Below are 417,157 nucleotides of genomic sequence, written 5' to 3'. Positions count from 1 at the left end.
CCGTACAGCTCGTCCCGTGCTGTGCGGGACGGACGGAGCCGACCCCGCGAATCGAGACACACGACAATCGCAAGCCCGGTCACACCAAGGCGCTACGCGAAACGACGACGCACCGAGGAGCCTAGACAAGCACTGCACGCACTCAGCATGGCCACGTCCGGCCGTGCAGCTACCACCATTCGTTGCTAGGACGCCCATCATCATACTTCATTTCGAAGCCACTGGGTGGTGGCGCGGCCATGTTAGCAGTGGAACGCCGGGTGTCCAGACGCGGCGGTCAAGCGACAAATTGGAAAAAAGCAGCTCTAATACTTCGCGTAGTATTGCTGACACATTTTGCCTTGCAGAGAATCTCAGCGTCGGCACAAGGCTCAGCGTCACTGCCGGTGAGAGCCGTACGCGTCCTCACATCTCGCCAGGCGGCAAAACGACACCACGTCTAGGTCACCAAACCAAAGCGTCAAACGTCAAATATGTGCATACAACAGATGGCAACAACACGCGGCAACCATTTCGACACCTACTGTCTGACGCTGTACAATGTGTGTCCGTACATGCCGGAAGCGAGGCATCCTTTTGTCTCACAAATCATACAATCGCCTCGTAGGCATACAACAGCACCATTCCGTTCCCTTCACCGCTCTCCGTTCAAACAGCGACGACGGCCAAAGGAGGCTCATCCTCTCGCCGTCATTCTCCTTCGCCACGTTGTGCGGATGCCACCCTCCCTGTCGCGGTGTAACCTCTGCTTACTGCGGCCAACTAGAGGCGTCTCACAACAGAGGATCGCCCCTGACAGCAGTGTACATCAGCACACTATGCCTTCAGCCACGCAAACCACCAACACACACCGCCGTCCATCAATGACACACAGTCCCTGGCGGCCACCAGCCTGACGAATCCTGAATCACCCAAGAACGCCAACGAGACCGACCTGAAAACGTTCGCCGCTGGCGGTCGACCGACTAAGGACCCCTCCGCCAGCTGACACTGTCCACTATTGCCGGACCGTGTGGCCACAGGGAACATGCGCTCGGACTCCCATGTTTGCTAGACGCCCGGAGATTCGCCTTCCCTCCTCCGCCGCACTCCCCACGACCGTCTCCCGTCCGCCACCCCCTGCGTACCGCCTGCACATGGACCCGCAAATGTCCGTCGCGTACCCGAGTGGAGTAAGGCCACGCCACCGATTCAGGTCTCGAGTATTCGGGATTCTTCCAGGCTCAGTATTTTGACTGTCTCGTACCTCCAGTGTCATCGGAACCCCAAGTGACTCACCCAACGGAAACGCTCGAGACACGTCTGAACAGCCACCATGCCTGCTCCACCACACGGCCTCACACGAATCATTCGTGACTCACACTCGACGCAGCTTCACATCAAGTCGTCAGGCCATGTCAACAGGCCCACGAACACCCAATGCACAGTGCCTGCCGGACGCGTTTGCGTGTGAGCGTCCTCGGCGTTCTCGGGACACAGCCGAACCGTACAGCTTCGTCCCGTGCTGCTGGTATGCTAAACGACGACGCACCGAGGAGCCTAGACAAGCACTGCACGCACTCAGCATGGCCACGTCCGGCCGTGCAGCTACCACCATTCGTTGCTAGGACGCCCATCATCATACTTCATTTCGAAGCCACTGGGTGGTGGCGCGGCCATGTTAGCAGTGGAACGCCGGGTGTCCAGACGCGGCGGTCAAGCGACAAACTGGAAAAAAGCAGCTCTAATACTTCGCGTAGTGTTGCTGACACATTTTGCCTTGCAGAGAATCTCAGCGTCGGCACAAGGCTCAGCGTCACTGCCGGTGAGAGCCGTACGCGTCCTCACATCTCGCCAGGCGGCAAAATGACACCACGTCTAGGTCACCAAACCAAAGCGTCAAACGTCAAATATATGCATACAACAGATGGCAACAACATGCGACAACCATTTCGACACCTACTGCCTGACGCTGTACAATGTGTGTCCGTACATGCCGGAAGCGAGGCATCCTTTTGACTCTCAAATCATACAATCGCCTCGTAGGCATACAGCAGCACCATTCCGTTCCCTTCACCGCTCTCTGTTCAAACAGCGACGAAAGGCCAAAGGAGGCTCATCCTCTCGCTGTCATTTGCCTTCATCCCGTTGTACCGAATGCACGCTCCGTATCACGGTGCAGTCGCCACCTTACTGCAGCTTCCTAGAAGCAGCCGACAACAGAAGGCGACTCCGACAAGCACTGGACGTCACCACACTATGCCTTCAGCCACGCAAAACACCAACACACACCACCGTCCATCAATGACACACAGTCCCTGGCGGCCACCAGCCTGACGAATCCTGAATCACCCAAGAACGCCAACGAGACCGACCTGAAAACGTTCGCCGCTGGCGGTCGACCGACTAAGGGCCCCTCCGCCAGCTGACACTGTCCACTATTGCCGGACCATGTGGCCACAGGGAACATGCGCTCGGACTCCCATGTTTGCTAGACGCCCGGAGATTCGCCTTCCCTCCTCCGCCGCACTCCCCACGACCGTCTCCTGTCCGCCACCCCCTGCGTACCGCCTGCACATGGACCCGCAAATGTCCGTCGCGTACCCGAGTGGAGTAAGGCCACGCCACCGATTCAGGTCTCGAGTATTCGGGATTCTTCCAGGCTCAGTATTCTGACTGTCTCGTACCTCCAGTGTCATCGGAACCCCAAGTGACTCACCCAACGGAAACGCTCGAGACACGTCTGAACAGCCACCATGCCTGCTCCACCACACGGCCTCACACGAATCATTCGTGACTCACACTCGACGCAGCTTCACATCAAGTCGTCAGGCCATGTCAACAGGCCCACGAACACCCAATGCACAGTGCCTGCCGGACGCGTTTGCGTGTGAGCGTCCTCGGCGTTCTCGGGACACAGCCGAACCGTACAGCTTCGTCCCGTGCTGCTGTTATGCTAAACGACGACGCACCGAGGAGCCTAGACAAGCACTGCACGCACTCAGCATGGCCACGTCCGGCCGTGCAGCCACCGCCACCCGTGGCGAGGATGCTCATCATCTTGCTGCATCCCGAGGTCACGAAATGATGGGGTGGCCGCCACGCTAGCATTGAAATACGGTGTGCCCAAAGGCGGCGGTGAAGAAAATGTCTCGACAATAACACGAGCCTCATGCAACTACTCCACGGCACGTTTTCAAGGCATTTGGCCTCCCACGAAATCTCAATGTGTGCAAGGGGTTCAGGGTCACTGCCGGTCAGAGTCCTGCGCGTGTCTGCCCTGCTTCAGACACTGACTGCGCGCCACTTCTACACAGCCGCACCAAAGCATCCAGCGCCAAATCCAGGCAAGCTCAAAGGGCAACAACATACGATAACAATTTCAACACCTACTGCCTGACGCTGTACAGTGTGTGTCCGTACATGCCGGAAGCGAGGCATCCTTTTGTCTCACAAATCATACAATCGCCTCGTAGGCATACAACAGCACCATTCCGTCCCCTTCACCGCTCTCCATTCAAACAGCGACGACGGCCAAAGGAGGCTCATCCTCTCGCCGTCATTCTCCTTCGCCACGTTGTGCGGATGCCACCCTCCCTGTCGCGGTGTAACCGCTGCTTACTGCGGCCAACTAGAGGCGTCTCACAACAGAGGATCGCCCCTGACAGCAGTGTACATCAGCACACTATGCCTTCAGCCACGCAAACCACCAACACACACCACCGTCCATCAATGACACACAGTCCCTGGCGGCCACCAGCCTGACGAATCCTGAATCACCCAAGAACGCCAACGAGACCGACCTGAAAACGTTCGCCGCTGGCGGTCGACCGACTAAGGGCCCCTCCGCCAGCTGACACTGTCCACTATTGCCGGACCGTGTGGCCACAGGGAACATGCGCTCGGACTCCCATGCTTGCTAGACGCCCGGAGATTCGCCTTCCCTCCTCCGCCGCACTCCCCACGACCGTCTCCCGTCCGCCACCCCCTGCGTACCGCCTGCACATGGACCCGCAAATGTCCGTCGCGTACCCGAGTGGAGTAAGGCCACGCCACCGATTCAGGTCTCGAGTATTCGGGATTCTTCCAGGCTCAGTATTCTGACTGTCTCGTACCTCCAGTGTCATCGGAACCCCAAGTGACTCACCCAACGGAAACGCTCGAGACACGTCTGAACAGCCACCATGCCTGCTCCACCACACGGCCTCACACGAATCATTCGTGACTCACACTCGACGCAGCTTCACATCAAGTCGTCAGGCCATGTCTACAGGCCCACGAACACCCAATGCACAGTGCCTGCCGGACGCGTTTGCGTGTGAGCGTCCTCGGCGTTCTCGGGACACAGCCGAACCGTACAGCTTCGTCCCGTGCTGTGGCGGGACGGACGGAGCCGACCCGGCGAATCGAGACACACGACAATCGCAAGCCCGGTCACACCAAGGCGCTATGCTAAACGACGACGCACCGAGGAGCCTAGACAAGCACTGCACGCACTCAGCATGGCCACGTCCGGCCGTGCAGCTACCACCATTCGTTGCTAGGACGCCCATCATCATACTTCATTCCGAAGCCACTGGGTGAGGGCGCGGCCATGTTAGCAGTGGAACGCCGGGTGTCCAGACGCGGCGGTCAAGCGACAAACTGGAAAAAAGCAGCTCTAATACTTCGCGTAGTATTGCTGACACATTTTGCCTTGCAGAGAATCTCAGCGTCGGCACAAGGCTCAGCGTCACTGCCGGTGAGAGCCGTACGCGTCCTCACATCTCGCCAGGCGGCAAAACGACACCACGTCTAGGTCACCAAACCAAAGCGTCAAACGTCAAATATGTGCATACAACAGATGGCAACAACATGCGACAACCATTTCGACACCTACTGCCTGACGCTGTACAATGTGTGTCCGTACATGCCGGAAGCGAGGCATCCTTTTGTCTCACAAATCATACAATCGCCTCGTAGTCGTACAACAGCACCATTCCGTTTCCTTCACCGCACTCCGTTCAAACAGCGACGAAAGGCCAAAGGAGGCTCATCCTCTCGCTGTCATTTGCCTCCATCCCGTTGTACCGAATGCACGCTCCGTATCACGGTGCAGTCGCCACCTTACTGCAGCTTCCTAGAAGCAGCCGACAACAGAAGGCGACTCCGACAAGCACTGGACGTCACCACACTATGCCTTCAGCCACGCAAAACACCAACACACACCACCGTCCATCAATGACACACAGTCCCTGGCGGCCACCAGCCTGACGAATCCTGAATCACCCAAGAACGCCAACGAGACCGACCTGAAAACGTTCGCCGCTGGCGGTCGACCGACTAAGGGCCCCTCCGCCAGCTGACACTGTCCACTATTGCCGGACCATGTGGCCACAGGGAACATGCGCTCGGACTCCCATGCTTGCTAGACGCCCGGAGATTCGCCTTCCCTCCTCCGCCGCACTCCCCACGACCGTCTCCCGTCCGCCACCCCCTGCGTACCGCCTGCACATGGACCCGCAAATGTCCGTCGCGTACCCGAGTGGAGTAAGGCCACGCCACCGATTCAGGTCTCGAGTATTCGGGATTCTTCCAGGCTCAGTATTCTGACTGTCTCGTACCTCCAGTGTCATCGGAACCCCAAGTGACTCACCCAACGGAAACGCTCGAGACACGTCTGAACAGCCACCATGCCTGCTCCACCACACGGCCTCACACGAATCATTCGTGACTCACACTCGACGCAGCTTCACATCAAGTCGTCAGGCCATGTCTACAGGCCCACGAACACCCAATGCACAGTGCCTGCCGGACGCGTTTGCGTGTGAGCGTCCTCGGCGTTCTCGGGACACAGCCGAACCGTACAGCTTCGTCCCGTGCTGTGGCGGGACGGACGGAGCCGACCCGGCGAATCGAGACACACGACAATCGCAAGCCCGGTCGCACCAAGGCGCTACGCGAAACGACGACGCACCGAGGAGCCTAGACAAGCACTGCACGCACTCAGCATGGCCACGTCCGGCCGTGCAGCTACCACCATTCGTTGCTAGGACGCCCATCATCATACTTCATTCCGAAGTCACTGGTTGAGGGCGGGCATGTTTGCGGTGGATTTATAAGTGGGCAAACGCGTCTGTGAAGCACATATCTGGTGTATGACACTTTCGTCACAAGATTACGTTTTCAACAGTGTCTAACGCATTGCGCCTTCCGGACAATCTCAACGTGGGCACGGAGCTCAGGGTTATTGCAGGTGTGAGGCGTGCGGATGCCGGTTTCTCTGGAGGCACTGACTGTGGGCCACGTGTAGAGCGCCGCATCGAATCATCCAGCGTCAGGTTTTGTAGTGAACTGATGGTACTCCACTACGATATCCACGTCCACGAGTACCTCCTCGAACTGTTGCGTTGAAGCACGGATGAGTCGGAGCGAAATGACAGGCGGCAGCTACCACGGAGTACAGGCAGATTCATCGGGGAGATGCGCACGTTTGCCTACCTCTGAACTCGTGAAACTATCCATGATAGTACTGGCGCGGACAAGCACCTGGCTCCATTTCCTCCTGGTCACAACAATCCACTCCGACTAACATAACCTCTCCATGCCCCCGTTCTACACACACCACGACGCACCAATCGGAAGCTGCCTCTCACCAAACACCCGCCACCTACCTCCAACAACTGCAAGCGTCTCACAACCGACGGCCGCTCCAACCAGCAACAAACATCACCACACTATGCCTTCAGCCACGCAAAACACCAACACACACCACCGTCCATCAATGACACACAGTCCCTGGCGGCCACCAGCCTGACGAATCCTGAATCACCCAAGAACGCCAACGAGACCGACCTGAAAACGTTCGCCGCTGGCGGTCGACCGACTAAGGACCCCTCCGCCAGCTGACACTGTCCAATATTGCCGGACCATGTGGCCACAGGGAACATGCACTCGGACTCCCATGCTTGCTAGACGCCCGGAGATTCGCCTTCCCTCCTCCGCCGCACTCCCCACGACCGTCTCCCGTCCGCCACCCCCTGCGTACCGCCTGCACATGGACCCGCAAATGTCCGTCGCGTACCCGAGTGGAGTAAGGCCACGCCACCGATTCAGGTCTCGAGTATTCGGGATTCTTCCAGGCTCAGTATTTTGACTGTCTCGTACCTCCAGTGTCATCGGAACCCCAAGTGACTCACCCAACGGAAACGCTCGAGACACGTCTGAACAGCCACCATGCCTGCTCCACCACACGGCCTCACACGAATCATTCGTGACTCACACTCGACGCAGCTTCACATCAAGTCGTCAGGCCATGTCTACAGGCCCACGAACACCCAATGCACAGTGCCTGCCGGACGCGTTTGCGTGTGAGCGTCCTCGGCGTTCTCGGGACACAGCCGAACCGTACAGCTTGTCCCGTGCTGTGGCGGGACGGACGGAGCCGACCCGGCGAATCGAGACACACGACAATCGCAAGCCCGGTCACACCAAGGCGCTATGCTAAACGACGACGCACCGAGGAGCCTAGACAAGCACTGCACGCACTCAGCATGGCCACGTCCGGCCGTGCAGCTACCACCATTCGTTGCTAGGACGCCCATCATCATACTTCATTCCGAAGCCACTGGGTGAGGGCGCGGCCATGTTAGCAGTGGAACGCCGGGTGTCCAGACGCGGCGGTCAAGCGACAAACTGGAAAAAAGCAGCTCTAATACTTCGCGTAGTATTGCTGACACATTTTGCCTTGCAGAGGGACCCAACATGGGGGCAGGGTTCGAAATCAGTACCTGGTGGAAATCAATGGGGTGCTCCGCATGCTCCTGCCACATAATAGTGTCGGATGAGGTGATCCTGGGTGAAAATCATATAGGGATCTGGTAGGAGTAGAAGCCCCAAACGGCAGTCAAAGCAGCTTGTACTTTCTGATGCTGTACAGTTGCGGTACCAACAATATGAAATCAATTTAACAGGAGACGTTCTGCTACGGCGTACACTGCTTTCATCGAGGAAGTGCCCGCATCCTCATGTCATCCAAACTGCGTCAAAGCATACGGGTGAAGCAGCTTGCACCTTATTTTAGCTTCACCTTATAGACTAGAGTAAAGGCGTTCCATGCTTGTTGTATTCCAGTCTGTACCGACCCATTTCTCTTCTTTGCCACCGCACAGCTGCGTTGGCGCTGCGATTAGCTGGAACAGAAGCAAACGCGGAAGCTGTCAGGCACAACCCTGTGTCAATACTATGTTCCGCTGGTGGTGCGGAGTCTTCAGAAGATTTCGTGGACCAACCGCGTCCACGTGCTTCATGAGCGTGACAGACCGTAAAGGAGCAACAACGAAACCAACAAAGCCTTCTTGCAACACCTTGGAGTGTGGTTGTCGAGCATACACCCTCGCCGTTGCCACGTGCCTCTCTCCAGCCTCGCCGTTGGCAACATGGATAGAACAGAGATGATCTACATCGGCCCCGACATGCTTTCTACATCAGCAACTTTTTCACCAGGCAGACTGAGATGCTAAGGAGATGTCACTCCACTATTCACAACCCGTTTCTCAGTACGTCCCGCAGACACACAAGTTCACAGATCTCCTCTTTTAGCCGCCGCTATGACTACCTCTGATTGGCTTCCTTCTCTAGTCCCATCTTTGTCGCACACCCACTTGGACGCTTCGAAGCTCCGAGTCTCTCTATCCGTCCTCCAACGAACTAGCTGTCAAGGTGTCCGATGTTTCTACCGTTGCCTACCGCCTAATGCAGAAGCCAAGTAGTCGTTCAGAGCCAAAGGCCTGTCAAGCGAAGTCACCGACTACCTCTTGCGAATCCAGATAAACGACCAATACCCAGCACCACGAGTGCATCACCACCTCTCGTGGGTTGTACTAAAGACAAATGCCTAAAACGTTCCAGCTGTTCTTTCACGCGCCACACGTGCACGTGTAGGCATCTCCCGTCTCTCAGCAAAGGGATGTAATTATTCGGAAAAGCCTACTTAGCCACAAAACAGTCCCCGGGTGCCGCAGAAGAAAGAATGTGAGGCGCGTGGGGCGCGAGGGCTTACCAGGCCAGTGGCAAAGCTGCACGCTACTTCGCTGGACTTCAGGTGAATATAGCAGCAAACACCACCGATGCATGTTCCACTCGACGGCAACGAAAACTGCGCCTGAGGAGCCACGACAAACCTCAGGTATAGTGCTGCGCCAAGCAAGTGGGGCCAAGCCGTGAATGCGAGCTACTGCCTCGAAGAAGGCACCGACGCTACTTTTTTGTACATCCATCTTGCAGCCAGGGCTATCTAGCGGCACACGCTGCAACAGTGATGTGGCATCCCTTTGATTCCACGGCGAACAGACCGTCAGCAATATAACGTATTTCTACGCGCGTGCTCTTTTGTAAAATTCCGAACCGACTTGGCACACGTAGAAAAGAAAACCGTGACTTCATGTGTCGACGGTTTAGTTAAGGGGCTACAATAAACACGGTGTGAGTAGAGTTTGCCCGTACTAGACAAGGCGACAGCTGTGCGTGATCGCAACTCCAAGCACCTTATCACTTGTCTGGTGAGGATCCCTCTGCATACTCGCTCTAGCTGTGAATTGTCGGACGATCGAACTGAGGAAAATTTAGAGGGTCACTTCTCTAAGTGCAACGCCCTTGTTCTCCCCGACTGCCGCCTCGAATAAAAGGTCTATACCACTCGACTTGTATTCGCCAATACAAAACAGGCGGGCGGACTAGCGACCCATACTCGTCCTCCCTCGTCCTCACGTCGGACACAACACCGTTCTCATCGCATCGTTTCAAGGACGAAAAGAAAACACGAAACGTGTACTTATGGTTCTTGACACACCCAGCAACCATTGGTTATGTGCGGATAGTGGTAAAAACGCTGCTAAAGTGAACCCGTTAGACTCTGTTGATACACGCGTGCACAATGGCGCATTTTATGTCCACACCGGACACATATCCGCGAAACTCGGGTTACCCGCGACTACAACCTCACCGACACCGACACAAAAATAGAAGTTAGAAGGGCTTCGCGACTCCGGCTCCTCGATGTCGCACCAGAATGCTGCAGCGCTGGACGTTGTGCCCATGTGATAGCTCGCCGCGACCGGTACATGTCTGCGTCCACAGCAGCAACGAAACCGTGCTCAAAAAGTACCGCGATAAACGAAGTTGATGCAGAAAAGGAAATTCCTCAGGCTTTGTTCAGACTTCATGGCGGGAGGCCTCCTCAGCAATGCCGCAAAAGAAACCGTCATTGTTCTCTACATTGTTTAACACCAGACGGCGGCGAAGCGTGAAGTACGGAATAACAGCCCCCTATCCGCAACGATCACACAAAACAGTACATGGCAACAAACTGGAATGTCGAAGGGGATGCTACCTCACACAGCCCACACAGCTTCGGACTTCCGCAGAAGCCCAAAGCGGCTGTAGGTGTCCTGGTCACTGTCGGATGGAGGCCACCACATGATTGGCCTGCTTCCAACACCGACTTAACATCACTTCGACTGCGGCATAACAAACCGTCCAGCGTCAAATCCACGTAGTGACATGGTAGCAGTCCCATGCGATTATCATAAGTCCGCCTACATCCCGGCGCTATAGAATTTTTTGCATACATATGCGGGAAGTAAAACCGCACAGGTGAGCTGCCACAGTTCACGCTCCCTTTCACTGGAAAGGCACGTATATCCTCATGTCGTTCAAATCAAGTCAACATCTTCGAAAACAGCGGCGATCAACTGTGCCTACCCCTACTGTCACGATGCAGGTGTATCCTTACCGCTTTTTCCTGCAACCGATTCACAACGGAATGCTGTTCCGAACAGCACTGAACATCAACACAGCATGCCGTCAGCCGAGCGTATCTGCAGCGTACACTACCGTCTTTGAGTGATACATAATACCCGCCGGTCACTAGCCTGGCGGATCCTGAATCGCCTTCAAGGACGGCAACGAAGCCGACATGAAAGGATCGCTTCAGAAAGTCGGTCACCCAACGTCGCGTCCGCCATCTGGCACTCGGAAATGCCGCTAGTCCGCACCACGACAAGTCAAATACGGCGCGCGGTTAGCGCCAACACGTCATCTGCATTGACGACTTTTCAGTTGCCACGAGTGCGTCTCGGCTTTGGTTCCCTGCTCCGATGTGTATCACACCGCCCCACAACACTGTCGGCCATAGCTAGAATGTTGCAGTTCGCTGACGAAAGCCAATAGCATTGAGACACGGTAATTGGGACCAAGCGTCATTCTCTTGACGGTTGTTTCTGGTTAATATGATGCACGAAATATTCTACCATTCAGATGCCCACAAACCACCCGATTCCAACGCATGCCAGCCGCTACAGCAATCCTCGATTCACTACGTCGTCTAGTCCCGTAGTCGCCGCATACCTACAGATCACCGCCAGCCCGCATTTCATCATCGCTGCCCCACAACAGTTGTCGCTGTGTGAGCCTGCTGCCTGAGCGCGACAGTGAAGAAGCCATGATGTGAGAAATCTGGTCGACCGAAAGCACACCGTCACGTCTTCAGTTGTTACCGTTGATCAGTGCTTAGTGCTCCCAGCGTAATCAGGGTTGCAGATAGACTAAAAGTCACGTGTTTGAATACACTTCATATTCGCCTCAGTCTCTACGAGCACACGGCCACAGAAGAAACATCCAGTTTCCAAGGTGGAGGACGTATCTCCGAGATATCATATCTATCCACAATGACAAATCCCTTACCACGCACAGCAAATCAGCCCTCGAAGGGCGCATCGCGCCAGGAACCTCATTGGCGATCCAGTAATATGCTAGAATTCGACGGCGTCCGCAGAGAGAATTTTACTCATGAACGACACAGAATTCTGTCAACAGAAACGACATGCTGCCCACGGCTCACTGACAACCCCCAGAAATGCGAGTGGATGCATTCTGGGGCCAGCTGACAGTGGGCGCTGGCACCTTAAACACAGCTGCGGGTACTCTTCATTTGTCTCCAGATGCGGTGTACCGCCAGTTGTCGGGGACGGATTTACACGAGTAGCTGACCCCCAAAATCCGCAGTACATCTGGATATCAACGACCAGGCTAAGTCTCACGTTCCGAACGGAGTTCGTCCTGACAGTGAAACGCTAAAGCGCCTCCTCGTCCATTGCCAAGGGAGGGACAGCACAGGGCGGGCCTGAACCAAGCCCGGGTGGTGCAGCACATCGTCTGTCCATGTAGAAGATAATATTCTCAGCATCCTAACTGTACAATGTACTGGGTGTAGGTCGTCGCGAGAAACAGGCGCCTCCGTACCTTCTTATACTACACAAAATATCTGTCTGGCTTCACAGAACTAATAAGCTACAGAACTGTTGGCTGCTGCCGACACGGTCGCCCCCGAAAAGCTGCATACCGTCTCAAATCTTTCCAAACCCGCATGCAGCGGCACTTCATTCCGTTGTTCTTCAAATCCCCATACAGTGACACATCGAAACAAGGCCTTCTACATCTCGACCCGCTAAACCACGTATATAGGACGCAGAGATTAGCTGCCGCTAGCCTCCATGCAGCCGCATCCTTACTACTAATTTCTGAAACCCAACAGTAGCAGGGAACATTTCAGTCAGCGATTGACACTACCTAGGGATACCTTCAGGCATGCACTGGGGGCGGATGACTCCTCAAGGGGAGGCTGATCGTGTGGATCGCGAGCCTGGTGGATCCAGAGCAACCTACAGCCAAGTTCCCGAAGCCTTAAAACTAGATGTTGACATCTGCACGTAGACAATCCAGGTTCACTCCCAACCGTTTGCACGCTCCACCACCTTGCTGGTTGGAGTCAAGGTATGACAAGCACGACCGATGAACAGATGGGGCATGCAAACCACATCAGCGCTTCCCGGCAGCAGCGAGGCGGTTCTTCTTTGCTCTCATCATACCCGTGCTACAACCAAAACCATGGCCCACACAATCTCGATTCCAACAAACCGGTCGCCGCCACACCCAGCCCTGATTCACCAGTGCCTGCCGGCCGGCCGCGATACATACGTACTGGACTCTCTGGGTCCATCCCTCCTCCTCGACACTTGTCTCTACCGTGTCCCGTCCTTGAATCGTTGCCCAGCGCTTGTGGACGCGTCACGAGCCCTGTCTTGGCTGAGGCAAGGCAAGCAAAGCCACCGAATCACGCCTCGAGACATGAACAGGGGCAGCACCTGTTGCTTCCACTGTCGCTAACACGGCACGTGATTCACAGACAATTCATGCGCCTAATGCACTTCGACTGTTCTTTAGCATTTACGTTTACACTGACAAACGTGCATAGCCCGTTAGCCAGCGCGGTCGGTAAGTCGCCGCAAGCATCTCGACGCCTGTATCTACGACTGCCCCGACATACTCAAAGCAGCCGTCGAATGACATAGCGAGCCAGGCTTCTGGTTACAACAGTGAATACGCGACGAGCGTCCATCGCAGGACCTTCTGCGAAAGAAGCACAACACCCCGCGCACAAAACGTAAACGAGTGTGTCGACGGAAAAGATGATTTACTAGATGAGGTTACAGCAAAGGAAACCTAGTGCGTAATATGCGTGTGGTCTCCGCCGATCCGAACGACCGCCTCACAAAGACTGTGACACACCATCAATGTGCTCCTTACAGACAGACCAGGCGGAGGCCACCTCCCCATACGGAATAGGCAACAGCAACATCCAACGGAAAACCAACAAACAGCAAAACAACGTATTTCTAAAAAGGGTGGACCCTTTGGGGGTTCTCACCGGACTCAGTCGAACGTGGAAAAAGAGAACTCGTCATCGTGCGTCGACTGCCACGTCCAAATAGTAACCTATACACGAGTGCGAGCCTTGTGAATCGACTTCTCGCTACAAGATTTGTGCATGAGCGCGATATTCAGCATCGCATCTCAGCAGTCTACTGGTGAGGGTCACCACACTGCAGCATCTCCTCTCTCCCTACCAACAGATTCTGCAAACACAAAGCCTATCGACAGGACGAAAGATCAGGTTGCGGTCTCTCCTCACGAGCAAGACCCGTTTCCCACCTTCGCTGTTATACTCCCCTAGCACTAGAATCGTATCCACGTATATATAACATGCAGCATAGTTGCGACCAGAACTCAATCCTTCTCTAAATGTCGCACACAAAATCTCCTTCACGCCCCTCATCTACTGACAGATGAAAATGCTCATTTAATAGTTTTTTCGCGAACAAGGCTCCACAATGCAGTGTGACCTGGTGGAAGCGGACGATACACTACTGGACACCCGCAGTAGAGACTTCAAATTACGGTGCATGATTAACCGCCACTAGTTCCCTTTCGTGTTACCTAGCAACAAGAAATATCAGTCGACCGCACATTCTCACCAGCGAGCCCGGAGGCTTGGCCAGCATACACAATATCAATAAGAGATGCCGGATTCACACTTTCCCAGACTTGTGCTGTCGGTGGCCTGTTCAAAAGCATTCCCAAACCCCTCTCCCCACCCAATGCGTACGGAGACCCGTGTCGTCAGCTGTGTGTGCATTGACGTTTCGTAGGTTTTGAATATACTGGAAGGCCACCTCTCAGCACCAACCGCTGCAAGCCCTTTCAGCTTGCCACCGCTAACACAAAAGAGGAATCTCCCCCCTTTCGGATGGGGCCGTTTAAACGAACAGTGAACGCCTGGCTTCAATTATGAACGTGGTGCATGTATCAGCGAAACTGTAGTTCAACGCGTGCCCGACAACTCAGCATGTGTCAGCCAGCCACCTGCTCGCCGTTCCTCATTAAATACAAGAACGTCTCCGCCTATCAACATAAAATTCACTGTTGTGAAGTTGCGTATTAAAACGGTGTCAGCCTAGCAACACCATCGGTGCTGACTTTCAGCAAAAATCCGAACGGGTGGCGCGTGGCACACCAGCCTTGGCGCGATTCCGCTCCAGCGGTTGGAACCACAACGGAAATAAGAGGCATCCCAACGAAACGTGAAGGTTGAAAAAGTGATGTAGAGCTAGACAAGACTCACAAGCAGCTGTAAGGTCCACTCTTGGTTCTGCGAAACCGAGTGTTCTCTCGCCACAATGTATGAAATGCATGTGTTGTTCGAAACGACGGCATGGTGTTCTTGACTCTGACAAGTTATACGCCCATCGGGTGGACGCGCCATGCACATGGCCGATCAAACATGTAACACATCCCCCGGCACGAGGGCTCTGCACGTGCGTCTTTTTTCGATAAAACGATGGGATGACGGCGTCATCGTTGAAGCAAGTCGTCCGGCGCCACATCCGCCGCACATCCACCAGCCCTTTTCGTTCCAGCGCCCCTACCACCACTCAGCCGGTGGCGATGCCTACTTCATAGAAACGCAGTAGCCGCACATCTCTCAGAGTTGTCGGCAACCGCCCAGTACATTCGCACGCAGTTCGAAACTGGTCTTTAGCAATCGACATCAAACTGTTGAGCGCTTACAGCCGATGACTGAACAAGAAATGAGTACAGCAACAATATCGGCCACCCTACGGAGACGCCCCCGTCATGAATTGTCTGAGTGTACCAGTCGCCTCGTGTCTCACTTGAGTCGTACCGCCCCACCTTTCAGAGTGCTGCATAAAGGCTCACGTCGACGATTACGCCATCAAGGAGGCATGTAGCACACAATGCCACAACTCCGACGCTCACCTCAAAAACGTCTGCGCAAACCTCTCTGAGTGGACGTGCGACGTCACATTGCACCGCCAGAGCATACTCCACCTTTCCTCACAGTGTGACATTCTCCCGTCCTGCAATACGTCCTCCAATGTCTGCTGCACAGAGAGCCGCACAATCCCCCCACCCACAGCAACGAACTGCTTTTGTCGTCCCGTTCTTCCATCCGTCGCCATTTCTCGTTTGGAGCAGAAACATACCTGAAAATCTTCACTCAGTTCAAGGGTCGTGCCCAACAAATCCATTTGCACACACTTGTCAACTGCCTACAGGATGTTGGCCACACCTTCCACCGCCATGCATGTCGTTCCATGGATAGCTCGCGAGCAGCTGCTTGGACTCTCCAGGCTTGCCGAAACGTAGAGGCGACAAGATCGCAGGCCACACGAGCACTAAGGTCAAATGTGCGTTTACCGCCGCAGCGACTACGACTATGACGTTGCTACTCAGGATCAATAACGAAATGTCACTTCCGATAGCACTGGTCACTGATGACGAACAGGGCTTGTTGACACGTCACGTTAGTAGTCTTGACTCAGTCGGATGATGCATGGCATCACTTGTTTTTGGCGTTGATGGCACCGATCAAAGATGAAACTCAGCCAGCGTACGACACTCCTCCAGATTCCCCACGCCGTTTCTCACTATGGAACCTCGCCACTGTGTCTGTCACGACAAACGCATGCTCCTGATGCCTCAAGACACACGCAGTGGATCCCCCCTGAAGGCTTGTGACGAAGGCATTGATTGCTGAATGGACACTTGGTGCAAGTGACGCATGCCGGCTGTCCTTCTGTCCTTGAGGCCCTCCGAATCCAATATCCTGTCAGTGTCCCAGCCTCCACAATCGCCTCCAAGACCTGTGCCTTATAGTCCTCAGCACACACAGATAGCTCTCGACCGGTTGATCTCCCACACCCTCCTGAGCAACGGAATCGCATGAGCCTGCGAACAACGAATTCCTCACTACCTACCGTTTGAGCCTGGAAACAGAAAGACAAAAGCATGGCAGATGTCACTGTGTCAAAATTCACAAACCCATCGCAAGCGGTGGGCAACGAGTCACGCCTCGCTGTCTCTAGAAGCGCCAGCTCGTTCCTTCCTACTCCCCTTGTTGCCTTTCGAGGCATATCCCATAGCTCTGCGTAATACCTGGCATCGATGAGCAAGCCCTCAAGTAGGCATGCCACGGCCAATGCTACCTCTTTGTCGCTCGCATCAGGGAAATACGCCTTTCTTCGCAAACCCCACTGAGTGTAGATGCCACGGTACAGTACACCGCAAGACCAGACACAAGTCTTCTAACTTTCGAACCACTACCCCGCTCTTTGGTACGTCCGCGGCATTTCTACGGGTAGGCATTTGCGCGTGGAATCACTCGTTCACCTCAAGAACCAGAGCATTGCTTCTGCCTTCCTGCGCTCCCGTCCCCCGTAATTTCTGGTAGCCTCACGAAGCCCCGTTTCACTTGCTGTCTCATCCACCGGATCTCATCAACACCGCCACACCATTCTTATCGTATGGAGACGGTTTGGGCAGACCCCAATAGTCAGGCGATTTGCGACCGCCTGCCACGCGCGTCATCATTGGCTCAATCAAAATGAGATGCGCCCGATGCTTCTTCTCGCTCGTTTATTGAAACTCACAGCCATCAACCACAACCAGTGCAAGTCTACCGAGAAAAACAGAGTGGGGCCATCCTTGCACCTCGCTCCTCTCGTCTGCTTGCATCACTACATTCATGCTAGCATACAGGCGTACGCCGAATGGGGTAGACACCATGTCAGCTCTTTCACGGTCCGCGCGCCACCACTATACTAAATGCAGTACCTATGAGCTATTCGTGAAGGGACCTCGCGCCCACATTTGCAAGAGGCTCGCGGAACGTTTCTTGCATGAAGCGCGTCATGCTTAACGATTGTGAGGAAATGGCGCATCGCCGTTCTATCTGCCGCACCCGCCGACGTGCACTGAAACAACGCCAACAGCGATGCATGACGGAGCGATCCAGAACACGCCAGCATACAGCCACGACGATCAAAACACTGTGACGCTAGTTCCGGAAAGAGTGACCTCTGCACAACACGCCATTGCACGGAGAACTCGCTCCAAGGATCTTCACTGGATTAGTTTATTCAAACAAGATTCGAGCGACAACGTTTAGTGTCGCTGCTAAGTCAGCACGGAGGTGTGAACCACCTGACTATTTATGAGTCTGTTGCAAAGTGCCATCTTCCGTCCGGCCGCCTGCAACAGCTGCCTCGTCACCTACACGTACTTCCCGAGTCTGGAGATAACACACTGCGCCAGTTCGCACCCCGAATCCATGCGGGACATCCGATATGGGAGAGAATCCCCCATAAAGGTATTTGTAGACGGCGCCACTGCAAAACCCTACTTCGCACCATCGTAACCATATTCAAGCATCGCGCATGTTTCGCGAGTCGATGGGGTGGTTCGCGTCCACTGAGCGACTTCTGCGCAGCCTCTCGTCGCCTGAAATAACTAGGTGTGGTACGTGTTCCTTATGTAGGCGAATAGAACGTCAAGGTCCAGGGACCGTTGTCACGCCTACAGCATCATTCAGTGAGAAGGGATCGCTGGCTCATGAGTTGCACCATCGGAAATACTTCTTATATCATGGTGATACAGCGCACAGGGGTGCAGTCAAACACGTTTTGTTGACCGTCGAGGATCGTGGTGTCTAACCGGTATTCAGTCGTCTACTGAACAGCTCTTGGCGATGCTGAGCCATTCCGCTGACAGCCAAGAAAATGTAATTTTGATGGGCAAATGCTTTCCACGGAACGCCGTATGGCCTGACAAACTACTTGCTCGCGGGTAGTTCAGAAAGCTAATGCATCACTCGAAATGAAGTTGACTCAGGAACTCACACCAGTAAAGAGACACTATTGGAAGAAGATAGTTTGAGACGTGGATAAAGAATAGATGCCAAGTGTGGGAGGGGTGAGGAGTCGACGTCGAGTGGGGACTGAGTTCTGTTCTATATGGAAACGACATGCACCCTTAGGGCATTTTGTTGATGCGGGAGCCAAGCTTACACAGTTGTCTTCATGGCCACCTTCTGCAAGTCTCCGGCTAGTGCTTCCTGCAATTTCTCCACTTGTTTTTCTTAGCAATCGTCGCCGACACTGCTGTAGCTTGACAGAAACCAGCAGGAGCACCAGCGAGGCAGTCAGTGTAAAGATTAACGTGACCGCATTCTTCTTATAGGTACGACGTAACGCCACGGTTGTCTTCTTGGGTGGGCTGTTTCTGTAATACAACAGGCAAACACACACATCGTCTTGTACTCCCAGAAAGAGTGTGTACGAATGGATCACCCTGGCCCTGGTGCTGTGATAGCGTGCTTCCACGCTACCAAAACGGTAGGACCTTGCCAGAAAGGTCACTTCATGGTGCTAAGGGTGACATTATGTTTATTATGTTCGGACTTCAACGGACGGCGTCTTTTAAGAGTGTTACCAATGGGGACAGAAGTCCGACATCTTGCGTCATCTTTGGTACTTGACGAGTGTACTTGTAGGTTGGCAAGAGTCTCCTTCCCATCTCAACTTGTGACTCCTACCTTTTCGACTTCTTCAGAAGAACACCGGCTTGCCGTCGTTTTTGTCCTTCCTCGGTCGGTGTGGTTGCGGTAGAGGCCCGGAATGTTGCCACAGCCACATTGGTCCGGCTGTGGATAGTTGGTGTTTGATCCAAAACGTGTGTCGCCATTGTCAGACTGTTAACGGAATGCGCCTGCCCCACAATAAAGATGGTAAAAGAAGTCAGACTCGCTGCTGAAGGTGGATTCATCACCGTTATTGCTTGATGACGTCACGAAGGGGCACGCGACAGCGCCGATTTGCGCGCACACCGTGCATGGAACACGCGAGCCCCAGGACGGCTCACAGTGTCTGTACTACCACAAAAAACAAACGTGGTCTTGAAGAGAGTTCGGTTTTCTTTACGCTACTTGTCTCAAAAGTGGAACTGCTCCGGTGGTGGAAGCAGAGGGGGGAGAACACCCAATGAAATGTCAACAGCAAACGGGAAGTCGATATTGTGGCCCGTACCCCTCCCCCCACTTCCGCGGCTAGTAGGAACACGGGACCGCCAGACAGCGTCTCACTTGCAGGCATCGGATCCACAGCGACGTGGAAACAACGAAAAGGGCATGAAGCGTGAATTTCACTCGATAGATCAGCCTCCAAGTCCAAATGTTTGATATCTACAAAGCGTGTGGTTTTCCTGCATCCGAACAGAAGCGTCACAACGCAAAGCGTGAAGACTCTCTGCGCAATCACCTCTCGGCTTTCAGTACCAACATGACGTTCGGGTACGTTGTCTACAGGAAAGCAAGAAGACAAATCTTCAATAAGTTAGCTCTACTGGCACATGCGAGAGAGGATGCCCCGTAAGCCCTCCACCGCCTGCCCTTCTGCCACGGCCACCCGATAAGCCGCCGAATGCAGTCAGTACTGTCTTTTCAAACACATCGCAGAACATAATGGACGGCATAGCGCGAAAGGGTCTGATACATCTCGACACATATACTTCTGGCACGAAATGTGACATGGTGATTTGAAGGCATGGCAGACTCAAAAAGACGTCGATCTCTCATTTATCGAAACGGGGCCAGTGTCAACCCAACCATCACGGCAGCTACGCACGGTGACTGGACACTCAGATGTCCAGCTGTGAGGCAGGTGTGTTCGTGCTTGTTCCATTTGCCTTGAACCATGTCGAAATACTGGACAGTCTCCAACGGCTATGGTTCCTTCTCCGATGTGCCGAAAGTGGGTAGCCCTGGTGGGCGAGGTTTCACACCGCTGCAGACCAGCAGTTTCTCACTCACTCCCATCATGGTCATGAAATCGGCCGTGGATGCAGCACTAAAGCAAACTGCACTTACTGGCCACGGGTGGCCCAGGGTGAGCGATGCCGCCTCTGGGTTTGCGAGGCGCGGGCCGTGACAGGGGCACCGTTGTTGCAGAAGTGTTCCACACCTTTAGACAACACTGCCCGCAATACCAAAACTGCTACTTGCTTCTTGTATTTGCTCATATAGGCTTCGTGTTGAATACAAATGATCAGCTGGAGCATCAGCATAAACACTAGACAGGTGTGTCACGGATGTTCGCAACAACCCACAACCAAATCGGGTTCACTGTCTCTTTTGGTGCAGTGTCGATTCTGCCGACAACGATATCGGATCGCACTTCAGTTTTACGTTCTCGTCGGCAAGAAGACGGCACTTCTAGTGCGTGTCCGTCACACTCTACTTGCCTGACCAGGTAGCACTAATCTACTACATGAGGTAAACTGTGTGGACATTCGACGCGAGACAAGGCGATAGCAAGCAGACAAACAATGTGGACATTCGACGCGAGACAAGGGGCTAGCACGCAGACAAACAATATAGTAGACATTGTCTATGGCGTGAAGCATCACCGTATGCGAGTGAGCATATGCTATGAAGACACCAAGTCCCAATGTCCGCTTCTGGTATATCCAGGAGGAACATGTAACGAAGCACTTTTGTTTTTCTGCTATTCAGGGGATTCCCCATCACGAAACAGAGTATGCGCGATCGTGCAGGAGTGACGTGTTGTTATACAAAGTGTCGATGCCGCAGAACTGGGGAACGATATTTCTGAGCTCGGGCTCGAGGAGCATCGCGACGCATGCAATAGCTAAACTCCCAAAGTGGTAGGCAGAGACAAACCACCCATTTCTCTTTCAGTGTCTACGTGTATAGCAGGGTATACACATCCGAACAGCCACGTATCCGACTAAGTTATTGGATGTGCTCTCGCATGTCCCCATGAAGCTGAGCATAAATCATGTTGGTGACGTATGCGTGCCGGGACAGCAGTAATTGAAGCACAACAAAGTGGTCGTCAGTGTGTCTTGGAAGTTTTCGTTCAAACCTCCGTACCTATTATCTTAATTTAAGTTGCACATTCAAACCAATTTCGTCGATAGAATCCCACGAACAGGGACCGGTTTCCAAACAGTGTTTGTGGATGTGGGAAACTCCAGCTTCCGCTCCTACTTGGTAAACAAGCGGAGACGGCTGCTTCACTCCAAGGATGCCGTTATCACACATGTTTAAATTCACTGTTCCATAGCTATGAGTAATATCAGTTTGGGGCCAACTTTTTTAAACTTCAGGAACCAGAAGGACGCTACACCGTCCCTACACGTAAAAACAACGAACCGGGTCATTCGACGCCCCTAAACTTTGGAGCTCTTCTTTGACGCTGCAGGACTGCAGGAACGCACGTGTCCCTGTCAATACCACAGGCTATCTGACCCTTTGCTGTCTAAGTATCTGTATGAGGTCTGAGCTCCCTTGCAGAAGCAGATCTTGCCGATCACGTTGAGTGCGGTTTGAGGAAGACTATCCCTAAAATCCTTTTTTCCCTTTGACCCATGCCACAAGTCCATCCTCGCGAGGCGGTGCAAGAAGGCAGTTGGGGCTTACAATGATGAAACCAATCTCGATGAAAGTTTCACCTCATGAACAAACTCTTCTTCAAATGTTTAAGTGGTGTGGCGCAGCAAGCGTTGGAGTGGTGCCTTCTTTCGCATCGATCCGTCGCTGGAGTTGCTCTCTCCGCTTAGGTACGTGGATGTCGCCATGGATATCGTGGGACGCTGTTCTTTCTTTCGTGTCTCCCAGGGACCCTGTACCTCTAGAGGTGTATCAGGAGAAAACCGCAGTCTTGCTCTAGGGCACCCGTGCGTACATTATATCTGACCCTCGTCTTCACATGAGTGTCCCTTTGGGCTGTTTCCTGCCGTGCAGAGAGCCACACCGGTGCCCGAATCGTCTTGAGGTCTCAAGTAGTGCCCAAGCGCGTCTCAGGTTGCATGGCAAAGGCCCAAAGACTTCGACCGCTGAAGAGAACCCTTTTTACCAGACCGTGGTTCATGGGGGATCGGTCTCTTGAGAACATCATCAGCAGTCGTCGACGCTCTGAAAACAGCCTTGTGCTTAGATTGGAATGAGCGCCCACTGAACGGATAGATTAACGAATGAAGGCGAATAAATAATCACTCGTGGCGGGATCAAGAGCTGACGCAGTTCTGAAGGTATCGACTAGCTGGGCCTTGAATTACTGTGGTGACGCGACCCTTCACTTTTTTCCCTGCGAGACAGCAAGTCTCTCCGTGATGATATAGGCAGTAACCCCAATATCTGTCTCTGAGCTGTTCTCGTAAGGCTGGTTTCACGTGGACTCACTCGGCATATCTAGTCCGGATTCGTCTCTGCAGCAAAATCTGTTTCTGTCTTGTTCCAGTTTTTTGATGCCGTGCTTCTTCTAGGAGATACTGAAGCATCTGCTGCTATTCTTCCGACATGGAACAGCAGCTTGCATGGCGCCTGATAGCCGCACAACGCAACGCCAGGGGACTCACAAAAAGTGCCACAGCTTCGCGAGCGCCGTACTCTCCAGCTTTCACTCCCACATACCTGTCGTCTTTTGCTCGTTGGCGTCTGTGTACCCTATCATAATTGTAGAAGTCCCCTTCTTGTTGGGACTACGTATTGTGCTTTCGAGTTGTCGAAGCAGAAATCATTTGCTTCATCCAGTCTCCATGTGCTACCTGAAAGTCTGATGATACAAAGATTCTAGTTGCACAGCATGCCTTGCAGCGCATACAGGTGTGGCGCAGCTCTAGTCGAAAGGCCCATATTTTTTGAACCGTGCCTCTACCTCGCACATCCGTCGACGCCGCAGGTGGACAACACGTGTATCCTGCGCCGTATGGTTGGGGTGGCGCTCTCTGCAAAATTTACCTCATTCATGATAGTCTTTGTAGCATTGTACCCTGAAGGGGCTGCGAATTATGACGAGCAGCGCACCGCCACACGGACAATCGCACGCCCGTTGTATGTGCTGATGCAGAAACGATCGAAGACTCTCATGATACCCTGTGTCTACTAAAGCGGAACGATGTCTGGGGACGGTGATGCTCGAGAGTGTTCTTCACGGCTGACAGTTTAGGGTTTAGAGGCTAATTATACTGAGCAAGGCGAATTGCCCTTATCCCCGAAATTACTTTTATATCTCATCGAAGTGAGATGGTTGCGGCGTTCATCTGCAAAGAATTCCGGATTTACTTACTATCTCTGAGGCCCGTGGTTCTCTAGGGAGCGCCACTTTCTCCCAACGCATGCAGGCACGGTCCTAGCCCGCTAGCGTGCCGACATTTGTGCGCTGTCGTCTGCGTTCATCTCAGACTTGCTGCTTTGGGTATTGGTTGCTAAAAACGACTATCGGCAGTACGCTCATTTGGACACTATGCAACATCCCCATGTCAACCCTTACCAGAGGCAGGCTTCAGTTCTCGCCACTTTGCCTTCTGAAGGCCTTCATGCATTTTGGTCTTCAGGCACTGTTGTGGCAGCGAGTATGAACAGTGGGTGTTTCTTGGAACGCTCTGTTGGTGACGAATTGCCTGCCACCGAAAACGCTCGAAGACAATTCGACATCGTAATGCTCATCGCAACTTCTCTGAATTTAACAGTCTCGTTCATATAATGCGTGTGAATGCGCCTAGTGCAAGACTGAGCGTCTGGCACCTGCCACCGTGCGCTCACAGCAATAACTAAACGAAATACTGCGTCTCTTACTGAAGATTTCCTCTAGACCAACCTCAGAGAAGGGAACCGCAAAAAAAATACAAACTACTGCCGAACTGCACGTAAGAAGTCTGCTGAAATGTGGAGTATGACATAATCGGTCTGGTGCTCCGCCAAGAATACCATGCTCACCTTGTTTTCGGGGATGACGTTATCCAAAACACCTGGCACACTAAGAACTAGTGTCACTCAAGTCAAATATATGTTCACGGACCAATGCGGGCGCCGCGATCAGTAGGGCCCAAAGCGTGGACGCTTCCGTAGTTTGGTGACATCAAATTCACTTTCACCAAGTGCCCGCATCGCCCGTCTGCGGTTTCAGCTGCGATCTGGAATGATTCTAAAGGCGGCTAGTTGTCGCTGAGGAGCCACACCGTTAACCATGAATGTTGTCTTTAATGGTGGCCACATTTTCTCTATTCCCAACGGAGCACTTTAGGGAGTGTGACACACAGTAATGAGATTATGTCACATTCGTCAAAATGCATTTATCTGTGCCGCAGTTTACGATGGTGATGCAAATCACGGTGACGCGATGGTTGTGGGAATGAGCAAGCACCAGCCATTTGACACTGTCTGCCGAATCACGCCATACCATTACCATCTCAAGGTGACTTTATGTTTCAAGCTCCATAGTTCGTCTCAAACAACAGTATACTGGACGAAGAAGGTGTGTCAATGTTGAACGTGACACGTTGAGCTGTGGGGCAAGCGGTGACTTTCCTGATGTCTTTTCGTGACTGGTAGTTGGAGAAACATCTTATCGCGGACGTACAGCATTCCGCTACAGATGAGTGGACAATGATCCGCTGGCATCAGTGGAAACAGGAATGGTAGGAAGTTAATGAGTAAACGGCATCTCTTGTTGGATCCACAAATGCTCATAGCACTTTATACTTGTGCGTCGAACTTTTCGCCGAAATGACACTCTTTAGAAAGTACATTAACGTTATGATTCCCAAGGCTAGCTCGCAAACATACCTGTGGCGACTTCCGCTTTCTGTTTGTCTGCTGTTTGTGCTTAGAAAGGCTGCCCCTCTCCCAAACTGCCATCACTGATGCTAGTGATGTTCATGTGCGGTAAATGCATCTTGACGACGCGTTGCGTTTTGTCGAGCGAGTTTGGAGAGATCAGTGACAGTAACTGCGCTTTGGTCGTGTGCTACCGTGTTCAGAAAGCACCGCGGGTGGTAATGAGCACTTTTCGTCGATTTCTGAAGCCCCGTAGTTCTCGTAGATGAGAACGGACGGAGACGAGGAGAGTCCGCAGACGAAAATGGCTCACACCATGCAGCTCTGCCTGAACAAGCAGTAGTTCTGGAGTGAGAGATGAGTCTGCCGTCGCTGTGTCCCCTCTTGTTCGAGTGTAGTCAGGCTGTCGCACCTCCCATGGTAGGAAAATACGTGTTGTACCCGTACTTCCGTATATCAACGTGTTTTTGTCGAAATTCTTTGAACTTCGACCAGCGTCCCAGCTAAGAATAGCAAAAAATGAAGGCCCCATACCTTGTTTGCTACACAGTGTCAGCCATTTTCATGTTGACAGTGAGAGTGTCCTCACTCCAAACAGAGGAGAATCTTTGTGATGATATCTCTCGTGGCCTTAGCCTTGTTGTTGACTCTGCTGAGCCCGTCGTCTTCCGGTGTTCATCCGAGTTTCCCCTCCTCCGCCCAGAGATTCATGACCACGTTTATACATTCCACGAGGGCGTTTGCGAAGGCCCTGTCGATGTAAAATCATTGATTTCTGGTGCTTCTGTGGAACCGCGCGACGGCGAGGCGGTTTTACACCTCAAGCATCTGCCACGCAAAGGCAGAACCCTATGTTTCCAGTGCCAAGCTTCAGGGGATGGCGAGAATCGGAGCTGCCTACTGCTAATAACGGTGAAGACGACCAGTGAAGATGTTCCGTGCTCCAAGAGTTCCAGACAGGAGTCTGGTGTGGTCGACGCCGCATCCGCACTGTCGCTTCGAGGAACGGTCGACGATTCTCTTATTTGGCGACCTGCTCAGACAGTTTTTGTCAGCTATTGAGAAGCGACGCACCGCGGAAAAGCGTTGCCTTATCGATCCAAGGTTTTTCTACACATTATTGCATAATCGACTCTGGGGCATCCGCTGGAACTACATATCTTCTTCAACGAATCTACAGTAGACTGGAGTTCGTCCGGCAACACCAATCAGTGCAGGGATTCGCGACCCACTGCTGGCGAGGTTCCGAGCAAGGCGACGCCAGGGGTCAACATTATGATGTTGTGCGCTCATCGGCGGTATTTTCGTGCAGAAGGCTCAAGAAGGAAGTGGGACCGATGGTCGGTCGCCAGGAGCAAACGGGGCACATATTAGAGTGCATGCGGGATGGGCAGTTCCACTACAGCATGCAGCTGGCTAGAGTTCTCCGTTTTCTAGTCCGATCGTTTGTTGGAGTTTCGAGTGTGACTCCATCGGACCTCGACGATACTGTGATCATGTGTAGGCATAATGAAAAAACACCTGTATCAGAGACACTTTGCCTGAATCCCATCATTAATGGAAAGCGCGCTTCACTGATCAAGATAAAACTAAAGCGAGACACCGCGTGGCAGCCTCCAGACGGTGTCCTCTGAACCGTGACGAACACCGCGGCATCATGCATCGTTTATTTTATTTGGCGCTGTTTCCTGGTCTAGGCTGGTGAGGAATAACTTGAATTCAGAAAAGGTGATCATGCGTTCTGTCCAATGCCTAGCGACATTCTTTTAAAATCGACGAGCAGTGTAGCGCTTCATGGAGTCGACTGTGTGGTAGATCCTTCCTTCTTCAACCACCTTGGCTCTTGCGTCAGATGCATCAAATGCCAACAGACTGAATCCCCTCCTAAATCGCGGTCCTGAACAGCTGCCGCTAATAGCTCCAGTGAAGCCAACATAGTGTGTTTGGGGGAACCACTCACGACTGCAATACTTTTCTCCGCAGAACGGATGTTGCAGTGACCTCGAAGGCACTGCGCGATTATCTTGTCCCTGCGCTTCCTTTTAGTTTTCGAAGTCGCTGTGCGCAGACTTGATAGAGCCTAAGGGACACGACGGATGAACGGGAAGTCATTTCCACAAAATGCAGCTTCAGTGCGGGAAACATCCATTCCCGGATGCTTGAACGTCGACATGAATCCTTGACTAAAAAGCCGAAGTATCGGCAAGAGGTGTATCTGCCAGCTAGGCGCAGGGAGACCACGAACAGGACTCCGTAGTACTCTTTCTGATATTAACACTGTCCGCTCTTCGTCCTCTGAGCGGTCCACATTTCTTCACAGTTGAAACGGTTACGGAGGATCTCGGGGCATGCACCGGCATCACGTGAACGTTCCTAAAAACTCTTGTGGTCGTGGCTGTATGTGAGTGGCGTGTGCTTATTATCTTTATCGTAGGTGAAGATGGGTTGATAGCACCGGTAACCTGCTAATGGGATGGATGGAGACGTTTTAATGCGAAATAGTACCATGTAGCTGCGATGGCATCATATAGCTCTCTACAAGATGAGGATTTGTTCAGTCTTAGCTGTCACATGTCTGAAACTGTATACGGCCAAATCTTCTCTATAAAAGCTTGAAGTCGACAACTTTCTTCAGACGTCTGGGGTCCAGTCTCTGACACAGGAAAGAGCAATTTGCCGTTTTATGGTACTGGGAGCGAGTCTCAGTCTCTGGCTTCAAGTAAGCAAGACTGCAGTGATAGGACGCAAAAGGGAGTATGTCGTAGCCCACAACAAAACACTCGCGGCATCCAATCACCGCTGCATCGGACACCCGGCAGGCCATAATTGAGAGTTGTGCTCCGGCAGAAGATTCCGATTTTCGACACAGCAGTTGAAGATCAGCATTTCAGTCTTCTCCAGTGCAGAACGGATCATTGTTCTACCTTGCAAAGGCAAGACCACCGTACAACCAATACAATTCGAAAATATGCAGAGGATTCGTTTCCAATCATGGTCTGTCACCGACAGCTGATGGATGTGCATGGGAAAAACTCGTGCTGCGAATATAAAATAGCATACATGTGCGTGTCCTGTATTGTCGATGATCTGGTTCTCAATCATGGCATCGCAGTGGGCGGCAGAAAGTGACGCTTAATGGTAAACGTTTTGCAGGTCACAGCTTCCGACAACAAGCATGAATATGCGTTTTTTGTAACCCAGATTCTCTCACAGTCTATACCCGGTATCGGGATGCTGCAGCTTCGAGACTGGAATGAGTGGGGCTCCACCTTTATAACGGGAGATGGTCATAACCTGCGAAATCTTGTTAGATTCACTAACGCATTACAACATTAACACCGACGCTGTACGCCAAGTCGCTCCCACCTTTCAGGACAGTGCCTAGCTTCCCTTGGAGTCTTTCTTTGTTGTTTTCATTGAATGCAGAGATCTAGCATTGGAACTTCTGCCGAACGTCCCTGCTGTGCGCAGAACGAGATCATCCCGCATGCAGCGCGCATCTATGGAACCACGGATCAACCCGTGCTTTCACCCTTTTCATAATTTCTGTCGTTTTCTTAAAACCCTCGCACAAATCCAGTGTCTCTATACGCCCAGCAATACTACATCGTAACCGCAACAGGGACGGTTTCGACGGCTGTCAAATGCGTATGTGTTACGACCCACGTGGTAGGTCTCCGGACGCTTGTTTGGGGCGACGTACGCCCCGCTGTAGTCGATAACTTCGATTCTCTACTTGTTCGTCTCCGTCTATCGTGGAGCCTGTCTTTTGAATACAGAAATTCAGCGCAAGCATATCTCGCAATTTCATATGTCGCCGTCAGCTGTAAAGGCTTTGATGTTGCTCCAAAAAGGAACAGGTCAAGACCGTAGGATACGTAGCTGTTAACGTCTCCAACAGGCGTCGTGAAAAAGTCAATATCGTTCTTCCATTCAATAATAACGCGATGGACAGAAAAAGGAAGCTCGCTTCCCTGGTACTGCCGCTTGCAACGGCCCTCACGGCTGGCTTTATCCTCGCTGTAGTAGGAAGAAGCCCATGTAAAGATGGAATACTACATCAAATATCGCGTGATCTTGCTGCAGAAGCATATCAGTATAAGGACTGGTCTCCCTCCGAGGATAAGTGCTGCTGCGCCGTGTCCGCAGCTATAGTTAACGGAATTACGCGTGACAGATTGGCCCAAGAAAACACTCCAGAAGAAAGTTCGAATCGAGTCCTAATGCTGACAAAGGAAGGGATTCTGGACAACAGAGTACATTATTTCAGGGTTCTACCAGGAAGCAAATTCATTATCAACAATGTAGGAGGCCGAAAACTTCAATTCGGTCCCGAGGACCCCCCACATCTCTATGTGACGGCACTCGGGGAGTACGACTGCGTCGGACCTCTGTTGCCGTTAAATACTTTGTTCCCAAAGGTCTCCTCAACCAAAGAGTGGTGGACGCATAAAACCAGGCCACACCAAAAGTGGATTTTAAACACTCCTGAGCTGTCAGAAACAGAGCACCGAGATGCGGGATTTTGCATCACAGTGACAGACGCTGGCACGAAGAAGACCATAACAATTAAGCTGAGAGTCGGGCTGACGGCAGAAAGCTCCTGGACGTAATGTAAAATTGGGACAGTCTACACACCAAACATTCAAGAGCTGCTTCCTTCCTTAAAAGTATGCAACGGATCCTGTTGGATACCAATGACAGTCAGGGTGTGTAGGAGTCCAGTACTTTGCGTCTGAGCACGCCACTGTTGACCTTTTTTGGCAGCTGCTTGTGCCCCCAAGTTACCGAATCTCCCCTGTTGAAGAAGACAGAAACTAGGCTGGCCTAAACCCTAAACATGTGATGCAACACAACGTGCCAGTTTGCACCAGGTCGATAATCTCTCTGTATCAGACGCACAGCAATGTTTGTATTGTGAAACCGGCAGATCCGGAAGGACTGATTGTAAGCCTTTACATTCGTGGGAACAAGTGGCTCGAAGCGTTTCTTAGAAAGGGCCCATTCAGACTGAATGAGCGAAATGTTTATGGCGAGTATGCGAGTGAGTCGTTCTCTGTCAACTCCCAGCATTGTTGAATGAACCATGCTACGTAAACGGCTGTGGCTTGTGAACCAACCCCAAGTTGTCCAGTAGTCAATTGCTTCATCGTGCACAAACATATGTAACTGTCTTTATTGGTTTGATGTTTGTACTTCGGTACAGCTGTTTGCTTTCTTTTTATCTTAGTTAGTTGTTCTGGCGTGCTGCTAACCATTGTGAGTTGCAGTGTAGGCGGCTCGTACGCCTTTGATATGAAGTAATACGGTTTGTACAGGTGCGCAATTAGTTTTTCTAACGTTAGACTTGAGGATCTCTCTGACTGTTTTTCTCATCGAAAGACTAAGCCAGAAGCTTTGTAAATATGCAACCCATAATACGCACTGAATGTGAGGTACAGTGTAACACACCTCGTCTAATTCTCGGAACTCTCTCGAACTGCACTAAGATCGTCACTATGTGTGAGGCAGGAGAAGGCGCGGTTTGGAAACCCACGAGCTGTCAATTCCGACTGAATGTAGCGGATACGTGAAACAGATCTTCTCGACACCAACCGTAGCAGTTTAGATGTGGCATCTTCTGATCGAGCAAGCTCTACGGGCGCGTCCGAAGTCCTGCTCTCCGCCTCGCGCGCACCATGCTTACTTCTCTCGTACCTGATTGGCTAAGTCGGTCGAAAGTTTTTCCTGTACTAGGGAGTTTTTCCGGTGTCCAGAAAACGCTTTTCGCCACGGTGCGTAAATGAACTAGGGTGTCTTAGTCGAGTGGCGCGGTGCGTGCCTTCTGAAATCTGACTTCTGGTCGCTCCCTGTGTTTTCTGGCAGATAGCATTTGCTCAATCTTAAAGTTGCATGTGTGTCTTGTCGCAGAGAGAGTTTATGAATCTACGAAGCCATGAGGCTTCTCTTGCTACCTCAGCGATGCGGTGTCCGGTGAGCAAGAATCAACCAGCCACTCTTATAGCCACATATAATATCTCCCCGTTTATCTCAGTTCTCATGGACCACACCTCATTATCTCGTAGCTGCTTGATGACGGGGGGCTGCGGGTGTTTCGCATCAAGAAGAAACCATGACTTTGACTATCGTGTACAATGCCATCAATAATTGCATCTGGACTCAAACTGTGACACCTGCCGGTCAACCCCCCCCCCCACGTGTCGCCAAATTTTTCCATGCCTACACTTCAAAGTATGCTTCGAGGCACAGCACAGCGATATGCTGGTTCTATTAACTGCAGCCATTGTCGTAAACGCACAACTGAGCCACAAGGGGCCGGTGGGTACGGTCGCGTCACACTCAACCAGTGGAACGGACACCTAACCAGGAGGTCTTCACCTTGAGCATACACCTCGCCGGGTTAGTGTGGTGCTGGCGATGAAGTCATTTGGGAGGTATCACACTGGGTCCCCATAAACCAAGCATTCCTGCTTCCTCGTCTCCGTTGCGTTGAGCTCTCGTTTACGCTGCGGCCAACTGGTTTAGCGGCCGGCTCCAACTACACTGTCGAGCGCCCATCGGTCGGTGTTCAGTAAATGAGGGTTCCAAATCAAATATGGAAGCTGTCAAGTGACATCGTCCTCACAGATGTGTTGCAGTGATACGATTGGCGCCCCGAAAATACTTACAGCAGCTCATGGAGCTGGAAAGTTGCGCAATGCCCTGCCGCATCCACTGTTGTGCCATCGCACATTGCGTAACATGGGTTGATATACTCTTGTCCGTTCCGCCCACACACGATGTGGATGTCTGGTGGGCAGTCACATTCTGCAAGACAGCAATGTTGCGTCAGCCACACAAGAGCACGATGGAGCGCGTAAGACAGAAATTTTTGAGAGACCGGAAGTATTACTGCTTTGTTTTGATATCAGTGCTACCATGCTGAAACGAGATTCCTGTCTGCCAGGGAGGATTGAAAGACAATGTTCTCTTTGTTCTGCACGCCTGCACCCAAAGTGGAAAATCCCATGCAAGTACACCAGCGGCCTCCGTATAGGCCTTCTCTGATGCAGCCTGAAAAACACTTAGTTTGCTGTGAACTATCTGTTCCAGCAGGATGGCACGTGAAAACTCCGGAGAATAATTCTTCGAACTTGGGAGACACAGGCCGCAGTGGTAGGCACAATACTGTCACCCACAAAAACACGCTCATTTGCAATCTCTTCAGCATGTCGTACCTTGGCACCTTCGCGCTTTTGTTTCTACAGTTACGGATGCTGTCCTCGCATGACACTCTAGAGCGCACTGGCTTGGAAATGTTAGGCCAAAGTGACCGCAGACGATGCTGTCAAAGTCGAAGTTGCTTGCTGTCGGACATCCGCATTCTCCGACTGTTGAGATATTAAAGCCATCCGCAGGAAATTAAAGACAGTTGTGAAAGCTGGAGTGACGGAAAATCAAGCTGGAGACCATCTTATCGTTTTGAGGAACCAATCGTTCAGCGCACTTGGACTTCTGTAATCACTGGTAGGTTAGCTGATTGATAAATCTCGCCCCAAATGATAACATTTGCTGGGCTGGTGGACTACACATAACGTCGTCAACATTCCATCAGCCACTACCGGCTTCCACACCTTGATCAAAGTAACTGGTAAGGCCCCGACAGCCTTTCACTGCTTGCAGTATGCCTTCAACCGCCGTCAGCAGGGGCACGGATTTGCTTATTCATGGCTTACCTCCTTCGTAGACGTCGTTATACGCATTCTCTCCGAATTCATCGAGCACTTGAGCCCTACCGGCGCAGAGATATCCTTTTCCGAGGAGAATGATACAGGCCACCTTTTTCAGCGGTCGGTTCATGATGTATACAGAATTAGAGAATCCGTTTACACACTGGAGATCACTATGACGGGCGTTGTCCATTTGAGCCAGGAGGTTGGCTTATTGTAGAGTGGCTGACGCAGAATGGCGGCCGATACATTTTCCGACACCGTATGGCCTACCGCAACTGTACTCACACATCGTCCCGGATCATGTCCGCGATTTCCCAGTTGTCACCTTGCTGCAGTTCCGTCCAAGATCGAGCTGGTACACGACACATGCAAGAGGACATTCTCTGTAATAATTACGGATTTCCTAGTCCTGCAGAAACAGGTTTAAGCATGCTTGTTTTCGTACGACAGCCTCCTGCGTCGGGTGTAAGGACGTTGTTAATGAACTTTAGTCATCTTTACAGGGTTTCAGGCGTGTCCTTGGCGATGTCGCTAACCTCTGTGGAGGAGTGTGTACCGTGGACCAGGAAGATCGAGTCAGGGTTCCGAATACCAGGCCCATGCAAATCTTACATCATTAGGATACCATGCGAACTTCCACGCTTTTCAGTTCCCAAACGCACGAAGCCTCGTGCCGGGCTTTGTGCTCAAGGATGCAATGCCGTTGAATTGACTGCGATAAGATTTTTGTATCCAGAGACGCCTTGAAAAATCCGAGTGATCCCACATTGAATTGACGGCACAGCAATAAGACAAATTAACATCAAGGTATACATCAGTGTGCATCGCGTCCATGAGGAGACTTGAATTCTTTGATAAAGGTTCGTGATTTCCAGGAACCACAGTTGTAGCAATGCCTGTGGGGCCCCCTAAGAGGGTAATCTACGGGTTTTCTCGCAAGGGAGTTAACATGGAGGGGAATATTGCTTACTTTCCCTTCATTCGTCGTCAATCGCTCGGAAACAGGCAAACAGGTAAACAAGAGATCTTATGGTAAGGGTGGTTTGCAGAAATGGGAGAGACGAGTAACAACTGAGACTGGCACCCAAATTTGCCACTTCAGTGTAAATGCGCCTGCAGAAAGGTGATGCTCTCTACTCCAGACGTCATCCGATTCATGAAATATATAGCCTGAACTACGACATCACAGCTACGAATCTGGCTCACACTGAGATCTCACACGCGAATGCAACCCGTTGAAGCTCATTTGATGTTCGCCTGCAGCAGCGCCTGCTCTCAAATAGTCCCTCAAGGAGTGAAAGCGGTTTTTTTGTCAGTTGGCTTTCCCGGAAGCGGATGTGGTGTCCGAGATATAGAGGCCGTCCCATTTCAATGCCTACGCGTTATCTAAACACAACGGCTACCATTCACTGCATATAAATACTACGTCTCTCAGTGTTAATTATCCTGATACGTTGTGGACGGTGTGCAGGAGGCGGGTTTGTCAGCATCTGCCACTCGACGACACAGTGTCCGACGTGGTGACTCCTTCGAACAACAAAGCGCAAAACTTCGTGTCGTCCCTGTCGTGATGTGGAGTAGAAATGAAGTGCACACTGCAAGTCAAACGTTCTCAGCGTAGTCACGCGAGATGCACTAAAACAATATTCTAGGCATGACACCTGCCGCACTGTTTTAGCAAAAGGCGGGCCACCAGCGATGCAACACATCGCACCCCTATGCTCGGTACGTAACTGAACATCTACAGACATGGCAGCGCGTAAGAGACACTTTGTTGCGGAACCTTTTTGTCTCCTCAGTTTTGCGTGATGGTTGACAGTGACCATACAAAGACAATGACACGTGGTCATAAAAACCAGACATAGTTCGTATCCGGAGCTGCCAGTGTTACCGTATCTTCACATGTCCATTCGCTGACGCTCGACACACATGCACGCGTACACAGCAAGAGAAACCGACTGCTTGGCAGATCTGTTTGGTGTTATTCCAATGTGTGAGCCGTAAAAGAACAAATTCTATTCCTCCGGAGGCAGGCAAGCAACGGCAAAGGGCACAATCAAGTGCTCACATTCAGCCACACGAGCCGGCGTGACACGTATCCTTATTACTCAGAGCTGCCCGCCTCGCAGAAACACGCCAGAAATTGTTTGTTCAAACACTGAAAGGAACGATCTATGAATGAAGATATGAGATCATCACGGGCGGAGTCGCGGTTTTCCCGGCTATCCATCGCGTTCAGAGCGTCTGGTTTCAAGCCTAGGGCCTATTCAAACCCCAATGAAAGGTGGCACCCCAAGGGAGGGTTCTTCCGGCTTCTGGACCACCTTATTCAACCGGAACAGTAACTCGGATAAGGATGTCCGCCCACAGTGGCTGTTTCCCTCTGTTTCTCATGTGCTGCATGAAACTCCTTTCGCACCAAGACCTGGGACACTAATGGACATGGCAAAATATGTTGAATGGACTAAACACTTTTTCATGTTTAAAGTTGGCCTGTGGCGTAGTGGGGCTGTTGCCACGCGTGACCACGTAAAATACCACTGACTGTTGGACTTTTGGTTACACGTTGAAGCCATAGCAATAGTATGGGACACACCGAAATCAAAACGATAGCTACTTGCGTTCACTTGTCTCTACCTCACGGGTAATCTTTATGAGCTAGGGTGGACAAACCCGCCGCAGTTCGCTGATAGCAACATGGAGTTAGTTGGCTACTATATCTCCGGCGCCTCGTGCAACAGGCAGTACGACCGTCGAAGGGCTGGCTCCTGTTTCGGTTGAAAAAGGACGAGCTCCACGCATTTTGCTGTTCGCTACGTATTAACACGATGGAGAGTTGTTGCGCTTCCAAAACTAGGATGAGGTTCAGCTACCGCTACTGTTGGGCGCTTCATATCTATCGACGACATTGGAGTTCATCTCGGGATCGAGAGCGGAACAGTCATACGCCACATCGGATCTGTCGTGGGGACAAAATTCCAAGCTCTCTCACGTTCCCGTCTAGTTGTCAAAACCCTTGGCGTAGCTACAGCGCCGATGAGTTGTCTCAGTGCATTTTCGGCTTCAAGCGGCAGACAACAATCAAAATGACTCAATTAAGCTTAGTACCAATCCGTACCTTGCTGTTTTGCGCGACTAGCTGGGTCTTGTAGCCAGTCATGAGTGGGGCTGACATCACATGTGAAGAGGCGATGTAGTTATACATCTGTTCGGGGCTGCGCCTGCGACTTTCTTGTGTCCCGTCTCCCCCACCGAACTTCATCACGTTTTCAGAAACGCGTTATAATCGTTCAAGCTGCATATATCGCACTCAGGTGACAAAACATGTGATGCGCCTTCTGTGTCAAACAGTGTTTTCACTATTGGACAGATGATAACCTCGTCGCTACAACCGACAAGAATATCGTCCTTTATAGCCTTTCATCAGGAGACGTCTCCGTGCATCGGAATAAAGTAGACAGGACCTCTCGTGGATTTCTGTGTGTGCCATCACACCGCTGTAAAGGTGAACTTTGCACGTCCTTGTGTCTGTAAAGCCGAGCGAAGAAGTAGAAAACGTCCCACATCCCTCGTCATTCGGGCTGTGGTAGGGTTCTCGTTGAGCTGTTTCCGCGCGAGTCACAGATGTACGTTGCTGTCATAGTTAGGAACCGTCCCCGTAGTGTTCCGGGCTCTTACTGTGGACCTATTAGGGAACACGAGGGATGTATGATGTATCGCAACAGCATCTTTGAGGACCATGCGTAAAGTACGGTTTAGCGATGGATTTCTCGGTATCGCTGCTGTCAGCCGCTTCCAGAATTCAATGCTGAGAAGATCGTCCAAAAGTACTGGACGTATGGCCAATCCAGTTGTAAAACTGTCGGTGCACATCACTGGGACCACTTGGAACAGCGTATCGCAGTTTCTGGGCACAGCATGGAAGAGAGACCTTGAGACTAATTCTCTTTGCCATATTGGGAGCTGCTCTACTTTGATTGTGGCCTTCGCATCTATCGTCACCTCCGGAGTACGCCCTCGAGGTCGAACACCTGAGTCTGGGCTTGGCCATGTGACCCCCCATTAAACATCGGACATAAATGTTTCCAATAAGAGGCAACAGGGCAATTGTAACCATCGTAATTTCAGATCCATCGGAACCAGCGTGTTAACAGTACTCTGAAGCGATCTATACCAACAGCAGCAGAAGCTGGGATGATGCACAGAAGTAAGAAAAAGGGCTTTGATGCGGTGGAATTTGCGATGTGCCCCAGTGTGGTTCAGAGTCAGACAAAAAACTGACGGTCATGATATATTGTCAAGATGACAGCAGACTACAGAAGCTCACCGGACAGCCTCATTGGATCCTCAGGCCGTGGCGAAAAGACAACAGCCACTTGCTCTGGATTCTATACACCAGAGTTCTCTACATCCATGCTGGGGGTAGATGAGTTCGACAACTCTGCGTCTTCCGCGCACATTATCCCGCATCCTGTCGTCTTCCCCCACTCGCAATACATGCTGAGCGCTAGAAAGGCTCCTGGTTACAGTGGCTCTGAATTTTCGATGGATTTTCAAGACTTGGCTGAGACTTCCAAAGGCGACCGCTGTTCAGAACATTCACCCCCTCTGCAAGCGGGACAGGTTGCCCGCGTCCCAAGCACTCAGGGCAGGTCTTCCTCTTCTGTTCTCCCGGTTGATGACACCTTTAGAAATATTCAGGCAGACGCACATCAGACACAGTTCTTCCCGGCCGCTTTTCCCCTGGTGCAAGCTGAGAGGTCCGTCTCTTGGAATGAAAACAGTCCCTCTGTTAAGTTTGACACTAGAAACCTGCCGCAGCAATCGGTGGCCCGCTGGAAGGGCTTTCCCAGTTTCTCGAGCTCGAATTGTGTGCGGAAGCTTCGTGTCTCCTGTGACACACCTGCGTTGAATAGTTCTGAACCTTCACCCGCACCTGGCAAGAGAAATGAGGCTAGAGCTGATATTCAAGACGAGGTGGCTACAGGCATGACAGAAACACAACGTCCTCCGGATTACGATCAGACTCATGACCCATTTATGCCAGTAAATGGTGAGGGATCAGCGGGAATTGCGGAGGAATTTACACCAAGAGGAACTGATAAGGCGCCATCCCCTTCCACAACGACTTCAGGAGTATGTGGCTCGGCAAGTGCCTTTAGCTGTCCTCAGTTTTCCATTGCTGCAGGAAGCGCGTGCTGCACATTTTCACCGTTCAAGCCGCTCGGTACATCCACCAGTATACGCTTCGCGAAGTGTATCTCCAACGCATCGACATCCTGCACCCTCAGCGGGGAAACATCTCAGCGGAACCGCAGAGATTCAGCTCCGCACTCACTACTGGACCTGGGGAAAAATTTCTGTGGTGGCTCTCTGCAGTCAGCATGTGACGCTTGCCGTTCTGCAGGTTTCAGACCCCTCCTCCGTCGAACATCCACGGCGCAGACAAAGTCTGCCCCGTTGCCTGAGGTGCCTGCTAGAGCATCATCTTTCCCGGACCCTCGCCGTGATGCCACCGAGCACGTAAGCACAGCTGTCGGATGCAGACTCTCTTCGTCTTCTTCGACGACGGCCGCGATGTCCAACCTATTATCATCAGACAGCCTGAGCCAGATGCCACACACCAGCTGTCGTGAGGTCAGTGGGAGTGACAACGAGTCATCCAGCTGTGAACAAGGCTTTATGAAAGGTGGTCAGAAAGACATTGTTACACTGTGTCGATCAAGGCAGCAGAGAGGAGATGCATTTCGTGGTTCTGTGATATCCACTGTTCAGTGGAACATCAGCGCCGACAGCCCGGAAACGTTAGTATGCCGGGGAAGACAGACCGAGACAGAGGCTTCTAGCATCAGGCCAGCAGCTCCGGGGGTGTCCCTAGTAGCAAGCCGGCAAAGCGATAAAGGATTTACCACTTCACAGCAAAGGATCAGACACGTTTCGGTTACCAAGAGTCCTAAACTCATGGAAAACAACAGGTTCTCGGCGTCACCGCAGCAAATGTTTGTCCGGCATCTACCATGCCAATCGGTGCCGTCTATCCTTCGCCTTGATAGTGGTGCGCCGAGACAGCAGGAAAACGCCTTGGGAGAGCAGAACGCCAGTCCTCTTGGAATATCCGAGACTCCGCCGCAATCACCTTGTATTCGACGCAGCTGTAGTGCCAAAGCGCACACTACTCACCGAGTGGGCTTTTCCAGATGCGAGCGTTGTGTTGTTGGAAGCGAGGCCCAGCGAGAGCAAGCATTTTCATACAAGGCGCACCCTTACTGTCACTATAAAAAGCCATGCCGGGAAAATTCGAAAAGAACAGAGTGCGTCAATTCACAGGAGACCATACAGCGACAAACAGGCGCACCTTGGCCCAATCTGGGAGTGCCTGGATACTCAACCTCCGGTGTTGCAGCAGATGACACGAGCAGAAGCTTGTCTCAAGTGGCACCGGATAGTTGGTGTGTATGGAAACTGAACGCTAGGACAACTGGAACAAACGTACACGGGAACAGCAAAACGTTTGCCGTCCACGAGGAACCAGACCCGCATCAGTGTGGAACCGGATACAAGCAACTACCCATAACCGGAGAGGAGTTAGTACGGAAGCACAGCGACTGGTTGACAGAGTTCGAGAAAACAGAAGCTCTTGAGTTTCGCGAGGTGTGGTACTGGGGAAGGTCCAGGAAAGCACCTGCTGGGGACTCCGTAAAAGCAAAGGATTGTCATAACAACGGCTTCGATGACAGTAGAGGTGACTACCTTGCAAGTTTGGGAGATCACGTGAACTACAGGTTCGAGATGATTGCAGCCCTCGGGAGAGGCTCCTTCGGTCAAGTTTTTAGGGCGTTCGACCACAAAACTGGGGGTTGCGTGGCACTGAAAATTGTACGGAACAAGAAACATTTCCATGTCCAAGGGTGCGTGGAAGTGCGTACCCTGCAAAAATTGCTTCAAAACGACAAGGATGACAAAGGCAACGTCATCCATATGAAGGAGCATTTCATATTCAGGAATCACTTGATCATCACTTTCGAGTTGCTGAACATGAATTTGTACGAGTTTCTCAAACGAAATACGTTCAAAGGCTTATCATCGCTCGCGATACGGAGCATCGGTATACAGTTGCTACAAGCTCTGCGCCTTTTGAAGCGGCAACAGATAGTTCACTGCGACTTGAAGCCGGAAAACATTGTTCTAAAGAATCAACTGAAGTCCAGCATAAAGGTTATCGATTTTGGTTCAAGCTGTCCCGAGGGAGAGATGCCCTATTCCTACATACAGTCGAGATTCTACAGATCTCCCGAAGTCCTGCTGGGATTGAGTTACGGCTGTCCTATTGATATATGGTCGCTTGGATGCATCCTGGCCGAACTCCAAACTGGACATCCTCTTTTCGCGGGGGAAAACGAAACAGATCAGGTCAGTTGTATAATGGAAATATTGGGGCCGCCTCCGCTGTACATTATTGCTAAATCTCCTAGACGACGTATTTTTTTTGATAGCAACGGCGATCCAAAGCCGTATACAAATTCGCACGGGAAGAAAAGGCGAGTGTCCTCAAGAGACCTTTCTACTGTGCTTCAGACAGACGACGTTCATTTCGTCGATTTCATCCGAGGTAAGAAATTAAGCTGGCACACACCGACACGCGGACACGGAGATTTGGATCCTGTGCAGCCGTATTGGAATTTGTGGAAGAAAATCACCAGCTCACAAATACGGTTCAACTTGTTTGCAACCGGGAACTTCGTTTCTTCAAGGAGCACCATTAACCGCTAAAAAGTCAACAAAGAATTCTCTCCAACCAGAAAATGTTCCGCCGACAAATTGGCGTAGACGCTAAGAGGCGGGAGAAAACCGACACAGTTCAGGCCAGCAAGCTGCTCGTTATGAATCAACCGCATAAAGCCGAACCGTACTTTACAAGTATCACATCACATGCTTTGCGTTCAGAGTTGTGGTTCTCTGTAGCACGGCTCCTTGCTAAACTAAACCCCAAACTTACATGGCCTATCTGTATGTATATTTTGCCACAATGGCGCTGTTTTTCAGAATGTCTCCAGTGGGACCCGTTTCAACGGATCACCCCGGAGCAAGCGCTGCAGCACGAGTGGATAAAGCAGTTCAAAACACTCAGACAGCAGAAACAGCGGGAGAGTGGCGAGTATCAGCGCTGCAACTGATACCTCGACAAACTCATAGGTTAATCAGAGCTCTCGCCGACAGCCGTGGACGAGCGGCGGACAAAAACAGTGGTTTTCGAGACAAGATTGCCGACCAGGCGTAAACGAGAAAGTTGGTGAAACACAATGACTCCACAAACGTCGTAACGTGTAATCTGTCGCCAATGGGACACTGGTGGCCGGCTGTCGGGATTCACCCTGGCCACCAGCGTTGTTGCTACCACGCAGTGTACCGGGGAACATGATTATTCCCCCGCGTGTTCCGATATATCACTATTGCAGGAATGAAACGTGCTGTGCGTGCAGACGCTGGCCACCTCCGCAGATGCTGTAGTGATTTCACATTAGTGAATGGTCAATACAACTGGATACGCAGAGATTCAACTGCATGCTCGTCTTCACTGCCATCATATTGAGGCACAGAGTCCCTGATGTCTTGTAAGAAAATCCAGGATACGCTGTGAAGCAATGCGGCGTTTGTCCTGTGCTGTTGTGAACCCACGATTGTCACGTCCCAGCCCTTCCATCGATGCCGAGCCGATATTACAAAAGGTGTTTTCTGCATCGTCTTGGCAGAGAGGAATCAACGAGTATTCGCAGCGGGAAGAAGTAAATCCACCAAGAGAGGCATAGGCATATTCGGCTGATATAATCCTTACGCTTGGGCTTGAAGCCTTCGCCGATTTCTGGCGTTGTAACCCGGCAAAAAGAAAATGTGTCGCTTTCCACACTGATTGTAAATATAGACTAAATCCTGGAGAAGTGAAAATGTTTCGTCCCCCGTCGTGACCCCCGGACCTTGGTGAAGCTGAGGCACATAGCAACGACTCAACCTGCCGGAATCGCCCGTCAGTCATACAGGCCTGTGGCGGGTCCTCCGGAATGACATGCGTTAGGACGTGATTTCATTGAGCAACAGTTGGTGGAAGGGACGGTTATTGAATGTACTGCATATTGACATTATTGAATGTACTGCATATTGACATTTCTGTCAGATTTAGGTACGGTTGCACACAGTACGGTCTGCGGGCATACTGTCATTCCTAGTCACAACCACAGTGCCAAAATAATGGCTACATCTGTAGGAACATGGAGCGTGTGTGTATTGGTCTGCGATCGTGAACACCGCGACACCCACGGCTTTCAGTAAACTCCTTACACGGTTTTCGTTACTGTGGACTTTAGGGGCAGACACCGTGACGGCTCTCGAGCATCGCGTTACTTTCAGGTCTGCTCATAATATGGCAAAGATTGTCGGAAGCAGGCAAAGGAAAGGCTGCTTGCCTGCACAAATATTCTTCAAAGCACCCCTCTGCGGCCACGCTGGCCCCACATTCGCTTACAGGACGGCAGTATCTGGCCGGCTCTACACACTTCATTGCCTGATACCCAAAGTGTCGGTGTCCTATAAGTCATGTGCTGCAGGACGAAACCTCACTTGCTACAACAACCTCTGCGTGTCACGTTCGGGAGTGGAAAGGGTGCTCCGATCTGCCTGACAGCCTCACGGCTGAACGCCGTATAACGCAGCATCAGACTACTTGCACTCAGCATTGACACACTTTTTTCGCCTAATGGTGGCCCGAATTCCTGCCATCAGTGTGAATGTTCATCCTTAACACAGCTTGGGCCATCCACTCACCAAGCGTTTGTTTCTCGCTTTGAGGTGTTACGCATCCGCGTTACCGAATCCGCAGTTCAGACAGAACCCATCTGTCCAGACATTCAGCAGTGTCCGAACACTGACACAGAAGAACCGCACTTCTCCACATCATTGTGTATGCCTTTTCAAGGCTTTGTTGTACAACGCCCGACCACGTCCTTTCCCTTATGGATTTTAGTCAATGTAACAGATATGAATGCCACTACGGTACTGTACACTGATGTGTTGGGTTATAGGTCAGTTAGCTTTGGGCTGTGTGGCAGATGCAGCCAATAGATTCAGGCCTTCGTACCGGAGCCAGATCGACAAGGGCTTCCAGCCCCATAATGAACCCAAGAGACACCAAGAGCTTTGTAAGTGTGTTCAATGCGTTTCTAAAATCGTGCTTCTACAATGGTTACTGTCTTAGCTCTTAACATAGCGGCTCTTCGAAATCTGTACCAAACGATCTAAAACCGTGATGTCGCTGTGTCACTTGACGGGCAGTCTTAGAAAGCATGATGCCTGCGAACTGGACATGCGAGACTACACTGTAGCTGCCCTGCCAGTCGCACTTGTTCCTCGAGTGACGCAGAGCAGGTACTAGGGTATAGAAGTCGTCTGTTCTGAACGACTCAAGCAGACGTCTCAGATCAAACTGACTTCAGTGGCAGAAGACGTCATCTAACAGTGGTGTGGATTACCACTTGTATAAATATATCATCTCCTGGCGTGTCTTTCACTTCGGGGGCGTGGTGAGGCTGATGGACCAAATAAATTGATCGTGGGTATCTCAGGAAACAGTGCAACGTCTGGCGGACTTTCGGAGTGACCAACGTCTGAAAAGATTCGTAAGGGTTTCGCCTCGTTGTATCTGAATGCCTATAAGATTTTCCAAGCAATAGGCACTCTACAATTCCTACTATTGCTGCATTCCTGCTGGGGCGAACACTGGTTCTTCATCAACACTCAAGTGCGGATTTGACGCCCCGGGTGCTCGGTAGTGAGTAAGAAAGAGCCGCAGAATGCGTGTGCGCTTCTCTATCGCTTGAACACTTTTCAATTGGCCACGACTGTCTGCAACCTCAGCATCATGAGGAACATACACACACAAAAGGACAATGCTGCGGAATTGTCATGTCGCCGTTCAATCTCTTTTCCTACCTTACGCAAACGTCCCTCTCTGCCGAGTGGAGAACTTTCTGTGGTCACGGTCGCTGATGGTAATGCCGAATTGATAACCACGTCCATTCCATCATCTAACCTCCCGCGAGTTAAACAGGAGGAACAAACGGCTGGCTCGTCGGAATCGTGTGCATCAGCCACTTCTTTAAAAAATCAGGGCTGCACGTGGATTCGCCGGAATCGGTGCATGTGGGAAAAGGAGATATCTTCTACTGGTAGAAGCACTGGCACCGCGAATCTCCCATTCCACACGTCGCCCCACTTACTAGGCAGTGCCAGTTACCAATCTGCTGGGGAATCTCATCGGCTGACACCGATGCCAGCTTCTGGAACCACAAGGCTGCGACAACGAGCTGACGAATGCAATAGAGGAGAAATAGTTTGGGTTTCTCTCACAACGATTCCGCAGGATGAAAGAAACACGCCCCTCCGCGCAATCCCATCTTTACTCCCTCAGCAACATACGCAGAAGCTAGACGTTGAGGAATCAAAGAAACGTTTTCCGACGGCGACCGAGGGTCAGGAACAAGAACTGCACCATGCAGACGATATCAGAAAACAAGACAGTGACAACTCAATAATGGATCATGCTTCGCTTGCGACTCCTGACGCCCGCAAGCGGCAGCTGCCATTCGGCAACTCCTTCGAATGCACCTTTGACACAGCAGTTGCCCGCTCCTCTTCCTCGAGTTACCGATCAACTGTATTCTCCAATCCTTTATCTCGACCAATAACTTCGAGTGCCGACCTGCTCAGGAGAGCCAATAGCACCAAGTTATTCCCCAAAACTCATAGCTGTTTTTCGCTTACTAGAGAGTGTTCATTTCTTCTTCAGAAAAGCAACAGCGAGCACTGTACTGAGGCATCGCATATGGTAGAGCATTCTGTGCTCCTACTCTACATAACGGGTATGCTTCATTGTACCTCTCCAGTAGCGAGCATGTGGACGCAATATGTACACCATTCAGTTTGTATGAGTGAACGTGCACCACTTCATTAGCTAGTCTATAACCTAGAATGTTACCCTTGAGTTTTGCCGACGCATTTTACCTCACGGGCCGGTCGCTGGCTTTGAGTACACATGGAGACTGGCTCGCTTCTTCCACGTTCGGAAACAGGCAGAACACTGGTCTTTTAAGACGTTTGCTGCTCGCTGTACACTGCTGCCGACATCATTCGAATGGCAAGATATTGTTTGTGATTGAAATAAGTGGAAGCTGCCGGTGCTCTTCGCTAACGCACCGCGGGTGCTATCCCACTGCTGTCAGTCAAGTCGTAGTCCTAGACGAAAGCGATTCCAACATCTTGTCAGAGTCGTTCCCTTGTCTACGGGAAACGGAAATGGGAGACTGTTCGAGGTTCTCTCCAGCACAACTCAAGAAAATAACTGTCACTCGTGGTTGGACAGTCCGGAGTGACTCCAAGTTCGATAGAGATTTAACATTCGGGGTGGATTATCTCTGTGAAAAATATCATTTGGTATTCTAAATGGTAAATCGTTTACTGTACATGGCCAAACACGCTGACAACTTCCTCTGTATTTTCTCCACGTCGGAATGAAGTATGAAGACTTTGTGGGCGGCTGTCTATCGGTCGTACATACGCTCGGCGGAAGAGTGAGAAACGTGCCTGGGGACTGACTCTCGTCTGCTGTGGCCCTATTCAGCATGGAGGGACCCGCATATCCATTATCGAAAGCCGGATGGATCCTGGACAGCTGTTCCAGGAGAACGGCTTGAACCAGTCCCTGAGCCGTTAAGCGACCAACCTCAAGCAGCGTGGTCCCTTCTTCCACCTTACCTGAAAGCAGCTGCAAGATCGAATCCAGCAAAACTATGGATGGCATGTATATCTCAATCGTCGGTCGAGTTTCTGCTTAACGACGGTAAGCATTTGACTCTCATGATTAAGCGTCATGCGTCACTGATCACAATGCGGTCCCTGATGTTTTACCTGACACAAGGAGTCGCGAGGGCCCTTTGACCGTGGTCCATGAAGGACAGTGGTATAATCTTGGTGAGACACTCTAGTAGAGCAGTCATACGTGTACAACACGCATTCAGCGAGCAACGCCACCTCTTCAAAAAGTGACCACTATGCGGCGAGGATCGTGCTCCGAATGATACCACCGGTGTAATTCCGAAAAGTATCAGCGACGCTGATGCTACACATTTCTCACCGTGGGCCTGCTTAATACAAGCCAGCAAGAAATAAAACTGGCCCCTATCATACACACCCACCGTACATATTAGGAAATACCTACAACTGTAATTGACGTAATGCTCCATGGTCCGCAGGACGTCTGTCATGCTGGGACAAAGGTCCCGGTGGCAAACATTATTGGATCGGCACCGAAGGACGTTACCTCTTGCACAATGGAATGGTTCATACTCTCCTAGACCCGCCTCAAAAACCAGCGTTGCTCAGAAGCGTGGAAGTGGGCAATTCGCATGCCACAATTGCGTGGAATCCTCCGGCGATGTTAACCGAGAATGTTGCTGGTTACAAAGTGTATAGGTAGGAACAGGCCAGACGCCGTGTTCGCGAGGTTGTTCTAAGGTCTTTGAAGAAAATATCACAAACTTGATTACTGGGCTGTATCTGAATAGGGTGCAAGTCAGTCGTCCTGGAAGCAGAAGCAGGAAACCGCGAATGAAATAAAGCCAGTGAAAAACTCTTTTTTGAGGTCGACATTGACAGCTCAAAATTTAGATCACAGCGTATCAAAGTCAACCTTTGAGATACACACTGAGTCCGTCTTCGTTCCTTCGTTCTAGGGCCTGGGAAAACTATGCAGAACACTGACGTCTCACAACAGCGACCGGACCATAACGTATGGTCGTCGAGTGCACCTTCGACATCGGCGAGTGCGTGCCCAACATAACCCTTTATCTGCGTGACATGCAGAGAGCGTAGAACCACTGTAGCCAGAACACTCAATAAATCACCTTGGACTAACAAAAACGGGTTACTGCCTGCTCAGATCCGGTCCTATGAGTCTCTGTATCGGCAGAAATGACAGGATGATAGCGACAGTGGATCCAGGTACTCGTGTTTACTCGGATACTGACTTAATGGGCTTGACAACTTACCGCTTCCATGTAAAGGCCTTCAACTATCTTGAACAAGAGGGCGCTGCGAGTGAAAAAATCGCAGTGCGGACAGGCGAACCGGGAAAACCCTCAGCTCCCTGTGAGCTTGCTTGCACGGGGCACGGACAAAAGAGGTACGAAATATCTGCTTGTCATATCGCTCACGCCTCGTCGTTAAGCTATATTCTGCCGGGGAGGAAAAGAATGAAGAGTGTCGTTACTGCAACGCAATCAGCATATGTCATACCCAAAAACGCACCATGAGATTTAATGAGAGACCTGAGGCTGTGGTCCCTGCAGCATATCTGCTACAACTGTGTTGCCGTTCCGTGGACAGAAGGGAACACTAACACGAATCGCAGAAGAGACGGATTTTGAAGGGCTTATCTCAAGCAAACGCTGAAATGGGAAATACCTGTTGTTCGTGGATATCGGCGTCCACACGCCCGCACACACGAACTGAAATTGGATTCCTCGTGACAGTTCCAGTCTCCCTAGAAATAAATGGCCTTCTACTTTCTAGGTTGTGGCACAACGTAATGGGGTCCTTGAGAGACCAATCGTTGGGCCTTGACGAGTAGAGTAGAGCCAAAGGCTACCGACAAAACGATATCTAGTATCAAGCCTGTCTGTCTGAACGACACTCAACTGAATCTGCAGTAGTCGCATGAGTTCCGTTTCTAAAAAGCAGCTGAAGGAGTGATAAGGTTGTCTTGCGTTCTTATCATCCTAAACTTGTGTCGTCTCGAGTTTGCTATCCATGGGTTTCATATTTCCTGCGCCATCTGCTGTTGCAGCATCCAGATAACATGGAAGGCGCCGGCTGATCATGGAGGCGCTCCCATTAGATACTATCGGATCTACAAAAATGGACACCACCTCGCATTTGTGTCCGCCCTTGCCGGAACCATTCCTTCTTTCGTGGACGACACTGTTACTCCGACAGAATTATGTACATATCGGGTATCAGCGTGGCATAATCTGCCGCCCGCAGGCTGTGACGAAACACGCATCCCGATGAAACCGTCTGCAGACCCCTTTGACTGGTTCAAAGCTTCTGTTGGCCGCTCACCCATTGAGGGTCTTCTATCCGAACCCCTAGGAGTCAAGGCAGACGACATGCTTCAAATGCCTCGTCTGAACGATGCAAAGCCACATATTCTGCTTCAGGGATTTAATTGGGTGTCATCGCGTAACCCATACGGATGGTATAGAGTTGTCAAGAATAAATTGCCAGATATAAAGCGGCTTGGTGCAAGTATCATTTGGCTGCCGCCTCCCACAGAAAGCGTCGCTGCCGAAGGATACATGCCAACCAGATGGTGTGTCAGAGTCCTACGTGGTCCGGGAACGAAACTGAATACGAACTGACGCCCTAATGGCGATCTGACAACTTGACGAGATTGCTCATCTCGTTGACCGTCTTGCGATGGTACAATTTCAGGTACAACTTGAACAGTAAATATGGCAGCCAGGAGGATCTCAAGACACTGATAAGAACAGCGGCCGACGACTATAATCTCTCTTGCTGCGTGGACGTCGTGGTGAACCACCGTAGCGCCACTAAACAAGACAAACGCGGGCACTGGACTGTTTTTGAAGATCCACATTGGGGCCCATGGGCCATCGTTTGTAACAACCTTCAAGGCTATAAGGGTGAAGGAGGTTTCGACACGGTACGAAGCAGACCGTCACTCCCTCTTACAAAACGACTTCTGCTTTCCACAACTGAACCTGGGGGTTAGTCGCTCAATGCCCTCGAATCCTCTATATTCGCAGGGTACACGGGTAGACTGCGCCCCTGATTTGGATCACACTAACAAACGAGTACAGGAAGACGTGAAAAAGTGGCTCTCCTGGTTGGTTAGAGAGATTGGATACACTTCGATCCGCCTGGATATGGCAGGCGGTTACGGAGTCGCATTCCAGGTGAGCGAACCGAGATTCGGGGGTAAAAGCTTGTCACACGTCTGACATTTTCGACTGAATGCCCTCTGGGGTGCTTTGGTGGTCTCCAGTGGCATGTAGCTGATGTCAGTGGTGGCCCAAAGCGTGTGCCGTGGATGGCAGCAACCACATCGACACTGCTTACTTATGAATAGGGCTGCTGCTGGAATATTTCGGTGTTCCGTGTCACTCTACAAAATACGCAGAAGTCGTATATTGACAGCGTCGACAGGCCCTTCACTGTAGGCGAATACTGGGATGGATGCACTGAGACGCTGGCTAACTATGTTAGAGCTGGTCAAGGATCATTGGCCGCCTTCGACTTCGCCCTCTACTACGTACTCAAACGGTGCGTGGAGTCTCAACACTTCCACGAATTGAACTCATGTGGGCGTATCAACGGGCTCATTGGATTGGTAAGAACGGCGACACAAGGCCTGGTGAAAGCAGCTGGTGTCGATACCCTCATCACCTCAGAGACGCTAGCCTCTCGTTACCGAACCACAAACAGGTAGATCTACCTACGGAAAATGGATAGATGATCGCTTGAAAACTGGAACATCCCCTTTTCAACTCAGTGCGTCTACCGGTAGCGTCTCAGGTAGGGACAGGGTCACTTCCGAGAACTGCTCTGTCACCATGGCAGACATGACTTCCGCGGCGTCATCGCATGATTATGTGACATGGATGGAAACTTCCTGGAGTTGCGTACCGCCACAAAGGGTTTTGAACTTCGAAACATGATGCAGTTCGACAACTGCAGGCTTTATTCGTGTTTTCAGCAAACAGTCGCGAACAAATGGTTGTCGCGTATTAAGACCATGACTTGTGAGAGTGATTAAAAGAAAGAACCCTTCTTTAAACTCGATGGGAGATATACACATGATTTATCACATTAGAAACCAACTCTCCGAACACTGTGTTATGCTAGTCTTGCTTCTCCTCGTCTTTGTTGTTTTTAGAATTTGTTGAGATAAGCTACCGAATCCGGACACTACGCGACAGCTTTCTGATAGGAACTGAATGAATACAGCAGATGCTTGGGGGGTGTTCTATCAGGGTTTATCTCTAACAGGGAACTCAGTGCATATGAACTAAGGACCGCACGAATATCTTTCAGACAGCGTTACTTTTGCCGATGGTTTCTTGTACCAAGTTGCACCTCGTGCTGAAGCCGTAAGACATCTAATTCCGACACTGATTGCCAGGCACCGGCGAGTGAAATGAGATTATCCTCGTGTGTCCAGCCCTTGTAACTGTGACTGCAGTGCGCTATAGTATCATTTTTGACTTCGCTACTTCAACGGTGGTCACGAAAATCAGTATACCGCGAGGATTGTTTTGAATCAGTACATGGTCACAAATTCATACACAGAAAGCTGACCAGGTCGCCGTTCGATTCTTCAGTGTGCCAGTGCTTTCCTTGACGGACGTGATGTTTTTTGCAGGAACCTCAACTAGCAGTTACATTTATCGAAAACCATGATACGGATCACTTAGACTACTGCACTACATTCGGAGGGGGGAACCTCGACGCTGTCGTAAGGTGTTTCCGAAGGCTTGCAGTTTATCGAACGGTGCCACTATCACTAACTAAACTGTCCATATCAGTATAAAAGACACTACCTTACCAGGTCACTCCGTTCGTAGCTAGAGTTCTATTTCCGCTGTCAGAACATGCTGACGAAGAACATCAGGTTGTGATTTCCTCTCCGCAAACTGCATCAACGCTAGTAATACCAGGTCTCACTGCTGTCTCTTCAACGTCAACTGCAATGGAAAACGTATGCTTTCGATTGGGGCTCTTGTTGGCAAAATCGTGGATGAACTTCAACCACTTGGTGTTTGATTGCCCAACTTGTTGATATTCTGCAGGTGCATAAGCCTATTCGGAACTTGAACACCCATGTCGTGTGAACGTGCTCGCAGCTGCAGGGATACGCGTTTTTACTGACTCATCCAGGAGTGCCTAGTGTGTACTGGAACCACTTTTCCGACTATGGACCTTACTGCAAGTAAGCAAAACGAAGACCATGGAACTGGAGACACTGACGAAGAGTGTGTGAAATCAGTGTGCCTAACGGTACTCCTAGAATACGCAATTCAGGAACGCGGTGTTGTGTTTTTGCGGCAGTAGTGCGTCTGTCTACTTTTCAAAAAGCTGCCTTTCGTCTTTTAATCGTACAGGGAGAAACTTCAAGAATTATGCGACGTTCGAGTGGGCCAGGGTATTCATAGTACAAGCGGCATTTTCATGTCAAGGTATGAATAGTCCGTCGGTGAATAAAGAACCGTGTCTCTGTCAGTCACAACCAGTGATCAGCACGAAAGTCTGACATCTACAGAAAGCCTTTCGAAGTCGAGTTCCTGCATCCTTAGGACAGAAGAAGGCCTGTACGCGGCGTATATTTCGTCCCAGTCTTGCTATTGCCGCCCAGATACGGCCAATGTTGCAATGAAGATAGGCTTCAAGGACTGGGTACCAGAGGGACATAGATGGAAGATCGCCACCTTTGGCAAGAATTACTGTGTGTGGACCCGATGAAACGAATAAACAGTGGCAGGGGCGACCCCAGCATAGGCGACTTAGTCTACCGTCTGGCAGGACCGTCTTCCTGGTTGTGCAAACAACTGCGCATACTAGCGCCACCGCAGAAGTGCTTGACCATTCCGACGAATGGCATGTTCGTGCCATTCACTGCTTTCAAACAAAACATTGACGAAGTGAGAAAGCTGTCGGCAAGAAAAATGGCTCACTTGACGACCGAACAGCGCAAAAGTTCTCCTCCCCCGGGTGGGAACTGGTTAACCGGAACCCCTTAAAAACGCCTGGTGGAAAACCACTATTTCGGGTTTCAGTCACCTCACCGGCTCGTGCCTCGTCCCTTACAGTCTTCGAGGACGCGTGCCGCTTCGCAGACGTATATTCCTCGTGTGAGATTACGACGGAAACCCACGACAGACCAAGGAGCACCACGCAGCAAAATCAGAAGTCAATGCTCTCACGCGCATACAGTCCCTAGAAAATACATCAGCTGCGCTGCGATCATCACCACCTCCTCAACAATTCAAAACTCTTGAGCACGATTCTTTCAGTCCTGACCAATTTCATTTTCCAGCCTTTCCACTCGGCGCTGAAATAGAAGCAGCTGCTGGTGGATCGACGTCTTCTCAGACCTGATATCTGTTAGCAGTTGTTTGAACCTTACATTTTCACCCTTCTGCATGTTAACCTGGAGCTTGAAGTCTTGCTCCATTGCCTTGATTTCAGCAAGGAATCCATTTTTGAGGCTCTCCAGTAATGACTGACACTTGACACTCTCTGAACTTGATTTCGAGGCTACTTTGTTCTGCGTAGCTGCCTCAATGATTTCTTCTCCCCAAGGCCCCGCTACGGAGTTCGCTAATTCCAAGACCTGTAGCATCATCGCACGCTCAACGCCCCGTATATTCAACATTTTAAAGGAGAACTCCTCGTGCCGAATTAAGAGAGGCGCTGTATCAACTCATAGGACGGAGGATAGCGCGAAGTAGAGCTAGCAACTGCTGCGATGTAGAATTGTGTGTCACTGCCATGTCAGGTGTCATCACTAGTTTTTCCGTACCTTTGCTTTCAGCCCTGTAACCTTTCGCGATAGACTATTGGACGCCATATTCACTTCCGCAGATCCATCAACGCAAGGTAATTGTGCAGGGCTCCTTTCCATCCGCTCCATTATCCAAGAAGCTACAAGGTGGCAGGCTTGTGGTTGCACAACTATAGCTCCACGCAGGAAACCAGGCCAGAGAATTATTTGACTAAGCTGAGGCCACCGCAGTGGACTGAGTGGTTGAACGTTCGTTGTCTGGAGGTCTGTGTGTTAGGCAACAAAGCCTATCTTTTACAGCATGCCTGAGCGAACGCCTGATAAGTTTAGGGTGTGCCGTAGAAAGTCTTTAGGGGAGTTGCCAGATTGCTGCAGTTTTCTGCTCCTTTCCTCAGAATCAAATGAGTGTCGAGCAACCAGTAAGCGACAAAGAATAATGACGGAAGAGTTTATTCAAATGGCGTGGCCCCAAACAGGTCCTAGAGACATACCATTATTTGGTCAATCGGTCCAGGTTCACTGCTCTTGCAAATGCACATGACGTAAATACGGGGGTGTCTTAGGCATTAAGTTGAACCCAAGATGAGCCACATGCTCACGAAGTCATAAGATAAAGCTTTGCGAACACTTTTTAGGAAATGCGGGATGCGTGAACATACCAACAGCAACTCTGGTGGAAGCTAATTGCAAGCAGGAAGCCCCAGCAGACGATTCGTAGCTGCAACATGCAACGAAGTAGTCTTTCAAAGGGCTGAACGGCGGGGCCCCATGTGCCAGCTCTACATGCAACAACGCACGGTGTTCCGTTCAGCATATGTTTCTTCAATGTCTAGGCTCGTAGTTTACGTGGTGGCAACATAACGTGTGAGTAGCTGTTATCTCTCCAAGAGACAGTGAAAATTCGTGGCTCCAAAATAGAAGTCACCGATGCAGCACATGGCGCAGTTGCGACCAACATTACGATGCAATGTCAGATCGTGTTCCAAGGCGTACAGTCAGCGAATACTTCCACCAAATTTGCATACACCACAACCTGTTACTCCGGAACGGTCCTCAACCTATCTCTTGAACCGGTGGGTACGGTATTCCCTTCTGGATTCATTCACCGTTGTTCCAGTGACGATACCATGAGTTGGAACGCGCAGGGCCGCTTCATTGCTTCCCCCAGCGCTGTGGCTCCAGGAGGAGACAGTAGTGGCATAAGGGTCACAGATGCCATTTACCGCCTTATAAGGGACGAGCAATACGGAAGTGCCATACGGATCCTTTCACGCCAACTGTCACTGACGCCCGGCAACAGGGCTCTCCTATCGTTGCTGGGGTATTCCTCGTACCAGACGAAAAATTTCGAGATGGCTGCAGACATCTATAAAGAGCTTTCGCAAAGGTTTCCTGACAACGTAACATACCAAGTGGGCGTCTCATGTGCTGTAGTGTCAGGTCGTCATCAAATCCCGGGAGCAGTAATTTTGTCTATCGGATCATGTGAAGATTCTTTGTATGGCCCAATAACCTGCTGCTGGCTCTGTTTTCTTCTCTTGCGATATGCATCACACAGTTCTCCGGGCTGAACTGCCACGAAAAAGCCTGAACAGCTACACCAGCCTACAGAAATCAGGCAACAACGCTGGAATCTTGTAGACTGTCGCGTTGCAATGCGGAAGGCCGATCCTGACCTGATCTCGTACTAGAGGTTCCCACCCTCCCTTCAATTCTTTAACCTCACACCTTCTAAACTCTGCCAAATTGTTCCAAATGTATCCTTTCACCCATGGTCTGTCTGCAATGCTGTATATAGCGGTGCCCCCACGACGATATGATGAATATTTCTCACTATTTGAACAGCGAAACAAGTAACATGCATTTACATACCTCAGGGTAGCGTGTGCGAAAGATTATTTCTAGTCAGTTGTATGCGCACATATCTAAGTTCGCTCCTTTGTGCTCCATCGACGAACTGGCACCCTCAGGTGAATCTGGCGCAGAGCCTTCTCAACCTAGGGGCGCTGGAGGAGGCAGATGCCTTTTGCAGCGCTCTGTCGAAGGCTTCTGGCCCGAATGCTTACCGTGCGGCAATGCTGATGGCCCTGTTGAAGTACCAGGCAGGCGACTGGGAAGGTATGCTGAATAAGCGTCCTCAAGACGCAGTTAATAGATCCTCCAATTGCGTTTCTTGATCCGCCTATGACTCGTTTTTGAAAAGAAAGCTAACGTTTTGTATGAAAGCTGTAGGACCCCTATGTGGATATCTTTGGAAATGCGGACGCAGGCTTAGAATATTGCTTGTCGTCGAATGAGCTTGACGATCATCTGGCTGCAACTCTTCGGGGGGGGCGATTCTGGAAGGAAAAAATGTTTGACCTCGCTCTTGAAGCATTCCAGCGTATAATGAAGACAAATGGCTTTGAACCACAAATGGCGTACAACATTGCCCTCTGCCATTATGAGCAGAGACAGTTTGTTTCTTGTTTACAATATATCGGAGAGATCGCCAAAATGGCCATGGAAAAACATCCGGATATGAACAACGGGTCTTCCGGAAAACCAGGGAAAGAAAACAGTAAAATCTGGTTCGGCAAGACTTCGTCTTTTATGAAGAAATCAGCGTTGGTACGGTGAGCACGGTTTTGATTGACGCATAGAGATGAGTGTTTTCCTGTCAAGAAGCTTCTGTCTGCATTGTAAAGCACAAATCTAGAGTCACTACGGACCATTTTCGCTTGAACGACCACGTGCCAAAAAGCAGCCAATCACCATTGCTGCGAGGCCACACACTGGTTGTGGCTTGTCGAAGTACCCCCACCATTCGCAAAGATAATGCTTGAAGACGCGAAAGCTATCTTTCGTGCTTCTCTCGAGGTTATGTTTTCGCATCTTTCACCCACCTTTGTGGTATATTTCAGTTTGTGGTAGTGCACCAGAGTGGTACACTTCATATTCCTCGGAAACTGGGGCGTCTTCGAACAGGTGGAGGCATTTAACCTTCGAAGAGCTATTGATTTTCTTGTTGGGAAGGTCGACGAAGCAGCAGGAAAACTCGAGCTGATACCCCTTCGTTTACCGGACAGTAAGGAGCCCGATGTCGGTACCTGCAATACTGGTCCTCTGCCATAGTTTAACATTGGTCACAGCCAAGTCTGCTCGCTCTATTTCATGCTGGGCAGCAAAATTTGGAAATATGCTGGCCGTGTGTTTAGCGTGGTTTCTAATGCTTTCTGACTGTGCAGCTTTCGATAAGGTCACCATCCATAACCAAGCTCTATTTCAGAGTGAACACAACGCGGGAGCTACCCTCGACAAGCTACGTTCCCTAGTTGAAAACCCGCCTTGTCTTCCAGAGGTGCTAGTTAATTTGGTAATCCTCTACTGTAGGCAAGTCTGCGAGTACATGCGTCTGGACGTGCTTCTCCATGACTGCTGTGAAAGACGAGGCGACATTCAATAACGTCACTACATGCCCTCGTCAAAGCCAATTTGTGTGGAAAGAAACCGTGTTGTGCACAGGGAAAAACTTTTTGACCTAGCGGCAGATGCGATGGTACGAGAATCTAGCATGCAAAGTCTCCGCTGTCTTGAAAACCCAGCCCTGAGCACTTAGGTACTTCTTCGACCTCAAGCTTTTTCTCAGCAAATAACACTCTCTTGAAATGCAGTTCACAGGTTCGAATAAACACGGTCTAACGTTCTCACAGTAAAACCTAACCCACCCCGCTCCTTCTGTTTATCGGCCCACCCATCGATAAAACGGAAGAAACATAAGCTTTGCGCGTTGCCGGTGGCGCTCCTACCAGCGTGTCGAAGTGGATGGCCACCGTTGATCAACATGCCGGTTCTTCTCGATATGCAGTCATCCACGTAGCTTAGTGCTGGCGGTTGTGTGTCACAATGTTGGCCAGGCTGAAAAGCAGAACATGCTTGAAAAGTATTTGTTGAACGACGAAATCGCGTTTCTGGAGGCACTCATCATCGTAAGCTGCACAGGGTTTCTGGTTTCTGAGTTTCAAGCGGATCCCTTCGTCAACAACACAAGTAGTTGCTTGGGTTAGGCGTCAGATGACGGAGTTCACTAAGCAGGTTTGTTGCTTTTCAAATCACACTATGTACAAACGAGACGTCTCTTGCAGAGACACTTTGCCTGATCACAGCGCACAGTGTCTGGTCGTTTTCTTTTCCGCAACCGGTTTTTCTGCTGGCAGTCCGCTTCGTTTTTGTATAACAGAGTTGCACACACAGGAGTCAAAGTACACCATAGTATCTGGTGCCATATAACAACCTACTACCCATTACGTGCGTATATGCTCCTGTCAGTCGAAGAATTCTCCTGATGTTGCGCTGGAGAGGCTACAAGCCCTCGCAGAGCAGCACCTGGCTACATTGAGGAGAATTAAAAAATCTCTGCAAGTGAGTGTTTTTTCTTCCGTATCAGAGCATTGTGATATACCGCATGGAAACGGATCTAGTCAAGGCTGGAGGAAACTGCCCCATTTCTTGTTGAGTAAGGAGGGAGAGGGACGCACGCTGCGTGTTGCGTTTACGTTGTAGGCATCTGGAAAGGAACATAATCTAAAGAGTCAAAGAGAATCAACCGAGGATCTCCAAAAACACCTGTCCCTGTTCAGTTCCGTGAGGCCAACGCATCAGCAACATTCACGGGCCTCCTTCCGGAAACAGATGCACTCAGGAGCTTTCTCGTCTTACAAGAGGCCGAACAGCTCTGATTTTAAGAGAATGGACGCCATCATCAGGACATCATCGAAACTAGATACTTATTTGGGCTGAGATAGTGTCATTAGATACGCGTGAAACGTGCATGAATCGCCTATTTAGTGCTATTTTGTTATATGCAATACAGGTTCTGATGGCTCAGGCAAACATTCATGTGGAACAGAGAAACTACAAGATGGTCGAGGGGTAAGCCATTTTGCGTCTAGAACGTGACAGGCACCACGCAACACGGCAGGTGCATCTTAAAGTTCGCACAGGAGGCCGTCGATTCCCTATCGTTGCAGTCATCATGGACACAGAAGCTGACTCTTGCTGGTGCTAACTGGCGCCATTGCCTACATGAACACAATGCATTACGGCTAACATGAGTGAAGATAATCGAGCACACACACGACCGATAGAGTGCCAGCTGACCACCGGCGGTGATCAACAAACTTACATGCTACCTTTATTTTTTGTTCGTTTTTCGTTGTCCACTCTTCCAGTCTCCTGCAGCATTCTTCAGATATATGCGAGCTGGATTCTACATGGAAAATGAATATGGCTCACGTCCTCTTTCTTCAGGTGTGCGGTGAGACAACGAGAAAAAAACCAGTTGCATGTATGATGCGGCGCCGTTTGACGCACCACGTCACAACATGACAGAGCCTCAGTTAAGCAAAGAAAGCTGTAGAGTTTTGATCCTTGCACGCCATTCTATTTGTTGAACCAAGCAAATTCGTCAGCACCGGGTGCCTGAATTTTTTTCGGAACCTCTCCATGCGTCTGGGTGCTACCACCTTCCACTTTTACCAAACGCTCAACAGTAATGCCGATAACATGAAGAGGCGCTTATCTTCGAATTTGGGCCTTTCCATTTCTAGTATCGAATTCTCAGTTAGTTAACTTATATATCGCCGTGAATCGTACAGCAGGATCAATCGCCTGGATGTGGGCCTCTTCCACATGCTGGAGAAATAAAACCACTCTAAGTTAAGGACGTCACATTGCAGCATAGCATGTATCGATTGATCGCTCTCCCATCTGAGGCCCCTTCAGGCGTAGTTTCCTTTTCTTCTGCGGTGTCTTTCTGCTAATTTCATTGACTCACAGCAAAAGTACGCAGACGCGATTTGGTACTACGAGCAGAGCCTCGAAGGCAACGAAGACTGCCTCCACACGGTAAAAAGTGTGGTTCTCGCCAACCTCTGCACAGCCTATGTCCACGAGCATCAAAACGCCAAAGCGAAAGCAATTCTTGAGTACGTTTGATTTTTGGGCAAACTTTAACACGGCCAGAAAAGTGCCGGAGGCAGCCTGTCTCCCCATGTCAAGTAGAGGCTTGCGTGGCTGCGAAGGTGTTGCCTTACCAAACGGTTTTTCGCTACTTGGGACGTCACCCGTAAAAGTCTGTGAATGAGGACCCGTCTGACCACCTGAAAACGCACCACAGGGGGTAGCTTCAATCGTATTGTAATCAGAGTGCATCATACCAGCACGCGATCCTGATTGCTACAACAACAACACTGACCTGGTCGACATGTGTGGTAAACGCCTTGAGGTCTATTTTTCGGCCGAAATGTAGTGTCTGTGTCCCACAATGTTTTGCACAACTTTGCACACATTATGCGACTCGTGAGCCACTTCTCGGCGATTCTGTTGAGAGGATGTAATGCCTGGAATATGCGTAAAGGTAACAAGACGCTTCGCTTTCAGCATCAGTTTTTCAGCAACTCGCTAGTTTGATGCTCAGGTTTACAATAAGTTTTTGACTAACTTCGATCCAAGATCATCTGCACGCGATATGCACTCTGCGCTACACTAGACACCGGCAACAGTTTGGTCCAAGATTGAGCATTCCCGAAGCAGCGTGGCGGACCACGCCGAAATGAAAGGATGATAGATCTGCGTCGCAGGTTTGTCTGCTTTGCAGTCGCCTGAAAGAGGAAGAAGTTACCCAAATTAAGAATGCGGAAGCATTTGAGAGAACAGACTGTGCAACGCCATTTCATTCTTGTATCGTGAAACTGGCCATTGGCACTCTGTATTGCGCTGAAAAATCCGCCGATTTCGGACTGCAAATGGTGGTAGAAGCGTTGAACCCTTTGAGCGACAAGCTCCGCCTGGATACCTGGTAGGTTGGTGGCGAGGCATTGGCTATTTAGCTATATTTGTGACCAGAGGGAATCGAAAATAAAGCGAATGACTCTCGAGTTTCTGCATGCATCTGTCATTCAGGTACTACGCGAAAAGATGCCTGCTCGACCTGTCGAATCGCCTGGCTTCACGTTCATGCTTTGTGGCCGACGACACGATTGTGACTGTGCTCAAGTTCTTGCAAGACGTGGATGCGCATGCGCGACGATATACCTCAGGCCGAGTGTTTTCCGCCGTGAAGGTAGGTTATGACTGTCACACTGACCTCATTCTCTCTGTAGCGGCTGACCGATGTTACTTGCGTAGGCGCCCTACTACAAGGGATTCAGTATAAATGTTACGTACCACACAGGGAGGACAGCCTCTACAGAACTGCTCAGCTATGATACGATGAACGCCTGTTAGCCACGTTCGGAAAACGTCGCAGGACATCGGTGGAAGGGAGAACACGTATCGCGTAGCACGTTGAACGTATCTTGCGTGGCGTGGGGTCGACTCACAATCTCTCGCTCTCAACTCGTTTCATCGACAGGGGACAATATTATACCATGCCTCCGGCTCAAGATGGCTGCTGTCATTGTCTTATTTCACACTCACAGCATCGGTGATGCCGTTTTAGGTTTGTTGGCCTAATGATGATATTGACTGTTGCCGCGCAGGGCCGCTCTGCTAGCATGACTATACTCCAGGAGGCAAGACTCTTATTTCATGCACTGTTAAACATTCTGGAGTACACCTGACACATGGTGGCTATGCGCGTACGCAACTGCCAGGAGTACAGGCGGGCGTGGAAAAAAGGCGGGCATTTCACCGTACCACAGTCTCTGCCCTCTGCCAGTAACTATTATCCTTATAGTCTATCGCTTCTCTACCACTGTTCAACTGACACTCGAATTCAAATAAGGGCCGGACTAAAAACGTGCTACACGCGCCGTCTTATTGATGGTAATGGTCGCTTTGCTGTTAGCAAGTGAACCCCCAAAAGCAAGTGTTATTTGTCGTTTCGTGCAAGAAATCCAGACCCTGAAACAGCAAACACATGTGGCAACGTGGGCACTTGCCTCCTCTACAACCAAGGAAATTGCATGCAAACAGGTTCCTTGTGTAGTTCGTGTAGTACCTGAATGATCCTCGAACGGCTGTTCCAGATCCGCCGGGATTCCACATATACCCCTTAGCGGATCGAAACGACACTCCATGACAGGAATACGGATAAGAAAAAAGTGAACGTTCCGTTGAGAATGAGCCATGCCGCAACGCCGCCTTCCAAGAAACTCCCTCTACGAGGACTACGAAACAGGATCGCCCCATAGTGAACACCGTAAAACGGTTCAGATACGGTGATTCTTCTCGAAACCGACTGTTTTCTAATCGACCGAAGAAAACTGAAGACACCCGTTCCCTGATTGACGCTTTCCAATTTGACTGCTCAAATACATTCGTGTTTGTGGAAACGCGTTGGTGAAACGTCGCTGTGTCTAAGCGTTGTCAATACTTCACGCCGCTTCCGAAGTACAGCCCCAACCCCTCCTGAAGACGCTGACAAACCCCAAAACACCTTCCTTCATAGAGAACCAGAAAACAGACGGCGCGCATACTGGCTCTGTTACCGGCAGACGGAGGACTTCCGAAGGCATACCACTGCTAATTTCATTTTGACACTGAAACTGGGATCCTGTGTGCCAACTCGCATGACAAGGAACAGTCCTTGTTACTGCTTGACGGCGCCGCATACTCAAGAACACTGAGCGGCTCAAACCAAGAACGCGGTGAGCACGTATTGGAATTTGACAGTCGCCACAGTAGTGTTACGGGGCACGTTTTCGCTTGTTTCACTGCCGCTTATCTTTTCTGGCAATATCAAATGACAACCTGAATGCACACAGACGCACAGGAGCGGCGCCAATATTGCACGACAGCTGTGAAAAGAAAGAAGCGTAAAAATCCAACCTTTCCCAGCACTCTTGAAAATATTTCGTACATGAGGATGAAAAGACGTGGTCGCACTAATTACAAGCCACCGTGCCCGACACACCACGACATAATCGACGTTACACAGTGGAATGGACCTGCGCCCTCAAACGAATTCTCTCACAGACGCAGCACATGGAGAAAACATTTGATACAACGACTGATAACATTTCCGCGATAAACTCAGAAATCCCATGCCAGCTGTATCCAAATTTCCTTGGTAAAATTGCCCCAATCGATATCGGACATCCGATAAGCCATTGACATAATTCGCTGGAGCTGCCACGAAGCATAGCTTGGGAGGTGCGAGACAGTTTAGTCGTGCCTGCGGTAACTCTCAATCTCCCGTATACTGCGCTTGGACAATGGGTCACGCTATCCGACGTTGTCTTCGTATACATTTTTGCCTCGTTTTAATAACACGCAGCTGCCCATCTTCCTCGCAAACTGTCGGCATCAGCTTTCTTATCAAACAAGATCTTCATCAACAGATGCCGAGCTTCATCAATCTCCGTAGACGCACGCGGTCACATAGTTCGCGCCAGCGCAGACACAAGAAATTGCCAGATAAGCGCAACTCCTTGTATGCCTGACTAGTTTTCAAACGCCACACTGGAAGAGACACCTGTTTCACAGGCTGAAGTGGGCACAAAGTACAATTCGGACATGCGACCACAAAAAACCCACACGGATCTCCGCTTTGCTGCATTGAGAGTGCAGCAATCTCGAACGCCTGATCCGTTTGAAGGGCGCATCTTCTGCCTGCTTTGCCCGATTCTCCACAACTGCAATCGAGTATTTCTATTCAGCACTTGCAGTGGCTCCATGGTATCTGACTGTATTGTCTCGTCGACAGAAAGCCTTCGAATCACGAGTTCTGCATTTGCCCCTCGTGGCTTGTACAGTGAGAAGTGACAACTCCGTCACATGCACAACCCAACTCATTTCTCTGGAGATAAAAATTCCCTTGAGGCGGCACAGTGGCCCACACTCGCGTTCAGAATAGAGGAAGAGACTTGCCAGCGCATTCACTGGAGAAAAATCAATGGGCAAAAGTCTAAACCCTGAATAGCTTCTGCTCAGCCTGTCCCCGTATCGGGTAACATCTTCTGTACGAAGGACATTCACTTTTGGCCAGCTTCTCAAGCCGGTAGACTTCCATTTCTCTCTCCTCAAGTACCGTAAGGTTGCACTAGCTCTCGGTCCCTGTAGCAAAGCCGATGTCAGTTGTCTGCCAAGTGGGTTTGCATCTTCTGGTGTAAGGCGTTCTTCTGCTTCCGCATTAGCGAATATTGGAGCGAATATCTTATCGCGATTCCCTTCGCCTCACTAGAAGAAGGAAGGGAACTGTCTGACTCCTAGCCGCATGTTCTAGCACCGTTGCCCCCCTTACTGCTACCAGGACGAAGCGATTTCCACAACTCAGACACGACAGACTCGCAAACACTCTAGGCGCAACCACACCGGCACGAAACCGCAAGCAGTCTTGGCAGGTGCGAACGGGGAAACACAGAACATGTAGTCAAGAAAGATTAGCACAGTCACAGGGGTTTCCCTAGTCAAAGTAACAAGCACGCAACACACCCTGCCAGCGCAACATGCACATTCACCACAACACTCTTTTCATACAAAAGAAGCACTATGCGTTTCAGCATCCCAACCCTTTCTAATGAGCGCACTTTAACGGTTCAGGAAAGCATGTGGGGAACAGCAACCGAAAGAAGCAGTGAATCACACGCATTCTACCAATGCGTCTTCCTAGCTGCATGACGGTGGAGCTGTCCAGCAACAGCACCGGACCAGATGGTGTTGGCATGGCACTTCGCGTTCGCTTTCCACACGCCACTAACAAAGTGATGCATGCAAACCACCGCCAGAACCAAGCCCTTTACCGTGCTTTACCTCCGGTCCTGTGAATCTTACCTGAGGATCTTCAAGCAAGTGTACACCTTGTCCCGATGTTGGCGTGACGCTGCTTCAAGAACAACATCAGGATTGTCTGACGATGTTAAGACTGCGGAAGAATGCACACGGAACATAGACGACCTTGGTGGTACAGCTGGATATGGAATTTATACGCTGTACATTACGAGGCGAATGTGTCACTTCACATCTTTGTGGCCACTTCGAATAAACTCTTCTTCTGGTTGCCGCAGAGGAGACCGCCCGCGTTGCCAGCACCTACAAGTAACGTTAACTGTGAAATACGTCTGGGACAGAAGTTGAAGTGTCCTCGTTATCAACGAAAAACGCTGCAGCGAAGTGGCTTTCTAACATTCGAACTCCAACAGATGCAGTGTGGTCAAACTGTTTTCGTGGACGAAGTGGCGCTCACCAAGAACACGGTTGAGGTCGCAGTCACCGGTGATAGATGAATGTGAGACCGCGTCGTCACCCTTAAAAATACCAGTCAGATCCTCCATGGGAAGTGACATGTGGGGCAACGGGCTGTCGTCGTCGTCGTTACGCAAGTCAATCGTCTGTAGAGGCAACCGGATACGAGGTAACAATTACGCTTCTACTCTGACAACCTGCATCACTTGCGTGAGGGGTCGGACCTGTATACCATCTACGGCACAGGGCACTAAATAAAGCGCTGTTAATTCCAATTTCTTCACCTCTGCCTGGACACCTCCATCATATCGACTCCCAGAACCTATCGCCAGTGTACCGCATCGCGCACGGATTGGCCCATCAACTGAAAGGTAAACAGGTTCTTCTCTGAAAAACCCAACGAAACGATTTGACTCAGCAAACGTAGCTCCCCTACCGTGAGGAATCGGTCCATGGAGAAGGTCGTCTTCGCTCGAACCCCTGCAAAACAAAAGAACACGCACAACAAACGCGGCCGACACGTTAGATGAGCACGCTACCGTCTAATTAAACACAACAAGACAGAGGAGTCTTTAGAAGGAAAACACTCAACTGCTGAAACTGGCGAACCACCGCAACTCCCCTACAGTTTGCTTCCACGCAAGCTCAATCAGTGGAAAAAATAACAATGAATTCCTGTAAGATGCACACTTTACATTTGAAGCAAGAGATCACTGCAAAATCAAGTCACATTGGTTATTGAACGAGCACATGGCTTAGGACCCTGGTTCTGCCCGCGGACAACGGGGTCGCTGTGTTTCGTTTAGGCAGTCGTGCGGTGTCAGTTCCGAAAAATCAACTCTCTCGGGACCTACCTGTGTCGTTGTCAATGCGCTCAATGGAGAAACCAGCTACTGCTTCCTTCGCAAATTCTTTAACGAGTGCTTGCAATCTCTTCTTCTCTTCCTCCTGGATGGCAACACGCGAGACAGGGCCCTCAATTGAAGTCTAAAAAAAGCGGCATTCCCCACAGAACCGCTGACAGGTGTAACAGTATATCGTACCCCCACGCAGCATCGTACATTCGAATCTCGGCAACGTGTCAACATTTCAAAGGGCATACGATGCGAACATTGATTCGCGCTCATGTTGAGAAACGTGTGCATTTTGAGCACCCCTGAACACCGCTCGTTACACACGTAGGGTCCAGAGACAACGCTGCCCTCAATAAGGCGTGCAACGCGGGTTACAAATCAGTGCAGTTTGATATCGTCGTACACAAGCACTGCAAACCACGCCGAGTGCCCGCCCCGTCAACGTCATTACCTTTTCTTCTGGTGTCAATTCAGACAGTTTCGTGGGCACTCTGTCATTTGCGGAAAGACTCTTAGCTGGAGACATTGGCGGTGGAACGCTGCCATCCCCGTCAAACGCCTTTGACCGGGTAGCAACTCTGGCTGGGGGAGAGGGCTCTCGCCTTTTGGAGGCTGCTCGGGCAAGTGACGGGGCCCTGTATGGCGGCTTTGCCGAGGTCGACTGTAGTTCAAGTGGAGTGGTGCCCTGACGTTCGTCAAAAGATGTGCGTGTGGGTGGAAACTGACCTCCGGAACGCAACCTGTTAAGCGAAGTCTGGGAGCGTGTCTCCGGAGACCGTTCCGATTTCTGGGGCAACGACGCAGCCACCCGTGAGGTCTGGCGGCTGGGCTGTGACCGGTGACACTGAGCCGCTGACGCAAAAGTAGCGCAGGAAACAGAGTAACACAAACCCAACATTAACAAGAAAACGATAGTAGCGCGACCACATCGTATTACTACAAGTAGGGACTGCCTACGTTTTCTTCATCCGCAGTGACAATCACAAATCGTGAAAATCGCGACCTCAAACTGACACGTCTATGTATAAATATACATATTGCGCACCATCTCTCCTGCCCAAGGCATCTTTCAGTTTCAAGTTGATAAGGGCAAGGAAATGTACGACCCCTGACGCCAGGTGTTGTTCTGTTGAGCTGTGTCAGCATGGCACTGAGGAACTGTTAACGACGAGGTCACTGCGGCATTCACGACGCTCAAGAGAAAGGTTGACTTCAGACGCATGACAGATCGATGTGTCTACCAGTCATCAGCAAGCAGCGTTCGGTTTGCTTCGCCGTGCAAACTGGATATCCATTTGAAGCGCACCCGCACGACAGACACCTAGCGTCTTCTGTTGTGCCACAGTTTACTACGTGGACGAAAATACACTCACCTGGCGCAACGGGCATTTCATCATCGCTATGGAAATCGAGAAGGTCGCTGTCTGCACCAGAAAATGACAGTTCGACGCCAGACAAGGCCAGAGAGAGAATAGGTAACCGTGTGGAGCACATTCCCAGCAGATCCCTGCTACGTGTGAATGAGTGGTTCGTACCGGCACCAATGTTCTCCACCGCAAGAAAGGAAAAGGGTTGCTCGGTCGAGAGCCACCGGCTTGCCAGTCCCATAAGAAGACTTGTGTGTACTTACAACTCCCACTAAATCGCTACACACAGTTTATCCCCACCGGTCGACACTCCCATTGGAGACATGTTTGCAAATCGTAAAAAACTCACTCTTTCCTTGGTCTATTTGCGGCGGAACATTGCCTCCCGAATGGCTCCAAGTGGCTGTGTGGAACAGAGTCACTGAACACTCTACCAGACAACCAGCACGTGTGCAAGGTACTTACCGGAGAGGCCAATCTTGGGTGAAATGCGGTCGGTCATCCACACGTCCCGATCATCATCGGCACACAGTCCGCAGCAGTCCATGTTTGATGAATTTTTCTGTTTGAAACCTGAAGGTCAACTTTCTTGTCCTCAAGGAACGGCTGATGGGAGGCGAGAGACTTTCGGGGACCTGCAATCGACGGCAGCCTTTCCGATGTCGACTGAACAACGCCCGTCTCAACGGGCACTGAGGAAGAAAGCTTTGTGTATACCCTTCCCCGATGCGTTGCTATGTGGTTTGAAAAAAGAAGATCGTAGAGAGGGATGGGCTGACGATGACGCAGTGAAACTCCGCAGCGTCTCCTGGTGTATATTCGACACTGCAGCGGCATCTAATTCCGAGAGAACAACGACAGGAAACCTCTCTTGGACGCACCCGCAAACAGGAGAGACAACTGCGGAACCAAAAGAGTCACCGGAACAAATCCTGAGCATGTAGATGCACGGAATTTAAGGGGCACCCACGGCTGTTTTTCGCGTGTTCGCTGCACGGAGCGGCTGTCACTTCGTTCCGCGCGCAGGAGAGACGGGAATGAGAAGGCAGAAAACTGCCCTTCTTCATTCAGGACGTCAGGCAGAAAACAAAAAAGAAGGAAATCGTTTTGTTCCGATCTGTACATCCGATCCAGCCTCTTTCCGTAGAAGAACCTTGAAAACTCAGACCAACTTAGAAGTTGCAGGTCAGGATTCGCCGCAGGCACGCGCGTGTCGTCTGGCTCGTGCTCAGGCACGGAGTTCTCCCGCTCCGCTCTTTACTGGCTTGTGAGGAAGTTCGTCATCAAATGAATTCGAAAATCCCCCCTCAAAACATGCCGATTCACCAAATATGCCTAGATATCTGCGGCGACAAGCGGCTTTTCTGCATGTTTGCGTAGCTCCCCGCCTACTTGCGCGCCACCGCAGAGTCGCCGCTCTCTCAAGCTGGTCCTCGAGCTCGAACTGGGACAGGCGTCGCGGGAGCAGGCGACCCGCGCAGCTGGTTTCTTCCGCCAAAGATCAGAGGACGTAAAACCAGAGTGACCCTTTCTCCGGCCGTTCTCTGTCTTGCCGTCTCGGTGTCTCTCGTCTGTCTTCCGCCTCCCTTTAAACTACATGCGGAGCTCAAGAGAACGCGCGTGCTTCTCGCAAACAAAAGAAAACCTCGTGGCCCTACCTCTCGCAAATCGCTGTGGCAGCTGTAGAGACTGCTAGGCTGGCATCTCAAGCACCAGAATATTAATCGATTCTTCAGTATGCTCCGGAAAACCGAGAGAAAGAAACAGGCAGTCGTCGGACAAATGTGCCTGCTCTTCAAATCTACCCCAACTCCGTCAGAGGGGCAGCTTTTTGGAGAGACAGGTCACCATATTGTGCCGGGGGATGCTCGAAGGATCTGCTTTCCGGCTCGTTTGGGAAGGACCAACGCGCGTTCACACGATCACGGGCCAGCTTTTCTAGAGTGCTCTGCCACCTAGAAGGTTGCCGTACGCATTTTCTGGCTTTAGAAGTTGCTCTCTAAATGTCTAAAAACCCTTTGCGACGGAGACAAGCTGGCCAGCGAATTTGTTTCTGGAGAAAGGTTTGCCTTAATTTTGTCGGGTTTGGGTCACTTCCTGTTCCGGCATGTTTGTCCACGCTGCCGAAAGTCGACAACTCCGTGTAAACTCTGCCCCAGTGAGAGCATTCGGCAGTTTTCACGCCTCTTCTGATACACTGCGTCTACGATACCTTGCTAGCACGCATCTTGCCGCCAAGACCACTTCACTGACTGTTTCGATGTCGCATGTTGCCCCAGAGATGCAGACAGCTTTGGCTGTTAGTGACCGCCCATTTTTCGTCCACGCGCCGTGTCGTCGGTTCTTGACAGCATCGTCCAGTTCACTTGTTCCTAAAGGTATTTTTCCTTCTTGAAAGGAAACCGAGTCTACCGTCGAAATCGACTAAATGCCCTCGTTTTCCCGTCTGAAAGGAGACGCCTCCGATCATGCGGTGGATCAGCAGCACCGGCGCCGGTGTTCTGTCTTTCTATTCTTTGGGAGATGGCGTACAGCATGTGCTTCCGTTCTTCGCCGATGAGGTAAAAGAGGAAGAAGTCCCACATCCAACAGACGAGTCGGCGGCAGCCCCAACGGACGATAATCCTCTGCCCACAGCGCAGCGTCTCTCGCCCTCCGGACTTTTACGCCATGAAGAGTGCAAACAGCAGTCGACATTCCGTTCGAGCTCGGTCCTACAATACAGTCATGAAGGCAGAAATAGTCCAAGCGGGAAGGAAGGAAACGTGTCTTTCCCTCTTCACTCAAAGAAAACAGAAGAATGTGCTGAAGCGTCGGGAGACGACGGGACGTGTGTGGGACGATTCGATCCTGAGACGGAACGTGCCACACCTGTCTCGGCAGCGACACAGCCACAAATGAACGTTCGGAAAACGTCCAGTCTTGGCTATATCACGGCATGCATTTTTAGCGGTGGGTGGGGCGGATATGATGAGAGCGAAGTGACGTTGGGGACCACGGAAGGTCACTGCGTGGCACTACCTGCGCTGTGGCCGACACCTGCGTCTGAGCGAAGTCATTCCTTGTTGAAAAATGCCTCAGAACACGATGAGGAAGAGTTCCGAAGCTCCTGCTGCAGCGCCCACTCCGGGAAACCGAACGAAGAGGCATCTCTTTCATTCCCTAGTTCTCGGATCGCCTGTCCCGCGAGGCGTCGAATTACCCTGCCGTACACAATCCAGCACCTTCAGATGCTCGGCGTGCATACACCTAGTCTGGCGGCTTCTTACCATTCCGAGCTTTTGGGTCAAAATTTAAAGGCAGCTTCCGGTGACAGACGCCTCTGTGGAGATTTTTCTCCGGCAAGCAAAAACGCGAGGCCGTCGTGCTGCGCCTGGGTTCCTGCAGCTGGCTGCAAAGAGGGAACTGACACAGGCTATGCTGCCTGCTCGAACTGTTGCTGTGGCACTCCGCCGCTGTTGGCCTTCGAGCGCTTCCAAAACGATTTTCGGTTACCGTGTCCACTTCGCTCTTCAGAGTGTGTGCCCTCTGTCGAGGCGTCAGTCCCGGGACCTGCCGCTGCTATGACTCTAGGAGTGTGTTCGTGCACGGCTGTGCGGCAGTTCTTTTCGTCCGACCGGCTTCTGCTTGCACTGGATAAAGGCGGCAACGGCGTTGTTTCCCACTGGTCATCTGGGCGTGCTGAGGAAGGCGAGACCAGCGGAGAGTCGGGGGAGAGTCAAGCCGGTGACGCAGACTGTCCCCCGTCCTCCTTCTTCTCTCTGAACCTACCCATTCATCGTTCGGAGAGCAACCCCATCATCACGCCTCTTCTCTCTGTTGTTCCAGCGACCACAGGCAACAGCCGACTTCTCTCGGTCTACGACCTGGTCACTTCTTCCTTCGTTTTCTACGCACGGCCTCCTGCGGGGGACTCCACTGTCTTTCTCACAAACAGCGTACGTTCTGTGTCTCCTGTTCCTCTGACCACGTATTACACGTCGCATGTGCCTGGGGGGTGTGGCGACTCTCCAGACTTGGCGCCCTTGTGGAGTGTCGGTGGAACAAGGCGGAAACTGTGGATGCACGCACCGGGTGGCTCTTCGGGAAGGGGACGTGCATATGCATGCTCTGCCTCGTTGCCCGCCACGCCCTCTGTTTGCATCTCGGGAACAGCTTGGTTGCCTAACCTGCATCCTCTGCTGCTCGCAGCTTCCACCACGGAAGGCCAGCTCCTTTTTTATGACCTCCGAGCCTCACCTCACCCTTTCTTCGTTGCAAAGCGCCCCGCGCCAGCCTCGTGGGCTTCCTCCGTGTGTTCTGCTTCAACTGCCCATTCAGATCTGACAAGAGGAATCCCAGATCGGGGGAAGCACGTGACCGCTGACAACGCTTCATCTACCCTGTTTTCATCCCCGGGTGTTGCTGATTCTGCGACTTCTTCCGTGGCGAGCGCCCAGACGAAATCCTCTTGCGAACAGGCGCGTCCGTTTTCCTTCATCACGACTGTCCCTTGGCTCACGTCGGCGTCAGTGCCTCACGACGGCGTCGTTCTTCCTTGCATTTGTAGCTGCTGCCTGGGTCGAGCTGCCTGTCTCCAAGGCGAACACGGGGGAGACTCTCCATTTCCTCCACTCGCTTCGTGCATGATCCATGCTGAGGGCGAACTATCGAGTTCTTCCTCTCAGTTGTCTCAGAATGCGGAGTGCGCCACCAGCCAGGAAGCCAGGGAGCAGCGGAAAGGAGTGGATATCCGAGAAGCGGGCGGTGAAGGGAACGGGGAAGTGCCTCGTGGGCATGTAAAGGCAGAACTAAACGGCGATCTCCTCCATTGCAGAGGATCCACAACCGCGTGTTCTGGTGTTGACCAGGTAGCTGAGGTGAGCGAACCAGGCGAAAGCAAAGAGCAGGCACATGGAGACTGCTTGAACGGCGTGGAATCTTCCATGATGAGTAGATCCGAACAACTGTTTCGAACAGACACAGAACCTGTGTCGATTTTTACAGGCTGCGATGCTTCAGTTGTCCTCAAGCCCCGCAACTGTCGCCGACCTCGGCCAACTAAAAGGACAAGAAGCGAACAAGTATCGGAGCGCGACTCTGCTTATGAACGTCGAAATTCAGCTGCGTTCGTGGTTCCTGCCGCGACAACATGCTCGGCTGAGACTGGCGAAGAGATGAATCGGAGAATGACACGCTGCGATAGCGACACACCAAACGGCCAGTCTGCTTTTGCGAGAGCGGACGGGAGAGGGGGTGCTAGGCGAAGTAGCGCCGATAGCGCAGCTGAAGCAAACGAATTGCAGGAGGAAGCAACGGAAACGACGAAAAACACCGACGGGGGAAAGCATTCGTCTCATGCTCGGACGAACGGCATGAAGGAGAAAGATGGTGCATCCTCTGTCCCTCATTCTCACACGAGCCAGTCGCCAAGAAAATATGACGGCGGTGTTGAGGAAGAGTGCCGAGTGGCAGAGGCAGGTCCCAGAAAGACGAGGTTAGCCGAGGTTGTTACAGGGCAGCGTGAGGGAGAAAAGGGGTGGAAGGCACCGTGGTTTTCACAAGAACAACGGCTCTTTTTGCGCTTTGCAACGAAACACATTTTGAGTCAGCGCAGAGATGAATCATCCAGGTGCATCCAAACGCACACTTCAAACACCCATGAAACAGCTGTCGCACCGGGTTTTTCCTCCCCCCACCATCTGGACGTCTTCGACCCGTTGCCTCCCAGCTGCACAGAGAGAGGTTCAGAGGAAGAAAGAGAAGAGCGCGCATCTCTGGGTGCCGAAGGTTCATCGGCGCTTAACATTTGCGCTTCTGGCGGTCAATACCAGTTCGCCTGTACCCACCAAGCAGTCTGGTCGAGTTCCCAGTTTCGCGCACTTGACTCTGTTATTCTCGGGGCATGCGGAGGCTCCTCCACGCGCCAAGCGTCCAGTGTTTCTCTTCTTGCGTTGGCGGCTGATCTGCTGCGTCTCTCGAGCGCCCCGTCTTCAATTTTCACTTCCTTTCCCTCTTTGCGCATTTCGCTCCCCTCCCTGAGTCAACCATGTGGCACGGGGATTCGCCCAGCGATGGCTTCATTAGGGTCGGGGTGTTCACGTATGCCCTCCATTTCTCACACAGAACTAGCACGATCTGTTGCATACGCTCATCTGTCTATGGCGGTCGGGGCCGCTTTCTCTGGACTGCTTCTCTCCCACCGGTTTGATCAACACCTGGTCATGTCCCAGTTAGCGAGGCACCAACAACGGCAGCTTCTGAAGCTGCTTCACTCGCGATTGCCCCATGCTTCTCGCCCGCTGACGCACGAGATGGCGGAGGATGTCGCACGTTCTCTTTCACGCCTTCACTGTCTTCTAGAAGGCAAAGAAGCACCCGCTGTCGCCAGCGGCGACGAAGCCCCCGCGTCTTGTGGCGAAACTCAGACTGACACGACACAGACATCCGCTTTGTCTGATGCACCAAGGGTGAGCAAGAAACGGAAACAGGAGACTAGTCATCCCAATGGACAGCGGAAGGCGCGCACCGCGTCGGGTGCCGAGCCTGAAGCTTGCCTTCTCCGGTCATCAGACACGACTGGCTTCCAGGACTCATCTCAAGCGAGTCCAAACTCCAGAGAAACTGCGAATTGTGTTTCCCCCGCTCTTGCCTCGAGCATTATGCGCCTCTACACGCAACTGTTCCTTGCGAGCGCCGTCGCTGACAGGGACCAAGAGAGACACACACAGAAAGGAGAAACGCTACCGGCGGAGAGGGCGACGGCTACGCCGCCACCTCTGTCTCTCGTCCTGACTGCGTCTGGGTTGAGACGAGAGCTGCGTAGTGAGAATCTCGTGTCTCCTCTGCAGAAAGGACAAATGTATTTCCTGCAGAACCTTCTTCTACATCACTACCGAAACGTTACTCAAGTGCTGCGCTATGCTGCGTCCGCTTTGTTTGTCTTCGGAGACTCGCCTTTCTTTCTGCAGCAGGCGTCTGCCGAACCTCTTTCGACAGCAGTGAAGACCATTCGCGCAGCCTCTCTCGCATGTTCTCCTTGTTCGAGGGTGGCAGAAAGAAATAGTGGTTTCTCTCGCCCGTCACAGGCCGGTGAACGGAAGAGCCAGAGTCCTTGTGAGAAGAGAGAGGCCACGCCTAAACAACAGAAGGGATCTTGTGACATCAAGACGAACAAGCTTTCCGTGGTGGGGACTGACTTCCAGTGTGGAGTCTGCGGGGGGGTTGAGTCTCTTGTTAAGGCGAAGATGCGTCGCTGGCTACAGGAGGAGCTTGAGCATGGCTTTGTCCGAGTGGCGCGAAGAGTGGGACGACAAAAGGTACAGGAAATAAGCAAAAATGCGTCTGAAGGATTCAGAAGAGACCGACAGGCAGGAAGACAGAAGATGAGAGAAATTCGAGCTCTAGCAAAAAGGACGGTGTCGTCTCTGTGTTTGTGTGAACTCTTCCGACCTGCTTCTTTTTATCCATCTGTGCTTTTCAACGTCTTCCGGTCCTCCGGCTTGCCGGGAATGTCAGCAATTCAGAGGAACTGCATGCGCTTGCTCCCCATCTCAGACACCGCCTTTTATAATCTCGCACGAGCTCAGGACATTTGTGTGAGACAGACAGGAACCTCGAGCTTGTCTGTGCCGCTTCTTGCATCCATCCAGGATCGCCGGTGGGTCTCCAGGAACTGTGGTGAGCCAGTTAGCCTTGCTGCCAGAAAACGGGAGCGCGTATCTTCCGTGCCTTCTTCTGACGCACATGTTCACCCTTCTGACGTTCTCCGTTCGGCTGATATGGTCTCTGGCATGCCGTCGCCGCGCCGCGACTTTCAAAACCTTTCTGCGACACAAGGCTCCGTGTCGGACCAGTCTCATCGGGGCTCGGTGGAGGAACCACCTGCTGCAGCCCACAAGAAGACAGAGAGAAAAGCTCTTTTACCGCAGTCGTGTCCCACATCGGAGACAGAGACAAGTTTCATGAAGGCAGAAACCAGAAGGCAGCAGCTTTTCTGCGTCGACGCTTTCGGCCGTGCCTCTGTCCTCACAGTTTCTCTCATGCTGGTTCCGTCCAGAAGTTTGGAGAGGAGCGCTTCTCTGGGAAGGGTGAAAACACGAGACAACCTTCATATACTGCACCCGAGATCGGATCAGGAGAAAACTGAAAAGGTACATTCGTGTGAAAGTAGCATAGACTGCATCACATTTGGGTGTCAGAGGTTGAAAGGCGAAGATTTGTCCTCGGAAACAATTTATAAGACAGTTGGAAAATTGTTGAAAGGCGACGCGGAAAGAGAGGAGGTGGAAGACGAACATGGAGACACACGTATTATTCTGTGCCCCTCGATAGATGCAAAAAACGATGGGCTCCTGGAGCATGCGCTTCTTAAAGAGAAGTGTGAAGCATGTTGCGGATCGGCTTCGGCGAAGAGGACGATCGCGAGACCCCGGCGTGTTCGCGTTATTGTGGCACATCCAGGAAATGAGGAGAACTTGTGCTGGCGCAAAACAGCGAATGCGACACAAAAGGAGACAGTTCCTGAAAACGGCGGTGTGTGCGGTGGGAATTCGAGTCGGAACTGCAGTGGACGGAAGGGGCAAAATCAGGAGAGGCGAACGGCTGAAGCGCAGAAGAGGACAAGGAAGATCGATCCAGCCGTCGGAATTAGTGCCTCGCCACACGGTAATCTATGGAATACTCAAAAGTCGACGAAGGAGCAAAGCTGTGAGGAGACTGCGAATGCGTTTCTCAATCGCCTGCCAATTCTGCCTGTTTGGAAGTTTCCTCCATCTTCTGTCGACTCGAACGCGTCCTTCCTCATTTCCTCTCCGTCGAGTGAGCTTCCAGCTCTGAGTACAATCATGTCAAGAACAGATGGTTCTCAAGGAAGTTCCTCTCTCCCTACAAGATCTTCATCTACCCCCCATTCTACTCTCCGACAATCAATTACGCCGCCAGTGGCTCCCAGTGTGTCTGTGACGAAGCACGGCCGTTGTCTGGGACCGTCGGCAGGGGATTTGTCAAGAGCCCAACGGATAGATAAGCTGAGACTGCAATCTGGTGGCTCTTCGGTGACAGAACCGAAGCAGAGGGATGATCCGCAGTCGTTTCGTGAAATTCAGTTCAATTGTTTCATTACACTGGAAGAAGATAATTGTTTTTCTTTACGCGGGCGCAGTTCCCGTGGAGGAGGTGGAGGAGCAACTAGCAGTCGGGTGGCCTCGATGGCTGTTCACGAAAACGGTTCCTACATTTTCCTCGCCACTTCGACGCCGTCGTTTTTGCTTTACTCCAGCTCGGCCACTCTTCCTCCGTACAGGCGCCATGATAGACTTTTGTTTGGTTGTACATTGAGTGCGCATGCAGCGACATCTCTTTTTATACATGTGTCGTCAAAACAAGGATCAACAGGACATACGGGACCGTTACCTGAAGGGGCCGAGCCCAAGCCACTGCCCTCGTTTGTGTTGCCTGACGCACCGGGCGGCCCACGCCCTCCACCGCCGCTTCTTTTATCGGCCGCCCCTATCCTTCCGTCCCACCCTTCACCTCCCTTTTTGCCACACAATATGGTGCGACCGTTTTCTGCCAACTCGCTAGCTCCGCTGTATGCAGGGACCTTTGCTGCTGGGACTGTGCAAAATAGGAAAGCGGGGGTCCAGGTGAAGGCACCGAGCGCTGGGGTGGCTGCTTTGGGTGGCAAGAAGGGACGAGACGAACAGAGGGAAACCGTGTTTTCAGATTGGCTCACAGAAGATGACGACGACGTACCCAGCGATGCCGAAGACGATGAAGAGTCCCAAGGCAGTGGCTGAGCCGCGAAGCTCTTCGGTTGATGCCAGGATGCAGTGGGCGTCTCTCTACGGCTCCGAAGCGATATGCTGGTCATCAGCTGATGCTTTGGAGGAGCGGGGGTGATAACACATTGTGTGATTAATTGCACCAAAGCTCCCCGTAGGTTAGTGTCGAGAGTGCGGTGCACGTGGAAATCTGCAGTACTGTCATTCTCTCCCGTCTCTTATCTTTCCGTTTTCCCTTCTACAAAGGGTTAACCATTCTGCCGGCAGCGGTTTTAGTCTGACGGTATCTGAGAGCGACTTTCTGTTTCAGTGCCGTTTGTGATTCTAACTGAGCTCAAGAGGCATGAGGTGGATGCAGCTTCCTGGAGTCCTGGGATCGTGAGAAGAAACCAAGGCGGGAGTGTGTTGATATGCGTGTGGACAAAACGACAGACAATACGTTTACGCTTGCGAGGCGACGCCGTGATTGTTCGAAGACAGGAAAATATTTTCGGTGCAGCGCGACTAAAGCGAACATTAAGATTTGCCTAAACCCTGAAATATTCAAGAGATCTAATACTATGCACCTTCATACTCCCCCGCAAGGCACGGATTCGCTCGAAGTCTAGAAGCATTTCACGTGCACCGGTGAAGAAACCGCTGGACTATTGGTATGGGCTCGAACAGGCGCAGAGAAGCAGTTAGCTTAAAAAGTGAACATATGCCCAAGGAAAATGCACACAGCATGCCGATGGGTACCAAGTGACCTATAGGGTATCTTACGCTTCATGAGGAACCGGACGCACACAGCATCCCGAATGACTTGCTTTGGCTTAGCCACTTCACTCGGTTCAATAGTAGCGCGCAAAAGCTACAGAAGCACAACGCGGAGCCCCTGCGTCAAGTTTTCACTCCGATACACAACTCCTGAACACGCGTCTCAACCGAGATACGTGTCTCTCTTCTGCCCGTTTCCCTTCGTGTTGGAGCTTCAAATGGTGGTGAATACAGTTCTTCGACTTTCCTGATGGTGCCGCATCCCTCGCTTCTGAGCTTGAACTTCTTTCCTGTTCGCAGAGAGACCAACAAGGCAACTCTGCAGCTAAGGGATACAAGAGGGGTAGGTATTTATTCTTTTGGGCACGCTCTCGTCAGGGCAGACACAAGTGTACCGCATTGTTTCTAGACTACAACAATGTCTGAGTCAACAGTGGCACAGAGAAACACGAAAATTCAAGGAGACACCATTCCATTGGTTTCTGCTTCTGTCTTGCTTCTCATTTTCTCGCTCCTTATGTCCTATCCGCGGCACTGTGCTAGCTTGCCTGCATAATCAGGCGTTAAGAGGAACATCCGCATAGGCCACAACAGTGGCTGTCTCTGTTGGAAAAGATGAAGGAAGTTAAAACAGTTGCAGTTATGTTCGTATGCCAAAGCGAAAACCTTCATCACTTTTGTATAACAATCTGGATAGACGAACCTCGTCCGTGTTCTTTTCTTGCTCTGAATGGCTTTGAGATGGCTCAAGAAACTCCCGGCCGATGTAGTCGAACACGGCTTCGATGTTTATGTTGTCTTTCACCGAAGTCCTGCGCCAGCCGTGGAACACGGGGAAGATGTTAGACCCGGGGTGCACAGTCAGGCTTCTTGCGCTGATATACCGCGAACTCATTGTCAGTTGACGTTCGTTATGGCATCTCCGCTCACGTATTCTCCGTTTTCTGGGTCCGATTTTCCGGTGCAACGTACGTATTCACCCCTTAGCGCGGTGGACTGTCCGACAGTTCGTCCGTGTCGTAGAGCCTTTCCGCTTACCTGAAGAGTTCCACATTCAACTGTTTTCTCAGCTCCGCAACTTCTGCTGGTGTGACAGCCGCCTAACGACGTGTATGCGATATACAGAATGACGTCTGAGCTGGGATGTGGGAATCGATACACAGGTAGTTCGACCAATGCGGATTATACCCGAAAGGCACGTGAGAAGACATTACAACTAACGCACGCTTGAACTCAACAGTGACTGTAGAATCAGGAATCGGCCATCTGAGCGGAAACCAGCGTCTCTGCGGCTTGTTTATGTCGGGAGGCCACCGGCTGGAAACGACCTCCCAAAGCCTCGCAGCACTGATGTTCTAGGTGGAGGGGGTCAAGGGTCTGAGATGTCAAATTTGCGCAAACGGGGTCCGGTCCTTGGCTGGGGAGGGCTTGTAATAATAAGAGACTACAGAATACATACCTGGTCAAGTAAATCGATTTTGTTTTGGACGAGTACACATATTACATCGCCACATTCCTCCGTAATTTTCCTGATATATAAGATTCAACCACTCATCGAACTATGGTTTTTTCTCGTGCACAGTCGCTGTAGGTGCGGGAGTGTATTTCAGACACGTAACCGTGATGCCCTCGTGCTCCATGGCGGATATGGAAATTCTGGTTTTTGCACAACGCATTCTGGTAACGAGTTTCACGTCCACGATTTTCGCAGCTTCTGGTGAGACTACTGCTCGCGGCATTAGGGAGGTTTTTGGCTCTAGCCACAGAAAAACAGAAACATCAGGTTGGCACACCTCACCGCATCAAACAGAAGTGCAGAGCACTGTGAAAAATGCTGTGGTCGGCTGGTCTCTTTGCGGCGATTTGAAGAGCGGAAGTGATGTGCCACTAGACAATGATGGCCTTCTGCCTACGAAGAGTGACTCCTGTGGAGTTGTAAGAGACCCGCTAGCATCATTAGATACAGATCTGGTAATGCGAGCCAAACTCAAGCCGGCAGCATGCTTACGCCACTTCAAATGCAAAACGTCGTGTTGCCTTCGAACGACCACATTGTTGTCTGTCCGCAGACACGCTCCGCCAGTGTGTAACAAATAAATTTGATGTCGACACTTGACGTGTTCCAAGATCTCCCTTTTCAACGTCTCTCCTGCTACGATTGACAATTTAGGCTCTACGCTGTTTATGACCGAGCTGCAAACGCATCGCATGCTGTAAAGATTCTCGACAACCTTAACGGTTGCCGGTTGAATTTCGAGTTCCCTATTCGAACTTTTTCATGTTGGCGAGTCGTACAGAAGGAGTTTCTCCCATTTGTTTTCTACCGCGCAATTGCCTCACCGGTGACCGTTTATTGAGACACGTGTTGTGTTGACAATGTTAATTCGCCAGTGGTTAGACCTGAACTTCTACTGACTGAAAGCATCTCACCTGTGCCAGTGGTGGACTGCATGGAAACTGGCTCGGTCAGTTGTAGAAAATACAATTACGGCGGCGCTCGCTCCTCGGTAGTACGCTCGAGTGATACTGTTGTATTCCTCCTGATATTATAGCGAAATTACACCGCCGAACAGAGTACAGGTTTCAGGTCTGAGTGCTAAACTTCGTTTCGTCGCTGAATGACTTCCTCTACGGGAAACACGGCGTTGCCGTCTGTGATTTTTCATGTAACTCACTTGTCCTGCTGTATCCCAGAGGAAAAAAGTAAGAGTCTCGTCGCCTCCGTCGTTCTTTTTTATTTGTCTAGTTTTTTCAATGAAATCAACAGCGAGCGTTTTTTTATAGTCGCTGGTGTATTTGCCATCAGAAAATCGAGTAATCAAAGACGATTTGCCGACAGTGCCATTTCCCACAATTATGACCTTTACAGAGTTGTCGAAACTCTCTTCGAGCAGCGCCATGGCTGGCGGATTCTGGGCAGGCGTGATGCGGCAGTGACAACACCAATGGACCAGAAGTGTAGGCGTTTATGTCCTACTGTCACCTTCAAATGATCTCTGGACAACACACAAGTGAACAAGCCTGCCAGACACCCTGAGAGAGCTTTCAGTGCCGGGTAATGAAGTTGTTTCCGCTGAGTAAAGAATAGGGCTGGTAGCTTCTGCGTAAACCATGGCATTCCATGGTGTCTTGGAAGCTGGAGTTTCTCGATTACTCGCGAAGCGCCTTCCCCGTGACCTGGTGTTACAGAGAGGCCGCTAGTGTCTGAGTCGGTGTGCTCAGCAGCGTTGCGACCAAAATACACGCTGGTCGAAAAAACATCTAAATTTTCGACTCCTTCAAGAACCAAAAAGTCATGAACCACCCCTTCTTGTGAAGGGTTGCGTTTGGGTTACATCAGAGAGACTAGCTTTCCAAGCAAATCTAACACTCACACTTACAAGAAACAGATATTTCGTGAGTTCCAAAGTTTTGTCGTCTACCGGTGATGAGTTTCAAGAAGGATGGCGAGCTGTGTGGGTACAAAGAATACGACTGAACCATACGCATGTTGCTTCATGGAAGTTCATCTGCACACAAATTCTCAACTTCCCGGCCAAAACGTTTCTTGTGAATGCGAATCTGTCCGTGGAGGACCGGCTTGTCAAGTCTCGCCACTCATCTACTGCCACGGCACTGTCATCGCACTGGAAGTGCTGCAGACAGGCTCGTCGAGGAGCACTGAGAGCAGCTTTGATGGTGTTAACAGAAATCTCCATTCGTCCTATACGATTTGGCTGCTTATATCATGATTCACCTATCCGCAAGTTGTTTCAGCTGCCAACCTGGACCCCGCGCCCGCATGCGGTTTTGAAAAGTCACAGAGATCGAACATGTTTTTGAGCAACAAAGTTCTGCACCGCTCTACTCCAAGGACTGAGCCTCTGGCACCCAGCACGTTCGGGAGTCCCTTTCATGTCTCATTAAGTTACCATCGGGTACTTCCGAATGTGGCCCAATTCATGAGACAGTGTAGGCGGTGGTGGTACAGGGATTGTCAACGGGCAATGCTTGTAGGCGAACAAACCGATTTAAGATGAGCCAACAAAGAAGAATAAACGTCACATGAGGGAGGTTCAAACCAACAGATCACTTACGATGCATCTCGTGCAAAACGACACTACTCTTCCACACAAGCTGGCTGTCACGATATTGCTCAGCTGCTCCCAGTGGGCCGAATTTCAAAACGGATGGTAAATCCAAGAAATACGGATGCCGCAGCCGAAACCGTAAGTGTGTTCGCCTAGCTGTCGAAATCACCAAATGGGTGTTAAATCAAGGAACGACGAACCTGTGGGCGCCGTTCTGTCACTTGTGTACTCGAATTCTATTAAATGCTGTAGCCAGAAAAAAAGGACTCCAATTTCTCAGCCAGAAGGCGTGTCCGTTGCAATCTCTCTGTTAAGCCACACTACTACTGTCGTGCAAGGGCCGAACACATTTCACATGGAAATGACAGCGGTACCCCTTTTGTTCATCAAGCCAACGCAACAAGCTGTGGTAGGCACAACAAGCTGGCTCGGCATTTATAAAGGTATGTTTCACCTTTGAAGTGTGAACGAAGTTGACGCGGGACCCGAATTTTCCTGGGCATTCGTTCTGCGCATCTGCCACCAGTTTTCTGCCGGGTGCCAGACACACGGAACCCTCATGCTTTGAATCATGCACCTCCCACACAGCGATAACTATCAACCATGTCAACAATGGCCACCTACCAGCTGAGTTGTGTTGGGCGATTGGCGCGGCCGGCAAAAGAAATAGATAGGATAGTACGGATGTAGACAGTTCTTGTAGGCGTAATCTCCGAGCACGGGTGGTTCTTCAAATGACAAAAAAGGGCTAGTGGAACATCACCTGCGTTGTAAAGTTCAAATCAGTAGCCATGAATTATCATCCGCGTGAGTGCCGGCGTCAAGGCTATGTTACAGGAACAAGACTGAGAAAGGGTGCCACGTTCACTGCAGTACGAAAAAATTTTCGAGGGTCTCCTGGTAACGTTCCAAAATCACAGCAAAGCATATCAAGCCGCACTGGCATTTCATGTACTACTGTGCACGCCAAAGAAGAACATGGACGCTGCTCAATATCATAACCGACCTCACTGGATAGCAACAAGGAAGAGAAGCGGGAGGCACACCTTCCGATGAATTAATGCCCATCATCTGACACCGCGTTACCGAAAGCTTTGGGCTTGTGAGAACAATCGGACTGAATCATTGCCGATGCAGAACAATGCAAACTTGTCAGTAGTGCGTTCATGTCAAGTGCGTGGGTCCAGTCCATTAGCAGGCATATGCCTGCTAGTTACGTGTCTGACCCACAGGAAGAGGCATACGTACGCGTCAGTGTAGCAGGTGTCAAGTAGACATAGTTACCCTCTGTCCCACGGGTTCCAGTGACTCTTTACACATCCTAAGTGCAAGGAAAGGTGCCTGGGTAAAAATCATCCCCAGTCTCCCTGCACTGCCGATGGTGCTATCTCAGATACACACTACTCAGTAGATAATCCGTCTATGTCTGAGCGATGAGTTCGAGCACTCTGAGACACGTTGCTTGATTTCTGCCCAACGTTGTAACATACTGACGACGGATAACAACATTCTTATCAGCTTCCTGCTAATATTCTAAAGAACCACTTAAAAATAGGGATACGGGACACTCAGTGTGCCAGCGCTTGCAGTTCGAGTAACTTAGTAAAGTCGGTAACTTCTACAGAAGACGTGGCACTTTAGAGGCACGACACAGACACCCACGCCGTATATGTCGAACCTATGGCAGCAACAAGGAATCAGTGGTCCCGCAATCGCCACACCTCAGAAAGCGCTGGCAATCCTTTAAGGGCATACGCCGTAAATTGTGCTTCCTACGCCAGACAGCGCCAAACATCGTCGGAAGGGCGCACTCCTTAGGGTGCTTACGCTAGAGTGAAACTCGGTCACCGGAATGCGCTGGAAACCTTGTGCGGGCATGCGCCGTGTAGTGCCACGGGGTGTTGCCGTCCTCGGCATTGCCGTGGAAAGCATCGCACGCAAACGTGAGACCTTCCTTCGCTAAAAAGGAAACACAATCGACAGGCTGCAACTAATACGTACCTTGCCCCGGCTCATGTGAAACTGCAGAAGCTGGACTTAGCTGAACGTCTTTGTAGGTATAGCGGAGCCACATTGCTCATCGCGCGCTCAGCCTCACTGAAATGCGCGTCTCCGCTCAGACGCACCCTCAAGGGACGGGGGCCTTTAGAGACACGGTAACATACGACATACGCGACATACGCCAGAGTCTGGAATTGGTGCACTTCGATGTTAGTCTAGTCAATCGACGATTGCTCCATTGTTTTTTCATGGCAAGCTGCTGTGGATCATCAGTTTTTTCCTGCCTATTCGAGCTGTACTGACCTTGATAAGTATTTTTCTTCAGTTTCTCCTAGCTGTGGAGTAACTACCATGCACACCAAAATGACGGACGGAGCAAAATTATATCGTCGCTCAATGACGACAGCCACAACCACAGGCTTTTTTCTGTTGGCATGCTGGTTCTTGCCATCGAGCTGTATCCAGGGTAAGTTGCTCCCAGTCACTTTGCTACCACCCAGGAAGGATCACGTTCGGATTCAGGTGATCTGGGACGCGGAACAATGTGTGTGTGGTACGGACAGGCACGCGACCTCACTAGTGTGCCGTTGGAGAACGGCACACTCGACTTGCGTTTGTATTCTTTCCTTGTTCCGCCGCAGGCATATCAGAACAGAAGAACCGATGTCAATGCAGGTGAACACGTTCGGGGTGCCATTCCTACGTTGATTCGGTCGGCGATGCAGGAATTTTGCTTTGCAGATCGTGGTGGGTTGCCCTACCGAAGTGTACAAGACTTTGTTTTTATGCCTGCAGGCAGTGAGGCATTATCCACGACAGCCACTACGCAGCCGATATCAAATGTGACTCGCTATCCTGAGCAACATACTGTCGCCAGAAGTGCCGCCGACGTGGCTAAGGCACTGGCGGAGAAGGTAGCCCGCGAAGCAATGAAGAATGCGTATAACGATGTTTTCAGGAATTGGACAGGTATCGCTCATCCCGATTTCCACAACGGTGACGCTGAAACCTGCAAGATTGTTCTGAGCTTCGACGTAGCGAAGAAGAAAAATGCCATGGGCAGCGTCACGAAGATCCTGTCGGTAACTGTGAACAATGCAAGGGGGCAGCTGACAGTCAAATACCTTGAACGACCGAATGTCCGGAATGCAACTAACGTTAGACGTGCCTCTTCTTGGGTGAGGAGGAAGCTCGCTCTAGAAACTGCAGATGAGGTTGTCTCAGTGACGGAGACCATTGATGTGCCACAAGCATGTATCGCTGACAATCACTCGCGCTATTTCGTCGTCACGCGACGGAAAAATGTGATAGACACCCGTGTTTTCGCTGTCGTTATCGAACTAGAGCTACATCCCGGACCCTATCTCGTTCCACGAGACATCTCGAGGATAGCGGAGCTCGACCGGATCCTCAAAGAGCACGAACGCGAAACTTTCACGGAAGGAAAATGGGTTACTCTCCCGGGTTGCATGATGTTAATCAGGGTTAGAGAGACATTAAAAAGGGCACCGCGTCTCACAATTGACGCTTACCGTGGGTCTGTTCAGTTTCGAGAAGACGAGCTGAAGAGCTTAGGCTCCCAGGCGCTACCCCAAGGGTGCACTTGGGATGGCCCCAGTGCTGTAGGCGTTGTGACCCGCCACGACAGATCTGCGGATGCTAACCTGTGGGACGTTCTGTTGTTCATGGCCGATGCCCCCTCGCATGTTCAGTTCGAATACACACTTCCTAAAGAGGCTGACGTCGAACGGAACAGTGACCTGAGTTCCGGGTTCGCTTCAGGTCCTGGCGAGCAAGATGACAATATATAGGCAGGCTCGGCTCCGGTTTTGGCATTTCAAGTTCTCAGGCTCCTTTAAAAGTACATGACCCAAGATCTGGGTCGTCAACAGCCGGAGACGCTGCGCCAGTACTTACGCCTTCAACGATTCCTGACGTTCATATGCTCTGCGTTCTTTGATTCGAATGAACGGATTATTTACACATCATGCCGTCCTTCAGAAGCAGAGAGAGTCTCTCTTTTGCTGAGAATGGTACAGCTGGGGCGCGTTTTGTTTTACTATTCTGGCCTGATGAAGCTTTCTTCAGCCTGACTCCTTTTCTGCCCCGCAGTTCCGGCAGCTATTTGCGGCAGTACCCGAGTTTCGAAATTGTTTGAATGCTCAGTTCGACACCGTTATTCGCTACTACTGCAACGGTCGTTACAGTGGTACACGATGGAGTTAACGTACTTAATTACGACTCAAGAGAGCCTGGCATCGTGCAAAGAGGGATGAATCCGAAGCCACGGTCTTTTGTGAATGAATGCAGTCCTGACAGTTCTAGTGCTTTCCCTGTGTCCACTGTTCCACCTGTGCGCATGCGACAGACACATTTAAGCTACACGTTGCAGGTGCGTGAGTGTAGACCGCCGCTTGTGCCTGGTCTTTGAACCGCGTTACGCCGACCACTTAAAACTGAATCTTGAATCCATTTTCCCTCATGATGGCAGGGAGAGCTTGTGGAGTCGCTGATGCAAACATCAGGATTGCAAACGTCTTTGCCATCGGCGGCCACTGACAGCACTAGCATCATGTACTGGCAGCACATCTGCGCCTTGCGCAGGTAACCACGTGTACGCATGTATTCGAACAGGGATATTTAAGGTGTTGCGGTTGACATCAATGTATACGGGCTTGCGTGGGTGGATATGGTACTTGTTGGTGTACGTCTTCAGCTGAATCGGCTGAAACTATTTAGACAGCACTGGAATCCACAAGCTGTTACAGTCCAAGTCCATGATTAATCCATAACACTGTTGAAAGAGCTTCGGGTTCGCATGCGTGACACTGATACCTCGCTGCATGATCCAGCAACTAAACGACTAAGAGATCTGGTGGCACCGGGTGTGCCTAATCTGCACTTCAGAAACGGGAATGGTGTGTCCGACTGTTGCCCCTCGTCCCTCTCCTATCTAATTGTATCGTGCAAGAAACGGCCCTTCAAGAATGACTGATGAAGACGGCAGACAAAAAACAAGAGCTGCATCACGGCGCCCCGCAACAAACAAATCTTTGAACAGGATCCACTGCCCAGCGTTCTCAGATGAATGCTCCTTCACTTCAGAAAACAGAGACTGCGAGGATGCCGTTGCGCCGGACATCTCACTCCCTCGGTCTCTATCGCCTGTGTTGAAGATTGGCGGTGTGTCTGTCAGTAGGAGCCCTTGTGTCCGCGCTTGTCGTTGCGCGTTCGCTGCGGCCGTCATCACGACATTACTAAACTGTGGCTTCAAGTGCCTCGCCAACATCATCGATATATGTGGATATCGCTTTTCTCCAAAACAGAGAGAAGACGTAGTGTCACTCTCGCCGTCGCAGTGCGGGTACCTGTCAGTGATCGCCGTAGTCGTGCTGCTGCTGGTAACCATCTCCTCCCGTCTTGAGTCTGGAGTTCGACACACAAGCAGCTTGTGTGTGTCGTGTGTCGAGTGAAACAGACTTGCTCCACGTAATGGGTACTGAACACCGGCAACACTGGCAACGGGGTGTGAGGAAGTTGTTCGCTGGCCGATATCCGCTGAGGGCCCTCGCCTTTGTTGATCCAAGGACGAAACATTACGCTGAAGGTGATTTGCGCCCACACTGGCTGTTCGGCTAACCGCCCCAGACCTTCTGCTGGCCCCGTCGAATTCATTATCCAGAAGCACAAGGGAGCACAGAGGCCTGACTCCAGCAGCAACCAGACCCTCTCCGAAGAAAACAAGGTGCGTCACTTCGACCTTAAAGGTCTGCCCTATAATACGGCGGGATGCCACGAACGCGGCCAGCAGTTCTTCATCACGCGCGGAATAATCACTGAAGCTCCTGACGCCACTCCCAGAACTGCCGATCCCACCGGGACACAAACTGCCTGCTTGTCCTCTGGTCACTGACGGAGACCTTCCTGATTTGCCAGCAACGCTCCCTTTTCGCATATGCGTAGAAACCCACGACCGTGTTCGTCTTCGAGCATCTTCCTCCCTTTGTCTGGCTTGCGCTTCTAGGACTTCCACTTCATGCTGAGTAGTCCTCACATCTCCGCCCCCCAGATAAAAAGACGTCACGTGAAGGCGTGTGACATTCCGCAGGGATGTTTGGACGAGTTGGGAGAAGCGCTGTGCTGCCGCGAGGAAATCCTCTGGTGGGGAGTTCGCTTGAAGGGCGTCAAGACTGGAGGATACGAGAGCAAACAACAGCGAAGCATGCCGGTCAACATCTATACAGAAGTATACAGGCAGCTTGACTTCAATAACTCGGCGTGGATCTTGCTTCTTCTGCTCATCCTCTCCTGCCCAATGGGCTAACGCCTCTTCCAGTCGTGAAGCTGATGATCCTACTGCCGCTCTAACTGGCTCAGCCGAACCCTGATACTCGGAGATACCGACAGCGGAGAGAGATGTAGACGCCTGCCGCATACGGGGCTCGACTAGTTTTGATTTCGACTTTTCAACAATGTCCACACGGTGCTTAGACAATATGAAACCTGCCCCCGTTGTCTCACGTGTGCGGCCGCTTGCCGGCTCTTCACTTGTGGGTCCATCGACATCGCCTCCACTTTCGCCCGCTCCATGTTCGTGCAACAAGTGAACAGATAAAGGAGGTCCGCTGGCATCATGTACTTGTTCGCGAAGGACTTGATGCTCAACATGGTCTGCGAACTCGGGACCCACTCTCAACAGTTGCCTTCGCTCTTCGCTAACATTTGCCTGCACCTCCGAAGGTCCTCGAGGAGCCACACGGCTGCAGCGGTGAGGCCCCGCGTCTCCACTGTGCATGTGAGATACGTCCCTTGAACGCTGGTAGTTTCGTATCCGATTGTGGTCCCGGTGTCTCTCTTGCTGCGGCTGCTGAGAGCCGCACCCTTCTCGTTGACGTCTGCCCTCGAAGGCTTGGCGATGGCAATCCGAGTCAAAAACTGTGAAGGTTGACCCAAACGACGAGTTGCCATGAAGACGTTCAAAAGTTGCCTCCAGCTGAGTCGACAACTCGCCAGCGGCGTCTCTGGACGATGCGGGCGTTGCTGGCCCGGATCCGAAGGAACTCGGTTTCTGGTGACCTGACTCCACGTGTTTCTCGTTCTCGGCTGACTCGCCACGGTCAGTAGATAAAAACAAAAGCGACACGAGACGCTCATAGATGGGAACGTTGAAGATATTGTCGGAAAAGGGTCTCAGATTTTGAAGCGCAGTTGCGATCAAAAGGTAACACTCGTCTTCGACTGACGGAGGTAGAAACGCGTCTACCACAGTTCGTTTCGGGGACGCCTCTGAGGATTCTCTTCCTTCTCGTCGAGGGCTCTTTCCGTAGTAGTCCGTGACATGTGCCATCCCTCGCACCTCGCTTTCTTCTTGCGTCGCTTCACTGTCTTGGCCTCTCAAGCCACGATCTCGGGACGCGGGGCGCTCCTTGAGAGGGGGGAGCCAGACTGAGTGGCATGGCAGGACGGCGTCGACGCCAGAAATCTTTTGAAGGTCAGCAGGGTCGAGAGACTGGTGGCGATACATGGCGACGAACGAGAGAAACACGTTGATAACAGCACAAGCGCCCACTGGCCGAGTGCCACCAGGAGCGGACACTGGACGCGCACTAAAGAATTCGCCGTGAGACTCCCCGAGGTCTACACTCTGAGCAGAAGTAGACTGCTCAGATACGGGACACGGAGACGCTCGAAAACAGCTCTCTCCACAGTTTCGCTTCACCCGAGAGCGGAGTGTCGGATGGTCTGTGCGAGACAACACACGCCGGAGACAGCAGCAGAGCGTGGGCAAAGACCAAGGGAAAGCCCAGGGTGAGTTCGAAAAAGAGAGAGAAGCAAAGGAACACGGAGAAGTCGACGGCAAAGGGCGAAAAAACGTGCTCCTCAACGACCCATCCTGACGCGCGTCAGGTGGTAACGTCATCAGGCAGACTGCCGCTCGGATCATGGGTTTCAGCGTTTTGCTGCCGTCACTGTGACGATCTTGACTTGGGTCCGATGCGGTCGAAATGAAAGACGAAGAGAAAGAAACAGAATCCGGGGAATCCGGCTGGCCACTCACTGATCTGTGGAGGGCTCGCGCGCATGCCTGATTGAGCTTTCTGTTGAGGGCGGCACAGTGACTCTGGAGAATCGCCGTCTGTTTCGGAACAGAGTCAACGGGGAAATTTTTGTCGATGAGAACCAGGACTCTCAACGGCTTCCGCGTTCCATTTTCGGACGAATGCCCTTTCGAATTAGAGTTCCCATCCTTCTGCACAAGCTGCGCATCCACATTTCGTGTATTTTCGTCAAATGTTGATACACCAGAGGGTACCACGCCGCTTCCTTCATTTCCTTCTTCACCCTCCAACTTTTCTGCTTCATCATCTCCGGCCTCCTCCTGCTTGTGAAAGTAAGCCATGAGGCGTTCCTCCAGGTGACCGAAAAAAACGTCTACACTGGCGGCAAGATTAGCTGCTCCTTCCCGTGCAGCCGGCCGGAACACGTTCTCGGGAATGTCTTCTTCTGTCGGTCCTGTCTCTCCACCGCCGTCACGCTTCCCTTCTGCCAGGTCCGCCTCCACCACTTCACCTCGCGGCTGAGGCCTGTGCCTGACACGATCGACATGACGCTCGTTTGCAGATTCTGCGCTCGGGGTCCTCTCTCCTGTAGCACTTCCGCTTGCTGCACGGCAAGCGACCTGCGAGTTTGCAGACGACTCTTCCTCACAAAGGCGAGGGTGACTTAGGATTCCTGGAGAAGCCTCAAGGGCACTCACGGCTTTTTGGAAGCTTCGACTTGTTGGGACGCATCCACGGACACCCCGGCGACGAAGCGCGGCACCTGTGGCCTCATCTGAACTGACATAAAAAAGAATGTCCACTGTTCCAAATGTGGAACCTCCTGCAACGTCCAAACACACATCGCTGGCTTCTTGCCTAGGTTTGGAAACTCTCCCGCTTCGGATGCGCGCTTTCCGATGTCTTCCCTCCGTCCCTGGTTCGCCTGAGGCCGCCGCGGCTGCGTGATGTCGCAGGTCAGACGATGTCGACTGTTCGGAGCGCTGGGGGAAAGGTAAGGAGGTCGACGCGCGAGGGGAAGACAACGGCAGGTCAGGGCGAAGCGGGGAAGCATTCCAGATGGTGATAGCTGCAGAAAGAGACATTGGAGACACATGAGAGTTTGAAACAAAACACACGCGCAGACAGAGGTAGATGGGCACTCTACAGCGCGTCAGGGAACGGGGAGAGGGCGACAGGCTCCTACATGCAATTGCAGCGAACACACACCTACGACAAACAGCGGAAACGAACGCGGCACATGTAGGCCATACAGACGGCTTGCGTCCTCTGGGAAGCCTACGAGGGAAGACAAGGACTTGATCAAAGACAAAAGGGATGCCTAACGGGTAATAGGTTTTCCGTTCTCGTGTTTTTGGGCAGCACGATGCTTCACTTTCATTCCTGCCTTACCTATTTCATCAGCAGTCGCATCGACACCGGCGAGATATCGATGTTCCGTTCTTCTCTTGCCACACGCTCTCTGTCCTTGTCTGTCATCCTGTAGATCTACCATTCCGTCTTTCGCTCCGGTTTGGCCGGTCTCTTGGTCGCCCTCTCGGACGCATTCACGGAGCCTTCTTTGTTTCCAGTCTTCCTCTCTTCTTGCCACACAGTTGTTCACTGCTTCATGTACAAAGTGCATAAGGGCTGTGCTCTTGCCGCACCCGGGGAATCCCACCGGCAAGACGCAGGTGATGAGTGCCAGGGGAGGTGTCTCGGCTTGACTCTTCACTCGCGCCGATTTTGGCTGTTCGTCTGTACGCGTTACAAACGAAAACGAATTTTTTTCACCTCCTTTTTGACGAGTCGGGAAAGCGGCAGGATGCTCAGGTCCCTGGACTGTGTCTCCTTTCTCTCGCCCCGTTCCATTCTGGCTTCCCGGAATGCCTTCAGAGCATATGCGGCCGCTCGTCGAAGCCGCCTGCGATCTTGGGTCGTCTCCTGTGCTCACGGTGGGTTCCCCGGTTCCTTCTCGTGTGGCACTTTGCCTTCGGGGACGCAGCGACGCGTTTCTGACACACTCTCTGGAGCAGCCTTCTGGCGACTGCAGAGGTCTCCCAGGCCACGAGGATTCATCGACGTTCCCTTTGAACGCTTCAACGATACGCACGAACTGCCGCAGGCCCTTCATGGTTGTTTCCTCTCCTTCAAGTTCACTCAATTCGACTCCTATTCCGTTCACGCCTTCGAATTTGGGCTGACTCTTCGACAACGAGGAGTTGACGCATTGCATTTTCGCGAAGCCCGTGGGGTTCTGCGGCAGCGAGTCGGCAATAAAGAAGATTTGGTTTTTCCGAATTGCGGCGGGAGTTCGGTCTGAGAGAAGACACCTTGAAGACTTCGAGAAGTCGCTTTTCAAGCAAATGCCCTGGCTCGCTCTTCCTGTCGAGGTCACAGGGACACCTGGGTCATCGGCACCCTCCAACGTTTCTTCCTTTCTCTCCGCAGGCCCGACGACACAGTGAGGCAGTAGGGATGACGTAGGGCAATGCGAAGACGCGACAGCAGCAGACGGGCAAGGCGGAGCGTTGAAAGACGACCCATAGGAGATCGACGCACACGAACAGAAAGACGCTCCAGTTCCGATCCAGTCTCCTCCTTCGCACTTTCGGAGGGAGTGAGGCAAACTCCAGGGGGACGAATCTGCAGCTTGTGGATCAACCGCTCCGTCTCCTTGCTTTTGAAGTTCAGTAGGGAAGCACCGCCAGAATCGAAGAAGCATGAACGCTTGACTGAGAAATCTTTCTGGAGTTAAGCATGAGGGGAACAGCTCTAAGAAACGGACGGTCGCACTTGTGACAACCACATGCCTGAGAGTTTCAGCAAGGGTATTCTCACCCTTCTTCAACTCGTCTTCGGTCTCCAGCTTCCCCGCCTGCACCTTATCCGCGTGGCTGCTGAAGAACGTCGGGGCAACACCTCTCTGTCCAAGCGCATGAGAGGCGGCACCGCGACAAGAAGAAGACCGTTCTTCCCCGTTTACTTCTGGGTCTTTCTGGCTCCGACCTGCACCTCGTTCGCCGCTGGTGCTTCCCTCTTTTTCTATCGCAACTTCGTCTTCGTTCCCACCATCTGTCATATTCTTCTTCCCCTCTTCGTCTCCGTCTTCTTCCACGACTCGACAGAAGTTCAAGGCAGCAGTGACCCACAGATTCTTTGGCTCCTCATCTCGCGTTCTTTCGGCGTTCGCTGTAAGATCTAAAGCAGCTCCCACCTTTCCAGTTGGACGTCCTGCAGCGGTACTTCCCGTACGGGCGCCGGTCTCCCGCTCGTTCGACGAGAACTCGGCAATTCCATCCATGTCTTCTTCTCCACTTCCAGACGGTTGATGGCGCGCCAAAAGACACAACCGGCCTAAATTCTTCAGCGAAACCGCTGCATGCGTCTCCATCTCATCTTCATGCGACGCAGGCGAACCGTAACCCCAAACAACTGTCACGGCCGCAGACGAAGAGGGCCTCTGGGAGGGAGAAGAGTGCGCGGAAGACGGAGTGCACGTGAACGCAGCACAGGACGAGAGATCTGAAGACGAAAGAGGGGGCGAGCGACACAGACTCGAGGCGGAAGCAGCGTCGCTTCCACTCTTCAGCTGACGGCCAGAATTCGTCAAACCTTCACACGGGTAAAACAGACAGTGGCGCACAACAAGGCGGAAACCTCGGGATCCTGCGAAGGTATTCAAAAAACGATAGACGCTGAACGACAGAGCAAGCGGAGGGACAACGAGACAGAGAACGGGAGGCGAGGAAGCGGCATGCGACGGAACACCACAGCCAACAGGAGTCGAAGAAACCCCCAACGGCGAACACGAAGGCAGGGGAGAGATCGCGAGCGAAGGAGAAATGGACGGCGCAGAGGAACGACACAGAGAGTCAGACAAACACTCTGCTCCCTTGTTTTCACACGCGTTGTCGCGCGAGCGGCGAGAGACCGGTGTGGGAGACATGGAAAGCATGCACAGGGTCTGCTTTGCTGCTCCGTTTTTTTCAGATTCCCCTGTTCCGTAGGACCCTGCACACGGGGCTGGGAGGATGGGCTCGCTCGAGCCTTCTTCGGTTTCTTCTTTCGCCACACAGATTGTCTCCGTGCGCCCTTTTTCGCGATCTTGCCGAGTTCGCCCTCGTCCGTCTACAGACGCAGTTTCCTGCATGTGTCGCCGGTCCTTCTTGAGAGACAGACGGAACGTAGACGCCTCGTCCATGAAGTTGAGGAACCGTAGGTCGACGAAGGCCTCAAGATGCTCCATGATTGTTCGCAAACGCTCTTCGTTAATCCTCTTCTCCAGAAAAGAGAGAAGGGAACTCCCGTCGCGATCAAACAACCTCTTCTTGCCATTGTTTTGGTGCTTTAGGTCTCCAGCGCCAACGCACGAGGATGACGTAGAAGACGGTGAGGAGCTAGAAACCGGCAGGTCCAGAGCTGAAGCTAGAACCGCAGCAGATGCGAGAGACGCAGCGTACAGAAGCGCGTCCTCGTACTTTCGGGTGAGAGAGAGAATGATATCGACAGCCACATCACTGTGATTTCGCAGACGAGAATTCCTATCCTTGTTATCCACATACCCTTCTTTCGCTCCCCCAACTTGCGTTTCTGTCTCTCCGTGTTTCCCTCTATCCTCCGTCTCGTTGCGTCTTTGCGCTTTCGCGATTTTCGAGGTGGCTTCTCCTTCTTCGATTTGCCTCCCAGAAACATCCTCTGGCGCCTTCGTTCTCGCTCTCTCCTCTGTTGCCGGCGTCTTGCCCCGACTCGACCCAGGCGCCTCGCCCTTGGCCCTGACTTCGAGCGCCTTCTCCGTGCTTCGACAGAGGCCTTCGCTTGCTCGTTCTTCACCATCAGCCTTGACATCTTCAGACCGGGATGCATGCAGAGCCGTCCTCAGTGAAGAGATACCGCCACGATTCGCAGCAGACGACCGGGACGAGGGCGAAGAGACCAGGGACCGGAGACGCACGACGGCAGGATTGAAAGCCGGCTGCAGAGGGAGATGCCCTATCGCCTCTTGAACGAATTCGATCAGCCAACACTCAGAGCGTTCCGCAAGGACGCCAAGAGAAGAGGAATACTCTTCAGAATCAGAAAGCGAAGAAAACGAACATGTCCACATGTGAGGGTCTGTCGTGAGAGCGGCACACGCAGCGTCGACTCGGAGCCCCGCGGCGGCCTCTGTCTTCCCGGTCAGGAGTTTTTCTGCCCACCCCGGGATGTGCGTTGTCTCGGAGGAATTTGGCGTTCTTTTCGCGCTTGTTCGCGAAAAAGTGTGTCTTTCCCTGTCTTCGTCAGGCTCGCCTTCACCCGCCTCCTGCTGTTCGTTCTGGCCCCGCTCGAGTTGACTCCAAGCGATAAGTTGAATGCGGTCGAAAGCCGCTCTCAGGCTCTCGTTAATGTCTGTTTCTTCACGGGCTTCTCGCACGGATTCGGAGTTGCCGTCCCCCCACCTTATTTGGTTCCGATCTCCGCATGCTTGCCGTTCATCTTTGAACACAGATTCGCTTCCTCGTGCAGACCGCAGCGGCGAGGAAGGACTTTCCTGCGCTCGCTCTGAAAGGCCCCCTTCTTCGGGATTGAGTTCCGAGGTAAGAAGAGAAGTGGCGAGGAGCGCCCGGAGCTTTCGCCGCTGACGACACGACAGCTGTTGCCGGTTTTTGAGGAGATGTGGAATCAGCGAGGAGCGGGCAGAAGCCGCAGGGTGGTGTAGCGCGAGAGACGAGAAGAAAGAAAAGGCCGGAGACGCGGAGACCGCGAGCATATGGGGAGCGAGAGGCACGAGAGAGAACGAGGAGATCGAGTGCCGAAGCTTCTCGCGAATGCGTCGACGAAGAAGGTAACCGAGGCTCTTGACTTTTGCCAGACCGAGAACGAGAGGAAAGACACAGAGGGGAGGCGAAGGCAGAGATGCAGGTAAAGCCGAGGAAGACGATGAACTGGAAGGAGGGGATGAAGAAGGTAGACACGACGAAGATAGCAGAGCATCATGTCCTGGACGGGAGCGCGTATCGTCGGAGTGCTCGCCAGAAGCGCAAGACGAAGGGGATGCATCGAAAGAAGCAGAAGGCGACAGCGAAGAGGCAGAGGCATGACAAGGTCCTGTGAAATAGAGGACCACTCCTTCGCCTACTCCACCCACGTGCATATCGCTGCAGAACGTTTCGTCGACTACACTTTGCAGCTGTTCGAGGAACGGAACCAGAGAAGAAGCGGAAAACGAGGAGAAAATGCGAGCCGTCGGCAGCTGGTATTTTTCGCGAAGTAAGGTGAGAGCTGCATGCGGAGGCAAGCACACCTGGAACCCATCGTGAGGGACTGCCGCGTAGAAAATCAGATACGGAAAAGAAGATGAAGATAAAGAACTGGTCGATGAGACGCGAGACAGAAAAAGCTTTGCATACGATGGTTCCCAGTAAGGCAGAAAGTGCTGTTTCTTCTTGCACCCCACGAACTCTCCGACAATGGTGTGGTTCGACAGGAAGCGCTTGAGCGACTCGACCTAAAAAACGGGAACAAAGAAGAAAGGGGACAGCAGCGACGACGAGTGAATGCATTCCAATCCTCAAGAAGATCACAGACCAAAGGGTACAGCGAAGTGGAGCAGAAAACCTGCGCCTGGTTGGGGTGACTATCGGACACTAACACCGAGAAACGGAATCCATGAGCGTGCACACAATCGCTCGGTTTTCTGTACGTACACAATCTAAAATAGTAAAGGCTCAGCGGGCAGGGAGAGCAATCCGAGACGAGAACGAGGGGAAGGAAGTACGAGCGGAACGAGGAAGTATCACAGAGAAAGATGAATCAGAAAGACGCACACGAACGCGGCATGAGAAAAAAGCAATCCAAGTGTAGAAGACGACTTCGCAGTGGTGACGCAACAAACTTCTAGCGTTACCTGGTGTTCCGAGCGCCCTGACAGCAGCCTCTTCCAAGCACAGGCCACTTTGATGGCATGTTGGTATCGGAGTTCTTTTCTGTCTAAAATATGATCTTCAACCCCCGCGTCATGTCTCGTTGTCTCTCCCAGTGGCTGGGACGAGGATATCCCCCTCGCTTCGTTGTCTTCATTGTTCACTTTCCTATTGGGCTCGGCTCCTCGTCCTTCTTCTTTCCCTGCGTCTGTCGTCCTTTGGCCAGTAGGCCAGCACTCTCTGGGCGGGTGTTCTGTCTCTCTGTGTTCCTCCTTCAGCTCTGTTTCCTCGGAAAGAGCCTCCGAAGGCACGAGCAACGAGACGTTTTTGCTGCAGATGCACCAGGCGTCAAGAGCGACAGAAAACGAGATTTGTGCGTTTTCGCCGTTCACTTTCTCCAGTGCGAAAACTTCCACACCGAACGGCGAACTCCGCGGCGAAAGCGAGTGGGACGAGGAGCACGTTTCGAGAGACGAAGTGGACAAAGAAGATGAAGAGCAAGGTCCTTCGTTGACAACCGACGCTGACGCCAAGCTGGTGCATTTGACTGCTGCGTTGCCGCCTCGTGGTCTGCCTTCCGACGCGCGTAGGTCGATTGGTATCTCCTGTTTATCTCTGCCTTGGCCTTCATCGGTGTGTCGTGAATCCTCGAGAAACCGCATTTCTTCAGCGAGCGCGAAGGCTGCATGCACTCGACTCGCTAGTTGACGCGTGGACAGAACTGCATTGTGCGCGGCTGTTAGCAGAGCAGGTTGAAGCGTCTCTGCTCGAAGGGTCGGAGGCAGCTGAAGGCGGCTCGGTCTGCCGCCGTTCGGATTCACAGACAAAGGACTCGGAACCTGTGTACACAGAGGAGATGAGGAACCGTCTCTCGCGCAGCAGGGCCCTGTGCACCTGTCACCTCTCCGGAATTTCTCTACGCCTTCTTCCTTGTTTTCGACTTGTCCTTGTCTGAGGTGCTGGACCAGAGAGAAAGTGTCTGCAGGCGTCATCGCAATGGCTTCGACTGCTCGACGAAGGGAAGCGTGAAGACGTTTTTCTTCGCTTTCCAAGAAAATTCTCTCTTTTCGGTGGCAACTCCGGACCTCGTCGCGGCTAAGAACATCCCCTTCGAGATCTTCAAAAGAGTCGGAACCCTCACCGTTTCTAGTCAGTTTATCCTCCGCATTCTCAGATGAGTCCTGAAAAACAGAAACGCGCGTGGTGACCGAAGAGCCCCCTTGCTCCGCTTTCTCCTCTTGACCACGCGTTTCTGGTTGACTACGGAGTGCCGGAGACACACGGTGGAGTTGGAGAGGAAGCGAACTTTTGTGCCGATGCATGCAAAGAAGAAAAGCCGAGAAGAGCGGCAAGTGAAAGTCGAAAAATTTCGGCAACCCCATACGCACGAGGTGCTGCTCTGTTTTCTTCCGGGTCGAGGGGACGCAAGAAACAGAGAGAGAAGACAGAGACGGCGAAACCGAAGCAAAAGAAGAAACTGGAGCCCCATCAGCAGGGCATTGTGGAGAAGCCGAGTTTCTTCCAGGTGCAGGGCTGTCGCATTCTTGGGATAAGGAAGCTCCTGGGGTAGCCGCCGCATGCGACGTCCGTTCCGATTCCTTTGCCTGCTCTGTCTTTCCAAGTTCGTCGTCTAGGTCAAGTCCCCACGTCACTCCATCGCCGCCGGTTTCCTCGACTTCCTTCCCCTGTCTTCTTTTCCTTCTCTTCCCGATGTTCTCGGCCCTCGACCCGTCGCCGGCGTCCACATGCTGTTCGACGTCCAGACGCGGTCTCTTGTCCTTTGGGAGTCCGTGATCGCTTTCGTCGCTACACCTGTGCCCCTGCTGGCCACAAATTTCTTCTTCGCGTCTTTCGCTTCTCTCGCTGCCCTCCTGGCTCGGTCCTCCCTGCGGCACCCTGCATTCTCGGGGAGTGTACTTCACGATTTCCAGAAGTGAGAGGCCTCGTCGAAGAAGGAGTTGGAGAGGCGGTACAGCTGCGTAGATTTCTTCTTCTTTCAGACGCTGTTTCAATGACACATCAACCAACTTCGCACTGCCTTGAGACTCTACGAAAAGCCGAGTTTTTAGTTCGCTGTCCCCATCTTGGTGACCAGCACGCGCGCTTCCCCACCGCGTCTCTGCTCCGTCTGGTGCCTCTCCTTTCTCCTCTCCAGCCACCGCCCTTCCTGCTCCCCCTTCGTTTTCCTGAATCAACTGCACTGTCTGTTTCCCCCGCTTACCCTCGCACCTCTCTTCGTCTCGACCAACTCTGCGTTTGAACAGATAATCGACCGGTTGCTCGACGCGAGAGAGCGCGAATTTCTGCGAGGACGCTGTTGTCCCCTGAGCCTCGCTGTCTCCTCGAGTGGGGTCGCGAGCTCCACGCTGGGCAGAGACAAGGGAAGCCGACGGACATGGAGAAGAGCTTGCAAGACGCTTCGCCTCCTCTGCAGCTCTTCGTTTTCTCTGCCTTCTCGCCTGTCGTCTCGACAGAACAGGGGAAGGCGCGAGGGCCTTTGTCCCCATCGATTTTGTGGAGTGGACTGAAGGCGTACGTTTAGGTGAAGGCGGCGTCTCAAGAGACGCCGAGAAGAAGCGGAAGTCACCAGAGGCACTTGGCAGAACAGGGGACCTTTCCGGTTCTAGCTCAAGGGGAGCGACAGGCGGTTGGCCCACAGAAGGAAAGGAAACGAAGAGAGGCGATTTCCTGTTTTCTGCTTGTGCGTGCAGGGGGAAATCCGCTCGTTTCCCAGTGTGAGAAGTCGAGTACGGGCGAGGAGCTGCCGGAGAAACAGAACCGCGCAGAAGCTGCAGAGACCGCCACAGTCGCTCACCCAAGAGTGCTGGGGAGGGAGACGGAGAGAAGGCGACCCACGGGAAAGACCTCAGATGTCTGCCGTCGATCTGAGCACAGCCTCTTTGCTGCGACGACAAAGCAAGACTTGGAGTGAAATACTCGTACCTAGGAGACGGGCACACACACGACCGTGAAGACGAAGAAGACCTTTGACTCACCAGCTCGGTTGCAATGTCTTGCGCTTTTCCGGGTGTCTTGTCTTCCAGAAGATCGGCAGAGAGTGACCGATCGCCGCGCTCTGCAGCATAGGCCGGGAAGTCCCTCCTCCTGCGTGGTCCGCCTCTTGGTGCCTTTTCTCGCTCTTTGTCCGCCTCTCGCGTTCGCTCGGTCGGCGTTTCCCTGTCGCCTTCTCTCGCTGCGGCGGGGGTGGACGCACGGCTTTCCACGAGCGCAGAAGAGAAGAAGAGCGGCAGTCCTGAGAGGTGGGCCAGGACCTCAAGAAACGCGTTGTCAACTTGAGATACAGAGAGAGAAAGAGGCACTTCTTTCGGAGCTCCGCTGTCGTCTTGGCAAAACGGGCAGGCAGCCATCGTGGGACTTCTCTTCAGCGGGAAGTTGCGGAACGAGGGGCTAGCGGGACTGGAACAGCCGACGAATGGCGCGCCGCCTCTCCATCCTCGCCTTCGACGAGGCGGTTCTCACTTCTCTCCTTTCGCGTAGATGTCTGGGTGGTCCTTTTCCAAGTTTCACGCTTCAGGTCCAACCGAATAGACATGGGAGACGACTGCGGGAGGCGTTTTTTCTGTCGCGCGGAGAAACTCGTGGACAGGCGGGAAACACTTACAGGGAGGGAGAAACTGAGGAGCTGCAGACGATCCGTGAGGGGAGGGAACCGATCGCGAAAAAGACGAGACGTGAGAGAGGAGACACAAAGAACCGAGGTTTTCAGGGAAACAGAGACGCATCGAGCAAAAGTGAGGACGATCGATGCAAGCATGCGTCCGCGATCGCACGTGCAGGAAGACTCGAGCGGTGTTGTCCCCGCCGCAGTCGACTCAGACAGATCACGCTAAATGAGGGAACAGACGCCTTTTTCTTCTTTGCTTCAATCAAACAACATATCCCCTGAGCAATCTACGCACATCATCTGCACACGCTTTGAAGAGGGGGGCTGCTCGAGACGGCCTCAAGAGGCGCCCTAGAGACGCACAATCTCTTAACAGGAGTTGCACTGGAGCTGCAGAGCAAGTCCACGAGTCTAGGTCTTTTCGTAGTGTGCTCTGGTGGGAATCGCGGAAGAATTTCAGCAAGGCAACCTTCAGAGCAATGCCTGCGATTCAGACGAGTTCGAACTTTTAAGCGCACTGTCTGCTTGAGGGGAATAGGACTTTTTTCGGTCGGGTAGGCGACTGGCAATTTTTTGCATGCGTCTGGGCGTTAACAGCGAATGCTTCACGTGGCATTCGGTCTACACATTTTCTTGTCCGGCGTTTTAAGACGCATCCAGAGTTTCGCGGGCATCCTTCTACCTCGGATATCGAACTCGTGGACCGACGACGCGAGCGCCTGCGGCGCTGCGAGAGCTAGGCCATTGTGCCGGCCCTCGACGCACTTTTCCTTTCGTTCCGTTTCTCACTTGTTCGCAATAGATACCACAAAGCATTCCTTAAAACGCGGAAATGGCGCCTCGTGGATGGAGAGTCGCCACACGGTGCATGTAGGTTGGAGTCGTGTCGCACAATGCGTTTTTTGTAGCTTTACAGGCAGGCCTGGTGTGTCAGCTTCGTTTTTCAGGACGTACTGCAAAGAATATGAAGACCCTAAAATACCTAAATAAGAGCTGACGTGAATTCTAACAAGTACATCGAGTCGTTCTTCTGGACGTCCATGGCACTTCGCAAATCGTCCAGCGAGACTGAGTCGCACCTGCGTCGGCTTTAAAGTTTTCTGAGGGGTTTCCGAAAAAACGAAGAATGGGCAAGATGAAAGTCGCTCAGAGAACAGGCGAGGGAGGACCCTCGGGTCTGTCCTCTGACTCTTCTTCTTTTCTTGCTTCTTCGAAGTCTTGTCTTTCTTCACCCTGTCCCTCTCCCTCTGTCTCAACTTCCTCTGCCTTGCCCCCGTCGCCTACTCACCAGCTGTCTCGCCTACCTACCTCCACCTCTTTCCAGAGTTTCTCTCAATCAGGAGCGCCGAGTGCGGTCCTCCCGTCTATTTTCTTTCGATTCGCCTCGACTTTCTTCACGGTTTTTGCCGTCGTACTTCTCTCTCTCACCTCACCGCCCTCCCTTCCTCTCTGCGACACTTGCAACGCCGAAGTGGACTCGTTTCTTTTCGCAGAAGCTGCCAGTGAGTCCCGTCGATCGACAGCTGACGAATGTTTGTCCGGTTCGAGTAATTCGTCGGCGAACTGCGCGCGGAAGTCGGCTTCTTCGCCTCCTCCGAAAAAGGGCGTGTGTCACATTGCTTCTCAGCCGCCGTCCTCCTGCGAGGTTTCACACATTCGAGGCCTCGAACGCGCCAAGATCCCTCCCGTTCACGGCAGGCCGTCCTTCGACGCCGAAGACTTTGTCTCGCTCTTCTTCGCGTCCGACGAACCTCGAAAGCGTCGGCCGAACAAATCGACCTCCCGAGGCACAAGCAGAGCGGGGACTGAGGGTGCGCAAGTGCAGCCTGGAGGAGGCGCGGGGCAGAGTTGCCCCCATGGTGGATCCGCGTCCAAGGCGCATGGAAAGTCGTCCTACATTGGCGGGAACGCAGACGCAGAAACCGATGAGGATCTCGATGAAGACGCGAGCGAGCGCCTGTACTTCGACCCGTACGAGGTCCTCGGCATCCCCGCTGACAGCAGCGAGGAGTGCATCCGCCTCGCCTACAGACAGAAAGCGAAGGCATGCCACCCCGACATGGTTGCGAGGAGGGAGCTGCGAGCCCAAAAGGACTCAAACACATCAGAAGAAAAGAAAGACCCGGCGACGGGAACCTACGACTTTGCAAAGACAACAGAGGGCGCTGAGGAGACACCCGAGCTGGCTGCAAGCTCGCCGGGAAGTGACGAAACCGGCTCTGCGTCGTCTGGCGAGGCGGAGAGTGATTCAGAAGCCTTGTCGCATGCAGAGAAGTTCATGTTGATTCGCTCTGCCTTCGAGTTGCTGAGCAACAAGCAGAAACGGGAACATTTCGACCGCCATGGCAGGTCCCCGGACGACCCCCGCTTCCTCCACAGAGGCGCTGTCTTTCGTGAGGCCGAAGAACTCGACTTCGAGGGAGATGGGGTCTTCGGACGCCGACCTGGAGCCCCAGCGTCCGAGGACGGAGACGTGGGCGATTCCGTGGACGCTATTTTCGACGCCTTTTTGGACTTCACCAACAGCTTGTTCGACGACGAGGAGGCGACCGAGAAAAAGGGCAACTCGGGGAAGCAAAGGAACGGAGATTCCAGCTCCTCTGCAGAGGAGGAATACGAAGCAGATTGGCGTCAGCCAAGAAGGGGAGGAGCGGCTTCACTTCCAGTGGATCAGGAGGACAGCGAGGTGGACCTCGAAGAATCGGAAGAAGAGTACGACATGGATCTCGACTTCAGGTCCATGTTCGACGACATTCTGTCGGAAAGCAGCGGGGGAGAATCGTTCTCAGCCGACGTCTGAGACAATGACGCAGCGAAAGGAATCACAGCAGAACCGGCAGGATACAGCGCTCGCTGTCGCAGAGGTACCCAGCCGACTTTTTAGCATGCCTCAAGACGCGACGCTGATCCTTCCACTTGAGAGCAGCGAGCGACCGTCGTGGAATGTGACAAATTCAGAGGGAGGAAGCTGTGCGCGTACTCAGGAACACGAAGAGACGGTACACGCGTGAGTGATAAGAAGAGACGGCGACCAGAGTAGAAGGAGACTAGAGCGAAGACACCAGTGGGCCATTGAAATCTGGCCAAGTGAATGGTGCTGGGATAGACGGAAGCACAGGCTGTCTTCACATGAACGTGGCTGCACACACTTTGCACTAGATCAGAAGGAGCGCCAGATGAGGTGAAGAGTTGACAGGAGAATTGTTCTCTCTCCAGGGTCTTGCAATGTCTTATATGGAAGCGATGCTTGTTTTGTGGCGCTCGTCGCGTGATGTGCATCTGTCACTTCCTGCAGGCAGCCCTGCAAATGGAACGGGTGTTTCGCTCTGCTCTCCAGCACCCAACAGAAAAGCAAAAGAGCTTTGTTTTCTTCCTCTCCACAGCGTGTGTGCTCTACCTGCACACTCTAAGCCTCTTCACCGGGCGCTACTGCGCTATTTTTGTGGAGTCCCCGGTTTCCTTCTCGCTGTTCCCTGCTTTCTTCCCCTTGCGAGGCTTTTGCACGGGTGGTCCTCTCGGCGCTTTTCTCCCACTGTTTCGATTCGTCTTTTTCCCGGATTTTCTTCCGTTAGAAACAGTTTCAAATAGTATTTTCGCCACGTGATTAAGTCGCGGTGGCTGGTTCGATTGCAGCGCATCCGTTGTCTTGATTACATCGGACAATCACCAATTTAAGAATATTTAGGAATAAACACGTCAACTCTCTTTCCCCGTAAAAGAGATAATTCGATTTCCTTTGCAGCTTTCGAGTTCCTCGCGTTAACTCGCGACGTCTGTGCTCGCAAAGGCTCGCTGACCTTCAGTCACTTCACTATCACATCGGATACGCCGTACCCTGTCTCAGAGATGAGTCTTCTCAGTTCGATGGTTGCGACCATTCTAGCACCGGATCTGTTTTCGCTCGGTGTTCGCGCGAGTGGAAACAGTGGACGTCACCTAGATTTCAACTCTTCCTCGGAAGTACGTACTACGAGGTGAACGACTGGTTTAGATCGAGGTTTTCTAAGGTCCAAGCTCTGCAGTGTTAGCAGAGAACAGCGAAGATGACAGTCGACCTAACACACCGCTGCCGTTCAATTGTGTCGCCCTGCCCCTTGCAGTCTCGTGGCACCGGCGACTCGCGCCGCTTTCGGTTCTCTTTCGTCTGGTGCTTCGAGATCGTAAGAACAACGAGAAGGACAGTGTGCTTCAGAGAAGAAGGTATTTGGCCGTAGTGTTAGCGCGAACAGCGTGGTGGTACGAAACGGCTCACTGAAATCAAGTTATCTAGCGTGACCTTTCTACGAAACGAACAGGTGCTCTCTTGTTCTCTCGCCTTCCTGGCTTGACAGAACAGGCGACGGAGACGCCGACCCCACAGAAGTCCTGAGCTGGCCACGAGTGAGTGAAGGAAGCGAATGGACGAGAAGAACGCGAGTGAGCAGAGGTGAAATCATGACACGGAAGCGAACAGAACGGGACGTAGAATCCCCGAAGGAAGTGGTGCTGCGAGCTGCGCTTCACGAACGACTGAGACTGAAAGATAATTCAGATTACGTGAGCAGCGCGAAAAAATAGACTGAAAAACGAACGAATCGCGAGACGGAAGGAAGAGGTAAAACGCCACAGCGAACGCAAGCCGCTGTCAGACGGAAAAACGAAACAAAGTTCTGGACACACCACACAAAGCTGAGACGAAGAAACTAACAATCCATACACTTCACCCACTGTGTCACAACCTGTTACCCGAAGGGCACAGTGACACGGGTGCGCATGCACAGATCTACCACCTCTGTTACACACACGCCATGCCTACATGCATGTATATATATATCTATATATATATATGTTTTCGTGGATAGTTTGTTAATCTATCCATACTGGAACGTTGTCGCTTATTAAAAGGATGCGAAACTAGTCTTCTCCATGGACCTTCGGGTATCACGACTCATGAGAAACAGAAACCTTTTCCCTGCCGACGATGCTTTCTCACGCACTGCTCAGCCTTTCTACCTGGATGTTGTCAAGCAGGACAGCGCTTGGTTTTGCAGTTATGGACGCGCCTTCCCTTTGGTGTCGTTTTCTTGCCGACTGCTTGCCTTCATTCTTTCTTGGTTTCTACATCCCCAGTTTCTTCCCTTGTCTCCCTTAGACTAACAGCTTTCCAAAACGGTCCTCCAGCTCACGCATGTACGAATCTCAAGGACTAAACAACTCGAATGGATGTTCCCAACGTATGATTAATCCGCCAGACATACCACGGCGCCCTAGACTTCTCGTCGGCGGGTCTCAGTGACCAAATGCCGTCAGAAGCCCCCTTAGTTTTTATGGACCTTCAGCGACTCAACAGGCACACACCCTGCGTTCCATCACTTTCTCTTGAAAAATGCTTGCCTGTGCTATCTGTGCTGTCGGCCCCACTGACACCCTTGCACCGTCTGCAACGCCGGCGCGAAGCTCTCGTCTTGCGTTTCAAACCGCCACACAAACCACTGCCTTGTCGACGTTCGCCAAACGCCTAGGATTTAGAATAGATGCGCTGCGGCGGGGAGGCACCTGCACACACTGCACGCGCGCAGAGAACACGAACCATTTCTGCCTCCGCGTCGACCCTCCTCTGAGGCGCTCTGAACTCTCAAAGCTTTGCCACTCTCGCCTAGGCCTTTTCCCACTTTTGTCTCTGCTGGGGGCCAGGTGCGCCACTTAGACCGAAGACGCGTCCGATGCTCCTTCTTTGATTCGCGCGTTTCTCTGCGTCGATCTTCTCGAGGAGAAACCGCTTTCCGACGTTCCCGTCGGCGCCCCCTCCATAGCGAAGAAGCATTTCTCTCACGTCGCCTGCCGAGACGGCCGCGCCGATAAGAAGGTCCGTCAACTCAGGCAACGCATGGTCTTCAAGCATCTCTTGTGCTTCGCCTGGAAAGCCAAGCAGGACATCGCACAAAATGAGGCACAAAATCCACAAAAATCCGGAAAAATGCATCAGTGCCCACGCAGGATGAGACTCTGTGTACGGTTTAGATATCTCTGACGATCCGCGAATTTAACTTGTATTTCGACATACAACACAGGCTTTGTAAGACGGGGCTGGAGGGAACACGAGAACGGAGAAACGACCGAGACACGAAGGCTCGGACGAAGGGGAACTGGAAGTCTTAAAGGCGATTCCATAAACAGAAGGAAGACTAAATCCATTCTAGGTCAGAAAGACTCCTTCGTTGTTGTCTGCACTAAGGCGGAAACAGGGACTGGCAGAAAAACACGCTGACGCCGACAGAGGAGCGGAAGGCATCGGTGCCCATTTTCGCTGTCTCTGCCTTTGAGTATTCATGCACACAAGCACCCATATCACATGAACCAAAGTCAACCAAAGTCGAATCCCTGTTCACATGCACCGGCATTTCGCTTGTTCTCATCCACATCCGAAGCTGCCGAGCTCCACACGAGAAAAAAAAGCGTTAACTGCAGGCAAAACAATCTTGGAGATCGAAGCCTCGGCTCCAAAAGCTCACTCAACCGCCTAGCCAGAAACGACCCGGAGCCCTGTAACAGAGCTGTCACGTCAGTGCGGATATTTGTATCCACAGTTAGACGCTGCATGCACCGGCTTTCTGCTGCGTTGCATGCGCGCCAGTGAAACACTCTGCGGGAAGGCGACAACCACAAGGAAGCACGATTTGCCGGCGCCAGGACCCGTGAAGACATACCGTGGAAAGGAGTCACTTTGATAAAGTTTCGCATTTGTGTCGAGGGTAGCACGGAGCCGTCGATGTCGATGTACAGCACGCGGTCCATGCGGCGACCGAGGCGCTCCAGGTTCTGAAAAGTAACGCACATCCGGTTTTGGATGGAATGGCTTTTGATGCGCCATCTAGGGTAGAAGAGACCATTCAGGTACGCGGTGGAGCGGGTCTATGAACCGGCTGATACGAAGAGACTTATCTGGGCGTGGTCGTTCCGTCAAATCAAACGCCGCTTGCAGGAGGAAGAATCCAAGACAGGTTCCAGAAGACGCACTTTGTGAATCGCTCTGCATGGTCATTTTTTCTGTTACGCGTGAATCTCGGAGACCCTAACGCATAAATTCTCCCTTCGAGTCTCCTCCCCCGTGTTTCTCATCGCGACCTGACCGCCACCCCCCCACCCCACCCCCCCCCCCACCCCCCGCGTCATTGAAAGCGTCTCTGTTTTCTCGCTTTACATCAAATATTTCTTCCAATGTTTCGGCAGTTTCGGAGAGTCCCGAGCTGCACGCCACACCCCGCGTCGCCTTGAAAAAAGGTCCCTTCTGCACGATCTTCTGGAGCAAAAGTCTCACGACACACTAGCTCTCCGCAGTAGACGCAATTAAGCTGGTGCGCAGACTGGAAGGACTTTCTCTTGAAGTCTTCGCTCCCAAAGGCTGTTCCAAAGCAAGAGGCAAACGGATCCCGATTGACTTTGAACGCGCTGCAGCTTAATCTTCTACGTTGCTTTTCGCTCTCTCACCCGATAGCGGGAGGAGCCCCGGCGATCCATGTTCTCCTGATAGAGCGTGAAGGAGATCGGCCACTCGAGACGCGCTCGGAGCAGATCCTCAATGAACGGGAAGGGATGGTCGCTCCAAAGCACCAGCTCGTAGAAGTTTGCCAGTGTCGACAGGAAGGCATCGACGCCGGGACGCTTCCTCACAATGTATCCCTTCACAGGCTGCATGCAAGTGGAAACAACGAAAAAACATTCGTCGACACACACACCGACTCCGTCACAGACTGCATGCAACGCGAGCTGCGGCGCGGGAAACGCCGGAACTGCTCCACGGATCAGGACTCACGTCGTAAGCGATAGATGCCAAGACGTTGTCGAAGTTCAAGACCAGCGTCGGCATCAAGTCCGGTGCGTTGATCTCCGCAAGGTCCGGCAAGAGCGGCTCTGCCTCCTTCTTGCCGGTACCAATCTTCTGAAAAAATGCGACCCACAACATGAGACAGCTTCTTCTTCGTTTCCAAAGACGAGGGGGAGAGTAGGACGCGTTGGCAAAACCAGAGGAGCTCCCGGAAGAAGCGAACGCGGTCTCCCTCGCAACTCACGGGTGAGACGCAACCGAATGCATGCAAACCGGACTCAGTGTGTCGCCATGCCGGCCGACAGACTCTCATATTAACGTGGATACACAGCCAGAACAATGCATGCAGAGACGTTTGTCAGAAAGCGGTTTATACTTGAGAACCATCACTCCGCGTGGGGCGAGAACAACAGCCTAGAGAAGAAAACCACCCTTGAAAAGAGGTGACTAACTGAGCGGAGCGTCCAGGATCCGCGCATGCATTACTCATCATGAATCCACTCTTACACGTTCCTTCTTCAATTTCCTGGTTGTGCTGAATCGCTGCGTCGAGCGACGCTTTCTCGCCAAACTCACCTGGTCGAGATAGATGTGAAGTTGCTCGTTCCACTTGCTCATTTGGGAATCGAGGTCGCGAATTTCAGCGAAAAAAGCCTCTGCAGGTCATACCCGACACGTGAGGTGAACGCGGCCGCATGCACAGATTCTACGGTGGCGAGCTCTGAAAACCTAAAAACAGGATTGGCCGTGGATCTACCGTCGCTCACGCTGAAGGCGGTGGGGCGAGCCGCGCCTCCGACGATGTGAGACAGGCAGCGCCCGATGCATGCAACGAGTGAAAACAACACCAAAAGGTCTCAAGTGGAGGAAAAAGAGCCGCACTGAGTGACGCGAAACGTCGCGCGTCGGTCGGGAGGATGTCACGAGGGAAAGGAAGGAAAACGGAAAGAGAAATGGATGGTCGAGGAGGCGGCGGAAGAGAAGGAAAGCACGGCGCACAGGCGACACTTAGAAACCTACAGAGAACGCAGCCACTGAAGATTGTGTGGAAGTGGGTGACTACACATCTGAGCCGCTGCTGGGCATGCCGAGAGGCACAGAAACAAAGAAGCTACGCAAAAACGACGCTGAGAAGAGTTCGGTGAAAGGAGAGATCACGCGCTACAGAAAAGGAGAACCCAGGCAAAGCGCCGTAGACGAAACTCCAGACACGGAACAGGAGGAACATTTTCCTTCGAGATGCAGTCCACTTGGCATCAAAAAGCGGACAGAGAAAACCGTAGAAATAGAGTGCAAATAAAGACAAGAGAGAATCGAAAAAAAGAAGACGCGAATCTCTTGGGAATGGTCGACGCGCCGCGCGCGAGAGGAATCATCAAAAGGTGAGAAGAACAAGAAAAGAAAAAACTAAGAGAAAGAGAAGAGAGACACCAGCGACTCTATTCGGGGGAGGAGGCAAAGACGCAGGGCACGGACCCCCCACACAGAAGACTCCCAGCCACTAGAGGCCGAGAGACGAGAGTGAGGCGATTCTGGAAATCGAATATTCTGCCTCACATATGTCGTCACAAGGAAACCCGGATGCCGAAGGCTGACAAATGTTCACCTGAGAAAGTCCTTTTCTCTCTAACAACGCGTTCGTAGACTCGACCTCCTTCCACGATCAGTCCGCCCAAGAGAAGACTGGACAAGAAGATCGCTGAGAAGCGCCCTTCGGTCCGCGAGCCGTCCACCTCGTTGCCATGCTCAGATGACTCATTACGTTGAGAGTTCTTCTCTCCTCCCTGCTTTGCAACGTCATCAGGACTTCTTGACTCCGAGCCGCTCCTCACTGGCCCTCGCGCCTCAGCCTCGCTTGGGCCTGATTCACTCGGTACCTGAGTGCCCTCTGAAGAAGGAGAGGAAGGAGAAGAAGAAGCTGGAGAAGGAGGAGACGAGGCGACTGAGGTTGCACACCGCGTCGCCTGCATGCAGCTTCCCAGGAGTGAAGAAGCCGGAGAAGACGACGCAGAGAGAGAGGAAGAAGAAGAAGGAGATAGAAGGTGAGCAGAGGACGCGCCCAAGGTCCAGACGCCTCTCTGAGACCAGCGGGCAGCGCGGCGAGAAGAAGAAAGAGAGGACGCAGCAAAAAGGCATCCAGAGCGAGAAGAAGCAAGTGGAAGAGAAGAAGCGAGACGAGAGGGCGCGGACGCAAAACTGGAAGAAGAAAGAGACGCCGCAGAGTCTGTGTGGGGAAGTTGTCTCGCGGGAGCGACAAGCGAAGGCGCCCCTGACGCAGATAACGCCCGAGAAAAAGGAAAGGAAACACGAATCACGTATGTTGAAGCCATTATCGAGACAAAAAAGCAACAAGGCTGAAGACTTCAGACGATACAGATCTGGATTTGCAACAGTCCAAATCCAGACTTCTCTTGTTCAACGAGGGTACACAAAATGCCGCCGCACAACTCTGGGAGATGGCCGCCGGGCAAAATCTCTGGGGCAGACGACGTGGAAAAGAGAGAGAACGAAGCGAACGCCACAAGCGAAGGAGAAGAAGAAAGTGAAAGAAGAAGTGGACCTGTCCGCGTTTTTGCTTTGACGGCAGCGAGAGATCGGTCAAAGAGAGAGGCCCCGCGCTTGCTTCCGCTGCGAGAGAAGAACCTCTGGAGAAACCTCTCTTTTTCCTCTCTGTTTTCCTTGTCTTTTGAATCCCTCAGTTTGCCTTGTCTCCTCCTTTCGCATGGGATCTCTGAACTGCGGAAGGCGCCTGGCCCGAGAAGCTCCAGCGAATTTCGCAGGGAGACGACGGCGACTGCAGACTGCTGCCAAGCGACGACTAGGGCAGAGAACTGCGAGAGAGAAAGGGGAAGGCTGGAGGAAAGCAAAAAGACAAAGACCGAGAAGAAATCAAGAGAAAAGCACGAAAACTCTCCGTGAGAGACGGGAGGAGAACAGCGTCCGTCTGCCTCTCGCGTCGCGGAAATGCTTGCTGAGAGAGGAACGCCGCGTCCGGAGGTCGTCGGTTTCCAAGCCTCTCCTTTTGCCTCTGAAGCGTTTCAAAAAAATCTCGAGCAATCTGAGAGACACAGGAAAGGCAACGAATGCGTTTTGACTCTCGGAAAGCCGTCGCCGAGGCCGAAAAGGAGACTGCATGCATGCGAAGGAGCCCCAGGCTCAGTGAACAACCCCACTGTCTCCAGCGAGACACTGGTTCGCGAAAACGAGCGGCTGGAGGGCGACGCGGGCCTTTCTCTTCTCGATCTTTCCTCTCTTCTCTCTTTCTCCACCGAAACGCTGCGTGAAAGAGGTCTCACGGGGTGTTCAGAGGAAGGCTGTTTCCCCAACCAACTCCTACACAGAGAATGAGAGAAACAGCTGCGAGAGACGGAACAGAAAGAGACAGCGACGAGGAGACATGGCACGAAGTGAACGATCGTGAGCGAGGAGACAAGCGAGAGAAAATAAGCGAGGAAAAGCTGGAAAGGCCTCCTTCGTCTCTGCTCTCGCGATGGTCAGAGGTGAAAGCGAGGCAAAGAAACAGACGAGAGCGAGAAGGGAACTCTACATGCCAGTGTGCTTTTCGTTGACGGAGTTTGTCTCTGTCTCGAGGGACCTCCGTTCTTCTCGATAAACCTGTACCAAGAGATCTTCTCCATTGAGCTCGTGCTATCGCCTCTCTTCACCTTCTCTTCAGCATTCGTTCGCGAGTCCGTGGCTGGAGATCCGCGGTGTCTCTCGCATACTTTGCACTTTCCTCTCCTCGTTTCGTTTCTTCTCTCCTCTTTCACACCATCAATATTCTCTCTCCGCACCATTCGCTCCTCAAGACACCATGGGAGAAGACCACGACGATGTCGCGCAACCCCCTTCTTCGTCGTTCTCTTCTTCTTCCATCACTTTGTCGTCTGCGACTTCCTCGGTTTCTTCGTCGCGAACCCGCTCCCTCTGCGTTTCTTCGCTGACGAGGAGAGAAGAAAAACGAAAAGCCATACTTCAACTTCTCAACACAGTTTCCGGACTCACCGGCTTGACCGCTGAGACGCTCACACTCAAGGCTGTCCACTCCAGCCTCCGTTTCACCTGTCCATGCCCTCGTTCTTCTTGTTCTTGTTCTTCTCCCTCTGCTTCTCTCTGTCCTCGCGCGTCGTCTGCGATTGGTCCCTCCAGGTCGTTCTCTTCTTTGTCTTCGCCTTGCGGTTTCTCGATTTTTTCTTGTCCCCACGACTCTTTTGAGAAGCGAAGAAGAGTTTCCAGAGATGGAAGACGCGGCAACACCCTCACGGCCAGGAGCGAAGGAGGCGCGAGGGAGAACGAAAGCAGAAGAACTCCAGGTCGAGGGTCACGAGAAGCCAACAAGGAGGTGCAGAACGACGATGTGGGCGAAGGAAGAAAGGCGAGAGAGTTGCAAGGAAGCAACGCTTGTTGTCGGAGACAGAACGAACCGGAAGCAGGCAAGAAACCTGCCCGAGCGCTGTCAGGAACTGCGCTCGTTGATAAGGCGTTCGGCACCGTTATCTTGCCCCTCCTGAAGAAACTTTTTTCGACTTCGGCAGACTCCGCGAAATCCTTTGCTTCCACGTCTCACCAGACAAGCGCCTCGGACGCGACTCGCGTAGGTGCAGGTCGAGGAGACGAACCTCGAAGAAAGAAATGCAGACGAGAAACGGAAGTCGAAGAAGCGCGAGAAGACGCCTCTGAGACGGACGAAGACGAAGACCTTCTTCTCGTGAACGTTGCGACTCTCAGGAGTCTTCTCCGCTTCGTCAGAGATGTCCTCTCTGGTCGTATCGACCGCGAAGCCCCAAGAGGTATCGTTCTCGCATTCGTTTGCTTCCATTTCTTTCTTCGAGATCTTTTTCTGACTGTTGGTGCCCCTCTCTAGGACTGATAGCCAACGTGCATGCATGCACCCGGCGCCTCCGGCGCTGTTCGAGACTGCACCCGACGCGCAGTTCTGTTTCAACAGCGGAATAACTATCTCTGTGGTTTGACGCGCGTTCCTTCTTGCGCCTCTGAAAGGCTTCCAGAACTAGAAAGCGTTGTTTCATCTCTTTCATCTCCTCTCGAGGCTCCGAGCGAACCCTCTACCGTCACACAAATATGTCTCAGCGAATGACGGCAGGATCTATCCATTGAGGTGGATCTCGGCAGGGAACAACCCTACGTTGAAAAGCGGCAAGGTTATCGATCTGCTGATCCGAGCGATTCACAGCGCTAAAGAGAGACATCTGAACATACTGCTGAGACCCCGTCTGTGTCCTTCACGATCTCCAATGTCTTCTGACCAAATACTGCATGCAGTCGTTCGCGCTGTTGCCCATTTTCTTCTCGGCTTTGTTCTCGTTCTTCGAACTCTCTGATCCTTCGTGAGTCTGCCGCTGCGCTCGCACCTCCATCGAGTTTCGCTTGTGTCTGCACAACTGCCTCTCCCCACTTGTGTGTGTACATATCTATATATTTATATATATATATATATATATATATATAGATAAATAGATACACGACAATCGATCTAGGTACATATGCATATATATATATATACATATATGAATATGTATGAATAAAGATATATTTGTCTAAAGTGGACTGTATAGACCGACGCAGAGATACACTGTAGGCATCGTGAGACGCCTTTCCACGTCTCTCCGTGGTGTTGAGATGTGCATGCTTTGTGCCGCTGCTCCACCAACTGTCTCGGCAGGTTCAATATTGCGGCTCTCGTTTCGGTCATGACGCTCTGTTTGGTTTGCTTTGCGGGGCATGCAGGCCTTTGCGCGCGAGCGCTGCGTCGCGTCGCGGAAGTCGCTGTGCTTCTTCTATCCCTTCTCGGCCCTCTCCTGCCTGTAGCTGTCTCTCCGTCGGCAACTGCTGCTTCGACGTTCTCTCTCGGCGCCGACGCGCAGCGCAGCGGCGATAGAACGCGCATCGGAAATTGTTTTTCCCCAAGGCTCTTGTGGCTGGCTAAGGAGGACTGGGCAGCTGCCCTTCTTGCGTGCATGCATGTTCTAGATAATTACTTGGGCCAGGGAGGCGATGAAGGAAGCCGACACGAGGGCGCAGCCGGGGGCCCCAGGGCGGTTGACTTTGCCACATTCGTCAGTGAGACAGTCGAAGGTTTAGCCTTCTTAGGTAAGGCGTTCTCCGACTTTTCGTATTCGTCTTCTCAGTGTACAGCCCATTCATCTGAAAGTCACCCATCGAGAAGTAACGCCGTATGCTGATAAACATTCAGTATCCATATCTATATCTATCTATCTATATATATATATATGTATTCGGGAATCGATGCGTGGCGAATCAAATCTGCAGGAATGTATCATACGCAGCCATAACTGTTTGTCTTAAAATGTGCATCTCTCTCTCTCTCTCTCTATATATATATATATGTATATATATGTATACATGTAGTTACTCATCGATATACATATACAAGTGTGTCGAGGTATGAATATAACCATTCATACCACAGATTTCCATTATCTGCGTGTTTGTTCCGTGACGACATTTTCCCTGTTTATGTAGGTATCTTTATCTGGCTCTGGCGAGTTCGTTTTTGGATTTGTTGTTTTGAATATACCCCCGAATGTGCGTATGCTTTCCTTCGTGTAGCTGCCTGGACCGTTCCGCCTGAGAGTGGCGTTAGGGGATTTTATACAGGTGTTCTTCATGTTCCCTTTTGAGCTTTTTCGTTTTGTTGTAACTCTTCTTCATCGTGGCCACCAGAGTCGAAGTCGTTTGCTTTCGCCTCTTCTTTGGAGACCTTTGCATTTACCTCTCCTTTCATTTCGCCGTCTCCCTTCTTGTCGCCTTGCTTGCATGCAGCCGCTTCTCCCTTGCCATCCTCGCTTCAGTCGGATCAACCTTCGCTTTCTCTCTTTCCTCGCACGTTGTGGTCGCTGTCCTTTGCCGACAAGCGGGCATCGAAACACCCTTCCTCTGGGTTCTTCTCTTTGCCCTTTGCATCTTCTTTTTCTCCGTTTTCTTTGTCTGGTGGTTTTCCTGGCCCTTCGGCGACCAGTTCTCACCAGTGTCCTACCGGTCGCCGAGTTGTGCATCCGGTCGCTCTCTCTCTGTTTCAGCAGCTGCTGGTCCAGCTTCTTTCTGTCAACTGGTCTCCCGTTGTCGACTATCACGTCTCTGTCCAGCGCCTTTTGCGCCTGTCGAGCTTAAGGCAGAGTTCCGGCCTATTATCGTCCTCGGCTCTGCCTGGTTCCCTTTCGTCCTTCTCCTCGCTTTCTTCATCGCATCCGTCTGAGCACTGCTTCTCCCATCTGCCCTCCCCGTTACCGAACTTCGAGAGACAACAGGACGTCCAGCGAACGCTTCGCATGCCTCTTGATACGCTGGCTGGTCTAACCTGCAGCCACAGAGACAGGTGGGAGGCTGCGGCCCCTGTAGAAGACTCTTCGTCTCCTCACGTCCCCATTTCTTCGCTTCGCCTGTCGTCCTTCTCTCCACCAGCATCGCCGGGGGAGACACACCTTGTTTCCTCTCTTGCCGGCGTCTGCGCAGCGTTCGCCGGCAAAGGCTGCGACACAGAGAACGAGGCGTCCATGCACTTGTGCGGCATCGCTATCGAGGGAGCTCTTGGGACATTGGACGCGATTGCCAGCCGCATGAATGCACACGGAAGGTCGCGTGTATTGACGCCTTCTACTTCGTCGAAGTCGGCCTCCTTCGGGGCTCTGCAGACTCGCAAGAGGAGGAGACTCACAGGCCGCGGCGGGGACGGGCATCCGCGGCCAGAAGAAGCAGGCGAGAGGGCCAGGAAAGGAGAGGAAGGACAAGGAGACTATGAGGAAGCCGGCGCGAGTGAGACGGACTCAGAAGGAAATCTAGAAGACGAATGTCGACTGCTGTATTCGTGGCTCATGCTCGTCCTGCAGTTTGCAGGAGACTCGAAGGAGGTAGAAACCAGCAGCGGAGAAGAAGGTGATGCAGACGCCTCGCCGGCGGTGACCGCTCGATGGGCAGTCGCGAGCCACACGGTTCGGCAGGGCTGTGCTCGAAGGTATGGAAGAGGAGAGACAGAGAGCAAAGGCGACGGTGGGAGAAGTGCGAGACACACACGAATCATGTAGTCATGAAGAAAGAGAAGGGATCACGTTAGTTTTGTGCCCAGTCCAGTTCAGCTCTGTCTATGCTCACGTATATTCTATATGCAGACATGGACGTTGTCGTATGTACTCATGCCTGACTCTGCATTCATGCGTCACATGCGTCTGAGCGACGAGCCTTTGTGACGAACGCGAAGCGGACCGGAAGTTGAGGAGGGCAACCTGTGTGTAGTTTCCTCTCCGGAGCGCAGTCATCCTTCTGCCAGGTCACCATCCGCCACCTCGGCGTGAACTCGCTTCATTTGCGTTTCGCCTTCTGGCTTCCGACATTCGAAACAGTCCTCTGTGCACCTTGTGCAACTGCCGCGTTTCTGCTGGCTCCCACTCTTCAGGCTCAAGACGCTCCTCCTGTCTCTGCATCGGACGTTCTTTCTACCGGCCCGCACCCTCGCGCCCTCGCCCCGGTCGGAGTCCCAGGCGACCGGCAGGGGAAGCGCGGAAGAGGACTCTGAGGCGAGAGGAAACAGCGAGAGGCTGACCAACGCTGGAGACACAGAGCTGGCTCCTGCCTCGGAACCAGCACGCTGGATCCCCTATGACGCATCGCGGAGGAACACAGGGGAGATCACATCTCGAGCCGAAGCACCTCGACGAACGACGAGGGTCGCAGAGCCCTTCTGGGTCATTCCCTCAGTGTTTGCGCCTCTGCTGCCCAGTGTTGCTCGCCTCTTGTCCGTCTACTTTCTTCTCGACCTTCGTCCAGAAGAAGAAACTGTTCTCCACTTTCTGGACTTGTGGACGTCTGCGCGCTGCGCGATCCACGCGACGGGTGCAGAGCCGAATTGGACTGTGGTGAGCAGGATCCAGCAAGAAAGAATCATTTCTTAAAGGTGCATGCGTGGGGCTGTTCCAATGCGTTTCAGCGGGACTGGGCACTCACAGGCGTTTGCAGAGGCACCGGGTATCTTGTGTCACGTTCGGTGTGCCGGCGACCACAGTTTTCTCAGATTCGCAGAACAGCTCTATCCATGTAAACACGGTTAAAATCCTTCATACGTCCATGCTTAGAGTGACAGATACCGATTGCGTCGAATGGACACAAACCAGGAGATGTCTTTGGCTTTCTCTGTCGTAGCTGAGTCTGCATCCCCACCGAGTCTGACTCCCAGTCCGAATCGTCTGTTTAAATTGAAGCACAAAGCACCGTCGTAGCTTGCGTACGAGGTACCCACATCTCCAGGCAAATCGACTTCCGACGAGTTGTTCGAAAATGCGAAAGTCCCAGAAGTTGTTTTGTTCCCTGAATTCACAGCCGAGAGTCTTGCCAGGCGTTCTTCGACTCCTCCTCAACGCCGCTGCCGACCCTGCACTCCGTGCAGAGGTTCTCCTCGCGACGCCTCTCTTGTTGCTTGGGCGCGAAAAGGAGCTCAGTGAAGACACACGAGAGAGAGAAACAGACGAACCAAAACTGGAAGACGAGGCGCAAGGCGAAGCGGCAAGGCGAGGGAGGCCAGCGAGGCAGCACGGGGGCGAGAGAGGGTCGTCTCTGTCTGTCATCGGCGCTCTCCGTTGTGAAGGCACGAACATCGACCACTGCGAGGCGCTTCTTAGAGGCGCTTTGCGCCTGTCTACTGAAGGTAAAAACTGTTTAGCTTCAAGTTGTTCCCTTGCGGAATCGACTGGGCCAATGGTTTTCGTCTCTATTTGCGGCGCGCTGCCTCTCAGGCACGATCGTGTGTCGGAGGTAAATACGATTTGTCTTGAATATTTGGTCGAGTGTCTTTCAGCTCTTATGCTAGTACTGACTCACACACTTACTTCATTAGGTGGCTTGTTTGTGATTCTGTTAGATTTACGCGTAAATACAGGATCCTACGACTCTATGCGCTCTGGTGATAGTGAGCTATATCAACATTGTTTTTCACAGTGTGTGTTTCCACACACTGCTCTGTGTTTTTTCTCGCCTTCAAAGACGAGGCCTGTTCCTTTGTGTAAGCCGGCTTTCCATTGTTGAGATTCCCCCGGTGGAACACAGATTTCGTTCTCCCCAGAATATCCCGAGCTACAGACGTTTGCATCTTCCCTGAGGACTACCTTGCTCGCTTTTGCTCCGTGTTGTCTTTTCCTCTGTGACCATATGTGTGTACCTTGCTTCGCATCTGACGTTTCTCCCGTTCCAGCCGGCTGTGTCGCCTTGTCCTTCAGATCAACGTTTGTCCTTCAATCGCCTTCTCCACCACCGGATAGATTCTCTCTACGCTTCTTCTTGTGCGGTTTCTCCGGCCTCGGGACGGTCTTCCTCGGGGAGGAGTGCACTGGAAATTGTCTCCTTCAAAGCAGCTCTGATTGCGCTCGCTGCGCGCTTGCTTCCGCAGCCGTTGCGGTGCATACAAGGCGAAGAGGCGGTGAACGCTTCAGTCAGAGGCGCGGAAATCATCGCAGAAGAATGCAGGCCAGGAGAAGCGCAGATCTCGGCGACAAACGACAACGGGTGGGAGGAGCCCCTGGGCAGAAAGCTGGCATTTTCGCTTCTTTGCAGCACTGCCCGTTTGCTGTCAGCGCAAGAGGTAGGGACGATAACAGACGATGGAGAGCAGTGAGCATTACAAGGCCAAGCGGGTGAGAGGTAGCGAGACAGAAAGGAATGCAGACAAGAAACGACGAGAGAAGAAAAGCACGGCAAACGTGAACAGGACAACCACTTGACCGCCACGAGTTGATATGATACAGTGTAGACTACCTTTTTCTGGCAAGTATGTACTACGAGCTGGATGTTCACATTCATAGATTCAGTGTCTAGGACTACCTGGCTGGAATGTCGTTTAACGCCGCATACTATGCTAGAAAAAGCAAAGACTTTGAAATCTAAACTAGAAGTCCAACTTGTAGGAAAACCAATAGCTGGTCACCGGTTTCAAGAGCGGGGATACTCACCGCAGGGAGCAGAGGATGTCCTCTTCCTGCATCACATCTTCGTTGACTGGTTCCCTTACTGCTCTGGACGTTATCTTGCTAGCTCCTCGCTACAGTTTGCGACCGCCTTCTCTATGATCTCTGTTCATCAGCGTTCCTCGCCGTGTGGCCGCGATCAAGTCGAGGCCCGTGTGGCCTGCGCCCTGTCCTCACTTCCGTCACCTGTCCTTTCTCGGCTTCTAACAGCCTGGCAGCAAAGTCTCTCTGGCGTTTCTCGTCTCACTTCGCGCGCGGCGTTTCTGGATGACTCTGCGTCTTTTGAGCATGCGTTCTGGCTTCCACGAAAACCATCCGTCGCCGAATCAAAGGGCGTCCTGAGAGACGGTCTTATCCCGAAGGAGTCGTCGTCAGAATTTTCTGAGCTTCTTCGCCGGCAGCTGATTACAGAGATTTATCACGTACGTCGAAGTCGTCACTTGCAGGTTCCACGCCGACGATAGCCTACAAGATTCCGACAGTAGTTTTGTGTTCCGCAGAATGAATCTGTTACCCCTCTTTAGACTTCTGTCACTCTGTTCATGCGCATGATAGATAAACGTTGTGGTTCGTTTTTTCTTTCACTCGTTTTTCCCTTCCTCCCGGAGGAGTGTCGTGTTCGTGATTCTCCATTCGCTCGCTGCTCTTTTACTCGATGCAGGACTTTTTCCCAGTGTTTGCGCAAACTGCTTCAGGGTTCCGTTTCACGCTCGCTTCCTACACGGCTTTCCCACGGCCTTCTTTTCTGTTGCACGTTTCATCGTCTCTTGCGCATGCCGCTCCCTCTTTTTCATTTTTTGCTTAGTGCTGTCCACGTTCCGTCCACGAGTTTCGCCTCTTCGGCTCCCCGGCTTCCGTCTCCCTTCATCTCGTTTTGATGATGTGGACTGTTCGTACACCTCCCACCACTGTCGTTTGCCCGTTTTCTTGTTCGGCTTTGTCTTTCTCTCCCTCTGCAGTTTCTGCGATCTCCAAAGACCTCGCTTGCGACTTTGCGCAAAGAGAATACGCTCGCGACAGTTTCTCACGCTCTCTTAGAAAGAGAGGAACATGGCTTCGCAGCTTCGGCTTCTGCAGTGCAAGATGCGAGAAGGCGCTTCGGCGCCTGCGACAGCGAAGGCGCAGAAGACCCAGAAGAAACTCGACGAAACTCCGAATTTTCAAAGCGCCCTGATGGGGTCTCACCGTTTTTGTGTTTCGCTTCTTTGACTGGAAACAATAAGGAAGAAAGCGCCAACCTAAGCGACGAGGAAGGAGGCAAAGAGGAAAGCAAGAGATCCCGGCATTCTAGCGCTTCTTTGAGCTCCACCGGATCGTGTAGTGAACACCTGGAGCGAATAAAACTCCTTTTGCATGCGGTGGCACAAGATGACGCTTCTACACTGGAGAATCGGCTAGAGTTCCTCCTTTGGGAGGTAGGAAGGAAGTTGTTTCAAGACTTCACCGTGTTGCGTTTGAGTCAGTGGGCGCGGCTAGCGGACTGGAGAATTCCTCGCGGGAGTCTAACATGGAACCTGAGAAACTGAAGTGACCAATTGTGTGCGGACGTTCTAGGTCTATATTATGGTTCGCTGAGAACTTTACATTAGTCAGATGAAGAGAAACAATGAAAGACAGGCGTACCGAGAGGGGACATGGAGGTACAGGTAGGGGTGAAGCGCTTCCGTTATCGCGTTCTATGCGGTCTCTCACGTGTATCATGGTCGTTGCTGCTTGGTCATTTTTTCCTTTGTTCACCCATCTGACACTCGCCATGAGACGCCACGCGAGGCGCTGCCCGCATGCACAGCAACGGCGCAATGCCTCAGTAGATTCGGACGGTTGTGGAACCCCTCCGGTTCGTTCGTCTGCCCTCCCATGCCTTGCTCTGCATTGCTCTTCCGCTCTGTCGCTTTTGTTTTCTCTCGCTTCTCAGGTCTTCCCTGCCACTGTCGCGCGTGCGGCAGACTCCAGCTCTCCTTGTTCTTTCGAATCTTCAAGTTCATCTCTCTCTTCGGGCGTCCGAGCGTCGCCGTCACCTCGAAAGAAGCTTGACGCCTTTGACGGCATGAGAACGCGAGTGGCGAAGCACGGAGAAGAACCGAGCCGATACCGAAGCGCCTCAGACGAGGCTGGACAGCAAGCAGGCTTCGAGACAGAAGGCGAATCATCTCCTCAAATGGCCTCTCTTCTCCAGTTCTGCGTCATTTCCGCGATCGGTTGGGTTCTCACCAAGCTCGGAGTTCGCAACGAAGAGGCGACGATAAATGCGGAAGGCGGGAGTGACAAGAAAGGAAGCGTCGGCCGTGGAAGAAAAGGAAAAGGCGACAGAGACCAGAGCGTCTCGAGGCGACTCAGCAATGCTCTTGCGCGATTTCTCAGGTGCATTGCTTTTGCGGCGTTTTCCTACATCACATGTGAATATGCGGGGAGATGTCTCGTGTTTGACTTTTCGTTTTTGCAAGATCACGGCACACAGTCACACTCATACTAGAAGCTCTAACGCTTTCTGTGTCACTTCCCCGTATTGCTCTTGTTCTCTGTTCGTCTTGGACGCCCGTTCGGCATCCAGTTCCCCGTTTCCGTCTTCGATTTCCTCGTCGCCTTTCCTTTCTTCTCTCTGCGAGTCTATATTTTCGTGGTTTTTACCTGCGGTTTCACCTGTAAAAGGCAAGATCAAATGTATCACGACGAAGCGCTTCCACGCCACATCGGATACCTAGCATTTTGCACCTTGCGATGGTACCCTCTGCCGCCTTCTCAGCCCCCTCTCACGCGTCTTATGCTTCGCTGCTCGACCGATTCCTTTCTGTCTGCATGCAGCCTTGTCGCCACATCGCATGCAGAGCCCTCAGCTCTGACTCTCTCGCTCTCTCTGCTTTTCCCCTTCTTCCTTCTGTTCACTTCGGGTGGCGCACAGCAAGCGGCGTCGTCACGCGTCTCTTCTCGGCTTCCGACTTCTCAGAGCGCTGCGCCTTCCGTGGAGCCTGCCCTCGATTCTACCGCCTCAGGCAATGCTTCTGATTCGCGCTTTCTCATGCCCCGTCGCGAGGTCGAGGCGCTCTTTCTCCTCCGAGGAAACGCAATTCTGAGACACGACGGAACTACCACGACCCCACAGGAACTGTCTCCGCCCCCCTTCTCCTACGGCCTGTGGCTGTCTCTACTCGCTGGTCAGAGAGACAAAGCGAGGAGGAGGGACTCGAGTTCGTTCTGCGTTGGCACTGGTGGCAAGCCGACGTCGCACAGAGCAGCGACAGAGACAGACCGTGGAGACGGAATGCATGCAGGAGAGCGAAGGCGATTCCAGCTGTGCTTCTCCCCGTCGAACACTCCTGCCGGATTGCCGCTTCTTTGCCCCTGCTGTCAGGACTTATTTGGAAACCCAACTGCCTCTGTTGGGTCGCTTTCTCCTGACATGTTCGTCGTTTCCGCGCCTGCGTCCTCAGCGACGCCGGCGTCGTTCGCGCTCTTGCCTCCCCACACCGTGGCGCCACACTTGCCTTTGTTGCCTGCCATGGGCGGGCCATCCAATACGTCTCATCTCGCGCATGCGCGGACTCTTGAGTCTTCATCGAGTTGTTCTCCAGTCTCTCCTCTCTTGCCAACTTCGTTGCCTTCCCGGCTCCTAGATGCTCCAGACCTTTGCTGCACCAAATGCCGAGTGGCGATTCCGCCGCCCCCGCCAGCTCTTTTTTTCGCGCCTGTGGAAGAGAAAGCGCATGCGTCGTCGAGTTCGTCTTCAAGTTCTTCTGGATTTCCGTTGCCTTCGTCGCTTTCACCACACGGCTTTTGCTTCAACGCTTTGCCTCTCGAGGGGCCTTGCCTCGCCTCCGCCGTTTCTCTCCTTTGCGCCTTAGTCACGTCGCTCCTTCGGCTTCCCCCATCCCACCCTGTCTACTGTTCGCCGCTGCTCCACGCGTTGCCTGGATCTTCTCCGCCAGAGGTGGAACCTCGTTTCTCACCTTTTCTTCCTTTTCCCGCAGAGAAATGGACTCTCGCATCTGAAAGCGAGACAGGCAAGTCATCCAGGAGTGAATCGGAGTCCACTGTCTCCTGGGACTCGCGGATCTCTAAGGCGAGAGCCCCACGGCCACGGCCTCTCTTGGGTTCGCGCCAGTGGATCGTCGAGCGCGAGCGTGAGCAGGATGCGATTGCCACAGCTCTTTTGCCGCTGTTGATTCTTTCTTCCAAGGATGTAACTCCCCAGCGATCTCCACCCTCCTCGCTTCATGTTTCGCCCTCGCGCGAGCATTCATTAGTCCCTCGACCGAGTCCCAGGTGTGGTCCGAAGCTGAGAGACGCACCCGGAGACAAAGACAAGTCTGCGCCGCGGTGCTTCGACTCTACGTGTGGACGAATAAAGGAGAGTTTAGGATTCCGCCTTCTCCATCTTCTTCGCCTCTCAGTTCGCAGCGTATCCTTCTCGGCGCTCCCCAGTCTCTTCCCCTCGATCTCCTCTCTTGCGGTCTCTCCGCAAACTCTGTCTCCTGACGCTTCGTCGGGCTCCGCGTCTCCTTCTGAGGGAAAGGAGACACAGCGGGGTGGCCTCACCGCGCCTGACAGAAGCGGCGTTGAAACCAACACAGAGGCGAAACGGTCGCCGCGAGCAGGCGGAAGCCAAAGTACGGATTCCTGGCCTTGGCTGCTGCCGGATGAAGATTCGTTCACAAGGATACTCGCCGCTTCTCCTTCGAGAAAGCTGCTTCTGTCCGCCGTCCATTCCGACTCTTTCCTCGTTTCCCTGCTTCTTCCACTCGTCGTCCCTCCTCCATCGACTTTGTTGCCTTCTCTCTCTTCGTCGTCTGCTTCTCAAGCTCCTTCGCGGCTCGCGTGTGCCGCCTCTCCGGCGCGCCTTTGTGATGGCAAACAGAGGCCTCAAGGCGACGCTCTGCACTTTCGCTCCTGCTGGGAACCCGCAGCGCCGTCCCACCGTCTGGCTCGAACTCTTTGCTCCGCTATCCAAGAGGCTTTGCCTCACCTGCGTGTCTCTCTGATGGTGGGAGCGAGTCTCAGTCGCCTCTTGGATGCTCTGTCTCTCGTGCCTGCTTCGCCCGACAGGGCCAGAGAGGAATTTCAGGACGATCCAGAGGGTCAGGAGACAGACACAGACGAAAGCGAAGAAGACGAGAGCGACGAGGGTGATGATGTCATTTGCATCTCTTGTTGTCAGGGAGTTTGCGAGCGATTCCGCCACGCGCGTATGCATGCGCAAGAGAGGGATGAAGGAACGGCCTCTTTCATTTCGTGTGCTTCTTCGTCGTCGCCGTCGTCTTCGTCTGTAGCGACTTCATCTCCACTGTTCGCTTGGAGTCCAGACAGTCTCTTGTCGCTTCTTTCGTTTCTTTCCAGCTGCGTCTCCTCTCTGCCGTGCTTCTCCGCTGCTGTCTCCTCTGAGCCTTCGTCTTCTTCTTGGCCTTCTTCCGAATCCTCATCTGCTCCCTTCTCGTCTCCGTTTTCCAGGCACACAAAGCACGGACCAGGCAACTCGAGTCTCCCCAGTTTCCCCCGTTTGTATTCGCCTTCTCTCCTGGTGTTGGCAGATGCTCTGCAGCAAAGGGGAGCACCTCAAACGCACGCTTTCTGCTCCTTTTCCTCGTTGTTTTCTTCGCCTTCTTCAACGCCTGTCTTCTCGCCTTCTTCGTCACTTGTCTCCTCGCCTTGCTCACCCCCGGGCGCCTCTCCAGTTGATTTTTTTCGTCACGGGGAGGCTGCGAGGGCCCTGGTGCTCACATCTCTCTACATATGTCAGAGACAGAGCAGGCCCATTCCGCTGACTTCCACATCATCGCCTCTGTGTCTCCAGTCTCTTCTCCTATCGCCGTTGGCCTTCGCCTCCCCTTCCCCATCATATGCGGAGCTGCTGTGTGAAGCTCATGATCCAAGGGACGCAGCCAGAATCCAGTGTTGCAACGATGGCCTTGTTTCAGTCTCCAATTCTTCCTCGATGTTCGGCTCGACGACGTCTCTTCGATTCGCTCGTGCTGCGCTTTCGCGGCACCTTCTGAGACCTGCACTCGCACTGCTGTACCTCGCTGGATGCAGAAGTTCAAAGATCGACAGAGACATTTCCGACTTCTCCATGTTCCCGTCATCTTCATCTGTTTCGCGTCTCCCTAAGCCCGCTGCGGCACCGTCGACTGGCGGAGGTTCTTGTGAGCCGCAGAACCCAGGCGCCTCTCTTTCCAGCGACGCGCTCGCTTGTGGTCGCTCTCTGGCCTTCGCTCTGCACCTTCTCTCGAGCATGTGCCACCACGTTGGACTCGGTGCAAGTCCGTCTGCGGTTCTTCCACAGGGCGACGAAGACGCATGCAGAGGGCCCCCAGAAGGAAGCGCAATTGAGGCCTTGTTCTCGCTGTTCTTTTCTCCAGAGATCAGCCGGTCGACTGCCAGGTGGGGAAGCGTCATCAGAGGCGCGCACACCCCCTCGTCGTTCGCGCGTCTCCCGTCGCCCCAGGTGTCTCCTGGCGGAGTCCCCACTCCGTTTTGGCGTCGGTGCTGTCTCCTTCTCCTTCTCGGTCCAGCGACCTACACACGCATCCTCCAAGCTCGAAGGCGACGAAGGACGCCGTATTCTCCCTTCTTCGCGTCTTCGTCAGGCTCCTGGAATGGTGCAAATCGTACCGCCTCCCCACGTTGTCCAGCGCCAGGCTCTGCGCTCTTGCATGCTGCATCTCCTGTCTATGCCCTTGCCAACAGTGTCGCCGAAGAAGCCGAAGATCAGCTTCTCTCGCGCGCGCTGCTTCCCTGTTTCCTTCTCCACTCCGACTTCAATCTCCGCACTCTGCAGGAGACCACAGGACTGTACGCAGGCTCAGCGTTTGACTGGAGCCACGCTGTCTGTGGTCTGGTCCTTCTGTTTCTCTCTGACGCGCCCGGGCCTCTAGTGAAAGGTCGCTCCCAATACGAAGCCCCAGCGTCTACCCTGGAACGAGGAGCGAGAGAAAACGAACGAGTCCGAGGAGACGCTGAGGCGAGCAACACGCCCACAGACCTCCACTATCTTTCGGGAGTCGCTGTCGTCTTCACTGCGCTTTTCCAGCTGGCGGTGGAGGGGCAGATCGTCAAAAGAGACACCGAAATCGTCGACGGGGCGCTCAGAGGCCTTGCAGGCGACGCGGCGACTGCGGAGCACAGCGCGCAACCGAGAGCTGGTGCGCATGCGGGAGGCTCTCTGGAAGCGGCGGAGGAGAGCAACGCAAAAGCCACGGTGGACCTGTTTAATGAGAAGGACGACAGGAGAAGTGACAGTGAAGAACGCCATTTAGGAAGAGAGGAACCAGCGCGCGTGAACGCAGGTTCGTCAACAGCCGACGAGCCTCGAGTTCGGTTTTCGGTGGGCAAACCCCAGGAGGACAGCGAGGGGAAAAGGTGCTTGAAAAGGAACAAGTCTCTTTTTGCTGCATGCGACCGCCTTCTGCTCCTCACTCTCGCGAGACTTCTTTGGAGTCTTTCCTCGCAAGGTCTGCCCGGCGAGGCGACCGTGAACGTGGAGAAAGCTGAAACGGAGACAAACAAGCAATGCCGGCCTGCGTCGAAGTCTGCGCGTTCTGTCGATAGGTCTTCGTGCAAGTCTGATCCATCGCGTTCCGTCTCAGAGTTGCAGAGTCAGACCGAACTTGAGGCGTGGACGGCAGGGAAACTGGCATGGCTTCAGACCTCCTTTTCGCTTCTTCTTCATGCGCGGGAGAGACTTTTCGGATCTTTCAAGGGCGTCCAGAAGATGCCGAAGCAGGTCGACGAAGACGGCGAGAGAGATACAAAAAGAAAGAAGGGAAACGACCAGAAGGACGCGGCCTTTGATGGCACACAGAAGGCTTTCTCCTTCTCCGCATCCCAGTCGTCTGGCGAGGACGATTCGCAGCCGCTCCTCGTGATAACCGACGATGAAGAAGAAACGCAGATGAAATTTGGTTCGAAGAGCGTCGGAAAGAAACGTTGGCAGCCCGCGTTGAAGTCGCAGGAGCAGAGCGGCCGCCATACGAGCAGGAACGAAAAGTCACACACTATCCGTTTGTCTTCTGGACGCCAGCCGTCTCCCCACGACGGGAGTCTGGGAGCCCAGAGGGACGACTGCGACGCGAATGGTCGGGCTATGCGTGAAGAGGCACCAGACGCCTCTACCGGATTAGCAGACTTTGTGACTTGCCATCTCCTAGAACTCGAAGAACTTCTTCTCCACTGTCTGTTTCCCTCGTTTCCCCTGCCTCCCGCAACGCGCCAATACCTTTCAAATTACTTGTTTCTGCTTTCCGAGCCTCGGGATCTTCCGCAGTTCTTTGTCTCTTTCCTCTTGCGATCTCCACCCGCGGGCGCCTTGGACTCCATCGCCAGGGCCTCTGCTGCGGAGGGATGCGCGGCGTCAGCCGAAGAAGACACTTCCACGAAGAAACAACCTTGCCTCGGGACTTCTACGCCTTTTTCGTCATCGGGTCTCTCCTCAGGAGGGTCGCTGTGGGGTGAGCAGGAGCGACGCCGGCGAGAAGCGAAGCTTGAGGAGGCCCTCACTGTGTGTCTGAATAAACCTCGAGGTCTCAAGGCTCTCTTCCTCTGCATTTCCTGTGCACACCGCGGCCTTCTAGGCACGCATGCGGCGCGCCTCATCGACAGCCTTCGGCATGCATTTGAGCAGTGCAAACGGCAGGTCGAGGTCGAGGCTTCACGAATCACGGATCTCTCTCTTGCGGGAGTTGCTTGCGCTTCTCCGTCTGCTCTTGGCACTGCTTCTCGCTCGGCAGCAAGCTTGTTTTCAGCGTCTCATCTCGGCTCTCCTGCCCCGTCTGTCGACCCTTGCATGCGCGCCCACCACGAGGTCTGCCAGACGTTTCTGGGCGCGCTGCGCCTTCTCTTCGTCTCCTTCTCGCCGTCGACTTTGCTCTTTTACACGCCCTTTTTCCTGCATACGCTCAGCGAGTTTTTTGAAGAGAGACAGTCTGCTGTCTTTTCTCCAGGCGACTGCACAGCGGATGAAGGAACTCGAAAGATGTTACCAGGGAAAGACCGACCAAACGCACCGCATGTGCGAGCAAGGCCGGCAACGACTGACGCGGGAGACGCCCAGGACAACGCATGCAGTTCGGGATACTTGGAGACACTCGAGCCGAAAGCACTCACACAGGACAGTGCGTCCAGCTTCGAGAAATGGAAGACGCAGGAGACTCGAAGTCTCTTGCTTCTGCTTATCAGGCAAGCGAGCCAAGCGGTAGGGGAGGACGGCGAACTTCCCCCCTCTGCTCTTTTTGCAGCGCTTGCATGCACGCCAGTTTTCCCCCTTGTCTTAGATTCAGATGCTGGAGAGCTACCTCGAGGGAGGGTCGGCGGATTGGCCAGGGATCCGGATCAGGCTGACGCAGCTGAACGGATGTATCACACGCGGCCAGAACAGGAGTCGGACAAAAAAGATGAGAACGACTTCCAGGCGATATTTGACAGCGCCGATGGTCTCCCAGAAATGCCTCGTTTGTCCCTCTCGTCCAAAGCCCCTTCCCTCGGAAGAATGGATCCTTCCACGCCTTCATCCCTCCTGCCCTTATTCTCCCTCTTGCCCTCGTTCCTCTTCTGTCCAGAGGTCTCTTCTTCCTCTCCCGCTTACGTTCCGCCTTCTCCTTCTTCTCGCCTCCCTACCGCTTCACTTAGATCCGCGGATCGGCGCCGATTCATGCAGGCGAGCTCGGAGACTGCCGAAGACGTCTGCCGCATGCGTCGTTGTCGTAGATTTCTTTCTTTCCAGCGCCAGCATCCTCTAGAAGTCCTCGCCCTGCGCTTGACATCGATTGCCGCCTTTCTCGACGACCTCCATCCGTACCTCACCCGGCTGTCGGCTGCGCTGCTCCTGAAAAAGTTCTTGCTGGCCTACGGGACGGTGCTGACGCGTCTCGTGCATGCGGCGAACGAATCCTACGGAACCAGAGCCGGCGCTGCCTGGGCCTGCGCCGTTCATGGCCAGAACGAAGATACCAGCGAAGTTCGGCGGCGCCTCGACGGCGAGAGAGCTTCCCTTTACCTCCTGTCCAAGGTGAGACGCGTCAGACACGAGGCAGACGTGAGGCGCCATTTCTTGGCAGAGAGCCAAGGAGAAAGCCTTTGAGGCAAACGCAACAGGCGGCGGATGGGAGCTGTGAGACGGCTCGGGGGCGCGCAAGCCATGCCAGACATTGGAGGTCCCTTTTCACTGCGAAAGGCACCGGAGCAAACCTACGACAAGGGTGCCAAATGCGAACATATTATCTTCTCTTTCACGTCAGTGATGTGAACCTCCTCTTGTTGATTCGTCAAAGACTCAGAGTCGCGGCAATCCTCACGGCTTAGCACCGCCGAGGCCGGGCACCTGTCTATCGCTTTTCCGTCTGCTTCACCACTGCTTCGACCCTGTTCCATTTTCCAGGAAGACCACCCGTTCGGAAGCGAACTTCGCAAGTCACTCTTTGCGACCCTGCCCTTTCTCCGCTTCCGTTCCGGCAACTGCTGAAGTCCAGCGCGGCTTTTCAGATTGTTCTGGCCTTTGGCGTTTCTCGATCGACCGTCGAGTTTCTCTCGTATTTTGCTGGACTTTTCAGGTTGCGGAGACGTGCGAAGCTGTGGTCGCGGAGTTTTCTGATGACTACTCGATGGAGCCGAAAGCTCTGCCTGTCGCCTGTGTGACGCTGCTGGGTTTCCTGTTGCCGCTTGTCGACCTTCGTTCGTCTCCTCTCTCCCCCCCTCGCGCCGCACCCTCGTCGTCCCCCCTGGCCGCCCCTCGCGACGAACACAAGAGTCTGTCCGTCTCTGCTGCAGCCGTCGCGCTGCTCCTGTGCTCTTCAGCGGCGTCCACGGCGAACAGTCCATTCCCCGCGTCGCCTCCTTCGCTGGTGTCTCCTCTCGCTCCTCAGGCTGCTGTGGCTGCTCCCGCGTCCACCTCTGGAGGCGGAGGCCCCCCCCACACATCCGCCGGGGACTGTGCTTGGCGAATCGTCGACGAGGCTCGACTCTGTTGCGAACTTCTCGAGCGAGTCTTGATCTCCCACCTCCAGCGTCCGGTCGCAGCGCGTTCTGTCCAGGAGATTCTGAGACAGCTAGGCTTCCACATTCACTCCGAGCCGGGTGGGTGCCCGTGTGGATGCAGAGAGAGTCCGGAGAACGACGGACACCCAAGTGGAGGTGGACTGGCAAACCAAAGGTAGACGATGTAGAGGGCAAAACTCACACACAAGGACAAGGGAAGTGAGACTCTGCGCGTTTAGGTCTTCTTTCCTCTGGGAGAGATATGGGACTGTCCATGCACGCACAGGGAGAAAAGCAACAGCCTTCCGTTCTTCGGGTGCCTTCGAGAAACTGACACAGAACAAGAGGAGCAACGACCTAAACAGACCGAAAACCAGCAGCGCTTAACGAACTCCGGAGCGAACAAGAAAACGACTTTTTGTCACCCAGATCCTCTCGCTGTCGTTGTTTCTTCCCGGCCTTCAGGACGCCTTCAGGTGATGTTCCCCTCCCTCGTTGCGATGTTTCGACGCGAGAAGAAACCCACGGCACTGCCTACTTCTTCTCCCTCGTCCTCGGTTCCGCCACCTGTCGACACAGTTCAGGCTTCGCCTTCTCTCTCGAATCCCTTCACTCCTGCGGCCCTTACAGCTCTCCTTCGCTTTCCGTTGCATCTGCTTTCTCCTGCCTTCCCTTCCTCACTGTCAAGTTTAAACGAAGAGGCCGCGCTTCGCGAGTATTTGTGGCGCCAGGTCTTTCCTCCGCAAGTTCGCACAGCTCTGCTGCCGTACTGTTTCACTTCTTACGAGAGGACAAGCGCGTCTTCCCCTGCCTCCTTCGCCTCTCCTCGCAGCTCCGCGTCGTCCGGGGCTAGCGGTAAAGCACAGAACAGTCGCGAGACGGGAGCCACTAAAGCCGTTCCTCGCGGACGACTTCCGGAAAGATGTGAAGGACAAGACGCAGACGCTGGGCCGACGTCTGGACTGGCTTTGAAGAAGAAAGGTGTAGCCTTTGGAACCTCGCGTACGTGGAAGCAAATGGACGTTGATGAGACACAGGAGAAAAGACGAGAAGGCAAAAGAGAGGCATGCAGGCGTCGCGTCCCAGCCAAAGGGGTCTATATATCTGGATACATACAGAGTCTATCACTTCAGCAGTCAGCAGCTCTTCTATATGGGGAAGTGTCATGCCCATGCACTTCGCTTTTCAAACAAAATAGATAGAGAAACATACAGGGTCGCTGTCGACGAAGGCAAGAACATCTCTGCACCACAAAATGCACGCGCTCGCTCTTCAGGTAGAATCTGTCTCTCGGCATTCCTCTTGTCTCTGCTCTCCCTTCAGCGCCTCGCCGCCCCGCTCCTGCAGGTCTCCCCGTCTTCGTCACGTGGTTGCTTCATCAGCTTCAGATGCAGCAGGTGACTCTGGAGGCCTCTGAGAGGCGTCATGCGAAGGTGGAACCTGAGGTCGGTGCCGGTGAATCGAAAGAAAGAAACTCCGAATCCAGTCTCAGGTTGCTCCCCAATGGACACAAGACACGTCGGCACAAACGAAAGCCGCGCGGGACCCAGAGGTCCTCTCAACAACGCTCCTCGTCTGCATCTGCTTCGTCAGCGTCTTCTTCGAGTCGAGGCACAGAACAAGAAGTGATTGTTCTCTCGTCCTCTGCCTCTTCTTCCGATGAAGGGCCACCGCCTGGCCGGAAGCGCGACCGAGAACCTGTTTCGAGTTCGACGCCTCTTCGACGCAGCGCGCTTCGTCTGTCGATTTTCCGTGCTTGCGACGTGGTTCTTCTTCAACTCCCCAAGGTGCTCTCCTTCCTCCTGCCGCACATGGTCGATTCCTTCTTGTCTTCTTCCTCAGACCCGGTCATGGCGGCCGAGGACTTGGGCAGGCGCATTGCGTCGCTTCTTCGCTCTTCCCTTGAAGGCGGCAGCTGCAGCGACTGCGCTGGCGATACCAAGGGAGCGCAGCCCCACAAGGAGCCCGGGGGGGCCGGCCGAAAGTCCACACGCTGCGAGCGACTGGGAAGCGACGACGAGCAAGAACAGGGAAGGCGATATCCGAGAAGCAGGACCAGCGACGTGGAAAGAAGTGACAGCCATGCAACTTTTCAGGTGCGTGAAAAGGGGAAACAGAAAACCGGAAACATACACACACGCATCCGACACCACAAAGACAACGGAGGAACAGACCGGAGAGCCGCTTGCATCAGCTGGAGCGAAGAATGCGCGATCGTCCACTTCCATGTTTTGAAAGATTCTTGCCTCTGCCTCAGTGGTGGTCTTTTCGAAATACCTTTTTTTATTTCCTCTCTGTCGGATAAACTTGGTGTGTCGTTCCCGGTTCTTCCTCTCTTGTCGTTCTTCATGAATTTGATAGACACAGACATGGAACGTTAAACCAGTAGTTCACGTCTTTGTGTGTACCGCAGAGAAAAAACTCAAAACCGATCATGTTTCGAAGCTTTCCGTGTGCTTCAGCACATTCGCCACCTCGTCTTCCAAATGAAGTTCGCGTAGAACGTAAAATTCGCATGCGGGGTTGATATTTTGCCGCGAATCGACACAGGTATCCAATATATATTCATCTATCGCAGGTTCCGTCCAGTGCCCCGCTTTCCTAGTCAAGATCGGGAGAACGCTCCAGTCGCCGGCTATCCAGGAAAAATGGATGGGCCACTGCGAAAGGACTCCCGCCGATCCTCTGGATCCATCCGTCTCTCGTGTGGGCGTTGTGTCTGTTTGGGGTAGGCTGTGTTTTCCCTCTTCCAGAAGCTCCAGTCGTGGCGCGCTTGGATTGTGTCGCATGCGCTTCCGCGTCTCGCGTCTCGTCTGCGTCCGCTAGCCGAAGAACTGAAGTCTTTGCAGAGTGCTTCATCTTCATCGGCTTCACCTGCTTCAGCCTCGCCCTCTTCTCTCTCGGCGCTCATGTCCAGTGCGAGCGAAGGCCGAGGGACCGGCGAACGAGACGGAGAGAAAGGCGGACCTTCTCAGAAGACTGAAGACACCAGGCGACAAAGAATCATTTTGCTGTCACGGTCGATCCAACGGTATCGCGCGCAGGAACAGAGACAGAAATGCCTTCTTCAAGCCCTAGGGAGGCTTCTCGAGAGTGTGGACCGCATTCTCCTTGCTCGCGCCGCTGCCAGCTGTGAAGCGTTCGCTAGGTGAGAGCGACACTTGAAATGTCTGTTCGATTCGTTATTTTTTCTGCAACATCTGGCGTTCTTAAGCTGTCTAATGGGTGGTTCACGTTTTCGCAATCCTGAACAAATCGGGTGTTTGTCTCTCATAAAGAGAGTCCCTGTTTCAGTATCGTATGTGCTGCAGGGTCTCTGTTTATTCGATTGGAGGCCTTTTCCTGCGACATTTCATTCTCATCTTCTCAGTGAGCTCGGTGGCCCTTTCGTTGGTGTTACCTCCAGCCGTCTGGGTCTTCGTCGCTCGCGTCTCTCATCCTCTCTCCAGGCCTCCCCTCGCCACACCCCTTCAGTGTTCGTCGTCGGAATAAACAGTAAACCGTGAAGCATTGTCCCCCGCATCTTCTTCTCCAATGTCAGTGTCATGTCCTGTTTCCCCTCTATACTCGCCTTCTTCTCTTCACGCACGCGGTGACTTTGCTTCCGAATCGTCCTTCCTTGGCAGATCATCACGCCTCCCTCTTTATGAGGGTTGTCGCTTGCTTCTTCTTGCCTTGTCTTTCGCTTTTCTCGAACAGAGCACTCTACTGGATTGAGGCAGAGATGGCTGCCAACGTTTTCAGTTCGTTGTACCGTCGCACGAGCTTGGGAGTTGTCGGCTTGCCCTCTGCTGTCTTCGCGTCCTTTTCTTCTCTCTCGCCTGCATCTTCCCCAAAGGCGGAATCTCATCAAGGCAACTCTCCTGGATCCTCAGTGGCTGCCGCATCTGGTAAAGTGCAGAATGTCTTCTCCATCACTTCACCAGCTTCTTCTCGCTTTTGTGAGGTGTCTCGTTTCTCTGAAGAGACATCTCATTTTTGCGTCAGTTTTCCTTTTTGGGCTTGTCTCACTGCCTCGCGTTTTCCCCCATAAACCCCGCTCTGTCCACGCGTTCTGTGCTTCCTGAGATTTCTCTCAAGGGATGCTACACCGTGGGGAAATGTGTCATGATGCGGCCCTTGCGTTTTCTCCTAGTCTGTGTTTGCCTCTCTTTTCCTGCCTTCGCAGATGAGGACCTCTTCTGCTCCTCCGTTCCGCTACTGCTGACCATCTTCAGAGGCCTACATGCAAGCGACGCTCTCGTTGGGCTTCTCGAAACCTGCAAATGCCTTTCCAGTGTCGGCGTGACCGGCCGCAAACACCCCGTCGCTCTCTCGTCTTCTCCAGTGAGCTCTTCCTCGCATTCGTCTCTTTCTTCTTCTCCCTCTGCTTCTTCTCTCTCTTCTTTGTCTTCGTCGACCTCGGGGCCGCTGAAGGAACGCGGCTTCGGACGAGGAAGAGACGGCGCAAGTGGAAAGCAAGCAGGGTCAGGCAGACGCAAAATGCATCACGCAGAAGGAGGTCACAACGAGGCAGAGAAGAACAGCAAGGTGGGATATAACAGAAACGAGAGCAGACACGAAGTGCAAGGTCTCCGAGGAGAAATGGTGACGATCGAAAACGGCGATGAAGGCGCCCTCAGCTCCACCACAGAAGAAGACACAGACGTCGATGATATCCTTGATATCTGCGAGAGAGAAACCGGAGGCGACAATGCCCACCTCAGCATGAGAGCCATCGAGAAAGAATTTCAACAGCAGTGGACTGAGGCAGCCACTCTCTACCTCCAAGGGTACGCATACACTGAATAAAATTCAAGCCGTCGCTGGTTCAGCAACTTCATCGAAGAAACATCTGTATAGTCGTTCACCCTGTTCTGTCGTCCGGGCGCTTGGTGCCTTCACGAGTTTGTAGACTTTTGTGTCTGTCTACATCGGAAATACAATGCGTATACATTCTTGCACTTGCATATATATATATATATATGCGCACGTATATAGATGTAGGTATTAGATAAATATATATAGATATAGCTACAGATATATAAAGGTGTAGATTGACGGGGATGTAGGCAAATAGAGGTAGACGGATACACAGATATATATATATATATATGTATACATGGATAGTTACCACTAGGTTAAGGCCGTGTGTTTTCAGTTGAACGATGCCTCTGAGTTTTGTCTCAAATCGCATTTCTCTCTTTTATGTGTGTTCACCTTGGTCTCCCTGCAGAGCGCCGCCACTCTGCTTGGCTCCCGCATCCACTCCATCGGTTTCAGCAGGCGTTCCGGTTGTATCCCGCAGGTCGTGGGTTTCAGCGGCAGAGCCGGGGGACACTAGCGCTGACGAGGAAAATGACTTTGAGGAAAGACACGGTGACTCTGACCTTCGTCTGCTGTCTCCTGCGGCTCACTGGGCTGGTTGGTTTAGGTGCGTCACGCATGCAGGCCTCAAGTGCTCGTCGGGTGTGTGGCCCTCGCTCTCGCGACTTCTCTTCTCCCTTGAGGCCTCCTCGCAGACCGAGGCGCTCCCGGGCCTTACCAAAGGCAGGCGAGAACCTACCAGACACTCTCTGCAGCTCGCGGCCCTTCCTCCGGCTTCTCTCTCCAGCGAGTTTCTTGCAGATGCCGCGACTGCTTGCTGGAGCCTAGGACAGTGGAACGACCTGTCCTTGGTGCTTGCGTCGGCTGCGCCCCCCGCCTCGCCTGTCTCGTCTTCGCCGCGCGTCGCCGACCGCGGTGGCAGGCCCTCGAGCCCTCCCGATGCTGGCGAGAGCTGGCTCTCCCTGCAGCACGCGCAGCTTCTCGCACTCGTCCATCAGGCGTTTCAAACGAATCGCTTTCGCCACCCTGAAAGCCATCCAAACCCCGTCATTGACAAAGCCGAGAGGGCAAAGCGGACCTCCCAGAGGCGGAGTGAGACACATGATGGGAGGTCTTTCAACTCCGTTTCTCGTCTCCAACTACCCCATCTGTCGACCGACGGAACTGAGCCGTTTCCTTCAGTCGGTGCGCGTCCAGTCCGAGCTCCGGGTGCCCCAAATCAACCGCCAGAGCGAGGTCTTTGCGCATTTCTAGCGCAGGCGGCCTCCGTGCATGTGCGTGCAATCCGCGGCGTCTCTCGCCCGCTCGGCGCGGCACTCCGAGAGAGTCCAGAGCGCGCGGCGCCTCTGCTGCGGAGCCTGGCGGCTTTGAGTGATTTGTCCTTCGTGCTTCAGAACGTCGGTTGTCCTCTCTTTCTGGCCAGCGATCCTTCAACCCCAACCGTCCAGGGCTTGGCGCATGTCAACTGGGAATCTCTGAAGGTTTCCCCTCTGTGTGACCCACCCGTTTCTTCGTGTCTTGAGGAGCCGTTCGACGCAGAAAGCCGAGCGCGGATCTCTCCGTTTTCGAGGTGGCCTGCCTCTCCGCCTTCGACGTCTCTGCGGCTTCCGCCGAGCCTCTACGACCAACTCTCTGTCGCCTCGCTGCTCCTCCAGAGGTCTGCACTGAGCTTCCACCTGAATGCACCTTCTGACGCTCTCTCGCCGGCAGTCTGCGGCTCGCACTCGGCGTCGTTTGCAGCGTTCCACGCCGTTCTAGGCGCCGGCAAAGTGGCACTTGAGCAGACGCACCAGCTGGTCGCCGCTGCTTGCGTAGGCGTGACGCTTCGCCAGAGAGCGCGAGAGCTCAGGGCCCCCTCCCTTCAGGTTCCTGGCCTTCTCCAGTTCTCCAGCGACGACACTCTGCGGGTCATCGGGCAAGCAAACGCGCTGCTGAGACGAAGAAGGAAAAGCCGTAGAGCCCTCGAGGGAGAGGGTGGGGGCGAGGGAGACCAGCCTGCCGCGCGAGAAGAAAGCGAAACAGCGACTGGAGTGGTCCGAGAGCTCGTTTATCGAATGAAAGTGGAAGGCGCCCTCGAGTTGCTCGATCGAGTGAGTGGAACGAGGGAAGTAGCACGTGGATGTCGGCGAGGTAGAAAATTTTCCAGTAAGGGACCGTTGGATAATTCTAAGTTCCGCAATTGTGTAGCATCTGGAGGCATTGCTGGTTTACCATTTTGAGAAGCGTTCGTCGTTCCACGAACCGCCTCGTCTGTCAGTTCAGCGTATCTGTTATCGATGTGCTCGGCGCGCTCTATCGCGGACAAGAAGAATCATGACGTCAAGTTGCTTTTTGGCAGAAGAGTCTCACTTTGAAGTTGCGGACGAATTCGCCGTCCAGCGAAATTCGAGACGAGCCCTGGAGACGGCTGATGAACGTGCAAGAACCCAGCGACCTCAAAAGAGGTTCCCGACATGACAGTGTCGCAAACGCTCGCCCTCCGGTCGTTCGTTCCTATTAAGAGTCCCCCTTGGCTTTTCTGTCTGTCTTCCTGTCGTGTGTGTCTCTCCTCCGGCCTGTGTGCGGCGATTCGTTCTCCTCTTCGTCCCTCCAAGAAAGGGTTCATCGTCCGTGGAAATATAGCGGTAGGAAGACGACTCCCCAAGTGACTACTGCGACAGTTGTGCAACGTGTGTGCAAATGGTGACTGTTCAAGTATACGCTGAATGCTTTTTTCTGGTCTTCTGATTGTCAGGGACAAGTCGCTGACGGCCTCCAGGCCTTGAGTCGCCTAGCCGCTTCTTCTTCGTCCGGGTCCTTCGCTTCGTCTTTTCCTTCTTTCGCTTCTGTGTTTCCCTCCACTGCACCTTCCGCACTGCTGCTGTACACGCGCGAGGCCACGAAGCGGCTGCTGCTTCCACCCCATGGCACAATAGCCTGTTTCGAGAAGGTGAGAGAGGTTTCAACGTACCATGCAGTACGCATGCGCAAAAACTCGAAAAAAGAAGTGTGGACTGCAACTGGAGACGCAGTTCTGCAAAAGCGTATTTCTTGGATATATTAGGTGTATTTTTTTGGGTTTCAAAAACACCTTACTCAGATACGGTAGTTTCAGCCAATTAAAGTAAAAGACAGCCAAGACGCTAGCGCGCTTGTTTTCTTGGTTTCTCGGCCAAACCTAGCGGCCAACACCCTTGCCACACATGCACACACACGTGGGAGCCTGCGCCGTCAGTCACAGGGGCTTCCCTCTACTGTTCGATGATCTCCAGGGTTGTTCACCGTCTGTCTCGCGTCTCTGCAAGGTTTCTTCCGTGTGGGTGGCTTCCCTTGATTTCTGTCTCTGTTTGTTCGTGCGCTTCATGTATTCGTTTATCTCTTCTGTCTTCAAGTTCCATATTGTCGACGTCTTGACCTTCGGCCATCGCTCCAGTTTTCGACCTTCTCTGCTGTCGTCCTCTCGGATCTTGTTTCTCGACCGTTTCTCAGACTCAGTCCACGTGTACCCTCGGCACTGCGTGTGGCGTCACAGAGTGTTGATTGCTCACCGTTCGCGAAGTCCAAGCTCGACCTCGCTGCTTCCGTCCGAGGAAAATGCCCGGGAGGCATTCCCTTGACTCGTGAGAAGTGGCGTGAATCGTGTCTCCACGACTCGCTCTTTACTCGTGAGGGTTGATGGAAACGCGCCTTCTCTCGGGATGGTTTTGTGTATAGGCCGTCCGCCAGAGCCCTTGCAGCTCAACGGTATACTTCGAATATGCACGCTTTATCGACTCTCTGATCTCCGCGCGACTCGAAGAAGAGACGGCGCGGCCTCCTGCCCTCGCTTCGCCTCTCGGTCCCTCGACCTCGGTCGCCTCCTTCCCTCCTCGAAGCGCTGAACGTGGATCAAGAGTTGAAGGCGACGAAAAAAATAGTGCGTTTCACACACATAAATACACGCCGTCTTAGGGTCGCCGAAGTCACATGTTCTTTCATATATGTAAATATATATATATATATATATATATATATATACAGATATATATATATATATATAGATAGATAGATATATAGATAGATATACCGATATAGATATGTATTTGTTTTGTATGTCGATGTATCACTCTGCTGCCTCTATTGGTGCATAAATATGCATATATATATATATATATATATATATGTATGTATATTTCTTTGGTTTCCGCTTGACAGGATTATCTCTGTATCCACTTGCGGGGATATCGTGTCTGGAAATTGATTACATACGTGACGTGTCGATTCTTTGGTTTCTCGTCCCACCTCACAAGTTTGGTTTTTTAGTGCATGATATGACCTCGTTTTTTACTGTTTCTGAGTTCATCTTTCTTGTTCGGATGTCAGGCCTGACACTTCCGTTCCTGGTGTGCGAGGCGGTGCGTCTCTATTTGAGGGCTCTCGCGTGTCTGTCTGTTTCGCGGGGTCCTTCACGTTCATGTCCGCCTTCGTCTTCTTCTCTCCCGGCGGAGGTGCGAAACGATCACGCGTCGCTGTACCACCACCACAGCATTCACCGAATCTGCGCCCTCGTTTTCACTTTCTCAACTCCCTCGACGTTCATCTCACCCCACACCCGCCTCGACCGCAAAACGTGTGAGACCTACGCGGCGCACCTGTCGCGTCTTCTGACGGCCGAAGAGCTCGAAGGCAGCCGCGTCTCGCTCTCGCTGTGGTTCCTCGCGCTGCCGCAAGTCGCCTGTCGATGTCAACACCCTCTGCTCGGTCGCGACGTCTGCGAAAATCTGCTTGCCAAGCTCATGGCGGCCTTCCCATGGCGCACGATGTGGCTGCTCGTCAACCTCTCGAACTCAGTTGCCCGCGAGAAGGAAAGGCGAGAAAGCATGCTGCGAACTCTGGAAACCATCGTCCATCGGGTGAGCGAAAAGGGAAGCTGTCAGACGGACGCAGCTTCAAAGATCCTGTAACGAACGATGCGTCGCGCGAAGGAAAACGGACTGACGCACAGGAAGACGAAAGGAAGGCGAAGGCGCTATGTGTGTCCGCGAAAGATTTCTCTGCTGTTCTCTGGCGGAGTCTGCACGTAGGTGCCTCGCCGGAGACACCGTCTCGAGGATCTCCCGTTCAGTCACGCATCGAATAGAACACACTTCAAACAACCTACGGTGGCTTGCATCCGAACATACGTGCATGCAACTGTATTTATATATATATATATATATGTATCTACATGGATAGAGTTCCGTCCGTCGGGATGAAGGCATATATAAGGGGACACAGAGATACACAAGTGATGCATATATATATATATATATATATGGATGTCTTGGTTGTGGGTGCTGTGTTTGCTCGCTGGTTAACTTTTTTTTTATGTTAGGCAGCGGAAATCCAGAAGCGGTCCTCTGCAGCTTGTTCGACCGGAGGCACCGTTCGAGTCCTCGACGTCTACCGCGTCGCTTCCGTCTTTGTCCGGGAGTTCCACAGAGTCGCGATGGACGAAGCAATTCGAAAAGAAGATGCCCTGCATGCGAATCAACGATACGCTGAGCTCTACGAGTAAGACGCGAGCCTCCTTGGTGGCTCCACGAGCAGGTTTGTCTCCAGCATCTGCATTGTCATTCCTTTCAGTGTAGCTAGACAGAGATGGCGAGCCCTATATGCAGATAGAGTAAAAGAGAGAGAACGCGAGAGAGAGAGAGATACCTATACCCTTATAATGTCTGCGTTGGTGTCCTCTATACGGTTTCCAGAATGTTCTTCCCATGCGCTTTGTGCATGCATCTTCGTCCAACGCGTCCTGGTTCAAACGTCTCGTTCGGCGCTCTCCGCCTTTCTCATGTCCGCCGCACACTCTTCGTTCGTTTCCTTTTCAGAATGATGCAGTCTCTCTCTGACCCGACGAGCCTGGCTGCGCCTTTGCCGAGAGTGGCGCTGCCTACCCTGGCGAATCTTCGCCTGTCCCCAGGCGACGTTGGTGACGTCGAGTCTCTTGTTGAGATTCTTTCTCTCTCCCCAGAAATGCAGGTGAATGCAAAGGCGCGCGCAAGCGTGTTGTCAACCTTTCTGCGAATGGACTCGGGCATTGGCCGTAAAATGCAAGTGTCTCTGCGTTCCCTTGCGCGAACATCCACTTTTGCCTTCTGTAGATAGCTCTCAAAGGTTGTCGGACAAATCGTCCTTCAAAGTCTGCGATTATCTTTGTCCGTTTTCACATTCCTAGGAACGTAGGTACGCATAGCGAGACTGTCACCTCCAACATACGTATCTCTACATACATGTCTACGCATGCCCACATAGTCACATACACACACGGAGAATACGTTTGTCGATGCATGTTCATGTATCCATGTATTGAGTTTTGTCTGTGGATGGCAACGCTGAGCGGTGTCCGTGACTGAGGCTCCTTCGAAATGTTTTTTGGGGGGGTTCGGGACTACAGGTGGACTACAGGAAAAGATGTATCCACTATACAGATCTACGCTTATCTAGAACACGAGTTTATACTTGTGCGTCTGTGCTCGTACACTTACTTGTGCGTGTAGGGGGGGGGTGCGAACTGCGGAGAGTTTCTTGTGGTGTGAGTCGCTTTGGAAATGTATGTTTCTCTAGGTTTTCCCGAGCAAACAGCGACCGAAGAAAGTGACTGTCGTGGGAAGTGATGGACGGACGTACTCGTTTCTCGTCAAGAACGAACGACACGGAGATCTCCGCAAGGACTCCAGGTAACGCTCGCGCAGTTGCTCTTTCTGTTCTGTACCTTTCTGTGAGCGTGACATGTTTCAAGCATCTCTCTCCGTCGCGTCTCGTTCTTGGGCAGCAGGGAACGGTGGTGGGGTTTCCTCGTATCCGTTTTGGTTGTGTGCGTGCAGCTCGGCATTCGTTCTCCTTTTTAATTCGACTCCTCCGTCTCATCCCTCCCTTCTGCTGCGACGTCTCACGATTGCCATCCTTTCTAAGAGTCGATTTTTGTCTCCGTGACGTCCTCACTTTGCTCTTCGCTGGGTCTCTGCCTTTGCTTTCTGTCAGGACGATGGACCTCGCCGAAAACGTGAATGTCTTGCTAGCTCACGACCCTGCATGTCGCGCGAAGAACCTTCGAGTGAGGAGTTTCGCAGTTCTCAGAAACCACCCTGTTGTTCAGCCGCAAGTCTCGCGTGTCTGCCGCATCGTTTTCCCTCCAGTCTCTTGTCTTTGTTTGAGTCGGCCTTTCTTAACCGTTTCTCCAATCTCTTTTCGCTCACTGGGCAAACCGTCCGCGTCTGGAGACAACCCGTCTCTATCCCCTTCAGTAACTTCGACAGAGTGGCTTTCCCCATCCTTCTTTGCTTCGCAGTCCTTTTCGTGTGAGGCATCGCACTGTCAGCATCGTTTGTACGCAGCCTGTGACAGAAGCAACAACGGGATGGTCGGGTCGCAGAGTCCTTCAGATTCCGGCTTTCCTCGCGTTTCTCCGCGTCCATGTCTCTCTGCACGTGCATGCTTTGCCTCTCCCCGACTCCCTGCCGACTCTCCTGCCGCAGCTCCGAACCTTCAGCGTCGTCACCCTGAGCGAGGTATCGGGCATGATTGAGTGGGTCGAGGGACTCACCACCATGCGGAGGTGTGTCTCCTCTCTCTACAGCGAGAGCGTTCCTGATTTCGCACAGCGATCGACAGAGGTAAGACAGATGCCGACGCTGGTCCGCGAAAAACAGTTGGAGCACATGCCCGCCTAGCATCTGTCCATGCGACAAAATACCACCTGCATCAGACATAGTTTCTTCCTCCTCAAACGGGAGGCGAAAACAGGAACGTGGAAGCCTGCAAAGGTGAAGAGACGCACACATGCTTCCATTACGAGTGATAACAGGGATCCAAATCCTGCGCCTAGACCAAAGCCTTTATGGAATAACTTTCCGTCGTAGGATGCTGAAGTCCAGCACTTGGAGAAGCGACGTCCGCGTGGAAAAGAAGAGGAAGAGGCATGGGAGAAGAGAAGAAAGAGGGAGGCAGAAACGACGACGTGCGATAGGAGAAAACAAAGTGAAAGAAAAGACGCCGCAGACGTGCAGACGAAATCAGGAAAGCATGTGGAGAACTCCATCCCCTTCTTGAAGGCCTTTACGTCTCCCTCCTCTCTCAGGGTGCTTCAGTCATCTGTGATCTTGCCATGTTTGTTTCGGTCGCTACAACTCCTTGCCTGAGTCCCTTTATTGGATTCAGAAGTGACCCTACCTGGATCTGCACTTCTATTGAGTTTGCCATTTCCTTCGTCGTGTGTCGCCGTCACTCTCTCTGCACCCTCTCCTTGTGTTGACTCCGGTCTGTTCTGTGTCCTCGTCTCTTTTTCTAATCTGTCTCTTTTTTCATGTCTTCATCAGCCTTGTTTCTTCTCGTGTGTTCGATGTCTCCGCGGAACGCCTGTATTCCGTCCCTCTCTCGCGTCTGTGCCCACCTTGCTGCATGCGCTTCGAGGCGTACCGATGAACGGGGCAGTTCAGAGCCGGAGAAAACGGTCCTCAAGCGCTCAGGTCGTCAGTCGTATCGGCGTGACTACCTCTGAACCGGACGATTGCTGAGCGTCTCCTGGAGGGCAGAGCCAAGCGTGCGTTCGTGTATCCGTTTATTCGTGTATCCGTTTACGCGAGTCCATACGAATCACCCTTTGCCTCACTATCTTGTGTTTGCCTCTCTTCCAAGTTCTTTCGAGCCTTTCAACGAGCTCAAGAGCGACACGATCACCAAGAGTGCTACCGCATCTTCACGCACTTGGGACTCGGGCGCTTGCCTCCCGTCATGCAAAGGTAGGAGGACGAGGTGATGGCAGTTCACTCATCTGCAGCCACGATTCTTCTTCCTCTGAATACACGCCGAACATATATGCGCATGCATCGCGTCCCCCCCTTACGCGTTCCCCGCTCGCTTCTCTGATAGGTGGAGTGCGCTCTCGAGCACGCGCGTCTGGTTGTCTTCAATTCTATCCCGATCGACAAGCTCTCCAAATTTTCCTTTTTCATGCATGTTTGAACAAAGTGCATGCGTGTGGCTTCGTCACACATATACATGCGTTACTTGTGTGCATGCGTACCTCTCTGCGTCTTGGTGGACTCTGTCTTCTCTACCGCTGCGGAAGCAGAGGTCCTTGCGTTGATGTGGGGTCCTGCACCTTTCAAACGAGTCTCCCTGTCGTGTGTTTCCAACCGGTCATTCCCTTGCCTGTGTATCCACGAGCTTGCGGAGTTCATGCCGATCTCACGAAACAGCTTTCTTATGCCGCAAAACGGGCACACACATCTCGGTTTCCTCTGCCTTCTTTGGTCCGCACAAGACCTTCATTTCCGGCTTTCCGCCTTTTCTGCTTTTTCAACACTCGAAACGCCTTTGCACGAGCAGACTGTTTTTCCACTGGTTCAACGAAGACCCTGCGCGCTGGTACCGCGCGAGACAAAACTACGCCCACACTCTCGCGCTTTGGTCGATCTTCGGTTACATCATTGGCCTCGGCGACAGGTGAGCACGAGACGCCCTCTCAAACCTAAGCGTGCACACCCAGGAATTTAGTCCCCTGATGCTATATATATATATTTATTTATATTTGTTGGCATATACGCTTATACATTTATGCATGCGTGTAGTGTAGCTGGGTTATGAAGCGTAGGTATCGCAGCAAATGTTTCTGATGCCTTGGATGTGCCTGTGAAAACATAAATCTTTCGTTATCTTCCCCGCTTCGGTGTGTGTTTGCGGACACAGTGCAGGTTGGCTAGCGAGCTGGAAGGACTCTGAGGGGGGCTGCGCGAGTTGTTCGATTGACGAGTGATGGAAAGGGGAAGGGGGCAGGAGAAAAGACGAACGAAGTGAAGCGAGGGTGTACGCTGGTGGCCTGTGCGTCTATGTGTATTATCACGTTTCAACCTGCATGTTCATGAGTGACAGGGAAGCGGAGGGGATGGATCCCGAGGTGCTCAGTCTCCTTTTCCGTCCGTTTCTTTCCCGATCGTTTTTCGTGAGGATACACCCCAAGAGGAATCCAGCGGGTTCGCGCGTCTTCTTCAGATTTCGCGTCTGCTTCGACCAGTCGTCTTGCGCCCTTTTTTTCTCGCCCACAGACACGGCGAAAACATTCTCCTCGACACTGCAGACGGCTCTGTCATGCACGTCGACTTCGATTGTCTCCTGGAGAAAGGTCGAACGCTGCCTGTCCCTGAGGTACAGAACTGAGAAGCCAGTGCTCGTTGCACGCAGCATCAATCTCAAGCTTCGATGGTGTTATGCGAGTCAGATGATTCCCGTCCGAAGTGGCGCTTCAATGACGGACGCTGTAAACACTCAGCAGTCTCCAGTTCGTGGTTTCGTTCTTGCACTGGCTTTCTTACTTGTTCTCTCCCCAGTTCGCTTCATATCCGTTCGAAACCGATCGCCTGGTCGCGCTATTTGCTCGGGATTCTCTTCCTTTTCTTCTCGACTCTCGCATGTTGTGTTTCGGTGGCTCTGCTCGCGACCCTGACTCAGTGAGAAGTGTGAGATGCCTGCTGAACGGGTGTCCAGGTCATTCTTGTCCTCTAGGTTTGATTCTCGCGTTGTCATGTTCTCTTACTCTTTTTTTTCTTCTCAAGCAAAAGCCGCTACGCTTCACCGCATCCTCCCCCAATCCCAGCTGATAATTTTAGGTTTTCCATGGACTTGTTTCGAACGAACGTCCTTTTCCAGTTTCCTTCGCCTTGCTCCAGACTAACATTCGCACCAGAAGGGTGACCACTGTCGTTTTTGTACATCTTGCGAACAGATGTAACTCGTTTGAATATACGCCGAATGTCCCTTTACCGAATATAGAAGTTGAATCCGGTAAACGCAGACGTGAACGCCTGTCTGTCGTGTCTCTCGTTCTTTTTTTCAAGCTTCATTTAAAATAGGGACAAGGCGGCGTCTGCAAAGGCATGCACACTTGAGGTGGCGCTTCTGCGCCAAAACCCTCTCACAACTTTGTTGCCGGCGGTGTCTGTGACGTTTCTCTACCTCTTTCCAGTGCGCGATGGATGTAGGTTGATGCTGTTTCTCATGGCGACAGGTGCCATGAGAGAGTCGCGGCTTCCGCCTGGTCTCCCAGGTGTAGATGTCTTGTTTTTTGAGTAGCGCGTAGCTGGGTCGTCGTCATCCGGCCCACCAGCCCCTCGACTCGTTGGTCGACCTCGATAAAAACTCAAGTCCTTTCAGGCAACGAGGGCGCAGCCTCTTTTCAGAACGCGCCTGCAAGGCCCATCGGACAACTGAACCTGGAGCCTGGAGCCTGTGGTCAGAGTTTGAAATGTAGACGTTTGTCGTTTTTCCTTAGGTCGTTCCATTTCGCCTCACACAGAACCTCGTGAGCTGTCTCGGAGTGACTGGAGTCGAGGGACCTTTCAAAGTTGCTGCGGTCGAAGCGATGGACGTCGCCAGACAGAATCGAGAAATTCTGATGTCGATTTTGATGGTGAGGAACAGAAGGACGGGTACGCGGGCGTCCTCCCGCTGTTCCGAGCCCACAGAAGTTCTTTTCCGGCCGCCGTTGCTCGTTTTCTGTGGTCTACAGCATTCGCCAAATCACCCGAGTTGATTCGTCAACCTTTCATCTCTCTCTCTCCTTTTCCTGCGCCATACGGAGTCCCGTCCTTCGTCGCCTCTCTCTCTGTTTCTTTCCCCGCCAATCAAAGAAAAAACTGTGTTCGCTCGAGCTTATCTTCAGTCAACTGCTGTCTCTCACGTTTGCTATCCTTTGCGGTGTAGTCGTTGAAGTGCGTTTCTATCTTGTCGGCCTTGATCTCGTTTTCCCCATTTCTTTCCTTCTTCAGCAGCTGCTCTGTTTGCTCTCTGTCCTCCTTTTAGCTGCGTCGCTTCTAGAGCGTCTTCCTCTCCCATGTCCACCGAATTGCTTCCTCCCCTGTTCCTTTTTTCACAGAACTTCGTGTACGATCCCCTCATCGAGTGGCGGCAGGCCGGCGCGCGCCATGCCCAGCTGCAGAGGAAGCAAGGCTCTAAACCTGGTCTCTCTTCGCATTCTTTGAAGGAAGGGTGGGAGCGCATTGCGTACGAGAGTCTCGTGGAAATCGACTACAAGCTCCGAGGCGGCATCGGCGGATCCTCTCGCTCTCTGCCACCTCACTTTCCATCGAGTTTTCTTTCCGACATGCGCGCAGCGACCGGGAAGAGACAGCAAAAGACCGGCAAACGAGAGGGCGGGGAGATGGATGAGAAGGCCCAGCAAGGCGCCCCGACCTTCGGCAGCGGAAATCAAGGAGAGCAGAGAGAGCGCGAAAGCGAACCGACTTCCGAGCATATCCATAACGGAGGCTCGACTGCCTCTCTGCCTGTGAGAGAACAAGTTCATGCTGTCATTGACTCCGCCATGAAACTCCACAATCTAGCCAGAATGTATGTTGGATGGGTTCCGTGGCTCTAAGCATCAGAAACACCACTGCATGCACGCGTTGCCCCAAGAGCTGACTCGGTCGCACATTCCCTTGGACCATCGTAGTCATACAAGAGACTCTCTCTACACAAACGATTTGCTGTGTGTCAAGGCAAGTCATTCTGGAGTCGCCAACCCGGAGGTGCTCACTTCGCTCTGGTGCCGTCGTGTGGTCATCATCAACAGAGGAATCTCTACCAGTCTATGCTTCGTAGTCGTCTGGAATCATCCGTTTATGCGCTCCTCCGTATCCATTAGTACACTTAAGTCTACATATATATATATATATATATATACATATACGTATCTATTCGTCATTTTGTGAGATGAACTTAATGAGTAATGCTCTACTTTCGTGGATATTTATGTCACCGGGAGGGATCGGGAAAAGAAAGACGGGACCTCTCAGTGTGCAAACAGTGCTCGGCACGAAACCTCTTGGAAATGCGTATATACGCAAAGATGTACATATATATATATATATATATATGTATATATATGTATATATATGTATATATATGTATATTTTCATGTGTATAAATATATATGAATAGATCGGCATGGAGAGGGCTACTTGAAAAGGAGTTGCTGCTTTGTTGCCTGTGCGTGCTTCAAAGTCGCGCGTCGTTCGTTGTGTTTTAGATATGCCTGTTTGGCTGGACCTTTCTAGGAATAGCGAAGGGAGATTGTGCTTCTGAAAGGCACACACAACTCCTGTCTTCGCATCAGACAGTCTTCGGACTGCAATAACTGTTGAGTTTCCAGGACTTTCATCTGCGTTCATTTCAAACGAACTCTCGCCACATTTAGGAACTCTGGAAACGTTTGCGGTGCATTTGTTAGGAGTCGCAGACATCTGTGTGTGTCAGCGTGCAAATACGCCTGGACGCGAGTCTCCTTTATGAGAGGCGTCGTGCGCTTGCATGTCACGGTACAAGCTTCAACCAGAGGATTCCTCAGCGGAAGCTCAGGGGTCCCGGAGGCGCACACTGTCCAGGGATGAATTACCTAGGACGCAAAAACCGTTTGAACAGGACTTGGATGCGATGTATCGCGACAACTCTCTGCTGCAGCCCACACGACTCTTTCCAGCGTCGTTTCTGGGAGGAGGTCCTTGTCTTCTCCACATGATTCGACTTCCGTCTTGCGCGTTAGAGACCAGCGAAATCTTTCTGTCTCATCAATAATATCTAAGGCGAATCTTTTTGACCACCTGCTTCATCAGTGAGCTTCTGAACAATTCCAAACAGAGCGTTCGAAATTTTTCCGGATAGCAGAACACAACGTTTCACGGTGTGCAGCCAGCAGGCCGACGAACCCGTCAGACGCGCTGCTTTTTCTTGAACTCCCTGCGGCACTGGACAGGTGAAGTGTCATTTGTGTATTTCCACCAGCACCTGAAACCACAAAAAGTGCAAGCAGTACATTCGGTACCGCGAAACGGCCACAGGCTTTCTTCCAACTCGCAGTACATTCGCCCCAGAAGGAGCTCATCAGTAGTCCGCTCTTAGGAAAGTGTGCTTCCAGTACGGGGGAAGATTCATCCTCCTACCGTCTGAAGAGTCGTCTTCTCTCGCTGTTGCGTCTTGGTTCACTCCAAGATGGGCGAGCTTCGCGACTCTTGTTGTTTCAGCACGCTTCAGAATTCCTTGAACACGGAGCCAGCGGGTTTTTCCGTTTCCCTGCGTCTTCGAGACAGTTTTCAGTGGCCCGAGCTGCGTGTGGTTCCGTCCAGCGCAGGCCGAGAGCTGTATGAAACAACTGGAAAAATAGCAGAACCTGTCAAGGTGTCAGTGTTGAGAAAACTCGCTCGCCGCTCTCGGCTTCTACACTGTGTGAAGAAACAGACCAAACGTGCAGGTCCTTCTGTGCGCCTTCGACGAAGGCTGATGTTGCAGGTGGAGTCCAGTGAATCTGTGCGGGGCTGGGAGACAGCCAGGAGCCCAGGCAGATCCCTCATCTTACGGTTGGAGAAAAACAGACTTGTGTAGCAGAGGACCGACTTGTGTAGCAGAGGACTGACTTGTGAACGGAGGCAAAACACCGAAGAAGCGCGAGTGCGCATCAACAGTCCAGACAGCGCGTCTCCACAAACGCCTCTGGGAAGGTTCGTTTTCACGAACTTCCATGTTTCAATGCCCATGCACAGTTACAGCATGGAGAGGTACACCTTATCCCGGAGAAAGAGTGCTTAGAACAAGGCATTTGTTTCGTCTTTTGAACGGCCAGTTTGGGCCCAGCGGCAGAAGCCATCGGCATATGACCAGAAAGACAGTTCAACATGGTTCTGTCTACAGTGGAGACGAGAAGACAAAGACGCGCATTTGTTCTAAAGTGAAACCGCCTCACTTCCTCTCCTACGATGAGTCTCCCAGTGGTTGCTCAGGGGTTCTGGGCGATTTCCAGAGGTTCTTTCCCTTTAACGTCGTGCACACAGGAAGTTCTAAAATGACAACGACGACGTCCTCTGCCCTGTTCCTGAAAACGCAGGCCAGTAGACAAGTCCGAACAGTGGAGATCTGCTTTTGGCGCGAATAAGAAGTGGAAAACGTTTGCGGCGAGAGCAGCTTGTCCACTCTACGAGTACGAGTCTGCAAACGGTTTTTTGCGGCATTCTACGTTTCTTTCCGCGACAGTGTGCCAACCACACCCGTTCGAGTGTCGCCTGAACTGTTGTCCGCAGTTCAGTGGACTGTTTCATATTTTTGCGTCGTGGGATGCCCTTCATTTTTCGACGCTTTTCGCTGCTGCCTACGAACGCGTTTCATTTTCTCCGCTTTACCTCCGCAGAATTCTCCTTCATCGGAGACACCCCAACACTACTGCCTTTTTCTTTCTTCTCGCCGGAGCTTCGTCTTCCTCCCTCACGTATCTGCGTTGCAAAGAATTTCTATCGAACGATTTCTGAGGCTTCAGGCGAGGTATATGGGCTCGCACGAAGAGGATTTTCTTCCTTTTCTTGTAAATCTCTCTGTCGCTGGCAGCAGTGTTTCTGCGCGTGTCTTCTCTCGTCGTCGCACTCTCGTCTCGTGTGCGGCGACCCTGAGAGAGAAAAGAAACGCGGGGGGGTCGAAGGATTTCTCCCTTCAGTCTCGTTTTTCTTGTTCGCTTTTCCACGTTGAACAGCGAAGTTGTGCGGCTGTCGTCCGCCTCAGAGGCTGTCTGTTCCAATTTCTCATTCGTTTTAAAAGGTTGTGTGCCGACAGGAAAGGTCGTTCCTCCAACACAAGCTGCAAGTTCACACACCCCCCATTCCTTCGCCCCTCCTCTCTTCCTCTCCTTTTTCTCTCCCTTTTCTCTCCCTTTTCTCTCCCTTCTTTCTCCCTTCGCGCTGCGACTTTGCTTTCGTCGTTTCCTTTTTCCTGCTTCGTCCCTTTCCTCCTTTCCTTCTCCGGGGTAGTCTTCTCTCGCTCTTATTAATCTCGAACTCGCGCACACCGCCTGCGCGCAAGACGAACAGCCGAAAACGCAGGAAACCGCGTCTCATGTGTCTTGTTTCGAGCACTTCCCCAACTGTAGACAAACGTCTTTCTGCCTTTCTTCTTTGCCTTTCCTTTTTCCTCCGTTTTCTCTGCCTTCCTCCTCCTTCTCCTCCCCCTCATACTTCTGCACATCCGCCAGACCGGCGTCGCCTCGCGCACTCCAGTTCAGCTTGTCTCTGTCAAGTGCTTCAGCTCTTCGTCGGTTTCTCTTGTTCTTCTCGAGCTTTTGTCGGCGGCGAAGACGACAGACGCGAAAAGAAGAGAATCGTCTCCACGTCGGCCAAGGTTTACATCCACACACTCTAAACATTGAGAGGCGAGCGGATCGACAGGAAACCGGGCGCCCTCTCCGCGTGTCTCCTCCGCTTCGGGAGCTCCAATCTACGTTTCTTTGTCGAAGATTCAGTTCGTTGCGCCTGAAGGGGCTTCGTTTCCCTCTCCCAGCTGCTGGCATTTGCCCTTCTCCCGCTTTCTCTGGCTGTTGCCTCGCCGCCTGCAGTCCACACAGATCTTCGAGTGCGGCCTTCTTGGGTGTGTCTTTCCTCCTTTCTCGCACAAGTTCTCTTTTCTGTCGATCCCTCTGCCAGAAGCCTGCTTCTCCAAACCGTCAATCGTGTTCTCGCGCGCGAGCCAGAGCTCCGTCTCCTCTCTGTCTCTTCCCCCTCGCGGTTCTCTTCATCGGTCTTTCGTCTCTGGCCTCGCTCTGCCCTTCTTCTCCCGAGGCGCCTGACCGCACCTCTGCTTCTTCTGCCTCTCGCAACGCCCTTCGTGTCTTCTTTCTCCTCGTTCGCTCTTTTTGGTCTCTTCTCCCGACTTCCGTCAAAATGAAGTTGGATCCGTTTTTCACCTTCCTTCTGGGAATCGTCGTCACCTGGTCCGTGTACCATTTCTTCTACATCAAGGACCGCGTTGCAGACCGACAGAAAACTTTCGCCGCCTATCCGAGAACCTATGACGTCGTCTCGGCCTCGGCCCTCATCGCAGGAGCCTGTCTCGTCATTCAAGTACACATATTCATTTCAGCATCTACGTACAAAGACATTCATGTACATGGTCCTTGCGACCCTGCACCCATCGATGTATATGCATAAATACATATATATATATGTGTCTTTAAATGCTTTTGGCGGTCGGTGGAAGATTAAAGTAGTGTGAAGAGATGAAGCTTGTCCCAGCGCGAGCCTACATGCATCTGTCCACTCGGTGATTTCTGCTGTGAAGTCTCCATCTTGCGCTCCATCACAGAATGCATACGCATAGGACGCTGCCAAACGTCCGTGAAGTCTCCACATCTAGAGAAGTCTGCATACATCCACCTTTATATTTAGTGATGGGGCGAGCGGCAGAGAACAGAGTTGCAAACGAGTAAATAGGTCGCTGAGCGTGGAAGGAGTAGGTACTTGTTTCAACGTGAGTTGCTCTCTGTCTTTCGTCGAAAGGTTGGATGGAGAGCAATGTCTCCCGCGGCTTTCTTGCGCGGTTGCTTGCATATCTCTTGCTTTCTGTGCGTGTCTTTCTCTCGCGCGTCGCCGTGATGTACTTGTCCTGCGTCGGAAGTATTTAATTCATGTGCGCGTGTAAGATTATCACCTTGGCATCTCTAGTTTTCTGTCTCTGAGTTTCGCCGGGTGTCTCATCGTTTTTTACTCTTTTCTATTCGCTTTTGTTCCCAGAGCGTTGGCCGCCGCCTTCTGCAATCGCTGGCAGAGAAGATGCTGCCTCGCGAGTAAGACGGATTTGGACAAGGCACAGAAGTCTTCATGGTCCTTGTCTGCGTACTTCCGAAGCCGGAAGCGAGAAAAGGTCTCTCCAGTGTCTCCCGTTTGATCTCTTTTTCCCTCGAGTATCTGCTGTCTGTGGTCTTCCAGCGCATCCCTCGTTCGTCTGCCGTTTCGCCCGCTAGTGCTCTCTCGCTTCACCTGCTCTTCTTCTTCGTCTGCGTCTGCTGCACCTCTTGCTTGTCGTCTGTTGCGTCGCTCGACTTTCTCTCCTCTCTGCTCCGCAGTCTTGCTCTCCGCTTGTCGACCCGCGCCGCTTCATCATGTCTCTGCTTGCATGCAGTTCCAGAGACGCCTGGACTCGTGAAAAGCTTGAAACGAGTCGCGTGTGTGTGTATGTGTATGTACACCCTGGAATGGGACGCGGGTTTCCAGCTCTCCTGCACATTCCTGTGTCGCGATTTCTGTGCGATCTCTGCAGTCGCTGGGCCCACCAGGTATTTGCTCTGAAGCAGCGGCGCTTCTCGGAAATGGCGTTCAAGTCCATTTACTTCCTCTCTCTCACATTCGCTGCGTTCTTCTACCTCCACAGCGAGTCGTGGTGGCCGAAGCTCCTCGGCGGCAGGGGCGACGAAAGCGAACTTTTCAAAGGTGCGGCGAAGTCGAGCTGTTCACCGTCTGGGTTTGAATTGCTTCGCTCACAGTCCTTTGTGCTTCGCCTATCTTTCACACGAGGTGGAGGAGGTTGTCGTCATGTATCGTTCAGTTGTTGTGTCGATCATCTTTCTTCTCCTTGGCTCTCGATGCCCGCGAGCCGCGACCCCCGTCGAGGGTCGCCAGGCTTGCAGAGCGCAGCCGTGTGCTTCGGACAGGAAGGAAGAAGGACTGCGCGAACATTTGAAATAGGAAGAAGGGGGGAGGGATTTCCGAGCTCACTGGTCAGTCTCTCTGTTTGAGTCTCCGTTGACATTTCCAAAGACAAAAACAGGCACAGGACATGCGGCAGCTGGTGCACACATGCACGTGCATCCGTGCGAGTCCTTTCCTGTTTGCAGAGACTGTCGTCCTTTCTTCTCTCGCATCTTCTCGCCGTCCCCTCTCTGCGTTTGTTCTCGACGGTCTTCGTGAAACTGCGCCGTTTTCTTCTTCTGCGTGCAGATTACCCCAACCAAGAGTCGCACCCGTTCACGCATATTTACTTTTACATTTCCGCGGGGTACCACGTCGCATGTTTCATCTCTTTGCTTCTCTCGCCGAAACTGCCGGACTTCTACGAAACGCTGTTGCCGTGCGTCTGCGCGATGCTGCTCATCTTCTTCTCCTACCAAGGCAACTTCTTGAGGGTCGGATCCATCATTCTCTTCTGCCATGACTTCTGCGACATCTTTTCTTGTGGGTACGGCCACTGCTGCGTGAGTTCCGAAACGAACTGCGGCCGCCTTTCCACGTCTTCTCGAGAGGTGGAAGCTCCAGATGCCGAAGTTGCTCTTCCGCGAGTCCTCCACAGCTCCCCCCGCGGACCGAGAGTGCTCTCCCCTGACGACTCTCTAACGAAGCAGGATAGAGCGCTGCCCTCGCGCTCAATGTCTCCGCGCTCATGTTCGTCGGAAACGCTTGTTCCTCTGGGTGTGTGTGTCTCAACATGACTACACACCTGCGTCTGCACACAAACAAATGTTTCTTTCGCACCTGCATGCATTTCCGTACTGGGGTTCGTAGATAATCTGCATGCGCTTGTTCGATGTTCGTACGTCCACTCGTTCTCTGCAGGTGCAAGGTTTTTGTTGACACCCGCCACAAGGTCGTCACATTTTTCTTGTTCGCCTGTCTCGTCGTCTCCTGGGGGTACCTCCGTCTCTTTGCGTTCCCCGTCGCTGCGCTCTTCCCCATTTTCAAAAACGTGAAGAGCATGAAGGCCACTGCGGACGGCGAGGACTGGGGCTTCTTCGTCTGTCTCCTTCTTACCCTTTTCGTCATGAACATCTACTGGTAGGCCGCACCCGCCTCGCTTTCGGCATGGACCCAGACACCGCAACGCATGCAAAAAAGACCTAGAAGTCTCTCGATTCCGATGTACACACAGAGATTGATATAGACCTACGTACGTGCATCCAGTTTCATATCGATACATGTGCGACGTTCTATCCATAAATATATATATATATATGTATATGTATGTAGAGCCCCTGCAGCCTTCCCGTTCCGTGTGGATGCCTGCAGGTGTGTGATGTGGAGGCTGTTGCTTTTTAGCAGGCCTTTTGTGCCTCAAAGATGTGATTCATGTATGTATACGTACGTCTGCATATATATATATATATATACATATTTACATTATTATTTGTGTTTATGTCAGAGGGTACTTTTAGGTGCGGTCATGTGATAGGAAGCCCCCTGGAGAGCTGGAGACGAATGCAAATATCCGTAAATATGTGTGTGTCCACGTAGGTATTTGCATTGAGTGTAGTGAACAGACGTAGATGCGTATGCCTGTGTATATGTGTAGAGTCGGACGCGCTATTGGTTTCTCTGAGATCTGTGAACTCCTCATCTTTTGGTTTTTCTGAAATGCGTTTGCCAGGTTTGGCCTGATGCTGAAGATGTGCATGCACTTTTGCACCAGCGGGCAAATGTCGGACTTGCACTCCCCTACAGTGTCGGAGGAGGAGCCGAGCGTCGTGGAGAGAAGAAGAAGTCCGCGCATGGCGCAGGCGAGTACCTCGAAGTCCGATAGCAAGAAGCGCCACTAAAAGGAAAGAGTGTGTAGGCGAACGCGTTGGCGACAAGGACCAGCCGCGGGCGAGAAGAGAGTGGAAGAGCGCAGTTCAGGCCTCTGCCCGAAGCGGCCCGAGGTAGCGCCTCTGCGCCTCCCGAAGAGTGAAGCAAAGGAGAACAGCAAGAGAAAGAGAGGAGGGAGAGAAGAAGAGGAGGGTGCTGTCTAGAAAGAAGGTGTATGCAAGGGGAGAGGGAACTGCGTTTAATGTCGAATGGGATTTGCGTCGCTCCGAGAGAGTCTGTGTGGAGTGAACGAGGGCGAGTGGATCTTGGTGACGGTGGCGAGGGAAGGCCCTTTTTCGGCGTCCATTTTTGTGTGTCTTATTATACCGTTCTTTGACGCCCCGAGGCCTGCCGAAAGTGAGGAACAGACGAGAGTGCTTTGTCAGTTTTTCGTGTCTTCTTGTCTCCTCGCTCACCGCAACGAATGTGAAACCTGGCGCGACGCGAGCACTACGCAGTCGCGCCCCATAGGCTCAGGCGCGCTTGAAAAAAGTGAAAACTCTCACACGTTCTCTCGAACTGCAGGCTAGACCGGAGACCGCCCCACCCGCCCACAGGTCCTGAAGGAGAGTCGCGGAAGTGAGGCCTGCAGTGCATGTACGAACCAACAAGTTTCAGTGAAAGGACTTTTACACAACTCGTGTGGCAACGCAGCCGCGCAGGTAGAGTAAGAAATGTTCCACAGGAACACAAAGGATTTTAGAAAATACCAAGGTGGAAGAAAAAGACGCATACACATGGGCGAGAAGAACGCAAAAAGGTGAAGGCCTTCGAGAGTCTGAAACAAACGTGACCCGTCCATGTATCCAGCACGACGTAGCAGTTACTCTGCGTTTTTCAAAAGACCTCTACAGAAAATTAGAGCTCGCGTTCTTGCTCCCTCAGACTCGCTGTCACAGGTAATCGAGTGTCTCTGTGGTTTCTAAAACTATTTGGTCGAAGAAGAGCTGAGAGAAAATGCACCCTTTTGTTTAGGATAGATTTCGTTGTTTTCTGAAGGGTGGGGGGCGCGACGCGAACGAACGGAGAGAAGGCAATCGCGCGAATTTCTCGGGAGAGGTTTTCTTCGAGAGCGTGGTGCACACAGCTTCAAGCTCGAACGCGAGCAGCAGAGAGGTCTTTCGCCTCTGGAAACTCGAAATGTTTGCCGCCCCCCAAAAGATCACCGCTACGGCTGGCCGGGACGTTCCGGCACTAAAGCTTTCCGCTCTGTCTGCCCTCCTCTTCTGCATTTCAGAGCGTTTTCGCTCTGCTCGTTCCTCTCGATGTCTCTCTCCTCTGACGTCGCGTCCGCCTCCTCCGGCCTTCCTTGTTTCCAGCCAGCGAAGAAGAAACGCAAGAGAAGCACGAGGGAATCGGCCGACGCGCGTCCAAGACTTGGCACCGGGGAACACAGGCCTTCAAGATCTAAACGAGCAGTCGACCTCGCAGTGCTCATACGCCCCAGGAAGCGCGAGAGAAAGAGACCGCAAGAGCCCACACGCCGCCGCAAAGATAACAAAGGCCGCCGAGGCAATGGAGCGGCAAACTCGAGGCAATGGAGCGGCAGACACAAAGGGAGACAGGTGATAGGAGGGTCTAAGGGGATGAATGGAGAGGACGAGAAGACGAAAAAACAGGAGAAGGCGGCAACTGGAAAAGATGAAAACAGAGAAGAGACCCGACGCAAAACAAAGACACTTGGTGAGAGGCAAAAGTGTAAACCTCAAGACAGAGTTTCTTTCCCTCGATTCTTTCCTCTACATTTCGACCGCACCAATCGGTCTGCTCTTCCGCCCGTGCAAGCGAGCGTTTCCACTGAGAGGCTTCACTGTTTCTTTTCTTCGTTCTTCTCCTTTTTACCTCCTTTACCTCCCTTTCCTTCGCTGTTTTCCTTGGTCTCTCTGCTTCGCCTCTCAATCCCTCATGTCTTCTTGCACTCTCCTCTCCGTTCGCCCCGGAGCCTCGTTTGCGCGCTCACATACGCAAGGCTACAGAAAGAACGAGAGCAAAACGACGAGGGGGGAGGAGGTGAGCAGCAGCGACAGAGAGAGGAAAGCGAGGAAAGGAGACAAGAAAGACGACGCAAAGGCAGAGGCGGCAACAGGGGAGACAGCCGGAAGTAGGGAGGTCTGCGAACAATGAAACTGAACCAGAAAAAGGAGAAAAAAAGGCAGTTCCGTTGACCGAAGTTCAGACGTCGACGTGGACTTCAGAGTAGGTGGAGATGCACCACGCTTCCTCGAGAAGCATTGTGCGCCCTCGTGGGGTTGAAGGTTCGCCGCTCTTTGTTTAGACGTCGGCGGCCTTTCGCGAGAAAGGAAAGTACTTGCCGAATAGCAAGTGTTGGGCAATCGGGAACTTGTTGAGAACCTCCCCCTCGTACATCTTGAGGAGACCCGCGTGAATTTTGCGCCTGAAAAAAACAAAGGGAAGTCAAAAAACGGGGAACGCGTCAGGGGCGACCTAACTCCCCACCAACTGCTCTAAACGGTTTTTTCCATTCGGCCGTCTTCTTGATATTCATCACGTATACATATACATACAGACAGATACATACACTTACACAAACATGTAGATGTACATACAGATTCATATGCATGTATATATATATATATATATATATATATATATATGCTTGTTTCGATCGTGATGTTTTTGTGCACGAAATCGGAGATTTTTTTGCGAGCATCGTGGTAAGCGCACTGCATTTCGTTTTTAACGGCGACGCTCTAAACAGGACGTAGAAGTTCAGCAGTTTGATCCGCCTAAAGCGCTCCAGCGAGGCGGTGCTGAAGCTTGACCAGCGTTCTCTTTAACGCACCAACAAGGAAATAAACGCAACTCTTGAAAACGAAAATGGGCATTCTTTGTCGGAACGCGCTGTTGGTTTTCAGAAGCGAAAGACTTTCAGAGTGGGGAGAACAACATAAATACTAACAAACCACCGGTTTTGGATGGAATACACAGCACAGAATTCGGAGTTTTCATTGACTCCCTGACCCAAACGGTGACAGAATGCATGTTCCATTCTTTCGAAAATTCGAAAGTCCCGGTCGTTCCTCTGAACATGGTCGTGTACTCACCACGTACTAACGCCCGAGATGTCATACAGCATCGGCGCGCACTCTGAGAACGGAGCGCCTTTCTTCACCTGAAGAAAAAGCAAAAGTCGAAAAAGCGCGAAAGGCGAATACGACAGAAGAGAGAGAGAGAGACAAAAGGGACCAGAGAAGCGGCGAACGAAGAAGACAGCCACTCTACAAGAGGGGAGACTGAGACACTTAGAAGACCGACGAAACAGCGACGAAAGGCGAGACGAAAGCTTTCAGAAAAGACAAAGAGCATCGCAGAGGCAGGACTTTGAAAGGCGACCGAGGCGAGGGAGAGAGCGTGGGGAACGTCTAGAGCATCGGAATGCGAACTGCAGTGCGAAGAAGTGAAGAACGCAACGCGTGGAGAAGCGCCAAGTCAACTCACCTCCATGGTATACTCAATGGACGAGAAGTAGAGGTTCGAGGGCGCAAACTCCTTCACAACTCCCATGTCAACGACCTGCACCAATATCGACGCGCCACACAAAGGAGAGAGGACGAACATCCTTGAAAGCGAAACCCCCTCTGGCGCTCCCGTCTGTTTGCACCTCATATGCCGAGTGCATGCAGTCCGAAAGAAAAAAGAAAAAGAAAGAAAGAAAGAAAGAAAAGAAGAGGTGAGCACATGTGACTTTCGTTTTCTCTGCTGTCGCTTCTGGATCGCCTTCGCTCTCCTCGCGGAGAGAAAAACGCTTGCGTGAAGCCGCCCGGCCTAGTCTCTCGCGAGTGTGCTTTGTAGCCAGAGGACTTGCGGACCTCGAGGACGCTTTTCGGAACGAAAACGAAGACAGGCGGCTCCTGTCTCAGAGACGATTACTGCCAGGAAGATCGCACCGATCAGACTAGCATCTGAGGAGCAGTCTTCTCTCGATAATACCACGCAGAGGTGAGGAGGAAGACGCGCATCACATGCGACACAGAGGGAGTAACAACCCAAAGAACGAGGGAACGCCATGAGGGAACAGAGGCGCAGCGCGCGCCGAGAAAAGGCGACGGGAGAAAAAGACGAGAAAAAAAGCAAAGGAGTGGTGGAGAAGGACAGGAGCACGAGCCCAAAAAGCGAAAAGCAGCTCCTGCGTAACGGAACAGAAGGTCGGCGAGGAACGGTCAAAAGAAAAGAGAAAAAAACGGCGTAGGAGAGAAGAAAAGGAAAAAGTGGACGAGGAAAGAAAGAACGAACGTGAAGAGTGGAAAAGACGCAAACGAGAAGCAAACGAGAAGAGAAAAACTACGTTTTTCCTACCTCCGCCGGGTGAATGAAATGGTTCTCGACCAGCTGAGCTGCGCCGAAGAGAAAAGGAAGAAAATGAAAATCGTCAAGGCCCCATGCGCCGCGGCTTCCTGCCGGTTCCAGCGAATACGTCTTCTGCAAGGCGTGACAAACTTCGACATATCTGTCAAAACCGCAAAAACAATAATAAAAATAAAAGAAACAAAAACAACCATACCCATAACCATATTTATGCTCTGGTCACTGGGCCGTCTGGGCAGCGGTGCATGCACACATAATAAACACAGGTGTCACCCTCATGTATATATATAGATATAGATATAGACAGATAGAAAGAAAGATTTATATATATATATATATACATAAAGATATATATATATATAATGCTATAGATAGATAGATTTATATATAGACAGATATAGGCAAATTTATTGATACACAGTCGTGTATGCATGTTTACAGGTTTGGACCCCCACTGATAGACGGAGTCGTGCAAGCCATAAAAGTCGACGGCGTCTGCGTTTGGCCTCACTGTGCAAAAACGAGGAGAACGGCGGCTGCGTCGTCTGCATGCTCGTCGAGGATTTTAGCCTCGAAGAGCACAAACAGAAAGAGTGCGAAAGAGACCTCATGGCCTGTTCCGTAGTCGATTCGCTGTCGATCGCCGAACGCGTGACAAAGGTAGTCTGTCAGCTCCTCCAAAAGGGTCTCTCGCAGAGTCTTTCCTGTCTGTGCCTCGTCGTCTTCTCCTGCTTCTCTCGCCTCGCCTCCGATCTTCTGCCCTGAAACGTTTCCCTGCAGACACGCTGAGGCAGCTGGAGACTCAGCAGAAGAAGGAGAAGAAGAAGAAGGAGGAAAAACGAGTTCTTCTTGCTCGGGAATCGGTTCGATGGAGAGCGAAGCGGGAGGCGGTGCGACGTTTGTCGGGACGAGGGGCTCCAAGAGGGATTTGGATCTCTGCATAAGTTGCAAGACACCAAGAAAAAGGCGCGGCCAGGAGACGCAGGAGAGAGCGATGAGGGGAAAGAAAGAGGTCGAGATCAAAAACAAAGACAGCGAAAGGGACGTCGAGACGCGCGGTCAATGGCACAGGCAGAACCTCGAGCAAAGAAGAGTTATACAGAACTGAACGAACAGGCAGACAGCTGCAGCGTCACCGACGTGACTGAATCACTGTGTTGTCCTGCATGCGCCTTTGCGTCCATCACATCGAGTCACTACACACAAAAACCACGACGCGCATGCACTCGAACTAGAATCCGATATCTCGCCTCAAACAAGGGAGTCCAACGCAAAGCGAAACCTGTGCAAGAAGAATGTGGAGAGACAGCCGAAAAAACGCACCTCTTGGAGTCGGTCCACCCAAGTCCTGAACGCGCGGTTTCCGAACCGCATGGGCTGTTCGATGAGAGGAATTTCCTCGATCCAGATTTTCAGAGTTTCAAGGATCTCAAGAAGAATAAGGACATTGGCGCTCGCATGCAGGCTCTTCCCTTCTCGGCTGTTCTCCCGAACTCCCCACTCGACAATAGCACGCGCTGCGGCCGCCGCGCGCCTCCTCGTCGCGGACTCTGCATCTTCAACTCTCATTTCTTCTCCTGAGTTCTCTTCAGGCTTCTCTCCAGAGCCTCCTGCAGACTCATCTGCGGACTGCTCTTCAGAATTTCCTCGAGGCTCCTCTGCAGACTTCTTTCCAGAGTCCCCTTCGCGCCTACTCACAGCCTTTCTGTCGACGACGGCGGCCGACAGGCGGCGCAGGAAACGCATGAAAGCCTGGTAGCTGGGACCAGCCGTCCATACACTTAAATCGTGGAGGGAGTGAATCTGCTTCTTGCATGCACGCAAATCTTCCTCGCGGCCCGTCGCCGGCTCCACCGCCGCAAAGGCGGCGGGTGCGCCGGGTGTACGTACACCCGAGAGCGGGGCGGTGGCCAAGGGCGAGGCCCAGGGAGCGACGCAGCAGACACCCGGCGAGAGCGCGGGAGAGAACGAAGCTGGAGGTCGAAAGAGCGGGGAAGAAGACACCCTCGGCGCCGCACAAGCAACGCCGGCAGAGGAGCTCATACAAGGCTGAAATGCAGAAGAAGAAGGGAGAGGAGGAGAAGAAAAAGGAGGAGAAGACGAAGAGGAGGGAGGGGGAGAGAGTTCCGGATCTCTGGGCATTGTTGGAGATGAAGAAGAAGAGAAGGGGGCGAGGCAGGGAAGGAAAGATCCAGGGAGGCAGTCGAAAGATTTGACTGGAAAAGACTGCCAAGAGCGAAAAACTCTGAAAGGAAAGAGGTTCGTTCGTTTCCTCGGAGAGGCAGGTGTACTTACACACGAGCTCGACGAAAGAACGCGAGGGACGGAGAAGGAGAATCCAAGAGAGCGAGCGAAGCAGAGAAGGTGAGGAGGCTGGAAAAGAAAAAAGAACTCTGAAGCGTCAACGGACAGTGAAAGGCGGAGAGGCGAGAAGATCTCGGAGGACGATCGAGTGCAGCAGTGTGCTCCAGTGTCAGGCTCACGTCTCGAGCATGCCTTTTGCCGGCAACAACAGCGGCCGAGAGAAGGAAGAAAAGAAGGAGAAAGACGCGAAAGAAAGAGGAAATGAAGTACACAGGAGAAAGAAGAGTAGGCAGGAGAAAGGGAGAAAGTCCAGTGCGCGAGCATTCAGTTTTGAGGACCGGCCTGTGAGGAGACGAAAACATGAGAAAACGAGAAGAAAAAGAAGAAAAGAAAAAGAGAGAAACGGACCAAGAGACCTTCTCGTGACGCGGCGTCAAGCGCCCTGTTCACTGTCAGACGCGTTGCGCGTAGCTAGTAAGGCGAGTCTCGGCGGAGAAGAAGAGCCCCGCGGTCGTTCTGTCTTTTTTCGACACAAGAAACTGTCAGATGCGCCTGAGACAAGGTGCGAGAAGAGTGGAGAGGAAAAGTCTTCGATCCGCCTGTGCGGAGCGGCAGAGAAACCGACAGAAAACTGCATGCAGCTTCTCTTTTGTTGTGCATGCCGCGGTCACTCACGACTCTCTGCACATCCGCCGGTCCTGCCTCCAAAAGAAGACAAGACAGACAAGGGAATAGACGGCGAAACTTCAGAAAATGAGAGAGTGACCTCATCCCGAATCCGTCTTGCTGCACCTTCCCAGACCTCTTCCTGCGTCTTCGATCTCTCGACCTCTCCTCTTCTTCTACACCTGTCTCTCTCCTTGTCTTCTCGGTCTTTCTCTCTCTCTCGCTCTTTCTCTCGCTCTTTCTCCCTTTCTCTCTCTCTTTTCTTCTTTCTCTTTCTCTCTCTCTCTTTGTCTCCTCGTTCGTTTTCTCCTTCTTCTCCGCTTCTTCTCCCGCTTCTCCTCCTTCTTTCTCTTCCTCCCCCCTTCTCTCTCCTCCGTCTTCGCTCTGCTCTCTGCTGTCTGTCTTCTCCTTTTTCTCCACCGTCGCGTATGCTGTATCGCCCCGTGCCTGTGTGTGGCAGACGCGCCCAAGTCCCTGCTTCTCTGTCTGCTGTCTCTCGGTCTGTTTTCGTCTCTCGCTGTGCTCCTCGTCGCCGACTCGGACGTCGACCGCGTCTTCTTCTCGGTCTCCACGATGAAGGACGGCATCGAGTTGTCTTCCCTCGGCGGTGAAGGCAGGCGGAATTCACGGATGTCTGCGCGCGAGAAAGAGCGCCGAGAGACGCCCGGCTCTTGCGTGCTGCCTGCGCTCGCGCTGTTGTTTTTTCTTCTTCTCTTCTACAAGCTCGCGACCTCGTCTCTGCTCTCGCGCTCCTCCTCGTACCTCTCCGACGCCACTGCGCATGCTGCTGGATCCGCCGTCTCCGTCTGCGTGAGCAAGGCTTGGCCTCTGTTCAATCCGCTGGAGACGTACAACTTCTACGACAAGCTAGGCGTCTGCACACCCGAGACGGTCGAGTACGCACCCATGACTCTGGGGCAGGTTCTGCGCGGCGACCGCCTGATGAAGAGTCGGTTCGACATCGCCTACGGCGTCGCTGAGGAGACGCCGCGGAAGCTCTGCGTGATGGCCTTGAACAGAGAGCGCATGGCTTCCTGGCGAGAACTGATCGAACAGAACTTCTTCATGGAAATGTACGTCGACGAGCTCGCAGTCCACGAAGCCTTCGGGGTGAAGGCCCGGCAGGAGCGCAGAGACCCGCAAGAGGAAACAGGCGAGGCGACAGAAGAGAAAACGCGGTTCCTCGTCAGGAAACACTTCGCGTTTCTTCTCGGCTACAACGACGGACATGTCGTTCGCGCAGAAATCGAAAACATCTCTCTCGAGCAAGACTTCCTGGACATCACCGAGTTGCCGGTAAGGCGAGGGGCGCAGAGGCTGGCGAGTCCGAGACTTTATGGCGCAAGTGCATGAACCGTTATTGCGTTTCTTCCGACGCCAAGCGTGAAGCACTCAGGAGAGGGAACATGAGAACAAGAGAGAGAGAGAACCGAAGAGAACAAGAAAAGAAGTCGTTTTTCGCGAATGCACAGCTGGACATTTTTTCCATCGAGGCCACGGTGATTACCGAGAGAGCCGGGTGTCACTTCGTTCTCGTTTTTTTTCCGAGTTGTACATGCATTTCACCTGTTTCTTTGTCTCTGCATTTCCTCCGACAAAATGCCGTTTCTCCCTCGACAAGAGCACCTCTGTAGACGCGCTCGCGTCTTTCATGCTGTCGCTCACATGTTCCCCTGCCCTCGCTCAAACAAAAAGTTCGTTCTCGTTCAACTCTCACTGACGTACTTCTCAGCTGGACAGGACTCCTTGTCGAGAAGGGGGCGAACCAGAAAAACTAGAAACGTATTTCGCGAATGGCGTTTCTGCTGGAGACATTCCGTGTTTAGTGTCCTCCTTCCAGCGGGTCTTCTCGACTTCCTTTCTGCTGCGCTTGACTCTCGAATTTTTCTGCTTCTTCCCCTTCTCCAGGCGCCAGGCGAAACCGTCGAGGTGGAGTTCACGTACACCGTGCGCTGGCAAGACCGTCCCGACATCAAGCCTGCGTTTCGAGTGTCTAGACAGCTCTCCTCGCCGTTCGCGCCCGTGGCGAGTGACGAGGCAGAGGCGAGAACTTCTTCTGGGCAGAAGCGTGTGTCGGTCGACGTTCACTGGCTTGGAATTCTGAATTCGTTCGTCTTCACTCTCCTCATCGTTCTCCTCTTGACTGTTCTCCTCCTCAGAATCGTCAAGGCCGATCTCCACAAGTAGGTGACACCGGTTACACGCGCGGGATTCGGGACGCAGTGGTCGGCTGTCTGCACAGCTGGTGAATCGCAGACGCAGCTTTCTGTGTCTCGACGTCTTTCTGGAGAGAGGAGTTTGTATCCGCGTCTACGCCGCGGCTCACGGAAGTCCCAAAGTGCAGAAACGAAGGCGCAAGAGTCGCGACAGACGAAAGAGAAAAACAGAGAGCCTGTGCGCGAGCCTGCTGTCTCGGAAGAACTCTCTGCATGTTTGCGCTCGTGCGTTTTGTGGAGCGACTCGCGACGACCTTGGTGCGGTGTATGTACAGCATGATGTTCCGCTTGGCCGACGAGGAGATGGCGTCTGCAGGTCTCGAGGAAGAAACAGGTTCGTTTCTCGCTCGCGAGGAGATTTGTGACTTCCCTGTGTTGTCAAAGGTTTTTTCAGGAACTCGGGGATTGTGTAACTGGAGACGTAGCTATTTAACTGGTGCGGGGAGTCTGAGTTCGTTCTCTATCTACAGTCTGCAGCTACTGCCTTTCTCCAATTACTACTACCACTCTGCATGCAATCTCTCCTAGGATTTTACAGTGTACAGACACCTCAACAAGGGAGATGCTTAGATCCAGGTACATATAGACACGTATCTATAGGTTCGTGCATGTACATATAGGAATACATGCAAATGTAGTTGTGTCTGAACATGCAGATCTATGTATTTTGCTTCTAAAATACTACGTATATGAATGTGTATCTTGCTACGTGTACGTATATATATCTATATATGTGTGTGTGTATGTCCTTGAATAGCGGCAGTGAGAAGACAGGAGGAAGTTCGTTTTCTTCGTTTTTATCAGGCGACAGGTCGCCATTTCAGTGTTCGCTGATTTTCAGCCAAGAGGCTTCAGGGAGGGGATTATGGAAAAGCGAGCACATGCCGCATTGCGTTAAGAAAGTTGAAGAGAGTCCTTTCTTTACACCTTCAAGAGGGAGCGAAGGAACGGTGTTCTCGCCTTGAAAAGCAGCTGCGTGTCTCAGCACGAACCTCTGGACTTCGCGGATGAACAGCCTTCGAAGTCACTCCACGCGCTCTGTAGAAGTCGAACCTATTTGACACGATGAATGGACCCCAAACATAGTCGCCTTCTGTCCGGAAACCTTCGTGAAATAGTGTGGGGTCGCCGTTGTTGTTCTGTGGAGAAGCGCCGAGCGCTTTTTCGCCTCTCAGACGCTTCCGCTAAGGAAACCAGTCCTTTCTTCTTGACTCTGTGCAGTTGCTGTCAAGGTTAGCTGGGTTGTCGTGGCTTCGCCGTTCCTTGTTCCTTGTACGAAGCGCGCCTTTTCGGTTTTCCTTGCAGGATGGAAACTTTTGCACGCTGATGTGTTTCGGCCGCCACCCCATCGCATGCCGCTCTCGGCGATGGTCGGATGCGGCGCCCATCTGTTGATGCTGGTGAGTGTGTGAAACGCGCGGCTGTTCTTCAGATAGGTGCCAGTTCTTCGTGAGTCTGTGATGGAAACGTTGATGTGACGGCAAACTAGAGAGAGAGGTCTCGAAAGAGAGATCCAGATCTGTTGGGGTAGTCAGATTTAGATTTCGATTGGTAGGAGGAGATATTTCGATGGACGTAGGTTGACTGAGGTCTTTCTTCTTCTCTCGACTTGCGTTGTTCTCGTCGACGCGTTTTTTCTTCTCTTTGCGTTAACTGAAGCACTGCTGAAGAGAGGACACAACTACCAAGCTTTTCTGCCTTCACGTCGCCTGCTACAACTAGGCGCCCATGTTCCTTCTGCATACCATGCGGACTCTGTCTCTCCCGAGATTTCGTTTTCACAGCACAGGCCTCTCCCGCACAAGTTTGCGCGTCTTGGAGGCGATGCAGTCGCACTGCATGGGTTTCATTTTGAACTGAAAAAGAAACTGTTTCTCTCCGGAATCTCGAGACAGCGCGCATCTCAGTTGTTTTGTTTCTTCCTCTTTGTCCCGGGCGAGAAGGTGGAAAGATAAAACATCGATTTTGGAGACACAGGAAGCTCCCAGAGGTCTCGTTTCCTTGCCCCAGAGTTCATTCATTGCTGGCAAACGCAAATGCGTTTTATCTTGTTTGCTGTACTTCGCTTTTCGGCTGTGCGAGCAGCGGCGCTCTCCAATTTTCACAGTCTTCCAGTTTCTGTTTACTTTAGAGCTCTTCTTTCGCGGTTTCTGTTTTCGCGGAGTTGCTTCCTTTCCACATGTTCTTCGGTTTCCTGCGATTTTTCTGACGTCTTCTTCGTTTTCAGGTCCTCGCCACCATCGTTGTCGGCTGCTTCACTCCTTACCTCGAGAGAGGCGAACTTCTCTCTTGCAGTCTCCTCGCGTATCTCCTCACCTCCTGTTAGTCCGCTCTTCGTCTCACCATCTTGTCACTTGTTTCTCCTGTTGGCTGCAGCTGCTGTGAAGAGACAAAAAAAAGCGGCCGCCGTCGCACGTGCATCAAGTGCTCTCTCTCTCTCTCTGCTTTCTCATCCAGTAACCCCCATAAAAAACAATATATTTATATATATACATATATGTATATATATATATATAATTATGTAGGTTTATGTAGGTAGACACAGCTACATATATCTAGGTAGTTAGATAGAGGTTGAAAGGGGAATCGCCGCCAGATAGAAATATCGATTGCTACTTGTAGAATACGTAGATGGAAATGCAGATATATACTGGTAGATAGGCATGGGCAAATGGCTACGCGTTTCGATGATCGATATCGACAGTAGGAGTGTGTCTGTTCACCTTGACCCTGTCAAAACGAGAAGAGGAAGACAGAATAATTCAACATTTTTCCTGCACACTGTCACATGAAGCGACCGCGGCGAGAAAGGGGAGGCTGGTGGAGAGAACGGCAATGCCACAGGACGGCGAACGTTTCGAACGAGTTTTGAGCGCAACTCTGGAAGTGGAGACATCTGATAATATCCCCAAGCGCATCCACCTTTTTTAGAGAAGGAGAGCGATATGATTCTGTTGAGATCCTGAATCCTTTTCGGTTTTATCAGATGCAGTCTAGCGACCGCAGTCATCCCCCCTTGTGGATTTTACCAGTCATGCGTGGTTACTAGCAGAGCGCTTGGCGTTTCTGTGGTAACGCTGACTTTTGTTTCGGATGCATGCACTGCGTCTGCTTGCATGCAGTCATTGCAGGATATCTGAGCTCGAGCACTTACCGCAAAATGGGCGGAGTCAAGTGGGCGTGGAGTCTCGTCGTCACATGCATAATGTTCGCCGTAAGGTTTTTTCTGAGTCTGGTTTTCTTCTCGTTTATTCTTTCCCCCCAACGCCCCTCCTCCCCTCCCTCCCATCCCTTCGACCACTGCGCTGGCACCTGCCGCCTCCGCCGAGTTTGTTTTTCTTCGTTTTTTTCGGTTTTTGTGCCCCCACGGCTCTCTGCTTTTCGTCGATTCTCGTATGTCTGCAGCTGCCCCTCTTCGTCATTTGGTGTGCTCTGAACTCGCTCGCCCTCGTGTACAACTCGACTGCGGCGCTGCCCTTCGGAACGGCTTTCCTTCTCTTCGCCTGCTGGTTCTTCGGTGAGATCTGCGGGAAGGAGAGAGGCGCGCGCAGAACGCAGAGACGAAAGAAACGAGAAGGGGGCAGTTCGCTTTTTTCGATCACCTTCCTGTCTACTTCTTCGGCGGTCGCGTTGCATGCCGCCGTCACATGCTTCAGCTCACGCTCTTCGTTCTTCCTTGCTTCTCTTCTCTCCCTTCTCCTTCGCGTCCTTCTTCCTGCGTTGGCTTTCTTCTCTCCGTTGTCTGTCCCCTTCTCCTTTCTTTCCTTGTCCGTACGCCTCCCTCCCTTCGTCTTCGGCGTTCTTCCTTTCTTCTTCCTTGCTCTTCGCGCTGCTCCTGCCAGATTGCCTTTTCTCTGCATCGCGTTCTGGACTGACCACCGAGCCCCTCAGTTCCACCTCGTCCTGTCTTCGTGGCTCCAGTGCTTTTCAGCTGTTTTGTTTTCTCTTTTCTCAGTGACTCTGCCTCTCACCATCATCGGCGGAATCTGGGGCAGACGCCGGGCGGTGCGGCAACTCGCAGGCGGCCAGGCGTTTCCCTGCAAGGTTCGTCCTTCTCGCTTCTCTCGAAAGCTCCTTTTCTCTTCAGTCCCACAATCAACTTTTTCCTTGCCCCGCGCCTAGCGGCCGAAGCGTGCACCCTCCTCACCAACACAAAATAAATAAATAAATATATACATGTGTGTCTCCAACTGTAAATGCTTTCCATCGTTCCGTCGAACTGTCAATCGATCGGTCGCCTTCCTTCTCTCTCTCTGTCTACATACATTCAGATATGTGTAAACATGTATACAGATATTTATATATATATATATATATATATATATATAAAGATAGATAGATATAGATAGATAGATTGATATATAGATAGATAGACGGATAGATAGATATAGATAGATTGATAGATAGATAGACAGATAGATAGACAGATAGATAGATATAGATAGATTGATAGATAGATAGATAGACAGATAGATTGATATAGATAGATAGAGATAGATAGATTGATAGATAGATAGATAGACAGATATTTATATATATATATATATAGATATAGATATAGATATAGATATATATTGATATATGTATCTATTTGCAGACGTTGATGTGTTGGCACCGGGGAAGGGTCCTGTTGAAGTTTGGAGAAACTGTTTCGTGAGTTTCTCGAGGTTCCTATTTCCGAGTGTGATGTTTTTCTTCAGACGAACAAGCTTGCCCGCGAAATTCCGCGCGTTCGCTGGTACAACCAGCCTCTCCTTCAGACGGCGATCAGCGGCGTTATGCCCTTCAGCGGGATTTACATTGAACTGCATTATCTCTTCATGAGTGTTTGGTCCTCGAATCGAATTTACAGTTTCTACTTTTTCCTGCTTCTCGCCGGAGTTCTGCTCTTCGTCTCAGCTGCAGCCGTCAGCGTCCTCCTCACCTACATGCATCTGAACGCCGAAGACCATCGCTGGTGGTGGCGGTCGTTCCTCAGCGGAGGGTACGAAGAAAACGCAGGCCGGTGGTTTCCATGTTTCGAAAAGTGACTCCGACGGATGTCGACGTCGGCCTGCACACTCACGTAGCTGCAGATTGTGTCTGCGCCTTTGTCACCCATGTCTGTTCCCCGTTTTTTTTGAGGCGCCGTGCATGCGGCTTCTCAGTCTGTGGAGGGAGCCGCGGAAGAAGCAGCTGTCGTCTGGGAGTTTCGAAATCGATCGAACAAGCAACAAGCGCCGAGCAGGGGAAGAGAATGAGAGCGAGCGCAATCGTAGTGAGGGGGTGACAACATGCAGTAAAGCACACGGAAGAGCGGGCGACGTCACCGTACGATGTTTCACTTCTTTTCAACCGTCGATCGAACGTAGGAGACGGAGGTTTGGCCTCCGTTGCTCATGTCCTGTGTCTGTCGGAAGATATGGAGACGTCTCCGGTGAGTGAGTATCGCACCTGACACACACAAGACGGAGAGCAGCGCCGGAGAGGAGACGCGTGCAGCGTATCTCTGTGTCTCGTCTCCGTCTGTCTCCGTTTCGTTGTCTGACACAGCGCGTCTCGCGACAAAGAAGACGAGAGGGTGGAGGAACTCTTCAGATTGTGCAGTCGTCTGTCCCTGTGTCTGTTTTTCAGGAGCGTGAGTCTGTACTTCTTCCTGCACTGCGTCTACTACTTCTTCACGAGCACGAGGATGCACGGAGCGTTGCAAACTGCGTTTTTCTTCGGCTACTCGTTAGCTGTCTCCTGGATGCTTTTCCTCATGGCAGGCTGCGTGACGTTCAGTGCGAATTTCCTGTTCGTGAAGTACATTTATTCTCGCATCAAGTCGGACTAGAGCCATGGCCAGCCGGAGCCCAACCGCGAGCGACTGCAGACTTGGCCCGGAAGAAGGTCTGGCGCGGAGTGAGCATTCGGACGCGGCAAGAGACAAACAGGAAGAATCATTCGCGACTGTCAGAAGCGGCAGCTTCTCGCGCGCATCTGAGTTCTGTGTCGTGCGTCTATGCGCGCAATTTCATCGTCTCATTGGGAACCTCGCTCTTCGAAGACGGTTGCCTTGCTCGTTTCCCTTTTCGGGTGCCTCCGCGCCTTTTGTCTCCTCCGTTTCGTCTATTTGCATCTCCAAGAGTTTTCACAACGCTTCTGCTTTCCGCCGACTCTCTTTTCAACGCGCCTCTGCCTGTCTATTTCCTCGTTTCCTCTTCACCGCCTTTACCGCCTGCCGTCGCGAGCACTGTCACTTCCACTTCTTCGTTCGCTGCTCTTCTCCCTCCACTTTTTTGCTTGAGTCCCAACTTGTGAGGTTCTTTCCGAAGAGCGGTGACAGAGCCCCGCCTCAGACGCACAGTCGGTCTCTACGGTTCGATCTCGGGTGTGGACTACTTCTCGATTGAACGTACATTCCGAATCAGAGCCTACGCACAAGCGATACCCTGTCACCATGCCAGTGTCAGTTCATACGTCTCGAAATAGGATAAACGAGCTGCGAAGCCGGCCACTGTCTTAGACGAAGGTATGCATGATGAGACTCGAGTATCGAGGGGGAGGCTGCACAAAAAAACTGCAGTACGGTGCAGGCGGCTCTGCGCGCCTCTCGGAAACTGCTGTCAGTCTGCCGCGCACAGCCAGAAGCCTGTAAGTTTTTGCAGGAGTTTCCAGTCCACTCAAGTGCATCTCGGAACGGCCCGAAAATACGACCTAGACAAACTCGCAGACGAGAATGATTAAGGGAGAGGAGCCCAAACACAGGGAGCAAGGAGAGAGAGATCCGCGAAAGCAAACCTCTCCGCTGGGAACTTGGAACGCCGTCTTGAGCGAAAAGAGACGCATGCACACAGGAAAAGAGAACAGTAGCGGTTGAGACCCTTGCCGCTCGAGGCTGAAAGGAGAAGACGCAGCAAGGTGTCTCGGCACCTTCTCACGCCTGCATATGTTTGCCCTTCTCGTCTCAATGCGCGACGCGGTAACCCCGCCGCAAGAGCGCCTGCATGCAGAGGAAAAAAGTCGAGAGACCTTTCTTTCATAAGTCCCAGAAAAACTCTTCAGGTTTCGGTCACGCCTTTCGAACGTGTAATGAGAAAAAGAGACATGCTCCACTGAAACACTATCGCAGATATTACCTGAAGAAATAAATATATATGTAGATATATGTATATGTTTTAGATCGATAGAAATCTACGTACATCTAACTGTTCGAGAATATGCATCAAGAGATAGAAGTAAACGTGCATATTCACACAACTACAAATACGTGTAAATGTGTATATAAGTATATATGCATATATATATATATATATATGTGTATATCTGCTGAGGAGGTGTCATGAAGGTGAGAAACACCGCGTCTTTGAGAGAACTTGTTGTCGCTTGTTCATTCTTCCTCGTCTTTCTTCCCAGTGCTTGACTCTTGTTGAACTTCTACTGTTCAGAGACCTCAGTTGATGACTTTCCTTGAGTTTCCTCGTCTTACCGACTGAAGAGCCAAAACTTGCTGCCGCTGCTCTTGCGGCCAATCCTGCATCGTGGTGGGTCTGCTGTTCAGAACGCTGAAGACGCGAGAGGGAGAAACGAAAGAGCTCGAGAAAAAAATCGAAAATGCGCAGAGACACAGGAAACATCGAAGTCCGCCAGAGGAACTCGACGGTGAAAAAGCTATGTCTCGAAAAGAGAGACAACGCTTGCACTCAAAGTTAAACGAAGAGAAAAGTAGGGAAGACCAGCGCAACCTCGTTTCTCCCCGATAAACGCTCTTTTTGCGACCTCATCCAAATGCTTAAGCAAATATGGATCCACCTGCACTTGTACGTGGTCTTGCCTAGTTGTGTCAATGCATGATAATTCCACACATTCGCACATGTCTAAACCAGCAAACAGAACGCACAAGAATACACACACACACGCATACAAAGGCATATATATATATATATATATATAAACATGTATATACATATACGCATACATCTATATACAGACACATATATACAGGCACATCTACTACATAAATACTATAGATATATAGATATATATATATATATGCCCACATACGTACATGCATGTATATATATATATATATATATGTGGACCCCACGCTTTCAGTTTTCCTGTCTCCTCCTGTGTTCCCGATGGATGGAAGTATCTGTCAAAGTTGAAAAAAAAAACTCTTCTGCAACGCGTACACAGAAGAACGACAAGGCTGCGCTCAAAAATAGCACGACGTCGGCTTAAAGACGAGGCAGCCGCCTGCGTGCAGAAACCCCCGAGGCTCTCAACCACGCAGCCGACAACCAGGCGAGAAGACGTAAACAGAATGAAGCGAAAAGTATCTGAACTTCAGAGTAAAGAACTGGCGCACAGGCAGGTGGAGAGGACGGCTTACTTGGTCAGAATATCCGGGCTCTTCAATACTTCCTCTGGGCAGCAGCAAACACAAAGAAAGCAGGAAAAAAGGAAACTGCAAGAGACCTGCTGGGTTCGTGCGTCCTGCTAGGACAATAAGTTACAAACACACTTGCACCGCTACATATATATATATATATATATATATATGTGTGTGTACATGCATGTATTCTTCAATATATGAACATACATATGTATATACATATAGAAAGAGATACAGCATACGTCTAAATAAACATATACAGATATATATTCAAGGTTGTACAAAGAAGCCAGTTGTGCTTGTTCGCAGATCACGAAGCTTGGTGCCTGTGAAACAAGGACTTCTTTTCACGCGGGCCAAAAAACCGAACACAAGCTTCGAGCGTCAGAAAGTCACTAGGGAGTTCCTCTCTCGACTCACAAATGTACAAGGAAGAAATAAGCCGTGTCTGACAGCCACCTTCCCTCGTCTCTTATCTGTCTCCTACTCCTGTCTTCCTCTTCTCATGTTCTTCTTCTGCGTCCCTGTAGCCTACCGACGAGAGCATCTGGAGCAGGGGGGACTGCCAGAGCAGGATGTTGGGGAACGACGCCGCCGACTCCGAAGGCTTCTTGAGATTCGCCGGAAGGCCGTTTCTCTCGGACCTCGGCTCGTCCCGGCTGCGCGGGCCAAGATGTCTCCTGTGTCCCCGTCTGGAGGGCCGGCTGGGCCGGCGCGGCCTGCAGAGTGTGGGGTGGACCCCCAGAGGAGACGCTGCGTTCTCTTCGTCTCTCTTGAGAGCTCGCTCGAGCCGAGAAGGAAACGTCTCTTTCTGTCGACTGTCTCGCCGTCCTGCGAAGAGACTCTTCCTGCGGCCGGGTCCCTGCAGCAGCCTGAGGGAGAGCGCCGCCTACGCACGTTGGAAGTCCCAGCTGCGGAGCTCCACCGGAAACGCCTCGGGCCTTCGCCTGGGGCGCGGCGGCTCCTCCAGCCACTCCCCTTTGCACGCCGGGAAGGCCGCGGCCTGCCGCTGTCCCTGAAGAACTACTCTGCCCTCCAGAGAGGGACGCCGCACTGAGGTTCTGGGGCGCGAGGCCACTCTGTGGGCCCGGCACCGATCTGTCTCCGGCTGGGCCCGGCTTTTCGGGCGCGAGGGGACTCGCTAGCTGGGCTCCACCGGCCTGGGGGCCGAACCCCCCCCCATCCCCGGGCTGTCCCGGCGCCGCGTCGCCGGCGCCTTGGGCGCGGCCCTGGCTGGGGCCATTCTCCTGCCTCGCAGTCGCCACCGGAACAGAGAGGAGGCCTGCATGTTGCAGCTGCTCCTGGCGTTCTGTCCGGTTCCTCCGCGCCTTCTCGAGTTGGGCCTCAGGGAGGCCCATGTGGCGCTCGAGAGACCGGAGGTCACCGCCGTCGACGGACCGCGCGCGAGTCTCTTCTTCGCGTGTCTCCGTCTCGACTTTCTGCTTCTTCTCAGGCGGGGCGAGAGACGAAGATCTCTGGCTGCTTCTGGGATCCTGGCGCCCGCGCTCGGGTCGCGGACTCCCCAGCAAATACACGGCATGCAGGGCCGCGTAGACCAGCGCCGGGTGCGCACTGAGCAGGCGCCGGCAGGCACCTGCGTCTTCCTTCATCAAGGTCTTCATTTCACCGAGGAAACTGATCAACTGCGTCGTGGAGAATGTCCTCAGAATCTCCATGATGTCCGCTGCCGCCGCGGCGCCGTCGTACAAACTCACAGGCCTCGTCCGGAACCCCAGGCCCTGGGCTCGCGGGTCAACCGCGCCGACAGCGCGGGTGTCTCTGCCGCGGAAGGCCTTCGCGCCCGGCCCGGGCCCGAGCAGACTGTCTCCAGCCGCTGTCCCCAGGCCTCGCAGTGCCTCTTCGGCGCCGGAAGTGCCCGCCAGAGATCCTGCAGGCGCCTTGCGTCTCTCAGCGCGGGCGGCCCCGCCCCCAGAAGATCCGTAGCGCTGGCGGAGCTCGTCAGTGGCGAAGTCGATCTTCAGTTTCCTCCCGCCCAAGTCCGCGTTGTTCAGCGTCACGTAGGCGAGGTAGCAGGTCTCGGGATCTGGAAATTCGCAGAAAGCGAAGCCCTTGCTTTGGCCGCCTTCGTCGTACTTGATGCGGACCTGGAGCACGCGACCGACTCGAGAGAGAAGCGTCTTCAGATCTTCTTCTGTCGCATCGAAGGGGATGTTGCCCAGCCACATCTGATACGCCCCTGAGGACGGAGACGAGTTCCGCTCGACAGAGCGACTCATCGCGGCAACAGCGGAAAAAAAGGGAGAGAAAGAGAGAAGCAAAGCGGGAGGAAGGTAGGGGGGGCAAGGAAAGAAGAGACGGAGCAGAGAAGAGAGAGAACAGAAGAAGAAGAGAGAGAACAGAAGAAGAAGAGAGAGAACAGAAGAAGAAGAAGAGAGAGAACAGAAGAAGAAGAGAACAAAAGAAGAAGAAGGAAGAGAACGAGGAACCAGTGGGCGGAAAAGCAGAGACCGCGACTAAAAGAGGAATTCGGTCACCGAGACGACGAACAACGAAGACTTGGAGGTCAGCGTGAGGCCCTGTTTTGCGAACGAGACCGAGAGTCTGTGGAAGCCCAGCGAAAGGAAGCAGAGGCGCAGAAAAAAGGCCGGACAGCTCCGTTTGAGTGCGAGGCGGCGCGTCTGAAACGCGCTCCCAAGACTGGAGGTGATTTGGAGAAAGCGAAGGCCACAAAAATTACAAAAATTTCAAAGAGAGCGTTTCTGGAGACGAACCAAGCTCTTTTCACTGTCGTCCCCGAAAACGAGGTAGGGTCCGCAGGCGGGCAGTCCCCCCAAGTCGTTTGTCTCTTTCTCCTAATTCCTCCAGCCTCTTCATGAAAAACAGAAAAAGCGACAGCTGTTCGCCTCGGGGGTCGTCGGCTCTCCTTTCCGACAGAAGTTTCAAAAACAGAGGCATGATCTCCCGGTGTCTTGGCACTCCGCTGGCGCATGCGTTTCGCCGTTTTTTATTGAGAGACCTCGAATCTACATGCGCACATCTGCCGCTGCGCTCCTCGCGTTTTTTTCGGAGTTCCTTGTCCCAGAAAAAACATGAGTCTTCCCGTTCCCTCCGGCTTCGCCTTTTTACATTTTCCTCCGTCTGCGCCGGAGTTGTGTGTGGCCAACCTGCACTATGCTTCCAAAAGCTTGAAGGAGACAGAGCAGAGACACAACAGAGGAGAGAGGGACGCGAGAGGAAGAGGAAGGAAAAGGAAGTTCACCGGGGAAACAAGAGATTCAGGAGGGCAAAGAGGGAACTCAGCGTACACAGAAGAAATTCAGTGGAGAAGGAAGGAATTAAAGGGAAAAAGAAGAAGTTCAGAGAAAAAAAAGGAGGGAAGACCGAAGACCCGGACAGCCAGCGCGAGGGGAAGATCGGGATGGAGCGGCGAAGAAGGCCAAGAGAAGCGGATGGAAAAGGCCTACTCCAGCTGAAAAGCAGGGGCGTTGAAGCGAAGAAGGAAGAACGAAGTCTGTGAGAAGGAAAGTGAAGCACAGAGAGGCGAGCGACGGTCTCCTCAGCCAACTCTGAAAGAAAAAGAAGAAGACCTAGCTGCCGACGCCCTGAAGACTTAGACAGAACGAGAAAGAAGAAGGAACAAGAACGAAGAAGGACCAAGAAAGTAGGGCAAGGGAGGGACAGGAGGGAGAGGAAAACACTAGAGAGAGAAAAAAAAGACGGCTGCAGAGACATGGCCCTCCGTCGAGGATGGGGAGAGGAGACACTAAGGTGAGAGTGGTGAAAAGAAAAGGAAAGAAAAGAAGAGGGAAGAAGAGGAGAGAGAAGGTTCGGCTTCGTCTTTGACTCTCGAAGATCAGAGAAGACAGAGATGGAAAGACGAACAAGAAACTCAGGAAATCTGGACGCTCTGCGTCGGCTTCTCTTCGGCTGTTCAGCCTCGGCCTCAACTTCAGCGTTTCCAAATAAGCGCGACGAACAAGAGAGGATCCTTTTCGTCACAGGAGCAGGTGCGAAACTTCGAGAGACTCTTTGGACCTCGTTTCAAGAGAAACAGCGAATTCTTCTTTTTGTGCCTTTCACCTTGTAGTCTTAGGGACCATTTGAGTCTGGTCCACAGTCTAAACAGGGTGATCGAGCTCTCTCATTCACGGTGCATGTTTTCTTTGTATTCCTTGTCGATGGTCCTGTGTCATTTCTTGTACATGTTTCCATTTTCTCCAGCTGTCCCTTCGCTTTACTCGGTCCTCCTCAGTCTCTCTGAAATCTCTCGCTGCGTCATGCTGCTGTGCTTTGAGCTGGAGCTCTTCTCTCTGCCCTCGTTTTCTCTCTCCGTTTCGTATTTTTCTTTCCTCTCGCTTGTCTCGCGCTCTTGCCTTCGCCTCTCCTCTCCACTTCTTCCCCCTGCCTCTTCTCTCCCCCTTTCTTCCTCTGCAGGCCTCAGTGTAGGTTGTGGGATTCCGCTCTACCGCCGCGAGTCCGACGAAGAATCTGGAAGACGTCGCTCCAGAAGGAGGACGGCGAGGAGCGGAAAACTCGGCCGAAGCAGAGGGACGAGCGTCAAGGACGCAGAAGGCATGGAGGCCGACTTCTCGCGAGGCGAGGCGAGGAACGACGCGGTGTCTGCGCACTCGGAGACACCTCCCTGTGTGTGGAGGGGCGACGACGCGAGCGAAGAGATGGCGAGGGGAAAGAAGAGAGACAGAGGAGGACAAGGAGACGAGCGTCTGAGAAAGACCGGAACAAAGAGGACGCGCGGCTCGGCGGCCGAGACCTGGGGACTGCTCTCCACCTTTCTCCAGGAAAGAGAACAGTGGTGGGTGAAGAGGCAGCGCGCAGAAGAAAGCGAAACGAGGTCCAGAGAGAGGCACGGCCACAAAAAGGAAACTCAGAAGTAGAAAAAGGAAAGCGCGGAAGAAGGCGGGGTACACGAAGAAACGAAGGGAGCGTGAAAAACATGGTCGCGTCTTGGAAAGCTGTGGAGTATCGATTCTCTGCGCCGCTCTCTCGTTTGGTGCATACCGTCTAGCGGCTCTGGGCTCATGCGTGCTACCTTCGCCTCGGTTTCTGGTGTCCTCGTTCGTCCTTTGCTTGGTTTTGTCGCTGTCCTCTCCTCCTTTTCACCTCCTTCTCTCTTCCTTTTCTCCTCCTTCTCTCTTCCTTTTCTCCTCCTTCTCTCTTCCTTTTCTCCTCCTTCTCTCTTCCTTTTCTCCTCCTTTTCTCCTCTGCACTTGAACTCGAGAACGTGTGGCGCTCTCGAATCAAGCGTCTCTGTCCGGCAGACGCGGAGCGCTCGCCGCGGCCTCGACTCGCTGCTTCGATTCGCTTGTCTGTCTGCCAGGTTCTCCGCGTTTTGGTTCCGCGCGCATGACCCGCGGCTGTTTCGGCGCGCCTTCCCCTCGGCGGGGCACTTCGTCCTCGCCTTCCTTCTTCTCTCGCGTCCGGCGACTGTGCTCCTCTTCACCCAGAACGTGGACCGCATGCATCACGTTGCTCGCTCGATTCTGCGAGACGCGCTGAAGACGCAAGTCGCGCAGAAGGCGCTCGAGCGCGAAACGCACCTCCAAACTGCGAACGGCGAGGCCGCCGCACAGAGGCAGGCGGCAGAGGAGAAGCAGAGGCAGAAAGAGGGAGACAGTGAGAAGGGGAAGCAGGAAGCGGGAGAGAGGGAGAAACGGAGGCAGGCAGAACAAGAGGAGACAGCGGATGCGTCTCTGCGTCGTTCAAGAGTTCGCGAAGAGATGTGGAGGGGACTTGCAGCTAAGGGCGGATGGTGGCGAATGAGTGAGACATGCTCCGTCGACGGACAGCCGAAAGAAGGGGAAGAAGAAAAGAACCTTTACGAGCTCCACGGGTCGATGTACAGCTACAGATGCTCAGGGGTGCTTCCTTCGTCTCGTGTGCTCGCGTCGACCGCAGGCCACAAGGAACGATTCGGTGTTGGAGTCGCGCGAGGAGGAGGGACAGAGAGAGAGAGGAGAGAAAACGAAAAGTGGACTGCGTCGTGCGCCTCCTCGCCGAACTCACAAGCGACAGAAAAACAACAGCGCATGCTGGCACCACCAGAAGTGGAACGCGAAGGCGCACTCTGTCCCTTCCGCTTTCGGCTGTCTCTCGACGAGACGCAGGTCGTCTGGTGTCCATACACCCCAGACGAGACGGGGCCGGGAAGCCGGAGGAAGGCCGCGTTCGGCGAGCGGTCTGGGGGAAGCGAAGAAGCGAGAAACACACGGGAGCAGACGCGTTCCAACGTAGAAGCCTGTGGAGGAGACAGTCTGCTGAGAGCCTCAGGAGAGCCAGGTGCTCCTGATGCGGCGGTCGGGCCTGCCGGCCTCTCCCCTCAGTCGGGAGCGTCTGTTGTCGACGCTTCTCCCTTTCTTCCTTCTTCTTCTCTCTCAGTTTTGCCTGCTTTCTCGTCCCTCGCCGGCCGCGCGTCGCCTTCTTCGAAGGCGGGAGGAGACAGCGACTTCCTTCTCCTGCCGCTGTGTCCCGCATGCTCTTCTCTCTGTCTCCCCATGTGTCTGTGGTTTGACGAGTCTCTCTTTCTTCCGCCCCACAGTGCGTTCGAGAGTCCTGCAGCTCTTCGACATGCCTTCCTCTTCCTCGGCGGCGTGATACGACTCGCAGGCGGGGGCAACGAAATGGAGCGGGGACTCGAAGAAGACGCGAACGACGCGGAGAAAACAAGAAAGGACAGTGCCGCCGCACGACTCAGAGACTCTTCTCGCTCGTCGCTCCCTTCGGCTGGAAAAGCGAAGCTGGAGAGCAACGTAGAGCTGCGCAACGCAACAGCTGGGCCGGACACAAATCCCCGCGAGTCGAGCTATGGGGAAAGCGATGTCGAGGTAGCTTCGGAAGAAGGAAAGACGGCACCAGAGAAAACCTGCTCGTCTTCGAGAAAAACACAGCGCAATCAAGACCTTGAGACACAAACTCGCGTTCCGGCGACCCACGTGTCTCCTGTCTCTTCTCCTGTCTCTTCTCCTGTCTCTTCTCCTGTCTCTCCTGCACTTTCTGTAGATCCTCGAGACCGTCTCCCATCGCTGGTCTTCGTCGGCACATCCTTCAGCACCGCCTCCACCGACTGGCCTGCGCTGCTGCATGCGCATGCAGTGAAAGTGCGGCGTTTGTTCAGAAGCAAGAAACTCGGGAAGGAAGCTCAGCAGGGGGGAGAACGCGCTGGCGAGAGCTTCGAAGGAGGCACAGCGGGAGTTGGAGTCGACAGCGGAAAGCCGGGAGATGAGGGGAGACCGGCTGGAAGCTCAGACACTCCGCGGACGCAGCAGCGACTGGGGAAACACAGAAGCGCATGTGAGAAGAAGAAAGAAGACGACTGGAACGAGCCAGACGGCCAGGTCTTTTGCATCAACAGCGGCAGCTGTCTGGACGCCTCGTACGAGGCGACGGAACGGCAGAAGATGTTTCTCGATTCTTGGTTCACAGAATTGTTCGAAAACGCGGTTGGACGAAGAGACCGTGCAGGCGAGAGTCTGGCGCCCGGAGCAGAGCGACGCAGGGGAGAAGTCGAGAAGAGACTTCGCTCACGAGCAGAAGGAGGCGCACGGGGAAGCGAATGTGGAGTGAAGAGGGAGCAAGAGGAGAGAGTTCACGAGAGAGGAAAGTCGGAGGAGCGAATAGGCAGAAAAGAGAGTCGGGAACAAGAAGCGAGCAACTCGTATGCTGCCTTGGAGACAACGGCGGAAGAAGAGACTTCTGCGGTGGACGCAAGACGTCAGTTGTCTTTGTCTGCTGAGGGCTGTTCTTTCTCTTGCACAGCAAGTGACGAGCATGCAGGACCTGAGGAGTCTGATGCAGCAGAGAAGGGAACAAGTACAGAGTCGAGTCAAACAGTCCGCCTGCACCAGTCGGCCAGGTTCGGTTCCCTGTCTCCCTCATCGTTTGTCGTGTCTTCGTCCTCTTCCTCATGTTCACGTTCTTCCTCTGCTTGCGCTGCTTCCGCTGCTTCTTCCTTTTCTTCTTCCACGTCACCCTGCTCGTCTTCGGTGTCTCTTTCTTCTCTCGCCTCGCGTCTCTTCCCCGGGCTTCCTGCAGAGTTTGCCGCGGCAGGGAGTGCCGCGCGAGGCAGTGTGTTGGAAATTACTTCTCTGCCGCGCATGCGTCGGATTGTGGGAGACGCGAGTGAAGTTCTGCTCTCTCTCTGCCCCTGCGAGCTTCGACACTGGCTCTTGGAAGTCCGCGAAAAGTCCTTCGTGGAGTTCCTGAGACTCGTCGAGCAGACAGAGACTCTTTGAGAAACAACGGTTTTCAGGCGTAAAACTGTGGATCACCACGGTCGGTTTTCTGTGCAGCGACGGCGAGAGCGAGAGTCGTCCTTTCTCTTCAGAATGCAAATGGGAGTTGAAGAAGGCCTTGGAGAAGAAACGAGAAGCACGAGACGCGAGAAAAGTGACTGATGGCCTCGAGTCGAAGAGAATGAAGGAAGAAAAGGGAAAGACAAGAACTTCCAGGTTTTCCCGCCGCAAACACGAGCCAACGGCGAAGCAAACGCTGTCTTATTCAACTGGACAGTCACTCATCTTTTGTCAAGGAAAGGTTGCATTGAAAGGCTTGAGGCAAGTTGAGGACTCAACTCGAGGTGAGTCTCCCTCCACATGAAAAAACAGAAACTTGTGCTTTTCGACGTCAATCGGTTCGTCCTCAATGCTGATATGTTTTCTTGTTTGCTCTCTTTGTCTGCCTGTCTCGCATATTCTCCTCTTCCCCTCTCCGTGCCGCTCCTCTTCATCCTGAACTTGTCTTCTGCCTCTCCTTTTCTTCTTTGTTCCCTCTGTGTCGTTCGTCTTCCTCCCCTCTGGTTTGCTCTTCCCTGGTTCCCTTCACGTTTTTCTTATCTTCTTCCTTATCTCTCTCTTATTCTTTTCTCAGGCTTCTTCTTTCCTTTCTTCGTCTTCTCTGTCTTCTTCGTCTTCTCTGTCTTCTTCGTCTTTTCTGTCTTGTTCGTCTTTTCTGTCTTGTTCGTCTTCTCTGTCTTCTTCGTCTGTTCTCTCTGCTTCTTTCCCTCTGGATATATCGCCTTTTCTGTTCTGTCCTTCTCTGCCTCCGTATCTCTTTCTTCAGTCGTTCCTTCTTCACTCCTTTTTTGTCGCATGTTGTTCCTCGTTTCACTCGTTTTTTTTTCCAGGACCCTGCTCTGACAGCGAACTGAGTCCTTTCTGGAAGAGGTCGCGCGCCGAGACGGCTTCGACGACGGCTGTCGGATTCTCGGACGACCTGAAGGAACTCGAGGAGACAAAGATGCCCGACTGCGCTGCTTTTGTTGCCTCTTCTCGCCGAGTCCTCCCGCTAGCTGGGGACCCGCTGCATGCACCCCGAGACTCTGGAGGCGCATGCAGCAGTCCCGCGCATCCGTCGCCGTTCGAGTTGGAGACCAAACCTGTTTTCGGCGGCCCGACAGAAGGGAGAGTGCCGGCAGAAGCTGGAGAACGAAGAGAAGCAAGCGGCGCGTCTGGAGAAGGCAGAATCAGAGAGACCATCGCCGGGAAAGCGGAACTCGTGGAGAGGCCGTGGAGCTCAAAGTTTCTCATGACGACGTCCACGGTGAACTTCACCCAGCCGCTGCTGCGAGTTGTCAACTTCATTCTCTCTCCAATTCGCGAGTCCAAAACCTGAAGATCTGCGAGCTCGAGGCGACGACCCAACAGACGCCCTGAAGAAAAAGCAGATCCTCAAGCACTGTCAAGCAAGAGCGAAAGGCGAGCATGTACACGCTTCACGCGGACATATCTGCAGTGCAGGGAGATATGGAAATGGGGACAGGTGTGTGGATTTCAACGTGCATACGCGACCGTCTATATACGATATGTATGTGTGAATACCTTTATGTACTTGTTTATCTATGTGTGTTCATATGTGTACTCCCGTTTATATATAGTTACCTTTTGTGTACATGTCAGGGATAAAGGTCCGTGGAGATGGGGAACTGTCGCCTTCCGAACAGATACGCTTAGACAGACCGGTCCTCTCAGTTGGACGCCTTTGGTGGAACTAAATTGAAAAGTGTATCTCTGAAGAGCAGAGTAACGATGATTGTCCCGCGCATCAGTGTCCGGGCCTCTCAAAAGAGAAGATTTCCTCTGCAGGAGAGAGATGTGTGTGAGGACCCGCGGAATAGAACTTGTCAAAGAACAAGTTATTTTCCAGTCGTGTCTTCGCACCTGCAAATTCTTCGCTGTAGGTCCCGAGAGGCGTCCACGTGTGGCAGATGAACTCATGGTGCCCAGCGGCTGTGGGGAGACTCACAGTCCCGTAGGCGACTGTGCAAAAAGAGACAGTTGGAGACACGCTACGTTCCTTTTGAGTGTGGGGTTTAAACGGTACGCCTTCGTAAGATGCAGACATCTTTCCTCCTTTCTCTCATCTTCTGTGCCTCTTTTTCTGTGTGTCCAGAGGTGTGTGTGAGGACCCGCGGAACAGAGGTTTTCAAAGAATCAGTTGTTTTCCAGTCGTGTCTTCGTACCTGCACGTTCTTCGCCTTATCTCTTTTTCTCTCGTTCATTCTCTCTAGCTCTCTCCAGTGTCCTTGCTCTCTCTGCGAGCCTCTCTTTTTCTTGCTTTCGTCGTCTCTCTGCGTCGTTGATTCCTCCATTTCTCTGTCAGACTATGCGTGGCTGGAGTCTGTGTTCCAAACCGCCTCTGGCGGAGAAGAGCAAAACGGAGAAAAGAGGAGACTTTCTGTCTCACCGTTCTCCACTGTCCCGAGATTTGTCAGCTTCCACACAGAAATGCGGCAGCGCGGCCAGCCGACGACCGATGAAACAGCGTAGTGCAGATCGATGGGGTGATTCCAAAGATACACATCTCCCACCTGAAGAAGATTTGAAAAAACAAGGAAAAATTTCCTTCGCGGGCGTCCAGTCTAGGAAAGCACCGTCTCAGAGGTTCGCATGTCCAACCGAAAAAAGGTGTCTAAAAACGAAGAGAACAACCTCAGGAGTCTTCGCTATGATACGGTCATTATAGATACAAATATATATATATATATATATATATATATATGTATATATAAGTCGACGAATGTATCAGTGTTGTGTTTGACAGCAAGGGTACACTTGCTGGGTCTTTTCGGCGAGTATGTGTGCTGTGCAGGTTGTACATGTTTTGTACGGACGAGCACAGACCGAGTCCTCGCTCCACCTGGACGAACTGTGGGCAGAGGAAAGTTGTTGAGCGTTTCTCCATCGTTAAGTGCAGTAGTGAAGTGCGAACATGCTTTTGCGTGGCGTCAACGAACGACGAAAAAGAGACAGCGTGCGAGAGAACGAAGGAACAGTGAACGGAGGAACAGATGCAAATCCTTACACTGCCATACGCCGTCTGAGTTTGGTGACGCCGATCTGCAGCCTTACAGAGACCGAGCCAGTGATTCCCTAAGATCGTCGTAAAGAAAAACGGGCAGGTGAAAGGTCAATCCCAAAGCATTTCTTTTCATCTCAACTCGGGCTCCGAACTTTGACCTATATGGCGGGACCGCAGAAAGTCACCAAAGAGCGAAAGCGAAACTGCAGGCGTTTGCCGCCTTGGTCACCTGCCGAGAATCGGTGCCTACATGCCTCGTCGTGGACGAGATATCTTTGTCGTGCGTTCGTTTCCAACTATACAGACGCAACTCAACATGAGTATGTAAAAAGATCAAAGACAAGTGACGCAAAGGAATTAGCGACGCCTCTTCCCAGTTCTTTATTTCTGATTACTAATTATATATGTGTGTAATGGAGCAGAGAACGGCGCGACGACTGATGGATTCGCGACACACGCACCGGCCTCGAAAGAGAATTCGCAGAACAAACCGTCAGAAGTCCGGAACCCGTAACCTGCCTCGAGTTCGCCGATGAAGTGAATCTGACACCAAGAAAAAGTACACACAGCTGAGCATGAGAAACAAGCGGTTAGACAGGCCTCTGGAAAACTTTATCTGTCTCCAGGGGTCCACATTCTCGCCTCAGACGTTGTTTGGCATGTGGTTCTTGTCGCCTTATGTAGTTCTTTGCGTCACGAATTTCCACAGAAGCACCTGAGAGTTGTTGGTGGCAAACGAATGGAGTTTTTAGAGCCTGACGTTGACTTGTCCCTTTCCCTCTGTCTGTTGGTGATTCAAGAATCCATAGGGATTTCTGAATTAAACGTTTTTCTAATTGTGAAATATTAGTGTGCCTTTCCAAGTAAATAAATATAACTAAGACTGTAACAACATTCTTGAGTGCCGACAGCCACATGGCAAAAATGTCTCTACTAGGAATTAGAAATAGAACTCTGCCAAACCCACTGCGACTGATTGTCGTTAATATAGGCAGGCAGACCTACGTCTCGCATACAGAGCAGCAGCCGGCAGCAGAGCAGCAGAGCGGGGACCATGGGGAAGTGCATTCTTTCGTACCTCGGCTTCTGTGCTGCCCTGATTGACAAGGAAAGGCTGGCGGGCGTTTTGATGAAGGGCGGAGAGCAGGAGACCCGGGGCAAGAGGGCCTGTGTTCGTTTCACTCAAGCGACTCGGCCATCTCTCCAACTTAGGAGCCGACGCTTCCACTTTTTGCCTTCGATCTTCAGCGTTTCCCGTTTCTTCCAGGGTAGGCTGGAATCGTGCCGCACTCGGTACGGGTGAACTGTGATTCACTCCCAGAGGACTGGAAGCTGGGTAGGTATGTTCTGGTGCCCTCGCTGCGTCGTCTTCCCCGTTTCCCCTGTTTGTTGCCGGAAATTTCGCGTCGAACTCTGCCGATCTGCGGCTCTGCTGACGAGAAGCTTCTGCAATTTTACTTTTTTCAAGCGCACAAGCTGGGGAAGGCGCGGCAGCAGCTGCAGACGCTTGTGCGTCAGCACCCGCCGGTATGTCGACGCGGTCCTGCCGTTTCGTGTCACTCGTTCGCTTTGCTTTTTTTCGCTTCCCTGTCACAGACGACGAAGGGGCTTCGCCTTCGCTGTATCCAGAAATGGGCGGAATCAGGGAGCTGGGTGGGTCTGTATTCCCAGGTGGATTGCTGTGTGCGGTGTTGGAAGGTGCCATGTCGACCGGAATCTTGGTGAAAAGGAAGGCATAGAAAGCAGAAGGAGAAACGGGGGGAAGTGACAGTGAGGTGCTCCACAGAAGTGACAAAGATACAGACAATGAATCGGCTATTCAGAGGTGGTCAGGCGCACGTGACGTTTGCTTTTTCCAGTTTTCTGTTAAGATGCGCTGCCAACCCTAGACTGGGAAGGGGCGAACTAGTCAGCAACCAGATGCAGGGTTGGACGAATCGCGTTTCTCTCCATGCTATAACTCGGGTGGTTTGGGTTATGTCACGTGACCGGGGAAGAATGTGGTTCTTCCACACGGTGCGGGAGTGGGGGGAAGCCGTAGCGGAACTTAGCACGTAAACCTGAGGAACTACAAGAAACTTCGTGGACGAGCAGAACTGCTGGATGATATTGTTGACACAAAGAAGCAAAATGGAATTCGCGGTGAAACCGTTGGTTCCTTCTCAGAGAGCCGTCTTAGTTTTCTAGCTTCCGTGAATGTTCGCTTCCAAAGAGTCCACTGTTATTTGGCGCGCGCTTCAGTGGAGCCTCGGATAGGCCGCACCAGGTGTTTGTCAGTATACCCTAGCTTTCGTTCCAGCTATTCGAAAGGTGAATTTCTCTATAAACGTTGGCAGCGGTCTAGAGCTGACAGGCACTCGGACGTCGCACGACACGTCGGCGATCAAAACTTTGGGGGTCGTCGGGCAAAGCCGTTTAACATGCACTTATGGGCTGTCCTCGATCGAAGAAACCACGTGTTTGCTCCGCTTGCAAAAACCCTCAGGTCGAACCAATGAGTCCCACTTCCAACACTTGGGATAAAAGGAAGAGACTAAAAGCGATACGCTGGATCGGGTTATCTGACGCCTCCCATAAGGTGAACCTGAAACAGTGCAGGACTACGCCCCTGAATGGACATCACGTAAAAACGGTGCCTACAGTATCTTATCGCTGAAACTCAGCGACGCCTCATACTAGCTTTTTGGAGGCACCACGTTTTCGTGTCGGAAAGGAGGTTCATTCAAAGTCCATGAGGCATCGAAGACTAAGGAAAATAAGCCGAGGTTCTTTTCCCTCGAGTCGCTCGAAAGGTAGTATATTCTTTGAAGCTCACTCCCGGACTCCAACCAGTGAAGAATAATGGCGACAAGAACATCCCTCTTCGCTTCTTGAGGGCTCTTTGACAAGCAAGCGTGTCCTATAGTACACGCCGCTCTACGTTCGTAGATTCGCCACGGTTCCAGAGAAAATGGTAGCGGTCTAGCTAACAAAGAATGCCTCCAGACGAGGTAAAGACGCTCTGGAAAGACAGCGTCGCAGACGGATCTCCATCACAATACGTGAGATATTCTTCAGAAAGGCGTGAAATAGAATAGCCATGATAGGCCAGGTAAAGAGTCCCTCTCTTGCGCAGATTCCGAGAATCCAGCAAGAGCACTTTTCTCCGCTACACGCATGCACGCGCCCGCTCCGATGTTTGTGATTCTGGCTAACACTTCCGTTCCTTCCTACACAAAACTCGATTTAGGAAGGAAAGATTGACCATAGAAAAAAAAAGCTTGCAACCGACCACGATCGGAACATAACACGATGTCCACACACAAACCGCCATTGCTAGACGTCTATTTGGTCTCTCGGGCAATCTCATATGATTATCCGCCAACTTAACACGCATGTGCGTGCCGGCAAAACATACTCCAAGCGCTTTTTTCTCAATCGTAAGCTGCTGTGAGGCTCATTTCAGTGCCGGCACGAGTCTCCTCCACTGCAAGCACGGAGTAAGATCCTGAACTTGCAAAGGACGCCAGCGATCTACGGATAGATGACTGAACAGTCAAAGTTAGACTAGATACGTAACGCAGTCGTGCGCGGTAGTTCACTAGCACCTCGGTGTTGAAACACGTCTCTGGTGATTTTTGGATGATTCGCATGACATGCGAACAGAGAACAGGAAACTTATTCGAGGTCGGCAAAATGGAACGATACACGCTGGATGCTCTTGGAACATGTCCGGACCCTTCATGAAAACGAGACTTTGTCGAGGATTGTGGAAGATAGGAGAAGTGGACGCTGATGTTGTGTTGCATAGGGTCACTCGTTTAATTTGATTGCAACCCAATAACGCAGTTAACTCGAGCGCTGGGATCGACCGGGGTGTAAAGAAGGCAGGAGCGCTGACAAAGAACTGCCAGCGTGCTTCCACAAGCGTATTCGAATGCCACGCCACGAATGGCGCAGTAACTTCTGTCGACGTTGTTCTGGGCAGTAGCCAGACGGCAGAGACCATAGCACTTCTTCTAGCACTGTAAAATTGCGCCTGGCCGGAGTTCCTTTAGACGAAATAGCACATGATACCTGATCTACGCTTTGTCTGCACTAGATCTGTGATGGCATAAAGCCTTACGGCGTTCGTCTGCTTCTTGCGTGTTTTCGAGCCATGGAGTGTTCGCGAATAACAGCCGGGCATTATTCAAAGCTCGTATCTCAGACAGTTGTCCAAGACGACGTCACGGATGTGGTAAATACCGACAAACCACCGGTTTAGGATCGAATTACTTTTCACACCGATTTGTCCAAATCACCTTCAGCAGTTCCTTCCTGTCACAATGTCGTTCTGCGTTGCTCCTGGTGAACTTCGTCCCTTCCGACAAGACATTCTTTCCGATGTGCTTCCTCACAGACGCATCCTGGACTGCGAAGTCGTCTCTATGTTTCTCAACCTCGTCTGTTTCCTAGATGCCGGTTTGATTCGCTGCAGCAACCCATCGTCGGACTGTTTAGAGACACTTCTTCGCACTGACAGCACTTCCAGTCGTCCGGGTTTCTGCGCCGCACACCAGCTTTGGTCTGCGATCACACTACAGCTGCTGTTCATGGCCTCGCCTTCGCACTGGGATACTCCTTTCCCTCGACACCTGCCGCAACTCAGTGCGTGCAACAAGCAGGTTGAGTATTGTTAACCCTACCAGACGGTTTCTGAATTGGACGACTGCTTCCGTTTTTGCCACCCGCCCCCCCGTCGCTCACCTTCAGGATCATTGGCCTGTGAACATCACTGCAGTAACACGGCTACGCCACACTTTGTTCCGTCTCTAACGAGTAATCGTCCCCCCCTTGCGTCTCGTGACTGGAATTCCTCCGGACTCAAGGTGCCTGCCCACACCGCCGACGCGAACTTTACCTCTCAAGGTTTCAAGAGGTGAAGGTCCAGACTCTCACCGAGTCCGCTGGCCTCGAGCGAGATACCCTTCGTTCCCTTCTGCCGGTGGTGATCCGTGCGAGAGGAGTGGCAAGCGACAGGTGTTTCCAGTCGGAACTGGTGCACAGTAGTTCGACTCCCAAATTTGTTGCTACGGATGCCACCCGGAGCTGCGGTCCAAAACCATCTCGTGTGTCTGCTGTGTCCTTCCAAGTTTTCTTTGCAGGCGGCTACCGCCATTTCCGTGCACTTGCATTTCTGGTGGCGGGTAGTAGGTCGGATTGCGCCGACCGCAAAGCGACGAAGGAAGAGCTGGCTTGAAAAACTGTGGTGCTGCTGTTGTGTTGGTGTTCGCACCTTTGTGAAAGTACGGCGTCCATCGCTGAGAAAGTCCGTCCAGCGCCCGCCTCTCTGTTTTCCCCGTTCGTTGCAGGACGAGGACTACTGGTCAGTGGTTTGTGTGACCAGGCGGCGGAACTCGCCCCACGTTTCTCCAGTGCGTCGTTTCGGCTGCTGCATGTCAAGACCCCTCCACGGTGTGCTGGAAGCGGGTGTGTGCGAACTATGGGAGCTCGTGCGTTCCGCGGGGGTCGACGTCCGTCGATGAGGGAAGTTTCCTGTGCAACTGTTCACTGTGCACGCGCGGTGTGCCTGGCGGCCACACGGTGTCGGTTTTCTCGAACGCGTGGCCGGTGTCGCGTTCCGTTAAAACTTGCAGTCTGTGCACTCTTCTTCCTCTCCGAGGTGCTCCTAACTTTCCATTTCTTTTATCGTGCCACTGGCGCGTTCGACGGAAACCGGGAAGATCTCGACGATTTCCTCCACCGGAGTTTTTTTGCGACCGACTCATTTCGCAGAATGGCGCCGACACAGCTGGAACAGTGCGCCAGTCACGGCAAGCTGCTGCAGGAGAAGAAAAAGCTCGAGAAGCTTCATTTGCGGGACTTGCTCAAGGACGAAGCGCGAAATGACCTCCTCATCAGATCCACTGACCGTGAGATCAAATTGCATCCTCGATTTCGTGTCTGTCTCTTCACGCGTTTCTTCATACACAAACACTGGCGAACAGTGCGCGCACACACTGCAGAGACAAGCGAACCTCGGCCGAAAATCTCTCCGCGTCTTCAACAAACTCCTTCCGTGTCGTTAGGACAAGATTTCGCCCCGTCTTTTGTGGTTTCTCCACGTTCTAAGGCCGATAAAGTTCTGTCATCTGCGGCGGAGAAGCCCATTCGTGGGCGTCGCTTGACAGGCCCTCCACGCCGCGTAGAGACATGTGATTCTTTCGTCGTAGATGGCCCGACTCATAGAAACATTTTCGTTCTCGACGACTGACCAAATCCTGCACAATTTCTCCTCTGTTGCCACTTTTACACACCCACCCTGCATAGAAGGCACACGAGTCCGGTGTACGGGCAAAAAAAATGTCACCCAAGCACTTTGGCACCGCACGGTCGGTTTCTCTGCGTCTTGCTTTCTTCGCGATTTCGAAGAAATCCTGTCTCGGAGTCCGGGGTATCCTCAACTGTGTTTCTGCATACCCTTGGCTGAGGAACGCAATTCCCTAGATAGGAGGCGTGGCTTCCGCTCTGTGTGTGCGTCGTGTGCTGTTGACTAACAGAGGGCGTCTACCTGGACTTTAGCCGCCAGAAAATAACGCTGGAAACCCTTCAGCATCTTGTGAATCTTGCACACGAGCGACAAGTGAGTCCCGCATCTGCACATTCTCAGATTTCCGCGAACACGCAGAAACCGCTGCGTGGGGGATGCTTGTGACGCGGGGAGTGCCTGGATCATTCTCGATACCTATAGACTCTTGTATAGTTTAAGAGCTGCCAGACGAAGTCTTTGATTCTCCTTGGTACCGTGACGTTCAGGGACACACCACCTTGTTCGATTCCCGCGTCAATACAGACGAGCGGGGGGCTTCGGGGTGATGCACAGACTCCACAGCCCCCGTTCGGTGGCCAAACAGCGTCCTGGAATTCGCGCATGCGAATTTGTCGGGAACACACTGCTTCTCACGACGCGAAAACCGGTTGTGACGTAGGCTGGCGGGTCAGGGTATGAAAGCCGATCGTAGTCAACTGGGTGGTCAGGTAACAACTAAGAACCTAGACTCCGCCTGTTACCAGCAGCGAAGGAAGTGGACTATGATCTCACGTGATGTCCCTCGTGTCTCGAAGGCACTGCAAGAATGGAACGTCAGTGGACTTGACATGTGCGTTGACAAAACAGAAACTTCTTTTTACTTCCGTTTGGGTGAACTGGGTCGTCTGTGTGTATCTTTCCAGTTCCTGAGGTTTCACGTTCTGACAGAGTCGAAATTCAGGTCCCAGCAACCGAGCATTCCGCCGTGCCGCGATGTACACACTTACCTCCGCCCGTATACGTTTGTACCTCTGACAATAGGCAACACAAACCTTCCGTTCTTTCTGTCTCTACTCCGTACATATGGCGGGACCATCAACTCATGTCCGTATAAACATACATACATACATGTATATGTCTCGATATGCGCGTTTTTCTGTGTATTCGTCTGTCTTTGTCTTTGGAGGGTGTGTAGAGGGTTTGTGTTGCGTGTCTTTGCATGCACGGGAATGGGTTTCTTCTTTAGGTGCCAGCGATGGTGAAGCGCATGTTTTCGGGAGAGAAGATCAACCAGACCGAGAACCGCGCCGTGTTGCATGTCGCCTTGCGCATGCCCGAAGGCAGCGAGCCGGTCCACGTCGATGGCAAAAATGTTCTGGATGAAGTGCATGCAGTGCTGAGACGCATTCGCGTCTTTTCCGAGAAAGTCCGCAGTGGTAGGTGTCGCGAGCAGAAATCTGTCAATAGGAGTTCTCCCGCCGAAATGTCGAAAACAAAAGTCAAGTTTGTGTCCCTGAGGCGTAGATGCCGCGCCTGTTAAAGCTGCCTAGAAGGCTTTGTTTACAACGTCTTCGGCGTACATTCACGAGCTTGTCTTTTTGCGCGGGGGTCTTGCATGTTCACACTCGCGCGTGGGCAAATCGAGCGCTATACACCGGCGATACGGGCCGTCTGCTTCACCGAAAAGCGAGTTCAGCTGGGTTCTGGGGTGGTCGTTTGTAAACAGCAGTCACAAATATGTGAGTTTCTGTGAATGTCGATCACCGGAGGAAGAAAGCAGAGACCGAGAGGGACAGCAGACGGGTGGATCGCGAGCGAGAGAGAGAGAGACTGGAGAGAGACGGAAAGGAACACGGTTGGGCTTCTGAAGAAAGGCGTTGTAGAGTGTCGGGTCGATAGGGAAGGACAAGAAGATACAGAGTGGAGAGAACGAGAAAACGGAGGGAAGAAAGCCACACATCGTGGTGACTTGAATGGAGAAACGAAAGCGGGTGAAGGGACAGAAGAAGGAAGACGCAAAAGGAGTGGAGACACATGGGATGGTTACGGGACCTTTGTGTCAGGAGAGACTCTGAGAAGCTGCCGCTGGAGGCGGCTGTCTTTTGTCTCTTTTTTTCGAGTTTTGCGTGCCTTCTTTCTTTCCACCGCGACAAACCGTGGTTGATAGATCTGCACTGTGCGACAGGGCTCTCTGTGAATTTTTGTCCTGCGTTTCTTTCAAAAATCGGTCTCTGCGTCGGAGTCGCAAGCGTGTCTCCGGTTCTGGTGGCGCCTCCTTTTCTTCAGGTGAAATTCGAGGCCACACTGGGAAGAAACTCGTGAACGTCATTTCAATTGGCATTGGCGGAAGCTACTTGGGGACTGAGTTTGTTCATCTCGCTCTCGCAGCCGAAGGCTATGCCGCTGAGAAGGCACACGGCCGTCAGATTCAGTACGTCGCCGCGCTCCTCTTTTCAAGCAGTGCATGAATTTTCTGCTTCCAAAATGTCCTGCTCTTCTCCGAATCTGCTCTCGTGTCTCTCCACGCTTTCGTGCAAAGACTCCAATATCTCTATATCTATATATATGTATGCATATATGCGTATATATGTACAAACATGTATGTTTCACGCTGTTCCTGTGTGTGTCGACCCCACGTTTTTCTTTTTCATCTAGATCGTGCTGCTCCGTTGTTTCTGTACCACACTTTTTGTCTTCTTCATCTACACCGCAGTGCGTTTTTGCCGCAGTTCATGGCACCACGCTGTCTTCTTGCTCGCGCTTTCTTCAGCTTTTTAGCGAACGTGGACCCGGTCGATGTGTGGCTTGCCGAGAGAGGCTTCGACCCTGAGGAGACTCTCGTGGTTGTCATTAGCAAGACGTTCACGACAGCAGAGACGATGATGAATGCTCGCTCTGTTCGGGACTGGTACCTCCACCACTACAAGGGAGATGAACGCGCGTTGGGTGAGTTTCATTCCGTCGAAATCAGATTTCTTTGACAGAACATATGCGAAGAAACGAGGTCCTGGGGGTATGCGGGAGGTTCGAATCCCTTTCCAAACGCACCGTTTTCGGGAGACGTGGATACGCTTTGTGGCTGAACCAGTCTTCAAACGGGTCGTTGTTTCGCGCTTCTTCTCGCCGTTCCTGGGGTGCATTGTTCACCTCTGTCCTCTCAGACACCTTCGTGGATGCGCAGCTGCTCGAGGTGGAGATGTGTGGGGTCCTTGGTGTTTTGTGTCGACTTTTTACCGCGCGGCTGTCGATATCGACCAACCACGAGCTGCTCGCAAGTTGCTCGAACGCATATAGCAAAAGTCTCGGAAAACCAAAGTGTAAATCAGAAGTGGTTTCGTCGGGCGCATACGTCCCGAAGATCAGCAGTGCAAGTCCGCAAAGTTCGAGCGTTTTTTGCATGGAGTTTGTTGTGTTTTTTCCTGCACGAGGTCAGACCAGTTGGTTGGAAATTCCAGGCCATCCGCGCAGTGGCAAGAGTGTAGAATACGTGGACCGTTCGAGCGACGGCGAGGCCCAGAGCCAAGCGTCCAGCCTGTTTGCGGATGGTTTTCGTGCCTTTCGTTTTTCCTTCTTCGCATGCGGTTTCGATGCTGTCCGAGTGTCTGCGCGTTACGTTGTTCTCCGGTGTAAGCGAGGTCGGTTTCGCATCACACGCGGCCCAAGTGTTCGCGAGAGCACGCATGTTTTCGCTGACTGCGAAGGACCGTCCATTCTCTAGTATTCTGGAGGAAGTAGCAGGCTTCGAGTCTGTTTTTGTCAAAATTATCAGAAATAAGGCGTGGTCTAAATGTTTGCGTACACCCGTGGTGTGTGACTTCCATTGTGGAATGATGCGAGTGAAAGGCCAAGTTTTGTTGACTTCCATTTAGCCTGAACTGTTCGTCTTGTTCGCGACAGGTGCGCACTTCTGCGCGGTTAGCACGAACCTGGATGGCACGAGCAAGTTCGGCATTCAGTCGGACCGTGTCTTCGGCTTCTGGGACTGGGTGGTAAGGCCTTCGAAGCTCGTTTTCGTGCTATTCTCTTTGCTCTGTCCTGTCCTCGAGACGCGTCGGAGGCTCTTTCAGGGTCTTCGCGCCACCCTGTGCGTCTTCCTTGTTTTTCGTGTCTTAGCGCCTTGCTGCAGGACATCGTTACGCTTTTGTCTTGCTTCCGCGAGGGGAAGTCTGGAAAAACGAGAATGCCTTCCACTGTTCTCTTTCTTTCTCGTCGTCACGGGGGTTCCAGCTGGGGGAGTCTCGTTTCGGGTGCTACTGAAGCTGCAAGCACTGGGACTGCGACTGTCATCCTGCAGACTCCACACGGATTCGCTTGCCATGCCTCTATGCAGGCTTTCTCGATGTGCATCTCTGCATCCGCTGATCGTTGGTTTCCTTCTTGAACCGCGCCGCGAGACAGACGCCGTCCCCGTCTCTCCTCTTGTCGTTGTCCTTCCTATTCGTCTTGTCTTTGTCAGTCTTCGGAGTGTGCCTGTCCCTGTGGTGTTTGCGAGACGTTTTTTTCCAGCAGAAAGACTGGACTCGTTGGTGGCTGCGATTTTCGCGAGTCTTCGAAGCGGGAAGATTTCTTCGTTGTGCTGTCCTCCTGGTTGCTGTTGTCCGCGTTACTCTCGTTTCTTTCCTTTGTGTTTCTCCCCTCTTTCCGGTTGTTTCCTTTCACTTTCGTGTTTTTGTGTCAACTTTGGCCTCGTGCGTTTTTCTTCATGTTCTGTTCTTCAGGGCGGGAGGTACTCCGTCACCTCGGCTGTGGGCATTCTTCCTCTCGCTCTCCAATACGGCTATGACGTCGCGCAAGAGTTTCTGAATGTAGGGAAGCCTTCCTCCTTCTCTTTGTCACTTCCAGCTTGTCTAGCAGTCACACACATTGTGTGAGAAGATGCTCGTGTTCCGCGTCTCCGCTGGCGGAGGAAACAGCCTGTCCCCCCCCGCCCCCGCCCCCCCAGAAACATTCACATGCGTTACGAGCAGACTGGTGACATAGAAATGTCTGTACAGACTTCTTGCGTCCGGCCAGAAAGGTTTCGATGCATGCAAGCGTGGGCAGATGCCTCTTCCTACCGTTTCTCGAGGCTTCTGCGGCAAATCAAGACACAGTTTCACAGGCCAGCATGGTGTTTCACAAAGCGTTTTTCATGTGCCTAGATGCCGTGCACGACGCACTGTCTGATTACCGCTTAATGAAACTCTCGGACGTGGGGTGGGTGGACGAGTGTCGATTGTATACCCCGTAGATAGCGCAGGAGCAGGAAAAGGTGGAGAGAAATCGTGTTTGGTGAGGCACTCTCGAGTGCGTGTGGAGGTGGAAGAAGTCTTTCTTATGGTCATTTTTTGTTTCGTTTCTCCCGACGTTCTGCGCTGCTGATTGTGTGTTTCGTCAGGGCGCGCATGCCATGGATGTTCACTTCAAGACGGCCGAGCTGGCAGACAATCTTCCGATGCTCATGGGTCTCATCAGTGTGTGGAACGCCACTTTCTTCGGCTACTCGAATGTCGCCGTTCTGCCCTACGCGCAGGCTCTTCTCCGCTTCCCTGCACACATCCAACAGCTTACCATGGAGAGCAACGGTGGGCCTTGCAGAGAAGCTACGGAATTCCAGAAGATAAAGCTGCAAACAAAATTCGCAGGACCGAGCTTCAGCAACGATACCTGCTGCAGGAGAAGCTATGTTTGTCGACTTTTTCAGGTCGATTTTCTTACATGAACGATTGTATAACCGTGATAAAATAAGCAGTTTACACAAAGCACGCATCTCACTCGCTCGACTCCGGAGAAGGGTAAAACGTCCACCAGACGTTTCTGGAGATGCACAAATCCTGATGCGGACTTCACATGTCTTCGATAAAGTTACAAACTCTGCACGACATGTCCAAACGAGAGCGATATGCCTGCATAGGCGATATGAGGTATCCTTACATATATTTGTAGAGGTGATACGTATATACATATATATATATATATATGAACATTTATATTTATACATACATATGTATACATATACATATATATAGGTGTAGATAGGTATAGGCATACAATTGTGGATGTCGGTAGAATTCGATACAACAGCTGTCGTTAAGGTGAGACTGTTTTGCCTAAGAGCATGTAGTTTGTGAACAAAGTGTAAACGCATCGAACCTCTATCGTCAAGTGTTCGCCTCGGTCGACGCACACGAGTCTGCTCAAAGCGGTGAGAGGCAGGGGTCTGTCAAAGCCGACGATGCTGTGCAAGCATGCAGTGGAGCTTTGCTCAGAAAATACGTTTTCATGTCTGGAAGCGAAGTGTATTCAAGAGTGCCATGGCTCCAAAAAGGTCGGCCTTGCACTCGCCAGTCTCCTCCGAGACGGTCTTAGCGTGATAGAACGTTCAGAGTTCATCGAAGAAGATCCCTTTGTATGCGTGGATGCAAAAGGGGGTTTTGGGCCTTTCATCTTTTTCTTTTCAGGGAAGCGCGTGACGATGGATGGCAAGACCCTGGATTTCGATGTGGGCGAAATTTTCTTTGGAGAGCCGGGCACCAACGGCCAGCACAGGTAAAAGTGTGTGACGTTTTTCTAGATCAGAGCACGAGGGGAACCAGTTCGCATGCAGTGGCTTCGTGGACATGGACCAAGGAAGCTGACCGCGCATGCGTGGGTGCAAATACGTCTTTGTTTGGGCATGTTAATTATATCTGCGGTTGCCCATACGTTGGTCGGTAGCGGATTCGCAGTACGTCTTGAACTTGCGTGTATGTGACCATGCGTATACGCACAAGTGTGTTGATCGGTAGATAGGTAGAGATCGGTTCATCTCTACAGTGGCGGAGAAAGAGAGAGGAAGAGACGACACCGAAAGAGTGTGGGTTCTGTCTTCTTCACTTGGTTTCCGCCTGGGTTTGTGTTCCGTGCAGTTTCTACCAGCTCATCCACCAAGGTCGTGTCATTCCTGCGGAGTTCATTGGCTTTTGCAAGTCTCAGAGAGCGATCAAGCTGAAGGTATGAAGGGGGTCAGCGGTGCACAAAGGTCTTGTCTTTAAATGAAAACAGAACCTCAAGAAATGAATATAAGAGCAAATGTAAAACAATCTGAAGGCAGGCCTCATTCGCGGAGATGCAGAATGCAGAACAAAGTCCAGGTGGCCATTCAAACGAACGTCGTAGCCTCCCTGTGTCGTCGTCTGAGCTGTGTGGAGCGCTCGATGTTCTCCGTGGGTCGCCTTAGAAAGACAGCTTCCCCACAAACGAGTTCAGATCTCTATGAATCTCTCGACTTGCGTGTACCTTGAAATGGTATTCATCTACAGCTACGGCAATTGCGGTGCTTCAGTTTTTTTCCAATAACAGCTAAGCATGCCTTCGCATACACAGGGTATGCAGGAACCATCAGATAACTGTTGAACAAGACTTCTTGTTAGACACTCTAAAATGGGACTCCTAGGCTATCCTCTCTTTTTCTTTTAGATATACATCTATCTGTGGAGGTATAAACGTACTCGTAGATGTGTAGGGAGGAAGTCGGGCACCTATGTGTTCCAGATGTGCAGACTGTTTGTGTTTTAAGGAGGAGCCCGTAAGCAACCACGACGAACTGATGAGCAACTTCTTTGCTCAGCCAGATGCGCTGGCTTTCGGAAAGACACCCGAAGAACTCCGCAAGGAAGGCATTCCGGAGAAGCTCGTTCCCCACAAGACCTTCCCTGGCGACCGTCCTTCGTGCATGTAAGTCGAACGTTTCGAGGGGTTTAGTTGTACAATAAAAATCGAATCTTACTGTTGTCTGGGGCGAAAACCTTAAATGGAATGGTGTCCTCAATTCTTGTCAACTAATTCAAGCAAGGAAGGGAGAGAATGGAGAAAAAAGCAAGAGAAAACTACTCAGATGCGAATATGATCAGTACCATCGTACTGGGAGGAATCATCTCTGAGACAGGATCATGTATGAGCTTTTTCTTGTTTCATCGTCTTAAGTGGCAGCAGCTAAGCCAGTACACACCGCATTCGCTCCCCAGTCCGTACACCTTTTTTCCGTGAATATTCACGGTTACCTTTAGAGCTTTTTGCGTGCACAGCAGCCTAAAATGACTTCCATTCTCGTAGTTCCTTTCCAGACATCGAGTGCTAGCAAATGATATGACTAGGGTACCAGACACGCTTGTTTCAGTTTACATCTTTTATTAATGGGAGCGCAGCTTCCTCGCTGGTCTCTCCAACGCTCTCAGAAGGTGACTCTGAACGCGTTTGGGCCGACAACAGGAAATTTGTCTAGACGCGAAAGCATGGCATTGCCACATTGGTTTTTATTTATGTCGAGCAATGGAGAGAAAACATCCGCAGTGCGTCCAGGTCATGACTCTGTTGATTTCGTGATCCTCGGTTTTTGTTATCCTCAGGCTTCTTTTTCCGGAGATCTCACCCTTCCATATTGGCCAGCTGCTGGCGTTGTACGAGCACCGCGTTGCTGTGGAGGGTTGGCTGTGGGGAATCAACTCGTTCGATCAGTGGGGGTAGGCCGCGAGAAAAAAGAGAAAGGATCTTCGTGTATGCACGAGATACCTTTGCCGCATTCATGTTCCTTTTCGGAAACTGAATGCTTGGATTCTGGTCACGGTTTTTCTGTAGTAACCAGTGATCAGCGATTTTGAGGGATTGGAACTGTTTCAAACAGGACGTATTTACAGATTTGAGTGGTGACATACGAGAAGCAACGAAGAGGAAGCACGGAGCTAGCTGTATCTCCGTTCTTTCACTGCGGCTTAGTGACGCGCGTCGTTTCGAGTGTATGCTCTCTCTGGATGAGTGTTGCGGCCTCGTTCTCCATTTTTGTGTGTTTGCGTCTTAGGGAGGGGGGAAACCCCGGGACGAAGGGGATTATCTGAGTGTGATGTTGGTCTTCGTTTCGCCTCCTCCAGACTGGGGGAAACGCAGACGCGAATGGACTGTCTGAGAACGACTTTCGTCTTGTTTTGTCTTCTCAGTGTTGAACTTGGAAAGGTCCTCGCCAAGGGCGTCCGTGGCATCCTCCAGAAGCGTCGTGAGGGCAAGGCGTAAGTTTATGTCTCTCCAAGTAAACAAAATTTCCGTGTTTTCCGTGTATTCTTCCTTCTCGCAAGTGCCCTGTGTACAGAAGGGGATAGGAGAATGAATCTCCAATCGGTTCTCTTTTCTAATGCCCACTTTGTTGTTTTGCAACATTTTTTCCGTGAGGAACGGTGTTGGGCCTTTCTCTGCAGACCCCATGAGTCTGGACAAAGCGAACTCTGCAGCTCGACGAGGAAGATTTTGGAGCACTACGTGCAGCAGTCGAAGGCTTAAGTTGAGGAGAGAGAACAGCACTCAAGATCTAAGTTGAGGAGCTTTCTGTTGTCGACAGACCTCCAGTGCTTTTTTTTACTTTTTCGCGCGTATTCAGGGTGTCAGGGCGGGTGGCTCTACATTATTCGTTTAGGTCGGCGGTGTTTGCAGTCTTCGTTTCGTCGAGTCGTCTCTGCGTGCCTCCTGTTTTGTAGAATTCGAGAATTCGTTCAGAGCGATTCAGAGAGTTACTGGCGGTCGTGTCAGACACGCGCGGCCATTCTCAGCCGTACCAACTCGACGACTCACCTCAGGGACGACGACAATCTTTCATGGAGTGTGCGTTTCACCGCGGAAGAGGTGTGTGCTTCTGGATACAACCTGCCGTTTCTTCCCGCGGAGTTTCGTCTGCTGTGGGTGGATATGCAGGAAGATGCGAGAAAGAGGGAGAAACAGAGAAACTCGCCTTTTTCGCGTCTTCTCGTGGGAAGCAGAGGGAACAGAGTGTTTTTTCTTCCAGAGAGGAGAGACTCCGCAGGGAGAACTCATTTTTCTCGGATAGTGAGGCAGAGGAAGATCTCCAGTTGATGCCGTAATGGAGGCTTTTCCCGGAACTGGTTCCGTCCTTTTTTTCTCGAGAAAAACCATGCTTTCGGTCGGTACCGGAATTCAGAAATCGACTTTTGGCCTGGGACCGCCTCAAGGTCACAAGCCGGCAATGGGGGGGTTTCTCTCCGTCCACACAAGCACATTTGGGATTTTCTCGCGTTGCAACTGACAAATCGTTATCCCCGACAAATGAGTTGCAAGGATCCAGTGCTTTCGTTTTCGCTGCTATTTTCAGCTGAAACCGACCCCAGTTGTACGCGGCACGAGCGTCTTGACATGAGAAAAAAGTTTTCTCTCGCTGTTAATACGAGTGATTACCCTAATTCATATATTATGCCTAGAACATAACCGATATGGAGTAACCTCAGTGTCGTAGGATGCTGAAATCCAACAGTTCGCGCCACCCCGAATAGTGTCTTGCAGCGAGCACATTATGTTTTTTACTTGAGAGTATAGAGTCCACGAGTTGGACTGCCGGCTTAGGTCGTGAAGGTTTTTCGTTACCGAATGCAACTTCCTTTGTGTCAGCATGGTGTCAAGAACTTTCCGGTTACCATCGAGACGTACAGGAGCCGACTGCCGGGACTCCGGAGGGTGTACCTGCGGAAAGCTTTGCTTACGATGATCACGTGGTTGAGCCTTGACACCACAATGGAGGTACTGCCAGACAATGACAGTCACAATCCGGAGAAGGGTTACGTAGTCCCGATACTGATCAACACCAAGTTGACTTCCAGGTTTAACTGTGTAAATATTACATTGAGAGCATCGGAAGCAGAGGCACACAGGCTCACCAGGGCCGGGCCGGGGAACTGTCGCTACAGGATAAACCAGAGATTCCGGAGTAAGCGTTTTGGGCTCGTATCTGCAAAGCAGCTGTGTTTTCCGACGTAGAACGGCTACTTTCGCCCTCAAGAGAGACCCGTATCACGGTAGCGACTGAATACCTATTTCATCTTGGTGTTTCAGGGCCGTCAATCGTCAGACATACAGCAACTGTCTTGCATTTTCCAGATCGTGAAGGCCTGCACGGCACTCCTCATTTTGTTATTCCCGGATCCGGAACGGGTTGTGTTACCTAGGACACTCTCTGTGTCGGCATCGACCGCGCGCGAGGCGAGGCATTTTTCGCTTTGGCTGAGTATTACGCGACGCAGACCCAAAACGGGAACGACCGACTGAAGAGGCCGCCTGTGCCCCGGCGGCCGACATACACATCGAGAACGGACACACTTGCAGCATGTGGCAAAAACACGTCGGAAAGCAGGATTCGTTGCGCAAGTTCACGCGATAAACAAGTTCTCGGTTTTCTCCTCCTTTTACCCACGCCACTTTCTTCGAGTGGATCATGCGGGAGATCCCCACTTTTTCGTGAAAGGATCAGCAGGTGACCTCGCCGGCGTCGTCGCACCCTTTTTGTGGGTTCATAAACCGATTTTCTGAATCTGTCTCTGGATCTTGTCGTGTCTGTGTGTTTGCTGGGGAAACGACCAGGAAACGAGCTGGGAACCCCGTGGCTGTCTGCCGTTATTACCTTTCAGCGGAAACCACTGCCACACACACACGCGGCCGACGCCGACTGCTGCTCGACAGGCACGGTATCTCCGATCTGTCCACAGTGTGTGGTCAGTGCCCCCCCCCCTCCGTTTGAGGAACTGCTTTTCCAGCCGTTGGCTGCAGGCGTTTGCTCCCCCACGACTAGTGGAAAAAGTTAGGTTTCCCTAGACTCACCTTGGTCACTCGCTCTTCATCAGGACTGGCATATCGTCGTTCTCCGGACCGTTTTCTTGCGTGTCTCCTCGTTTCCTGAAACAGTCCGAGAGAAAACGACCTGGGAAGGTACACAGAAAAACGGGGGGGCTGCGATCGCGGGCTCCACACCTGTATTTCTGCGTTGCCTGGTGCACTGCCACGACGTTCGTCCAACGGCATCGAACACCTGGTTTTCCACGCGGAAAAGCAAGGACGGATCGCTCCCGGTGTCGACGATTGCGCCTGAGCAAAAGTTTTTCCGTGTTTCTGCCGAAAGCCGGAAGGAAAGAGCGGAAGCAAACGCACCCGACAGAGACGACACACAGCGCCCGCCGCGCAACAGCAGACGGGTGCGGCGAGGACGATCCTAGTGTCTCCCAGGAAGGCGTTGAACGTCTCTGGAGCGTCCCACGGGAGTCGCCAGTGGGTTTTCCAAGATTTCTTGCCTTTGTGGAGGCTTCCCAGGGAAAGGATCTGCGTTCCACTCCCGGGATCCGAGCCACAACCAGACGCTATGGTGTGGAAGCGACACGATTGACGCGACAGGCGAAAACGTGGACGCGCGTGCGTGCAGGCGACCCCCGGCTGCCTCGAGTTGTGTCTGTGTGTCTTCTCGGAGAGAATCCGCGGCTCTGGAGGCATCCGAATCCACACAATGGCGAGACCCCAGTTCTAGGAAGCACCGCAAACCGTCCGCGAGACAACTTCCCCGCGGCCTGCAGGCGCCAGGACGCAGATTGCCGCCCACGCCCGAACTCGACCGAGAGAGGCGTGAGAAGCTGGATAGAAGGGTCCTGGGAAAAAAGGAATCTCGTCCGCCGCTCTGGGGACAAACCCCGTTCGGATTCGGGAATGTGTGTCTAGATCGAAGCGCGGACCGCCTCCCGCCCAGACTGCGCGTGGCGGGTTGGGGACCCGCTGTTCCGAAATCAGAGTTACCGGCCACACTCACAGAATCAAATGAGAGGAATCTGAAGGACTCGCACGACGGCCCAGGTCCCTGGGAGACTCCTGTCGAAGCCCGTCGGCTGGGAGCCTCGTCGATCTGGTGAGAAAAAAGCTGGAACGGTCGGGAAACTCGAAGCGGAACTGCGAAGTCGCAGGGAATGCACGACGGAAGAAAAGACCCGCGGGAGTGGCTGACCCATCGTCTTTCTGCCACCGAGAACTGTCTGACTGGCGAAGTCTGATTCTCCGTTCCACCACTGAAGGGAAGTCATTTTTTTATCTTCTACGGCGACGCACCGTTGCACAGCGGTCTTAGTACAGCGTTTCTCTACTCCACGTCAAACCTATTGGACTCTAGAGCGCCGTGAAGGTGCTCCGAGAACGAGGGATTCCCTGCGCTCTTTGCAGACTTTTCTGCGGCCCTCTCATGGCCAAAGCCTTCTCCCGCAGCAGCCCCTGACTTTGTCCGCAGGAACTCAGCGAGTTCGAGTCCGGTGGTAGAACTGAACGTCTGCACGAGTCGTCTGAAACGCCGAAATGGAGGGACCTGAAACACTGACGCAGGCAGTCGGTGCGCCTCGATCCTTTTGCTCGCGCGAAAATCTGCACCCCGTAACTCCCGAGCTGCGCGCCCCTACGCATCGCCCTGAAGCCTGCTCCCAGCGAGCGCAGCTTCGCCTTCCGGGGTGCATCTCGCGGTCGATACATCGCACGAGCGACAAAGAAGGCGTCTCACCGTTCAAGTGTTTCTCAGATATGTGCCCCGGCTTTGGCGTCTCGCCTCTGTCTCAAGTCCCTGCACACGAAGGCTGGAGCCCCTCGACCTTCAGCGGCGCCAGCACGCGGCGCAGCGTCTTCAGCTGCGAAGACGAGGGTGAGGTGACTCTGCCGGCGACGCGGCCCGTCTCGCCTGTGTGCCTGGGATTCGAGCATAGTTGCTCTTCCGAAAGTTTCGCCTCACATCACGAGACTGAGGGCGGTGAGCGACGCGGAATTCTCTCCTGGCTTAACTCGGTGTCTGCCGGCTGTGGGGACCACACCGTCAGCTCAGAAAGCCAAGTTCCTGCTTCTGGAAAGTGCCCAGAAGACGCAGAAGGCCTCCAAGACAGTGCCTGTTGGTCCTGGAAGCCGAGTGCATGCTATGAATTTGTCGCCGACATCAACGCACACTTTGCACTCCTCGAAAAGCTCGGCGAAGGCAGCCAGGGCGTCGTGTATCGGTCGAAGCGGTTGAGTCCAGTCGATGCAGAAAGCGGCTTTCCAGAGAGTGGCGAGAACGCCGAAGTCTGCCTCAAGTTCTTTCTGGAAGAGACCTTGCCTCTGCCGACTGTCGAGCGGCTCTGTCGGCTGCGGGTTCCACACCTTGTTCGACATCACGGCGTCGTCCACGACTGTCGCGGCCAGTGGCTGGTCATGGATCTAGCTCGAGGTCCAGAACTCCTCACTTTGATTAGTGAAACTCATCGGAGCTGTGCCACAGACAAATCGGGAAGACGTGCCGGTTGCTCTGTCTCCTGCAAGGACAAGACTTGCGTCTGCAAGAACCACGCGGTCGCGAGGCCTCTCGATGAAGCGGCATGCTTTCGCTACCTGCGCCAGATGCTGACGGCCCTGGCGGGGCTGCATGCAGAGGGCCTCATCCACGGCGACGTGAAGGCGGAAAACTTCATTCTCGCGGAGCCGCTTGCTCCTGAAAATGAAGGCCACGGATCTTCAGTGCTCCCGCCCCTCATCTTGAGCGATTTGGGAAGTGCTGTCCCTGTTGAAACTGGCAAACTAACCAGTGGGGAGCGTCTAAGGGTTCCTGGCGGAGATGGCACGCCCATGTACATGTAAGAAGAGAGTGGAAAAGAGTAAAGCACATTCCTCCACCCATGTGGAGTTTTTTATTTTGAGGCAGCTAAAAATTTAGAATGCCGATATCCTACGACCACTTACAGCTATACCACATCGGCTATGTTCGAAGCCGTAGGAAAAAGAAGTGAATTCGAAGACTGGACAAACACTCGGGTCGCAGACTGGGGACAAACTTCCAAACGCGGGTCTTGTGTGGTTTCAATCGTACATGTGGAGTATGGATGTTTCCGAGAGTGCAAGAGAGAGCGAGAACAGACCGTCGCTGGGTGAGAAACACGCGCAGGTGTGGTGTCGCGTCTAACGCGTGGTTGAAACGGTTAATGTATTGTGTTTTCTCTTGTTCACAGTCGAGGAATGCAATCCACTTGTTTTCTCTGTGTGACGGTTTTCTCGCAGGGCTCCAGAGCTGTTCACGAAATCGGGGTACGACGGAAAAGTTGACGTTTGGGCGGCAGGGATCGTCTTTGCGCTTCTACTGACTGGAAGCACGCCCTTTGGCAACAGAGACGTCCTGTCGTTTCTTTGGCGCCACTACTCAAGTCAGCAGGTGAAATGCGAAACGCCTAAAACCGGAACTGTGCTTGTTGCTCGGTCTCGTGGCCGGGAGAAACAAACTCCCGAGACTTCAGAGGGCGTGCCTGCTGCGGCTTCGGCGAAGTGGGACCTCCTGTCGATCTTGGCCAGCGACCTGACCGACGCGGCAGATCTCGCGCCGTTGCTCGATACGTTGGTCGATGCAGAACTCAGCTCTGGCGAGGCGTGGAAGGTTGTCTCCTTAGAGGCGAAAGAGATCGTCCGGAGCTTGCTGCGCGCCGACCCACGAGACAGACCAACGGCGGCTGACGCGCTCCAACACCCACGGCTGTCTGCACATCTTGCAGACGAAGACTTCTGTGGGTAGGAGAGCTCGGGAAACTTTAAAAGCGACTCTGTCGAGTGGTGCTGGTCAATGCTGTGCAACGGCAGCACTTGAAATTTGCCACCGGCAGTGAGCAGAAGTGGACTGCATCGCCGCCACGCGGGAGACTTAGGATGCAGCTTCCAACGTCCTTGCTGGGTGAAGAGCACCTCGTGTTTTGCTGACCGTGTCGGACGCTTTCGCTTGTTTCCCTCGCGAAAGTGTGAGCGTTTCGAGAAGCGGGTCCCGTGGTCAGAAAGACGAGGAAAGCTTCTTGGTAGGGATGCTGGTTTTCTGGGGAGTCTCCTTGTCAGAGGTCGCAGACTCGAGTGCTCAGTCAAGGCCCATTTGTACAATGCGTGCGCAGGATTGCTGGAGGCCGCTTGAACTGAGGGCGAAGTCTCTGGCAAGGCAGGCAGAGGGGAATTCGAGGACTATGTGGAAGGCCCGACGTTGTTTCGCTCGAAAGGGGAGGAGTTGTACACCGCTGTGGTACACGAATGGGCTGTCGCAGCGATGGGCCTGTTACTCTCGTTCTCGTTTTTTCGTTGGCTCGTGGAAAAGTGTTCTCGTGTCCTGTACAGAATGTCTTCTGTGTTGTTGAGGCTACGCGGCCTTGGGCGCGTCTCAGGGACGGCTCACGGCTTGGGTCTCGTGGACAGCAGGGAATGTTTGAGATCTCTCTTCTGTTGATTTTCGGGTATTATTTTGCCTCTCTGGGTCGAGGACAGTTACCGGCAGGGTCCTCGACCTCCATTTTCTTTTAAAGTGTCTTTGGGATACTGCCTGTCGTGTGGGATCGGTTGCACTTGTCCGTGCGGTCGTTTGCTGATTGTTTCAACGCGTCGCGCAGCGGAATGCGCGCAGCAAAGGAACTTCAACCAGTTCGAGTCGGGGGCTTCTTGTGAGGGGCCAGGTAAAGGTTCGTCGCTGCTGAGGCGCGACCACTCTGCACCACAGGACTGTGCAAGGGTGGTAGCCCACGCAGTGTTGAGGTCATCGCCAAACGACGTGAGGCGATGTCTTCGTGGAAAGCCGCAATAGGGAGGCCAGTTTCTCAAAAGTACACCGCTGATGCGCATTCAAACACGTGGGTAGACAGCCGGAGCAAAAGTGGGGAAACGAGCATTTTTTTGCGACGTGGCATCCACTGGCACGCTCGCGCCTCTGGGCATGCAAGAGCTCCCTGTGCTTCCGCGAAAAACGAGAGGAGCTAGGCGCACGTGGAGGAAGTTTCCTCCATGTTGGCGTCCGCGCAGAACGGAAGAGCCACCGACTAATGGCACCGTACGCGAGTCTAATTCCGGTCTGTATTTCCGCTTCCTCGTCCAAAATCAGAAATGTGGAGTGCCAGAGCTGTCACTATGTCCAGATGTGGAACGGGGCTCGCCCACGAAATATGGCGCTGTGGGGTGTACTGAATAGAGGGAGAGTGGGACGGTTAGGCGTACTCGAGCATCGTTGAGGTCCCTAGACAAATCTGCCGCTCTAGGCGGCTGCAAATATGGGTTTCATTTGTGTGCATGTATTCACGTGTGTCGTGTTCGAATGTGACTTGTCTTCCCCGCCAACAATATGTGTACTTTATGTGTATGACGAGTATGAAAAGACTCGTCTTGTACTTTGAACGAAATTCGTAGATGTGTTGTGTGCCGCGTGCTGTTGTGACCATACAAAAACACATGCAGTCAGCCAGACAAGAGCTGTTCGTCATCGGCTCTGTCTGGATGACCAGTGTTGCATTGTCTAGTGGACGGCGGCTCTTCTGTTTCACGTAGGGCCCTCTGTCCCTCGCTCTGGGTCGACTTATGTTCAGAGATGTGGAGTTGTGTGTTCGCCTCTGCTCGGCGCCGTCGAGGGTGAAGACTGGCAAACATCTTGGGGCAGTCGAGCGCGATGAGACTTCGGTCGAGCGTTGGAGCGTCCAGGGGGTGTAGAGCGAGTCTTCGACGGAGAAGGACTCTTACCCGAAAGGGGAAAGACACGAGATGGAAAAGTTTTTCGGGGTGGCTGTACCAGCCAACATATGTTTCCCAGTTGGTCGTAACCATGTGTCGCTGACAATGGATGTGCGTCGGTCTTTTCGGGCGCTTTTTTGAATGCAGCAAACACTAGTTTTTTCCGGGTTCTCAACACGCTTGCTGGACAAAGCAAGGTGGAACGTGGCCCGGTTAAATGACAGCAGACTGGTCGCGTCTGATCAGGATATGATGTTCAGGCGTGCCCCGAGGAATCACATCTAAAAAGTTGTCCCAGAGTATCACTTGGATGTCCCGCAGTTACCAGCTCAAGTGTTTCGGGCAGCTACCCGTTCGAAACGCGTTCCACTAGGGGCGGCCGAGAGTGTGGCAGCTTCTTGTGGGCAGTTGCTGCTTTGTTCTTTTTTCAATGTGTTGTTGTTTAGTGCATCCCTTCTCTGTGATTCGTGTCTACTTTGCTGTGTATGGCTCTTTGTCAGAATCGTGTCCCCATAAGAATCAGTACCTGCGTGTGTGCCTAGTCTCGCTTGCGTGGCCCACGTGGAGACAGGCTGCTCGGCTAGCGCCAGTGTTTGTGGGAAGACGTCAGCCTCCGTCTTCGGTCGTTTTTTCCGGCTGACTTCAGAGGCCCATATTTGCAAATGACGCGTAAGCAGCAATTTCACTTCTGAGGCGGGATATCTCGAGCTGAAAAAACAAATGGAAATAGAAAACAGTTCCGCGACTTGACCACAGTAGCAGGATTATATTTCACGCTCCACATGATCCGCAACGGATATGTGGAGTGGAGATCTTTAATTGGGCTTTGCGTGGCATCCGCGGGTCCCGACTGTCACGGGAAAAGTGGCATGGGTATTTGACACACCGTGTCAACTTGATAACCCAGGGGCGCGTGCCTCGGCTTATGATTTTTACGAGCGTATGTGCAATCGCTCTCATATGTGTCTCCACTGTGATGTACCGCTCTTTTGCTCTCTCTCCGTCGCGTGAAGAAGGCATAGCGTCGCAGTCGTCGTCCAATTCTTGTGCCTTCGGGTTTCATTGTTAGCGTTATGTGGCATTGCCCGGCTCGAGCGTATTCAGCTGTTGTAGGCGAGGCGGAAGCAGCGCCACAGGGAACGATTCGTCTTCATATCGATCCCTTGACTCGCCGTGTTGCAACTATGTAAGATATCTCTAGTATCCCAACCCCCTTAACGCATGCAGCACATAGCCTGTCCTGCGGGCGGTTAATTGCTGCCATGTGCGCAAGCCTCAACGCGACCTCGCTCGCGTAATTGTTCGGATTTCAACAGTTGTCGTTCCTGAAACTGTCATTCACACTTCGCCCTGGGGTTAGGAGCGTGGGTATTTTCTATTCTTTCTCTGAACGTCTCTGCACGGGTCCGTTCTGCTCTTTGCAGCTTCCTCGCGCTAGTCTGCAGACGGCGCACGGTCCCGCAAAAACCAGTGCAGGATGGTTCATCCCGATATGTTTCGTCCAATGGCGGCGCACTGGCGTCCGTCGTTGGTGGAGCGCAGAACAGTGTCTCGCGACCGAAATGTGGATGTGCTTGGTGCACGTCGCGCGTGTTCCGAGACCTGGTGCCGAGATACACGAAGAAAAGATCGGAGTGCACGTGGCTAGGATTGTTTGTCTTGTACCCCAAGGTGCAGCCGCTTGTTGTCAGCATGTTTTTTGCGACTTCGGTCCGTCAGATGCATCTGATATGGGCACGGATGCGTCGCAACGCAAATCATGTGTACCATGTTCGTCTGAACTAGGTCCGATGACCGGGAAGTTGTTGTCCCTGGTGCAGACCTGCCATCCCCCATTCAACGATCGAAAACAAAGTCAATGGACGTGGTGACGCAAATTATTTTTCATGAGTGTCAAGGCTCAATTGCGCTCTAAATGCCCTCTCTGTGCCTCTGGACTAATCAGCAAGTTTGCCCGAGTTGCCCGCGTATGCAGGCAGAAGCTCTGAACATTTCTTACGTCAAAGGGAAGCAGCTGAGGAGTCATTGGTGCCTGTCCCTTCAACTGAAATCGTGCCAGTGCATCCTTATTTTACTGAAACTACTAGAGCCGCAACACATCGACGCAGTGGTCGCGAGAGAGAAATTTTTTGGATACCGGAAGGCAGACGCAGGAACGAGTTAGATGTGGCAGTTTGCAGAAGCAAATGAAATGGGAAGTAAACTCCGAGCGTCGGGGAGTTGAAGACACGCTGAGGTCCGGCGTGTCTGTAGGAGCAATCTTCACTGACGTAATATAGGGCTAAATAGACTGCGGTCCAGCGGGGACGGTATACACGTGGCACATGGAGTCACCGACGACAGCCCTGCCAATTGCTCCAAGTACCAGAGGCTGGAAAAACTAGAACTGTTCCGTTACAGCACCGAGGTGAGCAGCCTTGCAAGGAAGCTGTGAAGTGCAGAAAAGCAGGAAACGCAGATAGTACCTGCCTTTGTCGAAGTCATTTGACGAAGAAGAGCAGGGAAACTTACATAAGCCGTCAGCTACCACACAAAGTAAGCATGAGTCCGATCGGGTGACATGAGCTGTCCCTCTCTGTGTTTAGCCTCATTCAAGGAAATCTCATAGATTGTGCCGCCGAAGGTGCACGACTGAATCGCCTTGGGATGAATTGCTTCTTCTGGTCGGACATGGATCCGATCGTGTGCAGCAAATTCATTCCAGACCCCGCCGGCACCCGCAGGAATTTTACAGCACTCTGGAAGGCGAGGTCCATCACTCCATAAAAGGATCGAACATGTTTCCAACATTGCCGCCTTATGGATCTCAAAGTAGATGCCCTGGTGTGGGAAACAAGGACAGTCAGCATGTCAAAGAACAAGTCATCACACCAGAAAGAGGCACTGAGCTCTCACTGAGAAGTCACAGGTCCATCTCAACAACTTGGAAGCGTGCATGCCTGCACTCGGAACGGCGACAGCAAGTCTCCGGTGGTAGTACGCGCTTGACAAGACTTGTAATGGGTAGGCAGTCACATTCCAATCCAGGAGGAAGCAAAATCAAGTGGACCCGCTGTTGTTCTGCCAGTGCTCCTACAATTACCCACTGACATATGACGGGCTAAACAGCTCTTTACCTGAAGAATCGTGTAACACTCGGTAACTCGCACATGGCGATTTGCCTCGCTCTCGCGGCTCCACGGTGTTTGAGAGTTGTCCATCTTCACGTTCGCGTAGTCGCAACTCAGTCTTTGATGCCCGCAGTGTGGCACTGTCTGTTCTTTGGATGTCACTCCAATTTCGTTCGCCTCTCCAGCTTCCCAGGTGCCCCTTCTGTGCATTACCAACTTAAACACAAGAGGAGGAGCAAGAGGAGAAACAATCGTAGTTGGGCCACTGGACCCCTGAGTTCTTGGGTCTGAGGCCGCGGCTTCACCTTTCGCACATCCGGTGGTCTCTCCATAAACAGAGACAAGCGACCTTCCCCCGATTAGGGACACGTGAAGGGTCTCAAACAAAGGGGTGCCAAGCGTGACAGAAGATTTACTGACACTTGGCTCGAGGAGACAGCCTGTGGAGAAGATCGGAGTCACCGCGAACAGTCGGGTACTCATGTAGTAGAGAGGCGACACAGTCCAGCCAGACCTGAAGGGAACGGAGATTAACCGGAGACCATCGGAATAGTGAAATGTTTATTGGAAGCAAGCTCTGGCCCCCAAAGACAGCACTCGAAAACCTCTTGAGTCTGCTTTCGTAACGACTAAGCCTGTTTTTCCACTGCAACGGCGGACGCAGCGAGTCTCGCCGAATTGTACGTGTACGTGTCTTCCTGCCCTGTCGTCATCCTATCCAGGGGTGTTGGACGCAAAAGTAAAACACAGAGAGCGCCCACTCGTGAACCACTGTCTTGTTTTGTCTATTGCCGCGGGGTTCTTTGATTGGCGTTCCGGTGTGTCTCACTTTCGGTCGAGTGGAGCGGCGTTTATTTTGTGGTCACCGATTGGACTGTCGTGGCACTCCCATGCAGTCTCGTCCAAGTCCGTGCACAGTAAAGCCATCGGGAACCTTTCGCTCTTTTCGACACTTTCCACCGAACGATCACTCAATAGAGGGCTTGGCATCCACGCACTACCCGTTAAGTTTGCCCGTTCAAGGACCACTGGCAGGTGGCCGGCGACGTCAGAAACAGTAATGATCGCGCTGTAAGGTGTGGCACCACTGTCGTGAAGGCCGAAAATTGCGACAAGAACGCCCGCCGGACAGTTGTTCACCACCTTGTATCTGAAGAACGAAGAAAGGGTGCATACCGTAGTCCATGCCCGTACATGTCTGCTAAAGAATCGGTAACGAACCGAATTCGGGACGGTTTTTCTGCTGAAATACCGCAGAGTCGCTGAGGCTATCGCCTGCATTGACGTCCACTTTTCTCAGCAGGAAATCGATTGAAAAACCTATTTCCCACAGCTCAAACGGCCACACAGTACTCTAAACACGATTCGCAGACTGCACTAGTTCGCGACTGCCCTATTCGTTCTCAACGACACTTTCCGGGCTACCGTAACATGAGAGCTCTGCCAAAACTTTTGTACTTTTTCAGCTGTTTCTTCGTGTGTGCGTTTTCGATTCGTATATCGTGCTCTGACGGTGGGAAGGCGCACGTTTGGCTCCCGTGTTGTCAAACCTAGTTGAGATGTCGCTTTGTTTCGGTGCCTGAAGCAGAGCATTGAATTTGATACCCTGTGTCGTTCGCCGAGGATGCGTTCGAGAAAGTGGTTTCCTCGACTGCACAGACTTCCGTTTCCTTCTGCTTTCTGCCAATTCAGATCCAGCTGTGTTGGCCTCGATTCTCCGTTCTTTCTTAGCTCAGGATTCGCAGCACTACTCTCAAAGCGTGTCTGCGTTTGTTCGTTGAGGAATTTTCGTGCAAGTGCTCTACGTTCGACCGCCTCACAGTTGTCTTACCCTCGTGGAGTTGTTAGGGGGTTTAAGAAAATACTGTCCATCGTGGGACACGGGGCTCCAGTGCACCGGCCTATTATGGGTAAAGGGCATCCCGGTAGCCTCAGCTGCTGCAGGAGCTTACGCTGTGCACAATGAAAGCAACATCACTTCAGACACAAAGAAACCTTTTTGCAAGGATAGATCTTTGCGAAACTCTCAACTATCTTCTGCTTGTGCGACTTCCAACAGGATGACCTCGCGCCAGTGTTGCCTTTCCTTCATCTTTAACAACCTATACATGGAATCAACCAAATTCGATTGGCCTCCAGGGACTTATATCCGCGAAACTAAGTTCAGTTATGCCACGGTGGAGTGGCCACTGACCCAAGCAGAGATACAGAGCGAGCTAGCCGGACGAGTCTCTGGGAGAAGAAAATTCCATGGCGCACGCGAGTTGATAAGCCCGTTTAACCCCTTTCATTGATCTGATGGCAGCCAGTGACTTCCACTCATGGATACAACTGAACACCCGTCCTTAAAACTCGTCTGAGTAAAATAAATTCATATATATATATATATATATATATTTATATATATATATATATAAAGAGAGAGAGAGAAAGATTTTCATTTATAGATGCGGAAGGATGCATATGTGTACCGCTGTGTGGCGATATATATATATATATATATATATATATACGCAACTGCCAGATTCTGTAGACGTCTTCCCCTCGTTTTATATTTCTTCGGCAACACCAAAAGAAGTGACAGAACGAATTAGTGGACGAACATAAGAGGGAATGAGAGAGAAAGCGAAGGCGACCAAAACAGAGGATCTGACACATGCACATATCCGTACATACCCAAGATTTCACTCCGCCGTCGTTGAGACTTCCTTTCAAATACTCTGCCGAGTCAGAGATATAAATTGGTCCTCCCGAGATGATGCGAGCAACGGCGTGGATGCGGCTATGCCAAGCACAGACGCGAAACATGTCCCAGTCTGCAAGTGACAAAGAGGAAAGAAGAAAACTGCATGCGTTCTATGGCGTCAGCAAGGTAAAGGCACTTCCCGCCCGAGATTTTGACTCAACTATTTGTGGACTGGGAGTCAAATCTGGGCACACCGCGTTTCACAGACGATCAAAAGGGAAGAACGCAAGACAAAGAACGTTCTCCTATTCCCTTCGTCACTTGATTCAACGAAGAACAGCACCCGAGCACATAGTTTACACCAAACCATGAGACCATATGCCTTGACAGAGACGCTACGAGGACTGCGTGTGACCCATCTGTCGACTTGTATCGTCCTCTGGGCGAAGCGGCTCTGGCATCTGTTTTCCGTGCAACATTGCTTCACACGCTTCTGTGATCATTCCTGATACACTCGCGTACTGAGTGACAGTGACCTATCTCGATAAAGAGCACAAACACGCACACAAGTCTTTGCGCTCAGAAAGTTACCCTGCCCTTTTTTTCCGTCTCTCTCACCCGTGACGAAGAAAGGAGAAAGCCACAAACTATTGGCGGCATTGTGCCAGATGTGTTGTGCCACATTCTGTGCCGTTTCGACGACCTGGTCAGGAACAGGGAGAAGCACGCAGACACAACGAAGCGCCGGGTATTTTGACTGTCTCTCCGTAGGGCATCTCGTTTTGAATTGTCGCACATACTCTACTTGCGGAACCTCTGCACTCTCTCTTGTGGTATCTTCTTTGCACCGCGAAGGTCTCTTCGTTCTCGGACGCCGAGGTGTTCTTACTCCATGGAAAGCATGATCTTCTGAAGAGCGCATGATAAGCATCGATCCAGAGAGGTACACATTCGGCACGGTCAACCCCATGCAGTTCAACATATTGTCCGTGGCTTCGACCTGGCCTCCACTTCTGTCTTCAGTGACTGCGTCGGCGTCTCCTTCCGAGGCTTCTGCGTCACGCAGTATCTCTCGGCCGTCGTCACCTCTTTCCAGGGCGAACCGACCCAACTCCTCAATTCCCCCCTTCAATCTGGGTTCCTGGCACACTGAGGAAAAACTCCCTTGTCTTTCGGCTGTCTCCTCGTTTGGGTGTGGGAGTTTCGCTGTCGGTTCGTCTCCAAAGTCCCTAACCAGGAAACGCGCATTGGCCTGCTGGACTGCGAGCAGATAGCCTCGAAGGTACGAGACAGCCGTCGAGTCCAGTGACCCTTCCGACACAAGTGCGGCCATCGCCTGGGCATCGACCTTTGTCCCATAAATCCCTGAAAACAACTCTGCACAGCTGCATGCACAGATGCTGGCTCGGATGCGAGCGCCGGAAATGGCGAACGCAGAAGAACAAGATTGCTGTCTTCAGAAGGGTCTCGAAAGGCCTCGCGTTGCCTAAGATGCCCACGGTGACCCCCAGCAAGTTCACGGTGACTCTGGCACTCCATAGATGGATACGCATTCTTTTAGGTTCCACACGTACTCAGAATAATACCCATGAAAATACACATGTACATTTGTAGAGTGGAAGCTCGGCTCAAGAAGAAAGACAGGACAAGATCTATGTACCGTACTCCTTTGTCCCTGGACAAACGCGTATTCAGAGCGTCACCCTCTCTTCTGGCTTCCGGCATGCCTCCCTTCAAGGATTCCTATCCGTTCCTTCTTCTCTTTCTCCTCTCTCTCTGTCGTCCTCTGTGTGCCTTACCAAGTTTTCCGAGGTGGGAATAGAAGAGGTCGTAGAAGGCTGGACTCAAGGAGTGAGGAATAACACTCATTTCTCGTTTCCAGTGCTCCAGTTGAGCAGTCGAAGCGTCTGCTCTCAGTCCTTTGGAGGGAACACGAAGAGACAGGGAAATACACGGACACAGACGAATCTGCCCTCACGACCACAGCCAAGTATGCAAACAAGAGGTGCGTTCTGTAGATGTCAATTTCATGATTGACACACACCACGACTCAACTATGCTCCGCAAAGGAGGGAAAGACTCAAACGAGCTCCCGCAGATTCACAGACGCCCTTGCGACAGCATTTGCTCTTTACCACCTAATGTACGTATACAAATGTGTATGCACTTAAATATAGAGATAGATTGGGAGGGGAGTTACATGCGTGTTTTTTGCATATCTGGAAATGGCATTTTTAGAGGCACGTACAAAAGCCATTCTGTCTCTGGACGCACTGTTTATCGGCTGAAGCTTCGAACCTGGCGGGAAGGTTGGACGGACCCTCTCACGTGCGGAGAGATTCAGGTGCGCCGCGAAAGAAGGCTGGACCCCTTTCCACCCCCCGAGGAGACAGTGCCACAGCAGGACTCGCGGAGAATCCTCGCGTCTTTGTTCGTTTTCTTTCAGCATTTCGAGTCTTTGTTTTCTTTTCTCGCTCGCTTCTTTGGCCCTTGTCTCGCTGGCGTTCGTCTGGGAGGCCGTTACATTCTGCTTGTGGGAGAGCTTCGGAGCATGGAGAGCAGTTCCGTGTTCAAATTTGTTGCTGCGTTCATTTTTCATGTTTTCACCTTCTGCTCTGACTCGCGCCCAACGTAGGAAAGGCCGGTTGAGAATCACGTTCAGAGACTGGACGACTTCGCCCATGGGGTAGAGGCCCTTCGCCGCAAATCCGTCGAAGCTTTGGATCGCCTGTGAGTTTCCGCCACTGCCAGCGGAGAAGAAGAAAACGCACGCGACGTGGAAATGGAGAGAAAGGACAGGAGAACGGCGAACAGGCTCACGCAAGCGTAGACACAGAAACAGAGGGGAAAGCGAAGATCCACGTTGCAAAGAAGGAAAACGAGGCCTCAAGGAGCTTTTAAGGCAACGGAACGCTGACATGTCTTGCAAGACATAACCGTTTACACGCGTGTTCCTTTCCACTGCAGATTCCGAGCACAAAGCAAATTCTCCTGCCCTTAACGAAAATCGGGTGTTGCCGTGAGCGACGCGGGGAGTCTGGCGTATCCTTCTTCTAACGATTCTCATCCTGAGCCTGCGTGTCTCCTCTCTTGTTCCGGCATGCGTTTTCTTCATGCCTTTAGCCTCATTCGTGCTACGTCGCACTTGTCAAAAGTCAGAGTTACGCCGACGCACGTTTAATTCAAACCTAAACACTGTAGCTGGAACCGTGTGCAATCCTTTCCTGTCTTTGTTGTTCCTCTTCACCTTTTCCGCCGCCTAGCTTCTGCTCTTCATTTTTTGCATCCCGATGTCGGCGCCGTTGGCTTCTTCGTTTCCTTTTTTCACTTTTCGTCCTTTCCAAGTTTCGTCAGATCTCTCCACTCACTCCTCTGAAGGCGGGTACGGCTTGGTTTCCTGCCAACCGTCGTCGACGAGAGCCCAGCCAGGCTGCACCATTTCGATAGTCTGAGGAAATGAGAAAGACAAACGCCGCAGGCAAAGAGGGAACTACGAGGTCGAAAGCACCTTGCAGAAAGCAAGCAGAAACCTCAGGTGTAGGCGAAGAAGCTGAGAGAGAGAGGAACCTGAGTTTCTAGCTTCTCTTGCCTTCTGTAGAAAGAACGGAAGCCGCCGGCTGCGCACGCTTCGATGGAAGAGACGAGGAGTCAAAAAGAGTCAAGAATTCCACTTCCTCCCCCTCAGACGACATTCAAGTGATGACAGCACGCGGAGAGGCGGAAAAGGGACCTCGGAGGAGGCGAAAAAAGAGAGAAAAGAATCTAAACCTCACGGCACAAACTGCAGTGAAGTTCCTTCCACCAGCTCCAGACACTCAGGTATTCTAGATGTTACCTAGAGGTCGCGTCTGTCTGTCCGCTTCTTTGTTCCTGTTTTCTCTCTGGTAGCAAGTCAGGTTGAAGGGTACCCGGGAACTGTCGAAAAGCTTCAATCAAAGATGTGATTGGCTCTCTTTATTTGCTTTTTTAGACTCTCAGTTCGTATCCAAGCCCTAGGCTGAGTCTCCATTGAAGAGAGTCGGCAGACGTCGGAGACTGAGCGAACCTCGCGAAGTGAAGCTGGCGACATCTCGTGGCCATAGGCATCCCATGAGCACCACCCTAGTTGAGAGAGAAGAAGAGAAGGACCGGAAGGCGGGATGTTTGGAACACACCAGCCGATCTGCGGCTGTGAGACTCGAAAGCCAGCAGAAGACCATTTTCCTCTTCCTTTCTTGCTCCCTTCTTTGCCGAGTTTCATGTCTCGAGGGAGACAAGTGCCTCTCAGCAGGGTTGACGCCACGTAGCCGAAGAGGCGAAGAAGCTGGAAAAAGGGGACCGAGAAGAACAGAGAAAAACTCCACGCAAGCACGCGGCTGAGGACAATCCAGAAGGAGGCACGAGCGAGCGAACAAAGACTTCCAGATCGGAGGGGCAGGCGAGTAAAAAAAGCCACAAGAAGAGAGCCAACACGGCAGAAGCACACTCATTCAGAAGGAGCAGAAAGTGTGGTGAACCTTGCTGAGGCAAAAGGCACAGAAGTTGAGGCACCGAGAAGACAATAGAAGAGGACACAAACAGTCAGAAACAACATTCAAAGAACAAGCCAAACCAGGTCCTGTTGTTGAAATCAGTGAAAAGAGCTCGTCTCTGCAAAGCTGTTCACGGCAAACCGTTTGCACTGATCTGAACTTAAGAAGAACGCTTCTGTGGGAAGTTCGACCAATTATCTCACGCTGGGCAGAGGACGGTCGGAGTGGAGACAGAGGAGGACGCGAGCCCCGTCTCGCAGGGCCTTGCACGAGTTGCCGGTCGTTACCTGGAGAACGAAATCTGCGCAAGGGAACGGGACACAGAGATTCGAGTTCGTCATCAGGAAACGACAGTGGCAAGCAGACTTGCTATTCGTCCTAGCCTGCACTCCGCTGGAGGCGGTGTCGCGCTCCTGTCCTTTCCCTTACACGATACGATATGTAGGTCCATGCCCCCTCAAAGGGCGGTCTTCTCTCCCACTGCGTGTAACTGCGTGTACAGGAATCTCTTCGCTTGTTGCCAAAGTACACGGTTCAGCAGTCCGAAGGTATTCCCTCTACATCTACATAGCGATGCAGAAGCGCTGGTCATCCAGGAAGGACTGAAGCTAGACTTCGCACCACCCCTTGCCAATTGGCATTCTGAGACCTCAACTGGACTCTCACAAGACCTACAGGGGACTGAAACGCGTGTGTATCTCCATCCCTACAGTTCCAAGGTGAACGCCTGCATCTCTTTCCATAGCGAAGTCTGCGGCTTGCCTAGGACCCCCAAGTACAGGATGTGAGGACGGATCTTTGAGTGTGAGAAAAGTATTATTCATGCAGTGAAAGTCTCCGAAACACAAAAACCGTTGAACCCAGGCTTTCTTGTAAATACTGTAAGGTTGCTTTCTGACAAAAGGCGGAGTAGTCAAAATGTGGAGAGCGAACTAGCTCTGAGAGAGTAGGAGAATCTCACAACGCTCGAGACCGGACACGCAGGAGATACTCAGGCTTTTCCAGTTCGTTTTCATCCAAGAGCGAGCACTCGCCTGTTTGACTAGCATCACATGCGTTTCATCGTTGACGGTCGTTCACTGGAGTGGATGGGCAGAATTTTCAATCTTCCACGGTTTCGAATCCTCGCTGAGGATCTCGGTTCTCTCCCTTGGTCCGTTTCCAGTGACTGTGAGAAAGAAGGAAGCGCTGGACTTTCGGCTTCCATGCAGAAGGCGCCCAGGCCGCCAGGAGGTGCATGCACACTCGTTCAGTGCTCACCAGTTTCTGATGTCTCCTCTGCATTCTGAGGGCCTCGCAGGGAAGCTGTGCTGTCTCCGTCTGCGTCCGCAAGAGGAGCGACAAGAAACCAGCCTGGCGAGACAGAAGTCTCCAAGAAGTCGCGGCGCGCAGAAGTTGCAGAATGTGAGTGGAAAGAATCGACCGGATCTGTGTGGGAAGAGGAAGAACTCGGACTGGAAGAAAGAGTCGACTGAGAAGGCGAGGTGGAGGGCGCACACAGCGTTCGAGGCGGGGATACCCGCGCGAGGAGAAAGAGCGTCGGCTCTGGAATTTGATGCAGAGAAGGAGGCAGACAAGGAGCAGTCCAGAAGATCTTCCAGCTGTGCAAGCAGAGAATGTTTTCAAAAGAGACGCGTGCTCCATGACTTGCAGACACCCAGGAGGGAGAACGGGGAGAAGCCTGCGGTGTTTCCTCGCCTCCCAGTCTTGCGAGACCGCGACCGTTTCCTCTGCTGCCTTCGCTGCTGGATTCGAAAGGGCGTTCTTCTCCTCCACTCCACTCGCAGACAGCTTCCGCTTCACATGGAGCTGTTTCTCGTGAGTTGGGCATCCACCTAAACAAGGCGTCCGTAGCGTCCTCAGGTCCTCCTCTCTCGGCCATCTGCGTTGCTGACTTGTGCATGCAACGCATGCCGAGAAAAGGTACCGAAGACGCATCCGCCGCGCACTCAAAAGACGACGCAGGACGACCAGCAGAAGAAGTAGATGAGGAAATAGGAGAGGAAGAAGCGCAAGAAGAGGATGACGAATAAGGAGATGTAGAGGGAGAAGAAGAGGAAGACGAGGAGGAAGGCGAGGAGGAAGACGAGGGATAAGAGGATGAATACGTTGGAGGAGAAGAGGTAGAAGTCACCGACGAGACATGTTCGAGAGTGTTGAGGTCTGGTATCTTGTTGAAGCGCCAGAAGATCCGAAAGGGGATCTCTAGGCTCCACGGACTCTCGCTGACTCGAATCTCTTCTTCTTGCTTTTCACATTCCCCCGCGCCTCGCTGAAGAGGCGTCTCTTGTGCACAGGCGGTCTTTGTGGGGTTCCCTTCAGCAGTTTCCTTCGAGCGATGTGCATGGCTGGGCTTCTCTGAGAAGGAAGCAAGTTTCAGAGAGATAAGAGAGAGGAAGGTCCCCGAGACAGAGGAGGCAGTTGGCTGTTTTCTTCCTGCATGCGTTGCGGCGTATTTCGAGGGGTGAAAGAGACTTGGTGCTTTCGAGGAAAACGGAGAAAATGCAGCAAACGGACTCTCTACTTGAGCTGTCTGGACACAGCAAACGTCGCTCCCAAGACCCACTGGAGACATCGAGAGAAAGAAAGAAGAAGAAGCGGAAGAAGAAGAGGGAGAAGAAGATGAAGAAGTACAAGAGGGAGAAGAAGATGAAGAAGAGGAAGACGAAGACGAAGAAGAAGGAGAAGAAGAGGGAGACAGAGCAGAAACCGAATCTGGAGGAGGAAGGGGAGAACTGAGGTCTGGAGAGACAGACTCCATGTTTGCTTCAGCGTCGGGGTAGGGATGACGGAATGTCGATTAAATCCGGCAGTGACTTTCGAAGGAGAGAGAGATGCATCGAACGGGAGGAAAATCAGAGAGAGAAAGAGAAGGGAGACGCCGAACACTAAGGAGTAAAAGACGAGAGAAAGACAGAAATTGATTCCAAACTTCCTCCGAGTCTTATGTAGCTTCGCTGCCGTTTGCAGTGAGAAAGCAGGGGAATACTTGACTTGACTCGTTCTCTGAGGAGAGAGATATTGACGAAAGTACGTGCATAGAAGTGGAACTTCACACGCCGGAGAGAAATCAGTGTTCAGAGGAACCACGGAAACGGACGAGGGAGAACGTTTGAAGACACAGCGTCACCAGGAAGCCACTCCAGCCTCGTCGTTTTTTCCTCCATCTCCACCAGAAATGATGATGCACATTTTCTCCCCTCCATTTACATCCGTCCCCAACCAGAGCCGCATTAGCTGCGACAGAGCACAGTTCTTCAGCGTTTCACTTGCTCGTTCTGGAAACGTTTTCTGCTTGTCTTTCTCGACACTCCGTCCGGTGTCTTTGTCTTCTCTTCGACTGCCTCAAAAGAGTCATCGAACTGGCGCGTTTGCGTCGCTCGGTTCCCCCCACACACCGGAGTGTAATTCAGGGATTCCAGCGCCAAGAAATGCGCTCGAAATCCTACTCAGAGCCAAGAGATCCTCAAGGTGTGGACTGAAGAAGGAAAAAACAGCGCTGCACGCTCCAGAGTCCCGCAACAGCTAGCGCAAAAGAGACAACCGGAGACAGAACGGGACTGCCAGACGAGGTAGCGTTCCGAAAAAGTCCTCGACAGAGATATAAGACTGGAACCTGCAGTAGAGGAAACGGGGAGGCGCTGGCTCTGCTTTTTCTCTCAACGCCTCGTCTTCGCTTTTGCCGTTTCCTTCCTCAAAGGAGCACAGGCCGTCGACCCCCCGACACCGGTCCCTCCGCCCCCCCCCCCCCCGAGGACCGCCGTCGAGGAGAAACTCCACAGCGCCGTGTGCCCACTGGCAGAGAGACACCGCCAACGCAGCGGTTCGAGGAGTTCACAAAGTTGGGAGGATTTCCGGACTTTTTGAGCAGAGCGGGAGACACGTCGTCACCGTTCTTCTCGTGAACCGATCGATACGAAAGACCCAAGGTCCCTCTCCAGGCTTGCTGCGCGAAAGTTGAAAAACCGACGCCTCGCCTTTCCTCACAAACTGGGAGAGTCTCGCCATCAAAAAAATATGGCGAACGACCGCTCGGCTGCTCAGAGAGCGCGGCCTCCTCCTTCGGCGCGGTCAACAGCTCCAGGAAGGAAACTACACGTCAGGGAGGTGTAGAGCCACCGCGCAAATTGTTAGCTGGCACACTGCCTGTGGAGGAGCTCTTCGCGTACCAGTGAAAACCACAGAAGCTCTCCGCACGTCGCACTCGTTCGCTCTTCTTTGCGTCACGAAGTGACGGAAGAGCACTCGAGTTTTCAAAGCGGGAATCGCCGAGCGGGTCGGGTGTGCGCGTGGACAGTTGGATCTAGGAAAAGAGTGGTGGATTTGCGAGACAACCGCCGATTACGATGCAAAGAAGCCCATCCACGAAAGCAGGGGGCCAATTTAGGAGGGAAGGAGCCGCTTCACCACAGTGCTTTACGAAAGAAATCGTGCGAGTTGTCTTCCTGTTCGTCTTCTTCTGAGAAGTCGCAGGTCCCCTCCTCTTGTGTAAGGTGCGTGGGCAAGAGTAAAGTTTCTGCTTAGACGGCGAAGACGCCTTCTGTGTTTGCGCCTGTGAGGCTCCAGCTCGTTTTCTCGCAAGTCTGAGCTCTGAGATGGTCTTCTCAGATGTTGAGTCAGTCTCTGTTTACAGCGCCAAACTCTACTACGTTTTCCAGCAACTGAGACGCGTAGAACAAACATGATGCGAACTACCTCCTTTCGACTGCCTGAGAGACTGGAAGCCAGACTCAGTCTGTACCTTCGTCTTTTTCTCACAACTTCTGACCAAGAAAATGCTGCACATAGCACAATGCCGATGGTCTTTGGAGCACCATGCTGGTCTCTGGAGCGTTCCCCTTGCTTCCTCTCCCTGTTCCCGGGTGTCGCTTCGCCTGATCGCAGGGCGCAGTGGTTGCGCTGTGTAACTGTCACTCTGGTGACTATGATATGATTCCACCGTGACCGTTTCCTGTCGCAGAGAATCTCTCATTCGCCCCTCTTTTCTCCAGTGTCTCTCTCCCTTGTTGACGCCTTTCTCGGCGTTTCTTTAAAGTCCTGCCAAGTCGTTCTTCCGAACTACGTGCGTATCAACGCTCCGCCTTGATCGCGCCACGAGTCCTCCTTCCGCGTTTTCCTTCTCCAACGCGCATTTTCGAACTCTACGGTGCCGAAGAAATCGCTCTATCATGTCGCTGCAGTTATTTACAGCGAACGCACCTTCAGCCTTGCCTTTTCTTTCTTCTTCTCGTCTCTCACGAAGGGCCTCTCGACGCTTCTCGCCCTGTCTCTGTCGGACTGAAGGAGAGGAGAAAAGGAGACATTCGATCGGAAATGGGGGAGCCCTCGACGGGGACGAACATCCCTGACGCGCCAACAGCGAGACCGACAACCTCGGGAAAGACCTTGGAACTCGAAAGGTCAACTTATCCAGAGATCCAAACACACAGAGCACACTGATGCTCGTGCCCACCTAAAAGTCTCGGTTCTTTAGCCGGAACGCGTCGACAAAAGTTCACGGGGGTTTAGGAAAGTGCACACCGACAAGAGACAGCATGCAAAGCATGAAGATCTCCTGCCCCTGGCCCCTGGAACACCCGAAGCACCCATGCGGACTTGGGGAATTGAGGCAGCAAAGCTTTTCGTGCATGCAGACAAGCCAAGAAGAAGCAGAGACCTAGCGATGCCTGAGAGAACTGGGAAACGGCTTTAGAGTAACATTTTCTCTTCACCTGAGGATAATTGTGGGGGACAAAAGGGAGACGGTGGACTTGACCCGGCACGAGACACCTGAACTGCTTGCTTCGCAGCGCTCGGCCCCGACGCCTCGCTGACCAGTGGGCGGGCACCGGCAGAGGAATGGCAATGAGGAGAGCCTGGACATAAAACGAAAATCGGACTAAAACCATGAGACAGGATCGTGAGGAGGAGAGCCTGAAACGCCCGAAAAACGAATGTCGGAGAACCAAGGACAATATGGCGATGAAGGCCCGGAAACCACGAAAAAAAACCGACACACAGAGTGGAAGAAAGCGCGTAGCTCCGAAACAACGCAAGGCTAAAAACGCGGTGGAAACCAAGAAGCTGACACAGAGACAACCCAGGCTTTTTCTTATTGGGGAAACCGACACTCCCCAGCGAAACGAAAAGACAGCGAGAAAGACATCTCCATATTCGTTTGAGCTTCGCCTCCTGTCTCTCTGTTCTGTCTAACCTCTATTTTCGCTTTCTTCTCTCAGGGGTTTTCTGATTCCCAGCTCGCCAGAAATATATCGACTCGTGCTCGTTGCCACAGGTAGGAAAGGGACCTGTGGCACTTCGCCTCTAAATCATTTCGAGTTTCTTCTCCCTGGTGCTTTCTCCTTTACCCCTCCCACAACACGACCTATGACGACAGGAATTTCAAAAAGGAAATAGGCAACCCGGTCCCGTAATTTCAGGATAAAAACTACAGTTCCCAGCAGTTAAAAACCACTTCATACCAACGACTGTGAAAACACAATGCATCCCCAGACCTCTCCATCCACATAGATCCTCCTTTCTCCACTTCATGCCTCCCAGAACGATCTACAGTGTCGCGCCGCCTTTCCGAGTCTATTCTCTCTCCTTCCCTCGCTCGTCTTCCTCTTATTCTCCCTCTTCTTGTCTCTCTTCCCCCCTCTTTTTCTTCCTTTTCATTCTCGTTTCCTCTCTCTCGTTCGCTCACTTCTCCGTCTTGTTCTCTCTGTCTATCTTCCTCACCTGATTATGCTTCGCGAACTCCCTAAGAACCAGTCCCTGGGCGAGCCGGCTTTTGAAATGAGGACTCCACGAGCAGGAGGTAACCACACCGATCGGTCTGCGGTGGGGATTCGACATGATGATGCAGCCGTGAAAAGGAAAGTACCCTTCTGGTTGACGCTTTCTGCTCTCCGTCTCCAAAGGTGGAGAAACGACAGCCACAGAGGATCGTCGACGAATCTTCGGGACGAGGGAAGAAGCTCCGGAAGCAGGGAGACGAGGGTCGCGCGGCTGTGAACGCCAGGCGCGAGAGGCGTCTTCGTGAGTTCCTGAGGCGAATCCGATGAGGAGATCTTCCTCATCTTTGTTCACTGTTTCCTGCATAAAAAGAGAGAAGTTCCCGCACTCTCGATACTCACGACAGCAGCTCTCTTTTTCATCTCGGATTTGCTTCCGATTCGAAGGAGAAGCTCCAAGAAGTTCCTCCCTGTCGAACGTTGAGGCTCGTAACTCGCGCGGTTTCCTTCTCCTTCAGTCCGGAGAAACAACAGGCACGAGTTCGCCTACTGGTTTAGATCTTGAAGGTCTTTGTTTACCGGATCCAAGTCGCACACGCTGTGCCTAACTTCACCTTTTTTCTATCCAGTGCACTGGAATTCAGACTGAAACGAATACGAATCAAGGAAACTGGCGACAACGTTCTCTGCGACGAGCACAGACCCCTGAAACTTCACTGCTGTCTGCATTGGTACTGGCATGGATTTTCGGTCCACGGAAAACGTAGTCAGAACCAGCGTTTATTGAGGACGGAACGTCTAGAACGGCAAACAGTTCCCCAGTTTTATGTCGCAATTCAGAACATTTGCATGCACGTCAACCATCGAGCTTCTCCCTTCTAACTGAGACGAGCGCACAGCCCACCCCTGACTGTGTTGCTGCGTTCTCCTCTACCTCCGGCACCAGGGACATGAAGTCGACAGATGTCGACGTAAATCAACAGGAACGCTTCGAGCTATTTGTGAGAAAAACGGTCACAAAGAACCAAGCGGACTCTCAACCGTCCTTCTCAAGTTCCAAAAGGCTGTACACACAGCGGCACCAACCAAGAGGTGTGTGTCGGCTGCATTTCGCGCCTTACTTCTTCTGCTTCTCTGCGCCTTCGCTGCGCTTCGCCGAGAGTCTTGCGCTTCGTGTGTGGAGGCCGCGCCCCGCGCAGAGACAGCCAGAGGCGCTGACTTTCTCGTCGCCTCCGATCCTCTGCGCGAACCCAAGCGCCGACTGCGGCAAGACGGTCCGCATGCCCTACGATGATCCCCACACGTTGCATCTTTGCCCCCAGGGTGAACTGCTTTTGAACGGCCTCGTAGCTCAGCAGCAACCTTCGGCGAATTTTGTAGAGCGACAAGAGCGAACAGAGAGACGCCTGCGGAAGGCTATGATGAGTCTTTACGTCCACGCCCACTCGCACTAGGCCAGACTCCATCCGCAGCATGTCCAGTGCATGCAGACATCCAAGGGAAGGAACGAGAGCAGACGCAGGGCCAACCGACGACACAGAAGAAGCAACAGACGAAGAGGAAGAAGACAGGGGAGGCATGGAAGGGGGAGAAAGGCAAGAAGCGACGACCGCGGGAGGTGAAGGAGACGAAGGAGGGTCGAAGAGAAGCCTACAAAAGAGAAACAGAGAATTCGTCTTCACGAGAAATGAGAAACACCGAGGGGTACGACGGAGCTTGTTTGCGTTTGTGTCTGATACTTCTGACGCGCATCTGCACGCGCATCCTGGAGCCTGTAAGTTCGACTTCGACTTCTCTCACCGTCTCCCAACTGAGAACACAGACGCGACCCACCCATCTTCTTCGCGATCGGAACGCTTTCGAGTCGCTTTTCTACTTCTTCGAAAATCTTACTTAAGGAACGCCAGTGCCGGAGCCGGCGAGGCAAATGAAACTTCGAGTCCGTCTTCTCCCGTCGAGCCCAACCGAAGGCATGTCGCGTCTTCCCAACAGAGTTCGGCCCTAGAAAAGATGTGAAAAAAACCAGATATCCTCTCTACCACTCACATACACTGTGCATTCTTACAGATCCACCTATATATATATATATATAATACATATAAATATATATATATATATATATGCATATTCCAAATGCGTTCGCATGGCCGTTGACGTAAATATGCCGCTCTCTGCATGCAGCCACGCTCGCGTTGTTGAAAGTGCGTTTTCAGGAAATTCAGAGCGAATGGAAAGAGCCCAGTACATGGAAAAGAGACGCTGCCTCAAGCACCAGTCCAATTGGGCATGTCTGCTTGCATATGCCAATCCTTCAGATATGTGTGTGTATATATATGTGTCTCCAATGGTATTTTACTCGCCTTCTGCAGAGCAGACCTGACTTGTGCTAGATTTTTTTCCGTGGTCTCTTTCACCATGCCTATTGGATGTTGTGCGCTCACCGGTCGAGCGATCGTCGGGTCGCAACGCCTATCTCGAACGCGGACATGTACGGCAAATCCATCAGCCCCTCGACAGTCAGCGGCGTCCCCCACGCAGTCCGCATTTGCACACGAGGAACATACTCTCCTTCTTCGCCGGTCGCCTCGTCTGAACGCACAGACGAATGTTGAGTCTCTTGGCCTTCCGCCGTTCTCCCTCCAGCCACTCCGCTGTCGACCAAAGAAGAAGAAGAGACAGAAGGAGAGAGAGACGAGACAGAAGGAGAGAGAGAAGAGGGAGAAGAACGAGAGGTCTGCACACGGTCGGCAAGAATGTCAAACGCGCGAGGTCCTTGAAGAGCAATAACGCAAGCGGAGGAGCGGAGCGGCGTGAGAGAGACGTCAAGCCCAGTTTGTCTGCGAAAGCCAAAAAAACAAAAGACCTGACAGTCAGAGAGGTGGACTGCAGTGAAACAAGAAACCGGATCGACTCGCAGGTGCCTCCGTGATGGATACGCGTCTCCTAGAGGAGGTCTGCACCACAAAATCCTACGGAAATGTTCGAAGACTAAGAGACAAAGTACGACAAGCTCGTCAACAAGAAACGTGCATTCACATCGTCTTTACATATATATATATATATAAATATATATATTTATATATATTTATATATATATATATATATACATATGCATACATGTGTATATATATATATATATATATATATATGATATAATTTAACACTGTGGAGAGAGAAGGGAGGCTCTCATGTGTGTTGAAGCAGGCACATGCATTCCAGGTTGTGGCTGATGATGCGCGAGTCTGGCTTTTCCGAGCACAGCTGCAGAGCCCACAGCTGCGAGTGCTTCGGCTTTTTCTGCATGCAGCTACCAGGCAGCATGAGCGTTTCGGGATGCCAGCGCCAAGGAAAGGATGCAGGCTATTTTGCGTTCATCCCGCGATCGATCCGCGTCAGTTGTGTTCGAGCAAACATGTCTGCACTCGATCAGAAACGACGATCAACGGCGAACGTCCTCCCTTCGACGCCCTGGCAGAGTCCCCAGATTCCTTGGCCGCGGAAACGCAGTCGAGCGAGACAACAAAACAGTGGACAGAACGCGATGCGTTTCCGAGTGTGTAGCCCACCGGCAGTAGTTGATGAACTGCGCGACATAGTCGAAGCAGTGAGAAGGCGCCGCACCGGAAAGCCAGACCTCGACGCGACTGCTGAGCTTCGCGACGAAGCAGTCATCCAAAACGAGGCCGCGCGAGTCCAGGAGAACGGCGTATTGCGCGTCCCCCACCTACAGAGGATGCGCAAGACGCAGGACGCAAACGCATGTGTAGCAACGCATGCGGAGAGAGAAAGGAGAGAACAGACACGACGGCATCTGGCAGACAACGGCACCCAGAGGGGAAAGCAGACACAAGAGGGACGAACGGCGCGCGAAGGGTGCAGTTGAGACAGGAATGCAAAACAGGGAGACAGAGACAGATCAGAAAGCGTCAGGGGATTCAAGCGGTGCACGCAGTCCCCAAATAATTTGACGAGTTCGCTCTCAGTGGCTACGCCACTCCAGGTGACGGACTTCATTCCTAGCTTTGAGAGAACGCGAGGCTCTGTATGCAAACGAAGCGTTCTGTCTCCTTCGCCTCGACTTCTCAAACTCTCTCATTTGTCGAACTCGCACTTCGACACCAGGCGAACGCCCTTCTCTTCAACCTCATCCACACTCTCCACGGTCGAAATCAAACTCCTGCGCATATTTGGCGCTTGAATACTTACAAATAAATACACATTTATATTTATATATGTATATATATATGTATACGGCGATGTGCCGCGGAGGATCCCAGAAGACCATGATACGTATTTCAAAAGCACACATTTCGACTCGTTGAGGCCAGTCCTCTCAGGTTGTCCTTCGACACAGTTCCTTCGCGTATCTTTCTCTCACAAAAAATCCACAACTTTACTGCTTAGTCGCTCTCCGTCACTCTCTCATTTGTTCTCTGTCCTTCGTATTCCTTATCTGTCTTTCTCGTTCTTCGTCCTTCTCTCTCTGCCGCGTTCTCTCTTGCCTCTTGTCTCTTTCTCGTGTTTACTCTCTCTCTCTCTCTGGTGACCGATCTACCGATCTTGCGTGCAGCGGCTGGGTCTCTTTTTTCTGCGAAAAAAGAGTTTCTTTCGAGCTGCAGAAGACTTCCTTTTCTCTCACCCGCATGCCGCGCTCCAGGTCGCAGGAGAGCAGCATATCGAGGACAGATAGTCTGTCGCGGCCGCGGAAGTGCCAGACGCGGCGAAAGGAAACGTCGAAGACAGCCGCACTCTCCCGCGTAGCTTGATACGCCGCCAGAGCGCCTCTGGAAATGAAAACGAAAAAACGCAAAACCTACAGGTGTGTGTGCATGCAGATATGTGGATAAAATGTACGTACACCGACATTTCTACATTCACGCATACATACACATGCATACCTACAAATACCTGCACACATATATACATATATAAATGCACATGCATATATATATATATATATATATATGATTGGTACTTCTACTTGTGTCCAGGTGTCGGGTGATCTATGACGGCAACCAGAGTTTTCTTCCTTGGGGTCGATGCGGACAGGCAGACGGGAGATCACCAGGCAGCTGCTGAGAGAAGTTCACTGAAGAGCTCGTCAGGAAATCGGACGAAAAGTGAACAGAAAAACAGAAGAAACGGAATCCCGAGAGTCAGTGCCCCGCCGTCGATGACAGCAAGGAGCACGCCGTTCTGCAGAAGAACTTTCGAGTCGTTCGAAAAAAAGTGAACTTTCTGTGGACTGCGAAAAACGAGTCCCTGGAAGCTACCGCTGGAGGCCCAACGTAAACTCGCCTTGACTTACACTCGAGTGGTGAAAGGAAGGTAACACTCGTTATATAATCCGAAGTCTGTGGCACCTCGTTCCTTCCAGAACTCCGCAAGTTCTCGATTGACTTTGATTTGCCGCATATCTTCGAAAGGGTCGTCGGGCGGCGCAAAAGAAGAACTTCCGGTTGATGGGTGTTCTTCTGCTCTGCCTCCTCCTCGCCCCGCAGAAGAGCCGGTGTCGAAGGACGCAAATTCTTCTTCTCTTTCTTGGTTCCTTGTTTCTGAACTGTCTCGATCTTGAGACAGAAACCGCGCTGAGTCGTCTCGTCCACACCTTCGAGCTCCACTCTGAAGAGAGACTTTCGTACTTCTTCCGTCTGCGTTCTCGCCTGTCTCGAAGAGGAAGTCTTCCTCGCCTCCGTGTCTTCCGCCGCAGCTTTCAGCCTCCACTCCGAGCGCTGTCTCTTCTCCTAGGCGCGTTCGCCCTCTCTGTGGGGTCCGCGAGGAGACGCCGAGGGCCTCTGCGCCCGCCAGCCCCGCACAGGAGGCGGCCCAGCGCATGTCAAACTCCGTTTTTCTTCGCGCTGCAACTTCTGCTCGCTCTTCGTCTCTCTTCGACCGACACGGTGTCGGTTCGTCTTCCCTTTCGCACTGAACGGTGTGTCTCTTGCGCCCTCGCGACTCGCTGTCCCCCTTAACTCGTTTTGTCTCCAGCCCCGCGGGTGTGTCTCCGTCCCTCAGGGCTCCACGGGTCGCGGCCGATCCCACGGGCTGGTCGCGGCCACCAGAGGGCCCTCCAAAAGGAGACCCCTCGTGTGGGGTCAGGCACGCCTCGTCGATCCCTTCGCGTCCCCCCCCAGAGAATGGAGACGAGCGCCTTCTTCTTCCTACGGAAGATGGAAGAGCGCACATCGCGGAAACGTCCATTGGCTCGTCAGTCCCTGGAACTCTTCGGTCTCCCGACGCCTCCAGAGCCTCCGAGAAAACCGCCCTCATCAATCTTTCTTCTGCCTCAGAAAGCGGATTCTCGTGCTCGCCCCTCTCGAAAGGCCTTTCTGTCTCTCTCCCTTCTTCTGACACGCTCCGAACAAGCCGCTGAGTAGACGCGCTAGCCGAGTCGCTCTCGCTCTCACATGCCTCACAACTGAACAGAGAAGAGCAAGGGGAAGACGAAGAGGGAGCCGAAGAAGCAGAGAGAGAACAGGAGGACGAAGGAGAGAGAGAAGAAGACGAAGAGGCTATAATGAAGTCTTCATTTGCGCGGCTGCGGGGGTAGAGCGAACAGACCAGCCTATCTCGCATGCGTGCATTTGCAGTAGCGAGGACAAACGAAGGTGCACTCAGAGAGGCAGAAGGTGAGAGTGAATTTTCCGGAGAAACAGTCGACGGAGACAAAACGACTGCCGCCCTTTTCTCTGGAGCGAAGGCGGCGGCCTCAGATGACCCGCGCCCCCCTCTCCTTCCACTCCACTCAGCCGACGAAGCGCGGGGGAAAAGCGAGGAATCAGCAAATCTTTCTTCTTCTTTGACCCCACCAACGGGCGACGACAGCGACTGAGACAAAGACGAAGAAGAGGGAGAAAACCGTTTTTCTTGACTGCTTCTCGCTTCTGCTGCAAAACCAGCGCTGAGTTCGTCATCGTCCCCCTCTCTTTCAAAAGGCGAGGAGGCGAGCGACAGCCTTCGATCTCCCTCTCTCCTGCTTGCCTCCTCGTGCCCTTTTTCGAGATCTCCTCTGCTTTTCTCTTCACTCTTCAGCCCTCTGTGTGCCAGCCATGCAGCAACCTCCTGGGCCGCCTCCCGGCGCACCGCTGCGAGGCCTGGAACTTGAATATCTGCCGCCAAAATCTCTGCGTGTTTCGCCGCGACGCCTCTTCGTCTTTCGCGCTCTTCCTTCTCCCTAAGCTCCTCGACCTTTACGCGCCTCTCCACTTCCTGCCACTCAAGGAGGGCACCTTCGCCTCCGTCTCCGTCCGTTGCATGCAGTCTGATGTTGGTGTTGTTTTTCTCGTTGCCATAGAAGCTCTTCTGCAGATCTCCCTCGCCCTCGACGAGGGCCTCGCCCCCCTCGATGTCTCTCCAGCGTCGTCTTTCCGTCGCGCGTTCTCTCTCTCGCGCTTCGCGTGGATACACTTCGTCCTCGCCCTCAGAAGAAGGCAGGCGAAAGGTCCTAAACCTTTCGATGTCTTCCTCGCCAGCTGCTCGTCCTTCTCTCTCTCGAGACTCCTCCGCCTCGACTGCACTGAGGGGCGAAGAGGGAAGAGCAGGAGGCGCCAGAGCGTTCGCAGAATACGCCGGAAGCAACAGATGCTTGATGTGCAAGTCCGTGAACGCGCGAGGCTGAGGCGCCACTCGACGCAAGTTGTGGACATGCGACAGATACAACTCGACCAATTCGCCTGAAGCAGACGACGAGGAAGGAGAAGAAGATGAGGGATGGGAGCTGTTTTCGACATGTGTGTGTAACGTAGACGAGGAAGGGCGCGTCTCCTTCGGAGTCTCCTGTGAAGATGTCGTATCGAGGCGCTTTTCGCTCTGTTCAGGGAGGTCTTGTCTCCCGCGTCGGCCTCTGTCCTCTTCTCGCTCTCGAGTTCTTCTCTCGTAGGCGCCTCGCCGGCGGGTCTGGGCGGCAGCGCGGAGGGCCTGAATCACTTCACTTTCCACGGCGCCAAATGCCTGACTAAGAAAAGCTGAAGAGGCCAGGTTTTCACCCTCGTCTTTTTCGACGTTCCTCAGAGGCTCTCGCCAGGCGCCTCCTCGCCTCAGAAACGCGCGACCCTCCACCCCCAGGGGACGCCCTGAGGTCTGCGAAGAAGCCTGAGAAGCAGACGCCTGCGATGAGGCGGACGTAGGAGGAGTACTGCTTCTGCGGTCGGCCTGCGCAGGCGAGGCGTCCGGAGCGAACGCGTTCTCCTGCCGACGCAAGAGAAGCTCGAACTCGCGAGCTTCGCGGAGACGCGCTACACGCCGACTGACCGGCCCTGAGAGCCGAGGAGCAGACAAACGAAAACAGAGAGAAGGAGAACAAGAACGAGAGCACGAGCTGAAGGACGCAGAACGGAGAGAAGCAGAAAGTGAAGACGAGAAGAAGAAGGTGGGCAGGGGATTCAACAAAGACGAACGTGTGAAGGCAGCGAGAGGGGAAACAAACAGCGGAGAAGACGAGACAAACCCATGACAACTGCTACGGAGACTGGGAGCGGAAGAAAAGGAAGAAAAGGAAGAGGAGAGAGAAGAACAGAGAGGGCAAGGAGAAGAGAGAGAAGAATCGGAATCTCCTTTCTTTCTCTGAAGTCGGAATTCTGAGCAAGTTGCGGGTGTCACCAGCCCACGCGCGTCACCGCATGCACGAAGTTTGAAAGGAGACCCCTGGTGGAAGGAGAGACCGAAGCACAGACCGCGAGTGGACGGCGAGAGCGGAAGAGAACGCCGCCTTCTCCAATTGGAAGAAGCCTGACGTCGAGGAAGAACTGTCAGAGGCGGCATCCTGCGAGCAGGAGGAGGCGACGAAAAAAGGGAGAGACGAGGAAAGAAAGAGAGAAAAGAGAGGACAGGGAGGAGAGAAAGAAGACACTTGAGAGAAGAGAAGAGGCGAGACGAGGGAGAAGACGAAGGAGGCGAGGAAAGTTCAGGAGAGAAGGAAACGCGAGAAGCGCGTTTCAAGTCGTCGACGAGAAGTCCGTTTGTCGAGGAGGTTTACATGCTTGGCGAAGAACGAAAGAGACAAGAAGAGTCAAAAAACCTTGGAAAAAATGAAAGAGTCAGAAGAGGCAAACTGCGGTCACGAAGAACTTTCTTCCCTTCGGAGAGCCACAACTGAGTCTCTTCGCTGTCTCCTGCTGGCCCTTTGTTGCGTTGGTTTTGCGACTCGGAGACAGGCGCATCTTTCCGTCGAAAGCATCTCGCCTACACCCGACAAACATGACAAGAAAGAGGAAAAGAGAAAGACCAAGAGAAGCGAGAAAGCGAGAGAAAGGAGACAGGCGAGAGGACAGCGGAACACAGGAAAAAGAGGACCGCCTCCAGAGGCTGTGTTGTGTCTGTCGCCAGCCCAAAGTCGCAAATAGCCGGCAGAGTTCTCATGCTACAGTGTTTTGTTTTTTATGAAAAGGACGGAAAGAAGAGGAGAAATTCAAACGCAAGTCTAGAAAGCCCCACCCCCTCCCTTTATAAGGGACGCGGAGACAGCGCCTCTGCTGGGAGATTTGCGCGCAACTGTCAGAAGTCACTTTCCTGGAAGAAGCCGGATGTTGTCTGTCGAGAGAGAAGAGTCACACGCTGCCTTTTCTTTAAGTTGAAAAACTCCACTCAATTCTGAAGAGACAAGCTCACCAAACAACGTCTGCAACTTCACTCATGGTTTTCCGCGGCAGGGCTGCTTGGCTTTCTCGGAGAACAGTCCTTCGCGGTATTTTCGCGTCTTGCCTCGTCTTCTACCTCCCAAAAGACCTTTCTTTTCGAAGCTCTTTTACGCTTTTCGTGAAAACTCTCTCTCGTCTCCCTTCCGTTTTCCGCGAGAACGTCGGCGCCGCAGGGATTCCGGCAAACCGAGAGCCTTTCTACTCAAGAATTCAGGAAGGACCATTTTCAACGCCTCGCCGCTCTCTCTTTTCCTCACCCTTCTCTCCGTCACCGCTTCTTGAGCCTCTCTGTGTGCGGGGGGCTTCTCTCCTTGCGGTCTCGCTTCTCTCTCTGTCTATCTGTCTCTGTCTCTGTCTCTGTCTCTGTCTCTCTCTGTCTCTCTGTCTCTGTCTCTCTCTGTCTCTCTGTCTCTCTGTCTCTGTCTATCGCCATGTCCCTCTGTGTCTCTCTTCTCTCTTTCTGTCTTTGCTGCCAGACTGTGGGTGTCTCTCCATAGGCGGGTGCACAAAAAATACGCACGCAAAGTCTATCTCCATACATATATATAATACAATATCTATATCTAAACATCTCTATCTGTATATATATATATATATATATATATATATTTCACAAATAATTATCTCTCGAAGAAGACTTCCTCCATCTCTCTCACCAGCCTCCGAGGGGCCGTGCCTCTTGCAGGTGCTGCCCAAGGAGACTCTTCTTCGAGAAAGTTTTCTGATCTTTCTTTTCTTCTCCTTCTCCTCCTTCCTTTCTCCCTTTCTTCCTGTTTCCGTCGTATTCTTTTCTGCTCTCTTTCTCCGTTTGTTCTCTCTCTGTCTGCCCGTTTTTAAACTTCCTCCTCCGCGTTTTTTTTCGCCGTCTCTCCTCTTTCTCCCTGTTTGCTTTCCGGCCGTGTCGAGTTCGAAGCGACTTCGAGACGACTATGGCTGGTCCGTTTTCTCGTTTTTCTCGGCTTGCTGTGCTCCCTCGTCGCTCTCTGCTCTTCGCCATGTTCACCTGTGCGGCTATACCCGCTGTTTTCACCTCCTCTCTTCGTTCTCTCTCCTCAGTGTCGAGCCTTGCAGCTTGCCCTGCTCTTCTCCCCCGACCTTGTTCTTCTCCCTCGCGCTCTTCCTCCCCGTCTCCCTCTCCCGCCGGTCTCGCTTTCTGCTCTCCTCCGGTCTCTCCTCTCTCTCCTCCGGTCTCTCCTCTCTCTCCTCCAGTCTCTCCTCTCTCTCCTCTCTCGTCTCTCTGTTCCTCTGCTCTCTTCTCTCCTTCTTCTCGCTCTGTCTCCATGCAGTCTGCGCCTCTGGCTTCTTCTGTCGGCGCAGCTTCTGGGGACTCGGTCGTCTCCCCGCTGCTTCCGAGTTGCGGGGGACCGCGGAGAAACCTTTTCCGGTTTTTCGCGAGCTCGAGGTCGGAGTCTTCTCTCGGCGCTGCGGACGGAACGAAGGCAGCTGAGAAGGCGCCTTCTGCAGAGGCCTCCGGAGACGGCGCAGCGGGAGGGGGGGACGTGTACAGGCGCCTCGTCTCCGGGACTGAGGGTGAGAAGGACTTCCGAGTGCTTCTCTCGAAGAAGTCGGGAGAACGCCTCTCGCCTTGGCACGACATCCCCCTCTTCCCGAACGGCCGAGACGCAAGGCCCCTGCTGTTCAACATGGTTGTGGAGATCCCCAAAAACACTCGAAGAAAAATGGAAATGCAACTCCGTCTCCCCTTCACTCCAATCATGCAAGACCTGAAAAAAGACGGTACGCAAAATTCGGTTCTTACATGTTCTCCTAGCCTCAACCCCAGCAGGAATCGCTCATATATATATATATATATACATATACATATATATATCTATATATAGATATATGCATGTTTGTTTCAACATGTATGCGGATGTTTATGTGTGTGTTTCTGGTGTTCGCATATATATATGTATATATATATATATATATGCATATTTTTTTATATGTATTTGTATAAAGTTTACAGACATAGATGTAGGTATAGGTGTGGACAGAAGAGGTTAGATACGTATCCGTGTGTGTAGGTGTGTCGGAAAGTTTGCCTGTACATGATATGGGTGCCTAGTTGCATTTGAGCATATCTGACCTTTTTACACATGCATGCACTCATATATATATATATATATATATGTACATATATATGCCAAGGATGGTCCTGCGCGTCCAGTTGTGTGTCAACAGTGAGATTTGTTTTTCTTTTCTGAGTTGTTTCTTCGCGTCCTGTGAAGTCGGGGGGCGAAGTGATTGTGAGTGACTTAACTGCGTTTTTGCGAGTTTTGCGTCTTCTTCCTAGGCTCTCTGCGAGAATATGCGAGCACGCTTTACTGGAATTACGGAGCGTTTCCTCAGACCTGGGAAGACCCGCGAGAGCCGGGAGGGAGAGAAGTTTTCCACGCGCGAGGCGACGGAGACCCTCTCGATGTGGTTGAGATCGGCAGTGAGGTTCTGCCGGTCGGAGGCGTCGTTCCCGTCAAGGTAAAAGAAAAAAAAGAGAAGAAACGCGGAGAAAAGTAGCGAGAAAGGAGAGAGAGAGCAGAGGAAACGCACAGGAAAGTACAGGAAGACTAGACGAGAAATGGAAAAAGGTAAGAGAACCTGAAGGGAACGCAGAGAGAAGGAACGGGCGAGAGGACGAGTCGAGACAAAGGGATGATGAGAGGTCAGGCAACAGAGAACAAGAAGCGAATCAGGAAAAAACAAAAGTGGAGAACTGAAGACGAAAGCGTGGACATCGGAAGTCTCTTCATTGCGGAGTGGTACTCGGGTGATGGGTTCTTGACGAATGCATAGATCGTAATCAAGTGCATCCTTCAAGAAAACACACGGACTCAGCGATATGCGATTGCAGTGTTCCCCAGTCAAAGACAACTGAGGTTTAGGAGTCGTCTCGCTCTCACACCTGGAGTGCGAGACGCAGAGGGCACAACTAGAGAGGTCGGCGAGACCTCTTGAACTCGACGAGGGCCTGCAGTCACCGCATCTAGACGAGATCTTTGAAGAGTCCGCGACCGAGGACTCGTTTACTGATTTCCACCTCCCAAGACGTCGTATGAAACTCGGGAGATTGCGCAGTTTTTCGCGCGTGCTGGGGTTTCAAATAGGCGCGCGAGACGCCTGTTGAGAAGAGTTTCCCTCCCGAGTTTGGAAGGACGCAAAAGTGATACTTCTCCGTTTCTGCACGAGGCAAATCATTTCTCTTTCTCGTCGTCCTGCGCGTTCCGCACAATCTCCGGTTCCGCTGCTTTTGCTGTCTAGACCAACGCAGTTCGTCCCCTCTGTCCCTCTCTTGGGTGTGTAGGTCCTGGGCGCTCTGGCGATGATCGACGGCGGGGAGCTGGACTGGAAAGTGCTCGCGATTCGCGAGGGCGATCCGCTTTTTTCTCAGTTGAACTCGGTCGCAGATGTCGAGCGTCTGTGCCGCGGGGTCGTTCCGGGGATTCGCGAGTGGTTTCGGTGGTACAAGTTACCGACAGACAACGTCGTCAATCAGTTCGGCCATGACGAAGCAGCCTTACCGGCAGCTGACGCCGAGCGCGTTGTCTACAGAGCCCACGAGCATTACTTGCGTCTCCTCAGCGAGGAGCATGAAGGCGAAGTAGAGGAGGGAGAAGCACTCAGAAAGGAAGACGAAAAAGAAAGTCACCGTCAAGAAGCGCGAGGGCGAAACGTCGCGGTTTACATCGAGACTAAAGAGAGGCCCCCAGCGACCGGGGAGGCACCCGCAGACGCGCGGCAACGCGAGTCAGAAACAAAGGCGGGAGAGAAAGGAGAACATGTGAGGAAGCAAAAGTTGTGGCTACCGTGAAAAGGAAAGGGAAAAAGTGAAGAAAGAAAAAGGAAAGGCGAAGAAGAGGGAGATCGTTTTTGCGTGCATCTGTTGCGACAGACGGATGTGCTTGAAAACTCGTGAAACGTTTCGTAAGAAGAAACTGTGGTGATGTTGACAGAAAAGACAAAGCCTCGGGAGAAGATTCAACAGGGACGTTTGTGTCGCGGCTGGGAGAAAGATGAAGAGACACACAGGCGTTTTCGGACTCGTTTCTCGTCACGCAGCTAGGAGAGAACCGATAACTTTTGAAGGGGTGTTTCTGCTGTGTCTTCTAGCGATGAACTGCTTTGTTTTCTCTCATTTTCTTTCATTGATCTCTTCTTTCGATTTGCTTCTGCGTGTCTTTGCTGGATCTCGTCCTGTGTGGACGCGTTGTCCAATTCGTTTTTGAAACTCGGGCCGATGTAGGGAGCCCAAAGTGCCCGTGTAGAGACGCCTGAGGCGTGAGTGAACGCGCGAGAAAGTGAAACGAAGACTCGAGTCGCCGTCACGACTTGAGGTGCTTTCAACATGCTGGTCATGGAAAGCACAGAAAAGAACGTGGGCTCGGTGATTAGCAAAGACCTCAGCGATCTAAACCGCAGTTGAGTGACCCCAGCCGTCCAGGTCCTCGAGACGGTTGTCACCAGAGTGTGGAAAACAACAGCGTTCGCTCTGAAAGAAACGACATACTTTCGAGACAACAGAGACGAGAGAGAGAAGGATGCCAGAGGCGCGTCTGCATGCGGTCAACTGCATCTCGCTCGAGTCACTACTAAAATGCTCGCGTTGTCTTTGGAGTGTGTACTACGAGTTGAAGTCCGGTTTTTCGAACAGGACATCAACCTCTTTGCCGGGGTATGAGCCGTCCCCCATCGGCCTATGCGTGTGAAAGTCTCTCTCACGGAAAGTGAAATTCCACGAAATACGAGAGGGGCTCAGAGACCGTCGCATGCTCGGAAGACTGTTCTCGCAAAAGAAAGGCGGTTTGAGGCCGAAGACGGCAATCGTGGTCGAACGCGACCGGAGACAGTCTCTCCTCGTTCTCTCTCGCGAGCTTGCGGAGAGACTCGCGCTCCAAAGAACGCCCACGTTCAGCAAGATGCAAAAATCTGTCGACGCAGAGAGATCCGAGAGTGGAGAGCTATGAAAACAAGAGAACCATTCGGTGAATAGGATCCATTCGTTGAACGAATCTTTTCTCGAAATACGATACACGGTATGTGCCTTTCTCAGTTTGTCTTCTCTCTCCTTCTAGCGCGACAAGACGCACGAGAAGCTGAGAGGTCTCACGCTTCCTTCTCGCCACGAAGCCGAGATTAGCAAGTCTTTTCTAGATCCCTAGAGATGCGCAGCGAGTGAACAACAGCTTCCCCAGTGCATGCTGAAAGTCTCTTTGTTTTAAACGATCGGTGGAGACATGGGAGACCCGCGGAGAGCGGCTAAAGCGGCTGTCCGGAGAGAAGACGGCAAGTGATGCTGCTCCTTGGGTGCGAGACCTGCACGCTGTTCTTTGCACAGAAGAGTGGAAACCCAATTGGATCTGTGAATCAACTATCTCCACTTAGCCCCATGTCGTCGAGACCTGGGTGTGTCTCTTCCCTCAGCGGAAAAAAGTGTGCTGTGTTTGTTCAAGGCATGGACTCAGCGAGTCAGGACTTTTTGCGGAGTCTGTATCCACCGATCTAGAGGCCTGAAGTCTTTTATTTATATACATCGAGAAAAACGCTTCTCAAGAACAGAGAGCCTGACACACCTCCCGGTTCGCTTCGCGACTGAGCAAGACATTTACAGGATCGAGAAAATCCGATTTCCCTCCTCTCGCAGATCTCTCAACGAAGCCGCGACCGCAGTCGAGTGGACGCAGGAGGCCGAAAGCAGTGCAGCCTCCAGTGAAAATCACAAACGGTTTTTCCTCCAGAGGCTGCTGTCGGTTTACTCGAAGGATTTATTTTTCTCGCTGTCAGGAGTCTCCTCAGTTCTTGTATGCGCGAAGCCAGGCACACCGTGTTGTTGGCTATCGGTCCGCATGCGCGTCCACATTTTTGAGGAAAGGAAAGGATACCACGAAGAAGTCGCGTGAGAAGAAGAAGCGAGAGCGGAGACGGTGCACGACCGCCGCATGGTGTCAGGCGTTGCCTTTTCTTTCTCGCTTTCTCTCAGCACAAGGTTCAAGAGGGCAGTGGAACTCCAGAGCCTCTCACGGTGAGGACGCATGACTGCTCTCCTGCCCTAAAATGCTACCGAGGCGAAAAAGCGAAGAAAGTGGACAGAAACGAGGAAGGTCGAAACGCAGCAGACGAAGCAGACGTAGTGCTTTTGCTAACGAACTTGGCCCTTCTGTTGACTTCTGCCGTGGGGGGAGCTGCTGTTTCCGGCTCTTGGGTTCGTGTCTCCTTTCCTTTTCGCTTCGCTGGATCCGCTGGCCTCCTTTTCGTCTCTCAAGGCCTCGGCAGCCTCCTGAGCGCCTTCCGGGGAGAGGGAGCTTGTTCTCTCTTCATGAATGGCAAGCTGTCTCCTCTGCCTTCTCTGTTTCCTCTCTGTGTCCATGTCTCTTTCCTGGTCGCTTAAGCCGCTTCGGGGAAGGAGTTTCCAGACGCGCTCGGCGGTCCTGCTGGGTGCGGCGAGTGAGCTTCTCGCACGGAAGGGAGCGTCGCGGAGAGAGAAGAAAGAGCTGCAGAGCTGGAAGTTTCTGCAGCAGTGAATCCAGAGAGGAGAAGGGAGACCGGTTTCCTCTGTCCCGTCGCGATTTGTTGTCGCTTCCTCGCTCGCATGTAGCAGGCGTTGCAGACTGGTAGCCCATCCAGGTACCTCCACTGGGGGGTGTGTCTCGCTTTGCAGAGTCGACAAGAGTTCGCGCCTTCTCTGCCTCGGCCGCCTCCCCTCTGCGTCCCTCCTGTCTTCGTCCTCCTGGCGTCTCTCCGTGTGCCATGGGCTGCAGGCCGTTCTGAGGACGAGCCCAGAGAAGCCGCTGCAGAAGCTGCAGACAGAGCTCTTTCTTCGACTTCGACTCCTCGCGCGGCGACAGAATTCGAGTTTTCTGAGTGCACGCACGCGTCCCCTGGCAACGCCTGCTCCCCAGCTGGGTTCTGGAAAAAAAACGAGGACCTCTCGGCTTCGCGGCCCTTCGCCTGTCTCCCCGACAGGCTGGCCTCTGCGGGAGACGGTGCTCCCGGAAAGAGAGTCCAGTCGCCAGTCTCCTGGACCTTTCTTCTGCTTTCGCTTCTCGTAGCATGGAGTGCGGTGCCTCTTCGCGTTCTCATGGCTCCTGGAAACGCTTCGCCGCGACTTTTGCCTCTTGTGCCTTTGAAACAAGGCTCCGCAGCAAAGGCCGCGGCCTCGCGCTCTCCCTGCTGACTGGCCTCTTCACTTTTCTCTCCTCGCTTCTCCCTGCGGTCGGTCTCGGGGCCGACAGCCGAGTTCGGCGGATTCCCCACACAGAGAAACGGAGACATGAAGTCTTCTTCAAGGCCGAACAGCGAGCCGGAGGAAGGCCCTCGGAGGCTGTTCTCGTCTCCGTTGTTCTCGCGGAGACAGGCACCAGGAGACAGATGCGGGGCGAAGCGGTTTTCTGAAGCAAAAGGGCCTCTTTTCGAAAAGGGGGACGCGAGTGTTTTCGTTCCAACGCAAGACGAGGACGCGAAAGACCCGTGGAGAGAGTCCATGCACCCCTTTGCGCCTTTTTTCAACGCCCTCGCTCCTTCGGTCAAAGAGAGACTTTTCTGGAGCTCCAGCTTCCCTTCGCCTTCTCTGAGGGCCGACGGAGGGCAGAAACGCGCAGCAGCCGGGAGAGCAGAGACAGAGGCATCCTGAGGCCCGCGGTCGACGGCGGGGAAGGTGACAGACGCTTCAGATGAACCCCAAGAGAGCGAAAACGCGTGCGACGAGTCTCTGGAAGCCTCTGAGGCGACGTCGGGACTGAATCGCGTAAGCGCTTCTCGCTGAGACGCGGAATGCACATACCGTTGCGCTTTCCCCAGGGCCGCAGAGGACTGTGTGGGGTTTTGAAGCCCCGACAAAGAGACATTTCGATCGCTTTTCTCCCCGCGAGAGTTCAAGGCGCCGACGACCGCCTCCTGCTTCTTGCGCCTGCCGCTGCGGACTGCGACTGCCTCGCCTGAGGACCTCAGGTCCTCCTGTGCCCTTTTTGGAGCCCCAGTGGTCTCCGAGACCGGCGACACCGGAGACACCCCCGCCGAAGACTCGTCCGCGAGAGGTCTCTGCCCATTTTGAGGGCGTGAGGACGAAACAGCGTACACAGTCTCGAAGAAAGGAGGTAAAAGAGAAGCAGAAGATGAAGAGGAAGGAGAAGGGGGCACAGGGGAGAAGAGGCTTTGCTTTTTTCCGGAGGTGTTTGTGGGGAACGAGGGCCATTCTCCAGGAGGGCCTTCGCCCCTCAAGTGACCTCGCAGCAGGTCTGCACTGAGATCGGGCCGAAGACCCTGGGGAGACGCCGGCGGAGGTGAGATTGCAGCGCGAGCGGCGAGGAAAGGAGACAGCAAGCAAGAAGGGTGGGGAGACGTTCTATTGCTCTCGTTTGCATTCCTGTCGAAGGGAGAGAGCGAGGTAGGACCGGACTCCGGAAAGGCGCGGGCGAAGTGAAGACAGCTCGTTGGAAATCCGTCTCTTTCGCTGCCTTCAGACGAGTTCTCAGACCTTTCCTCTCTCTCGAGGTCTCGCTTTCTCCCTTCTTCCGGGGCCTGGCTGCTCTCCTGAGACGTGGTGAAGATGCAGAGCTCTGTCTCTCCCTCTCCACCTGCCTCGCCGTCTCTGTCTCCTTCCGCAGCGACAGAAAGGTTTCTCCGTTTCTTCGAGGAAGAGAAGAGAGCCACAGATCCTGGATCCGCTTCGCTGTCTCGCGCGCGCGCTCCGCGCCTCTTCTCCTCTGGGGCCTTCTTCTTCTCGGGGCTAAGGGACCAGGGGTCGAGGATCTTCCTCTTTCTCTCCGAGAAGAAAGACGGGCATGAATCCGAGAGCAGGTTTTCGAGAATCGCAGCGGTTCGCTTTCTCGAAGAAGAGGAGACTCGGAGGCCGAGCCGCCCTTCCCTGTCTTCTTGCTTGCCCCTGTCTTCTGTCTTGCCCCTCTCGTCCTTCTCGTCTATATATTCTCTCTCCTCCCCTGCATCTTTTTTCTCCGTGCTTCTCTCAGGACCCTCGCCTTGCGTCTGCGGTCGGGACTCGTCTGTCCTGCCACAGAGACGGTCTCCCTCGTCGGCCACTGCGGTTACCGTGTCTCGTTTACGCCGGCGTCTGCCTTCTTGGTCTCCTCGCAGCTCCTCTGTGGGTGGCTTGTTCGCGAAGCTGCGCCCTCGAAGGCCTGCGGCAGGTCCCGAGTCGGGTGTGTGGGGTGTCTCCGACGCGGCAGGCGACGCGCTCGTTCTCTTCCCCTCGACAGACCCCGAGAGGAGACGCCGCGTGAGGTCTTCGCGCTCGAGCGAAGTCGAGGAAGGCGAGGGAAACGCTTCGCATGGCGTCGAGGAACACAGAAACAAATCCCCGTCTTCGAACGCCTCCTCAAAGGACGAGAGACAGGCGCTCTGTGGGGACCGCAACTCGCGGCCCGGCGGTTGCGGGGCGAGTCCATGGGAGAACAACGAAAGAGAAGACGCAAGAGAAGACACAGAAGACGAGGAAGAAGCAGAAGAAGAAGAGGAGAGCGTCGCTTCCTCTGGACTTTCTCGAGCGTGAACGAGAGCTGAGTGGACTGGAAAGACGGCTGAGGGCGAAAAAACGTCGGGGGAGAGGAGGGGGGGGAGGAAAGGCGAAGAAAGGAACGGCGAGGGGAAGCGCTGGCGAGACTTGCGGTCCCTCGGATTCTCTTCTCGACCTCCAGAAGAGGAGGACAGTGAACTCGCGCCGGAGGTTATCGCAGGCCTGTGGGATTTCTTCTCAGACGCGGAGAAGACAGGCGTCTGTTGCAACCGAGACAGAGAAGCTCGCCGACGGAGGCTCCGAGGGGAAGACGCGAGACAGGGAGCAAGGGCCTCCAAGGCGCTTGGGTGAGGAGAAGAAACGGAGGCGCGGCGAGTCGGATGGACATCTGCAGTGTCGCTCTGTTTCTTTTCAGAGAGAGAACGTCGCAAAGAATCTTCGCGTCGAAGGCAGACCCCCACCTGAGAGGGAAGAGTCGAGTCACAGGACATTCTTCGACTGAACGTATTTTTTTCACCAGCGAAGTGCATGCGCGGCAGGGAAGACGACAGGCGCTTCTCTTGCTTCTCTTCGCGCTCCGCTCTCCCCTCGCGCCTCTCACTGTGTCTCCTTTCGCCGTGACCGCCGTTCAGAGGTCGCCTCTCTTTCTCGCCGTCTGTCGCCGATTTTTCGGCCTCGCGGTCTGTGAAGAGAGGCTGAATCTTCTTGAGTCGGTGGACGTCGGAGAATTTCTTCTTTTCAGGAGTCAGAGGGTCGGCCCAGCTGCCTGCCAGCTCCGCGGCCAGAAACGCGGGGTTCTCGATGCGGGAGGAGACGAGACGACGCGCCTCTTCCCAGGAAGCCGTTTGACTCTTCAGCTTCTTCACTTCGCACGCTGCGACGCGACTGCATGCTTTCTCGAAGCGCCCTGCCGAGTCTCGCTGCAAGCTGCCCGCCCTCCGGCTGCGTCTGCGGCCTTTGCGGCCACAGGTCGCTTCCGTCGCATCGTCGAGCTCGAGCTGTTTCTCCGCTCTCGGCCTCAGAGGAGACACGCACGGACCTTCTCTCCCGGTGTCCCCTTTCTCTGGAGAGAGAAAAGAAGAAAGGACGCTTCTCTCTTCCGAGACCCGAGCGAAGGACGCGCTCGCCGTTCTCTCGCCTTCGCCGTCAAGGTTCCGCGAATCCTCCTCGGCCTCCTCCCGCTGTCTCTTCCGCTCGCCTTGCGAGGCGCTGCGCTTCGGAACTGTCTCTTCGCAACCGCTCGCGCCTTGGCCTAGGCCCTCGAAAGCTGCGCCGCGCTCGCGGTCCTCTTGCGCTCCAGAGACCAACGAGCCGGTGCCGGTAGCAGGGACACTGGGCAGCATCGAGAGGGCAAGGTCTGGCGTCGAAGCCTGGGAGAAGAGGCGAACGAGCTCGGAGCGGAGATGAATGAACTTCGTGCAGAGATTGAGGAGGTCTTCGTCACTCACGTCTCTCTTCGCAGAGAAAGAGGAGAACGGATTCTCGAGTCCTGGCGACGACGCGCATGCAGTCTCGGTCTGGATTTCCATGTCAACGCCTTGGCGCCTTGCCGGCGCCGGAAGCTGAGGCTCGCCAGCTTCGGCAGCCTCGACCTCGCCTCTCTTTGGAGTCTTCGACTGGGCGCAGGACGACGACAAAGGACAACAAGACGAAGAAGCAGAAGAAGCAGAAGAAGCAGAAGACGAGAGGCTTGCAGACGAGGAAGGCGAAGACGAAGAAGCAGAGGGGAGACTAGGAGAAGACAGGGCAGACGACCCGAGTCTTGAGGAGGCTAGATCGGGAGGAAGAGGATTAGAAACGACAGGTGAAGAAGAAACATTGCCTTCTTCGTCTTCAGCTGTATCGGCTTTCGTTCCCTGATTCCTCTCGGCGTCTCTTTCTTCTTCGTTGGCACGTTCTGTTGTCTTTTGTGTTTTGCTTGTCGCCTCGATCTTCTGCGTGACTTCGCTCTCCTCTTTGTCTCGCTGTCCCCCCGTTCGCGGCTTCCGCGCTTCTTCGCCGTCTCCAGTTCCCTTCTCAGTTGCTTCTCTGTCTGCTACATTCTCTCTCTCATTTCGTATCGAACGTTGTTTTTTCTTCTGCCTTTCGTCCTTCTCTTCACCGCTTCCCTCTCTTGCTTTTCTCTCCTCTCCCTTTGCTCTCTTGTCGCTTCCTCTTCTTTCCTCTTCTCCCTCGCACCTGTCTCCGGGGGCGTCTCTCCTCTCCTCTGTTTCTGCCTCATTCTTGTCTGTCTCTGTCTCTGCACTTTGCTCACGCGCTCCAAGGGTCGAGGGAGCAGACATCTCACGAGCTGTCCGGTCTCGTTTCTCCGTTTCTGTTTCTCCGAGATGTGCCTCCCTTCTTTCGTTGAGCAGCGAGGAAGATTTATCGCTGTCGAAGTTCCGGGGAGCGTTTTGGTCCGAGTTCGGGAGGGAAAGCGCGCCCGCGGCCTCTGAAGAGGAGTTGCTCTCACCTGTTTTCACAGAACAAGAGGACGAGGGAGGAAGACGCGAGGAAGGCGAGACGACACACAAAGAGACAGAGACTGAAGGAGAGGAAAGAGAGGAGTCCGAAGACAAAAGGATTGCGTCTCTCCGAGGCGCTTCGAGTCTCTCCTCAAAAGCGCACGGCGCATTCTGTGACCACGGCGACATGGCAGTTTTGCCTTCCGCAACTCTGTTGTTTCCTCGATCTTCTTCTTCTTCCACTTCCTCGGTTGCTCGTTCTATCTGTTCTTCTCTCTCTCTCTGTTGTCCTGATCTTTCTTCTTGTTCTTCCTTGTTCTCATGTTCCTGTTCCTTGTCTTCTTCTCTCTCTTTCTCTCCTTCTCTCACGTTCATTTCCGTTGCGAAGCTGAAAGTCTCTGGGGCAGGCTGGATAGAGTGACCCCCTTTGGAGTGTTCGTCCTTCTCTCTCGCCTTCTCTTCCCGCGCCCTTTCCGTGGATTTCTCCATTCTCAGTTTTCTCCGAGGTGCCACCGGCTGTTCTGCCGCGAGTGCGTGACGGAAGTAGCAAAGATGTCTCTGAAGAGAAAGGCACACGCGGTGCATGCAACTCCCTTCCGTTCGGTTTCTCGACGGAGATCTCTCCAGCTCTCGACCGTTCAGTGAAGCCGCGAGGCAGCTGTACGCTCCTGGCCACGATATCCGCAGAAAAGCGCGTTTTATCCGGTGGAGTTTTCGGGGAATTCCTTGCTCCAAAGACGCATAAAAAGACGAGAAAGAAGGGGAAAACGGAAGAACGAGACGTCCAAAGTGGGGCCAGGTCTTGCCTTGGGCGCCGAGGCAGGTAAGAAACTCGCAGAAAAGTCGCTCTGAACGTTTTGCCTCCTGGCGCCGCAAATCTCTCCTTTCCTCTGATGCGGAACACAAACGAATCGCAAGACTCGATGAACACAAAGATCCTCACACACTCGACACCTGCCTCGTTTGCAGTGTGACTTCACATTCATCCATATACATACATATATATATATATACATATATATACATATATATATATATATATTTGTATAGGTCTGGGTACATATATGCAAATATATATATATATATATATATGCAGATGTAGATATGTATTGGTATAGAGACCCGCTCCAGGGCCTTCATAGAAAGACGTTCATTGAAAGATAGACGAATTCGAGGACGGATAGCGGCGAGTATTCATTGGTTTGAATGGGTCGGCGTGCCACCGGAAGAGTTCGCTGTCGTGTATGAGACGAGCAGCGAGAGGTAAAGAGAAGAACCACGAAGACGTTGTGCATGAGGAAACGGCAAAGATCTCGTTTTTCAGAAGCACTCTGCCGCAGAAAAAGCAACCGGTCCCGCGTGCTCTTGCATATCCCAGAAAGCCGTGAAACCCTCGGCAGAGTGTGCCCCCCGTTCAGAGTTGAAACAGAAGCATCTTTAAACATTTGATGATTCTGGTGGAAAAACCACAAGCTCTCGCACCCCCTTCGTTCGCCTTCCACTCTCTTTATTCACGGAAAACAGTACCTATATATATATATATATATATACATATATAGGTATATATATATACATATAGGTATATATATATATATATATTTAGGTATATGTGAACGTGCTCGCGGAAGTGCACATGTGACCCACTGTGTGCGCGTAGACGCATATGTGAAAGCATTTGAAAGCAAGAATGCGCATGTGTGCAGCATGTCTCGTTTTTGGACAAGAAGAAATACAGAATGGTGTCTCACTAATCCTTCGGCAGACGACCCTTTACTCCCCACCTGGGACCACGGGCAAGTGTTTTCACAAAGAGAAATTTAAAATCGTGAACGTATAAATGCAATGGAGAACATACACACACAGAAAGAGTACACCTTTCGAAAATCTCACATCGCCTGGAACAGCGGTAAGTTTGACGCGATGGGGAGAACCGACAAGGCATGGAGTGAAGGGGAAGGGGCGAGGCAGGCACCGACCTTCGATAAAAATCGGCACATTCTCGGCGGCGAGAAAATCAAAGATCTCAGTTTTTCGTTTCCAGAAACTCCCGTTGCACTCTCGCAGACTCAGACATAAAAAGGCACACGGCAGACTCCCCAGATTGAACACTTGCAGAGAGTCATGCTCACAAAGCAAAACTCCATCATCTCTACACAAGTACACACATCTAAATTTGTACAGTTATATAGTTATCTTCTGTATATATAATGTATAAATCATATACTTAACTATAGGCATGAGAACGTATGTATATGTGTTGATTCAGAAAACAGAGCATGAATGTGAATTCACGGTTGCTGCGTTCGGTACGGATCCACGTCTGTACCTAAGCAGATTTACAGGAACTGTGTCGCGTTCATGCTCGGCATTTCAAGATTTTCACTGCGGGGAGGCGACCCCACCCAACGGCGGACGGGCGAGTCTCGCTTCTGCATCCGTTTTTTGAGAAGCGTTTTTCTGGGGAGGAAAAGCTTGGCTGAATGCAGACGATTGCTTCGTTCCAAAAGGTCTGCTGCCAGCAGATCTCGGCCCCGTTCTGTGTGTTGAGAACAGCTTTTTGCGGAAGACATGACTGCCAAAAACTCTCTCAAAAAGACTTTTTTCTGTCGCACTGCTCGCAAGAGAACACGAGAGTTCCTCCAGAGGAACCACTCTAGAAGCTGGCACGCTTACACTCCGTCGCACTCAAGATTACAGAAGAGAAAGGAAAAGATTCTACCGCAGGCCAGCAGGCAAGACACTGACTAATAAGACGAAATAGGACAAAAGCAACAGCAGCAGGGCAGGGCGACAAGGGAGAGATCCAGTTAGATCTTCCTGGGAGGAAACAGGGAAGCGGTGGTCAGCGCGCGCATCTGCAAAGCCTCGAGGGAGATCTTGAAATCTTTCGGACGAACCCAATCAGGAACTTCGCGCACCAACCGCTTCTCACGAAAAACACAACCTTCAGCATATACGCTTCCTCCGCTTTGTCCATATAGGCATGCATACATATTTATGTGTACGTATGTATGTTACTCTACGTCTGGGTATATGTACGGCCATGTGTCTGGCGTTCTCGTTTAGGTTTTCTTTCATGGTGTAACGAGGCGTAGTCTTCAAAAGCGAAACTCACTCGGCGTTTCCGGTTGGTGTGTCTTCTGACTTCGCGAAAGAAAAGACTTCTGGCCTCCTACAGTGACTGGCGAAAGCGTTTTCTCGCAGCTTTGCCTCTTGACTTCTATCCCGTCGGGTGCTCTAGGCAACTTCTCGGCCCCGCTTTTAGACGAAGTTGCAGTGCAGCAAAATCAAAAAGCGAAAGTGGAAAACAGACAACACGACGAGCAAGTGTTTCGCCGGCGAAGAAAAACGGAAGAAACGAAAGGAGCTCTCGAGTGGCCGCTTCCTACTGGCCAAGACAATAAGCTCGGCGAAAAACCTGATCTTCGAACGCTGGTCAAACTGACCCAGGTACATTTGCAGATCGGTAATTTGGAATGAGACGGGGAGTTCGAGAAGGCGGAAAGCTTTCTTGACGGGTTCGGCGTCGCTCTCCTTCCAACGTTTCACCAAGAAAATCTGAGGTCAGAGCGCTTCCTGCGGCCTTTCTCGCTACACGTTCTAGAGTGCAGTAAAGAATGTGTTCATCGGAGAAACAGAGACTACCTTGGGCGTTTCTCTTCGCGAGACAAGCAAAATCTTAATCGATAGGATATACCTTTTTGACGGCACAAAAGACTACTGCCTTCGTGGCGAGCACACCCAGCGCGAACATGTGCCTCCAATGTCATTCCCGCGAGGCAACAATGCTGCGTTTCCACGTATCGTCCACAACTTTGCTTGACTCAGGGCGCTGTCCTTCATATTCAGCTTTCTCGTTGTGCGTCGGAAAGTACGGCTTTCTTTCTGATGCCCTTAGCTACGCTGACGCTGACGCACATGTTCAAACGGACGCGGACTCAGATCTCTGTGTGCCGACAAAGGCCGAAGAAGGCGTCCGTGTGCCTTTTTCGAGGCAGAAGAAAAAGTCGGGGACCCTTGTGAAGGGAAACCACCACGCAAAGAAGAGCTTTCGAGTGAGAACCTTTATGCTGAAGAAAGGAAGAGAATCAGAGCGTGTAGAGAAAGGGAGCGCGTTCGACGAACGTGGGGTGAGGGGCCACACATATCTAGAAAGTTAGGAAGTCAAAAGAGAAAAATGTTGGGTTTTCCGCGAATACTTGCCCCAAGAATGAGAGCTGAGCTGAGGCCGAGGCAGTATGCTCAAAAGAATCTTAAAATTTTTTTCGGGTACAAAACTCGTGCGGGTGGATCTCTCGTATTCCTGCAGCAGCTCCCTAACCACGCAATTTTTAGAGTCTCTTCACCTTATTGAGGAGAAGCTTCTTCTCCGGGTTTGGGTTCTTGTCTAGCAGGGCGAAGATCTGTGTGGATTCATGACCTCTGAACGCGAAGGAAAACGTGAAGTCTGGAATCGCGGAATGGATAAAATGCGCTATCCGTACCTGTTCAGTGTTTACACACCGTTTCCGCTCTCCGAAAACTCCGTCTGCACTCGAAGTCGCACTCTTCTATTCTGAGAAAGCCTGACTTTACGAGCGAGAAGAAAACCTGGCAGTTTGTGGAGGAACACAGTCAACACACCGTTTCTTCGCGCCTCCCCCCCCCCCCCCCAAATCAACTGTCTTGTTTCGGCTTCGTACTGACTTTTACGTATGGGAGTTGTCTTTGGGATTTTTATGTGAACTGGCTACTATTGGAGTGCATTTTCCCTACAAAACGAGAAGTAGGTCATTTGGGCCGAGGGTGCTTGCTGTGTGAAGTCTCTGGTATTGGTTTGTAGGCAGCTCGAATTAAATCTGCGACAGTGTGAGAGACAACGTACAACGAGAGCGGAGAAGCGATCCACGTGGTGTTCCATATTGCTCCAAAAGGGAGAGAAACACAACGTCTGTTTCTTGTTCTGCACATTTCCGATCTCCGCTTCTGCCAACACTCGAAGTCTCAAAATGTCCAGGACGCGAGAGTCTCGTGACAGTTTTATCAGGAGTTCTCTTCGAAAACTGAACAGAGCGCGTGCCCGCGGGAACTTTGTCTCGTTTTTCCACGGTAAAAATGTGACTGTGCTTGTTATTTCTGCACAGACAAACGGCACCGTGGATTCTAGATCCCGTGCTGGAACGGGCAAATCCACGGATGCACCTCTCATTTGGAAGTATTTCTCGACATTTCATCAGGGTTTCTTCGTCTTTGCTGCGTGACACCACGAAACGGAAAAGAATGCGTGGTTCCTTCTTTTCTGTGGCAGATGCAAGCAACATGCGCTTCGCAGCCCCTCCTACGGCTGTCAACGTTGGCACACGGCAGCGCAGAGCGAAGTGTACAAATAAAGCCTTTCCCATTGTAAGCGATACTGTTGGACACTCCTTTCTAGCGGTGCGTATACGATGGACGTCTTCACTATCCACAGCTCCGCAGGACGACAGCACATGGATCCTGTAAAAAGGGTGTTGCGCGAGTACGAATGTCTCATTTCCCTTTTGAGGCTCCAAAACTGGAGGACAACGGAAGAAAATTCACCACCGGTCCTCTCCACTCGAGTAAAGGAACTGCACAGATCTATCCCTTCATGTTCGATTTCCCAAGGAGAAGCCGGCTCGTGTGTGTCGTCTGGGAATACTGGTGATTTCGTCGCCGACTTGCTCTGACACCCGTTAGTTCGACAGACAGTCGCTGTTACACTTCACCCCACGGCTATTCCTTTTTCCCAAGAGCCTCTCCACGACTCTCGCAGAAACACTGAGAGGATTTCCGCGCCCCCACCACAACCCTGCGAGTCCTTGCATCAGAGTTGCGCTTTCTGTTTGTCAGTGTCAACTCGCCAACGTGCGAAAACAGGAGTGTACGCATGTCCTATCTGCCGGCTCGGGTCACATGTCCACGCGCAGGAAGCTGTTTAAGCTGTCAGAAAACATTCAAAAGGGGTGTGAACGCATAGTCGAGAGAACTCTGTGCGGAGTTCGTCTTCCGCACACTTCATGCCAACACTCCCACCCCGTTTCTTTTCCTCGAAACAGCTTCAGTGACGCACAACTACCGGAGAACGGCATGCTGACCCTGTGTGCTGCTCAACTTGCACTTGGTCGTTCTTGTGCGTTCCTCAACGAACTCAAATTCTCTTGACACTGAACAAGCCCGCCAGTCAGGTGCATCTCCTTTGCGTCAACAGAAAGCGCCTCTCTTCTTCCGGGGATTGACGGCCGTGTCTCTCCAGTTTTCCCTGGGCCGTTTGCTCGCGCTCAGTTCTTGAACGCCTTTGTGTGTCGGTTTCCCGAGAGCAGCTGCAACCTAGAACTCACTACTTTGAACAGTGCAGGGCTGAAAAAGAACTGTGTAAATATCGGTGCGTCGGAGAACCAAGATCAACTGTGCTAGCACAGCAGGCTTGGACAATGATGTGCAGACAGAACCATTTAAACGCCGCGAATTCCCGGGCAAAGGGTGTTGTTCTTGATGTTCCGGAGTTCCGAGCGACTTGCGAGTGGTGGACGGAGAGGGTGCGCGGCGGCAGAGCGCGAACAGAGAAACTTGAAAATGAGTAAAGTTGCACCGTCGCGTGTGTCGCGTTTTACGTGTAGGTCGTTTCCGCTTGAGGTGCTTCCCACCAAACCACTCAGATTTCGTTTTCTTTCGTGTATCTCTGCATTCCCTCAAGCCCTTCGTCCGCTCTCCCCGGACAGGAGCACTCCCTCCGTCCACTGCGTCTTCTTTTGCATCGCGTTTCCCTCCCGCCTCCCTCCAACGCTCGTCTCTCTCTCTCCCCTCGTTCCCCAACTACTCCGTGCATGCCTCACGAAATCCGGCGCCACGCACTTACCCTCCATTTCCCCCTCCATTTTCCCGTCCATTTTCCCCTCCAATTCCCCCGCGCTCCGCAGCCAAAGACGCCTGTGCGTCGTCCACACCAAGAGCAGGAACTTGAAGACTCGTCACAGTCGCCATGGGGGGAACGTGTGAGGAAGCGAGCAGCCATGCTCACAGCCACTCCTGCTGCGGCAGCGGCTCTGACAAAGTCGACGTAGATCCCGCGAGCATCGTCGACGCCGGAGAAGAGATCTCTTCAGGAGACAAAGGCGTCTTCAAAAAAATCCTTAAAGAGGGAGATGGCCCCCAGTAAGGCACAAACAAACTCACCCAGACACCCAAAACGCACCTTTCGCCCATCCAAGCAAAAACGGGCAAGCACACAAAGATATACATATAATATACATATATATATATATATGTGTCTATATGTATATGTGCTGCCACATATATATATATATATATACATATATAAATAAAGTAGGATATACATATTTATATAATAGCTGTGTGCATGGTTTTCCGTCTTTCTCTCTATGTGTTCTACCTTCATCTTTTTCACCGATTCCCTCTTTATCTTGATCTTTCTCTTTCTCTGCATTCCTTTCCTCTTGCATTGTCTCTCTTTCGCGCTGCAGCTGTCTCTCCGTTTTCCCTTTTCTTATCTTTGCTCAGACCGCAGCCCGGCGAAGAGGTCGTCGTCCACTACACAGGAACTTTGCTCGATGGCACAAAGTTTGACTCCTCGAGTGAGTTTTGGAAAAGTCGAAGCAACTCTTTTTCTCAGGCTTCTATGAAGTCTCCTCCGGCTCCACGTGTGAGGTCTTCTCCGCTGCAGCGACGCAATTTCGACGTCTCCATCTCTGTGTCTCGTTTCTGTGTTCCTCTTCTCTCCGGTGGGGAGACAGCAGCCGGCTGAGAAAAAACGCAGGGATCGCTTGGAACCTTTTGCACTCACACCTTCTTTCCAGACAGAAAGGGAGTCCTTCGAAGTTCTGTAATTGCTTTTCCTTCTTTTGACAGGAGACCGAGACAGTCCTTTCAAATTCATCATCGGCGAGGGCCAGGTGATCCGTGGCTGGGATTTGGGAGTGATGAAGATGAAGAGAGGCGAACGCGCCATGCTGGTGAGAAAAGAGACGACACAGAGAAAATGGAAAAGGAGAGCGAATGCATGCCCTCAGAACCATATATATATATATATATATATATATATACCTGTGTGCATATGTATGTGCATCCGTATCTATCTATATATATATATATATATATATGTATTATATATACCGTAACAATGTATATAAATTTATGTAAAATTACATACATATATATCTGGACTTAATAATTCCCCATGTGGCTCACTTTTAGACGTTGAGTGTTCCACGTGGGCATGCGCGTGACTTCCCTTTCTTCTCTCATGTACAGGTCGTCCAAGGTAGGGAGAGAAGCGCGAGTCTTTTGCGAGTTTCTTTTCACTCTTTCACTAGGGAAGCCTCTGCTGCTCTGGAGAAAGTAAATCTATGCATGCATTCTCTCTGCCTTTTTCCGTTGTCTCTCAGACCATCCAGCCGGACTATGGCTACGGCGCCTCGGGGTCTCCGCCAGTCATCCCTCCCAACTCTGTCCTGAAGGTACTTTTTGAAGACGAGATTTCTTCCTCAGAAAAATACGAAACTCCAAGTCCTGTGCTTTACGTATACGAATGTACGATTGCATACATACATACATATATATATATATATATATATATTTACATGCACATACGTATGCATTCATATTCGTCTATCTAGATGTATACAAAGATTTTATATATATATATATATATGTATATGTATAAATTTATTTGTATGTGTTGTGTTTGCAGTTCGACGTGGAGCTGCTGGACAGCCACCCGAAGCCGAAGGACAAATGGGAGATGAATGTGGGGGAGAAACTCGAGGGTGCGAATGCGGAGAAGGAGAGGGGAAACGAGGCTTTCAAGAAAGGCGGCTACGCAGAGGCAGCGGCGGCCTACCGTGAGGGTCTCGACTTTTTCTCCTTCACGGAAAATTGGACCGACGAAGAGCGCGAGCAGCAGAAACGTTTGGAGTTGCCTCTCCGCCTGAACCTCGCCACGTGAGCGCCCGAACGCAGACAGGTTTCGAAGGGGAAAAGGAAAAATGTCTTTCCAAAGAAAGTGAGAAGTCATGAGGTCGGGCCTTTTTCCTGCTTGCCAAGCGGGTGGCAAAGACTGGACGTACGCGTTGAGCAGAGTCCTCGCGTTCTCCGTTTCTGAAGCTCTGACGCAAATCCCAGAAACCCAATATGAAGTGTAAAACGACCAAATGTACGCGTGGATCTACAAGACACAACTGTGTCGACCTTTCCTCGCCTTGTGCTTCTTTATTTCCGCATGCACACGCAAATATATATACATTTATCTATCTATATATATATAGATATAGATATAGATATAGATATAGATATGTACGAATATCAAGGTTTGTGTATGTATTTATACATATGAATATGTATAGATATGTACGTACAGGAGAGCGGGGTTTTTTTCGTTTCTCTTTCTTCACGCATCTCGAGAGGGTAGCGTGTCATTCCTGTCTAGGAGGAATTTCTTTCTCAGTCGCAGTTTTGAGTGTTTTGTCTCTCTGCGTCACTGCGTCGGGTCGTGGGCATGCAGGTGCTGCAACCGCCTGGGCGAGTTCTCTGAAGCCATCGAGCAAACGACGAAGGCGCTTGAGATGGACCCGGTGAGTCGGGAAACAAGAAAAAGTTGGCAACATTTCTCTCGCTTTCTCTCTTCTCTCTCTCGTACAGAGATAAAGCGGCTTTGAGTGACTCGAGGAAGGCTCGACTCTGTGACTGTTTTAAGGGAAGAACAGGCGCTTAAAGTCTGACTGGCGAGCCTTTTCGATCATCGTATTTAAAGATCAGTCAGACAGGGGGAGACCCTGAGATGAAGAGATACTAGAAACCGAAAGACAGACAGGTAGAGGGGTCTAGAGAACGAAACAGCAGAGGTACAGAGATCGAGAGAGGCAGGTAGAGAGTTCCCCACCCAGTTCGAGACACAGAGGTAGGTTGGTACACAGAGAGTAGTGCACCTCTGTGCATATTCATCGGTGTAAATGTCAGAAGGACAAGAAGGTTGGCAGTTCCTGAAAAAGGCGAGGAAAACGCGTTTGTGTTGAGATACCAAAGCGTTGCCTCGAAGGTTTCTGGAGAACGCGGAAAGAAGGCTCAACTCGCCTTTTTTTCTTTCTCTTGGCACTCTCCTGCGACCGTGCGTGTATTCGTTGGAGAAGGTGTGGGCATCCTTTTCCGTGGAAAAGCAGGTTCTTCACGAACGGACAGAGATAGAGATGCTTTTTTAACTCTTTTTTTATGTCTGTGTCTTCAGGAAAGCAGCAAAGGCTGGTACCGGCGCGGGGTTGCTCGCATGGCTGTAGGCCAGCTGGATGAGGCTCGTCATGACTTTGTGCAGGCGGCGAAACTGGATCCGAAAAACGTGGAAATTCGACGAGAACTGGAGAAGGTGAGAAGCGGAGAAGAAAAGGACAGAGAGGAGAGAAAAGAGGAAAGGAAAAGGAGTAGGAGATGTGTAGGGAAGGAGGCAGGGGAACGGCGGGGGAGATACAGCGAGAGGAAAGGGCAGGGTCAAGGCACGGGTGCGAGATACCCTGAGAAAGGCGAAGGCGAGAGACGGAACTGCATGGGAGAGGCAGCGAGGAGAAAGAGAACCGGAGGTGTGTCTGAGTTGCTGCATGCGTTTTTTTTGAGGAACTCCAGACAGGATTTGGAGAGACGAAACCATCAAGAGTCGTCTTGTCTCTCCTATTTCTTCCCATCGTTCGGCAGCCCGGTGGCACAGCTGATGTGTGTGTTTTTCAGAAGCCGAAGGCGACTTTTCGTGCTCGACAGACTTTCCTAACGTCCTGCACGGTTTGTGTGTGTGCGTCTTTTGCCTGTCGGTCTTCAGTGCAAGAAGAAGATCGAGGAGGTCCGCGCTAAGGAGAAATCGGCTTTCGGAAACATCTTCAAGAAAGTTGATCTGTACACAGGCAAGTCCGCTCTGCTGTCTTCGTGTGGGTGCTGCACCTGCTCCTCTGTCCCCCGAGTTTCCAGTCGTTCCTGCGTTCTGCTGCATTCTTGTTTTTCCGCGCCGTTGCCGCTGTTGTGCGCCTCGTTCCCTTCGTCTGTTCTTCTCGGGGTGGTGCTCCAGAAAATCACAAACATCGTACTCTGACACCCGCGAGCAAGTTCGAGGACCTCCATCTCTCTCAGAAGCGCGAAGCCTTCCGGAGTGTTTTCCTCTCGTTTCCGTTTTGTCTCCCTTTTCGTCTTCGCGTTCTCCTCGCAGCCTCGAGTTCTGTGGTGAGCGTGCGTGCAGAGAAACAAGGAGTCCGCAACGTATCCAAATGCCCCAAGGTGTACATGGACATCAAAGTCGGCGACAATGCGCGTAAGCGGTTCTCTCTCCCAAAGGCTGCTTGCGAAAAGCAACGCGTCGAGCCTTGCAAAGAAACATTTGGCCAGCGCTGCGCTCGTGCCTCGAGCTCACACCACGCAAAACGTTAGAGATTCAAATCCGCTTCTTCACCTGTAAACGGCGACGCATATGTCGACACAGAATCGTGGAGAATAAGTCTCCTCAATGCATAGCCTCATGTATATATGTTACAACAATGTGTAGATACGAATGTAAGACTATGCCTTTACATATGTATGTATATATATATACATATTCATATATATATATATAAACGTATATCTGCGAATGGGGATATGTGGGCAGTCCGCGAGAAGGCAGTAGACGTTTTCGTCAACTTTCTGCGTTGAAACAAGAAAGCAGAAAGCGACGCGTTCTAAGCAGGCCTTGTTGGATATATGTACTTGTGTTCTGTGAAGTTTGGGGAACTGAGTGGAGTGCCTGTAGTCAATGCGACCCACCTCTGTGCGTACAAGGGGAGAAAGATCTCATGCTCACTGCACTCTCCCTTCAGCGACAAGCATTGTACACATGTGGAGATGAACGGCGAACATACAGACACACAGAGATTCAGCGTTGTCGATTTCGTCATCGTAGGAGAGGGATTTGTGCGTCTGTCCGAAAAAGTGGAGACTGAGTATTGCAAGACAGTTTTTCCAAGATTTCTCTTCTTTTTGCGTGGTGGTGGACAGCAAAGCGAGTCGTCTTCGCCCTGTACAACGACACTGTCCCGAAGACAGCCGAGAACTTCCGCGCACTGTGCACAGGTACAGGATGTGCTTTCATAAAAAGGCTCTCGGCGCGTTTTTGCGCTCTTTTTCTCTTCCACAGGGGTGAAGCAGAACTCAATGAAAACTGCGAAAGCTGCCACAAATCTACATCTACATCAAATTCGCTACGCGTCCAGTCTTGTGTCTACACGTATATATATATATATATATATATATATATGTGCTTGTCCACATCTATGTGCATGTGTGTATCTATGTGTAAATCTGTTGTTTTTGTCTGCGTAAGTGTATGCCTATTCATGTATATATATATATATATTATTATATATATATATATGTATTGGTGGGTGCATTGGTGAGTTGATCAAGAGTAGATGCGAGTTTGATGGTAGGTTTGAGTGGGCAGGCGTCCTTGAGAGTGTAGAACATTTGACACAAAAGGCGTCTGCGTTCTGTGCAGGAGAGAAGGGTGAAGGAAAGAAGGGCAAGCCTTTGTGCTTTAAGAATTCGCTTTTCCACCGAGTCATCCCCGGATTCATGATGCAAGGTGGAGACTTCACAAATGGCGACGGCACTGGTGGAGAGTCGATCTACGGCCCTCAGTTCAACGGTGAGGAGATCGGAAGAAGCAAGACGAGAGTCATCACCAAGACGAACCATCAGTGCAATGTAGAGGCGGCGACAGTTACTTATTTTTATTGTCGCAATGCCGTGAGAGCTGCGTCACTTGAGAAATCGGAGTTCTGTTGTGTGGACTCTTTTCCACGACAGAGACGAAGTAGCGGGGAGCCGCGGGCGAGAAGAAATCATGTTTTCTCTTGTCCTGATTAGGGGGAAAGGGCAATGGACAGAGCCTGAAGAGACAAGAGGCGGTGGAGAGGCCAATGGCAACCTTTCAGAGTTCCTTGAGGATCGTGCTTCTTTGTTTTTGTGACAGACGAGAAATTCGTCGACCAGCACACAGGCAGAGGCCAGCTGTCCATGGCGAACTGCGGCCCGAACACGAACTCGTCGCAGTTCTTCATCACCTTCGGACCTGCGCCGCATCTCGACGGGTACACACAGCAATGCGTAAATGCAGTTATTCTTCGAAAAAAAAGCCTCTGCATGCGCGGGAACAGGGTGGAACCTTTGTGGCAAGAACGGCGCTTTGGTTGAGGGGAGAAAAGGAACTTCGGTGTCGCGGCGATGAAGCAAGGCCTGCACTTGTTGGCGGCGCTGGAGGGGTGAAGAAAGTCTCCTGCAAGGCGTTCGTCTCTGGGGGGCGCGGTGTAGTTGTATGCGCTTGTACGTGAGCAGGTGTATCCAAGTAGACTGTTAAGCGTCGAGACAGAGTGGACTTGCATAAACGGAGCGTCTGGGTGGGGAACGCGAGTGAGGGCAAGGTGAACTTCCAGCGTTTGCAGAGGGGAGGCGCCTTTTGTGTCGGTGTATGCATCTTTTTCAGCAAACATGTTGTCTTTGGCGAAGTTGTTGAGGGACAGGACGTCCTCGACGAAGTGGAAGACGTGGAGACCGACAAGAGCAACGATCGGCCGAAGGTAAAAAGAGGAAATGACAAGCAAGGAAAAGTCTCCTTCCAAAACAGAGTCGACAAAACGCTGTGTCGTCGAACACGAGCAAGGAGGAACCACAGAGACAAAACAGAATCCGTGGTGACTAGGTATATATATCTATATATATTTATATATTTATATGTGTGTATATATATGTGTGTGCTAATGTATATTCGTGTGTATATATGCATGCATGGTGTAAGAAATATGAAAAAGTGAACGAGAGCGGTGCGTTCACAGAGAGAGGAGAAAGCAGGCGTAGGAGGGGGGGGGGGGATTGGATTGCGAGGGTGTTGTAAGAAGTCATGAGAGAGGAGGCCGCGAAGCAGCGATAGGCCGTCAGGTGCAGGGTGCGTTGTAGGTCTTTGCATGCGTTTAACTGGCGCGAGATGCGCGAGACGGAAGCCGGGCGAGTGGTTTCTCAAGAACATGAACTTTGTAAACTCGAGGCATGCGAGGGGGAAGAAGCCAGCGAGACAGTTTGGAAAAGTTGGAGAGAGAGGAACTGCGTGCTGCTGTCGGAAATTCGAGCCGTCCTTTCTTTTGTGTCTTTTTTTTCGCAGCAAGACGTCCAGATTGTCGATTGCGGCGAAGTGAAATGCTGAAGAGGGCGCCTGGATCTCGGTGGCCAGACGACTCTCTCACGTATAGCTTCCCGAGTTCTTTGCACATGTTTCCTCATTTCTTGTAGAGACTCACCGTCACGAATCCCCTGTGTGAGAAGGGTCCTCTGTGCAGCATCAAGGATTTCCGTCCGTTTGTCTCCTCTTTTTTTCTGTTTCCTCGCGCAAAGAAACTGAGAGAAGGCCTGGCTGGCTCGGCTCTCTGCGCGCGTTCCGCGAAAGACGAAGACGAGGAACCTGTCTCCAAAATCGTATTCGAGGAAAGGGCGCCCACCCTACCGTCCAAAAGAGAAGCCGACCGATAAGAGTCGTTCTGTCGTGCCATCTCGGTGTTGCATCCGTGAGAAACCAAGAACGTTTCGAGGTTTGGCAAACGAAAACATCAATCTTTTTTGCGTCAGAGGCGTTCGCGTTTCCTACCGCATCAATCAACTCACTGACAGTCTGCATTTCTGCTCCACATCACGTTCTAGGTATGAAATAGGACTCACTGGCATCACTCGCATGCATAGCGGGAGAAAATGCCTCAGATGAAGAGTCGCTGAGCAAGGCAGGGGGACGCTACGTCTTCGGCGCGCGCTGCCAGAGCAGAGCCTCTCGGGCCGCGTCGCGCAAACTGATCGCTGGCTTCTTAACAGACAGAAAGTGCATGCCAGTCTGTCGGCTCGAGTGAGCGGAAATGGAAGAAGAGACGAGAAAAAGGCTCTCAACGGCAGTCCTTCAGTGCGAATAGAAGCGAAGTGGATAATCGCGCAGTTCCGCAAGCAGAGAGGGACTTTCAGACCTACAAAGTCGACACAGAAAAGTGAGAAGCCGCGAACGAATGTAGAGTGAGCAGGAGGAGAAAGACGGCCACTGGAGAGGGAGGCGCAGAGAAGATCGACTCAAGAGGCAACGAAGAAAGAAGGGCAGAGACAGCCTGACAGGCCGATGGCGAGAGGCGATACGAAAAACAGAACCCCAGTGGCAAACGAGAAGTGCAGATTGAGGTGGTGATATCTCCGTTTCTGTCAAGTTACCTGACTGCAAGTCATTTCTGATGAACCTCGACGGTACTTTTCTCTGCTCGGAACCTGATCTTCCGAGAATGGAACTAACCAGCGAGACGAGGCATTCCTGCATTTTTCTTCTCTCTGACGAACGCGCAAAAGCTCTATCTCGATTGTGGCGTATCCGAGACTTACATTGGACAGTTGAGCAGAAAGTCAAGCCGAGAACCGCGTTCAAAATGTAGTTATAAAAGCAGCAACATGACGTGAATTTAGCAGGATGCATGCTACAACACGCTGTTCCGTACACTTGCGCGTTTCGTTTCTGAGTGAGGCAGGAGCGGCAACTTTTCCAACAATGCGCATTTGTCCGCGTGCTCTCTTTGTTTCTCAAGGCAACTCGAAAAGAAACGGTGCTTCACGAGACTTGCTTTGACACTGCAGATTCACAGACAAGAACGGGCATTTCTGACTTCAACAGTTGTGACGACAGCGTTGATTTCTTATTTGGCCGCACATATACTTGGCATAGCCACTGCGTTCTTCCTCGGACATGTATAACTATGAAGACAAACGAGTTTCTGAGCGTTACATTCAGCCCAAACCTCCTTCCTTCAACATCATACGTGATTCCTCGGCTTTTTGCTACACACACAGGTCATGCGTGTGGTGAAACAACGATGAAAGAGTAGTGAAAAGTTTTGGGTCAAGGAACAGGACCCTTCTGCAGACGTTTTACGGCTCTTTATGTAGCCACCGATGTGCGGGTGTTTTTTACCGCCCTGTTCAAACAGAAGAACATGCCTCTTATTGCGAACGCCACTGCAGGGCACAATTCACGAGTCGTATTCCTTTCACGCGCTTGAAAGATCGTCGGTGGTACAGTGGTCGTTCTCTTTTACTTCTCTGTGGTCTTTCCGATCAGCCCGGGGTACACGCGTGGTCCACGTGGAAAAAAGAGTGCTTAGCGGAGAGAACGCTTCGCTTCAAAAGCACGATCTGGATGTTCTGCTTCGACGGAACTCTTTGTGCCCTTAATCAAGCACAACTTTTCGATGCATGCGACTCTCTGGGCGTGTCGATATCGAACCAAAGGAGCACGGGTTGCCAGGAAGACGCCCCGGCACAAGTCGCACAAATTTCTAAACCGCCTTGCTGACAGTTTACGTTGTCATTGGACGGCTGCAAACACAGGCTGCACAGCAGGGTGCTGCTGTCGCTAATGTAGTCAAGATCAAACAAGGTTGCAGGATAGAAAAGGTGAAAGCCTTGCGAGAAGACCGGCGGTTGAACGGGGAGTAATCGAAGAGCAAGGGGGATGCGATAAACTCGAGAGAGAAACAATTCTCAGGAGCCGGAAGAAGTGAAGACCGGTGTGAAGATGCTTCTTTTCATGCACAGGACAGATATGCCTGCCTGTCACTGATCACGCCTTCCTTGTTCGCCAACGTTTCTTCTGGATAGAAAGAAGCAGGTGGAGAGCCTTCCTGTATTTCTCTGTCAAAATGGTGAAGGCGGGCAAGGTGATGAAAGGCTTTTCGCCTCAAATAGAAGAAGAGGCATGCGTCCAAAACGAAATCGACGAGGAAAACCTCGAGAGACTGGCAATCCTTCTGCAGGCGCTGTATCGAGGCTGGAAAGCTCGACAGACTTTAAGGTCTCAAGTGGCCGCAGGTTCGAAAGAAAACAAGAACTGAAAGATCACTGTTTGTGCAATGCTCTGAAGCTGGATAGTGCCCTGCTTCTTGTGACACCATGATCTGGATTCCAGGCGAGCTGGAAAAGAGAAACGAGCATGCTTGTTTTCTAAGGAAAATCGGAGGGGAAAGGTGACTCCATTTGTGTTCGTTTGCTCTTGAACTTTCACTTAGGAAGAGAGTCTCAATTGTGTGTGTGGTGATGTATTACAAAGGTGGGTCGTGTGTCTCAAGCGAGATGCCTGACCGAGATTCATAGGTTCATATAAACGACCTTGTTCTAGGGGTGAATACTACGAGTTGGATTGTTGGTCTATATCTTCAAGGTCTTTGTTTATCGGATCCAGGTTCTATTGTGTGAGCAAAGCATCGTGAAGACGATAATTATTGTAAAAATAGAATCTTTAGAACATCGCGTGTCAGTAGAACAGTGATAGCCAGGGTAACCTGGGCTCCTCTTTTGCACGCTTGTGCTTTCCTGCTGCGTGGCTTTAGTCTCCTATTTGGCAACAACTGCTTATCAGACTGAGTAAAGGGGGATTCTGCTAGTGTGACGTCTTCTTTAGACAGTGCATGTTTCGGTAAGAGAAAGTCTCGTTTTCGTTGTGAGTTCTACGTAGGACGTAGGTTTTTGTAGATGTTTCTTGATGTAGAATACCCTGTAGCCAGTGAAAGAGAGCTACGTAATGCTTCTGTGTGTACGTCGAACCACACCCAAGAAATCATGGGAGGATGAAAGCTCGACCGGGTAGAGCAGATCACAAGCAACTCTCTCTGACTTCGCCGTGCGTGTAGCTCCTCCCCCAATTTTGCGACAAGAAGTAAAATCAGAACGTTTGGGGGCAACAGATAATACGAGACACGCCGCGCTCCAGTATCTTCAGGAACACTGTATACATCGCCTCTTCAAGGTAGGGCTGTGACTCAGCAGATCAGGTTTGAATGGATTTCTCAGGTGGGGAAAGGGGAAATGTTAGTTGGTCACGGCTTATGAAGTGTGCACGGACGCAGGGAACTACGACAACCTCAGATGTAATCATCAAACTGTTTCAAGTCTATTCGAATGCAGTTTTTGAATCATACCCCCTGTGCAGGGGATGTATCGCATGTGTCTGTACCCGTTGTACAGATGCAGATGTTTTTCATGTAGGCAGCTATAATTTGGTGAATACGTGGACAAAATCCTTCTTCGAGATTTCGCCGATCCCGCCGCTAACAAATAAATATCTCCACATGCTCTCACAGTCTTTGTTCCGAGGAGCGGAAAGTACACTTTCGTTACTCTGGTGGTGATGTAACTGTCACGATGTTCTCTCCTAGATCCCTGAATTCCGGTCTACATCTCAGCTGCTGCGCGAATGCATGGATCAACGCTGTTCGTGCACGCACATGAATGTAGTGGTAAATAGGTTCACGTACAAGATTATATCAATGGATGCATGCAAGAGATATGCGCGTGCGCTCGTCAGAACCTACTGTCGCGGTTATACTATGACAAGCCGGAGAACGCCAGAGAATATATCTTGCAGCAGTTGAAGGAGATCCACAGACAACAAGAGATGCAGGCAGAGGAAACTCGAAGGAAACAAGAGGAAAACGACTCGTATGAAGCGAGTACAGCACGAGACGAGGGGCCAGAGGCTGACATCGATGACCTGGGAATCTTTACAGACCGAGACCTCGCCGTTTATTTCAACATGCTCGCGGGAGCAGGCCAGCACGCAATTCCTGCGCAACAGCTGCTGAAGGGTAGCCTTCCGTTCTGCAGGAAAAAAACTAATACTCCCGTTTGTTTCAATCTTGCGCCTGAGACATGTGTAGTCCCTACTCCTGTGAACTTGTTGGCGGGCGTTTTCCTGAATTTCCACCGCGTAGTACTTCAGGCCAAGAGTGCAAGATTCCTTCTCTGTGAATCTCTCAAAAGCATGGAATCACGCAAAAATAACGTATTCGAATACTCGAGCACGTTGTTTATGTTCCATATGCTTATTTTAAAAGCTGCAGCGTTGATTCGAACTCGAGTTTCTTCTACCTCGACAAAGAAGTGTGTGACACTCTTTGCTGTTTGCAGAGATCAACCGATTCTCCTTACCAGAAGATGCAACAGGCGTAGGCTTCAAGGTCCGTGTTTTGTAAAAGAAAGCCTAGCAATACAACCGCACTCAGTTGGCGGCCACATCGCGATTGCCCTGTTTAGGAAATTGCAGAACACAGGTATTCTCATATTGCTGGCACTTGTTGTCTCTGCCTTTCGTGCAGTCACGCGGAACGCTCGGTCCGACAGTGTCCCGAGATGTGGACAAGAAGCTTTTCTGCAGAACGATGAAACGTCAAATAGGTGCGTATTACTACGTCGCACCTGAGAGTCCACCGCGTGAAACAACGGCCTAACGAGGCAAAGAACCGGTTTTTTCCTATTGTTCCTGAGCATGCAAAGAAATTGTCTGTCCATCTCAATCATCCACAACACTTACTTGACACGTTTTCAGCAAGTGGCGTGTAGTGGTTTCAGATAGAGGCTGATTACGAGGTATGATGTGTTGTAGATGAATCGTACCACATTTTTCATATGTATCTTGTGGCCGCTTTCCCGAGGAATCAGCGTGCGTCTCCCTCAGTTACCACTTACGGCTTATCTGACTATCACATCTGCTCTTAAAACAACTTTTTCCTCAGATGGTCACATCTTCTCTCACAGTAGCCTATTCCCCTATGATGTGAATGTGCTCACGGTTCATTCACGGACACTGAAACTCGTCCCCTTCAACCTTGATCGCTGTTCGCCGGCCTGAGTCCTGATTGCACGATAACTGCCTCAACAAATCCCCCTTAAGGACCCCGTTAGTCTGATCTCGAAGCACCCACGCTACGAGTAGGGCTGGTGAGGGTTTTGGCGGTTCATTTCTCTCAGCAGTTGCAACTGACCCAGGAATCCCATTTTATACTGTTTACCACGGAGTCAAGCTTCGGTGGTTATCTGGATATTGCACGCCCTGAGTACGTAATGAACAGGAAAGGTTAACGGATCGTTTGCTGAGTCTCTGTGTGGCCCGACGATGCAGTTTTTTCGCGTTCTACTTTGTAGCCGTTTCAGCAACGCAGCCGTGCAGTTTCACGCTCGTCGTGGTTACGAGGAAAATACCTTCGCACGCACAGTGATTGCTTTCTCCAACGTGGGTTGTGTGGCGAAAAAGAGCTCCACCAGGGGGCGGTGTCCGTTCTAAAACATCTGAAAAACAGGGAAGAACAGCCTTTCCAGCTTGGAGGAAACGAAGAAAACGACTAAACAGCCAGCAGACGATAATTTTTCGCATGTCTCCCACGGACAAGGTACTGGGTTGCCGCCACAAACGGAAGCATGCTTCCTCGTACACAGAAACAAGCGATGTCGGTTAATGTGGATTTTAGGAGAGGAAAGAATCTTCTATAGAAAACACGAATGGGGAATTGGAAGCGAATACGGTTTAGTCTTGGCAGAAAGAGCACATGCGCGGAAGAATGCATCTAGGCGGCCGGCACGCGCCACATCGAGACATCCCATCTGGCCCCTTGTTCTCCACCAGCAAGTCGCCTCCACTAGAAAGAGGATCCGTTGAAATAGTTCTTTAATAGTATAGAAAACGAAAGAAGTCGACGGCCTCGACTGTTCAAAAAAGAACTCCTGTTTCTGCCCGGGGTGTCTGAGAGGCAAAACACGATGACTGGGACTCACCGTGTCTGCATATGGCAGGACACAGGTTCTTGACTCAGCTTATGGATCTTGCAGGAAACTAAATTTTTCCGCTTTCGTGCTTGTCTCGAACGTTCTTGGACCTTTCTTTCTTGTCATACCGCGGGAAATCGTCTCGCCTCGAGGGTCTTTTTCCGTCGTCGTGGAAGGTGTTGTACGCCTTCAGCAACTCTTGTCGTTGCTTGCGGGAACCAAAAGGTCATTCTTCGCAGTCAAAGCATTACACTTTTGCAAGTAATCCTTATAGATGGAGGTTTTCTGTTTTCCATCAAAAAGGCGTGTTTTCAAGAGGCTGAGTTCGCAAAATTCCCCACCGATCCCTGCTAGCCCCATGGACAAGCCACTTTTCGAGACCCTTGCGCGTTGCCGACGCTCGTGTGAACGGGCTGACAGGTAAACATTTTCTTGCCGAGCGTATCTGGCAAAAGCGGTTTCTTCGTCTAAATTTCCGTCGAGCCTTTGGATCCGCTCTCTTCCGATCCGTCATTCAAGGCACAAGGTCGAGCTTTACACCGCATTCATACTAAATGTCTGCTGCGGAGTGTTCTATCTCGAGTTCTTTTCGCATATTCAGAGATGTTCCTTCAGTGGGCAAGATTCAAACCTCATCTGTACTTTTCAGTCATGTCATTGTCGGATCTATCCTGGGAGTATTCAACCAGGGTGTGAATAGCCCTGCATGTACTGGAAAAGGACGATTGGAACGCTCAAAGAGTTCCGTTTTTTCTCCGAAGGCGGTAGTAGTACACGAAGAGTTGAAAGACGGAAATCTGAGCTTCCGGATTTCGGATTTGCTACCCTGTCTCCCTGTCCTTTTTAACGGTGTTCTCACTTATTTGTACAGCTGAAGGAAGCTGTCTGTACTTGTAAACTCGGGGTACTTTCCTCGGAGTTTTCTCGTGATTTCACTTATGGATTCAAAGCAAAAGAATCCCGTTCCTCGACGGGAACATGGCGGGCGAACCGTGTCAGCTTCCAGCCACCCACGCTGGGGAAGTACCGGTATTTTCGAGGCTGCATGCATTGACTTAGGGCCTGTGCTAACAAGAGAGAAACTCACGGGGCTTCTTCTCGCCGCCGTTCCAAAGAAAATAAAAGGAGTCAAGGTCCTCGATCTTTCTCAAAACAACATCCGAAAAGTAAGTCTGACCGCGTGCTAGTCTCCCGCATTCATGCTGATATATATATATATATATATATACTATCTATAGATATAGATGTGTATATATAGGTATATGTAGGTATAAATATGTATATATCGGTATATGTAAGAGTACATACATGCAGGTGCATATGTGGGTAGGGATACAAATAGGCAGAAATTGATCCTTGGCTCAGATAGGGCCATGCATATGGAATGAAGAGTGGAAGCGACTTTGGTGGCGTGAGGCCAGTGGTCTCTGTCTCATCCGTGCAAAAACTCTCCCGAGTTTTTTTAGGTTTTCCAAAAGTGAAACGCACATCTTCGTAGAGGAGGTTCGTTTTATAAACACTATAGACGCGGACGCGGGCTCCTTTCTCGCGGGAACTTGCGAGGCAACTTGGGTGGCCTAGCAGTTGGTGCATGCAGTGTTTGTTTCATCTCCTCGTTTTAATGTCTTCGCCAACTCGTCGTGTGTCGGAAATGTTTGTCAGTGAGTCTCCTCTTCTAATTAGAAGGCCTGAATGCAGTTTTTCTACTCTGTCTCAGAATTCATGCATCATGTGGTATATATAAATATATATATATATATATAGGTTTATACTATATATATATATATATAACTATATGTATATATATATATATAAGCATACTATATGTCTACAAGGTGTACATGTGTATGTATTTAAGTGCATACTCTACATGTGTGAGGTGAGCATGTGTGCGCATGTGGATGCATGCCGTTGTCGATAATTTGGTATGGAGAACCATGTGTGTTTGTAGGCCTTGTCGTATGTTGGATTATGAAGAGTGCGTTCGAGGTGGGCTGTCGAATCTGAAGATCGTGAATGTGAATTGCCGTCTGTGGCCTGCGCATTCCTTCCCTTGTCGCCACTGTCATTCAGTTGTCTGTGTCGCTCGGGGAGATTGCGGAACTTGGACTGGAGTCGGTCGAAGAGCTCATTCTCCGTGGAAATCTGCTTCGGCAACTGGACGGGAAGCTCTTAACCTTCCCGTGTCTTGCCCGCCTAGACGTCAGTGAGAACATTCTGGCGCAAGTCATAAACTTCGAAACGCAGTTCGAGTTGCGCGAGCTCTCTCTCTACCAAAATCGTTTGAGAGACATCAAGTAAGAGCGAGAGGTCCTCGAACCTCAGGGTGTCTCGCGTCCTTGTGGACGTCTGCAGATACACCTCGACATTCTCTGTGGAAGTACGTAGTGATTTACGCACCGAGTCTTCTCAAGAGACGGATCCGGGAGGCAAAGACCTTGAATAGATATAAGCCCGTCGTCCAACGCGCGGTATAAAATATACTTCCCAGAAGAAATTTACAAAGAAGCCTGTCTAGCATAAAGGTCGGCGGTGTGCGCATGTGTGATAGACCAGCATGTTGGTATGTTAGGCTTCGTCGCTATTGACACCTCACCGATATGTCTGTGTGGGCAGAGCTCGGCGGACGAAGTCGGTATTGGTTTTCGGCTACTGCGTGGAAAAGGGGATTCCCATTTAACAGGACGAAGGGTGTATTTCTTTCGGTTCTCGAGGCGTATCCAGTGTCCCTCCCCGATGTCGCGTTGACTGCTCTCGACGGACTTCTGAATCGCTGCCTTTGTTTTCAGCGGGCTGGGACGGACGCCTCTCCACCGCACTCTGGAACGCCTGGATGTCTCTCGAAATGATATTCCGTGAGTCACCTGCGCTGGTCCTTAATTCCGTTTTCTGCAGACTAGCTGTCAGCGACTTCACAAGAAACTGTGAGGCTGTGTCGGAAGGGATAGATGCTACGACTTATGCAGGCTTCATACAGAGCAATGCGGGCGCCCCCCCCCCCGCCGACGAAAATGCCGGACGAGAGAGACATGAACAGATACGTGTATCGGGATATATATATGCGTAGAGACAGAGAGAGATAAAGATATAAACAAGTACATATATATATATATTTGTATGAACGTGTATATATAAATACGTATTTGTAGGCATGGATGCAGGCATTTGTCGGTGACTGTAGAAATGAAACTGGTATCATGGAACGTTCAAGTACGATGACACTTTGCTTTTTTCGGACCTGCGAAATCTGGTCGTATGTGCTGGTTGTCGAAACCAGCTTTTTCGCCTTCCGTCGCCGGTGTATGCTCCCGTGTTTCTCTCTCTAGTTTCGTGTGCCTTCAGAGTCTCGTCTGTTCTGTTTGCCGTTTCCCAGAGGGTCGTCAGAAACCTTGTTCCTGCAAGTCTCTGGCGTTTCTCTTCGATCCCCGAGAGCGCGGCAGCGTGACTCTCTGTCGCCGAAAAGCCTACTCGTTTCTGTCTCCGATCTCATCTGGAAGCAAAGGGAACTGAAATGTGTCTGTTGTTTAGGGACCTGAGAGGGCTAGCAGCTTTGGTCACGCTGGAGAAACTGAAGGAGCTGGACGTGCGAGACAACCCTGTGGAAAGTCATCCACTCCAAGGAAATGTCGTGGTGCGTCTGAAAAAATCTTGTTTTCTCAAAGTCTTTCGTGAAAGTGTATGTATCGATGCCGAGACAGGCTTGTTTTTTCGTCTGTCCTTCGGGTGTTGTACCACGTGGGCGCCGGCGTGCTCTCAAGATGGATGCAGAGTCGTTTTCTTAGCATTCGAAAAACGTACTTCGAACCGCAGCTCCGTCTACAGAGCTCTGGTCTATGGGATGTTCGGGTGCCATTCCAAATTTTTTTTCCACTCTTCTTCCAATTGCGGCGCCTGCCTCATGTGAGCTCGATCTCGCCTCCAGCCTACGCTTTTGGCCATGTGTGGGAAGGATATCGTTGTAAGTGTAACTGCGTGTGCATGGAAATGGGACTTTGTATCTCCTTTTCTCTCCTTCCACACCTCGCCTGTTCGAGGTCCGAGCCCCCCCTCCCCCCCGCTCTCCCGTATTGTCCACGTCGTACCTTCTGTGCTCGGAAGAGTCATGCCTCGCGGTAGACGCAAAGCCACCAACGCCCCGAGAGTGCTGAAACGGTTCATCACACTAGAGGCTGGTAACTAGGCAAAGCTCCTTGGCCCCCATACTATGCACCAGCCCTCTGGTAGGTCTGACTCTCTCGCCTGGTGTCGTTTTTCCTCTCCATTTCCTCCCCGCGTTTCTTCCTGTTCTTTTGTTAGCTCGAGGGCTTCTGTATGCTCGCATGTCCTCTTCTGGAGACTCTCAATGGCCACCCTGTCACGGAGAACGTTCGAGACGCCGTGATTTGTTGGTCCAGCGACGACGCTCGAGGACGCGCGGTCGCGAGCTGCGTCTATCGCTTCCGTCAGGCCTTCTCCACACGTGGAATGGATGGCCTGGACCTCTCAGGCGAGGAAGTCGCTGGTCCCTTCGGGTCCCTAGAAGAGCCCACCTACGACGACAGGACTGCCTCGCACTCCAAGACAGAAGAAACGTGTCTTTCCCAGCGCGCGATTTCTTCTCGAAGCAGTAAGCATGCAACGCGAGCGAGGAACGGTCAGTTGAAACAACTCAGCTAGCGGAAGAGACTGGAGGAAGGAGGGGTGTGACCTCACGGCTTCGGGAAAGAACACAGATGCTAGATTTTCCGCGGAGCAGAACAAGGAAAAACGAAACAGGTTTGTTGTTGAGATCCCCCAAGTCGCCTTCATGGACAGGTTATTTGCCGTCATGATTTTTCTGCATTGGGAGGGCAGAAGTAGCGGGGTGTTCTAACTAGATGGGGCTTCCGTCCTTGAGCAAGGAAGGCGCATGCGGCTGCTTGGGCTATAGAACAACGCGGCTGCTGAACAAGGCGGTCGGCAGTGGGTAGCAGCGGAATCGGTCAATGGGTTTAGACGACTGTCCTTCATTCGCGTTTTTTCCGGAAAACTGGATTCGGAAAAATCTGAGTGCAGATACACAGTCCGTGAACAAGTGCGGAGATCTTAAAACCCCGTGTCTCGCGGCGATTCCTGCGGCGACCTGCCCTGTGAAGATCTCAGCTTTGCCAACTGAAAGAGGCAGCACTTTGTACTGAAGATTCTTCAGACGCGTAGGATTACAGTTGTGTGTTTCCGTACGCTGTCAAGAATCGTGTCGGTTTCCCTTTTTCATACTCTGCAGTCGTTTTCCCCACGAGTTGGGTCGGTCCGCCCGCGTTTTTGAACGTTTTTCAACATTTCTGAAGGGACTCGAGTCCCTGCATGTTTCTGAAGCCTTCTGTTCGCAGCTCGACGCCTCTCGTGCCGTATGTGTCTCTTCCTCTTAGGAACAGTGCCGCGAGATCCGGGCTCTCGCCACCAGTGTCGCGAGGAGGGAGAGAACCTGGGTCGATGTGTGTTTGCTCGCGAGTACCGTGATGCACGCGAAAATTTTCGGCTGCTGTCTCCGGAAGAGTGCGTCGACACGGATCCCGCGGCCTCGTGGCCAGATGCAGATCGAGGCTGGCGACCTAATCCGCGCCGGTTTATCTCGCCTGCTCAAGTCGCTCCGACGGCGGGACCGGAACGGGCGAGGCCTCTTTCGGAAGGCAGGCCTTTCGCGGGGCCGCCCCGGAACGGCTCGGAGATTTTTCGATCCACTTACTCGGAAAGATGCCGCCTGTATCCTTCGCCCTCCAGTGTCTCTCGGCGCCCGCCACAGAGGAAACGCCAAGAGATTTGTCCCAGGGGATGGCCACAAAGAGCGAGCAGGGTGACGAAGGCGACACAAACCCCAGGGTGGTGGCGACCTAACGATTGGGAGGTGCCTGGAGAAGAGGCGACAGGGAGACGCAGACTCGCAGGGAGACGTGAAGGAGACGACAACGGATTGGCGCGGTGGGCAACGAGTTCCGTGGCGAGTGGAGACTTCCAATTCTTCATTAAAGCGAACGATGTCGGGCCTCCGGTCTCTGCGGAAGAACTGCGAGCGCTTCAGGCGGGAAAGAAGGGTGCGGGAAGCGAAGCACACATTGTTCTCGCAGGCAACAGAAACGAAGAAAACGAGATGTATCAAACGGAGGGAGTCCAAGAGGAAAGCCTCCCGTCTGACTGGGTGAGACAACCAGCATATAGGGACTACGCCTTTCAGCAGGACGCCGAGTCTTTAGATGGGAGACAGATGCTGTACTACGTGCCGAAAGGCAAGGCATACAGCGTCACAAGCTCTCCGACTCATGTTTTTCAAAACGACGAAAGATACCCGATGCATAACGGCGACGTTTTCGAACTCACTCAGGATTCGGATTCGCCTGACGACGGTGTCGAGGGCAGGAGGGAAATAGGCATCTAAATGGGCTCTCAGAGCCAAACTGAGGGGTCACAAGGAAATCAGAAAGAGAAACCTGTCTTCAAGAAAAGGCGGTCAGGTTACGAAAGTGGGTCTACTAGTCTCCACACCCGTTATTCTCTTTTCCTGGGGATGCATGTGGTTCCGTCTATTTGCGATGGTGGACAGCGGAGTCAACTTGACAATGCCGCGATGGTGGACAGTGGAGTCAACTTGACAATGCCTGTCTCCGGAGGACTTTCTTAGGGAAAAAGAAACATGAAACCAGTGCGGCCGAAAAAGGTTTTTTATCATACTTAGACGTCTCTCGTCGCCTTCAAAATCCCCAGAGTTTACCATTTCTCTCGCTCTGCGGTGATGACACATGGCTGCCTGGTCTTGTGTGTAGTTCGGAGGTGCACGCGTCATTCTTAGAGCCGCGGTAGCTGTAGGCATTGCCCGCCCGCTAGGCTGGGTCCCGCCTAGACAGTTTGAAATGTTGTTGTGCCGTCGATTCTGTTTCCGCCGCGTAGATGGTCGTTGAAATGCCACCATCATGATATTTGGAGAGAGGAGCGCTTTCGAACTATATCACGCGTGAATAAGAGAGCAGTGCCGGCTACAAGGGAGTGACTTCGAAGGAAACGGGTTGCAATAAACGAGTCATGTTTGATGGTTCGACTGCTGCTGAGGAAAGAATAAACCTTCTAATTCGTTAGGACGGTGCACCGTGAGATAGCTCATGTGTGATCGAAAATCTAATTTCGCTCCGACAAGCCGGTACGGAACTGCAGGTTAGGATTCATTTCCCACGACTCTACGCATCAAAAACAAGTTGCTACAACAGCATCACGAAACTTTGAGCAGGCGTTGGTCGTTTGAAGCCTGGAGCCATGCAAAGAAGTATGGAACTGACGAAGTCCTTCAGGAAGATACTTCAGAATGCAGCTTAGGTGTTCTAACTACTGTTTCGGGTGTGCGTGTGAGAATGCTTAAGCCTAGGGCACATCCTGGGAAAAGGGGGGAACGTAGAAAGTATCAACAGTTTTTTTCTATGTGGACAACACCACGTGCTGGTTTTGGAGTGGAGTTCCGAGGTGGTCTAACACTGTTTACAGGCGCATGGTCCTGTACGTCACCCAAGATACTTTCCGGTCTACACCTGGGAGTCTCTTTTTACAGAGAAAAATATAGATGTGGCAGATTACACAGAAGGAGGTCGTTTGCCTCAGTGTTCAGTTGTTCCTCTCCTCATTTAACATAGCAGTGACAGGTCTCCAGATCTACTAAGCAGAGGGGAGGGCCCTTTGGTCAGAAATTCCCTCTGTGCTCTGCTGCCCTGTCTTGTCATCTTCCAGCTCGCCAATTGCCACTGGCCCCATTCCATATAAGGAAGGCTTTTCGCCATTCGTTTTCCATACACGTCGCGTTCTGCGGTGGAGTACTCATGAATAAGTGGGTCAAACAGGGTTTACATAAAAGTTCGGCGCCTAACTCGTGGAGATGAACCGGCCGGAGAAGACTTCGGCACACCGACATGATTCAGTCTTATCGCGTTGATGCCACTGTTCGTGTCTCAGGCGCACACCTGCTTGCCCTCTGAGAGGAAATTGACGTTGTGCACCAATTTTCGTCAGGTGGTGAGTACAACTGCAATTGTCATTGGTTTCTTTTAGAAAGTAAAACGAAAAAGTCGAAATCTGCCCTTTTCCAACCCGTCGGCGGGAACTTGCGTTCCGGCGCGCCGCGTGCCGTTAGGTCGCAATTGGTTGAAGATCCGTCTCCTCAGGTTGGCGTCTCCTCCCCACAGCCTTTTCAGCGCAGCGGTTACGACAGAACGCATCAATCTTTCGCCTTTTACTAAAGATTGCCGTGTCGTCTCCGCATCAAATGCGTCTGTATACCAATTTTTGGGGCGCTTAGGCGCCAACAATGATATAGTAGGTTCGGAATGCATGGCAGAGCCGGGCTGCAATTTGACCTGTGGTTATTTTCCTGTATTCACACTCTGAACCGTTGATTACTTACGAATCCCACCATTTCCGACAACTCTAACGATGTACATTTGTTACGTATATGAACACTTACACGCTTAACTCAAAAGCGTTTCTTCGAAACCGCAGAAGCTTCAGTTTTCCACCGAGTGAACGGCACCAACGCTGTAGCTATCACGTTTTTTCTGGCTCCCCCGCGGCACGACGTGATCTTGTTCATTCACCACATACATCCAGTTCGTATGAAGCGACACACCCCGAACCGTTCAACGTTAGCCCACACACACACTGCACCGCACTCGGTACCGGCGAGACACGAGGGAGCTATAAGGCACCGGACCTGAAGGCTGCCCACTTTTATGTTCCTCTGCATCAGAGCAACTCCCCTGCATCCTCTATTAGTTCCCACAAGGGTCACACGGAACCGGTTGTGGCAGCGTTTACCTGTCCCGTGACCACAATAGGTGTCCACTACAAGATGCACTTCAGGCTTCCATCTTCTGGTCTTTCTTTGCCGGAACCAGGCTCTATTGTACTCTACGCGCCCTCGTCGACATGTGAACCGACAGCTTGCAACCACAAGCGAGTGAGTATACATCGTCACCCCCCTCCGCAGACATGCGCCTGTAGAACGCAAGTTCCAGTTTCAAAAAGCATCAATAGCAGGATCACCAGAAACAGACGCCTTCTATAAATAATATTCGGTTAAGGATTTTTACTGAGAGTGAATTTTTACTGATAAAATTGTTGGCAAGCGCGCGAACGCAACCTGCCGCTACCAGAAATTCTGCAGTTGGCACCCCCGATTGGGAGCCCATAGCTCATCACAGCAGCAGAGTGCAGTGCCCTGCTCCGAACTACGACAGGGTGATGCGTGAGCCACCCCGAGCGCCTGCCAGGTAAGTTTAATTAACGTATGTATCCAGTGGCACCACATGCATTCGCCACGCATGGCACATAAGCGTGGAGGCTGAGGTCGTCGCGGCAGGGACGGAGTCGCTCACGGCAAGATTCAGACGGTTTTCTGGAGAGCCTTTGCTTTCCTCAAATTTTCGCAGATCTGTCCCACATATGGATATGTCTGTGTGCAAGCGAATGTGCCGTGGAGGCGCGGTCAGTTCTTTTTCTTGTGCACTCCCCCTCAGTCTCGCTTGAAAAATGGGTGTGCGACAAAACGAGTGAGGCAGCCCCACCTTCGCCAGACAAAGGGCACACCAGAGAAATGCGGCGTGACCCAATCACCTTTGCCGCATCAGAGGTTCCCAAAACCGTCAATGTGCAATTTTTGACGGCCCAAGAGGTTCCACTTCGTCAGGTCGGTGAGGAGCGCAGTCTCTGACTCTTGCGGTTGACTGGGAGAGTCCGTCGCGGCAGGTAGACGGCTCAAAGCCGCCTACCGGTAGGAGCGTGCTGGTGTGCTGACACACACGCGAAGAACGGAGACTGGGGCAGAGTGAGATGCTTCCACGTTCGAAATGTCGAGCCACAACACTGTCTTGGAGTGGAGGAGTACCTACGAAAAAAATAAGACGGCCTTCTCCTGCCCGCTCCGGCGAGTCGACATGACGGCGATGTGGTACCGTGCGGAGCTTCCAGCGAGGAATCAGGAATAAACTATACTCCCGTGCGTTATGCTCTCCGTGGATGCATCTTAAGCATCTTCCCGTCACTGGCAGTCACCGAGCATACAGACTGACACTTCAAGAGCTCCTGTCCCCAGCATCTGTGCAAAAAAAGAGGCTCAAATGTGGCGACGGTGGCATTCGGATCTCAGAAACATTGTCTCCTACTTTTCACGTGGTCCATCAACACTCACGAAATCGATCGGATAACCCCGAGCCCAGAACCGCAAAAAAGGAAATGTGCAACGCTCGTAAAGTGTTTGGCTCTGTCTCTGGATAAGACAACGGCTTCAAGGTTCTTCGTGCACGGTAAGAGTTGCTGTCGAGAGTCAGTGCTATCAGCGTTAGACACACTATAGTCCTTGTGCATTGGTAAGGAATTCCAAGCACACAGCTTATTGTATGTCAGTTTAACAAGTAGTTTGAGGGCTGATGGTGTAGGGGTATCACGTTCGCTTCGCATGCGAAAGGTCTCGGGTTCAATTCCCGATCAGTCCATTGTTCTTAAAGTTCTTTAAGAGTCGAGGCACTTAGGTCAAACGATATCTGCTCTGCGTTGGAGTTTATATGCTGTTTAGTTTGTAAGCCTTCTAATTTTTTACCCTCACTTCAATTTATCGTCCATGAAAATGAGGCACTGAGAATAAAAAAGTCGTGGCTACACACCTAGCGTTAGGATGGAGGGTTCCAGAGGTGACCATTGTGTTGTTTGTACAGCTTCAGTTTCCATTTTATCTTAGAAGATGATTCACAGCGTAGAGCGGCCAATGGAATACGTTGACCCCTAATCAAGAACAGCAGTTACGGTAAGTGTATGCCTACGCTTATGCTTCCCCTGGTAGACACAATGACACAAAAGGCCGAAGGAGGCTTGATTTGAGCAGATCTCTCGTGAATTAAACTTCCTTGAACGCGAATAGAATTAAGGGTACTGCTGATACCAGGGGAACAGCACGTCCCCCAGTTAACCAATTCGTAGCTAACGGCGAAAGAAAACTACTAGCCAGGTACTACTGTGACCAGTCTCTTTGTCCCGCTATACAGTCATCTTATTTTGCATTATGCACTTGCCTAACTCTAGTTACGATTTCGTAGCCGGCATCAATAACATGGAGCTCGTCGCTAGATAGGTTTGGAATCCTCTCCTAGCAAGACAAGACAATGTGTGCATGCTCTATTTTGTCGACTGTGTTAGACATTCAACCTTTTGGTGTAATAGGATGCTTTGTAGAGGGGCGGGGATTTCCCTTGTCAGTGGAAGAAATCACGTGACAAATGTTTTTCCTCATCAATGGTGTGGTACTGCTTCTCCGTGGAAAGTTCACGTGGTTTCTTTTCACGTAGCACGGGGTCGCCTGCTTCCCTCATCAGAGAGACTTATTCCAGCCATAAACAATCCAGCAACAAACAGTACATGATTTCTCATCTACATCTGGATGCAACGAATGGTAGAGACGGAGAAACTCATCCTGAGATCATTTGCTACATAGGAATACGAAAAACAGGTGCCTGTAGTTGAGCGATGGGCAAGTAAGCGAGTTGCCGAGGCATCACGTCTACAAGTGCTAGGGACAATCTCACGGGCACTGATAGGAGGACGACGAGAAGCAAGCAGGGCATGGTGTACAAGTTGTCGTGTGTCCGTCTCAGGATCAGATCCATCTCAGAGCGCGGATGTTATAGGGATTTTCGTGTTCACTAGTTTATCGCGAGGGGTCGCTGAGAAAGGAGGATCTGTGAGAACTCCAGAATACGGAAAGCACCTCAAGAAAGTTAACTGTGGCAGCGCATCATCTTGGACTGTCTTCATGTGCGATATGAACAATTTCCGCACAAAACAGCAAAAAATAGAACACATGTTTCCGGGCAATAACAATGATTCGCTCAAATGGCAAGTGTGACAACCTCTGGCTCCGCTGTCGAACGGAGCGGCGGCACTACTGCTGGGAGAGGCTGTATTTTACCCGAGTGGAGAGTAGGACTGTGTGGAAAATTAACGTCCGCTCGTGCGTGGTGGTAGGCTGACCTGAGCGCGCAGGATGAATTTAATAACTCCAATATCTAAAACTGCATTGGTAAATGTGCGGAACTGAGACGAAAAAGACAGTGTACGACGGACTTGAACGTGTTAAGTTCAACAAAGGGAAACAGATGATTACGTTGTTGGGTTAATTTCTCGTGAGCGTCTGACAGTGCTAGTCTGTCGTGAAGAATTACTTTGCCGCACGTCTTGTGCCTTGGTTTGAGAGAAATTCGGAGATAAAATCAACTGCTTGCGACGAATCGCACAGAGAAGACAACACCCTGTTAATTTTAGAGTTTTATGTCGTTCAGAATCATCCTCGCCATTGGAGCAACTGGCTTTCGCCAGCTGCCCCGGTATCATCAAAGCTGCCCTGAGGAAGTTGGTATGAAACCAATCGCACAGGGAGCCTCCCTTCAAGGGATGGCTGGATGTACAACTCATCGTCACGACTTAAGGTGTTGTCTGTCGCTGTGCAGGTGAACAAGCGGATCTACTATAGAAGTGATCCTGTTCGAGTACAGTCGACGAAAGAACTTAGGTGTGGGGCCAGCGCACCCTGGCGTGGCAGGAAGGAAATATTGAGACAAAACGACAACGGCGTGAGGCGGTCCGGGAAGCAGCTACCGTGCCGATGGATTTCCGACCGTTCTAATGCTCGTGGGACTGGGCAAACGTTTTTTGAACTTACGGTGTATGAAGAGAGGAAGTTGCCTTTTCTTGGGTAAAGAAAAATATGCGTGAGATTAGGGGAGCTGGCGCCGTGCAAGTTGGCTGTGTATGATGTCCCCGGTTAACCATCAGCGGCCGGCCCAATGGTGAGAATGAAAAATGGCGGAAACTGTAGGTCTCCCTAAGAGAGGCTGTCGCGCTTCGCAAGCGGTGGTGGTAGTGGCGTTAAAGATGGAAACGTCGGGAGCAACCTTGGCTTTCACGGTGTTCGCTACATTACGAGAAGTGAACTGGAGAGACACTAGTGACAGTGCCTGAGATACCAACCCTACAGGATTCGATGAGAAAACCTTCTGTATCCTCTTGTGATAATTTAAGATTCTGTTAACCCCGAAGGGTCGGAAGGGTGCACCGCTCTTCCCGGGAGTGCAGGAGGAAGGCGACGCTTGAGGAAGGCCTGAGCAAGCTCAGAAACCTAGCCTCCCCAAACAAAAATTGATGTGACATAATTGGGTCCAGTTGGACCCATATCAGTTGTCACACTGATAAGAACAGATACTACACTTGATCATAGCCAAAAGGCCGAGAAGGTATGAACGTCCTTTGTCTGCGGAGACCTCCACCCCACTGTTGGTAGAACCGACGTATAAGGCAGGGAGAGACAAAACGTGCAATCTTTTTGCTCGTCGTTTTCTTTACAAGGGGCTTACAGGTCGTCGGGATAGAAGAATTCTGATAATGATACATGCGCTCCTATGTGATTCTGCAGTCCGTTAGTTGTTTGTCTAAGAGTTTTGAAGGGAGTTTACGCGGGTTTTTCGCTTCGGTTCGAGAATGGCATCGTGGAGAGACAACCGTTGCTGAGAGTGTTTGAGGTCAACTCTTCTGCGGCGAGTCAGAAAACGACAAACGAGGTGTCGCTTTGTGTTGCCTCAGACGCCGATTTCATTCAGATTCTAGGATAAAGCGATTCAGCCATTCAAATACACATTCCTCTGTTTGTTTTGTTCGTCTTCCGCTGACCCCGATCAACCGGAGGGAACGTGCCTGATTCAGCAATTGGGCCACAGTTTTCTTCGCGAGAGTTGCCCATAGAATTTCACAGAGGCATTCAAGCAGTCTCTCACCAAATCCAACGGCGATATCCAAGCCATTACCTAGGCAAGGGGGCTACGAAAACCAGCGAATTTCTTTGGAGAATGTTTGGATTCGGTACCTTCCGACCTCCGGGATGCCCGACCACTCCGTGCTCCTTTCCGCTGCTGCCTCTGTTCTACTGTGTTTCGCAGTGGGGGCTGAGGAAGATCCGCGTATATCGGTTGTGGTACAGTTCGCTCCTTCTTTGAGGTCGTATTACTTCCTGCTCTGAGGTAGACACCTACACAGGCACGTGTAATCATATCCTGCAGCGCTGGGGTGAACTACTAGGCCCTATTCCCTCGCCGTGAATTTACCCGTTGTCGCGGGTGCAGATAAACAGTCATGATTCGTAGAAAGAGGTTACCACATCGTCGGTACAAAGCCGACATTGACAACAGACAGATGCTATCTAGACCATTTGTTGTGACTATCACAGTATAAGTAGATATTGCCTCTGCATTAATGATTCGCGTTTCAAAAATACAAGACTCAAATCGAATAAACAAATGCCTAGGACACTGAACATGGCCCAGTTTCGAGAGACAGACAAGCTGCCTCTTCATGCTTGTTTTGTACGGCGTCGGCCCACTGGACTGCGTAAGACAGTTAAACTTGTTGGTTTTCTATTCCGATGACATCAAGGTTGCTCCACACTGGTTGTATTCCAGGCGTAGTACACGAATCTGTGTTAACACCCCTCACAACAAGAACAACTGACGATACTGCAGTCGCCTCTTTGTCGACACCACCCTCAGGTTCTGGCGTTGCCTCTCGTGTCGCGTTCGCGACTTGCTTGTTTCTTTGACGAACTAGGCCGATCTTGCCGCTCTCGTTCTCTGTACCCATCGTATGGGAGTTTGGACGCTGGAAGCCGCAGGAAACACACCCTCACTTTACCACTGTGGTCGGTTCTTTCCTGCTTTGAATCGAATGTCTAGCCCGTTGTCTGTAAAGAGCCCTGCACCATGGTCGTTCTTTCTGTAACGAATCTCCCGGGGCGCTTACCGGTTTCTGTCCTTCCTTGTTGCCCGAACGCCTCCACCTACCTTTCCGAGATTTTGGGATTTCCTGTGCAACCCAGAACCGTAATTGTTTTTTCGGTAATATGTTTACTCAGGGACAACGAATTTAGAAGCTGTCCATTTGTCCTAACTTGCATTCGGACACAAGATGAGGGAGGGGAATGCACGAGTATCTTGACACTCTTTTGGAAGTTTCCTCTTGGAGGTCTGTGTGGAGTTTCTCCGCCAGTTTCTTTGCCTATCTACTCCCCGTCGTGGCGTTCACAGCTCGTTCGTTCACTTACAGTATAGACGCCACAGAAAGCCGAGAGATAAATTGAAAACTCCATGCTTCACTTCCATCTGTCTGCACCCTGTGCAGGATCTTCATGTGCTCTCGTACGCAGAGCTTCTCATGGAAGCAGCAGGGCTGCGTTTCTTGTATCACAAAGCACTGCAATTAGTGCGTTCTTGGCTCCATATTTGGTAAGTATATGCGGAAGACGCACGAGTAAAAAACCGAACTTTCAGCCAACCCTGCTGAGCAGCGCCTCGAGAAACGCACACGAGACTGCATGCTAGGTCTTTCTGCTGCTTTCCTCCACTCTGTCAAATTACCCACATGGGAAGAGGACGGTTTTTCAAGTGAATACGTAGCTTGAGGGAGCAACAGAGAAACCAACTCACTGTGTGTCGCCACGAGGTCCGCTTCGCCTGTTGCTCAGCTCTCCCTGATGAAGGCGACACGACGGCATTTTTGTGGGGCTGTACCGGAGAAGTTCCCCGAAGTATTCAAACCTAGCGCCAGTTGAAAGGGAAAAAACGGGGGAAAAGCAGATCTTCAAACTGTCTGTACTATCTGAGCTGGGAAATGCTTCTCTGTCAGTCGGCAAACCGGCGTTTCCCCAGACTCGAAGAAGCCGGAATCGTTTCGCCAGCGGCCCGAGCTTGTGAGAAAGTCTGAGACTAACTGGAGGTGTGAACGAGGGAAAAAAGGAAAATGACAAGAAAACTATGGAAGCGAGTGCTGACAGGAAGGAGCGGTCCCATGCTCGCAGTGCACAGGGGAAAAAGTGCCTGTGGCTGCCTGTTATTCTAAAGAGAAAAATGCTTTCTGGCTCCCTACAGCAGAAAGACTGAGAGAGCGCTGGTGAGTTTCGAAGTCCTCCCGTGCAAGAACCGTTGGAGGACCCTCGTTTCAACGCATTTCTCCCAAGTTCTTCTTTGTAGACTGGGAAATCTGGTCGCCCACAGTTGCTCCGAAGAAACCAAGAGGAAAACGCAGACACAAAGCGACCGTGAAGTTCGAGAAGAAGCAAAGACTCAGAACGAGAACGGTGAGGAAGAGAAACGGAGAAAAGACACAAAGGACAACCGGAAAAAAGACTCAGCACGGAAACCAAGAAAGGAGCAGAGAGAAGGAACCCCAAACCCACCGACGCCTCCTAGTTAAGGCGAGGATTACTGTAGAGATAAGGTCGTGGTAAACAAAAAACTGGATTAGCCTTTAGAAGATGCTGCACCATGCTTTGAGAACCAGGCGACGAAACCAGTACAGAAAATAACGGACAGAAGATAGAGAGGAGCATAGGAAATACTTCTCACAGACAGAACGCTGTAGGGTGCCTTTCCCAGGCGACGACGAAAACCATTTCTGCACAACACCCTTTCTGTGGAGCGAGGAGCGCCTCTCTCCGATATTCAGCTTCTCTTCGTGTATCCGCGATTCTCATAGCGCTTGGCAATCTTCCGTTGCTGCAGAAACAGACAGCCAAACAGAAATCACACACCTGCAACTTGGGGTGGAGCGACTCTCCACAGAAGAGAGGCGCAAAAACGCGAAAGCTCGAGACACCTGAAAAGCGACGTATCGCACAGGGAATACTTTGAATGAAGAGTCCTTCGAAAAGCGTGGTTTGTATTTGATTCACAGGCCGTCCAAAATTGGCTTTTCCCCTACTTTCTTTTGGATCATTCTCCGCACTGCGGGAGAGAGACCGCGACCGACGCCTCCTCGCCGAGCGCGTTTTTCTGCATTTTGACGGAGAGGAGACCCACACAGAGACGATACATGAAAGAAAAAGCAACGGGGAAAAAGCAGACGACTCGAGAGACAAGCAAGACGAAAGTGACAGAGACGGCTGAAAGCGTCCGACTTCCACCTCCCCGAGACTGCAGTTGCTCTGTGCATCGGGGAGTTCTAGGAGACACAAAAGAGAGACAAGGAAACGGCGCGGAGAAGTGCAACAGCAAGCAGAGACTGTGACGAGGACTTGCAGCAACTCTGCCTGGTCGAGAACTTGAACTTGCACAATCCGCGAAGGAAAGAACAGGTGGACAGCATGCAGAACATTCTTCTTGCGACAAAGAGGGGAAACTGCATGCGCAGTCCTTGTGTTTTTTACACGCAGCCACAGATGCAAAACGCGATATCCTGCTTTCCACAATCAACAAGGTCTCCAGGGTGTCTCCTTTTTTTTTGTCTATTGAGTCGCAGCACATGGTTGCCACCAGAACTCCACAAAAAAGAAAGACGACTATGCAGCTTTAGCTCAGCGACTCTTCTAACGTACTAAAATGAACGTCCTCACTAAAAGCGTTTTCTGAGAAACGAACCGACAACTTTCCTCACTCTCTTTTTCGTGGCGGCGGTTGGCGTCCTCCATTTTTGAAGTCGCCTCGTCCAACGCACGCGTCACTCGAAGCGTCTTGCCCTGAAGAAAAAGAAACAGCGGCGTTCAGACATGCAGCTGAATCCGGAGTACCCTCCAGAGAAACTCGGAAAAACTCGAAACAAAGATTCCACTGGTGTGCAGGCCCCAGAGTTCGAAGACACCACGTCCTTGTGTCTGCCACAGGACATAACTCCTTTCACCTATAATCAACACCCACATCCACCGACATATACATATATATATATATAAATATATATATATATATATATATATAAATATACGTATCTGTCGATCCCCTTAAATACAGATGCAGTCATATAGTTTGGGGGGATGGTTTTGGAGCATGTTCAGTGCACTGCATGTGAAAGTGGAAAGGAAGAGAGGGTGTGTTTGTTGACTTTCTTACCTGGAGAGAGACAACGCCGTTGCTGGCGAGGACAGCGCGAGCAGCGGAGACGCGGTCTTCAAAGCAGACGAATCCGAATCCCTTCGACTCGGTGGTCACTTTATCTCGAATAATTCTCACAGCTGAAAACAGCGCAACGGAGAAAGAACTCGAGGAGGTCGAGCAACGACTCCACTAGATGAACTGCAGCGAGACGGCAGAACGACTGCGTTGCAAGCGAGCAAGCGAAGCACTGCGAAAAGAACTACTTTCGCCGCCGCAACACCGGCTCGGAGACACAAATCATGCACACTGCTAAACTCCACTGCTGCGGCGCTTTTTTCAATGTTTGGCCGGCTGCGCCTCCGAGGGGGACAAAACCTTCTCAAATTGTTCTCTTCAAAAGCTTGCGTTTTGCCACAAACAAGCTCGTCCTCCACGCCGAAGACAAGTCAGACTGAAGAGCCTGCGTTCATCCTGCTTCGTGTGCTTGTGCAACGACTCATAAGGAAAACTGCCGAGGGACGACTGTGGCGCGTCACGAGAAGTTTAATTGGAATCTGAAGAGTCTTGAATATATCTTGGTCCATTTCCACCAGAAGCAGGGCGCAGTCCAAATAATGGGAAGAGAGAGCTGTTCTGCTCTCTCTCTCACACACACAGTCTGCACAGAAAAGGAAAAACTCTTCAGACTCAACGTCCATGGAAGCCGGACGCAGTGTTTCGTCTTGCGTACCCTTGACCGTTCCATTGCTTTCGAGAGCTCGCCGCAGGTCTTCCTCGGAACAGCGAGAAGGCAGATTTCCGACGAAAACTGTTTTCTTTCGGTCGAAACGGCTGAAAACATTGCGTCCGCGTTCTCCCGCTTCGTCGACGCGCAGACGCCGACCTTGGAAGCTCGTTCCCTGCAAACAGCAGACGCGAGAAAAGAGGAGCACGAGGCAGCGGAAAATCTGGCGTTTACAGCCGCGGTGATTCCGTCAAAAAGAGTAAAGAAGTTAAGAAGAAAGAGCCCTGCAAACGCAGCTCAGCTTCCACCTTTCTTGCAAAGTTCATCACAGACGCACTGTCACCCAGTTATCTTATGTCCGTTTTCCAGACACCCCTCAATCCTCACGACGCGACGCAGTCTCTTTCACCTGCTTCACTTTCTCACACCGGAACCTAGAACGCTTTCTTGTCGTTCTCTCTGCCTCTTCTTTTTCTTTGGTTTGATCTCCCTCCTCTCGCTCCTTTCTCTGTTCATCTCTTCTCCTCCCTTTGTCACAGTCTTTCTCCTCTCTCTGGTCTTCCCGCGTTCCAACAGATTGCGCTGCATGACTTGGCTGCCGAGCCTCTCGGCTCTTCCGGTCCTCCACCAGCTTGTTCTTCTATCTTTTTCGCTACTAACGCGTTGCCTTCTGCGCCATCTCTTCTCTCCCTCTTCTCCTCCCTAGAGCCTGAAGTTCTTGAGAGGTACGATGCTGTGAGACTAAACCAGTTAATGAAACTTCGAAAACGTATCCCTTCAAGTCCTCGCACTCTCGCCTTCCACAGTGACGGAGCAGCCTCTTACGTCGTGCTGCAGAATCGAGCGAAAGAGTCTCCTGTCTTTCAGCACGATGTACGCGTTCTGGAAATCTTTTAGATCCTGTTAAGGCAAAGAAAAGCCGGCACTTGCATGCATCTCGAACGAAAGGATTCGCCTGAGACACTCAAACTCCACATGCGCGCGTTCACATGCGAAGAGACCCTCAGCAGACTCGCACAGCGACTCAAAGCAAAACTCTCCCACAGACAACGACTTCATACATATATATATATATATATATATATATATATGTTTATTTTTGAAAGGAGAGAAAATAGTGAAATAGACTCGAGCATCTCTTCTTTGACGAACATGTAGTGGGCTAAGGAACATGTGCCTATACACATACACACATCTACAGATCTCTCTCTGCAGAGAGAGATACATATATCCTTGAAGCTGACAGAATCAGTGGTTGAAGACTCGAGTATCCCTAAGTGGATATTTTAGCTGCAGAAAGAGCGTTTAGAGAAATGGTGACCCGTGGAAGTCGAGGAAGACGCCTTACTGTGAACTGGCCTTTGACAAGGCCTCCGAGGCGGCACTTGTTGAACTTGGGGTGGACAGGAATGGACCGAAGACGAATCTGAAAAAAACAAAGAACTCCACTTTGTCGATGTGTCTCGCCTTACTGTGGGGCCATGTTTCTGTAAAGAAAACGCGTTGTTTCTCCTTACCGATTCCACGTCCTTTCTCCCGATTCCCAGGTGTCTGTACAGCGCAGGCGGCTTCCACCCCGAGAGCGGCAGATTTCCGACAAAAACCGTGCGACAGTCTTTTTCTTTTTCGGTCTCTCTCCACCCAGCTTCAGCCTCGGCAGCCTGTGCCTCGCCCTCCGACGTTTCTTCTCTTTCCTCTCCGTCTTCTTCCCGTTCCGACGCCGAGGCTTCTTCTCGCTCTTCCCGAGTCCCCTGGTCCTTCTTCTTCGTCTTGCGCGTTTCCTGGGGCCTCGCCTCAGCCTTCTTCGCCATCGCCTCTCTGTGGAGCGCCGCGACCGCTCTGGCCTTCTTGATTGCACTCTGCAGCGTGGTGCCTACGAGAGGCAGCGGACAGAGGGAAAGAAACGCGTCGACAGAAGAAGAACGACGCTCGAAACGACAACAACACTACAATAGAAAAAAAGGAGAGGAGAGGCGCGGAAGGGACGAAGAAGAGAAAAGGGAGAGAAGACACTGGAGAGACATAACGAGCGCGGAGCCTCAGCCTCAGTGCCAACAAGCCTCTCCGTCGTTCTTCGCCTGCCATTTTCCTTCGACACAGGAATCGAGAAGAGACGCCTTTCCTTCTGCCGCAAGCGCGCCCGGTTTCTCTTCCTCTCCGGAGCCGTACGCAGCGTCTGCCGACGGTCCGCAGTCCTCTCTTCTGCACGATCTCTCCAGTCTCCCCAGGAAGTCTTCCACACTTCGACTCTCGTTCGTTTCGCCCTTTATAGTGTCTCTGTTCAGCAGACCCACGTTCTTCTTGGGTTTGCTCACCTCGCTTTTTCTTGGTTTTCGACGCGGCGGAGTCTGCGACTTCACAACTGAGAGAGGACGAGCCAGGAGGAAACGACGCCGCGGAGACACGCTTCGCAGAACCATCTTTGTTCTCGATGCCCTCGTCTGCATCCGCAAGAGCAGACGCAGAGAAAAGAGCCGACAAGCGACTGAGACCAGCGCCGGAGTCCGTCGCTTTGACGTTGCCTCGGGAAGAGAAAATGCAGCTGAGAGAAGAACCTTCTGTCCCCTGCTCTTTCTTCTTGCTCCTTCCCTCCTCCCCGCTCTCGGCAACGTCCTCTACGGAGACTAGACAACGCGGGTCTCGTTTTCTCTTCTTCGAGTGTTTCGTCTTTTCTGCATCGTCGCCTCCATTAAAAAGCTTGCCAAGTCCGTCAGCCTCTCCACGTTCTTCACCCGTCGCTCCGCAGGCCTTCTTGCGGCTCGGAGGAGTCTCTTCTCTCAGCTTCTGCTCGCTTCCCTGGCCCCCAAGAAGCGCCAAAATGCTCCCTTTCTCGTACTCGCCATCCTCAGCATCCCCAGCCGCTCCCGTTTCTGCAGCGAGGACTCCTTCAACTTGTCCCTCTCGCTCCTGTCTGCTCGCAGAGGCGTCTTCTCCCGACGCTTGTCGACGAAGCCCGCCACGGCCTCTGCCTCTTCCAAAGTGCCTTCCACCTCGCGCGCCTCGGCCTCCTCGCGCGAGGCCAGAGCCTTGGCCGTCTTTGCTGGGAGCTGAAGACGCAGACACAGGTCTCTGAGGGGTTCCGCCTCTGCTACTGTGCCGAACTGCATGCGCAGTCCGTCCCCGCATGCCGCCTCGGGCGCGAGTCTGGGAAGAACCGGAGAAGCGGTGCCTTGTCGAGTCCAGAGACCGACCGCCGCGTCCACGGGGAGCGGAGCCTCTCACAGACTTGTCGCGGCCTCGGTCCCTCTGCGTCGCCTCTCTGCGTGCCAGCGAAGACGGCGGGCGCTTGCGGGATTTGGAGTCGCGCATGCTGTCAGTGAAATGGAGGTGAGTGTACGGCTTCCGCCGCCAAATGTCCCCGAAGACCAAACTCGAGGCTTTTCAGGAAATAGATTTAAAGGGTAAGACTCGATAGTGCGACTGGAAAAGTACATGAAAACAGAGGAATCAGAGTTCTGGCGTAGACAGAAGGAAACTCAATCGAACGGGGGGGAGCGTTTTCGACTCCCGCGAGATGAAGAAAAAGGAAACAGATAAAATCGAGGGAAGAAGCAGTACTTCAACTCTCATGAAGAGAAAGAAGAAAGAAACGCAAACAGAGGCCAGAATCTCTCGTGTTGAGAAAAATCACGCCCGTTCACGCGTACATGCACACCGGAGGGCAGTCGGGGGTCGGAAGAGGAGAAATTGCGAAGCTGACCGACTAGAGATGATAACGATGCTAAGAGACACGGAGAGTGAGGGGGAAAAACGAGCAACCGAGAGACAACAACGGAAACTTTCGGCGTTTCTCAGTCAGATCGGTGTTTCCCATTGCCAAGTGTACATAAACCGCGTATGTGGCTGACAGCTTGAAGTGGCCGTGTGGGACATCAGAATCAGAACGCCGCAGATTAGAGGCGGGTGCGCTGGAAAAAGAGGAAAATTGGGGGTATTTGACTCAAACATGGGGTTTAAAAGAACGACGTCCCGTTTCATATCCGAAAAAAGACAAGAAAGGATTTACTTGCCAAAGAAGCAGTGAAGTGCAGCGAAAAGCCAGAAGCTTATCGATCGCAACGTCACCAGCTGGCACAGTTGCCCCGAAGACTCGCGGCACTGGACGGCTGCGCTTCGCTTGTTTGGGAAAAATATCGACAAATAACAAGGCTACATAATCAAATGCCAGCGATTATGCTCAGCGCTTTCTTGTAGTAACGGTTTGGTGATTGGTGCCATGGCAAAAGGAACACAAACAAATGGAGAGACGGTCACCAAGGTGAAACTACAGACCCAGCAGCTGCAGTGTGCAAAGTGCGCGAGGCGGTCTCGACCATCATTTTACCGAGTAACATTTCACATCGGTTTGTTTGTGGTTCTACGGTTCCCCAGAAAAGTCGTCTGTGGTTTTTGACCAGACATAAAAGCAGCGTTGCCGTCGGAACAGCAGTACCCTTGAAGGTGAGCTGCGTTCGGCGACACTCCACGCGTGCGTGCGTTTTTTCGGTTTTATGACTGGATTGTTTCCTCTCGACCACGAATTCGTCTTTGCCGGTGCTTTCTGGGTTCGGCGTCCTGTCGACCTTGCGTAAACAGGCCGGCTGCAGCACCTTTTAGATCGATCCATTCCACGAACTGGAGTTCTGGCCGCGCATTTTAGGAGTAGCCTGAAAGTGCGGTTTTGTCAAGTAGAACTCCCCTTCAGCGTGTAGTGAAAATCGTTTTCCCCAAAACTAACGTGACCTTCTTTTCTTACTTGATGCCAATCGAGAAATCGTCCGTTGTGATCCTAAGGACGCAGGGAGCTGCAGGGTACATCACAAGCGTCATCCTGATGGAGTTACCAGTGCGTTACTGTGCGTAGAAATCTCTACATTTGGAATGCTGTTTCCGCTCTCCTCTCCTTGTTGATAGACAGACACTTGAGAATTCTTTCCACAGGAAGAAACTGTCTAAACTCTGCTCACCACAATTGGAAACCTGTGGTTCACTAGAGAAACGCCTGCGTTCACGACTTTGCCTTTGTGAGTCCTCCCGCCATGTAGAATATGCAGCCTTGGCTACAGGCAGAAGCACGAAACGTGTAATAAAGACAGGTGGCCGCTCTTTCATGGATCACCCCTTTTTTCAGAGTCGGAGGACATAGCCTCGGTTCACATGCCGCCGACTGTGTAGGCTGACAGTGAATTCTGCTGCGTTCCATTTAAACATTACACTAGGCACGGTTTAATGCTAACATACGACGGATCATGGGCGCGAAGATAATCGACTATGTAAGTATAGGGTTACACCCTGTGCTCCTGTGCATCCCTTGTGAATCGCAAACACGGTGGCAGCGTCTCCTTGTCAGGAGCCCACCCTACGGCGTGTGAAGACAGTCTACAGTTGTCTACTACAAAGTGACACGAAATCCAAGGGAAGGAATGTGAAACGGCGCCATTTAGATGACTTGTAGAGTCACGCATAGCAGAAAAACTAGACAAATGTTGGCTCTTTGGTAACCGGGTGTCTCTCCTTTGTTTTGCTTTCTCCGACAGAAGCTCCACAACCTCCCGCAAAATGGCTGTGCATGCACAGGAGTGAAGACACTTTTTATTCAACGTAAAATTAGCCCTTCTCAGCTGTCAGTAAAGAGGTTCGAAGCCCCTGAACGCGAATAGAGAACCCCCACCCATCATCATGGCGGCCAAGTGATCAGCACTCCACCGCTGTGCAGGAGTCACGAAAAACGGCACCAGTTTTGTGATAGGGACGAAGAGCACTGCCTGTTCGACTTCCTTTACGTGCTCAGAAGTAAACACCCGACTTTCTCGATCCGGATTTTGCTGCGGTGCGTGAGTTTCTGCGGTTCGCAACGCTGCCTCGTTGCCGTCCTGACTCGCGGGTCGAGAGTGATGCACAGGAGAAACGCCTTCTACTTGGCCTTTCTCGCTGTCTGGCAGTCGACGCAGAGAGACGTGCAACCCGGACTTTTCAGTTTCTTTTTCGGTGAAGTTGGACTTCTTCGGCATCGTAAAACGGACACGAGGCGCGTCGTGGGACCTATTCTCGCAGCAGGAACATCGGCAAGGTTTTTCTCGTGAGTTCGCGGGTGTGGCGGGGTCTGCGTTTACCGGATGGTGTCCTGACATAACGCCCTGCTGATCTCCCCGCTTTTCCTTTGTTTCACCATTCTGGCACGGCATCTGGGAAGGCATGCCTTTGCTGCTGCCAGACTTGGGGGTCGGTAAAGTCCTTTCTACCGAAATGCGGCTGTCGCTGTAAGATGGACGACCTACGTGAGGAGCATGTGAATCGTTGAAATCGACAGGTGCTGGCATAGTAGCGACGAAGAAAGACGCGTCGAGCAGCGAAGATAAAGTACGGCTTCTGCTGACCAGCAGAAACAGTGCAACGCAACGCCAAGAACGAGAGCGTCTCATTACTGCGGAGTCCAGGGGATCAGACCGCGAGGGTTCACGAGTAGTAACAGGCAGTAGGAGAGCGCGTTCGTTCTTCAACGACTTCCGAACTCCAATGTAGATTGGTATACAGAAACAAAGGAGAATTTTCGAGGAATATTTCAGGATTGTTCCTTAACTCGTTTCCAGGGGCCTCAGAGAACGTGAACTGTGAAGAGTTGGACACAGACTCTTTATCTTCAAGTTCGGTGAAAGCCGCGAGCAGCTCCCATCTGTTAGTGTTCCGCTGGGGTCGCGCAGACATGCCATTAACGCAACGCCAGAACGTTGGGGCAGGAAACCTGGAATAACCACCCAACAAGAGAGACAGGAGCTTGCGAAGACTTGTGAATGAATCGCCAATTGACAAAACCGCAACGAATCGGAAACAGAGCGATCGCAGAACTGGTTGTGTTTTCCGCTGCGGGACAGAGGATCGACTTTTCAAAAAGTGCCGAGAAACCGTCAAAGTCAGAAACTCATGGTGGAATGACAACGAAACGCTTTTCTTTTGCTTGTCATGAAAGCCAAAGCGAGGCAAAAGACGACTTGCCCAGACGTTGATGTTGTTTTGTCTTAACACCCATGGGAAAAGTGTTGCAGGGCTTGCACGGTGACGGGTGTCCAGAACGTTTTGGGTTTTTGTCAGAGAGATCTGGGGGTTGGAGCTGAAGTTACCCTTTTTCGCCAGTGGAGAGCATCTCTTTCCCACCTGAATTCACGGAAAGCATCGAATTCACCTGTTGGTTGCCATTTCGCCGGACGCGGTTGTTCCTCGGGAAGTGCCTCCCAAGCGACAAAAGTCGGGCTTCTTCCGTCCTTAGATGCATTGCAGCTAGAAACAACAAAGCCAGCTTTTCGGCTGCTTACTTTTCTGCACTTCTCCACACTTTTCTGCTGCTCTACAGCGATGAGAGTACCACAGCGATCCCCATTCTGGTAAGAAGTTCTTTCACTTGTAAACAGCAAATAAAACGAAGTTAATGAACCTGGTGTCGTTGAGACACCGCAAGTGAGAGAAAACTGTGTGCCCGACACGGAAGAGACGGCGTACCAATGCTGTCCGCCTTCTGTTCTCTAGTGTCTTTCATACACACACAAATATATCTATGTATACACGCATAGATATATTGCTTTCTACGCACAACATAAAAGGGAGGCGTTCTGTTTAGGGAACGCCTGTGCAGTAGAGTCGGAGTACGTTACAGAACGCAGCACACTTCCTTGTGAAAGACGATCCTGGGGTCGTGCGACGACTGCTGACAAACGCGGTTTGCTGTTCTCTCGGCATCAGTGTGTTCGTCTGCTTATCGCAGCAGTTCGCATAGACATTTCTTGTTCGCGGTTTGTACCGACCGAACTGACCTTTTGCAGGACCCTGTCCTAGTACAGACTCGATCTGTCTGTTTTTTGCAACTGAATTCCGTTTCCTCCTCAATCTATATCCTTTTTCTCGCGTCGGAGGTCTTTCGCACTGCGGCCGGTTTCCAACTCCGCGGCAACACTCCGGTGATGGTGTTGGAGGAGGGAACTTGCGAAACCTTCGGTTTCTTTGTCCTTTATTTTCAAGTAAACTAAAGACACTTTACTACCGCGAGGTCTGCAACGATGCACACACACTCCAGAAACGCATTTGCTTTGATGGGAGTACGTATCTGCGGAAGGCAGTGGCTATTGTACGTGGACGTAGAACGAAACCTGACACCCAACCTGCAGCAGTTGAGTAGCTGCACCCTACACCCTTTCTTCTTGCATGCAAAGTCTTCTGCCCGGAGCGACTTGACCCGCTGCATGCGTTGGGTATTCTGAGTGTTGTGGTCGAGGAAAGAGTCTTTTGCCCCAATAGAAGGCTGAAGAAGGCTTTCTCAGAGTTTCGTTTTAGATCTGACTTCTTATGAAAAGGCTGTGGACGGTAATTTGGACAGAATCCTTTCATCTCCTCTCTGCTCTCACGTCTGCATGCGTTCCTCCCGTCACCTCGAAACTGGAAACTCACGTTTGTTTGCGAAACTCGATGTCATTTTGATCTTGTTTATGCGCACAGATCTGAAGAAAAAATTCATGCCGCAAGCGGATTCTCTTATGGAGTCAGACCGCATGCATGTGTATGCACGCGGATAAGTTGTTGCATGCACCGCATTGTCGCGTTTGTTTCGGCCGCTCTTCCTGATTCCGTTTCTCTGGGCGTTATCCTTCCTCTTCATTCCTCCACTGGCTTCTCCGACGGAACTTTTCTTCTTCTGTCTGCAGTCTTTTTCGCTTTTTCTTTTTTTGCGTCCATGCGTGGAGGATGGAAGTCGACGAAAGACAACAGACGCGGGTCGCTTTTGATCCAGGAAGAAAAAAGAACCTGAAAAAGAAGAAGCCTCGACTCCTCTTGACAAAGCATCCTTTCGGCGTAAGTTATATGTCTGTGTGTTTTTCTTCCGATCACCATCGATGCCTGTCGACTCCCGACTTCAGAAGGAGAGACTGCCTTCTTTCACCTCCCAGGACCACAGTTGTTTTTCTCCCTGCCTTCACACCCTTCTTGCGTCATCTCCTGTGTGATTCTTCAGCTCGTCCAGAGTTTCTCCCTTTCTTCGTCTCTGTCGCTCTTCTCATTTCTTTTGTGCAACTTGTTCGCCTCTCCAGTCTGATACGGTTTTGTTCATCCTCTTTCTCCTTCCCGCTCCGTTTCCTTTACTCTTTAACTCTCTCTCTCTCTTCAAACGGAGGAGTGTGTGTCGTTGCTTGATTTCTGTGCTTGACTTCTGATCCATCCGTATACAAGAGTTCTCTACCTTTTTCGTATTTTTAGGTCTCCTTTTCTGTGACGACCTTGTTGCCGCCGTACCCTCGTATCTTCTGCACTTTCTTTCTTTTCCTTTTTACAAGTCTTTTCCTGTTCTTTTTCTCCTTGCTTAACCTGTGCTTGGCCGTTTGCGTCATTATTCTTTCTGCGTTGCCTCCGTTTCCCCTGACCTTCCACTGCAGTTGCTGCCTTCAGGTAACGCGCTCTTTGTCTCTTCTGGCGGCTCGACGGTGGTGGATCGCTCGGCGTCGCTCGGGAGTTTCGCGGCTCTGGACGACGCAGCGTTCCTCGCTTTCCTCTCGACTCTCGCCGAATTCGTTCCGCTCTCTGCTCTTCTCTCGCTCTCCTGCGCCTCCAAGTTCCTTCTCGCTGCTCTCCTCGACGAAGAGCTGTGGCAGTCTCTCGTTCTCTCGCAACAGCAACGGCGAGTGGGCCGGGAAGAGAGTGGAGCGAGAGGTCTCGGAGCGAGAGAACACGGTGAACAAGGGACGAGGAAGAATGGAGAGACTCTCCTAGGGACAGCGGATCCTCTTCTCCTCTCTCACTCTGCTTCTCCTTCTGCTCCCTCTCCTCCTTCTCTCTCTTCTTCTTTCTCGGCTTGTTCGGAGGAAGCCGAGACGCCGACAAAGGACGAGACGTCTGAGTCGACTGACTTCACCTGGCGCGGCAGTTGGAAGAAAACCTACCTGTTCGCAGAACGAGAGAGACTCACGCGCCAAAGGACAGCCCGCGCGCCTTCGTCCTCTTCTTCTTCGGCTTGCTCAACGCAGGAAGAGCGCTCGGCAGACACCTGCCTAGACACCGCAGGCGATTCTGTCGACAGGCAGTCTCTCCCGGTTCTCCGCGGAGTCTGTTCTGATACTTTTTACCAACGATGGCTTTGCGCGACTGTCGATATTAGCAGCTTGTAAGTTTTTCACTTTCCGACACAAAAATGTTTCCTTTCTCGACAGACTGTGCCTCTTCTTGACGTCAACGCGGCAACGACGAACTCTCTGCTCTGGGCAGGCAGCCTGTAGAAGAAGCGGCACATCCGTTGCTCTGTCTTCCATCTCCTGCCTCTCCTTGCATCTGGCGTTCTTGACTGTGGGGCCTCTCGGCTCTCTCTTCAGGTTCTTCCGCCACTACGACAACCTCGAGAGAGTCTCTGCCTCGGCATTGAGCGTCGACGCGTTCGTTGAGCTCTATGAAAAACCGAACAAGCCGGTCGTCATCACAGGTCCGTCCACTCCTCAACTCAAAACTGGAGCCTCAAGACGGTGTAGACAGTGCAGACTCAACTGTGGCCGTCGGTGCATCTAAGCGGATAGTCGGCTGAATACGTCGAACGCGAACTTCCAGACTGAACATCGCTGTCATTTGAACCAAACCTTCTTTCTTTTGCCATATGCGCAAATTCGGGTGGAACTTTTTGTGACGTTGCCTTCCCGCGTTCGTTCGCTGCTTCCTCCTGGAAGAACAGCGAAACCGTTCTCGAGCTGAGCACAAAGCTTCCATCTAAAGGAATGTTTCTCTCCTGCCCAGTGCCTTTCTCTCAAGTGGATACGACTCCGCTGCGGTGTCGCTTGCTGCATCGAACAGCCGGAGCTAAATCCAGGACTTCTTCTGCTTCTCGGCTGGTCGCACATGCGCCGACGACTCACACATTCACATACGAGTGCATGCATGCAGCTGTGTCGGCATACACTCAAGAAGAGTCATATGTATCTACGTACCCTGGTATACTCCCCTTTACGCGTCCGGAAGCAGGGACATGTTCCACTTGTTGAAAGCTTTATACCTGCTCATATATTTATACTCTTCCCTGAGCACCCTCAGACGGCCAGTTGCCAGTACACCTATCTTCACATACTAGTGCATGCATCTATCTGAGTACATCCACATACAGATGTATATATGTATACATGTATACATGTATATATGTATATATGTATATATGTATATGCGTAGTCACCTCCTGCTCAGGGGTCCAGATGTCTACAGGGACAGATGTGTACTGTTTCTATGTTTTTACTTTTTTCGTCCACATGCATTTTTCTGTTCTATTTGTTTGTAGATCTGGTGCCCAAGTGGGCCGCCTTCGGGAAGTGGAATGGAGAGTACTTTCGCCGCCATTTTGGCAGCGTGCGTTTCAACGCCGGGGCTGGTGAGGCTGTGAACGCGTTTCGTCTTTGGAAGGAATAAACCACTGTGCTTTGTGTGTCTCGAATCTCAATAATATCAGACCTCCGTTCTCCGTTGTCGCAGCTTGCGGTAGAACCAGGTTTTCTGGGAGGCCTTCCGTCCACTGCGGCACTCTTGGTTCTCGCCGTTATGTCCTTCGTCCGTCTTCTTTCTTGGCTGACCTCCTGCCCTTTTGTTTTCCTGCTTTTCCGTGGATCTCCCTGTCTCGCTTTTAACGACTTTTTCCGCTCGGATTTCCCCCCACAACTGCGCATGCTTCCGCCCCTGTTGACGATTCTCTGACTCTTGCGTTTTTTGCGTCGATTTCTCTGTCGCCTGCTGCCTGCTGTTGCGCTCAACAGCCTCCAACATACAGCTCAAGACCTTCTACCAGTACGCGGACTCCAACTTTGACGAAGCGCCTCTCTTCATCTTTGATCCGCGCTTTGCTGAATCGACTCGAGAGGCTCTCTCGTCTTCATCAGCGTTGTCGTCACCTTCTTCTTCTTCTCCTGTGAACGTTCCTCCGGCTTCGCGGGAGATAGGGGAACAAGGCGACTGTCGGCGAGAGACGACGGGAGCACAAGCGTCGGCGGAAGAAAGGCGTCATCACGAACTCGGTGACAGAGTGTGCTCGCTGGCCGAGGACTACGAAGTCCCTCCGTACTTTTCAGACTCTCGCGACCTCTTTGCGTGTCTTGGAGAACGCAGACCCAATTTCAGGTGCGTTGCCTTCCTTTTCTCTTCTTTTTCTTCTTCTCTTGCTCTCGTTTTTCTGTTCCTGACTATCTTTCGCCAACTCTTCCTCGCCTTTCCTCTCCGCGCTCTCCGCTGTGCAGGTGGTTGCTCGTGGGGAACTGCCGCTCCGGATCGAAATGGCATGTTGATCCGAACCAGACGAGTGCCTGGAACGCCGTGGTGAGAGGCGCCAAACGGTGGATTCTTTTGCCTCCGACTGTCTGTCCGCCTGGCGTCTTTCCCTCGCACGACGGCGGCGAAGTGACGCAGCCCACCGCCCTCGTCGAGTGGCTCATGAACTACTATTTCGACGCACTGCATGCGCCAGGATACCCGTACACCGGTAGGCGAGCAAGCGGCAGAAGCGAAAAGAAAGGAAAAGAAGACCGAGCAATCGAGGAGAGCGCGAGGGAACTCGCGCCACAGAAAGACGGAGTGGAAAGGACGAGGAAGGACCTGCGCAGCGAAGGACGCGAACTCGAGAGGACCGAGAACGCGACATGTGACGGGAAGGGAGGAGAAGTGAGGACGTAAAAACAGTGGAGAGAAAAAGCAGATTCGTTTGTGGGGGTTTCAAGGTTCTAGGCGCTTCGTTTCCGAGTCGCCTCACATCTTCTTAAAACGGGATTTATGTTTCTTGTCAGGAGGCATTGCCCCCCTCGAGGGCTCTGTTCGCGAGGGAGAGCTCATTTTCGTTCCTCAAGGATGGTGGCACTGCGTGCTCAATGAGGAAGATGACACGATTGCCGTCACCCAGAACTTCGTCTCGCCTGTTATCCTCCAAAATGTTCGATCTTTTCTCCACTACAAAAAAGACCAAATCTCCGGTAACTTCACACTCCTCACTCCCTATTGGCTTATTTATTTACTTTTTTATTTATGTACTTGATCATTTGTTTGCTCGTTTGTTTATCTACTTACTCACCTGTTTCCTTATTTATTGGCATGCTCACTTATTTCTCTATTTAATTACTCATTCGGCTTGCCGAGTTATCTGTTTTTTACATGTAGTTGCCTTCGCTTCGTATCTCTGTCTCTTTATTTTCACCTTTCTCCCGATGCATTTGTCCCCAGAACTCTCTATATCACGGGGTGGACATCAAGCTGTGGCAACGCCCTCGGCGGAGTCGATGCCCCCCAGCTACAGAGCTCTGTATTTGCGTCTGCGTTTTTCGCTCTTTTCGACCGTTTACGCGAAACTCCGACCGCTGCGGAGGCCCGTGTGTTTTTGCAAAAGGCGGAACGCCGTCGGGAGGTTTTTTATGCTGTAGATGTCGCCTTAAATCCGCCTTGGGGAGCTGACGGCTTTGCCTCCGACACCGGGAGTGCTTTCTTTCTTTCTTTCTTCCTTTTCTTTCTCCAGACTTTGGGAAAGGCGTCTCTCTCCTCGACGAGGACGCTTCGTTTTTCTGCGTCGCTGCTTTCAGGCCTCTGTGCTCAGGGAAGACACGAGACGTTCGCGAGTGAGTTCGACGCCGCGGTCGGAGCTTCTTACCCGGAGCTGCTGCCTCTCGTCTCTTCGCCTCCCCCTCCATGTCCCTCTTCTTCTCCTTCCTCTCCTTCGCCTGTGAGTCGGACGGCGCTGAGGAGAAGTCGTCCAAAGGAGACTTGCGGAGAGGAGCAGAAAGGCGTCGAGAGGGGAGGGGGGCAACGCGGAGAGCCACAGGACACAAGCGAACAGACAGACGGCGAAGGCAGAGAAGGAACAAAGAGGAACCAAGAGCCACAGGACTCAGGAAGCTTCTGGGAGAGGCTGAAGAAGAGACGGAGACCGGTGGTTCTACGTCGACATGCCGACGGGGAGACACCGACAAGCCAGGCAGTGGCCTAGGCGAAAGAAACCGATCTTCTCTGGGGTCCTACGCCCCCTAAGAAGACATCCAATGCCGGACTCGACTGTCCACCGGATTTGTTTGTTTCATTGCTGGATTTTTGCTCTGTTTTTTCTCAACTTTCTCCCCTTGTGTCGTTGGGTCGAAGCTCTCCGGAAAGCACAGGGGAAGCCAAAACAGTTGAAAGAAAAACTGCAAACGGCTTTGGAAAGAAAACCGATAAACATTTAGACAAAACGACGTTTCCTAGCTTTCTCTAAAGAGGTGCGTGTGTCCAGTCTACGTCGACGTCTCCAAAAGCAAAGATTGCTTCGAGTTGGAGATGTCGACTTCCGGCAGACTTTCGCTTCCCCCACGACCAGGGACAGACGAGAAAAAGACATCGCCAATCGAAGCTGGTCTCCGTAGAGACACTCCACAAGATACTCCTTGTGTTGACCACAGGGGGACTAAAACAGGAGATCGAGTTTTTTGCCTGGACGTTTTCGAGTTGCGACAGAACAGGCGCTTAGAGGGGAGGCCATCAAAGCGAGTTTCGCGGGAGAGCAGCACAGTTTCCATGCAGAAGCAGGTTGTTCTATGCTACGCTGGATGAGGCAAAAAGCCTTGTTCGTGACGAAAGTCTGGCGTTGCAGCGAACTGTCTCCTTTGATCGTCTACTCCCCATCACAGCAAATGGCTTCTGCGTTCTTCAGACAGGTCCTTTTCTGAAACCTAGACACCTCGACTTTTGCAGTGTGACATGCGTTGAGCTCCAGTTGTCTTGTGACTCGAAAAAGCCTTGTTCTCCAAAAACGCTTCCACGATTCGTTGACTTCCTTGCACATTCAACAGACTCATAGAGAGCGGGAGCTCCACACAGACCTGCCTGCATACCCCTACAGCTGCGTACACAGTTGCTGAGATGTAAGTCCATGCTGAAGTCTCTTGCGAAATCAATCTCTGTTAACGAGTACTCAGATCCAAATGTGTGCGTAGTTTTTGGGATGCAAAGGCAGATTTCGTCTACCTTTGAGACATAAATGTATGCTAATGCATATTGAGATCCAAATGCATATTTATGCGTATTGAGGTAGAATTTGGAGAGAGTGGCGAGCTCGGCTCTCGTGCAGATGCGTGTTTCCAAGCTAACGCGAGGTACCCTCATGCACACATGTAACTTTTCATGCGAGAAGACGAAGAGCGGATGCGCGAACTACGAGCAGACCGAAGGAGTTTTCACTAATGGTTCGTGGAAGCAGGAAACATGATTCGGAACATGATTCGGACGGCTGGCTGGGCTCTTGAGGTCTGCGTTCAAGATGGTTTACGGTTTAACTTCTCTGGGACATGTGTGCCCCCGTGGGCTGCTGTAAAGTTTCCACGCATATATTCTCTGTTCTGTGGAGAGAAATACTGCTGGCGCAAGACCTTTTTTCGCGTAGACTTGTGTGAAAACTGCGTCGTTTTCCTGCCCCGTCGAGAGGGTCTCTTCCGCTTCGCGCGTCCCTGCGGATCCCCTTCAGACTACTCGCCTGTCCGTTTCCTCGACGCTGTGTGCGATTTGTCTCGCGTAAATTCACGCATTTTTCGTGGAAAAAGAGCAACGGAGCTCTCTCTGTGCCAAGTCTCCGACCTCTCCGGTCGCAGACTCTTTTCCTGCAAGGAGGGCGCCTGCATGCAGTCGCGCTCGGTTCAGCGACTCGCTCTCCGCCGATTCCGGATTTCCGACATGTCAGTCTGCGATTCGAGACTTTCTCTCCCTCCTCGCCGGCTCTTCATCTGCAGAGACCGCCTGTGCCTCGTTGGCGCCAGACAAAAGGCAGAGAAATCCGAACTCCCGCGACAGAAATGCGCGAAAGAACCCAAGCTGCCAGGTGTGGCAGCCGCCCCGGGTGCACACAGGCACCGAACAGATCCGCGTCGCGAGCGTCACCGTCAGCGGCGAAGCAAAGCAGAAAACTGAGAAGCGAAGTCGAGCAAAGAGAAGCGAGAGAGGAGCAATTCAAGGAAACGCAGAGGAGATTCGTCTAAACGGGGAACTAAACCTGTTTCTGCGGCGAGAAGGACATGCTCGGATGCGGTGTCCACGCCGCGTGCATGCACCCTCCCCGAGAAAAAAAAAACCCTCCTCTTCCTCGTTGCAAGACAGATTCCGGAGAAAACGAATCGGAGAGAAGAGCGTCGCTTGTGACAAGACCATTGAATGCTTGCTTCGTCGCTTTCCTTCTTCTCTGCTGCATGATGGCACAGAAGCGAGTGGACAAGGCGGAGATGATTCCAAGGTCCAACGCGTGAGGACTCGTAACCTCCTCACCTTTTACATCCGCCTTTTCGACAAAGCAGAGGCCTTCTTTCTCTCACTCTTCTTCGGCCTCCGCTCTATCCTCATTTTGTGTCCTCTTGACAAGCTTCATCCAGCCTCTCGCACTCTCCCCTTTTCTTCTTTATCTTTTTCTTTTTCTTTTCTCACCATGCCGCCCCCGACGCGTCGTCGAGCGCAGATCTCTTCGGAGGCCGCAGAGTCTCCTCTGCCTGCCCGCGGGTCGAGGCGCCTCGCTGAGAAGCTCGCGTCTTCTTCTCCCCGTTCTTCTTCTTCTTTTGCGCCTCCTGTGTCTGTGTCTGAGAGCTCTCCGTTGCGTCGGAGTCCCCGGAAGAAGCGCGCCACCGAAGGCACTCCGCGGCGGCCTGGAGCTGGCGGGAGGACGTCTTTGCGAGGCGATTTGCTAAGCGAAGATGATGCGTCTTCTTCTTTCTCCGAGGACAGCTCTGAAGAGGAGACCAGCAGCGACAGCGCGGATGACCTTTCGTCAGATTCAGAGAGCGACGGCACACGAGCCCAGAAGCGCAGACGTGGAGGAGCCGCCAACGCGACGTCTGCCTCGCGCAGAAGCAAACAGACGTCTTCTTCTTCCTCTTCGTCTTCTTCGCAGAAGCGAGGGAAGCAGGCGCAGCCGGCTTCTCTGCAAGACGAAGACGACGGGTGGCTGGAATGCGAACGAGAGCCAGAGGAACTCGTCTGCGAAGCGCCGATTCTCGGCGGAGAGAAGACTCGGAAATTCTTCAGGAAGATCGTCATCACAGAAAGGCACAAAACCGACAAAGTGGTGGACGGGAGGAAAACAGAGATCAAGGTTCTGCAGTACGTCGAAGTCGCCGTCGCGGACAGAGACCGAGAGGCAGGACGCGACGGGAGAGACGAACAGGCAGAGTTCCGAAACAGAACAGGTACGAGAAAGACGACGGCTTTCCAGTTTGTTTGGTGTATAGCGTTTGAGTATTTGTGAATCCTTCTGTCTCTGTGTGTGTCTTGCGGGGAACGGCATTGGAACTTTTCGACTTAGAGACCGACTTCTGTGTGTGTTGCCGCTGCGTCGACCGATCTCTCATCCTTCAAAAGGTCTTTGTTCGACAACGCTCGCCTTTCCTGCTACTTTTTGCTGTGGTTCTGGTCTGTTTTCTGTTTTCGTTCCTCTCCGAACGCAGCTCAACTGACACCGCAACGCTGTCTGATCTGAGTGCTGCCTTGGGTCGCTGCGTGCCTCCTTCTGTCTCCTGCTTCCACGGGTCTTTTTGTGTCTCCTTTTGTCTCCTTTTATCTCCTCGAAGCTTCGAGTCATTTGTCGAGAGCTCCTTCGCTTTCAGGTGTGCTCTCAAGCGTTCTTTCTCTGCGTCTTGTCTTGCAGCGCAAGTGATGGCGATCTTCCAGGTACGGAGAGAAGGCGGCTGCACTCTGCAAGGGACTCAGCGTTTCGCTTTGGCGCGTTTCGCAGCCTTTCTTCTGCAGTTGTCTGCTTTTTTTCTCAACAGGATTCGCCAGTGCGCGAGAAGAAGAAGAACGGCAGAGGCCGAGGCAGACAAGACGCAGAGAAGCTCATGGTGGAGCTGCGGTGGCTGTACGACCGCGAAGACATCGAAAACCACTGCTGGTGGATGAACGTCACCGTCAGCGACGCAGACCTGCCGCAGGAGAGCTGGGAGCTCGCAGATTCCGACAAAGTAGGCAAGCGGGAGAGAGAGATGTGGAGCAAGAGCAGAAAGAGAGAGAGCGCGAAAGAGAAAGGCAAGGGGAGAAGCGGAGGACAGAGGAGAGAGAAGAGAGGAGAGAGGAGATAGCAGAGGAGAGAAGAGGAGCGAGAGCATAATCGATGCGGATTTGTGCGTTTTTTGCAGTGTGAAATTCTCCCCGCGGATTTGATTGACGAAGCAGTAGTGGCGCACTACGACCGGGACTCCTTCAGCGCCTTCTTTGAGGCCGAAGAAGAGAAGGAGAAGAAGGCGGAAGAACGAAAACGCGAGAAGAAGGAGGACCCAAAGAGCGACAGAAGAGAGAAGCGAGAGAGGCGAGGCGGGGAGGAAAAGCAGGAGGCTGTGTCTGCGGAGACCGAGGAGGAAGAAGCTGTCGAATCTGTCATTCTTGTTACCCACTTCTTCTGCACAAAGACAAGCGCCATTCTGCCTCTTTCGACGATGGATCCAGACTCCTTCTTCCAGGTACACACGAAAAGCAGGGTGTCTCTCTTCTTTCTCTCGCAAGCGGTCACCGGAAACTCTTCGCAACTGCAGCGACAGTTCTACCCATCTGTCTCTATTTAGACCTATCGATCTACGTAGAGCTATCTCTATTTATCTATGTATATTTGCATATACCTACATGTGCCACTATGTATCTACATATGCATATATATATATATATATGTCCATATATATGTCTATATATATGTCCATATATATGTCTATATATATGTCTATATATATGTCCATATATATGTCCATATATATGTCCATATATATATCCATATATATGTCTATATATATGTCTGTATATATATATATATATGTCCATATATATGTCCATATATATGTCCATATATATGTCTATATATATGTCTGTATATATATATATATATATACATATATATATGTCTATATATATGTCCATATATATGTCCATATATATGTCTATATATATGTCTGTATATATATATATATATATATGTCCATATATATGTCTATATATATGTCTATATATATGTCCATATATATGTCCATATATATATCCATATATATGTCCATATATATGTCCATATATATGTCCATATATATGTCTATATATATGTCTGTATATATATATATATATATATATGTCCATATATATGTCCATATATATGTCCATATATATGTCTATATATATGTCTGTATATATATATATATATATATATATATATATGTCCATATATATGTCCATATATATGTCCATATATATGTCCATATATATGTCTATATATATGTCTGTATATATATATATATATATATATATATATATATGTCCATATATATGTCCATATATATGTCCATATATATGTCTATATATATGTCTATATATATGTCTGTATATATATATATATATATATGTCTATATATATGTCTGTATATATATATATATATATATATATGTCCATATATATGTCCATATATATGTCCATATATATGTCCATATATATGTCTATATATATGTCTATATACATGTCTGTATATATATATATATATATATGTCCATATATATGTCCATATATATGTCCATATATATGTCTATATATATGTCTGTATATATATATATATATATGTATGTATTGACGTGAATTTCAGTCTATCTATATGTCTGTATGTAACTCTACATGTTCATCTACATGTCTCTAGGTCCAGACGTGCATATCGAGATCTATCTATCTTTCTTTATGTATTCGCCGAGATGTCTGTTTCTCTGATGGCATCTGCATCTGGCGGAGTGTGTGTGTCGACTGTTGATCGTGAGTTTTTGTCGACGAAAACCTGCTTTTCCTTTCGCGTCTCGTCGCTCTGGAGCGCCCACTCGTCTGCACACCGGAGGGGCGTCGCGACGTTCGGTGGCTTCATGCCGAGCCGCGAGACGCGCGGGGAGAGAGAGAAGACGACATCCGTCGAAACGCCTGTTTGGCTCCGAGTGCTCTCTCCTGCAGAAACTGCTTCGGTGTAGCTGCTTCTATCTGCGATTCTACGACGCCTCTCACCAAGGCGGCAGCAGGAGCGAGGCCCCCCGCGCTTCACTCACTTCTGCTGGAGAGCAAGAGCAGAGCGGCAAAGAAGACACTCCGCATCGTAAGCCTTCGACGCGTGGAGGATGCGGAAGATGCGCATACGTTTGACAGAGGTCGGCACTCTGCTTCACAAAAGAAAAACAATGCGACGCACCACCCGCTCGCGCAAAAAGGGCAGGTTGGAAGCCGAGACCCATAGGACTCGTCGTCACATTCTGAACTCCAGTGAACGTCCAAGAGAAAAAGAATATGCAGAGAGGATTTAGACTCAGAGCTCACCGATCGAACGCCATGTGTACGCGGAAAAAAGACTCATATATGGACGTCCAGAGAGGTTTCGAACGACGTTCAGAAAAGAAAACGTAAATCAAGGAAACAACGATCTGCGAGATCTCCCCCGAAACAAAAAACTCACATCATCTCTGACTTCAGCGGTGCACTCCCTGCCTCCTCTACGCTGTTTTTTTTACGGACGTCGGCTTCACAGGACGAGCAAACGGCCTCCTCTATGCTCTGTAGCACCTTGTCTCTCTACATTTTTTGATGCATTTGGACGAAAAGGAGTTTTGCGTTCTTGCATGATTTTGGAGCATCTGGCCAATCTGCGTTTCGAGAGACTGAGAAAGGAGTGAGAGACTTCCGGCTGCCTCGTTGGCGCCTGGAACCTCTGCGAAGCCTGTCCCTGGGGTCGCGAACTCGCGGACCAAGGCGCATGCACACTCGCACGCAAATAAGAGTAATACACGCTGCATGCACTCCCTGCATGCACTCCCTGCATGCACTCCCTGCCTGCGCGCCTTCAGATCAACTGGTCCAGCGCGCTGTTCGCCGCCTGCAGCTCGACAACATTCCTGACACTCTTCCTTGCAGGTACGAGAACTCTTCTCTGAACGCGTTTTTGTCATTCGACTTCTCAGCTTGCTGGAGCGAAACATGCCAGGAAGGGAGACTTCTCTCGCCTCTCGAGAGAACCACGGTGCGCTTCGGCGCTCTCCTGCCTAACAGAAGAAATCCGGGAGAGAACTCGGACCCGACTGCCCAGTTGGCTTCTCCGTCTACAGAAAGAGGCCGCTGCCTTTTTCTTCACCGGTCGCGAGCAGAGAAAACTCTCCGGACGGGAGAGCTTTGTCGGAAGGCCCCCCTGAAACTGTTGTCTCCGCCTGTGGTTCGTCGTGGTTCTTCTCTCGTGAGTTCTCTGTGTCGCATCGTTCTGTCTCTCTCGTCTGCGAAAACAACTGTGTGGAGAGGCTCACTCACGTGCATGCAACACCCCGTGGAACAACGCATGCAGCGGCGATGCCTGCAAAAGCGTCTTTTCGTTTCGTTCGGCTTTTCAGAACGAAGGAATGCCTGCAGGTGCGTCAGTTCATTCGGAGCAGCGTCCTCCAGTCTGGGAACGGCGAGGTTCTCTGTAAGCCTTCTCTTCTTTCTCTTCCTTTAGTCTTCCCTTTCTCTCTGTTCTTTCTGTTCTCTCGCTTTTGTTTCCGTTTCGTCTCTCTTCTTTCCACTGTTCCCCCTCTTGTTTTGCGTTTGCTTCTGTCTCCCTTTTCTTCGCTTCTCTGTCTTCGTCCCCAGCCGTTTTCCTCTCTCGGATTTCCAGCTGTGCATCATTTGCGCGTTCTTTTCCCCGCCTCTGTCTCTGGACCGCGCCGAGCGTCGTCCTGCCTGTTCGTTACTGCCGATGTTTTCGCCTCTCGAAGTTTCCGATTCTTGTTGTTTTTCTGTCCGTCTTCTCGTCCTTTTCTCTTTTTTCCGTTTCTCTCCAGCTTGTTCTCTTTCTACGCCTCGGCTTCCCCCGGGAGCCAGCTCCGCTTGACTCTTTTGCCTTTTCCAGCTTTTCGTAGGCTGCCAACTCCGTTTGCTTTCCGGCTGTTTGGCGCATGCAGACGTGAGCGGCTTGCCCGGCACAGGGAAGACGGCGACTGTGCAGACGGTGGTCCGTGGGCTCCAAGACGAAGTCGAGCAAGGCGTAAGTTGAAATGGAAAACAAAGGAAGGAAGACGTTCCCCACAGAGAGAAGAACGCGACCAGAGCCGTGACCTGGACACCCTACCGACCGGGAAAAGTGCAGCGCGGACCATCTTCTGGCGCCCTGTTCAGGAGCTCGTAGTTTTTGATATCTCCGACTTTGTTTGTCGCTTATCCACGTCTCTTTTCATTTTTTGTGGAACTGCATGCGGCGCGAAACTCGGGTGTTCTGACTCTGCGGCTTCAGATTCTGCCGCCGTTCGACGTAGTTGATGTGAACGCAATGCGGCTGCCGCATCCAGACTTTCTTTTCTCGGTCTTGCACCGTCGCTTCTTCGGGACTAAGGCAAAGAGCACTCAGCAGGCTTTCGCTGCGCTGGACCGCTACTTTACTTCTTCTCGCGTTCGAGGGGAGAAGGCGAGAGGCCGGGGCCGAGACGGCGAAGCAAGCAGTGGAGAAGACAGAGAAGACGGAGAAGAAGAGAACTACTTCACCTACTGCGACAGCAAGGGAAGGAGACGCGGCGCAAGCTCTCAAGGCGATTGGGCGAATCGCATTGTGCGCCGAGGCAGAGACAGGAGACCCTGGTACGCGAAAAAAAGGAAGAAGTTACTTCAAGAAAAACCGTACTTTTCACACACGACGAAGAAGGAGGTCCTCACATCTGACCCCCTTCCTTGGCTGCCAGCGAAGGTAGCTGCTGCGCCATCTGCTTCTGCATCTGCCTGGATCTGTGTCTGTAGATGTAGCCATGCGTCTACCTTTTCAACGCTTGTCGATACGGCGCTGGGCTTAGAGATCGACCTTCACGGCCTGCTTTATCTGTCGGGAAAGACATCCATCTCCATCTGTAACTCTCCATCCACATGCGTCTGGTCCTCTTCATATGTGTGCATCCATATCTGTTCACATATCTTTCTCCACGGCTATCTCTGTGCCTCTATTCATCTGCCTCTTCTTATATACATATACATGTCTATATATATATATATATATATATATATATGTCCCCGCGTCTCTCTGTCTTGCTTGCTCGCCCTGCGCGTCGACCTGCTTGTGCCTCTCCGCGACTTCCTTTGCTGCCTCAGTCTGTTGATTGTCGACGAAGTGGACTGCCTTCTGACGCAGAAGCAGCGCGTCTTGTACACTCTCTTCGACTGGCCGACGCAGCGAACTGCGCGGCTCATCGTTGTCGGCATCGCCAATACGATCGACCTCCCGGATCGCTTTCTCTCTTCGCGATGCGCGTCCAGAGTCGGTGAGTCTGAAGAACGCCGGAGGGACGACGAATTGTCGCGCATCCCGGCTTCGACGGAAGGCGAGGAAGAAACCGCAAGCGACAGAGACGACACACAGATTTGCCTTTTTCTCTTGTGCAGGTTTCGGACGTCTGACATTCAATCCGTACACCAGAGAGCAGATCGAAGAAATTCTCCTCGCCCGGCTCCAAGAATGCAAATACCTTTTCAACGAGTAAGAACACCGAGCTCATCCTTCGCTGCTTCTTCTTCTTTCTTCCTTCTTTCCTCTTGCGGCTGCGAGACTCGCTCCTTGGTTCGCTTCTCTGGTTTGTTTCTTTTTTTTGTCAGAGCGGCCATCAAAGTCTGCGCCAGAAAAGTTGCGAACTTTTTTGGAGACCTGCGCAGGGCGCTGCAGGTGCTGCGACGCGCTCTGGAAATGCGACAGGCTGAAGGCGTCATTTGCGTACGCAGGGTCTCACTTTCGTTGTGCCCACTCCTCCACTTTTCGGTTTGAATGCGTTTTGATTTTACACTTTTCATCATCTTCCTTCAGGGCTACACTGGCGAAGCATCTCTTTATCTCTACAGATATACGCATCTGATATTTATCCGTCGATTTGCCTCTCTCTGTCTCTCTATTTCTTCCTCTACCTCTCTACCTCTCTCTAGATCTACCTAGCTATCAATCAATATCACTCTGTATACCTCTATCTACATATATATATATATATATATGTATATATATTATATATCTATATCTGTAGCCTGTGTATCTGCATATTCCTGTCCATCTAAGCCATTATATGCATATATCTCAATATCTACATCTGTAGATTCTTATCTATGTATCTGCGCCTGTAGTCGTTTTTAGGATGGGCGCTCTTGCTTCTCTCGTTTGTTCCTTGTGTCGATGTTCTCTCTCTCCGTCGCCTGTCTGTCAAAAAAACTCCGGAATTCGGGTGGCGCGTTTCCTATGGAGTGACGAAAGATGTCAGAAATCGAAAGGATCCGCCTCGTACCCTCTTGCCTGCACACGGAATGCATGCGCCTTGAATGACGCGGCTATCGAACATCACTGTTCTGTAGATGCGCGGAACTGGATTTGTTTTACCTTCTCGCGGCACTGGAGAAGCCGGCCAGTAAGAGGGATGCACAGGCGAGGAAATCGTGGTCTGCCTTTGCCTCCGGCTGCGGTCCTTCTTTCTTTGTCTCGCTCTGTCGTTTCCAGTTTCCTTCGTTATTTTTCTCCGGGCCTCTTTGCCGATGTTTTTTTCTCGACGCGTCTGTGCGTCGTGCAGCCGGCTGACATTGCCAAGGCAGCCAACGACCTCTTCGACTCGGTACGGAGGAAGAGAGAAGAGAAAGAGGAAGGCGAAAAGAACGGCAGGGCACAAAGAAAGAGAGGGAGAAAGAAAGAGAAAGAGAAAACAGAGACAGAGAAACCGAGGAGAGAGATGCACATCGAACGAGACCATACATACAATATATGACGCTATGTAGGTCGACACAGATAAGACGTCTACATCAGGTTAGGCCTACACAAATGCACGTCTGTAGAAAAAAATACATTATATATATAGAAGGGAGAGCACTACAAACGAGACAGAAGGGAAAGCAGGAGGTGAGAAGGCGAAAGACGAAAGAGGACTCAGACGGATGAGGAGCGGCAAACCAGGTGGAAAGAGAAACTGCGAGTTCTTGCGACTTGAGCCTTTCGACGCATACGTTCTTCTCGCTCTCGTTCATATGTGACCGCTTCTCGTCTCGCCCATTCTTTTTCTCTGATTCTCGTCTCTCTCTTCGTTTCCGCGGTGGTCTCGCCTGGCATTGCGAACCTGATTCTTGTCGAGTCTACCTTCTTTGTTTCCCCTCTTTTTCCTCCCTTTCCACACTTCACTGTGTCCGGTCTTTGTACATTTTCGTCCTTCTTTCTCCCTTCTCTTCAGCCAATCAAGGACGCCATCACCGCACTGCCATGGGGCTTGAAGTAAGCGCGGAGTTCCTGAGCAGCGTTGGTTGCTCTTTTTTCACTTCTCTCATTCGCTGCTTTCCCCCTGCGAACCGTTTTCTCCTCTTCCCGAAATACCCTGCTGCAACGCTTGCCTCTCCACTTTTCTTGATTCTCGGTTTCTTCTCGCTTTTCCGCTCTTCTCGTTCTTCCCCGTCTCGCTTCTCGGTCTCCGTCTGTCCATCTTCGCTGTTGACCTCTGACTCTGACTCTCTCTCCATCTCTTTCTCCGTTTCATCCTTTTTTCTCTCTCTCTCCCTTTTTCTTCTTTCGTCTGTCTTTTTCTCTCCTCGTGCGTCTCTCGACCCTTCGCCTCTTGCTGCACTGTCTCCCCTTCCTATCAGTCTCTCCTGTCTACCTTTTTCTTTTCTCCTCTCTCTCTCTCTTCTCGCTTTCTGTGTGTTTCTCTTTCCTCATCGAATCTCCGTCCCCCCTCCCGTTCTGGACGTTCCTCACCTTCCCTCAAGCCTTCCGTTTCACTTTTTCTTTCGCGGTCGCTGCCTCTCGTGTGCGTCTTGTCAGACTCTTGCTGTTTTCGCTCCTTCAAGCCCAGCGCGTGGACGGCGGCGGCGTCTCTCTTCTCCAGCTCCGCGACCGCTTCCAGGGCATCTTGATGTCCTGGCAGTCGGGTGCTTGCAAGACAGATGCCGAGGGCAAAGGCGCCGGCGAAGAGGCAGAAGGCGACGGTCCTCTCCGCGCGTCTCTCGCCTCGACCCAGAGCGTGACCTACGACGAACTCAAGACCATGGTCGACGTAGTAAGGAAACGGCCAGAGAGAAGAAAAACAAACAGAAAAAACAGGAAAACAAGAGAGTTCCACTTCACCACAAAACGTTGAAAATATCGTTTTTCCCGACACCCCCAAAGCTCTTCTTCCGCTCTCTCTTGTGACTGTCGCTTCTCCCGTGACTGCCGTTCCTTCCTTCTCACTTCTCCACCCTTCACACCTCTGCTCTCGGGATCTTCTCCTTTATTTCCATCCTCTCTTCTCTCCCGTCTTCTCGTCTTTCTTCTCTTTCCTTCTCTCGCGTCTTCTCTTTTTTCTTTTCATCCTCTCTTCTCTCCCCTCCTTTTTTCTTTCGTCTCTGGCTTCTCATCCTTGCGTCTTTGCTTTGCTGCACGCTTCAGCTTGTCCAGCTGAACGTCGTCCGCCTCGGCTTCTACCTGCCGCGTGTGGAGGCGCCTTCCGGCTCTGCGGCGGACTGTCTTCCGGAAGAGACAGCGCTTCCGAGTCTGCAGAGGAGCTCGCGACCTGGCGAAGGAGGTCGGTCGCAGACTACCTCTCCACAGAAGAGAAGAAACGCATCGGCTGCCTATGCTTCGCTCGGCCTCTCTCAAGGATTTGGCCCTCTGCGCGTCGACCCAGTCGTCGACGAACTCGGCGGAGATATGCAAGTCGCCATTGCAGTCCCCGTAAGTCGGACAACGCGGGTGGCGTCACCTCTCTCTTTTCACCTCGTTTGCTTTGTCTTTTCTTCTTCTCTACACTGCCTTTGCCTCTGGTCTTCCTTCTGTCGTCCGTTGTTCGCTTCTGTGCCTTCTCGTTCCCTGTTCTTCTTTGTCGTCTCGCTTCTCTCCGTTCCTCGCCTCGTGCCTCTTTCTGCCTGTCTTGGCTTTCCACCTTTCGTCCGGCTGCTGCTCGCGTTCTTCACGATTTCTCGTCTCTCCCGCGTCGTCCTTCTCAGCGTCGCTGCCCGCGTTTCCACCGCTCACCGTTGCTTCTTTTTCTTCAGCTCGAGGACGTCAGCAGCGCGTTTATGGCAGACCCCGATTTTCGTTCTCTCCTCTGAAAACTCGCTCCCGGTTCCCGGTCTCCACAGTTTTTCTCTTTGGAAAAGGAACTTCGGCGACCTGCAAGTCGCGAGAAGATCCCTCCTCTCGACGGAGTCGTTAAGCGTTCCCCGACTGCATGCAAGGCTCTTTTCATGCAACATGTCTCTTTTTTCGAAAGGGAAACTGGAGCAGCAGACGATGCACAAACTGCCTGTGTGGAGACCGACGCCAGCGACTACATGCTTCTGAGAGGAAGGCAGGCTCACTCTTTCCTCTCTTCCAGTCTACCGATACGCCTGTCTGCCTCGGCCTATCTCTCGACAGAAAGCTCCCTCGTTGTCTCGCTAGTTCTGTATCCGTCTGTACTACCTCTCCAGCTCTCTCTGAACATCTGAACAGATGCACGCGTATATATATATATATATATCTATATCTATATATATGTATCGACCGTTCTTGCGTGTCTGTGGCGCATGCAGTCCCGGGAAGACATGTCGAATTTTGAGGACGTTGTTTTCGGCAGATCTCTGTGTTTGTGGGTCTGGGCCGATGCGGACTTCTTGACAGTTGGAAGAAACCGAGAAATACCTTCGCTTTGTCTCGACGAACGCCCTCGGCTGCCTCACTCCCGTGGAAAAGAAGTGAATACGAGGGGCATCTGCGTCGCTCGAGTGTGAGCGATGAAACAGGGCGACTTTCAGTTTGTAAAAAGTTTTGTAGGTTCCAAAAAACGGTGTCGAATTCTGAGAAAGTATTACGCTCATAACTTTTATAAAGTACCAGTGATAACCGCAGTCCATCTATTACACCTCGAGCACAACCGCTGTGGAGCAACTTCAGCGTCGAAGGATGAAGCCCAGCGCTTGCAGCTGTCTTCAGCAGTCCACTAAGGTCGTCACTCAACGGCTGGAGAAAAGAATTTCTCTCTAAAAAACTGCTGAGAACTCTGTTTCCTCAGAGATTCCAGACGCGGGACTTCGGCGTCACTAGACACATTTTTCTCTTTTTCTGACGACATCTTCGCCTTTCTCGTCTTCGTCTCTCCCAAAGGCACTCGCCGGCGAAAGAAGAGAAAGAAGAATCTCTGCTCTTCGCGTTCCAAAGAGAGACAGAGAGAACAAGAAAGAGAGGGGCAGAGCACACGCATAGGAGAGCGAACCAGGACGCGAGATATGCAGGGAAAGGGGAAAGAAAAGCAGGCCAGGGCATGCCAAAAGCGGAGAGGGTATGGTGACAGCGCACCCACGGCCAGGAAGAGAGACAAACGCAGACATGACAAAAAATGGGTCTTCCGCATGCCTCGTTCAGTTCAAGTTCGTGAAGAAAAAGGCGCCAAAGCTCAAAAAGTCAGTCAAGTTTTGACAATGACGCAAACCAGATCTTTCTCTCGAACGCACAGACATCTTGTCAACACAAATATATACATATATATATATATATATACAAATAAATAAATACATAAATATATATATATATATATTTTTCAGATGTAGACTTGCATGCACGTGCGAAGGTGCATGGTTGCTTAGGACTGCGTGGAGGCCATTGATTCTTTCACAGTTTTTGCCTGTTGCCAGATGAATCTGGCTTCGCGTCGCGATGGGCGCTGTGGGCCGCGAGGGCCATCGCGAGAAACGGAGGATCGTGGAAGTCGAAAAAAACAAAGAGACGGCGTTTTTTTTGTGCCACTGACGAAAACGCACCTCTTTTTCGAGGAAGAACAGGGATGGATAAAACGATTCAAAGAGCAACGCATCTTCCCCTCTTCTGCTTGTCCTCTTTTTGTATCCCCTTGAGGCCTTTCTGCGTCTCCAACAAGTTCCTCCTTTTTTTTCTTGGTTCAGAGTTCCCTTCCTTTTCTTTCTGGCTGATGTGCTCCAGTGGCCTCTCTGTTCGCTGTTCTCTTAAAGAAATTCAAGTCGGTGCGGGGTCGCGAGGTTTCCTTCTGAAGAAAGGCAAGCCTGTGGACGAGAAACTCCCTGCAGGCCGCTGGCTCTTCCCGCTCTCGCTCTGCTCGTGGATTGTTTTTGTGTGTTGACGAAACGCATGCGTGAGCGGAAACTTCGCTGCACGCAGAGAAGGCGCTGCGCGGCGCGAGCAGAGAGGCGCCGAGGCAGTCTTCTTCTTCACCTCGAAACGGGAGAGGCAAATGTCGGAGAGAGACTCGACTTCGTAGTTCAGAGAAATCAAATGCTGGTTCCGTTCAAAGAGCGGCAAAAAGGTACTCAGATGCTTCACTTGACTGGGTTTCAGCAAACGTCGAAGCGCAGCGCCGTCCTGCAAAAGCTCCTGAAAAGAGAAACAACATCGGCGACCATCGCGCTTTCAAAGGACCTCCCTCGCCTTGCTTTGCAACTCACAAGCATGCACAAACATGTGATACTTCTCAGCGTGGTAATTCGTATACATGCATGCAAACAGACATAGAGGCTTGCACACCTAGGAAAGAAAACAGTGAGAAAAAGAAACTAGGGGAGACATCCAGACGAAAACAAGTACGGACATGCGAAACTCCGGAAGAAAAAGAAAACATGGAAATGGCATGCACCCGCACAAAGCAGTCGACATGCATGAGCGTGGACAGGTCGCAAATAAATCGAGGGGGTCACAGACCCCCATGCACACATCCATGGACGGTGGAAAAAAGCGACCGCAAAAGTCGGTACATTTTCGCGTCCAGGAATAGATATAAAAACATGCACAAATACATATATATATATAAGTCATATACAAATATATATACAATATATATATATATATATACAAATAATACATATATATATATATACATACAAATAATGTATATATATATATATATATATATATATATAATTTTGTCGTGTGTTTCTCATTCTGTCGCGTCGCCTTTTTCTCTTGCAGTTGGTAGGCCGACAGAACTCGTCAGAGTCTGTTGGGCTCACCGTCCCCTTCCGTGGAGTCTTTGACTCAGAGACGTAGCTGTCTGGCGTTTTCGGGGAGGTCTGTGACGGATGTTGCGAGACTTTCGCGACTTACGTTCACATTTCCTCCTGCAGCCGATACGATCTTCTGGGCGGTGACGGGACCAATGCTCGGGCATCCTTCGATGCCGTCGACGCTGTCTCCGGTCAGAGCGAGGTAGTCTCGAATTTGATGCGCTGCGACTCCTGAGGAACAGTGGGGAGAAACGTTGCTCGCTTCAGCACGACTGTCTAGCGGTTCCTGGTTGCCTCGCGCAGCTTCACAAGAGAAAACGCGACTCCAGCTAGACTCGAAGAGAGAAGAGATGCGACGCATTACTGCTGAACACTGTTTCAAAACTCACCGTATTCCATCTTGACCCATGCGTCATCGATGAGCTGCATTTTTCTGTGGAGTTGCATGATGCGGATTTTTGGGTGCTTCGGACAACTCGTCTCGGCCGCTGTCTCCTGTCTCTCGACTCGCTCTTCCCCTGCATGCACCCTTCCTCCTTTCTCGTCTTCTTCTCGCCGCATGCAGTTCGCGTTCTCCCCCGAGGTGGAGAGAACAGGCGAGGAGACAGCTGTGGGTTCCATGTAGTTGTGCTGAAGTACCTGAAAGAGGAGAGACAACAGACGCAGGCGCCGGAGCGCACAGGCGGAGATCCTCCACTGTGCGCAATCTCTTCGACGCAGCGAGCGTCCCGAGACAGAAGACCAAGGACGAGGCAGACCCCCGGACAGAAGACACGAGAACTCCACGCAAAACGCGTTATTGGGGACAGAGACGAGCCGCCGAAAAGAACAATGAGAAGCTGAACCACAGAAAAAGGCGCAAGGAAGTCGAGAAGGAAATCGGAGGAGGAAGGAGACTGAAGAACATGAGGAGCAGTCCGGCCTCTGCCAGCGACACTGTCGGAGTCTTTGAAAGGAAAAAGGAGAAGAAGAGAGGATAGAGAAACATGCGAAAACAGGACGGAGCAGCATCTTCGACGATAGGGGTGACAGAAATCACGGGGAGAGAGAACCACGGACAGCGAGAGGGGAGAAGAAACGACGAAAGGAGACGAGAAACGCTTGAGAAAGACGCAAGAAGCGAAGCAGCAGAAGGCAAAGATGCCTACGCCGCGACTGAAGAGACTTCGAACTCGAGACGAACAGAAAGGCAGCGAGAGAGCGAAAACGCAGACGAAGAGAAGGAGATCGAAGACAGAGAGCCGTACGAGATCGACGACGGAGAGGGGGAGACTGAACGGAGGAGGGATACGCGACGAAAGAGAGAGAAAAGCGAGACGGCGGAGAGAGGCAGAGCCACAAGCGATGCGTCAAAGGTACAGGAGACATGGAAACAACACAGGACATAGAAGAGAGAGATAATATAGAGGGGACCAAAGAGACAACACACCTGAAGAAGGTCTTTGTCTGCTGTGGCAACTACGATTTCGTCAAAAACAATATCTGCGTCAGTCGGAGACCCCCAGAAGCTCCGGTCGTCTTTCTGTCTGACGCCTCGTGACGTGCGTTCCGAGGAAAGGTCCTTTGACTTCGACTGCATGCACAGGGCACTAAGCCTTGATTCCCCTTCCTCTGCTTGGTCTCCTCTCTGTCCGTCTCGCGCCTTGTTTCTTTTTCCTGAAGACTTTTCACTCCGCTTGCACTCGACCTTCTCTTTCTCCGTCCCCACTCCTCGCTGGGCTGCGAGCGCCTTCTTCTCCGCAGCCTCCCGAGAGACGCGACATGCGCGATTCACGAGAGTGGCGATGACGTCGTCCGCCTCCACTCCCGCCTCAGACAACGTTCCAATTTCTAAACAAAAAACACCGCATACAAAAGCTCTTAATCATGTACACATACACCTATGCATATTCTACATGTTTGTATGCATGTATGTATGTATAAGCATACGTATGTGTAGAAATGAGACGTAAATCCGCAGAGACGAAAGTCAATCCTCATACGTCCGTAAGCTTGCTTGTTAATATATGAACGAATGCATGCGAATGAGACCAATTATGTCTGTGTAGATCTGTATTGTATCTCTCTGTACGTATATCTCTGTGTATTTCGACTACCTCTCCAAATCTAATAAACAGATCCCTGTCGCGCTTTCTCTTTCTCTCTGTGTACATGCAGATATTTCTATGTAACAGATTTTATTTATCTGTATCTATATCTATCAGGCTACCTCTGTACACTGTTGCCATGCTGATCTATGAGTGGAACGATGCAGATTTGTCTCTCATGTGAAGTGATGCGTATTGAGGTAGGAAGCCTGCCAGTATGTAGCAATTCTCTGCCGAGTCTAGAATGCAGTCAAGCCGCCCACTCAAGGGGACACAACACTCAGGACTCCCGGCGACAAGAGAGAGACAGGACGCGGGGATCTAAGCCTACGCATGCGTTCGCAGAGCCGGAGAATGACGGCGAATTGATTTATCAAGCTGGCGGGAGTCTCCGATCGGTGACCTTTGTAGCCGTCGAAAATTGCCTTGCGAGACTCGCGACTCTCTGGGCCGTCAAACACCACGACCAAGTGCGAGGGATGCAGGAGCGCGCGCCGAATCTGCATCCCGAAGAAAAATCAAAAACAGATACGAGGCGACAAGAGACAGCTGAGAGAGAGAGCGAGAAAGGACAGGAACAACCGCGAGGAAGAGACCGGAAAAACAGATTCGCCAACGCAGGTCCCATTTCAGGGCACCGTCGGCGTCTCGAAAGACTTTGAAGGAAATGGAGAAGAAAACGAATGGTCGAGGAGACAACAGGTGGAGACAGGACCGACAACAGGAAAAAGATTAGAAACAAATACGAAAGAGAAAGGGTGGAGGACAGGTCTATGGTGGAAGGCACTAGTCTGTTTTGGAGGCAGAGAGAAAAGGACGAACCTTTTCCCCCTTTTCTCTCTCGAGGGTCTCTCGTTCGTGATATCTACAGCTTCTGAGGCTTCGTACAAAAGATGAGAAGAGCCAACCAATCAGAGTCAGAAAACGCCCGTTCTCTGCCTCAGAAAACCACAGAAAATCTCTTTCCATCCCTGTATATCCGTTCTTCTTCTCCCTCCTCTGTTCCGTCCTCACGTACCTGCCAACCTGTTTATGTTCTTCTCTCGCCAGTCTATCTCCCTGTCTCTCGTTCTCCCTTGTCTCTCCCTTAATCTGATATTCTGCTCGCATATGTCTCTCTGTCTCTTCTTCTCCCCTCCGTTTTTCTCCCTTATCCTGCCCTATTTGCCTCTCGCTTCTTCTAACTCGTTTTCTCTCGCACGTCGTCCCTCATTCCCTCGCTTTTCTCTCCTTGATTCTCTCTCTGTTCTTCCATCACTTCTCTCTGTCTCTCCGTCTCCCCCTGTCGGTCTCTTCTTCGCTCCTCTCTCTCTCTCTCTTTGTTGTCCTCTTCGCTCGAGGCTCGCTGTCTCCTTGGGCTCACCGCGGCGAGAGAGCGAAAGAAACCGATGATCGCTTGAACAGGGAAGCCGCCTCCATCGAGGACTTCAGGCATCCCAAAGTGTGAGCGAAAGACAACGCAGGTCCCGTCGATTACTGCGAGAGTTTTCTTCTTTTCTCCTTCTTCTCGCTGTCTCGCGGTGCCCGGCCTGATCTTCTTTGTCTTTGCCTGTCGGCTCTTCTCTTTCTCCTCCCCGACTCCGGAGCTCTGGACAGCTTCCTTCTCTTTCCGCGTCTCCGGAGTCGTGACTCCGGAACGAAGAACGACGCCTGCGCCTCGCGTTCTGTCTCCGTCTGCCATTCTTCCTGAGGACGAGAAGGCGACGCGAGGAGAAACCACGGACCCTCTATCGAGTTCATCTTCAAGCGCAGAAACGGTCTCCCGTTCCTCACTCGTCTCCCCAAACGCTGCATGTGCGTCCTCTTTCGCCACCAAAAACGCCTGCTGCTTCTCCTCGACGCGGTTCGCATGGGATGTCGCTCTCAACCGACGTTTCCGCTCTCCCTTCGAGTTCGCCTCCTCCTCTACGCTCTTTGCTCTCTCCGTCCGCGAAGAAACGTTTTTCTTCGTCTCTGCGGGACCTTCCAGCCTCACGAAAGAAGAGGAAGAAGACGAAGAGGAGGAAGTAGAGGAGGAGGAGGGTGGAGAGAAAGATGAAGAGGAGACTAGAGAAGTAGAGGAGGACGAGGGTCGTAGGGGGGAGACGAGAAGAGCAGAGCAACATTCAGGAGACAGGAATGAATCGAAGGGGAAGGCATATGGAGAAGAGACAAGCCTCCCGTTCTCCTCGCAAGACGCCTGCGCGGCGAGACGAGCGCCTGTTTGTGTTTGTCGCTCTTTCGCTCGCGCCTGCGGCTTGGGGTCCCGACAGGGCAAAGAAACAGCAGAGGCGAGAGACGCGGCCGAGGCCGCAGCAGTCGGAGAGCCAGCAGAACGCGACGCGACCAGGGGACCCCAAGCTCGCGGAGAGAGGGAAAGAGCAGACAGGAAAGACAAAGACGACCCAGAGGAAAACAGGGCACAAGGACTCGAAAGAGAGAGAGAAATCGAAGAAGGACGACCGAGAGAAGGAAGCGAAGAAGGCAGAGGAAAAGAAGGCGAGAAGGAAGAGGACAGACGCAAGGAAGGCTGTCTGGAGTTTGCCCACTCGTCTGTGGCTTGCAGCGAGCGTTCACCGCTACGTCGTTTCGCTCTCACTGAAGTCCGAGCTATCCCCGGAAGCCGACCATGTCGAGAGACAGAGAGAGAAGAGACAAGTTTTCGCCTGCTCTCAGGCGACGCACAAGAACGACAGCGACGCGCCTCGCTTTCTTTCGAAAAGACGCACACAGACTGCGAACTCCACGACGGAGCGGCTTCTGGGGAACAGACAGAACATGACAAACGAGGAGACGATGAACAACGAGGAGAAGGAGAAATAGAAGAACGCGAGGAGGAGTGACAGAGGCTGTGGTGCGGAGAATAGCGGCGAGGCGTTGAGTCAGAAGAGAGGGGAGAAGAGGCTGAGGGATTTTCTTGCGTTGACAAGAAAACGTTGCGCAGAAGCTTTCTCGTCTGGTAGCAACCCAGTACTTGTTTCCTGGCCTCTCCGCTCTGGAGAGGAGGCAGAGCGTCTCCCTGAGACAGCAGCGGAGAGAAGCGAGAGAGCAGACATGCAGTTGAAGAGGGTGAGACCGGTTCGGAGCGCCAGAAAGCGACTGTCACAGGCTTCGATTCAGTTCGTGGAAGCGACGCTCCTCGCCGTTCTCTCACGCGCCTCAGAAGGCGCCTCCCGAATCCCAGAGACATCTTGGCTTCTCGTGGACTCGCGCGAGGCGCCAGAGTCGAGTTGTCTCCTCGAACGGATGCAGGCAGCGTTCCGCGGACTTCGCAGACCCAGGAGACAACGAGGCCTGGGCTCAGAGAGGAGACACCCGATGAAGCGAACAGAGACTGCACAGGAGACGCCAAAGAAGGGAGACAGAGGACGAGAGCAGAGACAGAAGCAGCGCAAACAGAAGAGAGCGACGCCGGAGAGAGAGAAGAGGGAGACGCAAGAGAAGGAGAGGAGGAAGAGGAAGAGCCGAGGAGGGAAGCAGAGGCAGAAAAGAGAAGAAACTGAACGAGGAGTGAGAGGAGTCGAAGCAGTTGCCTCATCTGAGATTTTTTTTCAAGACACTACTAACACAACGCTTTACGTCTGCGAAAGTGTGGACAGTTACTTCTGTTCGAGAAATCGCAGTTCAGAAAGTTGACAGAACTTCATTCGCATTCAGGCCTTTCCTTTTCCACCGGACTTTTCGCAGAAGGACGCGCGGCTCGTCTTTCTTCAAGTCTGCTCCTCTGACGCTCTTCAAAAAGACATCATCTTCCTGTCCCAGCATTTCACTCGCTTATACAGTTCGAGGTCGACGAGAACCACGGGCGTTTCTGTGAGAAGAAGAAAGATGCGAGTCTGCAGATTTCCTCTCCTCCAGAAGACTCACTTCTGCATATCGATGGATTCGTTTTCATGAATGCCAACGTTATTGCTTCGGATTACAGATCGACCGATTTCCAGCGACCTACACATGCATAGTTTTTAGGAAGAAGTCGGCGGCCTTCTCAACGAGCGGATCTCCCTACGTTTTACGGAGAGAAAAAAGACTTCCACCACCTTGGAGAGAGAAGGCTCTTTTTTCCGGTGCTCGGAAACGACCCAGGAGACGAGACACGGCCGGTGAGGACAGAGCACACTGAGCAGCGGGAAGGCGCAGAGAACCAATGACTGAAGAGAAGGGAGAAGAGGCAAAAGCCTCCGAGAGAGACAGAAACAGAGGAGAAGACAAAAGGGAGGAGAAAGAGGGAGAGAAAGACAGACACCCGCCAAGAGAGAAAGAGAGAGAGATGGAGAGACAGGCGAACGGGGAGAAAGGAAGAGAAAGGACGGTATGAGAGAGGAGCGCCGAACTCGCAGAGCAGGTGTGGGCCGAGAAGAAGGAGAGAGAGACTTTACAGTATGCACATCCGCCAGTCTTCCTTCTCCACGAAAATCCGTTCTCTTCGTTCTTGTTTCTCCTCGCTTTTTTCTTCTTTTCTCTTCTTCCGTATACCACAGGGGGAAAGCTCGAGAAAGCGCCGGCGCTCCTGTTCTCGTCGGGACGCTTGTCTCTCTCCCAAGGCGCGTTTTTCGGAGCTCTGGAGGCAACAGCTCGCAGAGCGAGAGCAGAGACACTCGCATCGAGCGCATGGAAAAGCGAAAGATTCGTTTTGTTACTCGCGTCCTCTTCAAAGTGAGTTTCTTCGCCTCTCCACCTGCACTACTCCCTCTCCGTCTCTCGCGTGTGCACAGAGTTGCTGTCAGAGGGGGGGCGTTTGACGGAGGGATCGGACAAGCGAAGGCCGATTTTCGTCTTCTTCTCCGTGGAAACATGACTTTAACTGGCTCCCAATCCGCCTTTCTCCCGCTCCTTCGAGAGAGGAAGACAACGCGAGAGCGAAGGAGAAAAAAGAGGAAGCAACTCCGTCGCAGGGCCGTCTCGACTTCTCTCCGCCCACCAGAGGAGGGCCAGAGGGCAAGGAAGACACAGCGCAGTCGGAGGCGTCGCCGCGCGGAGACACTCGCCAGCCGAAGAGTAAAAAAAACGAAGGAGAGGAGAAAGAAGAAAGAGAAGAAGAGAGAAGAAGAGAGAAGAAGAAAGAAGAAGAAAGAAAGAGAGGAAGAACGGGAGATGTTTCCTCGCTCCCGGCGCGGGAGAGAGGCGCCTCAGGAGACATCGAGCCGGGAACGAGAGCAGGCCTCGTCTCTGCGTGGAGGAGACAGAGACGGAGCGGGGGGTGGGGGCGTCGCTGCCGCAGCCGAAAAGGCTCGGCAAAAGAATTCAGGAACGAAAAGAGACAAACGCATAGGGCAGAAGAAGGCCGTTCAGCAGGAAAATCGAACGGAAGGAGAAGGAGATAGGAAACCTCTAGTACCAGCGCGGAACTCCCGCGTGTATATCATGGTCTCTCGACAAGACATCGCTGAAAGAGAGAGAGAGCGAGCGGCTTTCCACGCAAAGTTTGCGGAGAGCTTGACTCGGAGAAAAGCGAAAAATCCGAAAGGAGTTGCGGTCGCGCTCGAGAGGAAGAAATGGAGAGGAAAGGAAACAAAGTTGTGTCGAAAACGAGGGGAAAGCGAGAAACTGTCATTGTTCGGAGGCGATTCTATAACCGGAGTCGGCAAAGACAGCCGCGACCAGCAACGCGCACAACATGACGAAAAGGAGAATATTGGCAGAAGAGACCGAAGAAAAAAAAGCCACAGAAAAATGAATTCAATTCGCTTCAATTTTCTCTCGCATAACGACATTAAATTTCGTTAAGCAAAAACGATCGCGGCATTTTCACCCGTTTCTCCCGAAGTTTCCTGTTTCCCCTCCTGCCTCCTTCCTGGGTACCTTTGGGTCTCCCCGTCGCTCCATTGCATCCTGTTTTTTCCTCGATTTTCGACAGAACTGCTTCCTCCTTTCTGTCTCGGACTTGTCCTCAGCTCGGCGTCTCCGCCGGCATCTTGTTCTTTTTCCTCGCGACTCCCCCGAAATTTTCCTAGGGAGGTCCAAACAACAAACAGTTCTTCTTCTTCTCCTTCCTCCTCTTCTTCCTCTTCCTCCTCCTCTTCTTCCTCTTCTTCCTCTTCTTCCTCTTCTTCTTCCTCTTCTTCTCCTTCTTCTCTCTTCTCTCTTCTCTCTGTTCTTCTTCTTCTCCTTCTTCTCCTTCTCTCTTCTCTCTGTTCGTTTGTTCTTTTGTTTGCGCCTCCTTTGCACCTTTCGCCTCCCTTCGATGGGCCGCCACACGCTGCTTCTCGCACCCGATTCCTCCCTTCTTCTCGCTGCCGAGAGACGCCTTCCGGAGCGTTGCACTGCGGGGGCGACTCAGCTGGTCTCCTCTCGTTCGTTCCTGCCTTCTTCTGCTCCGCATAGAGCGCGAGGAAGGACGGAGCTTCGCTTCGAAGCAAGCCATTCAACGCCTCTCTCCTATTATCCCTCGCCTGGTTCGACAGCATGCGACAAACCGAGGCGTCTTTCCTCGTCTCCTCTTCGGAGACAGACGGGAAGGAGAGAGCGAAGAAAGGCAAAAGCGGCAAGCTACGCAAAGACAGCAGGTCTTGACATCGAGCAGAGTCGACAGAGAGCAACTGTCTCAGGAAGAGAGCAAACAACGCGGGGAGGGCAACGTCTGCCGGAGGCCTATGTTTCATTCTCGACCTTTCCTTCGTCTCCTTCTCATCGTCCTTCCTCGACGTCTCCTTCTTCTTTCAACTTCTCGTTTTCTCCCTCTGCCCCTCCCTTGGCCGTTCGTTCCGTCGTTCGCGGCACTCTCTGCTTCCCTCATTGCCTGTCTCTGCTTCCTTCGTCTTTCTTCTGCTCCTCGTCCTGTTCTTCTCTTCGTTTTTGCTCCACGCGAGGAAAAAGAAGCGAAGCGAAGGGTGCAGATGCGGCGACCGTCGTGACTCCCTCTGTCGCATGCGAAAGCCTGGAAGAGAACGCAAAAGCGGAGACTGGCGGACCACTGCAGGACCATCAACCTGTTTCTGAGAGAATCGAGAGAGCAGAAGAAAACCGGGGAGGGAAACCGCGTCTGCGCGCTTTTGCCTTCAATGCTGCCTCCTCGACGATTGCTCGGCTTATCTCGAGGAGAAGAATACGGAGCAGTTCCCAAGCAACCAAGAGTAAAACTCGTCTTCTAGTCTTGATACCTGCTTCCTTCTCCCCAAGTCCATCTTCTCCCGGTCTTTCTTCCTCTTTATCTTCCTCTCCTCCTTCCCATCTTTCTTCTTCCTCATGCCTCGTTTCACCCGTTTCCTCTTCTCCGTCTTTCTCTCCTGCGTCGTCCTCTCGACGCTGGCCGGGGGAGCGAAGTTCTTTCGACGCAGCAGTGGCTGAGGCGAACGCGCTGCTGCGGCGCTGGCCGTCGCTGTCTCCGTTCGTCTCTCCTCTCCGTGAGGAGACAGCAGCGGGCAAGAGAGAGCCTGGGAGTCTGGAGAGAGGGAACAAGCTCGGAGACACAGCACCGACAGAAAAGAGAGAAGCTGAAGATTGCAGTGGCGAGGAAAGGACTGAGGGAGACGCAGCATGGATCGCGGAGGCACAGGAGGCCGTAAAGACCGTGGAGAGAGTTCGACGAGTTCTCTGCATGGCGGACCCAGAGAGGAGCGGGCGGTGCGACTGGAGCGGTCAAGGAAATTTCCCTTTTATCCGGAACGAACAAGAACTTCGAATGTTCTCCAGTGTCTGGTCTCGTCATGTTGAGAAACTTCTTCTTTCGTTTCTCAGAGAGGCCTTTGAAATCCAACATGCGTTGCCCCCCTTCCTGACGCCTGCTGTCTCTTCTTCATCTACTCTTCCTTCTCCCTCTTTTTCTTCTTCTCCCTCTTTTTCTTCTCCTTCTTCCTCTTCGTTCTCTTCTTTCTCTTCTTCCGCTTCTTCGGCCTGGCACCCGGAGTCTTCAGAACCTGTTCAGACACAAGAAGAGGGGTCAGGGCGTCTCGGCGGTTTTCTCGAGAGTCTTCCTGGAGACGCGAAGCGCGCGAGATGCGTGGAGAGAGAGCTGCGCGCGTTGAGTCCCGAGGAAGAAGAAACATTGAATTCAGATTTCTGGGAAGGACCGTTTGACGAGCACGCTGTTGTGGTCTCTCCGATGGCCGCGCTGTCTCTGGAGGAGATCGCAGAAGTAGCTCTGCATGCAAAGAACAAACCTGAGTTTCGACGCCGCCCGGCTTTCTGGCTGTCTCTCACCTCCTGCGCCCTCGCGTACCTTCCGCAGGAGCAGACGCTCGGGATGACGCCTCAGAAAGCAGCGGTGGGGAGGCGAAATGAAGCGAGGACGAGGCGCAGCGGAGACGAGAGAGAACACTGGCTGAAGGAAGGAGAAGAAGGAGATGATGCAGGGGACGAAAGACTGCCGAGGAAAGGAAGAACGGGAGGTGAGACCAGACCGGAAGAGCAAGCAGTGGGGAGAGCAGGAGACGAAGACCAGGGACTGCTGAAAACGCCGAGACAAAGAGGCAGGCGAGAAGAGCGAACTCCAGAGAAGATGGAAGTGAGCCGCGGAGAGGGTCCGCAGGCATTGAGTTGGAGGTGGAAAGACAGCGAACGCGAAACAAACGACGAAGCAACGAGTGAAGGAGCACGACGGAGAGCTTCGAAGGCGCATGCGCGACCGTGGATCGACATTCTTCTCGCTCTTGCGGCGACGCAGCAACTGAAAGACGCCCGCACAGCTTCTCAGCTGCTCTCCCATATTCGTCGATACACGTTTCTCGCCTCTCTGGATGATCTTCTGCATGCGTCGCACCTGCTCGCGGTGCTCCACGGAGTCCACTGGGGGGAGGCTCGAAAAGTCGAAGGAGCGGTGGAGTTCGCGGAGAACAGAGACATCAGCAGAGCTTCGCCGGCGCTGGAGAAGAAGAAAGAGCAACGAAGAGGAGAGGCACACAGAGCCAAGAAGGACAGGGAGGAAGAGGAAACCACAAGGGGGAAACCGAAGAAGGAGAGAAGTTCTTGCGCTTCAGCAGTCAACGAGGAACCAGGGACGTCTCTCCTGTTGTCACAGTCCTTACCTTCACCTTTGTGTCCTCTTCAGAGTACCTCTTCGACTCCATCTGTTGCTTCTCCTCCCTCTGCATCTTCCTCTGCAACGGTTTCTTCTTCTTCTCGGCGGGTGCCGCCTTTCTGCATCGAGGAGAGCGAGCAAACAGGCGAGGAAGCGCTGGCCTCTGAGGTCCATTCCATGCTGAGTTTTCTGCGGCGAAAGAGCCTCCTCCGGCGCAAGGAAATGCCTCTATGTGTGATAGCAGCGGTGCTGCATGCTCACGCGCTCTGGCAAGCCGCGGCTGTGGAGGCCTGGCGGAGACAGAACGACAAAGCGTCTCTCGCAGAGCCTCCCGCATTCTCTCGAGTCGAAGAATACGACGCGGTTGCAGAACGGCGAATGCCGAAGGCGGCAAGAGACCCAGGACGAAACAGACAGCATGCAGAAGAGGAGGAGAACGAAGCGGAGGAAGCAGAGACAGGCAGACGGCAAATCGTCTCCTCGCGCAAAACTGACTCGCAGGACTTGTGGGGAGGAGAGCTGCGCCAACCGGAAAAAGGAGAACGCCAAAACGAAGAGCAAGACGAGGAAGAGCAAGAAAAGGAAGAGAAAGAAAAGGGAGAGAAAGAAAAGAAAGAGAAAGAAAAGGGAGAGAAAGAAAAGAAAGAGCAAGAAAAGGGAGAGAAAGAAGAAGGTGTGTGCGCGTGTGGTGAAGAGACAAAGATGAGTTTGCGTTCTGGAACACAGACAGGACCTTTCCTGGAGTCCTGCATGTATCGAAGCATTCCTTGCCTCTCTCTCGTCTCGTCGACGCCCAGTTTCTTCGGCCTCCTGGGACGTAGGGCGGCGACTCAGATCTCTCTGGAGCGACTTCCTTCGGGGAACAGCGACAGCCATCGAGAGGAGACAGAGAGACCAAAACGACGCAGACGCAAGGGGGACCTGAGATACATTGCTCTCCTTTTCGCGGCGTTTGCAAAGACGCGCTTGGAACTGCCGTCGAGTCTCCTGCGAGCTCTGGAAGCCCGGTGGGGGGTCGAGGAGAAGAGAGAGAGCGACTGCGATAGGCGAGGAAACAAAGCAGAGGAAGCGAAGATTCAAAAGCCTGCAGAGAGAGGGCAGAGAAGGACACAGATGGAAGAAGAGATCGTAGAAGAGGAAGACGAGCTTCTCAGGCGAAGAGGAAAAGAGCTCTTCTGCAGAGACGCAGCCACTGAGGAACTGCAAGAGGAGGCTCCACAGAGCATCGTTCTCCTTCTCTCTGCGCTGAGTCGAAGCGAAGAAGGCAGACGGTCAGTGCGTTTCCATTGTTCTCTGCAAAAAGGGATTGCTTGTTGAGGTGCTTTGCCTCTTCTCTTCTTTTCGAAGCTTCCGTTGAGTCACGCGAGATAACGTTGTGCATCCTGAAGCTTCACTTGCGGCTTGCTCGCCATATGTCTCCTCACCCGTCGCTTTTCCTCTCCAGGCGTTTCGTTCGCGTTTCGCATGTTGTGCTCCTTCTTTCTCTCCCTGGGTGTTCATTGCTTGTGTCTCATCGTCTCTATCTTCTGGGGCTTCCACTTCCTGCGGTTTCTCTCCGTTTCCTTCGCTTCTTTCTTTTATGGCAGGTACGTTCTGTTCTTTCGCTTCTTCTCGCAGTTTCCTCCTCGGACTGGCCTCGAGTTCTCGTCCTTCTGTTTGGCTTTTCTGCAGAAGCGCGGCGTTTGCAGTGTTGGCGGGAGCGCTGACGAAGCGCGCACACCAGCTGGCGGGCCAGCAGCTCGCCATGGGGCTGCATGCCCTCTCTCTGGGGCACCCGTCCGTCGTGAAAAGGAACTCGCCAAGGCTGCTTTTCAGGTAAAGAACCGAGGCCGAACAGAGGCGATCGAAAAGAACCGCCTTTGGCTCTGGTGCGTGCATGCTCACTTCCTTTTGTGAGGCGACTACGTTCCAGACATGCGACTGGTGTCTCCGTTGAACCGTGAACCGCTGGCTCTCCGCTGGTGTGTTTGCCATTTCCCCGACATTTTTCAGGTTCCTCTTCGACCATGGACGACTTCACAAACTCTCCGGTTCGCACCTGCGTCTTGTTCTCGCTGCCCTGTCTCGATCGGTACTGGCCTTCCACCGAAATGCTCTCTTCTTCTCTTTCCTCGTGCTTCGCCGTGACTTCTTCGTCGAAACCATAAACCATAAACCGTCACTCTTCGTTTCCTTTTTCTCCATCGCCGCTTGTTCGTTCTTGCTTCCCTTACACTCTCAGCCTCCCTCTGGCGACCGTCTTGCCTTCCTGTCTCCTTGTTCTTCGCGGCCCCCAGACGCTTCTTCACCCTCACCACCCTTCCTCCAGCAGCTTGTGTCGCTGAACGCTCCGCTGCTCTCTCCACTTTGTCGGCTTCCTTTCCTCTGCGTACTCGAGCCTCTCTTCTGTCTTTTGTCTTCTCTGTCTCGCTCTTCTTTCCTCTCAGCCGCCCCCTCGAGGAGGCCTCTCTCCCTCCACCGTCGACGCCTGCGCTCGCTTTGTCGACGCATGCAGGGCTCCCCATAAAATGCCGCTCGACTGCCTCACTGAGTTGCTGCGTCTCCACAGCGTCTGCCGCGTGAGTGGACGCGTCGCGGAGAAAACAAGACATGCACAGACGGAGAGAGTGACAGTTCCTCCGAGCCGCCTGCGTTGTGCAGAACGAACGAGGGAGACAGAGGAGACGCCCCTAGCTGCGTCTCGCTGGAAGCCGCGGGGATCTCCAGCGCTTCGGCGAGCCGCGGAAGAACACTGAGTTGCCGAAACGACGCAAATGTTTGCGAAAGCGCAAGTGCAGCCAGTGGAGAGCCTAGAGAGAGAGAGGAAGAAGGCGAGACTGAGAGAGAGCGAGAGAGGGGATCGAGAGAAGACAGATGGCGCGAGAGAGCGAGATGGACACAGGATTCCAAGAACTCGCTGAAACATGTATTGTGACAGAGAGAAACAGACAGATGCAGGATAGAGATGGAGATGGTGACAGAGAGAGAGAGATATGGATGGAGACATGGCGGTGTGACTCTACAGTCACGTAGGCATAGAGAGATACAGATAGGGATAGAGACAGGAGGAAGCGACCTCTTCTGACAGTTCTGCAGAAGAGGGACGCAGCGGACCAGTGAGACGCATGTTACGGATGTGCAGACATGAGATGGACTCGGGTATAGCTTCGCGTCGAACTCGAAAAAAGCGCAAGGGATTTGCATGTGAGATTTCTCTCTTTTGCCTGCTTATTCAGGTTTTCGACTCTCAGTTCCTCATGACTGCTTGGAAAGTTCTCCAGCGAAGATCCACAGAACTCACCAGATTGTCACATGTGAGAGCAACGAGGGAGCAAAAAAGTCACCGTCTTTATGTCCTTTTCAGTTTCTTTCACCTGCGCCTGGATCGCCTTCTCTGTGGCCAGGCGGGCACCAGGCTGAAGCTCCTCTGCTTTCGCACTCTTCGTCGATTTCCTTTTCCTTTCTTTCCTTCCTTTCCTTCCTCCACTTCTTTCTCACCCTCCTTGCGTGTTGGCATTTCGTTTCTTTTGTTCTTCTACACCCGTCCCCTTCTTTTCTTCTGTTCTTCCTCTTCCCCTGTTTTTTTCGCGTTTGGCTGGTGTCCATTCGTCTGCCTTCTGGGCTGCTTTCGTTCTCCTTCTCATCCTCTTGCTTTCCGCTTGACTCTTCGCTCTTTTCTGTCGCAGGTGACTCGCAGCCTCCAATCCTTGGCTGTCCTTCCGACAGATTTGCTCTTGAAGGACGTTTCGTGGGTACGCCTCTCCGGCGCCGAGTGCATGTCACAGCCTGATCCCGCGACAAGACATTCGACCTCTCCTCTCGCCTCTTCCTCTTCTTCCTCGTCTTCTTTCTCATCTTCTTCCTCGTCTTCTTCCTCTTCTTCCTCATCTTCCTCCTCATCTTCTTCCTCTTCTAGCTCTGTGTCTTTCTCTGCTGCGACTCCGTTTCTTTCTCGACCTCTTCAAAAAGAATCGCATGCAGCGCTTATCGCATTCGTGGAAGCTCGCAGTCAGACTTTGTTGACGTTGGAGCGGCAAGCAGCGAAGGCGATTTCGGGACTTCTCGCGCTTTCGCTCTCTTCTCGCGCCAACAGCAGTGCCGACTCCACTTTTTGCCTGCGCATGCGCGGCCCTGCGGAACACCCTCTCGAGTTTCTCCCTGCGGTTGCGTCCTCGTCTTCGCTCTCGTCGTCTTCGCTCTCGTCTTCTCTGTCGTCTTCTCCCTTCTGCGCTTCCTCTTCCTCGACTTCTTCCCTGTTGGGCTTGCGCGACCGTTCTCCCTCCCGCACGGTGGCTGCATGCGCGCAATGTTCACTGGCAAAGGCGGACGGTGAGAAGTTATGACAAATGGGAGGAAAGCGCAATCGACAGAGTCCATGCAGTCCCCGCTCTGCCTATCCACGTCGTCCTCTGGAGTTCCATCTGTATAACCTTCGGATATCTTTTGTGCTTTTTCTCTGCCGACAGGTCTTCTCCTCGTCTTTGCTGCCCTTGTCTTCTTCCTCGTCTTTGCTGCCCTTGTTTTCCTTTTCTCTCTCTCTGCTTGTGTGTGCCGGTCTCCGTAGTTCGCGCTGCTTCGACTCCCCAGCTGTCCTGTGGTTCAGTCTATGACATTCATTGACAAGGTCTCGATTCCACTTTCCCCCGCTCCCCTGCGAGAGTACAGTTGCTCATAGATACAGCGAAAGAGCGTCTCTGACCAACGAGCGTCTCCCCGAGAATCCTTGATTTCCCCGATGGTCTTTCAGATGCGCGACTACGCCTCCCCTGGGGACATACCCCGAGAGAACTCACCGATCTGCTGCATGCGCTCGCGCAGTTGATTCCGCCTGGCACAGAGGCGCGGGAGGAAGGCGACCCTTCGTCCTTTCTCCTCGCCTTCGCCTCTCCAAATCCCCCACAGGCGAAGGTAAATTTTTTGTTTCGACGTCGCAGGCAAAGCTTCTGAGGGCCTTTTACTTGCCATATGCGCCTACATATCGCCTGGGATTTTTTGGACGCTGGCTTGCATGGACATGACGCCTGCCCATACCTACACTTGACATCGATATTACCGCACAAGCACTCAACGCCCTTTTGAGGAAAAATCAGGAGCCGCAAGCCACAACTATGGAGCTTTTGCAGATTCCGCGATCGTGCGTTTTGCGTTTCGTTTTCTTCTTCCAGGACTTCATCTCCTTCACTCCTCCGCGGCTTCAACCTGCGTTGCTTCACACGCTGCTTCGCCTTGTGCAACAGCCTGAGTCTCTTGCCTTCTTCGCCTTTGACCCGACCAGCCTCGAGCGCCTCTTTGCGGTTTCCATTCATCTTTTTTCTCGCCTGGTGTCACAGAGAACAACTGCTGAAACGCGGCAAACCGGCTCGGCCTCCATCCAGTCTTCTTCCCCGACATCGTCCTCCCCTTTTTCTTCTTCTTCTTCTTCTTTTTCTTCTTCTTCTTTTTCTTCTTCTTCTTCTTTTTCTTCTTCTTCTTCTCATTTCTCTGCTCCTTCCTGGTCGCACGTCTCCTCTCCCTGGGCGTCCTCCCGCCCTGAGCTGTTACCTCTCGAGAAAACGATAGGCCTCCTGCACTCTTACCTTGCGTCAGCTGCTCCCCGACATCTGTGTCCACTCGTCTCTCCTTCACATTCGTCCATGTCGCTCTTCCGCCTCTTCCCTCTCTTGCTAAGGGAGGATTCTGCTTCTGCTCCCGCGACCGCGGCGCCGTCGCCTTTTGCGGAAGCCGCAGCGACGCAGAAAAAGCTGAACAAGGAGCAGGAAGAGAGACAAGGAGGTCGAGGAGAGACATATCTAGCTGAGAGAGCGGCGAAAGAACGCAGAGCCTTCGCAGCGCCCAGAGAGCGGGGCGGCGATATCAAGGAAGCCATCAACGAAGGTAAGACAGAGGAAGAACAGCGCAAAGAAGGAAGCAGCTAGGGAAGGAAGAAATGAATGAAAACGGGGAGGCAGCAGAGAGGAAGAGAGGACGAAGGCACCGACGAGAACGACTTACATCCAGTGAACACAGACGTACGGAGATGGGTGGTTTTATAAGAGCGGGGGAACAAACCACGAAAGATGGAACAAGGAAAGCGACAAAAACGAGGTGACCTTTTTCCTGTTTTGTCGACGTCTCATTGACATTCCCTTCACAGGATATCCGAGAAGGACACAGGATGTACTCCAGATTGATCTCTGTGGTTGTTTGAAGACTCTGTGCCGAAAGAGTTTTCGTTTTTTGTCTCTTCTGTTCTGCGTGCGTGGGTGGGCCTTTGTTGCTCCTTGAATGCGCCATTTGACAATTCGAAAAGGAGAAGCTCTGCTGTCAATTTCTTATGTTCGAATTTGAAGAATTTGAACGGGGAATCCTTGTAGAGAAAGCGAGGCAATCTGTTGTGGTAGCCTGGAGGTCTGTCTTGGTCTCGACGTTTCTTCGCTGATTCGAAACGCGTGATCAGCTTCTCTCCCCGGTTTCGCTCTTTCGACTGCGCAGCTCGGACTGTCTTCCGATTAGGATGCAACGCACCCTTCCTGTTTCGTCTGCCCTCTTCTTCACCTCTTTCGTCTTCGGCGTACGTCCGCGTTTCCTCTTCTTCATCGCCTTCGACGTCTCCGTCCCCCGCGCCAGTCGCGTCTGCGTCGTCTCTCTCAACTCAGATTGCCTCTGTTCTGGGGCAGTGCGAAAAGCATGGTGAGTGCCGAGACAGCAGGAGCGGAGAACAAGACGCCCCTGTCCAGTTCGAGATCTCTTCTGTCTCGAGTTCTTGTGCTCCGTTTCGTGTCTCGAGGGTCGGGAGGGCGTGAGTCGCGGGAAGTCCTTTTTTCTCCGGATGCTGACTTTCCTTCTCGCCTTTGCATGCGCCGGCTCTCGCCTTCTCTGGGTGACCTCGCCTTTGTGTTCAGTTCTCTCGGTCGCCTATTCACACGCTCTGCCCGGTCTTCTAGAAGCTCTAGCGTTTCAACCGAGCGAAGAAGAACAAGACGACAGAGAAAAAAGGGAACAGGGAGAAAGCGAATCGCTGAGGCGGACGCAGCGTCTCGGAAGATGCAGGCGACACCGAGGCGATGATCGACTTGCCGACTTCCAGAAAAGACGAAAACAAGGAGGAAAAAAGGAAATCTTCCCTCGAGAGAAACCGCGTCTTTCTTGCACCAACGAGGTATGCCGTGTCTTGGGCTTGTCCTCTTTTGAAGTCTCTTTTCTCTGTCCATTCGATCCCGCTTTGGTTGTCTGATCGTCGCTGGCGTTTCGCCTCCTTCGTTCCCCTTCTTCCTGTGTCGTCTCTTTTGCCTGCCTGTCGCCCTGCGAGACTGCATTTCTCCCGTTCCTTTCTCTCGTGTAATCTTGCTCTCCGTTGGCTGTCTTCCTGCATCCCTCTGTCCTCGCCATTCTGTTCGCCTCCACACTCTTCGTTATGTCCGAGACTTGATCTTCTGCACCGACTCCTTTAAACTCCAAGATCTCCTCCAGCAGTCCACCTCGTGAAACGCACGCGTTCTTTCGTCTGCGAGTTTTCTCGTTTGCAGCCTCTCGCCTTCTCCACCCTTCTCGATCTTCTTGTGGGCGTCTTGACTTTGTCGCTTCGGCGCCTTCTCTCTGCGTCTCTCCCTCCTTCGAGTCCAGACGCCACAGAGCAAGATACCGGGAAGGACGAAGCAGAGAAGAAGGCGATGCAAGGAGAGGGGCGTCCGGTGAAAGCGGAGGGGGGACAGAGGACGGGCATAGAAAGCGAACGGAGAGCAGGTAAAACGCACCACAGAAGCAGAGTGGCGGAGAGCGAAGATGCGGGAGAGAGAAAAGAAGAAGAGCTGCAACGCGAGATTCTCGTACGCCTTCTGCGCGCCTTGGAGAAGAGCCGACTGAGTGCCGGCGACGAAGAGCGAGCGCGTGAGTCTTTGCATGCGGAGATAGAAAAGAAGGGGAATTTCGAAAAAAAGCCAAACATTATCGACAAAGGCCTGCTCAGCCAACACACTTGTACCGGCTCTGTCCCTGGAAACAGCCGCCGGAGGAGCTTCTCGACAAGGATTTTTTTCGTTTTTCTTTGCGTTTAGCGCTCTGTGGTGCACCTCTGTCTGTGCTTCTTCTTTTCTGCGGCGCCTCGGCTACGGAGCTTTTCAGTTCGTACTCCAAGATCGAAACGAGAAGTCTGGTTTGCGGCATGCGCTCCCCCGAAAAGAGCTTAGGGTCCGAGGCCTTTCTTCTTTATCGGTCCCTGTACCCTCCACACATCGTTCTCTGCTCTCGTTATCACTGCTGGGTGTTTTGTCGCCTTCCCGTCTGCTTCTTCGCCTCCGTTCTCTCTTCGTTTTTTTCATGCTTTCTCTCTTGGTTTCTTCCACGCTCTCGTCTGCGATGGCTGTCGCTTCCATGGCCTCGGTGCCTAGCGGCAAGTGACAGGAAGGTCCTGCCTCCTTGTTCAGGCCGTCCTCGGTGTCTCTGTTTCGGTGAGAGGCGCCTTCTGCACTGCGTATTTCCCCTCTTTTCCGCTGTGCTGGAATCCTTTCTCGTCTCCACTGTTCGCTTTCCTTTCTCATCTTGCCACTGCGTCGTAGGCAGCATCCACTGTTGCATGTCTCGCGAAGTGTACGCCAAACGCGCTGACGCAGCGTGGAGGTTCCAGATGGACTAGCTACGAAGATGAATGCATGCAGCCGAGTCTCATTGCATTGCTCTCGTCCTGCGTTCCGGCTGTGTTTCTCAGCTGCTCTGATCTCTCTGCTTTCCCTCGCTCTCAATGGGCTCCAGTGCCTGCAGCCTGAACTCTGGGATCGTTTCTCTTCTGCTCTCACTCGTCACCTGCGAGTAAGACAGCGGCGTCGAGGAAAGGAGAGGAAAGGAGGGAAGGCGATGAACGGAGAGTTGTTTCTTGGCAGCTCTGAGGAACGTCGCGTTCCTTCTTGTGCATGAAGAAAACGAAAGTCGGGAGAGACCGGCGTTACGAGGGGAGCACCTGGAAGGGAACTCGTAAGGCTTCCCTGTTCTTGACCAGGAGGCGCTGAAAGAGAGACAGCGCGGTGCACAGGGCTACTCAGTGCAGAGCGTTCTCGTCTGTCAAGGGGGTCTGTGCATTTGTCTTTAGCGCGCCATTCTAAATTCGTTCGTCTGCACACCCTCTTCGATTCGTGGGGACGTCAACAAAGGCGCAGACTCATTTTTTATGTCCGTCTACGTCTCTATAGTTATCTATTTCTGTGGATCGCTATCTCCAGCTCTCTGCACTTTCAACGTCTGACGTTGTATTTCTTCACCTTGACCTCCTTTTTTCTGCAGCTCAACTGTACGATCTCCGTCTGTATCTCGATATGCAGGATGTCTGGATTTGTTTACGTTGCGACGTTGCTCAAGACCTTTGATTGTTTCGTGTGGACTTTCACACCTGTCTGCTGCTTCAGCATCTGCAGTCTAAGCGAGACGAAGAAAGGCCTTCGCTGAGACCTTGTGGAGACTCTTTGAGCATGCCTTTCTCGCCAGCTGTCCTGCCTCGGCTTCTCGCGCCTTCTGGTAACCACGCTGGTTTCCCTTTGCTTTCTGAGGAACGCGAGAGAGAGACCTCCGCTCTCCGTTCTTCAGATGACCGTGACGTCCTGGACAGACGCGCAAAAGAAGGACCGCTTCCTCGCGGAGCGACCAGCGAGCACCGAGGAACAGGCCGACTGGTTCGTACGTTAGAAAAAGAGTCTCTCCGTTCGCAGCGGGAGCCTCTTTCCCCAGATGTCATCCAGGTTCCATCAGACCACAAGCATCTTTGTTTAGAGAGCAGTTCCCTTCCTGCAGAGAACGAAGGTTGCTTTCCGTCTGCCTCGAGCGGGGGCGCTCCCCCCTCCTTGTCTCCCGCGTCTCCTTATCCGAAGCACGGAGGCAGCGAGGAGACACGACTGCGGTTGTCCACAGCGGAGATGAAGACAAAGAGAGCCGAGCGAGAAGAAACGCAGCCGACGCAAGTGCAGACAATCGCGAGCGAGAAACGGCAGCAGCAGGAGGAGAGAAGGAGGAGAAAGGAGGCGGCACGATGGTTGTTGCCGTCTGCAGTCCAGACTGGAAGTTCCGGTCGAGGGTCAAAGTCAGGCGTTTCGCGTTTTTCGGGATCTCTGGAAACTCGAGACGGAGCGCCGGATTGGTCTCTTCGCTCATCAGGTGAGATAGAGAATGGTAAAGCTCACAAACGCTCTGCATCAGCGACGAAATCGATGCGATCCCTCAGAGACGAGTTCGCAATTCCACCTTCAGCTGCACCGCTTGGACTGAAAGCCGCAGTTTGGAAGAGACGCTCTGCAGGTCCATTGCACAGAGATGCAGTTTACAGATTTCCTAGACCTTTGACGCTTCTGCTGCAGCTCGACGGCAGCAGACGCAGCGGCCTCCGGTCCTTCGAGAGCATGCGAGCCGCAGCAGAAGGAGTCTGCGTGTGTGTGTCTCCAAAGCAAGGGATGCTCGGCCGGGAAGCCGCCGTCTCTCCTAAGTTTGAGTTAACGCCTCGATTTCTACAGCTTGTCGCATGGCCTTCCGGAGCGCGCCTTCATACTGGAATTCTCTGTCGCGCGCGCTCTGAAAATCCCAAAATAGGGTCCTGCGTAACTGTTCAACGTCGTGCAGTTGACGCTGTTTTGCGTTGTTGTGTTGCCGAACCGGAGCCGTTTTGCAAGTCAGATTCCCCTCAGGCGCCCGCGTCTTCTTTCTGCCGTTCTGCAGCCTTCCTCAGTCCTCTACGCTTGTGTTTTTATCTGCAAATCTGTTCAAGAGTGCCGGCACCCGTCCAGATACGCGTCTTTGCACAGACGCCAACGGCGGGAAGAGACCTGGCGATCTCAAATCGGATGGTGTAGTGCTGGCCAGCGAAGATTTGAGAAAAATCAGTATTCGTTGACAGTAGCTGGCCATATGATGCAGATGTCGAAGGTAGTAGTCACGACTGAATCTAGGAAAGGAAAGCTCGCCTCCAGTCTAGGGAGAAGAGTTTCCGAACCTCCAGTGGATCGTACCACACAGCAGGTACCGTCGCGCGTACCTCAGTTCATTCTCTGTGTCCTAAAGCATGCACAGGCAGATGGCGGTCGAAAAAGAATTCGTAATGCTCGTTTACATCCTGTCCGCCTTTGCGTTCGCGTCGCCGTTCATGCGGAATCTGCTGGAGGCCAATGCCTAGAAATTGAAACCTACACGAAAGAGGAGACAGCTCGGATTCGCTGGCGTCTCGTCGATCCTTTTCACAGTGTTGACTCTCACTGGCAATTTCGCAGACGCGCGTCTCAGCGAGGTTTCCTCACTGCGTCCTGTCCCGTCGTGTGGGCGAGCCGGCGCAGCAGATGTCTTTCAGGTTCTCCGGCGGTCCTCACCCTTGCGGTTTCCAGTGAACTGGCGATTCGAACGCTGTCTCCCAATTTGTGCCAACGCGAGCGTTGTCCTGTCTCCACATCCATGCCTCAGACATCTACGCATTCCACGTCTCTACATACATGCAGATGTTTAGATATGCATGCGTACAATACCTGCACCTATTTGCACATATATACGTTTTCATTTATGCTCGTACAAAACGATTTACACGCGTTTTGTAGAGACGAAGCGTTTGAGAGAGAAAAGGCGAGATTCTTTTTGTCTTTTTCGCTCAGGCCGTGTCTCGTGGAGCCTTTGCTGGTGTCACCGGCGCAGTGTGGAGGCGTCGCATGCAGCTGCGGCATTTCTTTTTCAAGTTTTCTGCCGAGTTTCGGAGGGCGCGACAAGGCTGGGCACCGTGTCTGAGGAGCCTGGCGACCCGCGAGAGAGCGACGGTCCCTGTGCCTCTCTGCCGCCGGCGAATCCCAGAGACGGCTGCAGGAAGGAAGTTCCTCACTGCGCGTCTCCGCGTTCTCGCGAAGGCGTTTCGAGGGACGTGCAAGTCCGCGAAACTCAGCAGACTCAGACAGCCGCTGCGTCTCGTCCTCGCTTGCAGCCTGCGCTGCGTGGAACCGCAGTGGCTCTTGACTCGCTGGTTGCCCTCAGCTGGCGCCTCGTCTCCGTCGGAGGTCGAAGCATTTTCCGTGTAGACTTAGCGCGGCAGGAGAAGAGTGAAGCGAAGCAGCCGAAGACGGCGACATGCGGAGACCGCAGGCCGAATCGCATGCGCGTAGGTGCAATATTATAAATAAATATATATATATATATATATAAATATATATATAGATAGATATAGATATAGGTGATTCCAGCGACAGAGAGGAAGAAGCATGGTTTTGCAGAGAGGCAGCAAATACTGCATGGCAGAAGGAGACTGAAAAGGAAATACACGCTGCGAACGCAGACACCGGGGAACGGTCGTCAGCTTCCCTCGTTCTCAGATTTCAGAACTCAGAAGAGAAGGGAGGAACACCCTTCAAGTGTGGAAAAGGCCGAAGTAGGCAGCGAAATGTTCTTGGATCTTCGAGGAACAAACCATACCTTTTGGACGCTTTCGTATCTCTTCGAGGATGCACCTGTGGCGTCGCCGTTACTCCGTGCAGATCTACTTTTTCTTGCTGGCGCCGGACGATGTTTTCTTGTTGCCTGTCTTTCGGCGACTTGGTCCTTCTCTCGGCTCTTCCTCGTTGTCACCTCTTTCCCTCTCGCCAGTCCGCGAGCACACGAAGCTTCCACAACTCTCTTCCTCGTCGAGTGCCTCTCTCGGCTCTGCGTCTTCGACAGCTGATCCTGAGAAGATTCAACAGCGGGAGAAAAGGGAGACGGCGAAACGCTCTTCTGCACTCCAGTGTGAAGAGGAGGAATCGCCAGGCAAAAGTTCTCTATCATTTTTGCCGCACAGTTCCGATGCGACGCTTCTCCACCCGAGAGTGTTTCTTGAACTCTACGTTGCCGACAAGGTCTTGACGCAACGCGCGAATGCATGCGTTGTCGAGTCCAGTTCGTCGCTCAGGTGAGAGCGTGAAAGAGCTCGAAGGGGAGAGAGGAGTTGAAGGCTCTGCCACAAAAGAGGATTCCTCTACCCATGCACAAAAGACATGGAACTACACAGTGTAAGCACCTGGAGCCAGTTCGCTCCCCCCCTGTACCTGCCAACAAATATATACATATATATATATATATATATATGTATGTATATATATGTATGTATATATATGTATGTATATATATGTATGTATATATATGTATGTATATATATGTATGTATATATGTATGTATGCGTGAATACGTGGGCTAGATCGTTAACGATGGAGTAGCGTGTACATTTAGGGTGTAAAAGAGAGTCTACGTTTTCTGCATAGTTCGACGTCTGCACGAAGATGCAAAGCGAAGCTGCTTTTCTTTCACTTTGTCTATTTTTGTCCAGCGAAGAGAGTTTCTCAGACCGCCCTGCCATCCGACTCGTGCCCCTCCTGACGCAGGACTTACGAGGCCTTTTCGCGAGTGCTCAGGACGATCGGGAAGCTGTCAGATATCTCATCCATTCAGTCGTGAAAAGCTGTTTCGCTTGAGTGTTTTTGGGAAGGTAAAACGCTTGCCTCCATCAGCGTTTTATCTATCTAAATTTGTGTATGTTTAAAACATACAAAACAGTTGCTGTCCGAAATAAGGGAAAGGGAAGCATCTCGATCTGTGCATATGATTCAATGGATATATATATATATATATATATGCATGTTTCTACATGATTATATATGTATGCATATCTTTATACATATGTTTGTATATATTTATGCATTTATGTATATATATATATATATTTGCGTGTGTACAGGCATATATGAATCCGTGTATGCAGGCAAATTTGAGAGCGGAAGGGAGTTGATCACATGCTTCGGTCGTTGATAGATATGGTATAAACAACTTGGCTGGAAGTGATCAGTTTTTTTTCTTGTCTGTCGTGGCAGGTCGTTTTCGTTCTCGTCTTTTTCCCCACCAATCCATTCGTTTCTTCTTTCCGACCGAACAGTGATGTTCTACCAAAAGCGATCAGCATGATGACGCGGTGTCAACCTCGTTTTTCGGTTCGCTTGCCTGACGCTTTCCGTTTTTTCGCATCCCTTTGTGACCGGCACCTTAAAACGCATGCAGTCTTCCGCCCAGATACACTTCGCTTTTTCACTCGCTTTCTGCGCTTGTGCTTCGCTGCAAGCACAGCTTGAGGCATACGCTTGTTTTTAGTGCGTCTGTTTACTGAAAGAGAGGTCCGACGACGTTGGAAGTAGAAACTACGTTTCTTTTCACAGCGCGTAGTGCCTTTCAAGGCAAGAAGAGCACTGGAGAAAAAGACCTGCATGCCAGCTTGGGCGTCAAGCCTGGACAACTGCTACGCCATTTCCTGCGACGCGTAAAGCCACTGCAGATCTGTGAAGCACACAGCTATGGCTTCTCTCAACTGTTTGGCAGAGGGCCGTATCTCAGGAAGCGACATTTTCACTCGGTTTCGCGGCAGAAGGAAGGCAGGCTCTTCGAGAGCTTTCAGCTGTGGCTGGTCGACCAATGAAAGAAGGAGGAAACACAGAATCTATAGTCCGGTGTGACGGGTCTAGCAGTGAAACGCTGGTCGACCAATGAAAGAAGGAGGAAACACAGAATCTATAGTCAGGTGTGACGGGTCTAGCAGTGAAACATGAGGGGAAAGGATTTTCCAAACGAAACTGCTTGTTTCTTTTAGCTAAGGGCAACGTTCAGAAAGAACGTTTCTTTGAATCTCCCCCCCTCGCAAGAGAGACTCGGAGAAAGCTTGACACAGGTGTGTGTCTGTAAAAGGGAACTGCGCGGTGAGTGCAGACGCGTCTTTGGGGACGCCCCTGAAGGTCTCGTTCAGAGAGACAAGGCAATGCCTTCTCAGATTCGCTCTGAAAAGGAAGGAAAAGAGATTTATGCAAGCAAACGAATGCAAGCTCAATTTGCGGCAGGCACACGGCAAGGGACACAGATGGATAACGCATGCGTCCATGAAATTGGATAAAAAAAAAAACAAAAGGAGTGCGAAATGACTCACAAGGAATCAGCCGCAGAGGCAACAGTGAACGCGCGACAGAAGATCCGAGAGCCTTCCTCTGTTGTCAAGAAAAGAAGAAAAAACTCTCGAAATACTGAGGGACGCTTCAATCATCTTGCAAACGTTTCGATAAATACACATATATATATATACACATATATATATATACATATATATATATATATATATATATATATATATATATATATAAGGTACACAGACATATCTATACGTCTGTCCCTGCATATACGCTTGCATAGATGCGTCTATCTGCCTGAGTCAGCAAGGATAGACAAGCAGAGAAGCACGAAGAAGAAAACAAATTCTACTCGCCACAGAGGCGCCCTTTTGAAAGGGACAGCCTCCGATTGCCACGAAAGGTTCTGCATGACAAGCGTCCTCGACACAGCCACTCATCGGCCGCTGCGTCGCATCCATTTTTCGCCAAACGGTTTTTAGAGAATTAACTTCGATGCATGCACCTCGAGAGGCGACGAGATGCGCATGAATCTATGTAAAAATCTATATCTCAATCTGTATATAAAAGTATACGTATTTTCGTGTATATCTACAGTTCCAGGTCTTCGTTGAAGGAGATCAAAGAAATCCATTTCGCCTTGTCGTACCTTTCCTGTATGCAGTTATCCTTAAGATACAGAATCATGTCCAAAGGTAAATATTCATATACGTTTATGAATATTTATGTATAGGTTTATAAGTTCGGAGATAGTTATGTATATATTTACAACTGTGTAGACATATTTTTGTATATATGTCCTTATTTGTGAAGGTTGCTATGAATACATCTACATAACTTTACAGATGTCTATATATACATGATCTTGGAGATATTACGTATATATTTATACGGATAACTGTGAGACCTTGTTGACGAGGAGCGCAAGTGTACAGGTCGCACTGTCACTACTCTGTACATTTGTACAGGTTAAACGAACGCGCGAAACTGCTGTTGCGGCGGCGACTGTCGAAGCTCCTTTCGACGCGTTCTTCATCCAAGATGCAGCACTTGCTTCCTTGTTGAAATGAATCTCCTCTCGCGGATGCTTTCTTCTTTTCTTCTCCTTTCTCTCCCTTCGCCTTCAGCGACTGGCAGATTTGAGACGAAGCTCCTCTTTTCTCGCACTGCTTCGATCGAGGGGGAAGAAAGAGACCCCGGTGAACCAGGTTTCCTCTCTCGTTTCCCTCGTCCTTTGTCGACGAAGAAACCAGTTTTCCAGCTCTTCACCGTCAGCAGCTACCTCTTTTTCACCTTCTCACCAAACTTCCTTCTCAACTCCCTTACGTTCGAGAGACGCGCAAGAGACCAAGAGAGAAGACACAGAAAAGAAAAGACAGAGAGAGGAGAGAAGAAAACAGAGAGAACAGAAGAGAGCGAAGACACACGGAGAAAGTGGAGAAAAGGAGGAGAGAAAAAACGAAAAGAGACAGAGAAGAAAAGAAACGGGAGAGAGAAGAAAAAGTAACAAGAGAGAAGAAAAGAAGAGAGAGAGAAGAAAATAAAAGAGAGAAGAGAGCGAAGACAAGGGGAGACAGAGGAGGAGTCAAGGGGGGAGAGAGAAGAACAGAAAAGAGAAGAAAGAGAAGACAACAAGAGAGAGAGAACAGAAAAGAGAAGAAAGAGAAGACAACAAGAGAGAGAGAACAGAAAAGCGAAGAGAAGAAAGAGCACGCGAGAGAAGAGAAGAAGAGATAAGAGAAGAGAAAACAGAGAGAGGAAAGAACAGAGAGAGAAGCAAAAGGGGGGAGAAGGAATTTGGCAACAAGGAGGTACAAGAGATGCAGCAAGAGGAAAGAGCGAGACGAAAGATCTGACGTGCACGCACCTAAGGCAAAGAGAAAAACCTATCCCAGACTTTTTTTTCAGTCGTCTGTCTCTTCTCTTTTTGTCTGCTTTTTGTCCTTCTCTCTCTTCTTCTCTCTTGGTTTCTCTGTCCTTCATTTTCTTCGTTTTCGCTTCCTTCACTCGCTTCTTTTCCAGTTCCTTTTTTTGTGCTTCTGTTCCTCTGCCTCTATTTTTCTCTCCTCTCTCCTCCACCTGTTGCCTGCTCATCTTCCCCTCGATTTTTCCTTCCTTCGCCGCGGCCTCATCTTCGCGACGCATATCGCCGACGCGGGGACGACGAGACTGACCGCCACTTTGCTCGGCGACCCCCTCGGTCTCGTCTGCGAAGAAAAGGGAGAGACAGAAAGACAAGACAAAGAATCCACGGAAAACGGTGATTCCAGTTGCCAGTGCAACTGCGCATGCAACAAAGGCGGTGCAGACGCTGCACGCATCCCTCTAAAGGAAGCCCCAGTGGAAGAGACAGACAAAGAACGGGGAAATTCAAACGAAAGGCATGCAGGTCTCGTTCTCGCATTACGGGAGAGATAGCAAGCGAAAGAGACGAGAAAAAAGAGGTCAGGGAGAGATAAGAAAACAACGATAAAAAGAGAAGAAGGAGGTGACAAGAGAGACAAGACCGAATCGCCATCAAGCAAGACTCACGATCGTGACTTGTCGCGCATTCTCCGCTCTCGGTCTCGGCCGCCACCGCCCTCGAAGCCTGGAGAATGTCCGGGCATGCAGTCGCCGTAGCCGCGCCGCGACGGTCTGTCAGAAATTGAAAATAGATTCACAGCGGCCGACTACATCGACGTCAGATACGCACCAGTTGCCAGAGCACGGAACTCCAACGGGAAGAAAAAAATCAAAAATCACCTCGGGCCAACCCCAGCCGCAAAAAAAAAAACATAGGTATGCACCTATACGTAAATATATACATATATACATATATACATATATATATATATATATATGTATATATATACATGTATATATATGTATATATATATATATATATGTATATATATACATGTATATATATGTATATATGTACATGTAGGTATCCAGACTCCTATACAGCGATACGCAGACAGACATATACAAACCGCATATATGGCCTGTGCTCTGCCTCTTTGCGTCTCTCGCTGTTTCTTCTCTTTTGTCCGTCCTTTTCGACGTCTGAGTGCGAGTCGTTTCCCTGAGTCTCTCCTCACCCTTCGTCGACTCGCAGGTCGTAGAAGGCTCCTCCACCGCCTCGTCGATCGGCGTAGAGGTCGCGGTCTCTCTCCATTCTTCTCGACCCTCGGTCTCTTCGCTCTCGCCATTGCTCCTCGCTCCCGGACCTCGGCCTTCTCGCACGGTCTCGTCCGCGTCGGTCGTCTTCGTAGGCAGCGACTCGGGGATCGACGTAGGGCGGCAAGGCATCGAAGAATCCGAGGAAGTCTTCTCTGCTCCAGCGTCGAGCTCTGCATGCGTCCCTTGGGTTTGGCTGGAAGAAATCGTGAGGTCCCGGCAAACAAGCCGCGTAGGAGCTCTCTCGAGGCGGGAAGCCGTAGAGCGGCGGCATCCACGCAGAACTCTTCTGCATGCATCGCAGACTCTCCGGAGAGCGACCTACAGAGGCTCGGCCGTTCTCTCCAGAGAAGAAGCTGCGCGTCGTTCGAGGAAACTCGCGCGACGAGCCTGGCGCCACAGCGTAGTAAGGCAGAAAGCCTGGACGCAGACGACCCAACTTGTCGTACTTCACACTCGCACCTAAAAGAAAAACGAGAGAGGAAAAACGGATGAAGGAGGCCAGGAGGATCCACAGACGAGAAGTGAAAGGACGACTGGGAAGGAAAGACATCGGGCAGCGGCGAAGCGAGCCGCCAAGAAGCGGTTTGGCTGGAAGGAGAAAAAAGGCAGACTGGAAGGAAGAGACTGGAAGGAAGCAGGACAGGAAAGAGGAAAGAGTGAAAGGAGAAGAAGGAAAACACTGACAAAGAGAGCAGACTGCTATGCGAAACGCGTTCGGACTGAGAGGCCAAGACGGCGCGCGGACTCACGGAGACGACACAAGAAAATACCAAAAGAAAAAAAAAGGAAGGAGGGAAGAAGAGTGGAACGCAAAGGAGAACAAACGATGCGGAAACGAGACGAAGAAAGAGAGAGAACTCCGAGTGCGAAGGAACGGACAGAGACGACGAGGCTGCGCAAAGACGAAAGAGCACAAGTTGCAGAGGAGAAGAGACACGAGTTGAAGAAGACGCTGCGCATGTTTCCAACAAATGTGAGGAGGCAAACCTGGGGGGCCTTTGTAGTATCCCGGGGTCGGTTGATGAGGCTGGTTGCGTTTCGCTCTCTCGATTCTCAGAGGCCTCGTCGAGTCTCCAGGAAAGACGTTACCGTCCAGACGGTCGATGACCGCCTGCAGCTTCGATGCATCTCGCAACGACACAAAGGCGAATCCGCGAGACTCGCTGAAGAAATCAAAAACACACTGAAAATGCATGTGGCCAGAAACCATACTTGTCCACCAATATACCAATATATACATACATACGTATATATACATATATATATATATATATATATAAATAATATAGCTGAACACACACGACTGTATACATATACGCATACACATATATATAGATACGCATATATACAAATGCATACGTGTATAAAGACTGGTACACACACACACACACACGTATATCTATACACACAGACACATGCATTTAGATAGGAAGGTCTATCTATCTGTATATATATATATATATATATTCATATACATTCATATATATATATATACATAATTTCATATATATATATAAATAAATATATATATATAAATATATATATATATATATATATGAGAGACACGCTGATATTCCTGCACGCATGCCTATGCCGCAGACGAGAGACAGCTGGAGAAGGGGAGAGACGGTGGGATGAAAGCAATGGAGAGAAAGGCTCACCGGGTGACGGGGTTGCTGACGATTCGGCAGTCCTGGACATCTGCGACTTCTTCGAATATACGCCGAATTTCAGCGACGGACATGCGGGTCGGGAGATTGGAGACGTACAGTGTGTTGGCTGCAGAGCAGAGAGGAGACACGGACAACGCGGGGTGTGACGCGCCGTCAGAAAGAGCGCGCCGAGGCGAAGAAATCTCGCAGTGAAGAGACGAGGCCTGGCGCCGGGAGTTTCCAAGTGCAGGAAAGAAAGAAAAGAGCTCTTCACCCGCGAGTGGCGACATGAGGAACGTCGACGACAGACGAGACCCGTGAACACCCAGGCGCATCAATCGCAGGTGGAACTCTGCCCACACAGCGCGTGGAAAGGAAGAGAAGAGAGAAGTTCGAGAAGAGAGGAAGACCAGACGAGAGGACGAGAAGAGGCGGGAGAAAGGGGAAGAAGGAGAAGAAGGGGGAAAAAGCAGACACGAAAATACGCAGAGGAAATGCGCAAGCCTGCATAGAGAGGCTTTTTAGGAAGTCGCAGCCCAACAAGAAAAAGATGTCAGAGCTAGGCATCTGCCTCTGGTCTCCCATGCTCTCTCGCGAGAGGTTTGAGAAGCGTTGTCTTCTATTCGTTCGCGGTGGTCTATTTGGGCTCCTGCGTTTTATCTGGGGACCCGCAGACGTTCTGCAGTGCATTCTTTTCTTGATAAACGAACTTCACTTGTGTCTAGACTGAAAGAGCATCGGAAGACACGAAGGCCCAAGTTCTTACTTGCTCCTTCGACTCCTTCGCCGCCATCGCCTCCCTCAAAACTCTCCGGCTGCTCCTTCAGCTCTTCAGCTCTGCTCTCGCCACTGAGGCCCCGCGCCTGCGCCTCCATTGGTCCGTCCATTCTCTTCTGCGAAAAGATGTAAAAAAATGAAGAAACTCTTAAAACGGGTGGCGAGCGCGCTCTGCGGCTCTGCGTCAGTCTGTGGAGCCGCTTCTCTCTGGAGAGCAGGAAAAACGAGGCAGGAGCGAAGCAGAAGCGGCAGAGACGGGAGGCGACAGAGACAGAGGCGATCCGAAACGGCAGAGAAGACAAGAGAGAGAACGACTGCGTTCCTTGTTCTCCTCTCCGGCTACTTTCGTCTGGACGAGTCGGGGGGTGCAGAGAAGGCGTAAAGCTCTTCTGGGGAGACAGGAGATAAGACTCTCTTCAACGCAGGGAGAGAGCGAGGAGAGAAGAACGGCTGAGCCAGTGGACTGAGATTTGAGGGAGACGCGTGTCTGATGGAGGAGACAGTTGCCGCGACGGCGGCAGACCGGAAGACTGCGACGGGAGAAAAGATGAAAATCGATAAGGCGGGGGAAAACGCGAAAAAGCAGACACCCAGCCTGCAAGAAGTCGCGACTATCCAGACAGCCGAGAAGCGAAGTGACTTGGCTGGCGAGAAGCCACAGAAAAGTTTCAATAGTGAGGCAAAGAACAGTCGCGAAGAACCGAGGAAAACGCGAGAGGAAACACAGGAGAGGAGACAGTAACAGGAGGGGCGGGAGAGAAGAGGAACGAAAGAGAGAAAAAGGGGGAAGAGAGAAACAGAAACATGCGGGAAGAGAAACAGAAAATGAGGAAGAGAGAGGAGGGAGAGAGAGGAGGAAGAGAGAGGAGGGAGAGAGAGGAGGGAGAGAAAGGAGGCGAGGGAGAAGAGAGACGAAAGAAGGAGAAAAAGGATAGAGAAGAATCAAGACACGCAAGCAGAAAGAAAACGGGGAAAGAAGAGAAAGAAAAAGAAGAGGAACAGAAGAAGAAGAGAAGCGAAAGAGAAGACGCGAAAGAGAAGACGCGAAAGAGAAGACGCGAAAGAGAAGACGCGAAAGAGAAGACGCGACTGAGAAGTGAGTGCACTCTCTCCCTTGTGCGCGTTTGGCTTTGCAGATCGAAGACTCTTCTTGCAGAAGAGACAGCACCGAAGAAGATGCAATTGTGAGGGTGGAAGAAAGAGCAGAAAAAGGGAGAGAAAAACGAGGGAGAAGCAACAGAGAACTAAGCGGCAAAGAAGAAAAGGAGGAAACGCCCTTCTCCCCGCTCGGCCTTGCGAAAAGAAGGCCCGCTTTCTCCAGTGCAACTTTGTCACGCAGTGTGCAGAGAACGCTAAAAGCCGACGGAAGAAAAGAGAGACAAATGATGGAGACACTGGAGAGAAAAGAAAAACGGATGAGCAGAAAAGGAACAACGGTTTCTTTCTCAGTTCAAGTCTCTTCCATTCCCTGCAGTCCACTTGCGCCCTTCGTTGCGGCAGTTGCGTGAAGAGAGAAGAAACGAGAAAAAAGGGAAGAGAGGAGAAAAGATCCACACTCAGAGGCAACCATGAACAGAACAAAGAGCGCATGCACTCTACACTTAATTCTCATATATATAGATAATATATATATATATATATATATATATGCCTATGTGTAGACAGATACCCTCTATTCAAATACAGATATGGCATAGATACATATATATACATATATATTTATATTTTTTTCATATATAAACATATATATATATATATAAATGGCATTGATATATGAGTCTGGTGTACCAGTTCCCGGACGCGTCTTTATGATTGTTTCTGTCTCGCCTTTTTGCGTCACCTGCAGGAGGGCGAAATGATCTTCCTCTCTTCTCGGAAGAATCCAGAGAATGCACTTCGAGGTTCTCCTCGACGCTGAAGAGAAGCTGCCGTAGCTTAACAAGTGCGGTGATGAAGGCTGGGCCGTTCTGCTCGAAACGCAAGCGGGTTTCTCTACATCTACTCTGTGTGCCTCCGTCCAGAAGTCCGAGACTTTGTTTTCTCTGATTGGTTCTGGCGAAGGATGCTGCCGGAGTCTCCTCCCTGGAGACCTAAAAGGAGAGACTGTTGCAGAGACTTGGTTCTGTCACGCACCCCTGGAGCTCTGAACACCCGAGGGGTCATTTTCCTCAGCAGTTCTTAACGAAAAGCAGCATAATATTGGATGAAAAGCTTCCTTTACCCACAGATTCACTTGGCATATATATATATATATATATATATACATATTATATTTAAAGAAATATGGCATATACCCACACTTTTGCCTATAAAATAGAGCGTATAAATATATACAAAAGTATCCAATCTCTAGAAATACAATATATATATATATATATCTGTATATTTATGTACCTCTCCAATATATTTGAATGGATCAAGTACCTTGTGACTTCGTACCGCCTGGGGTACTGCAGCAGCGTGCTTGGGGTCTGAGTGTGGGGTAAGCTCGACCTTCACATTGAGAGATAAGTCTATTAAGAGACGTTTTAGACAGACGCTCGGCGAAGAGTCGGACCTCTCGGTTTTGCGGCACTGGAAAGCTTTCGTCACAGTTCTAATGGGAGTCTCTTCTTCCGAAGGCGCATTCACCGCTTCACAGGTCTCTTCCCGAGAAGGTGTGGAGCTGCCTGTGAAGTCATGCGCTGCTCTCGCCTCCAAAACGGTTCGATATGCGAAGGCGACATGGAGCGCTGAGGCTCTTGACACAGGCGCGCCGCTTGCACTCTCTGCTACCAACTGTGCGCCTGTGTCTCACTCTGCTTCTTCTCACAACGCTGCCTTAGCAGACGGTGACACAACTCATGTTTTTGCGGATTTCTTTTTTTCAGTGGGCGCTGGTCTTGTTCCCTGGCATGTGCTAAGCGTCCCAGAAGACAAAAAACGCAAAACGCCTGAAAATCGCATTCGTCAGAATGCCGATACTCTAGACATGCATGCCCTGCCCCCCTCTGAATCGGTCGCACCTTCGTGGCGAGTCCTGCCTCTCGCAGCTCACCCTTCACAATGTCCTGTTCTCCCAAACATGTATAGGCTCTCAACAACCTTTTGGATCTTCGTTTCGTCCCTCTTCGTAGCTCTCCATCTTCCTCTTCGTCGACTTCTCTTTCCTCAATCCTCTCGTCTTCTATTTTTTCTTGTCTCGTCTCGACCTTTTGTCCATCATCTCTGCTTCTCTATCTCGTGTTCTTCTTCGTCTCTTTCTTCTTTCTACTCTCGCCCTTCTCGTTTCGCTTTCTCTGTTTCTTCTTCTTCGTCTCTTTCTTCTTTCTACTCTCGCCCTTCTCGTTTCGCTTTCTCTGTTTCTTCTGGGGGCGGCGCGACGCCGTCTGGGAAGGCTTCCGAGTCTCTGCTTTTTCCAGTCGGCGTTTCCACCTTTAACTTTCCGCCGGTGGCGCCGCTCAGTGACTTTCGTCCCGCCTTGTTCCCTGCTCCTCCTGCTCGCTTTTTCGTCTCGCCTATTTGGCCTGTCCTTGTTCTCTCCCCCACCCCATACACCCCAAACCTTCGCTAGAGTTTGTGTCCCTCGAACTCCACAAGCGTTTTGACGACGCAAGATAACTCTCTCCGCAGCTTCTCCCCTTCTTCGCCCTCGAACAATCCTGCGTGGGGAGACGAGAACGAAGCCGCCGAAGAAAGAGAAGCAGAAGAAGAAGAGAGGGAGACAGAGACCGACGCGGACGACTGTTTACGTTGTTCGCCGCGTCCTCCGACACTGCGGCTGCGTGCGAGAGAGTCTCGCGTCAAAGCGCGAGCGAAGAAATCGTCCAGAAGCAGAGCAAAGACACTCTTCAGCGTTCGAATGAAACTCCCAATGAGGCCAGGGCACCGCAGCTCGATCCAGCCGTCCAGACGCAGGAGTCCCTGCTCCCCCATCACCTCTATCTCGCAACCTAAAAAACCAAAGAGAGAACAGGGAAAACGATTCGTTCCGTGAAGCAAAGATCTATCAAACACATCGCTCTTAAGTGGACCAGGTGAACGCAGGTAACACAAAAACAGGAAGGAAAAACAGAAGGAGGGACAGCGCGGAAGGAGGAGAAACGAAGAGGACCACAACGGGAAGGAACGAAGAAGCCAGCGAGAGAGAGAGAGAGAAAAACGAGATGACCGAGAGAAAGGGAGATACGCCTGAAGAGAGACGGAGAAAAACACAACGGACCCGACGAATCGCTTTTCTACGCTGACTGGCATCCCGAAAACGGGATAGAAAGGGGGGAAGACGAAGGAACAGGCCGAAGCATCCACGGCGAAACGCGACTCACAAGAAAGAAGAAGGAGAGCGAAGACCGAGACAGTTGAAACGTCTTTTATGAATGGTTTCGACGAATGCACTTTCTCGAGGAAAGCCACCCACTGCGTCTCCAGGCGGTTGGTGCCGAAGTTGATGCTTGAGGGGTGGATAAAAACTCTGAAAGGGAAGGATCAACAAACAAAACCAAAGAGTCTCTCGAAAACGCAATCGTCTTGAAAAGAAAAGAGGCCGTCTCTGGAAGAGACAAAGACCCATCGGCGGAGACACAAACAGCGGCAAAGAAAAAATTCGAAAGGGAAGGCACACGCCAGAGAAAATCAACTGCCGCAACCGACGAGACTCATCTGTGCTAACTTCCACGTGAGTCACCTCACCCATATCCAAATGGTTCACATATGCAAGCGCAGATGCACGCATACGCGAAAATGCACTCGAAACTACGTATGCATATAGCACTGAAACACATATATCTTCATATATTGACAGAAATATGTATACATGTATACATGTATACATATATATATATATATATACATATATATATATGTATATATATATGCATGTATATGTACTTGAAACTACACGTGAACCTTGAACTATGTGAAACTGCACCGCCCTTTGTAGTGCACCTGAGGGTGGCGATAGACGAAAAGCGTACGCGGAGATAAGGCAGCACAGCAAGGCAAGCAGCCTCACAAATGGACAACCCACAGAATGCCTAGGTTCCTGCAGATGTATAAATATAAATGCATGCACATATATGCGGATATGTGTGGGGGAACAGAACTCCAGCCTATCTGGCTGGATCTCGCTGCATGCGGAAGAACCGGAGGTTGTTCTCGGTGAGTCTCTTTGACTGCGAGGAAAGGAGAAACTTGCAGAGGGTGGCGTTTCCTGTCTTGGCTCTTCTCACCGCTGGAGCAGGTTTTGCTGAGCTTCCGAGGCTGAGCTGGGGGTCCCGCCTTCTGTTTCTTCTTCTACGCGAGTGAAATATTTGATCTCCCAAGGCTCGGGCGGCTTCTCCACGGTGCCCGACGCGACATGCTGCGCAAATGCAAGCGGCAGTCGACACGAGGAAGTGACAAGCCGCTAGAGCGAAAAAAAGGACAGCGTCTTTGTTTTCCAACTGTTTCCCCGCTCTCCCAGTTCTTTCTCTCCTCTTTTGCCTGTCTTTCTCCTCTCGCGTTTGCTCCCTCTTCCCTCGCTCGTCCTCGCACCTCGCTCTCCATCAGGTCTTTCTCTTCTGCCTCTCCTCGTAATCTCGTTCCTCTTTTTCTTTCGTTTTCTTTTCTCCACCGGCCATCCCTTGCCTCGACTGCATTCATGTTTCTCGTTGCCTCCTTCCATCAGTCCGTGTGTGCCTGTCCTTTCTTCCTTTCCTCTGGCTCTTTCTTTCTATCTCTGTCTCCGCCTCTCCTCCCGCGTTTCTCTCCAGTGGTTTGAGCCGTACCACGAAGCGTTTCCGAGGCGCGCGGACGACAGCAACCTGTGGGTACAGACCAGCGACGATGCAGGCTTTCAGGCGCCAGACAATGCTTCGGCTTGTCCTGTCTTCTGCGCTTCCCTTTGTCTCCCTCAGCTTGGTCTCGAGCGAGCGACTTTCTGGGGCATCCTCCGCTGAAGATGGCTCGGTCTGCAGCGACAAGGCGAGCGTTTCTTGCTCCAGAAGCGTCGTGCAAATGCGCTTGTCAATTGCGTCTTCGTACGCATCCTCTGCCGCGCCCCCCGCGAGGTCGAACGCGGCTGACGCCTCTCTCTCCGAACCTGCGAGCGACAAGCGCAGCGCGAACAGCAGATGGAGGCAAGCCGAGTAGGGCATGAAAAACGTACAACAGGCGAGGCGAACAGCGGGAAGGAGAGGTCGAGGGATGGGGGAGAAACAGGAAGAAGACACACAGAGAGAGGAGGTGCAGAGCGGAGAAGGAAATAAAGCGTAGGAAGAAACGGAGAGAAGAAGAGCGACACCCATGAAGCATGGGGAAATCAGGAGGGCGGCACACGACGGAAGGAACACCAGAGAAGCTGCAGCAACCGTAAACAATTTCTTTGTTTTCCAAGAAAAAAAAACATTTGGTGGCCGCCGGTTACGGAACGAACTGACGGCGAAGAACACAGAGAGAGAGAAAAGAGCTTCGAGGAAAGAGAACGGAGGGAGAGAGTGGAACGCACAGGGGAACGAGCTGAGGGCATGGTCCAGACGTCAAAAAACAGACAAAGGAGAGCACTCGCCGAAACAGGACAGGATAAAGCAGAAACAGAAATACAGACTCCGAAACAATCGGAAAAACACAGAAATCAAAATCCAAAAGGAGACAAGGCCTCAAGAAACACAAAGTTCTCGCAACTTTCGTTTCCAGTCAACACAAGCATCGGCTGGTAGATGACTTCTTCTGACGCATCTCAACAGCCACACTGGTTGCATGCAGACCCACACACACCCTAAGCAAAATACAAGTACGCATAGGCACAAGAAACACATACACATTTATATTTCTTCACACGCTTATATATATATATATATATGAGTATATATTTGCACGTGCATGTGTCTCCACATGGGCAAGCGGGTTTTTTGTGTTTTTTCTGTGTTGCTTGCAGTTCGATTCTTTTCCACGATCGTACCCTGGGATGGTTCCTGGTCGAGGGCGAGGTCTCTGAGGCCTACGTCTTCAACAACTCGCGAAAAGCGTTTCCTCAGCTCCTCTGCGTTGCGCATGCTCTGAGGGTTGACTCCGAATTTCTGACAAAACTGGTCTTCCGCTTTTCGTCCTTTTCTCTGTGCCAGTCGCCAGGTGAAGAAGATCCGGAGATTCGTGATGAAGTCGGACTGGCTTTTTGAAAAATACTGAAAAAGCAACAAACGTCCAAGAAAGAGAGCGCGGAAACGCACCGTGAGAGACCGAAGCAGGAAGTCTAAAAGCCGAATCCCATCTGACGAAAACTTAAACACTACTCTGGAAGGAACAAAGAAACACAGACTGACAGGGCAAAGTCGCAAGCGAAGCGGCAATATGCACACCTGAAGCAGCGGAAAGAAATTTCCTCTTGACAAAGAGTAAGACACCCTAGAGGGAGGCGAAGGAAACAAAAGAGAGCAGGAAGAAAGGAAAATGGAGAACATAGAAAAACAACGACCTTTAGATGTATGCGACTTTTCACATGCGAAGAAGCACTCCAGACAGCCTGCACAAACGCAAGCGGCCCCAAGCCAGTCAAGGCAAGGCACGCCACACAGGCAGCCTTACGGGATGTGATGTCGGAGGTAAAAACGAAATCACCTTCTCCAAACTCTCACTTAAAAAAGATAAGGACGTCTCTAAACAAGCTTGCTCAAGAACGTCCACACACATGCATAAACTCTCATATACATATATACATATATATATATATATATATATACATGTTAATGTATATGCAAACGCATTTAAGTATATGCATGTATATACATACAGGTATGCATGTATGTACATACATATACATGTATATATCTGTATATACATCTGTATATATGTGAATAGATGTGAATGCGTGCACATTTGCAATTGTGAGAAGTTAAGCATAAGGATGCGTCTTTTGTGTTGCGAAACAACCGTGTTGTTGCATCGCATTTCACTTTTCGCGTCGCCAGCGACTTTCATGTTTTCGTATGCTTCGCCTGGACTCGTACCTTTCGTCTGTTTGCCAACGCGTTGGGGTTGATGAGGTGGGAAACGTACAGGGAGCTTTCGACGGCGAGGAGGGCACAGAGAGCGGTCATTTCTTCGAGGCAGGAGAGAGCAGCCGAGTAAATCAACATGCGCGCAAACGCAAGGTCCACTGGGAACAGCGAGAGAACTCGACCAAGGTTCGTCAGCCGCTCTCGCTCGTGCGTCCGCCTTTCTACCTGCTCTCTGCTCTTGCCTCTGACACCGTCGCACTCGTCTGCAGACCGCGAACGCTGCAACGCCCCCAGACACTCCAAGTTCCTGAACAAGGGAACAGAGAGGAGAGGAGACACAGCAGAGAGAGACGGACAGGCAGAGAGTGGAAGGCGAGAAGGAGAATGGGGGAAGAAGGTAGAGCAGACAGATAGAGAGAAAGAGAAGAAGAGGAGACAGAGAAAAAGGTGAAAGCGAGGCTCGGGGACCAGAGCAGGAAGCAGGCGAGTGAGACACCCAGATGGAAAGAGAAGTGAAGAGGAAAAGAGACACGGTTGAAGCGGCAACTGAAGAGAGAGAGAAAATGACAGTGAGAAAACGACGAAAGAGACCAATGGGGAAAGAGACAGGTGAAGCCAGAAAGAGAGAGAGAAAGCGAAGGCGAGAGCGAAGAAGAGACAGAAGAAGATATAAGAGAAGACATGAGAAAAGAGACAAGCCATACAAGAACCCTTCTCGATTTACTTTATTGCTGAGACAATGCTCGCCTGAGACGGAGGCTCGATGCATTCCGCGAGGATCTGCTGCAGTGGAACCTGCGGGAAAATCGCCTTTGCGAGACAGAGAGGAGAACGAGGGAAACCGCAAAAAAGTATAAAAGAATCAGAAAACACACAATCATCGATTCAATCATGTTTTATCTTCATCTTCTCGTTCCACCTCGGCCTCCTGGCGTCGTTCCTTTCCTCCGCTCCGTGTCGCCGTCAGAGTCGCTGAACGCGCTTTTATTTCTTTCTTCCTGTCGTTTCACTTCGTCCTTATTTTGCGGCTTATGTTCGCCATCTGTCTTCGCCGACTCTGTCTCCTCTCCTTCGTTCTCCTCTCCTCCCCTGTGTATGTTTTTCGCCTCCCTTTCGTATTGGGATCCTCTCACCTTGAGTTGCAGGCAGACATTCTCCAGCGGTTGTCGTTGAAGCTCGGGAGTCTCGCATCTGCACAGAAGAACGGCAAGCAGAAGTATCTCCTCCACGTCTCTCGAGTTCGTCTTCTCTCTCTTCTACGCACTCCATCGCTGCGCCTCGACCGTCTTCTGTCCAGCGACGGCACCAACGCGTCTCTCCAAACCCCCAGAGTCTTTCGTCCCTCTGAGGTTCTTCTCTTCCACTCTCTGTACCTTTCGCCAGTTCTCTGTGCTCTTCTTCTGCATTTGTGTTTGCCGCCTTCTTCTCGCTTCTCGTCTCTTTCCCTCTTCCTGAGTCCCCTTCGCCACCTACTCTTTCATGTACTTCTCGAACGTCCGCCTTTCGTAGAGGCGGAAACACTCGCCTGCAGTGACCCGCCCCGCGCGTCCTGCTCGCTGCTGAGCGGACGAGCGCGAGATTGCTTGCTCCTGCAGTCGACTCAGGCGACGGTACGAGTCGTACTCCATCTGTTTGTGAAGTCCGGAGTCAATCACGTACGAAACGTCCTGAAAGTGAACACAGGAAACAGATGTAGCCTCTTCGTGCTCTCTTTCGCGGCCTCCCGGTGCACTCACGGACTTCAAACACCGAGAAAGAGAGAGCGAAGCAGCGAGAAGAAAACGAAAGGGCAAAACAAGGAGAAAGGGGAGAAAGAGAGACGGTGCTTCAACCTACAGGAATGGTGATGGAAGTTTCAGCGATGTTTGTGGAGATGACGACTTTGCGAAGGCCTCGAGGAGCGGGGTGAAAGACCTGGGGACGACCGGACAACAAAGAACAAAGACGTTTTTCTGGTTGGTCTGTCGTCCCTGTTTCAGCTGTTTTCCCTCTCGTTTGTCGCCTCCTCTGTTTGTGTTTTCCTTCGCCGTTGTTTAAGAACCCAGCGTTTTTCAAGAGACGGTCGTCAACACACAAGGCGGCACTCACAGCTCGTTTCTCGCAGTTTCCCCAGGTGCGTCTCTTCTGCTTCTTCTCGCGTCGCTCCTTCGTTTTTTATCGCTTCTTCGCTGTCGCCTTTCTCGCTTTTTTGTGAGACCTACTTTTTGCTGCTGCGCAGGCTGGAGGGCAGCATGGCAGGGGAGAATCCAGAGTGGAAGCTTGAGATCTTCGCACGCGCGGCAGGCACTGTTGACTTCTCCGACGCCGCTGAGGAAGACGAGGATCGCTCCGCCGCCCTGCGACTTCTCTTCGCGTTTCGTTCGCGTGACCGGAGCTCCGCGCTCGATGTCCGATGCTCGCAAGGGGCGAGTGTGGTGGAGGAAGCAAATCAGCGAGCAGATCGCGCGAATGATGTCCGGGAGCGGCGCGACGGCGACGGAGGAGGAGAAGGAGGAGACGAAGGCTCTCTCGCCAGTCTCCTCGGAGGAGAAGCCTGCGCTCAAAGCAGCAGCTCCTCCAGGTCCCGCGCCAAGAGCAGCAGGACGAAACGCGACACAGGCGGACCCCAGCGACTCGCCCTCCCCTTCTTGCTCCAGAAAACGACATACGTCTTCCGCGTAAAACACCGACACTGGGTACGCGCGACCAGGAACGTACAGCGTCACCACACTTGCAGTGGACGACGCGAGAGCAGAAGGCGAACGCGCGGAGTGACGTTGATGGCTGGGCGGGGAGAGGGCGGAGAAGGGAAGGCGCCGGAAGTAGGAGGCGAAGAACTCGAGCGATAAGCTGGCGCTCATGAGGACGACTTTCAGCTGCAAAAAAGACGGACGTTCAAGTGCGAAATACGAAGAGAGCGAGCGACAAGCGACGCACGCGCCCGTTGGCGCTCTTCCAGGAATATGCATACGCAGGTGACAAAGTCTTTCCTCGCAATAGTGTGTCATGGCGGTAGGCGTCGCTGATCGACAGTTAGAGCATCTGTTATCGACAGAAGACGCGTGGACGCACATCCAAATTGAGAAGTGTTGGAAGGAATGTTTCCTCGCGCTTTGAAGTTGCCGAGGAACCTCCCGCGAAAACACAGCTCGCCACACCTCCGCGCCGCACCGAGGAGGAACGAGAGGCGCGAGCAGCAAGCAACGCACGGCCGAAACAGGAAATACGAGACGAGGAAGAAGAAGCAGTTAGAAAGACGAACGTATGCAGTGGATGCGAGGACAGAGAGAGGGAGAACGCGCCGCAGCGAGAATCGCAGAAAACCTTTTCTGCCCGTTCAAGGAGAGCATGGAAAACTCGAAAGACACAGCAAAGGTCGTTGTGGTTCAGAGCGTAGAAAGGCGCAAAAGGGAGAGATGTTTTTGTGGAGGCGAGGCACCGACCCGGCATACACACTAGTCGGAGGAGGAAGAACTGAAAAGCCTCGTTCTCGCATCTGTCCGGGGCAGGCAGCCAGGAAAGGAGAAGAAGAAAAGGAGACAGAACGGTGACAACGCGGTGCGGTACAGCGAAAGTCAGGTGGTAAGAAAACGACTTCTGTCTGCCGCAAGTACCTTTCGATTGACGACAAGAGCCCTCGAGAGAAGAAGCAAAAGAAGGTCGACTTCCGTTGCTCGTTCGTGAACTTCGTCAACAACAACAACGGTGACATCCGTCAAATTTCTGAGGAAATCCAAGAACGCGCCAGGGGGCAGGCGCAACAAACAGTGAAAAGAGAGGGGAGCAAGTGGGGGGAAGCGAAAAAACGAACATGCCTTAATAAAGTCTCCGTTCACAGAAATGTGTAACTCACATGCAAACACAAACGCGCGCTTAAACGTGTGAAAAGTTTCGTTGACGAAGAACCTTCAATAAAGAAACGCAGAAAGCTGCCCAGATATGTATATATATATATATAGAACGTGTGTCAGTCTATATATATATATATACATATACATATATATACATATATATATATATATATATGTCCAGCTACGTTTTGCATATGTAGTAGAACTGGATCACAGGAGCACAGAGAGCGTCGCCGGTGTGTTTTTCCAGCCCAGTCTGCAGGTGGATGTTTGCCATGGTATCTCAGGTTTTGTCAGTTTCGAACTCACCGATCGCTGAGGAATTTTCTGAGCACAACTCCGTGAGTACAAAAGAGAAGGCGCGTCCGGCGAGAGATCTTCGCCTCCAAACGAATTTGATAGCCGACCAAGTCCCCCAGAGGCGCCCCCATCTCCTCAGACACCCGCGACGCGACAGACAGTGCGGCCAGACGGCGCGGCTGACTGCACAAAATAAAACAGTTCCGCGAAAACGAAGAAGGGGCAGAAGGATCTTGAGCGAGGACAGCCTCCGCAGCAGATTCGAGGAGGATCCGCGGGACTTGCGTCGTCTTTCCTGAACTGAGGAGAAAAATCACATCCGCACAAAAACATGCAGCCAGAAACGTATGCAAATAAATATATAAATGTATATACATATATATATATATATGTATATATATGTATATATATGTATATATATATATATATATGTATATATGTATGTATATGCACGTCCACGTGCACCATTACGTCTAAAAATGTATGTCTACGACACTCCATATGCGTGAGTATAAAAAGATTTGCATCAATATAGTTCTCCGTGTGATGCGAAAACAAGATCGGTTTCTTCCTTTCTGCTACGTTTTGTTCTTTTTCTCTCCCTGTTTCGCCCTCCCTGTTTTTCTCTCTTCTTCTCGAATCTGCTCTCTTCTCGCGTCAGTCTTGAGCTAAAATAAATACTCTGACGCAAAAAACGACAAAACGTCTTCGCCGTTCGTCTTCGTCTGCCGTCTTCGTTCCCTTCTTTTGCGTTGCCCTTCTTCGCTTTTTCCCTTTTTTTCTCGTTTGTCTCTTCGTTTCGTTTTGCTCCTTTTGGCGTTTTCCCCCTTTTCTCATTTTTCTTTTTTGCTCTTTTTTCCGCCGTCTCTGTCTTTCTGTCTCCTCCGTTTTTCGTCGCGCCCGACCCCGTTTCTCCTTGCAGCACGAGGACGCGTCGACTCGGATCTGTCATGAACTGGTGTAGAGCGTCTTCCTGGGAGCGAATGGGAAGAACGCAGGCTTCGGCTTTGCCTCGTTCTATGCGCTTGCCATCGAGGATTTGTTTGCACAAATCGGGGGACAGGGGATACACGCGCGGAACGCCTGCCTCTTCGTGCCTCTTCTCGCCTCGTCCGGAGTCGCTGTTTTTTCCCCGGCCTTGAGCCCCCTCTGGGTCCTCTCGGGCGTCGACAGTGAAGCTTCTTTTCTCTTCTCCTCTCTCTTCTCTCTTTGTTCCTTTCTCGTTCTTCTCTTCCTGCCGGCTTCTCCCTCGCTCTTCCCTCGAGAGTGGCGGCGAGGCGGCTTTCGCTGCTTCTCTCCCTCTTTCACCTGCGTCGCGCTTGCGGTCGCCGACGCTTGCCTGCCCATCTCTGCCTCTCTTCGCCATGCCCGCAACTCGACGCTTCTCGTCCGCGGCCCTCGCTTCGTAGAGACCAAGCCAGGAGCACCACCGCCGCAAAAGACGCCTCTTCCTCTGTTCTCTCGCTTCTTCTCCTTCTTGGTTTCCCTCTTGTTCTCTCGCGTGTGATCCTTCTTCTCCGCAGCTTTCGGCGCTGGTCGCTTCGCTTGTCTGAGAAGAACGGACGAGTTCCTCGATTTCCTGCAGACTGTCGCCGAGCTGAGAAGGCGATTGGAGGAAGGCGGAGATGTCTAAAAGCGACGCGTGTAAAGTCACATCGTCCAGCGCCTCGAGCAGCGCGCTCTCGTCAGGTAGAGAAGAAGGCGGAGGTCCCGCAGGACAGAGGAGACGATGGACAGGAGAGAGAACTGCACATGAAGCGCTCGGAAAGAGCGACGAGAGCGGCGAGAGCAGCAAACGCGTGACGGCAAAACGCGAAGCCGCGAGAGACAGAAAGAAAGACAGGAAACCGAGACAAGGAGACACAGAAGAGGGGGACAGGTGAACCCAGACAAGGGGAGGAAGAAGGGGGTAAAGGCCTTCGTCTGGAGGGGAATAAACGAAGAGTTTTCCTTGAAGAAAGGGTGGCAAAATGAGGGAAGGAAAGAGAGAAGCAAAAGGCTCGGTCGAAATGTTCTCGACGAGGAAGGATACATACACCCCCGGAAGCGAAGCCGCAGGAAGAATCCGATAAGACGCCTCTGGAAACAGACTGTCAATTGCTTCCTTCTCCGCATTCAGCAGCTAAAAACACACAAACATGTTCTTGCGAAAACGACTTCTGAAACCCAAGAAATAGGTTCCCGAGCAGCGACGACATCCTCCGTACAAAGCAGCCGGCAGTGAAAACGCAAAGACCAGCTCTAGAAGTTGTATCGCAATTCTCGCATTCCACGAAGAGGTTGTCTCGGTACAGAGGCCCAATCATTCAGCAATGTATATCCTAAACAGAGACGCAGCAGTGTCTACGATCCGTTACATGTCTCTCCCATGATACGCACAAACACAGCCACACATATGTCCCTCTTCTGCATATGAAGCGCTCCACATGCGCATGCAGGACAGAATTGCTAGATCGGCTGCTCTGCCTGTAGTCGTTCTCGTGCCTCGCGAGAGAGACAGAAGACGGTGGAAGAAAGGCAGGCGTGAGAGAAGGAAGCCAGCGAGAAACGCGAATCAGCAAAACGGGCATCAAAAAAAGCGCATGCGCGAAGATGCATATATAACCTCTCGCACCTCTTCCACGCGCATCCTTGTCGTTTGCGTTCCGCCAACCAAGTCGTTCAGCCGTCGGAGAAAGTCGCGCGCATCCCTCTCGCTCTGCTCGGCCTCCGCCTCCGTCGCGTGCAGCTGCGTTGCCTTCTGTCTCCCTCCTAGCCAGGTCTCTGTGGCGCTGAGGAAGAGTCGAGAGACCGCATCTCCTTGTTCTCTTCCAGATGCTTTCTTCTCGACGTCTGCCAACAGAGCCGAGGCAGGTCCGAACAGATTCGCACTTGCGCAGAAAGCATGAAACGCAGAGACTTCGACTGCTTCTCTGGAGTCTGAATCTTCGAGCCCCTGCTCCAAGGCTCCGACCTCTTGCGTGAACAGCTCGTCTTCTTCCCAGCTCTCAGGAACCTCGGGAGGATCTCCCAGGTTCTTCATGGGTGTCGGCTTTGTCGCTTTTGTCTCCTCGGCAGAGCAACTCTTCTGTGGTGCAGCAGCGGCGCCAGTCGCGGACTTTGAGACACGAGGCAAGAGCGAGAGAAAAACCTGCCGCAGAGCCTCCAAGCGTTCGAGAGCTTCGTCGAGCTGCCTCTCCGGTGTTTCTTCTATGTTCGGCTCCATTGCATGCGCCTCCTCGTCGTCCACACTCGGTGAGAGAAGCGCGAAAAACGGAACATCCCAATTCTCCAGCATCTGCCTTCTCTGAGAGCTTCTGGTCCTGCCTGTCCCCCCTCGTTGCTTCTGAAAAGCCTCTGCATCGCCTTCTGCAAAGCCGTTCGCAGCCATCTGTCTCTGGCGTAGCCAGTCTTCTCTCTCAGCGGCATCGCTCTCATCTTCTCCATGGTCTTCTTCTTCGCTTGCTTCATCTTCTTCATTTTCGTCTCTTCCTGGATCCTTCGAGAAAACGTGGACCTCGATTTGCTTGCCTCGAGGGTCGAACGCGCGCGGCAGCGCCTCTTCGCATTCTTCGTTGAGGCAAATGAAGTCCACGAGAGACTGGAGCGCCTCGCCGAAAAGCTGCGGGTCTCTTTTCCCTCCCTCCCTCTGTCTGGAAGTTTGTGTCTGTGTCAACGCGCATGCAAGCGCCTCCAGCGCGACGCGTGCTCGAGCCTCTGAGAATCCCTGCGTCGTGAGGGTCCTGAACAAAGCAGTTGGAAGCTCGCCAGAGAGCTTGACAGCCGAGAGAGGTTCTCCCGGAGACTGAAAGAGAGAGACGCACTGCTCTCGCCATTCGCGGCTGTGCCAGGCCGGCGGAAAGACCGGCGACGAACCAGCCGCGCAAGTCGCAGCAGCGGAAGACAGAGAAGAAGAAGAAGAAAGCGAAGCAAGAGGAGAAACGGAGGCGAGGCGACGGAGAGACTTGAGGAGAACAGATCTGACGGCACCTCGAACTGCAGAGGCCATGAACACTGTGGGGTCTTGACTCTGTTTCTGCTTCTGTGCCAGCTCACGCTTCTTCTCTTTCTGCGCTCGAGCAACGCGCAACGCATTCGCTTCTTGCTTTCGGTGATACTCTGAGGCGAACTGACGAGCGCTGCTAATAGAGAAGGTCGGCGCAGAAGAAGAAGCAGACGAGAGAGAAGAAGACGGAGGAGACGAAGACGGAGGAGACGAAGACGGAGGAGACGAAGACGGAGGAGAAGAAGACGGAGGAGAAGCTAGAGAAGGTGAAGACGAGGCAGGTGGAGGCGTATGGCGAGAAGAAGCGCGAGACGGCGCTGGAGGAGCACACGTCTCCTTGGTTTTCTCACGACGTCCTTGGTTCAACGCAGACGCCGAAGCAGAAGAGGCAGACGAAGAAGCAGACGAAGAGGCAGACGAAGATGAAGAAGAAGAAGATGAAGAAGAAGAAGATGAAGAAGAAGAAGATGAAGAAGAAGAGGAGGAAGAGGAAGAAGGAGAGGAAACAGGCAGTCGTCGAGACGGCGCTTGTTTTTTGGTGGCCGGTGCAGGAGGAGGTGCGAGGGAGAGCCAGGCTTCGCGGAAGGGGGAAGGGAACAATTTCTCATAGGGCCGAGTGGGCTCGAGGAAGTGTAGCGCGAGAAGAGCAGAAAAATGTTCGCTGTGTGTCTTGAACTCCCAGTCTTGTTCAGTGAGAAATCTGAAAAAAACAGGAAAAGCAAGTTACTCTCTACCGGCAGTCCTCTTGCGGTCGGTAGTGCCTCTCGTCTCCCAGAAACCTGCTTCTTTTTTCCGTGTGGTTCTCTGTTCGCTAGTGCTCTACGATCACACGCGTCTCTCTCTGAATTGCGTCCTCCTGCTGGTCGCCCTCCATTTTGGATTTTCGTGAATTTTCGCTGGCAGTTCGCTTCCCACCTCATCGTCTTCGAGGCGTCCTTCGCATGCGGCATGACGCACTCAGAGCGAAAGCGGCCTGGCGCGTTCGCTTTCTTCTGCTCGAAGCGCGGCTTCGGTAGCTTGTGCTGGCGAAAAACACAGTCCGAAGCGTCAGACGCGAAACTCAGAAAACGCGCGAACTTTTTTTCCAACCACAAAGAGCGAACGGCGGACAGAAACTGAAAAGAGAACGCCCCTTCAAAGGCGCTGCGAAACGCAGGCGCGTTGGAAGCCCGCGAAGCAGACGCGACAGCGAAAGAGAACCGACAAGAGTGAAGACGAAGAAGGAACAAAGGAGAGAACACAAGAGACGGAGCAAGAGAACGCGGACGCGAAAGAGGACCAGAATGAGAGTGCGAACAAGAGAGAGAAAGAGACCAAGGAGACAGAAAAGAATTAAGAGAAGCAGAGACGACGAATAAGGACGGGAGCAGCACCCGTCCTGCCTTGTGCCTTTCCCTTGTTGCTCCACGCCGAGAAAAAAAGACAAGCCAAACTGAGCAGGGGATGGTCGAGGCGAGGAAGCAGAACAGAAACGAAAAGGAGACCCAGTCAGAAAGACGAAAACTCACGGTGTGAAAGTGCCTACTTTTTGACAATAGTTGTGAAGAAGCTGCTTCGGAGTTCGTTGAAAAGGCTTCAGCTCGATATGCCCTGGAGGAAGAGGCTGTGGCGTATCGGTCTTCTTGTCGCCGCCGGGGACTGGGTCCTGACGCAAAACATGCCGGCGATTATGGGGAGACGTTCTGATGAAAAGCCAGGTGAACCGTTTCGAGCGGCGCTCGGTTTGGGGACACTGCCAATTCATAGAAAAGTTATTTCCAGTCAAGAAGTTCGTACAACGCAGACAGTTTCACGATCATGCAAATGTGCAGAGACGAGATCCGACAGCTACGTACACAGCTACATGGAAAGAAGAAATATGTTCATCAGACAAGCTTCGTTCTCCCCTGCGGACATCCAGGAGGTTCTTCTCGTAGTTCTCGCGTCTCTTTGCTCAGCACAAGTTTCTCGCTCTTTCATTCTTCTCCAAGGCGCTTCCACCAGTTCTATATTACAGAGATGTTCTCCACACAAAAGCACTCAAATACACTTAAGCCGAGCCCCCCTTAAAAAAACCCAGCAAATACACACATGCATAAAGGGAAACATATACATATATATATATATATATATATATATATATATATATATATATACGTAACTAGCTCTTCCTACGCGTCTGCACAAACGTATTTAAATATATATATATATATATATATAAGTAGATTTTTAGTATTGCTCACCACATCTTCATATATCAATTTGTATGCTTCTATATCGATCTATGTCTATTGATCTACCAATATCTCTATTAGCACATATATGCATATATATATATATATATATATATATATATATAAAACTATTTCTGTTTCGCTTCTACATCCCTGTTTTATGCATGCGTATCTATTTACATCCATACATATCTTCATATGTATCCAAATATATTCATCATAAAACATATATATATATATATATAATAAAATCCAGATCTCCATCATACACTATATGAATATATATATATATATATATACATATGTAACATAATTTGAATGTGCTTATATATATGTCATAAAGTCAATATATTCATAAGAGTGTATATGAGCCATTAATTGAATATAAATATATATTGAGCGTACCGGCTCGCCTTTTTTCTTTCCCTTTTTGTCATTTTTGGTTGTGGGGGGGGCGTTTTTTCCGTCTGTTTTTTTCGGATCCGTTTCCTTTTCGCTCTTTTTCCCCTTCTTGTTCGCCTCCTTCGCCGCCTCTGCCGATCCGCCGCCTTCCTTGCTACTCGCCTTGCTCGGCTTGGCCATGGTTTCTCCACCGCAGCGCGCAGACACGGAGAGAATAACGCCAGCAGCAAAGCACAAAGAAGAAAAAGGACGCAAGAGCGAGAAGAACAGAGGAGCGAAAGAGAAGACGGAGAAGGACAAGAAGAAGGAGAAGAGAAAGGGGGAACGTCACGACTGCTTCGCGAGCAGAAACGCAGGAAAAAGGAGAGAAATGAAAAGAGAAGAAGAACTGAGGAGGAAGTTCCAGATCGAAGGTGGGACAGGAAGTCCAGCGTTCGAGGGACTCAAAGATGGCCTGAAGACGAAAGAAAATCCGCTGACTTTATGCCTCTCTCGATTGTACTTCTTTTTGTGCCGGAAAAAAGGAGCAGAAGAAAGTGCAGAGAGACCCAACAGACGACGAAGATGGAGAATGGACATAACGGAGTCGCCGCGCTTTTCAGCTCAGGACACCAGTACGAAGATCTTCTCGAGATACGTAAGGAAAGGAAGAGAAACGAAGAGCGAAGAACCTTCCTCTCTCACCCACAGACAGTGAGGTTTCAACGCGAAAGGAAAAACGCAACAGCCGCCGAAACCGCAGCTTCGTCCTGTCTCTGTCTCTCGCGCTGCCTCGACAGCCGGCAAGTGAAGTGAGGCCACAGTGACGAGGAGAGAACAGACGACAGTCGAGGGGGAAAAGGAGGAAAGAAGAAGAAAGGAAAAAGAAAAGGAAAGAGGGAAGAGAAAAAAAAGCGGCGACAGAAGACTGGAAGGAGAATGTCTGGTTCTTCTTCACGTTCGGCCGCAAACTGGGCTCGTACACACAGACTCAGATGCAACACACTCACCTGCATGCACTCATTTTACTCGCGTTGCATGCATATAGATGCGAAATTAAACGTTCCTCTGAGTTGAGTTAAACTGTCCAACTTCCCTGGGCATGTTTCTGTTCTCCAGTTACCTTTTTTACAATTCTCGGACGACAACAGCTCCTTTTTCATCTACGCAAAACAGCAGCTTCGCACCACCCTGAATTCTACGCATATGCGTACACACACACAGACACACAAAGAGAGACATGAACATGTAAAAGCATGCGCCTGTTTATTCAGACCAACGCATATGTACGCCTGTCTTTTTGGATAGCATGTCTACACATGGATAGGCATTTTGCGCACCGTTCTGGGGCAAGGCAGGCCTTCTGCTTTCCGTCTCTTGAAGTCCACCGTGTGTACTCGCGAAAGGGTGATTGTAGGAAGTAGGCCCTCAGTCCTGAACTGAGAGACGCATGCGGAGATGCTTTCTTCTTGTCACCCGACAGGTATGCGTTCCTTTTCCTCACGAAAAAGGCATCTGCTCACCAAGGCTATCACGGTGTCTGCGCGACGCTTTGGCGTTTTGTGGATGATGCACTCTTCTGCTGAGACACAAGGTCTTACTCGTGGAAAAAATGTGGGCAGTTTCACTTTACTTAATGCAAATACCGTCTCCAGAAATTCCAATTTAAGGCAGATGCATCGACTCTATCCTGGAAAGCCGTTTCGAAGGCGTTTTTACCTGGAACCTAGACGCTGAGCACGCACAGACTCCTGAAAAAACACCACCGTGAACGATCCTCATTCCTCATATATATATATATATATATATATATATATATCTGTCTATCTATCTATATAGATATATATATATCTATATATATATATATATATGTATATATATATATATAAATGCATTTATGCATACTTGCCAGCAGACATGTACGTGTTGGTGTGTCTATATTTATACTCATAAGCACAAAGGAATTACCATGTAAAATCCTACAGCGCTTGTACGAGGTTCGCGTCGAGGCTCACTGGAACTTTTCGAATCGAGCCTGCACTTTTCTTTCGACGGCCGACGTTGCCTGCCTGAGAGTTCTCTGCTCAACGTTCCTTTGGTCCGTCCCTGTGTTTCTCCTCAGAGGAAATGCGAGAAATTCAGAGCTCGCAGAAGGCAGAAGAGACGCTAGTGGTTCCCTGGGCGGATTAAGTCGGACACCGTCAGAGAGAATTTTTTTGTGTCTTATGGTCCAAAAGGCTTCAGGCAGGCAACGTCGGCAGTCGGAAGAAAAGTGCAGGCTCGATTCGAAAAGTTCCAGTGATCCTCGACGCGAACCTCGTACAATCGCTATGGAATTTTACACACCTATGTATGTATGTATGTACGTATGTATGTATTGTGTGTGCGTATGTTTGTATACATGTATGTTTGTGTGTATGCCTGTATACACGCCAGCGCATACATGTCTGCCTGCAAGATACGAAAGAATGCATGTAGTGTGTTGAAATTCAGGGAGCCAATATATTCTTCACATCGATGATCCGCCAGCAGTACTTTGCCATCTCTTCGCTCCTCGACAAGTAGAAAAGCTTGTGATGTTCGTGGCGTCTTCTTAGCTGCGAGCCTCCTGCAGATGAGACAAGAAACATTTCTCTGTTCCACCGGACTAACTAAAAAACACCGCGAGAACCTCCTGCGACTCTTCTACTTGCACAGAGGCGTTCTGTACTACGAGGTGGACCTCTGGCTGAGGTCTTGAGTGTCGTTGAGTTGCCCAGATCCAACTTCCATCTCATTTCGTAGTCGTCGTCCTGGGAGTAGCCGTCTCTGAGAAGCCATTAATTGTAAGCTTTTTCTGGAGGCACTTCTGACGCAGATCATTTGAAAGACTCAGCAGCGCATGCAAAGTTGTGAACCGGGCAAGAAGCTGCGACGCCGCATGCTCTTCGCAGGTATCCCTGTGGCTTGTCTGAGAGTCACACATGGTCTGGGGGCGAAGGTTCTAAGCAGTGCTGGAGTACAACGAGGAATGGCCGTATATTCGGGCAGCTGGCTGCGAAGCGCAGATGCAGTCTGTCTCTTGCTCTATCCGTCTCCCGAGGAAAGGCGAGAGGAGGCGAGGCAGAAAAAAGCAAAAGAAACGCGGGAGGGTGAGAGGGCAGCGAAACACTGGAGAAGAGGAAAGAGGAACAACAGGGCAGGCAGCGACCATCCGGAAAGGAGATGAGGGAGGAATCAGGGACGCGCGTACGACGCAAAAAAGTCGTAGAGTCATGATGTTCGAGCACCTGCGACTCCTGATTCAAAAACGAAGGAGAAAAACATGATAGAGAAAAGGAAAGAGAAACGGAAAGCGATACAACCGGGGAAGAAAGAACGTTCGACGAAACTCGTGTGGAAACCGAACGAGAGACAAGGACGAGAGACAGCAGTAAAAGAAATTGAACGAAAGCGCAGAGAGAAACAGCCTGACCAAGGCGCGTCTCGTCATCAAAACCAAAGCGCGTTTCGCCTCGAGACAGAAAAAGGATAGCGAAGCGTTGAAAAGAATGAGCGTCCTCAACACAACCGTGAATGGAAAAGACGTTCCTCCTTCTCAGGTCCTGTCCTCGTGCTGTTCTATGCTCTTTCAAGAAACAAGGTCCCCTCGTCTCCTCGCCGCCCTCCTCGGCTGCTAGCTCTGGTTCCTCTGCTCCGACCTCTTGTGTTCTTTCCTCATGCTTCACTTTTCCTCGCCTTGCTCTCTCTGCGTCTCTCGTCCTCCAAGTGCTCCCTCTCTTTCCGGCTTTTCCTCCTTCGAAGATTCGAAAGATCTCCCTTTTCGTTCCTCGTCTTCTTCTTCAAGCGCCTCGCCAGGCAACAGCTGCTTGCTCCCGTCACCGCTAGCGAAGAACGGCCGATTTCTCCAGTATCCCTTTGGAAACAGGAGCGACAGAGCGAGAGAGATCAAGAAAGAAAAAGAGATCAAAAGAGCAAGAGGAAAGAGGGATGAGAGAAAAAGCGAGAGCGAGGCAGCCAGAGACGGCGAAGCGTGACGCAGGAAACAACGGAAAACATCGACACTCTTATTTTCTGCCAAATTCCTTGCCTCCTTTCCATTTCTCTCTGCTTCTTCTTCCCTCGCCAGAAAGAACGAAGAGCATCCCTGCTGCACAGTCGCTTCACCGTAACTCTCTTTCCTTTCCTCGCTTTCTCTCGTTTCCTCCCCAACTCTCATCTCTTCTTCTCTCCCTCTTCCTCTTTCCTTCGGCCTCCTCAGTCTTCTTTTCTCCCTTCTCTCCGTGTCTCTTCCTCGCCCTCCTCTCCTCTCTCTTCTCATCTTCTCTTCTTTGCGTTCCTTCTTCTCTCTCTGCGTTCCTCCCTCTTTCTCTCCTTTCTCTCCTTTCTCTCCTTTTTCTCCTTTTTCTTCTCCTCTCTTCTCCTCCTCCCTGTTTCCTCTGTCTCTTCGTCCTGTGCGGTGGCGCGTCTCACCTCGCCGTAGGAGGCGTAGATCTCCTCGCCAGCTTCGAGGTCCCGAAGAGCTTGAACGAAGACGCGTCTGAAGCGAACGAAGAACAGAGCGAGAAACAGTCGGAAGAAACTGCGGGGCAGAGAGGAAAGAGACACACGCAAGCCGCTCACGACTGCCAGCGTGAGGCGACATGTGGAGCATTCACTAATGGCATGAGGCAGAGGACATCGCGTTCGCTCGAAAAACGACGGCTTGAGAGCCGCTTCTCGAGGGTGCAGAGACGCTGCAATGGCCTCCAAAGAAAGCCGGAGACGTAGCCATAACTTATCGACTGATGCAGACAGGTCATGCCCATCTACTTGAGGCGGTCCTCGCTGTGTCGTCGAACATGGGGAGGCCAACGCTTTCAACTGTTGTATTTTAGAGAGATTCACAGAAGAAACGGTTGAGCGGCAGACACGGAGGGGACCCGAGCCGAGGGCAGAGAACGAGCGAGAGGAAGAGGGAGAGAGAGAAGAAGAAAATCCAGACGAAGAGAGAGAAGACGGTGAAGGTTTCGAAGGGAAAGACAGGCAGCGTCGTGCGTCTGAGCGCTGAGTTGTTCACCTCCGTTCCTTGTCTTTAACGAACCGCGCGTTCAGCTTCTCTTTCTTGGCATTGTCGTTGATGTACCGCGCCAGGACCTGGGCAAAGGCAGCAGAAGACTTCCAGCGCGTTTTCGCATGCATGCATCGCCAAAACCGCAGGTCAGCCGCTGTCCCTTTGACCAAGAACAGACGTCGTTATCGGCGACTGTCGTCCACTCCTGCTGCGCTCTTTTCAGAGAGCTGAGAAACTTTGGGTGGAAGAAAAGCACAACAGAAAGCGTTTGCTTCGGCCGAAGTACCAGAGACAGAAGGGAAAACGTCCAGCTCGGATCCGTTTTCAGTGTTTTCTTGGTACCACCCATGCACTCTGTCCTGCCTCGCGTTCCGCCGTCAGTGTCTTGTGTACTCTGGAAAACTCTTCCCCTTTCTGCAGCTGCTCTCTCGTCTGTCTGGCAGCGCCTCGGGTGTCTCCGTCAGCCTGTCCATCTCCCATCTGCTCCACCAAGCTCCTTCCCTTAGCTGGCCTGCGTCACCTTCCTGGCAGAAGCGTTGCTACGGCAGGTTGCATCTGCATATGGCGACGGCTCCTAGCAGTGTCTGAACTTCGCCTGAGCGCAAGCAGCCTGGAAAACTCGGAAACAGTATCTCTGCTTACCTCGGGATGCAAGCGGGCATCGATATGCGCGTTCAGCGTCCCTGCGCATATCACGTAGGCTCTGTTTTGCTCCCGCAGGATCTGTCTGAGACGCGGAGAAAGCCAAGGAGAGAGCACAGCGAACCGGCAACGCAACTCGAGTCGAGACACAAGGCGAGGAAGCAGCCCAAAGACCCAAGACAAAATCCAGAAGAGAAAGAAGACGCACCAACGTTCAACCGCGGAGACGCGGAGAAAGGGAAGAGATCACGGACAGAAGACGAAGAAGAAGCAAAGGAGATGGAGCGAACGAACGCAAGAGACAACGACGAGAACAAAGAAGACACAGAAGCGAAGGAAGAAGAGAAAGAAGAAGGCACAGAAGCGAAGGAAGAAGAGAACAAAGAAGACACAGAAGCGAAGGAAGAAGAGAACAGAGAAGACACAGAAGCGAAGGAGGAAGAGAACAGAGAAGACACAGAAGCGAAGGAAGAAGAGAACAAAGAAGACACAGAAGCGAAGGAAGAAGAAAAAGAAGAAGACACAGAAGCGAAGGAAGAAGAGAAAGAAGAAGACACAGAAGCGAAGGAAGAAGAGAAAGAAGAAGACACAGAAGCGAAGGAAGAAGAGAACAAAGAAGACACAGAAGCGAAGGAAGAAGAGAACAAAGAAGACACAGAAGCGAAGGAGGAAGAGAACAAAGAAGACACAGAAGCGAAGGAAGAAGAGAAAGAAGAAGGCACAGAAGCGAAGGAAGAAGGGAACAAAGAAGACACAGAAGCGAAGGAGGAAGAGAACAAAGAAGACACAGAAGCGAAGCAGGAAGAGAACAAAGAAGACACAGAAGCGAAGGAAGAAGAGAACAAAGAAGACACAGAAGCGAAGGAGGAAGAGAACAGAGAAGACACAGAAGCGAAGGAGGAAGAGAACAAAGAAGACACAGAAGCGAAGGAAGAAGAGAAAGAAGAAGACACAGAAGCGAAGGAGGAAGAGAACAAAGAAGACACAGAAGCGAAGGAAGAAGAGAACAAAGAAGACACAGAAGCGAAGGAAGAAGAGAAAGAAGAAGACACAGAAGCGAAGGAAGAAGAGAAAGAAGAAGACACAGAAGCGAAGGAGGAAGAGAACAAAGAAGACACAGAAGCGAAGGAGGAAGAGAAAGAAGAAGACACAGAAGCGAAGGAAGAAGAGAACAAAGAAGACACAGAAGCGAAGGAAGAAGAGAAAGAAGAAGACACAGAAGCGAAGGAGGAAGAGAACAGAAGAAGACACAGAAGCGAAGGAAGAAGAGAAAGAAGAAGACACAGAAGCGAAGGAGGAAGAGAAAGAAGAAGGCACAGAAGCGAAGGAAGAAGAGAAAAAAGAAGACACAGAAGCGAAGGAAGAAGAGAACAAAGAAGACACAGAAGCGAAGGAGGAAGAGAACAGAGAAGACACAGAAGCGAAGGAAGAAGAGAAAGAAGAAGACACAGAAGCGAAGGAGGAAGAGAACAGAGAAGACACAGAAGCGAAGGAAGAAGAGAAAGAAGAAGACACAGAAGCGAAGGAGGAAGAGAACAAAGAAGACACAGAAGCGAAGGAGGAAGAGAAAGAAGAAGGCACAGAAGCGAAGGAAGAAGGGAACAAAGAAGACACAGAAGCGAAGGAAGAAGGGAACAGAGAAGACACAGAAGCGAAGGAGGAAGAGAACAAAGAAGACACAGAAGCGAAGGAAGAAGAGAAAGAAGAAGACACAGAAGCGAAGGAGGAAGAGAACAAAGAAGACACAGAAGCGAAGGAAGAAGAGAACAAAGAAGACACAGAAGCGAAGGAAGAAGAGAAAGAAGAAGACACAGAAGCGAAGGAAGAAGGGAACAAAGAAGACACAGAAGCGAAGGAAGAAGAGAACAAAGAAGACACAGAAGCGAAGGAAGAAGAAAAAGAAGAAGACACAGAAGCGAAGGAGGAAGAGAAAGAAGAAGACACAGAAGCGAAGGAAGAAGAGAAAGAAGAAGACACAGAAGCGAAGGAGGAAGAGAACAAAGAAGACACAGAAGCGAAGCAGGAAGAGAACAAAGAAGACACAGAAGCGAAGGAAGAAGAGAAAGAAGAAGACACAGAAGCGAAGGAAGAAGGGAACAAAGAAGACACAGAAGCGAAGGAAGAAGGGAACAGAGAAGACACAGAAGCGAAGGAGGAAGAGAACAAAGAAGACACAGAAGCGAAGGAAGAAGAGAAAGAAGAAGACACAGAAGCGAAGGAGGAAGAGAACAAAGAAGACACAGAAGCGAAGGAAGAAGAGAACAAAGAAGACACAGAAGCGAAGGAAGAAGAGAAAGAAGAAGACACAGAAGCGAAGGAAGAAGGGAACAAAGAAGACACAGAGTCAGGCAAAACTCCAGACGTGAAGGACGAGAAGAGGAACGCTGGAGTAGCATCGAGATTGGAAAAGAGAACGCGCATGCGCCGATAGATAAAATGCGTCACAGAGTTCCGGCAGGTACCCCCGCGTCGCGACAGTGAAAGCCACAAAACTGCAGATTCCTGCAAAAGAATTTGTGTTCCTCCACTCGCAAATTGACCATGGCTTTGGGTCGAAGTCGTAGAGCAAGGCTCCTTGCCCTTTTTTCGAATCAACCAGTCAAGAAGGTGCCTCACCGAAGGCTCAGACGCGTCCCCAAATACTCGCACAGCCAGGAGTCTTTCGGAAGGCCTGCAGGGCAAAGAGAGGAAGGGCATCGCCTGCATAGACGGGGAGAAGGCGATCTGTCTCCAGCCGCAGGCGGAGGTTAAGGGAGCGAGAAGAGAGCCGGAAATCTGGAAATGGAGAGAGCGACGCTGGACGCGGGGGCGCTCGAGATAGACAGAGGAAGAGGAGGGGAAAACGCATGGAACAGACTTACGTTGAGAAGTAAAGAGACCTTGGCCAGTGCCCGGAATGAGAGATGGCGCGACGAAGAGAACAGACGCGGCGTAAAACGACCCTGTGACTCTGTCTGGCACAGAACGGGGAAGTGAGACGGAGAGTGGAGAAAACGAAGTTGAAGGAGAAGACGAAGGAGAGGGAGGCGGAGCGGTAGCAGAAGGAGAAGAAGGCGGAGAAAGACAGGGAAGAGAAGGAGAAGGAGAAGAAGACGAATAAGCAGAAGTTGAAGACGAAGAAGTTGAAGACAACGAAGAAGCGCGGGCGCCAGACGTAGACGGAGAGGAGTGCATTGAATCTGAAGACTTTAAAGCACAAGCCTGGTCAGAAAGAAGAGCGCTTCTCTCGTTCTCCTTCTCCAGCAACTTGAGAAGAACCGAGCCGCCTGGAGGCTCCCGCCTTGCTTCGTCTCTGCCCCGGGCGACGCACATGCTTTTTGTCGGGTGTGCCACAAGAGAAAGACGAGGTGGAAGAGTCGTTGAAGGCGAAAGAAAGAGCGAAGGAAGATGAAGAGGAAAGACGCGAAAATGGCCAGAAATCGAGGAAGGGCGCAGAACAAAGCACTCTAAAAAACGACGCGTTTTTTATCTCGTTTGCTTCGTCGGCTAGTCTCGTCTCGTCGAGTGTGTGTCTTCTGTTTCCTCTCGCGTAGCTTTTTTGCGCGAAAAGTTGAACTAGCGTCGCCAGATACACTCTCGTGATTCTCAGCGTCACGGGAAAACACCAGAATCCTTCCGGTTTTCGTTGTTTCTGCCTGAAGCCTTTCAGAGGAGATGAAAAACTTCGATTTATTCCTCACATAGGGGGACAAAGCGGAGAAGAGGTAACGAGGCTCGCGCGAGGCCTACGCGGAGAGAGGACCGCCTGTGTCTTCTCTCTCTCTTTGTCTGTCTCTGTTCCCTCCTCTTTTCTCTCGTCTCTGCACATTTTCGTTGTTTTCTGTCTCTGCGAGTCTACAAGCCAGCGGCGCGTCAGCCGAGGGCGATCTCAATCCTCATGCGAGAGTCCACGTGGAGACGACCTCAAGCCGCCCCCCTCGTCGTCTTTGTCCTTTTCAGAGCCGCCTCTTCTTCGCAGCGAAAGCAGAAAGCAGTCGTTGCTTTCGCAGGCGGGGAGCTTTCTGACTTTTCAGACTGAACGGGGGACTAGACAGAAGGAGGAGAGCCCAACGCAGCGTTTGCCACTATCTTCGCGCCTGCATGTTGCTCGCTGCGGCGTCTCTTCGCACCTGAAAGAAGAGAGACCGAGGCCGGAAAGAAGCAGTAGGCGGTAGACAGCAGGAGGAGAGAAGAAGAGAAGGAGACAAGGAGAGCCAAGGAACGAGGAGAGAAGAGCCGAAGGAAGCACCGGGGGGGGGGAGAAGGAATAGCGAGACGAGGAGAACAGGAACCGTAGAGCAGGAACCAAGAGAAGAGGAGAACAAGAAGAAAGGCGAGAACAGGAAGAAAGGCGAGAACAGGAAGGAAAGAGAGAACAAGAAGAAAAGAGAGAACAAGAAGGAAGGAGAGAACAAGAAGAAAAGAGAGAACAAGAAGGAAGGAGAGAACAAGGGCATTCGACACACGTTCGAGGCACAATGAGGGAGAGAGGAACTTGAAGACAGATCACAGAGGAGAGGCGTCGCCGCGAGGGTCTTCCAGCCGGCTATGCTTTTTCAGAGACTTTTTTCAATTTCACATCCAGAGAATGGAGTTGTCCTTCCAGCCTCATCCTCAGGGTACACCTGTGGTCGGCGGGACAGTTTGGTTCAACCGAGACGTCGGCGGCATTGTCTGCGCATGCATTGTAAGTCTCTGGGGAGACAGCTGCTTCACTTTGTGAAGAGTCTGGCTTTGACGGAGAGAAGCGCACAGACAAGTCACCGCGGTGTGGAGAGCCTCGGGGGGGGGGAGGGGGAGGAGGCCTCTGGTCGATTCAGACGAGACGAAGCTGTCTGCGTTTCGACATCCGCCTCCCGAGGTTTTGTGTTCAGAGGCGAGCCGGAAGTCACTCGTCAGTTCGCTGTGTGAAGAGGGAGACGGCGACCCTCGCAGAATGCTCGCTTTCTTTTTCTGTGCCGGCTGCTGTGGTCGCGGGGCTCCTGCTTCTGTCTCTAACAGGGACAGGAGAGAAGGAGACAGAGGAACGAATGAGAGGCTTTTTGATGTCACGAACGGCAGAAGAGAAAGAGATTCATAGGAGTGAGGAATAGAAGGGAAAGGGTAAACAGGTCAGTTCTCTTCAGCAAGCAGAAAGACGAAGGAAGAGTCGATCCGAAGACCTTCGCACCCGTCATCCAGAGCTGCTGATGTTTGGCTTGTCTGTGGTTTTCGAGGGAACATAGAAACAGGCCGTGGACCATCGTTAGAGCTCTGTGGTGTTTAAAGCTCTCTCTGAGAGTCTGAGAAAAGCTGCATTTGAATGAGGTCCTCGAGGGCGTTTTGTCTTCTTTTGCAGGCTCAGGCGACCATCTTCTTCTCGTGCTACACCGTATGCACTTGCATTTTCTTCAGGTGGTAAGAAGTCGTTTTTTCTCTAAAATGCACTCGAAACAGAAGCTGTTTCTTGCTCGTTCTTTTCCATGCAAGGTTTCGATGTCCAGTCCTTTCGTTCCTGCTCGTGGTTTAAGCGCTCTGCTGCGCGTTTTCTCTTGTTATAACTCGCGCCTTGCTTTTGACGCTTCTCACTCTCCTTGTTCTGTCGCCTTCGCCTCTTCTTTCCTCCCCTTTTTTTTGTTTGTTCTGGTGCCTGCGTGTCTCCACCACTCTCCCCCCCTCTCGCCTCTTGCGGGTGTCTCCCTTCCTTCCTTTTCTTGTCGCTTTTCCTGCACAAGTGTCTCCAAGTTACTGCCTCTTCTTCAGTCGTTCTGTCTGTTTGAGTGACTCTGTCTCGCCTCCTTCAGTGCTCGTCCTTTCTTAACTGTTCTTTCTTCTTGAACTGGCCAAGGCCCTCTGGGGTGGGCACCCGAACTTCTCCTTCCAAAGGCTCTGTTGCGCGCGTTAGAATGCGGCATCTCTCTCAGCGATGGAGTGAACTTGGTGATCTCGCAAGTCGTTTCTGCGACGTCAAAGACAAGGTCTGGGCAGGTGACCCACAGTCGCGCGTCAGAACGTTTTCGGTTTTGATTTTTTGTCTTCAGGACGACCCTGGGCCTCTCTCGGTACGGACTCGCACTGCTTCTTCAGCTCGTGTCAGTTCTTGCGTCTCTCTGTCACTTGAAGTGTCTCTTCTCGGATCCTGGAGCTGTTCCCTTTCTCCCTCTCCCGCCGGCGCTCTCGGCTCCTCCCGCGCCTTCTGTGTTGTCGAGGAGCACAGGGCGCTCGACTTCTCAAGAGACGCAAGAGCCGACATGGAGAAAGAGCTGCTCCGAAACAGAGTCTCCTTTCTCCAGAGAGGACGACTGGCCAGACGCAGACGACGAGGCAAACGGCATGCTCCTTCGTCACTCTTCGTCGCGGGATGGAGCAGCGGCGCCTGCTCGCTCTTCTGCTTTCGGAGCTGTTCAGACGGAGACAGTGATCTCCGTCTCTCCGGAAACAGCTGTGGGGTCTGCAGGGCCTCGCGGCCGATCCGGAGATCTGCGCGGAGACAGCACGCGCGAAGGAGAGGCGAGGAGAGAGGAACAGGGCGAACGAGAGGCCTGTGACTTTGCGGCAACGGACACCGAGTTGAAGAGCGAGAGAGAGAGAGATAGGTATACCTGGTTGAAGCTCGATAGAACCAGCGTGGAAAGCTCTGCAAGGGGAGTCTCTGAAAGCAGTTCGTGCTGTCGAGGGTGTTTTCGACCTGGTCGGAGAGCAAGGAGAAGAGAGCTGACTCAAAGGTCTCAGACATTTTTCGACGACGAGGCGCCTTGCGACGAGGAGAGTGATCGACGGAACAACGGGGGACTGCATGCGCGCCACAGAGAAGGGGAGCCGCGGTCAGAGACGGTTTTGAAGGCGCTGGGAGATGTAGAGGAAGAAGGCGAAAAACGCGCGAAAGAAAAGAAAGAAAAATGGATTTTGAGAGCTCGGAGACAAGTCCACCTTCTCCTCCTCGCGGGGCTTCCTGGAAGTCTGCGCCTGCTCGCAGGTGCTCTTGTCGCTCTTCTTGTGGCCGTGAAAAAGGCCTTTCTCTTCTTTGCAAGTATGTGCCTGCAAGGGAGGGGAAGAGAGAACGATTGCTCCTCGGCCTTGTTCTTTCTCTGTGGTTTCCTCGTTTGGAGTTGTTCTGCGCTCTCTTGTCTCTTCTTGTCTCGGCCCTCTCCGTTTCTTCGGTGCTTCTTTCGTCTCCGGCCTCTCTTCTGTTTCGCTCTCGCTTCGCGTTCTTCTGCGTTTCTGCTTCCTAGGTTTCGCTTCAGTGTCGAACAGCTGTTCTCGTGCTTGCAGGGACAGAGACTGCAGCGACTGTGTTTCTGTCTCGGCCTTCTGACGGTTTTTGTGGCTGTGCCTCTCTGGAGCGTCTGAACCCATTCCCCTCGCGTTGTTTTCTCGGTGCCCTTCACCCTTCACTTTCGCCAGCCTCTCACTCTGTCGCCCCCACTCAACCACTATGCGTGACGCCTCTCTCCAGTGTTTCTTCGAGCGCTTCCATTTCCGTTTTTTTCAGCGTCGCCTGCCTTCGCCTTCGAGATGCCTTCCGCCGAGGAGAGCCTCGAGCGCGGCCTCCACCCGCCGAGTTGCCGCAAATGTTGCAGCCTCAAGCCGGCGCGCGCCCACCACTGCTCTGTCTGCCAGAGGTGCATCCTAAAGATGGACCATCACTGTAAGCGACGAAGGCAAGGAGAGAAGGGAGGCAAGGGAGAGAAGAACAACAAGAAGAGAGGGAAACGCGTAGGGGCGAAGAAGAAAAAAGAAGGGGAAAGAAGAGGCAGAACGTGAAAAGAAAAGTACGTTCTGCGAAGGTCCGTCTGTGAGGCTGCAGCCCACAGGAGGCTCGAGAACCATGTCGAAAAGCAGCTACGCGTTCGTATATGCTCATACGTCAACAAATAAAAAGTTATACACCAGCATCTACGCATGCGTCGAATCACAATTATGCATACCTACAAATATGCATGTAAAGTGTTGTATTCATAATTATATATAGCGACGTAGAGGTATAGATAGAGACAGAGTGAGATAGGGAGACCTAAATAGATAGCAAGAGAGAGCTACGCTTACGTAGATAGATAGATACGTAGATAGATAGATAGAGAGATAGAGAGAGAGAGACCTTTCTACGTGAGAGGGATTTGTGTAGTGTTGTGTCTGACTCAATGTGAATCTGTGTTTCTTTCGCCTGTCGTCTTCTGCGCAGGTCCTTGGGTGAACAATTGTGTCGGCCAGACAAATCAAAAGTTCTTTCTCCTCTTCCTGGTCTACGTGAACGCCATGTGCACCCTGTGCATGGGGGCCCTCCTCGTGCGGACCGTCTCCTTCTTGCAGGAGCAGCCGCCGCCCCTCCCGCCCGGCTTATATTCGAAGACTTTGGGGGCCGGGTTCGCAGGTCCGAAGGACAGCTGGTTGGCCAAAGGAGAAGAGAAGGAAGAGCGAGCGCCGGCTTTCGCCGAGCCGGGGCGACAGGCGGAGCAGACAGAGAAAGTCCCGTCAGTCTCTACGCTGCAGCTGGACGATCCTGAGGAAAGCGAAGGTGGGGAAAGGGAGAAAGAGGAAACAGAGGCAAAGCGGAAACGGAGGAGTCGAGGAGACGAAAGCGAGCCAGACCTCCGCAGCTCCCCGGACGCAATCCAGAGCCGGAGGCGAGGCGGAGGCAGACACCAAGGCAGCGGCGACGAAGGAGAACAGAGAGAAGAAGAGGAACAAGAGAGAGGAGAAGAACAAGCGAGACAAGAAGGAGAACAAGCGAAAGCAGAAGAAGGAGAACAAGAGAGAGACAAAAACGGGGCGACGCTGCCAGAGGAGCGTGGAGGACTCGGCGCGGCAGAGGGAGAGAGAAGAGAAGATGGAAAGGAAGAGAAGAAGAAGAGTGTCATACCTTTCTCAGCATCGAGAGATGCTGGAGAGGAGGCAGCACAAAAAGAGTCTCCACCTGCGCCGTCAGAGTCCTCAGAAGAGAGAAGTGGAGGAGAATCGGAACCACCCGTCACTCGCGTGTATCACGGTCGAAGGAACTTCCTTGCGCTTCCCAGCTTAACGCGGGGTCTGGATGTCTTGTTGGAGCACGCTGCTGCTGAAGAGGCAGGCATCGGAGGCTCGTTTTTCAGAAGAGAACAAGCAGAGAGAGATCTGAGAGAAGACAGCAGAGAGGCAGTGGCGTCCTTCTTCAGTCAGAGAAGAAACCGAGGAACAGCCGATCAGACGTCATTTCGAATCGTTCGTGAGCCTCTCTCTCTCCCGGTACGCGCAGGAGAGAAAAGCCACAAGCCAGAAGCGAACAGAAGAGAGAGAGAGGAGGAGAGAAGAAGGAAAATAAACAAAGAGGAGAGACAACGCAAGAGAAAAAAGAAAGTGAGGGGGACCTAAGTTATTCGAACTGCGTTTTGTGTTGCTGTCAGATCTTTTCTCGCCGACCTTCTCCTGCCTCTGTGCCTTTCTCTTCGCGCATTCTTGTTCTCCCTGCTTTCTTCTGTTTCTACCTTTTCTGTCTCCTCTTTCCAACTCTTCTTTCGTTTCTCTCCGTTCCCTTCTCCACGTTCGCGTTCTGTCCTCTCCTTTGTCACTAACTCATCTTTTTCTTGTCTGTCTCCTTTGTTCTTGCAGTGTAACTTGGAGCCTCTGGAAGCCGTTGCATGCATGGTAAGGAAGCAGTCGCAAATGGCAGTAGCCACTTGGTGAGGCGAGAGACGGCGAGAGGTGCTCTACCGAGAGCAACGGACTTTTCATTCTCCAGAACTCTCAAAGTCTCTTCAGTGCTCAGTTGCTGTTGCACCTGTTTTGGTGAAAGAGGGTCTCTCCTGTCTCTTCCTCTCTCCGCTGCTGCGTAAAGAAGTCCCCCACAGAGACATCCGACGTCTCTCTGGCGGCGTTGTCATTTCTGTTTTTCGTTCAGCACTCTGCGTGCAGAAGGCGTCAGTGTCTGCGTTCACTTTCAGTTCTGTGGGTCGCGTCTCTGCTCTTTCCTTCTTTGTTCTTTTCATTTCGACGCGGGCGTCCAGTGCTGCTTTCATTCGCCCTGTCCATCTACTTCCTTCGCCTTCGTCGCCGACCTCCTCTGTGTTCTGATCATTTTGAATTCGTTTTCTCTTTCTTCTCTTTTCAGTTCGTTTTCATGTTTGCCTTCGTCTTCGGCCTCTTCACACTCATCATGTTTTTCGACCAGCTGTCGGCGATTCGCGCGAACACCACAGGTGAGTTCATCTCGGTCTTGGGTTCACAGGGAAACAACGAGGGGGAAGAAGGATCTACGGAACAACACAGGGAGAGGAGGAGAAGCGTCAGTTGCGGAGAGTTAAACTCGCAACTTTTGACAATGTAAAAGACAAACTGGCGCGTCTCCTGTTTTTTTCGCCGAGACACGAAAGAAGGTGTTGACGACGATCTCTTGCGCTGGCAGAGCATCGTTAAGAGGTGAAACTCTTTTGAGAAATATAACCTCTCGCGTGTATGCAACTGTTGCGTTTCGCCTGTACGTCGCAATGCTTCGCTCTTGCAGGCATCGAAATCCTGAAAAGAGAAACACAAGAAACAAGACCTCTCTCGTCGTCCCTGGTCGATGTGTGTGGCGCTGCTCCGTCTTGGCGGTGGTAGGTCGAAGTGAAGCGTTTTTATAACCTCCCCGATTTTCTCTGTCTCGCTCGGCTTTCTTCTTTCTTTAGGTTGTGTTCTCGTTTTCTTCCTCCTATCCTCGCAGTCTCGCTTCTCGTTCTGCTCTCTCTTTCTCGTTTCCTCTTGCCTTCTGCGTCTCGTCTTCTCGCTTCATCTGTTCCTCGCGTTCCCTTCCACTCGACCGTCTTTCGGGTATGTCCCCCCTCTCTTCCGCCATCGTCGCCTTCTCTCTCTCTCCTCTCGGCATTCGTTCAGGTTCCTGCCTGTCAATCGCTTTTTTCTCGCGCTTCCTGACGAGAGCGCCCACCCGCCTCTGCAGCTCTACTCTCTTCGCCGTTCTCTCCGCCAGGCTGTCTCTCCTCTCTCCCCTGCGCAGGAGGAAGCAGTGGAAGCGGCGGCTGCATCCATGGAGTCGAGCACAGAACCTGTCGCGAGTTTCCGCGAGCCAGCGAAGGAAGGAGAGGAAGAAGGGGAGAAACAACAGCGCGAACGACGCGTCCAAGATGCTGCTGTCCCCGCTGTCGCGTCTGCTCCACTCTCGCCTCTTCCCTGACGCGACGCGGCACAACGGCAGCCAGGGCAGCCAGGACTCCGAAGTGAAACTTCCGCTGTCCTTGAAAGAAACAATCGCCTGCGTCGCCCGTCTCGCTCCCGACTGACAACGCCGATGTTCATCTCGTGTCTCGTTCTTCTTCACCTCTCTCGTCGCTCTCTCGTTTTCCAGCAGGCCTTCTGCTGTTTTTTTGGAACGCCCAACTTGGGGCCGCCCTCGACTTTCAGCGACGACAAAACGGAGCCGAGGCGGAGTCTGTCTCCTCTTCACCACCAAGAAAAGTGTATATGAATATATGTAGGTATGTGACTGTGTAGGCATGCATGCATTTGGACTTTTGAGGATCTCTGGGAGCCCAAGTGTTGCTGGGCATGTGGAGACACATGCAGACTTTTCCTTCCCGTAGTTCTCTTTAATGTGAGGCAACTCGGAAACCAGTTCTCGGAACGATTCTAAGACACACACAAGAAAGTGTACCAGCCTACATATATATATATATATCTTTTTCCATGTGTATGTATGGGGATATGGGGCTAGAGAGGCAGTTTCCATGCGCGCGCGTGTGTTTGCGTTTTGGAGCATTTTTTGACGTGGTCGAGGATTTGTCTGGTTGCTGTTTGGCTCAGTGTTACAAGAACGAGGAGACAAGGGCAGGACTCATGCCTTGATGTCTCTCGTGTGTCTCTTCTTCTTTTCGGAGGCTTGCTGTGTCTTTTCTCGTGCGTCTTTTTCAAAGACGTTGTTTCAGCTTTGTTTCCTCGTTTGGGTCGGCGCAGTGCACAGGCGAGAGACGCGCCGCCACAGTCGCTGCGTACTTTCGCCGTCTGCATACGCCTCCGGTCTTGTCAGGAGTCTAACGCGACTCTCCGAGGCAACTTTGCCGGTTTTCTCTGGGACGATGCGTCTCCTGGGTGTCGCGAACGAGGCCACCCGCTTCCTTCGATTTTTCAGTGTTGCGTGAAAACTCTTTGTTTCGGAAAATTGCCAACGTTTCGCCTCGAATGACCAGGCTCTTTTCCAGGGGGGGCTCTCTTGCCCACTTCTCACGTGGAAACAGAAAGTCGACAGACAAGTCGCTCTCTGCTGTAGATACAGAGCAAGCGCGAAAAGAAGAGCTACATCTGGAAGAATAAGAGCCGAAGCTTTTCTTTGAAAGTCAGACGGAGCGGGAAAAGACAGCGAAAAACTGTGGCAAAACACAGCTGGCGAACCGCACCTGCCACACATTCACATTATATATATATATATATATATATGTACACGGAGAGTTCCCTTGCGGGGGATTGTATTCGACTGTGATGTCGGGGACGGCTTCTGAACAAGATCAGCTTTGCGTTTCGGAGGGAGGAATTGTTCCTTCACACCCCGTTGGGCAAGGAGCCTGTCTGTCCACCCTCTTTATCTCCCTGTACGATGGTCGCGGTTTTCGCGCGAGGTAGTGAACACACGACGCGCAGAGGCGAAGGGCCTCCATGACAGAGAGTGCCTGCGCGTCTCGGCGTCTCTTCGTCTTCTCTGAGAATTCTAGAAGTGGATGTCTTCAGGTTTTTGTACACAGCGTCGAGTGACTGGAGTCTGCTTCTGTCTCATGCTACTTCAGTGGATATCGCGGCACTGCGCTCCCCAAGACCGCAAGAAACTCAACGCGAAAAAAGATGACAGAAAACGTGAGGAAAGAGCGCCTGCGTTGCCTCCTCAAAAGTGCAGAGACTGAGGGAAAATGTAACGGGGTGCTTTCGAAGCTTCTGCGAATGCTGTAGGCGCCTGAAAGCGAGGAGAGAGCAGAGAAAAACTCACTTTTCTCACAGAGAACCAAGAGGGAGACCACCACAAAAGGCATTCCGAAAACGACAGACACAGCCACTGGTCGTCTTCGATCTCCAAAAAAATGAATCCTTCTCTCCACAAATATAAATGCACAACCTTATGCATATATATATATATATATATATATATGATACGTCTATGCATGCACGATTGTCTATGCATAGCATATATATATATATATATAGTGTTAATACATAATTGTGTGTATGGAGAGAATTGGTTCACGTGCGTTGTGGGGCACTGGCTTTTGTGTGCTCACTCGTGTTTGGAAAAAATCGGCTTTCTTCGCGAAAGCTCGAGAGGCGAGTCTTCTTTGCAGCGCCTGAACCGTTTTCCGCGTCCGGTTCCTCCTTTTTGTCGCCTTTCTCTGCGCAATCTTCGGCGCAAGTCTCCCAGGGATTGGGCGCTGCATGCGCGAAGTCTCCGCCCAGCTTCAACGAACGCGAGCCCTCTGCTCCCTCAGTTCCCTCAGCTCGCAGGTGCCGCGATAGCTGTCTCGTTTGTGTACGAAACAGAAGGAAGTTGAAATCACCAATTATCACCTGTTTTCTCGTCCCTTCTTCAGAAAAGGGCAAAGACGTCTCGAACCTGTCTGGTCACGGAACCGTTTTTCTCGCTTCGAGGACCGAGAAGAAGTCTCGTGTGGGAGACCTAACGACCCCCTATACCCAGAAAGAAGAGATAATTTCTTCATCAGAGAGAAGCAGAAATCTCTCTGACGACGACACAGTTACGAAGAGACACCGAACATGGACTTCTCTTTCCACGAAAACACAATTTTTTCGTCCGAAGAAAGTCATCCCTATTTGCCTCGGATCAGAACCCCTGTGGCATGTCGCCTTGGTTCTCGCCCCGCCATTCCCTGGCGTTTTCTTTTTATCGCCGTCCTCCTTTTTTCTCTTCCACTGCCGAGTGAGAGAGCATGCATCCCTGTGATTCTGAACGAGCCTACCTCTTCCAGGCAACGTTCTGCATCTCAGTGTCTGCTGAGGGTCTCCACCCTCTATGCAGCCCAAAGGATCTCAGAGTATCCAGTTCTCCTTCATCTTCATTTCACGCACTTCCGCCTCTCCAATTCTCTCCACTCCTCGTCTCCTCCCGCTTCCCCCTCTCTCTTCTTCTATCTGTTCCCTTCACAGCATGCCTCGGCTTTTTGCCAAGTGCCACTGAACGCGTTCTCGGGCGCTGGTCCATCTCTGGGGTTCGCCCGGTCTCGTTTTCTTCGGTTTCTTGCCCGTTCGCTTCTTCTTCGCAATTCGGTCGCCTTCGCGTCTGCCTCGGCTGCGAGAAGCGCTTCTTCTCTCGGAGACAGGAGTGTGGGGTGCGGCGCTCTTTCGCTGGTACGGGAACAGGCAGGCCGAGGAGGGGACGCCCACGGTGCCAGTCTCCACCACGACGCCGAACCCCGAGGCCGAGGGTGGTCGCGAGCCCTGCGTCCCCCCAGAAGACGGCGCAGACGCTGCAGAAGAAGGAGGCGCGGCCGCACCGTGGGGCAACGAGGGAAGAGAGTGAACACGAACAGAAGGCTGCGCGCTGCCGGGTGTCTCCTCAGTTGGAGCTGAAGCGGCGCGTTCCCCTCGCTGACAGGCGCGAATTCGTGCTTCTTCGAAGCCCTCGAGGTCTCCGTAAGACGGCACTGGGCGAGAGGCCCCGAGCTCCGGAGGTCCGCCAGGCCGACGCGACGAGCTGCCAGACGAAGAGAAAGGCGTCTCCAGCTCTCGGTCTCGAATGCCTTCCTCCATGGGATTTCCAGAACCTGCGAGAGATACCGAAGTCTCTGGCGCGTCTCTGAACCCCACAGACTCTTCTCCGAGCCGACCCACAGACCCCACAACCTTCTCTGTCTCCGCATGAACGCTCCCTCTCGGCACCCAGCCTCCCCCCCCGCCCACCTGTGGCGATGCAGAAACCGACACAGACGCAGAGACAGGGGGAGGAAGAGAAGCAGAGCCGGCGGACGACAGAGGCCCTTGGCGCGGCTTTTTCGGCAGGCGATACCGTCGGTCTCCAGGAGGGAAGACGACGGGTCGAGGCATTTTGAATTCTCCGGGGAAAGTCACAGGAGCCAGCTGGGGCGAGGGACCTGCGCCTTTCGAGCCAATCGGGACGAAACTGCCTGCTTCATCCAGGCGCGTGCGCCGCGGAGGCCGCTGCCCCACACGCCCTTCGCTCGCGCCCAACTGGAGCCCAGAGACAGACCCCGCGCCCAACGACTGGGCCGATGGTTGAGGAACGCCCTTGGGCGCCTGAGACGCCCACGCCGGTCGGGTGCTCGAGCAAGAAGGCCCCGCAGCTCCTGCATGCGGAGCTACGAAGACGACTCGGTTCGCCTCCGCGCCGCGGCCCGAGCCTTCGCGGTCGACGCCGGCAAGAGGTCGACGAGACACCTCTTCAGAGGCAACGGCCACAACGGCCTGCTGGCCTTCTCTCTCTCTGTCGAGTTGCCCGGGGGCGAGGCCCACGGAGAATGCCAAACTCGACAGAAACTGCGGCTGCGCAGAAAGGCCTATCTCCTGCATCGCGCCCACGCCTCCAGAGGGCCCTGAGGAGACCGGCCCTGACCCGCCCGCGCCCTTGCTCGAGTGGTGGCGATGATGTCTCCTCCGGCCGCGGCTGCTGTGTTGCGCCGCAGAGACTGCAGCGGAAGAGTGCACTAGAGCAGATAGCGGAGGCGACGCAGCTCGCCCCGAAGAGACAGGGCCAGTGGCGGAGCCACCAGTGGAAGAAGACAGAGGTCCAAGCGAAGGGACAGACCCGGCAGCTGCGGTCGACGAAGACGACCTTCCTCGCTTCTTGTGCTCCCTGTGGTGGCGGCGATGGTGACTCGTGCTGCCTCTGTCTCGCGAGGCCTGGCCGGTCTGGGCAGACGCATGCAAAGAATCTCCGGAGGCTGGAAAGCCCGCAAAAAGTGAAGTTTCTCTCCTTCCTTCTTCCTTCCCCAGTGTCGACGGCGCCCCACACGGCGACCGCGCAAAAGGCGCACCCACGCCCGGAAGGGACTGGTTTGCATGGGCGGCGGCGCCCAAGACTGGCGACACCGACGCGCTGGGGGCGCCGGCAGCGCCACCCGAATACAAGCCGAGTCCGGCGCTTCCCGACGCCTCGCCGAAGACCAGCGGCGGAGGGTATCTGAGGGCCTGTTGACCCAGCTGTGGGGCGCCTGCATTCGCCCAGTGGGCTGAAGGCTTCTTGCCGGGGAAGTGTCCCGTTGGGGGGGGGCCGCGGGGCGAAGGAGACACCTGTGGGGACGCAGCTGCAGCGTTCGCAGCGTTCGCAGCGTTTTGCGCAAGTCGCCTCTGCATGTCTTTGTACTGTTTCCTTTGTCTGCGCGTGTTGCTCGCGTGCCAGCGATTGGCGCGCGGCCGCACACATACCGGCTTCCCGTCTGAAGTCGTGAGACCGTACCAAAGATCCGACGGGTTCGCACACAAATTTATCACTTTGTCATCGTCTCTGCACTTGTGGTTCACTGTCCCCTTCGTGCTCTCTTCGCTGCTTGCCGGACTCCCGCTGGAGGCGTCGTCGTCGCCAGCCTTCCGCCCGCGCCGGTTACCGTCGGTGGCGGGGCCTGGGGCAGGGAAGAGCGCAGACAGGAGAGACTGCGGCGCGTCTTCGACCCCCGACAGCTGTCTCCTGGCCCTCCTGCCCGCGCACCCGAAGGACCCCACGAGGCCTGCGTCTCGCCGGCCTTCTTGCGTTCGAATTGCGAGGTCCGTCGCCAGGAGGGGAGACGCGAAAGAGTCGGTGGGCGGACTCTCGAGCTTCGCCTCTTCGGCGTGCGGCACGGAGTCTCGGGATGAAGAAACAAGGCCTTCAGCTCGCTGAAACGCGGCACACCGACGCCCATTTTCTCCGGACTTCTCCCGCATGGCTTCGGCGCGGCTCTTGACCAGCCAGAAGAAGTCTTCATCCTCGTTTCGCGCGGAAGAGACGCCCGAGGGGCGAGCCGGGGCACTGTGGAAGTGAAGCACAGGCCGCTCAGAGTCGCGCGCACTCAGCGGGCCCCACGTTCCAGTTCCCTGTGAGAGACATGGGAAGGCTGTGAACGAAGACCCCACACCTGAAGGAGACAAAAAAAGTGAACGACACGCGTGGAGATAGGACATAACGCATGCGTCTCAGGTGCAAAGAAGAAACGGGTCCCAAGATGTCTCCTCCAGGAAAAACGATGGAAACCGCAACCTCTCGAAAGGCGAAATACCAGCGTCTTCCAACTCCTCGAATCTTGAAAACGAAAACGAGAACGAAGCGAGGTACACACAGAGATTCAGGACAACATCAAGTCAAAGTCACGAGTGAGTGTTGACATGTCGTGATGTGTTTTGCATTCGAGTCGTTGTTCGATTCTTTTCATGTGTGGATGAAAAAAATGAAACGGTTTCTGCTCCGTAAAATCGACAAATCTGAAGGTGGAAACAAACGTACTTGCGGCGCTCATCTCTTCGAGCTGCATCAAAACCTCTGCTGTAAGTTTCACAGGGATTCCGGAGCCAACAACTTCTCTTCCTTTGCTTCTCTGGTGTCCCCGTCGGCTGCCAGAAACATGTCTGCCTCTCCTGCTTTGTTCGCCGCTTCTCGTCGTCGCGCCGTGGCTGCGAGTCGCGCTCTTCTGTCTTCGGTGTCCCCGACCTCCGGCGTGGGTCTCTCCGACTGCGGTCGCGCCTCCAGGCGCCGGCTCCAGTTGGGCTCCAAAGCACCTGGGGGCTCCGTCGCCCGCCTGCGGCTCCGCCCGCGCACGAGACAAAGGCACTGCAGTGTTGAAAGCCACCGCACTCGAGGCGGACGTGGACCTTCGCATGTAGGGAGGCGCGTCTGGGTCCGCAGTTCGCGAACATGACACAGACACGAAATACGAAGAAGTGTAAGCCGCCAGGGAAACGTCTTCTTCGCCGAGGCGACCCTCCACAGCGCGGCCTGTCTCCTGTACGCTTTCCAAAACAGCTGCATGCACCGAGTTCCCCAGAGCAGGCCCTGCAAACACAGAGTTCTCTCCCGTTCCACGAGTGCCTGTGAATCTGCCCGACTCTGTCGACCTCCCACACCTCGACACGCCAGCTTTCTCAAACCTCACACCCTCTCGGTCTCGTCGTCCTACGGCGCGGGCGTCTTCGACCCCCCTGTCTCCTCCTTCTCGCCTCCGCGAAGGCGCCCCCCCGCACGAGAAGAACTGCGAAGACCCGCTGTGCTGGTGGTGCTGGTGCCCAGACCCTCGCGACCACCCACGCTGGGCGCTCGAGCCCGTGGAGCCCAAGGCCCCTGAACGCGAGTCCCCGCCTGCAGCGAGGAGACAGGAGTCTCCAGAGAATCCTGCCGGCATGTCTTGAGACGCGGCAAATCTCTCGCTTGGAACCATCACTCCGACACCTGCCGGCGTGTGACTGCCGCTCGCTCCACAGCCCCGTCGGCGCTCAGCGCCTACGCCTCCGCGTGAACCGCGCGGAGAGGCTGGACGCGGCTGTTCCGCCCCACTGGCGTCGCGGTCGCCCCCCGAAAGGGGACTGTCTCCGTGGGAAGTGGAGACAGACAAGTTACTGGAGGCACAGCCGGAGGAGGTGCCCGAGCTGCCTGAGACGCTCAGCGCGGAGGGTGCGAGAGGGGAGGGCATTTCGGAGACACTCCCTACGCCCCCTAGACCACAGTCGCCAATGGACGTGCTGCCGACGCTTGCTGCGCAAGTCGAACCCACATGGTGCTCCGACAGAGATGGCGGGAGATCACGCGAGCGCGGAAACACCGACAGACGGGGCTTCTCGGGACTGCTTTTCGAAAAGCGCTTCTCAGAATCTGCTAAAAACGAACGGCCCTCTTCAGACAAACACACGTTTTCACATGAAGCAACGCCTTTGGAAAGACCACCGCGTTTCTCGCTCTCAGCTTTGGCACACTGGACTACCGTCACCTCTGTCCCGCAAGGGGTCTGGACCTCTGAAGCTCGAGGGGAGACAGTCTCCGAGCGTCGCCGCGCGCGCGAACGACTCAGAGACAAGTCCGCGTCTCCGCTCGCTTCGAACGGGGAGTTGGGACCGGAAGAGACATGCGACCCAGCGTGAGAAAGCAAGGCGCCTGACGGAGGCAGAAAGGCGTAGAAAACGAAGGAAGGAGATCGGCCGGACTCCCGAATAAACAACACACCACTTGCCAAAAACAGCTACCTCTCTGCTCAACATCAAAGAGCTTTACACTTTTCAAATGGGCACACTCCCCACACACAAACCTGCATAGACTGAAGAAAATGCCTACGTCTATTATATACACATATACATATAGATACATACATATATATATATATATATATATACACATATGTACGAACCGATGGATGTATGTATACAGTCGCCCAACGTGAGCAAGTGATCATAGCGGTGAGTGACCTAGTCGCGAACTACGTTTCTTGGTGAAAGAAACTGAGACTTGGTCTGCCTATGTGGCCAGTCCAGCCCCGCGACAGCCAACGGCCGGACCGCCCAAAGGCTGTTTCCACCCTTTCTCCCGAGCGTCTCGCAGATTGTACCTGCGGGTGAGGCGACTGCATGCCCTTGAGAGTCCGCCAAGAAGCCGGGCCAGTGCGGCGGCAACACTGCATCCTTGCCGTCTCTTCCAGAGTCTTTCTGCAGGGGGTAGAAGAACCCCTGAGGCCGTGAGGTTGGCTCGCAAGCCTCGAGACGTGACAAAAACGCGCCCTCTCTCGAGAGAGCGTCTTGCACAATGGGTTTTGTACAAACGGGCAGATTCAGACGCAAGCGAAAGAGAGATGGAGACGAACCAGCACGCGAACAAGAGGAGGGAGAGTCTCCAAGTGCAGATCCGGAAGGGCGACGCCTTGCCGGGCCTGACTCCTCTTCTCGTCCTGTCTCAGGCCCTGAAAGAACGACACACAAACGGAAGAAACGAAAACACTGTTTATCTCGAGAGGATCACCATGTGGAGGGCATTCGTAGAGGGGTGTCCAGTGCACAACTGGAACACCAGCATTTGCACAGAACCTGCAAGGGTCTCGTGTTCTCTCAAAGCGACGGAAACAAGGGAGTATGATTATTGGCACAGAATGCAGACGGAACAACTACACTCTTCACACTCGATGATGCATTCACAATGATAGGTAAAAGTTCGAATCAAAGAGCGACCTAGAAAGCGCGTCGGAAAGATCACGCGCGAAGTCACACAGCACCTACTTCGCTCTGTGGACATGTCTTCCACCAAATCTTGGCCGGTCCACTTCTCCTCGGAGCAGCAAGCAGCATCATATCCTTCCTCAGCTTTTGTCTGCTCGGGCTTCCTGCTTTCATTTCTACTACATCCACGATCGCTCTCTGTTCCGGTGTGAGATTCGCGACCTTCCTTGGACAAATCAGGGCTTTCCGGTGCCGCAGCCGTGCAAGTGCGCAGATCGCGACAAGCGTAACGAGGATCCAAGATCGAGCTGGAATCTCCAATATCAGCGACCTCCTCTCCTCCCCCCCCTCCTTCCCCGGCGAACGGAGAGACCGCCGTTACGGCGGCAGCGCCGAGACTGCAGGATTTTCCGCCATCCTGTCCCGGTGGGTTTCCAACGAAGTCAAAGGAACCTTTTCCTTCTTGCGATACAGGCGCAGTCGCGCCGTGGTCATTAATTTGGGAGAAGGGAGGCTCCTTGCCCTCTTGCTCCGTAGTTCCCCGAGGGAAGGAGCAAACAGACGAACACAAAGTCGAAGCGGCGCCTTCAACTGGGTCTGGTGAAGACTGTTCTGCGGATCCGAGCCTCTTGAAGGCGGCAAGGCTCGGGGTTGGGTCAAACGGAGTCTCTCCCTGCAACAAATCCGATCTGGAAATCGGGGTGGCCGGCGGCGACGCAACTGGGCTACGAAACGAACGAACTGGAACTGCACTGGATGAATCTCGATATTCCAACAGATCTCCCATCGCAGCGGCACAGCAGCGAGTTCGGACAACGCACGCCCGCAAAGTTACGGGGCCCGTCTGTCTGGTCTACGGACGCAGACAGGAGAAGGGTGTGCCGTCGAGTGTTTCTGCAGTATCCCCGTCGCCTCCAGAAAGACCCCAATACCGGAAACGCGTTTGCCGAGCCGCGCCTTCCGCACCGAAGCAAAAAACCGTTTCGCAGATTGCCTAAAATGCTAAACTCGAGACGCCAGGTTGCCACCGACACGTGGACCCTTGCAGGAGAACGGACCTGCCGCCACTCGAATCGGTTACAAAGCTTCGCACTAAAAGGCACAGAAACAGAAAACAGATGCGTTTCTACAATACGTCCGCCGCGCAACAGCAAGACACTCACACACACAGAAAAAATTTGCCCGTCTCAAAACGGACTGCGTGCCGTGTGGAAGGGGACGCGAGATTTTTGCATGGATAACAATGAGCAGTCACACATTAGCACTCACGACAGGAGGACCCAAGTCACTCGCACGGGAAAGTGGACCCGCTGTAGCTACACTGCACTGCAAAACCAGTTCTCTGTTGCAGTTTTCGGTCTTCTGGAGCAGACTACCGTCAGCCGTAAAAGACGCACAAGCGGCTTTCCAAAAAAAAGAGCCGCGGCTGCTACCTTTTTGTCCGCTGTGAAACGTAGAGGCCGCCTCACAAGAGTACGCCTGAACACTTCGCGGAATGAACGGTCCGAACGCCGACCGGGGGAGGGAGAAAAACCATAGGCCAGAAAAGACTGAAAAGAGAGAGAATCAGGATCAGCAGACGAAGAATTCTACGAGTATCGTAAACGGCTAAAAAGGGAACGTTTCCCTAGAAAGAGAAGAAACCTTCGCAAAAGGACAGGAAGTTTCTGCTTTCCCGCTTGAGGGACTCGCGTCCTGGATAAACGATGGGGAGACAGGAAACACAGAAATCTGCACGACTGGAAGAGAAACACGCAATACGTCCACGTGTGAGCAGAAAATTTCCTGTGCCACCCGTAATTCATTCGATGAAACAGCAGGCACAATCTCGCGGGCGAAAGTCGGAAAGTTTGTGGACAGGAACGAACTTTCTGGAGCAGGGGTGATGGCAGCGGCCCAGAGGAGTGGGGAGACGACCAGAAACACAAAAAGCGGAAGCGAGCAGGAAAAGATTCAAGAAAGAGAAAAAGCAGCTGCCGTGCACGCGCTAAAACCCAGAAAAAAAAGAAAGTCACACTTTCACCAGAAACGCCATCGCACGAGGGGTGCTGCTCGCTCTCTGCTGTTTGGAGCAGGCGCACCGGCTCTCCGCTGTTCTGCGACGTCCGCCGAAAGAACCGCGGACACCTTCAGAGCGCTGAGGTCTCTTGCAGGCAGAGGTGTCCGCTCTGCCCCCCTCCGCCGGGAAAGCGAGGCAGGGGAATTTTTCGAGGAAAAAAGGTAGCTGGGGATCGTCAGTCAAGTTTCAGCGCGTCGAACTGAAGCCCAAAAAGGGTTGTATCGTGCGAAAACAACGATGTGTTAAATGAGCCGATGCGAACTGTTGAGGGAAGCTGGGAAATCCTTTTGCGTGTGTCGGAAAAACGAACATCTTTTGGGTAGTTATGGTGGCAGCTGCGACGACGACTTCTGTCATGGCTTTAATGGCTTTACACCCGCTTCTCCGTGCTCGTAGCTCGTTGGAACGAGCGTTTTTGGTAACAAGCCTAGCCGTGGAACAAGGCGGGCGGGCGGACAGAGACGCAGCCAAACAGACACGGAACATTGCCAGTCGCTACGAGCTCTCGTCTGATTTGCGAGCGGGGTAGCCAGTCTGTTTTGGGAGCGTAGCCAGACTGAATAGGGAGCGTAGCCAGTCTGATTTGGGAGCGTAGCCAGGCAGTTTCGAGTGGCGTGACTCCCAAGCCGCGCGAAACAACAACGCGTTCCCCGCTGGGACTGTTTTTCGCCATGTGACTAGCCTGAAAAGGTGTCTGCAAGTCAGACAGTGTGCGTACCGTCAGGTAATTAGTCAGGGGGATTTAGCCACAACCCTCGAACGAGCGGAACAAAACGATCCGGTGCAAGCTTCAGGAAGTGTGAAGGAGGTCCACGGAAGCTGGAAAAAACGTGCGGGGGCATTCCCTGTTGAGACCTGGGTGTACGCTGCCGGCTTGCAAACAAATTTGGTAGCGTAGAGGATTCGACAAGCCGCTACATCAATTATTGTCAAACGCGGTCGACCCAACTTCAGCGTGTAAAGCGTAGCATTGGTGCCCTTCGGACCACCATCAAGCGAGGCATCACACGTTCAAGTACAATGGTAAAAGACGCAGAGGTGGTTCGACACGAACCGATGGAGCGCCGATTCCATAAACTTACTTAAAGAAAAAGGGACGGCCTCGCCTTGAGCAGTTTTCCACATCTTCAAAGTGGCGCGAGTGAGACAAAAACGGCAGTCATTTGCAGTGGAAGCTTCCCGCAGCGGGGTGGGTGCGTTATGCGTGAGTCGAGAAAGATGTTCATGCACGGAAGTCACCGAAAGACGAATCTTTTCAAACACAACACACGCCAAACCGTCAATTGCATAATTGCTTACCAAAGAATTCACGAGTGTCCAGGGCGGTCTCACGTGCGTTAAGCGGGTTGTGGAACTATGCAAGCCGGCTATGCGTCGAATATGCTGGAGGGCCTGCAGAAATGGCCGGATGTGTTATTCTAGCGCATACGCTACCCTGTGCAATTGAACGTGGATCCGGAAAACAAAGGCATCTTATCGTTTGTGGAACGTCTGGAGTTGCCTGTGCCCGGTTGAAGGTCCCTGTGAGTTCGCATCCCCCCCTCTATGTTTTCCAGTGGCTGTCTCATCGATGTGGATTGCAACTGGTAACAGTTCATCTGATTTTAAATTTGCATTATCCAGTGGCTGTCTGGAGAAGCACTTGTCGACGCACATTCGATAGGGCATCCAAAACAGGACTGGAAGTGGGAGCAATCTCTGTTCCTACGTAGCAGAACCGTTGCAAACTGGAAAGTGTTTCTGAGAAGCATGGTTGGCTGTAGTTGTGCACACTCGGGCAGTCCAGTTCGAATGACATGAGTTGGAAAGAAATATACTTCTATACATGATCTTCTGGCTTTTGCGAGTCATCGGTGTCGTGCCGTGACTGTCAAAAGCTTGAGCTGGGCGTTGCGCCTTCTCTGAGAGTGAAAGGCCACAAGATTGGGAAATCGTGGATCGGTAACGCACGTGACACGACCTTGAAGATCCTGTCATGTATACCGTCCTCATCTGAACAGGAGGGATAGTCTACGAGGTCAAAAACTTCGACACGCCACCGTTGAAAGCGCAGCGACAGAGACGAACCACTGCTCGCTCCTAAAAAAGGCAACAGAGTGAACCACCCCTTACCCCTTCGTACCAAAAGAAAAACTAGTGCAAATACATTCGCAAGCACGGTGTGCACATGGCACCAACGAGGGAGGTTCAGTGACAACTAAGAATATATGTGCTAAGATGAAGAACCTGTACTTCGATTGTCTTTCTTTCGAATAAACGTGTGCTCGGTGAGCCGCGGCAGACTTCCTGCTATCATTCGAGCTCTTTTTTCAGCCTCACCACACAGACCTGCGTCCAGCAACTTCAGCCGCTCGAATACAGAGCTTCTTTCTCCAGCGAGATGGGTGGCGAATGTGATTCGGTTTGCATATCACTTTCAGTAATCCATATATTACGCCTAGAACATACATCCGGCGTATAGTTGAAAAACCAACATTTATATGCAAGGTGTACAAATATCAGGATATTCACTTTGGTAGCCTGCTTAATGATAGCCTGCGTGGAATACACAGACCGGATTCTTGTCATGTGTTGCCTCCATCAGGCACTGTTCCTCATCCACTCATCTACAAAAAGTCTTTTCTGAGTGTTCGCATTCACTGCAACCTTTGTTAAATGATTATGGAACAAAACAGCAAAGGCTTCTTGCTACAGCCGCTGCATAGTTGTCCTCCTTTTCAGGTGATCAGCTTGAGTAGGACTGGGGAAGATAGCCGCTACGACGCAGGGCAAATCCATCCCTGTTCACATGTCGGCTATGATTACACAGCTCCGTTAGCCATGCTAAGGTTTGCGGGAGAAGAAACTCGAAACGGTTTCCACTGAGGAGCGTATTCCGTTGTCCTTTTCTTACGAACCGTTGCAGGATTGGAGACCCGGAGCTCTACCGGGTTTCAAGTGTGTGCCCTCGACGCGGAAAAACGCCTCATATGAGTGTACTGCGACAGCAAACGAAAAGTGTTCGTCAAGAGAACTGTTCCAGGACCTTTTCTCTTTTCTAAAGAATTCTCATTTTGGTAGGGATCAGGAAAGCGGGCTACGGGGCGGGTGCAATCGCGAAGTCGAAGCATCTGAAAACGTCGGACTGGGTGACGCCCTCGTCCGCGGAAACGCAGTCCTATTTTCAGGTTTTTTTCCTCAGAAAAGCCTTCATTCGCAAAACCTCAACAGGGCAGCCACCGCCATATCTGAAACGTAGTCTTTCCCTCACAAACAGTAATCGAGGGGAGCGCGACACGCTGGTGCGTCTACGGGACTCATCAGGAGTGCCTCCTCGAACGGTCCCTCCGGTGTCCTTCGTAGTCGTCCACCGTTTTCGTTCTGGCAATTTAGAAAAACCTGCATTCATTTAATGCTCTTCTAGAAGCGGAAAGCGGCGTCTGGCTGCTTCCCCCACAACTACGAACAAGAATTACTGTTGTCGCTGTCTCGCTTCGGAGGCACTACACCAACCGAAACAATCCTGAGAGCCGTCGCCAGCGAAAAGTTGTTTCGTTCTCCTTTCACTAGAATTTCAGTTTCTCAATCATTTTTTAGTGCGAGTCAAGCGCATCTTCTACACTCAGCACTTTTGCAACTTTCTAGCCAGTGTGTTAGGCGGGACCCCCAACACGCAGATCTGCAGCGTCTGTCTTGGGTTGCGTCGTGGCAATGCGGGACTTCCGCGAGCTGAGTTTCGTTTCAGAGGCCCTGACACACACTGGGACTGTAAGCTCGAAAAAGTGATCGGGGTCCTTTTTGGACGCTATTTGGAGAACGAGTTTTCCCAGTGACGTGACGCACCAGTCTGATTATGCCCTGCTGTTTCATCCTTGGTATGCCACGCGAGACACCCTCTTTTTACCCTAGCCACAAACCAACAACACACTTTAGAATCGTGCCCAGTGCCGCAATTCTTCCTCGAAGAGCAGAAATACTGAGGGGAGTTCCTGTTCTTTTCCGACAGATATTCTGGGGGAAACGAAGTCGATTGACCTTCCGTAGCCTGGTTCCGATCTTCCGCGAACTGCTTTTGCGTGTCATGTAGCGTTGAACATGGCACCTCTGACTCAGCCGTTCGCTCTTGGCTACTCTTTGTGGCGGCGGTCCGAGTTCCACAAGGTTGCGTCCGCTTCAGATATGTCTTTTCCCGGCGTCTGTGTGGGTTCCTTTTCTTTACGAACGCGATGGCATAAGTCTCTGCATGGAGCAGGCACTTCAGCTCGTGCCAAAAACGCAGGTTTTGTTTCGCGACTCGTCGACACCAAATCCAGGGCGGTGGGTTTTCCAGGCTTTCGCTCGTCTCAGAACGCCTGCTTTGACTCCACTTGGTCTTCCACGAGACGGCCGAATTCTGCGCACTACCACCTGCTGCCCGGGCTGCTCTCCGGCGATCTGGCTTTTCATTTCCAGGGAACGCGAGAAGCTCTCTCGTCTTCTCCGCGTCATCCGAGAACTGAAACGTTTCCCCAGGTTGCCAATTCCGTGAGATTTTCTTTCAAACCTCGGTCCGTTCCGCCCCTTGCGCTTCCGCAGTTCTGGCGGCACTTCGCTTCCACGCCGACTGCGCTGAGTTCCCCAGGTGTATGTATTCCCGGTGCACCCGAGGGAGAAACGCAACTGGAAGGCAGCGGCGCCGAGAACGGAGCAGAAAAAAGCACGTGGCAACGGCCTGTTCGGCCAATCCGGAAGTTGCTGGTGGCGAATCGCGGAGAAATTGCCGTGCGTGTTCACCGTGCATGCAAGGAACTCGGAATCACCAGCGTCGGCATTTACTCCCAGGAAGATTCCCAAGCTCTCCACCGTCAAGTCTTCGACGAGAGCTACCTCGTCGGTCGCGGACTCTCTCCAGTAGCCGCGTACCTCCACTATCCGGACATCATCGATGTCGCGCTGAGACACAACGTCGACGCCATTCACCCCGGTAAGGATACGTTGAGTTGTGAATTCGAGACCTCACTCAACCCAGAGCGCACCGAGCAACACAGTGAAAACACAAGCAAACACGGCGGAACGAAGGTCAACACGGTGACCTTGTCCAGGGGAGGTGACTGTCCACGTTCGATTGCTGCCGTTTTTCCTCAAAGCCCACAGCGAGCGAAGGCGCGAAAGCCGTTATATTGCTTTCTCAGGTGACGTGCTTTTAGCCATCGCTGGACAGTCGAGAAGGGTGGAACATTTTGCCGCGGAGGGGCTAGAGATTTCCACTTGCAAAGTGAATGCCGGTGTGCATAGGAAAACGTGGAATTCCAACACACCCCAACGCTCCAGTCCCCGTCTCTCTGGGGCAAACCCCGCATGCCTGAACAATGCAGCGAAACCGATGTGACTGACTTTTCTGTCAAACGATCGGGCCGTTGTTCCGCCTCCTGAACTCCCTCTGTCTCTACTTCGTTTCATCGTTCTCTACCTCGGTGCACAGAAATCCTGAAACTCATTTGGTAGTCTCCTTCCCGATGCTAGTTTGCGCGGGATGTTTGAACGTAACCGGTTTGGAGGAACAGTAATGTCGAAGGATAGTCAGAATCACCACTGTAAGCATTTACGCTTGCTTCCACACATGGATGTATACAAATAGAGATGCCAGCTCTCTTCGCGTTCACTGCCGTCTTTGCATGTATAGCGAGTCATTCCCTTTCTGTTACCTCTTTGTCCCTCCTCTGTCCATCTGAGACAATTGCAAGAGTGTCTCTGAGTGCTTCTCTGGGTAATGCAAATACGGATCCTGCACTGCACGATATACAGTGTATTGTTGCACGGGGTTACATATTACATTATCTTCGTTCTCGTGCGACGCGAAAAGTACTTTCATCCCAAACCGGTGGTTTTTCCATTCGCTTAGAGCCGCGAAGAATCTGATCGGGGAATTTCTGCAAATCGTGACATCGTAAAGGAGCCCACCGAAGTGGAGATGCTTTTTGTATCGACTGCACACAGGTGCTGCTTGTCAAAGCGAAGCTCGATACCGCTGGATACGTTTCAGTCTTTTGAATGACTTTTCATGGACTGCCGGAGCCAAGACAATCGATGATGTGACTCCAACTGCATCGCAACAGACTCGTGCATCTGCAGAGCGCGTCCCGGTGTCTCTGCCGCCTCTCCAATCGCAGTGAACGTCTTTCCCTGTCTGATTCTTCTGTTCGCTTCCTCTCTCTCACTTTTTGCTACGTTTCTTTATTTTGCTTCCTTCATCTGCTTTGCTGTTTTTCCACCCAGCTCCTTTTTTCTGTCGGTTTCTGCTCGTAGGCTATGGCTTCCTGTCGGAGAACGCAGAGTTCGCGGCGGCTGTGGAGAACGCAGGACTCATGTTGGTAGGCCCCCCTCCAGAAGTGATTCGACTGATGGGGGACAAAGTGGAGGCGAGGTCGATAGCCGAGAGAGCGAACGTGCAGGCAGTGCCGGGGACGAACGAGCCGGTGACCGACTTTGAAGAAGCCGCCGCATTCTGTCGACAAATCGGATTCCCCGTCATGCTCAAGGCGGCCTACGGCGGCGGCGGCCGAGGCATGCGGAGAGTCTTCCGCGAGGTGAGGTGTCTGTACATCGGAACGGAGCCGTTTGCGAGCACGTTCAGCGCTCGGGATGCTCGGGATCTGCTGCAGAGTCGAAGGGTATCCAAACTCAGTACTTGCAGCTTCGCGTTTGAAGTGCACTTGCAATTCTTCTCACAGACAGACGCATGTAAATGGACGCAGATACCCCGCGCGTGCACAAAGGATAGCAGGGAGTTACCTTTGACACAGGCGAGAGAGGCAGGCTGCAACAGGGTTTGAAGTAATTGCGGAGAACAAAACGGAAAGAGAATAAGGGAATTCAGTGGGTCTTCTAAGCGGCGAGGCGCCTGGCCCTTGTGTTCTCGAACTCTCTTGCAAAAAGAGCAGATCAGCGGAAAGACATCTTCTCAAATTGGTCTTCTATGGAGGCAGCAACGGAAATCCATTTCGCGAGAGCAGCACAGAAACGCTTCACAAAGAGCTTCATTTGGTCCCCCTACAGACCCCACGTGTAGAATTCCTATCTCTATGCGCAGGTTCTGTTTGCTCGCGTGCAACTCGTGCTTTTTCGTTCGAGCGGGCCAGGGCAAATGTGGAGTTCCAGCAGCGTTGTCCTTCTCGCACTGCGGGGGGTGTCTGGGTATGTCGGGATCGAGGATGTGAGTTTTTAACGTGACGCAGCAAATCAAAGACTGTGCGTCTTTCAGGGATGGAAACAGCGTCGCTTTTCTCTCGACTCGGGTCGGCAACCCGTCGCCTTCAGTGCTGATTTTCGTCCGGTCTTGCGATGTCCCACTGCTGCGCAGTCCACTTCTTCTGAGGCATTCCTATCCTTCTGTTTCGTCTGCTGTCTGTGTGCTTGTCTCTCCGGCGTTCGTTCCCTGTCCTCGATCTCCTCGCTCGCGTTCCCCGCCTCTTCTTGCTTCAGGAAGAGCTGAAGGAGGCGTTCGAGCGCGCGACCAGCGAAGCGCAGGCGGCGTTTGGAAACGGGGCGATGTTTGTGGAGAAGTTGGTGCAAAACGGCGTACACATCGAAGTTCAGATCATGGGTGATCACTTCGGGAACGTCGTGCACCTCCACGAGCGCGACTGCACAGTGCAGCGCAGACATCAGAAAGTGATCGAAATCGCTCCCGCGCCGTTCCTGTCCCCGGCGCTCCGCGAACGCATTCTGTCCGACGCCGTGCGACTTGCTCGCTTTGTGAGCTACCAGAACGCAGGGACTGTCGAGTTCCTCGTCGAAGGCGACAGACATTTCTTCATCGAAGTGAACGCAAGGCTCCAAGTCGAGCACACGGTCTCTGAAGAGGTCACGGGCGTCGACCTTGTCAAGACGCAACTCGCTGTGAGGCAAGGCGCGTCGCTGCCGGCTCTCGGCCTGTCGCAGGAAAGCATTCTCTCAGCTGTACAGACCGATCCGCGCACCGGACGCAGAGGCCCTGTCGCCATTCAGTGCAGAATCACCACGGAAGACAGCCAGCGAAACTTCCAGCCTTCGACGGGTCGAATCGACTTGTATCAACCGTCCACGGGTCCGTCACCGCCGCAGACGGCGAAACGGGATGCAAGAGAGAGACAACAAAGATAGGAAAGACACGGAGATGTCGACGCGAGAAGAGACGCGAAATGTCGAGAGCAAGAAACATGTGCACAGAGAGACCAAACAGGAGAGGAAAGAAACAGAGCTATCCCCATTTGGACATGCGAAGGGAAAAAGAAAAGACAGAATGACGAGCGGGACTGAGAGGTCGGATCCGAGGCAGTTCGGGGAGAGCAGTACACAGCGATTCAGGATAATTGTTTGCTTCTGTATGGACATTCCAAGGGTGGAGAGTCAGTGTTTTTCAGGCAGTGAAAATCCTCAAATCACAACATGTTTACGCCCACGTCTTAGTGGTTCTTGACTCTGTACTTCTCTGGCTCTAAGTTCGTCTTATCTCTGTAGGTTTCGCCTAGCACTCTTCTACTGTTTTTGACCTCGCTGATCTCCTGGCGCTCCCTGCTGCGTTTCTCTCGCCGTGAATGTGTGCCTCTCTGCACGTCTGCAGAAGGCGTCTTTCACCACTTACATTTACGTTTTCGATTGTTCTCAGGTCCTGGAATCCGTTTGGACGGAGCCATTGGAGCCTCAGGCGCAGTGGTGCAACCGTATTACGACTCTCTGCTCGTGAAACTCGTCGCAAAGGCGCACGATTTTCCAGAGGCTGTGGCGAGAGCGACGCGCGCGTTGAGAGAGACGAAGATCCGCGGAGTCACGACAAACATTCCCTTCATTCTGAATGTTCTGCAACACCCGGAATTCTTGAACGGAACCGCGACGACGCGCTTCATCGACGAGCACAACGAACTGCTGTTCTACGACCCCCTCGATATGTCTTCGCAAAACATATGTGGGCAAGCCGCGAAAGGGTTGAGTGCTTGACTCTTGGTCTCCTGCCAAAAGTTTCTGTAGAATTTCTCTCGCTGTCTTCCGCGAAAAACGTCCTCAATGCAGATGTATATAGTTTCCTATCCAGCTGCGTACGTTCACGGAAGGTTCATGGGCGTTCAGAAACACCAATCGCGTCGCCGAGAGGCTTCTTCGCCGATGTTTGACGAGAAACAGTCGTGTCTGCTCCTCTCTTTCAGTGTCCACGTATACCCGTTGATGCATCAGCGTGTGGACTCTGAAGGCCTCCGCGTTCGTCTCACACTGCCGTCGAGGTGCCGAGCTTCCTCTCTTGAAGAAATGGAACCTCAGTGGAACTCGCAGTCTCCGGGGGAACAGCGGAGAAACTCGAGACATCCAGGGAAGCGGGAATGGGGCACCTTGCCTGTTCCGTTGCTAAAACGAAAGCACCAGAGACGACTTGTTCCCTGCTTGCGTTCTCTGGATTTCGTTCCCGCATGCAGCGTTCCTGTGTCGACTTGTTTCGCGCATGCGGGGTTGAAATGCGAGCGTCGTATCCTTTCTCTTCCTAGGCAAGTACCTGGCGACGGTGATTGTGAACGGACCACTGACACCGCTGGTGAATGCAGACGCCTGTCCAGACAAGACGGCCGCGATTCCACCTCCGCTGCCTTCCTCTGTCGAAAGAGCTGCGATTCCTGGAGGCGCCGGCAGTATCGCAGGCGCCCCTGAGGACCTCGATCTACGCATCATGAACGTCGCGTCCGAAGGCGCTCCCAGGTGAAACTGACTCAAGCGAAAAAGACCTTGCAAACGTGCAGAAGATACTCGCGAATCCCACTGTAACAGTCAAAAACACAAAGACAGCCTGCCTTACACCTGCGTCCATATACATATATACATATATATATATATTTATATTTGTATCCATATATCCTGAAATATATATATATATATATATATGCATGTAGATGCGTGTAAACGAGTGTAAGTGTTTATTTATAAATAAATGGCCGTATTTGTAGTTTTGTGTGTATCTGGAGGCAGATTTATTGCCAATGCCTGTGTGTCCGTGTATGCGGATCTATTCATGCATATTTGCATTCTTTCGGAGTGTGACAAGGAAAGACTTTTTATGAGGAGCTTTGAAAGTCTCCTTCCTGATATCAGTCCTTACGGAAAACATAGTTCTAGGAACCTGCATTGACAATTGGTAAGGTGACTTTTGCGTTTGAATTTCTTGAACTGATGGTTTAACTGGGGGTTGATGCCTTTGAAAAGGAACTGCCTTTCCAGCATTATTCCTATGGAGCTTCAAACGTATATCTCAACTTGCTCTGTTGGGTTGCGCGCCTGTCGAGCTTACAGCATTTTCCCGACTGCATGCATTCTCTGGTTTCTTCGCTGCATGAGTTCTCTGGACTCAGAGGCTACAAGACTCTGCTTGACGAGGTCGGTCCGGAGGGATTTGCGCGAGTCATTCGAACAGAGAAAAGACTTCTCCTCTGCGATACGACTCTTCGCGACGCCCACCAGTCTCTTCTAGCTACGCGCATGCGGACGATCGACATGCTGAAAGTGGCGCCTTCTTACGCTCACCTTCTTCCCACTCTCTTCTCCTTGGAAAACTGGTAACGCTTCTTGCAGGAGAAGCAGAAAGGAGACAAACAGTTGCATTGAGCGACAGACGATACGCAAGTCAAAGAGTACAACATTATATATATATATATATATATGTATATATATATATATGAATATAGCTTTACATATATGGCTATTTCTGCAAATATGTAGAGATATATCTAACTTTATAACTTTATATATATATATATATATATGTACAGAAGGGAAGAGTGTGTCCTGCGAGTCAGGCAAATCTTACATGGATATCCGATTCTGTCAGTGTGTGTAGAGGAGCTGTTTGCATGTGGAGTAGTAGACATCTATGTCTTGTGCGTCTCCCTGCGGCAGAGACGTCTAGTTCGTTTGCATGCGTCCTCGAGGTTCCTGGAACAGAAGAAAGAGGGACTTCGTTTGAGTTAATACGCAGACTCGCATGTTCTGCTTGGGAAGAGGACGACCTCCAAGACTTAAAGCAGGCGTCGAGCTCGCAGTATCGATTCTTCCCAGAAAGAGCCGTGTTTGTATAGACGCGTGAACCCCATTTCGCAGTGTCGAACAGGGCGTTTCCAACGTGGTTCGTCTCCTCGTTGTTCGGTTAAACTTATCGTTCGTGCCTCGCCTTTCTTCCGCGGCATTTTCGCGTTTGTTTCCTCTCTCTGTTTCCCCGATCCGTCGGTTATCTCCGAGTGGTAGCTCTCGTCTTTCTCTCGTCTCTCCTCATGTTTCCTTTGGTCCATCGATGCACCCGTTCCTATACTAAGTCTGACGCTGCCTCTCACTTTCTTGTCGATTCGCGTCTTTTTTTCTTCGCACCCCCGTTCGTCTCGTTTTTCGTGTTAGCTTTGGGTTTTTGCGTCGTGTGTCTCCCTCCGAGCGCGAACTGCGACTCTGTTTCGGCACCTTGTCTGTTTTCGGCGTTTCTGTAAGTTCTTTCCCCTGTGCACCATCTTGCGTCTACTTTCTCCCGCGCGGGGCCTGTTTGCCGGCAGTCTGATGCCTTGAAGGTGGGTGACTCGGGGACGCTCTTCTTGTGTGTTTCTCTGCGTCAGGGGCGGAGCGACGTTTGACGTAGCGTATCGTTTTCTGCGCGAGTCTCCGTGGCGACGGCTGGAGCTCCTGCGCGAGGCAGTTCCGAACATTCCCTTTCAAATGCTTCTGCGAGGAACGAATGCGGTGGGGTACACAGCCTGCCCGGACAACTCGGTCGAGGCATTCTGTCGAGAAGCCGTCAAGTACGGGATGGACATCTTCCGCGTCTTCGACTCTCTTAACTTCGTGGAGAACTTGAAACTCGGAATCGATGTACGCAAACGAGGAACAGCCAGAAGCAGAGGGAAGCCGGGGGGTGTAGTGGGCGAGGCAGACAAGCCAAGGCGAGGAGCGACCCAAGAAGGAGAGGGAGATAGGAGAAGAGGGGAGAGGTAGGAGGAAGGTAACCGGCAGAGGCGAGAGAGACGGAGAACGAATGGGGGAGGGAGAGAGAAGAGCGGGAGAGAGAACAGAGAGAGATCGGAGAGAGGGAGAGAAGAAGTGAGAAAAAGAGGAGAGGAAAGAAGAACGACAAGACGGGCGAGAGCGAATGCCACAGAGACGGGGAAGTGTACATCAAGGAAAAATGCCGACGTATGGACACCGCTGTCAGTCTCGTCAGTGTTCTCGGACTGCCATAAGCTTCCTCATGTTCTGCCTGCATCTCAGCCAATTCTCTCTCGTGTCTGTTTTTCTCTCCCTCTCGTTCTCGGTCCTCCTGGTGTGTGCGCGACTGGAAGGCGCAGTCCGAACGGCGCCTGGCGCTGTCGCGAATGCCTTTCGTTTTTCGCGGGAAACGTGGATTTCTCTGCAGTGTTTCTTCAGGCTGCCGGAGCCGCTGGAGGCGTCGTGGAAGCCGCCATGGCCTACACGGGCAACGTCGCTGACCCTGACCGAAAACCTTACACTCTGGACTACTACCTCGAGCTCGCTTCTCAGCTTGTGGCCACCCACTGCCATATTCTTTGCGTCAAGGTGGGAAAGTCTCGGTCTGCGACTTTGGGAAAGGCGGAAAGAAGAGGAAAGCGAGAAAGGCGAGAGAAGCAGAGAACAAACATGCTGGAGAGGCGAGAGAGGAGACACAGAGGAGCAGCCAGCGCAAAAGACGCGACAGAGAGAGAGGGAGAGAGAGAGGATCACTGAACGAACCCCCACAGATTGTAGCTTGCGCAGAAAGTCCCGAGAGGAAAGGGATAGAGACGCAGAATGCAGGCGCAGCTGTGAAGAAGAGAACTGTGATGCAGAAAAGTAGTCAACCAAGTGCAGATGCCTCTTTCTTGTGTTGCTGTGGGAGGAGCGATGTTGGCTCGCTCTCATTTGTGTTTCCTGCATTTCGTGGACTGCTTTTTTTCACCTGTCCCCGGCTTCTGTTTACTCTCCATTCATAGGTTGCAATCGCTGTTTTTTCATCTCTCAGAGGCAATTCTCCCCTTGTTTTGAAGCCATTCTACACAGAAAACCGTCGACCTCGAAATTGGCCTAAAACTCGTCTTTACCGTGTGTATCAGGAAGCGTGTTGTAGTCGACTCGTAGCCGGTGTACATACACCCGCAGACATGTACATGCACTGATAAGGAGTAGAGTTTTTCTGTGTGGTTTGAGTGCCCTTTTCGCTGCTTTCGCTCGCGTATGCGTTTCGGCCTTAGGACATGGCAGGCTTGTTGACGCCTCCAGCTGCAGACCTTCTCATCAGCGCTCTGCGGCGCGAATTCCCTCACATCCCCATCCACGTCCACACGCATGACACTGGCGGATGTGGCGTCGCTTCCATGTTGGCAGCAGGTGAGTTTTCCAAATTCATAAAACGAGTTCGTGTAATTCGATTTATATTTTTATGACATTTTTCCCCGCGTAGTCACTCTATCAAGGAGTCAGCTTTAACCGTACATGCAGTTGCACCATTTCTCACGTGATTCCAAATGCATTCAAGGCCTCCTCAGGCTTAGGAGAGCAGGTCTTAGTCGCGCATGCAGTTTGGACGCTCGTGATTCAAGAACTGGAATGTGCTCGCAGTCACGTCACCTTTGTTTTTTGTTGCCTCTCTTTTCTTTCAATGGTATCTCTGCGTTCCAGTCTACCCCGCAAAACGTGGAAAACGCCGAAGGGACTTCCGAGACTTCTGTTGGTTGCTTGTCGTGTATGGGTGCTGTCTGTCGTTTGCTTGTCGCACACCAGATCTCTCCGTTTTGAGTTTCTCCCAGCGTGTCGTCTCTTCGTCCGTTTTGATTCGATTGTCTAACGTTTCCTTCATTTCTCTGTTTAATTTTGATTTGCTTTTCAGCCGAGGCCGGCGCAGACATTGTTGACGTCGCTGTGGACTCTTTGTCGGGTCTGACGTCTCAACCGTGCATGGGGTCTCTTGTTGCATCTCTGCAACACACGCCTCTTGACACAGAAATTGATCTTAACGTCCTCTCTCAATTCTCCGACTATTTTCAGCAGGTGAGCTCAAGTTCTTCATTTCGCTCTCGATAGAGTGCTTCGTTCAGCTTTCTGTTTGAGGGAGAAAAAAAGAGATCCCCGCTGTGTTGCGTCTTCTTCCCGGAGAGAGTGAAGTACGTGGATAGCGAAAACGGTAACTCCCGTCAGCGGATTCGCCCTTGCGAAAGTCCTTTTCACAAAGCGTCTTAGAACACGAGCCGTGCGTTGGAAGCATTGGGGTTCAGAATGCACTCCCTGTCTCCCGCCGACATTAAAAAGCATCGAGCGATCCAATCTTTGAATGTGGTGTCTTTCCAGCACTTGAGGAATCAGTCGAACGACGACGACGCATTTGCGTTTTTGAGAAAAAACGGGTGTGTTCGGTCAATGTGGATCGGTACATGTTTATTCCCCTTTTGGCGGACACCGGAAAAATTCACTTTCTTTGGAAGGTCTCAATGAATGCTCCTCTCCTTTGATGTGCATCAGGTTCGACGTTTCTACGCACCGTTCGAAGCAACTGCGACTGTGAAGAACGTGAGCTCGGAAGTTCATGAACATGAGATCCCGGGAGGTCAGTACACAAATCTCTACATGCAGGCTTACTCGCTGGGAATGGCCGACCGATGGAGAGACATCAAACGGGCCTACTGCGTCGCAAACCGACTCCTCGGTAAGATTCCGCAACAAACGCGGAAAGATCTCTTTTCAGAGACACGGGAAGGTACCTCTTGAGAAAAATACCGAAGAGATGTCGAGAGAAGACGAGAAAAGATACAGCTAAAAGAAAGATGCGAAGAGAGGTCTGGACGACAGACGCGAATAGAGATGTAGAAGAGACGACAAGAGGTACTCAAGGCCACCAAGTGCAGATGCCCCTGTGTCGCGAGCTGTGCCGTGGCGATCCATCGAAGTGAGTAGTTTTACTTAGCAAGACATCCGTACGTCTTCTTTCATGAGATGCTACGCACACTCATATGACCAAGACGACAGTCAGGAATGAACGTCAGAGATTTGAAGACATGGAGGAAGAGGTCGCTGCGGAGACGCACAGTTAGAGAGACAGCCAGATAGGCGCATACGTCGACAAAGGACCGCAGATGCGCAGACATCAACGACTGCATGGATCGAGATGCAGGGGTGGAGGAAGAGACAGGTAGACCTGCCTGCAGCGACTCGCAACTCGATTCTCGCGAGCGCTTTTCGAGGGTGCATGTTTACGACCTACCAATCACAGCTCTTGAGAACGCGACTTGCGGCTTTTCCGTTTGCAGGTAACCCCCCAAAGGTGACTCCCAGTTCAAAGGTGGTGGGCGACTTTGCGCAGTTTCTGGTGCAGAACAAGCTGGACGCAGAGACAGTGCTCGCCAGGGCAGAGGAACTTTCCTTCCCTTCTTCGGTGGTCGAGTTCCTTCAGGGACGCATTGGGCATCCACCCTTCGGCTTTCCTGAGCCGCTGAGGTCGAAGGTTCTCAGGGGCATGCAGACCGTGGAGGGTCGCCCTGGCGCATCTCTCGCCCCCGTCAACTGGAGTAAGCGACGTGTGCTCGGGAGACAGTGGGGAGACAGAAAGCAGTCGACATTCAGAGACCCCTAGAAGCAGGCTACGCTGAGAAGAAACGAGGCGCCTCTCCCAGATCCACAGAAGGGACTGTGAGGCAAAGAAAGAGACTCTTTGCTATCCAGACACAGGGGAGACGGTGGAAGTGTGTGTAACGGAAGGGCGCTCTGCTTTTAGAAACGAAGCGGGATGAGACTCGAAAGGGAGATCGGCACTTCAGTCCAGGAACACAACAGTCAGAAAAGGCATGCGCGCGGCCGAGGTCTGTAGACTTTTGTGAGTGTGGAGATCGGCGTTCAGCGTAACGAGGGATGGACTTTTCCGGAGCCTGAATAGTCTCCGGAGAGAGATTTTTTCTGTTGACTAAAAACACGAAACTCAGCACTTGATTTCCAGTTTCTCCTTGTCACCGGAGAGGGTGGTGAAGGAGGTGCATGGTGCAAATCATGCTTGTGTGGTGTACTTCGTGTAGTTTCTTTGTTCCACCCACAAATTCGGTGGTCTGTCACTCTCTCTTCAGAGACAAATCAGGTAAAAGGCTAGTCACCACGCTGTCTCGCTTCTTACAGTGTTACTCTTCACGCTGAAAACGCACATCCAAGTGACCTAACCTTGATAGAACGTTTTCAGTTCTTGCTTTCGATGCACATTTCTACTCATGTGCAGAGAGACACCTCCCTGTCTGTGCTGAGAGAGTGGATTGTCTGAACGTTTTTCTTCAATGCTTGTTTTCGGACTTTCGTGCAGTGGAGATTCGCGAGAAACTGGAGAGCAATCACGGTCGGAAGTTCCGCGACTGCGACTTGGTGAGCAGCGTCTTCTATCCTGCGGTCTTTGACGAATATCAGCAATTCCTGAAAAACTTCGGAGATGTTTCGATGCTGCCAACAGCCGCCTACTTCACGGGCCTTCAACCTGGCGAATCGATCACTGTCCACATGGCTGGCCGTGAAGTTACTGTCAAGTGAGAGGAACACGATTCTTTATTCGAATCTTGTTCGTCTTTCATTCATGGGGTTCAGAGAAGTAGCCATAAGTCGATAAATACTTAGATCAGCACCGATGTAGATAGTTAGAGGTAGCGAGATGGAGCTGGAAACACAGTCATTGTCATTCAGGGGGATATTTGGCTGCGAATCGAGAATTCAGGTTTCCACCATCAAGCGAGGGGGAAACAATTCTTTATTCAAATGTAGTATGCTGTCTTTCATGAGTAAAATTGAAACTTTCATTTTCGGTGACATGCCGCCCAGAATGTTCCGTTAGAAGAAAGCGCTTTAAGCATCGCATAATGTAAGATTGATTGTTGGTAATACCTCCCATGTCCCCAGCAAGAAGACTGAAGACCAGACTTCCAAGCTGCAGTGTCTGCGTCGCAAACGTCCATTACACCATTTTCGCGGAAGCCTCTACGTGAAACAAAGATAGGTGTTTGCAAATATGTATATTTGTGGGTGTCGCTTTAAACGACTTCACCCGTTTAAATTTTACGTATTCCTCTACCACAAGGTTCAGAAAAGAGTCCCCGTTTCCGCGGCGTGATGTGTAGCAAATTTGGGGAAAGGTCCGCTGTTCGTGTGGCTTGCTTGTCCAGGTACATCGCGAAAACGCATGTTCTGCCGGACGGCAGTCGCGACGTCTTCTTTGAAGTCATGGGGCTTCCCCGCACAGTGAACGTGATTGACACGAATGCCAGCAAAGTAGGTGAAGATGAAAAGAAAAGAGTGGAGACAGTGATATCGCTGTTACATGCAGAGTCGATGTCGATAGAGTACATATTATACACCGTCGAAAATTTAGCTGTTGTCTCACGGTCTGTGCGCGTCGTGCCCCAGTTGAATGCGAGGAGAGTGTCGATGACAAAGGCGCAGTCAAAGAGTTTATCTTCGGTCCCTGAGTTTCAAGAAAGTTGACACAGAACCATTTCTGACGAAGGCCTCAAACGAACGGTCGAGGCGAGTGGTGAGGTGTGTCGCTGTCTCCGACGCGTTTGTTAGTACGCATCCAACTGTGGTGAAAATCAGCTTGGTGTTTTCGAAAGCCTGTTTTGTGGTCAGTCGTCCAGCGAGCTCGCGTCCTTGATATTTTGGCAGCTCAAATCTCGGTAGAAAAGACTCTATCATATTACCACGGGATAATTGGACTGTTTTTACAAATTGTCCGCGATCCAGAACCGTAGAACGCAAATCGAACACGAAATCATGTTTCTGGACACTTGAGTGGCTCTCAGGGACTAGCTGACTGCCAATAGAGTCGTTGTGGCAGTTACCAATGAAGGAGTGCAGCATATCCTATGCTCCAACTCACGCACCCTTCCTAAGAGATGCATTGGTGTGCTTAGAGGTAGATTTCGCTCTTCTCTGTTTTTCTGTTTGCATGAACATGCATGGGTTGTTGAATGCGGGAAACTCCTTGCCGAACCGACACCGGAAAACCGGCAATTCTCTCACCTAGACGCCTTCGTTGTTTTCGTTGTATTTAACGCAAGTTTTTGGCGAACGAGAAAAGACAAAACGCATGCGAAAAGTACCATCATTGGATCTCCTGTCGACTGGTAGAAGAACCTTGGTCTCTCGCCCTCCGTCGCAGTGGGTGAGACTCTGTCGCTGTGTTTGCGTTTTCACTTGTTTTTATTTAGGACATTGTCCGGAACACGAAAGCGGATGCGTCGGATCCAAAGCAAATCGCGTCGCCAATGCCCGGAAATGTTCTGAAGTATAAAGTGAAGGAAGGGCAGACGGTTCGGAAAAACGATCCTGTCGTTATCATCACCGCCATGAAAATGGAAACTGTCGTGGTATGTTCTCTCAAAAAAACTCGGTACAAGGGGAGTACAAATGAAGTGTCTGGATGCATCCAGGCAATGTGCTCATGATGAAGAGCACTGGGGGATGGTCTCTTCAGTGGGAAGAAGATCCCCCTTGAACAGACGGTTTTATGTAAAGAATCCATGCGTTTGCATGCCGAAATATGTGCAAGTGAATGTCAGTGCGTGCACATTGTCACGGGGTGTGGTATTCTTCACGAGGTTTTCGTGTAAAAAAGAATGCGGTCACTTTGTCGGTTTTCTGTCCTCAGGTTTCACCTGTCGCAGGCACAGTGGGAGACTTTCTTGTGCGCGAAGGAGACCCGGTTCAGCAGGGTGACTTGCTAGTCCGCATTCTGTAGAGCAGCGATTCAAGGACACCGGCAAAAGCTAGTTACAAACTCGTTTTCTGTGGCTTTTGTCCTCGGCAATTTGACGGCACAGTTTAGAGAAGACCACTCTTCCGCTAACGAAATAGTTGCTTCTGTGAAACAGACAGTCACAGTCGAAAAAGAGCTCTCGAATATCATGCAAGGCTGGACACACAGATTCATATTTTTTGTCTTATACCGTAGCGAGTGACTCTCGGTGTCATCTCCTGGCTGCAGGACGGCAGTGATCTTTCGGTAGACGACCCACACTTCCACCCTGTATTGTTTAACTCGGTTGATCCGTATTCGGCGTGGTAAAGCTGCGTGTTCTAGACCAGGGACGTAAGCTGAGTCCTCACAATTGGAAGATAGATCATCATTTTCCAGGGAAGGCACGGGAAAGACGCCAAGTACGTAAAACGCAAGAGTCTCAGTGTGTTTCCCCCATCGAGGCATGCAAAATGTCTCTTTAGTACAATGCAGCGAATGCGACATCCCACTCGTTTACACTTTGTGCTATGTTGTAAGGAAAGGTTGGCAATTTTGTAGACACCCTAGAGTCCTTTTTTACCGTACCCCCTTTTCACGAAATTAGATTGGTTGATGGTTTCCACTCCTTCAAGCAAGGGAAAGAGCCTGTGGTGATCGACAGGAACGCGAATTTGAAGAATGTGGAGACAACGGGGTGAGTCCAAACAAGTAGGGAAGCAACAAGAGGTGGTGGCGCTTTGTACCAGGTAAAAGTTGGCAGAGAAACAAAAAACGATGTTTTTATAGACTGGATCAGAACGGCACAGTTATGAATACCGGCCACGCTGAAGCCCCCTAGTTTTGTCTCATTTCGAGTCCACAATCCATTTTCCCATACCAACGTATGCTGTATGCCTTCGGTTTTTGAATAACGCATTCCATTTGTTAAACAAGAGGGGTATGATCGGGAAAGGAGGTGGAAGCCAATTTTGGCTGGATCACCGTGTTCTTGTATTAATCTAGGGATGCCACCACATCGACTGAACGGGAATGCCTACCGGAACCGGCACGGAAACGCCGCATTTTCCTTCAGTCCGTAATCACTTTCTCTGATATTGTTGAGTTTTTTGTCCCGTCATTTTCGCGGAGAAACAACTGTGAAAGAATATATTTACATCAGGGATCCGCTGCTTCTGGAAAAGCACTATTTGTTTCTGTTTTCCTCTCTGTTCGAAGCGCCTTCCTCGCGTCAGGATTGGCTATTGTTGTTCGCGTGTTTCAGCAGCACTTACGTGTGCGAGTTCACAAACTGCTGCATAGGACGTATCAGCGTTTAGAGTTAGAATAGGCATGGACACAGAATGGAACAGTCTACTAGGTAGCTGTTGGTCGCACAGAGACTTTCGCCTCATGACATGTTATACCGCCGACGCAAATTGCCCTTGAAGAAAGGACTAATGATGTCTATTTGTGCATCTAAGTTGATACTCGGTTATAGACGTTTGACCTATCTCCGTTGTATCTATTTAGCTCACAGCGCACTTAGGATCACACCAAACGACATAAAGGGCTTACTTCTGTTGTGCTTAACGAGTCTACATCTACCTCGTGGCCAGCTGAACGAACGACACAGCGGCACACACACATTAAGAGACGGGGCACAACGGCCACAGGTACACATAATTATGCCACGAACGTGAGAGCGAACACCATTGCTTGTAGACAATGGGACACATCCGTATACGTTGCATGCCCTCGTTCACATGCGATTATGTTGATGGATGTCCCAGACCTGAATAGAGTTGCTGTCCCCACCACCAGTTGCTTCTTTTTCTTAGCCCTGGATATGACATTCCGAGCAACGTTGAATTCGCTTAGAAACACACGCGTTCGCTCGTGAGGAACACAAAAAATGACCAGTGCTCGACCAAGCACTAATGACGTATGATGGCGAGTGCGCACAGAGATTCAAGTGAGCGCATAGACATAAGTATTGAAACTAAATAGAGACACACGCATCGACTTCGTCTTGCTTAGGTATACGAACCACTGCGGTTTTGTGAAGACTGCATAGTACAAACCGCGAACCGACACAGGGTCCGGACAGAACGAAGGAAGCATTATCCGCAGTTGATGGACTGTAGAGGCCAGCTGAACCGGCGAATGAAACCACGGAGGACGAGGGATTTATCCACATGACTGTGGCTTGTTGACAGTCGTGTTCGAGGGAACCTGTCACATTCCCTCCGAGCTCCTTAGTACAAACCCGAAGGCTGTCGGGTTTCTCGTTAACTCGTCAGTTTTCGGTGGGGGTACCGCAACACGTTCGACGCCACGTGGTCCGCTCATCGATGGTACCAGAGCCGGAGAACTGTTCCCACGATAGGCTGTATGTTCTCGCGCTCCCCACACGCGGTCGTGGTAGCCATCAGGCTTACAGGCCACCCTGAGGTGCCAACGCCGGATGTGTTTGACAAGAAAAATTTACGTTCGGACCGGATTTGTGGGGTATCCCCCGTGGTTTGTGTACCCGGATGAGAATGTGTGCGTGAGTAACGCCCTGTGTAGGCCCTCTGAGAACGTCAAGATGAGACGGCGATATTCGCAAGAACGCCGGTGTGTCTCCGGGCGTTGCCCCTGAAGGGCTAGACAGAGCGTGTGGGCTTACCTGCAAACCATGGACGGGGTTTGTAGGTCACTCTAGACTGTCATTCCTTGAGAATGGTCTCATTTACGGGGATTCGGTGTCCGACTGTTTTTTAACTTTCTCGCAGCACGGCAGCTAGTTCGTAGACAGTCGAGTACGGATGCATCCGATTAAGTCCGTGCGTGTCTCTTACCCAGCAAACCCTTTTACTTGTGGGAAGGATCAGAAGTCCCCACGTCGACGACAGGCACTGATAGATGGAAAACGTCGTTTGATTATGTATCGTCCACTGTGCATGCAAACAAAGATCAAATCCCAAAGCTGTCTACCTACGTAGAAGTATATCCGCGGTCCTGACAATGTGTCGTTCCCCGGAGCTCCGGCAACTTCCTGGCTCTAAGGACGATGAAGTCCCCGCTAAAATCGAAGAGGTCTTCCTGCGTGTGATGAAACAGTTTATTCCCGGTGATGCTTATCTACCTTTCCAGTGACTGAATACAACAAGAGCTACAGCATTTGATCAGTTAGAAAGACGGGCTCTGCCGCTTCCTTGAAGCGATAAGTTCTCCATCCAGCCTTTTCCAAACCACGAGCTCTGCCACGATTCATGCGGACGGTTCTTCTCGTCGTCCACAGGAGCCAAAACGCTCTACGAATTCACAGGTGACTTCTGCTGCGATGCCGGTGTCCAACACGAAGGCCTAGATGGTGCCTCGGTTGCGTCACGCAGCATGCCACACCGGTGGGAGCGCGCCTCACAAACGGCACTGTCCCATCTTCGTGGCCCTCCTGCCCATTCTAAGGTGCGTTGTTGCTCGCTCGGTTATTTCAGAGTGTTGTTGCTGTATGTGCTTGCCCGGAGGACGCGGTTCGAACAAATGATTTCAATGCGCCAAAAAACCGGGGGCGCTTGCCATGCATTATACTCTGACGTATCTTGCCGCCACTGATTTAAAACCCTCCGGCCATTGATTCATAGAGAAGCTTGAGATGTCGTTAAGTCGGAGACGACGCGCTTCAGTCACTGCCACAGTCCCCTTCTCACTGGAGTCGATCCCCGGTGTTGGCGCGTCTATACGTAGACGCTTCGCGACATAATCATCTGGGCAAATATATCCATCTCTGTGCGACAGCAATAGGGCGTCGACCTGGAGCCGGTCAGTCTGTTCCCACAGCCGACAGAACTGTGAACCACGGAGTGACGTCCGGTATGTCGGTTGCCTTACCGCCGGGGGGTGGCTTCAATTTAGCCCGATGTGGAGACAACGCGCGCCATGGCGGGTGCTGGCGCTGTGTTTGAGTTTCAGTGTGCCGCGGCTGCTGACTATGGCAGGAGGTGGCATCCCAGCGGTGATAATGCTTTCGTGGTATTTCAGTGCGCTAGGAAGGAGTGTCACACTCTTCCATCCTTTCCAGGCAGTAGATATGCTCACTGCAGCAGCTGCAAGCACCTCTGAAATCACAGCCGGTGATGATGAGCCAAGGCCAAGCACTTCACAAATCACAGCCGGTGATGATGAGCCAAGGCCAAGCACTTCACAAGCTTCAGGACGAATCGGAACCCTGCGGGGCTCCCCAATCAAAGAGGGCCCATTAGTAGGGGACACGAGGTCAGACTCAGAAGGTGACGGTGGCATTCCGTCTCAAGAGGAGGCGAGGCGACAGCTGGATCAAATCATGGACCAGATCGACACTCTTCAATCTAAAAGTCTTCATATACGATTGAGAGCGGGGGAATTATCGAGACGCTGGTGTTCACCGGAGTCGTATATGAGAACGCAGCGTAAAGGTGGATCCGGGGCTATGGTGAGCGACCGGCCGACAGTGTTAAATGTACCTGCTGCGCCATAGTTGTTGATGACCCGCCACCACAGGCTGGTCATGAAAAATGGAAGGGAGCTAAGGATCAGAAAACTGTTTAGAGGAAAGAGAAGCTACTCAGCATTAGTAGGCAATTCGAGGTCCTGCACTCGACGGTACGCTGGACCATGCAGGCATCCAGGTTTCTTGGGCATTTAACGTTCCTTGCTGTCTAGATATCGTGTTCTACGAAGGCTCCTTAACGGCATCGCTTCTCATTTTGCTTCTTTTATGGCTGTGGCAGACTCCTGAGGAGGTGAGGAAGTACACGCAGATGTATCACGACCGGAAGGCCGCTAAAGAGCAGAAAATACTCGAGCGCAAGGCGATGCTTACCGGTATTAGTAGGGACATACGTGATTTGAAATCGAAGATGCGCTCGATTCTGAACAAGGCTCCCGATCTTAGGCCTTTGGTCAATACCCGCAGTTGCCGATGGCGCCACAAAGAAACAGGAAACATACCCGACGTCGGCTCACCAGGGATGTTGGCAACAACAGGAACTAGTTCCGCTACGTTGCCTGAGACTAGAGAAGAGCTGGAAAAACTAATATCTCAACAGATGCGGCTAGTACGGAGCCTTTTAGGATTGGCATCACAACGGCGGAGACGGCTCCGAAAAATGGTACAAAACACAGAAAGGCGTAGGCAGGAAAACAGTTCCCGCGATTCAGAAAAATCCATCGAAGAATACCAGATTCAAGAGGCCGATATACAGGCGGCAGAGTGGGCTCAACGAGAACTGGAGGCGGAGGTTAGAGATGCCGAAGAGCGACACACAGCAGCTCAAAATGTCGTGAAGATATACCGACAGAAGCTGCGTGAAATGAAACAATCAACGGAAAAAAGACGGCATCGGTTGCGTGGTACCAAAAGGAGCTCGCTGATGGCGAGTCCGTCAGGAGCGACCGAGGCTCAGTCAACGTCGGGCGCGGATGTGTCTGATGCCGGAGGGGGAGGGAGCAAGGCTGGCTCGACGAGCCTTCCAGGCGACGTCCGTCCGGCACCGCAAAGGGGCGCATCAGAAGGAAGGCGGCCTTCAGGCACCTCGGCAGCCACCTCAACATCGAGGGAGCCTCTCCAGCATCACAGCGGTAGACGCAAGCGCAAGGGGCAAGGTGAGAGAGAAGTCCCTCTTACTGGAATTCCACTGACAGGAAACGGTACTCGGTGTCACCCCGGTCGAGCAACAGTAGATGGCGCTAGATTCTCTGACGTAATGAGTGAGAAGATGTGTAGGAGTGAAACCAAACATGAATTCTCTGTCTTGCTGACATGCCCAAAGCTCTGCACGCCAACATCACCTACCACCTACATCAATGACCAGCGCAGTAGACACGTATACCCTGGCAATGCTCCTTGGCCGATTTACGACTACACTGTCATAATCGACTGAAGAGCCAAGAATCGTCGGCAGGGGTGAACTGGCTGTCCAAGATATGGATATGCGCAAGCGTTGAGTTTTGACGTGAGGTGCATAGGAATCAGCTCCTGTCGGTCGACAGATTACCTCTCGGCCTGCGTCAGCCACATGACAGGATGAGGCTGC

At 52.0% G+C, this 417,157-nt stretch overlaps 47 protein-coding genes across 47 annotated transcripts; 25 read left to right on the top strand and 22 right to left on the bottom strand.

Moving 5' to 3' along the window:
- Positions 1-14,723: 14,723 nt before the first annotated feature.
- Positions 14,724-19,701, bottom strand: TGME49_283450 (Toxoplasma gondii family B protein). Its single transcript, XM_018781896.1, has 4 exons — positions 19,250-19,701; positions 18,723-18,936; positions 17,933-17,947; positions 14,724-16,643 (listed from the first exon to the last, which is right to left on the bottom strand). The coding sequence occupies exons 1-4, from the start codon at positions 19,477-19,479 to the stop codon at positions 16,305-16,307; spliced, it is 798 nt and encodes a 265-aa protein (XP_018637757.1). The 5' UTR covers positions 19,480-19,701; the 3' UTR covers positions 14,724-16,304.
- Positions 19,702-25,810: 6,109 nt separating this feature from the next.
- SRS21 (SAG-related sequence SRS21) lies at positions 25,811-26,353 on the top strand (the record flags this gene model as incomplete). The annotated part of the gene is made up of 1 exon (XM_002369064.1): positions 25,811-26,353. One exon carries the CDS (start codon positions 25,811-25,813, stop codon positions 26,351-26,353), a length of 543 nt encoding a protein of 180 aa, XP_002369105.1.
- A 5,602-nt stretch (positions 26,354-31,955) lies between these two features.
- Positions 31,956-33,130, bottom strand: TGME49_283470 (Kazal-type serine protease inhibitor domain-containing protein; the record flags this gene model as incomplete). The annotated part of the gene is made up of 2 exons (XM_002369065.1): positions 31,956-32,098; positions 33,007-33,130. The coding sequence occupies 2 exons, from the start codon at positions 33,128-33,130 to the stop codon at positions 31,956-31,958; spliced, it is 267 nt and encodes an 88-aa protein (XP_002369106.1).
- Positions 33,131-37,548: 4,418 nt separating this feature from the next.
- TGME49_283480 (cell-cycle-associated protein kinase DYRK2, putative) lies at positions 37,549-41,177 on the top strand (the record flags this gene model as incomplete). Its single annotated transcript, XM_018781897.1, has 3 exons — positions 37,549-40,413; positions 40,579-40,612; positions 41,047-41,177. The coding sequence occupies 3 exons, from the start codon at positions 37,549-37,551 to the stop codon at positions 41,175-41,177; spliced, it is 3,030 nt and encodes a 1,009-aa protein (XP_018637756.1).
- A 5,901-nt stretch (positions 41,178-47,078) lies between these two features.
- On the top strand, positions 47,079-51,588 carry TGME49_283490 (Alpha-amylase AMY3, putative; the record flags this gene model as incomplete). Its single annotated transcript, XM_018781898.1, has 9 exons — positions 47,079-47,230; positions 47,894-48,418; positions 48,541-48,772; positions 48,876-49,025; positions 49,250-49,459; positions 50,492-50,584; positions 50,973-51,058; positions 51,231-51,305; positions 51,423-51,588. 9 exons carry the CDS (start codon positions 47,079-47,081, stop codon positions 51,586-51,588), a joined length of 1,689 nt encoding a protein of 562 aa, XP_018637755.1.
- Positions 51,589-52,135: 547 nt separating this feature from the next.
- TGME49_283495 (hypothetical protein) lies at positions 52,136-52,501 on the bottom strand (the record flags this gene model as incomplete). The annotated part of the gene is made up of 1 exon (XM_018781899.1): positions 52,136-52,501. One exon carries the CDS (start codon positions 52,499-52,501, stop codon positions 52,136-52,138), a length of 366 nt encoding a protein of 121 aa, XP_018637754.1.
- Positions 52,502-53,757: 1,256 nt separating this feature from the next.
- Positions 53,758-59,825, top strand: TGME49_283500 (tetratricopeptide repeat-containing protein; the record flags this gene model as incomplete). The annotated part of the gene is made up of 12 exons (XM_018781900.1): positions 53,758-54,042; positions 54,601-54,748; positions 54,900-55,240; positions 55,598-55,697; positions 55,858-55,985; positions 56,527-56,598; positions 56,939-57,031; positions 57,483-57,541; positions 57,841-57,919; positions 58,448-58,596; positions 59,268-59,468; positions 59,573-59,825. 12 exons carry the CDS (start codon positions 53,758-53,760, stop codon positions 59,823-59,825), a joined length of 1,908 nt encoding a protein of 635 aa, XP_018637753.1.
- A 643-nt stretch (positions 59,826-60,468) lies between these two features.
- On the bottom strand, positions 60,469-67,368 carry TGME49_283510 (hypothetical protein). Its single transcript, XM_002369069.1, has 8 exons — positions 66,483-67,368; positions 66,024-66,074; positions 65,102-65,502; positions 64,651-64,744; positions 64,233-64,276; positions 63,798-63,942; positions 63,386-63,476; positions 60,469-61,363 (listed from the first exon to the last, which is right to left on the bottom strand). The coding sequence occupies exons 1-8, from the start codon at positions 66,562-66,564 to the stop codon at positions 61,324-61,326; spliced, it is 948 nt and encodes a 315-aa protein (XP_002369110.1). The 5' UTR covers positions 66,565-67,368; the 3' UTR covers positions 60,469-61,323.
- Positions 67,369-69,247: 1,879 nt separating this feature from the next.
- TGME49_283520 (hypothetical protein) lies at positions 69,248-76,317 on the top strand (the record flags this gene model as incomplete). Its single annotated transcript, XM_002369070.1, has 1 exon — positions 69,248-76,317. One exon carries the CDS (start codon positions 69,248-69,250, stop codon positions 75,794-75,796), a length of 6,549 nt encoding a protein of 2,182 aa, XP_002369111.1. The 3' UTR covers positions 75,797-76,317.
- TGME49_283530 (small rab-related GTPase) lies at positions 76,223-79,437 on the bottom strand (the record flags this gene model as incomplete). The annotated part of the gene is made up of 6 exons (XM_018781901.1): positions 76,223-76,285; positions 77,241-77,349; positions 77,576-77,637; positions 77,997-78,066; positions 78,968-79,077; positions 79,213-79,437. The coding sequence occupies 6 exons, from the start codon at positions 79,435-79,437 to the stop codon at positions 76,223-76,225; spliced, it is 639 nt and encodes a 212-aa protein (XP_018637752.1).
- Positions 79,438-82,705: 3,268 nt separating this feature from the next.
- TGME49_283540 (hypothetical protein) lies at positions 82,706-85,404 on the top strand. The gene is made up of 2 exons (XM_002369072.1): positions 82,706-83,074; positions 83,404-85,404. Exons 1-2 carry the CDS (start codon positions 82,960-82,962, stop codon positions 84,417-84,419), a joined length of 1,131 nt encoding a protein of 376 aa, XP_002369113.1. The 5' UTR covers positions 82,706-82,959; the 3' UTR covers positions 84,420-85,404.
- A 157-nt stretch (positions 85,405-85,561) lies between these two features.
- Positions 85,562-98,916, bottom strand: TGME49_283550 (hypothetical protein; the record flags this gene model as incomplete). The annotated part of the gene is made up of 3 exons (XM_018781902.1): positions 85,562-89,736; positions 90,060-95,133; positions 95,533-98,916. The coding sequence occupies 3 exons, from the start codon at positions 98,914-98,916 to the stop codon at positions 85,562-85,564; spliced, it is 12,633 nt and encodes a 4,210-aa protein (XP_018637751.1).
- A 65-nt stretch (positions 98,917-98,981) lies between these two features.
- On the top strand, positions 98,982-99,455 carry TGME49_283570 (hypothetical protein; the record flags this gene model as incomplete). The annotated part of the gene is made up of 1 exon (XM_002369075.1): positions 98,982-99,455. One exon carries the CDS (start codon positions 98,982-98,984, stop codon positions 99,453-99,455), a length of 474 nt encoding a protein of 157 aa, XP_002369116.1.
- Positions 99,456-100,299: 844 nt separating this feature from the next.
- TGME49_283580 (DnaJ domain-containing protein) lies at positions 100,300-101,570 on the top strand (the record flags this gene model as incomplete). The annotated part of the gene is made up of 2 exons (XM_018781903.1): positions 100,300-101,416; positions 101,494-101,570. 2 exons carry the CDS (start codon positions 100,300-100,302, stop codon positions 101,568-101,570), a joined length of 1,194 nt encoding a protein of 397 aa, XP_018637750.1.
- A 273-nt stretch (positions 101,571-101,843) lies between these two features.
- On the bottom strand, positions 101,844-104,745 carry TGME49_283585 (hypothetical protein; the record flags this gene model as incomplete). The annotated part of the gene is made up of 3 exons (XM_018781904.1): positions 101,844-101,969; positions 104,547-104,590; positions 104,709-104,745. 3 exons carry the CDS (start codon positions 104,743-104,745, stop codon positions 101,844-101,846), a joined length of 207 nt encoding a protein of 68 aa, XP_018637749.1.
- A 63-nt stretch (positions 104,746-104,808) lies between these two features.
- TGME49_283590 (NLI interacting factor family phosphatase) lies at positions 104,809-109,307 on the bottom strand (the record flags this gene model as incomplete). The annotated part of the gene is made up of 6 exons (XM_002369077.2): positions 104,809-105,068; positions 105,860-105,971; positions 106,641-106,841; positions 106,966-107,091; positions 107,554-107,633; positions 108,584-109,307. The coding sequence occupies 6 exons, from the start codon at positions 109,305-109,307 to the stop codon at positions 104,809-104,811; spliced, it is 1,503 nt and encodes a 500-aa protein (XP_002369118.2).
- A 1,484-nt stretch (positions 109,308-110,791) lies between these two features.
- TGME49_283698 (hypothetical protein) lies at positions 110,792-111,841 on the top strand (the record flags this gene model as incomplete). Its single annotated transcript, XM_018781905.1, has 1 exon — positions 110,792-111,841. One exon carries the CDS (start codon positions 110,792-110,794, stop codon positions 111,839-111,841), a length of 1,050 nt encoding a protein of 349 aa, XP_018637748.1.
- An 847-nt stretch (positions 111,842-112,688) lies between these two features.
- Positions 112,689-146,100, top strand: TGME49_283702 (FATC domain-containing protein; the record flags this gene model as incomplete). Its single annotated transcript, XM_018781906.1, has 29 exons — positions 112,689-113,088; positions 113,782-114,970; positions 115,409-115,868; positions 116,329-116,653; positions 117,222-117,583; positions 118,082-118,387; positions 118,925-119,380; positions 119,881-120,326; positions 120,768-127,959; positions 128,501-129,023; positions 129,390-129,779; positions 130,248-131,020; positions 131,678-132,072; positions 132,624-132,814; positions 133,093-133,696; positions 134,338-135,820; positions 136,465-136,659; positions 137,424-137,625; positions 138,072-138,601; positions 139,063-139,241; positions 139,559-139,709; positions 140,295-140,407; positions 140,712-140,784; positions 141,206-141,343; positions 142,365-142,468; positions 143,058-143,174; positions 143,774-143,873; positions 144,997-145,134; positions 145,600-146,100. 29 exons carry the CDS (start codon positions 112,689-112,691, stop codon positions 146,098-146,100), a joined length of 18,036 nt encoding a protein of 6,011 aa, XP_018637747.1.
- Positions 146,101-150,415: 4,315 nt separating this feature from the next.
- On the top strand, positions 150,416-154,056 carry TGME49_283710 (longevity-assurance protein (LAG1) domain-containing protein; the record flags this gene model as incomplete). Its single annotated transcript, XM_002369079.1, has 6 exons — positions 150,416-150,595; positions 151,265-151,317; positions 151,791-151,960; positions 152,468-152,705; positions 153,080-153,298; positions 153,888-154,056. 6 exons carry the CDS (start codon positions 150,416-150,418, stop codon positions 154,054-154,056), a joined length of 1,029 nt encoding a protein of 342 aa, XP_002369120.1.
- A 2,067-nt stretch (positions 154,057-156,123) lies between these two features.
- TGME49_283720 (phosphotyrosyl phosphate activator (ptpa) protein) lies at positions 156,124-161,038 on the bottom strand (the record flags this gene model as incomplete). Its single annotated transcript, XM_002369080.2, has 6 exons — positions 156,124-156,479; positions 157,150-157,217; positions 157,544-157,618; positions 158,402-158,552; positions 158,922-159,346; positions 159,734-161,038. 6 exons carry the CDS (start codon positions 161,036-161,038, stop codon positions 156,356-156,358), a joined length of 2,148 nt encoding a protein of 715 aa, XP_002369121.2. The 3' UTR covers positions 156,124-156,355.
- A 915-nt stretch (positions 161,039-161,953) lies between these two features.
- TGME49_283730 (endomembrane protein 70 subfamily protein) lies at positions 161,954-169,614 on the top strand (the record flags this gene model as incomplete). Its single annotated transcript, XM_002369081.1, has 10 exons — positions 161,954-162,676; positions 163,289-163,563; positions 163,872-163,930; positions 164,902-164,996; positions 165,824-165,917; positions 166,719-166,810; positions 167,002-167,113; positions 167,552-167,640; positions 168,297-168,580; positions 169,210-169,614. The coding sequence occupies 10 exons, from the start codon at positions 161,954-161,956 to the stop codon at positions 169,409-169,411; spliced, it is 2,025 nt and encodes a 674-aa protein (XP_002369122.1). The 3' UTR covers positions 169,412-169,614.
- An 878-nt stretch (positions 169,615-170,492) lies between these two features.
- Positions 170,493-174,192, bottom strand: TGME49_283740 (RNA recognition motif-containing protein; the record flags this gene model as incomplete). Its single annotated transcript, XM_002369082.1, has 4 exons — positions 170,493-170,560; positions 171,047-171,122; positions 171,953-171,986; positions 172,491-174,192. 4 exons carry the CDS (start codon positions 174,190-174,192, stop codon positions 170,525-170,527), a joined length of 1,848 nt encoding a protein of 615 aa, XP_002369123.1. The 3' UTR covers positions 170,493-170,524.
- A 1,592-nt stretch (positions 174,193-175,784) lies between these two features.
- Positions 175,785-180,165, top strand: TGME49_283760 (hypothetical protein; the record flags this gene model as incomplete). The annotated part of the gene is made up of 3 exons (XM_018781907.1): positions 175,785-175,923; positions 176,351-176,729; positions 177,255-180,165. 3 exons carry the CDS (start codon positions 175,785-175,787, stop codon positions 180,163-180,165), a joined length of 3,429 nt encoding a protein of 1,142 aa, XP_018637746.1.
- Positions 180,166-181,972: 1,807 nt separating this feature from the next.
- On the bottom strand, positions 181,973-184,934 carry TGME49_283765 (B9 domain-containing protein; the record flags this gene model as incomplete). The annotated part of the gene is made up of 5 exons (XM_018781908.1): positions 181,973-182,187; positions 182,615-182,738; positions 183,233-183,300; positions 183,691-183,772; positions 184,308-184,934. The coding sequence occupies 5 exons, from the start codon at positions 184,932-184,934 to the stop codon at positions 181,973-181,975; spliced, it is 1,116 nt and encodes a 371-aa protein (XP_018637745.1).
- Positions 184,935-187,536: 2,602 nt separating this feature from the next.
- Positions 187,537-187,890, top strand: TGME49_283770 (hypothetical protein; the record flags this gene model as incomplete). Its single annotated transcript, XM_018781909.1, has 1 exon — positions 187,537-187,890. The coding sequence occupies one exon, from the start codon at positions 187,537-187,539 to the stop codon at positions 187,888-187,890; it is 354 nt and encodes a 117-aa protein (XP_018637744.1).
- Positions 187,891-188,693: 803 nt separating this feature from the next.
- On the top strand, positions 188,694-199,696 carry GPI (glucose-6-phosphate isomerase GPI; the record flags this gene model as incomplete). Its single annotated transcript, XM_002369086.2, has 14 exons — positions 188,694-189,123; positions 189,751-189,833; positions 190,747-190,936; positions 191,787-191,931; positions 192,271-192,446; positions 193,398-193,489; positions 194,219-194,305; positions 194,878-195,064; positions 195,941-196,028; positions 196,388-196,472; positions 197,038-197,195; positions 197,867-197,980; positions 198,452-198,520; positions 198,707-199,696. The coding sequence occupies 14 exons, from the start codon at positions 188,694-188,696 to the stop codon at positions 198,786-198,788; spliced, it is 1,986 nt and encodes a 661-aa protein (XP_002369127.2). The 3' UTR covers positions 198,789-199,696.
- Positions 199,697-202,613: 2,917 nt separating this feature from the next.
- Positions 202,614-204,834, top strand: TGME49_283790 (protein kinase, putative; the record flags this gene model as incomplete). Its single annotated transcript, XM_002369087.1, has 2 exons — positions 202,614-203,908; positions 204,330-204,834. The coding sequence occupies 2 exons, from the start codon at positions 202,614-202,616 to the stop codon at positions 204,832-204,834; spliced, it is 1,800 nt and encodes a 599-aa protein (XP_002369128.1).
- A 3,028-nt stretch (positions 204,835-207,862) lies between these two features.
- Positions 207,863-208,574, top strand: TGME49_283800 (hypothetical protein; the record flags this gene model as incomplete). Its single annotated transcript, XM_018781910.1, has 2 exons — positions 207,863-207,975; positions 208,214-208,574. 2 exons carry the CDS (start codon positions 207,863-207,865, stop codon positions 208,572-208,574), a joined length of 474 nt encoding a protein of 157 aa, XP_018637743.1.
- Positions 208,575-208,933: 359 nt separating this feature from the next.
- On the bottom strand, positions 208,934-219,857 carry TGME49_283810 (hypothetical protein; the record flags this gene model as incomplete). The annotated part of the gene is made up of 13 exons (XM_018781911.1): positions 208,934-209,609; positions 209,906-210,413; positions 210,729-211,049; positions 211,731-211,852; positions 212,576-212,715; positions 213,204-213,288; positions 213,475-213,950; positions 214,385-214,504; positions 214,884-215,329; positions 215,954-216,033; positions 216,631-216,888; positions 217,300-217,397; positions 218,357-219,857. 13 exons carry the CDS (start codon positions 219,855-219,857, stop codon positions 209,313-209,315), a joined length of 4,452 nt encoding a protein of 1,483 aa, XP_018637742.1. The 3' UTR covers positions 208,934-209,312.
- Positions 219,858-222,280: 2,423 nt separating this feature from the next.
- Positions 222,281-232,572, bottom strand: TGME49_283820 (glycine cleavage T-protein (aminomethyl transferase) domain-containing protein; the record flags this gene model as incomplete). The annotated part of the gene is made up of 9 exons (XM_018781912.1): positions 222,281-222,373; positions 222,808-222,951; positions 223,817-224,173; positions 224,934-225,462; positions 225,706-225,813; positions 226,254-226,649; positions 227,379-227,536; positions 228,452-228,596; positions 229,121-232,572. 9 exons carry the CDS (start codon positions 232,570-232,572, stop codon positions 222,281-222,283), a joined length of 5,382 nt encoding a protein of 1,793 aa, XP_018637741.1.
- A 1,804-nt stretch (positions 232,573-234,376) lies between these two features.
- On the top strand, positions 234,377-237,255 carry TGME49_283830 (type I inorganic pyrophosphatase PPase; the record flags this gene model as incomplete). Its single annotated transcript, XM_002369091.2, has 3 exons — positions 234,377-235,184; positions 235,744-235,925; positions 236,749-237,255. The coding sequence occupies 3 exons, from the start codon at positions 234,377-234,379 to the stop codon at positions 237,253-237,255; spliced, it is 1,497 nt and encodes a 498-aa protein (XP_002369132.2).
- Positions 237,256-239,825: 2,570 nt separating this feature from the next.
- On the bottom strand, positions 239,826-245,843 carry TGME49_283840 (GATA zinc finger domain-containing protein; the record flags this gene model as incomplete). The annotated part of the gene is made up of 1 exon (XM_002369092.1): positions 239,826-245,843. The coding sequence occupies one exon, from the start codon at positions 245,841-245,843 to the stop codon at positions 239,826-239,828; it is 6,018 nt and encodes a 2,005-aa protein (XP_002369133.1).
- A 6,165-nt stretch (positions 245,844-252,008) lies between these two features.
- On the top strand, positions 252,009-259,989 carry TGME49_283850 (peptidyl-prolyl cis-trans isomerase). The gene is made up of 14 exons (XM_018781913.1): positions 252,009-252,506; positions 252,873-252,946; positions 253,221-253,324; positions 253,757-253,828; positions 254,062-254,312; positions 254,872-254,941; positions 255,592-255,726; positions 256,171-256,252; positions 256,582-256,653; positions 257,373-257,447; positions 257,872-258,021; positions 258,349-258,466; positions 258,859-258,952; positions 259,531-259,989. The coding sequence occupies exons 1-14, from the start codon at positions 252,334-252,336 to the stop codon at positions 259,570-259,572; spliced, it is 1,512 nt and encodes a 503-aa protein (XP_018637740.1). The 5' UTR covers positions 252,009-252,333; the 3' UTR covers positions 259,573-259,989.
- Positions 259,990-260,018: 29 nt separating this feature from the next.
- Positions 260,019-260,865, bottom strand: TGME49_283855 (hypothetical protein; the record flags this gene model as incomplete). The annotated part of the gene is made up of 2 exons (XM_018781914.1): positions 260,019-260,374; positions 260,775-260,865. The coding sequence occupies 2 exons, from the start codon at positions 260,863-260,865 to the stop codon at positions 260,019-260,021; spliced, it is 447 nt and encodes a 148-aa protein (XP_018637739.1).
- A 6,052-nt stretch (positions 260,866-266,917) lies between these two features.
- On the top strand, positions 266,918-272,642 carry TGME49_283860 (leucine rich repeat-containing protein; the record flags this gene model as incomplete). Its single annotated transcript, XM_002369094.1, has 6 exons — positions 266,918-267,145; positions 268,053-268,276; positions 268,769-268,834; positions 269,508-269,610; positions 270,276-270,585; positions 271,367-272,642. The coding sequence occupies 6 exons, from the start codon at positions 266,918-266,920 to the stop codon at positions 272,368-272,370; spliced, it is 1,935 nt and encodes a 644-aa protein (XP_002369135.1). The 3' UTR covers positions 272,371-272,642.
- Positions 272,643-280,403: 7,761 nt separating this feature from the next.
- On the bottom strand, positions 280,404-281,148 carry TGME49_283870 (hypothetical protein; the record flags this gene model as incomplete). Its single annotated transcript, XM_018781915.1, has 2 exons — positions 280,404-280,661; positions 281,104-281,148. 2 exons carry the CDS (start codon positions 281,146-281,148, stop codon positions 280,404-280,406), a joined length of 303 nt encoding a protein of 100 aa, XP_018637738.1.
- Positions 281,149-282,499: 1,351 nt separating this feature from the next.
- Positions 282,500-287,897, bottom strand: TGME49_283878 (RNA recognition motif-containing protein; the record flags this gene model as incomplete). The annotated part of the gene is made up of 9 exons (XM_018781916.1): positions 282,500-282,553; positions 282,759-282,829; positions 283,431-283,512; positions 283,880-284,001; positions 284,595-284,763; positions 285,414-285,488; positions 285,937-286,014; positions 286,106-286,461; positions 286,904-287,897. 9 exons carry the CDS (start codon positions 287,895-287,897, stop codon positions 282,500-282,502), a joined length of 2,001 nt encoding a protein of 666 aa, XP_018637737.1.
- Positions 287,898-290,191: 2,294 nt separating this feature from the next.
- Positions 290,192-290,989, bottom strand: TGME49_283882 (hypothetical protein; the record flags this gene model as incomplete). Its single annotated transcript, XM_018781917.1, has 1 exon — positions 290,192-290,989. The coding sequence occupies one exon, from the start codon at positions 290,987-290,989 to the stop codon at positions 290,192-290,194; it is 798 nt and encodes a 265-aa protein (XP_018637736.1).
- A 2,308-nt stretch (positions 290,990-293,297) lies between these two features.
- On the top strand, positions 293,298-298,593 carry JMJD6b (histone lysine demethylase JMJD6b; the record flags this gene model as incomplete). Its single annotated transcript, XM_018781918.1, has 8 exons — positions 293,298-293,405; positions 293,984-294,708; positions 294,914-295,020; positions 295,858-295,947; positions 296,327-296,687; positions 296,804-297,045; positions 297,347-297,529; positions 298,130-298,593. The coding sequence occupies 8 exons, from the start codon at positions 293,298-293,300 to the stop codon at positions 298,531-298,533; spliced, it is 2,220 nt and encodes a 739-aa protein (XP_018637735.1). The 3' UTR covers positions 298,534-298,593.
- A 1,242-nt stretch (positions 298,594-299,835) lies between these two features.
- TGME49_283900 (ATPase, AAA family protein) lies at positions 299,836-311,598 on the top strand (the record flags this gene model as incomplete). Its single annotated transcript, XM_018781919.1, has 18 exons — positions 299,836-299,865; positions 300,253-301,741; positions 302,200-302,222; positions 302,324-302,512; positions 302,687-303,007; positions 304,513-304,651; positions 305,394-305,460; positions 305,928-306,001; positions 306,477-306,559; positions 306,806-307,146; positions 307,648-307,817; positions 307,939-308,032; positions 308,149-308,263; positions 309,099-309,140; positions 309,747-309,787; positions 310,331-310,565; positions 310,937-311,221; positions 311,542-311,598. The coding sequence occupies 18 exons, from the start codon at positions 299,836-299,838 to the stop codon at positions 311,596-311,598; spliced, it is 3,795 nt and encodes a 1,264-aa protein (XP_018637734.1).
- Positions 311,599-313,495: 1,897 nt separating this feature from the next.
- Positions 313,496-320,100, bottom strand: TGME49_284010 (5'-3' exonuclease, N-terminal resolvase family domain-containing protein; the record flags this gene model as incomplete). The annotated part of the gene is made up of 6 exons (XM_018781920.1): positions 313,496-313,870; positions 314,597-314,727; positions 314,886-315,135; positions 315,926-316,326; positions 316,915-317,083; positions 317,947-320,100. The coding sequence occupies 6 exons, from the start codon at positions 320,098-320,100 to the stop codon at positions 313,496-313,498; spliced, it is 3,480 nt and encodes a 1,159-aa protein (XP_018637733.1).
- Positions 320,101-322,743: 2,643 nt separating this feature from the next.
- Positions 322,744-338,921, top strand: TGME49_284040 (hypothetical protein; the record flags this gene model as incomplete). The annotated part of the gene is made up of 16 exons (XM_018781921.1): positions 322,744-326,786; positions 327,187-327,330; positions 327,508-327,586; positions 327,942-328,073; positions 328,731-328,808; positions 329,181-329,823; positions 330,242-330,402; positions 330,660-331,368; positions 331,966-332,163; positions 332,376-332,632; positions 333,000-333,360; positions 334,178-334,278; positions 334,869-335,610; positions 337,086-337,579; positions 337,953-338,362; positions 338,777-338,921. The coding sequence occupies 16 exons, from the start codon at positions 322,744-322,746 to the stop codon at positions 338,919-338,921; spliced, it is 8,697 nt and encodes a 2,898-aa protein (XP_018637732.1).
- A 3,368-nt stretch (positions 338,922-342,289) lies between these two features.
- Positions 342,290-364,847, bottom strand: TGME49_284050 (DEAD/DEAH box helicase domain-containing protein; the record flags this gene model as incomplete). Its single annotated transcript, XM_018781922.1, has 25 exons — positions 342,290-342,598; positions 342,924-343,028; positions 343,475-344,015; positions 344,544-344,719; positions 345,218-345,335; positions 345,975-346,101; positions 347,826-347,899; positions 349,717-349,917; positions 350,290-350,435; positions 351,193-351,323; positions 351,730-352,043; positions 352,902-353,124; positions 353,947-354,244; positions 354,662-354,747; positions 355,071-355,128; positions 355,411-355,604; positions 355,774-355,851; positions 356,139-356,792; positions 357,531-357,639; positions 358,077-358,367; positions 358,973-360,189; positions 360,682-362,752; positions 362,968-363,074; positions 363,578-363,697; positions 364,671-364,847. The coding sequence occupies 25 exons, from the start codon at positions 364,845-364,847 to the stop codon at positions 342,520-342,522; spliced, it is 7,695 nt and encodes a 2,564-aa protein (XP_018637731.1). The 3' UTR covers positions 342,290-342,519.
- Positions 364,848-367,847: 3,000 nt separating this feature from the next.
- Positions 367,848-373,632, bottom strand: TGME49_284160 (histone lysine methyltransferase, SET, putative; the record flags this gene model as incomplete). The annotated part of the gene is made up of 6 exons (XM_002369103.2): positions 367,848-368,541; positions 369,099-369,165; positions 369,685-369,761; positions 370,321-370,405; positions 372,937-372,991; positions 373,182-373,632. The coding sequence occupies 6 exons, from the start codon at positions 373,630-373,632 to the stop codon at positions 368,350-368,352; spliced, it is 927 nt and encodes a 308-aa protein (XP_002369144.2). The 3' UTR covers positions 367,848-368,349.
- A 1,255-nt stretch (positions 373,633-374,887) lies between these two features.
- TGME49_284170 (DHHC zinc finger domain-containing protein) lies at positions 374,888-381,713 on the top strand (the record flags this gene model as incomplete). Its single annotated transcript, XM_018781923.1, has 9 exons — positions 374,888-374,986; positions 375,638-375,696; positions 376,320-377,308; positions 377,771-377,926; positions 378,461-379,500; positions 379,864-379,899; positions 380,363-380,450; positions 380,756-380,846; positions 381,124-381,713. The coding sequence occupies 9 exons, from the start codon at positions 374,888-374,890 to the stop codon at positions 381,419-381,421; spliced, it is 2,856 nt and encodes a 951-aa protein (XP_018637730.1). The 3' UTR covers positions 381,422-381,713.
- Positions 381,714-382,885: 1,172 nt separating this feature from the next.
- Positions 382,886-391,147, bottom strand: TGME49_284180 (hypothetical protein; the record flags this gene model as incomplete). The annotated part of the gene is made up of 5 exons (XM_018781924.1): positions 382,886-383,185; positions 383,508-387,308; positions 387,674-389,311; positions 389,760-390,107; positions 390,421-391,147. 4 exons carry the CDS (start codon positions 391,145-391,147, stop codon positions 384,382-384,384), a joined length of 5,640 nt encoding a protein of 1,879 aa, XP_018637729.1. The 3' UTR covers positions 382,886-383,185; positions 383,508-384,381.
- A 5,021-nt stretch (positions 391,148-396,168) lies between these two features.
- Positions 396,169-411,122, top strand: TGME49_284190 (pyruvate carboxylase; the record flags this gene model as incomplete). Its single annotated transcript, XM_018781925.1, has 16 exons — positions 396,169-397,361; positions 398,684-398,964; positions 399,860-400,463; positions 401,025-401,321; positions 401,893-402,100; positions 402,748-402,951; positions 403,993-404,245; positions 404,798-404,947; positions 405,619-405,754; positions 406,254-406,414; positions 406,883-407,066; positions 407,668-407,925; positions 408,702-408,918; positions 409,549-409,654; positions 410,593-410,751; positions 411,033-411,122. The coding sequence occupies exons 1-16, from the start codon at positions 396,494-396,496 to the stop codon at positions 411,120-411,122; spliced, it is 4,176 nt and encodes a 1,391-aa protein (XP_018637728.1). The 5' UTR covers positions 396,169-396,493.
- Between the last annotated feature and the right edge of the window lie 6,035 nt (positions 411,123-417,157).

Source organism: Toxoplasma gondii, chromosome V, assembly GCF_000006565.2.
Source record: "Toxoplasma gondii ME49 chromosome V, whole genome shotgun sequence".
Taxonomy (NCBI): domain Eukaryota; phylum Apicomplexa; class Conoidasida; order Eucoccidiorida; family Sarcocystidae; genus Toxoplasma; species Toxoplasma gondii.
This window is presented reverse-complemented; position numbering and strand designations above follow the sequence as displayed.

Coding starts and splice junctions, on each gene's coding strand:
- TGME49_283850 (XM_018781913.1), top strand. CDS start 252,334: ATGGGGGGAACGTGTGAGGAAGCGAGCAGCCATGCTCACAGCCACTCC. Junction 258,022..258,348: donor CTACGGCCCTCAGTTCAACG/GTGAGGAGATCG, acceptor TTTTTGTGACAG/ACGAGAAATTCGTCGACCAG. Junction 258,953..259,530: donor AGAGCAACGATCGGCCGAAG/GTAAAAAGAGGA, acceptor TTTTTTTCGCAG/CAAGACGTCCAGATTGTCGA.
- TGME49_283450 (XM_018781896.1), bottom strand. CDS start 19,479: ATGAATCCACCTTCAGCAGCGAGTCTGACTTCTTTTACCATCTTTATT. Junction 18,937..19,249: donor CTTCTGAAGAAGTCGAAAAG/GTAGGAGTCACA, acceptor GTTGTATTACAG/AAACAGCCCACCCAAGAAGA.
- TGME49_283510 (XM_002369069.1), bottom strand. CDS start 66,564: ATGGACTGCTGCGGACTGTGTGCCGATGATGATCGGGACGTGTGGATG. Junction 65,503..66,023: donor TGAAATGCCCGTTGCGCCAG/GTGAGTGTATTT, acceptor CTTTTGCGTCAG/CGGCTCAGTGTCACCGGTCA. Junction 63,943..64,232: donor CCATGGACCGATTCCTCACG/GTAGGGGAGCTA, acceptor TTGCCTCTACAG/ACGATTGACTTGCGTAACGA.
- TGME49_283540 (XM_002369072.1), top strand. CDS start 82,960: ATGCACACCAAAATGACGGACGGAGCAAAATTATATCGTCGCTCAATG. Junction 83,075..83,403: donor GCCATCGAGCTGTATCCAGG/GTAAGTTGCTCC, acceptor TTATGCCTGCAG/GCAGTGAGGCATTATCCACG.